This window comes from Anas platyrhynchos, chromosome 7 (genome assembly GCF_047663525.1).
Source record: "Anas platyrhynchos isolate ZD024472 breed Pekin duck chromosome 7, IASCAAS_PekinDuck_T2T, whole genome shotgun sequence".
Taxonomy (NCBI): Eukaryota; Metazoa; Chordata; class Aves; order Anseriformes; family Anatidae; genus Anas; species Anas platyrhynchos.
Window position 1 is genome coordinate 19,207,025 of NC_092593.1, and position 576,716 is coordinate 19,783,740.

A 576,716-nucleotide genomic window follows, 5' to 3' on the forward strand; every position below is an offset into this window, starting at 1 on the left:
ATGCCTGACATCTCCACTGGGCAAAGTAGTAGAAACAGTAATCAATGATAGATGCGATGCCATTGAGCTGTGTTGGCAGAGCTTTGTGGAGAAGCCTGAATTGTTACAGCTTTTGCTTTAGTAATATTACTGCTTGAGGTATCAATTTTTAAATGCCAATAAAAATAGTCATTCATAAACATTAAATGTGTTAAAGCAAGAAAGGCATTAATAAACAGAGAAAACTCGGTACTCTAAGTTGTTTGTGTACTCCAAGGATGTGCTGTAGATCATCTGAAAATAGAGAGAATGTAAGAAAGAAAATTCAGACACAAAGCTGGCATAGAAAAAGAAAAGCCATGTGATGAGAATTGACAAACACAACAGGAAATGAAATTTCTCTTTCATCTCTTGCTTTAAATGAATGACTAAATTAAAAGTAAAAGCTTTTTTTTTTTTTTTTTTTTTTTTTTTTTTTGTAGAGGGTGATTGTTATAATCACATGACACTTTAACGTCAAACTCATTTATCCTTCCTGAAAAGGCTGGTGACCTTTTACTTTTTAGTAGCCTCATTGTCCATGAGGCAAGCATATTTAAAAAAGAGCTACTGTTCTTAACACTAAGTTAATTTAGATACCTAATTGCGTGCTACTACAAGTGGTTATGGACCACTGTTAAAAAAGATTTTGCTGAGAAATGAGCCTTTGTAATGTGTCCAAGAAAGATGGAATGAAAATTGTTCCTCTTAATGAGACACCCCTACCAGGAGGCTCAGGACTAACAGGGAACATGACCTCCTCATCTTCCAGATATAAGCAGACTGCTTGTTTTGCCTGGTTGACTAGCTTAAACACTGAGCACCTGGTCTCCTGGAGCATTAGCAGTTTAAAGTGTTAGAGCAAGTACTTAAAAGAATTATTGTTTGAGGAAAACATTTATGTGCCCTCTTAAAAGTTCTAACTTGGCCCTCATACTTGACCTGTAGTGTTTGTGAAGTTAGGGGACAAACATCTGAGCTGGAATCTGCCTGTAAAGCTTTTCTTTTCCTTGAATTATAGCTTCTGTAATCAATCTGTTTTGGAGATATATAGCAAAGCCCCTAAAACAGAGGTCTTGTGTAGGTAGTGTTGGTAATGTTTGGTTAATGGTTCTCATTGTTGATATTAGGTCTTCAGACTTCTCTGATAATAAAAATTTTCTATGTGAGGTATAGCACGACCTGCACTGTCAAACCAAGTGTATGGAGGGGGAAAACATCTCAAGAGCTACAATAGGATCTGCTTTACTTGTTAGCAGTGGCAAAATACTGTTCATTTAATTTAAATGACATACAAGTTTTACATACTATGTCATGTGGTAAGTTTGAAAGGGAAACTCACCATTTCTTTCCATCTCGTTAAAGTAATAATAAGTCATAGTCACAGTAATAGCAAAGACAAAGTCATAGCATAATAAAGTCATAGCTGGGAAAAGTAGGGACAGAGATGTGTGCTGGCATATATTTTTGTTAGCTTAATTCCTTTAGTTCTCTTTCTGAACTGCAGTAGAGGCTGTTGGTATGCAAGTGCTGGTATTCTGCTGGATGTTTTTGCTTTGCTGGCAACATGAAGTGAAGTACGACGCTGCAGCCTTTACTATTGTATTCCTCCAGTGCCTTAACAGATCCTGTGCAAAAATAGAATCTGTTGCTTTGATCAGCATTTACTTGCTTTTATTTTCAAAGGGCTGAAATTGGTGTTATTGTATTAATTTCTTTTACTAGCTTTGGCCCCATCTTTCTGTGCCTTGATTCTTAATGTCTTCAAAACAAATACTAGTGACTACACAACTCCCTTGCATTTCAGTGACTATCTCGTTTGTGTTTTCTGAAGTGAATTGTAAACTGAACGTATACTTGCAGTAGCTTAAACTGATGCCTTCAATATGATGAACCATGGTCTCATTTGGAAAACTAAGGTCACTGTAGTCAGTGTTTTTCTTCTAGAAGAAGAGAGAAGACAATGTACTTTGAGTATAAGACCCATTTTTCTTATATGTTGACATATATCTCTCTTGCTTCCCTAATACACAATATTAATTATTTTCTAATATTTTTAGTTCCACTTTGCAGAAATTAGTGTTTTTCACTCATGTAGCTATATGCTCATCAAGCTCCTTTCTGAGCTGTGTCGTGATGTGCTCATCCAGCAGGCGTTAAGGAGAATTATGCTCCTTAGTACGTGATTACGCATCACCTCAGTCCTCCAAGCTTCTGCAAATTTCCGTTGAAAAGACTGTATTGTCAAGATAGAAAGGCTCTAATGTTAAATGTCAGCAGTTCGTAAACGACGTGCTTTGTCCTTCAGACACAAGGGGGCAATATTTGACTTCTTTTAGTTGTGTACTGCAAAGGGCTAACGAACCTCTCCAGGCTATCGACATGTGTAGCTTAGTGTAGGTGGTAGCTGGTAAGAGCTGAAATCAGTGTCAGGGTTCTCGCTTACTTCAGTTACTGCTTATATAGGATTATTTATTTATTTATTTATTTAATTTCTTTTTTTAGCAAGCACAAAGGCAATTGAAAACAAAAGGTGAAAAGAGCACCTGAACTTAGAATCAATTGGGGGTACTTTTAACATCTTCAAAAGGATTCGTCAAAGATGAAAATAAAATTAAAATAAGGTGATGCTGTTCCACTTCTCTTTTTTTTTTTTTTTTTTTTTTTTTTTTTAAATAGCAAGTGGCATAAGTATATGACAAAAATGAGGTACAGTAAGCGTTAATTGTGTCAGGCATTAGTCAAACTCCTTTTGTTAGCTTGTTCATAACAATCTTAGTAACTTTGCATGCCTTACAGCTGTTCATCCATTTCTGAGTCGTAATCATTAGCAAGCTCATCTTTCTTTGTTTCTGTGCAGAGGGCGAGGAGATGGTAAACCTGATGAAGAAAGTTGGTGTTTGAGTTAAGCCAAGTAAGTATTTATTTACAGCATAAAACACTGCGAGAACAAGATACATTATAATTTATTTACAATGTATGAAGTTATTGAACATTTTAACTGTACTTTTGGAAACTGTTAACGCCGCGTAAGTTTTTGTTTGTTATTTTAAAATCTGTCTTATAGATAGAATATTAATGATGAAACCTTGGGCACGGTGAAGTCAACGGTGTAACTTCTAAATGGTTTGATATTGTATGAATATAGTGTAAGACATAATCAGTTACATTCACCAGTAAGATGTAAGGGATTTTTTCATTATGTTTCTTGTGTGTTTTGGTTACTTGTATATCTGATGGAATTGTTTGTATCTGTAAAGTCTCATAGTAAGTTCTACAGTAATGAAAGTTTGGAGGGGGTTAGTAAGTGAAAAAACTGTGCTTTGAAAGGGAGAACAGTTAGCTTTTGTTTTGCAGAAGGGCTAGCAAGGGGAAGGAGGAAAGAGGGAGAGAAGTAGAAATGGACTGTGGGAAGTGATGATTTTAAAATGGCAGGACAAAAATAGGTAGGAGGCAATTGGACTTGTCAAATGTTGTTTTGCTAATGACTTCCCTGCAATTTAGTTTCTCTTTTGATTGTGTTTGCAGCCTCTCAGATTTTTCTTTCAGAAGTATTTTCTGATTTGTCACTCAAAGTTTTATCTTGGTTAGGTGACTAAGTGCTTCCCAATCACTGTTCAATTTATAATCATATGTGATTGCATATTTTGACCCTAAATGAATACATTTCATTGTGAAAGGCAACAAAGAACTTTATGGCAACATTTCTTGATTTTATTTTAAAGTGGGGTTGAAGAGCTCCATGCAAATATGTTTTCCTTATTTTTTCAATATTATAAATAAGTAGAAGTAAAGAAAGAGGAAGAGTCTGAGCAGAAAGTAAGAAAAAAATCTAGCAAATTTCCAGTGTGTTGTTAATATGTTGATTTTAACTTCAGTGAAATATTACATTCTTTCTAAGGAATCTATGCTACATAATCCAAGGCATTTGGTAGACGTAGAGCAGTGTTTTGTCAAACATACTCCTACTGCTGTGTATGGGCACCATATACTGGAATGCAGAAATTTTCCATTAGCAGTAGGATGTGGATGCACCTTACAAATCTCTCCGCATAAAAGACAGATGGTACCAGTGACATCTTAGTGCTGTCTCCTGCTTCAAAATAGACTTGCTGTCAATTAATTCAGACTAGGAGTGAATTAAATTTAGTTGTTCGAGGTTTTTGTTGTTGTTGTTGTTAGTTAATATTTAGTGTTTTTAACATTTACAACTTTCTGATTTGTTAATATTTTACAGAATGAATCCTGACCCATGACGGGCTCCTAGACATTGGGGTAGTATGATGAATTAGATCAAATCAAACAGTTGTGTTTAGCATTCCACTTAATTAGCCTTATGGATCAGAAGTAAAAATACATGGCAATATTTCCCAAAACTCTGAAAGAATTAGGAGGGAGACAGATTTATTTTCAGGAAGTTATTCCTGATTTCAGTATAATCTTCTTATATGATGTTGAACACAAAGTACGGTTTCTCTGTGCATGAATTCCCTATGTGCTAAAACGATGAAAATAATATTTTCCATCATACAGAACCATTGTGAAGTAAGTTCTATTAATGTTTTCCCTTAGATATTAATGTGATGGATACTATAGAGATTACTATGGGAAAACAAAAACAATCTGTCAGCTTTAGTTGGATTTGGAAAAAAAAGAAGTCTATTTTAAGAAAGAAATTACAGAACAAATTCCCTTACAGCAGTCAGCTGAATTTATTTCACTTTTGATCCATTTGTAGAGTGACTTATGTAGGAAGAAATCTGAGAGAAGTTAAAGTTGCTAATGTGGAGCCTGCATGAAGTTGCTAAAAAGGAAAGCTATGTAGGAAGAGACTATAATTTTCATTCCTATCTTGGGACTTGGATTAATGCCCAGAATAGTGACAAATACAACGTCACTAGGAAAGACTAAGAATCATCTCCATCGGTAATAACAGCTAACTAGAGCAAAAGATAACTATAAAATTATAACAAAGTATTTGCTAACAAAAGCAATCTTTTTTATTTATTTATTTATTTTCCCTGTCTTCAGTACAGATAACTGGAAAGAGAGACTTTTTAACACTCAAAGTAGTAATTCCAATGAAGGGTGTGAAAGGAAATGTTGATAACAGTGCATCCATGTACACTGTGTGACTGTATGTATGATATAGAATTATAGAATTCTATATTAACTCTATATTAATTCTATATATATTATAATATATATTCTATATTCAATTAACGTTGGAACAGACCTTCAAGATCATCTGGTCCAACCATCACCCTACTGCCAATGTCACCCACTAAACCATGTCCCTAAGCACAAGGGCCAACTTTTCCTTGAACACCCCCAAGGATAGTGATACCACCCTGGGCAACCCATTACTTCTAGTGTATGTATCTATGTTCAGTAGGCAAATTCAGCAGAAGGCATTACAAAATATCTCCCTTTCAAGTCCAAAACCGTACTTTCTGTAGGTGAATTATTAAGAGAAGCACATTTTTGAAGAGCTTGGCATACAAGATGCATAATTTATCCGAGAACATCTTTTTGATAGAAGTGGGTGCAGCATATAGTATGATAGTTGCATTTGTCCCCTCTCTATCTTTCAATCTTCTTTGTGTAAAAAAAAAAAAAATTTCATCCACTCTGGCTTAAACATTCAGTACTTTCCTGCATGTTTTAGTCCAATACAGCTATGATTTACCTTCAGAAGCGTGTGACTTTAGCCTGTCATTCTCAAGAAACCCTCCCCTACCTGCTCCCACATTTCTGTCTTCCTTCCTCTGAAAGAACTGAGAGCTTACAGTCAGCTACAAATCTGGTGAAAAATACTCATTTTTCTATATCAAGGTAAAAGGAAATGTGTTTATACCACATAAGCAACAGGCTACCTCATAGTGGAACAGAAAAACTCCTTGTGCTAAGTTGATAATATGCTTGGATAGAGGGGCTAATGGACTTTTTCTGACTGTCTTTATAGCCTGATGAAACAGTAGTAGTCCCAGTAGTTCTTACCTCCTTTATTCAAAATTTGAAGAATTCTTTCTCTCTGTTTTGGGGTTAAACTATTTGTAAGATGCAGTGGCTGTGACTGTCTTTTGGAAGGCTTAAGAAAGTGAGACTCTGGTGAAAGACTGATGAAAAGTGGGCCAAATGGTGGGAAGTGGTCATATTTTGTAATGAGTGTAAGAGATTTTTTTAAAGGCTTTTTGAACACCATTTATTTGAAGCCAGTTCATGCTTAGTATAACAAATGGCAGTCTTTTAACAACCATTGATTAATTTTGTGAAAGTATGCTAATAACAAACATATATAAAGTTGGATACATTATCTTTTCAAGCAGTTGCATATCCTGCACCTGACTTTTTTATAGTGATACAAAATTTCATAGTGACTAATAAATCAATTTAATTTGCTATAAAGGTTTTCACAATCTTCTATTTGGGGTCCTCCCTAATGTGGGCTTGGAGAGAGATTTGAGCAAAATATTTTAAATACAAAACTTTAACACAGAAAGAAGCATTTATTTTTAAGGAATAGCGTGTATTATGTGATCAAATATTTTAGACAATTCACTTATTTGCCGTGATTTTACAGATAAAGACGTGGTATTATTTAAGGAAAACCATATATGTATGTATACATATACTTCAGGAATCATCTGCGTATTAAAATCAGTGCTTTATAGGTACCTAGCTTATACTAACTGGCAGAGAGATCTACTGGGCTGAACGACTGTGGTAACTCAAACTAGTGATATTGCTGGGGAAGTAAAGAAATATTTTAAATATTAACTGGTATGAAATATCTTGTTTAAGCTTCTTGTTGACACACATTATTTAACAACAATAACAAGAGTCTGTGTGCAAGCAGAAGTAGGAACATGATGTTACAGCTGAGCAAAATACAGTTCTCTATATTGTGTGTGGTTGCCAAGGATATAAACTTATCAGTGATATTTCATTTTAGGAGTTCAGAGACTGAATAATAGCTCTGTGACTGACTATTAATGATATGGAGTGGAAAAAGAAACTCTGTTGGGTAACAGAAGGTAGAATCATTTTACTATATGCAGCAATTAACATTACCTTGCACAAACAGTACAGCCTTGAAGTACGGTGGGTGGAGGTGCAGCTGGGTGGGAGGCAGAAAAGAGGACTGAGAGAATATGATTTATGTGTGAGAAACACAATCCTGGAAATAAATTTTAACATTAGAAGTTTAACACTAGAGATACTGGAGGCTGGACTTTGAGTTTTCAGCCATCCCCAGCTTTCAATTTTCGATTAATGGCAATGTTAGTGCCACAGCAACCGTTTGTGACATTGCAGAAAGGACTGCAGCTAGTTTCCATTGCCAGATATGCATATGGATTGCTACTGTTGTAGTTTTATCTACCGAATATGATCTTCCATCAATTTCTTTCTTTCTTTCCTTACTACTTATTTTCACTACTTTGCATAACTTATTCAAATAAATGTGCAATTTGTATAACTGAAAATTAGTTAAATGACCTTGGACAGACCTTCCAAATGTGTATTTCTTGACAGAGCAGTATTATTTTGTATAATACATGTATAATATTATTATACATGTTTTTAAATATTTTTAAGATACTGGTGTTACCTTAAAAATGATTATAACATTGCAAATGTCTGCATGGTGCAGGTAACATCCTGCAGGTTTCTAGTAGTTTGCCAGATTTGGTTCAGAAGTACACTAATGTGGACACAATCATCTTAGGCAGGATAAGCCTAGATCTGCTTAAACTAAGGAACACACATTGCTGTGAAGGAGTTGCATACCTTGATTCCTGTTACAGCCAAGAAATGGGACTACATGAGTTACGGTCGATTATTTCCATTAAAAAACAAACAAACAAAAAAACCTTATTTTTCATGATTATCCAATAGCAATTATTATTGAACCATACTATAGTGTTCAAAGCCACCTTAACTTCATCTCCTGTCAGTTTTATATGCTAAATTAGGATTTAGTCATCCTGATGTACAGCAGCTGTTCAGCAGAGAACAGTTGCAGTTCTTCTAAATCTAGCTTTCTTGTTGCATCCTTCAGCAGCAGCAAATTAAGACCAAGGAATTCTTTCCCGTGCACGCAGCTGCTATGTCACTCCCCTTCCATTGTGCATCTCCATATGGAAGAAAATGCATACTATTGAAAAATTAATCTTGAGCTACTGCATTACCACAGTGGCTCACAAGAGTGCAGTGTAGGGGCAGGTGAAAGGATGTCGCAGTCAAGAATTAAAATATAACTGCTACAGTAAGTCTAATTTTAGGCGTAAGACTCCTGACAGTTTCTTCACAAATAATAAACAGATTTTAAAATGATCCCAGCATTATACATGAGCAAGGTTCTTTTCAGTGTTATTTTTACCTGTCTTCAATACATTTGTATTTTGTTTATATATTTGTATGATTTTTAGTGTAAATTCTTTCATTTTTTTCTTCACAAATTGTAAGATGTTTCAGTCACAATTTCCATCGATATTTTGCATCTTACTTGGGTGTTTTAATAAATTCCACAGCATTAGATTTTTAATTGATGTTTAATGACATAAACAAGAAGGAACTACTGAAGGTGAACATAATCTAAAAAGCAAATGTCTAACATGATACATTTTAAAAACACTTTCTTGAGGACTTTGCCTTGAATAGCTGTTTCTGACAATTTTATTTCATTTAAAATGACAGCAGCTTTTGTACATACAGCATTTTAGAGGTGTTAAGTCATTTAATGAAGTACTGCAACACATCTACTACATACAGAGCTATAAATACTCTGAGTGGGTAGAGAAGAACACCCAGCTAGATACATGTGCAAAATGCATGCTTCAGTATTGATCAAATCACTTAACAGCTATAAATAGCAAAGAGGCAAGGAACTGATTTATACAATATGTGTCGAGTTATTAGGTAACCTTGGCTCCAAAGGTGTAGCTCGCTTGCTACTTTTATTCTTACTCATTTTGCATATATTGCACTCAACTAAATGAAATTATCCATTCTTTGAGCTAGATGAAGCCAAAGAAAGACCTGTTGAGTAGTTCATCCTTGGTATCAGAACTCTGCTCAGTATTGAAGAAGCTGACCTGGCATAATCCATTTGCTGAGTTTGGTCCTTGCTGAGCTGGCTGACAACACTCCAGGCAAGGAAGATCTAAAAGAAATATTTTTACAAGGATGTTTTCTGACTTGTTACTTTTCTCCCTCACATCCCCAACCTGAAGGGCCGATGAATGGTGTTGGTCATTATTGCTTTTTTTTTTATTATTATTATTTTTTTAAATGAGCTTACATTTTAATCTATTTGGTTTAAAGAACCTTTGGTGTTGAAACTCCAGTGACATAGGCCTTGATGAGAACTTAGGCTTATGTGCCTAATCTTAATACCAGAAATCTGGTCTACACATCACTGACTTCAAGAATTCCTCTTGATAAAGGTCTTAAAGTAGAAGGCATTAGTGACTGCGCATGAACTAAATGAATGAAAATGTGGGATTATGAATAGCAAGACTCTTTGGTCTCATGGCAAGGGTCCTGTATAGTCCGAATGAACAAGCATGTTTGCCACATGCTTTACTGCCAGTTCTGTGGAAAATGTGGTTCAAGACCAAATTTAACAGCACCTATGCTTTCAGAAAGAAACGGTCTTACAGTTTTGGCTTCTTGTTGTCATACTAGCATCAAAAAGAAAATCCAACTTAACCACTTTATATGCTACAATAAAAGTAACATTTTAGCCTTTATATTCTGTCCTAACAATTTGTGAGGTTTCTGTTGCTGAGCACCTTCTCTCTGCTTCCAGATTTGTATATCTTTATAGAGACCTAGTTCTGTCAAAAATGAAGTGGTGATAAAATATACATAGAATTGTTAATAGTACAAAGATAACAGTCTAAAAACATCCTTAGAAATTAGTGACACAGATTGAGGATACAGTATATTAAACCTGTCTTTAGATGGTCAGTTTTAAACACCTATGTTTTTAGGCTTTGTAATACTCAGACTTTCCATTTTGCTGCAAAAGTTTCTTTTGGTTGCAGGTGGCCAAATACAAAAGCTATAACTCAAGTTATTTAATTGATAGTGTATGTGTTGATATTTATGGAATTTGTTGAACAAAGAAGAGTTAAAAATTATGTATTTGAAGTGAAAAAAAGCCAAAGTTCTTAAGTTAATTGCTGGAGAATAATATTATAGCAGAAAGTCCACTTGGAGGCAAATCATTAGGGGTGTACGTCATGGGTCAATGCTGCAGCCGGTATTATTCAGCCTCTTCATTAATGTCTTGGATGGTGGGACAGTGCAGGAAATTTACAGATAATACGGCAATGGAAGGAGTGACTTATACACCACGTGGTTGTGCTGCAGTTTGAAGGAACCTGGACAGGCTGGAGGATTGGGCAGAGTGGAAGAGTACTGTCAGCAGTCAAGACAGTTAATCCTCTTTATACTCAGCATTGGTGAGATCATATCTGGAGTGCCATGTCTACTGTGGCCTCCTTAGTATGAGAAAGGTATGGACTTAGTGGAGTGAGTCCAGAGAAGGGCCACAAAGGTGATGAAGGGCCTGAAGCATGAGGAAAGACTGAGAAAACAGACTGTTCAGCTTGGAGAAGAGGGGGCTCAGGGGAGACCTTTCATGCCCAAAGAAGGGCAACGAAGCCAGCGAAGACTTAGAGAAAAGTCTTATGAGGAGCGGCTGAGGGAGCTGGGATTTCTCCAAGCTAAAAGCTTGGAGAAAGGAAGGCTCAGGGGAGACCTTATTGTACTTGACAATTACCGTTAAGGAGGTTGTAGCGAGGTGGGGATTGGGCTCTTCTCCCACATGCCTATTGTTACGATGAGGGGAAATGGCCTCAAGTTGTGCCAGGGAAGGTTTAGGTTGGATATGAGGAGAAATGTCTATTGAAAGGGTTGTGTGGCATTGGAACAGGCTGTCCAGAGAAGTGGTTGAGTTGCCATCCCTGGAGGTCTTCAAGAAACATATAGATGCAGAACGTAATAGCATGGTTTAGTACTAGATTAAAGGTTGGACTAGATGATTTTAGAGGTCTTCTCCAGCCTGAATGATTCTATGATTCTAGGGGGGATCTTAGTAATGTGTATAAATTATTGATGGGAGAGAATGAAGAGGGAGACAGGTTGTTGTCAGTAGCACCCAGGAGACCGTGGACAGGAGTTAAAACACTTGAAATTCCAGCTGAACAAAAGAAAATCCTTTTTTACTGTGAGGGTGGTCTAACACTGGCACAGGTTGGCCAATGAGGTTGTGAAATCTCCATTTGTATAGCCAGTGTGAAGCTGTCTGCAGCCAGCTCTAGGTGACTCTGCTTGATCGGGGGGTTGGACTAGATGACCTCAAGAGGATGCTTCCAGCCTAAATGGTTCTGTGATTCTGCAGTTCTATTTCTCAGCTTAAGAGAATTCAGTGGGGAAAAAATAATCCAGTGACTATATGTGTACATAAATATCAGGCAATTGTGTGTAATGAGATAGAAATGTGAAAAAAAAAAAAAACTGCAATGGAATCCATCACTAAGTTAACTTCTTTCCTTTGCAGTGGTTGTGCTCTCAGGTTTCACCATTAAATTCTTGAATTGTGCTTAGATCAGTGGATTCTGATGTTTTTGCCCACCTTGACTGTACTGCTCCGTTCAGATATGTGGAAGAAATTTTGCAGTTTCAGCTTTCATGGGTCCAGTCTGTCAGCAGTTGCTGGGACATGTTTATCTGGCACTGAGATGTGACTGTAAAAGGAGAGAACAACACAGTAAAATGTTCCCCTAACACAATTTTCTCTTAATACAAGCTTGGATGGAAACATTTTGTGGGAGACAGTAGGATTTGGCCAACCTCTTTTCAGCGGTTTGTGGGGACAGGACAAGGTGTAATGTCCACAAGTTGGAGCGCAGGAAGTTCCACAGCAAGATGTGAAAGAACTTCTTCATGGTGAGGGTGACAGAGCACTGGAACAGGCTGCCCATGGAGGTTGTGGAGTCTCCTTCTCTGGAGATATTCAAGGCCTGTCTGGATGCCTACCTGGGCAACCTGCTCTGAGGAACCTGCTTTGGCAGGGTGGATGGACCTGATGATCTCTTGAGGTCCCTTCCAACCCCTACAATTCTGTGATTCTGTGATTTGCAGACAATCAGAAATACTTAATTCATTGAGAAACTCAAAACTAAGAACTGTAGAGTTGCAATGGCTAGATGTCAGTTATAACATGGTTTCTTTTGTTTCAGACCTTCAAAACTTAGGACATCATTTATTTATTTATTTATTTTTCCAGATTTTAAATGTCTTCTCTGACAGAGATAGGCAAACAACAACTTAATAAATATATATTTTTTGAAAACTTGCTTATTCATCAGCACCAATGCAGTGAGATAAGATATTCTGGTATATGAAACAAACAAACAAAACCACTGATTTTATCACTGTGTTTATTAAAAGTGCTTTTATTCTTCTTGTTAGGCCTTTCTGACTGGTTGTAAGCATGTATAAAGTGTCAGTTTTCTGCTATAGTAGACAGAAATTTTCTGCGCTTGTAATCTACTGCCAGTGGTGCAGCTTCTGGCAGTAGATAATGTTTTAAGCATCTGCATCACTGAGCACATTTTACAAGCACTTTAAGCTATCCTACCATGCATTCAAAGGAAACATTAGATCTCCTTGACCACAAATTGAATTTACTTGCAGGGCTCCATTTTATAAAACATAAAAAGATGCTTGATTTCTGCCAAATTCAGTTTTGTATTTTAAAGTCTTATTTTCTTAAGACAAGCTGAAAGACATTGTGAATCAGAAAATCTTTCTGATTTCCTGATTTCTGGTTTCCTGGTTTAAAAAAAAAAAAAAAAAAAAAAAAGAGTTGAAATATGAAAGTTGAGTAGGGGACGAAGATGAAGATGGCAGGGAGGAGGATGGGAAATAGTTTTTCGTTGTTGTTGTTTGTTTGTTTTTTTTGAAAGTGAAAACCAGAATATGCAGGTTTAGAAACTGACTTAGTTTATGCAAGTGTTGGAAAACAATAATTTGTAGTGCAATGTAGTGTCCATCTGTGCAGACAAAGAGAAGGTTCTCTGTATATAAAATTTGCTGCATAGCTTGGTGTAGCCTAGTCTTTAGTCTAGTGGGATTACCATTCTTGTCGATTGTAGGTTCTAAATTTGCCAGAAGTGATTAACAAGACTTTCAGAGACTAAGAATTTAGCAGATTGCAGACCAGTAAGTTCAGGTGCATATTTGTGATGAATGTAGAATTGCACTGTTTTCAAATCTTTAAATCGAACAGTTATGTATTCTTAGTAAGATTTAACTCACCTAATTTACCCTTCAATAATAATTGTGTCCCATTTCAGTACAGTTAATGCTGAAATGTGTAGTGTACAAAATCTTCTCTTTCACCCAAAATAGTCTGTGTTCAATATCTAAGGTAGAACTCAAACCTAGAAGTGGGTGGGAATTAAGATGTCCAGGTAGATACAGAATCTGAGAGAGCAGAAGGGTGTGTCGGGGTTTCATGTATGAAAAATGGGAAACGGACAGAGTAGAGCCTTGAGAGTTAAAGAAGTCTAGTAGGGCAAGCATTTCTAAAGCTAAGTCATGAACTCACTTTTGACTTGTTGACAGTAATTTCAAAGTTTGCTTTTCTTTTGCAAGATAATCTTGTCTACTGCAATCCTTTTTTATTTTTATTTAATTTTAATTATTCAAACCAAGTATTTTCTACTGTCCCAATAGATGCTGCATCATGAATAGTGAACTTCTGGCAGGCCCATTGAGAAGTACCATGAAGTTTCTTCTACCATTAAAACTGACAAATTACAAATATACTGTGAAAGACAGAATTTAAGGATATGTGGAAGTGATGCAGCTCATGATGTGCTTCAGAAAAGTAAGTTATTTTGTCTTTACTTTTTTAGAGGCTATCACTGAAAACTTTTCTTAGAGATATTTTTTTTTAATGTTTGTGCAGGAAGCACTTGCTCATGTCTAAGAAATAGAAAAAGAAAAAAAAAGAAAAGAATGTTAGCCTTGAGAGGAAGAAGTGGCATCAATTGTTCTGTGAATTCCTGGAAAATGCTAAAATTTAGGCAGTGATTTTCTGTCTTGTATCTCTGGATGCTGCAAATTCTTTTCTGTTTTAACTTTTTTTTAACTGACAGATTTGTCAGACAAATCTGTACACAAAATGGTGCTTTTTTGTTTATGATATTACTTTTTAAAATGCTGTTTTGATCATTGTTCTAGTTTTGTCTGTAAAAGGGTGGGCCTTGCTGCCATTTCAGTAAGTTAGAAACCAGAGCGTGCTTCTTGCATGCTTCCTATGGATGCTTATATATACATGTGTATATATAAAATCTTCATATATTGGTGTTGTGTTCATGTAAATAAAATGGAGGCACTTAACCTGGGCAAAGGCAAGTCTTGACTAATGAGCAGTCAGAAAATTTCATAAAGTGACTATTACCCGTCCTAGTATTGAGTTCATTTAAATGCTTTGAGTATCTAGGGAACCTATTTATAGTGTTCTTTCAGGAAACACTGATATGAGTGTAGCATTTTATTCTATTTGTTGCACTAAAATAACCAACTACAAAGTTCAGGGCATACCAGGACAACATAAATTTTAAGAACTTTTCAATATCTATTTAAAATCACTTCTTTCACTGTTAGTTCAAATATTTATATATATATATTAAAACAAACAAATAAACAAACAAAAAAAACCCAACAACATATGAACAATACAAAAACGTGAACAGCTGAGTGTGACTCAGGGCTAAACGTTGACAAATGTATTACCTTATGTGTATGTTTAAAGTAGTTTTCAAGGGAACTTTTAATAATAAATACCGTTTTCTGCTGAATGAAAAGCAGTAACTGATAAGGGCCCTGAACAGATAATTGAGTTCAAGACTTCTCTTTTTTGGGGAGTTGAGGAAGTAAATTTTAGCTATATACTCCATCTGTTTGTTTAGTTGATACCTTTTTTGGCAATGTTTTACAAATTATAAAAAGCAAATACTATTTATAAATCTGAAACATCCTTCTAATTTGAATAATTCCTGTTCTACAGACTTCCAAAAGGGATTCTCAATCATCTTTCTTTTAAAAGGTCCCCATCTCTTCAGTGGTTTCTAGATTATTGTCCAGAAAACTGGGTGAAAGAGGCACAATTTCAGTATCACTCCTACCAGTAAAAAAAACTGCTGGTAGAAATTCCATTCTCTGCTATCATTATCAGAAAGGATTTTTTTCTTTTCTTTTAGAAACTTCAGAAGCTAGTAGATGATTTAAATCATTGATAGTAAAAAGGAGAAGGGTATTTGAGATGTCACAATTGAGCTAGGAAAAAGTCTGTTCAGAGTATCATTTAAAGACACAAGAAATGTTTGTTCAATGTTGGTACAATAATAATTATTATTTGTACAGTCCATTTCCATATGCTAGAAATAAAATATTGGGTGATTTGGATTCCAGTGAAAGGTAGAATATTTTATTTCTGATTAGAGTAGGTTTTTTTCTTTATCGTATTGATTACAGGTACCATCCAATTTCAAAATATTAGAATTTTTCCGAGTTCCAATGTACTTTGAAGTTATTCAGCAAACATGTTACATGAATGAGTACCCTGGAGGTAGGCTAATGTGGCCAAATAGTTATTCAGCCTTAGATATACTTAGTGTTTATTTCTACATGCAGTTTTCCAGCTTAGCATTTTTAAAGAAGCACAGCATATCAACATTAAAGATGAAAATAGTGTAAGCTGTTTCTGAGAGATCAGCACAGAAGCATTGGATAGAGCTCAAAGAAAATGATATGACAATCTGAGATTGAGGGTAAAGAAGGGCGAATATAGAGCTAAATATTCTCTTTACTTTTACATTTACATTTCCTGATAATTAAGAAATTATACAACTGTGGTGCAAAAGCTACTTTTTTTTTTCTTGAATATTATAATCTAAATACATTTTAGTGAGCTTTTATAGCTTTTTTTTTTTTTTGTAACTTTAAAAAAAAAACAGCGAATGAATAAGAAGCTTGCATGTAATGTCTAGCAGTGCTGGACATTTATGGGTACATGTCTTAGAATGGTTAGTGATTGCTTTCCCCCTCCCTTAATGGGAGGGGCACTAGTGGACCAGTCCTTAATGGACTAGTGGTCCATTTTTGTAGGACTTGTTAGGTTCCAGTCCTGTAGGAAGATTTACCTATACAACATCATATATGATTAGGTTTTCTGGGTGTTGAGCCGTTGATCAGATTAAGCTGTCGATTAAGCTGTTTAAAATTTATGGAGCTGCGTAATGCCATTAAAATTTGTAACGTATCTTTTGTAGCTAGATAGAACTTTTGGATCTGAGCCCTTATTTTCCTGAAGATCAAGCCAGTTGTTTGCTTTGTAAAGGTGTGTTCCCATTTGGAGATTGACTTAATAGTTCTGTATTTTATTGAATTTAACTGCTTGTCATTTCTATTACAAAAAGAGTTCTGGCTTAATTTTTTGATGGAGCGGTATCTTCTTAACCTCCTCTTAAACATTTTTTTTTCCTGTATCTTAAAATTATCTGTCCAAAATCTTCTGGTTTTCATAATAAATAACATAAGAATATGAAATTTTAAATGTATCGTATGACTTGCGATGATATTCTTTCTCATGACCTATTTTTTTTGTTAAACTGAGCTTTGCAATGCAGATTTTTTTAAATATGTTCTTAGCTTTTATACCATGAAAATGAAGTTACTAGCAGAGTTGACTCCATGTGGTGTTTGTAGACTACAGCAGGTGAACACTCACTTTCTGCTAAAGTTTCAAGCTTCAGCGTAAAGAGAATAGGGAGAAATAAAAGGATCATGTCAACAATCTGTCAGCTAACCCAGTGAACAGAGATGAAAATGTCAGCAGCTTATCTGCCAAGAGGGATGAATCACTTGTCTCCCTGTCTGGGGAGAATCATGATGGAGTGAACTGGCTTACCAGACCATCTGCCCAGCGGTGCTGTCCGAGAAGGGGAGCAGTCTGCTGGCTGGTAGGCTATCAGCTGCTCACCTGGGGTCTTTGCTCGGATGGCACCATAAGAAAGTGAACTGCACAACAGAATGAGGGAAGGGTAGAAAGATTAAATCCAAACATAAGTCATACCAAGGCAGAATTCTTTCAGAACAAAATGCATGTGACTTAAAAAAATACCTTTTAAGTTACAATGGTGAAAAGCATACTGGAATTGGGCAGCTTGAATTCCTTTGTGCATAATCTTAAAATCATGAAAGTACAGTTAAACTAATTAAGGGGAAGTTGGCATGTTTTCCGTATTTTCTTATGCTTATTTCATATTTCTTGAAGTAATGTTGATTCTAATGTTTTATCTAGCATTCTAGTAATAATTATAACTTATTATAATTATAAATATGTCCTTACTTAGAAAGTAAGGACATATACTTAGAAAGTATATGTCCTTAGAAAGTAAGGACATATAGATGATAATCACATTGCTTCACTATTCAGTTGGATGAAGTAAGTAGAACATGAAGTATAGTTTTCAGAGCTCAAATAATGAAAAGTGCAATTCTTACTTGACTGATAACTTATTTTCCTTGTAACATTCAGTTTGTTATCCTTTTTTTTTTTTTTTTTTTTTTTTTTTTTTTTAAGAATATGCCAGAATGTGATGTAAGATAATGCTTCGTTCTCAAATAAAGATGCCTGTGTTGCTGTTGGCTGAAGTCAGCCATATAGGATCTGAATGGGAATGCGCCCTTGTATTAGTATCATCTCACCGACATTTACATTGGGATATCTATAATTTACATAGATAAAATCAATTTCAGGCCCTGTACAGTTTTTCTCTACAGTAATGATTTTTTGTGTGTCTAAGAATGTTGTATAAACCTAATCAAATGCTTTGCAGAGGGCTTTTATGTCAAGACAGTTCCTTTGATCAAACAAACCTGTATTCAGGAAAAAAAAATGTTGTTTGGCAAGACTGAGTTCTCCTAAAGCTGTTTTGACTCTTGTTATTCTAACATCTCTAATTCTAAACCAGTTTTGTTCTTTATCAACTATTTTATGATTCTACCAAAAAACAATGTCAAAGTAACTAGCATATATTTTACATGGCTATTCTTTTACTCCTTAAAAATTCTGTTTATTAGTAGGAGGAAAAAGGTCAAAGTAGGTTGTAATTAAATATAAAGAAATAGGGGCAATTCAGTGAAGAGTGAATTTATGAGAATCTAAAAGTATATTACAGTATACTTATATATACAGTGAGGAAATACTAATATTGATATTTCTGCACTGATGAGAACCTTCACTTTTAATTTATCAGCTATTTCTTTTAGGAATGCCATATTCCATGGAAACACAACTCTTAAGCAATCATAGATTGAACACTTGTCTGTAGGATGCTAGATTTCATCATCAAAATAGTTTGCACACCTTACATTCTAAAAACAAACAAACAAACAAAAAAAAAAAACAAACAAAAAAACAAACAAACAAACAAACAAAAAAAAACACCACAAGTCTCATGGGAAAAATTTAGAACACTTGATTATGTAGCTGTTAACAGTAAATCTATCCTGAAATGTGTAGTTAAGTAATAACAGATGTCAGTATCAAGGAAAAATATGCAAAACTGACGACAAAGTAAAATAAAATAGAACACTGGAAGAAGTTTGCCCTTATAAATGCTTTCTGGAGTTTAAAAGTCACCTTTCATGTGAAGTGTTTCTTTTTTGCAAGTTGTGTGGCTCTGTTAAGTGTCTGGATTTTTAATAAGTTCCATATTAAAATATACAGGTCACTTTGTTCATCAATTTAGAGCTTATTTCATTCTTTGAAGAATGTTCTGTGGAATTTCTGCTCTCTTATATGATTTATGCTTTGAAAGGAATTGCCCAACCGCGTCTCCTGAGATGTTTACCTCTACTCTTCTTGTACGTTTCATGATATGTTTTAGTGTCTGTCTGTGATTTGTTCTGCTCTCAAAGGATGCAACTGTTAATTATCCTCTGCTGTTTTGAATTCCAGTGTGACTTTGTATTGAATATTAGTTAATGCATACGTGTTTCTTCACAGAAATTCAAGGAAAACAAGAGTTTATTCTTTTGCACTTGTTTAATTTTTAATTGCCTTTTTCAAGTAACAAACAAGCTTCAAGCTGACTTGCAGATGTTGAAAACTAGGTCATCTTGTTTATGCACCAAGTATGCTTGCTGTACTGCAGAGTGGTAGTCTATAAAAACAAATTAGAAGGGTTTTCCTAGGAGTAGGCAAGTGGATAAGAATGTTAGGGTATCCTTACTGCATCCAGCTATGGAATAACGGAATAATCATTATTTTTTCTTAGTTGTGCACCTATTATAATTTTTTTTACTTGTTTGGATTCAATTTAACTGTTGGACTCTGGATGAGTAATTTTTAAGGGGATTCTTCACTGAAAATATAACCAATGGAGTCATACTAATACTGATTTTCAACCCAGATTTCAATCTAGTGCTCTACTGTGCTAATGTACTAATGTGCTCTACTTTGAAGGGCAACTCAGGACTAGTGACTGTGGATCACACTTGGTTACAGAGTCATCCCATCTTTTTAACCGTGAGATTCATTTAAAATGCGGTGACATAAAGCTGTTTCCTCCCTCACCTCTTGTTAGTCATACCATATCCCCAGTCAGCCGTTCAATTCATTGAAGCTGAGCATAAACAAGCTGATAGTTCTTGTTGTCATTGCAGAGCTTGATTGTCTATTACTCAGAAGTATGAATGTAAGTGGTGTAATACTGGCATCACAAAGTTTAGTGTCATGGCGGCAGTTTATACTATAGAAAAACTTCAATATATGTAAGTAGATGATCTAGTACAATTAGTGATTTATTTAGTGATTCCTTCATTTTCTGCTGAAGTGTCTGGGGTTTACAGAGAACATTAACACTTTAAGTTCAGTGGGGTGATAGAACAGAAACTGAAGAAATTGGCTTTGTTATTTAAAACATTGCTTCACTTCACAAGTCCTATTTTATGTTTTATTAAAATCATGAAATTGCAGAGATGACTAGGCCAGGTTGAAAAATTTTTCACCTGGCGACTGAGTTTTTAACAAAACCTTTTCTTTACGGCAAATGATTACCTCCTTTGAAACTGAATACCTAAAAACTCATGTGTCCCATTTTCATCTGAAATTTGCAGTGTTTCAATGTAATATACTGCAGCAGGTAAGAAAATTAGCATTTTTGATGTCACTGCTTTCACTTTTCTTTGTAGACAGTGCTCTTTTATTCTACTACATATTCTACTGTGCCCTCTGTATGTTGACCCTTATTCTGTCTTCTTTCCCCCACTTCACTGAGAGGGAGGAAATAACATTTTCTAGCTATTTTATTCATTGCTTTTTTACAGATCAAGACACTTTACAAAGAAAAGCTTAAGGCTTGAGGCAAAGAGCACATTCAATAGGAGTCACATGGTCCAACTGTCCAGGGATTAAAACAGAATTTAACTCTTGGTAGCGATTCATCAAAATTTTAATCTGTGATGTCTTTTATTCGTGTATGCTCAAATCTTAGTTGCATCACTTGAGTAACTACAATCGTATTTACAAAAGCCATAAAGTAACTGGACAGGATTTGTAAGGTAGTGTAATGATCTCTTAATCTTGTCTCATTCTGATTTTTTTTAAACAATACACAGAATTTTTTGGTAATACTCACAGTGTATGTATTACTTACCAGATGCTAGATGGGATTTGTGGGTACAAGTGATATCTTTTTTAGAACAATTGGTACAGTTGGCAGAGTGGCATTCAGTCACAGAATTCCCTTTTTAGATCTGAAACAGAAACATCAAACTTCAAAATTAAGTACTGTGGCTAATAAATTGTCTCAGATTGTATGAGAAAGGAGTTAGCTGGTGCCTATGGAGTGAAGGTGGGGAAAGCTATGGGTAGGGAAGAGAGGTGCCAAGCTGATCATCTACTTGGGGAGAGTGACAGGTAAATCATAGCCTGTGGGGAACAAGAATGTTTCAGTCAGAGTCAGATGAGAAACCAGAAGTACTTAACTTGACCTTAATGTTCTGTCTCTGGAATTTGAATTTGGAAGGGAAGAAAAACAGAACAACACAACTTAGTGAGCAATATACTTAAGCTTATTCAATTTGTAATTGAGTAAATGTGATATCCACGAGAAACACTGAAGAAACAATACCATTTTAGTGTAATTTTAAAGATATTTTCTTCAGAGGAGGTTTGTAGTTCATATATCTGAAGCATCTTTTCCTGCATTGTGAGCTATTTTTTTTGCAGATAGCCTATTCAACAATCTTGGTTGTTTTTTATTTTATTTTTATTTTATTTTATATTTTATTTTATTCTGGCAAAGATGTTCTTGATGGCATTTGTTCTCTTATAATACAGCTGACTTGACTTAGTGAATATGTATCTTGTGTATGTGTGTCACACACAGACCCCTGAAGTAGCTTGTAGTATTTAATAAATTTTTATTAAAAAAAAAAAAGTATTTAATGATTAATGGTATACTGTGTTATGCACTGTAGTGTATTTCTAATTGCTGATACCATTTGTACAATATCTGCCTTTGGGGAGCTAGAAGTAGCTAACTGCGTGAACCATCTTGCCATCTTGGGTTTTGATACTGCATTTCAGCTTTTTCTAATGCTGAAACATTGGGTTGTTTGTGGGTATTGTTTCTTTTATTTTGTTATCATTTCATAGCTGTTTGTCTTAAAAAAAAAAAAAAAAAAAAAAAAGAAATTAAAAGAATTATTTTTTTCTAACTAATTTGCTGATTCCATGTGCCAGATGCTGCCATACACATTGTATCTCGAGTATCTCTACAATATCTAAGGATAGTGTTTGGGAGAGTGATTTCCTCTTTTTGTAGCATGTTACTATCTATTGATCAAAATGCATTGATGAGCTATACAGTGTGACTTAAGCACTATCTCAGTAATATCTGAGGAAGCAAAAAAAAAAAAATCACAGAGTAGTGATGGTAGTGCATAGATCTTTTGGGGGTTATTCCTTTTCTTTGGAGTTGTACAAAACTAAACTCTACCTGTCTACCATGGCAAGTCTCTTGAGAAACCTGTTATCTTGTCTGGATGAGTTACTTCCAGGTGTAACCTGGCTTGTCCTAAGCACTAGGGAAACATCCCCATGGTTTCTAATGGACAGGCATGATGCATGCTCACATGTAGGTGGCAAGGAGAACAGAATCCCTGCATTGAGGCTGTAGATTTAGATTTAATGGTTGTGTTTTGCCCATTAGAAGATATCCATGTAAATCCAGTATCTAGACCTCACCTAGTGCAATGTTGTCACCTTTGCCAGTGTCATGCTACTGCATCCATCTATATGAAGTTCTCTGCACTGCATTTTATATATGTATATAAAATATATGTGCATCATAAGGAAAGTTACAGATAACTGTAGAAAATAATTTCACTTGATGTTCAGTATCACTAACAGTGTGAAGAATTTTTAAAATATATTTGTATTCAGATATCACACCAAAATCAGTGCAGGATGCCATGACTGGTGCTGAGATAAAATAAAAGTTTAAAATCAAAATCAGATCCTGTATCTATAATTTGGATTTGCAAATAATACTTTTTAGAACTATTTGAAAGTAAACTGAACCAAAGTTTTGGAGCAATTCCCCTGAAGAGTTAGTAGCTCAAAATCCTTCTTTGTGGCAGATTTCCATTTCTGCTAATATTTAAATAGAATCAAGTAAAGCCCCATGATAGAACTGATACAACTCTCATGAAATGTAGTAGAAATAATCTAGATGTATAGATCTAATCTATACAAAATAATTTATAAAATTAAACTTTTTTTTTCCTTTTTTCTGTCATATCTGAATTAGCATATTTCCTATAGTACTTTATTTCTAGAAGTGGAAAAAGACATTCTTTGACTAGAATTTTGACTCAACAGACTATCAGGCTAATCTGCCATGAAAATATTTAATGTCAACATTAAATCAAGCATATTGGTATATTGTCCCATTTTTCTCTGCCACCTCCAACCAGCTACACTGGAGGTGACAAGTGACCAAAATGATCTCTGCTGTTCATGTTTTCCCCATGATACAGTTTTTGCATCCAGCTGGAGTCATTCAAATGACTCCAACAAAAAAGCTTTAGGTCTTCTATGGCTTCTTGCCTATTTACTGCCAGGTTTGTTAACTTTGAGTAAATAGTCAAAAGCTCTGTAGATTTTTTTTTGTCTCTGACTGAATATATGTCCCAGATAATCAACTTAGGGAGAGGTTTTTTTTTTTTTTTTTTTAATAGCATTTGCTTGTTTGGAGCAACATACTGTTCTTCATTAGTATTCCTATAGGTCATTCAGGTTCAGTGTTGCACATTTTTCATTCAGAAATCTTTTATTGTTTATTCTTAATATATGGACAATTAATATACAAAAATGAGATACTAGTTTATCAGTAATAAATTGTGTAGTAGATATTAAAAAGCAGTGTACTGTTGTATATACCCACAAGATGGCAGATTAACTTTAGCATATGTGACCTTCACCATTTGCTGAATTTTGTTTTTAGACATGAAACCGTAATGTTTTACTGAAGCCAGGAAGCCTCTGTCTGGCTTTTAAATAGGTATTTGTTGGAAAGAGCACCTACAGGCAGAGTACATAAGCACCTCACCCCTGGTCAGTGGTAAGACCTAGTCAAAACTGAATTAATACTGTATCTGAAAGCACCTGATTTCATCAAAGCTCTTTGTTTTATGTACTATTTGGAAGATATATTGGTAATATTTTTTACTTTTTAAAAGAGGTATAGCACGGATGGAGGAACATCTTCCACTCTGATTGGAAAAGCCAGCAAATGTGGAAGGATCTGTGGGATCTCCAGGAGTTATGTAGCTAGCTCCTTCCCACTGAAATGGAGAACCAACCCAATTCTGCAGCACAACCTCTGTAAAATCTGTGTATTGCCTCTGATGATGGTTCTAAACCACAAGACAGGGAGAATTCATCCATCCCCAGTCTCCTAATGTGTATTTCTTGTGACCTGTTGAACACTGAAAATCCCTACCAGCCTTCATCTCTTTCCTGGGGAAACCAGGTGGGATGGGGAGAAGAGAGAAGAAATATTAATTGTGTCTTGTCTAGTGTAAGGTCACGATAAGGTAGAGACATGCACCCATATCTGACAGCTACAAAGTGTGCTGCTGTCTCACAATGCACACATAAGGAGAGGCATAGACTAGATATACAGGTTAAGAAGGAGGAAGTTCTCTGCTCCCATTCTGTTTAAGCTGTCTCCTGTCTGTACTGAGGTGCATTCAGCCTACTTATTTTCATTATTTATAGTGTTTATTTTTTCCCTTCACTTGAGTAGTACCAAGTAGCCAGTTTCTCTGTGATTTTTGGTCACCTCTTTTGAGTCTCATAAACTGGCAAAATGCTTTAACCTGGACTGCCTTAACTGCAGAGAGATACCATTCAATAATCTGTGCATTTCTACTGGAATAAAAGCAATGTATAGTAACAATTGCAGCCCTTTGTAAAATCTATTTCTATAATGCCTGTATTCTAGATTTCTTGGATATAAAGCAGCCCTTTTATGTTCAAAACTGTTTTTGAAGAATTTGAAACATTCACTCAGCTAAATTTCCAAGCCACTGTTTTACTGTTTCATTTTTATAAGTCTTTATTAATAAATCTGGAACTTCCTTCAGATTTTTTACTTTGAACCCTGTTTTCCTCTTCCTTGGTTTCTGTTATGATCAGGTTCTTTGAAAATGTGCTGTATGCGTTCAGCGAGAGGAAAACAAAGCTTTGGATTCTGGCTCATCGCCTCCATTGCAGGGGCAGACAGGTGGTGATGTCCTGTCACCATGGCTACATGCAGCCCTTAGGGAGGGTTCTTGTAAGATGATAGCAATTCCTGAATGGGGGGAAGGGCATCGAGATAGACTCCTTCTGGCTGTGGGGTCTTTTGTATGGGTTGCACTCGATTTACATGCCTACCCGGTCACATGAATGCGTGCTCCCTGAAATGCAGGAATCAGGGAGAATACATCACTGCAGACAGCGCAGCAGCGGCTGCTCACATCATTTAAAATCATTGCACGGATTAGAAAAAAGGTCTGAGCTTCTGCATTGTATTGGCCATAGGGATTTCCAGAGTGAGGCAATTCATAAGTGCGAACATACCTGTCCTGAGGTGAGAGCAGGTTAATAGGCAGCAGCTAGGACAGTAGCCTGAATGGGAAGGGGATGACACTGTGGCTGTGAGTGTATCTCTTGAGAAAGCACAGGCATGCTGTGCTGGGAACTCTTCGTGAGAATAAATGGGAAAAAGTCCATTAGCTCTTTGACTCCCCTCGGTATGTCCCAGGAATTTAGGCACGTACCTAGCATACACAGACATGCAGCTGTCTTTGTGTGAAAAGGGTTTAATAGCATTTTCAGTGATTAAATGTAGTTTGACCTTGTTGATGTCATATCTGAAAAATGAGATTGCATCATCTTTGGCTTTGGTTTCAAGAAGCTCAAAAAGTGCCACCTAGTGGGTTACTGGTATTTTCTGTCTACACACTCCTCTTTGGCCTGACCTTGTTTAAACTTCTGAGAAGGACCAAGACCACAGCTGAGGCTGGCATTGCTGCAGGGCACTTGTCATTTCAGTGCTGCTCTTCCCAACACTTCCCACTAGCATGGCACCCTTTGCAGCAGTGCAGGTAAAGTCCTCTGCTGCTGCAGGAAGTGATGCCTGTAAGCAAAAAGGAATTTGGAAGGGGTGTAAAAGAGCTAAATAATATAAGCTGAAAAATGGTGAAGAACTGTCAGACCTAAAGCGTCAGAGCAAGTAAAATGAAAACTAAAATGAAGGCTGACCTTGTAGTTCAGAAGGGATGGGTTTTGTTGTCGTTCACGTGACTGAAACTTTACTTTAAGGACCATGCGGGTATCACTCTGGGTATAAAACATGTAAAATTTGGTGAGGCCATGTTGCAGAAAAAGTTACAATTTGTGATATTACTAATACTATTCAGTGTTGGAGTGCTCAGCCTGGAGTTTGGCCAGGAATGCTGTATGCAGACATCAGGAAGGGCTCCTTAACTCAGATTTCCTAACGAGGGCAGACAGAATACAGTGCATGAGAAGAGTAAAGATGGGAAGGAACCCTGGCATTTCAGTGGAGGATTGATTAGAAAGAGTTGGCTAAATGGAATAAAAGTCTCTTGTTGGTTCTTCTCTGAAGTTTTTCTCTAAGTCCCTGTGGTGAGTGAATGAGAGTTAGCACCTGGACCTCAGCTTCCCAAGGTGGGAGACCAGGTAGATGTTTTCAGTGCTGGGGAGGAGTGCGGCAGCAGTGAGCTGCAGACAGCAGTCGGTCTCCTTTGTACTCCAAATGCAGCAGTTCCTTCAGTATGCAGTTTGCTCCTAATGGTTTGGGAACAGCAAGCAGCAGTGACCTAGAAAATACAGAAATATCATTTTAGTGTAAAATATTTACAATCTCTATCTTCTGCTAGGCGAATTCTGCAGAATATTGAATTGGAAGCAGCCATAATGGCAAACTACATCCTCTTCCAAAATTGTCAGTTGTTATATATGCTAGTATGAACTACAACAAGCAGCATCCTTGTATATTGCATACCATATGTGTAAAAGAAGAATGGCTAGAACAAGAAATACAGGCTTGCAAAATCACTTTGAAAAGTTACTAGCACAGCCACCAAATTGCCCTGCCTGCTCTATTTACAGTTAAATAGTGTAAATCACCCAGCTGAAAAACAATACTTGTTCTAAGCAAGTATTCTACAACTGGTAAAAGAATGGGGAGCTTCATATTTTAGGTACCCGCTGAGTTTTAGGACTTTCTCTTGTATGTCATTCATTAAGAGATACAAAGTGTCAGTGTCAGAGTTCTGCTGAACTCAGCTCATGGTATGCAAATGGACTATAATTATAAACATGCTGAGTCTGGGAACCGAGAATTCTTCTATAGGGCCATCCAGTGGGGGCCCCTTAAGGGTTTTTGCATTCAGTATATATTCCTATATCTGTCTCAAGTGGGATGTTGCTTCATGTCCCCATTTGGAACTCCCAAAGATCTGCAAACCAGGAGCCCAGAGGGCCTGGGCAGGGTATGCAGGTAATTTAAGTACCACTGATGCTCTTTCTCATTTCCTACTGCACAACTTGGCTGAACCAGATAATTTGTTCTCATTTTGGGGGTGGGAAGTGTGCTAAATGGAGCAGTTACAGGTTCTTATGTCTTAAAACATATAACCGAAAATATACGTGTAAACTACACATTTAAAAATGCAGATTTTGGGTTAAAATGCTGCATTATGAAGCAAAGATAATAACAGTAAAATAAAGTCATCGCTTGTCCTCATTTCTGCAGAAACTCTGCAACACATGAATTAAGGATGTGCCTGGTGCAGATGGGAGATGTTAGTAACATCCTTTCTACACAGCACACATTCATGAAAGTAGCATATGCTATGCCAGTTTTGTCCCCTGTCACTTTCAGAGTTTTAAAAGAATGTGCTGTTCCCTGGTGCCTGGAGTTGCAAATTGCAAAATCCCATCCAAAGAATAAATGTTACCTATGATATGCATCCCACATGTTAGATCTAACTCTGCCAATTAAAGCTACAAACCCTTTTTTCTTCTGTATCTTTTTGTGCTTCCGTGTTTCATTTAATATTTCTTAGTTAAAAGAGAATTTATACAGCTTTCTTAGTGCATACTTTCACATGCTTCTCATATCTTTCTCTTATTTGCATGAAGAGGTAGGATGAGGCCTTTAGCGTTCAGCAGAGACAAGAAGCTGTTATTTTTTCTAGGTCAATCAATTTCCTTCCTTAGATCAGAGCTGGGATCTCTGAAGTGTATACCCAAACTGAGCTTCCTGCAGAGTTGTAAAATTAGACCCATCACTGTCATCCCCCTGTAACAGCAACAAGAGAAAAAATTGGAATAAGTGTAAATTTTTGTGGCTGTTGAACTCAATCAGTTCTAGTTCTCTGGGAAAGAAACTCATAATGTAATCACTTACGGTCTTTGTATGGCATAATTAAAAAGTATGTGCATGTTATCTTTGAATATACTTACTATTATATGGCATGTTGCTAAAATGCTTTTTTTGGTTTGCTGGATTGCATATCTCCGCCTTAGAGGGAAAAATTGCATGACCCACTTTGATTTAGGATGGCCGATTTCACTCATTAAGACTGTATTTTGCTTGTGCTTTGCTCTAAGCACATACCTGGGGCCATGCACTCTGATAGCAAATCCAACATTTTTACATTGGTGGGACAGGGGGGTATGATCCAGGTACGGGCTGTAAGAGTTTTAGAATGAAAAGTAAATAACTCTCTGATACTGAAATTCATCTGAGGCTTATAGTTTTATATATATATATAAACAAACAACAACAACAACAAAAAAAACTACAAAGCTATCTAAGGGCTAGTAAATGCAATTTTTTGTTTGTTTTTGTTTTGTTTTTTCCTATAAGAACAAAGAATGTCTCTCAAGGTTAATTCCATTTTTCCCCTTTCCACTGACTGTAGGTTTTGAGAAAAACATTACATGGCTTTTGTTATACAGGAGATGTACTTGAAGTGTAGAATGTTTGGGAATGGATGCCTGCTTTACTGCTATAAATTGTTCATGATATGTCTTTTCTTGTATGCATCAAACATAGCACTTGCTGCAGAGATGCATGTGATTTGTCTGCTCTCCCAAGAGATGGTAATTGGCTTCAGTTTACTTAGGCTACTGCAGTACAATTTATTTTTCTAGCTTAGCTGAGGCTCATGTTGCAGCATATTTTCTTCTAAGAGGGTCAAGTATTTAATTTGTAAAGTGATGGAGAATGTGCATGGCATTACAAAGACAGAGCATGTCCCTGCTCTGTGGTGTTTAGTGGAAACAGATCAAAGCACTTCACCATCCCCCTTTACCTTATCCTTTCTTGTTACTAAATTGTACATGAACTAATCATGATCTTTTAGAAAACATCCATTAAAACTAGCTTAGTAATCTGAACAAATGACTAATGACCTGTGGTTACTATTTGCTTTGTCTATTTATAATGAATTATTTCTGTGGTTTTCAGCCTTGGTCACATGGTGTCACTTCTCTTTTCTGACCAGATGAGCAAACATTCCTCAGAGGAAACAAATAGATAATAATGAAAATGTATTTTAAGAATGAATTTCTCTTGTTAATTAGGTGATTTTTCTTCCTGCTCAGATTTCTTTGCAATTTTTCAAAAAAATTTTTTATCTGTTTAGATGAAGAACTAAAGAAATGAACATAAACATTGCAACAAATGGCACTTCAAGAGAGCTGGAAATTTCAGTGCAAAAATATTCACACAATTGTAACAATTCACGTAGCAATAATAATTGCTACAAGTCATATCCTGGAGGTAGGCCCTCTGAGCAAGGGCTTTCTTGATTTTATTAATTCCCATCATAATTTTACCTTCTAAATGATTGGTTTATATATATATTTAAATAATTACAAGTACCGTATGCAATTCATATTGAATTCTAAGAAGTGCAGAGTACTCACAACTTCATTAATGGATGAATGAATTTCACAATAAATGCATTTGGCTTCTGGTTATCACAATTTGCCATAATGGCAGTCCCTCTTTTCTATTTTGGGGTTAATCTACTTCTTCTTGGAAGAAATGCTCTTTGTTATTTGTTTGTTTTTGCTGCTGCACCCTGAGCTTTCCTCCCTTGATAATACTTGAGCGCTGAATTTGCTTCAGTTAATTCTGCAAGCTCATTACTCTTTTATGACAGCAGTACTAACATGTGCACTGCATTAGCTTGTGTGAGGCACAAGGACTTCTGGGAACATTTTCTTGGGAACAGCATTAAGCTGTGCTGTCCTGTGAATTAATTTGAAATGTACTGAATAAAGCTATGTCTCCTTTCTGAGCATTCACGTGGAAATTTTTTAATCTAAAAACTCATTAAAGAAAAGCAGCAAGTAATGAACATACACTGCGAGAGTGACCTGACTCTACCGTCATCATTACTAATACCCTCATTTTGGCAGTAGGTGACAGATAAAAGGTTTAATACATAGTAGAAGGCATTTTGTCGGTGATTGTACACCTTGAAAATTCAGCTGTTTATGGACATGAATCAGTACAGTCACACAACAAAGATTTTAGTTGCCAATAAGGGATCCTCTGCTCACTGGAAACTGTGGAGAGGACCTCAAGCACAATGTGGTAGGCATAAAAAAACATCCTTGACTGGGATAACTGTCTCTACAGTCTGGCCTAGTAGCATAAAACAAGTTACTTGAAGTGATTTTTCTTTTCAAATGTTCTGGAAGCATAGGTGTGTGTAGTTTGAGATTTAAATGATACAACCTGTATATTGATCTCTGTGGAAAAAGAAATTACTTTCAGGAAGAAAAAGTTCACAGAAGCAGCACCAGGCAGTTAGGAGGACATATGTGTCCTCAGAACAAAGCCAGATGAGTTCTAGCCCAGGTTAAACCAAGACCCTCAGCCATTCCCACTGATCCAGGTTGAAAGCATTGACAATGTTTTCCTGCATAAAGTGGTAATAAAGCTGAGTACAGGCTCCTGAAAATGAATGAACTGTCATTCCTCAGACCACTTGCCATTCTGTGCATTTTATAGGCTGTTCTGAACAGATAATGTGAATAGGTGTGAGTAAAATGCAATAATAAGTAGATTAGTAGTCAGGGACAGGCCGGCCAAAGAAATAGAAGAGCTCTGAATACTTACTGAGTTTATTACTTAAGAGCTATTGCATAATATCCAGGTATTATGATTACTTTTTAACATAGCTGAGTTTCAATACTGTCCCTTTCTTGTGTGGCCATCTAGACATTGTATTTATTGCTTTTCAGAATTACTGAAATAAAAGGAATCACTACTCAATTAAAACAATTTTTTATCAATTTGAGGTGAACTCTTGGCTGAATGTTATGTAGGACCCAACAGAGGAACTATGTTAGAAAGTATGTATGCATGTTTACTGCTCAAAAAGCGTAGGCAGCTTTGGTAGCAGCAACATGGCACACTAAAACAATACCTCAGATACTGAGCAGTGCCCCATTGTTTGGAAGAGTTCACGAGGTCTGACAGAAAGGCTCTTGGAGCAGAATGTGTAGATGTCCTGTGTTAAAATACCCAGACACTGTCAGTGACAAGGTATTAGGAATAAATGGTAAAAGGGGTGTTGTTAAAGTTCTCTGATTTTTTACATGAAAAAAAAAAAAAAGAAAAAAGTTAATATTTGGAAAATAAGTTATTTAGCTCTAATGACAGGGGAAGAATTCTTTATTAGTAACAAAGCCAGCTTTCATCTTTCAACCAACAGAAGGATAGAGACAAAGAAAAATAAATACAATGAAAATACAATAAAAAATGAAATCTTTATTTTTTTGGCTCATTTGTAATATTGTTTATGTTGTTTATGGTAATATCAATTTCCTGCATGCATTTCACCAACACATTACAAGTCAAAAGCATTAGTAAAAGAAAGATCCTACATTTAATATTAGCTTGTGTATGAAACACAGTGTCCTGATGTCCTTGATTATACAAATGTGCCATTTTGTTCTTGGGAAATATTGTGGGTCCTATTTGTACAAGTCTAGTGCAGCATGATTCAAAAAGAATAATTGTCTATGTAAACAGACACTGCAAAATAGCAAGGATTTCATGAACAATGAGACTATCTTGGAACTTCTGATGCAAACAGTGCTAGAAATTCACACATTTCCCTAATTCTTTCCTTGCTATGTCCAGTTACCAGATATAACTATTTGGAAACGATAAGCTTGGTTCCAGATTTACACAATTTACTTCACATTGAAATATATGCAAATATATTAAAACAATATAGTCTACAAATACTTCTTTTCTTATAGTGTGATGATTTCAGTTTGAAATTAATGTGGTTAGAAAGTAAGCCAAGTGAATGAGGAAAGAAATATAAGAAACAGTGATCTAAACTTGAAGACACTCTTCTTATATACAAAACTCTTGCCAAATGGTATTTCTTTACAATATTTATATATACTAACCACATTTTCAACAGGTTAAACAGTTTGCAATAGGGCCTTTACAGTCTGATTCTACACCATATAGTAGCCACTTCAAACTGAAAATGCAAAACTAAAGAGGCTCATTAATAGCTCCAAACTATTGCTTAATGATTTGAAAGAATGAGGTCTGGTTGGACAACTTGATTCACTTTACCACTGATACATGGCTTCCTATAGTGGAGACAGTGGACAGCAGAAGGAGCAAGATACAGCAGCAAAAGCATTGACGTGCATCAGTGATACTCTCCAAACTATCTATAATGACACAGAATATAAAATGTCCTGTTGAGCTCTTGCAAATTACCCACACTGCCGTACATATCTGATGCAATTCAGTGTGGCAAAACCATTTAATTCTATGGTCAAATGTACATGGCAGTATGCCATTAATATTTACATAGCAAAGTGTATTTTATTAATTCATTGGATGTTGGCCTTAATGAGAGAACACAGTAATTAAAGAATAATCCAGGAAAAAGACTTGAACTGTTGAAAGAAAATAAAAGAACTTCCAGGTATATTTTGCTGAAGCTTTTTTTTCTAGTGCAGAAACTAAACAATATATTTTTTAAGCTGTGAGTATTTTAACACAAGAACTTGTTCATGCTTTATGGTTTGCATAAAACTAAGTCATTGCAAATTCCTGTAATTTAGAGGAGACTTTCCAGGCACATTAATGTGGATACACATAATCTGGATGCAGACATACGAGTAGTAAGAATGCCTCAAATTAAAAAAGCAACCCTGAAACATGGAAGTTATTAAAATCTTTAGCTTTGTGCAATGTCATATTTTTATTTGGGCATGATTGATGAGTGCAACATGCCTATGCAAATCACTTCTGTCTGTACATTATAGAGAATCTGAGAATAGAACACCTGGTCCTCATATCTCTTTCCCCAACATAAAACCCGTTTACAAAAATAGTCACATATAATAGTAAACAACCTGTGAATTAAAAAAATGATACACTAATACCAGTTCTGTAAAAATATGACAAGTGTAGCAGTTGAATTACAAACAGTGAATAGAAGTACTGTTCTACATGTTTTGCAGTACATGAAACACAAAAATGTATAGCTTTGCAGGCATTTCAAGCTCCCTGTTCTCCGTGGAGCAACTTTGTCTCTCATTCTTAGCAGTGTCAGCTGTAGTGAAAACAGTAACCTCTTGTCAAGTTTGTTACCCTGATTTGCAGAGTCACAGTTTGATGATGAAGGTTTACTGTTTTGTTATAGGCACTGACCTTAAGTATATATATATATATATTTAATGTAGATATACACACACACGCGCACACACGCACACACACGCATATATGTAAAAACTGTCAGTTTGGCATAAACCTCCAGCAGGAGTCCAGTTGACACTTCATTCTCAGACTGTAAACAAGTTGTCCCACAAGCAGAATTTTTACATTTTTATTTCTTATTTTCCCTGACATCTTTACCTTTGTAGTCCTTTTCTGCTTTGTCTTTTTCATATTTTTCTTTCTCTGGCTTTGTTACACTGTCATAGGATGGTGGGGAAGTTGTAGAGGAGCTCTCATCTGTTTTTTCTGGAGTGGAGTTCCCATTTAGTTTATCAATAATTATCTCTTTTATAACTGGTCCATCTCCTTCTTTGTTTTTATTTCTGTTATATATACTAGACACCTTTTTAACATTTTGCCTTAAAAGGTGACGTCTGTAAGCACGCTGAATAATGAGAGCAGATACCTCCTCCTGTTTCCGCTTTAATGTGGTTGTGATTGGTTCATAGGAGACTTTAGAAGGATTGGCTGCCATAAAACGATCTTCCATCTGGATTCTGAGGGCATCCATCTCCCCACTTTCCCCCAGGACACGCTTTGTGAAAGCAAACAAGATGTCAAGGCAGTGAATTCTGTCACCGCTTACCATGGGCAGATCCATTGCAATAAGCTGGACTTTGTTTGGTTTTGCTATGAGAAGAGGAGGATCTAATGAAGCTGCAAAATCTGATAGTTTACTGTATTCTATGAATTGTGTTGCATCTGGATCAAACTTCTCCCAGACTTCATAGAACATCTCAAAGTCATCCTCACTCAGAGGCTCAGCACTTTCCTCAGTAGCAACACTGAAGTTCTCCAGAATCACAGCAATGTACATGTTCACCACTACCAGAAAGGATATGATGATGTAGCTGACAAAGAAGAAAATCCCAACGGAAGGGTTGCCGCAGTCTCCTTTAACAGAGCTCCCCGGATGATCTTTGTGAGGGTCACAGTCCGGCTCCCCACTGTTCAGAATTGGGGCTAACAAACCGTCCCAGCCAGCAGATGTGGTGATTTGAAATAGGCAGATCATGCTGTTGCCAAATGTTTCAAAGTTGAACATGTCATCAATCCCAACTTCCCTCTTAACATAGGCAAAGTTGGACATGCCAAATATCGCATAGATAAACATGACCAGGAACAGCAGCAGGCCAATGTTGAACAAAGCAGGAAGAGACATCATCAAAGCAAAGAGCAGAGTGCGGATTCCCTTAGCGCCTTTAATGAGACGCAGGATTCGACCTATTCTGGCAAGTCGGATGACTCGGAACAAAGTGGGGGACACAAAATATTTCTCAATCATCTCAGCTAAGAACATACCTAGAGGGAAAAAAGAAAAAAAAAAAAAGCTACTTTAAAGCATGTTTGTCCTATCCAGGAGACAAAGGCAAATAAGTAAAAGGAAGGAATCTACTTTTGGCAAGCAAGGGGGTTGTTAGTGTCTGTCTAAGTTTCAGTTTTGCCTAAAAAGCCTGGAAAGTGAATTTTCTGTCTTAGATATAATCAGTTCTGAAGATGAACCTACTCCTTTCTTTCATGGAAGAATATATTGGCTTAATTTTTTTTTTTTTTTTTTTTTAACCTGGGGGTATGCACTGTATTCAGTCAAAGCTCTCTCAGGTACATCATAAAGTCTTTATGACTAGTTTTGTCATGACTAATTTGCACATTGGAGAGTCTGTTTTTAGCTGACAGAAATCTAAATGTTCACTGAGACCTTAGTTAGAAAAAGCAAGTAAAAATCCCTCCACCTTCACAGACTCTTCAGTTCTACTAATGAAAGCAAATCTGTGGTTAGTGTATACCACCAGACATTTCTGTGTACATTTGCATGTGTTAATTTAATGTGCTAAATAGATCCTTTATGACCCTTGATTTTGAAGATGGCAAGTGAACCTAATGGGAGCAATAAAAATCTTATATGTAAAATTTTTTCATGTATTTCATCCTATAAACTATGAAGATGCAAATCAAGTTGTATGAAAAACAGAAAAATTCACATTCTTGAAAAAGGTGTTCCCTTTTCCTTCCACTAGTTTTTTCTTGAAAGGGGGTTGCTCTTACCTACTATGGAGAGAATTACAACCACGAAATCAAAAATGTTCCAGCCTATAGTGAAGTAGTAATGGCGAAGTGAAATCAATTTCAGCACAAATTCTCCAGTGAAAAGGATAATGAACACGAGGTTAATCCGGGATAAAATTGTTTCCATTTCTTTGCTCTGGTCATCCGTTTCTACCATCATTGTGACCATATTAAGGCAGATAAGTATCATGATGCTGATGTCAAATACTTGTTTGGTTACAAAATCAAAGACCATGCCTTGGAATTTGTTCTGCAAAAACAAAAACAGAATACTTCTTATACTCTGAAAATATTTGCTTTTAAAAGTGCCAAATGGGAGAGCAAGTCCCTGCAAGGTTTTAGGGGTGCAGAGCAAGATCTGTTCATTTCCACTTAGCCTGTTCTGCTTTTTGTCTCAACCTGTTAGAGCAAATCAGGAAGTGTACCACTGTTGACTGAAGGAATGGGAAGAGAAACACTGAAACAATAATAGCAATAGCATTATAGCAAAAGTGATATTATTGGTATAAAAAGTTGTGTAACTTGATACCAGGCAAGAATACCAACCAAACAGAAACTCATTTTCTCATTCTTAGGTGGCTTTAGAGTATTGACCCCTCAAGGTGTCTGTTTCTTCCTTAAACCCACTGTGCTAGGTAAGATTGTTGGACAGCTGAAGTTGCATGTCTCAAACACTCCATGACAGCAATATCCCTGTTTTCCTTTACTACTTAGCTAATTGTTAATGGTATATGCCTCTCCTTAGAGAGTTCACTACCTGGTGAACAAGGTGCAACAAATATTCCTTTCCAAACACTGTAGGATTTCAGGAAATAACAGTGATTTCTCATCTTAGAGACAAACTTATTCTATTTTATCCTGGACTCTCCAGGTCAGTCTTTTATTCTGTGAGATTATCTGTATCTTTCTCTTCATGTTAGATGACCAGTGCCCCCTTCTGTCTTCAGCAGATGCCAGTACATCCCCATTTCCTACAAAGCCTCTTGGAGAAGAAAAACAGAAAAGGGTATATCCATGGGAAACACGACCTGCTTAATTATCCAATTAAGGAAACTTTTCTAGGACTCAGGCATTGTCCTGTGAAATTTATCACATTAACCTTTCTATAAAATTCATATTTCAGTGTATGTTTTTCAATGAAATATGAAAGATCTATCCATTCAATTAAAAAAAAAAAAAAAAAAAAAAAAGAGAGAGAGAGAGAAGTTCTACCTTGTAAGAAAACAATAACAAAAAATAATTATTTCCAGGCATATAACCTCATTGTCAAATCAGTCTTACCACTGGCCTTGGTATAGGTTTCTGTGGTTTTTTGGATCCCAGTTTTTTCATTGCATTGTAATATTTCTTCTGTTCTTCTGTCATAAATATATCCTGACCTCCAAAGTAAAGATATAATACCAAAACTAATTACTGTCATGTTCACACATTCAGTATTTAACTACAGTATGTTCCTCTGTAATTTAATATTACATTTCTATTTTATTTGTCTACCAAGTGATTTTTTTTTAGTCATTAATGGTTCATATAATGAGCATTACTACCACATACAAGAAACCTTTCCTGGTACCTTGTTAGGCTGATAGCCAAGTTTTTCCAGTCATTCATGTTCATTTTTGCTGACATGGCTAAAATGGTTCTTACTGTACCAATGCTGTTAAATAGGTTGCTGATTAGGATTTTAGTGCACAGGTGTCTTACGTCCTAAACTTTAGATTGACTTTGAGTTACAGATAGGTCTAAAACTGGGGTAAATTTGAGGCTTATGTTGTGTCAAGGGATAGATTGTATGGGTCAAATATGATGGCTTTAATGATAGCAAAAATCTTTGTTGATGTAAACTTAAGAAAAGTAACTGAAATCATGCTATAAAAAGTTTTTAATTAACAAACAAACAAACAAAAAACAATTGCTGGAACCTTGACTAGTTCAAATTAACCTTTGTTTGCAGATGCAAATGCTGATGAACAACTGACTGAATTCCAGTATAATGTAACTTGTGCTTATTAATGAATCTGAACTAAGTCAGATAGAAACAGTGTCAAAGTCACTGTCTGCTAAAGTGGTTATTGAAGCCCAAAGCCTACTATTCTTGATAGAAAATATTGCTGTGGCCCCAGATGTGTTCATGGCTCTTTTAAGAAACTGAAGAATATTTTCACACACACAAAAAAATTCTTCACTTCACAACTGATCTTTACTATATATTCTGTTTTGTGCTGCTGCTTTTTATTTGGTAATCAAATAAAACTAAGTCAGATGAAGCTGTTTTTTCACACCATACAACGATTTACAGTGATCCTCATGTACTAGTTCTATTTGGCAATTGAAGTATATGAGACTTCTTAACATTTTAAATGCATTTGTAATTTTGTCTTTTTAAAATTATTTTACATAAAATTATACACATTATAAATATAATTACTTAAAACATACTTGAATGTTCAGTATATACAGAAAAATATCCTTTCTTCTATACATATACTTCATTACATGTATTTCTAATAAATTATAAGTTAATTTACTTCTTTCTAAGAAGCTCATCTCATTTCTTACAGTTCAACTGTTAGAATAAAAGGGCTCTTTCATACACATTTTACTTATATATTTAAGCCTATTTGTGAGATCTATAGGACTTTTAAACCACTGTTTAATCAGTTTGCAGAACTACATGTATTATCTATTATATGAACACAGAGTCATATTGTGTCTTCATTAAGTGTCAACAGTTTATAAGATTAATTGAAAATAATTTATCTTAATTCTTTGACTCTTTAAAGTTAATTAAAGAGAAAATTCTTCCACTTCAAAATAATACTACATCTAATCAAATGAATAACACGTTCTATTTTTGCATCTTCATTTTAGGTCTTTCAAAATTTGTAAATTATTGTGAACAGACTCATGATTTGTCCCTCTTTGCATGTCAAAATGCTGTAATGAAAAGGTCAAAATCACGTCCACATATTTAACAAGGATTATGTTAAAAAATAAATTTTCATTCAAAGACCTGAAATAACTTTTGATTTTTATCGGCCTTATATGAATAAGATATTAATTAATTACAATTAATATTTTATAGCAGTATGGAAACATTTTAAATACTTATCTTCTTTTTTTGTTGGTTGAAGTTGTCTATAATGACACCAATGAAAAGATTCAAGGTAAAGAATGATCCAAATATGATAAAGATGACAAAATAAAGATACATGTACAAGTTGTCCTCATACTTAGGTTGATCTTCTACCTACAAAATATTATAAGGGGATAATATTAATCAAGGGATCAAAATATTAATGAAGAGAATACTAGATGTAATAAGAAAGAAAGTAAGAGAGAGAGGCAGAGAGAGAGGCAGAGAGAGAGAGAGAGAGAGAGAGAGAAGAAGGAAGGAAGGAAGGAAGGAAGGAAGGAAGGAAGGAAGGAAGGAAGGAAGGAAATGAATTTAATTATAAATAAGTATATGTTATTTCAGCTGGAAATTCTACAAACTGCACTCATTTATTAAAAAGACCCAATATATTCTTTTGTATATATGGAGAACTGGAAGCTGATAGAATGATTATTCATATGGAGTAAAAGTAAAGTATTAAAGTAAATGTACACAAAGATATGTGTTTATGCATGTATATATATACAAAGTTCCAAGAAGAATATGAGACTGAGAGTAGTCACTAGTACTTAAAATTTCAACATTTAAAAATTACATATTTTATATTATGTTCAGTATATTTTCATGCAACAGAATCAACCATTTTACTGTCACCCAAATCTCCCTGGAACTCTTTCAGTCTTAGACAAGTGTTCTTACATCCAGCTAAGAACAGATGCTTTCTATAAACTTCTAGTGACTAAATGTTTTGTGAAGTCTCTTAAAACTGAGGCACATTTTTAAGGAGTATTTTGTTACTCTCTTACTTATTCTAGCTTCTACATTTCAATCAATGTCTGCATCTCAGCTGCACGATGCTTGCATAGAAATGCTGAAGTTAATGAAACAGGATATAATATTCTGACAGATGAATATCACTGTGTGATGACTGATTATCACTAGTTTAACTATAACCAAAGTTGTATAGAACTAGCTTAGGCATCTGTGTTGCACTTTCTTGTACTAGGTAAACATAGTTTAGAAGTTTTCTAGCCAAAATAATATTCTAAATTCTAGAAAATTTAACAGATGATCTTCAACCTTAAAATCTAATTTGACTTAAATAGCTGGATAATATAAGTGGTCAACCTAAATAAACAATGAAATCCATGGCTACAAATTTTAAAACTAGATTAATATATTTAATACATTATAATTACATTATGTAGTCTTACATTATATAATCATGATTATCAAAGGAAGTCGTTAAAAAGCCATTTTCTCTATTTTTCATTAACATCTTAAAAAAAAAAAAGTCCATTTAAATGATTTTAGTTACATTATTTCACTAGAAAGAAGTGGGATTATTTTTTTCCACCACTATTTCTAAGATGGATGAAGTTACAAAAAAGTTCATTTCTAGCCTTAAAGTACTACATTCTTATTGTTATAATGTAGTTATTTATATTCTAAATTATATTAAATATATCAGAATATAACCAACAGATGGTCTTTGAAAGTCTTACACTTACATCTCTTGAATCAACAGCAGCATACATAATGTCCATCCATCCTTTGAAAGTAGCCTAGAAATAAAGTACAGTTGGTTTATCTACTCTATAATTCAGAATGTGAAAAATGACTAGAGCACCACATTTGGACCTTTACCTTTAATAAAATTATATCAAAATTTATAAACCACATTTAATAACAGGAATAATAAGATATTTTTCAAAATAAAACTGATTTTTTTTTATAATTTATTGTTGGGTATTTCAAAAATATTACATTTGGTCTCTGAATGTCTCAGCAAGAACACAGCATATTTGGAGCTGCAGGTGCTTACTTTGCAGATGTGCAGTGGTAGACTTGGAGATGTTGGAGGTGTTTAAGTGCAATCTACTGCAATCACTTGTGGTGACAACCATTTTATCGAGTTTACACAATAAATTGATGGAATTGACAAAACAGCTTCCAGACAGATACATGCATCTGAATGTTTTGTCTGTGGCAAAACTGCCATAGAATTTTTAGAAATGTTTTAATCCTACACAAGTAAAAGGAATACACTCTGTTCAACATAAAAATATACATTGGTTCTTGAGATGTAAGATTTACAGAAGACTAAATGTGAACTGTGAAAGAGCTGTGGTTAACTTTTGTAAAACCTTCCACTGAGTTCCTGTAGAGACTTTGTCTAGGTAGAATAATGAGTAAAAAAGATTTGACATCTAATTCTAACATCTCTTCTAACATCTCTTCATAAATTGAAGCTGTATGTCACATCATAGACAAGTGATTCAGCAGAGCTCAATTATTTAAGCATTATTATTTGCTTACTTGCTTGCTTGTGTTTTGGGTCAGATACCAGCTATCGGAAGCTCCATTCCAAGCTAAGGAGCTTCTGGCATAAATGAAAGGTACACTCAGTACCTAGAATAAAAATGTTTCTCTACCACAGTGCATAGGAAAAGGACTTGAAGGGGAAATAAAATTTACAGATTTTATATAAGTAATAATAATTAATAGAATGAGTATGATATGCAATATAATAGCATCTGTGATGCATCTTAATGTCTGCAAGCAGCAAGAGAAAGTTATGAAATAATCAGGTCTAATAGTAAGGAACTGTCCACCAGTGACTACCCACATTCGAACACCGTACACAAGACTTATACTAGAGAAGGACTTGTCTCCTTGCTACATGAAATGTTGGATGCCCCAGTCTCAGATCTTGCATTATTTATGACTTCTTTCCCTAAACCCACTTCCAGGTCTGGAAAATCAATCCCCTCTTAAACAAACACCTGTACTGGAGACCTGCTGTTTTGTTATATTGTTCCTTTTACCATCCAAATACAAACTGGTTCCTTAGAATAGTACAGACATGAAGAAAAATCCACTCTATCTTGACCTGGCTGTTGATGAAAAATGATTTTTCAGTGCCAAAAATTGCCAAGATTAATGGATTTCTGAATGTGAAGGATGTCGCTGTGGATTAGTAATGATATCCAGGAACAGATTATGTGGGAGGCATTGGCAGGAGTTGCTCACATCAGACCAGACAGTCAGTTAGAATGTCTGCCTTTCCAATTGCTGTTTGCCCTCCTGTCTTGCAAGATAACTGAGCTCATAGAGGAGGGGAGAAATCTTCAGTAATTAGAGGGATCTCCAACTCTTTTCCACCATGACAAGAAATGAAATGCATTTCTGATATTTATTTTGTGCAGCACTAAAAAGATTCTTGCACTTTTTTTCACTTATATAGACATTTTTATCATCATAATGAGATCATATTCTCTAACCTGGAAAGTTTACTACTATTCAGGCAAAAATTATGGCTGAAAAATGTACTAGAAGCTTTTCAGGCTTCTTTTGTGTAAACTGTACATCACTGCTATAAAGAAATTATTCTACTACTTAACAGACTTAAGTAGCTCAGTTGTCCTATTTTTTTTTTTTTTTAAGAGAGCAAAAAGAAAAAATATAAGTTTACTTACTACTTGAAGGAGAGCAAGATATCCAGCTCCTACATTATCAAAGTTTACTTTCACATTTTTCCATCGGGCACTTTGATTGTTTTTTATGAGTTCCTCACACTGAGTATAATTGTTGACATCACTGACATCAAACATCTCACCAGTTGTGGTATTGACACAGTGATAGAATTTGCCAGCAAACAGATTTACTCCCATGATGCTGAAGATGAGCCAGAATATAAGACAAACCAGCAATACATTCATGATAGATGGAATTGCTCCTACAAGTGCATTTACAACCACCTAGCATAAAAATTAAACAAAATAGTCAGTTTATGAAAAAACAAAGAAAAATACTTCAAAATGTTAAAACAGCATTAATATGGAATGGACAGTTAACAATGTAAAATTTAAGGGGAAACATTATTTGAGGTTCAATAAAAATCACTAATGAAATTACCAAAGGCAAGAAATGAGAGTTATATGGAAACCAGACAATGCAAAAGTCTGAAAAAAAAAGCGAAAACAAAAGAAAACCTGTTAGTAGCAAGATGGGTTCTTAGAATTTGTGTGCTCTAGAGAAAAAGAAAGAAATAAATGTTAAACTCCAACAATACAAATCAAAATCTATAAATAGGAAATAAAACAGAATAAGATAAAAGAATGATGATATGGAAGACTAAATAAAAATATCTGCATGTGAAACTATCATTACAAATGATTTTATTCTCAGAACCTTTGTGTATATATTGGAACCGATGTATTTTAGCATCTGCTTACAATGTAACAAAAATAAGCACATTTTTTTTTTTTATTTATTTATTTATTTTTTTTAATAACAGCATCTGCTTCAAATGTTGTTTTTAAACTGCCTGGCTCCCAGTAGTTGCTTTTAAACATATCCTTTAGTCTTTTTTTTTTTTTTTTAATTTTATTTTATTTTTAATTGCTTCATTTAATACAATTGAACTAGTCTATATGAATAAGTGACTGTAAAAAATCAGATGAAATCCACTGACAAAAATTTTACTTAATTACTTATTGTTATTGAACTAAAAGGATACACAGGCAAAAAAAAAAAAAAAAAAAAAAAAAACACTTAACCATATTTATTTGTGGGACAGCAGTTGATTTTTGTGTAGTGAATATTTTTGCATGGTTTTGAAAATAGTAGATTTTTTCAAATCTATAACTTGACTGAAAATGTTCTAAAATCAACAGAGCTCATTTATGAGATAGGGACCTACATGCTGTTTGCAATGCAAATTATGCAAAACTTAATGGCCATGGTGAAGTGTCACAGGACACAGTACCCTGGAATATCAGCAGCCTCTACTCAGACAGAAACTACACAATTTTTTTTGGAGACTTAAGACCTATGACTAAACTGTAACATCTGGATATTTTTGTGGATATATTTACAACATCTGGATATTTTGAGGTGAAAGATAAAAAAGGAGATTTCTAAGTGACATAACATAACTTGTTAATTATTTGAGCATCTATTTTTCCAGGAAATAGCATAGTCAGCAGACAGCTGGTAATAGTTTTTTTGTTTAGTTTTGTTGGTTTTTTTTTGTTGTTGTTTGGTTTGTTTGTTTGTTTTGGTCAGACTGGCAGAATATGAAAATAATAATTTCCTCAATAGGAAGCATTCAGCTGTGTAGGAGGAAAGGTAAAATGGCATCAGATGTATTTGTATGAAGTAAAGGACACTGGCTGCGAAAATGATTTCTCACCTCTTCTGTTCTACATTTCCAGCCCCATCATTATTTCAGGTATTTGTTCAGAGAACCTTTCTTTAATGATACAGCTTGTGTTGTGGGATCTTTTTCCCAGACAGATAGATAGGGAACCACAGGGAGGCTTTAGTTGTATCTTTAGTGCCTTTAGTGTCTTTTTCCCACAGTTGTTATCTTCTTCTTTTTTTTTTTTTTTTTCTTTTTCTGCCTAATCCTGTTCCATCTCAAACTACTGATAAACTAACAGACAATGGAACTTACAGAAATTCTTTAAATAAAGTTCTCATCTAAACGAAAGAAAAAAAAAAACAACAACGCAACATCTCTGTTATTTTCCTTTTCTATATCGATCCACAAACAAGTAAAAATATTAATAGCCACAGGGCTGGTATACCAACTATTTATTTGAGCAGGAAATTTTGATAAGCTTAAGGTCTAATACCCAAAAGTAAACCTTATGGATGTTGTATGGTTAAGGACATGTTGAAAGGCATTTTCCCACACATTTTTGCATGAGTTCCCACTCTGGAGTTCTTTTGTAGCTCTTTGTAGTCACATAATTCTACACTGATTTTTGTATGCATAGATTAAATCAGGCTACTTTCTTTTATCTCACCCTCATTCCTTCAAATCGTGACAAGGCTCTTAAAGGTCTTAAAGCTCTTAATGTCCGAAGCGATTTAATGGCACCAAGTTCAGAATAGCCCAAAGCATTGGCTATTAAACTAACCAATGAAACCTGTAAAAATAATAATAATAAAAATCAATAAGAAAAGACACTGCAGTTTATTTAAAAAGCATACAGATTGAATCTACAGTGATAAACAGTGATCAACAGTGATAAATGGAGGAATGTTCTAACATAGTGACATTAGAGGCCTGATCCCATGATTTGCATACTTGCTGGAAAGTCATATGAAGGCACACTTGAAAAAGGAATATATGCCATTAAATATCTATTATGGCTGAATGGGGCTTAATAGTCAGATGGAAGCACACTCTTGGTGGAGGATAAAGTTTTCACAAATGCCTGGAGACAAAAGAGTAATAGTTTCAGTAACTTTCATTAAGATTCAACTTTCCAAGCAATTTATAGTTCTGAATATGGTAAGATAGTTTGTTCACTACTAACATAATTAATATCTATAATCACTAATAACATGCTAAACAATATAGTGGTTTATTAGCTTTTGTTATAAATACTTCTAAATCAAAAGTAGATTACAGAACCAATAGCCAGGGTACCTATGAAATATATATTGACAGAGGTGTTACATCGTCACTTGCCTGCCAACTCTCTCCAAAAATTTTTCCTCTTCTAAGTATAGAAAAACTATTAATAATTTATTGTTATCTTTAAATAAAATTGTTATTTTTCCTCTTCTAAGTATAGAAAGATATTATAAAATGTGTGGTAGATATTAACAGGTGCTAGCATTACAACAGTAATGAAGGAGAAAATAATCTATTTCTCAAATAGAACTGATTTTTAACCAGTGTTAATGTGAAAAAACAAATTCATTCACTTACTTTTGGCAGTTTTGGAGACACAAATGGGTAAATATCCTATCTTACTCATATTTTATTTCAGTTTTGCCACCAAATGCACAGAAAACACATACATGTACATGAACATAGGCATATTTCAGTCCTTAAAAACATCCCCCTAATATTCATTTCTGTACCTCGGCCTAGATGTTGTTCAAGTCAATGGCTGTGCAGAAATTGGTGGTATGGCAGTAAGATTTTGCCCACTACTTGAAAAAGTAGTTTCCTACATTACTTGTCTAATAAAAAATAATTAGATGAATCACAAATACAGGAGTTACAAGATCATGTCTCAGCGGACAATGGGAGAACAGATGGAAAACAACTATTTTGTTACTATATTACTATGTAAATTTATCTCATGCAAAATAGTATTTTAGTTAATTCATAACTCTGTACCTTTCAACTGGATAACTTGTCATGAAATATTAATACATATGAATTCTATGTTACTGGCTGAGGTCGCTAATTTAAGTGATTTAATTCCAGACTCTCTGTGGTGTATGGCCCTCCTCACTTCTAATGCTGCTTATCTGCTTATCCTATCATGTAGTTTATATTATGTGTAATTACACTTAATTAGGAATAAAAATAAACCACCAGATTTGGGAAAAAAAAAAAAAAGTTACTATAGTTTTGATTTTCCAGACAGGTATTTTAGACATTCTCTGAGGCAGGACATTGGACCAAATATAGCTTTTTGTATATTTTTATGTTATGATTCTCTGCTAATATCACTTTTTCTGTATATACTTCGTGAATAATTCTTAGTTTATGGTATGTTACCGAAAAATATTCAAAGTTTATTTTGTTTATGTGTATAGTTGCAAGCTGATTCTGTACCTTTACTTCCTGAATAAGAGTATTAGGTTTCATGCATTTCCTGTGAAAATCCCTTTGAATTCTGGAATTAGTGATTCCAGAAATCAATTAATTACTGAATTATTCAATATTGTCATAGTTTACCATGTTAGAATACACATAAAGACATACTAGACTGTCTAATTAAGACAAAGTGAAATCTCTCTTTGTATCTGTTTTCCCAACACATGAGCCTGTTCCCCTTCTTATTTGTTCTTATTATGAGGTCATCGGGGTAGCAGTTTCCTCTTACTCTGTTTATACAGCATTTAGTATATTAGTTTAATGTGACTCTGATTCTTTTTTAAAATGTTGTGGCTTAATTAGTCATTCTTAAAAAATATTAAAAAGGTTGAGAGCACAGTTTAATTCAATGAGTTGAACTGTTTTAACAAATAGGGAAGAAATACTTTTACCCATATTTCTGAGCTGAAGAACTATAGAAAATAGAAAAGTATGATTGAAAATAGAAAAATATGATTGACTTTGAATGTCATATACAACAAGCCCAGTTGGGGTGTGCGTGCGTGTGTGTTGTTTTTTGTTTGTTTGTTTGTTTGTTTTTTTACTTCTGATTGTTCAAAAATTGAATGCATTGGAATTTCAGCATGCATGAGAAATTTTGGTGTTGAGATACTGGAAGGTCAGAGATTTCATCCACTTCCAGATACATTACTGTCCCACAATAGTTGTCAAATACATGATTTGTTTTAAATATTACTTATTTCCATTTCATTTAGATATGATTTATGAATGATATATACTTTAAAAATAAAGTGTTATAACAAACTATGGCTACATAGTTTGTAGCCATAAGATTATATATTTCACAAAAGATTATATATTTTAGCAGAAAATGACCTAAATTTAATAACTAGCAAACTCACTGGGTATTCCCAAATGCCCCATCTCCTGCCCAGGTACACTATCTCCTAGCTTGGTATGTGGTAAAGAGAACATACGGTCATTACACGGTCATGTACGTACTGTACATCAAAAAATGGACATAATAAAGAAATGATAGATGGCTTCTGGACAAAGGGGTGAGAATAAGACTCAAGGCAGAGTATGACGACTGCTCTACAGTGACTGGCTGAACTGGTTTAAGGTATTACCGCCTCTGCCAGCTGATGTCCCCAGATAAAGAGATGTCCCTGTTTCTCACCTGCCTGTATGCAAAGTTGAGTATCTTAGCTTACACCAGTGATGAATGTGTTTGAACTAATTTACCAGATTCTAATTTTGGGCAGATAAGGCACAGTTATTTTCCCTTCTACTCCTTGCTGCAGACATTGTTGCACCCAGCAGAAGAGTGGGGTGGAAAGATGGCATAAGGTCTTAAAATGAGGTAGACACATGTACCCACAGTTACCTGCCATTGCTGTTAACTGACAGAGCTGAAAATAGCCTTTTCTTCATGTAAATCTTCATGTAAAATCTAATTTGGTCACAATGACTGAAAGTAGCTATGGCTATTTCTCACATTGAGAGAGTCAAGTATGCAAGATATTAAAAGTCAAAACCCCGAAGGACTATCAGTGTTTACTCTTGAATAATTTTAGAGGATGGAATTAAACAATTTGATTAACTTTAGTGACTTGTAATGAAGAAGGGCTCACTAGTGTTCTTTCTTGGAAAATCTGCTGAATCACACCTGTTTAATCTTTCCAATAAAACAGTATGGAGAGATTCTCTTCTACGGCAGATAAAATGAATTCATATATTTCTTTTGAATGTTGTCTGATCATGCTACAAGAATTGCTGAATTAGACTTAGGCACAGTAAGACATTTTTTACCACTTTCTGGAACACTGAGTGTAATTACTCAAAAGTAGAAGGTTCTGATCTCATTTGGTCATGCTTTTGTTTATAAAATTAAAAATTATGAGAAAAAAGTTGGCAATATAAGATGCTTTACTCTATGATGATGATGTTTATAATTCTGAGAGCCTGTTCAGATAACAGCAGCTAAACTCTTATTAAGAAACCACGGAGTATGGCTTAGAATAATCAGTTTAGGTTTACTTTACAAAAAGAATAATTAGAACACGAGTTGTGGTTTATCTAAAATGAATTCCATTCTTAACATAATCCTGGAAAGGAGCATCTGTATTCTACATTAAGATCCTCTTTAGAAAACCCTTTATACTGCTTAATACTAGTGTATATTTTTAGGACAGAGCTAGAGATTAACAGGATAACAAAACTAACATGAGCAGGTTTATAAACATAAAAAAGAGTTCTTCCATTTTGAGTTATGGGTCAATATAGCTTGTTAGCTTTTTTTTTTTTTTTTAATCCTCTGAAAATCACAAATCTGACACATTTCAATTATGTATCCACAAATAATAACTGTGGAATGAGATTTTATACAAACTTCTCAAGAAATATGGTAGCTTGGGCAGAAAGCACATTTGGGCATAGACCACGTACATGTCAAGAAATGGACAGTTGCCCTAAGATTACATCTCTCAGTTCCACACTGAGGATATGTATAGCCGGTGAACTGGGTCAGATAAAGTGTGAAGGCAAGAGACCAAAATATTCTGGGAGTAAAACCAACTTTGATCCATTCTGACAACATAAGCAAGGCTTTTGCACAGAAGTACATCAGAACTGGGAAGGCAGCCAAAAAACCTTGTATTGTCTTCTGTCATAAGCCCTGCCAAATCACAGTTGATTTAACTATTGCAGATTGTTAGCCAATTAAAAGTAATTTAATTTGACCAAATAGGCCCTGTCTTTTATTTTACTAAAAATGATAACCAGATAGTTTGAGTGGATATAGTTCTGAGAACTCAGGTAAAATCTGGTCTAAATGCATCACTGCAATTGCAATGCTTGTAGAAGGAACTTACACAAAGTAGTGTTTAATTTGCTAAGGAGTATGACAAGACTGACATTAAAAATAGCATGAAAGTTCCAAAATTAGTTTTTGGTTCTTTGTTTTTCCATAAAATTTCAAGTTTGATACACCAAGAGTATGAAATTATTAACCATGAAGAATTAAAAAGCTGATGGCCAGCCACCCTTTTCCTTCTGGTTCATAAATGTACTTTAAACAACACATGCAGATAACTGCAGGCTATTACTCATGCACTGTAACTATACAATGGGAATTATTTTTGCATGTTTGTAAGAAGATTACTTAGTAGTAATGAGGTTTACAACATAAACTTTACAATACAGAGTTTTAAAGTATTAAGGAGTATGTACTTACATCAACAATCAGGAAGTCCAGCCAGCACCAGGCATTAGTAAAATATATTTGAAAACCATATGCTACCCATTTTAAAAGCATTTCCAAAATGAAAATATATGTGAAAACTTTGTCAGCATATTCCAGCATGGTCTTGATAGTTTTACGCTGTTCAATATATATATCTTCAAAAGCCTGTGAAAAAAAAAATTACTAATACTTCACAGAATATAAATGAAAAAATAAGTATGTCAGAGCTAATCTTTCCCCTTGTTCTTCTGCATCCTCATATTTTACCTATTTCTCATCTTTAGCCATGTTACAAAGTGAAGCAACTTTGTGTATTCAGCCTCCAGTAAGGCATATTGATTAAATATATTCTATTTTACTACTAAGTAGGAAATAAACTCAAAGCAGGTGGTGTTTTTTTTGTTGTTTGTTTATTTGCTTCTGTTTTTGTTTTGTTTTGTTTGTTTTTCACTGTGGCATTACAAAACTTTCACATACAAAAAAACACCTCTGTTATACAAAATCTGAACCAGATATGTAAATTCCATTTTGAAAACAGTTCAAGAGTTTGCATTTCTATCTTCCGTCAGTAACATTTTTGTTTAAAAGTCAAATTAAAGAGTAATTCGTTTGCTAGAATTTATACTATGTATTTTAATAGTGTAGCAAATGTTCACTTTAAGTAAAGCTGGAAAGGTAGGCAATGTAAATCTTTTTGGAAAATACTTGTTTGGTTTAATTTGCTGTCACACTCTTCCCTATCTTCTGCCTCCAAAACAGCAACTTCAATCTTTTTCAGTTATACTGAAATGCTTCATTTTTTTCTATGGTCTTTTGTAAGCATAATCCAAAAAGTGGTTGAGCCCCAAAGGAATTAAGGATTAGAAAGCATACATGTAGCTGTATATTCACAGTTAACAAGGGTCCTTTGTACTCAAATCTCTTGACAAACATGTTGAAAACTGGCAAACTGTTGAAGTTGTTGGCTTAAATAAAATTGCAGCAGGTTTACAGGGGTAAACAAAAAGTATCACTTAAATGCATGTAAAACTTATATAATTTGGGTCAATTTTAAGTAAATAAATAATGAAATTGTGGAACACGGATAGTTTTATACAACTCCAACCAAAACAGGCCTTTCTGATGCAAATTTAAATTTTGCTGTTGCTCCTCAGGAAATATCTAAGTATTTCAGCATCTGAAGCATTTCTACTTACCAGTGCTCCGCTGCTGAGGAGAATCATGAAGACAATGAAAGTCTCAAACCAATTGTGCTCAACTATGCTGTAGCAGGTTTTTCTAAGATTCCACCAGATTTTTCCTTTGCCATCCTCTATACTTACTTGGCAACATGGAAATTTCTGCACACAACCTGAATTAGATTAAGAAATATTAGGATCTAAATGCAAATTATTTCAAAGTCAATAATTACTATGGTATCAACATTATTAATTGTGACAATGAGTTTTATAAATTTATACATGTAACACTGAAATTCTCCTTTATAGGATGTTGATTATCTGAGGTTAAATAATAAGGAATTTGCAATGAAACAAGACATACTAGACATAATTATGAATAAACTCTATCCAAAATATATTGATGTTTTTGACTGTTGGTATCTGTTCTGTTTGTTGATGGAGTCTCACGGAAATAAGTTGTTCCAAAATTTAAGGGCTCTTTCAAGTAATAGAAATGCATTTTAAAAATGAAAATTTAATGAACAGAAAAGTTAATGAAGTTCCTTAATTACGAGATGTAAGCAGTGGCCAGGCAGACTAAGGTAATCAAAGCCTAGGAAAACCTTGTTTTGTCATCTGATTTCCAGCACTCTAGGCTTAGAGTATTTCCTTTTGATCATAGAAATTATGAAGATACACCAGATTTGAATGTATCAAGAGCTTAAATATGCCTGATAATTATGCAGTTTTGCTAATATATCTCTTAAGTCAACAGTTATTCTACAACCTTCTGTAAAACAGGCTTCTGGTTCAAGAGCTTCTTCAGGTTCAATTTCTGCTTGCTCACCCTCTCCGGGAGGGGCAATATCAACTGTGCTGCCTTCAGATGAACTGGATGCATTTAGTTTCTGCAAGTAAAGTTCCACAAAACAATTTTTTCTCATTAGATACATATTCTGTAAAAATTATACTGAATCAAATCCTGCCAGTCAATTAGTTTTGAAAAACATTAAGTTTATGTTGATAAGTATGTATAGTAAGGAGGTGAACATTGAATAGTTCTGTTTCCCAGCTTATCTTCTCATAGGGAACAATCAGAAGTGATTTAGCTACTAACCTGATTGATGCATAAGACTTTTGAATTGAAAGCTCAGTGGTAATACAACTGGAGACCTTGCATATACCACACTCTCAAGTTATTTTATTTCCTTTACTAGATTACACTGCAAATGTGCCTCAGTTTTCTCAGGCAAATGAACAAATGGAAAGTTCCACATACATGGCATGTCCACTGCAGATGATGTTTTCACAAACATATACCATATCTAGATGAAAGAGCTGTAAAGGTAATGGCATTTAATAGTAAATTTCTGCACTACTTTTTTTTTTTTTTTTTTTTTTCAGAAAGCACAGATTACCAGCTCTGAAATCTCTTATTTGCATTCCAATCTCCTGTGAATACTGAGACACCTCATGAGGTTCCTTCCATCCTGAATTTTTCTGTCTATGTACTACTTTGTATATAGTCAAATACTATAATCCTCACTCCAAAACAATCCTAGATGTGAAAACTCCAAGAGTTGGAGAGTGATATAAACCAGCTCAAATGAAGTAACTGTTTATACCAAGTACAGTGAAATTTGGATCAAGTCAAACTATTTATCAGTCATGCAAGACTGCCTATAATTTTCTTCTAAGAAAGTATATTTTGAAAGGACAAACCTACTAAAGATGCACACAGCATCTAGCACAAAAACTGGACATAGAGTTTGTACCTTGTTTTCAGTTGCCAATATTGTTTGAATCTTAAATTTTTTCATCCCAAATACATTTTCTTTTATTGTGAAACAAGGCTTGTAATCAGAAAGCAACATTAAAAAACAAATACTGAAATACTGAAATACTTCTGTTTTATACCATGGAGCAGTAATGTAGAGGGGGATCCAGAGGGGGATGCATCTCTAACTTAAATACTAACGTTGAATATACATTGATTTAGCAGAAAGGCTAATCACTGACTCATTTGTGGTTTCAGCTAAGCAGATCTGAACTGTAAGCAGATCTTTGACCTCTACTGGATTTTTGGATACAGAGTTTTTGAGGATACCAAGTACTTTTCATGTTTAGCTTTCAAGGTAGTGATATTTTATAATGTAAAAAATAAAAAAATATTTGTTCAGATCTTTTGAATGATTTTGCTGCAAATAATAGATGATAACTTTTTTAAAAGACATTACTATGTATACTCTACTTCAGAGACACTGCTGCAAATTAAAACTAGTTATTTAATTCTTTAGTTAAAACCAAGTCCTTTCAGGAGAATACATTGGGAGTTCAGAGATTTTTCTGCCAAAAATGAAGCAAATGGCACATATCTCGTTATATAGTTTGGTAAGCAATTCCTCTCTCATGTTCAGCTTGCATGAGATGAATGACAATTAAAAGAAATTTATGCTGGGTGAAGGGGAACTTCAGTGTTAATTTTCAAGAAGCTGCCCTTTATGTCCACATGCAAATGTAGTCAATATGAGATCAATCAGAGCTGGATTGTGACTATAGCTGGATTGTGACCAAAAATAAAGGACTTGCTGAATAATAGAAATATTTCTGAGAAGCACACTGACAGTAGTTGGAAAACCATTCTTTCCTGTTCTAAATAACGTGATCTGTACATGGAAAATCATGCTGACAAATGTGAAAAGATTTGGGTAAATACACTGAGATTTTAATATTTCTAGTGGTTAATTTTTGCTTAGTAAACATGAAAGTGTCTTGTTTCCCTTTTCATACTTCATTTTCTGCTACAATTTCCAAAATTTATGCATCTGAAATATTTACAGCTGTATCATTTCTAGCTGAATAATTTTACTGCTGCTCATGCAGATCAGTAACTCTGAAGCAAAATGTTTTGTACCTTGTATACTGAGAATATTTAAAACTTTGCTTTCTGTATTACTTCTACAGACCAAAATGTACATTAATGTACATTGTATTAAGCATTATTAATATACCACCTTATTATCCACATACAAGACTACCTTTGAAAAAGGAAATGAGATTTTTAGATTAATTCTCTTTTTATATATATAATTCTCTTTTTATATATATGGTAATACTAAAAAAGAAAAGTCTAAAAATTGTTGCTGAAATTATAGGCAGTTTCTTTGTTAAATAAAAAACATATATTGTGAGAACAATAATCCGCCACATCTAAGTTAGGAAAATTAAAATTAATTTATGGCCTGATCCATCATCATTAAATTAATGACTGACTTAGTAGTAGCAAAAGTTCATAAAAGTAGAAAAGTTCATAGTAAACACCAATTATTAGTCTTCCTGTTAAAAGGCAGCCAGTTCTTTAATGGCTTCTTCTGAAACTCTGTTTCAGATTGTCCTGTCAGCTAAAAAAAACAGTTGCTAAAAAACAAGCGATAGAATTGCAATTTATAACCAGTAAAAACAAAAACTACTATATTTTCTTCATTATTTTTCAAATAAAGCATTATCTTCATTATGTTTCAAATAATCTCAAACAATTGAATAATAAAAAACAAAAAACTCCTCTTCTTTGCGCCAAGAGCCTAAATTAGGAAAGAAGCATTGCATTTTAAATAAGGTGACTTTAATGTTTTTTTTTTTTTCCTACCAATAAAATTAATAAAACTAAGGAAACTCAAAAGACATGGAGGATTACAAAATCTTCTTTTCACCCCAAATATGGGATTATCAGTTTCTAGAATATGCCATGCCCTGTAAATACTTATTTGCATCTTCAATGATACGACATTTTCCTTTACAAGGATACACTTGAAAGCAATTGCTTATGATGCAGCATTCTCAAGGCCTGAATCAGCAAAACAACATGCTTGACTAATGCAGAAGCCTGAGCAATACTGTGGAATCACACACAGAAATAAAGTCCAAAAAATGACCACTTTAATGGTATTATATTTTTCAGAAAATAGTATTATAAATATTAATGTATAGAATATAACATTGAAAAATGCTTCATCACCAACCCAAATACTTGTCTAACATACGTATAATCAGCCTCCATTCCATCCTTTCAGAGCAGTGCATCTCTTTTCAACAGCTTAGATCATTAAAACAAGCTTTGACCAACAGCATGTTAATGTGCCCATTTACGAGAAAATGCATTCGCTTAAGACCCAGTCTTGCTCTCATGTGATTTTATTATAGCTTTCAATAAGAGCAAGAGCAGGCAACAAAAACTTTAAGCTTTACAAACTGCTTCATGATTCAAGTGACAATAAAATAAATAAAGGGATTCAGCCATTACAAATTGCCTTTAGTAATTCAGCCATGTGGTTTTATCCTTTGAATCTTTAATGCTGCACTGTAATTGAGTGACAAAATATAAATTAAGGGGGTTGCTGATTCCCAAGTGATTCTAAACTGAGTTTAGACCTCAAATCTTATGATATTTAACTTTTACATTATATTAAGAAAATGGCTTAAAACCCCTTTTTCCCTAGAGCTCTATTTGATGTTTGAAGCATATCTTGGGTTTAAAAAATAATCAGTTAAATCTGAGACTTTTTAGAATACACAGCAATATGAATTTCTTTTGGCATCACTGGACTACACAGTGGTACAAATGGAGCTATTTGGTTATCCTTTTGAAGCCAGTGAGACTCTGCCTGAGTCTCAGTAGAGAAGGTGTAGGGCTGAAATCTCAATCCCAACAAAATTGTAATACCATTTTACCAGTATAGTTTGTATTCTGTAATTTCATGAAACTTTAGCTCCTGTGTAATACTACTGTCCCTATTCCTGAAAGCTCTGCCAATTATGCTGCAATGGGGATTATTTACACCTATAATAAAAATTAAAAAGATAGGGTAAATATACATGCAATTTTATAAAAACCATGCTGACTACTTCATTGTTACTCTAATTTACACTAAGTGAAGTCTGCCAACTCTGTTACAGACTTGGCTATTAAGAAACACGCTCCAAAATACAACTTTTTATGAAGAATTTTAAAGTTTAAGAAAAGAGGATTTGTTAAATGATCTGTTCAGAGAGAATTTTTAGAGAGGTTATTAAGTATAATTTCAGCAGTTATGAAACTGTTTGCTTTGCTTATAGTTTATAAAACTCAAGATATGCACTGCCCAAATCAATACAGAATGTAGTTTGTAGCATCTTAAGGATTTGCATTACAGTGCATTGCAGATTTAAGAATATAACAATGCAATTTTTACAGATAGCTATATTGCAATAGTATAAATTTTATTTGTTAAAGAGCTGAAGTGTGGCAGTAATCATTACGTAGATCACCTAACACATTTCATTACATATATACATTTATAAGGGCTGAATCAAAAAGGGTTGTTTTTATTTTTAAAAACTATGCATGCTCCCTTTTTCCTTTGGCCTCTTTAGAGTATAACATTCCAGTACTTTTATGATCCATACTTCATAACCTGTAGAACATGCAGTTATTGCTAAAGACTTTATTAGACTATCCAGAAAAATCATTAGCGGAGTTAAAAAATGTATGTTGGGGTTGCCAATCCCGCCTGACCATGCTGTGGTGTGAGTCCCATGACTCAGCAGAGAGCAGCTGTGCATGTTTCTACCATCTTGCAATGGATAGGGAAGGAACATAGCTGAATAGCATGCAGGCCAGTCAAAATCCATTAAAAAGTGATTATATATATATATACATATATATGTATAACTTTTTTAGGTAACCTGTGTGAAAGTGGTGACACGTTGCTCTACCTGGTTAAAAAGCACCAGAGCTGCATTCTTGATTGCTCCAGCTTGGTTTTACCCCTGTGAGAAGTAAGAATGGTAGGTAGTGAAGTTCAAAGCACAGGATTTCTAGTTTTCTTCTTTTTGGAATCTCTAATTCAAGCACAGCTTTAACACAATTAAAACATAATTATTAAATATTTTATGATCAGTTGGCAAAAAGGGATATGCGTACCACCTGAAATGTTCAACAAAACTTTCTACAGAGCTTGTTAGTTTATTTTAGAGAAATAAGAAATGCAGGAACTAGAGCTAATCATCTGCACTCTGAAACTATGATTCATAAATGGAAATAAAATGATTAATTTCATAAAGACATGGTTAGCAGATTTGGAAATTATTCTATTATTTAAAGAGTGCTTAATGCATCTTAATGAAAATTTAAAAAATAATTTTTTTTGGTTTAGTGTTCAAGTCCTCTTGACATAATCACAACTGACTATGTGATTATGTCTTTTATTTGCAAAAAATGTACATACAGTAAACAAAATACTTTGAAAATGTATGTCTTCCCATTCCTGCTTCATGTTTTAATAATAGTGGTGTAACTTACAGATGGCAATAGAAGTAAAAAGCTAGTCCATAACATAAAGAACCTGTCATTTTGGAAGATATAGTCCCTGAACTAGTCAGTTGTATAAAGCGGGAATTTAGATAGTTATATACTTTAAAGGAAATGTGGAAAAAAATCTTACAACCAATTGATCAAATCACTACTAGGTGTGTTTTTGTTAAGAAATTCATTGAATCTCCATGGCAATGTTTAACTTTTGGGAAGAAAATAACTCTGTTTCTGTCTTTTTACTTCACCTTTTTACATAAGCGGCAGTGAAGCCAATCAGAAAACTGAATTTATCCCTTGCTTAGAAGGCTCAGTGGATTAGCTGGTGAAGGATATTTTTTATTTTATTAAAACCACCTGTTGTGATTTCAAAAGTTAATTGAGGAGCCTTACTTCTCTATTCTGAGTTTGTACTTACTGTACATATAATGTAGATACAAAGGCTTTTGGAATTCTGCTGTGGTAGAGGCCTGCAGGTATTTGTATTTCTTTAGTTGTGAAAACAGCTTTCCATAGCTGAAGAACATCTTTGAAATTACTTTTGTGTGTTGAAATACAGAAATTCATTCATCAAGTTGTGATTCAAATGTAATGTATGGTTATTAAGTGGTACAAAAACACAATAGTTAGTTATTAAGTGGTACAAAAACACAATAGTTACGAGTCTAATGTTTGATCTGATTATCATACTCCATGTCATTGATTAACACTGATTTTGTAATAATAATGTCATCCACAAGCTAACTAAAAAAAAAAAGTATCGAATAATCCCCTTTGGTAGCTTTTAATTTTCTTACTATCTTTTAAGTTAATTTTCTTAAATATCTTATTTTTAGAGCAGTAATATGTTATTTTTGATGGTTATCTTATTGGCTATTGCACCTCTGTTTTCTGGTAGGAGATACTGACAACATTCTCCTTCAAAGTACCAATCAAATGTTCTCTTATTTCAAGTGAACTTTCAGGCAACTATTATTCTAAAGCAATTAGGAAGTTTTAATGTCTTTAAGATAAATTCTCTTCCTCATCCAAAGCTCAAGTTATGCATATGTAGTTTCCCATTATCCACTTACATTTCATGGGTCATTTTTGCATGGAATCTTAGCATAGTTGCTCTGATTTTAGGATGTTTTAGTATCTATATACAGTAAGAAAATGCTTCATGGAAGTCTCTTAGCAGAACAAACATGTAGATACAAAATAAAAAACCTAGTGTAGTATATATAAAAAAGAAAGACATTTTTCATTACCTTAAACGATGTGAGTATAATATTCACTTATGACTACATGTTTCTCACTAACATGTGGTGAGACCATAAAAGAACTTGTGCTTTCACCATGTTAGACAGCTGCTTGAGTAACTTCAAGTATACAATGTAAATTTGTCACAAAATATGCAAGGAAAAAGCCTTTTGAAGCTGCAGACATATGAGCTAGAAGATCTGTAGGGTAAGATGTGTCTTGGGAGAAATCAAATGTAATTTGGAAGCCAAAGTAGATTTGAAGAAATTCTTCAGTACAGCATTAGGTTCAGTATTAAAAAATAAATAAATTAATAAATAAAAATCTTAAAGACACAATCTGCTTCTTGCTTACTGCACTCTATTGCTTATCCTGATCCTTCATCCTGACACTCGTCATACAGTCCTCAGTTCTATAACACATCATGTCTCACACACATGTTGAAGACACAATAACTAAGGTGCAAATGAGACTGTACTATCTGAGACCTAAGTAGAACTTTTTCTGTAATACTACTGTACAATGCTACTGTAATATAGGAATCAGAAATTGTAGAAGTGTGTGGGTGTGGTCTCTGGCCAGGCTATCCTTATGAAAAAGACCCTGTAGTCAAGTTATCTTGAAATCTTACACTCATTTTTCAACTTAACAAATGTTATTGTTACATTTCATCCAAACACAGACTTCCCTAAATTTCTAGTGATATCTGTTAGAAGGATTTTGTATATATGTTTGGAACTTAAAACAAGGTTGCAAAATATATACTGGCAGATTTGGAAAGTTGTTTGTTTATTAACTGGCAAATTAATTAGAAGGTATTTTTATGAACAGAAAAAAAAATAATCATCCACTAAAGAAACTGTGGCTAGAGTTATTTTGTTCCATAATATATCTGAAAATATAAATAAGAAAAAATTAGCATTTGTTTCTCACTCACCTGCAGTCATAATTTCTATAGCAATTACCTGTTCTTGGCATATTTCTCAGGGGCACATTCCTCCCCCTGCTTCTATCATGACTTTAGCTGGACATACTAGACATACTTAAAATAATCATTCAGCTCTTAACATCAGTGTCAGTCAAAAAGACACCAGCAGAAAAAAAATGGTTCATTTTACAGTTCTTGTGCAGATCAAACTTCCCGTAACTCTGATGTTAAAAAATAAATAAATAAATTGGAAAAAAAAAAAAAAAAGGTTATTAAAAGGGATATCTCCTGAGGATATTTTAAGTGCTAAGTGGCACAAAAGTTAAGGTGGGGAAAGGTCTGCCTCATCTCTTACCCCTTCTTTTGCAGACCTGGCCTAGTAGCAGGAATATTGTCTCAGTGATATCCCTCAAGAAGTAAAATAAAGCAAATGGTGGTGTACTTTTTTAGAGAGGTAACTTAAACACTGCACCAATATATTCTTTACCTTCCTCAGAAGGAAATCAGAAGGCAGCAGGAGGTACAACAGTGCTATTGACTTGATAGGAGGAGATTAAGAATCCTGATAAATCCCTGTCATACATCAGAACACCTGTTCATATATTACAAAAGCAGGTGCATTTTTATACTCAGAATAAAATAAAAGCACTTCATTTTTTTTTTCTAAAAATCTTCCAGAAATAGGGGAATGAAGAACCCAGAACAAAAATGGAAATGACTACAGAATTCGTTATTTTCAGGGCACTGTTTGTTAGCTGCCATTGACAATATGCACACTTGCATTGTATGAATATATGTCAAACACTAAACAGTTGTCCATGAGCAGAATTTGAGGGAAACACTATTCCCCAGGTTTGCAACAGTAGTGATTATGATACTATATAGAAATCTTAAGGCTCTACAGAAATCCTATACTTATCCTATCCCCTTTGAAAACTTCTCTGCAATTTCTTAATACATATAACCTCCATCATTTACTGATTGATTTTCCACAATCAATTGTAATTTTCACTTTCAAATTGTTTATGCATTTGTTTAATTTGCTTTCTGTTCCTGAAGGCATACCGATACACTTAAAGTTCATAAAAAAAAAAAAAAAAACACACATAAAAAAGGCAAAATTCCTTTTGACTTAATATAGTACTGAAACTTAAGAACGGTCTTAGGAAAAACAAAACAAAGGCAAACAAACAAACAAAAAAACAAAGGCAAACAAACAAACAAACAACAAAACACACAAAAAACAGGATGATGCCTGAGCCAAGTAAAGAGGAGAATAAACAGAGCAATTGACTTGTGAAAGCCACCTTAAAATTGGTACGTAATTCAGAACTCTTCAGCACAAGGGCTCTTACTCCATTTTCTTAGAGTTTGCTTACTTACATGGTTCACTTTGAAAGCAGAGGAGTTTCTGCCTTTGCGTTGCATTTTATTTTTTCCTTAGCTATTCTGATAAAATGCATGGTGATACACTGTAAGCTGAACCATTCAATCTATCTTAAAGAAGAAACGAATAATACCTATGGTATTATGTTATTTAATTTATAGCACTCCAGTGACGTGATTTATAGTACAGACCTACAAACACTGTAGCAGAGAAAGTGGCAAAGGATGCCAGGGAGTCAGGAACCAGATGAGGATGGCATCTTCTTAATCTCTCAGTTCTGTGCTAACGTGTCATGCAACTACACATTCAGCATCTGCACAGTTTGTAAGCCTCCTACCTTCTTAATGCATATTACAGAATTCTTAAAAAATTACATATTCAGGAAATTTTTAGGCATATATCTTCATAAGGTAGAGTTATTAGGAAGGCACACAACACCCATCTCAAAACTAACCACAAGGAAAGCAGAAAATTTAGATTGAAGGTACATTATAAAGAAATAACATCAGAATATATTAAAAGACTTAGAAGACATTGCTAAAGGTTCATTGGAAAAGACAACTAACTTTCACTAGATAAGCTTACATGAAAAACAGACCCAGAGTCACTCTGAAAGCTTGTTTTTGATTATAGTTGATCTCTTAAATGATATCATTTATACTAGCCAGTTCTCTTATATTCTTAAATTGTCATGGATCAATGTTATCCATCAGTATTGAAAATGTTTGTCATTTAACTGAGCAACTCAATAGAATATATTGCTTTTTATCTCATATTTCTTATGCAGAGTAACCGTCTTTACAGCTGCAAATATACACATTCTTTATCTTATGTTCTTTAGCAAAAAGCATATTATAACTGACTGGGTCATGGCTATCTATTAATGTCACGTGATACAGTTTGGCAGTGCTGTGGAATACAGCATTATTTGAAAATATAACAGCTATACAGCTATTGGTACAGTCATTGATGCAATGTTTCTATTTAGAAGAGCTTGCTTTATGGTAAACAAACACTTTTGTATTAATGAGCTACCAGACAAAATCACAGCATCTATTTATCCAAGGTTTCTGATTCCTTAAACCTCACAGTTCTGACATTTCTGATGTCACTGAGAATAATTTCAATTATTTTTTTTCTGCTACTGCATTTATTATTACTCCCATATACAAAGATTTCCATGAATACTTTTATTACCATGAATTTCCATGAATACTTTTATTTTATCACTTCTGGTGTACAAGCCACCTGGCCTCTGTATTTTATCAACTTCTGTCTCTTTGCCCAATAACAATCACCTAAGACATTCAAGTAAATGGTTTCCACATGCATATATACTACAAGATCAGTCTGCTCTGCAGGATAACTTTAGATACTGTTTTATCGTGATGTTGATCTGCGTCTGGATTACTCCAATTCAACCAGACATTGTCTCTGAATCCAAAATCTGTATGCATATTACCTACAAAACTTTTTAGATAATTCAAAATACATCGTTGCTTTACCATGCATCAGGGTTCATTTTTAGAACCACCCTAACTACAGAAACAATATTTCTTCTTTCTCCATTTGTATTTGATTAAATATGTAAAGCTATATACTTTTATTGTTCATTAGTCTTCTACAGTACTCTTCTCCCACAAATTCTGATCATGTTAGAGGTAACACAGATAGGATATTTATGAAATGTGTGCTAGTTCTAAAAATTCATAAATTGTGATAGAAATAACCATACTTAAAATGATTAGTCTTCCAAATACTAAAAACCGAAGTATTAAAAATATAAAGTCTAGGACCCCTAGTACACTTTCACATAGCAGATTTATTTCCTTGAATTATATTTACTTGAAATAATAAAGTATAAGATACATTCAGAAGGATAAGACAAGATTTTAAACAACTCTAACTATGAAATTGACAGACATGTAAATGACTGAAATGTAACAGTTAAGAGACAAAATCTCCTACCTGTTTGCTTTCTTCCATATCAGATTCACTGCTAAATTCTTCTGTATTTAAATTTTCAAAGTCTGATTCTCCAACAGCAATTGGTACAGTCACAGTGAGGCCTGGGTTGTTTATGAATGACATGTAATCATTTTCATCAATTGCATATTTTTCCACACTGCTGCCTGTGCCTACACCACTGGTGGTTCCATTTCCATCCTTAAGATAATTCAGATCTTTGCTTATTTCAACAGCAGTGTGATTGGAAAGGCAGCTGTCCTTCTTGTTGTTTATCTCTTCGAGTGCTTTGATTTCTTCCAAAGCCTTCTGTTTTCTAACAAAGGCTTTTTGGATGAACTCCTGTATCTTTTTTTTAATGTAATCTATTCCCTTCTGAATTCTTGCCACAGCAATCTGGAGGTTGTTCATTTCATTATCATCATCGGTAGCAGCAAGATTGTCTGAACTAAATGAGCTCAGCAGCAAGGCCAGAAACAGGTTCAATACCTAAAAGATGAGAGAATACAGCTATATAGTAAATAAATACATATAAGAAGTTTGTATTTTTATAGGATACTGTCAAAAATCACACATTGTTCTGAAGAACAACATCCACTAATTTTAGACAATCAAATAGTACCTCGCATTACAAAACCTCTCCTTACTAGTTTTGGACAATATTCATTCAAGATACACTAGCTAATACCTAAACAATTTGGACCTTTTGATTTTATTTTTTGGAGTAGCATTGCATGGACTGTAAAATAATAATAACAAAAAGTTACAAAAATTCTAGCTATAGATATCCCATCAGAGGTTTGAAAAACTTCTGTCTAAATCTTGTAGTGGAATCACCTGGAACTCAAGTAGAATTGTATAAGCATCAAGCATCATCCTATAAATTTAGATTCTAAAAGTTTCTATGATACAGATATTTTGGAAACTTAACATTAGTTAATGCTATACTAACCTACTTATACTTTCTAACTATTATTTGGAAGATTATACCATAAGACTGTGAATTTCTGTTAATTCTGCGCTTGTCTCTTAAATTCTATAAACCTTGCCATAGCAGGATAAAAGTAATATTTTAAAGTGTCTTAATAAGTGACTTAATGAAAATAGTAAGTATTGCCTGAGAACTTCATTAAATCAAAATTCAAACATCATTATTGTTGTTTTAATGTCATCTCCTATAAATTTTGGTGAGCAATGAAATATAATTTCTAGGCATCTCAGGATGAACCATAGATATTAATAGTAAAATAAATTTTAAAACATAAATGATGTATTCCAATTAGCCTGGTTTCTGAGAAGTTTTCACAGTGATATATCAACTGAACCTTTGACGTGTTAACTTGTAAGCTTGAATTGTTTTTTTTCTATAAAACTTATTCTATAATTTTGAATTCAAAACTTTCAACCCCATTTTTAGCATGGAAGCCCAATCAGTCTGTAGATATTTGGGTTTTGATTTTTACCTCTAAACAGGCCAAAAAGTTAAGTACTTAAGTTAAAGATTCACTATTATAAGAACTACATTATACTTAATTTTCATTAAGTCATATAATTAGTGCTAGAATTATCTGTAATAAATTCAAGAAAGTCCATTTTATATATATATATATTTTTAATCTCCAAACAGGAAGCTGCCCATGAGCTGGTGAAGCATAAACTTTATTATTTAAAGAGTAGTTTATATGCCATCTGAATTTCAACAGTATATTTAAATTATCTCTAACGCTCCCTTAATAGGGTATTTTGTGGAAATTTTGGTCTATTTCTAAATTCCTGATGCCGTAGTAAGAGTACTTCAATGTATGGAAATAAGTTAAAAGGTGGAGAAAGAAAACATCTTTTTCACCACAAATCTAGTACATGTAGATGTTTCTTTCTTTTCTTTTTTTTTTTTTTTCCTTTCATTCCAAACAGAAGCACAACAAATATTCTCCTTTATCAGCTGTAAGCTATATACATTTTTCCATCAGAATTCAAAAGTGTTTATCACCTACCACTAAGTTTCCAATCACCATGACCAGCATGAAAACAATAAGGCACATGGTTTGGCCAGCAACCTCCATGCAGTCCCACATTGTTTCTATCCATTCTCCACACAGCACTCGGAACACAATCAAGAAAGAGTGGAAAAAGTCATGCATGTGCCAACGTGGAAGCACACAGTCACTAGAGATCTTGCAGACACATTCCTTGTAGCTTTTCCCAAACAGCTGCATTCCAACCACAGCGAAAATGAACACAATGATGGCCAACACCAGGGTCAAATTCCCCAAAGCCCCCACTGAGTTTCCAATAATCTTAATGAGCATATTTAGAGTTGGCCAAGATTTTGCCAACTTAAAAACTCGAAGCTGAAAAACAAAAACACAGAGGAATCATTAGTGTTAGTTATACTGCAGTTCTGAATGTGCCATTCTTTATGAAAGTACTATTTGCAGAAAACATCTTTTATGATGTTAGTTAAACATACTTTGGCTATTGTTTATCGATGTTCTGTAAATTTAGAACCTACGGAGACAACTCGCAATTTAATTTGACCATTTTTTAGGAAATTCTAATAGTTGTGTAATCCTTGAGAATAATATAACATTATTCACCATATACATGGTGAATGCATTATTTCTGCCTGACGTTATTTTCCCACATTGTAGCATTTTTACATCATTTTCTAAAAAGTACTATAAGCATGAAGTGGAATGTAGAGTGTTTGGTCCTATTAGCATATCTGATTCTCCTTGGAAATGCTTGCATTCCTACTCTGCACTAAGTTTTCCCTGAGGATTCAGTTCAGTAAACTCTATAAATTAACTGAGATTCACTTGTCTGAGATGTCACACAGGAGAGCCAATAGTTTTCCCTGCTGTTTCTAACATTTTGTGCCAAACACTTTAGGCCAAACTCCTAAGGTTGTTCACAGGTATAGTAGCTATTCTTCCTGAGAGTTTTCCAGAGATTTTGTTTGTTGGAAAGCTTCTACTTAGAGATGTCTACACTGTGCTATACTGAAATATGGACTACAGTCTTCATTTTTTATGTTATTTTATGTATCAGAAGCCAAATGTGAACATTTGAAAACCAACATTAATAATTTTATTGTTTCTAAAATCATTTTAGGAAGAAATAAGACTAATACCCATGTGTAAAAAATCTCTTGTGGTTGGCAGTTTATTCTACTAACTTGTACACAGATGTGTTCTAGAGAATCACATGTGAACAAAGAGAAGCTAGATCTAAGGCGTTTATCAGAACATATGTTTCTGTAGACTAATTTTTTCTTCACTAGGAACAATATCATTTTAATGGAGAGCAGGAGCATAGAGTTTGGTACTTCCCTAAACCATAGTGTCCAGCTTTTCATCTTAGCAACATATACAGAAAATGAATGTATTTTGTGTTCATACCACATTTCAGTATTTTAAAATGTCCACTCACAGATGATTACTGCATCATATAACATACAGAATTTTGTACTTTCTTTGTTACCCCTACTATTCCCTCTTTGCTGGCTTAGTCCTATGTTTCCCTCAGCACTACATTAGGTCTTACAGGCTCACATAGAGGACAATTTTTAATGCAACAATTTGATGTTGGTATTGAGATGTCCATTCAGATCATACTAATTGATTTAAAAATAATATTCAGTGACCAAACTATGGTATGTGAATTTAGGTACCACGGAAACTGGTGCTAGTAAACCAAGTAACCACTAAGTGCTCTATGTATTCAGAAATAACAGATTTTCAGGTAATGTAATAAATATTACTAACACAGACTTTTAAATCATGACTCTCGTGCCTCCAGAAAACATAGCTATAAAATAGTTGATTTAAAAGAGATATTTCTAGTAGAAGCAATATTTCAACAATATTTCAGTTTAAGTATTCTTATCCAAAAGTCACACTGTTAGGACTTTATTATATCTAATGGTGTTACTAAATGTTTATTCTCAAATAAATGTTCTGAAGTGAGGATATACTTAGTGGCTTTATGGGGAACACACAGTAATGTTCACAATAGGAAGACTAAAATTTCAAGGATTCTTTATGCTGGTACCAATATGTATGTTTTTTGTAGTTATTCAGCTTTGATGAAACTTAATCAGTATAATGAAAAATTTAAAAATTTCAAAAGTGTCTTATGATGGCAAAGGATATCAGTACAAATGGATATTGATAGGATAATTTGATATCAAAGAATATCAATAGACAAACACTTTAAACTTGTACATATACAATTTGTAAATTAGGCACATATGAATAAATGTGCGAGCCATTTAATTACCAAATATATATTTACAATACTGGTAATTAATACATACATCAGCAAAACTTTTTAAGTGACATAATTGCATGCAAATATTTAATTATCCAGGTATTTACCAATCTGAATGATCGAAGAACTGATAATCCTTCAACATTTGCAAGGCCAAGTTCCATTAAACTAAGGCTTACAATAATACCATCAAAAATATTCCAGCCTTCTTGGAAATAATAATAAGGGTCCATAGCAATTATCTTTAATACCATTTCTGCTGTGAATATCCCAGTGAATACCTAAAACAAAATTAATTAGTTGAGTTTTTATGAGAAACATATATATCTATACAATCTTTCTGTTTCTGAATTCTTTTACCTGTTACTTATACCTGTTACTATATAAATAATAATATATATATAATAATATTTATTGCTAATAAGTCATACTAATGCCTTTCTTGGAAAAGCACTTTCACTGTAATATAACTGAAAAGAAAAAAAAAAAAAAAAAAAAAGAAATTCTGAAATCTGAATATTTCATCAATTTCTTACAGAAAAAAAATATTTTCTGTAAGGGAATATCATCCTCCAAAGACAATCCCAGGGCAGACCTCAAGAAAACTTACAGATAAAAACTACATTTCCAAACATATTCAGTTATTTCATTACAGTAGTTACAAAATACATTCATGAAGTTGAATGTATTGTTGAAGGCACCAGTAAACTCACTTTTTCTAGGTACACCATAAATACAGTTTCTAAACTGATTATAAAAAAAAAAAAAAAAAAAAAAAAAGGAATAAATTTAAGACCAATGCAATGCATTTACACATTTCTTCTTTTAGGAAAGGGTACTTTTACACCAAGAACTGTTTGGCAAACATAAACTTACCAGGTTGCCCACAGAAAGGACACTGCTAAACTGTTCTGTCATTGGGTAATGTTCCATGGCCATAAACAAGGTGTTTAAAACAATGCAAATAGTTATAGCAAGATCAACAAATGGATCCATCACTACTAAATTGACAATGTGTTTTACTTTTAACCATGGACTCCAGCAATCCCAGATCAAGAAAGTATTTGCAAATCTGTACCAGCATGGGGGGCATTTCTGTCTGGATTCTTCAAGCTCTGAAAAAAAAAAAGAAATAAGTATTTCAATTATAATCTCTGAATCACTGGAAGCTCCTATTTAAAATATGTAAAAAGATTAAATCATTCAAATAAACAGCTCACACTAACTGGAATTTCCATCACCTAAGTGTAGCCATCTTAAAGTTAAACAAATAATCTATCTAAAGTTCTCTACAATCAATGGACAGTGGCAGTTATCTCTAGAGTGAATTATCTCAGATGCCTATATTAAGAGGGAAATATGTCTATCATTTTCCAATGGCAGCATGGAGAATCAAGAAATCTAGTTTAGGCTAGTTAACTTGCTTATGACAGTTTTGGATTGGGAAAGTTAACATTATGCCCCCATCAATGGACATATTGAAGCTTGTATAAGCTTCATAAACTACATTTTTGTATTAAGTATACAACATATACTTATTTTGTAATATTTTGATTTGATTTGATTTTGATTTTGATTTGAGCTACTAAAAGTATTGTTCTTGCTACTATGCTGAACCACAACTATAACATAATATTCATATGACTCTTTTGGTGCACATACTTAGCACTGTTTACTTATATCAATATTATTAATATAATTGATACCCATCTTCCTATTTAAAAATGTCATATATTGTATGTATGTATGTCTATCAATTCAGAAACAGAACAATATTAGTACTGTTGGAACAGCTCTGTTCTCAACTAGAAACTTTACAGACTTTTTTCTTCTTCCATTTCACTATCCATATTATAAAAGTTACAAAACAACAGTAACTTCTACTGAGTTAATAGTAATAGTGATGGCCAATGCTTGATGAAAGCCCAGAAGGAAGATATTTCAGTGAGAAGTACTTAGACTTAGACAAAATACATAAGAAATTGCCACAACATACTTTCAGTGAAATTCCAGAATAGTAACATCAACCTAAACCTGATTTTTTCCAATTTTCAGACAACACTTAGAACAGAGGAAGGTCTCTACCATCATTACATTCACAGGTAATTTTCTAGAATAGCAAACATGCTGTTTTAGAGTATTTGCTAATGAGGATTCAGTGTTAAGACCTGCACCTTGAGGACAAGTGACTGACCTTTAATATTGTCCTATATGGATGAAACTATGGGAAGTAAAAAGTTCAATTGCCACAGCTCTCAAAGTCATTGAAATGTGCTCCCACAACATTGAAGGCAGAAAAGTGTATCAGTATGTAGTGAAAGTCTTCTATCTTTATAAACCATAACAAAGATAGTGTTTCCAAAAGAATATGAAGATTAGCTGGAACAATCATGGTTCTGAAAATATAACGGAACACTGAGAAGTGGGATGGGACTGGCATTGGACAGTGGCTTCATATTGGACTCTGAGTTGACATGGAATATCACTGGAATATCACATTGCTTGCAGACAGCAGCTTCTGGAATAATAGAAACCAGATGTGGGCAGGAGATGGCTATCAGGACAATATAGTTTACATTGGCTTTTTTTTTTTTTTTTTTTTTTTTTTAAACGGCCAGAAGAATGGAAGAGCAAACTCTATGCAGCTAGAGGAAAAGATAATACCTTTCAAGGAGATATCCTTGCTACCTGGGAGTAGGACCAAGACTTTGCATACTGAGAATCAAGGAGGTCCCGATAGTTCACACTTGCATTAAAATAGGAGGGTATGTTCAGGAAGGTACATGTTTGTGAGAATGTCTTGTTTCAGAGAAAAATATGACTTGCATTTCTGACTACAAGGAGTTTGGGATCTATTTGTTTATCTGTGAGACAAAGTACTGAAGAACTCACTTAAAATATTTACATTTAAATTTGGGCTTAAATTAACTTTACAAACACTGTAAATTTTCTTAGGAATTTCTTGTCCTTTTAGAATATGAGTAGTAGGATTATCTGCAACTTCTCCTATAGGAATTTAAACTGGATTTATCTGCTTATCCTTTCATCTTATAAAAAGTATTTTTATAGCATATATATGAATTATAAGTGAACTCAATTTTCATTAAATAAGCAAATAAATTCCAACAGTGTATGTGTGTAGTTAACAGAAGTTTAATGAACTGTTTATTTGAATGTATCAAATACCTTCCATTGTATTTGTCAGTATACTGGCTATACTCATTGCTCTTTGTCTCGCAGCAGAATCTTCCAGCATTTCCATAGAAATTTGATAAGAACTCAATCTTCTTTTTCTTATTTCTGTTTCTGTAGTGGTGCCCTGTAAATGAAATACTGAGGAATTAAACCATCCTCTTCAACAGCCGATTAAAAATATTTACTGCGTAAATGTGTAGTGACAATTAAAATCAGCTCTGTGTAGCATTTTAGGCCTTTCTTACACACTGAAGATTTCTGTCCTTGTAGGAATTTTTTATTGAGGAACTTGGTGGAAATTTTATCCAATGTTACAAATAATCAACAGCAGGACACATTACCAAACCAATGTGAAAGCAAAGATGGTTCTTGTTTAAGTGACTGAGTGAACAAGACTTTTGTTAGGTATCTTTTTGCTAGTGATTAGTATTATTCTTTCATGAAAAAGTGATCAGAGTTGAACCTATTTGTTTGTTTGTTTTTTGCTGGTTCCAATTTAAAAGTGACAAACATGCCACTACTCTAGCATATAGGTGTTCTTACATTTGCTTTGGTTTGCTCTGGAGTGTGGACCCCAGGAATAACGTTTAAAAGTTGTTAAATCTTGGTTATTGCTTTCCCATGAATTCTATCACACAAACCACTTGTTTTTTATTCAGTATTCTGTCCCCATCCAGAAGAATAATAAAGCTTGCAGAACTCAAGGGATTTCAAGGTTATTCAAGGTGAAGATGAAAAGCCATTTTGAAATATTTATTAGTATTTCTTTAGTGAAGACTCTTGACTTAAATGACTAAATCTTTTTGAAGTGAATGTACTTCTGATATAGAACTATATATTCATAATCTTTAAGCTAATTTGATTAAATTTATGGTATGAAACTCTATATCAAGATAGGAGAGAAACCAAAACAAAAAGAAATGTATGACAGTCATATGAAATCTCCGTACTTATTTATAAAAGAAATATTTTTTCAGATTAAATACAGTGCTATTACAGCCACCAAAATACCATACTGAATCCATATTAACGTATTTTATATGAAAAAGCTTGCTTTTTTTTTGAAACTTTAAAAGAACAACTTAGCTTATAGAAGTAAATTTGGCCTGAAAAGTAACATAGCCGCAAAGATACACAGTAATTGTACATTTCTCATGAAAATTACAGAATCACAGAATTTCTAGGTTGGAAGAGACCTCAAGATCATCAAGTCCAACCTCTGACCTAACACTAACCAGTCTTCCACTAAACCATATCCCTAGGCTCTACATCTAAACGTCTTTTAAAGACCTCCAGGGATGGTGGCTCCACCACTTCCCTGGGCAGCCCGTTGCAATGTCTAACAACCCTTTCGGTAAAGAAGTTCTTCCTAACATCCAACCTAAAACTCCCCTGGCACAACTTTAGCCCATTCCCCCTCATCCTGTCACCAGGCACGTGGGAGAACAGACTAACCCCCACCTTGCTACAGCCTCCTTTAAGGTACCTGTAGAGAGTAATAAGGTTGCCCCTGAGCCTCCTTTTCTCCAGGCTGAACAAGCCCAGCTCCCTCAGCCGCACCTCGTAGGACTTGTTCTCCAGACCCCTCACCAGCTTCGTTGCCCTTCTCTGGACTCACTCAAGCACCTCGATGTCCTTCTCGTAGCGAGGGGCCCAAAACTGAACACAGTACTTGAGGTGCAGCCTCACCAGAGCCAAGTACAGGGGGATGATCACTTCCCTAGACCTGCTGGTCACACTGCTTCTTATACAAGCCAGAATACCGTTGGCCTTCTTGGCCACCTGAGCACACAGCTGGCTCGTATTCAGCCGACTATCTACCAATGCTCCCAGGTCCTTCTCCGCCTGGCAGCTTTCCAACCACTCATCTCCCAGCCTGTAGCTCTGCTTGGGGTTATTGCGCCCCAGGTGCAGGACCCGGCACTTGGCCTTGTTGAACTTCATGCAGTTGACCTAAGCCCATCAGTCCAGCCTATCCAGATCCTCCTGCAGAGCCTTCCTACCCTCGAGCAGATCGACACACGCACCTAACTTGGTGTCATCTGTGAACTTACTTAGGGTGCACTCGATCCCCTCATCCAGATCATCGATGAAGATATTAAAGAGGACCGGCCCCAGTACCGAGCCCTGGGGAACACCACTAGTGACCGTCCTCCAGCTGGATTTGACTCCATTCACCACAACTGTTTGGGCCCGGCTATCCAGCCAGTTTCTAACCCAATGAAGCGTATGCCAGTCCAAGCCAAGGGCAGACAGTTTCTTGAGGAGAATGCTGTGGGAGATGGTGTCAAAAGCCTTGCTGAAGTCAAGGTAGACCACATCCACAGCCTTTCCCTCATCCAGCAAGCGCGTCACTTTGTCATAGAATTAGAAATTAGAAATTAGAACAAAAGTTTCTTTGAGATAAATTCAATAATGGAAATTTCTATCTAACTATCATGGGAGTAGTAACTGCATTCTGTTGCAGTTTATGGATGTTTTCCTATATATATTTCTAAGTTATATTCTTAGTTATATATCAAATGCCTCCCTTTGATGTTGAGGCAAACTATGTATAAATTGTCAAATTTGTTTTACGTTTTTTGCTCTCTATGTGCAGATCTCTTGCTGAAGACAAGGCAAATATAATACTCTAGTGAGAATCAGACGGGAGGTTGAGAACTTTTTTCCGCTTATGTCCTGTTATTTAAAAACTATTGCAAGTTATTTCTCACAGCTGTAAGAAATGATAAGGCATGCAGAGGAGAACAGTAAGAAAAATTCCGTGCCTGAACCAAACTGTAGTAATTGATAGTTTACTTATAATTACCTCTGGTAGAAGCTGTCCAGTAGGTGAGGTTAGTGTTGAAGGTCCTCCAACCAAGGAAACTACCCCATTGCAATCTACAGTACTGTGCATCTTCCCATTAGCTGGAAGGGCTGGTACCATTCTGGATGACATACTAGCCTGACTAATATTACTGTTGCGCCGTTCTCCATGCCGATTTGGAACAAAGAGAGAATCTCTTCTGCTTTCATTGTCTTCAAGTGTACTGTGTTCATCATCAGCAAAGTCATTTTCTGATCCTATATCCTTTGCACGACCTCTGAAACTGAAAATGCTTGTTTTGCTGTTGCGCCTTGGTGAGAACAAGGAACCACGGATGCTTAGCAAAGACTGCAAAAGATTTAAAAAGAAGACAAGACAGCATTAGAACTGAACTTCTAAGATAGGGAAGTTCTTGGCTTTTTGAAGAAGAGTTACAGTGCTGAAGAATCATCTTTTTTTTCTTCAGCTGTATCAGTGTGACCATTTGGGGAAGGTGCTTATTAGGGGACCTCAAGTACAGGGGAAATTTTAGTTTAATGGAGCAGGACTGAGGAAAAGATGTGTAGGAGACATAAGCAAGGTTGGCAGTTTTGAGAAAAAAAAATGCAGGTTGAATTGGTGTGGAGCCATGAGTGTTCTGGAGAGAATTCTATCAAGTATCTCCAGGTATTTGTCTTTTAATCCATCTTCTACTTAGGACAAAGATGAAAAGTCATTTACTTTTTTTCCTTTCTTCATCCTTAAGACTCCTAGGGATTCCAACTGATCAGAACTTTTCTGCCCTCTTCATAACAGTCTCAATAGTGTTGGAACAACATAAGCAATCCTGTAAAACTAGAAGACAGAGGCAACAGCTTGGGGAAGCTCTGGAGGTACGGTGTGAACATGACTAGCATCAGTCTTTTGCACACACCTAGTGCTATAGCAGGCTGCACACCTATCTACTTCTTGGTCATTTGGCAATTCAAAGCAAATATTCACCAGGGACACAGTTACCCAAAGATATCCTCTTACAAATGAGAAAAATAAATCAGTGGTTGTTGGTAATTCATCTTTTAATTACAGGAGCTGCTTAATAGAATGTTATTCTCCCTTGCTACATGTTTTATTAACAGCATTCATGAATAAATGAAATGTGTGCTAACTGTGGAAAAAAAAAAAAAAAAAAAAAGAAACCTTGCACTAAGCTTTATTGAACCCTCTGTATGAATCTTCATGTGTTGGTATGTTAAAGCTGGTTTCAGATGATTCTGAATTTGTTCACAAGTTTTGCAAGTGAAAATGCTTATATGCACTAGCAGTGCTTTTTGTCCCAGAATAATTAAATTGAAAGTGAAAGCTACACTAAATTATATAAAAACCTATATTAATATTGAGAACCAAACACTCTAAATATATGCATACATCACCACATATGCATATATATGCATACTCAGATATTTATGTGCATACACATAATGCATGTGCTGAACATGTTTTCCATTATGAGATGTAGTTTTAAGCTCTTACAGCTACGGCTACCCCAATTTTTAATAATTTGTGATGAAATTTTCTGTACTGGCTGTCAGCCTCAGGCTGTTACTTGAAGAATATCAGCCAAATGGCTAACCCATTTCAGTAAAGTTGGCTGGGAAAGAGAAGAAAAAAAAAAAAAAAAAGGAAGAGGAGAGGAGAGGAGAGCAGAGGAGAGGAGAGGAGAGGAGAATTGTGTATGCCTAAAGATTTTATTTTTTTTCCTTAAAAAAGCTCTAGTAGTTATAGAGCGTGACACTGAATTCTGACAAAGTGGTAAACTAATTATTGCACAATTTGCCATTTCTTTGTACATATTTATATGTACATATAAATTTGCCATTTATTTGACCAACTTACAGTCCGTCAAAAAGTCACATGCTTGCAAGGTTCTGGCTTACTATTATTGCTACCCTTGTTTTTCAGAGAATGTTTCCATGGCTGCTATGTTTTGTGTGTTGTCCAGTCTTTCCGATATATGTTATCATGCTCTGAGCACAGCTAAATGGATCAGCCCCCTCAGGGATTTGGGAGGACTAATGCATGCTTTGAAAGTCCCTGATGGATTTGGACAAAAGATACAAGCCAAAATGGCTGCAATTCTAACAGATGTAGAGACAGACAAATATATGACTTCATGCTCCTGGCAAGTAAGATCTGAAAGCTTGGCTTTTCATGGAGGCTGTATCATCCATTGGCACACAGACTAGTGTGTCAAAGGACAAAACCCCTACAGGGGCTGCCTGGGTAGATTATCTCTCTTTAACATTTTACCGTCTTGCTTCATGCTTTGCCATCCTGTTTCACTTGGGAGCTAAGCGAATGGATAACCAGAAAAACCAATACCTTCCTTTACTTGTCCTAGTGTCCATGATCCTTCCGCTTAGGTAGTAGTTCAGTTTTATTTAAATGCAATCAATGTTTGTCCCAAAACATTTTCACGATTGTAAAAACAATTACTTAGCTAATTTTTAATTCAATTAATTATCCTCATTTAGATTATTTGCATGATGCTAGTCTCTTTGTATTTTAAAATTGTAAATCACTTTTTTTTTTTTTAATTTTGGGTGATCACTTATTTGCTTCCTCAATATGTCTCAAGATGAGCCGTTTCCTGTCTATTATACCATTTCCTTGCTTTATTTCAAATCTAAGATATATAGAATATTTGTTTTCACTTTATTCTGATGGATTTTTGTTCATTCTGCAACATGATTTCACATCTAATTTTAATATTATTTGAAGTCATTTCAAATGCCCTGCTTTCCTAAACTTGCTTTTTAAGGTTCTATGAAAGTTTCATACTTCTTCATGATAGTTGATAGGATGAATTTTTTTGAGTTTCAGTACATAAAAAAAAAATACATGCAACGTTTTTTTGTATGTTAATAAAGCTACAGAGTGCTTATCCTGTCTACTGAATCTGTCTCAAATTGTCCTCTTCTCATTGTACATATTTCTGAACTAAGTGTTTTTTCTTCTGATCCTTTAATTCTGCATTAATGTCTCTATACATCAATAAATATATTTTAAAAAAACATAACATATACTTTAACCTGTCCCTTCACCTCAGCTATATAAAATAGCATCAGGAAAGTTAGACTAAACAATGGAGAAGCCTATTTGTGAGTAGTTAATGCACAGTACTAGCAGCTAGAAATTCCTTTCTGCTCAGACTTTGTCGTTGACTCTTTTCTTCAGTATTGTCAAGACATTCAACATCCTTGTCTAAGAGCTAAGGACTTATAAACATTTAACTCAGGGAGAACCATGCAGTCTAAAATGAGATCCTTAGTTGCAACTCTTTTGTGTCAGCCTGACTCAAAGCAGTTTCCAATTAATGAAATATTTTTTGAAGAAGCTTTGGCCCAAAATTAATATATTTTATTAGATTGGAAATATTCTTTTACAATATCACCCAAATGAATTGAGATTGACTTAATCACTATTTCCTTACATTTTATTTATTTCTTATCCAGAGAAACACTTGGGCATTCTTTGCCTCAAATTAAGCTTTTCTCCCCTCAGTGCACAAGGTATTTCTGCCACCAAATCTCGTATTTTATGTCAGACTGTACATTAACCCACCTGATAAAAACATTAAGCAGGATAAGCATTGGAGATCATCTATTGCCTGAGAACAGACACGATCATTTTGAAGAGAGATATTTGGAATGCTTTTTTCTGTAAATACCATAATTGTGTGTAGACTTTGAAGCAACAGAAAAGATTCCTTTGATTTAATGGGGTAGATCTGTGAAACATGGACTAAATGGTTTCCAGAAACAGATTTTCCTAAACTACTTTTTTTTTCTATGATTGTAATGATTCTCCTCCTTGTATAATGAGCTTACTGGGAAAAAGAACAGTACTTTTCTCATTATCTACCATATAAAGAAGCTAACTAAGAACAGCAATAGAAACTGATGATAGTATATAATTTCCTATTCTGGTCATTTGGATAATGTGGTCTGCTAAAATATATATATATATATTTATATATATTTATATGGTTTTGAAATGGATTCAGAACAGAGAACCTATAACTGATTAATGCAAATCATAGAATCATAGAATCATAGAATATCCTGAGTTGGAAGGGACCCTTAAGGATCATCAAGTCCAACTCTTGACACCGCACAGGTCTACCCAAGTTCAGACCATGTGAGTAAGTGCACAGTCCAATCTCTTCTTAAATTCAGTCAGGCTCGGTGCAGTGACCACTTCCCTGGGGAGCCTGTTCCAGTGTGCAACCACTCTCTCTGTGAAGAACCCCTTCCTGATGTCCAGCCTAAACTTCCCCTGCCTCAGCTTAACTCCATTCCCGCGGGTCCTGTCGCTGGTGTTAATGGAGAAAAGGTCTCCTGCCTCTCGACACCCCCTTACGAGGAAGTTGTAGACTGCAATGAGGTCTCCCCTCAGCCTCCTCTTCTCCAGGCTGAACAGGCCCAGTGCCCTCAGCCGTTCCATAAATAATAAAACTCATAAATATATGAGTTTTAATCAAAGTCTTTGACTACTCTCTAGTCTACCAAATACATCTTCAGAAATACATTTTCAGAAATGTTTTAATTAAGTTCAAAATTATTCTTGGTATGTTCTTTTTATTCCTTTGCTAATAGAATGGGTCAAACTACATCAAAGTATAACAGTTAACACTATTAACAGTTTTTTTCTTCACTCACCTTTAACATAACTTCCAATATGTAAAGCTGCTCTTTTGTCAGTCAAAACCAACTTAGAGTAGATGTACATGATTTAGTGAAAAATAAAAATAAATAATAACAAAATTTTAAAAAGAGGGCTCTGTACCTGGTGGGGAGATGTGAATCTTTTTTCATATGTCAGTTGACTTCCTTCTGTGGAGAGGCGGAAACTTTTCCTTCTGATACTGTCTTCTGACTCTGACTTGGGGAACTTGTCAATATCTCCTTTGTCCTCTGCTTCCGACATTTCTTTCTGTCTTCTTTTCTTCCTTCTGTTTCTTCTTTCTTTAGCACTCTTTGAGCTCAACTTTGATGCTTCTGAAGAACTTTCCAAGAGTTCTCCTAATCCCCCTACACCACTGAAGTCTCTTGATGCAACTGATGCTGCTGCCACTGCTGCTGTTGCCTGGCAGGTTACAAAACATGGTATTCTCAGTAGGCCAAAACCAAACAATTTTACAGACTTTTATCAATTGCTTTTATTATCACTCAGGAGGTCCTGCTTGCTGTACACCTTTCAGTGAGAAGATACACACAAACAAAATGAACCAAAGGTAAACTATTGAGCACCTCATCGTTTAGTAGTGCGAGCTACTTGAAACATTAAATTTAGCGGTGCAGTTTCATCATTATTCCTTAAAGACTTCCTGAACAAAACACTGGTCTAAAATTAAGGCAGTTAGGAAAGTATAAGCGTGGGGCTTTTTCATGTATTTTGGAACTGCTTCCAGACCTTTTCTTGCCTGACATTATGTTCTAATTCAGCTGATTCCTTCTGAATCTTTACAGAGAAAACTAATCCCTAACTTCCACCATATGGGTTATTGTATCACGATCCAACTAGTAGCCTGAAAGAAATCGAATCCAGCCTTTCTTCACTGTCTTTGCAGTCTCCTCACTTTCCGTCTACTTTCACTGGCAGCAGACACAAACTTCTCAAAGACTTAGGCATGTCTTCTAGCCCTATCTCCCTCTTCATGTTTCTTTCCAAAATTCCCACTCTAACAGCATTCTGTGATATATTTTGAGTATATATACAGATATGCTCAAAAATATGTATACTAAAAAGTACATATATAATATATATACACTTTGTAATATATACTTTGCAATTATTCAGCAAAACATTTTCATGTACAAGAGGAATCTTGACTCTAATACTGCTTTTCTTTGCCATTCATATAAAAGGAAGTAATGATGCCTTGGCCTTTATCCAACTTTCCTCATAGTCTGCTTTTTCCATTTCTTTTTAATTCTTTTTTAATTCAGTTTCTTCTCTGTCTCCACACTGAATCACAAAAACATTTAGATATCTCTTGATATAATTAACAATGGCTTTGTGACTTCCAGGGATGAAAGTGTCATTAAAAATGCAATCTTAGGGGATATTTAACATTTTTATTAAGTTGCATTTTGCAGGATTCTTCTTTTTCCTTGGTGATTTGGAAGTGATAGGGCTTAATGACTAAAATAGAGATACGCTAGTTAGATTTCACAGGTCATGCATAAAGGTTTCTTTTTAAGGAAAAAGAGTTTCACTTTCTATTAGCACTTTCTTTATAGAATTATTCTAATTTAGTGAAAGTAGCTGTACCAATATGCTACCAAAACTACAGTTTCATAGAAAATTCTGATTTACTAGTATTTTATAAACATTGTTCTGTTGAAAATGACTACGTGCCAAATGAGAAGTGATGGAAAATCAGTCCAGAAATTAGACAGATGTCTGACTCCCAAAGCTGAGTTCCTGCATATATTTTACAATTAGATATGAAAATTTCACAGACGTATCTATTAAAGTTCATTTTTCTCTTAAAACTGTAAAATATTTGTCTTCTCTTTTCAAAGAAAACACAGATTATTGGGGAGGAACTATTAAGTACAGCAAGCTTGGAAATTCTCACTCAAACCAGAAGTAACATTACTAGACTTTTTTCACACGGTTAATAAGACCTGTAACATAGAAGCATCATGAACTGTGACTACTTAAAGTCAGTCTTCAAGGACACCATTATCACAAATATTTTACTTTTAAGGTCAAAAATAGCGAACATTTCTGTACTATTAGCTGGTTTTATTTGTCATTTGTTTAATTCCTGATTTTTCATCAGCTATTTTTTTTTTTTTTGGCAATTCATTGAATAGTTTGCACATGCTCTAATTCCTATAAATATATTTCTTAAGAACAAGGCTCTTTAGAAATTACAGTATCCATCATTACCTGTGCTTCTTCTTGTTGCTTCTTCAGCTGTTCCAGCATTTGTTGAAATTCTGCCTCTTTCTGTTCTGCTTCTTCCATGGTTGCTTGATTCTGTTCTTCATAGGCCATGGCAACCACAGCCAGAATTAAGTTGATCAAATAGAATGAGCCAAGAAAAATCACCAGAACAAAAAATATCATGTATGTTTTCCCAGCAGCACGTAGTGTCTAGGGAATAAAAGGCATATCTCAATATTAAACCACATCTTTGATACTGCAACACCGTAATGCTTTGCTAATGCTTTACTTGAACATTTCAGCACATATACAAATAAACCTACTTTTTACGTCATAAAATTTCCTTACCAGCTGATACAGGTTTTCCCAGAAGTCCTGTGTCATTAGCCGAAAGAGTGACAAAAAAGCCCAACTGAAGGTATCAAAACTTGTGTAACCATAGTTGGGGTTTCTACCAGCTTTCACACATATATATCCCTCTGGACACTGCCTATGTGAAAACCAAATAGGAGATATTAATTCATTAACTTTTATTTTCCTCTGTGTATTTATATATATATAAACTGTTTTGGGACAATATATGTTATTTTTGCACATGAAATCCATGAATTACAATTAAGTTCATTCAGACAAAAATGTTCTAACAAACAAATATGAGTGTAAACAAAAGATACCCTTTTCATCCATTCGTTACCTGGAATGCCCCAAATGTTTAAATTCTTCTCAGTCACATTTTGCAAATAGAATCTTTACTCCAAATGATTAATTTTCTGGCAAAAATACTTGCTGAAATGTTGTTAGGGTTACAGACAGATTAGATAACATTATTAGCTAAATCCAATTGTACTGTTAGGGATCACCCACATGAAAGCCGAGATTTTTTTAATAAGCTTCATCACTGCAGCCAGTCTGGTATCAGAGTTCAGTTAAAAATTCTAGCCTAATAATTGGGCGCATATATATGGCAGAGTTTGACAGTGAACTTTGCAAAAAGCTAGATTTGAAAAGACAGATTCAACCTTGTGCTTTCTTAATGTTTTACATATTCTCTGTCTCTGTTTTCATCCTACTTTGTTCAATCAGTTCATCTCCAAAATAGACTTTACAAGGGTTCAGATTTTATCAACATCAACATAATTTTCCAATCAAGTATGAACAAACACTCTTAATGAATATTTTGCTTAGCCAGTGATATTTTGACTTAAGAAATCATTGTTTACCAGAAAAACCCTATAAGATTTGTATCACTGTTAATAGGAAGTTGCAACTGCTATGGATAGATTTCATGTTGTTGCTTTTTCTATAAAACATGACAGAGGATTTTTGAAAGGGTCTTACCCCGCATCAGAGCTATTACCACAGAGTAGAGCATCTCTTTGTCCTTCCAAAATATAAAAATGAGCTGTGTAGAAAGCATTAGAAATATATGTGAAAAAGTCAAATGCATCTTTAAGTACTACTAAATAAATAAATAAATAAACAGACATAATAAAAAAATGGTTATTTGCTAATTGCACTGTAGTTTATTTAGGAACACTTCTGGTTATTGTACTTGTTTATTGTATGTGTCTACTATTGGTCAGTAACTGTAAACAGTTCTATATAAGGCATTCTATATAAGCCATTCTTATTTTTTTTTTAATTACAAATATTTATGTAGATAGCAACAAATATATTAAAAAGTTACATCAGTCATTCTTACTTTCATCCTCAATGTAATCCTTCCAGTTAAATGTGCTCACTGTTGTATTAACAAATGTACCATTTTCATCCATTGTGCTATTAAAGTAGGAAATAACACTTATTTCAAAAGTAGAATTGTCTGGAGGCCACTGCAGGCATTTATTCCTCAAGTTGCCCATGAACAGCTGCAGCCCTATTAGTGCAAATACACTCAGACAAAACACAGTCAGGATCATAACATCCGAGAGCTTCTTCACAGACTGAATCAGGGCTCCTACAATAGTCTTTAGGCCTGCAAAGAGAAAAGATCCATAGATTTATCAAAGAGTATCTTTGCCCTCCCTATATAGTTAAGATGTCATGCAGACACTTAAAAGAAACTATTTTTATTTGTCAAAAAGTAAAGCTTCATGAACAGCCTCAGAGCTTGTGAAGATGAATGAAAGAAAAATATTTTTTAATGAATATGCAATGTACGTACATTCAAATACACTGAAAATATAACACAATTATCAAGCAGGAAATTTATCAATCATGCTTTGCTGTTATAGATATGTTTTGATTTCTTAATTTCTCTTTCCATTTAATACTATGCCAATAATTCACTTTCCAGTTTATATTAACTATAATTCCGGAACAATATGAACTGGACAGAACTGCAAGGAAATTTCAGAAAAAAAAAAAAAAATATTTGATAAATTGTCCTGTGCAATACTTATCTCCTTTTTTTTTTTTTTTTTTTTTTTTTTTTTTGTGTGTGTAGCTTTTGTTATTGTTGTTGTTAGTTGGTTGTCTTTAAGGCAAATTTCATTTTTAATTGGTAAAATAACAGAAAAAAAAAATTCAAAATCAAGAAAGCCATAGCGCTAAAGCATTTTTAATGTAAAAGAGACAATTTTTCTTAATAAAACATGGAAAAACAAAGCAAAACAATCCATAGGCCTTACATTTTTGCTTCATGCAAGAATCTGTTAAACTCAAAGGCTGATTTTGCAAAATAAAAGAAGCTAATGCTAAAAAGGCAAAGAATCATAATCCTGGCTTATGATCCATGCCTTTTTTTTTTTTTTTTTTTTTTTTTTTTTGTATTTTTTGCATTATGAGCAACAAATAATAAGACTTATGCTCAAAAGAAGTGAATTCAACTTCAATGGAACAACAGTCAGCCTCAGTGTTTAACCTTGCTCTCACCTGGAATGACTGATATTGTTTTCAAAGCTCGGAGAACTCTGAATGTTCTCAACGCTGAGACATTGCCCAGGTCCACAAACTCTGTCACATATCTGTAATAGGGGAGTTCACACACAAACACATTGACAGCACACAAATAACAATTGGAGTTACAAGGGGCCTAACACCTTACACAGTTACTTCTTACCTGGGATTACAGAAATAGTTTTCAAAGCTCTCAATACTCTGAAAGTTCGAAGAGCTGAAACATTGCCTAGGTTTACAAATTCTGTTACATACCTGTAGAATTAAATCACAGTTATTCAGAATTGAGGCAGAGCTTACACTAATTATGAGGGTCTTCAAAACCTCTGTGGCAACATTAGCAATCATACTCCAAAATTTACCTGTCTCTTCAGTACACCTCTCTTTTATAGGTGTTTATTTTCATCAGTTACGCTTAAATTTCACTGAAGTGAAACTCACTGATTTATATTTGAACAGATAATTAAACTAAATAGCCTGTAATAGGATGGTGACATGAAGTTAAAGGGATGGTTTCCATTCTGATGAGCAGAAAAATGTAGGACATGAAATTAGTGTCCCTCAGCAATAATTATACTAGCAGCGGAAACTCTGTACTCAATCCTGCCATATTTTACTTTGATTTATGAGTACTAAAATGTGTGACACAGCATCTAAACTTCACAGGTTGCAGAAATTAAATACTTTAAAAATATATATTTATGATAAGAATAGTATTTGCCACTAATTTCATGCCCTAAAACCTTAAAAATTCTTGAACCACTTACGCCATTAGAATGACACTGAAGTCAAGCCAGTTCCATGGGTCTCGCAGAAAAGTAAAACCTTCTAAGCAGAAACCCCTTGCAAGAATTTTTATAAGTGATTCAAAGGTATATATTCCAGTGAAAGTATACCTGAAATGCATCGAAGCAGAAAAAACAGATCTTTGCATACTTATGTTTGTAGACAGTGGCATTTTTAATGAAAGATGATTTGCATGAAACGAATAGTTAGAAGTGAAAGGAGCAACTCATTAAGCTGATTTGTCATAATTAATTAATGAATTTAATCATTCAGTAGATAAAATTCAAAACCAAGATACATATATACTAATCCTTTTCTAAAAGCTTGATTTAATCTCAGTGTTTGTGCTTGCAAATAGTGTCAGACTTTAGTATTTATAGATACATTTCAGATTTGATATTTATATGTACATTCTCCAGCGTTCATGAGGTTGCCTGTTTGGTTGCATTAATAGATCAGGTGGATGTCTAAGCGTTACAAAAATGCAGATTTTTTTTTTTTAATGTTAAAATCAGAGTGTTTTATGAAAATCAGTTCTGGATAATAACTATATTCATGCATATGGTACATGTTTATTTCATAAATAAACATTAAATATAAGAAAACATGCCCAGAGTGTTATTATTGAACATGTGGAGCATGATTACCGATATAACTGGTGTGGGAACAACCACTCATTTATAAATATAGAATACTCAGTTATAACCAGAGCAATGCAGAGACTTCCTGAGGCCAACGTGGGTCTGTGTGGATCAACCAAAGGAAATCTACCTACGATCCTACTGCTCTTTCAGCCTCTCAGCAACTGTCACAGTCATAGCCATTGCTGAGCAGGCTGGGGAACAGGTGAATGCTATTACAGTTTCTATATATAACATTCAGAGCATGCATTGAAATAAACAAAAATCAGTAACGGCTAGTGGAGAACTCGAAGGAATGAAAGAAGCCACAAGCAGTTAAAACATTTTTTTTTGTTTACCTTTTTTTTTTTTTTTAATTTGATCAATAGCATCAGTTCAAAGAAAACATATATTTCAAAGGAAAACATATATCCGTAGTTTTTTAGAGAATAGAAATTAATGTATAATCATGAACTTGATACTTTGTGGTTTCCTTGCTTGTTTCAGCTCTCCCTTACTCCTTCATAGGTAAGACCCTTTCCTCAGTCATTGGAGCTTCTTGTGTTTTGGGTGGTTTTTTGTTCATGGGAGAGACTGCCCACTGTGGCTAGCACTTGTGAGTTCACATTGGTGAGCCACAAAGAATGTGGTAAGATCATGGATGCTCAAGGAATATATGGCTAGCCTCACCAGTGACGTGCAACAACTTCAAATACACATTAGAAGTGCTGGAGCTCTTTTCCCAGCCTGCAGCTCAGAACATCCAAGGGCAAGAGTTCATGTCAGTACTTCATAGTATAAATTCAGATATTCTTCATATATAATTTTAAAGAACAAAGCATTATTTCTAAGACATTGAAATTATTCAGGAGGGAAACAAAGATATTAATTATCTCATGGAACCTACTTCTTCATGACTCTGGAAAAGTACATTTGGATAAGCAACTTTCCATAAATCTTGTTTGGAGCCACATGAAAATGAAGAAGTAAAAATGAAGTAAAAATGTTAACTTACTCTACATTCTTTGTCCAGTCTGGAGGGTTACTCATGGTCATAAATACACAGTTGGTCAAAATAGTGCACATGATAAGCATGCTGAATAACGTAGATTATAGTCAAGGGATGTAAGTCAGAAAAACATGACAATTTTACAATGCTGAAAGCATTAAAATATTAAGCATATACATATGTACAAATAACATGAAATTCCAAATGAGACCTGAAAATAAAGTTTTGCACATAATTCTATCTATTTTAAACAGTATGCCATCTGGCATGTTATGGTGTACTCACAGTAAAACAATGTATGACTTTTATAAATATGGCATGTTTGGGATTTAAATGAAACTCGAACACGTCCTTACATGTATAAAAATATGAAATGAGTAGCCAAATGTAATGTTTCATTAAAGCTGAGGAATCATTCTAAAAGATCTATGTGCAGGAGCACCTAAGTTGTTATTTGGAAAGGAGTGAAATATATTGGAAAATATTCTCCTTCATTTTGACCTGGATCATTAGTAGGACATGAACCCCAATGCTAAGAACACAACACTGAAAAAGTATGCCTGAAAAAAAACAACAGCTCTTTACTCATGCTCTTTTATCCTTGCTGAGTGAGTCAAGCTTAGGACTACTGGTCTTGGAAGAAATACTGCATTTCTTACAAATACTACTGGTCTTAGTAAATTTGTGACCTCAGATACATTGAAGTGCAATGGTTTGTTCATAGCTGTAGGGCTTTGTATGGGACTAGGCCTCCATTTATATATAAAGCCTGATAGTTGAGTTCTGACAGCTTTAGGTGGTTCAGTAGCAAATTCTCCTCTTAGGAAGTAAGATCTTACTGCAATTCACAAGGTGATTTTTTAGGTGTGATCAGCATAAACTAGTTAGCACAGTACACCCACATGGACATAATCTGTATATCTATATGAAAAGTCATATTCTAGTCATTATTTCAGTCTTAAATGACAACTCTTAAATCAACATCAAGGAAAAAAAAAAGGATATGAATGTACCAAAATCTTGATAGCAATTTTTCTTATGGGATTAAAAGGAGTTAAAATATACAAGGCAGATGTGGCACTGAATCGGAAAATTGCCTTTCCCTTATTCAATACTATGAATGTCTGCAAAACAAAAAATATAAAATTAAAATACAATGTTGACTATACAAGTGTCTTTACCTCCTTATAAAGTATTCCATTCTTCATCTGGTAGTTTCAGGTTTCATTCTACTGTCTATTGCGTGAGGAAAACAACTGGTTACAGTGGATTAAGCCTTCCATGGATGATTCTCCAGTTCATTGACTTTCCTAGCATATGAACTGAATTCTGATACTATTAAAAATTGGTGGGAATTATCAGCACAAATGTCATTTTATCAGTAATAGCAAAATATGGCATTTCATCATTAAAATTCTTTTAAATTTTTGTTTCTGACAAATTAAGTCTTTGATTAAAGTCAGAATTTCAGATTAGTCAAATACATTCTACCTTGTGATTAAACACAAACAAAACAAAAATTGTGACAGAGACATTCTGAACTCTGCTTTGTATTTGGAACAAGTACGTGAAAGAAACATATATACATATGTATGGTTACAAGGACAAACGCCTTGTCACTAAACAATGTAGCATAATTTAAAATAATTTCTATGTCATTTTAGAATTTAAACACTACCAATATGAATTATATGTATCTTCTAAAAACGTATCTGTGAAAAACTGAAAGGGATGAATAAACTGCCAGCTGACATCATTCTGAGCAAAGATAAGTGTAACCAGAACCTATATTAATAAATCATTTCTTCAAAAAAAATGATGTTTTCATTGTGAACAATATGCTCTTATTATCTGTGAGCACCAAATGTAGGTAATTATTATCTTTTAAACTTTGACCTGATAAGCATAGAGTGAGTGAGTGTTCACTTTCATTCTGTTCCTGTTGGTGGTCATCGCCTAAGTGTTTTTATTTTTATTCCAAGTATATTTGTATTTGAGATTTACTTGCATCTTTGGTACTCTTTGAAATTTCTCCAGGACATGACTATTCTTTATTCCTTTTGCTCTTTGTCAGTGGTAATGGCTATGCTTTGTGTTACCATAATAGAGTCTTTGTTACGCTCTCAGCAGAGCTGTAGGGTATCACTGGTTTCCATGTTGATTTCTATTCTCTGCAAAAACTTGCCATTGATCAGAAAAACGCTGCCCTCTCCATGGCCTTTGCTGCCTATCTGGTCTCCACCAGAGCAGCGCAAGCAAAAGCAAACATCACTATGCCACGAAAGAAAACAGGCAAAGGAGCCAGCGCCTGTTCACACAATAACACCATGCATGGCACTAGGGATGGCAGAGTGCCCTCACAGTCATTGGCATTTCTTTCTGCTCTATACCCTTTCACCCAGATAGGAAAAGTCAACAGATACTGCCTGTCCCAAGGGCCCTGCTGCAGCAGAGCCTGAAGACAGACTACAATTCATGTATGATTTTGTCTGCATCAATATGTTGATGATTAAGAGTAGTTTCTGCTAGAAACTGGAGGAGTGATGAATAATTCTATTTCATCATTTAAAATGTCCATTTGTTTTCTGTCAAGCATATCAGGCTGGTATGTAACATAAATACTGACATCACCTGTGACAAAAGATTCTGAAGTTTACTAATTACTTGCAGCAGACTAAAAAGTCTTCAGTAGTCTGAATTTTTCCAGTTTTGACTACTTTTTCTGATCACTGGAGATCAGAAATAATACTTCAGTACTCATACTTTCTGATACATATTGCTAGACTTGTTTAGAAAACTTTATTCCTCAACTTACTTATGCAACTTTATTCCAGAGTTGTTTTGCTACTAGATAAAATGAGGTCTTAGTGTACAAAGTTATATTCTAGGTAAGAATTTCTATGAAACTATTTTATAAGACCAAAGATTTAAAACGTCTCTGTGCTACATATATGTATATTTATGTTAGTATACGTTATATAGCTGTAACAGAATCAAGGAACATGGCTACAGTCATTTATTTCACTAACTTGGATGGATGCTACCTGGTTATACACAACCATTTCCAGTTCAAAATCATGCTTGAAACATTTTGTTTGTCATATCCAGTACTAGAGCTACATTGAAATCAGGAAAATTCAGCCATGTTTTTAGGCAAGTTGAAGGAAGTTATATCATCCGTACACTGAGGTAAATAACAAATAACTGCTGAAGTCACAATATAGAAGAGCATAAATCAGTTCTGTTAGATGAAAGGATATTTCTATGTATTATTTTGTGATAAAAAATAATCTTTGTACTGCAGAAAATGATATTCTATTTTGTGTAAAATAATATTCACTCACTTTTTTATTGATATAGTATGGGTCCAGGTCTTCCAAAGGTTCAGATACCATTCCTGGAGGTATGTCACCATAAATAAATGGCAATGTCTTTCCTGCCTCCAAGTCACTGTTTGGCTTTGGACCATTTTCATCATCATCATCTGTATGTTCCTGCTTGGGCTTTTTAGCTTTTTCTTCTGCAGAACGCTTTTCAATAGCTGCGAGAGAATCTCTAGTAAAATAGCGGAAGCTTTCAGGTCCTGGTGGTACCAGCAGTGCCTGTGCCATGTTTTCATCCTGCAAATTTAATTACTTTTAGCTTCTTGCATAAGAATGACCTACAAAGGAAAATGCAGATAATTTAGGAAAACTGGATTGTACAAACAAACAACAACAACAACAAAAGAAAAAGAAAAAGAAAAAGGAAAAAAAAAAAACACACACTTGCACAGAAACCTTTTCCAGGCCTGAAATAGAAGCTGCATCTTTCAAGGCTGAGTAACAGTTAAAAGCAACTGCTCAGTTTATTTAGATATTTTGTAATTTATTTTTCAGCTTTTTCCTGTTGGTCTATAAAATGACAATTTATATCTGCTAACCCTGCTTTTTGTATGTCCTTAGACTATCATAATTACAGAAAAATACTGATATGTTTTGTTTTAATGGTGTATTTCTTTTTAACAGTAAGTATAAATGCATAGTCTATGAAGTACTATGAAGAATATAATAGAGTATTATGGTTTATAATTTATTACTATTAGTTTAGTTTAATTATTACTATTTTTAGTTTATTAGCATTAGCTTTTTAGTATTATATTATAATATAATACTATTATAATATATTAGAATATATATTGTATTATGTATTATTCATTATACTATGAAGTATTTACTTCATATAGTGTAGTGTAGTACACTACATGTATATATTATAGTACGTGTATATGTATATACATACAGAGTGCTATACTATGTGAAGTATATACTTGTATATCTATAGTAATATAGTATATTGTATGAAGTATATTTTATACTTCATATAATATAGTATACTATGAAGTATATACTATAAAGTATATTATGAAGTAGAAACATAAAATTTATAAACTGGTATTTTTCTAGTTATATTTATCTTCTCATATTTTTTTTTCAAGTATCAGTAATCTAACTTTACAAACTTAAATTATTTAATTAAACCAAAATGAAGTTTTTGTATGGTTAATGTCATTTAAATCACAGCACTTGAATTATGGGAGGAACAAATATAATTTGTTCTTACTGGCAGTTTATTGTGCTAAAAGTTAATTTTAGATACCAAAGCAGGTTAGGCTCCACTTATTGTGATTGTCTGTGAGATGTGAATCAAAACCTCAAGACTTTTAGGTAAAATGAAAGAAGGTGTGCAATCAAGACTGTGTGGGAAATTAATGTTGTCCTGATTTCTCGCGAGGCAAGGATCATAATATTATTTCAGACTAAAACTAACTAGAAATCTAAGATCGTGGTTCCCTATGAATGACTTCAGTGCCAGTGCCAGCTTATGTAGTTTCTGCTGCTTTTTCCTTCTGTCTTCACCAAACTCTCTACTGTAACACAGGTTTCCTTATGCATGTGCATGTCATTCAGCACATCAGCTGAAAGTAACATTCTTCGAAGTCATTCTACAGTGGGACCTGTTGCTCAAACTGATGCAGCACACAGCACAACAGTGAGGTTAGAATGGATGGAGGGAGGAATGGCAGAAGGCAGATCTGGTTAAGCAGCTAAGGAGCAGTGCCACCAAGCAGGACATGATAGCCTTATTTGGTGTCTACTTTGCAAGAGTATGAGGCATATAAATAATATATAAAACTATATTTTTATATATTTTTAAAAATTATGAAAACTATTTTTTTTTTCTAGAGTTAGTGAGTTTCAGTGCCTGAAATGAATTGTTTTAATTGTGTTTTCTGTACAAAGCCATTCAACCTTCCCTACATTACCTCATGAATCCACACCACCTATGTGCTGGAGTTGCCAAGTCTGGATTTGAGATGTAATATTGTATTCATTTGCATTCATTCAGTAATCTTTTGCCTAAAGTTCCTTGCCTGTCTGGAGGAGTTTGTACAAATTGCAAACAGATGCACAATCTCCCATGAAGTGCTATAGTAATGATCTTAGGAAATAATGATTTCCTTTTTGAGTGACTTCACTAGAAATGCATTTATCTGTACTGCCAGATGTCCACAAAGTGGTCAAGAAATAACTGGGGAAAGTAATATTAGCATACTTGGGGTTTCACCATATTTGTCAGACTATTATGAAACATGCTTTAAATAGTTTTCTTGAAAAGGTGGAAACATTATTTAAATCTTGCCTCTATCACCGACTAGTGTAGACATCTGTACTACTGACATCTCTCCTGGCTGCTTCTATTACACAAGAAGTTTCTTCCTCTACTAACTATGACCAATATTTATGCCAAATACCTGATTTAGATAACATTGCTTAGTAGAAGAACACACAAACATGTATTTTATTACTGTCTCTGTACATGATACAGTTTAACAAAACAATTAAACAAAAGTAATTCTATTCCCTGCATGGAGCCCTGAGCAAGCTCTTAGCAGTCTTTGAGCTATAAACCGTTGACAGATTCTCTCTTCTTCCTTCAGTGATTCTGTAATTGCTTATATCCTGTGACTAAACTGCCAGGACAGGAATGATACTGGGCAGAATTCAGACAAGGAAAGATTTCTGCCTAGCTAATCATTTCAGAATAGCTTTCATTAAAAAGGTATCTTTAAGGAACAGTCTCAAAAATACGTGTAAGATCTCAGTAGTTTAGAAAGTTAATACAACGCTCTACTGAAACCTCAGCTCTCTCAGGGCCCCTCATTACCTGGCACTGCTCAGCAAAATGAATTTCAAGTATTTGAAATACAAGTTGTGCCTAGATCCTGTATGTGTACAGGCCTATGATTCAATAGATTTGGTAAGAAAAAATGAGCTCCAGGTTATTATTAAAAACACCCTTATGTCAAATAAATCCATTTAGTTGTGTCTGAACATTTCATTCTACAAATTCCTTTCTAGTTTTCCTTCAGTGCCTTCCTTTAACTACAAAGACTGAGCAAGACAAGTTATCCACATACATTCATAATTTTATGCATTTTTCAGTTAATTATATTATGCCTATGGATAACTTGTTAAATTTTATTTTTGAATATAATTATCTTCTCATAATTTACACAGAAAATGACTCAGAAAATAAGTGAAATATCTGTGCTAACAATGTCAAATTAATTTTTGTGTCTCTCTGAAAAAGGCAAAGAAAGTGGCCTGAAGGCCATATATTTATGGTATCTTAAATCAGGCAAGTGGTAAAATTGAAAGTGTCACTGTAAGAATTAGGTGGATAGTATGATTATTTATTAAAATCACTAGGTTATCTAACAGGTTATTTGCATTTTGCATGAAACAATTCACATATGCTCTTCAAAATTTTTAAAGTGTAAAAATAGAAAATCTTGCAATGTCTTATGGGCTGCTCTTTTCATTTAGAACACTTGCATTAGAATTATTTTCCTGCTTTTTTTTTTTTTTTAACCTTGGAAAAGCTGACTATGAGACTTTCATTCCATTAAAATTGAAACACTGGCACACAAACGTGTATTGGCATAAGTGCAAGATTAGTGAATGGAATCTAAAATGGCCATATACGATAATTTTCTTATTCTAATCTTTAATTTGAGAGGCTGTAATTTAGGAAGAATATCTTCCTATGTGTCAGGCAGAACAGTAGCCTCTCAGATGCTAAAACATGGGTTAAAAAAAATTTGCTCTAAATTACAAACATTCATGAGAGTAGATGTCTCGCATTAGGCCAGTTAAGACTGGCCTAATAAAAAAGATAGGGCTCCCACTGTAGGAGAGACAGAAACAACAGGGTTAGTGGCATCACTTCAGCATCAGATAGAGATTATTTTCCGCTACTTTAAAAGTTTAGAAGTGTGCTGATGTCGTCAGAAAATTACCTCAATACTGCTGTCCTAACAAGTAATGGAGTACAGAGGGACATATGCAAACAGGGTCTAAAGGAATGAGTCATAATAACTTCCTCTCTTACTATTTGGAAAGTTGTTTTGCTAAATTCAGGCATTATTTTTCAGGAAGTGAAGATAAGTTATCTTTCAGTTATGTTCTGATCCAATTCCAAATTGGGTAATAATTGCATTCAATTTAGCATAAAAACAAAAGACAAAGGGATAGGTAAATGTTAGTTTGGTGCAAAGATAATGTTTTCTCATGACATCTATACACGGAGGATAATTTCACAGAGAAAAACCTATCCCCTTATCTGATGAAAAGCTTCAAAGTATTTTTTTTTACAGTTATAGATTATCAGCTTTCTGTAATTAACATTTACCTTGTTTTTTCCTGGCATCTTTGAATGATTTTTTACTATTTTGAAGTACTGCTTTAAAAATATTTGAGTAAGATATACCTCTCTCTATATATATATCAAAAAACAAAGCAAAAACAAAAACAAAGCACACCACCACCACACACACACACACACACACAAACAAACAAACAAACAAAACAAAACAAACAAACAAACAAAAAAAACACCCAAAATGTTACTGCTGTAATTCAAAGAGCAATGCATGAATGCAATACAATTTGGAGTTAATTGAGGTATGTAAAAAGACATCCACACAAAGCTACCTGTGGATCCTAAGACCCAGGAGTCTGTGAATGTTGGTTCCACAGAAGCAGGTATTTTCAAGGTAAAGAGTGACTTCCTGAAAGCTGAAAACAGCCTCCAGAATTTAGCACCTGTTCTCAACCTGCCTCTTCTTTAAATGGTAATCTACTGATTTAAACTACGATAATTTGTGTTTGTAGTTCCTGACTACATGTAGGATTTGTTTTTCCTTCTTCCATTCTTTCCAACGTTTATCACCCATCTATTGTGTCATTTTCCTTAGACTATAATTTACCTATAGCAATGACTATAATTTTTGTATGGATTTGTATGGTCAGCCTCAGTAGCCTGTAGGCATTAGTATTTCACAACTATACGAAATAAAAATAATGAAGTCACCATCAGATACTTATTAATAAAATTAATAGTGGTAATAAATAATGGAATACAAAAAATACTTTTTTATGAGAATACAAAATCAACTAATAAAGAAATCTAGCAGAAATAATATTTGTATATGTCCTGGTTTCAGTTAGCACAGAATTAATTTTCTTCCTAGTAGCTGGTGGAATGCTGTGTTTTGGCTTAGGATGAGAAGAGTGCTGATAACACCCCGATGCTTTAATTGTTGCAGAGCAGTGCTTATACTAAGCCAAGGACATCTCAGCCTTTTGCTCTGTCCTGCCAATGGGCAGGCTGGGGGTGCAGTAAGAGCTGGGAGGGGACAGACCCAGGACAGGTGACCCAAACTAGCCAAAGGGGTATTCCATACCATCTGACGTCATGCTAAACAATATATAGGGGTGGCTAGCCGGGGGGAGGGGGCCGGACTGCTCGGGGTTAGGCTGGGCATCGGTCAGCGAGTGGTGAGCAATTGCATTGTGCATCACTTGTTTGTACATACTATTATTACTTTCCTATTATCACCATTGTATTATTATTGTTATTATTTTATTATTATTTTGTTATTATTATTTTCCTGTCTTATTAAACTGTCTTTATCTCAACTCACGGGCTTCACTTTCCATTTCTCTCCCCCGTCCCAGAGAGGGAGGGGGGAGGGTGAGCGAACGGCTGCGTGGTGTTTAGCTGCCGGCCGGGTTAAACCACGACAGTATAATAAAATCTTACTTTAAAAATTATTTAAAACAGGGCAGTGGTAATTGGCTGAATGTGGATTAGTTGGTCACATTGACTGAAACCTTACTAAAGAACAGTAAATAAAGGAGATACTAACTAATAATGCGGTCTTACACAAGATGTGAAAGCATGGTAACTACATTTAAAGAATCCCAACTTCAAAAAAAAAAAGTTTGGAATTCTGGGCAGAATACAATTTATGAGGTTCAGTCTGACCAACAAAAGATTTGGCAGATAGGCAAACACTCAAAACTGATTTGATCAGAGACTGGAAAGCAACTTCAGATCTATCTGAAAAATTCCGAAGCTGCTCTTTGGGATATCTTTGGCCACTGCTCTCTCAGCAGGAGACATCATTATGGTTATTCTTATTTTCTTTGTGCTCACTGGTGTCACACACTCATCTCTTTTCTTTCCAACTTCTGCCTCACTGCAACAGTCACTTTTGAATTCCTTTGTTCATCTACCTTGTCTCCTCCTACCTAGGACTGCAAATAGTATCTTACGGTTCTTACATCCATGCCAATGTATGCTGTATCTGGTAAGCTGGAGTAAGCAAAAATAAGTAGGTTTTGTAGAGAAATTAACATGGATTCCACAGATATGTACCTGCAAGTTGTAGAACCCCCAGAATTAATGTTTTGACCTATTTATTTATAAAAATGGGCCAAAACCTCCATGATTTTTTTAAATGTAGGCCTGACTTAAATTTTCTTTAACACTATAAGTTGTGTCTGAGAAGCTGTGAAAAGAGATCACATGTGCCTAAAGTATTTGAGAAGAAATCTGAAGAAGGACAAATAACCTTATTCAATTTAAGAGGAAGAGGAGGTGTCTCAACCCATCAGCCTAACCAGAATACAATACTTACTTTTTTGCAAATACTTTCCAATGTTAAAAATCCTTGAGTTCTAATGGAAATAACCACAGTAAACATAACACACAAATTTCTACAGGTGGATGTTATTAAAGATGTTCAGTTCATTTTCCAGCTGATATTTTACAGAAGATACATAGCACCATATTAAATGGGCATCATATGAAGAGAAACACAATGTCTGGCTGAGAAGAAAGGATAGTCTTACCTTTATTTTTCTAAGATATGCCAGGTCAGAATTTAGCAACTGGATCTTTTGCTATCATGAAAACATAAAAGCTGCATTTCTAGCTGAAAATATGTATTTTTAAAAAAGTTCCTCCTCAGGAGCTGAAGCTTCTTCAAGACTGAAGTTTCTTCAAGGCTCTATTATTCTTTATCCTTGTGTCCAGAGCTTCTCAAAATGAGTTGTAATAGATGAAAATAAGTTTCTATGTTACATTATATATATACAAATTTCTTTCAACCTAAGAACAAGGATACTAGGGAAAAGCAACATTGAACATGGGCTAATGTACAAAACTTAACACAGACCTAAAATACACTTCAAAATATCCTTTAAGTGGTGTCATTTTTTTAAATTCCATTTATTCTTTTACATGTTTAAACTGAAAGGGAAAAAAAAAATGTTTTGTTGAGATTACTATATGATTAGTACTTTCTTTGGTAGACACATGATAACTGTGCCCAAACTTACAGGCACAGTTCTTATCTGTTGCTCAGGAAACTGCGAAGATTATAATTACTCCCCACTGGATTTACTGTCTTTAACCAGGAATAAAAAGTTAATTCAATCTAAATTTGGAGGAAAACGTGGATAGTCCTGCAAACTGTTTATCTTAGAGCATGTTTGTGTAAGCGTTTTGTGTGTGTGTGTGTGCAACAAAATTTTTCTTCAAACCTCAAGAAATACAAGGGACAGTTTCATCTCCAGATTCTTCAGTCTTCAGATTGCGTTATTACAACTGCTGATCACAGGTTAGCTGTGGCTTTCTCAGGCTTTAAAGCTTTAATAATCTGAGTATATAGTTCATTAAATTTAAATGGTCTACTTACATCTTGCAAACTTTGGTCTTCAGCCATTGAGATTGAGATGAGATGTCTTTGAGACATTTATTCTCATTTGAACTAATTTTATTTTTGGCTCTTTCCTTACTTTTTTTCTGTTGTAATTATTTTGTTTCTTATTCCTAGAGAAGAAAAGAAATAAGACAATCTTCTCCTTTAGGTCTTTGCATCTGCCGAAGCAGACCTTATATTACTTTTCTCCAAATACAGTGAGAATGAGCAGCCATTGTAATGTCTATAGATAAAGAAAATTTGTGTAGACACAGATCTGCTCAAACAGAACGCAGAACCTGGGAAAACAGAAAGTGAAAGCTTTCTACTAGACCACTGCTTCTCTTGCAAAGACAGATCTCCAAAAACTCCTACAGAAAATATGTTCAAAATACTAATCTAGAATTTGCCTAGTACTAGTTACTATTAATCTAGAATGACATTTCCCAAAAGATGTAAGTGGTACCACAATTGTAGCTTCTGTTTGTTTAACAATATAACATAAAGTCATTCAGAAGATTGCTCACAGCAAACTCTTTTAGTGCCCTGGTCATTTTGAGTAAGGCACTGATTCAGCATATCTTGCTGTGGTGAGTCACTACTGAAGAGGCTCCACTGAAGACATCTGAAAGCTGTGTCTCCACTACTGCCCTCAGGGGATCTTGACTCTGAGACTGCCACCAATGATACTTATCCACCAATGCAAATTTTCTACTGAATGCAGCTTTCCCTGGAGGTACATAGGGGAATTCCCCATCCCCTTGCCTATTGGGTGCATCTAGATTCTGCCTCTGAAGTAGCATTGTGCTGAAATCTAATCTCATGGTCAGATAAAAGGGCAAACAACAACGACTAAAAAGGTTAAGTGCTGTTGCTTGCAGGCTTTAAAATAACATGAAGGAGATACTGTAGTTTCCAAACGAGAGTAATCACTAATGCTAAGTATATGAAACTAATTGTCAAAAGAAGGAATTTAACTTCTAGTCTGTTGTTAAAATATTTGCTAGTATGTAAAAAGTGGAGGCATTCATATTAAACATGAACAATTTTAATAACACTAGAAGTGCAGGTAATTTCAATAAATCCTTATTTTGAATTAGAGCAAAGGGCAGTCATAGAGAACAGTTTTTCACATGTAACTCCATGGTCTAGCCTTCATCTCCCTATTTATTATATTTCATATATGTTTTATTGGCTGTATGTTCAGTGGATGAGGAATACAGCTTTGTACCTACTAATACTATATGTCACAGTGATAGCATTGCTGGTACTCACAGCAAAAACTGAAGAAATGAGGCTGGCAGAATTGTGAGCCCTTTGTCCTGAATTTGTAGTAGGCCTAGGCCATGTCAGGGTAATTCCATTATAAAATATCAATTCATATATCATCTCATATAGTTGTAAACATTTTCCTTCTGCATAAGGCAGGTATTTGTAATGCACTGAACAAAATTACAATGCTTTCTTAGTATTTTGCTTTTGCATTTTGTAGCATTTTAATCTAACGTCTTTGGATTTCAACACAAGGCTATAAACTTGCATACGCAGATCTAAATTATACATTTTTACTGTAGCTGGAAGTGGCTATAGAGAATTATTTTGGTTGATATGAAGTTCACCAAAATTGTTTTATTTGGAGCAGATTATCCTGCTTCAACTTCCAAGAATGAATCACAGGTAAAATCTCAGGCATAATCAGAAGTGATTGCTGATGGAAAAACTCTACATATATTCTTTCCTAGCTGTGGGACTATTTCCTGAACTCTTCTGCCTATATGGCATCAACATTTCTTTTAAGGATGGCTGGAATATCCTTCAAATTGTGAGCTATAATATTAAAAATATTATATTATAAAACATTATATTATATAAAATATTTCAAACTATATGCTCATGTACTTCAGCTCCCTTTCAATGTAATTATGAGCTGGAAAAGATAGTTGCATATTGTTGTCACATTTTCCTGTGGCTAAATGTGTTGATTCCTCTGAAATGTAATTTAGAAGATAAATGGGGTTATTCAAAATTAGACACTCCTATCAAGATTATTTTAGGACAATCTGCCAATGATGGTTTCTGCTAAGTAAAATCTAGTTAGTGACAAATGCAAGACAGTGAGGAAAAATCCTTCGTAACTATATGAATATTTGAAGTGTTAAGTGATTAAAAAAAAGTTAACCCAATTATATATTGACAAGAAACAGTTATCCACAAAACTAACGGTCCTGATTCAGAATAATTTGTTGCCTGTTCCCCAAACCCAATGACTTTTGCTTTCTTAAAAAAAAAAAAAAAAAAAAAAAAAAAAAAAAAAAAAGCTCTGTTTGTAAAGTAATAATCTTTATTAAACTTTTCTAGAGAAACTTGTGAAAGTGCATTTGCAACACAAAATGTTGCTTGTGAACCTCAGAAGAAATATCAATCTAAACTTGGAAAATTAACTAAATCACTAAGAACCATGCAATTGGAACACTTATTTTCCTAGCATTACTAAGACCCAGAAACTAATCAATATAAAATATGAAAGAATAAAACTTGAACAGCACAAGATTAATGGATTGTATTTAGACTTTGGCAGTTGTCTAGGGAACTGAAAGGAAAAAAATTGAACTTCTGACTGAGAGGCATATACAGAATTCTCAGCTGAACGTGGTCGTTGCTACACAAGGATGAGAAAGCACAGAAAGGCAACATGAAAATAGAGTGCTTTATATCTGTGGTTTAAAACAGACAATGAAAAATTCTGCATGGATTTCTTCAATTTCCATTGGTATGGAACTGCCTAATAGAACTTAAATAAGCTCTAAGTTTGGAATGTTTTCTGAATGGATTATGGAAATACAATTTTGACCTAGTCACTACATGTATATAAGAACTCCAAAGCAGCAAAGCTCATGAGATACAAGTTATACCACTTCTTTAAAAGGTATCTTTTCTTGTAATGTTGAAATTAAGTACATCAGCTCAATATTGTACTAATTAGAGGCCTATGGTTTACGTAATACACTCTACAGAATCACGGCCAAAGTTTTATAGAAGGTAATAGAATTTTATCATTCTTCCTGTTATAACACAAACTAACACAATTTGATATAAAGGAAATATGAGGCAGTTAACTCAAACTGGTATTAGTGAAAGCCTTTCAGGAGGATTCCTTCTGAAATATTTTTGTATTGCTTTTGGTCAGAACTTGGGTCAGACCTTTTTGTACAAATACTGGCCTTTAAGGAGAACCAAATTTTTAATAAACAATGTCTAATTCAAACATAAATCATCAAGGATCTTGTTGAGCGGTTATACCGGGATCATAGAGACAATAGTACTGATACTCTTCTTTTTCCATACTGACACCTGTGAAGTCCTTTCAGATTTACTAGTGCCTTTCACGTTTTCAGTCAGGAAATCCTGCAAAGAAATATGAGGATCTGCCTGATGCAGTGCCTATATAGGGAGTCAGCTGTATGTGTTATTCATATTATGTTCAACTGGTCTATACACATTCAGTAGGAACATCACATGTGATAGATGTCAGCTTTGCATAGTAGGTAGTTCAACAGTGCAGCATGTATGCATTTGATATAAGATATCCTCCAGATATCTTATTTGATATATCTGCCAGACTTACTGCATATGCACTACACAGTCAATGTACACATATTCAAAATTTGTCTGTTGATCAGGATTTATGACATCCACCAATTTGACAGATCAAGTCAGGAGTCCAGAGAAGTTGCAGGGAAAACAATTCCAGGTTGAAAAGGGGACCTGTACATACAGTAGTGCTATGATTTATATTTGCCTAAGTAAAACTGTTAAGTAAGGAAAGATCAGTAACAATAAAGAATTTGTTTAGAAGACTAGACAAATATTAATCTGAGTAGAAATAGCTTTTTCTTTAAGGTTTTTACATGCAAAAGAGCCTCATAAAATCTTAAGTTCTTTAATTTGATTTTAACTTCTTCTTCTTCTTCTTCTTATTATTATTATAAAACACATTCCTTGATCTGTCTTAATTGGTAGAATAAGTGAACAGTCATTTTTTGAAGGAAGACCTTGCAAAGACTGGTAACCACTTTCAAGTTTAGTAACAATTTGAAATGACAGTTTGGGGTTGGGTTGGCTGGTGCTTTTGTGTTTTGTTTTGTTTTTAAATGTTTGTTTGTTTGGTAACAGAAAGAAATAATTTTGGAATAGATGAGGATCAAAGGAGAAACCAGATACTTTTGTGACCTAGAATTTAACTTGGTTGTTTCTTTTTGGGATCGCAGTGATGGTACTCACTTTATGGTTATTCAAGAGCATATGGTGCTCCTACTCTATATTTACGTTTTGAAGTAATGCAGTCCCTGTCTGAGTTGCTCTTATCCTGCTCTTTACCTAGTTACAAGACAAGGAAAATTAAGCAATAATTCTATCAGAATAGCATAGCAGGGATTCCAGTTGTCCATAAGGAAAAAATGATGAAAGCAGATGAACTCAGTGTAAGATATCAGCTTGAATATCTAGATCCTGTGGGAGGGCAGTCAATACTGAGATTAGAGTGCTATTGGCAATGTGCTTCAGAGCTTTTAATCAGGAATGGTAGCTGTAATGAGTAACAGCATCTTTCCACTAAGAGGATGCAATTTCATATAGATGGATTTTATGGAGGTTGACACTTCGTGTGATGGACTTACTGAAGCCCTAGGTCTCAGTGTGTACATCTGTTCTGTAAGCAGTCTGAATGAGCGTCAATTTTATTATGGTATTTTAAAGTTTTTATGAATTCAACGTTACACTGAAAAAAACAATATTCCCTGCAATTGGCAAAAGTATATACTACTGATTGATATGATCATGTTAAAAAATACAGACTAGAGAGTTACAATGAGTGGCAAATGAGCTGATTACACTTTTAAAAGTTAAGTTTCTATCCTTTTCTTAGAATTTTCTGATAAAAAAACAGAGGAAATTAAACTTCCTGAAGCTTGTTTTCAGTAATTTTCAGAGGTCAACAAATTTTAACCAAAAAAAAAAAAAAAAAGTACCAAATATCAGAAACTTGTATTTGTTTCCCCTTACATTTAACTCAAGCAGGGTTCAAGCAATTTTTTCATGTCACCTTATGTCACAAACAATATCGGGTTAAAAAGGGCCAGGATTTTCATTTTAGGGAACAAAGTCACAACTTGCTAGCCTGTTGCAAAGAACTCTCTCAGCATCTACTGTTACCTGATCCATTAAAAGCTGTGGGACTCCAGCAATGTAATACATAGGGTGTATATATATATATATATATGGGGCTGAGAATGTGAGCAGCAAAAGGATACTGTCAGTCACAAAGTTCTGTCTCCCATCTCACCATCCTTTTTGCATCTAAAATTGTTTGCTGAGGGTGAACAGACTTGTCATCATGCCTAATCTTCAAGAGGTACAAGTTAACTCATATAGTGCTATCTGATGAAGAAAGAGGTGAAAATACAAAATGTGTCATCAACATATTGACTTAAAAAAGCATACTTTCGATATTTTCTTCTTTCCCTTGACACCCCCAACACCCTAATTACCTGATAATAAAGGGAAATGACCAAATTACAATGCTGACAGAATCTAGAAGGGCACAGGGGAATTGTTTAATATTCTCCAGTGAAAAAGTGGCAGTCTCTACCTCTGCTAGCATCTATTACTATCTAAACAGAACTTTAAAAGATTGAGTTTAATTAGTACAGCTAAGAAAATCAGTGTGAGCTCTTAACTTCAGCTTCTTTAAAGGGAAAAAATCATGAGCTAACAACATGAGCATAATTTCTATAAATACCAAGGCGCAATAAATAACATATCTGTTTTAACAGGTGCTATGAAGCTTCAAATTACTGCACCAGCTCACATTCTAGTCTTTAACACAATCTTTCCTCCCAAAATGGAGATGTGTGAGAATAAAATTAAATGTTAATTTGTTAGAATTAAAAAGTCTTTTGAAATTGTTTTCTTGAAAAATATGTTATGAATATACAAACATGGTATGTCTTTAAAGCAAACATCATTATTATTATTACTTATGTTGAAGTTACACAAGGAAGTCACAGAAACATTGATTTGGCACCATAAAAATACAAATCATAAACTTCATTCTTTCATATCACTGCTTCAGGTATAGGCCTCACTTGCTGTTCTGAGTAACACCAGAGACCCAATCCTGCTTTTATGTAGACTGACACAATGTTTTGTAAACAGTGATCTCATTATTCTGTTGTATGTTTTTTGGCATCTTTCTATTTTTTCTATTGAAAATTATTTCCAAATTAATACTATGATACTTTTTTATATTACATGATAATTTTGATGTGAATGTGTGTCTGTGGAAACACTACTGAAAAAAAAAAATATATATATATATATATATCTATCTATCAAAATGAGCTTTAATAGATATTTTTCTTTTACCTTTAATAAGTGGCTGCTATAATTACTATTGATAACAATGAATAAGACAATAGATATATGGAGAATAACATGAAGAAATATAATAATTCTTGTAATGATCTATCCAAATTTCCCTATCAAGAAGCATATATTAAGGTAGACAGTGATGTTACAAACAAAATGTGAACAGTATCATTGGTGTGGACCTCTGGTTAATTAACAGTTTGTGAGCCCATTCTCTGTACATACAGACACACAACCTGTATTCCATAAAAAAAAAAAAAAAAAAAAAAAAAAAAAAAACAAAGGCACAGAAAAATTTCCTTTATACATCTTTTCAAACAATTAGCCAATAAGGGAATTTCTTCAAATAACATATAAATATTGAAAATGGCATTAACAAACCACATAGATTTTATTCCTGGATCATCAGAATCTGAGGTGCTCAGAATCTTATGAGATCTGCTATTCCTAAGCCTGGATATCACCACATTTTTCTTCTTAGGTAACAAGGTCATTTCTATAAAATGCCAGGAATTAATATAATACACCTTGATTATACGAAGATCTGATTTTGCAAGTAAGACTACTGCATCAGAACATCATATTAAGAGTAAGAGGCCACATATCAGATTTAACTAGGTTAAAATGAAAAAATCACACCATCATCACAATCAGTCAGTACAAAATGGCTTTGAATTCCCCATTTCATCTTTGGCTCTGCCTTAACAGCAAACCAGAGAGTACAATCTGATTCCGAAATGTGGAGATAATATTGATAACATTTATTATGGGTATGATTAAATGTTTTGCCAGCTTACCTGATTGAAAGAGAATGACAAATCAATGCAAAGCCCAGCATCCAAAAAAAAATATAATATATATCTCCTTCTGAAATTGTCCAGATTTCCGTCCACAAAGCTTTACTAATTAATTATAATTTCTGAATTCTCAGTGGAAAAGAAAACACAGAGACCTTTCCAGAATCCTCTCTGATTCTGCCTCCGCTTCCTGTTCTCAGTCTCACTCTATGGTACCCAACATATATCAGAAAACAGCTTATTAGGAAGAGGGGGGTGAAGGGTGGGGGAATGGAGGGAGAGAAGAACTGAAAAAAAAAAAAAAAAAAGCAGCACCTAACATAGCAGCTCCACCTACTGGTAAAGATAACGAATACGTACAAAGCATCAGTTTATAAAGCATCTTCATCCCTGTTTATCCTGACCTATACTTGAAACAGCTCCTGTGTAGTAAGTTCCTCGAGGCAAGAAGCAAAACAGACCAACAAAGCCACACTGATCATTGAACAGACGATTTAAAGACTTTTTCTTAAAAAATTAATAATTAAATTTAAAAGCAGTTGTTTGTACACGTTTAACAGACCCTTTAGCGGTAAGTCTGTTGTTTCTTATAATAATCCATGAAAAGAGAGGACTGTATAAGTAAGACATCACAGACACAGTTACCCTAACTGGTGCTGAACTTAATGATTATCTTGATACTGCCCTATTCATCTTTGACATCATTTTTCTTTTTTATGTGTGTAAAATATGTAAAATCTCAAAGTCTTTCCCTTATATGGGATTCCTGGGAGTGTGCAGATTTATATTTTCTTTTCTAGGACTCCTTTGGCCATCCTGGAAAGAATTATTAGGGGAGTGGCTCCAACATCTCCTGGTCCATGGGTAACAGCGTTGAGTGAATATTGTGCTTCAGGCAACATTGTCCTTTGTCCTATATGTCAATTTGAAGAATATTGTGTCTGTGGAAAGCAAGATGCAGAAACACTAAGCAGTGTCAGGAAGTGTGTGCAATATGTTAACTAACAGCCTTGGGTTAGAGATCACTACTGTTCCCAACTAATTTAATATCAAGCTACCAGCTTTGTTCACTCGTGGGATTTAACAAACAAATGCTATTCCACAAAACAAGGAAAGAGAGCATAAGAGACAATTATTACTTTGCTATCTGTATTACTGTAGCCCCTGTATTTTCTTCAGCTGTGGACAGAGGTGACTCAGTTCTCTGTCCCAGTGGTCACATACATGTTTGGAAAAGGGTAACCCAAGGGCAGCCAGCATGATGGCTGCTACAGAAGCACAACAACTGGCTGCAACTGTTACCATTTATCTGTAATATTATCAATATATTCCTATGTCAATTAGCATATTTAAACCACAGTCCTTAAGCATTTGTGTCAATTTGTGAATAGACCTGTCAATTACTGTTAAACTTTGTGTGTTCTTGACATATAAATTCCTAATTCCTGAATGGCTTAAAAAAGCCATTCACAGAAATACATGTTCAGAGAGTAATCCCAAAACAGAAAAAGACTACTTTCAGTATAATAAGTGAAAGAAATGTGCCTCTAGTTTGCAAATGCAGGTGCGCTACTTTCCTGGTCTGTTTTTGTAAAACTGAGGCACAAGGGACCACTCCTGATCACACCACTCAGGCAAACCCTGTCTGTTTCAAATGTTCTGTGAACATATACCACAGTTTTATTAAAAATATATATATATTAAAAATAGCTCTTCTTTTAATATTTACATTTTTAAACTTTTAGAAATTATGAAGGAATGTTTTTTTTAACAACAAAAGTCCATTATCTCTAAAATATGGGTTTTGGTCTCAGAGAATTATGCTATTTTAGCATAATTCTCCATAATTCTGCACATTCTCCATGAATGTGCAGAAGTTGGTGTCTTGATTTTAAACTTGTTAGGAATATTGCTTTCTGACAGTATTGTGTTTTCAAAGGCAAACTTGTCCTTCAGTGGGACTTTACTTTCCTTATATGCTGCATTTCTTGTATTTACTATTTTCAACCTAAAAAAAAAAATAAATGTAGTGGTCTTTACACATCTTTAGAAAGTCATCTATGATCTGCATCATACTCCAGATGCAATCATCTGGTAACATCATAGTTAAGAGCGGATTGTACATATTGAATCTTTTTCTCCTGGAAAAGTTAAGAAATTTTAACATACATAATAAACTATTTAAATCTTATAAAAAGTAGCAAACAGACCTTAATTCTGGCAGCAACAGAAAAAGATGTATTAAAAGTAGTTTTGATCCTGGTCTGGTTCAGATATTTGATTTCTCTGGTAAGTTTAATAACAGCATATCCTTAGAATAACTAATATTGGTGTGCTAGTTTTCCAAAAGATGGTTAGACTAGCATTGTATTACCAAAGAACCCACAGTCCTGTTTTTTTTTTTTTTTTTTTTTTTTTTGTGTGTGTGTGTGTGTGTGTGTGGTAGTGCCCTTATACTGATAGCAATCTTCTGTGATTGTTATGTACATGTATATATATTCCTCTATGTATAGTATGTATATGACTATGTATAATGTATTCTGTACCAAGATAACCTTCTCTTAGGTGTAGATCTGCTCTTAAAGACATGCTGTGTCACTGCCTTAAAAAAAAAAAAAATAAAAAAAAAAATCAGTGATCAATCCTCATCACTAAAAGAAAATTCAAAAAATAAAATCACAGAATCACAGAATTGTCTAGGTTGGAAGAGACCTCAAGATCATCAAGTCCAACCTCTGACCTAACACTAACCAGTCCTCCACTAAACCATATCCCTAAGCTCTACATCTAAACGTCTTTTAGAGACCTCCAGGGATGGTGACTCCACCTCTTCCCTGGGCAGCCCCACAACCCTCTCAGTAAAGAAGTTCTTCCTAATATCCAACCTAAAACACCCCTGGCGCAACTTTAGCCTGTTCCCTCTCATCCTATCACCAGGCACGTGGGAGAATAGACCAACCCCCACCTCGCTACAGCCTCCTTTATTATACTTATAAAGAGCGATAAGGTCGCCCCTGAGCCTCCTTTTCTCCAGGCTGAACAAACCCAGCTCCTTCAGCCGCTCCTCGTAGGACTTGTTCTCCAGTCCCCTCACCAGCTTCGTTGCCCTTCTCTGGACTCTTTCGAGCACCTTGATGTCCTTCTCGTAGTGAGGGGCCCAAAACTGAACACAGTACTTGAGATGCGGCCTCACCAGAGCCAAGTACAGGGGGACAATCACTTCCCTAGACCTGCTGGCCACACTGCTTCTTATGCAAGCCAGGATACCATTGGCCTTCTTGGCACACTGCTGGCTCATATTCAGCCGACTATCTACCAATGCTCCCAGGTCCTTCTCCGCCTGGCAGCTTTCCAAACACTCATCTCCCAACCTGTAGCTCTGCTTGGGGTTATTGCGCCCCAGGTGCAGGACCCGGCACTTGGCCTTGTTGAACTTCATGCAGTTGACCTAAGCCCATCAGTCCAGCCTATCCAGATCCTCCTGCAGAGCCTTCCTACCCTCGAGCAGATCGACACACGCACCTAACTTGGTGTCATCTGTGAACTTACTTAGGGTGCACTCGATCCCCTCATCCAGATCATCGATGAAGATATTAAAGAGGACCGGCCCCAGTACCGAGCCCTGGGGAACACCACTAGTGACCGTCCTCCAGCTGGGTTGACTCCATTCACCACAACTGTTTGGGCCCGGCTATCCAGCCAGTTTTTAATCCAAAGAAGCATACGCCAGTCCAAGCCAAGGGCAGACAGTTTCTTGAGGAGAATGCTGTGGGAAACGGTGTCAAAAGCCTTGCTGAAGTCAAGGTAGACCACATCCACAGCCTTTCCCTCGTCCATCCAGCGCGTCACTTTGTCATAGAAGGAGATCAGGTTCGTCAAGCAGGACCTGCCTTGCATAAACCCACGCTGACTGGGCCTGATCACCTGGTTGCCCTGTAAGTGCTGCATGATGATACTCAAGATAATCTGCTCCATGAGCTTCCCTGCCACTGAGGTCAAACTGACAGGCCTGTAGTTTCCTGGGTCTGCCCTCCGGCTTTTCTTGTAGATGGGCATCACGTTTGCTAGCCGCCAGCCGATAGGGACCTCCCCCAATAGCCAGGACTGCTGATAAATGATGGTAAGCAGCTTGGCCAGCTCCTCCGCCAGTTCTCTCAGTATCCTCGGGAGAATCCCATCTGGCCGCATCGACTTGCGTACATCCAAGTGCCATAGCAGGTCGCCAACCATTTCTTCATGGATAGTGAGTGCCACATTCTGCTCCCCATCCCCTTCCACCAGTTCAGGGTACTGGGTATCCAGAGAGCAACTGGTTTTGCCACTAAAGACTGAGTCAAAGAAAGCATTAAGCACTTCCGCCTTTTCCTCGTCTTTCATAACTAAGTTCCCCCCGCATCCAGTAAAGGCTGAAGATTCTCCTTAGTCCTCCGTTTTGCATTAATGTAGTTTTAAAAACATTTTTTGTTGTCTTTGACAGCAGTAGCCAGATTGAGCTCCAGATGAGCTTTGGCCTTCCTAATTTTGTCCCTGCACTGCCTCACAACATCCTTATAGTCCTCCCGAGTGGCTCGCCCTCTTTTCTAAAGATTGTAAACCCTCTTTTTCCTGCTAAGCTAAAGCCACAGTTCTCTGTTCAGCCAGGCTGGTCTTCTTCTCCGCTGGCTCATCTTTGGGCATGTGGGGACAGACCGCTCCTCTGCCATTAAAATTTCCTTCTTGAAGAGCGCCCAGCCTTCCTGGACTCCTCTGCCCTTCAGAACCACCTCCCAAGGGACTCTACCAACCAGTGTCCTGAACAGTTCAAAGTCAGCCCTCCAGAAGTCCAATACAGCGGTTTCACTGGTCTCCTTTCTGGCTTCTCCAAGAATGGAGAACTCTACCATTTCATGGTCATTCTGCCCAAGACAGTTTCCAACCACCACATCTCCCACCAGTCCTTCTCTGTCTGTGAAGAGAAGATCTAGCAGGGCACCTCCCCTGGTAGGCTCACTAACCAGCTGTGTCAGGAAGCTATCTTCCACGCTCTCCAGAAACCTCCTAGACTGCTTTCTCTGGGCTGTGTTGTGCTTCCAGGATATATCTGAGAAGTTGAAGTCCCCCGCAAGAACAAGCGCTGATGATTTCACAACTTTTGTCAGCTGCCTGTAGAACTCCTCATCAGTCTCCTCATCCTGGTTCGGCGGTCTATAACAGACCCCCACCAGGATGCTTGCCTTGTTGGCCTTCCCGCTGATCCTAACCCATAGGGACCCAACCTTATCATTCCCAGCCTCAAGTTCTGCGACATCAAAACTCTCTCTGATATAGAGAGCCACACCACCACCCCTTCCTTGCTGCTTGTCCCTTCTGAAGAGCCTATAGCTAGACATTGCAGCACTCCAATTATGAGAGTGGTCCCACCACATTTCCCTGATGGCAACCAAGTCATAGCCTGCCTGCTGCATGATGGCTTCCAGCTCTTCCTGTTTGTTACCCATGCTGCGTGCATTAGTGTAGATGCACTTCAGCTGGGCCATTGCCTTCTCTCCCAGCCTTGCCATTGTTCCCCCTGGCACAGCTCTAACAAGCCTTGTTTCAGCCCGGTCCCCCTTCTCACCTAGTTTAAAGCCCTCTCAATGAGTCCTGCCAGCTCCTGGCCTAGGATCCATTTTCCCCTTAGAGATAGAGACCCGTCTGCGGCCATCAGGCCGGGTGCTGAGTAAAGCACCCCATGGTCAAAAAAACCAACATTTCTGTGTTGGCACCAGCCTCTGAGCCACGTGTTTATCAGGTGGGCTTTCCGTGTCCTCTCTGTACCCCTCCCTGCCACCGTAGGGATGGACGAAAACACCACCTGTACTCCTGCTCCATCCACTAACTGTCCCAGTCCCCTAAAGTACCGTTTTATGGTCTTCAGGCTTCTCTCTTCAATGTCATCACTGTCAGCCTGGACTATTAAAAGAGGATAATAGTCAGAGGGGCAAACCAGGCTGGGAAGCTTTCTGGCAATGTCCCTGACCCTGGCCCCAGGGAGGCAGCAGACTTCCCTACAGGTAGGGTCAGGTCGACAAATAGGTCCCTCTGTTCCCCTGAGAAGGGAGTCGCCCACAACAATCACCCTTCTTTCTTTCCTGGTGGAGGCAGTCCTGAGGCGTGGAGTCAACTTCCTCGCCCTAGGCATCCTCCTGGGCAGACTTTCTACCTCTTCCTCAGCTACCGGTCTCTCAAGCTCCAGGGCCTCAAGCCTGTTGCATAAGGGCACCTGGGAAGGTGGAGCCGGTAGGGGGGGGCATCACCTGCAATGTCGAGCAGGGACCTGTCTCCATTCCTCCTCAACTCCTGGGTCCCCTGCCTCTGCCCGACAGCAACAGCGCAGGGGGCCACCCCCATTTGGGGTGTCTCACCCCGGTGCCTGTCCTTCAGGCCATGCAGGGAGTCGCTCCACAAGTCTATCTCGCGCTCACACTCCCTGATATCCCTCAACCTCTTGACCTCCTCCTTGAGTTCTGCCACGAGGCGGACCAGGTCATCCGCCTGCTCACACCTCACGCACACAGTCTCTTTGCTCCCTGCAGGTGGTAGCAACAGGCTCAGGCACTCCCTGCACCCAGAGACCTGAACTGCTGCAGTTTTGAGCGGGCAGTCGGTCTGGGTGTGTACAGACTTCCTGGAGAGTGCACTGTGCCTGGTGTACACCATTGCAGCTGAGCTAGCGCTAGACCGCCATTAGAGGAGGTGTTTGTATGGGCGGAGGGGAGCGCTCTGCCCTTCCTGCTCACCCTGCCTGCGCGAACTGCCGCGCCACGCCCTAACTGCCACGCCACGCCCTAACTGACACACCACGCCCTGTTGCCAGTCCTGTTCGCCATGCTTCTGGTCGCTTGCGCTCCCTAGGGGTGGCTTTTGAACGGCCGAGGAGGGGGCGCTGCTGGCTCCGCCTACGCCTCCTTCTTGCCTCGTTCACCTCCCTCACGAGGGCTGCCGGTCCTGGCGGCTCCCTCGAGTGGGCTCGGTGCTGGAAAAATTAGCCCTGCCTGTCTGATCCCCTGCTCTGCTGCAGAACGTGTCTGCTCCAGAGCCGATCGCCTCGGCAAGTGGCGATTTATTTATGGAAATGATGATGCCTCACAAAGTCATGATAAGTATTTTTTTTGTGAATATGGCTTGTGTATAGCCATACACAATATATATTCTTATTGACCCAATGTAGTGGACTGCCTGTATATTGCCTGATTCAAATTCATTGAAACTGATCTGTCTTTGACTTACTGAAACAGGATTTAAACCATGTTCTGAAGAATTCCATAACACTTTTTTTAATTAGTGGAACAGTGGAACAACAGGGCAGAAATAAATAATTATGACATATGCATAAATATACATTTATAGTATAAGTACATCAAACTATCTATTTGGAGCACCACCATGAACAAGAACAAGAACAAACAAACAAATAAAATAAAACATGCATTTTTAAACATGAAAATTTCATTTTTAAAAATGCTCTTCCACTGTAAACCTATATAAGTGCATACATGCCATGCTTACTACATATATAGAATGTATGCGTACTCTGCATACCAAATCTTCCTCTTCCACCTTTCCTTTTCTTCACTAGATCCCACTCAACAGTAGAACAGTCTAAACTAGACTGCCAGATCTGAAAATGAAAAGTTGTCATTTGAAAGACAACAACAAATAGACTACTTTGACAAAACTAATTTATAACAGTGCCGGCCTGGTGCTTGTTTCAGTTTAAATTATTAGTACAATGTTAATGAATCATCACTGAAAGTTCATTTCAGAAATTACATTAAAAAATATAACTTGAAAAGCTATGACATTTTAAATAATTCGTTTGTTTGGGAATCCTGCCCCAGGTGCAGTTATACTCTCAGTAATGAGTGAATAAATTCGAAGCTCTTCAGTCACTTTTAACTAAACAGCTGAAATAGAAATGTTGAAATAACTTAGCTGCAAAGAGAAAAATAACTTTGAAGTATTAAACATGAATCAATACAGCCCCTGTGACCCCTCATGAGATCTCATACCATGGCCAAGCACTGTATATAGATCACATGTAACTTCTCAGCAATGCAATCATCGTTTTAACATTAAATACTTTGTCTTATTAATACTATTATTTTTGGACAATAGTTTTCATTTGTAATTCTCAGGCATTTTTATAAACACTATACATCTCACACACTACTCGTAATTTGTCAAATTAAAATGTTCTAAAAGACTAAAAGACACAATGTATATGCTTTATCTATTCCTCTGACTACTCGCCTGTGTTTGAAAGTGAACTAAATTGCAGTATATGGCCAACTGTGATCAATCTGAATTTAAGTTAAACACTTAAAACACATTAAACACATTTTTCTACCTTCAGTCTCTCTTTTTTTTTTTTTCCCCCTCAGGAGTGGAGAGTCAAAGAGACTCTTTTAGTGAATTTTGTATCGGATTTACTAATGCAAATTTCCATGCCATGGACCTGAGATTAGCATTAAAAGCCAATAATCTGAACTTTATTTGTGATTCTATGTATTTATTTGACTCCTGCTGAGGGTGGTAAGTACAATTTAGGGAAGGTAATACACTTAGCTGCAGTGGAAGAATTTGGTCTAATATTTAAGGATGGTAGTGATAGACTTACAAAGGAAATCCTACTATTTCTTTTTATTTAAGACCATCTAGATTGCATATTTTGAATTTAAAAACTGTGAAAGAAAATACAAAATGTGGCGATCCAGTTGAATACTATAAAACAGATCTCCAGATCTTGGGGTAAAGAGGAAGTGGAAGATATACTCTATATCCTCTCTGTATCACCAGTAATAACATTTCATAGTGGCTGTATAGAATCACTTATCAATATGGAATCATAGAACGGTTTGTGTTGGAAAGGACTTTGAAAATCATCTAGTTTCTTAACTCCCATGACATGAAAGGACTTCATTTAAGGACTTCACAGTAACATAAGCCTTCAACTAGTCGAGTATTTTAACAGGCCACAGAGCGTACTACTTGAAAAATAATTTGCTTTAAGATATTCATGATAATGTCATAGTAAAGGTATGTGATCAGCAATCTGCACTATTAATGGTTATAGCTTTTAATAATAATACAAAATTATATCAACATTAATGTTACTATACAACAGTTAGAGCCCTCCTGTTCTTGTAGAAAAAATAATACAAAGCCATACCCAAATGGCCTCAATCAATGCAGTCCCAATAATTTTGTTTTTGTAAAAAAAATAAATTAATTAAAAATAAGTCTCAAAGAATAAACTTAGCCTAGAATAACCACCACAACCACCTTCCACAAGTGTCTAAGTGCTTCCAAAATATTGACCTCTTGTCCTCTTGTTATATCTTTTCCTGTCATTCAGATGAACTATGATCATAATAACAAAATTATTGTTAGATAAACACAGTGTACACAACAATCACAGCTATATTATCTTGGCAAAGCACAGGAGAGTCACAGAAGGTAATAAATTCATAAATAAAAATAAAATATTTTTATTTATTTATTTATATATAATACACTTATAGGACTTACAGGCCTTCAGCTCAGAATGATTCTGAAAAACACCTGCTATTTATGTGAGTAATGTTTTTATGTAAGAAAAAGAACAGGGAGAAGGTGCTGACTTGGATAATAAGGTTTCAGTATCTAATGCTTGAAAACTTCTTGTATAACTTCCAGAAAATAAAGTATGTTTGTATCTCACTTCCTCATCTATGGAATGGGGTTAATAATTCCTGGCTTTAGATGAGGCTATAGGATAAATTAATTTTGTTAGCCTGCCATGATATAGAGAACAAGACTGAAGAAGTATTTTAATATTCTGTGTATTGTCCAAAGAGACTAGCCAGGCCTGGGAAATTATTATTTTAGGCACTATATATTCACAGGATAGCTGCTGTTCATAAGAATTTCATTCATATATATATATATATATATGAATATATATATATGAATATATATATATATATGAAATACATATGACAAGAAAAATAATAATTTAAAAAAAAAAGACAAAATGCAAGCAAATTATTTCAAAGTGAACAAATACAATTTCAGACAGACAGATTTTAAGAGATGGACAAATGAATTAAATGATACCTCAGCAACAAGTGCAGTAGTGCTCTCAGAGCTAGTAACAAAATCTAATAATGCTCTCCCAGGACACCTATAAACAGAGAGATTGCATTCATCTGTTTTCATTCCATTTATTGCTACTGAGTCATGTGGTTTAATTGGTCAGATGAAAGGTAATCATCACTTGGAGAGAGGGGAGGTTATGTTAAGTAAACCTCAAGTTATGATTTATTTATTTGCTAGTCTTTCAAAGCCGGAATGCCTAGAAGAATTATTCTGTTTAATAACATTTGCTTGCCAAGTTGATTTTGCATTAGAAAGATTCTTTGCATCTTACAGTATGCCTAGTAGTTATCTGTACTGAAAATAGTACCTTTATAATTAAACTATTAAAACATATTACACTGAGAGAGATGATAAAAAATTGCCAACAATTGACTCTGATATGTTAAAGAAAAATAAGTTTACCTTGATCTGTGTTCAGCCAAGAATGATAAAGATACAGAACATACAAACTGTTTGGTACACTGAATTGTGAAGTAAACACAAATTAATGCCCTGATGGTTATGACTGTAGGCATGCTAATGTCTTGAAGCAAAGATGGAATTGATACATACTTTTGAATACTGCTTTACACACTCTGTTTCAAATCTGTCTTCACAATTGGTCATTAAACGTGACTTGAGTGTTTGCCACAGGCAGACTAGAAGTGACTGGCTTTACATTTTGAAAATATTATGAATCTAATTTAAAATAATCCCTTTTTCAGAAGTAATTGTCAAGACTAAATAGATTTTGTTGCAAAGAAAATATTCAGAAATCTTTTAAATTCCGAAGTTAGTCTTAATTTCTTCTTATGTGGAGGTAAAATGGCACCCTGCATATACCTCAGATGCAATTATTTTATATGTAAAAGAAATGTAATAAAATTAAATACCACTGTTATTTAGTAATCACCAGGGTAATTTCTGTTAAAGTAACTCTGGAACAGTGAAAAAAATCTGCTTCATACCTAGAATCATCCTAAATTTCAGGTTCACTTCAATGAATCATTGGCAATGGTGATTCTCAAACTTTAAAGTCAAGAATGGTAGACTTTATGATTAATCAGAACTAAATAACAAAGGCAAATAACTTTTGATCAAGGTTAATTTATGTCTTTTGAGAAGATGATACATCAAGAAACCATGAATCTGCTCACTCTGCAGACCTGTCTTGTGCCTTAGAAGCTTATGAAATAGGTCTAGAGTTTCAGAGTTTAAGAGATGTATGAATAAAAATTACAAAAAAAAAAAAAAAAAAAAAAAAAAAAGTATTCTAAAATAGCTATTTGAGGCATCTAAAGAACAGGCATAGGTGTCTGTAGGTGTCTGTTGGCCAGAACATCTACTGGCATTGGTCCGTAGGCTTAACATCCTATGTGCTATGGAAACTGGAGTTTGATTTTTGCTCCATCTCTTCTGGGTAAATGTTTTTGCATGATCTAATAGATTTTTTAGTATTATTACTTTTTAATGCAGATGACTGTTAAGCTCTAAGAGGGAAAGAAAATTTTCCGGTAGAAACTAGCTCTATCAGCATGGTTGAATAAGCAGAAAGATTCTTCTAGCTATCCTAGTTTTAAGACACTTAAATAAAAATGTCACAAATTGAGACTTGTTCAATAGATATTTGTTTTAATTCCTATATAATTACCACTAATATGATAAGTTAAACCATTAGTAAACCATACTTGTATGTGTTCTTGGAGAGCGCTCAAAGATTTAGAATCAGTTCTGAGAGTTACTGTAATTTGTTGATTCTCAGAGTGCTTTCTGAATTTTTCATAGAAAAACTGTTTATTTTCGCACACACTTGTAACTAGGCAAGTTTATGCCACTGACAATTGCAGTTGTTACACAGAAATGTAAGCTTTAGAAATTTCTGTGAATTTCAGAAATTACTTTTTTATTGTCTTTGATGTATTGTCATATTTTATTGTGGTATATATGAGATATTTTATATCTCATTTTCATTGTGCTCTTCACAGACAATACAAAAAAGCAAAACCAGCTTTGTTGATGAGCTTTACCATTAAGATGCAAATGTGATATATCTACAGATTAAAAAAAGTAAGAGTGGGATAGCCTGTAGAAGGCTAATCATTGCATAATAACAATAATAAAGAATAAAAGTTTCAATGAGTCTCCTAGAGAGAAAGTAGTGCTTATAATTGTTCTGAAACGCATGTTTATTCCCAGAAATCCTTTTACTAAATGGTTACTCTACAGCTATATATATAATATATATATATTGTAAGTAATATTGTAAGTAATAAAGATTCATACAATCTCCAAACATCTCTCCTTTATGTAATTTAAAAAAATAATTTAGATTTTAATAACTCAAATTATGTGTTGTTTCTTTTTTTTTTTAATCATAAAAACTCTTGTCTAGTTTATGACATTTGATTAATATTTTAAATTAATACTTGAAAGTAGGCTTTAGAACATCAACTTGACCAATTTAGGCCTATAGTAGGCCTATATTTATTCATGGTGCATTTCCATATTTATAGAAAGTTGTCAAAGTATATTCAAAAGTATTTAACATTGCATACTTTTGGGGCTCTGGACCTTCTGATGTGCTGTCTTCCTTGAACGAAAAGCTGCAGTTCAGCACCACGGACAACACTCATGCCTCCGCTCATTTAAATACAACTATAAAAGTAAAAACTATCAGTACTTTTCAGTGAAATCCTAGATTTTTTTTAATCCATATTGTTTTTATATGAAATAGTACTTTAAGGCAAATTGCTTTAACACAAGGTCAAAAGAGAGTGCATTTTTTTTGTGACAAATTCCCGGTCCATTCTCACGCAATAGGTGTTTTGACATATTATTATCTTTACATAGTACATACACATTATCTTTACATACATAACTATTTTAGTACTTTGGATTCTGTGATGGCCCACAGTCCTGTTGTAGAGATTGAACAAGCATAGGAATAGATCTCTTTCCTGTAGAACTGACACTCCAAGGGTTTTTGATGACTCCAAGGGTTTTCTTATGAATGCTCTATGCTGATACAAGTTGCTACTGAAAGGGATGGTCTCTCCAGCAGCCTCCCTTTGTTGATATTAACAACTTTTGTGATAAGAATGGAAAACATGGAATGTTTAATTAGACTCCATGATATAACTTACGTAACTCTTCTTGCAGTCTTTTCTCCCCCCAGATTTCATGTTTTGATGAGATAAAATTTTCCTCCAAAGCTGAGAACAGTTGAGCCAGCTCTGCATGCTGGTAGCCATTTGATGGATAGAGCAGGTGAAAATGATTGAAAACTTTGAAGGCAATATTGAGAAAATAGGATAATACAATAATTTTATTTGACAGTTTTTTATTTGTATTGCTACAAGAGCAGATACATTCATCTATATAGCACCCCATCATACAGTACCCTTTAGTAATAGCATATCCAACATTGCTGTCATGGGGAACATGGCTAGAAACAACTGGGGTGGGGCAGACAATTTACACACTGGATTTTTGTAACTGATAGTATCCAGAGTACTACAGAGCTGTGAAATAGAGAAGAGAGCCTTACAACAAAATTGATAAGACAGATTGACACAATAACTTTTTATTGAGCAATAATGTATTATTCCTGGCCAAATACAAGCATCCATTCATTTTGTACTACATAAAAAAAAAAAAAAATAAAAAAAAATCTTCTCTGGCTTTCAATAAAGATATAAATGTAATTTCTATTTTGAAGAATCAATAAACAAGGAGAAGTAAAAAGCAGGGAGTCTCATTTGCTATTACTTTGCAGAGGTTATGATTGAAGAATTACTTTTCTCATGCATTAACACAAAGTAAAATAAAGATACCTGGCAGAATCTTGAGTTCTCTGGAACTAGTTGTATACAGATGTATCCAAATACATACTCCATGTATCCAAATACATACATAAAAATATATATATATAAAAAAAAAGCAGCCCAGTCTAAATATCAAACTATTAAAATATGCAAGAATTCATTAGTTATAACCTAGTTACTTTATTTTCCAGCTGTATAATTAAGGGCTAATATGTGCTTTAAAACTAAAATACACTTGTTTTTGATAGGGTGTTAAAAATCCAGCTGAGCTCATTTCCTTGCCAGTAGGTGGAGCCAGCACGTAACATGCTGCCTCATTTTTTCCTCCCCCTCGTCTCCCCCTCCCTTTTTTTTTCCCCACAACCAATTTTCTGATCGATGCTGGGATTCATAGAGTGAATCTCAGATCAGGAAGCAAGAGAAGAGACTACAGAATACTGCAGAGGCTCCTTTGTTGTTTTGATGGGGAGGTCCTTTCTTCATTTCTTTCCTTTTTCATTTCAGTGAAATTAAGAGTTTACAAGCTTCTTTGCCAAGAAACCTGAACCTGCAGTATAAGGAACCTTATCATCTACAAGCATATGGATATTTCTTATGCCATGATTTGTAATTCTCTTTTTATCAGGTAAGACAGCATGATATTTGATTAAAATGCCTAGGCAATAAATTCCAGTCATTTTGTACCAAGAGTCTTCTCTTGTGGTGCCACACCTAGTTTTCGATTAATATTAATCCAGCAAGAGAAGAGGCAAAAATAGACATCTTTTCAACTGCCTCTATTTTTTCCTAGTACTTAATTAGGTCTTATTACACCAAAAAAAAAAAAAAAAAAAAAAAAAAAAAATGTTCTTTGGAGTTCTCTCGTCCTACATTTTATTGATTGTATATTTATAATTACAATTATTTATGAATTTTTATTTTTCATCCTAACTGTGGTAATTTATTGTTGTTTTGATGTGATTACCTACAAGTGTTTTCATTTTCTACTGGAGGTTATATTCATGCTGTATCCAGGATACAAATTGTAGTGGTATTCTAAAGCATATTAATATATCCCTGGGATTGCCCAGTTTTAAAATTACCCTCCCTGTTTTAATGCGGAAATTTACTGTTGCTTCTTTATACCATCTTCAGGCAGTGGCTTTCTTTACTTTCTAAATTCAACATTTTGATTTTGTGAGGCATAAGAGATTTACGGGATTCTCCCCTCCCTTGTCTCCCAGAACAGCCTCTCCTGGATGGAAGACAGAATGGAGGATTTGTCTGTAAATAAACATGGTTTTGCAGTGCTGCAAATATCGTATGAGACATATATGTGTTTTGTGAAATGCTTTCTATATAGCAATGAACTGTTAACTGCAAAAACTTCAGTCCATATTGCATGAGAAATATTTTTCTTCCATTATTTTTTAGATGCATAATACACACTGGGAGAGACAGCAGAATGACTCAGGAGGTGGGAAGCTTATGCAGTACCCCCTTACTTTTCTTTCAAGCCTTGTGGGTTTTTTCTTTTTTTCTTTTCTGAAATTCACTTATTTGCAGTAATCACTTATTTATTCAGGGAAAAAAAAACTACATAGAAATGCATTAATCTACATAGTCGCAGATCAAAAAAGGGCTTGCTAGACTGTATGTGAGGAAAAACAGAATGTGTGATTAAATAAATTGAATTTTGCTTTCTATTATTTGGAGGTAAGTAGGAAATTTTCACTTGTCTGTGTAAAGATAAATGTATTTTAGCGATTGGTGAAGCAACAGAAATTTGTCTGTTGGGATCTTAATGTTAGATGCTGGCTTGGCTTTAGATGATCCTTTAGGTATACGTGGAATATTAAAAGGTTCACGAATTCTTCCAATTTATGCATGTTGCCTGCTTAGTTACATTTTTGTGAGCAATGTTTACATTATGTATAGCTGGCTATGGCTCAGCCACTGTATTGGCTGTAGATATCTTCATTAGATGGTAAATGATCATCCATTCCTGAAAAGGTCTGGAGAAAAGATGAATAATCACACCCAAATGATCTGCAATTTCCTCCAGCAACAAATGCATTAAATAAATAATGCTCTCTTATGTCTATAGGGCCCAATTCAGCAACAAACAGGTATGTCAGTGGGATGACTCACATTCTTAATATTAGGCAAGTGGATAAGTACCTGGATCTGTTCTGTTGATTTTTTTTTTTTTTTAATTATTATACCAATGTTCAGGGATTGAATAACTTTCTTTATGACAGAAATTTTGCAGAGTTCATAAATTCAGTTAGTAGGCCAAACTAGCATATAGCTTCAAAGATAAGCTCTAGGTTTATATATAAAATTAAAAATATAGTGAGTTGTTACAAGCCTTGGAAGAAAATATTGAAGCTAAATTCTTACAGATTATGAACACTATGAACATCAGTCTTTGGCAAACACAAACACAGAGATGGACATATCATGGCAAAGCACGATTCAGTTGTCTTTCAGTAGTGATGACTCAAGTTAGGTGTTTAAATGAGGAGTTCAAGAGAAAGCTGACCCTGAGAAAAAGTTGGCCTTCTCTACCCTCTGTAGGGAATTTAAATAACAAGACAGCTTAGTGTTTGTTTGTTTGTTTGTTTGTTTTTTCATTCAAATTCCTGTAATCGTGCTGTTCTCTGCACCATGTAACAGCAGATCTCCACAGCACAGCAGACCCATGCTGCAGCCACAGCAAAAGCCCAGCAGCAGTGACGCTGCCAGTTCTGCTTGCTCGATTCTTTCATTACAGGCCTTGATTAGTGGATCTGACAGGTCGCTTACCTGCTGCTCTGCTCCACCCCTGAGGAGCCCCTCAGCTCCCCTCCTAAAGGGACAGAGATGACATGGAATCCAGTATAGCTTGAATCGTGCTAGACACCGATGATTGCAACCATAACACCTTCTTACACATGCAGCTCTCAGCTGAAGCCTGAAAATCACTAGCAAGATTGTGTTACCTCCATTGTTTTAAGGCCAGCCACACATGTGCACCAGCTTCTCCAGAGGACTTAGCCTCCTTCCTGGCATTTGCAGTGGCAGACCCAGGTCCTGTGTTCCCATGACATGGGGGCAGCCTTCCATCCACCAGAGCCCACCCATCCCACTCCCTCTGCTCACAGGCCCAGCTTACTAAGAAGGAATCAGGGAGCCTGCATGCCTCCTTTCTAGAGGCTTCCTGAAGCCACTCGAAAGAATCTGTTTCTTGTACCTCCTCTCACTGACACCTTCCAGCCTGAGAAACGCTGGCTTAAAAAAACATTCCTGTCAATGGTCGCCTTAATCTCCTGTTCTTCTGTTGTTTGTCTTGCAAAGACAATAATGTATCTGATCTCAAAAAGGTGTTAATGTAGGGGAGGCAAGTGGTGCTGAGAATCACTAAATACCATAAAGATAATAATCATAACAAAAACTAAGGAGGAAGTTCATAATTTTGTAATCAGTGCATTTTCAGGAAGATATGCAGTAAAGGTTTGGGAACAAAATACTGAAAGAGGATGATTTAAAGAAATGTTATATAACTATATTCATATTATTCAGTTCAAATTCCTTTTGTTTCCCAGCTCACAACTTTACCTCTTTTATTTCTGCTCCTGAACCTATTATTGTACCTTTTTCCCCTCTCCTATTTAAGTTAGGCTGCTTCCTCTTCCTGCTCTTTACTGGTGTGGTCCCAGCAGAAGGCCTTTGCTTCAGCTCATATTTTCAGCATTTGATGTCTCAGCAGCTATGAGATTACCAATTGCACTGAAGGGACTCCTAATGCTAGGCAAAAACACAGTCAACACACAGAAGCTCTATAAGTATTTATTTCAAGCTGCTAAGAAGCTTTTTCAGAGTGTGTCTAGAAATTATTTTAGAGAAGTTCTGAATGGCCAGATTTCAATAGATTTGAACAGGAGCAACAAAATGCAAACTTTTATACTCCCTGAACAACCGACTTGACAAAATTCAAAGTAAAGAGACTAGCAGAAATTCTCAGTAAAATAGCTCAAAAATATTTCAGGCTGCAGTATTACCAAACATACTTGCAAATAATAATGGAAATACTTTTTAATTTTCCTATTTAAAACAAAGAAAGAAATGGAAAAACACCATAGATTCATTGTTCTTGACTTGTAGATCAGTAAAACTATCAAACTTTCCAACAAATAAGCTTAAAAAAAATGTACTTTTTCTATTTAATGGTGCAGGTTTTTTTTTTTTTTTTTTTTTTTTAAGCATTCTAGTTGAAATAAACAAGAAAGATCATGAGGTAACATATCTGCATTGTCAAGCTTAGCTTTTCTAACTTCATTGAAAGAAAATCTTCACCATTTATAGTATCATTAAGGAAAGAGATTAGACAGAGGCCTACAGCATAAACATATTCCATCTGAACAATTAAGGTTTGGCAAAACTGAAGGCATTGGAAAGACGTTCTCATGCTTGAAAAAAATACTAAACAAACAGGCCTCTGTCAGCTCAGTTCATAGAGTGTGTCTGTATGTATACGTATATACGTGTGTGTGTGTGTGTGTATATATATATATATATATATATATATATAAAGCTTCAAAAAATTCACCAATAACATTTTTATAAGCCTCTCTATCTGAAGTCTAGTAATTGTCTGTATATGAAGTTTTCTCAGGTTTTACGTAATTGCCATCACAGTTGCTTCTTAATTCTTAGCTCAGCTTCCCTTAAACAAGGGCAGAATCTGATTTTGGCCAGATAAATTGTTCTTCTGACCTGCTAATGCTGGCAAATTCTCCTTCGTCTCTTTGGAGATCCACACAGCTCCTTCCCATTATCAAGTGAAAATGCAGACTTTCCCTACCAAGAAACAGGATAACGTTCAATAATAAAATGATTGCTCCTTGTAGCATACAGCTACTTTACTTGAACAAACCGATGACATATCACATTAGCAGACACACATTTTAGGGTGATGGATGTATAGGTTTCGTATGTACAACAAGGTCTACCATGGACCCTGTCATATGATGGGAGATGCTTACTTTTTATGCCATATGGTGCTGCTTGTCTGGTCTTAAATGGAGTTGTGAGGAACAGCACTTGAATATATTTAGAAGATGTCAAATAGCCCATTCCAGCCAAAATAAAATAAAATAAAATTGGATATCCTTCAACCCTGCAGTAAAAATTATGACTACAGTAAGTTTAGACATACATGAGCCAGTTCTCAGTTTAATCCTTTGGTTTCAAGTGCAGTATATGTGCTTTATGGAACTGTACGAACATGCTTGATTGTTTTGATTACTTATTTGCCCTCCTAGATTATCATATCATAGCTTTCATTCTGCTGGTGCTGAGTTAACTAAATTAAAGCTACAATATTTCCATATTGTACTGTTGTCATTCCTTAGACATCAATGCAAATTTTTCTTTAAATTATCAGCAGGCTTTTAGAGAGGAGCAGAAGCTTCACGTCTAAATGGATGTTACTAATATGTACTTTTTTTCTATCCCATCCTCACCGTTTCTCACTCTCCTCAGTGTAACTGCAAAATCCTTTGCAGACTTTGACCCCAATGTGGTTTTGTTTAATGGTAAATCTAAATGACTCATTTTGAAATGAGTCAAGTTCTCTAAAGCAATACAATGTGTTCTAGATTCACTCATTTGTCGTGGTAGGATCACAGATCTATTAGGAGCCAGGTTCCATGTATGTATACAAAATGGCACCAGTCACGTGCACATGCAGACAAATTTGACAATCTTTGATCTTGAGAAGAACAGTGGCCAGAGTTTAATACATTATGAACTGCATATAGATAGAACAAAATCAGAAGTGTGAACAGTGCTTTCCATAGATACTGTGGTCTGAATTTTCTCTTGGAAAATGAGTTCCATAAACAGGTGCCAACAAAAAGAAGGTTGAAAAAGCACCTAAATATCTAAACACACTTTGTGCTTACAGGGAAAATTATGGCAAATTTCCCTACAACCACAACTAATATGTAAAGAGAATTCTACCTAGGATATTTATAATTTGGACTGTCTCTAATGAAATGAAAATTGTTTAGGAGGACTGTATACTCATTTGATGCTGGTTAGTTATAAATACGTGTAGCTAGTTCAAAACAGTGGAAAATCCTACTTCCCAGGCCCCAAGGGAAGCTTTGTAAGATCAGTTTTCCTCACTGGATCTCTCTGGAGAGGTTGTTCTAACAAGGACTGTGGCACACAAGGTCATATTATAAGAGCATAACAGGTGTATCTGTAGAGTATGTGAGCTCCGTATGTTTTCTATTTACTGAGTGTCAATAATGAAACCATGGAAACTAAAAGAAAAGTACTGGTACAGGCAGAATGAAAAAGTATTCCATCTGTAGTTAACCTGAAAGCAGACATGGGACAAATACTGCGTGATTGTTTCCAGATCGAGAAATCAGTGGTGCCTGCACAGACATCCTACTGGCAAATGCCTTCACACAGGTTAGATTCTGTGGTACAGGGACAGGTTTCCATTTTGTAGAATGGCCAGCACCACAGAAGTGCTGATGGTAGACAGCCTCCTTGGTACCAAAATACTACTACTGAAAAATTCTTCTAATGAAGCAATGAGAACATTCTCTGAAAATACAGGGATGCAGGATGAGCTCCAACTTACTATGATTTGGCTTGTGGAATTTCTAATAGTAACAAAATGGAAAGCACCCAGTTTTACTGTCAGTAGCAATGGCAAGATGGAAACCTTAAAGTTATTGGAGAAATCAATTTGATTAGGAAGCAATAGACTGTAAGTGTTACTGGTCCACAAGTACGAGAGTCACTTTTCCATAGAATAACATTTTCTATCTTGCAACCAGTTTGCTTTTTTATTTTTTTTTTAGGATAAACATATGCAACAGTCACAGAACATTTTCAAGAATTACTGTTTTAAATTTTGTTTTTACAACACTGGATTGTTTGATAGAGTTAACATTAAAAGCTTGTGGAGTTCTTTTACAACACTTGTGACGGTAAAAAGATATTTGTACTTTTTCCAGCTTTAGTGTTTACAAGTTGAATGATCATTGATGTGAAGCAAAGCTTTGGCCTTCTAAGCCAAGCTGAAGGCAGGTTAGCCTTCACACAGAGGGGATGTTACTCCACTCCACGCTCACCTTCAGTGAAGAAAAAAAAAAAAAAAGTAAGCCTGAGGGCATGAAAATAATGATCTCTAATTTTGTATAGGACACTTAGGTGCTATTACTCATGCTGGTATCTGGCTCTGTAGAATGGCAGAGGCTGGGAACCCAGAAGCATTCTCCACTGCTGGGAAAGGAATTATATTGCTTTTCTCGGTATTGACCTTGCTTCCAAATTAGTTAAAGGATTCACACATTCTCAGAATAATCTGTCCTTAGTGAGAAGATGATGGGTATGATGCAGAAATTGAGTGAGCTGATATAAATATTGTGAAGATGGGTGAACAGCTCTGAAACTGTGATAAGGAAACGAAATATCCCCTGGGAATCTGAGGACAAGAGGAGAAAAGCAATCAAATGTTTGGGGGAAAGATAATGTAAAAATCAGGAAGGGAAATTCAGTACATATGAGGAAAAACAACAATCTACTATAAAGCAAACATTGAAGTGTGTATTCATTTTCCTGTATGGAGGTGGGCAGTGCATGTGTATGGCTCCAGTGGGAAGATCTCTTGGCAGTGGTACACCTCCAGGCAGCAGGTGATACTGTGAGGAAGGAGCACATGTGAGAACTCTTTGGGGAACTGTTGTATTGCCTGTAATCAGAACCAGTTTTGCTGGCTATATGGTAGAAAAGGAAAAACTCTCCCGAGGAGATTTTCAACATCTGCTCCCTGGCTTTATTCAAATGCAAAGTGGATAAGAAAAAATTACAGTTAAAAAATGATTCTGGATTAAACTGTCTAAACTCCAATGAAATGAACAAATCTCAGTTCCAGGTTACCCAGCTACAATGGGCAGTTGTATTTTAGCCAACAAGTTTTGTAGATTATCCTGTGCAGTCCTTCTTTTTCTCATGAAGAGAGACTTATGTAACTTCTTAAAAATTATAAAGGGGAGTCTTCCCTTCCCTCCCCCCCCCCCCCCCCTTTTAGATACCTTGAAACTGAATCTGCTTTTTCATAAACAGTGACCAGAACTTTGCAGATGTTGAATCCCTACTTTTTTTTTTTTTTTTTCCTCCATGAGTTTTCCCCCTCATGAAAAAGCTCAGGAGCAAAAATACATTAGTTTGGGGCAGATACACATTGTAACTGTTCATCTTTCAATTCCTGGCACATTCTTATACTTAAAAGCAGAAGTGGCACAGAAATTTGTTTAACTTCCTTACCCCAAGACATTGTTATCTAAGTTTGTAGGGTTTTTTGTTTTGTTTGTTTGTTTTGTTTTTTACATAACACATTAAAACCTGCCAAATTCTCCAGTGAATATGAAATGTAAAAGTAGCTTAGCACGCAATCTGAAGCAATATTAAAACGTGTCTTTGTATTATTTCAGATATTAATCAGAAGTTTGGAATCCAGATTTGAAATAAGGTGTGCATTTTATTGCAATACTTTGCTATCAGATAACTTACAGAGGGATTCTTGTGAATTTAGCATTCTAAAAAGTTATGTTCCAGTAGAGGCTGACGTTAAATCAGGGGACTGCTATAAACCATCCTATGCAGAATGTCAGCATAAACACCCATAATGATCTCTGATCCCACATTTATGAAGCTGTGTAGCTCCCTCAGGCCCTTCAAGTTTCTTGATGGCACAGTGATATCACCTTTCTGATCTTACTTCACTGCACGTGTATGCCATATGCACTTTGTCCCCCAGGATAGCTTTATCCAGAAAAATGTTTTTATAGTGTTCATAATATTCTCAATTAATGTCTTGATATGACAGTTAGCTTATCATGACAATATAAAAGGCAAGCAGAAACTAGTCCTGGCAAGCTGTTTCAGTTTTTTTTAATGGCATTTCTATTTAATTGTGGACCAATTAACCACTCAGTTTCCTTTCAGATAAAAAAAAAAAAATCCTCTAAATTTAATAGAGAGTTGTTTAATGCTTCCTAATGTTGTGTATCTGACTGAGCTTTTCATTACACAGAGAAACAAATATGCTGGTCAGCTCACCAGGGAGTAGTGGTGATGCCTGCTCTCTTCCTTTGCATGGGAGGCAGAGGGGAATGAATCTATAGCCCCAAGTTTTTCTACTGGTTCCTGTATCCCGGTCTGGGAAATGCTAATATAACCACCCAGCTGTGTTCTGCGCAAGCCACCAGCCATATTATTCATCATGGGATCTGATTTCATGCTGTTTGGTGTCTTTTTTCATTTTAGGTTGCCAAACTTTGAATGTACATCCACCATTACATGCCTCATGCTGGTGACACCTTCATTTAAAATACATACTTACTCAGCTGTAGAGAAGTTTTGGACAGCTGGCAGAGCTGTGATAAATCTAACTCTTACAATTATTGTAATTAGTTTAAATGCTAAGTGCTACAACAGGAATACTCAGTTCTCACCCTGCCTTTGTTATAGTGCATCAGTAGGCAAATCGTGTATGTTTTTGTATGTCATTCTGTCTCCCAAATCATAAGTGGTTCTGTTTCTGAAAATGTAAAGTGGGAATAATGTTAAAAGGTGCAGAACAAGTGGCTGATACTTAATTAAGAGGTGTGGAAGTACAAGGTTCAATCTAAATACTCCATATTTAAAAAATCTAATTAAAATAACATTAATAAGTGGCAAAGTCAAGCTGTGGAACATTGAATAAAGGCTGTCTTTACATTGAGGAAATTAGACATACAATTTGTAGTCACCTATGAAAAGTGCTTTGAGTGAACTGCCTGCCATTGTATCGCAGTACTGAGTAGAATTCATCTCTTTCCCTTTACAGTCAGCAGAGAAACAGGGACTTCCAGAGCACTACTTCCCTTATTTTAAGGTCTGTCTAAAACAGGTCACCAGAATTGCCTTTTAAAGAACCCATTCTTCTCCAGTGACTATGAAAGCAGTTCAGATTGTCTCAGATGGAGATGTCTGTAGACAGAGACATCTGAAGGGAGGGGAGCTGTCCTACTCGTCGTCACAGAGGCAGGGGCAATAGGCAGTTCTCCAGGGCAACAAGCAGACCTTAGGCAAAGGACTGTACTTTTTGCCCATGTGGTCATCCTCTTTTCCCTTCCCACAATGCATTTTTCACAATCCATCAAGGAAGTGATGGATTCATCTTCAAAAATAATCTCACTGCTTTTAAGAGCTTGTCTGTATTGGATACTGCATAAAATAAGATATATAAACTATTTAATTGAATGTTGCTTTATAGTATCTACTGACAAATACACCAAAAGTAAGGCAAATCTCCATTGTAGCATATCCTAACATTTCAGTCCTTCTTCCTCCAAAAAGTCTTTTATCAGAGTTTTTATATATAATTTTAGGAACGGCATATCAATACCCATAAGAACAATTTGCAGTTACTCAATGTATGTTTACATATACTTTACAGGGCTCTAAGCTTTTTATCTTTATTGTTCTCTGTAAATTCACTTTCAGATCTTATTTCATTGTCCATTCTTCCAATTAATCTTAGGCCAGTTATCTCATCTCTTTATTCCCTCTCTTGCCTGTTCAGTGCAAGCTTTGTTTGCTTTGTCCTGCCTCAGCTTGGCCCATGACAGTGGCTCTCACCTCCCGTTCCTCCTTTTCCTTCACTTACTCCCAGCCTGCTCTTCTGTGACCTCAGACTCAGAAAATCAACAAGATTTTCTTGGTCATAATAATCTACAAGTCTTTGAACTTTTTGTCTCTCTTTAACCAGCCTCAAGGACTACTACTGCTAATTTTGAAACAGTCTCTTTATCCCAGCAGACAGTTCTTCCAGATATGATTTTCCTGGAGGTTTTTTCTGCTTCCAGTCTTCAATCTCAGATATATCTCCCTTTCTCCCCAACCTCCCCCCTTTTCCTTCTGTATTTCCCTTTGTATTTTTAATAACCAATGTATAGGATCATTGAGAACACAAAGATGAAAGCATTCCTAGTTGTAGGTCAAGAGTCCAAAACCAGCACAGCCTATAGCTGCAGCCCACATCTGCAGAAAAATCCCATCTGGAGACAGAGATATAACAGAAGAAATAGCACCTCTGGAATTCATAGCTTCAAACCTCTAAGGTGTTTAAAGTTTGATGTAATCAAGCAATGACTAGGAGAGAGGTCAAAAAAGGAAAATGGGACTGGTCAGGTCTCTTTAATACACAGTATTGCCAGCCCTGTCTGCAATTATCAGGAAACAGGACAACCTGTAACTAGTAGCTGGCTGGCTTGGGCCCATCTGCACTATATATCCCTAAGGATATAGTAACAACTGCTAACCCATAAACCATCATGAGACTAAAGGAATATTAACATGTAAATATGAGACCTTCTCTTAATTTCGCAAATCACTGAAACCAGTTTGCTTCTAGCTTATTTGAACTGGCACTTCCCTGAAACAAAGCCAGCTCTTCCATTCTAGTTGCAAAGGGAAGCTGGGAAGGGAGTTGTGCTTTTTGCTGCTTCTGCTTGCTTCAGAGACCTTGATATGCTTCCAAGTGCAGGTACATAGTAGGGCATTCAGGTAGGGGCATGAGAGTGCTGACGAGGAAAACAGTCTGTGGCATCCTGCTCTCTGTGGCTGATGGATACATGGAGAGTTAATGCTTCTTTCAAGCTGCATTATCCTGCAGGATCCCTGCAGCAGCTGGTGCCGTGCAGCTGCAGGGAGCCCATCAGAGGCAGCACGGTTCCCAAGGGGAAGTTCTCATGTGCTATCCATGAAGTTATGTGTCCCCCCCATGTGGAACTGGCCTCGTGGTTTTTTGGTGGCTACTGCGTATTGGTTTAGAAATAAGGTCGAGGGGCAACTGTGCTTGTTACTAATAAACTGCCCTTGCAGTTGAGGGCCTGTTTAGAGAAGGCACCATTAATTATTCGGATCCACCTAGTTTACATTGCAGACTTTCGTGGAGACGTGTACCTCCCAATGCTCTCACATAACAAAATCTATGCTCAGGGTTGTTTGGCAGCGGTGATTTTTTTTTTCTTATCCAAACAAACCAACAGCTCAAAACACAGCTACCATCTTTTAAATAGGGAGATCACATAACAACTGGCGTGGCACCCAGCTCCCTATGCTGTTATCTAGAGTTTTACGGTCTCCATTTCCTCCTCAAAAAAAAAAAAAAAGCACCCAGATGGTGCAAGGGGAGCCAGCTGATGGCGGAGCAACCAGCGGGGCTGGCCGGCACTATCCTCCCCGCAGCGCCAGGCAAACAACCCTCACGCACCGCGGGGGACCCCTCAGGCCTTGGGGGGCCCAGGCCAGTCCCCGGCCGCACCCCAGGGCTGCAGGAGGGGTTTTAGCGGGAGCCACCCCGGCCCCTCTTGGGCGGCGCCGCCGCTGCCAGGCCGCAGCGCTGGTGCCGCAGCCGCCGGGCGGTTGCTAGGCAACGCCGCCCCTCAGCGCCGCTCCCTGCCCGCGGCCCCCGCTCGCTGCCCGCGCCGCCATTGCGGGGCCGCGGCTCCTCGGGGGGCCCTGCGGGCGCCTCCCCGAGTTTGGGGTCCTGAGCCCCCCGCCCCTCAGCGGGGCGGCGTTGGCGCAGCTTCACCGGCACAGCCGGACATGGGCTGTGACAAGCGAAAAGGGCCGTTTTGGTGCCTAAATGCAGAGTGTTTGCGTTAAAAGGCAGTCAGAGATGATAAAGGCGGTAACGCAGTGTGTTTACTGCCATCACTCGTCAGTAAGTTCCGAATCATGATTTATGTTGCTTGTCCGAAATTGCTAGGTAGTTCTTACAGGAACATTAAACTCTCCTAACTGGTGGCTTCTATCCAAAAGGATGTAAATTATATATGATTAAATTTTCTGTAGCCATGATGTAGTTAAGATTAATGAAGATTTCATTCTAAACATCTTTACATAATGCCCATACTGGGAATGTTAAAGTAGGGGTTGTGGTTTGTCAGGGAAGAAATCACAGCATGTTTTATTAACAGCATAAGCAGTCAGCACATTCCCCTATTCAGGCATCTGGAAATATCTAGCTCATCCCATACATATGGCACTTCTGTTATCATTACATCTTCAAATTGTGTAGTCACTCTCCCCACACAAACACACTAAAAATGGATATATCTCTAGCCTGACACTTACTTATACAAGAACGTACTTATGGGAACATGTTCCTCACAACAGACAACAGGGCAAAGATTGATGTGATGGAAGGCCCGCCTCAGCTAGATGGCCAAAAGGCCTCAGTCTCTTAACCAGCTTCATTAGGGATGTGGTGAGTGCTCTTCTCGCATCACTTTGTCTCCCTCATTGATGGAAGACAAAAGGGAAACTTGAACTCTTTTCAATTTTTGAAGATAAACTGTTTTGAATCTTAGGTACAAATTGCCCTTTGTTTGTTCCTCTGGTCATACTAGAACAGTAGAGCAGCTCATCTGAATCTGGAATGAAGCTTATTTCACTGTATCCAATAAATAAAGTGGTATTTTCATCTAGTGAAGAAAGATACCAATAGTCTAATGCTAGAAAGAAAGACTTAAGAGCCTCCTATCTGGAAAAACAACGAGCTTTTTTCTTCATTCACTGACTTGGTTGAAAATCAGGAGTTGTTCAGAAACCATTTCTGATAAGGGAGCAAAATCTTGTGCGTAACTACAACCAAACAGTAAGTAAGCCAGTAAGCAGTAAAGATACCAGTCAACCAATTTTTATCAATGTAATTTTCATACTTCCAGGAGTACATCTTGTCGTAGCCCTATGAGCAGTGCCCTGAACTAGCTTTTAATGATGGTGAGAAAATTGATTTGAAGGAACCTCCAAACTTTCCCAATATAGATCTTTATCTATTTCGTATTAGATGATCCTTGCCACACATTTTGCATAAAATGCGGTCCTAACGTTTAGTCCATGTTGAGAGGCAGAAGGTGATGCTGGTCACCTCCCGATCTATGAACAGCAGTCCTAAGGCTTCTGTACAGGCATGCTGGCCCAATGCAATCTCTAGATTTAGTTGTATCTAGGCACTTCAGTGAGCCTTTTTGCTTGTCTATCTTAGCTATACTGTGTTGTACACCACGTGCAGGATATATGTTTACATTTGTTGACTGCATCATGTTAGAGTTCTGTTCAGCTCCAGAATTCAAGCACTGAAGACCCTCTTACTTATACTCAAGAATGTTAAGCTGTATTGAGCTTTGAAGTTAGAAACACTAAAATTTGGAAGATGCTGTTGATAGTCAGCTATTCCATTCCACTCTGAAAGTAAGGTTAATTAAGTCTCTTAACTACTTTTTCAAAGTGTGATGGATCAGCTGGTTGCTCTGGCTGAAATCCAGTCACTTACTTGTATTTTTCAGACAGGGCAGTGAACTGATCTGACTAAAGTTTAGCTGACTAAAGCCAGCACAGTGGGAAATGACCAGACTAAGAATGAATGGAGAATGGGACTATCCCTTCTGACAGCACTGTCTCATTTTGGCCTAAGGTTTTTCTGAAACTGCAGTTTCAAAGGTGACTTACTAGTTACCCATCCATTTTAAATGTTGGACAACGTGTAGGAAGCTATATTTTTATATAGCTCTTCTAAGAGCCATTTGGAAGAATGTGTTGTATAGAAACACCTACTGTTTGTATCTCACCATTCAGCACACAGATACTGCACGAAGAGACCTCTGTCAGAGCTTGGATTACTGAACATGTAATGCAGTACAGTATCAAACACAAACCTCAAGCACAGGAAAAATGATTTTTATCAGCTGTCTACTGATTTCAGCAGTGAAGTAGTGAGACCATAAATCTTAGCAGAGATCCTACATGAACTGTAAATCTTCTCCCTTCAGACAGAGTAGTCGTATTATACAGTCTTTCATGCAGTGCCATAGGATGCTGAAGAGATAGAATGCTTCTTTGAGATAGAATGGTATTTTTCCAGAATTTATTTTATCCATGTGTGGGAATAGTAGTAGTGGAAGGTGCAAGTAAGAGAATGGACTAGAGAATGGTCACTTTTAATTTGGTTGGTTTAATTTCTTCGTGTTGGACTAGGGAAAAATAAAAATAGTTGGAAGGAGAAAGAGGTGAGTAAATTAAATCTTGGGGCAGATCTCTCCTATTCCACACCAATACTTCCTTAGGCCTCATCTTCTCTTCCTCTGTGAAGAATCCCGTAAGACTTTTCCTGCTTGTGATGGGACCTTTGCCCTGTACCCCACTGACTTTTAGCAAACTTTCTCGACCAAAAGTGACTGCAGTCAAAACCCATTTATTTTCTGTTTGTGTAGCATGTAAACAATAAGCTTTTGCTTCCTTGAGGCAAAGGAATAATGCTTTGATGTTTTCTTGTTAGTTATGTTTTTATTGCTGCAGTCTGAATTCTCTCCAGAAGGCCCCCATCAATTAGAAGAGTAGTACCCAGTTGGATATGGTGTTCCGACTAGACTTTGCAATGCTCAGAAGAGTAGAAGATCATTTCACAAGTTTATAAATCAAGTACTTTTTTTTTTTTCAAGACACATTTTTCAGTCATACTTAGTTTCTGATACAGTGAGTACTCCATATATTTTTCTGCAGAACTATTCCATATATTTTTCTGCAGAACTATTGATAAGTTTTTCTACCTTGCCCTGTAATTTTCCAATGATTATTCTTGCTTAAATATAAAACTTGAATTGTGTAATTTTTTGAGACCTATTTATTTTTTGTCAGGACTTGTAGTCCTCCCAGTTCCACATAATCTGCAAAGCTGGCAAACAAGTAATTCAGTAGTTACAGTAAATATTTTAATTAGCATGTAGGGAAGAGGCGACAAGAATTTCTTTAGATTCAATGTATGGGATTAAGTGTGTAGTATTTAGAAGACAGAGCTCTCTTCCCAATTTCGCTCCTCTTCTCCTTCCCTTTGCTCTTTAAAAACAAAAATTACTATTTTATTTTAGAGCATACACTTTTTTTTAATTATTTTTAAGATTAATTTTCTTAGAGTAGTATTTTGAAAGCTACATCAAATTCCAAAGTAACCTACACTTTGGTCATAGTTGCTAATTACCATTATACTTTGGGGACAAATTTTATTTGAAATTTATATTAATTGTTTCAGCAATGAAAGTAGAAATACACCAATGTAATTTACTCCAGTCACAAATTTAGGAAGCATTGTCAAAGAAAGAGCAAGCTATTCTGCAGAAAAGACTAGATGAGCTTGATTACTAGCATTACTGGAATGAGATGAAATTCAGAACTATAAATGAAAAGGCATGCACTTAGGGACAATTCTGTTAGAGTGCAGGAACACAGCTGGGAATAACTGAGAGTGAAAGGATCACAGAACCACAGAGTGATGGCAAGTTGCCACTTGTACATTTTAATGCTCAACCTTAATATTTAACACACGGTTTAATTTTTACAGAGTTTTGAGAAGAAGCACTTTTTTCTATTTTCTTTTTTTTTTTAAAAAAAATAATTATTAATCAGGGTTATCTATAGGTTAAGGGCTCCTAGACATCCTGGAAATGACTCAGAAGTTTCTCAGCTCTGTCCAGTGAAAAAGTCATTCATTGTCATGTAGAATTTCTTTACATGTGACAGAGAACACTTCTTCCACTCTGCCTTTTATATGGACAATGAGTGCTTCTTCGCTGTATGAATAGAAAATAGGACAAAGTCCATGTCACGCTTTCACACATGCCATAATAGTGGGAACGTGGATGCCACTGGTGATCGAACTAGGCATAAAGTTTATCCGTGGATGTGGGTAGGAAATTGGACAACAGTCGAATGTCAACTATTACCAGAATTCGTATTATTCCATATTTATATTTTAGGTAGTTTTTGATGTGAACAATAATTTTCAAATGTAAGTTACATTTGATTTTTTTTTGATTGATACTGATCGATTTAATCATAATCTCTTCCTATCTCTATTAATTTTATCTATCACATTTAAAATAGCTATGTAGCATCCAATTAATACTTTTTAACAATTTTTACTGGTTTCTCTGCCTGTACTACTGTGGTCTCCTCTTTAGGAATATATATATTTCTCTTTTAGATTGCAAAGACTATGTTGCATTTCCCTCCCCTCTGTGTCTCTAAAGTGCTTGTTCTTTTCACCTTACAGTCTAGCAAGACCACAGACCCAAGTATCTAAGGCTAGTGTCCCTCTGGCTGTTTTCTTTTCGTCTTTACTGTTCACTGTTTATCCTAGTTCAGTGCCTGTAGATTGTATAGCATAGGTGGAAATCAAATTGAGGTCTCAGGTAATTACTGACCCATATCATAAGTAATAAATAATCAGACTAATCATACAGTTTAATGTAGTATAACAGTAGTGGCAGAGGGAAGCCCCTTTTCCATATTGTGTGGATTACCCGAGCTTTTCAGGTACTTGCCTTATTTTATCTTTCATAAGCAGCTGCATAAACACATACACACATCTGCATTTATTAATAATCAACATCCTTTTGTAGTCAGAAGCTGCTTTACCCCTTCTGTGAATTTTGTGCTGTCTCATAATCCTCTTATTTTGAGGCTGCAGAGCAGCTCCAAGTAAACCACAGTCCTAAGCGGAGGCAGCCAGAAGTTGTCATCCAAAGCTTTTTAACCAAAAAAACATGATCACATAGAACTGTTTGCAAAATTTCTATGGATTTCATTCAATCATTTGTAAAAGTAGAAAGTCACATGAAAAGACTTTTCATTCTAACACTGCTTTTACTATAATCTTAAAATATTCTGTAGTGTTTAAATGATTTAGAACCAATTCACTACTTCTGATGTGATTAAATTATATTTGCTGTGACACACTTGTTCTTAATTGCCTAAAAGTTTTGAAAATTCTCTTTTGATCCAATCAAACTGTTCTTTCTCTTGCCACAATTGCCAAAGAACCAAATTATCAATATTTGTCCTTTTTTTTCACTGTCCTCTTTTAATGCCACAGAAGTGGCTTTTCTTCTGCTTTCGTATTCTTTGCTTCTCCAATCTTTCTCACTTTATAGTGACCCTTTACTTTTTATTACTTTCCACAGCTTCTTTAATCCCTTTCTCAGCTCAAGGAAAGGAGATGGCAGAGGGACCAAAATAAATGACTACCTGAAGGTCTGAATCTCTAGGTACAGAAATGTGTTGCTTGAAAAGTTTGAAGATATTAGGGTATGTGTGAGAGTAGGAGGGAAGGACGGAATATTTCTGGTCATGAAAGAGGGGGGATAAAATAGTGATATCAATGCAGTGGGAGAAAGAATGAAAATCAGTAAGCATAGAAAACACAGATTAAGCAGGAGAGAGAAAAGAAGTAAGATGACATTTAGGTTGTGTGTAGCCCAAAGCTGATTGACTTGCCACATGGGAAGGGCTTGTAGTGCTCCTCCTGGTCTTGTCTTGTTCCCTTCTGATAGTGGGTGATTACTGTACAGCAATTCTCTACTGCAGTGGACTTTACAAACTGCCACCCTTCCTCTGCGTTGCTGGGTTTCCTAGATTTAGAAAGAATATACATCAAATGTTCTATGTATGTATATTAGAAAACAGATAGAAGCTTTGGTTGAAAATAAACCAGACTGCTGGGAGGCTCAGCAACTGCTTTGGTTGTATACTTGTCTGTGCAACCACCATTTTTCTATTTCTCTTACTTTGCTATCCCTCCTACTTTCTTTTCTGTGTCACCTTCCAGTTTTAACAGCTATGGTCTCAACAGCAGTAGCTGCTATATATTCAAAAGAATTTTTGAGAATACAGAGACCTGGCTGGTTATATAAAATTGTATATTTTAGTCCCAGAGTCTCAGCTTAAGCAAGTGTTCGAGCATGCAAAAATTCTTTACCATTTCTGACAGAAATTTATGGATATATATCGGTACCATCTAGTGGCAATAACAGTTACAACACCTAGTAGTCTCTCACAGGAAATGCCAGAGTTGACTTCAATAACCAGGATCCTTCAGCAGGAAGTTAGGTGTGGTCTGTAGAAGGAGAATTAAAAAAAAAAAAAAAAAAAAAAAAGAAAAGAAAAAGAAAAAAAAAAAAGGAAAAAAAAAAAAAAAGAAGAAGGAAAAGACATGATGGAATTTTAGCTGCAGTCTTCCCTGGTGCCATTCCAAACCCACATAAGTGCAAGATTCTACACTGGTAATCAATTTTTAATTGTTTTCTGCAGTATTAAGACAAGATTATGCTTTTTTTTTTCCTGTCATTGACTATAAAATCTGACAGGATTCTGCAGTAGGACCACTTGCATTTTCCTAATTAACCCTTCTGCTGCTACTGGTCTGTGCATGTGTTCCAGCAGCAGCTTGCTACAGACCGTCCATGACAGAATGCACCAGGTGCATTTGCCCGCAGTGGAAGAGGATGTTTGCAGGGAGACCTGCAGGAGTTGGGATGTGTGGGGATGTCTATGTAGGTGTAAATGGCTATATGCATATGGATGAAAAGGAGGAGAAAGTATCGTGCCGCAGTTTATTTAGCAGGCTTCCAAAATAGGAATTTGTTGCAGCTGTGCTGGAGTATGTATATTTAGTGAGACAGTAAAATAGGATCATACTGATTGTATTCTAACTATTGTATCATTTTAATTTGATAATTGTTTCTTGGGTTTATTTACTTACACAGAAGTTATTTTTTACTGCATTTGCTGTATTTTTAATGTGCTTACACAGGATAAGGACTCTCAAGAAAAATGCATGGCAGAGATCGTGTTTATGATTTCATATTAAAGTATTTGCATTAAAAATATTTTCTGTTTGTTCTTTTTAACCGAACTGTTTGGAGACATCAAGAAAAAATAGTTCTGCTCTTCTCACTGAAAATTGTTTAAAATATATATAATTCTATATAATGTATATATATATAATAATAATATACTTTATATGGTATCAATACTAAAAGGTCAACAAGTGCATTATCTAATGATTAAATATAATTTTTGTTTAATTCAGCAATTCTTCCAGTGCACAGTGTGTTACCAGGCAGGGGATCTGAATACAGGTGCTTATGCCTGGTCCCTTGTTTCCTGAGCTGGCAGCTCTGCAAAGGCAGCATATTTGTACCTGAGCAGAAGGAGCATCTCACATTGCTTTAAAGTGATCCTTCTGGCTTTATGTGGCAGTAGTGGATTCTGAGAGTGATTACTGGTCCATCTTGCTGTAGGGATGGTTGGTTCAAGTTACAGCTTTCAGGATAATAAAAAGGTGAAGTGACTGGAGTTTCACTCCTCAAAACTGAACCATAAACAATTCTGAACTGCTGTTGCCTCACACTGAATGTGCTGGAAAGTATCTCCTACTTTATTCAATGGATTGATCATAGGATTACCCTTGAAAAAAGCAAGGTGATGTTGTTGTGTTATATGTGACATTTTTATACAATCTTTTTTTTTTGACAATCTACCTTCACAAGGACTAAGAATTTTTTAAATTAAATGTCACAAGAATTGATGCTTTTACCTCCAAGAGGTTAGCTGCAAAAGAAAATATTTTGTCTAGAAAAAAATAAAAATAAAAATTCACAACAATCTCCTCTTGGATAATAATTACTGTCTTTAATAAAGATGTCCCACAGAAAATTCTATGAAGGTATATTCCTTTACATTGTCTATGGCTATTTGTGTTGCTCTAAAATGTTTTTTTTTCTTTTTTCTTTTTTTTTTTTTTAATATATATTTAGCACTTTTTTATGAGAGAGGCTAAGCAGTAATTAAGAGGTGCAGGATGAAAAGATGGCACAATCAGTGCTGGTACCACCAGGACCTGACAGCTTCCGCTATTTCACAAGAGAATCACTTGCAGCAATTGAACAGCGTATCAATGAAGAAAAAGCTAAGAAATCCAAACAAGAACGCAAAGATGATGATGAAGAAGATGGCCCAAAGCCAAACAGTGACTTGGAAGCAGGAAAAACACTGCCATTTATTTATGGTGACATACCTCCAGGAATGGTGTCCGAGCCCTTGGAAGACCTGGACCCATATTATATCAATAAAAAAGTGAGTGTGTTGTATATGTCTATGAAACCTTAAGAAGATGAAAATAGAGCATATTCTCTCACAGTCTCTTTGGCTTTACACTGTTTTGGATCCAGTCTTTATTTAAAATTACATTCCCCTGACAGCTGATTTAATTGGCAGAAATCTCAATTGTAAGAACAGAAGTTAGTAATGCAAGTTTGTGGAACCTAGTCTGCAGGTAGCGATGTATTTATGTTTATTTTGATATACTTGGCATGTTACTAAAATATGTAGCTTTCATTGTTTCATATGCAGGAAAAATCTTGAAAAAGTAGCACAAGGGATATCTTTAGAATGCTATTATTTCATTAATTGTTCTGTTTTGGAAGCGAGAGGAGCAGATCTTCATCCTGAAACCCATCTGAAAGGTAGCTAGACACATGACTAGCTTTCATCACTATCGCACAGAAAGCCTAGGCTGCTTTCTCTTGCTCGTAAGGATAGGGAAGTATGCAAAGGTAATTTCTCAGGATATACTGAAGATCTTCCTTTTTCCTCTTCATTCACTCTATAGAGGAATCATACAAGGAAACTTACATACTCTGTGTTAAAAGTTTTTCACATCCAGGTTCATACTGCTCTGATTGTTATTAAAGAGGAGGTGGCAAAAAAGAGAGGCAAATAAAGAGAATGTAGAAATTCCTCTTGGAGTTTCTGCAGAACTAATTTAAATAATATTTTATAGACTTTTATTTTTTAATAAGAACATGTATTCTCTCTCTGTCTTTTTTTAAAAAAAAACAAAACAAAACAAAAAAATAAATAAACTATAACAACTGTGGGGCCAAACAGAGTAGAGCTAAGCTTTAGACTTTTGGCTGGATGGAATTAGGTTTCCTCCAGAACTCCATTCCCTTAGGATTTGGCATCGTATGTATTGCATCAGCATTATTTTACCAGAGAAGAAGAAATGACTGATGAATTTTCTGTCTCCCTCATTTTTTCTTGTTCTTTCTTTTGTTTTTCTTGTGGAATTTATCAAGTGAGTGAAAACAAGTGAATTAAAAACAAACAAAAAAACATGAAAGCAAAAAATGACTGAAGAAAATGGAAGAAAACCCTCAAGAAATGTTAGGAGTCAAACTTGAACTAATTAAAAAAAAAAAAAAAGATATTTCCTGCAGGAATTAGGGATTTACCTTATCACTAGTATGGACCTTAGAGACAACCTAAACAGAGACAACAGCTTTAAAAACTAAGCTCTACCTTAAATTTTCATTGCAGAATTTCCAAATCTCAATTCATTCTATGGAGAATTGTGACTTAAGTTTTCAATTAAATTTTAAGTTAAATATTGTGTTCTGCTCCCTTTACTCAAGTGGTTAATGCTGTTGAAGTCAGGAAGTACAGCAAATGAGATTTGGGTCGAAGTGCTGGTTTCTTTCCTTCCTCCTTTTCCAGTTCTGCAGTAATAAAAATCTAAAAAAAAATTTAAAAAATGGTGCTGGAAATCCTTAAATTAACATATGTATTATCATGGTTTGGAAACCAGAAAAGTAGTTCTGCAATTTATTGTGAAAATGAAGTATATACCTTCTGAGTTGCTTGCTCTAGAGTGAGAGACATACGTAGCAATTGCCTTGATTTTTTCCAAAAGCATTGTGGTTTCTAGCTTGAGATGTAAGATTTCAAACTACACACATTGCAATCATATTTCTCCTGATATTTTTCTTGGTGTTCTTTGTATCTTTTTGAACATTGTTTGTGTATTTAGGTCAGGTTCCATTTTAATTTTTCAATATGTCTTGGTAGGCCAGCACTGCAGAAATGATGCTTCAACAGATGTTTTGTCAGAATAAAGGGAACAGAAGACATGTGAGAAACTCTGATTTTCGGATAGAGTTTCTTGAAAGGAATATTAATGGAGTTGAAAAGCAATGATAAAAAACATAGCACATTAGAGACTAATTCTTTCTCCTCTACAATTAAGTACCAAAGTGTGGCTTGAGAATCAGCATGTATCTGAGAATGGAAATGTGTTCACTTTGGAAGAGCTAAAGTTTATGATTTCAAGCAGGGGGAGGCCTCATGTTTCCAGGATTTCAGCTGCTGTATTTGGCACACCAGCTCAGAAGGCAGAGCATAATCTTTGCAAATGCTGCCCTCTGATTCCAGCTGTGGTAGATGATGGTTCCTGGCAGTGCTCCAGGTTTGCATGGTTTATGTTCCCTTTGGGCTTTTTAGGGCTGCCACAGTGCTAACTAGATCCTCTTACCTTCAATGAACATGAACTTTCACCCATGTTTGGAAAGAAGAGATAATAGAAATAGGAATTTATCCAAATGCATGGTAATCTAAATAATAATAATTAAACAAACAAACAAACAAACAAAAAAAAACAGACAACATACTGCATATTAAATAAAGGCTTTATCCTTCTTTATTTCCCAGGTTTTAAGGAATAAATATTACATTTAAAAATGCTTTTTTAGTGTTGGCAGTATGCATGAGTTATTGGTGAAACCATGGAGAGACAGTGAAAATACATGGATTATTGAATTCTATATTAGGTAAAAGTAAAGCATGGCATAAGAAAAATAGACAGAATTGCAGGTATGAAACTCTCAAAAGAGAAGCAATATGTTATTCTTTTCATAGAGTACTGTGAAAACTATCCACTGCATTAATGTTATGTCCAAAAACTGCAATTTCCTTCTTTGCAATTTCTCCTTTGAAAATTATATCACTCCATGCACTATTGTCTTAGTACTTTCATGGTGTGATAATTAATGCTGGTTATTTGGAATGTTGGCAATTAAATGGTTCCTTAAAGTTTTTGAAAGTTGTGTACATCCGTATTTTTGTTATAAGCTGTAGAAAGTATACCAATACATCAGATATTAATACTTTTACCTACTACCTTTGCACCTTATGTACCTGTCTTTGTTTTCTAGCTAGCAATAGCAGGATTGCTTATGATTTGTAAATAAATGCTCAAAATGTTTTCATGCAAATCTATTGATAGTAATTTGACCGGAGTCTGCTATATGTGAACTGGACAAAGGCATTGTGATTCTGTGGCGGGTGGGGTGGGGTGGGGTGGGGAGGTGCAAAGAAAAGTCTGACCAAATACATTTCATTTCAATGATGAAATGAAAATTATTCAGGGTTTGAACTTGTACATTGTTTGTTACTTGTTAGTATCTTTTAAATGTTATTTTACATTCTGTGTTTCTTTTTTCCAGACCTTTATAGTATTGAATAAAGGGAAGGCAATATTCCGATTCAGTGCCACCTCTGCCCTATACATGTTAACTCCCTTCAATCCTCTTAGAAAAATAGCTATTAAGATTTTGGTACATTCATATCCTTTTCAAGTGGTTAGTCTAAAATTGTAGTCAATGAGATGAAAAACTGAAACTTAGTTTTTAAATCATTCTCTGATGCATGTTCCAAGATCAACAGATCTATAGTGCCTTGTCCTTCTTCTCTCTACTATTTCTCCCTTTTTTTTTTTTCTTTTCCCCTTTTTATTGTTTGTCATTGGTGGAAGCCAGATATCAGAAGCCAGATAACCCATCATCTTCCTTTACATTTTTTCCCGTGTCTTTCTTCTTCCCCCACCTATTTATTTTTTTCCTTCCCTCTTATTTTTCATGTAATCCTCACATCTTCTTTCATCTTTTCCCATCTCACCACATTTTTTTCACAAACAACGGACATATTGCTCAAAATACTTTTAGTTCTTCACTGACACTGTGTTAAAACCAAGTCTTTTATCCCAGTTATGTGCTCACATGAATATTTAGTGAAAATACGGTTTCATTATTCCTTTTCATTTTCGTATTCAGATCCCACTTGCAGAAGGCTAGTTTGATAGAACTGCTTAGGTTTCTTACACATTCTAAGTCCCGTATGTATCCAGCCTGTCACATTTATTTCTTGATCATTATTACCTTATGCATTTGTAATTCTGTAGATACTGTAATTTCAGTCTTCGAGTAGGTCCTGATATTTCCACATTATGGGTAGAGATTTGCAAAGGTAAATGGTCATCTCTCATTTTGTCTTTCTCAGTGTTTTGATATATGACTACAATGGGCATCCCATTGGTCTGATCCCTAATACTAATACAAAGTCATTGAGGGCTTTGACTTAAAAAAGTTTTTTCCTTAAGGAGCACATACAAATGTTTGCACACTTACATTTCAGAGGAGTCTACCATAACCACACTGACAGCAGTTTTCTGTAGTGTTACATAGAGGTATCCTAAGATCATGTAGAATAAACTTTGGAAGGATTTTGTAATAATTTTAATATAATGGAAGTCTGATAATTATGATTACCTAATATGTGTTGGATGTTGTTATCAATGGCTAGCCTACAAATGACTTCAGAATCAGTCATAACACTGCATAGTCTGCTTTATATTTGCTTGCTAAAAGCGCCACTACAAATAACTATTTGAGAGTTATATGACACTCTGTAGCATGTAACAGAGCATTATTCAATTACATGGAGTAATGGAAGATCATGGAAGTAAGATGGTAGTAAATACGTGTAGTGACCAAAGTCAGAATATTAAAAATCATTGTTTAACATTTTGGGAAGGTACATTCGTACATTCCAGTTATTTCTCACCTGATGAAAGAATAGTGAGGATTTTCAACCGTGAGAAGATATTTCTTCAAAAAGGGATTGCCTATCTACGTTATGCGCTTGTGAAGTAGTCATAACACATTATTTATTGTTTTAGAATACTGTCTTTTCTCTTCTGCTCCTTTCACGTATTAATTATAGAGCAAGAAGCTATGTTCCAAGTAAAAGGTTTGAAATCTGTTTAATGAGATGAAAGACCTGGAGAATTGCTGGCTGTAATGTCATTAGTTTGACACTTCAGAAGGCAGAGTTATTTACTGTTGCTTGAAGGTTTTGTTTTGTTTGGTTAATGTAGACATATAAAGGGATGTGTGAGGAGAACATTACAGTACTTCCCACACTATAATACTCAGATTCCTAGAGTGGAGCACCATGTCAACCTACATTTTAGTTAAATAAACTAAAGCTCTTAAAATCGAGTTTTGCTCTCTCTTAATTTTAGGTAATGGTGCCATCGTGTGGACATTTTGTGTATCATTGTGCGGTTTTCATTTCTGTGTTCCTATTTTCATTTCTAAAAATGTGTAAGTCCTGTGAGTGAAGGTTTGTAAATCCAGAGCCGTTCTGTCACAATCAGTGAAATTATTTATGACTTGGAATTTTTCTGGAATTTGCATTGAAGCAAAAACAACAACAAAAAACATACATAGAGAAAACAGGTCAGCCTGTTTTGTCTAGGTTATCCAACAAAATTAATTTTTTGTATTACTCCACTAGATTAGAAGCCACTACTTTAAATGTTCAAATTTTTGTTTCAAAAGAAAAAAATCATATAAGTTAAGTGATTTTTTGCGTATATATATGTTTAGCTTTCTTTCAATTTTTAGTGTGTGGTTGTTCTCTTTTAACTAAAAAGCAGTGACTATGGATAACATACTCATATTTCCTGAGCATCAGTATAGCAGTGGAGGGATAAATAGCTCCTGATACTGGATATCTGCCAGGCCATGGTGTTGTTTGATATTCTTTTAATAAGATTTTCTGGCTTACATTCCTTAACTCTTAACCTACGTTATTCAGCATGCTTATCATGTGCACTATTTTGACCAACTGTGTATTTATGACCATGAGTAACCCTCCAGACTGGACAAAGAATGTAGAGTAAGTTAAATGGATTTTCTTTGACATTTCTTTGAATTCAGTAATTTGAAATAATTGCTGTTTATCATGTTATATTAATAAGGATGACATTTACTGACAACAACTACTTTGTGGCATATGCTTTAAGCAGCCATTCAGATGCTAGTTTCTTCTGTGTAAATCAATATATTTTCTAACACTTCCCTCATTACAGTTTGTTAAATTTCAATTCTCCATTTGCAACATTAGATGGGTAATATAAGAAGATGAAGCTAGTCTTATGACCATGCAAAAAAGTGGATGATAAATATTTTACACTGCATTCTGTGTTGCGTCTTTGCAAGAACCTGGGGAAATGCACCCTCCTATTTCTATTGCAGCAGCCATTACAGATAAAGAGTCCACTGGATAGCTGTGTTTAGCATTGTGCATCTTTCATTTACCACAGACAGACCAATAATGAAATGTTAGTATGAAAAATAAGCTATTACAAAAGTATTTAAGGCATTGGCTAATCCTCCCATAGGAAGTAACAGCTAGAAAAAGAAAAGTTCCAATATGGTATCAACACTTTGGTCCCCATATACAATTGGCTCAAATTTTGTTATGGCTCCAAGGCTGTAGACTGCACTGTGAAACACTGCTCTTGATGGTGCTTCATTTTTGTAATAGCATTTTATGCTTCTGCTGCTTCTTCCCTCCTAACTGCTTTGGATGATAAGTACCAGTTTAATCTTTGGTAATCAACAGGGCTAATCATAGGGCTATTAAAGACAGTGTAGGCATTCTCATTTTGAGTTCAATATGAACTACATGCATTCAGGATGTCTGGCATTTTGTAAGTATTTATGAATAAAGATAGCTAGCTTGAATATTTCTTCATGTCATTATATTATGCCATTTATATATATAATGGAAATCCTGTCATCGGTTGAGTAAAGTTGTGCAGGAAAAACATTTTTTATAGTGATTGAACTGAAGAAAGTTCATACTGGAAAATTGGTTTCAGGTTGAGTCAAGTCTGAAAAGCAGTTCAAACATTTTAAATGGTTTAATTTGAAAAAGTCTGTTTTATCATTTTTTCCATTAAAGATACAAATGAAACTAAATTTCAAAATGACATCATTTGGAGATAGAAAATTGAAGTGGCTCAGAATGACAGAATTAAACATTTTTACCTTTTATGTTTCAGCCACATTTTTTTTTAGTAGCTGAATTTTATTGAAATTGGTGAATATTTTTGGTTGTTCTTGCACAGGATTTTTCATCTGAAAACACTGGGTTTGTTTCAGTACTATGCCTGCCTTGCTGAAGGTGCAGTACTGGGTACAACTACTCTGTAACAAAGTCAATGAGTGATGCTGAGAGGTTAACAGGTTGTGAGATCATGGTACTGTCCAATATTTCAGTATAAAAACAATATTGAAGAAATACACTTTTAGACTGGAAGCAACTTTTGAAATCACTATGTATTTACATGTATTTTCTTACAGCATTGATTTAGATTGGACATAAACATGCACCAATGAAGTAACAGGGAATTTTACATCTGATTCATTGGTGTAGATTATAGAATCTGATCTTTGTCCTACAGATTGTCATGTAGTCTTTTAATTGTAATTTGATTCCTACTTCTCCCTTAAGTAATAAATTGTGCAGATGTTTAAATTGGTTGTATTTTGCATTAAATTTTTAATGCCGCTCAAAGAGAAGAAGGTAGGATTAAAGAGCATACTGTGTACAGAAAACATAAATGTGTTTCTATAAACTCTGTCTTGCATATTTTTCTTAGATACACATTCACTGGAATTTATACCTTTGAATCACTTATTAAAATTCTTGCAAGGGGCTTCTGCTTAGAAGATTTTACATTTCTTCGAGACCCGTGGAATTGGCTAGATTTCACTGTCATTACATTTGCGTAAGTCTCCTTTTTTTTTATAAAAAAAATATCTTTCTGATAGCATGAAATTAGTCACTAAAAATTGCCTCATATTTTGTCAGCCAGAACATTTGGAGCCTGGACTTCCTGCGGTTTCAATATGTTTCTTCTACCTCTTTTACACATTTTAGTATTTCTAACTGAGCATGTGCTGCAGAGGCCAGCATGGTGTGTCAGCCTGTTAGAATTGTGAATGCCATCAAGCCTGAACTGTTCATATCCTGTCTCCTTTCTGCATACCAGAATTAAAGGAATCATTCTGACTTCCTGCTAGAAGCTGACCAAATTAGGTTCCAAAAATCAAGTGAATGTGGTTTACTTTGATAAAATTTAATTTAATTTTATGGTCAGAAGGATATTTATAACGCAGGCAAAATACAGTGAACGCTGAAGAGGTCTTAATCAAAGACCCAAGCAAATAGAATAAAATCTGCCTCAATTCTGAGTAACTGTGATTTAATCCTACAGGTATGTAACAGAATTTGTAAACCTAGGCAATGTTTCAGCTCTTCGAACTTTCAGAGTATTGAGAGCTTTGAAAACTATTTCTGTAATCCCAGGTAAGATGTAGTTGGTGTAAGGTGTTAGGCCCCTCGTTTCTCCAATTGTTATTTGTGTGCTGTCATTGTGTTTGTGTGTGAACTCCCCTATTACAGATATGTGACAGAGTTTGTGGACCTGGGCAATGTCTCAGCGTTGAGAACATTCAGAGTTCTCCGAGCTTTGAAAACAATATCAGTCATTCCAGGTGAGAGCTAGGTTAAACACTGAGGCTGACTTTTGTTCTGCAGAGGCTGTACTCACGTTTTTAAAACATAAGCCTTGTTTGCTACACATTGTTAACAAAATAAAAAAGCAGGAATCAAGATACAATTTTATTTAGATTGATTTTTGCTTTTTTTATTAGCTGTGTTTTCTTTTCAAAAAATCAGCCTTTGAGTTTAACAAATTCTTGCATGAGATATTTGCAGTAAACAGCCTATGTGATTTGCATCTTATGACATCAAGCTTTCCTTTATATGTTTTAAATATAAGTTAATTTTAAGCTTTCATATTGATGCAAATTTTATCATTTATTACAGGCACTTGATATATCAACTTTAACTCAGTTTCAAATGTCATATATAAAAAATTAATCTCTAAAGGATAGCATGGGCCATGCATGGGGAATTGTTTTAAAGATGTCTTTCTTCTCCAAACCATCATCCCTCTCATATCGTAAGAACATTATTATTAGGTTATCTTTAAAATAAGAATTTATTATGTCTTTGTAATAGGTTTATAAATGCAGAATAATTTTTGAAAAGTTCATATAAGAAAGGTTTGGGCAAGAAGCATCAGCAAAAGCAAACAGTACTTTCCTATGTAAGGTTGAGATATAGCATGAGTAATAAAATCACTTGTTTTGGCATAAACAATATGTTTGGTAATAGCTACTTTTTATTTCTGTACACTCTAGAATAAGCATAAATTTACAGCTTTTCACTCATCTTCACAAGTAACCAGTCTTTTCATGGGTATTATTGTATCACAAACATTAGACTCATTTAGTTGTCATTCTGCATGAAATCTAGAAAAAAATCACATGATTTTTTTGTGTGTTTAGTATGTTTAACATCATCATAAAAATCTTTTCTCTTTGCAGGCTTGAAGACTATCGTGGGAGCCCTAATTCAGTCTGTGAAGAAGCTCTCAGATGTTATGATCCTGACTGTGTTTTGTCTGAGTGTATTTGCACTAATAGGGCTGCAGCTGTTCATGGGCAACTTGAGGAATAAATGCCTGCAGTGGCCTCCAGACAATTCTACTTTTGAAACAACTGTTATTTCCTACTTTAATAGCTCTATAGGTGAAAATGGCACATTTATTAATACAACAATGACAACATTTAACTGGGATGAGTACATCGAAGATAGAAGTAAGAATGATACCTTTTACTGCATTATTTTTTCTGAAACTTTTTAAAAGTTACAAAAGCATATCAGTATCTTTTCACTGCAATTAAAATGTTGATTCCTAGTCAAGAAACATAAAAGCACTTATATTTTTTGCAGATTATAGTTTTCATTTTCATTTAAAAAATAAACACTTTGTGTTGTAAATAAAGCAACAGTCAAAATGTAGGTTAATATATTCATGATATTGTACTGGGTACCAACAAATCTTTTTTTTTTTTTTTTTTTTTTACGTTCTACTGTGTAGGACTTTAGAGTAAATCCAAGTTGTGCGTAGGACTTTTAGACAGCGTAGGACTTTTAGACATTGTGCTCCACATTGGAGCACAATGCAGAAATATCCTGAAATAGTGTAACAGTTCTAATACGGGATCTGAAATCTGTATAGCTACATTAGTGCAAGATAATGCCCCAAATCATAAATCCACATTTGGACATCAGTTATCTCACTAATCCTACTGCAGCATGTAAATGAAGCTGCACTGTTTGTTCTGGAATTTGGTTGAGAACATCTCTGCACCATACTCCCTTGCACAGCACAAACATGTCTTTATGAGTATACTGGTCCTATGCATCTAAACATAGCAAAATAAGAACCACATTACATGTTATGTATCTTTTCATTTGTTTCTAATCTGTTGAAAATCAAGAAACTAGTATTTTTTTCTCTGTTGTACCACGTAATACAGTGTTTTCACATGAGAATTAAGGTAGTTTAGTTAATGTCACTGTGTTAACAGTGACATCTGTAATATATCTGCTCTGTTAACAGAACAGTCTTAAAACTCAGAACAGCTCTGAAAGTATCCCTAGTGCATTGCTATTCTGTCTTTCATAATGGAAAATAGCTTCTGTCTCTCCTATTTATATATAGTTAATGTATTTAGAGTTTTAACTTTGCAATTAGGCACAATCTTTTTTTTTAATTTTATAAAAAAAAATAATTAAAAAAATAATATATATATTTTAATTTTTATAAAGTCTGCATAAATGGTGCAACTGATGAATACATCACTGAAAGTTAGGATCCCTCATTTTAACAGCTAAATGCTTTTGGATCCAAGTCTGGTTGCTTTATATACTTTTTAATATACTTATGCTTATACTTCTTAACATACTTTTTAATATACTTATACTTTAATATACTTACGTATGCTTTTTAATATACTTATCATTTCAGCATGCTAGTAGTCTCATAAAAATGCAGGCTTTGAGAAGATTTTGGATGATAACCTGTTCTTAAAAACCTCCGAAAAATAAATTCTATTGCTATTCTAATCTATTCAATTCTATCTCATTCAATTTCTTTCCATTCCATTCCCTCTTGAGCTGCTTCTAGTACTACATCACACAAATAGGAAGTTTTTCTGACCTAAATTTTCTGAATTTCAAATACTACTTCTTCTGTGATCTTAAGAATAAGATAATAATAGTCTACTTTATATTAATCTTTACAACATTTTAAAAATGTAATCTTCTCTCTGGTGTTTTCTAAACTAAGCAAACCTATTTTCTCTGTTTCATGTTCTCTGTATCTCTTTGACAATCTTTGCTTTTCTGGACTGTTTCCAATTAGTCTGTTTTATTATGGTTTTCGTTTGTTTGTTTTAAGTAAGGTGCTCAAATCTGGTACTTACTCCTCTAGTAAAGGTACAAGGTAGTGAGAAGTAATTAGCTCATGCCACAGATCTGACGTTCCTATTAATACATCTCAAAATTACACCATTATTGTAATGTGATGTATTGTTGATTCACAGTTAGCTTGTGGTTCATGACAGTCATTGCATCTTTTTGTACAGCAATGGCTGTGGCCAGGTCCTATCTGTTTTGCATGTATGTATTCCATTTTGTCTTGTCAACTGTAGTGTTTTCCACTTGTCTCTGTTGAAATAAATCCAATTGCTTTTAGACCAGCTTGTTAGTTTGCAAAAGTCATTCTAAATTTCAGTCATCTCCTCTCCTAGCTTTATGTCTTCAACATATTTGATGCTTTTTTTTTTTTTTTTTTGTATTAGGTCTCATCTTGAGCTGTTAATGAAACTTGTTATAAAAACTGTGTATAGTGCAGATCCTTTGAAGATCTTCAGAAAATGCCCTTCTGAATTGACAGTGGGTCACTGGCAACTATTTTATCAGAATCATTTTTCAAGCATTTTCTGATGATTCCAGCTGGAACATATCTCCCTTACTTGCTTATGAAAGGGTCATGTAGGACTTGTACCTGTGACTACTGTCCTGACGTTGACAAAGGAGGATACAGGAATAGTTTTATGTACAGCTAATTTTTAATAAGCTCGTATTGACTTTTTTTTTTTTTTTTTTTACTTTATCAGTATCATCTTTATATTGAGAAATCAACCATTTATTTATTTACTTATTTCAAAATACTGGGCTGAGAATTGAGCTGACTTGACAGTTTATCTGGATACTCTGTTTACCAGAGGAGGAGCTATGCTGTGCAGAAATGTGAATTGGGCACACAGGCAATTTTGAAAATTCAGCTTGGTACCTATCTTAATCTTTATACATTTTAAGCTTTTTAAGTAGGAGTAGATCTCTCACAAGGTATGACTATGGAAGCACCTAAATATCTAAAATCCCATTGTCTTCTTATCTTATGTTGGAGAATAGAAGGCAGATGCAGAAGTGATGTGCACAATCTCTTTCTCATTAAAATAAGCAGATTTTATGCTGTCTCCATCATATACTGGTTGTGACAGAGTAGAAGCAGTCAATAGGAACTGGTTGCAATTCCCTGCTTGTCTCTTTAGCATTAGCCCTCAGCTTGTTCATGCCAGCTAAGTTAGTCCATGCCAGCTGGCAGGAGATCTCAAGGAACCATCTGTTTCCTGAGAACAGCCAGAGCATACCTAATTTTGGCAACTTTAGCTTAATATGCCACCTGATCCAAAAATCACCACTAGAGATTCCCATTTTGCTATAAGAGCTCCAAACAAGCAATTGATGGCAAATTGGTTTTCATTTTCTGCATCAAAACAGAGAAAGGAAAGGTGGGAGTGGCTGGGAGAGGAGCAGGAGCAGAAGAAGGACAAGGAGAAAGAGGAGAAAAGAGAAAGAGAAAAAGAGAAAGAGGGAGGATAGAGAAACAGGGAAAGAAGGAAAGAAAAAAAAGGAAAGAGAATGAGACAGAGGGAAAAAGAAAGAAAAAGGAAGATTGTTGCAGGGGCTTTTTAAACCTTCATATCTTTAAATTAATTTTAACCTCATTTTACTTGTTAGCCTATTAACAAAATGCATATAGATACTTCAGGTACATTTCTCTGCTACAGAATTTTGTGTAGGTTTTTTTTTTTTTGGTCATGTACAATAAAAGCTTGGTTTTGCCTTCCACTGCTCAAGTCAAGATCCACTTAAAAATACCTCATGCATGTTGTGATGTGTTTTCATGCTGCAAAAACTTCAGTACTTTTTCCAGTAATATTTGGATAAACTAGTATGGAATCAATAGTTATAAATGGGTAACTCTAAATGGTATATGCAAAAATGCTTGAAAAATGCAGGGAATTGCTCTCCTTATTTGTCCTGTTTTCCTGGTATTCGTTCACTCATTTGCTGACATAAACAATTTGTTAATCCATCATTTGTATGCTTTCTCAGTTGTGTAGGTTACTGAGAATAAATCATATGACTACCTTTCTATTCTCTAAAGAAAGACCAACTTCAAGACTATATAATTTTGCTGTCAAAACAGTATTTTCCTTTTTTTTTTTTTTTAATTTCTGATCATTGTATATTGCAGTTAAACAGTTAGCTCTGCTTATTTCTTCAAAGTGTAAAAGTTTTTGTCATAGCTCAATTTCCCTTAGGGTATAAATGATGTCTTTCTCTCATCATCCTATTCATTATTTTTTTTAAACAGATCATTTCTATTTCTTGGAAGGACAAAATGATGCTCTGCTGTGTGGCAATAGCTCAGATGCAGGGTAAGAAAACGGTCATCATTTTTCATAGTGCATCAAGAAAGAATAATTAGCTACTTAGAATAGCTTAGGTAGCTAACTAAAGCATCAACTGTACCTTAGAGTTTCAAATTACCAATGTTTGGGGATATGAAGCCATACCTAAATATAACCATCTATGTGATTTGAGTTTACACAGGCACTTTCTTCAGAATTTTAGGCTAATTTTGTAAAGGTAATCCCATGGATCCTAAGTGCATAAATGTTACTGCCATTTGGCTGACAACTGTTTATCGTCAGCCGTTCTAGTTGACATTCTTCTCTTGCTTTCTTGATGGAAATTTGTTGATAAGAAAAATTGTGGGGAAGGGTTGATTGCTGTTAGTTATATTATTAAAGTACTGAAATATCAATAGGAAATGGAATTAAAAACTGAAAACTGATTAAGATACATATTTTTATCCTAGGTATGTAGAATAAAATTTTACTTGTTCATAATTTCATTAGCAACTGGTACTCCTGAACAATTTTGTGATTTTATATAGAATATCGTAATTTAGAGTAGTTGTTAAAAATAGCATTTCCTCTTCTTTTGTAGTCAATGTCCAGAAGGATATATATGTGTGAAAGCTGGTAGAAACCCCAACTATGGCTACACAAGTTTTGATACATTCAGTTGGGCATTCTTGTCACTGTTTCGATTGATGACTCAGGACTTTTGGGAGAATCTTTACCAGCTGGTGAGGACTTATTAAAATAAACAGCACCATCACCAATACCATTACTACATAGTACTTGCATAGTTATTTTCATTCACGTGTCCCTAAAGCCTTTGGGACACAAATCATCTTCTATTTCATATATGTAAGCTGTCTAAAACAACAGGGGCCTTGTCCATGATTTAGGTTTCCATGTGCTATTCAAATACATAGTAAGAAATAGCTGTTACTTTATGAAGGTGGTTAAGAATTATTGTTTCCTTTTCACAAATGAGTAAATGAATTTGTTAATGCTTCTTGCCCAAACGTGGTGTAAATAGATGCTAGTTAAATTGATTTGCAGTCTAGTACAAATATGTTATCTTTGAGAAGGTTACATCTTGTCCCTGAACTATACAGATCCTTACCCTGAAGGACAGTGATGTTGTGCAGCATGACATTTTGTATACTGCATTGTCTTTGTGGCACTGTAGTTTGGGACTGATGAGAGAAGAAGGTAAGATGCTGGCTAGTGGCCCCACTACTGTTAGATTTAAAGGTTATAATACAAAGGTGTAATTGTGGCAGCAACTTCTGTAACATATTTATCATTAAGTACTCGAGCTGCAGAATGTTATTCACCTTGACCATAGCAGACATAAAACTTGTGTTTTTGCACATGTAGCCAGGATGTAATAATAGCTACTTGTATGTGGAAAAAATAACTAAATCATCTTGTGCTAACATAGAGCAATCTTACAATGTATTTCTAAAATATAACACAGATGCAATAGTATGTAAAAGTCTGCTAAAAATGTGTATTATTTCTTTTTTCCCCAGACACTGCGTGCTGCTGGGAAAACATACATGATCTTTTTTGTTTTGGTCATTTTCCTGGGCTCTTTCTACCTGATTAACTTGATCCTGGCTGTGGTTGCCATGGCCTATGAAGAACAGAATCAAGCAACCATGGAAGAAGCAGAACAGAAAGAAGCAGAATTTCAGCAAATGCTGGAACAACTGAAAAAGCAACAGGAAGAAGCTCAGGTAATTGTAAAGTAGAATTGCTTTTGCCATTCATGATTGTGATTGAATGTTCACACCTGAGAATAGTTTCAGTCCCCTACTTCTGAATATTACCTCCTCTCTCATAAATTAAAAAAAAAAAAAAAAAAAAAAAGAGAGAGAGAGAACCAGTAAACTAAAATTTCAAACAAGAGATTGAAAATGTTTTTTTTTTACTGTGAGGGTGACCAAGCACTTGAATAAGTTATCTAGAGATGTTGTGCGATCTGCATGCTTGGTGATAATCAAAAGCTGTCTGGACATCGTCCTGGGCAACTTGCTTTCTGCTTTTGGTGACCCTGTCTGCACTGGGGCGTTGGACAAAATGACCTCAAGAGGCCCCTTCCAACCTCAACCACTCTGTGATTCTGGAAATTGAGGTGGAGATGTGGGAAAATAAACCAACAAACAGGAATTCTTATTTAAGTGACAGAAACAAAACTACTGTCATTGCTGTGGGAGCAATATTTTGTTTCAGCAACATTTGGCTTTTTCTCTTCTGCAGCTCTCACAGTGTAAGTAGTGTTGAAGTTTTACATAAAACTGGAAAAAGTGGAGAAAATGGAGAAAATGCTTCTTCTACAGATGTCATGATTACATACTGATTTGAAACTTCTTTTCTTTGTTTGAAAACTCTGAAATCTGTAATAGGATAATAGATTATGTCTGCTTGGCATGTGGCCACACAGAGCAGAAGTTGAACTATGTCTTCCATGTGATCAAATGACTAAAGCCAGCAATAGGAGTTTATTTGTTTGTTTTTACTACAGATTGCAAATAAATATTAATCAAATGCTTCCCAAATGTTTGACTTCAAGCAGCAACAGTTCACTAATAGCCTGCAGTTAAACACAAATCAACAGCAACACTGAAATTAATAATGTCACACCAACTATTTAGTAGACTAGAGAGTATTGCAAATCCAGCAAAATGGTGCAAGAAAACTTTGCTTCCCATTAACAGGGATTTTCCTGTTGCTTGAGCCTTTTTTCCTTAATTTTACATAGTTTTTCAGGTGAAAAACTCACTGTGACATATTGCTCCAATCTGAAAGAGGTGCTTGTTAACTTGGTTCTACTGACAGCACATTTCTCCCTTGGGCTGCTTTAACTGCTAGTTTATGGAGCAGTGGCAAATTATGGTTCCTGTGGTATTTCACAAATTATACTTCTTATGATACACCGGGTTCAATGAAGCGGGATCACTGCTTTTATTTCAAATTTATTATTTTTTTAAGAGTAGCAATAAATTTAAAATACTGAGTGGTGTGTATTTGTATAAATGTAGTAAATTGCATATGTGCTTGTACATATAGGCAGCAGCAGCAGCTGCAGCAGCTGACTCAAGAGATTATAGTGGAGTAGGTGGAATAGGTGGATTCTCTGAAAGTTCTTCTGAGGCATCAAAACTGAGCTCAAAGAGTGCTAAAGAGAGGAGGAATAGAAGAAAGAAAAAAAAGCAAAAAGAACAGTCTGAAGGCGAGGAAAAGGATGAGGAAGAATTTCGCAAATCCGAATCAGAGGACAGCATCAAAAGGAAAGGCTTCCGATTTTCCATTGAGGGGAATAGACTGACATATGAAAAGAGATTCTCTTCCCCACACCAGGTACCACAGTATTTTTACCTCTTAACATCTTTGTAGTCTAGTCATCATAGAAACAAACCCGCTGTAATGCAGTTTGGTCTGTTTTTGCAAAAGATACCACAGACTCTAAGTATCTTAAGTCAAAATATAACCAAGCTAATAATTGCAATCAAAGATGAAACTGTAAGAATTTGAGAGATTTTGTTAAATTAATGTCTGAAAAAATCAAAATAATGTGTATTAATTAGAATGAGTTGTATTTGCAAGTTTCTTAATGAAAAAGAGCACGACAAGGTGGATGTATTCAGAATGATCAGTGGCTTCAAAATCTGGTGCACACATACGAAGGAATTTCATGTTTTCGATGAGAAGAGTGTTAAATTTGGGGTGCAAAAAATGTTAAATGTATCATAAATGTTCAAGTGAAATTTGACAAATTAATTGATGTGAAACCCTTAATAGTGTTATCTTAAAGGTGGAAATATCTGTGGCGAAGTGCCCTTGCATGTGTTCTCCTACATTGATACATCAGTGACTCAAGAAGAGTGCCATCTGCATCTCCCTTTGAGACATTTATTTCATCTGATAGCATTGTTATGTCATCCATTCTACAGTTATCAGAAACTCCTCTTCATTCACCCACCTCAGACTGTCCCCTCAGCTGTTCGGGTCTAGATCTCACATCCATTCCGTTCTTTTTCTGCCCCTTTGTGTGACTTTTGCCTCAATATGTCTCTTCCTTTTATCCCCACATTCTTGATTCTCCCTGGTCTTTATGAATTGCTTTCCCCTTCTTTTTAGTAACTATTTCTAAATTCCTTCCCTTTTTATCCTCTTCTATTCCTGTCTCTGGAAAGCCTGTTTCATCACTAAATATAACATGTGCATCCATGTTCTTTTCATATATCACCTTCTCCAGCTCCCATTCTCAGAGAATCTCAAACCTCTTCATCTGTTACTCTCTTATTAAGGACTTCCCTCCTTCGATCAGACTGCGGTGGGACTGTAAGGTTTCTAGCTTCCCATATCTACCAAGTTTACTCCTTGCACTTCCTCCCTAACATACTTTTTTTTTTTTTTTCATAGCACTGCATCCATTATTTTTTCTTGGTCTGATATTGTTTTATGTTTTAACTGTCTAACTTTGTAAGACTTCATTTCTGAATTTAATTCATGATTTATTCTGTTCCTTATACAAATCTTCTCATCTGTATCCATTGACTTCAACTTCATGTTGAAGACCCATCTGATCCTGTAGGTCCTTATTCTTACTCATGTCTTCATTCAAACTGCAGCCTTATTCAGCTGCAGCTCAATTCATCCATACTTTAAGAAATGAAGCATACATCATCCAACTTGCTTCTCTTACCTTTTCATCTCTAAGTTCATATACAGCTGTTTACTATAATAGTCTAGTGCTTCCCTCTCTGGTTTTCCAACCCCAGTTCCTTCCCACTCTGGGTTCTAGCTACCACACTTAACAGAAATTCCACTCGCCACAGTTTTTAATAACCTTTTCCTAGACAAAACTCAGGTTTATATCTCATTTTTGACGTCTTCCTTGACATTTCACATGCTTTCAATGTAACTGACCATTATGTTCTTCTTGAAAACTTATTCTTCCTAACATTCATTATTTTGTCTCCTCTCGGTTCTGGTTTAGTTGTGCTTTAGAAGATTCCTTTACCTTCTGACAGTTTTCTAAGGGATTTCCACAAGGCCCTGTTGCTATTTCCCTACTCTCTCTTTTTTTTTTTTTTTAATTTAATTATTATTTTTTTTTTATTTTTAACTCTACTCTGGACCCACAGCTGTGAACAATTTTTAACTTGGACCTCTTTCTGTGTCCCAGTTACTGCTGTATTCATCAAGAATGTTGTTACACAGTACACTAACCTATCTCATTGCTTTTACCTAATCTGCTAGTTAACATACCTACCTATAGATATTTTCAATACCGTAAAACATACTGTGCTTAAAGCTCATCCCAACCTACCTTGTCTACTTATGGTAAGCAAATCAAGTCACAACTTTGACTGACCCATGCCAGCATCCATAACCTCCCGTTAAATTTTCAAACTAGTTTTTTTGAGCTCTTTCTGGTGTGCTGCCCCTCATGCTTGGAAGAATCTTCCATGAGTTTCCACAGAACACTTCATTGCTTTCCTCAAATCCCTCTTTAAAACTCTCTTTTACCATGCTGCCTACAGAAAGCTTAACAGGGAAGTGACTTCAGGTGAGCTAAGACCACTGTTTATCATACCCATCAATTTTGCCTCTTCATATTCCCTTTCTTTCTGTATCCATCTGTTGTGTTACACTTAGATAATTTATTTGCAGAGTGCCTTTTTGTTCTGCATTTTGCAATGCCTAGAACAATGGGACTCAGGTCCATAAAAATAAGTTGCAGAAGAGAAACAGACACTGCTTTGTTATGTATCCTCTCTGCTGTTCATAGTGGTCTTGGGTGAAATCAGATGCTAATGCCGGTCATTCAAGTCAAGAGAATCACTAACATGAATTAAAGTTAAGCACATGTATAATTACAAGATTGGAGCTTTATTTTGACTGATCCTGAAAAGATCCACCCATAGCAGAACATTTACTCATATGAGTAATCTGATGAGGATTAGTGAGACTGTTCATAGAAATATGCATACATATCTTTGCGTATTCAGGATAACTAACAATTTTGAAAATAAATAAAAATCTTATTGGGGCCTACTTGAACAATACCTGAAAAAAAAAAAAAAATTAAACTGGGCAGTATTTGGGAGCTACTTCTGTGCACAGACTGAGTCACAGGAAATATGCCAAAAAATTATTTACTCAGCCTGTCAGACTAATCCCAACCTGGGATAAATAGTGTCTAGATGTGCTTACTCAGTTTATGAACAGTTGGTAATAAAGCAGGCAGAATGGCAGAGGAAGCAATTCTGTCAAGCAGTTTCTTTTACTGTAATTAAACTGGTTGTTTTCATATAGCCAAAGTAGTAAAATAACTAGTCTTTGTCTGTCACTTATGTGCTCTTTGTTTACTACCCAAAAGGGAGTGTACTGGGGGAGGTTGTATATTAGGGTTGTTCATTTCCTTGTAGATGACCTTACCCTTTAAGACATATTAACACTGTGTTTTTTTCCCCTGTATGAAAGTGTTATGTTTAAAATAATTTTCATCTGATAATTGCTGTTTTTATTTGCCTACAGTCTTTGCTGAGCATTCGCGGCTCCCTGTTTTCCCCAAGGCGCAATAGCAGAACAAGTCTTTTCAGCTTCAGAGGTCGAGCAAAGGATGTAGGATCAGAAAATGACTTTGCTGATGATGAGCACAGCACTTTTGAAGACAATGAGAGCAGAAGAGATTCTCTCTTTGTTCCTCATAGACATGGTGAACGGCGCAACAGTAACATTAGTCAGGCCAGTAGGTCATCCAGGACAGTACCTCCACTTCCAGTGAACGGGAAGATGCACAGCACAGTGGATTGCAATGGAGTAGTTTCTTTAGTTGGTGGGCCTCCAGCTCTGACATCACCTACTGGACAGCTTCTGCCAGAGGTGATGATTGATAAAGCAGCCACTGCTAGCAATGTAAGGAAGTCTGCAGTAGCTCAGGCATTATGTCCTCTCCCTGTGTAACCAACTACTGTTTCTATGAAATTTAGTCACTTGAGAAAAATTCCCTTTTTGGCCAAGATGTGAATGCTCCTTTTATATATTCCAGTTATAAGCTGAAGAAGAAACTGAAGTTGTCTAGCTCTCATTAACTAGATAAGTGAAAATATATGTTAGTTCACTAGAATCAAAAAAATAGCATAGGAAACCATTGAATAAATGTAGCACACGTAATCTAATAACCCATGTGTTCATTATACTAACTGAAGAGGTTATGTATTTGCATATCAGACAGGATATCAAAATTTATATATATATATATTTGTATATGTGAATTATATTAATGGAATATATTAAATGAGCATTTAACCTCCCACTGACCATACCTGAAACTTTTTTTTTATAATATCTGATAGGACAACTTATGCTAGTTAGTGTTCCTATTGAATTGATAATTTTCCTAGTGATTTTTTTTTGGTGATGTCAACATTAATAAATATTTTTCTCTTATTTGTTTTGAAATGTGTGCTAGGAAGTTAATAACTTCAAAGTTATCTTAATAAAATACACTTATACTTTGTGCTCTTACAGCTAGCTGTGTGGGCTGTGCATTTTCATGTTTAGAAAAATACTTCACTGCCTAATATGAAGGATATATAAGGCAGAGTTCATTGACAAGCATTATGGAACTTTTAAAAGTAAAAACGAATGAATCTGTTTTAATGTCTCAGCCCTGTTTCAGCAAAATAGTTAAAAGCACATTCTCTGAGCACAAGAGCAGTTCTACAGATGTATTTGACCATTTGCTGTATACAAAGATAGGCATTACATTATTTTCTTGCAAAACAACAATGTAAGTGGAGCATGAGGCAGGACACCAGAGTGTTTGAAACATTTTACTTTTATAATAATTTACAGTGTTATGAAATGAAAAATTTATAGGCTAGTTCATCAGTGTTTTATTTTCAGGGCACTACTACAGAGACTGACTTAAGAAAGAGACGGTCTAGTTCTTACCATGTTCCTATGGACTACCTAACAGATCCTAGTGCAAGGCAAAGAGCAATGAGTATAGCCAGCATGCTTACAAATACGATGGAAGGTATGTAAAATAGAATTTTTGTATTATGATACAATTACTATTAAATGTATGACACACTAAGTGTTAGTGGTGCTTAAAGGTAGCTATGTGAACCTAGAGGTAAAGACAAGGTGAGGTTTGTATATAGGGGTAGTTATTTTTGTTTGTTTGTTTATTTTTTAATATGGACTGATGTATTTGGAAAAGAAATCAAGCTTTCAGTATAGGTTTGAGATGGAAGCAGAAAGCTTCCAAGAAAAATGCAAGCAGAAAGCAATTGATCAATGCAGTGTTTCTCTAGAGGAGTTGTGTTTCAGGGTAAAAGTTCTATTTAGATTACTGAAATGGCTATGCTTCTTGCAGTAGAACAATCCCCTTATACCAGTTCACCAGACATGCTGTTTCACAAAGGAAAGATCACATTGCTCTTTTTGTAAGACTAAATACAATGATTCCAAAACATGGAATTAAAAAACTATTTGCAACAAAGGGCAAAATGTTCTGAGGCTTATATGACTATGCCCAAGATAGCAAATGGGCAGGTTTGCACATTTGGGCCATAATTTTGCTAAATGGTTGTCTCACTTTAGACTCTTTCTAAGAGTTTATCCTTCCTGAGTAAAATTTGATATATTTTATTCATTCTATACATACCAGATTCCTAAGGCAAATTTTTACTTTGCATCCTATGCAGCACTTATTTGTAAGTGGTTATTTTATATATTGAATATTTGGTATTCATTTCACATCAAATCTAAAATATAGTGGAACAGACTATTTTTAATTTTTATTTATTTATTTATTTATTTATTTATTTATTTATTTATTTTTGATTGGACATTAGCCTTGGTTTCAAAAGAAAATACGTAGGCCTAATAAGCAGGACTGGTAGTATGTTTAAATAGATAAATATGTTTAAAATGTTATTTACCTTTTTCTCTCTAGAACTTGAAGAATCAAGACAGAAATGCCCACCATGCTGGTACAAATTTGCTAACACTTGCTTGATTTGGGACTGTTGCACTCCCTGGCTGAAAGTTAAACATATTGTAAATTTGATTGTGATGGACCCATTTGTTGATCTGGCCATTACTATCTGCATTGTTCTTAATACCCTGTTCATGGCCATGGAACACTATCCAATGACAGAACAGTTCAGTGGTGTGCTTTCAGTAGGAAACCTTGTAAGTCTTTCATGATGTACAATGTATGTCAAATGCATTTTTCTTAAATAATTCTCATGTAACCTATGTATGTATGTTTAAAAGAAAATGTTAACTAGGTATTAATAGGCTTGGGATTATTGAATTTAAATTTAAGCTGTAAAGTGCCTCTTTGTTGACATTTGTGGATTTATCCATTCTTGCTTTATGGAATTTAATTCTCTTCCTTTTGTAAAAGGTGGTAAGATTTATTGAATCAATATACATTTTGATTTTTAGAACCCTCAGCTTCTGTCATTGAAGCTAGTTACAGAAATTTATGTAATGTTTTCTCCAGAATGAACACTTACAAATGGAAAGAATCTTCGGATCCAATCCCACACCTTTTCTGCTACTCACTAGCACCTTCTAATGTCCTGTCTGTAGAGGGGAAAAACCCAGTGAGCACAGCATATATTCTGTGACTTCACAGGAGGTGATGAAATAGGATGACAGTGCTATTAAGCACAACTTTTTTTCTTAATAAAATAATTGTCCCTCTTACAAAGTTATCTTTACCCCTAGAAACAAAAAGATGAGATGTCACAAGGGCAAAGATGATATTTGAGAAGAAAAAACTGAGTATTAAAATCAGAAGAGATTCTATGTATCAGTATTTATGCATGTGTATTAACTGCATGAAAACATTTTTCCCCTTTCTTCTTTGGCAACCACACACTGTGAAGCATATGTAAGCTTCAAATCTGAATTTAATTCCTAACCAAATCTATTGCAATATAGGGAAGGTATTCAGATTCATCATGGATTGCTCACTGAGCAAACCTAACAAAGGTTGAATCTGACAGTTTTATTATATAATATTTTATATATAAGATATAAACATTATAGTATTTTTTCGTTAAAATGGACTAAGAAACTGTATTTTCCTTGCAGGTGTTTACTGGAATTTTCACAGCAGAAATGTTTCTCAAGATAATTGCCATGGATCCTTACTATTATTTCCAAGAGGGCTGGAATATTTTTGATGGTTTTATTGTGAGTCTTAGTTTAATGGAGCTTGGCCTTGCAAATGTAGAAGGATTATCTGTCCTTCGATCATTCCGATTGGTAAATATACTAAATAAAATAAGTTTCTATATTTTTTTATGTATTTGTGCATTTATGTCATGCATTTTTCATTTGTACGTTATATATTTGGCTGAGTCAGAAGTTCCTTGCATAAGAACTTACAAAATACGGAATTCCATACCACTTAATGGCAAATATTTATTATGTCAAGTTTGTTTTATACATTATCTTGATAATACCTATTTCTCCTTCAAAACATTGTCATGATCAATTTTGTTTGCAGCAGGGGTGTGCTTTAGGAATTAACCTTTTAAATAGTGGTATCTTTTAGAGTCTTTTTTTTTTTTTTTCATAAATGAGGGAATAAAGAATGCAAGAGCCACAGACCATCACAACCTGTGACTGAAGAAGATAAGTAAACCACTTAGTAAATAACTAATTAATTAATAAAAGTTTATCAACTATTTAGCTGATAAGCTTCCATTACCAGTTTGCTTACCATAAGCATCCAGTTTGCTTACATGGTTAGTTTTAGAAGAAAGCAGTGTTAAGAATTTTCTTTGGATAGAAAATATATATTTTCTGTTCTGAAATCACTAGAGTTATCTCTGTCTGTTGTTAGATACCTCTGACATGAATAGGAACTTGAAAAGACTTGGTCTTGCTGAAGTCTAGGCAAGGATGCAATTTGATGTTCAAATCCTTTTTAAAAAGACATAAACAATAAGAGAAATTAAACTAGAGTTCCTGGTCATCAACTGCTGCCTTAAATAAAGCAACCCCCCCCAAAATAATTAAATAAATCCCCTCTGAAAAAGTGTTGTGTTTTTTTTTTTTTTAAATTTATCTATTTGCTGGTTCTCCATATAGCATTATATTGTCTTTTTCCTTAAGTCTAGTATCTGTCTGGATTGACTTCTCCCTCAGTAGTAGAGTTTTGTATTTTCCTTTGCATCTATATGTATTTTAATTATGTCTCATTCCATTAAATAACATTTACATTTAAATTCCTTTGATTGTAACACTTGCTATATTTTTCCAATTACGTCAATTTTTGTCTGTTTTAATTTGCACTTTAATATACCATTTTCTTTTGTCCGCTGTTCTCAATGTTGCATGGTAAACTTTATAAGACACACATGATGCTTATTTTTCACGACGGAAAAGGTGGTGTAAGAGATACTTGTAAGTAACTTCTATGCCTGTCATTAAAAACTCTAGCTTGTTTCTCCTTTTAGGAAAACCATTTCTTCCATCTCTCTGCTAATGAACAAGAAGGGGATCTGAAACTGTCTAAACACTAACAATCTTGTTAAGCTGATCACATTCCATAAGCACTGATTTATTTTTTGTAGTATTCTCTTAGAATTGACTGAAGGAGAAAAGACAGTTTTGACCAATTTGTCTGTAGATATCTACAGTTATCAAAGGAGGCAAAGGCTGAATTGGAAACTTTACATTTACATTTTATTTATTACAATTAGTAACACGAATAACTGTGTACTTTTCTTCTGTTTTGCAGCTTCGAGTTTTCAAGTTGGCAAAATCTTGGCCAACTCTAAATATGCTCATTAAGATTATTGGCAACTCAGTGGGGGCTTTGGGGAACTTGACCCTGGTGCTGGCCATCATTGTGTTCATTTTCGCTGTGGTTGGAATGCAGCTGTTTGGGAAAAGCTACAAGGAATGTGTCTGCAAGATCTCCAGTGATTGTGAACTTCCACGCTGGCACATGCATGACTTTTTCCACTCTTTCTTGATTGTGTTCCGAGTGCTGTGTGGAGAATGGATAGAAACGATGTGGGACTGCATGGAGGTTGCAGGCCAAACTATGTGCCTTACTGTCTTTATGATGGTCATGGTGATTGGAAACCTAGTGGTATGTAATAAATGGGAGTTTTTAAAAAGTTTTAGAATGTTTTTCCTATTTTTCACAGTTTAGAAATCAGAGAGATGGAGACTGAAGAACTTTAGGAAATTGTTTAATTCATTTGCCCTTTCTCTACACAAAGTTCAAATATACCTTGATCAGTTTGTCTACCTCTTTTAAGTCTTCACTGAGTTTGTAACATCTTTAGTAAAATCAGTGCTAAATTATTTTCATAAAATATTGTCATAAAGATGCCTTTGAAAAAATCTAGCTTAAATCACCTTTGCAGCCAATTAGACTGCCTGGTATCTGTAATCATGCAAAACAATTGGTCTTCATGACAACATTTTTATTACCTAAGTAATAAAAATTCCACTTTCAGTCTTTTACTTCTGAAACAGAATAAGCCTAGCTGCTAAACTTTTTCTCATAAGTGATGCTTTCTAAACTGCTTAATCCTGTTATTGCGGGCCTTTGAATTCCTCCCAAGTGCCATTTTCTGGGTAGAGGTGCAAGTGTTGAATAATTTGGAATAATTATCCTCCATGTCTTACACATACCATTCCTATTTATACATCCCCAAATTACATACCAAATTTCTGTACCAGCATTGCTCTCCTGAGAATGTGACTGAATGTGTGAAACAGCTTCCTAAAACCAAAATATGTCACATCTGTTGATTTTTTCTCTATTAGCTAGTTTTCAAGCACAAAACAAAACCAGACTGAGGTATTCTGGACAAATATATAATTTATTATATTCTGAATTAGACACACTGAAATTATGGTCTTCTGAATTGTAGAAAACTGGAGTCTACCTACATTCCCCTTGCCTATGAACACTACTGAGGAAATGACTTACATGGCTTGCATACTACATACCGTGTTGTGTCCTGTTTCACTATGTCATTATCCATTTTGAGAAGCAGACCTGCAAGTCTTCCAGTGTGGAGGAGAAAGTCATGGAAGAGTTTAGATTTTCACCTATATTAGTCAAGTTCTGGAAGCTAATTTAATAATTAAGTTTTTGACAAATTATAATAAAAGGGGATGGTAAGTGGATTGGAACTAACAGAAAGAAAGTGGTTTGAAATAAAGTGCTAGCTGTGATATAAAAAATATGTCATATCAAACAACCCATAATGGAATTACTTGTATGAGTTTAAAATAAGAGATCCAGATTATTTTCTCTTTACTGTCTTTTAGGTACTCAACCTCTTTCTGGCCTTGCTGCTGAGCTCCTTTAGTTCAGACAACCTTGCTGCTACAGATGATGATAATGAAATGAACAATCTACAGATTGCTGTGGCAAGGATTCAGAAGGGCATAGACTATGTGAAGAGAAAAGTGCGTGAATTCATCCAAAAAGCCTTTGTTAGAAAGCAAAAAGTTTTAGATGAAATCAAACCTCTTGAAGACCTAAACAACAAAAAAGACAGCTGTATTTCCAATCACACAATAGTAGAAATAGGTAAAAACCTTGCCTATCTTAAAGAAGGGAATGGAACTACGAGTGGCATAGGCAGCAGCGTGGAAAAATATGTTGTTGATGAAAGCGATTACATGTCATTCATAAACAACCCAAGTCTCACTGTGACAGTGCCAATTGCTGTCGGCGAATCTGATTTCGAAAACTTAAATACAGAAGAGTTTAGCAGCGAGTCAGACCTGGAAGAAAGCAAAGAGGTAGGACTATTTCTATGTTAAAAATAATCCAATCCTTTTTACTCTTCTAAACATACCAGTGTTGAATAAAAATCTATGTTTAATTTCTGTATAACACAGTGTACAAACTTGTATTTAAGATAAATTGACATAAGATTGCAAGTTTTGAATGAGATGGTAGTAAACAATTCTACTTACCTTAAAAATCAGATAGTATAAAACAATTTTAAAGTAAATTAATATTCTTTTTTTTTCCCCCCATTTTATTTAGTTAATTCACTTACAAGAAAATGAACTAATTTAATAGCCTTGGATACCAAAACTCTTATAAAATGTGGGGGGTGAGTTGTGCAAGTATCTTGATACTTACTTCATCAGTTTAGTTATCTATTCTTTTGTCTGCTCTCTGGAGGGCCTCCTGTCAAATAAATTGTTCATCCTGATGCTTTTAACTATTTTGACATAGTCAAAAAATGTCTGTATATGTCATAAGTATATTTGAATATTGGACTAGCATCACTAGATAATTTCATCTCAATCACTGTCAACCATCTGATGGTAGTAGAACTGCTGAAGTGAAGTAGTGACCTGGCAGTAAAAAATAAAAAATTACAAAGCTTTATGTCTCAACAAATGTTATGAAGCTTTATACCTCAGTATAAGATCATATGGTTACCCACTGTCATTTTTAAAGCTTTAAGATGTTTGCATATGATACCTACTGTGATAAATAGTAAAACGCACCTCTGTCTGGCACAATGTGGTGCCAAGTGAATGACTCCAGGCTAGCAGTTAGTGAGTAACACTGGATGCCAAAGCCATTCTTACTGTGTTAAGCCTGTGCAATTGTACATGATGGAGGAACACTGCCTCATGCAGTAAGTCTGTGCTATGTTCAGTAGCAATGCTAGTTCATTCAGAATTAGCATGGGCATTTTTGAGCAGTACTACATGCTGTGGTGTAGACATAAACTAACATAAAGAAGTTCATAAATTATTTTCTCACACTTGAATCTGAGGATATAAATATGGATAAGATTGTAATAATTCTTACCCCTAGATCCTTTCTTGCACTGTTTGCATCACACTTTTAGTCACATTTTCTTGTCTCTCCAGAAATTTCTTCACTGTTCTTTCAGAAATACATTGTTGTGGGTAGGTTTTGTTTTGTTTTTATATTGTTTCTACTAGTGTTTCTCTTACTTTTCATGACCATGGGGGGGTCTACAACAAAGCAGAAGTTCTATTAATTAGCTCTTTAATTGTTCTGTGTAAAGAAGAGGGTGATGATATGAAAATTTATTGGTCTTGAATGTAGGACGTTGATTGATTCCATTCTATCTTTGTACTTAAGATGAGACAAGGAATCTTCTTCAGGCACCTTACAACACACAGGGCATTGTTCTATCATTCTATTGTTCTATTGCTCCATTGTTAACTGTTTCAAAGCTTACTGCTGACTAATGACCAGAAAATTCTACTGCTAATCTGATGAATTTCCACCTAACAGTGAGATTATCCATAACATTTGCATATCACAATAATGTCACAGGTCATTTTTCTGTCTTACTGTAAATTGTGTTGTTTCTTGATATAGGCCTGGACCTTCTGGGTTTTTTCTTTATGGTCCTGCTAGCCATCTTCAAGCACATCCATAATTTTCAGTCTTTTCCTTGCTTAGCAACTAGTGATATCCAGAAGGTGTACTAAAAGTTTGGGAATAAAGTGTAATTTGGGAAAATTACATTCCAATACTAGGAAACCGAATACTTTGGAGTTCTTCATCACAAAATATTTATTGCTATCTCTGTTGAGTAGCAATCTGTCGTTCTGCATTTGTCTGTAAAGTTAATATTAGTACAGTATTCCTATTGGTTTCAAAGATTCTGTCAGCATAGGCCTATTTTTAATAAAATATTCTAAATATTTCAGTTGGAAAATGTGAAGAAGATACTGTTAGTTTATGCTGCAGGTAACTGGCAATGATGCTTCAGATGGTATTACTATATGAGTGGTACTGAAAGAAAATTTTCTGGCAGATATAGTCTGAGATGTTGACTATTAAGTCCTGTTAGGATCAAAAGTATGCACTCAGAAAAGCGTTACTCTAAACTCTCCTCTCTTCACTGCTTATTCTGTGATCCTGTCTGCAGGTTAATTCCTGGTAGTAGTAAACCATGTTTTAAGATGTGCTGTAAACTTTTCCTGTGGTTGGTTATTTTTTGTTTGTTTGTTTGTTTGTTGTTTTTAATGGTTATGAAGCTATGCAAATATTAGATTTATTTTATGTTTTATGTTACAGAAAAAAGGACTTTAAACATTTTCACTAGTGATTATTTAATTCGATGCTGAAATCTGTTTTAGAAAATGTAATGGAGTATTTTCGGTTTCTCATGCTGAAGTTGCAACTATTATGCAGAAAACAATTTGTGATTCACTGAACAGTGACAGCAAGAAGGAACATGCATTTTGGTAGTGCCTAAAGATTACGCTATCTGTTTTGCAAAATAAATCTTTCCCCACTCCAGATTCTGTTTATAATTTTTTAACACTCAATAGTCGATGGCTAAAATATGTGAACTCCTCCACTTGTGAACATACTTAGGACCAAAATTTTTTGCTTTTGCAGAAATTGAAGGTAAAAAATTGAAAGAAAACATTTACAAAATTCAGACATCTTAAAGAGAGACAAAATAGTTAAGCAATGATGATTATGAGTATTTTTTTGGATTTAATTGCCTAAAATTCAAATATATTTTAATCACAAAAGTAGAGTTCTTTATCTTAATCCTGGTTCCTACTTTTCACTAGAGAATTCTTATCTGCTGTGGTTTTTGATATAGAGAATAGGGGCATACTAGTCACAGGACCAACAGTCTGGTCATGAAATTAGTGAAATAAGATATTTTTAAAATTGAAAAGTGACTACAAATGGCTTTTTGTTCAAGACTTCCTCTTTTTTTTTTTTTTTTCTTGTTATGCTGTACCATGGCTTACATTTCTGCTTTCTCATATTTTTCCATTTATATAATTCTGATGTTGCTGAGCATTGATCCGCGGTCACTTTATTGCTTACAAACGCAAATTGAAAGTGCTCAAGTTAGAAATTGCCACCAAAAGACATTTATTTAGCAGAATCTGAAATGAAAGACAGCTTAGACACCAGTGTAATGTACTGTGAGATCACTGTAGAAAATAGCCAGATCCTGATGAGTGTGTGTCTGTTTTGTTGTTGTTGTTATTGTTGTTGTTTGTTGTTGTTTTGTCTCTCTACATACATGGATGCATGTATTCATTGTGACATAGGGCAATAAGATGAATACCTACATAGTAATTATAATTTATTAGCAAGTTTTATTTAAATATATTAATGTTTGGTGAATTCTTCATTATAACATGCATCTTTTCCAGCATTCTGATGGAAATATTAACTCAATTATGCCCTTCTAGAAAGAAAACATACAATATCATACGTGCTAGTAGGTATATGAGCATACATAATGAAAAGCTCTTTTCTAGAAGATTGTCTTTGAGGCCTAAAATAAAAGAAATAATTATGGAGATGTGTCCATAAGAATGGTACTGGGGAAGTTGAATGCAATAAGGAAATTAGGGAATACATCCTAAATAAAATGTTACCATGAAAGTAGGGCCATTAACGTATGTGGAGCCACTATGCTGAGTCTGTTGTCTATGCAGGTCTGAAGATCTGAACTGTGGTGCTGCTATCCAGCACAGAAGTTGTAAAATGTATTTTCCTTTTTAGGTCCTCTAGTACTACGGGGATGGTGTATATAGAAAATTTTGTAGTGTGTGTATATCTGTGCAATAACTAGATTTTTATTTTAAGTGTAACTTCTAGGCTAGTATAAACCAAGATGTACAAAGTTACAATATATTTTTTTATTTTTAATGTATGTGGGATCTCCTAATACTGTTGCAGACATCTTAATGTATATTTTAATTTAGGCAGTATTCAGCAATCTGAAAGATACTTAATAGTCTTGTGTTCTCACATATCTTCATATTATTCTGAATTAATGAAAAGAAAATGTTTGAAATCTTTACTCAGCCAATATTTTTTATAAGAATTTGGAGCGCAAAAAAGCCAAGGTGCTGTGTCCTGAACTTCACTTCCTACCGTTCTTACTTCTCACAGGAGTAGAACCAAGCTGGATCAGACAAGAGTGCAGCTCTGGTGCCTTTTAGGGAGGCAGAGCATCGTGTCACAGGTTACCTAAGCAAATTATACATATATATATTATATATAATCACTTTTTAATGGATATTGACTAGCATGCATGCTATTCAGCTCCCGTCCCATTCATTGCAATAAAGTACAAACATGCACAGCTGCTCTCTGCTGAGCCACGGGACTTGCATCACGGCATGGTCAGGCGAGATTGGCAGCCCCAGTATTTCTACAGCTCAGATGCTATACTTTTCATGATATTCTAACAGTATTTGGCAGTGCATGCTATGTACCCTTTCCAGTCTTGATGTTAAAATTTTCAGGATTCTAGTGTTGAAAGATTTTATTTCCTTTTGTAAGAAGACAGGATATGTAACACCTAAATCTTTCTCATCAGAATTTTAAAAAGTCCATCTATAAATTGTGTTGATAGTGGAAGGCTGCTAGCTGTTTTTGAAAACTTCCACGCTATTTTAGGTTGTAATGAAGGTAGATTGCAAACTCACAATAACCATATTTGTTTTTCTACAATTTTCTGTATAAATGTGTTTCTTCAGTACTCATAAGCATTTAGTTATTTGGGTTATTAATATGCATTAATTGATGCACCATTAAGCATGAAATGCATTTAATTTCTACAGTCAAAGCATGTGACAATTATTTGGTTACAAAAGCTTATAGAAAATGGGTGTTTGGCTGGTCAAACATTCAGAGATCAGTTCTGCTCTTACTTACACCCACACTTTTAAGTGTAGAGGTGCAAAGAGAAAACTGATGACAAAATCTGACCCAATTCAGTCTTTCCATAGCTCTTTAATTTATGCTCACAAACTGACTACCTCCCTAAACATCTAAAACTGTCTGCCCTGAGAAACTTAAACTTATTCTCACATTATGGGTAATAAATGCAACTCAGCAATCCAGTAAATAAATTATTGATTTAGGACCAAAAGGTTCCCAGATTCAGAATAATTTGCATCTCACCTATTAAAAATTACCATAATATTTACAACATCATAGTGCAATATGATGCTGCTTTTGGTTTGGTAAATAAGTGAACTAATATACAATTATTACATAGCTTTTTATCCTCTATTTGTAACGAATAATTTATCTGATGAGTCATATTTTGATCTACAGATATTCAAAATTCTTTGCTGCTCTGAAAAATTCAGGCTTTGATTTGTTTATGAAATGGTCACACCATATTGTCAGATGTGCATGATATTAAATAGTGAGATATTGTTTCACCTTGCAGTTAACTTTGTTAATCTTTACAAACAGTAGGCCCATGTTGTTTCAGAAATATCCTTTTGCTATTTGTGTGAATTAAAGAGTCTTTTAAAGTGGCTTATAATGGGAGTGCTTTCGCAAATGTTTGCACTGCTACTTACAATGCTTTTGCTTTCATCAAGCATTCTTGCAAATATTTTCTATTATCAAATGCTTATGAATAAGTAGATTAAAGTAATTATGAATATCAGTAAAGTACAGAGTGGACTGAAATTTAAGGACTCTGGGATTTTGCATTATTTGCAAACAATAACACAAAATAGTTTTGCCTTGATTTACAATGTTCTGTTTTTTTGACCTGGTAGAGTTATTCTGCCTGACTGTATAAGCACTAGAAAGAGTGACATCCACATGCCACTTAGCTGTACTAGTGGAACTACAATGGTATTTAGCCACTTGGTTGTTTTTATAGGTTATATAGTTGAACTGGAACAGACTGTGTAAGTTTGGAGTTAACATCAGTACCAAAATCAGAGAGAAACTCCTTTTCATACAGACATCCAGACAGCACTGAGAAAAAGAAAAATATATTTTCCATTATTTGATGTTTTCACAGGTATTGCGAGGAATGGAAATTAAAGCAAAATGAAAATGGTGGTTTCTCTTGGCGCTATCTTACTGCCATGTCTATTCTGCTCTTTGCTCCTTCAGTCCCTTAAATTTTGATTTTGAGAGTTCTTAGTTGCATCCTGACCAATCATGAAACTTCAGGTTTCATTAAAAATATTAAATTATGAGCTGGTTAGCTACTCTCTGATAATCATCTTAGAAACAAAGAAAGAAAGAAATGTTAGAAGCTCAAAGTGGCCTGGCTGTAAGTGAAGCAGAATTGTGTGAATCTATGAGATGTTGTGAAGGTTCAGAAAGTAGTATATTTCAAAAACTTCCTGACCTAAACTTGGCTGCTGCTTTTTGCAATGCTTCTCTGATAGGCAAGCTGCTTTCCGCTTTCAGTTTCTTTCTTGAAAGCTAAACTAAAAACTGTATCTCTGTATACTGTACTGTATTGCTGACTAAAGCATGACTGGCAATGCTGTTGGTAAATACGCCATAAAAGATACATATCTATGATAATCAGTATATTGCTGCTTTTGAACCATGTGTCTTCTATGAAAACACAATGTATGTTCTGAGTTTTTTAAAGTAGATTCCTCTGAGAATAATTTCCTTAGCATACCGTTCAGAAAACCTTTCTTTTTTATTATCTAGCGTCATTATTCTTGCAGAGTGTCTAATAGTTGACCGTAATAATGTAATCAGTAAACTCTTGTAATCTGAGTGACTGAATGCTTTTGAAATCTAGAAACATGATATCAAAAAAGGTTGAAAAAGGACTTGCTAGCTTAGCAAAGATAAAGTTTGGTTTTGATGATTTTGTTCCTACAGGTGATGATTTTGTTCCTACAGGTTCATTCTTTTAAAAAGCCATATACATGTTTAGTAGATAGCATTGCCTAGATCCAGTTTATGTAATGCTGGTGAGCAGAGAAGAATTTATTAGGTGCAAAAGTAATTTCTAGATACGTTCAGGTGAAGAACTGGGGCATAAACTATATACCCAACGTTTCAGGGTCTGCAGTTGGGGATAGTCTACCCATTCAGCTGGATTCTGTATGTGTGAACACAGGCAATTCCAGTTCAGTGACAGAACAAGTCTTCATATGTATTAAAGCATATGGATAAAACATAATCAGCAATAACATGACATGATCCCAGGTGATTTTGTGTTGAATATGTAGAAATTAGTACAATATCCCTTGTTCATTTGCTTTATACTAGAACAGAAGTTTGCTGTGGAAATATGTGATTGTTACTGAAAAAAATTCCTGCTACACTGAACTTTATTGATTTGGTGACATCTTAAGATATATCATAGAACCTTCCTACCTGTTTGTAATGCATACTAGTTTTTATAAATATTATGTAGAATGCCATACAATAAATTCAGTGTTGAACAGAGAAACAGAAAGATAGCTAATAATTATTTCTCTTATTATTTTTTTCTTCCCCAAATGATACTTAGTTATTACAGATTTAATTTGTTGAATAATGTTTGTAATATGAATGTTCATAGCGTAACCTGTTTGGAGCTAATTTCAAGTATACAAGAACAGCATGCTAAGGAAATACTCTGTTACACCAATAACAGAAGACTAACTGAATTCTCAGTAGGATAAGGCATTTTATTGCTGTGTTTCAAATATTACCTGATGATTCAATTTATAATTTATCTGCTTAGCCTAACTCCTGTGATTATTATTACAGCTCTTTACAAGAAGCATACCAGATATTCAATGAGAAGATTCTTGTAAGATACAACTCACCATACATACTGGCCCACATAAATAAAGATGAATTTCTGATGTTCCTGATAATTGACTGTTCTCCTGTATCATTTTCTAGCTTTTCTACCTGATCTTTTTGATCTCTTTATAGTGATTATCTCTAACCTTCCATCTTGACTTACCTGTTAGTCATATGCAATTTCAGTAATAGGAATTATTAGTCCTTCTTCAAATTAACATGTGCTGATTAATATCTGTGTAATATCTGAGTTACTGAATTCTTCATTTTTTCTGTACCAGAATGGACAGTAGGTCTTTCAAGCTTATATTTTAACTAGTTTATTTTTTTTGTTTTTTTTTTTTTTGCTCTGCTACTACAGCATTCGGCTAGAAATGCTGTCCAGATCGGAATGATGCAAGCAACATTTTAAGAAAAGTTAACGAACAGATAGTCACTTCTCAGTTTAAAAGTTATTTACTGTATAGTATTGGTAAACATTAAGTTTGACACTATACATAAATTTCTTTGAAATGTACCTTATGTTTGTAGTATTTCTGGTCTTTTTTCAAACTGGTGATTGTTTTCCACTCATGTTTATATGCTGTGGTCCTTACTTTAGGACTGCAGTGTTTATCCCATACTTTCCAGGTTCACCATTGTAGAGGCAGTATTCCACAATGACAAAACTGCCATGCACCATCTACAATTTTGAATATGTTTTAATGGGAGATTTGTAAATACTAGTCTGCAGAAGAGTATGCATCCATGTCTGTACATTGGACCTAACTTCAGAGACGCTAAAGCTCATGCACAGATTTAAAACATGAATATGCAAACTGGGATTTTCAAAGAAACATATAGGGGTGTGGATATCACTGAAATTACATGCATAATATACCATACAATAAATGTTTCCATTTGCTTCATCTTCCTCTAAAATGTGGACTATAGTGTACCATGGTACACAGAAATCAAAATTAAGCCTATGTCAAAATGACAATATATTGTCACTGTCATTTGATAAAATCAGAGTGGGAAAGAAACAAATTAATTTTATCTTTGTTTGAAGAACTTACTGAATCTTGTCAACAGTGGAAAATTACCTTGAAGTTTTATGGTACTTTCTGTATTCACATATAAATATTGTTTACATTTCCTTTAAAAAAAAAAAAACACTTATAGAAGTTGGAGCTTCTTGAACATGTTTTAAAGGAATAATGCCTCTAACTTAAGTTTTAATTGTCAGCAAAGTTTTATCTTTAATGTTTCCATGGATCATCCCTCTATTTAATATTAATTCCCCATAGACTGTGTTTTAACACTGCTTACATCATTCCCTTTATAAAATTAGCTACTTATCAATGCAGCCATTTTACTGATGTTATACTCCACATAGTGATAACATTAGAAGAGTCATAGAATGCCATGATCAAACTGCTTTTACTTACTATAGTACTCATATTTGTCTGTTGCCAACAGAGTATGATGGTATGAAATAGAAGATTTGGAATACATTATCAGTTTGATTAATTGGTTCCATATTGTTTTATCACAATATTGTTTTTAAAACATTTGTCTTCAGTTCTCCAAAAATTATGTTTTTTGTTTGTTTGTTTTTATAGTTATTGGACATGTATGTGTACTGTAACAAAGTAATAAGTAGTTCAAAATGCACAATAAAATCAGAAAATGCATTGGCAATTGAGAATGCAAGATAGCAGCTACTGCTATTAAAATAATGTGATGCTCTTTTAGAAATAATGAAACCTAAACTGTCCTGTACAACTTATAATATGTGTTTTCATGTCAATGGTAATGAAAAGTTTATATTCAAGCTTTTTAGATTTTACAGACTTGATAGAACAACATTTACTTGAGACATGAAAATACATCTTTGCAGCTTGCTGTTGGTTTGGTCATGATGTTGGAAAAATGATTTGTATTAACACATGCTATATGAAGTGTAATCTCAAATGAAGCCACATGATTGGAATAACTAAAACAGTACAAAGTGTAGAAGGCATTAATTCCTAATTTACAGAAATTTAATTTCACAATTCTTATATGTGGCTAATAATTTCAGCAATTCCTTCTATGAAAATATCAAAATATTTTCCATAGAGAAAATACGCATACTGTTTCTAATCTTGTGACCTCACCTGTAGTAGAGCAATTTGGCATTAGATTGTAGATAAGATACTCTTCTTTTAATGTCAGAGCACGAAATACATGCAAAAGATTTTGGTATGCATTTCAAACATGAACATTATTCAAAATAATTAAAAATTGACATATATATATATATATATATATATGTGGGGTTTCATTCACAGAAATTAAATGCGTCTAGTTCATCAGAAGGCAGCACAGTTGATATTGGACTACCTCCAGAAGGAGAGCAGCCAGAAGTAGAACCTGAAGAAGCTCTGGAGCCAGAGGCTTGTTTCACAGAAGGTGGGTGAAGTACAATATACTAAGGGAATTAGACCTAATTGTGTTGCTTTGGACTGTGTTCTATTCTTAGTCAAAAGAAAAAAGCTGCTATGTTATTATGGTTGTATTTGATTTTTCTGTGAGTATCTCTTTCAGAGGTAGTGCCATACTGTTCTGGTGCTCTCTTTCTTCTTCATATGGATTATAGGAGTTAGAAAGTTTTTGTTTCAAATATTGAAACAAAAGCCTTGAAATACTCAGATACTTATTTACAACCATCTATTGTAGTACTACTGAAATAAAATAAATGACTTCTGTTCATTTGTGATTCCTATGAAGTATTAACCTTATTCTGACATCTCAATTTATTATCCTACTTAGGCTGTGTGCGGAGATTCAAGTGCTGTCAAGTCAGCGTAGAAGATGGGAAAGGGAAAATCTGGTGGAATCTGAGGAAAACCTGCTATAAGATAGTTGAACACAACTGGTTTGAGACCTTCATTGTCTTCATGATTCTTCTCAGCAGTGGTGCTCTGGTAATATCAATGTGGAACAATTGTGTCTATTTTAAGCAGCAAGCATTTAGAATTACAGTTAATTATCTAGCTACAGGTAACATCAGAATTTAATATCCAATTAATAAATGTTCTAGTGCCAACATATTTCAACAAGTATTTGGCATGTATTGTATTATACATGTAACTTTTCTCACAGGCTATGAAGGAAATTGGTTGGTGTGATCAAAATGTAGTGTTCATGGAAATAAGAAATTATTTATATCAAACTAGTACTCACATGTCTCTATATTATTTTTATATGTTAGCATTTTTTTTGTTGTTGTTTTCCTTGATTTCCTTGATTGTTTTCCTGTTCAGAGATACAGTATGATTTAGTAGCTTCTTTTGACTTACACACATTTATAATGAACCGCAGCTGAGATAGGAAGATATCAAGAACAACTTGAGCTGACAAACCAAGATGTAAGGTGAAAAAGTGATCCTGTCAGTTATTTGGCCAAATTGATGCTGAATCGGGTATGCTGACTCAGTACAGAAGTAATTAGTTCCTCACATCAGAAGCAAAATATAGCGCACTTGTCATACTTGGATTTCAAGGCACAAGGATTCACTGTCAACATAGACCTTCTCTTTTGAAATCTCTGTTCAGAATTTCTTTGCAGGCTAGTGTGTATACTTTGGTTTCAATTGTTAGTTTCTCAAAAACTATGTGTCACAACCATTATTAAATCTCTAATACAATTTTGATAATTTTGATATAAAGTTGTAACTATCACAAAGGAAATCCTTATGTCAGTAAGCCATTTCTATTCATTGAAATGAATGAAGAAAAGATTTTGAAAATTACATTATAGTAAGTTTTGTGGGCCATAATGCAGCTCAGCTGAGAGATAAATATTATGTTTCGACCCACCATTATGAAGACTACATTATGGAGTGAAAGAGAAAGTTGTGGTTGAGGGAAGGATATGTGGCTTAGCACCACAGATATCTTTTCAATTCAAATACTTTCTTGGTTACTCTATCCTGCATTGCAAATTGGGAATTAATATATCCTCAAAAATCTTTTTCACAGGCATTTGAAGATATATACATAGAACAGCGTAAAACTATCAAGACCATGCTGGAATATGCTGACAAAGTTTTTACTTACATCTTCATTCTGGAAATGCTTTTAAAATGGGTGGCTTATGGCTTTCAAACCTATTTCACTAATGCATGGTGCTGGCTGGACTTCCTGATTGTTGATGTATGTATTCTTTTTCATATTATGTATCACAGGCTCTAAAAATCAGAATACCATGTGTTTAAGAGAAACTTTCTGTTCTATCCAATGGAAGCTCTATTTTAAAACTGTTTACAGTTTTACTGTTTTTGTTTGTTTGTTTGTTTTTCATGTGTTACAGTTTATAATTCTGTTCAGAAAAGGAAAATTATGTAGATATATGTATTACTCTAGAGATGGTTTGTTGATACTCTGCAGTTTTATGAAGTTGTAGAGCTTTATTGAAATGATGATTTTTTGGTATTTTTTTTCCATGTGGAAAGGATGCTGCTTTGATCCTCATTAGTTTTTACTATACAGGGAATTTAAGTATTTCACAGCAATTTTTTTAAACATTTCTAACACTCTATTCAATTACTGTTAACGTCCTATCACTTACTCAGTGAAAGGAAAGAAAAATACTGCTGGGAACTCAATTCCATTTTACTACTCAGTATTCTTGCATTGCATGTGCAACCTTAAAGAGGCACTTACAAATCAGCCCCCTTGGAAAGGGTACTCAAATGATTTTCAAAAAGGCTGCACCACCAAGAAGCAGATACGCATTGTCCGAAGTAGGAGGAGTGTCATAATTCCAAGTCTAAGTGACAAACAATAGTTCTGGGAAGCAAAAAATGGAAGTTTACCACACAGCAGACATTCATTTCCCATCCATCCCCAGTAGCCTGACTACATATGGTCTCTCTCAGTTCTGCATATGTAATTCCCATGGAATGCATGGTAAGAGTTTGTCTTGAGTCCACTCATTCTGATCAGCAGCAGAATCCTGTGGAAACAGCTATGTTTCTGTGTAAGATTGCAATGGATAGACCATGATGTCTTTACTACACAGAGCTTGACAAAATTCTAATTTTTATATCCATACCAGCATTGCAGATCCTATGGTAAAATGTGGCTATGTGCCACGTTATTGTTCTGTGATTGAGCCTGTACCTCTGTAAAACATTTAATGACTCAGTCATCAGATTGTGTAAATGATCTTGATCAGTAGAATTCTACAGAGACTTCGTGAATAATACTTTACACTGTCTTTATATGTTTGTTGTATTTATCAACAAATATTTAAGTCTTATTTGATAATTTGTGGCTTAGTTGCTTCTGTGAACTTTATAAATATCTTTCTGATTTTTTTTTTCAACCTTTTTCTAGTGCAGTTGTTTGCATGAAAAAAGTAGTAATTTCTGAAGTATTTTTTAAGTGTTTAGTCAGAGGAATGATATAACCAAGCAAAGAGATTAAATTTGGAAATGAAATAAATGAGAGAACAGGAAGGCTGGAAGAGGACATTAAATGGAGAGTGATAGAAGTTGTTAATTTTCTTTACTAGGGCCATCTCTTCCCAGTGGTCTACTATAAATGCATTTCTAAGGATTATTGATGAAAGATAATTGTATTATTTATTTTACAGCTTTTCTATTTTATTTACTCATCTGCCTGCAGACCAGACCAGCGTTATACAAGCCAGAATTGATGAAGTGGTTAAAGGAGTCACAGGGAATGTAATGAAGTGTGGATATGCCTAACAATGAAGCTCCTACCATTGTCTAACAGTTGGTTATCAGTTTTGATTAGTCTGGTTAAATCTGAACAGCACTGGTAGCTATGGCTGTTGAATAAGATTTTATGGACACTAAAAAGTTACATTTGACCAAAGACCAGGTCTGAATGTGGTTTTTGAAAGCTATTACATTTTCAAGTTCTGAAGATACCATGGGAAGTCCTGTCCTAAATTGAGCGTTCCAATTCACCCAGCTTCTGGGAGTTTTCTTTTTGCATGTGACTTCAGTTTTCTTTAAATACCACCAAATGTTGACTGGTTTATGTGATTTTAGAAGGCATTTTTATACCATTCTGCCAACATGATTTCATCAACAGGTACCTAGAATACACTTTTATTCTACTTTGTCTGACTTCAAAAATCTTTTTGCATTATAGAGGAATTCCTGGAGAAAGAGGTTCACCCTTGAATCTTCTCGGGAGGTTCAAGGCACACATCATCCCCACCATATGTATAAAAGGATATACAAGATGAATGAGCACTATTGCCTTTCTGTTTTTGTGTAGGTCTCTTTGGTTAGCTTAACAGCTAATGCCTTGGGCTACTCAGAACTTGGTGCGATTAAATCCCTTAGGACACTAAGAGCTTTGAGACCTCTAAGAGCCTTGTCGCGATTTGAAGGGATGAGGGTAAGAAAAAATGAAAGAATTCAAAATAATGCATGCATACACAGAAACAATGCATGCAGAATAATCAATGATAAATCCATGCAGAGATGCTACACTATCATCTTATATATTTTACATTTATCACTAACATATAAGCAAAAGGCTTCATCTGCTTATATGAATTCATGTGTTATTGCACACATTGTTAATTTTATTTAGATCCACTGGCCTTTCAGCCAATTTCATATTTTCCTGAAGGTACCAAAGATTTATCAACTGCATGGATCTATGGGATTTTACTACAAGACTGAGTTTATCCCATATGATTAAATCCTGTTATAGTCAAAACAGTTTTAAAAGACAAAACTAAAAAAAAGTGTGTAATAAAAGTGTGTGCACATACACACACATATATGCATATGTGTATTTCATACAAGTATAGAATACCATCCATTGTCCATCAAAAATCTTTTAGCATACTCTTAAATAAATATTGATTGGCAATTTCTGTTACAAATCTATTTATTTTTAATGAATCAATATATTAAGAAAATTGGCCGTTATAAATGTCTTCTCTCATTCAAATTAAGCTTGCATTCATTTGAGACATTTCTTGTGTATTTCAAAGAAGGTGCTAGTGTTCTGTTTTTATGATTTCTGGCTTAAAGTGGTTGCTTATTGCTTTCTATGTTGATTTTAAAATGTTGATTATAATCTACAGAGCACTAAGAAGCCTGAAAACATATGAGGAGACTTTCTGTTGCTGATAGAGTTGGATATATTTGAGAAGTTACTGTCCACAGCTGTTATCACCATATCAGTTACCACAGCTGAGACCCTGATTTGCCCAGCTAGGCTCTCTATTTCAGTGCAAAGTCAGATTGATTAGTTTAAATCACGTCTTTAGTGCACTGAAATGAACGAAAACCTTACATGTTCTGCTATGACATGAAAACTCTAGAAATGTTTCTCCTATGGTCAGTGGTCAACAACTACTAGAGAAGACATTTCTGGCTCCTGCCAGAAGGTGTTTGTGGCTTGTAACTTCAGGGCCCATTTGTCTCCTTGGGACATATTGCTATTAGTCTAATTAGCAAATGCACATGAGCTGAAAAAATAAACTGTAGCTGTAATTAAAAGAGATCCTTGTGTGAGCTCCCTACTGCAACCACTGATCTTTGACACCCCAGTTAACAAGCTTATTAGTAAATTTATAAGTCAACCATGATTTGGTGAGATTCCAAAGAACATATGATGCTATACATGTGTGGAAAGAGAGTCCTTCATCAGAATATGAATTCTCATAGTTTCTTCAACATATATTTTTCCTACAGCATTTTTTGAATAAGTTAGAATGTCTGGGTTCTAAGTGACTACATTTATTTTTTTCTCTTCTGAGAGAAAAGAGTTCACAACAGAGAAAAGAGAAGAGTTCACAGTTGCAGAGAGAGCAAAGCTTTTGTAATTCATTGTCACCTGTGTTTAAATTGGCTAAAAAGGACACCTCTTTTCAGTTAAAAGAGGAAAAAAAATCCTTCAGAACTATGCTGAGAAAAATGTCAAAATTTGGAATGCTTATATCAAATATAAGGCCTGTCTAAAACGTTAGTAATATCTTGCTAAAAGCACGTTACTTGTTACTTTTTATTGAGAATAATTAGAGAAAAAATAAAGAAAGAAAAAACTTTGTGCAGTAAATTTCTGAAGTGGCAATTTAATGAAGTAAGGTAGAAAAAAAAAAACAACACCTTTTTCTCATGAAGGTTTAAGGGTAATTTTTAATACTGTAATTTCCATGTTGATATAAACTTTGCCTACTGTTTTAATCCAGATCTGCTAACTGTATCTCTCAGTAAATCATACAGATAATGAGGAGATTTATGACCTTAGCAAAAGACATAAGAAGTAGTATATGAAATTAGTTAACTTCAGACTAAAAATGAGATATTATTATCAGTTAGGCAATTAACATTGGAATAACATTTCTATGGATATAGACACCTTTTGTTTATTTAAAGAAATTTCAGACAATGTCTAAAGATACAGTAGCTCAAGTTGGTGAAAAAAATAGTTACAACAAGATTTTAAGGTCTGATACATGGAAATTGATGATGTTTCATCATAAAAAAGTTGTTTCTTTGGTATTTATTATCCATGAAGTGAAACTATGACAATATAGTATGGTGTACATATTTGCATGGGTACTTAGAATTACTTCCAGTGACCCTTGTATTTCTTACATACATGCAAGAAATTCCATTTTACACATCTAAAATTTTTAATCCTCCATACTGTTGGATACCCTAGGATCAGGGTTTGTTGTACCTACCCAAATTAATAATTAATAGAAAGCATTCCCCCAGTGGAAAACGTGGTGTTTCTCCTGTATCTTTCTATTATGACTATTGCTAAAGGAAGTAAACTTTAATTTGCATGTGAGACTTCATAAAACTAGCTTATGTATATATAATTAAGAATTATGCTAAGACATGATCTGGCTATGCTGTGCTCCAAATGCTATTACTCACTGCCCTGTAGTGATAGGCACGTACTAACTTTTTCCTTCTAGCAAGTAAAGGACACTGTTTAATCTCTCTGTAATGCTTTCCGTTCTTTCTCATGCATTGTTTTTTTGTACTACCCCTACTTTGAGTGGAAGCCAGGAGTTGACCAATTGGTGTTTTCCATGATGCTCAACATTACATTTTTGGTATTTTCAAATGATACATATTTCAAGCTGATCCTGCTATAGCTTCAGGATGCACACTAAAACCAGGGAAAGTAAATCAGATGTAGAAATTCAGCAGTTATGGAAAGAATAACATAACTGGACCTGCAGCTGTAGTAGAAAGAGGAACAGAATTCTCAGGTGTAATAAGACTGAAAACTAGAGGACAAATATCTTCAATAACTTCATATCTCAATGATTGAATAATATTATTACAGCTAAGGAATCTAGTTATATTTTTTATTAGAAGAATTGAGATACCTTTAAATAAGAATATTTTCTTAACTAATAGATTTTTCTTTTAGAAATAATGTTTATTACGGTATGTGATTAAGGTATGTGGCAAAAACAAAAAAACAAAAACAAACAAACAAAAACAGGTCAGCTTGAAGCATGGGAGAGTTCATCCACCATTCTATACAGTTATAGAATAATTTATATAGAAACTAATTTGTTCCAGCTTCTAAATTTAATAAAATAAAAAAATACATTGAAGTTGTATGGGATCTCTAATGTTTTTCAAATTATGTATCACTAAAAAGATATATTATTTTGAGAGGAATTAAAACCTGAAAGTGCAAGTATTTCTCCTTTACTTCAGCTTGTTTACTATATGGTATACGTGATCGTGTATACCTACTGTAGCCTTCAAAGGTTTTATTTTCTGTCATGTAAAATAACAATGAATGAAAAGTGATCTACTTAGATGTGATCTACTAAAGTGATCTACTTAGTTTTTCAAGTAATTGATTCTATGGAACCCATGAAATGTAAATATAAACATAATGCCAAAATATTTTACAAACAGAAACAGTGTAGTATGTTAGATCTGTTGGAGTACCTATATCATATAAGTGAATTTTTAAAAAGAAAATCTTCATTAGGTTCTATGGAGATGATTCAGTTGTTTTGGAAAAATGAGCAGAGGTGTTCCGTAGTTATTGAATTTATATAATTTATATTATTACTTACTTATAAATAGATTCAAAATAGGAATTAACTAATTTAGGAGTTAATCCATTTCATCATTAAATAAATCATTCTCATTCATAATGGACCTACTTTCTGCCTAACTTTTTTTTTCTTTTTGATTTTGTCATGCTTTTAATTGTCATTCATCATCATACATTAACTCTTTTTCATACTTTTCTTTCCTGAAGCCTTATTTTTCCCAAAATTCATTAGGAAATTAAATTAAGTCTCCTCCTTGTTCAAGTCTTAATTGCTGCTTACTTGAACACTACCAGCTTTTCTGTGATAGTCAGGTATTCTCCTGCTTTGAAAATATCTGGTCTTCTGCTTTTATATATAGTCATCTAAATGATTATGGACACATCCCTTAGTTGTCTTTTATTTAAAAGAAGTCTCTGAATTACTTTCAATTAAAAAATGCTCAATAATATTGATTTGGAATGTTTATCCAGTAAATACTTAATAGCAAAAAAGATTTTTGTGCTTGATGCAGTCATCAGAAATATTACTTCTACTGTTTTGCAGATATAAAGTAAATATTTTTAAAATAATTAATGCTCTTATTTTTTAGAGTTCCATTTTATCTGTTTTTCTTTCCATTATTTCAAGCTACCATTTGCTACAGCATTTCCTAGTACTGCTGTGTTTTATCCTCTATGTTGACATTTGATCTTTCTTATTCTTTGTTACAATCCAAAAATATAATGCAGTTTAATACAGAATTATAACAAGGTGTTACATTTAAGGAAGTCTGATGAAGATAGTGGTGCTTGTGTTCTTATAATGTCTCTCGTTTCATTTGTACACTAGGTGGTTGTGAATGCCCTCTTAGGAGCCATTCCATCCATTATGAATGTGCTTCTTGTTTGCCTTATATTCTGGCTGATATTCAGTATCATGGGAGTAAATCTATTTGCTGGAAAATTTTATTACTGTGTTAACACTACGACTGATGAGAGATTTGATATCAGCCAAATCAACAATTACAGCCAATGTGAAGAACTCATAAAAAACAATGAAACTGCCAGATGGAAAAATGTGAAGGTTAACTTTGATAATGTAGGCCTTGGTTATCTTTCTCTGCTTCAAGTGGTAAGACACCGCTCCTTAATTTCTCTTTTTATTTCTATTTCTTTTTTTTAATAATATATCTGTTTTTAATTGTAACAGTCAAAGTTATTTCTGTTTCTTTCATTTAGAGATCTTTTTCTTCACTAGTTTGTTTGGTATACTTATAAAAAGCCTTAAATAAACTGTGGAGTATGTGGGAGTATGTGTTTTAAAATATATATATATATACCCAAACATATATATATATATATATTTGTATCTAAGGGATGTGTATGCAGAAATGGATGTTTAAAATATATAAGGTGTATTTTTTAACTTTTCTTCAAATATACATCAGTCTTGCATCTCAGTTCAGCTGATTATACTGTATATTTTATGTGTCTACTTGTTGGAAGGCAAGTTTGATAAGCAGGAAAATTGTGAAAAAATAAGTAGTCAAAATAATATACCAATAAGTCAAATAAAAAGCAAAAATAAACTCTAGAAATAAATCAAGCAGATGAATATCAACACTATGGGATTCCTCTGAAGCTGGAAGGAGCTCAATTTAAGAGTTTAGTTCAAAAGAGCTGAACTGTCTGGGGCACCTGGGGAGGTTTGGTGCTTTCATCTGAGATCAAATCTTTTACTTTGTGAGTTTCCATACTTTTTTTGATATTTATATTCCAGTTTACAAAAATTTTATAAAATTTAACTTGTGTATTAGTCAATTCCTTAATATATTTTACAAGATTCCAACTTAAAACCACTATATGCAAACATGCTTCCCACATGCAAGATACTTTTTCTTTGCCAGTGATTCTAAGAGTCCTGAGAATTCAAACTGGAGATATTTCCCTTACCTTTCTAACTTTTAGGGCTATGATATGTCCTTTCGATTTGGGATCACCTGTGCTAACTTCCGCAAGACTGTATTTTAGGGAGGTATTCATAAATGATAAGCTCGTTCTTCGTGTATGTATCATTTCTAATTAGTGTTAGTTAATTGTGACAAATCTGTTGTCATGGGCATGGAGAAATTAGTAATTCCTGGACCAGAGTGCAGTTAATTCCTGTGATTTACAAAGGTAAATACACTTGCACTCTTGCTCAAAAACTGTGGAGCATCACTGTGACTGTTGAAAAGTGTTATCCATTAGAGCCAAAAGCTGGTGATAGTGTAGATAAATCTACAACTCCACTGAAACAATACAAAGTGTAGAGGCTATACTGACTATCATAAAAAATGTAAGCAATTCAAATCTAATTCACACTGTGTTGAATCTATATCAAGTACACCTTCTTTTCTCATAGACAGAAACTAACTTTTATTTTAGGCATTACTCATAAGAGGTAAAAATTCTTAATTTAATAGGTGTTTTGTCCTTTAGGGCCAGATATTAGAAGTTGCTTGTGATCCTCATAAACATAAAATATAAGGCAAAATTTGCCTATTAATTTTACAATGTGCTGATGTTTATGATACTTAGATATGATGTTCAAGATACTTAGTCCTCAGCTCTTAAATGTTTCTGACAACTCATTTTCCTGGAAAAGCATGTGATAAACACCAGTGTTCTGTTTATAGGCTACATTTAAAGGATGGATGGATATCATGTATGCAGCTGTGGATTCTCGCAATGTGAGTATTCTCCCATGATTCCATCTGTTCTGACTGTGTGAGCTCCTAGTGTTAAGACCATAATCTTAACATCTTTCAGAAATAACAGTAAAAATGAGAGAACAAAGAGTTATTACAGTTTTATTGTTAGTGAAAATGGAAACCATAAGAAAAATACAAGACATGAAGAAAGCGGAGGAGCAGTCCTAAATGATTCCTCGTTCTCTATGGTACAGTTGGACCAAAATTCCTCAAGTTGTACAGCAGACTGAATTATTGTCATGAAATGCTTTTTTCCTCCTCTCATTATATGTATATTGAGGCATTACTTAAATTTGGAGACAGGCATTTCTTGGAGATTTTAGGAGCTAAAGAAGAAAACGTAAGACTGAGTGGGCTATAAATCCAGTGAGAAGGGCAGGAGCTGTGATTAACTTCTTTCTAAAACACTCTCCCCTGAAATCGGTTTCCTATATTAACCTCAAAGAACACTCCTCTTTTTGAGCTCTCTTCCTGCTGTACTTAAACCAAATGCTGCAGCTTTCCCAATCATTGCTCCAGGAGTTGAACTGTGGGGAGTCTTCTGAGACTGAAGCAGGGAAGAGTTTGTACCCGTCTGGGTAGCTATGTAGGAAACCCTTGTTTGACGTTGTGGCTGCCATTCCTGGCTGTATGCAGCAGCTGTGCTGTCTTCCACAGAGAAGGGTGATGAAGGTTGAAAGATAACTGGCTTTCTTGTGTATGTGGGCTCAAGGGGAGTGTCAGCCACAAGGTGCCCTGCCCTGCTCTGCTTTATGGTGCATGTGGTAAGGGTGATTTTTTTGATTTTTTTTTAAGTCCCTTTGGTAAGATTTTTAACTTTAGTTTAAGATTTTTTTGGTAAGTTTTTTTTTTTTTTTTGGTAAGATTTTTAAGTTTAGAGATGATGGTTTGTACCTCTGTTTTTTAATTTTATTATATTTAATTTTTTTGAAGTTGAGACATTCACTATGCTCAGCAGACAGCCTGGGTTCTTTCCTCATTTGTTCCTATTCTTAATTTGACGGGTGCATTTTTGTATCCTTTTGTCTTCCCCTTGGTGCTAATTGTGCTCTAGCCCTAAGTAGATAACTGAATAAACTATACTGCTAAAGCCCCAACTTTTTTGTAAGCTACAGTCACAGCAGCAGTTCTGGAGTAGTATAATAAATGTGCATAGCTGTAGCAAGAAAATACACTTACTCTAAATATTGTTTGGATGACTCTCTTTAGCCTACTTAGGCCCATTAAGCTACAAAGTGCTGTAACCTGACCAGTGATTCCTTTGAGTTAAAACTCAGGTAAAAACAAGGATACGCTGCAGGGAAAGTCAGACAAAGCAGTGAATAATAAAACAATAAAAGAAGAAGTTTTTAAAAAATGACAGTTCATGCTCCAAATACTGAAATCCAGGGCAGCTTACTAAGTGTCTGTAGCACTGAAAGTTCCACAAGTCCATGCTGGGAGTTTCCAACATGATAAAGTGAAATGTTCATAGCTTTAAAAGCTGGTGTTTCTGGTTATCTGTAGACTGAGGCAGATGCGCTATACTAATATAAACCAATTGTGCCTTCAATATTTATTCTAAAGTCATATAGCATTTTTTAAAAAAATAAATAGCAAGTTCAATAGCAAAGTCCTTTGTCAAGAATGTTACTTCATAAATTGCAGATTAATAGGATCAAGGGAACTTGACCATAAGAAGTAAAGATCAGAGTGGCAGAGCCCTACATTCTTTTAAGCAGCTATTTGGTTCTGTGTCCACAGTTAAACTAAGGCTTAGTGTCTATGCCTTTTTGCAGGTTTTGGATCAGCCTAAATATGAAGATAACCTGTACATGTATCTTTACTTTGTCATCTTTATCATCTTTGGATCATTCTTTACCTTGAACCTTTTCATTGGTGTCATCATAGACAATTTCAACCAGCAGAAAAAGAAGATAAGTACTTCATCATTATTCAGAAACAAAAGCCAAAAAATGCATCTTTTTGGTCCACACACAATGACTTTCTCCTTTTTATTTTTTTTTCTATTTTATGATAAATTAACATGCTTTGCATATTAAATACATTCAATTATTACAGGAGTACAATTTCACTTGATGAGTGTTTTGACAGACAACTGACAGCACAAGTCTGTCCACAGTTAGTGAAATACTCAATGTCATCTTTGTAAAGATGTAGATATGGGTCTGGAGTCTAACAAGATCATAAGAAGGCTAAACATTGAAATAGCTAAACATAGCTATAAAAACTCGTAGCTACATTATTGTCATATCTCAGAGCTCAACCCTAATATTGTAGTATCTTTCTTTGTATGCTCTTTAGTCTTCATATTTTATCAACACTTCATATTTTATCAACACTGCCTCAAAAGGTATCAGTGTTTCAGCAGCAGAACTTAAGTAACTGGAAGACAAAATGTTATTGACTGGTTGAAGTGCTGTTGGACAAGCGATGAAATTGATTGAGATGAAGAGAAATCAGCTTTTTTTTTTTTTCCTGCTAAGTCCATGTATCGGTTGTAGGATCTCCTGCTTCAAGTCCTGCCTCAGTGTAGGGAGAGGAAGAGGTTGTGAAATATGGTTATATGACCAACTGCTAATTCTCCTTTGGTATCATACATGGCAACTCTGAAATTTTGCCAAAATGTGCTTGAGAGGAAAAACAAGAGAAGGGGATTGGAATGTTTTATTAGCTTGTGTCTGATGAAATTTAGGAATTCAAAGAAAAAGCACCTTTCCTTCCTGAAGGCTCCCATCCTCTCTACCTCCCCAATGGAAACCAGAGACCTACCACAAACATATGAAGTTCAAGAGCCTTTCAAAAAATATCCTAAATATCAAAAGTGGAATATGTAAAGCATTTATTTTGTTACCCATATACTTATAATTGATATAAACTTATAGAACAGGATTTCCATGTCTGTCTTAATTTTTCACACAGATGAGAATGTGAACAAGAGTGATTATTACTATTCTATATTCCTGTTTATAAGTAACCAATGGGAATATGTGATTGTAACCAGTTTTTCTCTCTTTGCTTTACTTTGGAGGTCAAGATATTTTTATGACAGAAGAACAGAAGAAATACTACAATGCAATGAAAAAGTTGGGTTCAAAGAAACCACAAAAGCCTATACCACGACCAGCAGTAAGAATAAAAATTTTGTCTTTTTACATCTATTTAAGAAATGTTTCAGTTATGCCTTAGGCTAAATGAAGTTGTAAGCTAAAAATACAAGTGATATAAGAAAAGGCTTATTCATCTGAAATCCAAATTATTTGTCCTTTGCATTCTAAACATGAAGGATTCTCTCTTCTCTTTCCATTTCCCACCCCTCATTTTCTCTCTGCTGGTGGCAATGACATTTTATGTGGCATTTTTTCAAAACACTGATTTGACTAAAACAATGAACTGTGACAGTGTATTTGTCAAGCTATGTGATAGCCTTAGGGCACAGGCTTTTTCAGTCATCAAGTAAGACTCTGAAACTGGGGGCAAGTTACCATATCGTTGCCTGAAAAAAAAGTCCTTTTGCCTCTCACATTCCTGTTGCACAGTCCATACAATGGTTTGTCCTCCTGCTCTCCCCTGGTGCTACAGAGCAGGGTTTGGCTGGGGCAGTGATTCCAGCTCTGCAGTTCCACTTTGGATTGTGGAACCTCCTGAATGGCCCACTCAGCTATCAGTAAGTTCTCTGTAGCTGAAAAATGCAACACATTATTTTAAAGGTCACCTTGGTGGCATGAAGAACACTGAACTCTGTGCTTGAAAACTTTTAAGTTTCCCGAAGTTTTCTGACAATTGAAGCACTATTAACTCTCAGCCTCTTTACCATACCACCTTGCCTTTGTTTTTTTTCAAATTTTGTCAAGTTAAGCATTCAATCGGTAGTCTGTGTGACCGAAGCTTACAGTGAGGTGGTTTGAGATGGCAAAGTCACCTTTGCAATTTTAAAAAATGCACCATGCATAATTTGAAATCTTCCCTTTAATGCTTATAAACATAGTAATTGCATTTCTATTTGATTTGTGTTTACATGTACAAACGGGAAAATGCATACAAGTGAAAGACTTCATAGAAGACAAAAAATCCCCTTCATACTAGATTTAGTTAATGTGTAGCAATTGAAAAAAGAAATTTTACCCAATGCTTACTATAATGAATCTTATTTTTTTCCTCCAGAACAAATTCCAAGGCATGGTATTTGATTTTGTAACAAAACAAGCATTTGATATCAGTATCATGATACTTATCTGCCTTAACATGGTCACAATGATGGTAGAAACAGATGATCAGAGTGAAGACATGGAAAACATTTTATACTGGATTAACCTGGTGTTTATTGTACTGTTCACTGGAGAATGTGTACTGAAATTGATTTCACTTCGCCATTACTACTTTACTATAGGCTGGAATATTTTTGATTTCGTGGTTGTCATTCTCTCCATAGTAGGTAAGAACAATTCATTTTCATGAAATGGCTAATTCTGGGGAAGCTGAAAATTAATTTTGGAATGTAAAGTCTGTTTGCATTTGGGTTCATCATTTTGATTAGAAACTCTGACTCCTGTTTTTCTGTCTTCTGATATCTTATTACCCCCAAAATAACTGAACATTATGGTAAGAAATTTTTATCAGTGTGCTTCGTACACTCTTATTTTTACATTGGTTGAAATTAGACCCTTATGCTGAATTCAGTAGAAATTCCTCAGCGTGGAAAGAAATCAATAAATCAAAGGCAATTCTGATACAAAATGACAGTGGCAGTTGCAGGAGAAAACAGAGTCCTTCAATCCAAAAGTAAAATCTGTGTGGGACTCTGGGTAGGCTAGCATGCAAGCAACTCAGACAGCAATGTAAAATCCTAAGCTTTTTCGGAGTTTGTTTGGTCCTGAGAGGTTTTACACCAGAGCTAATGTGAGCAAAGAAGAAGCAGAACTGAAGCAGACATTGTAATAAATATATGGTTCTACTAACCTTTTATCTAGAGCAGAAAACCTGAAAGAACTTCAGCAAAAGTTGTTCCATCTTAGTTGTCAGAACTTTAATTTATTGTTTTGTCATTTTGTATGGAAACAGGATATATTTAGTATTTTTCTGCTTCACTGAGGCCCATGATATAATGCTCTTCAATGGGTTCTAGGAAGCCGTTATATTATCAGCTTATTTATGTTTTGAATTGCTGTGTCATTAATGCTAGACTTGTGATCACGTTATTTCATATGTGACTAAGAAGTTACAGTTCTCTTTGAACTTACTTTATTTGAATACCATAACTTGATTACATCATTTGAATACTGCTATAAATATGATCTTTCATATTAACTGGCATTATTTTTGTTAAACAGAAAGCTGTTCTGATCTCACTATTTGCAACTCTACATGAAGCAGTTACCAGTTTGTACTAAAAAAGATTGCCATTTTGTGTCTGTTTGCGTATGCGTTTATACAGTTAATGCTTAGAAATGTAATTGACACAGTTTTTCCTTATTCTGCAAATTACTTCAGACATTCTGTTGGGATCTATGGATTTCACTAGCATAATAGATGCTAAAGGTTTTGCAAAACCAACTGAGTGGCTAGAAGCTGAATTTCTGAAGACTCTGCAATTTTCCTATTCTTAACATTCTACAATGTTTGTAGGATAAATCTTTAACAGCAGTTTTTAAATGTAATAATATTATTTACTAATTTAACTTGTTTTTCAACAGGTATGTTCTTAGCTGAGATGATTGAGAAATATTTTGTGTCCCCCACTTTGTTCCGAGTCATCCGACTTGCCAGAATAGGTCGAATCCTGCGTCTCATTAAAGGCGCTAAGGGAATCCGCACTCTGCTCTTTGCTTTGATGATGTCTCTTCCTGCTTTGTTCAACATTGGCCTGCTGCTGTTCCTGGTCATGTTTATCTATGCGATATTTGGCATGTCCAACTTTGCCTATGTTAAGAGGGAAGTTGGGATTGATGACATGTTCAACTTTGAAACATTTGGCAACAGCATGATCTGCCTATTTCAAATCACCACATCTGCTGGCTGGGACGGTTTGTTAGCCCCAATTCTGAACAGTGGGGAGCCGGACTGTGACCCTCACAAAGATCATCCGGGGAGCTCTGTTAAAGGAGACTGCGGCAACCCTTCCGTTGGGATTTTCTTCTTTGTCAGCTACATCATCATATCCTTTCTGGTAGTGGTGAACATGTACATTGCTGTGATTCTGGAGAACTTCAGTGTTGCTACTGAGGAAAGTGCTGAGCCTCTGAGTGAGGATGACTTTGAGATGTTCTATGAAGTCTGGGAGAAGTTTGATCCAGATGCAACACAATTCATAGAGTTCAGTAAACTATCAGATTTTGCAGCTTCATTAGATCCTCCTCTTCTCATAGCAAAACCAAACAAAGTCCAGCTTATTGCAATGGATCTGCCCATGGTAAGCGGTGACAGAATTCACTGCCTTGACATCTTGTTTGCTTTCACAAAGCGTGTCCTGGGGGAAAGTGGGGAGATGGATGCCCTCAGAATCCAGATGGAAGACCGTTTTATGGCAGCCAATCCTTCTAAAGTCTCCTATGAACCAATCACAACCACATTAAAGCGGAAACAGGAGGAGGTATCTGCTGTCGTTATTCAACGTGCTTTTAGGCGTCATCTTTTAAGGCAAAAAGTCAAAAAAGTTTCATGTATATTTAATCAGGATAAAGGTAAAGATGAGGATGATCTGCCCACAAAAGAAGATATGATTATGGATAAACTAAATGAGAACTCCACTCCAGAGAAAACAGATATGACCCCATCCACAACCTCCCCACCATCCTATGACAGTGTAACAAAGCCAGACAAGGATAAATATGAAAAAGACAAATCAGAAAAAGAAGATAAAGGTAAAGACAGCAGGGAAAGTAAAAAGTAACACAGAATTCTGTGATAAACTGTTTACAGCCTGAGAAAGTATGTATTTGTGTCAACAGGACTCCTGTAGGAGGAACATGCCAAACTGTCAGTTTTTACATATATAAATATATATATAATTATATATATATATATAAAAGGTCAGTGCCTATAACAAGACAGTGACCCCTCGTCATCAAACTGCAACTCTGTAAAACAGGGTAACATCTTGACAGGAGGTTGTTGTTTTTATTACCAGCTGACACTGCTGAAGAGAAGATAAAATGGCCAATCAGACTGTAGGGATCGGTAAAAAAAAAAAAAGGTGCGAACCTATGAATCTCTGTGTTTAACATGAAACACTCAGTATAAAAATTGTATCCACTGTTTGCATTTCAACAGCCACATTTGCCATATTTTTACAAAAATCAGTGTTGGTGAACTTATCATTTTTTAATTCACAGGTTGTTTACTATTATATGTGACTATTTTTGTAAATGGGTTTTATGTTGGGGAAGGGGTTATGAGAACCAGGTGTTCTACTCTCGGATTCTCTATAATGTACAGACAGAAGTGATTTGCATGAAGGCATGCTGCACTTGTAGTTCATGCATGGAAAAACATGACGTCGCACAAAGCAGCAGAGTCTGACTACTTCCATGTTTCAGGGTGGCTCTATATTTTGAGGTGCTTAATAACAGTATCCATCTAGTATCTCATCCAGATAAATTTTAATGTGCCTGTAAAGTCCCATAGAGTCTACAATAATAGAACAGATGTTTTATTTTTTCATAAGTCATTTAACTGTAGTTGAATGAACTCTGCATAAAAAAATTGAGTGAGGGACATGAAGTCCATTTTTAAGTATTCTTCTGTGGAAAATAGCTTACCTGAACTTGGGAAATTTAATTTACCAAAAACAAACAAACACAAAACTTAAGAATTATGAAGTTGTTCTGCTTCACCCTGCAGTATTGTTTAGCCATCTTCTGCTCTCAGCAAGGTTGACATCATATGTGTTGATTAAAAAAGTACCGTCTATGTAAATAGTTATTTTATCCTGTGGTGCATGTTTGAGCAAACAAATAATGACCTGTGCACAATATTTATTGCATCAAATATGTACCACAATAAGTGTAGTTTGCAAGCTTTTAACAGCTAATATAAAGTATTCTGTACCATTATAGATAGTTTGGAAGCTATCACTGATGCATGTTTATCTTGCCTTTGCTGCTGTAATTTTTACTCCTTCCACTGTTAAAAGTCTAATATGGGAAGCCATATCTCAGTGGTTAAGTGAAACAAATTGTTCAATCAGTCATCATTCTTTCATGACATCAAGCAATAGTTTGCAGCTATTGAAGAGCTTCTTGCTTTGCATTCTAAAATTTTAAGTGAATACTGTACGGTGTATAGTCAGACTGTACAGGATTTGTTGCAAACTGCTCAATCTGTTGAAAATACATGGATAGAATTTTCTAAGAAAATATAAATATTGTAAAAATATCATTTTATTTTATTTTTCAGCGTTTTGTACATAAAATAAGAAATGAGAATTATCTTCAGGTTGATGTCACTGTCACTTTTATTACTTTCTATCCATAGCACTTTTTAATTCAAGAACTTCACAAAATAAGAAACAAAGGAGAGAATGGGGTAGCTTTAGGTTTCTGCTTTTTTATTAGTACTGTATTTTTGCACACATTTTAATGTGAAATACATTTCAAACTGAGTCCAAAATGCACTTGCTTCCAAATAGATATAACTTGTAATTGAAATGTGGTGGGGAAGATTTGTTTAAAATTCTAGCACTGCCTGCATCAGAAGTTTCAAGGTAGTCTTTTTATTCATAAAATCTTTACCAGTGTTTGTTTACATAGACTATTCTTATTCTTGTTGATTCATGCTGCACTAGAACTGTTCTAAATATAATATGGGATCCACGATGTTTTTTTTTCCTTTTTTTTTTTTTTTTTCCCACAGGGATTAAATAACAAACTTGTATAATTAATCACATCAGGACATTTTGTGTTTCTTACACAAGCAAAAATTTGATGTTGACTCCTCCTTTTACAAAAAATATTGACTTGTGTGTCGGTGAACTGCATGCAGGAAAATGCTATTACCATAAAGACCAGTAAACCACATTACAGTTGAGCCAAAAGAATAAAGACTTCATTTTTTATTGTATTCAATTGTTCTGTCTTTGTTTTCATCACTAAAAACTATTGGCTCCAAGAAGTGCTATAACAATAAAATGTGAATATATAAAATGTTAGAAGTAGGGAATAGTGACTAAAACTCAATAATAAAATTGTGAAAGGTCAAATATTGAAGCTGTACGCTTTGAGGAAGATCTTTACTATGATTTCCATTTACTCTCATCAGGTTATTAATCCTATTAAAAACTATTATAGAGTAGAATAACATTTATGTACACGATACCTAAAACCCTTTTTCATATCAGGTATTCTGAGACAACTAGAAAATCAGATGTTAAAGAAACTGGCTACCAAGGCTACAGAACAGTATGTATAATTTCAATGATATTTTACTTTAGAAATCGCTTTGTGTGTGTTGTAAGGAAAATTTTGTTATCTACATAATTTGTAAAATATTTATAATTCATTATTTTACTTTAAGGCATTAGGGTGTGGAAACATGCAGAAACTTTGCTGGAACTTTTATTAAAGCATCAAATTCATACCTTAAAAAATAATCTTAGCGTGCTGAATGCAATTACAATTTCAAAATACAATAATATTAATTTTATGTGGTGAATTTATACACAGTGCTTTTCACTGCAAAGGAGCTGGCATATGCACTAAGTGTTGTGCATGTACCTGTGGAAGTGCTGGTATGAGAATGCAGAAGACAGGTGTAGAACACACATTGCAAGTGTGGTGGCAGTGGAACTGAGAAAAAAATTGCATTTTGGGGGAAGGAATATGAGTATTTGTTGTGTCAGTCTGGTCGTGCAAAGTTCCTAATTGTATCTCAACCTTATGAGATGTCTGGATGTATGTATCAAAGTATTTCTTCTCTCCCAGGAAAGCTTCCTGTGCTTCCTATACAGAAACAAAGCAGTTTTCTGTAAAATGTGTGTATATATACATACATACATATATATGTATGTATGTATATATATTTAATTACAAGATATGGCTATCCTCTCACTGTATTAAAATGAGCAAGAGTTCATTTACACTCTTGCAGTTATCTGTGATCCTGTAAGACATGGACTTAAAAAAAATAGCATGTGCAACACAAAGTAGGGGAGCCAAATTTTTAGGTTGCAGTCACAGTTGAGTGCTATTTAAAATAAATAAATAAATAAAAATTCTCTGTTGTAAATTTCAAGTACCATCTTGAACAAATTAAAAACTAGGCAAAATCTCAACCTTGTTGCTCCTCTGGGCACAAGAAGGAGCCTTTGTCTTGTGATCCCAGCCTGAACTTGTGTACATCTCTGTGGCACATCAGGACAACTGCACATGCCTGATCACGTACGTGACGTGTCTTACCCCTGAGTGTGGACCCGAGATCAGGGCAAAAACTTCTGGATGGGCTTTGCCCCGAATGGAGCAGGAGGACGGCTTCTTTCATCTCGACTCTTACAGCTTTCAATCACTAATGGTTTGTTGAGATTTTTAATTCCACACATCAGTGGCGCAGCGCTACTGTAGCGAGCTATTAGGCCGCGGTGTTGCAATTAGATTTTCCCCTCTGCCAGGAAAACCTCAGTGCTCAGGATAGGGTCTAAGAAAGGAAGGAATGTGAAAGCCTGAAATCCCATCACCGAAGCACCAACGTTACGACCGGTTCGTTGGTGTTGTGGCAGGAGAGCCGTGAAAAATAAGCAGATACACACACGTCTGTATAGAGGATACCATTCAAGAACCGATCCGTGCTTCCTGCAGTGACTTGCACGCACCAGGAGCCTAGCGCCAGCACCAGCAGCGCGCTCGGAGCAGGCAGGCGTGCTGTTGCTCCAGCTCCCCCTTGCCCAGAGGCTGGTCCCTCTGCCCCGCCGCCGCTCCTCAGCCCTCCCGGCTCGGGCACGGCGCTGAGGCGGGCGGGCAGCGGGGCCTCGGCACCCGCCTGCGGCCGCCCGGGGCAGGTGAGGAGGCGCGGGGGAGCCGGGCGGGGCCGGGCTGAGGGGAGGCGCGTGCGACACGTCCGGGGGCGGCCCCGGCTCTGGCAGCGGCGTCTCGAGCCCAACGGCCCTGCCAGGGCGGCGCGTGCTGGAGGCGCGAAGCGGCGCGAGCCCAACGGCCGGCAGCGGCACTGGCACCGGCGTGAGGTGGGGCGAGGCGCGGCGGGGGGAGCGGGCTGGAGGAGCCGAGCCGAGCCGGGTGGTGCCGTGCCGTGCCGTGCTGTGCCGTGCCGTGCCGTGCCGTGCCCGGCGGCTCTGGCACCGCTCCGTGCCGCTGTGCGCCGAGCGCCGCCCCGCACGGCTGCGAAGTCCGAGTTGGCCGCCTTTGTCTCGTCAGTGCGGCGGCTGGAGACTGGCACCTTGGAATCAGGCGTGTGGGAGGCGTAACGCTGCGAGGAGCTGGAGCGTTGCCGCGTGGTTACTCTGGCAGGCGCTGGGGCGAGTGAAGAAAGGTACGTGAGCGCAGGTGGTGGCTCCCGGGCTGCTTCTGCGCTGCTCTTGTGGGAGGGCAGCAAGCTCCAAGAGCTGAGGGCTCTGAAACGCTGCTCTAAAGCCTGGCTGCAAGGAGGGGTCTGCTCGTCCTGGACGCCTGCTCCTGGCTGATGATTTGTTTCGGTATTTTACCTTTGTGGTGTTTGTCCTGTGAAGCGTGGTTCAGGCTAGCTCGGCAGCGTACCTCACTAGTTGAAGACAAGTCACTAAAAATTGCAGCTATTGTTTGCGCAAGATAGAAATAGATTAAAAAACAGAGACCTTCAGAGATGGTTTCTGTTTATCTCCATAACTAAACATCCTTTATTTTAAAATGTTCCTAGGGATCTTAAGTGTAGCTCTTCAGATCCATTTACTCCATCTACCCTGAGAGAAACACAGCTTTCACCTGTGTGTGTTGTGAAGTGGGTTGGCATTAGGGAAATCTGTCTGCAATTTGAGTGAAGTGGGCTTGGTCTCAGGCACTTTCAGGAACATAAAGCAGTCAGATACCGGCTGTCATCGCATGCTACAGGAGCCCTTATTTATGAGATTCAGCGATGAGTGTTTACAGCTTGCAGTTTTATGTTATTGTGAATTTATTGCTGTCTTATGCCTAACTGTTTAGATTTTGGATTCTGACAGGTCCTTCTAATGACAATATTAAATAATTTCCGGCCTTCGTGATTGCATAGCAATAGCTGGGGGAAATAAGCAATAACAGCTGCAGGATATTGTAATTGTATTGTGATAACACATGTCCGCTATTGTAGAATGGTGTAATTTAAAAGCAAAAAGCCTTGTAAAGAGGATACAGATCTGAACACAGCCTGGTTTTGTGCTTGTGACGCTGGCAATCCAGTAGCAGGAGTAGCAGCACCCAGCCACAGGCAGATGTTACCCTGTAACCACCGCGCTGATGTAACCCATCGATCTGTTTGTGCAAGATGGAGAGGAGAGTAAATGGGGCTGAACCTTGCCGTGGCTTCTTTTTTTATTTATTTATTAATAGTGAAATGTAAATAAGGGCGTCCTTACAGGTGGTTGGTAGTGACTAATTTAGTGGAACAATGAATTGATGAAGGGGGAGGGTTGATGACCCTGGCAGTGAAGATGTCTGCCTAATGTCTGTATGAATCTGACAAATGCCGAGCATCCTTATTACTGAAATAGTGACTCATCAAATAGGTACAGCTTTAAGTGAAGGACTGATATACACAAATAAAATCTAGAATATTAAATATTTTCCTGTTTTATTTTCCTTTTTTAGAATTGTTTACTGTTACTGTAGTATACTGTTACTGTAGCATACTTTGTGGTATTATATCAGTTGGATTAGTTACATTAGTTGGTTTGTTAGTCCACAGTTGTTCTTGCTTCACCAATTTATCAAAAGAATAGTGCCATGCTATTGTGAATATAAATTTTCTGCATTGCATTGCACATGGTATTATATTTATTATACACGGCATTATAAATATTGCAATACCAAGTATTAAACACTGAACTCTTTCATTTTGTTGTTGTAAATGACTTGATTTCTTAAGCTCGGTTTAAATATATTTGCAGATTTTCCAACTGTAGTAAGGATGCGGGTATTACCCCATCCTTCAACCACCCTGTTTATTGCATGGCTTTATCATGAAAAAAAACAAACACCTGTTGCCTTTCCTGGATGAGCTCAGTATCCATTGGAGATGACTCCCACTGCTCTGATCGCCCTCAGCAGTTTGATGGCTTATCTGAGGACTTCATGAGACCTGCATGGTTCTGTGCCAGGCTAGGTAGACCAAGACAAGAAGGAGAGGGGGCATGACTATGTTTCCAGATAGCTACCCAAATCTGCACTCCGTGTGGCATGAAATGAAGAGTTAATCAAACTAAGTGGTTTTGGTAGTCCTATATTCTGTATAATGTGCAGCCTGATAAGCAAGTGTGGTTTGAACAGATAAAAAAAGAATTTATTTCCTAGTTAATAGCTCTTCAGAACTATCCAAAACCATGAGCCAGTCTGCAGATTACACTTGCACTTAGTTTACAAGATTTTTTTTAGAAGTATTTTGCTATAATCTGATGTTTAAGTAATTGCCATGTTAAAATAAAGATGTATTTAATTTATGTGTATATTTAGTGAGACTACTTCTATATACAAAAGCAATTTCTGCAGATAATGTTCTGCAAAACTGTTTTCTCCAGGGTTCTTCCCCACTTCATTGTGCTACAAACCAGCACAGAGGTAAAATAATTTTAACAGTATTTATATGTAATATTTTTTGCGCAGTGTTCTCAAGACGTTTTACGTCATTACACATGCTTGACAGAAAAATAAGTCTAGCATTTCTGTAAGATTATAATGGGGTGCTGAAAAGGGCATGTTTGATTGCATTGTGAATTCCATGTTATTACATAGATGCTTTGATCAGCGTTTTTGTTGTTGTTGTTGTTTTATTCACGCTTCTGGGAGCTGTTTGTGCTCAAGTGGGAATTGCATGACTCTGATTTTTTCACTTTGCTTTGAAGTGACAACAGCATTCTCAAAAGGGATGGTTTTCTATTCTAGCAATCAAACGTTAATTTTTGTTACCTGGTGAGAACACAGGTACAAAAGCAAACTGTATGTATAAGTAACCTTGAAATACTGCTTTAAACAATTGTATTGTAAATATTGCTTTATGTAATCTGTTTTATGCAATACTCTTTTTCTTGTGTGTGCTTCTCATCAAGTGCTTTTTTTTTTTTTTTTTTTTTTTTTTTTAAAGATCTGTTCTTTTTCCTGTGTACAGATAGACTGAGCAATGTAAATCAGGAGTACACATTTTGTACCAAGTATATCTGGGAAAGAAATGTACAAGCTGTTATTCTTATGTTGTACATAGTACATCTTTTTAAACAGTACTTTGCTTAGCTTATTCTGTATAAATGATAGATATATATCATCAATTTTTAGTGGAAATTTGGTAGATAATTGTGGGGGAGAGTATGGAAGTTAGATCTGAGGAAGCATTTTATTTTCAGGTTGAAAATACACGAGCATTTTTGATAAGAAAACCAGAACTAGCGGTAATTTCCCAGCAGACATGTTTCTGTTACAGCCTTGCTATGTCATGACTGACTTTTTTTGCAGTTCCCATGGCAACAAGGATTTTTGATCTGCAAAACAGAACACTGTGTATGGTTTGAGGGGGTACACATTTTCTTTATTACAGAAGCAATTTTGATCCATGAAAGGAGCTGATCAGGCTCCCTGGTGTCCTGCTCCCATCCCCCCTTTAATAATCTATGTTTTGTTTGTATGATTACATGTAAATGTGAATTCCTTTTTGACAGGAATGTGGTTACCAATTTTCATTTTTGTCATAGTATAGGAGATGGTAGAAAATTTGTAATGGCTTGTTGTAATTATAGCCTGGAAAATATGCTCCAGGTGGAGTCCTGACAAGCAAAAAGCCACATTTGTAAACATCATATATGCATAGAAAACACTGAGAGTTAAAGCTGCTCGGGATTTGCATTGGCTTCCACTAGTATCTACTTTGGCTTGATGGACACTGTTTCCAAGATGAATTGATAAAACAGCTACTTTTAAAATGGACTTAGATGCTTTAACACAAGAATCCTAAAATAATATACGTAGTTCACATACTAAAATTTGTGAACAGTGGTGGTAATCTTGTGTATGTTTTATGTGTATGCCTACCCCTCATCTTTTCAGGTGAATATACTGATGACTTTGCTCAAAATAGTTTATGAAGGCTGAGGGCAAAGATCAAGGTCATGATCAGAGCTTTGGCACTTCCCGAATGCTGGTCCTGAGGTCTGAAGATGCCCTGTTGGCTGCAGTGTGTGGGTGATGGAGGTGGCGGGGCACCACGGTTTCTCCAGTGTTCCTTTTCTTGGGGTAGCTGAGAGACACCCCTTTGTGAAAGACCTTTCACTAGTGCTGTCACCTGAGTGTGTCTGAGCTTGCATCAAAAAGTGGCATACATGTGAGAGAGAAACCAGGGATCACACCCAGACCCGTCCATGACTACAGTGAGACAGCATCAGGTTTCTCAAATGAAGCCTAAACTGCCCTAAAATTTCTGAAATGATTGATTTTTTTTTTTCCTCTTTATTGACCCCCTAGTGGATAGATTAAACAAGGTAGGCGCGTGTAGTTTGGATCTCTGCGTCGCTCTTCTCTTGAACAATTCTTGAATCAGTTTGGCACTGAGGTTGAGTGGTAGCTTATAGCCTGCAGCAGTGTCATTCAGAATGCTTTACGTGGCTTTTGGGTATCCTTACATTTGGGGATTCAAGAAAATCAGGATATGAATATTCAAAATTTGAACATGGGTATGCAAAGCTTTATGGTTACTGACAGCATCTGGTAGTGTATTGCGTACCACCTCTGGAAACAAACTCATTTTTGCGAGCTTGGCGGTTTATTCTGATAGCGTAATACTAGGCGGCAGAGTTTTTCACTGAACCATTTGTCCAGTGCTCCCTAAAAATTCAAGAGAAGGTAATTGCTGGCTCAGGTGTTATGCTTGAGAAACGTGTAAAATCTGGGAGGAAGAATCCCTTAAATGCAACTAAAAAATAGAAAGAGTTGTGAGTTGCAATCTCAGATCTCTTCGGCTGTATGTGGAGAGGCTGCGGTGCTGGTGGTTGTGTGGAAAGCTGGATGAGTGGGTCAGGTGGCTGGCATCTGCCTTGCTGTTGAGCTGCAGCAGAGGAGGCAACAATACAACGCTGCGGTCACTGACCCTGGGTTGTTCTGGGCTATAAATCCTGCGGTTGCAGCCTCCGCTGTTCCTCAGCATGTGCTGTTCACGTTTAAGGGCTTTTCAGCTCATCTCTATCACCATCTGCTCCATAATGGAAACAGAGCAGTTTTGCTGTATGTGAGCCCTTGGCCTCCCTGAGTAGAGGAGGAGGTGCGCAAAGCCCTGGTCTGGCCCTGGGAACTTCATTGTCTGTTTGGCTTTGTTGGGGTGCTGGGTGCTACTCACCGGTCTATCATTGTGGGTGGAAAACAAAGTGAGGTAATCTCTTATGCGTGGGGACATACATGGTTTTTATACTATGTGTGCTTTCATGCTCGTGTATGAAATACTACACACCCTAGTATGTCTCTAAGTGGAAAAAGGAAACCATAGTCCATCTGTGGAACACCTTGTCAGCAGGAATATATTGGCACCATTTGTCCTGCATGGGCAATTAGAAAAGCAGCAGCAGCATTTCTTAACTGCGAGTATGCACTAGGTGTCAGTGCATGATTGCACCGAACTGGTGTTTGCATGGAGAGGTTCATTATGGTATCTCCCTTATGGATAGTGATTTTAAAGAAAATTCCTACTTTGTCTTCAGAATGTAGTGTGGCTTAGCCACACTACACCTTAATTCAATCCTTTTTGTTTTTAGGAGTTGTCTGATAAAAATGTTAACTAAAAAGAAATCATACTTAGTGCTAAATAAAGGTAATTTAAAGACTTTCAGCAGTTCATGTGTTGATCATCATCTAGATTTCTTGCCAGTATCTGGTATATTACTGATGAAATATGCTACATGATTCTGTTTCTGATCTTGGGTATGACTAAAATTCCTAATAAGATGAGGGAAAATCAGTTTTTATAATTATGCATTGTTTGTAGAACAAACAGTCAATTATTTTCAAAACTACTGTTTTTCTTACTGTTTGTACAAGATTAAGTCTGTAAATATCAGCTGAGGTGGAAGAAATACCATGAATATAGCTAAAATTGCTTGGTGTTATGGAAGAAAATGTTTTGTTCTCTTGTTGTATACAGACACTAGAATGGAAAATCACATTCATTAGGATATATTTTAATGCCTAAATTACATGCATCTCAGTATTAGGTTATTTGACTTTTAAACAGACTTAAATTCAGAATATTTAGCCTTGTTTTAACCTACTTCTAGTGATAGATGACTAGAGAATGTATATTTCATATATATTCAATCAGCATTTGTTTAGAACTTTAACTTGTTGCAAAACATTTTATTTCTGTTTTGTGTGTTGAAGTATTCAGTGAGAACAGTGCATTAGTAGGCTAAAATATCATAAACAGTCAAGGCTAAAATATCATGAATGGTCACTCATTTGATAAATATTTGAAATGGCTCTCCTGTATCTTCCATTTTGTACTCAAATTCTATTAAATTTTAATCCATAACAGTGAATGGTAAAAAAAAATTAACATATTACTGTCTCATATGTAATGTATGGAAAGGCCGCCTTTAGCATTGCTCCATGGTACCATAAGGAAGTTGTTAATGCCCGTGCTAGTAGCTTACAGAAGTTGATTTGTTTATAAACACACGTTTTTCACTCACACTTGATATTATGTTGCTCTGTGTTCTGTGCGGAACATGAATATTGATGTGACTGATGGCTGACCTTCAGTATTTCCCCTATTGTTGCAGCTGTAAAAGAGAACTGTTGTTGGTGTCATCTTTGTTTATTCAGTGACAGGACGACACTTAACTGTCAGATACTTTCTATCCGTCCATTCGTCAGACATAAAGGCCTTATTTTTTTCCACACTGATTGCCCTCTGGTTACATTGTATAATGAGTTTTAAGCACTACATCTTTCATCAGGGGATGCAGCTACCTTTCTAGCCATATTTTAAGACAAATTCTGATCTGGCTTGCATAAGGAGGTCCATAAAAAGTACCACTAGTTAGTAGAGATTAAAATAGTGTTTTGCTCCCTATATACTCCCTTACACAGACATACTGAATATAAATGCATATAACAAGTTCTAAATATAGGAGAGTTTGAGTGACTTGTCACTGCATGTGATTCCTTGACTTTGTCTCTGGACACTGAACAAAAGCCCATTCTCCAGCTTCAATTGCTCATTAACTTCACCAGAATTATTATCAATTCACAATGATGCGGAATAGAGCAGACTCTGTCACTGTTTTAAAAATTGCCCTTAACTAAGGCTTAAGAATTAATGCATAGGAAAGGCTGATTTTTGATTGTTTGCTTGTTTCTAATGTCAACATTGGTATTTTTATAGGATCTCTCTTGAGAAGTTCATCTGTCTGAAAAGAGATTTTTGTGCTCAGTGACAAAGTTTTATTTTCCCTTATTTGACATGGCTTGAGCAATTTGGTTAAAATTATTCCCAGTGCTTTCTTTCCGCTGTGCTGCTTCTCATTGCCAAGCATGATGTTTTCTTGGTGTGTTGCCTGTGAAGTTTGTGATTTAGGGAAGCATTTTTGCAATGCCCAATGCTGCCCTGGAGGTGATTAAAAAGGCATCTGCAACTCAGGAAATCAATTTGGTGGTTCTCTACTGCTTTAACCCTTAATGTAATGCTTTATTTCCTATGCTAAAAAACACAGTAAAGTTCAGTCATCCTGCATTTCTCTGGGATTTCTAGATGGCTAAAGTGAAAATATTAGCAAAGTAGTATGTCTGAATTTCTGATCTCTAGAGTATAGGCAGCTGTGTACATTGAGAATCTCCAACACTGATCTCTCTTCTGTGGGTGGACTCTTGATATAATAGGATCATTTCTGTTACAAAAGATAGGCGTGCACTTGTTTTTTTGTAGTTGAGAGCACTTCCTAAGAAAGTGAGAGACATGGTTACTGTTCTTCCCTCAGTCTGAAAGCGTTCCAGTCTGCACCTGCATCTTCCAGAAGTGTGCCATAAATGACAAGCTGTAACATAATTTGGAGCAGATAATGCTGAGCAGTGTGTCTTCTGGGTGAAAAGGGACAAAAAGGGGTGTAACACTCAAGCCTCATTACTGGGTCACTCAGCTGAGCAAAGGGACATCTGGGCTTGCTTTCATGTTCACACAATCGTTTCTGTATTGTACACAACGTTTTGGAAATAGGGACCAGACTCCCATTTCCTCCTGAGTGTCCTCTTCCAAACTCCTCTGCAGATCTGTATGTGGAGGTGCAGGTGGATTGTTTGCTGAATAAACTTTGGTGTGGCTGAAACGTCACTTGGAGACCAAGTACGTTTTAGTTTATCAGCGAAGCTAAGTGCAGACATTCTGAACTCCACCTTAGCTATGACACAATAAAAAGGTAAATAATGAACTTTTTAACTTGCAAGGATTGTGACAAATCAGGCACCTATTGAATTTCAGAAAGGGCAACTGATCTATCAAGTTATTTGTGTACGGTGTTTTTAAATAACTTTGCTGTTTACGCATATAGTGTACTTGAGAATCATCATTTGATCACTTCTCTTTGATAACTGCTTGGTGTGTTGATGTCTGGAAGATCTGAAATCTGTTAGAGAAGATTGGCCTTAAGATATTGGTGTAAACTTAGGAGCTCTCTAGTAATGTACGTAGAGTGATTTATGGCCAGTCCCCCAGCATTAACTGCGTCTGAGTGTAAAGCTGCTTTTAAGGGCACGTGTTCAATCTGTGAGGCTGAGCACAGGGTAGCTGTGGAGTCGTGCATTAAGCTGTGCTGGGTGGAGAGAGTCAAACTTTGGAACTTTGATTCTATGATGGAAATACAGGGATTAGATTGATGTTGTAGTTTCTTCCATAAAATACCTCACCCGTGGCTCTAAAAGAGAAGGGGTGGAGGGGGAATCTTATACTTGCAAAGTACAAATGGTCTTTTATTAATTACTTTAATAAATATCAAAGAATGAAAGTCTTCAGGCAGCCTGGGACGTGCAATTTTTTTATTTTTTTTTTGGGGGGGATCTATATGCTTAATTGCTAGCAAGGTCAGAACTGGCTTGATTCAAAATCAGCTTAAAGGTTTCATCAAGTCAGAGTGTTAGTAGAGAAAGATGGAATATAAATAAAAGAAGAAACTTGTATAACCTGCAAGATAAGCAGAAAGAAAAAGAACACTTATTAATTTTTCAGATACTCGGTGGTAACTAAGTATGGTCTCATAATGAACTTGTCACAGGGGGAAAAAAAAAGTTTCTATCCCTCCCTGAACTAACTATTAGTTACCTTTTTGCTGCCAGTCTGTCTGTGTCCCGTCCAAAAGGGGTAGTACCCCATCTCTTTTCTTACCTTGCCATTCCAGCATTACACTTCTTACCAAAGCTGATATGGCTACAAACTTTTTTTGGAAAAAAAAAATGTTGTTGGTTTTTGTTTTGTTCTGTTAAGTTTGCTTAATTTTTTCTTTCAGTCATGACATCTAGATTATGGTTTATAAGAGTCTTGTTTTTAAAATCTTATGTTTCAGGCTGTTACTATAAAGTATGTTGGTATGTAAATAATTGGAACTGGAAATAATTTCCGTGCTAGAAAGCTGCTTTGTAAGATAGTCACAGATGAATTAATGTGAAATCATATATACTCTTGTGCTGAATTTATTTGCTTACCTTTTCTCTCCCATGTTTCATTTATTATTCCACTTCTGAGTTCACTGAAGGCAGGTGACTGTACTCTTAAACTGATTGAAGGAATACAGATGGATGTAGGTAAGTGGGTGGGAGTCTGAGGAGTTGAAATTTATGCAACTTGCACTTGAAGAGGTGAAAATTAGTCTGCCTTGAATATGTTTCTCAATTTTGCCTTGAAATTTGTTCCCACCTGGCAGTATTTTCGTGGAGGTTTCTGGTGTTTTTTGTATGAACTGTATCTTTTTTTTTTTTTTTTTTTTTTTTTTTTTTTTTTATGAGGAAAGGAGAATTTGTTTTGGTTTTGTTTATCAAGGGCTAAAGAAAAACTTGCTTATTATAACAGAGGTCTGCAATACTGTTACCCTTAAAACTGAGAAAGGAACTATAGCTCTTTACAGCTGTACAGAAAGCAGTGTATTCTTTTTTTTCCTCGCCATCTTAGAATAGTGTTTACAGCTCTTCGAAAATTCCACCTCATGTAACATGTTGTCAAGTGTCAGGTCCACTGACTAGTATTGCCACTTCTTAGCATCCTCATATGCTATATAAAAAAGGCTTGTTTTTTATACTGTTGTAAACTGAAACAAATATTGTTAGGCACAGCTGCTTCAGAAATGGCAATCTTCTATGTTCTGTTAAAAAGTAAAATTGTCTGAATGTTATGATGAAGTAATCACGCTCTTTCTTGAAAGAGTTTAGATTCTTGAACTATAGGGTGACATGTTTCCACTCCGCATCGCCTGCAGTTATCCAGCTGCTGCTGAGCAGTCATCCCTTCAGGCTTCAGTAAACGCAGTCAGTAGGGCATTCCAGCCAATATAACTTGTATGCGTGCTGCGTTTTCGCATGGTGCTACTTCTGATTTTTGAGTTCTGGTTTGTTCAGAGACTCACACAGGTTCTGTGTGGAGCCTGTCACTATTTAAACCTTGGATTGTTGGAATCCGACATGCCTTGAAAGATTTCTGAGGCGTGTAAATGACAGCATTTGCCCACCATTTGTGGGAAAGAAACCTCAATTCTCCTTTTTGTATTATTATTATTTTTTTCCTCCTCCATCTTCAAGAGTCTTTTGAGAGGTTGGGCTCTTTCCTCTCACAAACTGTGTTGGCCATTGGCTTAACTCTTGGCTCCTAGCCGTGGGAGCCATTGTTATTCTAGGCAGGTTGGTCATTTTTGGTCATATTCATGGTCATTTTGTATTTCAGTTCCACAGCTGATCTCCCAGCCAGGTACTAAGAGTGATTGTCTTTCTAGGCCACATTGTCTCTGACGCCTAAATAGTGCTCTGTGCCAGGCTTTTGTAGCTTCCTCTAGAGGTGCTGCGCTTTGTTATTTGCTGACCGATCTTTCAGCAAACAGCTTGCTGTTGTTCAAATTATATGACAGCACCTTCCAGTGTGGCAAGACACATGCAGTGTTTTCAGGAGCCTTCCTCCTAACCTTGCTACTCTCATTTTATCAGCTCATAGCAACAGATGCATTTTTCCTGGAGTGAGGTGGGATTTTTTTTTTCTTAATGCTGTAACTGCAAAAAGCCATGTGCCTTAGGAAGAATGGAGCCAGCACGTGAGTGCCAGATATTCACAGGTTCCAAGGCATGTTTGCAGAGCTCTTGGCCTGTATTTCATGTTCTGAGAGGCACATAGGATGTAGGACACTGAGAAAGAAGGGGTTACAAAGTCTCTCTCTTTTCAGGAGGTCTGATAGATGGAACATGACATATGTGCCTGGAATCTTGGTAGCAGAATGGTGAATAAGACTCTTATTTCTAGACCACATATATGGAATGTAATCAGATGTTGTAGTGACAATCTTTCAGGACAGCTTTATCCTGTTGAAAACTTGACAGCTTCCCATGTTTATATCTGAGGTGGTAACTTCTGCTCCTGAGCCAGGCGGTAGCCACTATGTTTCTTAGGCAAGCCGCTGATTCCCCTGGTTGGTAGTCTGATGAAAAAATGGGTAAGTCTCAAATGTCTGCCTGTAGCTTTTTCCAAATACCAACCTCCATCTGTGTCTTCATTAAGCAGAATGCCCGAGCTGATCTCACAATTTAGAATCTAATTACTGTAGTTCTGTAATGAAGGACAATGCGATGACCTATCAAAAAGTTACATAACCTGAGGGGAGCTGCTGGGAGTCACCCATGATATGAGTGCCTGTGTGGATTATCAAGTGAAGATAGAGACATCACTTACTGGTATTCGGAGTTCTTTGACACATGTAAATCTGCAAGTAGCTTTTTTCCCCGGCCATCTTTTCCCTTCCTTTCTGTCCCACTTGCAAATATTTGCATTTCAGGAAAAAAAAAAATTAAAAAAAATTGCAGAATGTGCTACCCAGAATCTTAAATGTGAGAACAGACAGGACACACCACATCCTATCCAATGTTGCGGGAAGAAAAAGTGGTCTAGTCTTGGTGTGAAGGTGCATGTGAACCGTAAGGAACTGATGAGCTGTTGCTCCCATCTCACTAACTATTGTGTGTTTCTTCAAAATATGAAGTAAAGACCACTAGCAGAAGACTGGATGCAGATCTATTGATTTAGCTTTAAAGAATTTTAACTATCTTTAAATCCATCGTGATTCCAGAAAGCAAATCAGTATGGATTCTAAAACATCTATGGACCAGATATCGGATAAAGTAAAGGAGAGAGAGGAAAATAAATCTATTTTATTAGATAAAATAGAACAGTTGTGTTTTTTTATTTATTTTTTATTTTTATAAAGAGAGGTATAAGGTCTAAAGGGAAAGAAAATAGGATTACTATTAGAGACTGCTGAGGGAGGGGAGTGGAACAATTAGCTGTGCTAGAGAAAGAGGCTGAAGAAAGATATTCTGGGAAGGATCATGTTCAGTTTTAGCAGTGGATGTTATGAAATACAAGAGATTTGTTTGAGGTTCTAATTACTCACTAAGCTGTGTCAGCTCACCTTTACAATCAGGGCTGTCTAAAGCATTAAGATGAACATGGGTTTTATTTTATCATTATTATTATTTTTTTTTAACCAGCATCTCTTTTAATTTTCTTAGTACCATTATATGGTAGAGCAGAGGGGATTACTGTAATGCAATTTATATACACTTTCTACATTTTTTTTCTCTGAAGATTTTTTTTTTGTCCTCTGTGAAGGAGGTGATCCTTCAACATGTCACCCTTGCGTAAAGGGATTGCTAAAAGAAGCTTTAATCTTTGTAGACTGAAAGAAAATGGAAGCAAATATTTTAGTAGCAACAGCCATGAGCAGGAAAAGAAGTGCAGAAAGTTATTTCAGGAGCCTGCTTCCAGTTGAAGCCTTTCCTTTGTGCAATGTAATGGTTCTGGAGGAAAAAACAAGGTATATTTTAAGAAGTATTAAGCAAAGAGGGAAAACAGACATTCAAGAAAAAAAAAAGAAAGGTGAAATAGCTGGAGGATTATGAGCCCACCCACTAATCACTTGAGTCACAAGCAGAGACTGGGTACAAGTTCAAAAAGGCCACTTTCCTTTCCTCCATCTGTGTATATGTGACCTACTAGTCCAGTAACAGCACCACACAGCCGGGTAGCATTGCTAAGACTTGGAAAGCGCTGGCTTGGAGGTGGACAGCCTGCTTCATGTGCTGTGCCAGCGTGGCCAGCGTAGCTGGTGGCTTCAAAGGGGCATGCAGGCAGGTACTGAGGGTGGCAGCGGGGCAGGGGCCAAATCCCCCAGCACACAGCAGGGATGGCAGCTGGGGGGAAACTGAGCGTTCACCCAGGGAAGTCCAGTCCATGCTCAGCATCAGGGGCTGGATCAAGTGGGCATGTGGCTGGGTGTGGCAGCGCAGTCATAGCATGGTCAAGGGCAAGAGGCACTTTAAAAGCATTGTCCTGGCAAAATCTGGGCAGCCACTCAATGAGGCTGCTTTGGGCATCTTCTTTCAAGGCCACCAGCTGCACTGGCTATAATTTGGCCTTGTGCCTAGCCAAACCCCCAGGACACAGGTTTGTACTCAGGGCCCAGACATACTGGCAGAGTTGCATTTCACATATTTAAAATACCTTTCTCTGTTAAGTAGGCTGGTGTTTAGAAACATAATTCATTTACGTAACATTTTTTTTTCTTTCTTTATTTTTTTTCATGAAGACTGCTTGCATTTTAATTTAGGAATCCCAATTACCTGTCTTAAATAGTTGCTTCAGTCTGGGAGTTTTATCTTAGAGTTTCTGTTGTGTTTGTTATTAACTTGTTTATTTCATAGCAGGTACTATCAAGACATTCTGACTTGTCTATATGTACTGCCCATTTCTCTGTGACTAATTATTCTAATAGTGCTTCAGGACTAAAACAGCATTGCATCTTGCATCTGTGTTGAAAAGATTTATATTAAAACGAGTTATGAGATTACAGTTCTCAGACTCTATGCATCTCCCTCAGCAGCCAGGCTGGTTGAGAGGTGAAGCCTTAGTGCACAACTCTAAATTTGTTTCTGCAGATAACAAAGTAAGGATGAAGATGTCTTCAACCAAGTCTCTCATCAGGGCAAAACGTCTGTTTAGTCTTCCCTCAGTGTTCCTGAAAGTTCTTAACCACTAAAAAAAATCATATTGATTGTCTGGATTTGTCATCGAAGAGTTATTTTAGTTTTTGAACAGAGGCAGGAATGAATTTCCATTTTTCTAGGCACTGAGGAAGAGATTTTATGTTAAATAGATGTAATTTGGATAAAAAGCCACCCACTTTTCTTGTAGGTGTCTTATAGAATCTGAATGTTACGCACAGGATCTACTGGCAGTTCATTATGGTAAAAGTGACAGATAATTTTTCCAGAAGCTAAAACAGCTATTACTTTATAGTGGAAGTATGCTAGTTCAAATTGGCCTTACTATGGTTAAAGATCAATAATTCAGCGAACAGTATAGATGCTCTTCTTTTAAAGGAATTCACAGTTAATTTCATTGGAAAGCCATAGCCGAAGATAGAAATTTGTAAACAGAAAGGTACTTGTCAGCTTCTACTTCTTAACATTTTCTTTTCAAAGGGAAATCCTGGAGTATAAATGCTTTGATGTGGCAGTAAACTCTACATTAGCCGGGACTGAAGACTCATTCTTGATTTTGATTTTAGTTTTAAGCTCTCGTGACATTAATTTAATGATCATGTCTTCAGCTGAGCTGATACCCGATTGATATGGTTATGTAAAAAATCAAATTCTCTTTGGAATTTGTCTTGGAAAACATCTTTTCATCATGATTTAAGAGGCTACAAGTAGACAGTATCATTGAGGCAAACAAATTGAAAACTGTTTGCCCACTCATTCTCTGCATTTGAGTTCTTAGGCAGAAAGTTTTGTGTGGTTGAAGTTCACCTAGGGCATTGGCTTTGGGCAGTAGATTTTGGCTGTTAGAGTTGGATTTGATACTTGTGGGTCCTTTCCAGCTTGGGATATTCTCTGCAATAAATAATGAAGAGCCATAAACACCACTTAAATAGGTAGAGCTTTATATAGGTAAAACTTTAAGGAAAAGGTTACTACTGATTATTCTCCTTCAGATATTTTATAAATGATGTGTTAAGCAGGAAGAAAATGTGCTTAGCTGATGCTTAGGGATACTAAAATGGCTGAAGTACAGTTACAATTTGATAGAAATTAAAACCACGGGAAATCTGAGTTCTCCTCTCCCTTTATTATTTTGGCCTTGGAACTTCTGATGCTGCATATCTTGGTACCTTAGGGCTATTTTTAGCCTTTACAATTGGTATTCCTTTGCAGCATTGGAGAGTAGTAGGAAATTACTGTCATCAATCCCTGAATTGTAATTTGCATTGAGATTTCAGAGTCTTGCTTTGTATAAAAGCACCATTGTTACTTTGATAATCACAAAATTTCTTAAATGCACAGCAGCACTCTTCACTGCAAATCTGGATAGCTGAGTACAAAGCTGACGTGCAAAAATATGTCAAAGACTGTGTATAGGCAGTAACTGTTCCTACAGCTGCTTGCTTGGTTTTTCTTAGAAAAAGGAGCTGAAGGGGAGAATTGCAATTTACTACTGGAGCTGAAGGTTATTAGTACACTTTTTTTTTTCTTGTCTTTAAATTTTGTCATTACCTGCCAGTACAGAGCATCCTCAGTGATTACTAAGTAGCATATTAAAACTGTTTTTCAGATGTGGGTTTTTTGTTGTTTGTTTGCTTGCTGTTTTCCCATTTTGCTAGCATGCAGATGGGGGTTGGGAGCGGGAAATAAGGGGGCGAGGAGAGAGCATGTTCCAGAGGATGCCAGGATGACTTCAGTTATTGGATGACTGCTGTCTGATGGATGGAAAAAGGAGGAGTAAACCTTTCAGTCTGCATTGATAGAGCTGAAACACAGAAAGCCAGTTTACAGGTAAGGGAGGAAAAAAAAATCCTTAATAGCTGTTCTTGATCCTTGCCACAGTATTTCTTGGCTTAAAAAAAAAAAAAAAAAAAAAAAAAAAAGCATGTGCAAGCATCTTACTGTTTGTTCCTCATTAATGACTATGAAGCAGTTTCTTAGCTTATTATTTCTCCTTTGTAGGAGATTTCAACTTAGATGAGATCCATAGGCAGTGAAATCATAGGCATGCCTAATGCAATCTGATAACTCTCATTTGACAGTATGGATATTGCATCTCATTGATGCTGAAGTTGTTCATAAGGCTATAGGAAGAGAAATCTTACATGTGATGGAAATACTGTTGAAAATACAGTGTATGCTACCAGCAGTAAAACAGTGCAGGAAAATCTAAAAATGTTTTCTTTGAGTTTGGGTAGGAAAATGGACTTAAACTGTTTCAAAAAATGTGCATATTTTTATTTAGTGTTGAACATACAGAAAGAGTGGCTCCTCATAGCAATTCTTAAAGGATGAAGGCTGTATTGTGGATTTTTGTATTATTTCTTTATTAGGAATGTATCTGGTTATAATTCAGTCATACTTTTTTTGTCATAAAAGTGCATATAATTAAATTATGCATACAAGATAGACAAATCTTGTAATTCTTAATGCAGCTACATACCAGATTCAATAAACTGTTGAAGTAGGTTGTATGAAACATATTTTACCAATTTTACGTGTTATCAGTAGCTTTAAGCTCACAGAAATTGAGGATGGCAAATAGCAAATAACTCACTTGTTACAGAAAACAGGATTGTTTATCAAGCTACATTATTTGAGGGTATAGAATTACAGTCCTGGTTCCACCGAAAATTTTGGAGACACCAGTATTTGCCTCCCTGGGGTGCAGATTTCAATGTGTGAACTCTAATGACTTATTTCTGTATGCTTTACATGTAGCAAATAGCTATTATAGTACAGGACCCCATTATGCTGGTGTGAATCAGAAATCTTGATTGAAATAAATGAGTTGTGATTATATATTGTTGCCAATGTATAGATTTTTTTTTTTTAAACAGTCATTTACATTACTTGACATTACTGGTGGAGATAGCACTGTGGTGGGAGTTGATTCAGATAACTGTATTTTTTGTTAAATTTAATCTCATTATTATATTAAAGGAGCTGCTGCAGATGTTCGAGTAACCACTGTATATTTCTGATGTGACCTTTTTTTCCTGGAATTTATTGAAGTTAGTTATAATAATCTAAGAAATACCTAGTTTTTAAGCAATTTTTGATATCAAGTATTTTGTGGAAGAAGTTCCTGTTTAAATAATCGATTGTTCCTTAGCAGTTGTTAATTTTTGTGAGACTTATCTGTGTCTTTCAATACTGTATTCTGAATTAATCTATTGATAGAAAAATTGGAAGTGTTATTTTATGAACAGCTAGCTTTTAATTAGTTGTTCATCTTCCTACCCCACTGAAAATATAGTCAGGGGATTATCTAGTTGTCACAGTCCATTTATACCCCATTGAAATAAAGGGAAGGATTAGAAGTTTTCAGCTTAGTTTGAGATTATATAACTGTATATTCATAAAGCTAGATTCTGCTAAAATATTAGAATTTAGTTTTACTAGATTTGAGAGATTAAAATCAGTAAATGCATATATTCGGTTTTCTTGTATTCACTTAGAGAAGACCTAAATTTCTCAAAATGGGACTTAATTAAAAATTAGCTGGAGAAGGACAATAAAACTCTTACTGATTGCTAAAGAAGAGTGGAAGAAACTCTGTCTTTTGTCCGCATTTTGTACATCTAACCAGCTGTAAGCATAAGGTGTTGTTTCATTTCCTTCTAGCCATTTCTTCAGAGAATGGAGCCTGATGTAAGTTTGCTAAACAAAAAATCAGTAAGACTTAGTGATTCACAAAATTATTCTGAAAAACTGAGAAACTGTTTTTATATCTGCTATTCACTGGAATATGCACACTGGTAAATAATAAGTGAAAAATAGATGAGACGCATCCTGATATTTGATTATTTGTAAGCAGTTGATATGTATCTGAAACCATAAGGAAAACATTGAATTAAATCTCAGATTTGTATGTTTCACCCCACTTTTTTTTTTTCCTGAAACGAGAAATTTTACTCAAACCAGCTCCAGTAACAGAGAGGAGTTGATGAAAACAAAGATCTAGTTCCACATGTATTTAAATTATTCTGTCTCCTTGGAAACGCCACTGCTGCTGATGGATTTTGCTTTTGCTGGCTAAAAATATCTACTTAATAATGACAATGTGAAAGATACTGGATAAAACCACTATGTGTGTTACTAGTTTTAAAGTTTCCTAATGATTCAGGTATTCTACTGAACCACAGATTTACACTTTCTATCCAGTATTCCCTATCAGCTGCTGCCAGCACTCATCAGCTTGGTGGAAATGAGATAAACTCATTAGCTTTGGTTGCAGACCCTACTGAGAAGCGAGCGTGAGAGTGGGAGGCAGGACAGCTGAAGAATTAGAAAGCAGGCAGCAAGTTGGAAAAAAGTTCCTGGTGGGGGTGTGAGCATTTATTGTGCAATGTACTTGTGGATACAGGCTTACTCTCAGTGGACTCAGGAAAAGCATGTTTAAGCCCTGCCTTTGTACATTTCCTTTGTGCAAATAAAATATATATGTTTAAATACGTTGCAAATCTTTTGTGAAGATTTTCTCATCAGCTGTATGTGTAGACGGCTAAAAAATAATAAAAATTATTTTAAGTTAAATATTCAATTGTCTTAAACAAAAGCTCCAGACTAAATCACTCAAAAACCGCTTGTTGTAAGCAAGTAATTGCACTGGTAAAGAATATCATCCTTTAAAGAATTAATTCCACTATTTTTTTTTTATCCACTTCTAACTTACTGATTCCCTGCATATATTACAACTTCTTTTTTTGTTAGCTGGTATTCAGTAGATATGAAAAATGCCACTCTTCTATTTATTTTTCTCTCTCTTCATTTCCATTGGTTGGCTTCCTGACTGTGCCAAGAAAACAGAACAAATGACAGATGTTTCCTTAGTGCTGCGTGGTGGGCAAAATGTGCCTCTTTTTTATTTAGTTAGTATATATGTGCTTTGTTGTGGCATAGATCAAAATCAATGATTAATTTTCCAGCATTGAATGAGGCATTTTCCCTGTTCTGCAGTGTCTCAAAGGCAACATTAAAATATTACATGGTATTGTTACATAGATAAATAATTAATCCTCTGCAAATTAATACTAAAATCCATTTTTAGCTGACAACACGAGTACCAAAGGTTACTTAAAGTGAAAGCTGAGTGCTTGGTTTTGATTAATTGAAATGAGTAAGAGGAAAGGATCTGGTATCTTTCATTCTATAAGAGAGTATTAACATATTAATAAGGCAAATTAGTAAATGGATTATAAAAACTTTTCTATAAGAACAATAAAAATTAATCATAGCAGGCTTTCATGTTGAGATTTTTTTTTTTTTGTATTAAGGTGAGAAAAGCTGAGTCACAGTAAAATTAAAGACCACTTTCCTACAGTATGTAACATAAAATTCCATGGAGATAATAAGTAAATCTGATCATTATTTAAGGAAGCAAAGGTCTGATAAGTTACTGGAAGTAACATCAGTGTGTTTTTACAGCTGTAGCTGAGTTGTGCCAATTTGACGTGATTCCTTTGATTTCTGGGTATAGAGGCAGAACTTCTCATCCTCTGAAAACTGTAATGAGAAAGTTTGTCACACATTGCATGTCTCTGTGCAGAATTTGTGGAAGACAGGGATGATAACATGGAGAGAGTACTACCTTTTTTTTTTCTTTTTAATAGCAAGTTGTAGACAGATAAGCTGAAGTTTCTGCCAGGTTAGTGTTTTTTTTTTGTTGTTGTTTGTTTGTTTGTTTTGTTTTTTCTCCATTTCTTTTCTGCATTATTTGTTTATGCCTGAAAAAGGAGAGAATTTAATTGTTCCGTGCTATACAGCTGGTATCAGACTACATAGGTGAAGACAGGCTCTCCTCTCCCCCCAAAATACCAACCCATCCATTTCTCATGTTTCTAACCCCTCATCACCTGACGTCAGACATTTTTAAGACATCCTCTCATGTATAGGTAACATCATTATTGTCAATAATTATTGCAAAAGCAAGGTAAGAAGGATTTGTTACTTCGATATGTAAAATTTGTGCATACACATGCATGTCCCCATTCATACAAAAACCATTAAGCTGGAAGAGTTTACTCATGTCTTTTTGGGTAAAAGAGGAAAACATAGTTCAGAGTTACTTTTCCAAGTATGCTCTAGGACATTTTTGTTTCACTAGCTTAGGTTGGTTCTTCTTGTAGTTGAGGTTCATTTTTTTTTTTTTTTTTAAACAAACAAACGTAACTCTGTTGTTAAGCACTAAAGATTTCAGAAGAAACATTGTACCAAAATGCAGGAATCATGGGGCAGAAAGGAAGAACTACTGAATTCGTGCTGTCTCTGTTAGCTGTTGGCAATGGTGAACAAACAGACAGGCTGTGTTTAAATACATGCTGATTTGCTCCCTGTTGCATGCTGTCTCAGCTGGAGAGGTCTGAACGCCCTTTTGGCACATACTGGCTAAATCCATAGTGTATGTTGGCAGGGGTATCCTGAGATATACAAGATTTCCTACCATTTTGTGCAGCTCCTCAGCAGGCAGTGTACAAGATGTTCACAAAAGAAGGGTGTGGAAGATGAGTACTGAAATAGTATGAGGATGGATTGCAGCTTATCTACTAATGTTTCTACCTGGTCTAATATGCAAAATTTAAATTAAAGAACATTCATTTTTCAGCGCTTTTTAAGTTGTTCGCATTTCCAATCTCCACTACAGAGCTGGACCCTACTGCTATTCCTGTTGCTGGGAGCAGATTAATGCAAAGGCACTGTGCCAAAAACATGCTGAAAACACTGCTGGTGGTCTCAGAATTGCATTCCAGTTACGGAATGCTAGTGAGGGGTTAAGCAAACCAAACGCTCTGTCCTTTTGCAAACAGATGCAATAATGATGTGTTGCTAGCATGCTGTCTCATACAGCGAACAGTACAGTTCTTCCATCACTTCCATGTTCACTCTTTAAAAGGCTGTGTACCTGTAAAAGTCAGTTGTCAGGTGGCAGTGTCCTGCTTACATCTCAGTTTTGTGGACAGTTGACATCTCCTGGCCAGAGCTCTGCCTCACACTGTCCTTCTGCAGCACATTCTAAAAAGTAATAAGCCTTTTCTTGGTTCACATACAATCTTAAAATTTTATTCTGGGATACAGATGCTTCAGTAATGGAAGCCAAATAAGTTGCACTGTTTCTGTTCCTCAAACAGAAGCAAGAGAACATCTTCTGCAATACTGTTCAATGAAGAGATTTTAATTATTACTGAAATTTCATCATCGAAGCTTAAAGTCTTACAGAAGATAATTGGTCAGCACCAGGTTGCTGGTGGTTTACCTGAAAACTTTGGTGAGGACTTTGTGACAGGCCCAGCTAAAGGTGTCCTAGATGACTTAGATGAAGGTTAGGTATTATGAGCCTGAGTTTGTGACCCATCTTTAGCACGACTTGCTTCTTGATCTTCTGTTTGCCTGTAGGAAACAGTACCGTTTATGCATCATTCGCTCATGTGGAAGCAGTTTTTGATGCAGCAAATTTAAAAAACTATTATGAATGAAACACAGCCTCGAACTGTGTCCCTTCTGTAGGCAAATCTCATCTGGAAAGGAATGTCTCTTTCATTGTTGAGTGCCTCTGAATCTACTTCTGCCAGGTTGCACCCTGGAGGCCTGACTACAAAGTTCCTGGATGTCTGCTTGAATTATCACTGCCTCTTACCCCCTCTCTCTTTGCTCTTCAGGCACCATGCCTAGGAGAAGGCATTCCAGAAGACCTAGGAGAACCAGCCTAGAATTTTCTTGTTTACTGAATTGTTTGTGTGTTTCCTGTAACTGTTGAACTCAGTCATCAGAAAGCTGCTTTAATACTGTTATATACGGACATCTTATATTTGTGTGGTGGAGAAGGGGATATGTGCACACTTGGTATATGTAGGACCTTATGGCATGCTCTTGGAGACCTTATGGCATGCTAAGGGTGACAGATTTACCACTGACTATTGCATCCATACTGCGTGCAGGGAGAGGAGGTGAGCATATGTCAGCATCCCTATGGCATTCTAAATTCATTGCTGGTGGAGCTAGTGGCGCGTACAGTGGAGTGTACAACAATGTGTAGGCAGTCTAGAAGATTCGTGGATTAGTACTCAAGTGTGAAATCAGGAGTGCTCTAAAGCGATGGTATAGAAACCCTGCAAAGAGCAGACTTGGCAGGATTTGGCTTGCAGTGCCGGAACAAATTCCCTAGGTTGAAATACACAGCCTTATTCCTATGGCATTTACTTAGTGCTATGGATTTAGCTAGACTGAAGCAAGAAAGTAAAGGATTTTCCTAGTTTATAACTGTGTAACTTGACCACTGCTATAAGCGCGAATTTACGAGTAAGATTATACTAATGGTATTCCTTGTTGCTTATGCAATAATCTCAAAGTAGAATTATCTTGCTATGTGGTTTTAGTTTTTACAGGCTGTACTAGTGAAATTATCAGAGCCTACCTCTGACAACTGGTGCTTGTGATTAGAGCTGCCAAATACACCAAAACATGTATTGCAAACATTAATTTGAATTCTGAACAGCTGTTTGATTCATGTTCTTGTACCTCTGTTGTTCACTGTTTGCAAGCATTCATGCAAATGGATTTGTGTGTGCATTAATGCAGTCCTTTACATGAATAGTCATTTTCACAAGCAAATGGTATTCTTTGTGTGAGTGATGTTGTCGCTATAGATGCTTTCAGTTATGACTCCTTTTTTTTTCCCTTTTCAAACTGTCAGTTACCCAAAGAGCAAAATAATAAAGCATGATATGTGTAACTAAGCAAACACCTTGATTATTTCATGACCGTCTCTGTTACTGATGTTTTTAAGCAGATAAGAAAAATTCTTAAAAATATATCAAGTTGTTTGTGAGCTAAGAAATAGACGTATATTCAACAAGAATATTAATCACAACAAATAACCCAAACATCTCTGCTTGTGAGCATCAATATTCATGATTTAACTGTGAAATGATTTGCCAAGTCTCCCTAGCATGTTACAGTACATGCTGACTGGCCAGTGGGTGGGAGTTGTTTGTGATGAGTACTTGCAGTAATGTTTTGTGTATAACATCTGTTTTCTGCATCCTCCTGTTCTGTTTGCAGTCATTTACACAGAAGTGGGTTTTGTTTGGAAGAGAACCTGTATTGCTACTTTAGAGTTTACTTTATGTTTTTCAGTACTTTGAATTGATACAGTTGAGATGAGGCAAAAGACTGTGTGACTCATACGTCAAGTCTTTGATGGCTGCCTTTTATTTTCATCTTCAGGTAAGAATTAGGTAGATTTTATTATGGTATGTGATCAGCTCTCAAGAAGGAATTAGTGCAGAATAAGATTTCATAAGTGAACAAAAGAAGCAATTAATTGGACTTTATTTTAGCCTAGATGCCTTTGTGTTCTTGGATTTGTATCTTGTTTTTCCTGAGCTTTAGTCAGTAACAGTTTCCTATAGTGAGCAGGAAAATATATAATCTGAGGCAGGGAACTATTTTATTATTGCATATCTGTTCCATTTTATGTTGTGGCTACTGCATATGGTACATACTTGATGTTTATGACTTCACAGGTATGCTTTGTACTTGTTCTATTTCCCATAAGATGATATATGAGCTGTATATATATATATATATAGTGCTGAATTTTACAACACAGTCATTTATTTGTAGAGTATGAGTAGGATGAGCATGTCTTGGTTTTGTTGTCATTAACCGAGGATTTTGTGAATTCCCTATTTCTATATTGCAGCTTTTTGTGTGTTTTCTTAGCATCTTTTAGCACATTTCAAACAGATAGCAGAAGTGCAAGTTAGGCAGCACAGGGAGAGTTTAAAGCATTTCTCCTATCTCACAAGGTACCAGTGCTTTTTGTTTTGTGGATTGTTTTTTGTTTTACTTTTTTTTTTTTCTGTCGATGGGTGGCAGTGAAAGACTGGTGGCAGCATGTCTTACAGGGGAACATCACAGCAAAAATGTCTCCTAGTACCACGGATAATGCTGCAGTGTCACCCCTCCCTTCCACTCACCAGTAATTCTTTACCAGCTCTTCTGGGGCTTTTCGCTGGTGTTTGGAGATTCCTGCTATCTGCAGGACTGCTGTAATGAGATTGTTACCATGGTTTTCTAAAATTTCCAGCCTTTTCAGGCACAAGAGGAAGTCAATCTAGCCAAGCTTTTGCATTATTTCACTCTGTAGGTTATGGGTAGCATTGTGACTGTTTTAAATGCCCCCTGCACCCGCATGGGGTTTTTCTCTTCCAGTAATAGCTCGCTGCTTCTGAGCCTGCGGATGTGGGGTGTCTGCCAGTTGTCTGGCACGGTGCAAGGCAGAGCCCGTTGCCATGGTGCCTTGAGGCCTCGCTTCGCCGGGCAGCTACCTGCAGCCGGGAGCTGGTCAAACCGTCCCTATGTGCCTGTAGCTTTTTCAGAGAGGAGAAGGAGAAAGGATGAATGTGGGGGATTGAGGAAAACGGATTCTCCTTCCAGCAGGCACTCATCCTGTGCTTCTGCTGAGGCAAGTTGCCATTTTCTCTCATAACCCTTGTCTGCATTGGGTATTTGATGCCTGACCTGCAGCTCGTGACAAGGCACATGTGGCTGATTTTCCTTGTTCGGATATACTGTTACCGCAGTTTGAGCTGTGCTTCGCCTTGGTGTAGATTAGTGCCCCATTAGCATGGTGAGGAGCGTGGCAGAGGATGATGCAGCACTTCACTGCGTGAGCACTTTGTGTTGTGAAGCATACATCAACGCACAGGGAAGCTTCCACTGCCTGCATCTTACTTGGTTGTGTGAGACAGCAGGGTGCTGGTCGAAGTCCATCTGAGTTTTTAGACAGCTATTTAATGATCATCCACAAAGGTCTGTTTTTAATTGAACTCTGCAAGCCGTCTTTTTTCCTTTTTCACCTAAACTGTCAGTTTGCTGTCTGACTAGCTGGTTCTTGTCTCAGCATTCGCCTCTGAAGGCTGAAACTTACTGGTATCTTACTGTGAGTTCGAGCATAGTGACTTATTTTTTAATTTCCATGTTCACTCTATTCTGGACATCTGTTTTTCTCAGTCACATGACATAGGTTGGTTCCTGTAGAGTCATGTACATTTGTGTACTGGATTTGATGCAGAAATGCACACCTTTGCTCATTTTTCTTCAGAATATACATACTGCTGTAGTACTTCTGTGTGTAAGAGATTAATCCTGTTCCGTGTGATGGACTGTCTTGGATATTTTGCTTTATTTTGCTTTTGCCATGTGACTGCAGTAGCTTCAGTTTGACTCCCCCAAAATTTGAAACTACTGATTCAGTTGTAGCTGTGATGCAGAAAGACTGACAATTTAGAGTTCCCTGTCCTAGTTCCCTGATTCTGGACTTTGGGAACCTTTATAGATAATACAAACTTTGTGGCTTCATTGCTGTCAGAAGTAGGGCTCCATGTTCCACTGGGATGTATCATGTGATCAACAGTGCGAAGTGACGCTTGGATAACCAGTACTGGGTTGTATGTTGCCAGGCTTATTGATCCAGGAGGTGTGGATGTGTCACACAGGTACTGCACGATGTCTGTGTAAACAAGGCATGGGTTAAATGTATCCAATCGAACATGCTGCACTCCTGCGCAGATGTGCCTCTTTCTGAAGAATATTGCTTCTGGAATGGCAGCTGTTTATACAGATGTGATTCTGAGGGGATCTCCTGCTGGTACGTAGTGTGTACAAACAGGTTTAGACGCCCTGTAATCTATCTGTGTGATATCCAGGCTCTTGAGTTGTGTAAATATCTTTTCCCCATCTAGCGTTTTCCTGCAGAGACTTGATACCAGAGAGACATGAATCAACAGATCCTAGACAAGTGACAACACCTAAATTTTAGTGCGACTGCTTTGTCAAGCAACCTTCTTGATAAGATAATCTTCCCGCAAGAGAGATTCAGAACAAAACTGGGCAGCAGTGATAACTGTACATACATTTTTAAATGGATAGTTATGTCTTCTTTAAGTGTCGTGGTGATACTCATCTTCTGCAGTGTTCCCATACCTCCTGGCTTATCTGTATCAGCTAGCTGGCTGTAGAACTACTCTGTCCATCCATTCAGGGATCCTGGGAATCATTTCTTATGGTTTGTTCCAGAAATATTAATACAATGGCTTTACTGCTGCCAGGTCATGGCACGTGATGCAAATGTAGGCTGTGCTAAACACAAGGAAATGTAAAACCCTTTGGTGTGAAAAATATTTGTTGCTGCTACTAGCTGTAAACAGTTACGGTGACTGAGACACTCACCATCTGTGACAGCTTTACTGAGGGGCAAGATGTATGTTAGTCATCTAGGCACTGTGTGGTATGCTTGCAGAAGACAATGTCTGGCAAAAGGGCTTTTGTCTGGTAACTGTCTCAGGCTATGAAAATTAGCTCTTTCTGATGGTCTGCACGCTAGTGATGATTATAGCTATTAGGTTTGCCTCATAGTGTAGTAATGACAGAGGTTCTTTGGGCTTTAAGACTCTGTAGCCACAATTTCAATGTGCTTAGATGTGGATTTGACCTAGGTTTTGCTTGCACAGTAAACTGTCAGCCCTTTTCTCACTCTTCTGTCTCTTCACTGAGATGTTTGAGTGTAAGCATTTTCTTTCTCACACTCCAGCTGCTTCTTTACCCTATTCTGCAGTCAAGCTGTAATCCTTTGGTTTTGATATTGCAGGCAGTTGCCATGGAAATAATTGTGATTTCACAAATTCAGTGCTGTAAGCACTGCAGGAGGCAGTGGAAAAGGTGGTTGGCAAATAGATACAGTGAAGACACAGAGGGCAGTTTGAAGGAGTTGTTTCTGACCCTATCCTTTGGGGTTTTCTGCCCTCTCTCCATTTTTCTAGGTTTCCAGTGTGTTTGGGTTTTGTTCCTTTTTTTTATTTTCAAAGTGTATTTTTTATATTAATGGGTGATTCTTAACGATTTTTTTTTTTTCCAAAATGATACAGAATGCACCTTTCCTTGTCCTCAGCATGAAAAATTAAAATGCTTTCTTTGTAGTATGTGATAACTCCTTTTTGGACAAAAGGTCAAAGGTTGAGATCTAAGCCTGTAGTGTTTGTCATGCATTTAGCCTGAAGAAATCCCTTTCAGGAAAACAGGTTTTTCATAAATAGTAAAACAAGCTGAGAAGATTTAGACAAGCATATGCATTTAAAACTGCCTGAGTGACTGACAGTATTAGAACCTAATGTATTCGTTATTTAATTTTTCGTGTGCTCTGCAGTCAAAAAGTTCAGTGGTGGAGATCATGTTATGCAGCATCTGTTCTGAGCATTATGTTGCATTATCTTAGCATTCCACATCTATATTGAAATCTTTTCTCTCAATTAGACACATCCATAAATGTAGAACAAAACTTAGCAGAGGAAAACAACTTCATTATGAAATAAATTATACTGGCAGCTTGCAGACGAGTGGCATTCAGAGGAATGGGATTTTTTTGCTACCGTATGCTTGAAAGCATCAAGCAGCAAACTTTTTTTTTTTTTCCCCACAGCTATTTAGAGCAACTTTCCACTGATTAGTAGTCAGAGCGTAGATGTTATCTGTAACTTTTAAATTAAGATCTAGGAATTAATTTTCCATCTTCACAAGGATGTAATCAGTAATGATAGTGACAGAAAATTTAAGATTTTTTTTTTTTAATTAAAGATATAGAAAAAAATGTTTTAGCCTATCAGATGCATTAGCATGATCTAGGAATTGCTTTAAAATTATTTTGATCTTTTTTTTTTTTTTTTTACTTGTTATTCCATAAATGGAGATAAGAAGGTCAGCTGTTATAAATGAAGGAGAAACATTGAGGAATTGTCAACCCGACTCTGGCTATATTGGACAGTATTATTAGGAAGCAAAGCTCATGAAGATAATTTCAGTCCTTTGATAGTTTGTTCATATGATTGGAAATAGTCTACGTATATACCACTTCTCATATCTTAATTTCATAAATGCTCTGCAACAAGCTTATGCATAAATTAAAACTGCAAAATGAGCCAGAACTGTGTCTGCAGGGCTTGGCCTGTCAAGATGCTAAGCATCTCATGCTCTGAGATCTAATTGAAAATATGGGCATTTGATAGTGCTGAGCATTTATTTCTGAACTATATTTGGTAGGGAACACTGATTTTTGCTATGTAATGTTTCTTGGTGCCAGCTAAGTTTTTAAATGTTACATGAAGGCATGTTTCTACTGAACTATATTGGATTATGTGTAGTTTATGCTTAGCTAAAGCTTGCTCCAAAACTGAAATATTTATTATTTAATTTTATGCATGAGATTAGTTATAATACTTCGGATGTGCTGGTAGAAAACAGGTGGCATTTACCTTCTGTCTTAAGAAGAAAAAACTGCCTGTAAGAAAGTCAGAATATCTTTTGGACTTCTTCCTGCAAAAGTTGTTTAAAAACTCTTGTTAAAGAACCATTTAACTAAAGGTGATAGTATCAGATTTATACATGTATATAAACTCCTCCATGATAAATGAATTTTGAAGACTTGGACAGCAGGCAGATGTTTCAATGCTTCATTGCCTCTGTTCCTGCTACAGGTGCATGTGACAGCATTGCAGCAATGAGTGGAATTTTAAAGAGGAAGTTTGAAGAAGTTGATGGCTCCTCACCTTGTTCCTGCGTGTGGGAATCAGATGATGACATTTCTAGCAGTGAAAGTGCTGACAGTGGAAGCAATGTCCACCCATCAGCTTCTAATCATTTTACCCGTAAGTACTAAAGTGGCATGTAAGACATGATTCCTGTTTTTATAACAGCTGAGAAAGGTTCATCTTACTCTGAAGTAATACAATGTAGGCTACCTGGATTTATTTGATGTGTGTTTCTTTTCCCCTCCTGTTTTACTGCATTTCAGTGCTGATGCTGAGGAAATACTTCTTGTTTAAAAACCACTTTCCTCTAGTCAGTTTTGTGTATTTTTTTTTGTAAAAATTAGTAGCTGTCAGAATGAGTTTGAGGCAACTTAACTTTTGTACTGCATTGTCTTCATCTAGAGAACCTGAAATGTTATGAATGTGTGAGAGAACATCTTCCACTTTGGGTGATGATTTGGGGAAAGAGGGAAAATCAGCAGTAATTAAGCTTTAAAGCAAATGCTTTTGCTTGTTTCTGTCAGTTCAGTGTTGAGAGTAGCCTGCACAATCCGTGGCTTAACAGTTGTTCCTTATGACCATTCATCCAGTGTAACCAAACAGCCATCAGTCTTTTTCTTCTGCTCTATACAGGAGTAAACAGAGAAAGAAATGTGTAATTTTCTTGGAGAAGATATTATATTCATACCTGACGTCTGTATGAGACACTTGAAGAACAGCATGCCGGTGGTAGCTAGTAGAGCGGTTTCGAAAAGCCCAGGTTTTCTCTAGGCTTCTCACTGAACTTAGAATTATAGTGAAAGGAACAAAGATCTAAGACAGGTAGATGTGAGATGTCCACCCCCCTCCTCTACCCCCCGCAACTCATTACCCTGCTCTGATTGTCTTTTCAGGCTCTTGCTGGTGGCTCTTGAACTTGAACTCTTACAGCCTAGCAATACGGTTTTCAGTCTGGAATTTCTTCCACTTGGCAGTCTGCCAGTGCTTTAGTCTAGCGTGAATAGGCTTCAGGGCATGATGTAGATGCATTTATTTTGCTTAGCTTTCATTTATTTTCCATTGTTGTGTGGTTTTTGTTGTTTTTCATTTTGTTTCATTCTTGACAAAGCCACAACCTATTTGCTCGTGGTTTCTATAGGCAACGGCAGTATTTCTTTAATACAACTCAGTTTGGGTAACTGCTTTGTAATGTTTGTGTTAGGGAAACAAACACACACAAAACAAACAAACAAAAACAACAAAACCACCCACAAAAACAATCCCTGACTGCTACAACAGACTTATAAATCACGAAATAAACTGATTAAATTGTTCTTTGTAAAGTAGAAATAAACAACAAAGTTTGAATTTAAGGAGCATGTCTCTTCATAGTGGAATCTTGGACATTATAATAGAGTCAAAATAGAAGCCACATATACTTTTTACAGTGGTGTTGGTGTTGGGTGGTGGAGAATCAGGCCTGTAGTCCCAGACAATGCAATATTTCCTGTAAATTAGCTGAGGTACTTGTGATTACTTTCATGTTTGTTTCTTCAAATAAAATCTTGTGAGCCCTATGCAATGATAAAATATTCACTGCTTCGTTTTCCCAATTTTCCTAACAGCCATTGTTTTTGGAAGTATACTTATTTTCTGGGCAGAATGTGTGTATTAGAATGGTCACAGCAACAGATTACTACTTAAAAAGGATTTTTCCTTACAAAATGATCTGGAGTTGCATATTTTGTATCAGAACATTTTGACCTGATACTGGTAGAAAACGGATTCCCGTTTTCTATTGTTACTTTCACGAGTCACCACTCTCCACAAAACCAAGATGTCAAAATTTATTAACGGACTAAGATCTCTAGATGCATATGTTGAAATAAATACGATTATTTACAAACAAAAATTGTGTGATAAAGTTGCAGGATTGGGTTGTGTAATATTTGAATATAGGGCAAAACATGAAAACATGCTTTGCTGCTGTATACAACTATATCCTCACTAGCATATGTTATATGTTTTATAATATGTACAGTATATTTGCTCTAACGTCATCTGAGATCAGTGTCGGATTCTTTCCTCCTCAGCCCACTCTGTGTGGTGGTGTGTTTATTCTGTACACATGTTCCCTGAAGTCTGGGCTCCTACTGTGTGCCCAAAGCCACTGTGCTGTTCAGCAAAATCTCAAAAGATTCATATAAATTCTTCTCACTCTTCTTTATCAGTTCATACGCAGATTCATTGCATCTCCAAGGGACTGCTGAGACACAACTGCAATCTAAAAAATCCTCTATTATGCCATGAGCTCCCGTAATCCCTGTCAGTACATAAAAATTCTTTGTGATAGTCAAATGTAATATTCTTAACAGTATTTTGTAAGCTGCATATAGATTAAGACTGCTGTTAATAATTAATACTCAACATTTTACATTAATCTTTTTATTTCTTTTCCTGTGGTAGCATATTTTAATCAAAAATAATTGTCGGGCATATCCGAAGCATTTAATGATTACAGTAGCATTTTATTGCTTTTCATGTTCCCAGTGGCATCCCTGGAAGTGAGTGTACCTTCTTCTGTAAATAAAGGTGTATGTCTGTGTACATATTTATATACATTTATAGTATTCAAAAAGCATAACAGTGTATGTGTACTATATATGTATGTAAACTATGTATGTGTATAGTTTGAAGAAGTATATGTTTGTGTACTTAATATGTGTAAGAAGCCTGTGCTATGTATGCAGCAAACAAATTAATTCATGACATTCTTGGAAAGGAAAGGTGAATGGTGTTTGTTTCTTAGTCCCTTGAAGAAAGTTTACTCTTTCACTCATTGTTTGTTTGTTATTCATTTTACTGGAAGCAGGATTTCATTTTGTTTTAAATCAGAACTTTATTCTAAACTGATGGTTAGAGAGGTTGACAGGTTGATTTGTGCAGGCCCAACGTTTATCTCAGATGCAGCTGGGAAAGTTGCTCTAATGTCAGTTAACCTTCTGCAGATTGCTGAAGCATGTTGCAGACTGCAGACTTTCCACTAAACATAATCCCTAAGCAAGGAGGGTCACTGAAGATGTGTAAGACCCAAGTCTGAAAAGTGTTCAATGCAGTCAAACAAAACAGAGCTGAACACTTCTTCAATACCTCAATCTTTCTGCTTCTATGTGTTCATGCACATTCATGCTCAGGGAGCACAGGGAATGCTTTTAGATGTTTTTCCTATAGTAATATTTTTTTTAAAAAAAGGCAATTTTAGGAAAGCATAGGGAAAACCAATGCATGCTTGTTTGCTGTCTATTCAAAATATATGCACCTTATTATATGAAAGAATAAATTAAAGCTACACAATGAAAATGGTCTAAGGAAACCATGTGAAAAACAAAGAAGAAAATGAAAGCCCCTCAAATTTCTCCATAAAACTCAATACAAGGCTTTCTAGTATTTTTTTTTTGTTGTTTGTTTGTTTCTTTCTTTTTTAAACATCTGAATACTTCTACATTCACACTGCTGCTTTTCAGATTATTAATGATTAAACTACTTGATTTGTTCACCTACACTGGGGATAGCCTAACAATATTTCTATGTATTATGATTATTTTCGTCAGGTTGGGCTCTGCTTAAAGGGCAAATGGTTGCAGTAAGGCACTCCAGTCAATTAATAATTACCAAGTGTCACCTTGTTGCAGTAAACTCTTTTGCACTCTAGTGTGTGGATTTTGATCTGTGATGTGGCTCAGGGAGGTGAAGAGCAAATGGCTCTTCTAGCCTTTATTAGTTAAGAGTAGGGTTTTATTTTACTGATTTTTGTGTTGCATGAAAAGAACCTAACATAGTGTTTTACATGGAGCTGGACCATGTTCAGTTGGGCTAGAGCCTTGTAGCTTAATTCTTTTTTTGAATAGAATATGTAAGAGACTGAAGCTAATGGCAATGTGTGTTTCTAAAGTGATGTTTGATTTGTCTCAGTTAAAAAAGCTACAAATGGGACCTTTGAAATATTGAGAATGTTGGCCAGAAGTCCCTCCAGGATATTTCAGACTCTGGATCAAAGAAATTCTGTCCCCTTAACCTAGAGGCTTGTACAGATTTTTTTTGGAACAGTCTTTGTGCATTTGCTATAACCAATGTGTAGAGCAGGAGTAATACTAATATTTTCCAAATTCTGACCAGATTATTAAAAACAGTAATCGTACCTGTCATTATAAGATTGTGTTAAATTGAGGAACTACTTGACTCCCCAGGTAAATTCACTGAGGCATTTCCAACATGAAAACCTGAGCCAGCAGACATTTTCCATTATCCCGTTGTTATGTCATGATTTACTTCAGTTTTTACAGTTTCTATGACAACCATGATTTTTGATTGTTAAAGAGTAAAAGTAAAGTGCTGAAATAGTTTTTTGGACTGTATAATGTTTTTCTATCAACAGACTAGAGTGAACACAGGGAAGTTTTTCACTGATCAGTGTTGTAATTGAATCTTTGCCTAAATAGGGATACCTGCTTGTGACAGACTCCATGTACAGTAATTTCTCAGACAGAACAGGTGAGAAAATAACTCTTACAGTTTCTAAATAACTTTTTGGAAAACTAATGATAATTTATAACTTAAGGCATTCTTACTTTTCATCACATGGATATTTACCATGTTAACACTAAAAGGAATGTACTTAGGATATGGCTCAAAGCTACATAGCAGGTTGCTTTCTGAGATTATTTGGCAATTTTTCAAATCATCAGCAAAACAGTATTAGAGATTGATGATGGAATTTCATCAAGTGGGAGTCAAAAAAAAAAAAAAAAGAAAAAAGGTGGGAGCAGAGAACAAGAAAATGACTTTCTGGATTGTAAGAGAATAAAGAAAGTGGTCATAATCCACAGGAGAACAATTAGTAGAAATACAGAGAGGAGCTAACAACTTTTGGTGTGGAAAAACAGCTTGTTGATCATACCGTATATGAACTAAAAGTGAGGAAGAGGTTCCCTGAGGCAGGAGGAGTTTGACAAGCAACAGGATGTTTTTTATTAAGAGCAAGAAAGTGCCGGTAACAGATTTTCCTTGGCAAATATGTCAGCTTGCAGAAAGGGACACAGATTGGCTGTCTCATAACTGGGAAAAGAGGGAGGGCTAATGAACAAAATGAGAATAAACCAGTTTTATCAAGATCAAAGGAATTTAATGCTCTGGCAGTTTGTAAATTCTTAGTCAGTAAAAGTGACTCATCCCCTTTCACTACATTACTGTGCAGAACACATTTTAAAAACACATCAGAAAATTACTGGAAAATGTTGATTGGGATTTTGTAGCACTTGAACTTCTGTTCTGTTTTTGTTAGAGAAAGGTGTCTTGCAGATGTGTAAGCCCTCGTCCATTCCTGAGTAGGAGTATGTTATGTACTGACTGGCATTCCTAGTTCAGAATGACAGTAATGTGATATAAGAAGTGAGATTTGCTGATCTCTTGTTTGTGAGGTTTGCTGAAAGTTAAACTTGATGGCTGGATTTTGTCCTTCATTTATGATGCAGAACAAAAATTATAGTAACACTTGTTGTATATTGGATAAAATCCAAGGCACTAGTTCTATACTTTTTATAGTAGTTGCTGTCTTCAGATGCTGTTCTAATCTGCAAAATAACTTCAGTAATTTTACCGATAAATGAAAATCATTTATATACATAGAATATAAAGTCTGTTTTCTCTTATCTGTGACATGTATATAGAATTTTAAAAACATGAAATCACAATGACTGTGACTTTTGTCATGAAGAGGAATGTACCTAAACCCATAGTCTTTAATGTCAGTTCTTCTTTTCAACCGATTTTAAATTTGCATTTGATCTAGTCTTACCCAACATTATTTTCTGGAGAAACCGTAATGCTGGCATGTAGATGGGCTTTATTTTAATGCAGTCTTCCTCCATGGTCTTTGACAAGTAATACCAGAATTTTACAATGTGTTTTCTAAAGGTGAAAACTTAGATGTCTTGAATGCTAAAAGTAGCAGACTTGCTTCTCAGACATGAGGAAACTTTATGACATTTGGATACCAGTGAAAGCTGAGGGTGGTCTGATGGTATTACATTAAATTCTGTAGGGAAATCATTGATGAATCAAATCATAAAAGAACGAAAATGGATTTTTCTGTTACCAGTTTATAACTTCTAATAGCTTCATTTTTTGCCTGAAAATTTTTCTTTATGCTTTCTTTCTCAAGGCTGCTCTGTCCTAGTGCTAGCTTTTATTCCTGCTGAGAGTCCCAATGGTCCTTCAGCAGCTTCCCTTGGATTTTCTTTACATGCTCTTACAAAGCAAATGAAGCTTCAGAAAGACTCTTATAATAACCTCCTTTTTCTTATTTAGTACCATTTTTTCATTTCATATGTTTAGTACATATTCTGCATTTTATACTGGTTTACAAGTTTTTAATACCAGTCTTTAATTATGGTTTTAAACTTAAAGCCAAGTTAGATTTAGTGCTTTTAACAAATTACGCTGTTTGTGTAAGAAATACATTATTTAAGACTGGGAAACATGAATAAAGTACTAGGATGCTGAGTACCTCCTGAGACATGTGAGCTAATTCTTTGTTTTCAGTTGGAACTTTCTGCTAGAGGAAAGCTTTATATCTGATCAGCTAAACAGTAAGTAAGGTAGAGTGCTATATATTAGGAAGGTAGTTATGCAAGTTATACAATGAGAGAAACAAGCAGATCAGTAAGATCTGTAAGTGCCTGCCTCCTACAAATTTGCAGAAGATTCCTACCTTTCTCATACACATTTGCTTTGAACAGAGATATTAAAAAATGAATAGTATGCCTACTATTCTCGGTTGTGGTCTATCAGAACTCCAAGAAACTGTTCATGACACAGTTCTTCTTCAGCAGTGCTGTCTTTCAAGGACACCTCCTGCACGTTGGCGATTTGCACTTCTGGCAATGGCAGCTGAAGAGGCTATCTTTTTTGCTTGCTAAACTGCTGAAGTTGACAGGTGCTAAGATGCTATTCTGTTAATCTTAGAAATGCACACAGTTCTATTAACTGTAGTATTTAAATAATTAAGATCTGAGACTGACAAAATATCAGAAACAATCTCCTCAATGCCATTCATACTACTGATTGTCATTCTTCTGGTCATTGAATATGTAACATTTTTGGTGTTCTAATTGTGTACGTGAATACTGATTCTAGCCCACCACGATGTGTTTGTAGCAGTAGTAGCATTAAGGCATATGTATAGCATCCAGACCTTGAACCTTGTTTAAGAGCTTTCATAATGTGTTAACTAACGATAAGTATCCGAGCTCATAATATAGTGAAATGACTGTTCTAAAGGGGAAAACAGCTTGTGGTTGGTCAAGGGCATTGACTGTCCTGTTACTTCCCAATTCCTTACCAAAGCCAATTAGTGTCTTTTTGTAATATAGAGTCTTTGTATTTTAATTAATTCATCGCCAACTCTATATGCCCTAGAGTAATAGTGGTGAGAAAGGGATTTTCACCATCAGTTTGACTGAATCCTGTACCACTTTCTCCCCAGTGAGGCTTTAACCTTTCTTATCCATGGTTCTTGTTATATCAGTGGGTTTCGCTGTGTGGTTGCATGCAAAGTAATACTCTGCCAAGTCTTTAACTCCCACTTGCAATATGTACTGAATACGCAGTTTCAGAATTTGCTGTGTGCTTATCAAAGACAGCTTAAGCTACTTGTGAGTCCTTTTTGAACTTCCTGTATTACTGATGTTCAGTGGATTGCTGTGTATAAATATTTTTCGTAAACTTGTAAAGTTTATTGTCTCCCGTTTTGAGAGTCCAGGCTTGATGCAGACAAAGAATAAGCTTTTAGTACTGAAAGTTACTTTTAGTGCATTTCCAACGGGTTAGCACGGGTAGTTCATCTACTGAAGGATATTAGGTAATGCTTTTGAAAATGTTAAAGCAGGAGTTATATTTGAAAGTAAATTAAGGGCAATTCCAAGCACTTTTTAGCTCTTTCTCATTCAAACTGAGGCATAGCTGTATTTGTACATCACCTACTGTCAATGAAAGCAACCATAGGCAGTGGTCATCTGTAGAGCGGGTTCAGCAGTGGTTACCATGGAAACTGTAGGTGACCTACATTCTACCAAAAAAGTGAGAAAGTTTTGTGATTTTTTTTTTTAAAATGAAGCACACCTATTGACTTTTACTGCTTTTCATCTTTTTACACATTGTTTTACTCGCAGTATTCTTAGTTTTGAGTGATTTGTGGAATGGACACAAGTCACTAGCCTACTGTATGAATAAAATTTACTCAAGCTATTGAGCATTCAGTGTCAAAAGCATGCTTCTGGCTCCTCAAAGAATATAGTGCAGAGAGTGTTTGGAAAAAAGCTACCAGATGAGAGGACAGTTTGTGACATTTGAACTAAAGCTTGAGTTGACATTTTAAAATACACATTTCAGACAATTAGATTAATGTAGAAAGGTAAGTGTTGGGCTAGAGCATGTGACTAATTAAGTCATTAACTGTTGTGATTGGACTAGAACTATGATTTTCAGAAAAAAAATGGTTAAAATAGGTTTTCAGAGAAAGGATTTGCCTTGTTTTTTATTTGGCGGACTTTGTTGTTATTTAGAGAAAAACCCTGTTATACTTTGAAATATTTAATGTACTTTCTCTGTAGTGTGTAGGAATCTTAGTTTCATAGAAATTAAGGACAAGAAAGAAAAAACATTGACTTACTAGAGGCTGAGGTGGGGGCTGTGTAGATCCCTAACAGTCCTTGTTTGCAATCCCTACTGTCCCAATGGCAGCACATGATGTTAAATTATTCACATGCACAAAGTCATATGCCTCTGGCAGCTGATGCAGGAACCACCTCTTGACTTCTCCTGAATTTTCTTTTCCCTTTTCTGCCTGTGCATCTTTTGTAGCCCTGTTTATTGCTCTGAAGTTATACAACCTCTTCAGTGTGTTCCATGCTGCCTGGCATGCTTCTCTCCATTGCTTTGGTCATGTTTTATCAGATTAGCTGACTAATTCATTTGCATATCTCAATATATATATATATTTGTTTGTTAACCTCTTTCTTGCTCTTGATGGAGTTGCATGCACTGTATCCATTTCCCGACACTGTGATACGTGAAAACAGCAGCAGTATTGGCAAGAAATACCGATTTGTGTAACAACAGAGAGTTCTTAATGCTTTTGGGGACTGATGTAGTTTAGTTTGCCTTTATGACATGGGCTTCAATTATCATCTGAATTTCTTGTATCATGATCAAAAGCTTATTTTCCAAATTATTTAGATCCTAAAAAAATCATAAGCATGCCTTAAATAGAGAATAGTATTTATCAGTTGTACCACTGAAGCTCAAGATCGAGACATGTCAAGATTGTTGAGGTAAAGACGAATTGGCAAGATAATGACACTGTAGAAATTGTATGTCTGAAGAGTGACAGCTAGCAGAGCATGCCCTGTGCTGAAGGAGGATATGGAAAGTGCCAGAGGTCTATCTGGAGTCTGTATCATAGTTTATTAACAATCATGTTGTTATGAACTAGCAATGAGTACAGAATACCTTCCAGGCACAAACACAATGCCTCTCACTATGTCTGGCCATGAGCCTGTCTCCAGCAGTGCTCAATTTTCAGTGCCACAGAAGAAGGTGAGAAGTTATCAGTCAAGCCATAGAAACCAGATTCTGAGTTCAGAGATGTTGAAATGAATATTCCTTTCTGATCCTCTGCAAGTTGAGCTGAAATACTGAACCAAGTTATGAATATGAAGTTATTTTCAAGCCTGATCACAAGTGTTATGGGGCAAAATGGAAAGTGATGCAAGCTAGTAAACTAACGTACCTGTAATTGCAAAGTCAGAGCTGTCACTGGCTTGTGCTCCTGTTCTCTTCTTCTCCCTTTACCATAGCCAAATGCACAAGTGTACAGTATGGATCAAGGATTTTTTTTTTTCAAAACATATATCCAAAAATGGATTTTAGAAAGATAAGAAACCTTGATTTAAGTACTTCAACAGATGGCAAGTCTGTCACCTGCCTTGGTAAGCAAGATTAATGTTTAATTGTCCTTGATGTTACTGAATTTTGTTCTGTTCAGTGAAAAGATATTAGGTGTTCAGTCTTCCTGTTGTGTCTGAGCAGAAGTGTCTAGTGTATACTGGAACCCGAATATGCACACTGGCTGTGTGCTCAGAGGTTTCACACTCATTTAAAGTAAAAAATCACATTTGTTCCTTCTGAAATATGCTATATGAGGTATTCAATAATTTAGATCAATCAAATTAATACTTTGGTTAAATAACTTGTATGACTAACTCATACATGTGACTCACATGCTCTTCTGAAATTTTTTCCTCATGTTAATTAGTTTTGTTGCAGACAAACTGAATTTGCTGTTTATTCTGTGAGTTTGTATAGGGCATCACTAAAACTAAGGTAGAAATTCTAAATGTTTGTTGGTATCATTTTAACAGTAATGAGACATGAATTTCATTTTTTTAAGGACAGATTAAGGAAATGTCTACAGACTGAAAACATGATTTCAGAGGTCTAAAAATCTCCTGAGAGAAACTGCCGTTCTTTGAGATCACAAGGTCAGTAGTACAGTAGCAGTTATTCACATGCATCTATCTATACAATAACGCAGACCTAGTTTCAGTTTTCTACCATTTGATGGTACAAAATATGTTATATTTTACATCTACAGAGATTTTTATCAGCAATTTTACAACAGCAATAGGGAAAATATTCCAATTTCCAGCTGCAAATTTGTTTAAAATTGCTTAAAATAATTTTAAAAAGCTTTTGGATTAATATACATCAACAGCTTCCACTGTAATTAGATTTATAGGGGAGAAATGTTCCTAAGTTCTTGTCTTTGTCTGTAAATGAATTAATTGTTGCATATTTGCATCTTTCTTCACTTGCTTGCAAAAGTATAAGCTGTTTAATATTCTGGAAAAGGAAACAAAGTTTTCTGAAGAGGTACTTCCAAAGCTTGTATTTTAATTTGTCACATCATGATGTGATTTATTTCTTCCGAGGACTGGAAGTAATGGGTATGATTTATTCAAGCACAAAGAGCTAGCCAACACATCAAAAGTAGTAAATGTGTTCAAAGAACTGTGTGTAATCAGTATAGTATTATAAGAACTTCACAAAGTAATTTAAAATGCTTAATTAAAACAAGAAAAGAAGAGGAAAAAAAAATCAGATAACATGTTCATAATTTGTTGTAAGTTTTGCTCAGATACTAGAAAATCTGTACAATCATTATTATATCTTTTCAGGTATTTGTTATTAGAATGTGGTTTTTAAATGCTACATGTATTGATGAAGGAAAAACTAGAAAGCATAAGTATAGTTAATTCTTACCTGAGAGGCCTGAAACCATGATGAGAATGTAGACACCAAACCTGGGTTTTCACAAATGACTGTGGATCTAAGTGTAGCTGTCAGGCTTAGGTACAGCACTGTATCATGTGGGCATGCACACATGGGCAGTGTTCCATGACAGCAGTTACTGATTGCTTTTTCCTGTTGGTTGTTTTTACAGCCTAAAATGAGACTTGTATGTTGCTTCTTTTTACTTTACCTGGATTATCTTTCTTAGACATTATTGAAGGCAACTAAAAGCTGATTCTCTTTCAATAGCTAGAGCCTTAAATCATGTCATGTCTGATTTTTGGTTATGTGTTGAGTTTCTGCAGTGAAGAGGACACATACTGCTTAATGAAGGCTCACTTGGCCCAGCTTTCCTCATCTGTAGTGTACAAGTGAAGAGAAATTGATTATAACTGTCTCATAACATTAATTTCAGAAAGGATAACACTTTCAATATTGAAATATGTTTCTTTTGCTATACTCAAATTGTCATTTGCGTGATGAGCATGCAGTCAGGTAGAATTATAATTAAAAAAAAAAAAAAAACAAAAAAAAAAACAAACAAACACACAACAGGAAGCAGTTTTGTTTACTTAAGGGATTCTCCATTAAGTTAGATGGGTAAGCACTGCAGGAAAACTTTCCAAAGTGACCTTTGGTATTACCATTGTTCCACTGATGGTTGCAATATAAAATGCAATTTAGAAAGTTAAATAAACACACATTCCTTTATTGGCTGCATCAGAGAGAGTGCTTTTGGGGAATTTTCAAGTACCAAGTAATTCACATGACAAACTGAGTTAGGGCACTGTTAACATGTGTCCTTCTCTAGACAGATGGGATGTATATGTAAAAATTTGTGAAAATCTTCAGAAGAGTGGTATGTTTGCGTTGAAGTATAATAACAATTTCAACTTCATTTGTCATAATTCAATTAAACCTTGCAACATAAGGCTTAATTATACAGTCATTATTGAACAACTTTTGAGAATGAAGCTTAGTACCTACATTGTAATGCTGTACATGTAACCTTTTTGGAGTTCTGGTGAATTCTTTTCTTGACTTCATTAACTCTTAGTGGGTTTTAGAGATCAGAGATGGCTTAACTAGGACTAATAACAAATTTGTAGAGAAGTTTGACATTTAATACATGTAGATGTGCAAAATGTGTAGAAACTCCTGAATCATTCCTTGAGAGATCTCTGAAACCAATGCCCTAAATGCAGTGATGTTTATTCCTGTTTTCTTTAACTCATGCTGTATTAAAATGCTTTAGGTAACCATATCAGATATCTGAATCTGTAGTTGAATGTTGGTATTCTAACAGAAAAGAATTTCAGTGAGGAGCTGATTTTCAGTTCCCTCTTATGCAGAGATTTTCCATCTTTGTGATAGATAAACTGATCTTCTGTTAACAAACTGTAGCAACATTCTATATTAAAATTGATTTTAATTCAAAATTTTAATGTTTATTTCACAGGAAAGATGTATTAGGATTTCTCAAAAGTACACAGGGGAGGAATCTAAACCTCAATAATTTTTAATAGAATGAAGTCTTTTTGTTCAGTTGTGTACTTTTATCACATTTCTGTAAAAGAACATTGTGTCGCATTGTTCAACCTCTTCTGTGTAAAAGCAGTATTTTAGACCTCAAGGATACAAATGATACAATAAAGAAACAGTTAAGGAACCAGTGTCCTACCTCAGTTTACTTTAAGTACTTGCCATAACCTGTAGGTACCTCCAGTTTCTGACCTTATCTTGTCATATTTTATTTTATTTGTTTTGTTGAAAATGGAAATAGGAGAATATACGTGTGTGTGTGTGTATCCTGCAAAGCAACCTAGATCAAATGCAGGCAATGCTATTGTTCATAAAATGCAGTTGCGGATGATAGGTAGGTCCAATGCTATTGGCCAATTGCCAAAATTTCCATTTTACATGGAAAATGTGTCTTGCAGACTCCATGACTGAAACTTTAGGAGTCACCTGCAAAGCATTTATGTCTAGGAGAGCCCTTCACTTACTGCCAAATCTGTTGATAAAGAAAACGACTTGAAGCTGTCCTCCCAGAGAAGAACCCAATTCTTGCAGCAATCTGGACTCTAGTCCTCCTGCCTGGTGGTAACACACAGCCACTGAGTGTAGGAGTTCGTATTTTCATTCACTGTGGTGGATAGGCATTTGGATAAGAAGACAGCTTTCCCTCTCTGTCCTGGTTTCAGTTAGAACAGAATTAATTTTCTTCCTAGTAGCTGGTGGAATGCCATTCTTCTGGTTCTCACAGTACAGCATATAAGAGGGGAGCATGTGATTCCTGATGTGACCATGTGAATTGATAAGAATCTTGAGCTTATTTAAAAATTGGCTTTTAATAAACAAAATGCTTCATTTATTTCAGTAAGCATGAAAACATGCATCAGATTTCTGGAATTAATTTCCTAGATGCCTAAATATTACTGAACTTGCAAAACTTGTTAATATTTTTGGATCTAAAGTTCTGGGTTTTCTTCAGGCACTGGAAGACATTCCTGCCTACTATGTATTCCTTGCTATATGTCACAGTCTTGCAGTCAGAAAGAAAACTTTTGCCATGTTGCTCTGATTTGAGAAGTGGAGGAAGGGTGGGGTTTCCTCACCCCATCTCATTTTGGAACTTGGATTTAGGTTTGTGAACTATGTAAGAGATCACTTGAAAAGGGTTTCCTTTTCCAGGCTTTATTTAATAAATAATCTAATACAAGAGATAATAGCATAAATAAGTAACATGATAACCATGTAGCTGTCCTATTCATCTTCAGGTTGTGTTTTCCATTCTCTTTTTGGAGTATTTTCTCCTTGCCCTTCCTTTTTTGGAGGGGGAGTTTGTTCCACGTGCTTTTTAAATTGCATTGTAACTTTCTATATATAATTCACAGGAATAAACAAATTACAAGACAAGAAAAAGTTGAGGAGGTTCATAATTTAACCTTAGATTGAGGGGGATCTGTATAGAATTACTTACGAAAATTTTTTTAAAGGCTTTTGTGTTAACTAGTTAATTTAACATAGCTTTAGAAGTGTTTATTCTGCCATTGTTACACGACATGGTGGTTTCCCCTCTTTGTATGTTACTGGATTTGAATTTCTTTCAGCAAAAACAGCATAAATTGTTGATCCCATTGAGCTGGAATAGCTGCCCACATATAGCAACCACGAAATCTGATTCAGTTTTTTCTAATGACTGTGTCATCTAAGAGCTCTGTGTGCTGTATCAGTGTCTGGATTCAGTGGCTGTTTTAAGGCATTTTCTGCTGGGCATTTCTTTTCAAGGTATTTTCATGAGTTACTGCATTTGTGCAGTATACATCATCTTCTGACGGTGCTGGCTTCATGCAAGCATGTGCACTTGGTTAGTACCAGAGAAATGCAAGACATACAAAGCTTTACCAAATGCTTTAAACTGATGAAGGGGATGATCCCTGCTATCACAAATGTAACAGTTTTCCCCTGCCAGGATCTATAAAACTGCAGGACAACTGAACAGATGTCTCATAGCCAGTACTTCAGGAACTAATGGACAAGTTTTATCTTTAAATCAGACATCATTTAATTTTATATGACAGTGGCTGCATTTTAATGCACAGCATAATAAAGCCTGAACCCCACGGCTGAGGTCAGCGTATCTACTGGTGTCTTGTTTTAGGAGTAGTTAAGGATATGAAGAAAAAAAATTCTCTTCTAAAAATCTTCCAGTGCAAGACAGTTTTTAATCAGAAATTGCATTAAAGAGGAGTGCAAAAGATTTATCTGACTATAAGTTCCCTTATAGTACTTCTCTCCCCAGAAGCTAGAAATACAGGAGAAAAAGAAGATAAAAAGTGTGCCCCCTATTCCAATGTAGAGAACAACCACTGCAGGATTTCTCTCATAGTGGGGCTTCTGTTGTGAGCTGCAGAGCAGGTTTCCTTTCTGAGAGTTTTGCTCAGTAGTATTAGCTCTAAATGATAATAATAATAATAATTTATGTAATTAGTACTTTTATGTAAGTTACAAAAAAAGGCATGAGTCAACTACTTCAGGATTGGGAGCTAGTTTAAAAATCCTAAGTAATTCCACTGGAGAAAGTGTATATTATTTAACGAATAAACATTTTCAGAGTAACTATTCTCTTTTGTCTAAGATACACATTCTGTTGATTATATGATATAGTGGTTGAAAAGTGATGTGGAGACTCTGGATACTTGTATTCTAGGCTCTAGAGTTTCCTTGCTTTGGGAATTTGAAGGATTCATTAAATAGATCTGGCCAGTAGAGATTAAGGCCCTTTTTCAGCATGGTGCTGAAGTTATATTCATGCTTAATGAGAATAACTGTGCTGGGACCATTGTTTTTTAATATCTGTTCTCACTCAAAGGGAGCCTTAAAAATCCAGCCACCTAAAATTACAGCGGAATAAATGGTTAAGGACCCTGATGAACAATTTCAAAGAAACATATTATTCATACTTAAATACTTTAACAATCTGTTTCTCCCTACCTCTGTTTCTTCATCAGCATCCATATTGTCCTTTTGATTGCTTGAAAAACATTAAAATTCAGTGGTCTGGTTTAGTACTTAAGTCCTAGAAGCATTCTTGTTATTTCTAATCCATCAAGAGTACCCAACAGCTCTTTTATTTCTTTATTTAGGCTTCCCTACCCAGCAGTCTAATGAGGTCAGAAAGGTCAGAAGAAACTAGCAAGAAAGGTCAGGATGGCTTATGCATGGCTCCTTTTCTGTAGGCTGATACTCAGCATGCTGAGAATGGGTCAGATTATACTGTTTGGATTGTGCAGTGAAATAATGACATTACCAATTTGACAAGTATTCTTCATTATCCTTTCCCACAGAATGTATTTCTGTGACTGGAGCAATTAGCAGGGATTATCTCTGAGAAGAGAAATAAATGGCTTTTAACTCCTTTGTGGATACTAAAATAATGCTAGCTGGTTTAAATTTTTCTTAGCTCTTTTTGTAAATTCAAGTGGTAGGATATCACCCTATATCAGAAAAAACAGTACTTTCCCATCCACCTATTGCATGTTACTTAGACATAAATAGAATTGTGAAGTTCATATGAGGCTTAAATTTTCAGGCTTGCCATTATAATTTTCCTTTTTTGTTGTTATCAATAGTGCAAAATAATTCCTGATTTTTTTCCTGTAATTACTTTGACTTGTTCAGTGAGACAGACAGGTTCTCTGTAACCAGTGGTCTTCCAGCATACCTTGTACTTTTAGTCACCAAGAGCACAATTGCAGGATAAGTAACAATAAGATATTGTTTGAATTTTTTCATGCAGAGAAGCAAGGCATGGAATAACTAAATTGCTAAAGGTCTCACAAGTTATTTATTGTAAACAGCTTCCTTTTATAATCCAAAGAAAAGTTTTATACAGGTATCACTCATATTTTAATTATTATATTATAAGGAAAATAATAGCAGCAAAGCAATTAGTAAGTGCTTGGTCATTTCTAAGCAATTGCTCTCTATATAATATGTGCTATTTGTTGCATGTTCTAATTCATACTGCTGAATTGTAAATTGTATGCTATCAGGCAGTGGCTTCAGAGTTCTCAGTGGTTACCCCCTGCTTAGTAAAATTTCCCCTAAGTTGTATTTGCCTTTTTAAAATATACCTCTGGAACCTCTGAATTCTTGTTTTTGTTGTCTGAAGATTTGCCTTTGGCTGACAACTGGGTGTTGGACAGGAGATTCTACTGCTGCCACTAGTGGAGTCACCTGGGTACCTTGTTTGTTTGCTTAAGTTTAACATAACACCAGATGTGTGGACAGGAAGGAGTTTTCACTCCAGTTCTCATTCAGGCTAGATTAGACTCAGCTGTCAGCCTGTCTAGTATCTTGGATTTTGGCTTTTTTAGTTTTCTTTACCACCCCATTCACAATAGTCTGAGGTCATTAGTCCTTCTTCACCAAATTCTCTGATTTTATGTAGCTAAGCATTAGCTTTCAGATCTTCCTCTTCTTGCTCAGTGCACATTTCACTTTGTGAATTTTGTCTTTACTTTATGACCCATGTGCCCTAATTTCAACATATATGCACTAGAAACAAATGCATTTCCTAGATCTCAGAATAAATGTTCTGGATCCATCTTCTACTACCCATCTTCAAGAGTTTACCATGTTTCATCTTCCGAAATGTTGGCTTGCCTGTGCATTTTCCCAGACTTGGTTCTTCAGTTATTCTAATTGCTATTCAATTTATTTTTCAAAAGGTCTTTATTTTTTCCTTCCTCACCCTACATTTTTTATACATTTATATCTTTAGTAGCCTTTTCATTTCCATCTGTACTTTTTTTTTCTGGTTAATTGCAAAAACATTTGCAATGAACTTAAGATATATTTCTCCCAGACTTTTACTGTACAATCATTTTCCATTGAGTGGTTTGTCTCATATGTATCCTGCAAGATAATTAACTGAACTCAGCTGTGAAACAAAATTTCTAATGTTTCCCATCTCAAGTATCACAAAATTCTGTCCTTAACAAATGTTTTCTTAATGTGTTTTCATGTATACCAGTGCTGCTTCACAAGTAATGCCTCCTTGACCTGATGATGCATCTCTTTATATCCCCTTTAGCAGCATGCATTTTTTTTGTTTGTTTTTTGTTTTTTTTTTAAGCTATCATGAAAGTATATTATTAGCCTCTGCTTCTTGGCAGAGAAACAAGTTCTTGGTCTTTTCCTCTCCGCTTACAGCATTCATTAGCATTGGTAACTTTTGAAATCTTCAGGTCCTGTTTTGTTTCTAAGGTTTTGGAGGAGTTCCTGGAAGTCTGGAAATGTATGTCATTTTTCAACTTATTTCATAAAACGTTTGTCTTTAGATCTACCAAATTTTCATCTGGTATGTAAAAGTAATTGTTTTGAGATGACAAATGATATCTCTTGTTTTCTCTGTACTCCCAGTTCTTTTAATCTACCTGTCTGACTTTTCTTGACTTTTCATCTACCTGTTTGAGTTTGAAGGTACATAGCTTTTAAGGCAGAGACCACTTTAGTCTCTCTTAATGCTATTGTTATTACGGTATGATAATCTAAGGATGACCACCAGGACAAGGTTTGTGGGGAAAGTAACTCCTCTCTCATATTCTCAGAGGCTTCAACTGTTCTAGTCATCTCCACTTGTCTTTTTAAAGATACTGCTTTTCCTTGCAAATTCTGCTTATAGCCATGAAGAGGCTAGAAATTGTTGATCTGGGTCTGTTCCAATATGACTATGAATGTAGTTTTTGAAGAGTTGTTTGCAACTGCAGCAAAAGAATAGTAAAATCAGCACAGAGTGTGTAGCAACTTGCTGTTTTAAGTATTTCACAAGCTAAATGTGACAACTCAGGAATTCTCTAAGTACTGGAGATAATAAGAAAACTGCAGGATACACAATGCACAGTTATGAACTCATAGGCATTGTAAACAATATGAAATGTGTTTCCTGTGTGTAAATGGGGCCACTGCTGTGTCTCAATCAAGACATCCAGGTCAAGGAATGTCTTTTGCTCTGGAGGAATAGAACAGTTGGCCCTGGCAAACGCTTATGCTTCTTGGAATCTGAAATGGTGCAAGTCTACATTTAGGATGTCTGGTGACTTATGTAGCTGTTAGTGACAGTGGAGTTAGCACAGAAATGAAAGCAGTTAAACAAATGCAGCTAGAACTGTAGTAGAAGGACACCCACCTGAAGAGATGGAATGAGACAGCCAAGGACCTTGACTTCATACTTCTCAGTCACAGAACTGGTGAGTTTCTCCATGAGCTTGGAGCTGTTGGTCTGGTAAAAGTCTTTTAACAGCAAATGACAGCTGGTGCTGTCAGCTTGCACCTTTGCTATAACCTAGAAGGTCAAAACAGACAAGTTGAGTAGACTCTTTCTAAATATCTGACAAAACTGGTATTATCTCCATCTATTATAGCAGATATAAACAGTGTCCTCATGCTACTAGATGGGAAAATATTGTGACAGAGTGCTTAATGTTGCCCGGCCAAAGGGATAAATTAGTTGAGAAACCACAGTCATGGCAGGGATGCCAAAAATCATACTGAAGTAATAATCGCTTCTTTTTTGCAATTTCCTAGCAGGTAATATCAGTGATCCTCAGAGCCCAGGTTTAGTCCATGTAAATTGATGAGCCTTTTTCAAACTATTTGGATATAAACCTGGTAGGAAGTCTGTTTGGTTGGTTTGCTTGCTTATTGAATCAGTGTATTGGAAAAGATGTTGAATAATGATTTTAAAAGAAAATCAAAAAGTTTTTCTCAACTGAAAATGCACCAACGCAACATAAAAGGCTGACAAAAATGCAGTGTTTAGAGGTAGCCTGACATAACTCAAACCCTTCAGTACTTCAGGCTGGGTGATAAACATACTTACCTCATACTATGAACAGAAATCTAACTGGAACATGTTAGTGTTCCTGCAGCTAGTGGGTATCAAACAATTTAATTAAAAAAAAATAAATAAAATCACAGATTTCTGAAATGCTGAAATCTTTTTTCAAGATTTGGGCTATATAAGTGCTCTATTACAAGTCTTTATTCAGTCCTGACACCTTTGAGATAGAGGTAAGAATAATCACTTGACTGCTACTTTGACAAAAGAACTTCAAGTTTCAGCCTGTTGCTGAAATGTTGATCTTTGTACAGTTCCAGATCATGTGAAAACTGCAATTATTCTTTGTCCTGTTGGAAAGTTAGCTCAAGAACATCATGTATCTTTGAACACCAGCTGAAAACTGTGTAATCAAACTGCTAATCAGCAGCCCATTTTGATTGTTCACTGAAGTAATGGATTTATACCAACACATAGAACAGTCCTCTAATTTGGTAACATGACTGTGCTTACTTAAATATTGTTAATCAGTCTTCATATATGAAAGAAATGGCAACCACTGTTCCTTGGAAAGCATATTTCTAAATTGTAGGCACTTACTTCCTGAAGTTTTATTTCAATGTTGGACAGTTCTATGTAAAAACTGTAATCTCCAAGATATTATCATGTAATAGTAAGATGTTTATTGTAAGAATATATTGGTTCGGGTTTTAACTTTATTAAAATCTGGTATATATGCTATGGAATTTATTTTGGATGTTAAGTACATCATAAAATTTTGAATTGAATTTCTTTTAAATTTGATTTTGGAGAAAGCCAGATTGTTACCATGTCTCAACCATCAGCTTTCAGAAAGCTCATAGGATAAGGATATACAAAATATATTTACGTTCTTCATGTAGTCCACTGTCATGGAACATATGGGGGAAAATGTGTTGTTCTCTGCTGATAGAGAAAATTCAACATGAGAAATAAAATTCCTAGTGCTATGCTTGTACTATCAGTGATGATGGTACACAAACAATGAAGTAAAGAAAAATTATTTTCAAGCTTTGCTGGATACACCTAAGGGAAAGAAATCGATGCTGGCCAAATAGAAATGGACAGAATTATTACAGGAGAACCAGTTTCTAGGCTCTAAAGGTTATTTAAAACAGCAAAGAGTTCACATAGAATCTAGAACTTAGTGTCATTTTAATCTTTAAATGACATGTAGGGTGGTATATGAGATGTACAAAGCCAGGAAGAAGTCTTGCAGCAAATTCACTTCCTCTGGAATGAGATCCTAAGCAGTTTTTTAGCAATTCAGTGAGGACACCTTATTTTAGAGTTTAGTTATCTTCTTGTCTGTAAAAGTCCACTATGTATTTTATTGTCAGTGCATTGAAAATGTGTTGTAAGTTGTGATGCTTTATGAGTTACTGCCTAGCTGTTATAAAATGTAAAGAATTGTTATTTATATTTTATTACTGTCTCTACTTAAATTAAAATATGTATATTTATGGTGGACAGGAACAAATTCAGACTGTAACAATGAAAGATTCATCTTCCAGTGGAAGGAATCTCTAATTGCTCATAAAAACTAAAGAACTTGTCTGCTTAACTGTGGAAAGTGTGAAAGCAAGGGATGAGATGTTACAGGTTACAGTGGTACTTCAGAAAGTTCTACTGACAACAAATCCAGTGAGTAAATATGGTCTGCTCTTGACTAGATTTTATTCCTGTTTCACCTTCACCAATTCAGTAAAATACTTTTTGGTTTACTGTTGTATAAGGGAGACTAGAAGAACCAAACAGGTGGAGGAAGAGAAAAAGAGAAAATATTAGCTACTATGCTTGCTTCAGGTATCTCTAATTGTGTTTATTTTTAAGCTTTCTGCTGGTCAACAGCCAAGTGAAATTTGTAAGCTGGAAAGTGATACTATGAGAAAAGGTGTGCTTAGTAACCAGGGAAGGGAGTAGGGAGTATGTCAGTTAATTTAAATCCTAAAGAAACGCCTTTGTTTCTTCTGTCTGTCTTGCAATTTCTAACAGCACCAGGCATAGCTTTATAGTTCTGAATTACTCCCTGGCATGGATCATGTTGCTATGTCTGAGCTGTCATGGAAACTAGCTGGAGCAAAGCTGGCTTATGAAGTACATACAAGACAGCACAGGCAGTCCCTGTTCTTAAGGTAATCTAGCTTTTTCCAAGTCCTTGTTGTTTTTTTGTTGTTGTTTTTTTTTGTTTGTTTGTTTTTTTTGTTTTTTATAAATAAATGATAATAAGCAGTTTGCTCTTTAAAATTACCTTATGTTTTATTTGAGAAGCTCCATACTCTGCTCCTATTTTGGATCTTGCATAAGACTAACATTGGCTGTATCAAGCATTACGGCAACACTTAATTGCTTTGATTATTCACATAATCTAATGCAATAGCAGTCAAGATTATTTTGCTGCTTACTATACACCTCTCAGTACATTAATTTGCTTGCCACAGAGTTAATATATTCTTTGGATTTGGTAGTTAACCAGCAGTTTTCAGAAAGTTTGTGGAACTAGAAAGAAACCCTAAGTGTTTACTACAGGGGAGTATTTTTGTTTGAGCACAGTAGCTCTTGTAATCATAGTACCATTAAAGTACCTCCAGCTGTTTTCTGGAAGGAAGTACACTTTCCTCTGACATATCACCCTAGAAAGAAGGTCATTGAGATTTGTTTTTTATCTTGGAAAGATCCAGGTATTGTAAGATGTAGAAACACTGTATCATTAAAAATGAGGTTGCTTTCAAGACAATCAGTAGGAAATGGTATGCTGTTGTATACCTTGTAGAGTATTTAAAGAGAACTCACTGCTGCTCTGTGGCTGATTTGCACCACATAATTTAGGAAGTTGCTCTTGATCAAGGAGAACATTTAAGAGTGAGAAACTAAGGAAACTTTACATACTGCCCTTAAAACTGACATGACATGGCAAATGTGCCAGAAGTAGAAGTGCAGACTGGCACTGGCAGTCTTCAGTTTTAATGCTCTAGTCATCACTGTTTGGACTTTGAAGGGGAGATCACAAAGGTGCCAGAAATCAGAACAGTTTCTGAGGAGCTACTGTTACTGTTTTCCCTCCATCTATTGAGCTGAGAATGTCTCCTTACCTTTCAAATGGATTTTGTCTGTTTTCCTAAATTTCACTGACTAGACTCTTATTTCAAAACATGGTTGTACTTCTCTGAAAATGTCATTTAGGGACATGTGAGTTTTTCATGTTTGTGAAATTCAGGAATCTAAAGTATGTTCTTTCTGACAGGCTACTGAAATCCTACAAGCCCCAGTATTTTGAACTGAGTAGTTAATGTGGAAATACTTGACAGTTCAGCTTTGGCTGTGATCTATCTACAGAAAGCACTATGTTGGGAGGCCAGGATGAGGAAGTGTATTTGATTAAATTATATTTGGTCTGGAAAGAAAGATGTGGAATTTATATTTAAGGTTATCCTATCCTGCCTGGTGGTATCGACGGTAACTTCAGATGGAGAGCTTTAATAAATATTTCACCATTTTCTCACAAAGATGTGCATTTTCAGTTTTGTAGAACTACTGAAATGGCACAGTTCCATGAGAAATTTGTGGCTACACCTCTTCCTGAGCTCAAATTAGAAGAGTTTGTGTGGGCAAGATTTGTGATCGTTCCTTCAGTAAAATCTATAGATCATCCACTTCCAAACCTGGAAGTCAATTCTGAGTCATTTGGCTGCTGAAGCTCATAAAATACAAGCCACGGCATCCAAACCATGCTGCTTCTAAGAGCTGGAGCAGAGCATGTGTTTGGTCTATAGGATGCATTTCATAAATCCTGGGCTTCTGATCTATTTTGTTACTGGACTGCAAAAAAGTTTGAGCAAAGACCTTTCTCCTCATGATGTGGAAACTTGCATTATTGGTTTATTTAGCAGAATAGGTGTTCTCTCTTGCATTTTATTCTAAATTACAGGATTCAGCCATTTAGGAAAAACAAGATATTGAGTGCAAAGAGATCCTTTTTGTCTCATAAAATTGAATAGTGCTGTCCTAGTAATTGTTTTGATTCATATCCGGATCATCCAACTGTGATACAGGATATGAACAGCATATTATGCTCAATGCATAGCAAAGCAATTTAGTTGTATAAAGTGGGAATGATCTGAAGTTGAAATCTTAGTCTACTTTTTGATAAATGGCTGGTGTTTTTTTTGTTTTTTTGTTTGTTTGTTTGTTTTTAATTCTGTGCAAGATCTTTATTTCAATGTTTATAATCTGTGTATAAAGTACTCAAGTTTAAATGCATACAGGCTAGAATAAAGCAGGCTTTTGCCAGTTATTCCTTTATAACAATGGAGATGATTTGATGCCCAAACTTGCTTAACAATTCCCTTTTGCTGTAGCTTCTGTGGAACAGGAAAACAGAAGAATGCTCCTCTGAATTGGTCTTTTTTCAGAGCAGATGTGGGATCTGGCAGACAAGTTACCTGTATGTACAATTTGTTGTCAGGTTCTTGATTCTGTTTTCATTTGAATTCACTAGGATCCTTATATTAGAGAAGAGAGCACTTCCTTACCTCTCGGCACCAATGTGGGACTTCAGGTGGAAGGATTGCTAAGCATTTGCACATCATACTTCCACTGGTGCTTCAAGGAGAGGTGTTTTTGGCTTTTCCTAAAGAAGTCTGGTCTGTTACAGGACAGGTCCTGTATGATGAGTCTTGTTCAGATCTCTTTCTGCTGTGGAGTGGCAAGGGAGGTCTGGTTCTAAAGTCAATATGGGTTCTTGCCACTGTGAAACTCTTGGGTGATCTTTAACACCTTGGGGGCAAAAACGCGTCTCCACCATAGTATGTTGGAGCAGAAATTCCACAGGATGGCTCTGATAAAGACCTCCTTCTATTTAGTATACCTGTAAGAATAGAGTGTGGAATATATATGGAGTATATGGTATATATTTAGCTTCCTGAAAATGTCATTAGAATTAGGAAATTCCAAGTTCCACTGTGGTGGACTGAAGCATTTTTTCCCCAACCCTGAAGAGCTGAATAACTGAAGCTGCCTTTTGTGTAGTGTGAAGGCTGCTTGCTGCTATTGTCTCCCTGTAAAAACAACTCATTCCTGCAGGCTGGTTTAACAGTATCATGTTCTTAAATCTGTTTTCCTCTAACCTTCTTTCAAGTTGTGAAAAGAGCTCCATAGTATATATAATGGCACCCAGAAAGTGTGACGATAGTACCCTTTTCCTTACCAGTTTTTGTTCTTTCCATCTGCCAAACATTTGGTCTCCCCCCCCCTCACCCCCTCCTTAGTGCTACTGCAGCAAAAATGCCTGCCTTTTGTTTATGTCTTCCTACACTAGCATCGTGACATCATCAATGATATCGCCAGGGGAAAAAATATTCGTAGCTGTAGTTAAACCAGCTGTTCGTTAGCAACCCATCTAGTCTGCTTTCATTTCTTCTCATTAATGTATATGTAATAGTGTTTCCTGCTTAAGAGATGTGGAAGGTTCTCCGCCACAAACCATCTGCTCTGTTGTTGTCTTTGGGTAGATAAAAATGGTGGTATTTTAAAATATACACGTTCTTGATAATAGAATTTTTTTATTTAACAAAATGAATATAAGATTCTAGAACAGATTCATCACTGGATTTAGCTGTGGGTAATTCTCTGTCCTTTACTACCCATCTTTTGTAATTCAGTGTAATCATAGAGACTGCATACCAGCTGATAGAAAACCTTAATAGTACATGATGAGTAAGATGCAGAGAACAATAAAGAATTTGAGAGTTTTGTCACTGATTTGCATGACGACAGTAAAGTGCATGAATTTGTTCGTCATGCTTGTTCCTTCTTCCATGCAAATCAGTGGCAAAACTTCCATAGGACCAGAATAATGCCAACAAAGAGCAACAAGCTGTCATTTATTCTAATGAGGGGGATTTTAAATAGAAGAAGTTGTTATTTCATTTGTGGAATGTTAATGAGAAAACAGTTTCTTTTTGCCAACTTGCGTTTTCAAAATGCTATGAATTGTTCCAGTGATAATTCACAATAAGATAGCTGCACCTTTGCAGTGTTAATGTTAGGGTTAATTACTTGTTCAGTACCTCTTTTTTGGATGGAGGTGTTCATTTATCATCACTAGCTCTGTGTTAGAATCGAATACCAGAATATTCTGGTATTCTGAGGTTGTAGTTAGGATATCTCCAGTAATTCCATAGTGGATTACTGATACATCATCAGTGGAAAAAAATATAATTTTATTTTTTATTATTTATATATAGCATATGTAAAATAAAACATTTATCTAAGTGTTGTTGTGATTTTGAATATGATTATTCACTTAGTCCAATATAAAATACTCAGGTAAATATTAAGCTTTTAGCCAATATAAAATATTCTTCATAATTTGTGTAAAAATAAATTAAAAACAAAACAAAACAAAAAACAACAACAACAAAAAAAAACACCACAAAACAAAAAAACACAAAACCCTGAGTGTTATCACATATTACCAAGAAGTGATCAGACTTCATTGTGTACTATATAATTTGTCATTTGGATCAGGGAATAATCCTTGCTCAAATGGCCAATTCTTATTCACCTGAGTAGTCTCACTGAAACCAGCAAAACTAATTTTATAACCAAAGATTACAGGATAATGCCCTTGACTGACGAGACAAATTTAAATCAAGGGCTGCTTTTTGGGAGCAATTTTTCATTTAGAAGCTTGTCCTCTACATAAAGGATAAACAGTGGCAGATTAAATGTGTTGGCACAATATTACCTCTTTAGAATATTAATTTCAGTTTGCATGATGTGTAGAGTGATGCAGATAATACAAGGTTTTTGCTACTGCCCACAAGAATAAAAAATACTTTTTAAAACTCTTGAATTTCTACTTGAACCTTTGTTACAATGGGAATAATAATAATAATTAAAAAAAAAAAAAAAAGTTGGGGATTTCCACAATGTCTGATGTCTTAATGAGCTAAAGGAGCTTTACAATTTGTTATTCCTTCCTCATGGTAGTCCTCAGCTGATTAAAAATAAATAAATAAATAAATCCATAGACGGTGAAATCAGCGGCATGCCTGGCTTTCTCAGACAAAACTCCCATGTGATCACACAGGCAGCCTCAGTGAGACTGAAGCTGCTCAGCAAGCAGTAGGTAATGAGTCTTTGTGCAGAGTGCAGCTCTTGTCGCTGAACAATAAAGCATATGGTACCAGCAATAAAACACAGGGCTGGGAAATTTAAGAAGATTCTGCTGGAACTAGGAAGACAGTGAATATGTCACACGTTATAAAATGATGATCAATCTGTTTGGGTTCCTAATTAATAAAAGCAGTGCATGGATTGGAAAAACAACAATTTGAACAGGTCAGTTTTTTGTTTTTTTTTTTTTAATATAGATTATTCACACACTTTAGTAGTGAAAATATAAGTGGTGGTTTTGCTATTTCCTTATTTTTAGTAAAGTCAGTTTTTTTGCATTTGGTAAGGTGGGATTGGAAAGATGCACGGTAACATGATACCAAGCTGAACTGTATAAATTTTGTGATCACATTCATCGTAAAAATGTTTTTAGTGTTATTCCTATGCAATTCAAAATTCAATTATGCATGGAAACTTGGACAGCAAGTAAAATTAGATTTATGCTAGATGGATCATTTGCCAATATCATAAAATATTTAATAACAACAATCTATTATTCTGCTATGTATTCAAGCCTAATTCTTTCTCGATGGGAGAGCTGTAGCGTTTGTTTGAAGTGTCTCAAATAGCGGACCACCGCAGCGTATCTGGGTGCACGGGGATGTGTTTTCGGTTCTGCTCAGCTGATTCTGAAGGTGGTTGTGCTGTTTGTAATACGCTTCTAGGGAGACAGCACCGGCGCGCTGCACCGCTGCGTTCGCTCCGTTCTGGTGTTAGCAGCACCGGCTCCGTTATTTCCCGGCGGCTGTCGGTCCCCTCGGCCGCGGCTACCCCGACCCCCCTCGGTGTTCTCTGGAGGCCCGCGGCCACGATCGCTTCGCCGCCGTCCCGCGTCCCCTCGCCGCCTGCCCCCAGGCGCTTCTGTGCGCAGCCTCCCCCTTTCTGCACCGCTCCCGCTGCCCGGCGGCACCGGGCCGGGGCCGCGCGACCCCTCGGCTGCTGCCGGCCGCGCCGCTCGGCCCCGCCGGTTAAAACGTAAGGGCAGGAGGAGGCGGCGCGGGGCCCGCTGCGGGCCGGCACGGGCCGCGCTGCCCCTTCGGGAGGGGTGGGGGGGGCGCGCCCCCACCCTCCCCGTCCGCCGTCCCGGCGGGCCGGGCCCAGCCTGCCCCGCGGCGGGGGCGGGGCCATGCAAACGAGGCACCGGGAGGGCAGCGCTGCTGCGGGGCGGCGGCCGCGGGGCCCGGCCGGGCGCTGCCGGCGAGGCGGGGCCGAGCGCGGCGCGGTGCGGGGCGGCTGCCGCGGGGCTCGCATCGCGCCCGGCCCCGGCTCCTCCTGCACCGCACGGCCGCGGCGATGGGAAACGCCGGGCTCCGCATACGGGTAGCGCCCCAGCCTGCGTGGTGGTGCCTCGCCATCGCTGCCTTCGGGCGTTTCTCCTGTAAAAACCGGTGCTGGAGCAAGCACTGATACAGCTCGGCCTGCGCTTCAGACAATGGGTCTAAAAGGGGGGGTTGCTCTAAAAGAGAGGTATTTGCTTCGTGATATTTCTTGCGTCCGCTGGCAGTCTCACTAATGGGGAACACTTAAATCCCAGTAACGTCTGCGGTGTATTCACCATCCGACTGGATGGCATGTGCTGAACTTACCACTCTGAGCTAATTTAAATGGGAAAAATAATAGCGAGTCTTGCAATTATCATAATTACCACAGTTGTACAAAAAACACGGATTTCAAGATTAGATTTCTGAGGCAGTTAGGTACTTAGAGTAAGTACGTACATAGATGAAATTATTGTTTTCTACTAAAAACAATGGGAACATCACTGCAGAGCAGCCTTCTCACTGTTTTAAGGGAATCTTTACATATATGTATGCTTGCCCTTCCCATACGTGCACACTGAAAAATAAACCACAGTTTTCCTGTGGACAAAACTATCATGGTTCAGGGATTCATGCTCTGAATTTCTCCCAGTATTAAGTTATTTTAAAAAATATAAAGAAAAAAAAAAAAACTTCTGGAGCAAGCAGGTGTTCTGTGTTCACATATTCAAGTTACGGTAATTTTGAAATGCACTTTTTTCCTGATCCAAACTCCATTAAAACTGGCTTACAGAAACATTTTGCTGCAACTTGATAGTGGACTTATTTGAGCATCATAAATAGCACCAAGTCTTTCTGTTGCATCAGACATTCTGGAGACAGAAACGTAACGTTGACCTCCTGCATTACTGAAATTAAGTGATAATTCTGCTCTTCCCAATTTACTTCAAGAGCTGAGAAGTCCAGGTCTGGTGTATAATGTTTTGGTTTGTGCATGCACAATGTTTATCATGTTCAGTGTCTTAGATATGTGGTCTAATTTATTTATTGGAAGGAGAAGTACACTTTTGTTGAAAAACATGTTGATTTCAGCAGATGTAAAAGACAAATAATAAGGTTTAAGTTTACTATTAATTGGATTAATAAATCTTGGCATAGGGTACATAGCGGAGAGTGTTCGGAAATTCATTCTAAAGCTTAAATATTTTCTCCCAAGTAGCAACAGATGCTGCTTTATAAAGCCCTTACTTGCTCTTAAGAGATACTTCTGCTAACTGAACCCTGAAGTTTAGGTTTTTTCCTCCCCAAACAAGTAGATAGAAGGTCATGCTGTAGCAAGGCAGGTATAATCTATTGCAAGATCAGTAAAGCTGTTTGAAAGATAAACTTACATGTAGTCTGTCCATGTCTATCTTTATCCTTGCTCTGAACCAATTAGGATGCTGAGAAAAATTAGATTTATCAATGTGGCATTTTCTCAGTAAAATATCACCAAACACCATCGCAGCTTTAAAATGTTGATGCCATATGAAGTCCTTCTAGTGAGATTTAATCACTGTTGTTACATTGCTCTTTTGTAGGTTTTTTGACCCTGAGAAAGGGATTGAATGTAGCAAAAAGACAGATGACTCATCTGCAAACACACAAAGCTGGAAAGATTTACTTGATTAAAGAGATCTGAAATAAGTAGTAGGGCTTTAATTCTCCACAATAGGGGTACCGTATTCTAATGAAACCTGTAGCAAAGAGAAACTGTGAATAATTGCTAACAACAACAACCTGATCTTTTTCTTCCTATTTCATTTATACATGTAATTCTCTCCAGCACATGCCCTTACCCTAGTCTTACTCTCCCCACACCCCCATGTTTGTATTTCTAGGCCCTTGGCATCAGTTCTCCATCACTTCATAGCTGTATCTCTGTTTTTCATAATGAAATAGGGAAAATGAGAAGAGGAACAGAAATATGTATCAACATAAAAAGTTGATGGAAAATCCATTCAATATTTAACTTCTCTAAAAGCAAAATCGGGAAAAAAATGAAAAGGAGCTGCTTGAGGTTTTCAGGTTTTTTTAAGTTAAAATGCAAAAATTTAAGAAGTATCCTTGCTTGTAATTTAACATTGAAATGTATCAGAACACCTATGTTTAGCGTTTCTGACAAAAAGATAAATATCTTTCAGTTACTACTACATAAATCTATTTATAAAATAGTTATCTTCATTTTCTGACTCAGTGTGGGGCTGGTTAGTATCCTTCTGTTTCATAAACAACCGGGCTTTGCATATTTACCTGCACCAAGTAGTGTGGAATAGAAAACATGAGCTACAAGGTACAGAGTCTGACCCTCACCAGTCTTTCTGAGGGATCTGGGCAGCAACTAGAACATCATTTACCAACTGTAGCTTCACCAGCCCGCAGAGTCCTTGGATTTTGTTGTGGAAATGTAATCAATTGATGCTTTTATGTAGGGTAAGACCATCATGTGAATAAGGCTCTGGGTAATGGTAGCTTTCATTAGCATTCTGCTTCTTTGAGGGCATCAAGAAGAGTTTGGTGTTACGTTTACTTACTTCATACTGGTAAATCATTTTTACATGTGCCTATAAATAAGTCATTTTGTTCATCTGTGCTGCAGATCAGGATAAATCGGTCTGTGTTGAGCACCATGCTGCTGCAGCTATTCTAGTGTCAGTACCCTAGCTAGCAGGCATAAAGCTAGCATGGGGATCTATAAAACACTGCAATAAACGTGCTATCTGCTTAAAGCAGAGGGAGCTGCCCTTGTGTCACCACTTCTGCTGCCACACAGCCCTGCCGACTGTGAAGCGGGGCTGACATTTCTGTACCAGCGCTGCAGCTGCTTCTGAAACCATCTCCCTGGGCTCCTGCAGGCGGAGGCCAAGGCTCCTCCAGTGCCTGGGAGCGTCTGGGTGCTGCTGCTGCCAGGGTGAACTCAGCTGATACAGCTGTGGTGGTGGGAGGTTGTTTTTTGAGTAGAAGCCTGAATTCAGCAGTTAGCTTACCAGATTTGCAGTTTTCTCTTTATTAGAATTAAACAGAGTGTACTCTTAACCTAGCATGGATATGTTAAAAAACGTAAGTTGGATCGCAGCTGTCTCCAGTTGTTTTTCCTAAGAAACAGCAAATCTCTAGCAAGCGTCATTTGTCTGGGAGTGAAAGGGTAAACAAAAAAATGTTGAAAGCCACAAAATTTATTTATTCATTGTTTTTAGTGTGCATAATAAATGATACCACTACTTATTTCCTTATTTCCAACACAAACCGTGAGAGCTGAGCAGTCTATTCTCAAGCCAACGTTTTTGTCTTCAAGTATTTAATTGCTGTGTGGGGAGGGAAACCCCATGACTCTTGGAGGACTTAAAGTGCTTGCAGAGTCCCCATTGTTTTGCTCTCCTGCAGTACCAGAGGCTTTGTTGAACCTTTGCTTTCAGAGTAGCTTAAGGTTTAACTTTGTAGCTTTTGGTTAAGTTGCTCAGTTGTTTACCATTATGCCCTCCTCACCCACTCAGATTTCTAAGCAAGCATCTTCAACATTAACATGGCAAAGTGAAAATCACAGAGTATTAACCTTCGTCAGCTCCCCTGGAAAAGACAGAATAATCAGAGATTTGATAAAGCAGAATAAATTATATCAAATTAAAAAGAAAAAACACCATACCCATGTTTGAAAGTGTAATCCACATACCTTCACAGCAGGGCTTTTCAGGAGAGCATAGGGCAGATAATTAATTTTGTCCCAGAAGAATCCTCTGGCTGAGATGTCGAATGGTCACAAGGTGCTTACAAGTCAGGCAGTGCTATGGCATTGTGGGCTAGCTGCTTCGTTTCTATTCATCACTGACTTGGTGACAAGTATCTTGGGAACTGGATGGGTACACATACTTATTATTAGATCTGCAGCTTTTTGGTCAGCCTTCTGGAAGAGTTTTCGGCTTTGAAATATAAAGTGAACTGAACTGAAAAGGATTTTTAGACATGCTTCTTCTGATTCCAAGCCACTATTGCCACAAATTCCAGATTTTCTTTAATATTACATAAATAAATAAATAAATGTTAACAGTCGAGTTAATACAATTAGGATCTAATTTTAGATCAATCTCATTGTGGTCTATAGCTTTACATATTAATGCTGTGATAGTGTCATACATTTCCTTCAATGGGTGTTGTGTTGAGATGCAATCTCATGAGTGAGTGAGGACCAGTGTATAATTTTTGCTGGCCAAAACCACAAAGTTATTAAGGGTAAGATTGGTTGTAATTGAACATATGCTTTAAAAATCCTACCTTTTGAGTTTGTCAGTCATAAAAAATACTGAGAAAACAGTGTTATATACAAATGTTTCAGTTTATTGATTACACGTTTTGCCTCTACCTAAAAATCAACCTTTTCATTCTGTGGTCACTAACTTCAGGAATTTGAAATCTGAGTTTAGCTGATCTTTTTGACTGATTTCTTAAGGAAATAGGCTTATGCAGTTATGATTTTATTGTGCCTGTCATATTGTCCCATATGTCCATTATGTTTTCCTCATTATTTTTTTAACCCTTTAACTCATTTCAGCTGGGTTTCAAAGAGTAGTAGATTGTCTTCAAGTATTCCACAAATATGTGGTGAGGTAGAGAAGAGAATGGTAGTTTACAGCAATGAAAAAAAAGTTTTCGTTATGACTAAATCCCTGAATATCAAGGTAACCACACAGAATGCATCAAATGCTCTGGGGAAGAGTATCAGTGAACCAAACCTCCTCCTGTGCCTTAGGTAATCTAGCGACAAGATGCACATCCATAAAGAATCAGGCTCCTTTAGTTTCACAGGGTATTTTTTTGTAAATCTGCAATTAAATTCTGCGTGTATTTCTAGCTGATAACTGAGTAGCTTGTTTTTAGCTGGTGCTAGTTGTAGAAGAAAAGGTGAATTGTCAACACTACATACATTTCAGTGACAGGAGGGAACTTGTCAGTTGTTTTATTATATCAATTAAGTATTACCTGCATTCAGTAATGAGTTGTGCATCTTATGGGTTTTTCAGTGAATTTTCTTGTTTAGTGTTTATTATCAACATATTATTGCTAAAAAAAAAGAAAAAACAAACAAACAAAACATTTTTTCTGGTTGTGTAGATAGTGAAACATCAAAAGGTAAATAATAGAAGAAAAAAAACACAACAACCTTCTTTTAAATTAAGTATGATTTTTGTGGGCCTGAATGCCTCCTTAGTACTGTCTTGGGTGTGCATTAAACCTGCAAATTGTAACATTTTATGTTGGTTGTACTTTGTCCTTGATTTAGACATGAAAGCTTGAATTATTATAGCCATAAAGCTATTTTGGAAGATAGTAGTTTCAAAACATTACAGCCTTCCAGTAGATATTAATATTTTATATTTTCCAGTCTGAATAGTTTTATTGACCGTTCTCTGGAGAAGAAGATGCACTTAAACATCTTTTTACTAATTTTGGCTAAGCCTTGAACGAAGACATGACTTTATGATCATGCCATGGAGCATGCTCATTTATTTCTTTGGTGGTAATTAAATGTTGTCTCCTCCTGAACAAAATTATTTTTGTTTACAGGGGCTTGTTTCATCTACACTGTTCATCAAATATACCTGCTAAAGAAAGTAATGTGAAGTAATGTTTTTTCTGATACTTTTGAGCTGCAGTTTAGTTTATAGTATTTTTTTTTTTCCCAGTTTACTGGTAGAAAAAGGTGTCAGAGTTAATCTCTTCAAGAAGTGTCTTGAGCTACCATAGACATTAATCTGTGACCATGTCACCAAACTACTATTAATGACTGCACAAATATGTATTTGGTGTCTGAAAAATTCTCACAGCCTTGCGAGGATATTAGCTAATTGGCTTAATACTGTTCTTTCTATTCTTTCAGTTTAAAAACAAGATATTATGGGAGTTTTTTTATGGCTTTGATCTTCAAATAAGAGAAAAGGGACAAAAAAAACACAACAAACCAAAATCTCTTGCTTGGTGGCTATCAGATTTTAAGTTAAGTTATCAGATTCCCTTCCCTCCCCTCTCCTCCCCCCCCCCCAAAAAAAAAAAAAAAAAAAAAAAAGCTCACACTGTAACTTTTAAATGACTTGTTGTTGAAGTTGGAAAGACATAAAAGACATGATCCAACCATCCGGGCTCCACGCAAATTTGTGTGTTTTCCCTCAGAGAAAACCTGGAAGCTGCTGGCGCTTCCAGGTCTGTATCAGGACTTGCATGGGCACATGAGAAGGTATTTGTGCAGCTGTGCCTTTTCTTAAGTGGCTGTGACAAGGCAAAGGCATTGGGTTGGACACAATCATCTGCCAAGCTGGAATTTGAACGCTGAATTAAGGAGAGGAAAGTTGAAACAGCCTCCATTAGGGAACGTGCTGAGCATGCCTATTGTATAACAAACTGCAGCAATACTAAAACGCAAATGGCTGCTGGCTGTGCACAGGCAGCTCTTTAATATCTCAGGATTTGGTGCATAATAAACTAAGACCATTTTTCATTCTACTTATGCTACAATTTCTTATTAACAATATTTGGTAAGGCATATTAAACAACTGCATCAAATGTGTATACGTAATTAAATTTTTTCAGTGTGTGACAAAAGGAAACCTATGTTAGAAGAGCAACAAAATTTGTTTTTGTTGCAATGAAATAGCAATGAATAATTGGGAAATAGCATAATTCTTGCACTCATATGATCCTTTACTTTGTATTTATTTTGGTATCCAAAAATCTAATATTTACACTTTAGAGATGCCTGTTGAAGCTACGAATACATTTCACAGCACTGTGACTGTATTAGGGCACCGTTCTGCTGGACAAATCAGTTCTGCTGAGAAGCAAGGTATATTGGTACAACTCATCTGCTTCTGCCATTTGTGCTGGCTTCCTGAAAGTGAGCTAAGCTAGTGCATATCCTTAGCTACATGATCAAAAACATAGCATAGATGAATACCTGTGGCATGATAACACAACTTCAAGGACGTCTGTGTTTTTTGTATCTGCTTTGTTTACCACCTCCTTTATAACTGGCCTTCAGTGATCATGACAGCACATGGCTGCACTATTTGACTTATAATTTTTCTTAAACAGTGGAGAAGAATTGAAACTCAGCATTTTTGGATCAGCTACCAATTTCTGTAGGAAAGGAATTTTTTACTTAAGCCTAAAAATCCTCTCATCTTTTTTCTCTCTACAGTTTTACCTCATCTGTTGTGCTGTTACTCAGTCCATATTGCCATCAATTGTCAAGAACTTACAAATGTTCATTTGTTTAGGCACTTATTTGATATTTGAGAGATGTCTCCACTAACAGTTTCAGGTCTTTTCCTCAAAGTCTTAGGGAGTGAGAGTTCTTTCAACCACAAGAGTTGCAAAATTTTGGTTTGTTTGTTGTACTTTTTAACACAGATAGAACATTTCCCTGCTGTTTGTTCACAGAAGTAATTGGACTAATAAAGAACTGAAAATAAGTCTTAAAATAAATGGGCAAGAAGTGAGAGAATAAGAGCAAGCTCTTTGTGTTCCTGTTTCCAGAAGAACATATTTAGAGGTCAGAATAGCCAGCATAATTGATTCCTGCCAGAGGCAGTATGAATTTATATCTTTACCCTTGACTTGACTTCTAGCCTGTATTTATTTAGCCGTTTAAGTTGTTGTAGCCATTTCACTTGACCATCTCCTTTGGCAGCCTCATTGTTGCCACCTCACTTCCTCCATGTTTGGAATCATAATGGCTGGAAATATTTTTGAAAGAAAGTGTCTATAAGCTACAACAAAATTCTGTGTCACTGTCTAAATTCAAGTGCTAATGCCCTCTCAATTAAATCAAGCCCTGTTGTAGAGGATGTATTTCCCGACTAAATATTGTAATCTTGCTTATATGTTAACTGTGATATGTAAATGTAACATTTAAAGTATCTAATTAAGAGTGTTAAGGAAGCTGAGTTGATTTTAAGGTGGCCAGAAAACAAATTAATGGAATTCAGTTGCCTTTTACTGAGGGGAGGAAGGGGGATCAATGCTCAGAAAATGAATTATGAAATGAGCAGACCAAGCTATCATTGCCCAAGAGATTCTATTGTTTAATACATCTGCTTTTGTTTTCAAATATTTCCTCTTAAAGTCTTTTAGAATTTGTCAGATTCCCATCATTTTTAAAGACAGGTCACATGTACAATGCCAGGAGTTACTGATGCTGCAGTCCAGTAACATGCTGTGGGGAGGAGCATGTGTTCTGTAGTAGTGTTGAGGCGGCTGTAAAATACCCTGTACTTCCAGCAACTCTCTTTGACCGAAATATATTTTGTTATGTGGTAAGGATAGCCTGTGGTTTTTGAGGACTGCAGATCTTTTGCTTCTGAGTAAGGTTTCAAGATTAGTCCCTAAATCACCTCACCTTAGTGGAATAAGAAGCAAGGTAATTAGAGATTAGATGGTTGAATGTTTTAATCCATAACTTCTGGATGGCTACCGTTTAGCATTGAACCCCCCAACTCAGCTGTTTGGTATGTGAGATCCCAGTGCTGCACAGCCACAGTCCAAACCCCTGTCCTGATGGCAGGCCCATGTATCTTCAAGAACAGAGCCTAGGTCACTCCTACAGCAACTTTATTTTAAAAATCTGCTGCTGAATAGGTGTCCTATCTTTCACACAGTAGTTTAACAGTTTAAGAATGCTCACCAGGACGCTAGAGACCTGAATCTGTTTTTCAGGAATTGCTGCCTCTGAGCTATAGCTTAGAGAGACTCTTAGTCCTCTGTCTAGATGTGGACCGTTGCACTCTGTAGAAAATAATGCCAAGATTCATAGGCCAGAGAGAGTGTGCACAGGTAGCTTGCCAAGTGTTCTGTTGTTTTAAGTAGCCTTCAGGTACATAAACAATCACTCATGGGATTGGGTCCAGCCCAACCCTTTCTCTCAGTTTTCAACATGCACTACAAAATCATGTTCCACTTTTTTTTTGTTCTTAGACACCTTGCTTGGAAGAACACCAAGTTTCCAGCTCCCAGGGAGACGTGGACATGAGTTACTCAAGCATCTCAAAGCTCTGTAACTTTTGAGTATGTGCAGATGCAGCCTTTACGCCAGGGGAACTTGAAAGTGAGACCCTAAAAAAGCTTAGATGCCCTTGAAGAAGTGTGTGACAGATAGGTAGAGTCTCTCAGGAAAGCAGTTTTTATTTAAGGACTGGACAGTCAAAAGACAGGGGCATTGGAGTGGTTCAAAAGTTTTGAGCTTCTTAGCAGAAAGCCGCTGTTCTCCAGTCAGCAGACAGTAATCAGCCATTTCTGTGTCCCTGTGCCAGTGCAAGGAGTAAAACAAGCATGTGCAACTGTGACTAGTTGAGGCTGTACTGTGTGTGCTTGGCAGTGTGTACTTGCCACTTGCCTAGGTTGCAGACCAGGTCTGCTTGCCTTTTTTTTTTTTTTTTTTTTCCCTTGCCCTACTGAACACAGCACCAGTTCCCAGAATCAGGAGGGCTGTGTTAGGGACCAGAGCTCCCTGTACGTTACACTCAGGAGTTGGGTACCTTCTGTTGGGAATCTGTTTCTTGTTCTGGGAATCATTAACTCAGAATTGTGAAGAACCTGTTTGAATAGTAACTGTGTGTACAAGTGCTTTCAGATCTGCACATTTTTCCCCCCACTTTCTCTTCCTTGTTCTGGCTGCGCTGCTTTGGCAAGTTTTGCAGATGCCGAATCACAGATTCAGAATGGTTGAGGCTGGAAGGAGCCTCTGGAGGTCACCTGTTCCAAACCTCTGCTCAAGCAGGGCTACCAGGTTGTATTGAAGTTTGTGCCCACTGTCTCTTGTCTTGCACTGGATGCCACTGAAAAGAGCCTGGCTCCATCATCTTTGCACCCTTCCTTCAGCTATAGACATTGATGAGATTCCATCTGAGCCTCCTTTTCTTCAGGCTGAACAGTAACATCCCTCTCAGCCTCTCCTCATAGGAGAGGTGCTTCGGTCCTTTGATCATCTTGGTGGCCCAACGTCGGACACCCTCCAGAATGTCCACGTCTCTCTTGTACCAGAGGACCAGAACTGGACACAGCACTCCAGGTGAGGCCTCAGTGCTGAGAATGTTAAGAGTTACGCAGCTATGAGACTGCAAATGTAGGCAGTAACACACATTCAGGCAACTGCAGTGGATTCAGTGGATTGACAGGCTCAGCTTTGGGCTGAGGAACTTGATTTTGTGGTTCTGTTTGTGTCTCCATCGCCATGCCCTCCCTGTATCCCCGCACATCCCCCCCAAGTATAACCATGTTTCCTAACTCCATACACATCACGGGGTGCACTGCACCTCCATTGTAATCTAATTGCTTTTGGGGATTGAAATGTAAGTATCACTATATAAATGCAATAAGATCTCAGTGACTTCTCTTCAGCTATTTCCACTTTGTGGGAAATACCAGTATAGGTGGGGTTCTCTCTGGTAAAGCATATTGCTGGACACTGGTGTATTTTTGCTGCTCCTTACTGTCCAAAATATTGTAAAGGCTGGAACTGCTGTGATTTTGAAGGGTCTGTGGCTATAGTTTTGGGAGATTTGTTTTGTTGGTCTTTTTTCCTGATAAACTAATATGAAACTTGTTGCCTTGGGAGAGCAAGTCAAATGAATTTAAGAGGCTGTGCACAGTAATATAGCAACATTTCAGCCTTATGCTTAGGGGAAATTGACTGCAAGGATGAGGAAGCAGAGCCGTGTATCTTGCAGTGGGCTGTGGCTGAATTTCTCATTCCATTGCTTTCCACTGAAGCATTAAATACTGACTGCTACTGGAGACAGGATATTAAACTTGCTGCAATCATGTATGTGCTTCTCAGAGCTTTTACTTCCTTAAGAGGTGAATGATCTCCTTTATTATAAAACTTTTGTTCTAGCCCTTGTAATTAAATAACATAATGAAAGTTTTGTATAATGTATCTGTAATTTCTAGTTTTGGCTTACAAAGGCAAGTTCAAACTTCCCCATAACTTCATCCTGCTGTGTTTAGGATCTGGCAGGCAATGTAAAATGCTTTGTCAGCAAAGCAAAGCAAATAATTCGAACTAATTTCTGTTGCACTGGGGTGAAGCTGTACTATTCTTCAGTCTCCTTCCTAGCATTTCCTGCAGACAGATCTGTTTGCTGAATTACCGTTTTGAATTAGTCTTACAGACTTTCTGTAACTTGATGAATCCATCAATATGTTTTTCATAGCTGTCAGCTTCATACATCCATCTTTGTCCTGTTCTAGCTTCATATCAGGCCAAAAGTTGGTTGCAATCCTGTGACAAGCTGCCTTTGATTTTTCACAGAAGGAAACTCATCTTAGGGCTTGAAGGGAGCTATGGGATGCAGAGGAGACATTCAATCTATTTGGTACTAGACTGCCTCTGAGGTTTAGCAAACATATCTTAGGATCTATCAAAGTGCTGTCAGAACAGGATCAGAACATAGCTGCTACTTCAGTAAGGCTACCTCTGTGATAATTAAAAAGATGAGAAGATGCAGGCTGAGGACAGCATTCTCTGGCTTCTGATGGAAGCAGCAGGTTATTAGTCTCATCCACAGTGGCTGTCAGCTGTCCACCAAAAACAGGGTGCCCTCATCCAGGCTGCCTACTGGGCATGGCTCTAGTACCAGCTGCACCCTGCAGGATCCAGGAGAGTGCTAGGTGGCCTGGGCCAAAGCTGTGACACGTGCTAATTGTTAAGAAGTATGGCCACAACTGGAGTCTGTGCCTTGACCTTGTATCCTTTATTAGTAGTCATTTAGCCTGACATATGTTAGTTTCCTGACAGTTTCATGGTGCTTTTTTTTTTTTTTTTTTTTTTTTTTTTTGACAAACTTAATCATAAAAGTTTGGGTTGGAAGGGAGCTCTGGGGCTTCATTGTCTGAAGCAGAATGTACCTGGCTTGGAAGCAGTTAGTCCTAGAGGTAGCTGCAGGGATTTAAGTTGTTCTATTTGAGGGAGGGATGTGATTTGATTTTAGTGGGATTTGGCAGTACTCTGTGGTGTCCTCTGGATTTTGCATCCTGCTCATCTAGGATATCATCAGTCCTAGATAAACTTCTTGCCTTGGATAAGTATTAGCACCATTTACCTCTGCAGTGCTGCAGGAGGCACTGGGGCAGATATGTGTCCTCTGAACGAGCTACAGCTGCCCTTCATCTCTCCTTGGTTACACTAAAGATACACTTTCTCCTTAATTATGTGATAGTCATTGTAAATTTCTACCTTTGATGCTAAATTCCTGCTTAAATACTTATACTCTTCTATGTAACTTCAGGGGCATATTAGGCATCTCATTTCTTAAAATGGGGAGGAGAGAGTTTGGGAAGCAATTAGTATCTCTGACTGGAGTGGGGAATTTCTGAATTGTAAGGGTTTATTGAGTGTGAAACTGATACATGGTCTTCGTGACTTCATTGCCTTTTATCTCTCTGTAATACGGAATTATCAGATAATACTTAACTTACGATTTCTTTTAGGTGTGATGTGAGCACTAATTAGATCACATATTTGGCAGTGGGAACTATAATGTTCAGTATGATTTATTCTTCTTTATTCTTCATCTGTTCGTGAACATTTCTTCCTCCCAAATGAGAGTGTTAGAAGAGAAACTCCCACTTTTTCATTGTGTTTCACAGCATAACCTAGATTGGGGCTGATGTCCATAGAAATCAGGAATGCTAAGCACCTTGCAACTCATGGACAGCATCAGGCTGTTGCAGACCCAGTTCTCCCTGACCTGAAGAGAGTCTATATTTCAAATTAATTTTTTGTTTTTACATGAAAAGGGATAACTTCCAAATGGCAAAATACATACCCTGAAACCAGTCTGTTACCCATTATTCTAACAATGTAACTAACCATTTCCACAGGTAGCAAGTTAGAAAGTATGATTTATGAAGGTTTTTTTCTTTCCTGTGGCTTCACTGTCTCCTAATTAATTATACCTAATCTCATACTAAATGGCTATTCAAGATGAGAAGTGGCAAGTTATTGGTACTTCTAAATAAAAATGACTTTGGAGACTATGACTGCATATTCTGCAGTTGGATGTTTCAATGCTTCATTGCCTCTGTTCCTGCTACAGGTGCATGTGACAGCATTGCAGCAATGAGTGGAATTTTAAAGAGGAAGTTTGAAGAAGTTGATGGCTCCTCACCTTGTTCCTCTGTGCGGGAATCAGATGATGACATTTCTAGCAGTGAAAGTGCTGACAGTGGTGATAGTGTCAATCCATCCACTTCTAATCATTTTACCCGTAAGTACTGATGTTGTGTATTTAAACAATTATTTCTGTTCCTCAAAATAAAATTATAATAATAATTACAAACACCATAGTTAGATAAACGTGACGATTTAAAATTGAACAGATGCTAAAGCTGACTTTCAGAGTATGTGACTTGTTCAGAACAACTTAGCAGACCTGTACCTTTTTGTCTTCATGTTATCTATATAAATCTATTTGTCACTGTAAAAATTTGAAGTCTCTTGGAAGCCCCTGACTGTTTGCTGTTTGAGTCATGTATGTATTTCTATCACGTTGGGAGTTGTGCTTAAGGTATTTCAAGCAGGAACTGTAGGGAAGATGCTCTAGGTAAGCTTATTTATTTTCTATGGACAAATGTAATGCAGCTGTTAGCTATCTACAGTATTGTATTCTGAGAGTTCTTCTTCAAAGAAAATAGCATACTTTTTTTTTTTTTTTTTTTTCTCCCGAATTGTGGAACATTGTGTATTAGACACAGAGGCACCTATCATTGCAGTAGTTTTTGTTCTTCAGGCAGGGGATGGTATCTCTGTACTCAGCAATTCTTCTGTGTACAGATAAGCATTTGTTCTTAAGTTAGCAAAGCTAGGTAGATTATGTGGGCAGCATATATGTATATGAGGAAATAATTAAGGTTTTGTTTTTGTAGTTTATGATACTTGGTGGTGGTTATGCTGTTTTAATGATGAACTACATGTTTTAAAAAGCTGGGGTTTCCATCCTTCAGCTCTGCTATATACAAATCTCTCCACCAGAGTCTGTGGCTGTAAAGCTGTTTCTTAAAACTGTGGGCCAAGGAGTAGGTGAGTTTCCTTGTCACCACCCATATACAACATGATACTTACAAATACGTGGTTTAGCATGTGCCTAGAAATTGTGTTTGTACCATGTGATATGAAGGTTCTTATGATTGATTTTTCTGCCAAATGCTGCTGTGCATTTTGAGATAGGGTTTCGACATGAAGGTTCAAATCTCCTCTTTTTTTCTGTGCAAAGGTTATGCAGACAAAACTTTTCAGAAGTATGTATGTGTAAAAATCTTGATGAAGCATATTATATTTAAGGTCCCCTACAAATACAGAATCTTCTATTATTAAAATGCTATAAAGAAGTAAGCGACCGAATAAATCTCAGTAGTATTAAGAAACAGTTTGGTGGCAATATTACTTGCATGCTGATCTTTTAACTTTGTGTCTCTTTAAAGACTTACATGATTATTCATCACAGACTGAAAGCAGTCCTGTTACATCAGTCATTGCCACCCACATAGAAGACAGCAATTTTTTTGTGAATACACAAATACAAAGAAAGCTAGTAATTCACAGGAACATCTTGAAAGTTGTAATACATGCATATAACAGTAAGCTTTGATTATAGTTGACACAATACATAGTTTGGTTTCTCAATAATACCTGGAAGGGAAACTATAGGATTTCTGAGTGTTATGATTAATGATCCATGTAACTGAGATATTTGTGGCCAGAGTAATAAATGTGGTCCGTGCACGTGTATGCGCGCACACACACAAATATATACACAAATTGTACACAATACATTTATGCATATACATATATACATCAGCTGGCAGTATGGAAATAGGAAAAGAAAATTGTCTGAATCATTGATACTACTTTTTAAGCAGTATTTTCTTTAATACAGATGCAGTGGCCTAAATTCCAAGAACTCAATCAGAATATTCATAGTATTACATAAAGCTGGTTTGAGAGGGAAGGAATTGAGCAAGTGGCTTAGGTGCTGCATTTGAACAGGAGTCAAGGAAAAGACTTTTGCAGACTGATATATGACAGAGGCATCTTTTGGTATCTGACATTCTGCTTTACTCTTATTGTATACAGCATATTTGCACAGCCTTTGTAACTTAATCACTTGCATCTTGCATCCAAATTCTCTCCTAGTATGCAAAACACTCAGTTTTGCATCTGATGGGGAAGTCAGGCTTTATTTATTTATTGTTAAGACATTGTAAGTGAGATGTTGCTCCTTCTTAATATTATCATATATTGTTTTTTCATGTTTATACAGTCAACATGTGCCAATCGAGCAGTGTTAGAAAAATCACTCATTTGGTAGCCTTAGGCACATCCGATATATATACTAGGAACTCTGTACTAAAAAGGTGATGATGTCTGATGGTAAAAGTTAATGTTTGCAATAAAGAATACTTGCATTTACATTTAAAATAGATGCAAAGGAGCAAAGATACTTGTCAAATGCTGAAAGACGTTTTAAATTTGATAAATGACTACGTCTAAAAAAATAAAACTTTTTTTGTTGAGATTTAATCTTTATTTTACTTTATTCTTTTCACATTCTTCAATTTTCAAGTGCTTTGATTCTAGAAGCAATGTTTTAATTGGGCAATTGGTGGTTTTTTTAAACACAGGATTTGTTTTCATTTTTGTTTGTATTGGTTGACATCAGTTGTGTATGTTGTGTTTTTCAGGACAGGAACACTTCTTATGTACTAATTTTTTTTTAACTTGTAGATTTTTTAAACAGCATTATTTGGAAAAGCATATTTTGAGTTCTAGGAAGGGGTAGGAAGTGAACTGATCCTTTTGAGGTACTCAGCATTTTGTAGAAGTAAAATATCTAGAAATTGTCAATGTGTCATTTCAGTTACCTGCTGAATCCTGGTGTCGCATGGAGATGTTAAGGGGTTGAAAACTAGTTGCAAACTACATGCAGGTGTGTTGTTCAGTAACAAAACTGTTAATGATGTACATTGAATGATGTTCTGTTAATTCTTTAAACACATTAATCTCCCAAAATAAAAGATGGGAGCTTTTTGATGTTGAATACTCAAAACAGTACTTCTAAGGACGTATGGAAAAAAAGAGTTCTGTACAATTTTTTTCAGTAAACAGACTGAAAAGAGCCAATGTACAAGAGAAGCTGGCTAGACTTCTTGCCTCTGTAATATATACCTGACTATCTCACTGACAGAAGTTACTTCTCTAAGCTGTTTCTTGACACTTACTACCCCATTCTTTTTTCTCTTTTGTGGGACACTGTTGCACGTAGAGTGGGAGTACACCCACTGTTTGAGCTCCTTTAAATTGCCCCGTTGAGCGCGCAATTGCTGTGGTTCACTGCTGTGATTCACCCCACTGCTGTGGTTCATCAGCTCCACAGTGAGTTTTCTTTGGAGTTGCCCTTCAGGATATCTATACAACTCCCTGACCATTCCTACAATTGTGTGCTGAGGGACACTGGGTTCCATGCACTAGCTCAGATGTGAGGGATTTTTCCTGTGTTATGGTGTTATGGATGTACATGTCCCTGAATGCTTGATCCATTTTTATGATAAAGAAAAATACCCAAATTTAAGTTGCAGAATTACATGCCATTGAAAGAGCTGTTGCATTCTAGTGCTGTTAAAAACATTCTACACCAAATTAATCATGGATTAATCTCTTAAGGAATATACTCTGAGGAACTGCTGCTTTCCTGTGCCATTTCAACTTCAGTGTAGTGAAGCTGAAACTTTCAGACTAATGCCTTTATTGTAGAACCTTCTCAGGCAGGTGAAATCTCCAAAACTAGCTCATCTGTCAAGATGATCTTCAACCATCAGTAGAACTTCAGTCAGTTTTCTGTGTTGCACTGTTAAATCTTATCACTGCCATTAACAAGGTTATCCTACAGCCAGCCATAATCACAAGTCCTGTCATTATGCTGAGTAGGGTGGATGCAGTGCTGTCTGTAGAGTATTAGATGCCTTAGGCTTATTATGAATGTGGCTAGTTATTAAAGGTTTTGAGAAGACCCTTCAGTATCTAAGTACTCTTACCATCTTTGATTTTGCAATCAAAGATAAGCAAAAGTATTCAAAAACAAATCTTCCATGCACTTCTGTCCATATGCCCTTAAAACTACTGTTTTGAATGTTCTGTGGTCACCAACAAATTGAGCTGTCTCATCTGTGTGGCCACAAAGCATTTGGAAGAAGATATTAAATCCTTGGAAATCACTATGAAGGTCTTCTTTATGTGAAGGATAAAGTATTATTTGGTATGAGGTTCATAACATAACGCCTGAGCCTTGAGCTTAAACTTTGTATTTTATTACTGGTAAGAGACAGAAATCTCAATGACTTAAATGTGGTGATGCTGGCTTATTAGGGGAAAACACGTAGAAGCATAGCTAAATGCAACCATTCTTTATTTGTGGCATATTGCAGTGATTTATACTGCCTGCCACAAGGCCTGGAATTTCCTTGTTAATGGGGAATACATTCTCATTGTCATTTGTTGACTAACACTAGGAAATGCAAACAAGTTGAGAGAGTCTCACTTTTGATTTTAAAAGTGGGTTAATCTGGGCAGTAAACACTGAGAAACTGAAAGAAATTCAGTGAAATGTGGTGCAATGTTTTAGCTCAAATGTTCATACAAAATTATAGGTCAGGGTATGCCTCAAGAGAAACCTGGCAGCTGTCTTTCATCTGGAGTAATGACTATTGTAGAAGTTTTTCAAAAATGTAAAGAGGGATTAGGAAGCAGGCTCCCACTGATTTTTAGAAGGATTTGTGTGATTAATTCTATGTCTTTGCTTTTGAAGATTTCTCTCAATTAAATTAGTGCATTTCACACACTCTACAGAGGGGAAGTTTTTGCCTTAAATGATGTGTTTGTTGAAGATGTTTGTAACATACACAGAATGTTTGAATATGCAAATTAGTGGACAGTTAAATGGGTAGTTGCATTTGAATCAAATGGCTAATCACAGAAGTCATCCATAAGATGGGACAAAGGATTGACTGTAACATCTTAGGAGAGTTCAGCAATTACAGTTGTTGTGCAAGGATACGCAGTGGCAGCTTTCCTCCTCACAGTGCTTGAAGCTAGGGCCAACGTCAGAAATAATCATCCAAGAAATAGCAGCTGGCATTTAGAGCAAATGGTGAGGCAGAGAGCAGTTAACTTCTCCCTGTAGGCTGATTATATTTGCAGAATGGAGAAACTGGACTGTTGTAGCCAATGTCAAAGAAAAGCATTCATCAGATAAAGAGTGGTGAAGAAGGAAACTTACAGCTTTCATTGAAATTTTAGCAGTAAATTTCCAGCTTTTAGTATGTATTTAAAGAATTTAACATTTCTGTAAGATTTTAAAGAAAACTCTGACAGCGAGGTAAAATGTTTAACTGAAGCTCAAATAAAATACCTGTCCCATTTGTGCCAAACTTCTCTACAAACTAGTATTTTTCAAAAACCTTTTAAAATGTGACATAAATGTGGCATTAAGCAAACATTCCCATCCAGCCACACCTGTCAGATTAATTTAGCTTTAATTTTACCTGAGGAAGGAACTAGAAGGATGAAGCAGTGAAATACTGTTAAGCTAGGTTCCACAACGTTGTCCATGTCCCATCGAATTTCCAGTACTCAATTTACTCTTTTCTGAGTATGCAGCTCCCTTAAAGACTTCCACATTCAGTTTTTATTTCAGAAAGTGTCTGCTTGCCCTCAAGCCCATGTGTTTCTTTGGGGTGGGACATAGTATGACACAGCACTTCCTTTTAATGCGGGTTTCCAGGCATGAAGGGGAAGCACTTCACTTTTAAGGGTTTTACATTTCTAAGTTAGTATATAGAGTCTATTTAGAAAAATACATTTTGGGAGGCAGTGGGGGAGTGGTATAAGAAATTTCTGGAATATTTTGTTTTCTAGGAAGACAGTGAAGCAAGGTGGCTTTTGTCACTGATGTTCTGGCCTACGTTACTATGATGTGTGGGGCTTTGCTGTTCTGTGTCATTAGACTTGATGAAACACTACATGAGAAAGTCATTGAGCAGGAGAATGGTGTTAATCCTCCTTGCCATAGTGGTTTATGTGGCACTAAAAATATGTAAAAAGTACACAAATGGGATTGTAGGGTTTAAGAAAATTAGCATTTCTTCCTGTTTCAGATAGAGTTTTAATACAAAAGGATACATTTTTTTTCCAGCCTTTTGAAATTTTCATGTGCCTTAGATATTTCCATGATGGTGACAATGAATTTCTTTGCCCTCATTGATGCAAGAGTGCTTGTAATCTGCCGAGTGGCCATATGGTTCGCATTTATTTTAATGGGTCTTTGACATCAGGAGAATAGCTGAGACAGCAGAAGAAAGTGCTTATGATTTGGAGTTCAGCCAGAACTAAGATTATTTATGTTTAGTAATCGAAGAACTACCAGTTTGCTTAGTAAAAATGTTTGAAAAACGTTACGGGCTTAAAATGTTATTCCTATCAGGATTTTTATAAAATTAGGAAACATGTTTTGCTTTTCTTACACGAATACAGCTGTAGCGGGATCTATTCCCTCATATGGGGGTTCTGGGTTCTATTTTGGCCATTAGATGTATGGAATTAAATGCTCTCTCTTTCTCAGGTTTTACCCTGCTCTAGGTACACTACTCAGAGCAAAACGAGGATGTTCAAAGCAGATGAAAAGTGCAGATGTATAGAACATTCATTATTTGCATATGAGAGTACTTTGTCTGCTAGTACATTATTACATTATTGCTTACCTTCTTAATCCATTGTGACCAGCAGGTCAAGGGAGGTGATCCTCCCCCTCTACTCTGCCCTGATCAGGCCTCACCTGGAGTACTGTGTCCAGTTCTGGGCTCCCCAGTACAAGAAAAACAGGGATCTCCTGGAAAGAGTCCAGCAGAGGGCCACAAAGATGATACGGGGCCTGGAGCATCTTCCCTATGAAGAAAGGCTGAGAGATCTGGGTCTGTTCAGCCTGGAGAAGAGAAGACTGAGAGGATCTCCTCAGAGTATATAAATATCTGAGGGGTGGAGGACAGAAGGATGTAGCCAACCTCTTCTCAGTGGTTTGTGGGAATAGGACAAGGGGCAATGGCTGCAAGTTAGAGCACAGGAAGTTCTGCACTGACATGTGAGAGAACTTCTTCGCGGTGAGGGTGACAGAGCATTGGAACAGGCTACCTAGGGAGGTTGTGGAGTCTCCTTCTCTGGAGATATTCAAGGCCTGTCTGGACACCTACCTGGGCAGCCTACTCTGAGGAACCTGCTTTGGCAGGGGGGTTGGACCTGATGATCTTTCAAGGTCCCTTCCAACCCCTACAGTTCTGTGATTCTTTGGTTGTAATTTATTCATACATGAGAGTTGGATGTGTATCATAAGATGTGTTACCAGCACATAAGAAATAGCTTAACTTGAATTTTTCAAATGTGAAATGAGTTGTGATTGTATCTTTCTTTTTCACAAGTTGACAATGTTTTTTTCTCAGGGCAGGGCACACAATATAGCTTGAGGTGCTGAAGAGGGTGGGGAGGGCTCACAGGTAAACAGTTCACCTCAATGTGCAGAGGTCTGGAAGTATCCTATGGGTATCTGAATTTTCTGCTCCATGCTTTGAGAATCCCTTCGTATGGTGTAGGGAGGGCCAAATTAAGACAGGAAATCATAGAATCATAGAATCATAGAATATCCTGAGTTGGAAGGGACCCTTAAGGATCATCAAGTCCAACTCTTGACACCGCACAGGTCTACCCAAGTTCAGACCATGTGACTAAGTGCACAGTCCAATCTCTTCTTAAATTCAGTCAGGCTCGGTGCAGTGACCACTTCCCTGGGGAGCCTGTTCCAGTGTGCAACCACTCTCTCTGTGAAGAACCCCTTCCTGATGTCCAGCCTAAACTTCCCCTGCCTCAGCTTAACTCCATTCCCGCGGGTCCTGTCGCTGGTGTTAATGGAGAAAAGGTCTCCTGCCTCTCGACACCCCCTTACGAGGAAGTTGTAGACTGCGATGAGGTCTCCCCTCAGCCTCCTCTTCTCCAGGCTGAACAGGCCCAGTGCCCTCAGCCGTTCCTCGTACGTCTTCCCCTCCAGGCCTTTCACCATCTTCGTAGCCCTCCTCTGGACACTCTCCAACAGTTTCATGTCCTTTTTATACTGTGGTGCCCAGAACTGCACACAGTACTCGAGGTGAGGCCGCACCAGCGCAGAGTAGAGCGGGACAATCACCTCCCTTGACCTACTAGCGATGCCGTGCTTGATGCACCCCAGGACACGGTTGGCCCTCCTGGCTGCCATAAGGGGTACAATTATGTAAGCTAGAGAGATGCTGATATACAGCTTTGAAAAAACTGAAAAATGCATTAGTAATAAAATTCTCAGATACTATAACCTTCAGTCCTCCAAAGAGATGTAAAATGAAAAAGAAATTTTCTTTGCAATACAGAAGGTAAGTGCAAGAAATCTTACGAGCCTTTTGGTAAGAACAATGTGATGGCAGCCATTATTTGAAATTAATTTAGCTGCAGGACTTGTTTTTTTTCATACAATGATGCCACTGAGGAGGCAGTCTCTAACCATAGTGTCCTAGTTACATTAAAATATATTACAAAAATCTGTGTAGTGCTACATCTTTTTTCACCATTAGTCTATTCACACATTTCTCTATACATGTTTAAACTTTTCTGCCTTACAAATTGCTTCATTCTTTCTTATTAACTGTTATTAACTGTTATTAATTATTGATGAACAAAGGCTTTTCTTATTCTCTAACCTCACATGGCTTGGATGCTTATTTTCATCTTTGTTGATGAGTCTTTTTTCAACGACGTATAAAAATAGTACTTTTTGTTCTGATAGATAAAAGTTACCATTTCAAATTGCAACCATTTTAATAAAAATGTTGGTAATAGAAGGTATGACTTAGTGGCTCAGCATGGTTTCCAGCCATGCTTATAATTTGTCACTAATGGGAATGATCGTGATGACATTTGTGTGTCTATTCATTTTACGTTTACTGCCATTTCCTAGTAGATCTATCTTTCCATGGCTAGTAAACCACATGTTGGGTAAGACAGCTTTACTGAGTCAAGCCTTAACCTGTGTAATTTGTAGGAGTGTGTATAGAAAAGTGTTTTGTCTTGCAGGTGACAAAGCTATTTTCATGCATGTTAGTGTGTAGCCTTACGGAAAAATCACTGAAAGAAATCTTAATTTCTTGAATTACTACTGAACAGTTGTCCCCGTTCAGTACTACAGTTATATAGTACATGTTATGTATGTCAATGACTGAAAAACAGCCCTACTGAAACACGGAAAACTGAAGGGCTGTAATGAAAAACTTGATGTTTAGGCATTGTAGCGTTCTGTTCCTCTTTGGCTTGCCATATAGATGTTCTTCAGTTTTGGAATCCGTAGACATTCCTTGTATGTTCGATAGCCAGAGCAGCGTGTGAAGAGAAACGGCAGAATTACCATATGTAGTCATGAAGTAGTTATAACTGCTGTGGATAAACAGAATTGTTAAGAGAGACAGAGAATCTTAACAGCTGAGGAAAAGATGCATCCTACAATGGATGTGTGCATAAATATCATGAACAAGGATAACAAAAGGGCAAGGACAAAGAGCAGGCTGTGTTTCCAGGATGGGTTAACCATCCATGTTTGCCTATAAAAGTTTTACTTTAAGTCTTTGAGTCTGGCCTCACCTTTAGGAAGTTTGCTTGCAGATGGTTCCCAGTTTCCATTAATAGCCTGTGCTGCAGATGACCTGTGCTGTGGCTTAGTGCAGGTTGAGTGCTGCATGAATAGCGCTGTGCGGTGTCCCTGAAAGTGCAACAACCGTTCTGGCTTGGCAGACACCTGTGGGAGAAGGCTCGATTCTGTGGACTGCAGCTCACTGCAAGCAGGTTATTAACTTGGGCTCTGTTCTGCTAAACCCCAAAACTGAACCACTTAAATGTCAAATCCCCAAAATCAAAATTTGAGCTGTTAACATTTCAGATGACAAATTCTGGGCAGGGCTTTTTGAAGATATTTATGTCTGAAGACCTTGTTCAGATTTTACTTTTAAAGTGACTTTTTCTGAGGGACAGATCTGTAGCAGTAATTATGCTAACAGTATCATCCTCCCCTCTAATAACAGACAGATTTTGTGCATTATGGTACTTACATATCTGCCAAATATATTACATTCCATATAATCCTAGAACATGGAACTACAAATTATATTCATTGTTTAACTTTGTGAAAATGGAGTATTTTTTTTCCTTTCCTGGAGGATACCAGGAAAGGTATTTATACATGTCTGACTTATGTATCAGACCTGTAATATGTAAATATATTAAAAGATTGCATGATCCATTGGGTAGTTTCAGATGGTGGTGAATATTCCTATTCCCACTGGTATCCTTGCACATTATAAACTGCTAGACCCAAGACGGTGGCATTAATTTTCAAAAACCACCTTCTGGTTCCTGTTGACAGTGTGTGTCCAGCAGATGCTAAACGACCACATCTCTGCATAACAGAAGCTGGCTGGAGTTAATACTGCCCCTTTTGCACAGAATGGATGATAGTGGCATCCCTGGGTATCACTGTTGCACAGCCAGATGTCCTGTAAGTACTTCTGAGACTGTCCAAGCAGGGAAGCCTGTTGATTACAGTCTCTTTGGATAAATTGTTAGGTTACAAGCTTTTCCTGCCTTTGAAAATTTTCCTGCCTTCTTTCACCTTTGAAACTGACTCCACAGATGCCTAGCAAATGTTCCTGATTTCTGATGTATCAGAAAATAAATATTCTGCATGTCCTTGTGCTCTGTCTTGAGTTAAGCAGTGTCCTTAGCACTGCTGATTCAAACTTACTATTTAAGGTGTGGTGCATGCAAAGTAACATGTGGCTCTGAATCCTGGTAAGATGATATAAAAATCTGAGTTTTGGCTGCCTTGAAACAAAAGGACTGAATGAGTTATAGAGCACTCCATCCCAGATGCTGGAAAATATTTAACACTTCCTTTCAATATCAAATAATAACCTTTGAGAAATCACATTATGGCAGTGCTCTATTCAGAAACTTAAGGAAGTACAGGAGAACAAGAACATAATGCCTTTGCAGCACTGACTGTGCTTTGTGTGTCCTTTGTTACTGAGGTGGTCACAATTCTCCAGTGCCTTCACTGACAGAAGGCTGATTGTATCTTCAGAAAAAAAAAGGGGGGGGTGTGGGGACGGCACCTGAACATCTCTAATTAATGTTTCTGGGTAACCAAATCAAATCTTGTTATCTCTTGCAGTTCCTGCCTGCTCTGTTCTTGTAAACAACATTCTCATAAATATGAATTTACTCTGACTAGTTCCTAGCAGTAACACAGAAGAGGTAACTGTAGAGTTATTCATAGAGCCTTAGCTCTTCCTTTAATATGTTCTTGGTTGAGACAAAAGCAAACCCAAAAGATACGATGTGTTTCAGAAAAAAATAACTGCATATAGTCCGAGGTCTCTGTTTACGTGCTTGCTTGCTTACACAGATTAGCATATAATTTGTCTGGCTAGGATCTATGATGTTAATAAATAAAAGCATGATTTTTAATGACTTACAACAAATGCACGCCAGCTCTCACTGTCTTTAGTACAGTTGTATAGTGCTGGATTTATAGTGCTGGTTGTGTTGCAGTGACAGTACCCTAGTATCTCTTTGAAGTTCAGCTTAGCTCCATTTTAACACAGTTTTTGCCAGTGACATATAAAACAAACAAACAAAACATTTGATGGTGTGGCGCTGATAACTTAATTGCTGAAAGTGAGAAGAACTATAAAAAAAAGTTGAGGAAATGCATTAATGGGTTCTTTCAGACGGCTCATGGCAACTACAGTCTACTGAGAGAGACAGATGACCAAACATTTAGGCATAAACATATGGTAATGTATTAAATTGTTCTAAATTTTGACAACACACACATGCACGTATGGGCATCCCTGCTCCTCCCTCTAAATGCACATAATTGAAAAGCCTATTCATGTCATCTAATTTTTGTCATAGATTACATTATTTTTTCCAACTGGAATTTGTTTGTTAGATTGGTCTGCCTAGCTTCATTTAACTGTTAGTGTGTAAAGGGTGAATAAAAATTCAGGTTGATTTCTTTATGTATAAAAAGTACTGTAATTTAGTACTTCCATAGAACTGACAGACTTAAGGGAAAAAAAAAAGAGGAAACACAAAAAAAGGAAACACTTTTATCACTTTTATTCCAACATTTCGTATTTCTGCCAGTAAGCAACCATGTCAAGAATTCCGTAGCTAAGGTCTAAAATTAATTGCTATAAATTTAAACCTCATGTAGTAGATACTGAAGTTTAAAGTTGAAAATTCAAACCATTCACCAGCTTGTGCGATCTATAGGAACCTTCTATTTCTGCATGAAGCAGACAAATATATGTAAAATTAACCTTTTATATTTTCTTTCCTTTAATATTTTACCATAGTTTTATCTCTTATTCCATTTGTGGCTGAATCTTTTACTTAATAAAAATACTGGTGTTTGCCCTTCAGCGTCTATCACTATTTCTTCCCAAATACAGGCAAGATCCAGTTGAAATCCAAATAATATCAATACTGTTATATCGGCTAATTATATAGGATATAGGATATAGAATATATAGGATATTATATAGGATAAATTCCAGAATGATTTAGAAGCCTTCTTCACTAGGAGCAGGATTTTTTAATGTGCAAGAGCATATAGGCAATGAACTTTAATACAGAGAACATTTCCTTTCATTCTGAATTGAAAGAGTCACGATATCAAAATACCCATATTCAACTCTATTCATTTTTTTTAAACAGTTTTGTTTTGAAACTGTGACATGTATGAAGAAACAGTACAACAGTATTTCATAGTATGCAAAATTGGCATAAACCTATCAAATATTCTCTTCTAATAAAATAACACTTGGCACCCAGTAGAACCTTTCTATAACTAGTTTTGATAGGCTCTGTTGAGAGATTTGCTTAAAAGTGGTTGTAAGTTTAAACATGCCTAATGTAACAATTTGTTTTAATTCCTTTGTGAACATCCTACACCCTTTTTAGAACACCCGTCACTGAGAACAGGTAAGTGAATGGTAGGACTTGTGCTTATTTATCTGTTTTATACTTCTACTCTAACACATCTGGAGCTTTTCTGAAAAAGTACATGTTACTTACTATATTTTCAGCTGCTTGACAATATTTAGGAAAAAATTTATTATTTCAGTGTTTCATGGAACCTAACATGTTTTTATGATTATGTTAGTAGGGTATACCAGCTGTAGTTTGGCTACAAGAATATATTTTCCAATATGTTTTTCTCTCATAGTTAGATCATTCTATTTTTTTTTTTAAACTTAATTAACATGAAAGTTTGAGTTTTTTAGATTTCTGATGATTAGCATTTTGCTACATTAGGGAATGAACTCTATTTTAACTGTGACAATAAACCAAACCTGCTACGAAACCAAGGCTGAAGGCCAAGTACTTCTAGTCTCTAGAGATGGTGCAATTTTAGATTAGCAGAGTACATCACAATGCTCTTACGGCTTTTATGGAATGGTTTCAAATCTTTCAAAAGTGGTTTCAGGCACCTGTTAAATCACTTTACTGCCTGAGTTCTGGCAGTTTGGTCTCTCAGTCATATCTGCCCAGTTGTTGCAAAGCAGTAATGTATTACCTACTTCCTTGACAACCTGCTGTCATTTTGCAATAAATCAAATAAATCAGGCTGCTGTTTCATCTTAAAAATCAAGGAGTGTCTCTCCAATGTTTGTATCTTGTATTTTGCACTAAAGGCTTAACCCTGTTACCAGAGAGAGACAATAGATAAGTATCACTGAAAGGAATTATGAATGTCTGTAGGAAAAGAACAGTATTTGACAGTTAAAATTTGGCATATATTTTTAAATAAATCCCTTTCATATGGAACTGCGTATTTTTATAAGAAAAAACAAGTAAGAGTGTGAAGGGAATCAGAAAAAAATTAGAAAAAAAATAGATTATTTTTGGGGGGGTCAAAATTCTACATATCAGGAATATATATATACAGACATATTCAGTGGATGTCAGCAGAAAGGGTAAAGGTGAAGGAAAAAAGGATCTGATCGTAAATCAGCATTATTCCTATATTATTCTGTGATAATAAGAGTTTCAGAAACACAAAACATACTACCTTTATAGTTACCCTAACGCACTGATGTCACATATTTTAGAATATAAAATATAGGAATCTTTTCTGTTAATGTGACCCAATACTTTAAAGATCAAGTGTTAGACCTCTACTAGAGCCTTGCTGACATAGTAATTGTCATGTTTATAGATCTGCAGGAGGCACTGGTCTGCTGTTCTGACTGCTCTCATATGTAGCGTCATTTTGTTCACTGGGTTTTAAAGAGGTACAAGTAGACTGATCAGTCGCTTTGAGGTGACACTATAAAAGAAACTCTTCTTGCTGGGATTTGTTTCCTTTCTTATTAAAATGGATAAACATTTAAAAAATGCAGAGGAAAAACAGCTGTCCTGGACAAGGATTTATATTGTTCATTTTAATGGTTTGTAATGGCTTCTGGGTTTATCTATATGGTTATTTTTTCTAATCTTATTCCCTTATTTAGACTGCACTTCTCTAAACTTTAGCACGTACATATGTATCATTAAGGTAAATGGAACTACCTGACTATGTAGTCATCTGTTATATGACTACAAGTTATCATTAATGTTGTAATTCGCATCTGTTCCAGCTTCATCAATCCTTAAAAGAGAGAAGAGGAAGAGAACAAAAAATGTCCATTTTAACTGTGTTACTGTGTATTACTTCACGAGAAGGCAAGGCTTCACCAGTGTTCCTAGCCAAGGAGGAAGCACACTGGGAATGTCCACTCGCCACAACAGTGTGCGCCAGTACACGCTTGGAGAGTTTGCAATGGAACAGGAGAGGCTTCACCGGGAGATGCTAAGAGAGCATCTAAGGGAGGAAAAACTCAATTCTCTAAAATTAAAGGTAAAAATTATTTGATTTTGATCCCTGCCCTTATGTATTTCCATGAACAGTATCAGAGTGATATGAGCATGATGTAAATGCTTTAATCAAAACCCCTTCCTTCCTTTCCAGTCTGATTTCAATGGAAACAATGGCATTTTTTCTTTTTTTATTTTACTGAAGGTATATTTTTGTTAGATATTATGAAGTGCTGATATGGTTCTAAAGTACTAATGTGTACTAAAGTACTTAAAGTGCTTTACTAGGGTATGGTTATGTACTCCCTGTTTTCATAGAATCATAGAATATCCTGAGTTGGAAGGGACCCTTAAGGATCATCAAGTCCAACTCTTGACACCGCACAGGTCTACCCAAAAGTTCAGACCATGTGACTAAGCGCACAGTCCAATCTCTTCTTAAATTCAGTCAGGCTCGGTGCAGTGACCACTTCCCTGGGGAGCCTGTTCCAGTTCTAAAGTACTAATGTGTACTAAAGTACTTAAAGTGCTTTACTAGGGTATGGTTGTGTACTCCCTGTTTTCTCACAGAGAGGATGACAAAGGCAGATAAACAGCAGAACTTAGCCTCAGCCAGGGTATCTAGCAGAGTCTGGAAGTGCCAGGAAGTGAGCAAGTCCTCTGAGCCCTTGCACAGTGCCCCGTTAGAGAAAGCAGGGGTAACATGCTAAGTACTGAAAACAAGACACCTTATTTTCTTGGAGAACTTGACCAAATTTGGTAACAACAATACAGAATAAGTTTTTTTTTTTTTTTTAAATGTACCAATTTATACAAATATTTATACAAATATTTATTCATGCATCTTTAATACTTTACCAAAAGTTGTCTGTGTTAAAGAATCATCAGACAAATTAACCCACTATATCAGTTTAGCTAGTCAGAGCAAATCTTAGCTATAGTTTTAAAGCTATCTTTTTTTAATTTAGCAGAGCAGAGGAAACAAGTTGTGTAGGAGAACAAAAAGAATAGGAGAAGAGAGAAGGGGATTGCATTCTTGGAAGTGTCTCTTCCGCCTCTCTAAAAGCGGTGGCAAAAGCTCCATTTTTGTTGTTTAGTGAATGAAAAAACTTCCTATATGATGGCTTGTGTTTTGGACTAGTTTTCAGAATAATTCTGTAATTAAAAGTGAACAATATCTACAATTGTAGCTGAACTGCTGTGCTCCACAGCTTCTCCTTCTCCTTTTCCTTGTCTGATACCATTATCTCTATTTAAGGTATTTCAGGCTACGTATGCATAAAACAAACTGGCACCTTCCCAGTTTAAGAAATCTCACAGTATTTTTCCCCTAGAATGAACTTTGTTCATAGGTTTTGTCTGAATACCTGAATAAGTTGTAATTACTTTTTTTTCGTTTTTTTATTTTTTTTTTTTTATTTTAACTGTGAAACATTCTGAGATAGTTCATAAAATTTGAACTGTCATAATGAAGACAAATATAAAAACTACTCAGGACAAAGGTAAATTAAAGATGGATATTTGGACAGGCTGGAAACAAAAGGATAGAGCTTGTGATTTATCATAGAGATAGATTATACCTCTAAACATCTCGCATCACAGGATCTTCAGAGCATCAAGTGTGAATTGAGCTGTAACTGTGTAGATCCCTTGGCTGACTTCCAGGAAGAGATGTTTTGCTATTCACATGATTTCTAAATGAACACAAAAAGGAAAGGCTGTAGATTCTAAGGTGATGTCAGTGATATAATGAAAACCTACTAATCAGTATATGAATGTAAATTACTGTCCATCTGCACAGAAAAATTAGGAAAATTAGAAACCAGAGCACAGCAAAGTTTGTTCAAAAAAGGCTTTCTGTTTGAAAACAAATAAGCAAACAGTAACATTTTCAGTGTTTTTTTTTTTTTTAGCCTGTTTGTTTTCAATTTCAGTTTCCCCATTTAATTTTTTTCTGTAGGATTAAAATACGAAACCCGTAGGTAGAATGCATTCTCTCTTGTAGAATTTGATGAAAAGAAAAGAAGTACAGGAATATATTGGAATAGAGTCTTAATAATATTAGGTATTGTTTATGTTTTTACTTGCTAAAAGTAAAGAGCCAAATAAGAAATTTCTGTTAATTAAAAGCAGATAAAGACTTTAAAATCATCTTCAAGTCACTTTAGCCATGTAGCACTAACACTTCAGTGTAAACATTGCTGACAGTGGCATAAACACTGTTAGCAGCAGAGTGTGAAAATTCTAATGGCAGTCTGTGCATAAAAGCCATCTTGTCAAGATGAAAGGTACAAGGTAGGCTTTACTTAAATACTTTGTCATTTGAGGAAACATTATGAGTAAACACAGCAGGTTAGCTGCAGTAGTCCTTATTGCTAACTCATAATGTCTCTTCAGATTAAGATATTTTAAAACAGTTAGCACGAGCCTGGTGCTGTTAAGGTTCCTGAGTCTATGGACCAACAGACAAATCAGTGCAGATTGTTCTTATTCTGAAAACAAGACAAATGCAAATGTAAAATGATGTGGGTTTGTCTCTGAACAGAATTACTCTAGAGCCTTTTAATCTTTAATTTTTATTTTTTTTTAAAGTTGTGTAGAAAGCGAAAATCTATGAAAAATAGATCTATGCGAAAATCTATGAAATATCTATGCCATTTCACCATTTTCTATAGGCTAGGTAAACTTATGAAACCTAAATGTGGTTATGGTGGTGCATGTGGAAGCATATATGCTTAACAATTTCTAAGAAAAGAAACTTGTAGTACACTGTAAGTAACTGCTTTAGACATACGAGAATTAACTGAATTTATTCAAGTTGATCATGGTACTGTCAGTAATTGGTAAATTAGTTTTAATCTTCAGGCAGACTATTCAGATTTCAGCTTTGTAGTCCTGTCTAGGAACATGCAGAAGTCTTTAACTTACTCAGATCATGTAGTTGGACAGTAAAAATGGAAGCCAGTAGTAGTAACAAAATGATAATGAATAGATAGTTCACTTTTTTTATGGTGAACTGCAGGAGAAACTAAAAATACATTTTCTGTGTTGGCTTCCTTTGTCTTGGCTTCTTACCATAAGAAATAGCTTCCAGCTAGAGCAAGCAAAGGCATCTAACCTATTTTTTTTCACATTCTACAGAGTTGAGGTGCTTTTCACCCAGAAACTTCATGTATTCATTGGCTGGTACCTTATCCCATTGTTATGGCATTAACCTTTAGCTTTATGCGAGAAATTTTACCCATCTACATATCTAGTTTAATTCAGATAAGTAATATTATGACAAGAGAAAATAATGTTGTCCTTTAGTTTTGAATTGAAAAATATATTTGATGGTTCTTGATAATTTTCACTCTGTAGTTTCCCAATTACTTGTTTAAGAGATGGTCAAAGCTTTCCATTTAATTAATTCATTTGTTCTTTGCATGACGAAATTGAGAAAAAAAAATCAGAGGAGACAAGAATAGCATCCAGCAACTGAGTCAAAAGGAGCTAAGGTGCTTTGAAATTACAGACTGCTGTCTTATCTCACTCGATGCCCACACATTTGACTTTACAGTCTGCGGAATGCCTAAAGCATTCAGCACCTGGCTGGCTTTCATTCCTAAATGCTCTACTGCTATGTAGTGAAACAATTCAGATTTGCAGGAGGAGGGGGAGAAGTATGTGACAGGCTTGGCATGGTTCTGTAGGTTCCTTTTGTAAACTGAGCAGTTAACAGCATTTGCCTCATAGGTAAGACACCAGAAAGTTGATTTGTATTAAAAAATCATTGAATGAAATAATAATAATAAAAAAAATTACCAAAGCAGGGATTAGAATTCTTCCCCAGTTTCAAATTTAAATTATGATAGACAATTAACCAGCTTAAGGACTGGTTTGAACCATGTATGTTTAAAACCGGAGAAGTCAGAATTCTTAAGTAGGCCATTTTCCTATTAAATGAAGAAAGAAAGAAAGAAAGAAAGAAACAAAACAACAACCACAAAAAGCAACATAAATACATTGTACTTACTTGTACCTAGGTAATAAATAAATAAATAAATAAATAAAACATCAAGGCTGCCATTCTAGATTTGAACATTCAGGCTGAATTGTATGTAATGAGGGTTATTCCCACCCACTGGCTTTAGACAGCTAATTCAAGATGCTCTGAGGATATACCTGTGTTTCACTATGACTTTATAGTGAAAGTTACACAGAAAAAGGAAAACTTCCAATGTTGTCTTTTCTACCTTGTTGAACTAATACATTGAATTTATTACGTAAATAAACTCTCCATTGCCCCAGGGCCACAGAGAATTGATTAGGGTGCTGTTACCCCTTTTTTCTTGGCCACAGTAATACAAAGTAAGTAAGTGTGAAGTAATTTAGGTAGAAAAGGGCAAAATTAAGTGACATCCAGGCTTAAAATTAATTATCAGCTCAAGCAAATACAGGTAATATGCTCAAGTTCAGTGGAAAGACTATAGTTTGACCTTAGCTGTACATACAGTAAACAACTTGTCATGCTACATGAGGAACAGGATAGAATACATGAAATGCACTGTTTTAGAGATGTGACATGGCCTAACCTGAAATAGCATTAGTAGTATAACTGCTATCTCAAAATGGCTATTGAAGAATTTCAAAAAGCCCAGAGACAGGAACTAAAACTAATTAAGGGCTTCAAGAATTATCCTATGAAGCGATATGGAAAAGACTAGAATTTTAGAAAGGCACAAGATGTGGCAAACTACAATATATAATAAAGGATATAAAAAGCAGACATGAAATTGGAAGTTTAGAAAAGAAATTAGCTTTAGGGCAAACATGAACTAAAAATGAATTAACTTGTGAATTACAGTGTGAAAGAACTGCCTTTTCACCCCATCTGTAATTGTATTATGGAATTTTTACTGGCATTCATGGAGATCAGAACAAAGGGTGAAATGCAGTAGGCTTTGTTTTTGTGTTTTTTTTTTTTTAACAGATGTCTTTCCACATTCATAGTTCATTACATATATTTACATATATAACAACTATATACAAGGGTAGCTTAAGCACTTTGTTATTTGTTCTGTGTAACAGATGACAAAGAATGGTACAGTGGAATCTGAAGAGGCGAATACCCTGACACTGGATGACATTTCTGATGATGATATTGATCTAGACAACACTGAAGTAGATGAGTACTTCTTTCTACAACCCCTGCCGACAAAAAAGCGAAGGGCACTGCTACGAGCTTCTGGAGTGAAGAAGATTGATGTGGAAGAAAAACATGAGCTGCGGGCCATCCGGCTGTCCAGAGAGGATTGTGGCTGTGACTGCCGTGTGTTTTGTGATCCAGAAACTTGCACTTGCAGTCTTGCAGGCATAAAATGTCAGGTAAATGTCTATATTATTGTCAATATTTAAATAGCAAGGGGAGGAGGGAGAAGTGCTTGTACTTTTTGTTCTTGTTAATGTGGTAAGTACTGGGAGCTTATTAAGTAAGTGAATTGTTAAACAATAACACTTGTGGATCTCAAACTAGTTTAAGTCTCAGATTTAAGAGTTTATAGTGTGCAACACAAAATATCTCCTTAAACACATTTATTTTATGATCCTTTAGGCACATACATTGTTTAATATTTTTTGTTCATACACAAATATTCTGCTCATGTTCCCCTTTGCCCTTTATCTAAACATGCAAATGGAAACAACAGAAGGATCAGTAGCCCACAGATTCCACAATGGTAGGTAGCTTTTGTTTGAGAGACAATTCACATGCTGTCCAAATGTGAATTATAGTCCAAACTAAATAAGAAGCAATATATGACACTGTGGTACTGTTCTTTATTTAGCATGCATGATATTTAACATGCATGCATGAAAAACTGCATGTAGGCAATTAAATGTATATCTGCTAACCTAGCAGGCAGTTCTTCTCTGCAGACTGAAATGATATTGCATATTGTACATTTACACGATGTTCTATGTACAACTGTAAATGTCTCAAAATGCTTTCTAAAAGATGTCTGCTAGTTTTCCTGAGTTAGTATGCAGCCAAGTTGATTTCTTCATAAATGCATTTTTCATTATTTCTTAAATCCAAGCTAAATTTTCACTGCTATTCTAAATAATGTATTCCCTTTGCTACTTCTGTTTTCATCTTCACATATGGGGAAGATGTACTAGTTTGCTTTACATGGCTTTCCTCTGCATCACATTTGATATACTGTAGTGTAGATGAAAATCATAGACCTTAAGCTATCTAATTAAACTACCTGATCTGTGGATTCAATCACATTTTTACATACTTAAATGGATATTATTGGATGTATAAATTCTGCCTACAGTCCGTTGCATGTAAAATACTGCATCTACAATTGAATGAGTATCTTTTAAAACATAATAGAGCTTCTATTCATGCTTCCTGTCGCCAGGTGCCCCCTATTGGCAACTTTATAACATTTTTTTATAGATAATGCATTTTATTTCAATAGATTTGTAGTTTCCATGACTTTTATCAAAACGTTAAGACTTTTCTGGGTAATTTTGTCTGGACTTGAGCACGATATTATGTAAAGCTGTAGCAGCTCCAAAAATAGAAAAATAACTGCTTTTTTGTTCCACTATGTAAAGCTCTACCCATGAATTTGAAATTATTTTTTTTTTCCTACTTCGCAACACTGGTACACATCATTCCCTTATGTTTTCAGCAGTATTGCTAAATTCCAGGGTTAACTCTCTAAATTACTTTTAGTTATGATTATTCTTACAAGTAGTTGTGAGGGGAATCCCATTTGAATCCCACTTCACTGCTGTGTTTCTTTAGGCTGTCTAGGTTATGTTGTATCACCAGGTTTCTGCTAAATATTGTTAATCTGTATTCTCTTTTTTAAAAGGTGGATCGTATGTCTTTTCCATGCGGTTGCACTAAAGAAGGGTGTAGCAATACAGCAGGTAGAATTGAATTTAATCCTATCCGTGTACGGACTCACTTTTTGCACACAATAATGAAACTCGAATTGGAGAAAAATAGAGAGCAGCAAGTTCCAGCACTAAATGGCTGCCACAGTGAGATAAGTGCACACACTAGTTCTGTGAGTCCAGGACCCCATCCGGTTGAATATTCAATTGCAGAAAATTTTGAGATTGAAACTGAATCTCAGGCTTCAGTTATGCATTCTCAGTCAGCCGAGGACTTGGACTGCCCTGGGGAAGAGGAGGAAGAGGAAGATGGGAGTAGCTTTTGTAGTGGAGTTACAGATTCTAGCACTCAGAGTTTAGCCCCTAGTGAATCAGATGATGAGGAAGAGGAAGAGGAAGATGAGGAAGATGATGAGGAAGAAAAAGCAGATGATTTTGTAGAAAGCATGGGCTCCCATGCTAATATGGTGCCTCTTCCTTCTGTCCTTTGCTACTCTGATGGAACTGCTGTGCATGAAAACCACTCTAAAAACGCCTCATACTATACTAACTCTTCAAATCTGTATTACCAAATAGAGAACCATGTTGCTGGCACTGCTAACCAGATTGGTGAGACTTACTCAGAAAGGGATGCTGTAAAGAATGGTAGTCTTTCTCTGGTGCCTTACAACATGACTTCAGAACAGTTTGTTGACTACACACGGCAATCAGAGGAAACTTTTAGCAGCCCTCATTACCCTTCTGCAAATCCCTCAGTGATTGTTTGCTGCTCATCTTCTGAAGGTGATAGCAGTGCTCCATGTAACAGTTTATACACTGAGCATAGGCCAAGTCACTCTCAAGTGGAATTTCACTCATACTTGAAAGGTCCTTCTCAAGATGGATTTGTTTCAGCTTTGAATGGCGAGAGTCGTGTACAAGAGCACCCTGCTGAGAATTCACTAAACCTCCCAGAAAGGAGCAGACTGCACGAAGAGTGCATCAAATCACCAGTGGTAGAAACGGTACCTGTTTAATATTAAAATTCTCCTAGGACTGACTTCCTGTATTGAAATGCACTCAAACTGGATTTCCTAGAATCTTACTTTTTTTAAGAGGTAGAAAACACTTGGACTATCGTCAGTGTTCCAGACACATTTTGTTTTCTCAAGCTACATTGGCAGTGGCATTGCACAAAGTCAGTTTGTAATGTAAAGATTTAAAAAAAAAAAACACACAACAAAAAAGAAACAAACACATCAAACTGTCTTTTGATAAAAATAGAACACGTAAGTAAAAAAACACACCCAACATATTTCACAGTAGCCTACCTGTCAAAGTATGTGAAACCTGCCAAGCTATCTGAATCAAAGCTTCACGTTTCTGATTGTCGGGCCTGTGCAAGATTGTTAAAAATGATACTTTGAAATGATCATGTTTAGAGTCCTAATTTTCAACATATCTGAAAAGATGGTAAGTTTAATGTAAGTAATTACTGTACAAAAATGTTTTAATTGTTCTGTACTCTATGTATTTTATTTATGGTAGTTTAGTAGTCATGTTTTGATAAAAATGAAGAGCATGTTCATTTGAACAGAAAATCCATAACTAGTAACAAAGAGCATGTTCAATTTTCATCTGGAGTACCATGTATTCTTCCTTTTTAAAAAATACTATTTCCGATAGATTATCTTGAAATGCATTTTTAAAGTACTGTTTTCTCTTTTTACTGTTCTTGACCAACAGAAGAGTCAGAAAGGGGGCATTTGTATCTTTTAGGAAGGTGAAAGGTAGACAATCCTCCATCAAAATTAAAATCAGTGGCATTTTCAGAACTAGTACCCCCCTCCCCAAAGAATGATCTTGTATATAATAGCAAAGCAGTAGCTTAAGCTTGCACAGCACCTTTTAACCCAACAAACATTCTGATACTTATGCACTTTAGTGCCATTTTGCAGTACTATATTAACTGTGAGAACTGTGAACTATTTTGGAGAAATGCCATAGCTCCAGACTCTGAGGTATACGTAAGATCTCCAAAATTCATTGTAGAAAATGTTTTCCCAAGTCAGGTTAAGAATATGCTAGTAAGTAATTTTAAAATAGCAGAGTCTTGCTGATCACAGTTTAAATGAAGCATGGAAAATAATGTGAAAGTGTCTATATTTTCCCATTAAGCAGTTTTTATGAAATAAGAAGGTTTTTGTGGACTTCTGATTGTATCCCAGATTTCCAGAGTCACTCGGTCTAATTAGGAACCAGTATATTCAATGAGGGAACATAGCTTCAGAGATTTTATGTCTGCTGAAGTTTCCAAGCAAAATAACATGCTCATCATAAGGATATCCATTAACTTCTACTCCATTTGTTTTAAAATTACATGGAAATTAAAATACCTACTGTATTTTACAGTCTTTAGGTTATTAACACTGCTTTCTTCAAGAAATGGATGTTGTAAAAGCCTATTTTTTCTATACACTGATAATTCTCTATTGCCTTATTTTGATTTCAGAAGCTATTTTAGTATTTTCTTCTAATACTGAAATTTTATTATACATCAGGTAGGTTGGAATGTAGATCTGTCACGTTTGCCAAAATAAGAATTAGCATCTTAGTTTTTACCTGTGACAAATCTAGATAGTTAGCAGTATGCATGTAAACACAGCGTATATTTCAGCTCTGTAACACTGACTGTTTTGGTTAGAAGATCTTCACAACATCATGTATAGTACTCCAGTAGAAGAATTGCCAGATTTAAAATATGCTTTCAAAAAAATAAGCTTAGCAATGTTTTTTAATGAGATCTGAGTATCTCATTTCTTGAGATCAGTGATTTCTGATTTTTATTTTTACACTAAATTAGCAAAATATTTTTACTCCATGTAGTAACTGGAAAGTTTTTTTATTTCTTTGTTTCCACAAGAAACCCTCTATTGTTTCATGTCCTTAGTTCTCTAGGGACTGAATTCCACATTAACAACAGACTCCATCTCCTGGGAAAGTGCAGTGATGTTGATTAACTGGCTCAGCAGGCCCTGCTCCTCCCAGTTGCAGAACACCCTAATCCCTTTCTGTACAGGCTGAGTAGCCAGGTAAAATGCATGTGTTCACTACTTCCATATAGCACATACCCATCTTTATTTTTAAAGGAAAACACTTCAGCGCATCAAAAGTTTTGCATGCAAGAATAAGAATGGTTCTGCTCAAGTTATTCGACAGGCAAACATAACAAGTCTCTTTGTATGTAGGTATCTTGCATTAACAGCAGGCTTAAATCTGGCAATCTCACTCAACACCAGCAGCAAAAGCACAAATCCCTTCTTGAGTTGGGAGAATAGCTGTGACTCAATAACAGCTTTTTAACTTTAGAGTGTGTTGGCTACTGGAGAATCATGCACACTTTACCACAGTATTACTCTCAGGGGTAAGTTAAATGAAATATGTTTGTTTCATTATTCACCCCCTAACTGAGCAATAAGAGGTTATTTTCTTGGCCCCTATGCTTTCAAATGATAAATACCTTTAATAATATTAGCAAGCACAGTAAGTGATTAACTTTATAAAATACATCTCAGCTAGCTTTAAGATACTGAGATGCTAGTTCACTATTATCTCTTGGCAAAATCTTCAGACCCCTGGCCTCCTTAATATTAACATCTTTATAAATTTCTGAGTATACTTAGATGTGTATGTTTCTAGGGGCATTGGGTAAATACAGCTAAATTCTCTAAAGCTTGCAGCATAGGACAACAAGTAGATAGGATAAAAGCAGAGCGACTATGAAAGAACATTTGCTACATTATTTTCCCTTGCTTAAAAGTACCTAATTCCTGGGAGTTGCAAAATAAAATGTGCAGGATAAAGATTTATTTTGAAAAAATATTCTTAACTACCTGCTGCTAACGCAGACTGCATAACCCTTCTTTTGATCTACTGTTTTGTGATCAAGATTCAGTCTCAGGGTACAAACTAAAGAAACCTTGTTTAGTTCTTGCAACAAGTTAAGAAGTCAAGTCTGTTGGTAATTCATGGAGATATCCTGGTAGCTATACTAAGAATATCAACAAGCCTTCTGAAAGAGATAAACTCATACTACGGGGGAGGGGGAGGACAAAAACACAACCAACAACAAACAAAAACAAGTATATTTTTTTCCAGTATAGTTCAATCTGTTCCCCGAACTACGAACCAGCAAAATATTATGCTAAACCCTTTGTGGTCATTTATAAGTTAACTAGAGTGAAAAAGAAATAGTCACAGCCCTGCCCAAAAGAGGTACGCTAATTTAACTGTGAAATCTAGTGTAGGCTGTAGAAACCAGGTGAGAATTAAAGTTCCTATCTGTTGATTTTCATGTATTGTTTAGAAGACCAAAGTACTCTCCAAGTAGCGAAAAATAAATTTAAATTGTGGTCTGGAGAATTTTCTAGTCTTTATATTCTGGGCTAGTATATAATTACATATGCTGCGTCCCATTTCCCAGTTAGTTAATATTAATGTTGATAACAAGGTCCTATCATTTTTGGGCAAGCTTATTTCTACGTGATAAAAGTATTATGTTATTAAGTGATAAACAGCAGTGTTTGCTTCTATATAGATATGGCATATCATTTGTGGAAATGTTTACTTTACTGATAGCTGTATCAGGTTTTTCTCCTAATGTATTTGGCTACTGATAAGCACTCATAAGAAGCCAGATAATAAACTGGCAGATAATTTATGGTTACCTTAGGTAGTTCAGAAAAATACATTAAAAAAAAAAAAAAAAAAGCATGCCTCCCTCTGTTAAAATAAAATTGGATTTTCAAACAGAAGATCAATGAAATAGCACATAAAACTGAATCCCTTTTTGCCCATAATGTGAACTTTGCCTGTCTTCGAAAAATGCATTGTTAAAGTTTATATATAAAGCTTTAACTGATGTTAGCCATAAAAGTGGAGCTTTAGTGGCAAAATTGCAGCAATCACATTTTTTCCTAAGAGCTGTAATTCAATTCATACCCATTGAAACATTTTTGAAAAAAAAACAAAGAACTGATTAGCAAAAGTTTCTATGATTTCTTCTCAAAACTTTTTTTTTTTTTTTTTTTTTTTTTTAACCGGGTACAGGTTATTTAGATAAGAAAGGTTTAAATTTGTAAAGTTTTACTATTTTGCATTTATATAAGTTGCTGCTAGTGAATCATTTGAGTTGACATTTATGTCTTTTAAGGCTATTGATTACCATCAATTGCTATAATTATGGTTCATTCCACTCACTGCTCTGTTAACTGCATCAGTTAACAATGCCATCCTGCCTTTTGTATAAGTTCTACAGAAAATGCATGTAGTATTCATGCTACTGTTACTCTCAGATCCAGTTTCCAATCTTATCTGGGTGTTGTATTTCAGTAAATGTGCTATCAAACTGATACTGTAACATTCCCTGCCCCATAATCAACTGAGAGGTTGTCTTCACTAAACACAGCTCACTTTTAAAGATTGAATACATACATTTGTAAGCAAAACGGAACGTGTTATTTTTTTTAAATATTTCAGATGTTCACGATACTTTGATGGAAATGTGATATACTGGATAGAGTACTTGGCTAAGACAGAGGAGACCTTTTGGCTTTGCCTTTGTCTTGCTCCATCACTTGGAAGTGCTCTGGTTTGCAAGGTACTTGGAGATGTTGTGATAAAAATATTCTGTAGAACAGACAGAATACTATTTTGTCCTCTTTTTTTTCTGGATTGGTAACTAAATTTCTGTACTGCAAACTAAGTCACTTTCCTAATAAAGCCCAGTCCAGCTCGGAAGTGAATAGAAATTGCATCACTAATGTGAAACAGCAAACAAAAGCAAGCTCTTTTTTTCCATGGACCAAATTAATAAGCAAAAATTTAACAATGAATTTTGTAAAGAAAATCAGAATAAAAGTTTGTCTTACCTATTAAGTGCCCTACCTTTGAGCAGCAAGACTGTAATTTGTCAACGACACCATAGTTGGTAGCAACAGGCAATCTTACTCCTCTGTGTATCTTCTTTTGCCAGTTGAATCCTTTGAGTTTAAACTTCTTGCTGAGGCTGGTCCTTTGGTGAAGCCAGAGTCCTCTCTCTAAGTTTAAGCAAAAGAGACAGTTGGACCCACAGTACTGTTTTAAAGGCATTTGCAGAACAAAAAAAATCCTGTGGTATAACTAATGAGTTATATAAACTTGTGCATTATGCTAGTTTAGTTTCCAAAAGCAGTCAGGACAGGCACAGAAGACGATGATATGGGCAATCCTTAATCTTTAGGGGTGTTACACTTTCTTACTGGGGCTCAAGAGTAGTTATATCATCTACTTTATTACTGTTTCAGAACATTTGATGTAAAATACTTAGAAAAGCTAGAATTAACTGAGAGGATATATTCTATAGAATTTATTTCTAAAATACTAAATCTGATTACTATTTTTTTAAATAGTAGAAAGCTACTGTTATTTTCAAAACATGCACAGGTAGAGTTCATTAACATGTTCCTTGGCATGAGAAATTTCAACATTTGCTTTTTCAATATTTCTTAAAAAAAAAAAAAAAAAAAAGTATCTTTAAGTATCTTAATTTTGCTGTTCTCAGTAATCACTGCCTATATGCAAATTATTAATTGTCCATTTTCTCCAAGAAAATTCAAAGTACAAACCTTATGAAGTGATGACTACATGCTATTCAGTTGTAAAGATATGAGTGAACATGTGACATGCATGAGTTCTTCATAAGTGCTTCCTGTTCACGGTCTCTTCCTCCTCCTCCATCACAGGCAGCTTTTAATTTGGTTGTTCTGAAGCATTGTTACCTAAGGAGGAAGAAACCTATAAATATTGTTGAGAACTTTCTGTCACTCTGCTGGCTGATATCAAGAATTTTAATTACTGTAAGAACATCCAATTCATTTAAAACATCTCCATATTTTGCAGCCTTAGTTTTTGTTTTTTCCTTCCTCCCTTAATCTATGTATCTGGGAAAGGTTTGTTGTACAGTAAGGTTTTTAATTAAAATCAAATGAATGTGAGGGCAACTCTAGTGTCCTCTGTGCAAGCTACCCGTTACTCTGGAAGAAGAGTAGATTATAATTTTCACTTACGTTAGCAAGCAGACAAATTGGAACTGTGGTGAAAAACGTCCTCTCCTCCTCATTGGCTCTGAATAGACAGTTATCAGGGAGTGATCCCAGCGGGGTTCCTACACACACTCCCTTTGCATACACACAAACAGAAAGGAAAATTACCCCCATAAGCTGCCAACATGTGGTAGGGGATCCTCTTGAAGCCTGCAGATCCACAGGAAGAGAGTCATGCTTGATACAGCAGAGCCCCAGTACAGGATGAAAACCTATGACTGGGGAAAGCAGAAAAACTTTACATAAGAAAAAGTTCATGATACTGTACATTGTTGCTTTTCAATTGAGATGATACCAGGGTTAGGACAAAAAATAAATAAAGGTAAACTTCATTTATGTATTCAAATATTTTCAATTGAATCTTAGCAGTGACACTTTGATAAAACACCTGAAGAAAACTAATGTCAAATAGAACTAAGTCAAAGAAGTTTGCCTTATGGGTGTTTGTCTCTAACTGTGCACTTGCCAGTGAGCCATCAAGACTGGATTAGCTTTTCTTGATGGGCAGGAAAAATGGTGGAATGTACAAATGAACACCACTGTTCTAATATGAGGATCAAGGTAATTCTGTTGTCTCGAGACATGGGCAGATACACCTTGGGGTGAGTGATGGGTAGACAGAAAGGTCAGTTTAGAGGAAAAGGAGGAAGCAGGCAGGAGGTAGATTAATAAGGACTTTTTTTTTTTCTTCTTCTAAAAAGGGCAAAAAAAAAAAAACAAATACTATATAGGAGAGAATAAAAGAATAGGGGAAAAAAAAAAAAAGGAAAGGAAAGGAACATATCCCCAAAACAGGAATGGAAAAGTATATGCCTGTTCACTACAAGTTTAGCCATATCAAATAATAATATGAATTTTGTTATTTAAAATATTTTAAAGCAAATATGAACTTGGTGCAAATAGAAAATGTTGTTTTGCCATAGAAATTGTATGTAGGCAAAATATTAAATAAAAGACTTATCCAAAAGCATGGGGTAAAAACAACAAAAGAAAATAAAACACTAGAAGCTACGCTACCATGTCTTTTCTTTACCTATGTCAACTGCAAAGTCAAGTTCAGTATCATTTATCAGCTCCTAGACACATGTTCCTCAAATAACAACAGACACTAAAAGCAAAAAAAAAGAAGCATGTGTCCTTTTTATTAGCATTTTAGCTTGGAATTTTCAAATGGGACTTCGTATATTAGGGTAGCTAATTTTTCTCTACCAGAAACTTTTTTTTTTTTTTTTAAAGAACTTCTCAAGAATGAAATTTGAAATCTGGATTATGGGCAAAGGTCATCCTTGCTGGGGTAGTGGGGGATTGATTATTGTAAAAACAGTCACCCATTTGTGTTTTTCTGAGATGCTGATTGAGCATAGGTTTTTAGTTTCTTGAATAGATTTGAACATTATGTGCACGGGCAGCTAGTTCTTCTAACAAAAAAAACCAACAAAACACAAGAAAGCATGCTATTTTTCTAAATACCATTACACACAAATACCACCATGTTAGTTTTCACATAACAATGCCCACATAAACAATGCTTAACAACTGGGTCCTTCTTTTAATTGACGGATGTAGGCACTTCTATGGAAATATGTCTGAAGTGTAGTTTGTGAAACATGTTTTAAAGTGTTTGATGTAAAATAAGCGCTAGACATTTAACAGTGCAAAAATAGTCAAAATCTGTAGGTTACAAATTTGTTCCTAAGAGCCTCAGCCTGTAATAGTGTCTTAGTAAAGTCAATCTTTTAAGTTAAATTGCATTCTGGTGTAATAACCTTTTGCAAATAAAATGATTAATACAGATGTACTGGTTAATACCTGTTAACATAAAATATAGCAGTTTTGTTATTTTGATTTGTTTCTATCTACAACTAGTAGTTAGCAATTTTGTAAAAAAAAAACAAAGCATTTATTACATTTTTACGTTTAATGTTTTCATTGTTCTAACAAATACGAACTATGTCAAATTTACACTGTCTATTCCAAACCTTTCTTTTTTGAAGGTTCATCTCTCTCTCTGTATATATATTTCCCCATAAAAATATAAAATTGCTTTGAAAATTTTTGTTGGCAAGTGGTAAATAATAGGCCACAGCATGGATTCAAAAGTTGATGGTCTTTTCAGACATGTAATCCATTCAAATCAGACTAGTAAAATTGTGGTGTAATTGCAGCAATTTATTTAAAATTTGTACATTACATCTAACTTTACTATTTTTTGAGAAATAGAACTATTAAGTAATTAACATTTTCCATTACAGATGATCTTGCATACTAAAGTTATGGAGATCTCAACAGTAAAGCAACATATTTAATTGGACTACTGCTTTTAAACTGTTTGAAGAAGCCAAGGGAAAGAAATTCCATCCTAAATCTGTACATGGAAATAATTTTAAACTTCACGAACTACACATTTCCTTAATTAGTTTCTTCTCTTTCTTAAATAAGTTGTAACATCAAAGATGCCAAAGGGTAATATAAGCTACAATAATATTCAACAGAACTTAACCTAGACCTTATGTTGTAATAATTTATTCAAATTAACTGTATTCTTCTGTATTTATATTTTCAGTATTTATTATGAATGATATGGAATTTGATGTATTTATTGTGGCTTACTACTGCAGTGTATATATTACAAAAATGAGCATTTTTAAGTCTTAACATTAGTTTTTTTGTTAATTAGTGGCACTTGTATCGGCTGTATTTTTATTATATATTGTACAATATATATTGTCCATTTGTTTGCAATGAAGTAAAACAGGTTTCTACGTTACATCATGGCTGCCAGTGCATTGTGCATCTTATTTCTACTTTGCAGTCACTAGACATTCCTTTCTTCCCTAGCGGAATCAGAATTAGTACTGCACATCCTCTCCAAGACTGCAGAACCTATAAAGCAGCTCTGTGAAATTTCAAGCATTTTGCCCATTCCTCATAGTCTGATAGTATAAGAAGAAACTCTTGCAGTTTTTTGTTTTGTTTTGTGTGTTAAACCTAATCAGCATATAAACATTTAAGAAATCAACTGAAATGCCTCATTTGGTATATCTGTTTGCCCTTTAATGACACTACAGCACATACTTTTCTTTGGCCAGTGGAATAAACTACATGATTACTCTGCAGATAATCCTATTGGTTAAAAGTTAATGAAAGAATGGTTTTCAACAGCTGTAGGGGAAAAAAATTGCAACAGCTCTCTCTGGTGGCCAATTTGGAGTAATTTTATGGAACAAATCATTTTAATGGCTACAATGGCAGAGAAGCTGCACTGCTAAATTTCAGGAGAACTGCTTAATTATTCTGAGAATTGCTGATCAACATTGCTTCATTAAGATTTAACAATACAGTTTTGTGCCATCTTTTTAATCTGATACTTATAAAAACTGAACTTTACATTTGTAAAAGGTAAGTCGTCTGCAAGTGTGGTGACAAATTATGTACTGCTGAATTACTTGTATTTACAACAACTGCTAAAGATATTAAGTTGTTCTCTGTGTTCTAAAAAAAAAGTTCTCACAAGATTTAATGTAGCATTTGTTTTTAATTTGTTAGGAGTTACACATGAGAATAAATGAACCTTTCTTATCAAACTGCTTTTTGCATTGCAATGAACTACAGTTAACAGTGCTCCAGGGCTTGCTATGATGTACTGACATAAAAAACTTTGGAAAACAACTTCCAAAGCTAGCGTTCTAATTTAAGACATCAGGATGCCAGTTCAGAAATAGGAAGGCTTAATACTAAGATTCAGCTGTAAGCTGTTCTATTAATAATACTCACGCTTCTGTAGATCAGCAGTTACTCCCAAGGGTGATGAAACAAATTCATCAGGTACAGTGAGCTAGCAAAGTCCCAGTGCATTTAATGGCACCATGTCCAGGTAGATCAGGGGTAGCAGGGCCTCTTGTTCGTGGGAGCAGGGAGAACTGGGACTGCCTTGACCCATGAGCCCTGCAGACTTGAAACATTTAGGACCAGGCATAAGGCTGAGCTGTCCCAGCCCAGAATCAAGCCTTCTTCAAAACTTGCAGTTATTCTCCTGAATGTATAAGAGAGCACAGTGAGATAGAGATTTGTGCTAGTTTTTTTGGTAAATGTAGGTAGCCCGCATAGACAGTTCGTTGATGTATGAGCTTTACATGCTGCATATGTAAAAATATTTAATTTTCCCTCCTCAGAGAACAGCAGAACATAGTGTCATTGCTGAAAATATTTAAATTAAAGCCAAGGCAGTAAATGAGCCAGAGAACCCCCTTCGACAAACTGATTTTCCATGTGCCATTTGTATGAACTCCATCATCCTGTTTGTCAGAAATGCCAGCTTTAACATGAGGCACATGAAGGCATTTTAGTTTGGTCTTTGAAAAGTATTCAAGCATTAAAAAAAATAAATTTAATTTATTAGCTTAGAGGAGAGTAAAGGCTTATAATGTAAATGCTTCAATGTATACTGTGATCATGAAATTTGCAGAACTAATGAAGAGATTTGCTGAAGGTACAAAACTACTTGTTTTCAGTAGGTATTTCAGGAAGATTGTGTGTTTCAAGTTTCCTGGTAAATAAATAGGTCTTATAGAACAAGGAGGACCTGATACTAAGGGAAGCAAAGCACAGGGGAAAATTTACCTCATGTTAAGCTGTTTAAGGTAGAGTAAGCGATACAGCACCCTGGACTACATTCAATACAAATTAATTAGCTCTCTATTTAAAGAGTGTTTTGGATTATGCAACAGATATTTATTGGTTTCCAATACTAAAATGGGATTTAGCTTACCTCTGACAGGTAGTTGAGAGTCCAGGTAACAGACTGAATTACTGTTGTACTAAGTGCTGCAGAAATGCTGCTCATAGCTTAAGGAACAGAGAGGAAACATATAGAAAAGATTAGAATGTTTGCAATAGTAGCAACAGTTAAAAAACCCTACATTAAAATGTTTTTTTTACAGATTTTGGACTACTGACCTATAATAGGCCAGAAAAGAAATCTCAAAATATTAAAAAAAATAAAGACAAACATAAATTTCAGAACAAACCTTCCTCTTCCACAGCTCAAACTGAACAGTAAATATAATAATTGGTTGACCCACTACACCTAAATCTTTGTAGAAAACAGTGTATGAGACAAGTACATATATTGCTATATCTGTTATAATATGGTCTTAGATTACCAGTTAGAAAACCAGAAAAGACAAAAATTAAGTTTCTCTAGCAATGAGCACCTGCTCAAGAAAGGATTACTACTACCTCCAAATGCAATAGAACTCATTTCCTTATTATTTAAAATCTAATTTTTGAACACTATATATAAGAAGAAAAAATGGAAATCAGTAGATCTATCATAATTCAGATATGCAAATCAATAGGAAAAACAGGTTGCATGAAGGAATCACCCTTTAGTGGTTTTAAAAATAATACATTTGCTATATAATGTGAACTATGAACTAAAAGAACTAAAGTCCTTTTAAACAGTTATTCTAAATATTTTGTGTTTTAGAAGTGGTTCCTTAAACAGTCTTGGTTTACATTTCATACCTGGAGGCCAACGCAGCAGAGTTGCTATCTACATCATTTCCCCATCCTCTATTCATGCTTGTATAATCTCACTGACCTGTATCCTATTTTTCCTCAACTCCTTCTCCAGTTTGTCAAGGGCATTTGTTGTCCTTCCAGTATTTAATCTGCAAACATAATAAAAACAGTTTTATTCCAGTACAATTTTTCAACAACTTATGTCCACCCTATAGCAACTTATTTTGTCATATTGCTTCATAGCAATATAGGAGATTCATAGGAGAGTCTCACAGGTGTCACCAAAACCCTTAACAAAAGCCAAGACATGACTCAAGGGCATGATTATCAAGCCAGAAAAATAAGCTAGCAGAAGTTAATGCTCCTGACAAATTCTTGCTGGTCCTTGCTTACGCCTTTGTTGTCTTCCCTTGCTGTCTTCTTGTTGACTAAGAAGTACTGAAATGATTTCTTCTTGTGTTTCTTCAGAAGCTGAACTCATTAGTCCAAATTTGTGAAACTGACGAAAGGCAGACTTCCTTCTCCCATTCAAAACAAACCAAAACAAACCAAAAAACATCCATCCATTAAACAAATCGTACAGATAAATAAGCATTTCTTCTTAATGATATTTATTATTTACTAGGACAAAAGGACAAATTTGAACAGGACAAAATACACTAATTTCAATCTCTAATACCCAGTCTTTCATTTTTTATTCTCAGCTTTATATTGATCATGCAGCCAAACACTTTTCTTTGCCTTCGCTTTAAAAAATTAAGTTTTCTTTCCCTGTGTTTCCCTGTGACTTTTTAAGATAAAATCTTTTTATAAAATCTTTCTTTTTTTTTTTCCCTAGTGCAGTCATTGAAGGAAATACTAAAGTATTTTCTAAAATACTAAAGCATTACTATCTGCATCGAACTAGGCTTGATCTTGTTGTTCCACATCATATGCACCTTTCTTTCACACATTAAAGAGTGCATTAATGAAGGCAAACTAGTTGATATTACACCTCATTTTTTCTTCCACTGAATAGATACTATGGATATTCAACACAATTCTGGTAAACTGCAAAGCTTAATAACATTACTGGCACTTCTAGACCACAGTTAAGTCTTTTCTTTGTCTTTAGGCTGCTACTTTCTTTCCTTGCTAGAAGTATATTATTTTAATTTCATATTAATTTTCAGCCCCACCGTACCATAAAACATGCAAACTGAAGTTTTTTTTTTTTTTTTAAATAAATCAATCTCTGTAATTCACACCAACCAGTTAAGTCTTCTCCAAATCAGAATATAGAACTTTATTATGAAAGTTTACCATAGTAAAGTGCAATTTTTATGTGATCTTAGATGTTTTAAGTATGGGATGATCATTAATCTCACATTCATACCCTGAAGTAAACATTTTCAAGTTAGAGTACATATCTGTTCCCTAAGAGGACATTTTTGTGCAGAGGAGTTACCTTCATTAAAGAAGGTCTGAAACAGTCACAGTAAGAAAACGGGCATGATTGGTGATTGCAATGGAAGACTAACAGAATAGTGCTTAAAAACTGTGCATCCAGTAAAATAACCAATGAAATAAATATTTTTAAAATACTTAATCAAAGAACGGCCATTTCTGAAGTAATACCTCTACATAATCCAAAAAAGTGTATTTCTGATGCTTACAAGACTACAGTATTTCATTAAAAGAGCTAGCAAAACAGTTAGGAAGACCACTTTGACTGTTAAAACTGAGGTCAGTCCTTTGAAAAAAGGAAAATGGCATTAAAAAGGAAAAAAGAAAATCAACATTTAAATGTTTGCACAGGAAATTATGGACAAATAACATTAAAAACATTAGGTAAACATTGCATAAATCACTAAAAGGTAGAAACAAAATGTGTTAGTGGATAACAATTTAAAGGTAACAATGAACAAAAATCTGAACACTCTGTTAATGTTACAGTGTAACTGTCATAAATTTAAAGTTCATGAAATTGTAAAAAAAAAAAAAAAAACAACAACAACAAAAAACAAACAGCTATACAAAAAGTTTTGGCTAAATAAAAGGAGATTAATATCAGAATAAGAAGATTTTCCATTAAAGTGATCATGCATAAATAACATATTTCAAGGAGAATGGACATTTTCTTCTACAACAAAAGGACTGATTTTCTAGAGGCACAGCACAGTATGCTAGCCTATTTAGCTTTAAACAGAAAGTCAAATGTTTAATTTTTTCAAATGAGGGAACATAAAAAATAATAAGAAAGCTTCATTGAGTGAATTAAACAATTAAAAACAAAACAAAACATTAAGTCAACCAATTAAACATAAATATATATATATAAAGCCTCTTGGTTTTCAGACAGTATACAAGAATTTCTTGTAACTCTACAGAGAAAATCAGTCATCTTCAAAAGTACTTACGATACATGGAAAAGCAATATACAAGGTCCCCAAAGTGAAAAGGGACAGTAAGATCTACAAATCAATGGTCAACATATAAAATCTTATTGTGGAAACATTGTAAACGTTTTTTCTTAATTGGGATCTCAAACATTCTTTGGTGTAAAGGACTGCTAGGGAATCTTTGCCTACACATTTTATATCCAACTTAAATAAGAGAGAAAAGAAACTGTTTAAACATTTTGCATTTAAAGTATGCATCACTTTAAAATGCAGTATGCATATATGGTTACAGTGTAGAATGGAACTGCTTTTTTTTTTCCTTTTTTTTTTTTTTTTTTTTTTTTTAATAAAATGCTCCTGTCTATAAATAGCAAATCTTAATGGTTGCGGCCAAAGATCCACTTCTGGAAGGGGTCTGATGGATTGCAGGATACCAAACTTGGATGCTCTCCGTTTCCTGTAAGGCACATATGTAGTGCTTCACTGTACAGAGTTTGATCCTAATGTGGGTGAGAAAGGAGAAAAAACAAAAAAAAAAAAGTAAACACAAATTTCCTTCCCTCCCATCACTTTTTGCAAGTTCAATGTCTGTAAAAAGAGTAAGGCCAGACAGTGAGTGCAAAAGGAGGCTAGCAAAAAAAAATATTAGTAGAATGCAAGTGCTAAATTGTTTTGCTAGTAAAAAATAAATATTTTGAAAGACACAAAGCATTTGGATTGACTTCCAGGTGCACGGCCAGATGTACCTGATATCAATGATATCAAGTGTGTGTTTTTGTATTTTTTAAGTGAATACTTTACAATAGTGAAATCATCAAGTTTTGATCTGGTATCTACATTTTTCTCCCAAAACTGAACTTATTTTTTTGCTTCACTTTTGTTTTGTTGGTGTTTTCTGTTTTATTAGAAACTAAAAATTAACTCATGTAAGAGGTCATTGATAATTCACCGTACAGTATGAATTACCTTTTGATGCTGCCATTGCTCTTCTCTAAGTGCAAAGGTTTTCTGGCCTTTGTAGTTGCATTCGCGAAGCTGCACAGGTCCTTTAGAAGCATGCAGACAAAGCTCCTTCTGAATGTTATGCCGAATTTCATGATGTGCAGAATACTCAAAGTACTATTTAAATAATTTTTAAAAAGTTAAGTAAATAAATGCTAACAAGAGTATTAACCTAAATTATCCCTTTGACATTCCAATAAACAGAGGAATAGATTTCTTTTGTTATTCAACAATTCAAAACTGCAGAATTATTTATTTGACTTTAGTATATGCATTTTAAAAGTATTTACAAAAGTAAAAGCCTTTTTAAATACTAATGGAAAAGAATATAATTAATAGTATCTAAATGTAGAAGTTGTAAAAAACACTTGATGCACATGCACTATGATGCAAGATTCTCTTGTATGCTCCCCCTGAAATCATAACCACAAGGATACATAAGAAACAGTAGAAATAATTGCATGGATAACTTTAGTTTTGGCATTTCTTAACTTTAAAAATCTTCATTCAATTTTTTGTTGCTGGATTTTACTTTTTCCTTAGAGAACAAAAACCAGATTTTGTCACATGGAACAGTACTGACTGCCATTTGTCAACTTCTGCTGTTTGAACTAAACAATAAATGCTAACAATAGGATGCTGTCATGTTCTCTGTGAACTAGCTTTTAGAAAAGTGTAATGTAAGGACACATTTTGTGAGTGAATTTTAGTGTTATTTCTTGACAGCAGATTACTTTTAAGGCTCAGGTATCCTTGGCTATAGTTCAGGTCTAAACAGGGATTTAATTCTAATATTTACAGAGACAGCTGTCCTTTTATACTCTCTATCTTATCATCATGGTCTCTTCCATTTCTTTCTCTCAATACATCAGAATTCCTGTCATGTCCCATTACCACTGTTTCTTGGCTCCATATGTCAGCCTTATTCACTTTTGACTATTAAGCCATGCTCACTTAGCTCCATTTCACTTTCAACTGTCTGCCTAGTTGGTCAGCTTCTGGCCCCTCACTGCTTTGACATCAATGGGAGCAGCACTGAGGAACAGACACCTCACTCTTAAGACACTGCATCCAACATCACTGCCTGAAACAGGCACTCATAGGAGTGACCTCCTTAGTCATTTAACTCTCAAACATAATAGTTTACTTGAAATCTGTTAATCTAAGTAAACCTGTTTTGAATTATCTTTTGAACTCAAAATCTCTGCAAGCCCTGCAAATATGACTTGAATACTAGCTTTAAAACTTCATTCATCTTGGACATTGAGATGGACATGTTACTAGAATATGTTAAAAAAGAAAAAATGAGAAACAATTGAGGGACAACTCAAAAACTAGGTTCTTTCTTCCACTCCCCTCTCCCATCTCAAACATTTGAGCTCAAAGGACAGGTAGCATAAACAATTTTAGCCTGCACTGCTGAAGTCTGAGAACAAAGAGCATAAAGCAATTGAAAATACGGTATTGTAATGAGAAAGGTTAAGTAAGAAAATAAACACATTTCTTGTGTATTACAAGCACAATCTATGTTAAAATGACTCAAGCTATTAAAGTATGGCAGGAGAAACTAAAACACCAGTTCTAGTACAATCCAAGCTAAAAAAGACGACAAGCATACAGCAGATCTACATGTAGCTCTTAATACAATGTCTTGGCACACTATTCCTCCATTAATGAGTGTGACAATTTGAAAAGGCTAATATAGTATTAGAACAGAATAATAATAATAACGATAATAATAACAATAATAAGAATAAAACCTTCAGTACTGTAAGAAGCTAACGTAACAGGGTAGCTGTTAATCCAGACAGTATTCTGTTTTCCACAAAGATCAATTAGGATCGAGTGTCTGAGTTTTCAGTGTGCTATAATTAGATGTTTTTTATAGTTGAAGATTTTATTAAAAACAAACAAACAAACAGCAATTTTCTAATCAAAACATTTAAATCTTTGTTGAACGTGAATTATTACAGATATACAGTCAATCAACTTTGTTCTCCAAATAGCTCTTTAAAGCAACAGAGAATTGTGCATTTCTGGGGGAGGGAGACGTTACTTTTGTTAGTATTACAGTAGTGCCTGAAGAATTCAGTATCTGACATCTATTGCAACTCATACTGTAGAAGAAACAGAAGATCATTGCTGTCTCCAAGATCTATGCAACAAAAAGAGCTCTTCTCTGACATATTCAGTCATATTATTCGCTTGCATTAGCCAGTACAGGGTAGACCACTCTGACCTCACACTATGAGGCTACAAGCATGATAGAGAAAGATGGCTCAGGCCTGGCCACTTGGTCTCCCATTGGCTGGATTCCCATTAACATCTTCCTTGACAGTGTGAGTCCTGGTGGCAGAGAAAGAAGCAACAGTAGGAGGTATAAGGAAAAGAGGAATTAAGAAGAAAACACAAGAAAGTAGTAAGGGTAGGTTGAAAAGGTTTTGCACAGAAAGGAAAGATAATGTGAGGTAGTGTAATGGTGTAAAAAAACTTGAATCTGTATACTGAACATAAAAGGTTAGATGTGAGGCACAACAAAATGAACGGTATGAAACCTGCCTTGAGCAAAGAGGAATTAATTCTTACAAAAACTATTAAACGTTTAAAAATTGCATGCTAAAAGTGAGCCAATTTCTCTACAACAAATGAAAAGCTTTCATACAGTAAAGTTACAGCTGAATAGATCATAAAAATCAGGGATCAAATATTTTACCTGATTTCCTCCAAGTCCATGGCAAGAATACATAATCAATGGTTTGCCGCCATGGTTATTTTCACCAACGTCCAGACACATGTGGTTACCTATGTTTTTTAGCTAAAGAAAAGGTGTTATTAGCAAAAAAGAAATAAAAAAGCTCAGTGGGTATGAGAAAAATTTAACTGTCTCACTTGCATATAAATCTAACCTGTGGCTTAACAACAACTACAGCTTTTAATTTATTTTTTCATTTCTACTATACTCAAACCTAAAAATCTTGTTCTCAGTTATTTTTTCTACCCAAAAGCCTACTAACCAAATTACAGTTGTCTACAGCCACGAACCATGAATTATTCAGCTACCAGTATACATACATGGTTATTACATTACTCAGATTACAATTTTAAAAGATTGACATAAAACATTAAAAATTGGAGGAAGGGAAAGCTTTATTTGTCAATACATGCTAAATATTCACATTGACTCGAGAGTAAGAATTATTAGTTGTTCAATTTTTTTTGGTTTTAGCATTACAAAGTTTAAGAAGTTGACAGAGGAGATACAATGGTCTTTAAAATAAATTACGTTAAACTATGAACACGTGTTTTTCTTACCATAAACCTAATTTTGAGGAGTATATAGCTCTCATAGTACAGTTTTCCTCATTAACATGAAATAAAAATTCTCTCAGACTTCTTATTATATAAAGCTAAATTTATTTTAAAAATTCAGGAAATTTCTCACCACTGGCTTAGTACTTGTGTGTCACTCTCACTAGTAGTGATGGGCAGAATGTTGCTTATCAGGTTGAGAGATCCCTTTAAGCAAAGCTCGTGTTACCAGAGCTACAAAATATTTAAACCACATGATATGCAGGAGAGATTCTTTGCCCACAGTATTGACAGAAAACTCTAGAGACATTTATGATAGCTAAAATATAAACACCATGGCTAAGGTAGCATAAAAGATTAACAAACTTCCTGGATTCTAGAATGCTAGTGAAAATAATTAAACTTACATATCCAGAAAACAAAGGATTCAGGTCTGGAACATATGCTTCCGGATAAACATTATTGAGATACCAGGTAAAATTTTTACACTGCAGACGCTGCCTTAAGACAAGTCTTTTTGAGATGTCTCCAAATGTTTTCTATTGCAGTGATGGAAGGAAGGAAAGATGGCAAAGGAATATATTAAAACTATTAATATCAACCTTATACATATAAATCTATGATACTCTGTACTGTAGCATCAAACAAGTTTTAAGCTTCATTTGTCAATCTTTTTTAAAAAGTACTGCACTACTGCACTTACTGCCATTTGTTTTGCCGTATCTGTATAACACCACTAACATCCTGCCTGCTGCATTTCAAAACATAGCGAAAAAAATACAACATTGTGACATGGAAGCAGTAGAAGTATCCTTAGAGAAAGGGGAATGTTAACAGTATCATAAGGTGGGAAAGCAAAAACAAGTAAAGACCATATTGACCACAGCTTTAAAACTAACTGCTGAATATATCGTATGTTATTAAAGAGAGTGCTGAATTGGATTAATTAATAAGCACTATAGTCAGTACAGCACTGTCTCCCACACTGAATTCAGTTGTCTTTACCTGCTAAACATACTCTAGAATTCTAATGCTATTATGGATACAATATTCACTAAACTTTATCATATTAAGAGCAAAAAAATGGCTTCTAAAAGAAAAGCATAAATTCCAGCTGGTGAAACACCAAAGTTCTGTAACACTTACAAAAATAAATACCTCTTCCACCAAACTCTGAATTTAACTTATGTTTCTGAACAGATAGAAATAGAATCAATATCTACCATTGAATATGCTTTATTCTGCAGCTGAAGAACAACAAAAACTGCTTTTTAAATAAAAACACTTAAGTAACTTGAGACATTATATTTCTTCTTATAAAAAATAAGTTAGTAGTGAGCATAGATAATACAAACACCATCTGTGCTCTTCTGGAAGTTCCAAAACTTATTCCATGCAAACAACCCAAGATTTTAGAGGATATATGAGGAAAAAAAAAAAAAAAAAAGCTTTCTAATTAGAGATACTTAAATATACAAACAAATGAAATCAACACTGTCACCACCCAAACACTTAGTATTTTCTAAATGTTTTTTGGGGGGCTACAGGATTAAGTACTGAACTATGCCTATATTTTCATTAAAATGTCTAGAATTCTTACATACTTTGTCAATAAATAACTTTTGCTCACCAAAACTTTCAACGCAGCAAGTGTGATTTCTAATACCACCACCACCACCTACTTGTTTCACAATTTTTGCTGCCTCTGTGTTTCTTCGGTAAAAAATTTCTTTATATTCATCCATCCAGACTTCTGCAAGGCGGACTTGATTACGTGTAATCACTTGAGTACCTTTTGGAAAAGTATGGGGACTCTTGCTGCGAAAGACATGGCCAACAACAGAGCAAGGCATGATCTCCAACTGTCCACCACATTGCCATACCTAATAATAACATTTTTTGTGTAAGTGTAACACAATTACAATTAAGGGGGGTGAAAAAATAATATTAAATTACTGTACACCTAAAAAAAAAATCAAAAACACCAGCAAGAGGGTATGTATCAGGAATACCATAAGTGAATTTCCTAATCAGGTTAACCTTGGGAGCATACACTTCAGCTATCAAACTTAAACACATTAAAAAAAAATAATAACAGTTTAGTGAGCACGTTTGTAGTTTATTTCATAGGTCATAAGTAATTTATTTTCCATGTCCTAGATGGCTAAATCAGCAGAGAAGTCAAGATCTGATGCCAAACTGTCCTCAAAAATCATTCAACTATCAGTGTAGAGACCAGTACTAATTAAGTAGCTAAACTTACTCTGAAAGACATTTCTATATTTTCACCTCCCCATATTTCCATTTCTTCATCATAACTTCCAATGTGTTCAAAGTAGTCTTTTGATATTGAAAAGAGACCTCCAGCAAAAGTAGGTGTTCTGCAAAAAGAGAAATTTACCAAGGAAAATAGGATTCAAACTATATTTAAGGTAGGTTTTCTTAAATACAAATGTAAAAAGTTAGTATTAATGTTCTAGGTTGTTTTCATGCATTTGTCAGTTTTACACTACACTGACAGATTTTCCTGGTATAAGCAATTAAATCTGCCCACACTGAGTCTTGTTTTAACGTTTTATTGTCATTAATTAACAACTAAATTAGGCAAATGACTGCTGGAATAACAGACTATCAGGAAAAATTATGTTTTCCCTGTATGGAGAACATCAAGCAAAATGACTATGCCTTTAGACCAGGCCAAAGTCCATAACAACTACCATTGAAAAAACCACTGAAACAGTCTAGTATAAGGTGCTCTGAACCTTTGGTGTCATTCTTTCAGGGATGATGGATGGAGAGACAGAATCTGTGGTACTGTCTCTGAAAAGAACAGTTTATAGTTCCCCTGTCCCTCTCCCTTCTGAAAAAAACAATAATTACAGAATTTGCTTATGATCTTCCTTGTGTTTGTGAGAAAATGGTAATGCAGAACAATTATTGTCTTAAGGAAGCTGCATTTGTATGAAAGTTGTAAAATTCACAACCTGGTTCCTAAAGCAAATATCACAAAAAAAATCTGTAATGCTAAGACTTTTGATCATACTCATGTGAAGAACTAGATCATTTACAAATAGATTTTTATAATAAAAATCATGAAAACTGAAGGATATTACTCAAATTACATTTACCTAATTGGGTAAGTTTCATCTTTTCTTCTTTTATTTTCGTGTTTAGGAAGAGACTCCCATCCAAATGACAAACTCCAATCAAAATTTCCTCTGTTGTGGTTATGCCCATAAGGAGATGGTTTACTGAATTCAAAAGTGTTGAGATCTATAGAAGCAATATCAGGGCTTACGACAGCAACAGAGTTCTCAGCTATTCTTGCCAATAGTGGCTCCAACCAGCCATAAAAGCATTCACCTATGGAGAAAATGGGAACAAGCACTGAATTTTCACTTGACTATATAGTAGTACACAGAGAATAATTTAACATACCCACATTAAACCAACACATGCTGTTTTTAAATGGCACTGCCAGTTATACTTTCAATAACATAAAATAGCAATTCAAGAGTTTATGCAATGTTGACATACATAACTCATAAAAGTGAAACATTAAATCAAAGATTTATTTTAAACCAGACCTGGTGTAGTTACACTTACAGTGAGCATCCAGAAAGGTAAGGGTCTCTCCTGTTGCTACCGAAGCTCCCAACAACCGTGCAGTGATTAGACCTTTTCTCTCCTTTTGACGGACTACTTTAACGATTTGAAATTGTTTCACATATTCATCTAGTTTATCATGCAAGTATTCTAGAAAGAGAAACCAGTTTTAGGATATTATTCACTGTTGTAATATGAAATTTTAGGCAATGGCATGTATAAACTAACAGAATAAAGGATTCACTCTAATTCTAAAAAAGGACATTTACCGGTATCTGTTTGTTCTGCAGTATTAACTGTTTGAATATCAACTCAAAATCCATTCTCATGGCAAATTCATCACATATCTACTTCCTCAAACTATCTGCAGAACCTGCAATCTTTTTTCATTAATGACAGCTCATTTTACAAATGGTTTTTAGAGTCTACAATATTTACTTTCAACAGAAGCTATATTGAAATAACTTTTAAAGGTGCAAAATTTGATAAACAACCCAACATCCCTCATAAAACATCCCACAATTTTTCCTCCCTTTGCCTACCCTTCATATTAAACTGCACTACTGAACATACTTCACATCCAAGTAATTCAATATACTAGATACAGGCCTGCAAGTAAGTCTAAACAAACTGATGAAAGCATGTATGTACAGACACGTTCATCTAAAGTTAAACATATAAAGTTTTTGAACATGCATTTATGATCATACTCAGTATGCATAGTTCTTTTTGTCAATCAGCTGAAGTATTAAAATTAATTTTCCATCAAATATTTTTTTTTTTAGGAAAGAAGTTTCACTTCATAGTAATGAAATTCATTTGCATAAAGGCAATCACTATGATAAAAGACCTACAAGCATTGGCCAATTTATCCTTAGGTACTTTGTTCTATAAACTGTAATTAGTTTTAAGCACATACTACAGAGCTACTTGCCACACAACCATTTTTACTGTTTAAGCAGCCCTAAAATTTGAATAATCAGAATTGGGGTTTAAAAACCTCTGAGCAAACAAGAATTTCTTATTTGACAATGCTTAGAAAGAAAAAAATCTGGGAGAACTATTTTTTATTTTATAGGAAATAAAAGAAATAAAAGCACTTTGAAAACCATATGGTATTTGTTACGGTGGTAAGGATATATCCTCTTTTAACCCATTCTATATACATTCCTACCATGCCTTAAAATCAATAAATAAATGCTGTTCAAGGGAAAATAGAAAGACTTCTTACCATCCACACTGGCATCATCCACCAATATAATTTCCTTTAGCAATATGGCCGGAGACGTATACATCACGCTGTGAACAGTTCTGAGCAGAGTGGACCACGCTTCATTATGAAAAACTATTATAACACTTGTGGTTGGCAATGGTGGGCAACGCTTAAACTTTTGTTCGATACATCTACAGATAGGAAAACATCAAATGTTACCAAATGGACAAAAAGTTTTTATTTGAATTCTTAAAAGAAACCCTTCCCCTTCTATTACAAAGCTTTTTAAGTATGGACATTAAATCTTTCAGCTTCTCCAATTTCTGTCCAAGTTTTGGAGCACAAAATTGGGTGCTCCAGCTGGGAAAGCTGCACAAAGTATTTTGTAAAAATCTGATAAATAAGAATTCCACTTGAACAATTGGCTCATTTCGATTTCTGTCTCATAAACATTTGAGTACACTTCATATAGCACCTGGATCTTCTTCAGACAAAAATACGTTTTCTTCCTGAGACCAGCACTGAGTTGCAAAGTCAGACTAAGTCACCATTACTGTTGAAATCCAAAAACATGAAGAGAAGTATTTACAAGAAGAAATTAAGAATTTGAAAGGAAAAATAGAACAAATCTAATTCAGATCTTCAATAATTTTCAGAAATATCATATAATGCTTAGAACAGTATATCCCATTCAAGGGAAACAATTTTAAACATACAATTTTTTTCAAAATGCATGTATTCTGAATAGAACTCCAAATCCAACTGTAAGACAAGAAGACATGACAACACTCCTGTATTTCTAAATTGGTTGCACACTCACTGTTTATTGCTTGTCAACTCTAGAGACTGGAGTACTTCTCAAGGCAATTATCACAGCCATTGCCAAAGCCCTCACAAAACATACAGGCCAAATCTCACCAGTTACACTCCAGTAAAGGTTACTGCAAGCTGTACAACGTGTAAAGTGCTAGGCATACTGCCAGCAGCAACTCAGTAAGGTTAGTCACTTCTGGCACAAACAGCTGAGAACATGCACAGAGATGGCTCAAAGCTAAAACCCACTCTACCCACCAAGTCCTAAAATCTTCATTAATACAGTTTCTCCTTCTTACAGATTGCAGAGATGTTCCATTGCCTGGTTTGCCAGTTTACTATTCCTACTTTTTATTGAATTATACTGGTGGTTTTACTAATAAAAAGGGTGGGAGTGGGGAATGGTGTTTAAAATAGAAAAAAAGTTTAAGCAACAATTTTAGTTTTCTTCTAAGTAAAACTTAGGTTTCCAGAAAGTCACTGAGAAAATGTAGCTTAAAGGCAGCAGTAGAAAACCTTATTTAAATATGGTTACTATGAATTCAAAACCATGAAATAAGTGAGCCTTTCTGAACTTTCTTGGCTTTTGCACTGTGGAACATTATGTACAGTAAATCATCATGTATCACCAAGAGACTTTTCCTCTCCTAAACGATAATCTAATGCTGAAATCAAATCACTTTATGGTCTTCACATTTCTGTTTCTGACAAGTTTTTCAACTATTGGGACATACACATTTCCACATACTCAGGAGGTCGAGTGTCTGGTCCAAGATCTCTGTGTAACGAAATCCTATCGCTCGCAAATGCATTAAAACAGTGTTTTTCTTCTCCACGGTCTTTTTCTTTCTGCTCTTCTGAATTTAAGTTGATGGTTTTAAATGCTTTACCAGAAGCTCCAGGAGCATTAGGATCTTGAAGAGGTCGATCTAGAAAGGGTTTTAGTTCCGTTGCAGTATAGTGTCCTGGCAAACAGTGTCTCTCTCCAGGAACTTTAGTTTGCCGAACAGGTGCTTTTATCTGCATTTTTGGCTTTGCACCATTGATATTGTTCATAGCATTTAGCACAAGACCTAATACATGACTTTTCTTTCTGACAATTGGCTCAATCCCTCCTTCATCTTTAAAATCTTGAACACCCACTTCTCTTTGTAATAAAAATAAAAATACCAGAAAGAAAAACACAATAATGCTAAATTTCCAAAGTCTCCAGTGAAAAAATAATTTTTTGAATAGTTTAGGCATTTTTTTCAAAGCCATTCAAGTTTTAAAAGTCTGTCACAAAACAAGTGTTTTCCAGTGAATGATGTTCTTTAATACTGAATAGGTCACACCATTTCTTGAAAATATAATACCTGTAAATTAAAATAAAAAGTATCAAGTTAGACATCTAGTATACAACAATGTAAAACTACAACAAAGCAATGGGCAGGAATTAATTCACAACCCCCAACTGTCAAACATCATATATCCATCACTTAAAGATAGGCTTTACCTATCTGTAAAATACCCAAGGTGCTCTTTCCCCATTTTTTTAAAACATACTTCAAATAGAAGAACCAGAAAGCAGACATTCCAGTAGGAATAAATCACTATTTCTAGACAAAGTCACTACTTCACATGCAATCAATATGGTGAGCTCAAGTTCTATGCAGAAAGATCCATGTGAAAAGTGAACAATAAAGACAGAAAGGACTTCTCAAACCATTTATTTCTACAGTTTTGAAATTTCCAATATTTTGAAAAACATTTCTATTTCAAGATCAGACTTAAGTAACAAGACTGCCAAGTGGAAAAAATATATATATATATTAAGATTCATTTTGTTATCAGTATACATGTTAAATGCAGTCTTAATACAGGTAATTGGTAGTAGGTTAATTTAGGCTGAGTGCCATGCAGTCAATCTATATATTTTTTCATTCATTTGTTCTGTACTTTCTGGCATATTCTGGTGCAACTCATCAAGAGAATATGTCACAGAGTTCTCCTTTTTCAGGAACTAAATTCTTTTTTACAGACAGGCAATTACTCAGTGGCTTTCAAAGATGAAGAACTATGGAAAACATTTCAGGGCTACCAGCATCCAAGCGATTTGAATTCACTCTGCAAAACTGGCAGTTTAAAAGAAAGGTTAAAAATAGCAACCAGCCTGAATTCAAAGCACGGATTTATTTTTGTATAAGTTGCACGTATGTGAACTGAGAAAAGAACTAAGCAGCAACCAGGTAAAAGCCATAGTTAATTCCTGCTTCTTAACTACTGACCACTGAACTGCATAAATAAATAAAATGACATAAAATAAAAAATAAATTTTCTATTTCATCATTTAAAACAGAAATATATTCAGCATTTTTAATTAGAATATATTCTCAGGAAGAGATATAACTTGTAGAAAAGAGAAAAAGACATCACTCAGTTTCCCTCAAGAATTTGCAGGGTTAGGTATCCAAAGTTGTTCATATTATAGTTTATTTCAAAGCTTATGTCAGCTTTTGAAATCAACCCATACTTTCAAACCACAGTAGTTTTACCATAGAACTATTGTTCTAAAAACACAGAGGGGTGGAACGATTTCTAATCCTATTATAGCATCTCTACGTAGATACTAAAACGTACCAAAAAAAAAAAAACCTTCACAAGGCTCACAAATTTCTCCCTCACCCCCCAAAAAATTAAATCCAGTGCACTTCAGTCTCAAACATTATTTTCCCAATTTTCTTTAGTACTGATAACCTTGTGCTATACTGATGCCCGTATACAGTAAACATACGAATAAAAACCTTTTCTTTCTTTCTTGGGGAAGGATTGTAACCAACTTGCCAACCTGCCGGATGCCCATCCAGCATCACTCCCTCTCCTCAGCAGGACAGGCGGGTGAAAATAAGATGGAAAAGCTTGTGGGTTAAGATAAGGACAGAAAGATCACTTGACAATTACCATCAGGCAAAACAGACTCAGGGAAGATTTATTGCCTATTAAAAATGGACTAGGACAGTGAGAAACAAAGACAAAGCTAAAAACACCTTCCCTGCCCCCCAACCTGCTTCTTCCCAAGCTCAGCTTCACTTCTTCTTTCCTGACCCCTTTATCTCCTCTCCACACAAGCAGCTAAGGGATAATAGGGATCACAGTCAGTTCCTAAGTGTGACCACTGCCCCGGACAGCCTGTCCCAGTGCCCGAGCACCCTCTGGGTGCAGAACCCTAACCCCCAGCCTGACCCTCCCCTGTCCCAGCTCCATGCCGTTCCCTCGGGTCTTGTCGCTGTCCCCAGAGAGCAGAGCTCAGCGCCTGCCCCTCCGCTCCCCTCATGAGGGAGCTGCAGGCCACCATGAGGCCTCCCCTCAGCATGCTCTGCTCTGGGTTGAACAAACCGAGTGACTTTAAGCCAGTTCTCATACGTCTTCCCCTATAGATCCTTCACCATCTTTGTTGCCCTCCTTTGGACACTATTTAATAGTTCCCTTGCCTTGACTGGCTAGCAGTGCTGTGCCTGATGCACACCAGGGTACAGCTGGCCCTTCTGGCTGCCAGGGCACACTGCTGACCGTTCAGCTTGCCACTGACCAGAACCTCCAGCTCCCTTTCCACAGAGTTGCTCTTAGGCCTCTTGTCCCCCAGTCTGTATGTACAGCCAGGTGCACAATCTGGCACTCGCTATTTTTGAAATTCATGTGGTTGCAGATTGCCCAGCCCTCTAATTTGTGAAGATCTCTCTGTAAAGTCTCTCTGCCCTCCAGGGAGTTAACAGCCCTCCTAAGTTAGTGTTACCTGCAAAGTTACTTAGTATACGTTTGAGTCCTGCATCCAGGTCATTTATGAAAACATTAAAGAGAATTGACCCTAAAATGTAACCCAGTGGAAACCTACTAGTGACTGGCCACCAGCTTGATGTAACCACATTTACCTCGGCCCCTGGAGACCGACCCATCAGCGAGCTGTCCACTCATCATGTTCCGTATTTATCTGGCTGTTTGCTGGACATTTCATCCAGAAAGATACTGTAAGAAGCAACATTGAAAGCTTTGCTCAAATACAAAAAGATTACATCAACTAGTTTCCCTTGGTTAACTAGGTGGGCAACCTTGTCATATGAGGAGATGAAGTTGATTACACAGGACTTTCCCCTCACAACCCCGTGGTGGGTGGCCATGACCAATGTCTGCATAGTCTTTCAAGCCATGGTCTTCTCCACGGGCTGCAGGAGAGTCTCTGTTCTGGTGCCTGGAGCACCTCCTCCCCTCCCTCTTCACTGACCTTGGTCAGCAGAGCTGTTTTTCTCACATTTTTCTCACTGCTCTCTCTCACCGCTGCTGCACAGCTTTTTCATTTTTTATTTATTTATTTTTTACCCTTTCCTAAATATGCCATCACAGAGGCACCACCTGCTGTGCTGATTGGCTCAGCTTCGGCCAGCAGTGGGCCCATTTTGGAGCCAGCTGGAGCCAGCTGTGTCCAGCACAGGGCAGCAGGGCAGCCCCTCATCTCTTCTCACAGAGGCCACCCCTGCAGCTACCAAAACCTTGCTACATAAGCCCACTACATAATGCAAATCACGAAGCATACGTACAGTTCAGCACCTGCCAAAGAGACTGTAACTTGTAAAACCACTATTGCTAAATAACCACAGCCTCAGCGTGAGTCTGCAGCTTCTGCATCCTGTTAACGATGAATGTTTTCATAACGCTATATAAAAAAAAAACAAAACACATTATTGTTTCTCAGTGCACCATGCATAAACACATGCAATATCAGTAAGTCTTAAAGCTTAGGATTCCAACAATCGATATACATACATTTTCTTCGAATAGAAAAAGAAAACATATACATGCATACGTATGTGTAATATAAAATACCTCAAATATATGTATAAGATACCTGGCATCTTCCTAATTTCACATGCAGCCATTTAGTCATAGTCTATCACACAAACATCTAGGAGGGGAGCATAAGGTTGTTCTTGTTTGTTTCCAAACACCGTTGGCCTCAAATTTTTATTTTTATTTTTGTATCACTAAATAAGCAACAACATCCTCCAGCCTCCTCCTCTGGGCCTCTTCATCATGGTAAAGAAAATTTGTCCATAACAAGGGGAAGCTTCAATATACATTCTGCTTTGAGATACAACATGAAAAGATGAGCTAGAAGTTAATTCTTCATAGCAACATTGACTGTTTAACACTGAAATTACGCTTTAATTTGAGAACTGAATTAATATTTGAGTCAAATATTTAAGAATCCCTTTTTGATATAATGAGCTGGCCTGAGACTACTCAAGAAAGGGTAGAAAAATTACATGATATAGCCACACATCTGTTATCTGCCTTTGCATCACAAAAATCTTTAAACTAATTTAACAATTACGCAAGAGAGTTAAAGTTGCAGTTATCAGATTACCAGTCTGTTTTCAGCGTTTAAATTAATATAACAATTTTTATCTCTGCTAAGCTTGCTAACTCTTTTTTTTTTTTTTTTTTTTTTTTCAGTTCTTTGTATACCATATGAACTTTAGCTTTGTTTCCTGCAACATGAAAGAAAAAGGGACCAAAGATTTCTTACGTAGATTTTAGCACATATTTCAGAGTAATAAAATCTGCTGCTGGTTTTGATGGTGGCACAGTAACGTAGCCTTCACAAAACATTTGAAGTTAACAGGTACATTTTACCAAAAACTCAAACCAAATTGATGTTAATTTTATTTGGAATTAATTCCTTTAAAACTTGACCATATACAAATCCTTAGGACACTCATGATCAACACAACAAAATAGTCAACATATATTTGTAAAGCAAAATAAAAAATATCTATAATTCATCAGGAATATTTCTTACACTATCTGTTTTGCATACATCTGTCTTTAGATGTGCCATTAAAGACTATAATAAGTAGAGCTAATGAGTAAACAAGAATATATATATATAGTAATTTACTCATCATTTAGTTTTCTGTGTAACCATATTAATTTTTATCTTTGACAATGTATTTCCTTGCATTGGAGACAACTGTACTGCCTGCTCACGCATAACGACTGCCAAAACACACAGGTGAAACGTGTCTGCCCCTAGAAATGTAATCACAATTCATGTAAGCGGGCTGTGTGAGTAGAGCAACACAACTTATCCTTTTAATGTGAGTTCATACATTGCAGCAGCATATGTGGCAGCATGCCGTGCACTGAAATAGTGCAAGTGGTGCTTCAGAAGCTGTTTTGGGAAGAAAGGGTCAAGTAATAGCCTTGGGATAGTGTGTGCAGCAGTGAAATGGACAAACGAGCTCCTTTGGTACAAATGCTTATAGTCTTGGATATGGGCAAATTCTGAGTGTAATTTTATTGACAAAATATATTAAAGGGATAATGCTTGACAACAAGAGAAAAGCTCTTTATCATACAAGACAGTATCAGTTTCCAGAACACAGACTACATTATCCAAACAACTTTTGTCATGAAAGCAGTGACTTTTCTATGGTTTTTAAGCAGGATAAATTTTGTAGTCAGAAATGCAATCTTTATTCCCCACAAACACCTCACACATTTTTATGGCATAGCAACATCGGTAAGCACAAACTAAGCTACTGTTCCATCCTCCAGGACATGCTGAAGAAATATGTGGCACAATTAAATTCCCTGAGTTGACTGTTCAGCAAAGTATTTAATATGCTATTCATTAGAGTTACTTCCAGTAATAGTAGCCTGCATTTTTGCAGCACTTTGAAATAATTAGCCCTAAACACCAGAAGTTTGATTTCAGGGAAGGGTTTTTGTTTGTTTGCTTTTGTTTTTAAATAAAATAACCAGAAAACTTATATGCACTATAAGTCTTCTAGAAAGCACTGAAAAGCAGCTGCCATGCTACTTCAAACCACATCACACGGGTAGCGCATGAATTCAATACACAGTCTATGTTACATTATGCCACCCACTAACTCTGATGTCAGACTGTCTGCAAACACCCTGTATGAGAAAACCTCACTCCAGTAGCCAACATGTAGACAAATCTGAGTGTTTGTTATCTTAGTCTGAATAAACCTGAACAATATTATTTGACCTTAGATTTTTTTTTTTAACAAAATTGTTTGAAAATGTACTTTTCTGTTATGTTAAACAGGGTTCTGTTTCCTGAGAATGTTAAGGAACTTAAAAAATACTTTAAAAAATAATGATTTAATCCTTATGAATTATTTCAATCACATTTTTTATACGACTTAGGCTCAACTTTAAGCTAATTCCTAACTCCAACATCACAGTCTCATTAAAAACTCATTATCTCTCATTATCTCTATTTTCTTGTACCCAAGTATTCAGTCCCTTCACCAAGACCTTAATGTTCCCCAATCAGAAAGCAGGTGTCGGAAGAGGAAATGTGGATCAAATTCTTGAAGAAAAAAAGACCTGCCCCTGATGATCAGCCATTCTCACCAGATTAGCAGAAGTCTGTTAAAGATACCCAGCTACATTTGCTGGACTGGTAAGAAGTCCTGTTGTCACCACCAATACAGCTGAATCTAAAATTCTAGATGAGGCTTTTTGTCTTTTCGTGCATGAATACCAACACAGGCGCTACTAAATTATTAGCTACTGAAATATTAATTTTGGAAAGTGATAATTTCTTCTTCCACTACCACATAAATCGAGATTTTCTACCAAATAAATAAATAAAAATCACTAAACAAAACTGCACCCACTTCCCAGAAGTACATCCACTCACATTAGTATCTCAACACTAAGAAATGTCAAATTTGAAGTGAATTTTTCATACATGCTTAGCTGAATATGGAATACTGAGGCTTTCCATACAATCAAGAACAAAAGCACTTAAGAACTTGGGGAAAATGGAAACGGTTGCTAAAGTTTACCAAACTATGCTACTGCTCATGATAAAGTTAGTATCTGTCTTAAATAAACAACTTACAAAATGAAACATACAGAATTTAAGGATTAAGGCTTCACCTGAAACAGAGAAACAGAATCGTTTGGTCAGTTTCTGCCTCTGCACTTGCAGAAGATACTTGCCTGCCACAAAGATACTTGCCACAAAGATATTCCTGCTGGTTAATCTCCTAGACAGGGCACAGGCTCCTAAAAGACTAGAGATTGGCAAACTCCAGATAGTGTTTCTTCACATGTCTTCTTTGAAGCTCAGACTGCGGAAATCTTGTTCTGCTCCTGAGAAGAGGAAGCTCTAAGAGGAATACTGACCGTATTCAGTTCTCCGGTCTTAGAAAGTCTAAGGGCATAGATTTTTCTAGTAAAGACTGAAGGCAATCCACCGCAGTGATTATTATGGAAGAGAGCATCTGAGCATTAAGTGCATGGCCTGAAGTCTGTTTTACTCTCTAATTAGCCTTTAAATTGGCCTTTAAAGTTGTTTAAACCATAAGTGTAAGGCAAAGCAAGTTTTCTTGTTTCTTTTTGGTCTCTCTCTCTTTTTTTTTTCTTTTCTTTTTTTCTTTTTTTTTTTTCTTTAAATGTAATGAGGTTTACAGGGTCAATTGCTGCTAAACTGATCTTTGTCAGAACCTTCCAAAGGTGTCTTGTCTTCTCTTTCCTCCTGTCCCCATGTGACTGGCTCTGTGTGTCACTGCTGAATAAATTTACATAACAAAACCAAAACAAACAGTGATTTGACTACGGAACTTCATCAGTAACTGTAAGTAGTTTTGCAACATAATTTCTCTGTTTATAAGCAGAACTATAACCTACAGCACATGATAGCGGCAAACGTTCAGAACATCGGACAGAAAATAGTCGGGCAAGCAAATAAAGTTGCATTTTACATGAAATCTAGCACTTCACAGTCTGGAAACTTGAAGCCCTTTCCAATCTTCTAGAACATAAGCACAGAAATGAGCAGATGAGGATGCAAAACTCATGCGTGCTGGGCAGCACCTGATCAGCAAATCCCATGACAAACATGCTTCTCTACCTTGGCCCCAGTTCAAGGGAGAGCCCTCCTCTAGGCATCAGCTCACTGAACAGATAGGCCAGGCGACACGTTCATGCAAAGGAATGTCTCAAAGCAATACAGTTGGACACCAAGGACCACAGACTCCGGGGCAGTGTCACAAAAAGGGCAATTATATCCTGTTTCTATTTTGACAGCAGTCAAGATATCCAGGCTGCGGCCAGCATTGCCCCACCCAAAACCAGGGCAAGGTTAAATAGCAACAGCAGTTCCGAGGAGGAGGAAAGCTGCTCTGCTCCTCCCTGCAGCGCAGCAGAAATAGTAAGTCTGTCTCTCTGTAACTAACTTAATTTCTACTTTGCTTTGTTACTGAGAGGCCTCGAGATGACAGTAGCAGATGCCAAGCTGACCAAGCCAGTGGGCGAACTGGCTGAAAAAGGAGCCGTACGCTGGCTGTGCCCACGGGCTGCGGCTTTGCCTCTGCCTCTCGGCTCAGCAGCGGGGCACCGGCTTTCCTCGAGGCTGAACAGATCAGGACTGGTTATCGTTTATCAGACAGAAGGTGCATTTTTGTGGCAGAACACTAGCACGTAAAACATTCCTGCGACGAATACAAAGGATTAATATTCCCAGCAAGACGCTTTTATTTTTATTTGACCCGTTCAGACGTTTAACGAGGACTCCTCGATACACGAGCACGAAGTTAAGGACGGCCGCGAGCTGGGTTATTGGCGCTACCAGCCGCTTCCCCCGTCAGCTCTCCAAAAGCAACACAACCGCCGCCGCCTCCCGCCGGGCAGCGGGGCCGGGCTGGCAGCGGCGGGACGGGACGGGACGGGACGGGGCAGCCCCGCAGCCCCCCGCCGGGCGGGCGCGGGACGTGGCCGCGGGCACCTCCCGCGGGCAGCGCCGGGCGGCCCCAGCCCCGTGCGCACCGCGGCGGCGCCCGGCCCCTCCGCTCGCCCCCTCCGCGCTTCCCCACGGCGGGGACACGCGGGGCCGGACCCTCCCCCCCCCCCGCCCCCCCCCCCACATATCCCGGGAGCGGAGGGGGCGGCGGGAGCCCCCTCCCCCGTTCCCCCGTCCCCTCAAACTCGCGCGGCGGCCGAGGAGAAGCGGCAGCGGGCGCTGCCCCCGCTCACCTGGCTCCGGCGGCGGCACGGCGGAGGGGAGCGCGGCGCGCGGCGGCCGCCCGCGGGCTGAAGGGGGGCTGAAACCGGGCGGGCGGCGGCAACGGCGGCGGCTTCCGCTCGGCGGCCGCCAGGTGCGCGCGTGCGGCCAGCCCTGCGCCTGCGCGGCTCCCGCCCTCACCTGGCGGCCAGGTGCGCGAGGCCGCGGCCGGGCGGGAAGCGGCAGCGGGGCGGGAACGGCCCCGCCGTGCGCGCGGGCAGGGGCGCTCGCAAGCGCGCTGCCAGCTGCAGGGGGCAGGGTGCAGGCTGCGCCCCGCGCCGCTGCCTCCGCGCGCCCTCGGCTCGCTCGCCCAGACGCTGCTGGTGCTGGGAAACAGCGCGGCGCGGCCCGGCGGGCAGGACAGGGATGTCCCACACGGCGCTGCCCGCACAGCGCCAGGCTTCACTCTAAATACCTCTTTTACAGCGAGCACTTCGTTATTCCCCACTTTCCTTACCGTTCCCGCAGTTGCCGATCTCGGAGCAGCACGCTCGCAGGCTCAGGCCAGCACTGCAGGGCTGGCTGCGTGCAGCTTGCCGAGGGGCAGGCAGGTAGCTGCGTTTGCTCTGCAAACATGCGGTGAGCTGGCAGGCGCTGGAGTGGCAGCACCGCCACCCAGGGCGATGCCGGTATTTTATGACTAATTCTTCTTTCCAGGAACATTTTATCCGCCACAGAGTTCCTGCACAGTTAACACGTTCGGGTAGTGCCAGTACACAACCCTCCCTCCTACCTTTGCAAGTCTAAATGTCAATGGGCACCTCAGGCAGGCCTCAAATTCATTACTACATTACTAGGAGTAGAAAGATTTCAAAATCTGTTATTTTTTAACATAAAGGATGCAGGGATAGGAATACTTAATCGTTTAAAGGTCTAGATCATTCACTCTGCTCCTTTCACATGAGACAGTAACTGCTAAACACCAAACTACATGTTCCATCAAAGGAAAAAAAGAGAAATCACATATTTCAAGTAAGAACCCTATTTAGCCCTATTTAAGCATTTTAAAGCAGCTTGTTATTTCAAGAAGTCAGTTTCATTGAAAATTAAGTAGGAGGTAAAACTACAGAGTTTTCATGGTTGCAAGAAATGTAAAGGGATAAGGTAGTGATCTTAGTTCAAAAAAGTGATAAACTTCAGAGTGTTTTTTTTTCCTGCTCATCTTCATACACAGAACTCAGCAGCTCATGAGTTCTTTATGACCAGCTTCCTAAGAGACAGTACTCTACACTGCCAGCAGACTACACTGAAATGCTGTCTCCTAGATCACTTTCAAAGACAATTGTTTCAGAACAATTTCAACAAGTTCTCCAATAATATAAACTCTGTTTAAACTAGGATGTTTGTAAAGCTACTCACTCATCTAATGATTGATAATATAAAGGTTGAGGTTGCTAAAGCAGAGTTTGTTGATTTGTGAGCCTTTCTAGAAATTGCTGTAGTCACGTTTCAGACATGACTCAAGACAGGTGAACCTTGTCTGAAAAAAAAAAACAACAGAAAAGAACCAGAATAGTACGTATTCCCCCCCCAAGAATCTAATTTTGTTATTGTAACTAATGAAATTATTTTTCTTAATTTAGATCATCTTCCTAGTATTGGTACAAATCTGAAAATGCTAGGAAATTAAGATAAAAGTATCACAAGTGTTTTCAAATCCTCTGAAAGATACTCCAGGCATTCTGTACCTGCAGGGAAAAGGGGTCAAGAGAGGAGAGGAAGCAACACCTATGGCTTATGTTGCTATAGCTACAAGACGCTTAGGTTCCCAGTTCCAATGAATGAATCAATAGAAACCACAGCTTTGCTCTCCTCTTTTATTCAACAAAGGCAGAAGTGGAAGATGGGTTACTAAGCAACGACATACTAAAGACTGCAGCTCTTTGAAATCAGCATTACTGACTCCCCTCCATCCTCCCTCTCATCCTCCAGGAGCCTCTTCCATTCAAAGCTGTTTATTAAGAAAGGGAGTAAAAAAAAAAACCTACCAGGACACGCATCCTAAAATAAGGAAGTGTAAATGCAGGCACTGAAATTAACACTTAATTAGGTAGAGCAAAGAAATGAAACAAAGGCATTCCTTCTGCATTGGAAGTAAAAAAGATTTATTAAAGTCAGAAAATCTTAAATGGCTTATACAAACCAAAAGGGTAATGGAAAGGCCATTTCTCCAGGGAATATTATATTAAAGCCAGATTTTATCTGAAGGATTAACTTGAAGCCACTGCTTTTTTTTAATTGAAATTTGAAGATGTGCCTCAATTGCACTCTTATTTTAAAGATTTCATCCATATTAAAACATTAGTGGGTAGATGTGTTCAAGATGCCTAACAGACTCCACAGATTTTTTTACTTCCATGCTGTATCAATAAAACTCTCCACCATAAGGTAGCAAGGAAAAATCTTAAAGTCTCAGATTAATTTGTCAGCTAATTTCTGTATCATGTTGTGGTTTAACCCAGCAGGCAGCTAAACACCACTCAACCATTCACTCACCCCTCACTCCTGTGGGACTAGGGAGATAATTAAGAGGGTAAAACTTCTGGGTTGAGATTAAGGCAATTTAACAGGACAGAAAAGGGAAAAATATTATAACAGAATATACAAAGCAAGTGATGCACAATGCAATTGCTCACCACCCACAAACAATGCCCAGCCCCTCCCTGACCAACTCCCCCCCAGTTTTGTTGTTCAGCACCAATGATGTGGGACATCCCTTCTGACATTTTGGGTCACCTGTTGTTGCTGTGTCCCCTCTCAGCTCTTGGTGCACCCCTAGGTCCTTGCTGGCAGGGCAGCAAGAGATGCTGAGAGTGCCTGGCTCTGTAAGCACTGCTCTGCAACTACTAAAACAGCATGTTACCAACAATATTTTCATCCTTAAATCCAAAACACAGCACCATACCAGCTACTAGGAAGAATATTAACACTATCCTAGCCAAAATGAGGATGCATCATCATCATGACCTACTGTTAACTATCTTATGAAAAGGCAATGTGAGCATAAGTTGCACAGCAAAAGAAAGGAGGTGTAGATGCATTTTAGTTTCACCAATTTTGAACACATCTTGCATGTTTTGACATAAAAGCACCTACTTTATTCTAAGTTTGAGCTAAGTGTTATTCCAATGCTACAGAGCAAGCAGAAACACTGATCCAGTACAGAAAAGGCTGTGGATAAAGAAATGCTGTTTTATTAGAAACTGCCTTGAAATAGGCCATTGTAATTTCAGCAGTGGAGAAAAAAAATCCAGCAGATTAAGGATTCCCAGTCTGATCCCCACAGCCCAGCTTCCATATAATACACCCTCCCGCCTCAGCATTTTCCAGTTCCTTCTGTGTTCTCCATTCCATTTCCAAACCAGTCTTATCCCCGCCTCAATCTCCTATTTTTCCCCTCCTTTGTTGTGACTGTTACAGAAGGGGTAAGTCAATAGCATAAAGTTTCAAGGTTACCTGGTGAAGGAAAGGCCACTTAACTCCATTTTTCACACAAAACTTGCAGAAATGTTACACACCTGCACCTGAAAGTTTCCATTAATTTTAGTTTAGCTGATCAACAACTCAGAAGTTACTTGAATGCAGAACCTAGAAACTTCCAGTAGGTAGCATCACCGCTTAAACAGATTGACATGTATCACTTAGGAAACAAGGCTGTAAATTGTCCAAGACAGAGCACCCAGTTACTGATAGGCAAGATTAGATATGATTTTAAACAGTTCCTTGTGTAGCCTAACAAGGAATTGTCAAAAACAGGCCACCACCTCACTGCCAGAAAAAGTGACTTTACGTAATGTCAACATGGAAAGCTAAAACTTAATCAGGAAACAAAGTTAAGAAATTTTAGTACTAGTTTTAAGATTTGTTTTCTTCGTGCCAAAGTATTTTTCTAGTCAAATACATATAACCAAGGTATGTTTGAAAAAACACATACCACAGTGCACTGGCATTTTTTGTTTGGCATGTTTTCGAAGAAATTCTGCGTTACTGACAAAATGTCATTCACAACCTGCTGTTGATCCCTTTAAGAGCCACAGGTATGTTACATACACAAGAGACCACAATCCCATGTAATCAAAACAAAGCCACACCTGCTTTTTGGAAAAAGGTGAAACAAGCATTAACTTCTACACATATGACTGTACTGTCTACACATATGATATTGAGAGACTAAACCCTCCAAATTAGAAATGAGATATTTTTCTCCACAGAAGTCTGACAGACAGGTTGATAACAGACAGCATGAGTAGAGAATTAATACTGTGTAGAAGACTTGCATAGTCTTTAAAAGCCTTTACTGAATATTTTTTTAATATAAAATCTTATTTTTAAATACTACAATTTCATTAGAAATGAAAGTTTGAGAACAATGTATACAATTACTTTAATATTGAAAAACTGAAGTGTATTTACAGTATACATAAAAATAAAAGCATACTTTAGAAATTTGGAATGAGCAGTTTACTTAAACCAAGATCCAGCATCTCAACAATAAGCAAAGACAAAAAACCTTAACTAGGTTAGGACAGGCTGTTGTTTTGAGTGCTATTTCAAATGGATAAAAGAATACAGAATTAGTCTTTAAAACTGTAAATGCTGGAACTCAAAAGAATAGGAGTGCACTATCTCCTACATACCGTTTCTCTGAAACCCTTGTATTCACGCAAGTATTCTTATATTTACTACTTTTCTTTGAAACACACAGCAGTATAGATTACTTGCAGTACAGATTACAGTGTGGAGTGCATATTCACTTTTGAGAAATAGATGGGAAATGGACACTAGTGACTTCCTTCCTGGAGATACAAGTTGTGGAGTTGTTATCCAAAATACACTTCAGCAGTATTTTATAGAGACGTTTGTGGCCCTTACCTTTGTTATTTTTTATTTTCAGATGATGCTTTATATACCACACACAAGCAGTATTCTCTGCTGAGTAACTACAGTTCTTTTCAGGGCTGCAGATTTTTCTTGGAAATAAGCCAGATTTCTAATGCAATGTAACTGTATTCCATATTCACAGAAATTGAATTCCATATTCACAGTACATTTGTGCTGATATGGTCACTGTCATTGCAATAGTTTCCAAAGTGAGATCAAACAAACAAGTTGATGAGCTTCAAAATTTATTTTTTTTTTTTTAAGTCATGTTCTTAACGATGCACGGGCCTTGTCAAGTATTTCCTTTCTGATCTTCGGATAGTTTGGATGTGCTTCGAGCACCTGTCAGAAGACCAAAAAACATAACAGTTGTCTGAAAGGAAAGAATACTTGGATGGCTATCCCCCTCATCACTGAGCTTACACATTCTAAAACTGTCAGTAATGTGAGAAGTTTCATGTAAGAATGTATAAATATTTGTAGCTAGAGACTACCACATGCAGAGGTCAAGAACAACTTTACTGAAGACACATTGCATTTTTCCCACTAAGGTCACGGGATACTGTGAAAGGGAAGCAAGTGTCAAGGGCTAAAGCCTCTAGGTGGTTTGGAATGCATGCATTAAGAACAGCAGCCCCCAGAGACATTTCCAAGGTTGCAAGGATTTTCTCCACAGAGATAAACTGATTCGTTTTCACTCCCTCAGGCTCTTTCTTATTACACCCTATCCACTTTATCTTCTTGCCCTCCAATTCCCTCCTCTCCCTTATCCTTCCATTTAATTTATCATTTCTAGTTCTCATTTCTCCTCCAAACAGAAAATATAATTTCATTATTAATACTAGTAATTATATCAATGTTCACTCTGGCTCTAAAATTACAACCCTTTATTATTTTGCATCTAGTGTATGTGTTTGAACCACACAAAGGAATTTACTTTCTAACAATGTCTTCCAGTATTAATATTTTATTATTACCTTCAGCTACAATTCTGTATGAACTTACAAGTGTCAACCACAGAACCAAAAGAAGCCACTGCCACTTAAATATGCCTTCACATATGATAGCCAACCACATCTCTTATTTACCTAATGGCCAGGGAGCTCTGGATTAAGTATCCTTTACATAACCAATCTGCTTTAAGTGTGTCTTTTTCTGATGATATTACACTATTTTAGAAATTTAAAAAAGGACCATTATGTAAAACAAATTTGCTACAGCAGAGAAAGCATTAAACGCAAATTCTACCTTATGACAAATAGTGATCGCATCAACATATCTCTTCCCTTTCAGGTAATTGAAAGCCAGCTTGTAGCCTGTAAGTGTACAGAGAAAGGTGACAATTTCAATTTCCATATTAAATTAGTAAAATATCACATTAAAGCTTTTTTTAATCACCATATGTTTCTATAGTTAGTATATTTGTTTTCAAATATTCTCTCATCTAAGACTGTAAATATCAAGATTTCTACTAGAAGTCACTTTAAATAGTAGAGGAATTTCCTTTACACACTGATAAATGGCTCATTTGGAATCAAAAGGAGACATTTTGGAGATCATGTTTTTTTCTACAGAGTATAAGTAACGGCTGTCTTCCTTCAACTAATGTGGTACCCCACAGGGTTTCCCAGTGTGACCTGCCATGTTCTTTGTTAAGAAAATAAAGAATTCCATTATTAAAGGGCAAAAAGTCACAATACCAAAAACAAACTAGGAAATTAAAATGCTATTCTGTTCCACTGTCAGCAGACAACAGATAAAGTTCAGTCACAAGGAATAGTTAAGTCCCATAGCAACACATCAGGCTGATATTTTCCAGGTAAAAGGTATTTTCCCAAAGATAGAAAAAACAAAATGAGATTTTTAAACATATAAGTTTCATAAAGGGCTTCCTATATTAAGTAGTCTACAAGTATAACAGTCTAGCTTAACTTCAATTAACCACCCCAACTAGAAGTTGAGTACAATCTCGAGTTTTCAGCTTATGATGAATTTTAAGTTAAGTATTTAAATCCATTTAAATAGTTTTTGAAATCTTAATTCATATATATATATAACCTGTAAAAAAAATAGTAGTAAACAAGTCAATGATTTACCACCCTCAGATAATAGGATAGGTATAAAGGTTGTCTACTACAGCTAGTACATACTGCATTACTATAAAAATATAATATTCCAAATGAATACTGTACATATAGACAGCATATAATTGCCAGCTCTAAGTTTCCTAAGAGTTCATGACCAAACCTCATACTAAAATCAGTAAGATGAGATTTCTTAGTTATCATAGAACTTCCATCTCTTGCCATAGCGGCTCTCCTAAATGCTTAAGTAGACCATTAAATAGCTGCAGTAATAGCTGGAGTTTTTATGTGAGGGAAACCAGTAATTATTTCTACAGATGGAAAAATACAGTCTTCCAGGTAACAGTAGTGCTTTCATTCTTACTGTATTGCCTGAAACGATACATATACATTACGTAAACATGCCTATTGTTGGATTTGTTTGGTTTCCATATCTCCAGGCCATCTCATAATTCATTGCTGCATCTTTATATGCTTGCTCCTTTTCCATTATGTATCCCATGTATTCATAAGCCTTGCAACAGGACTGCAAAATATAAATATTCATTCAAGATTTTATTTAGGTTACACCTTTAAGCAATTACACCTTAATTGCTTAAATACTTCAAATCAGTACAACTGGAAAGCTTAAGTAATACTTGTACTACCTTGGATGACAAAACAGTCCTGATTTAAAATATCTGCAATACAGATCAGTTACATGGAATTTTGCAGAATGACATCCTAAATTAATCTGAGACAAGTATAGATATCAGAGGACAATGCAACTACTCCTTCAAAAATATTTAGTGCCTCCAAGAACTCTGTAGCTACATTTCAGTTACTAAGTAAAAGTACTAAGCACAAGAAAACCTAAGCAAAGCTATCGTTACACATACATCAATTTAATTCCATATTTTTTTTTAATATGAAATTTCAACTAATTCATACAGGAATATTGTGTTTAATGTATCAAGCAGAAAAAAGTTATGAAATTAAACAACTACTACAGGACTGTATTGTTAAGAGCTTATATTGCCATGTTGCCCATAGCTCAAATAATTCAAGAGAAAAAAATAAGGCTTGTATGAAGATAGATACCTCATTTACAAAAGCAGACCAAAGAAATATTGATATATAGAGTATATTCTTTGTTTAACTTCACTCTTTTTTAGTTAAGCTTCCAAAGCAATGACAAGATCTCACATCAGAGCATTCTGGAACAAACAGCATAGCCATGCCTGGAGCTCTTTTTTCTAAAGAAAATCTGCACTGTGTAAACGGTATCCCAAGCTTTTAGTATAATATCTACACAAAACTAGACTACTGGATGGGCCACAGGGGAAGGAAAATGAAACAGATGGAACAGCTTGATGAGGAAAAAGGCAAAAATGAGGAAAACAACACAAGATGTAAGATCTATTCCTGTGCCATGCCTGTTCCATGTTTCAAATGCAAACTAACCAGTTACATGAATTAAAATATTACTAATGTGCAGTCACTTACCCTGTTATGACGAAGACATCGTTTTAATAATTCACCTGCCATATCATATTTTGAAGACTGAATATATATATCTGCAAGCAGAAGCCAACTCTTTTCAAACTCCTCTGCATCAATGGGATTCCAGTTCATTTTTGCAATTCGTTTTAACTGATTTCTGGCTCGTGGAGTCTGTTTCAAGATCATGTAGGCTGTGGCCATTCCCAAAAGTGCTGGTATATGATCTTTCTGCAGAAAAAGGCGTAGTGACCGTTTAAATGATTTTTGATTTTGCTTTCAAGAAAAGAAAAACCCTGTATGTCTATATCTTTCTGATACAGTACCAGAAAGTTAAAATAAAAGATAAATTGCAGGAACTAAAGATAGAACATCCAATCTTACAAAGATGTTTTCCATTTAATGCAATGCTTATTCTTATAATACTAATCACAATAATAAGTACTAGGTTAAATATTTAAGAGGCTGAATATAAGTCTGGCTGGGGTCACGACAACCTTCTCCAGGCTCAGGAAGTATTGAAAGCATCCACATATACTTCATCTCAACAAGAAACATCCTGATACAACTAACTTTTAATATACAAATAAATACATCTGATGAAACTGAATTCACTTGAAGTTGCAATACAAGTGTTTTCTACTTCTAGAGATCTGTGAATGTCAGTAACAGGGACACAGATTCCTATTTCTAGGTGTACAGCTCCTAGACTTGCAAGTCTAAACTACCTGTCTCAGAAAGCTACTCAAACAGGGTTCTTAAAAGCCACCATTCTGTGCAAGAGCCTCAAGCAAAAAAAAAAAAAAAAACATGATTCTTAAAGTCTTGCCCTTCCTAGAATGGTTTTCATATCCTGAACACAAGATTCTATTAGCAGCTAGCTTACAAGTTTCTCTCCCCCTCTTTGCATTCTTGGCTCACTACCGGGTGCCCTTGGTATTCTGCCTCTACATGTCTTTGTGGGGTTGTGCTGTAAATAGGCTTGCCACAGTGAGCTAAAAAAAATGCACACCCTCCCCCCCAACCCTCCTCCATATAATCATCAGCTCATCCCTACACACCACAACAGTCACACCTAAAATGGATCAATAACCACTAGTGCTTAACCTTCAAGCATGTTACAGTCTCTCAAAATGGAATTCGGTAATCACTTTTTTCCCTGTAATAGCCAAGGCAAGAGCACTTCCCTAGAAGTTTCTCAAGATGGAACTGGCTCAGTTCTCTTACCCTGAATGGATTAACACCTATTTTATGTAAATCTGGGGAGAAGACGATCAACTGGAGCATTCTTCATGCCTGAACTGTGCCACTATTTGAGAAACACTGCATATTCACTGAACTCTGAGCAGAAATGGGAAGCCAGTAATGGAGGCAGAATGACACATTCTCCAAACTGCCTTACACAGGAAAGGACCATCATACTCAACTCAGCCAGTGGGCGGAACACTGTAGTAGTATACAGTAAATGACTAGTAGCAACTTAGATATTTCTTGGCATTTTGATACACTAAATGTGTCTGTATATGTTTGAATAAAAAAACATTGAAAGGTGACAGTATTCTTTATTAATCCTAAAGTTAAGGAATACAAGTAGCTATAAAATAACGAAGAATCATATCATAAGAATGCATTTTATGCACATGCATTATCTTGCCCTAGAATTTAAATTCTGCTAAGTTGCCACGAAGTGCTTGAAGACACTTTATTGAATTGTTTTTGCTTAAAGAACGAAGGTACCATATATACTTGTATCATCAGACAAGCTGCTGGCCAAGACTGGTATCATGCTTTTGGCTGTGACAGAGTTAATTTTCTTTATAGATGCTTGTAGATGATTTGGATTTTTGATGAATAGTGATGACTAACAGATGCTTTAACTGTTGCAGAGCAGTTGCTGCAAAAAGCAGTTATGCATGATGGGTCCTGCTTTCCTGGAAATAGATGAACATCTGCCTGCTGACAAAGTAGCAAACTAATTTTCTTTTTCTTTGCATGCACAACTTTTGCTTTACCTAGTAAACTGTCTTTATTTTGACCCATGAGATCCCACACTTCTACCTTCCTAATTGTCTCTCCCATCCCACTGTGGGGGGAATGAGAAAGTGGCTGTGTGGTGCTAAGCTGCCTGCCATGCTTAAACTACACCAACCGGAAATTAAAAAAATAAAACAAGAGCTCAAACCAAGAAGCCTGTTCACATTAGCAACTAGCATTATTAGCATATAATTGAGCTGTAAGTTTGCAATCCAGTGCAGAAATTCTTAGATGTTATTTCAGCATATTATTTTCCTTTAAAATATTCTTTCATGGGAAAGAAATCTTAATATAGTAGCACTAAGACATCACTTTCTGAATGTGAACTATGCGACTAATTAACCATAAGTGTAAGGGAGATGAATGAGGAAACAAGAGAGGTTACTAACCTCAGCCACTACTATTTCAGTAAAAGTGTTCCGTGCTCGTTCAACATTTGATTTTTGTTTGGTTGCCATGAGACAGTAATTTTCCATGATTCGCAGCTGAATGTGACCCTGACTGGTCTGAGGCTTCAGTTCCTTCAGAAGATTTTCTGCTGTTCTTACAGCCAACTGCACAGACTCCTGCTTCTCTGTTGAATTACTATTATCAGAAAGAAAGCATTTGTAAAAGTAAACATTTACCTTCATATCTAAAACTATATTTTGTACACCAAATACATTGAGTTACTACAGATTCCATGCTAAAGGCATGCTTTTGTTACAGAAGCATTCTACACTGATTCTCTTCTGTAACAATGGCTGTTTCAACCTATCTACAACTTGTCTTTTAATTCTACAAGCAGCTAAGGTTCCAAATAAAATCCTCTATATTCTGTCTGACAGTGATTTATTTCACAGCTCTGAGTAGTCTCATACAATCTAATAGTATTCAAAACACTAGATGGGCTCAGAAATTCTAGCAATTTAGATGATTAAGACACATAATTAAGAGGCAGGGTGGATGGGTTGACAGAAGAATCCAAGCAACATATACTTCGTTCACTTACCTTATGTCACCATCTAGATTTTCAAAGACTTCACCACCTACAGTTTCATTGTCTGGGTTCAAACAAATTTCAATCATGTTATAGACAGCATTCTGTCCCCAGTCATTGTCCTTTCGAGCTTTATTAAAATGCCGGAGTGCATCATTTGGTTCACCTGTGTACCTAGACAAAGAATTACAATACTGTAATCTAGGCAAGTAAAATTTTCTGCCCCAAGTCCCACCCAAAACCCAAGAATTTAGAAGACAGATCACGTACATGCATTGATAATACAAGTTTCAAAAAGCAAGCATACTATTGAGAGAAGCTTGTTTTTGAAAACTACTGTTTTGTATGAGGAATTCTAAAATTTGAAAAGTAGCAGTATTATATCATTGATCCAGCAAGAACATCCCTTTAAACGAGCAGGAAATATGAAAGATGTATGCAAGATAAAATAGTATTGCTTTCAAGAGAAGTTAACTGGAAAGTATTTCAGAAGAGACAAGGAAGCCTTTCCTATAATCCCACTAACTAAAGAAATTAAGTAAAGTACTGCTATGGTATTTATTACACTATAATTAGCACCTCTGACAGGTAACAAGCACCTCTGAATGATAACAGATGACAAGAGACAAGAAAGTTAAATATGTAGCAATACACCAAATTGTCCTTATTTTAATTATAAACACAAGTACCAAAGATACAGTCCCTTGCAGTAGTGAAAACCTGGTTCAAGCTTTGTTCTGGAAGAATGTTTTTCAGCCATTAAAAGAAATCTTGGGACTTCTTCTAGCTTCCCAGCTCTTCTTAACAGATCAATTAATCGTGAGAGGGTTGCATAGTTATCTAAATACAAAAATGAATCGGGACATCATTTTAACTATTTGTTGTATGAATAGATTTACAAGTGAAGAGCCTGCCTTATTCTCCACACAAAAGTGATAGTGCAATATATAAGGCATATTACATAACCACAGATACAAGAAAAAGGTATCAATTGATACTTGCAACACTCCTAGAAAAACTGCATAAAGAGTGTAATTGTACTTTCAACAGCACAAACATTTGCTGTATCCATAACTTCTTTCAAAGTCCACTACAGAGCTTTATATTCATTATATTATTTTAATACTTTTTAATAGCTCTATCTCTGGTCATAATTTGCAAACTACTGAAAACAAGAAAATTTCTACTAACCTAAAAAATTAAAGCCTAGGATTTTATTTCAAAATATCAATTGCACGAAGTACTTTACAGTTCCAGATAAATAGCTAGTTGTATTTAGCTGGAGGTAAACAATCGCACTGCAGCAATGTAAATTGCTGAACACAGTGGTGGTTTTTGTTTTTAATATCCATTATATTTTAAATAGCATATTTCTTTTTAAACATACAAGTATTTTTTTCAGATTTGTGCCTCTCTCTCATTTGAACTATATGTCAAGTAATTAAAAATATCACTACTGAATATTCACCTGGCTTGCGTTCTAGGAGCTGCTGGAAATGAAAGACAGCTTGCTCATAGTCTTGCTTCCTGAACATGAGGTCAGCCATCATCTACGGTATTGACAAATTTAGAGAAAACAAAACAGATTGTGTTTTATAATGGGACCTGAAACTATGAAGTGCTGCAGGAATTTCACAAGAAGTACAGCGTCAGTTCCCATTCCCATCCATCAATCTCTGGAGAATAAACACCTTACACAGACAAGACAATGAGCAGGTATGGACTCATGTCTCAACATTTCACTTGTAGAAAGTACAAAAAAAGCATTTCAACATACAAAAACCATTTCAACATACCTCTCAAAAATGTTTTGTTTTCACTCACATACTTCCATTCTTATTTTTATTTCCCAGAAATTCATATTAAGCACATAAAAAACGCCAGTAACTTACAAGTTAGGGGAAAAGAAAGCCCATAGCACGTTTCAGCAGAGAAAGTAAGAAGTTCATTTCAGTTTTTCTGCTGAGCAGTAGCTAATAAAGAGTAAATTGAACAAAATATATTGAGTGCTATTATCCACATTCTTGCACAATACTAGAATAAATTCCAGATGTTACCTGATGTGAGAGAATAAGTTATTCCATTTAAAAACCATTTTGCTCCTTATGTGTTAAAAGTGAAAGCCGCTCAGTCTATTAAGCTTTCTTATAAACCAAAAATATACAGACCATGTATAGAGAATCCGTTGCAGTGATTAAAGAACTGTTAGATAGGAACACTATTAACCAGGATTCAAAAAAAGGACACAAAAAACACCTTGAGTTCACAGTTCTTACCTTCTCACAGTTTTTTTTAGATGCTTGCTTTAATATTAATGTGCTGGAAATTCAACTTCCTCCCTTCTATAATTTAATAGATCATGAATTAAGCTACATCTTATAATCAATCCTATAATTACCACTTCTCCACTGGTACTACTAAGCATGCATTTTGCATTGAGATAAAATGATAAGATTGATAGAAACTTAATTTTGAATCAGTATTCAGCACAGACAGAAAAACATTTTGTTGTAATAGATTTTTTGATGTTTCTGAAATTTGATGCTGTAGGCATTTTATGAATCCATCATATTGTAAACACACAGACCTCAAAAAACTTCAATACATAATTAGTATAATGGTACATTACCATCGTTGCTGCTTCATTATCTTGGTCATTCTTCAGCAACAAGGAACACTGATGTTGACAGGCATCAGCATCATCTTGTGCAAGATACAAACGTGCAAGTTCCAACATTGCCTGTATATTAAAAACATATAACCACATGTAATTCAAAGATTAAAGAAAGCTGAGTATTAAACCTCAGATTTCAGAGCCTGAGGTACTATTCACTTCCAAAGGCAGAGCCTTTCTCTGTTTCCTGTTGACTCTTGGTCAAATAATTAATTTCATTTCCCTCACTTACAGAACAGAAAACTTTTCTTCAGACGGATATTCCAGAGATATATTGAAGACAGTTTTTCAGATAGTATTACTCCAGAGACTAAAATATTTCAGTAAGAATAATTCTCTTAAAAGTGTGTATACAAGTAGCTATAATACCATTGACAGAAGCAAGTCTCATTAACATTCACTGATTAGTTTTGGAATATAAACAAATTCCAGCAGAAACAGTTTTCTTAATTGCATTTACATTATTACTCTGTCAAGTGTTACAGATTCTCACATATACCTTCTTGTGCATGACAGACTCACCATATACACTAATATAGGCCACTACCTGATTCAGGGTTTTATGTAAATAGACAGACATTGGCAATATATACAACTTATCCGATGTGATTAAGACGGAAGGGAGAAAGTTCAAAGCAGAGAACACAAATATGTACACAGAGCTTTGAGGGTTTCATTATAAAGCAAAAACAAGTGCAAATATATTTCTGCACTGTGGTTAATACGAAAATGCATAGCTAGATATGAAAACAATGCAAAACTGTCAGAGGGAGAACTGACCTTTTTATCGGTTTCACAGTGAACAAGTGCTTCTTTGTAGAATTTAATTGCTTTTTCATAGTTCCGCTGGGCTGTACAATGCTTTGCAATCTCAGTACAAATTTCAGCTGCTAACTGTTTCTGTGCAGGAACCACATCTGGCTGTTCTATCTGAGACCTTTTAAGTATTCTGGCTTGCAATTCCCGAGCCTGGTGTGGGGAAATGAATAAGAAGTGACCACGCAACATTTTTCAAAGGAATCTATAGTATAAGCTATTTTAAAATAATGTAGTTACATTTAAAAACATGCACACAACTCCCTCAGATGTCTGTCTTGCCTCCCCAAAATTCATATAAAAACATGCTGCAAAGCAACCTAGTGGTAAGATTAAGTGGTTCAGATCGGTGTACAGTTGAGTATTTTAGAAGAAATACGTTGGGATTCCATCTTGTTGGAAATGTTAAACACTAAGGCAGTTATTTTAAGTTAATTGAATACTATATCTGAGGAATATTTATATTAAATACACTGATATGAATTAAGATGAAACATTTTTATTGGTCTAAGCTTTTCCCATGGCTGTGCATTGCATTATTTATAATTAACTTCTTCCCAATTTAAATTATGTTCCAATTTATAATTGTTAATGAAGCTGTAACCACAAAAATGATGTAGGCCACCACTGAACAAAAATGCATTAAGCATAAAAGCAATGCTTTTGCACACAAGCATTGTAGCTTTGCTTAGAACAACTTATCTATCTCCATGTTATCCCGTTATTGTTTGTCTCCAAACTGTCTTGCTACATGGGAAGAATTCAATCCATGTGTTACATGTCTTTTTCTAAAATCAAGCTTCTCATAAGGCATACAAAACTTCAAAAGCCCAAACTTAGAAAGACTATGTAATTAACTCATTAAGTACAGAAAACTAAACAAAAACGCAAGCAAACTTCATATTTTACTTTCTGAGCATTTAATTCTTAATCATTTAGAATGATTAAGAAAACTGTAGCAGAAACAAGGAAGCACCTTTGTCAATAGCAGATGTCACAGAACAAGAGGACAGAAAAGGAAATAGCTTTGCCCAATGGTGATTATACATGATCAATTTTCCTTGATTTCAACCTTAGGTCGCTCCAGTTACCACATAAGAGACTCCCTCTTTCTGCTCAAGTTTTATAACTATCTTAATATTTAAATTAAGTCTCAGAAGAGCCGATTTGCTCATTTAGAAATTGATAAACTGGAGAGAAGTTAGCTGTACTGCACTGCTTCTTCCCCCTACCATTTTTCCCAACCAGGAAGGGGATCTAAACAGAGTAGAAATCACAAGGCATTCCTAACTTCACTCTGAAAATGCAAGGGAAGAAAGCCGTTTAAGAACAGGCAATAACAAGACTGAGCAGTTGTATTCTGATGGTTTCAGCAGAACTAAGTGTTTTTGTCTAAATAAATGTGGCAGGAAGGGGTAAAATGGGTACAAAGAATATTTTTGAGGGCAATGACAAAAACTGCAGCTAGAAGTGCCATACAGTAAAGAAACCCCAAATGAGTAAGCAAAAGAGCAAGAGTTAGATGCTTACTGAAGAATGGGAAAATGACAGCTTTGAGAAAGCAAGAGTGCACTGTAAGGAAGAAAGTAAGGGTTTAAGAACAGATTAAATAGCAATACCGGTATGATTTTACTGCTTACGTAAAATTATCTAATAAGTCTAGATAATTCACTTTTCTTGCTTTTCAAAAGACACTACTAAGGCTTCCTGTTTCTTTCTTTACAAGAAAGTGACATGTAGCCATTGTAAGTTATCCTAGGTTGTTCCATGAATGGCATTCAGTGCTGAGCTACGGGTAGGTAACTTATCTGCCCCCACAGTTTTAGCAGAGTGTGTGAAAACAAACCATCTATGTTCCACACACAAATGAATACATAGTATGAATGCAGGTATCCAGTTGTACCCAGAAGCCTGATCCAAGATTCAGATGACACTGCTCACAAAAACCATACACTAACAAGCTTTGCTCTGTTTCATACCAGTCACTGGTGGTTTATCACTACCATGTATCCATTTTTCTCATCCACAAAAATATGGTTAGAAACTAGGTTAAAAGTGAAACAAGAGATAAAAATTAAGATATTGCAAGCTTTCATAGGGTTTTCTCCTTTTACCTGTTGTAATGAAGCTATTGTTTCATCAGTCTTCTCCATTTTGCTGTAAATTTTTGCCAGAAGAAGCTGGTAACGTCCATCTTCCATCATAGAAGACAATTCATTAACTGTAAGAATGGTATTAAACAAGCATTCTTTCAAGAACTGATTCTGTGAAAAGTCAGTTCTCTACATATTCCAGGCAAGAGCTTAAGTCAAAGCTTCACAGCTTGACTTTTAGGTATTTATGATTGATTTGACTGTGTGCCAAGTTAGGAGGCAATAGAAGGAATAAACAAAGCCCATTCTGTTTGTAGATTGTAAGGCCAAGATGTTTAAAGATGTAAAAAGAATACAAGACACATGGCAGTTTAGTCTATTTGCATTTTCAGAAATACAAGAGTAGCTTTTAAGTAGACAACAAATACAGCCATTCTTTGTGTTTCTTATATAAAACATTCTCAAAGGCAGTAAAAAATATCTAAACCGATTCTGTATCACTGTACAAAAAAGCATAGGATTGTTTCAAGAAATTTCTAGTCCACCCTCAAACTACCTTTCTTTTGCTAGGCTAAGAGAGATAGACATGAACACAACCAGTTATTTTAACTAAATATTTTGATATCTACTCAAAAAGCAAGCTTTCACATAATGATTAAAAATACACACACATAAGGTTGCATTAGAATAAGACTAGCTCTCCCCAGTTTGAATTTATTTTAACGTATTGATAAAGCAGCACCTTGGGCACAGTTCCATGTTAAAACATAAAAGCCAACAAAACCCATGTGGATTTATTGTTATTGCCTTTTATGTAAAAAAAAAAAAAAGTGTATTGCTCTATCAGCAAACTGTCTCACGATTACAGGACTAAGTCAGGGACTAGAATGTAGCCAACTATGTAGGATCACTCCCTCCCTAACACTTCCTATATTTTAGATTTCATTAGTAAAATAAAAATATTTTAGCATTTCTAATCAAAGATATTAAACTATTCAGTAAGTTGCATTAACTCATCAGCCAACGATATACACATTTTCCAGAGAAAAAGCAGTATATCAAAAGACATACAAAAACTATGTCAGCTTATGTACTTTTTGCTTTGTTGTAAAATGGAAGAGAAGATTAAGGTAAATGGAGCAAACTGTTTAATACTCAGTCTTTTCACACTAAAAGATTAAAGTGTTTTGAGCATGATTAAGTTAATTAGGTCCTCAAATGCTTAAGTTAGGAATAAAAACATTAAACTTTTTTTTTTTTAGTAAAGAACATTCTGCACATTCTGGAAGATTAGTAAAATGAAAAGCTACTGGCATAAGAAAAACTTATGGATGGATAATACTAATTCTGTTTTTCTATCCAGGTAGCCAAAAAAGTTAGCTATTATAATCAAGCCACCGCAAAAGAGATTCCATCAAGAAGTACTCAACAGTTCACACTAAATGTCTTCATAGCCTTTGAGCAAAAGAAAAGGCGTGAGTTAACTTTGGGAGTGAGTACACATTCCTGACACAAAAGGGGATACTAAGAGACATCTGCAAGCAGTTTTGTCTCTCTGCCCTGAAGGATACCATTTTCCACTTAAACAACCATCCCCTAAGAACAGGAACGACTCATCTATACTTGATCAATTCATATCAGAACTTCTGTTAGCAAAGAAAAGTAACAATCTTGCCTGTATAGAACTCTGCTGTTGTAATTACTGGACCTCTTAATCCATCACAGACATTCAAAGTTTAAAAAACAACTTAGCAAGAATATCTTTAAATAAATGTGAAGCTTATTTTAGGGTGTATTTTTAATGTATCATTTAAATGATACATGTAAAGTATCTATCATGTAAAATACCCTGTGCTTTACAGTTCCAAAGAACGCTGATCTAGAACTTGTTTATTCCCTGCAGACAAACAGGAACCACAAATAATAGCAGGAATCTTATGTTTTGCTGTAAATCAAGGATATTCATACCAGGCTCATGATCTAAAGCTTGCTGAAGTACCATTTCTGCCTTTTCATACTGCTTCAGCTTCATTAAAAGCTCAGCCAAATCATAGCAAAGGAAGTTCTGTTGACCATTTCTCAAGGCAGCCTCATAGTAACTGATTGCCTGAAAGGAACAAACACAAGTCTGAGAATTATTTAAAGACAACTCTTAAAACAAAAACCTTACTAAGATTTTTTAATCACATACTAAAGCTTAGAGCTTTCTCTACTTTCTTTACTCCTTGACAAACCAAGTCATTTGCTTGTAAGGACTGCATTCAAGTGATGTCGTTTGGTTGTAGGTTTGGACTTCCAAAATTAAGTAAAATAACCAGAGCCCACATTTTGCTAAATATGCATTACAACATTATCACATACTATCTTCATCTGGTTCCCTGCCAATTAAATTACATTTTCATTAACTGCTAAAATTATAATCCCAGTTAGACTGCAGTTAAGAGTTATTGAGTTATACTGTATACAAAGGACAAAAATTTTCTCCAAGTCTACCTGAAAAACAGGAAGGTAAGAAGTCACAGGAAATTTAAAACTACCAACTAATAACTTTAGAAAGAGGAGTATTCTATGCTTAAAAACAAAGACAGTAAAAATAGACAAATGTCAATGAAAAGAAATATTTAATCTAGAAAAAAGTTATCTTCTGGATCAAATTATTATTCAGTCTGTTTAAAAATAGTACTTCACAGTACAACCCACGTAGTCTTGAATTAGGATTTCACTTTAGTTAGACAAAAAAATCCAGGCTGAAATTGTGTTGAAAAGTTACACTTCCAGAACAAAATTGAAGTGTTTTATTATCTTTTATTGGTTTGAAATAAAAGATATTTAAAAATGCACAGGACACGTTATAGACATGTATATAAGGTTAAACATCCTAAAGATAACGTAGTCCAAGCTTTAAAGCAAAACAAAGACATTGAAGTCTATAAAACACCCATCACAATACAGGTTTCTTTTCCCCTAAAACAACTCTAGGAATAGAATAAAATCATTTATAAATTATAAGATCATAGAATTATAAAATCGTTTAGGTTGGAAAAGACCTTTAAGATCATCTAGTTCAATCTTTAATCACAGTACATTAGATTATTCCACACAGATCTGGAGTATCATAGCACAAGACAGGAGTCTACAACCGCCTCGTAAGGGGGTGTCGAGAGGCAGGAGACCTTTTCTCCATTAACACCAGCGACAGGACCCGCGGGAACGGGGTTAAGCTGAGGCAGGGGAAGTTTAGGCTTGACATCAGGAGGGGGTTCTTCACAGAGAGAGTGGTTGCACACTGGAACACGCTCCCCAGGGAAGTGGTCACTGCACCGAGCCTGACTGAATTTAAGAAGAGATTGGACTGTGCACTTAGTCACATGGTCTGAACTTTTGGGTAGACCTGTGCGGTGTCAAGAGTTGGACTTGATGATCCTTGAGGGTCCCTTCCAACTCAGGATATTCTATGATTCTATGATTCTATACTGAACTGATAATAATGACCTGAACAAATGCAAGTACCTTAATACTACAAACATAAAACATAACAAGTTTTCCCCAAAATGGATTCTAGTTTTCCAACAGTGAGCCAAAGCTAGGCCAATGTATAAGTATTTAACTATGGTTTTGAGTGCAGGCCCAAGTCCATACCAACTGCACATCATCAGAACTACAATTCATCAGGTCTATACCCACCAACATTTGTTACTTTAGCCAGATACATATTACATTGCAAACTTACTTCCAGGGTAACAAGTCTGTTCACTACTATAAAATTAAAGATTTCTTCTTTTCAACTTGAAAAACAAAAGCTGGCAAAGCCCACATGTTGACAATAACAAACTCAATGCTTAATTTGTTTGATAGAATATTTACAGATTACCTTTGAATAGTTATGAGTTTTGGTTAGGGCTTTTCCAATTTTGCTTGCTAAAGCTGGATCTTTTGGATTTTTCTTCAAGGCCTGCTCATAGACTTCTATGGCTTCATCAGGCTTCAGTGAAAGACAAAAAACACGGAAGTCAAGGACTGAGATGAGAAGTGTGTTAAGAAAAAAATCTGATAGTACTTTTAAGAACAAGTGCCCATACTAGCGGTTCATAAGTTACACTAATTCTGAGAGAAAAATAGTCAGTATGTGATTGCTCAAAGTACAAAACCTATTTAAATATGCATGTCCATGTTAAAGCTGAATATGGAAAGGATCTGACACAGGAGTTTGAATTAATTTCAGACTTTCTCCTCTGAGATTTCTCTACGGCTGCACATATTGAAGTTAATATAAAGCACAAGTGAATTTAGTATCAAAGAAGATAATTCATTTCTCCTCCACCTTGTATAGCACACAAATTACATTTTGCTTTGCAAATCCTTATTAAGAAAAGAATTGTTAATCACCTACAGTTCCCTAAATTAGTCATTCAATTAGTTGCACCCTACCCCAATCCATTCTCTCAAAACATCAAGTTTTTAAATTGTATCCTTCAAATTTTTATATCTACACTGCTTCTTTTACAAAGAGTAAAAAAAGGTTTCCAGTTCATCAAATAAGCAAAGGATTTCAGAAGTATATCAGAATTCAATAATTTAAGATTTTTAAATACAAGCTTTCTATGTAAGAACTTTTTCAGAAGTATTCTAAGCTTCAGAACTACACTAAGTATCTCCAACTTCTCCAAATAAGATTTAGCTCTCACTTCAGATTTCTGTTTACCTGATGGGTGACTAATCAAGAAAAAATTCTCTCCTTGAATTTCTACCTAAAGATTACTAAGAGGAATGCCTTTTCAATAGCTTTTAATTTGAATTTAGAACAGTTACATTTGTAGTGAGTAACTTCATTTTTTACATCCCTAAGCACTTTGTTTGCTAACTACAAACGAGTAAGAATCAGCATTGCCTCAACTTGCAAAAGCCAACAGATGACTCAATCACTTATTCATTCCTAGCTAGCTCATACCTCTTGAATATTCATGTATGCATCACCAAGAAGAAGTAGAGTATGAGCACTTGGAAGTTTTTCTACTAGGTCTCTAGAAAGAGAAGACAGAACTTTGCTCAGTATTTAACAAGTCAATATTGGTATTCAAACAAATAGGGCATGACAATATTATTTTAATATTAGTTTTTAAAATATAAAGAGATCTTTCCAAACTAGGAATTCCAATTACTGTTGTAATTACATGATACATTACAACAGTAATTCATTATGTCACCACACCTTTCTGACTTATTTAGTAAAAAGGGAAAAAGGTAGCTCACAATGCTACCATTATATACATATGCACATAGGAAAATATATACATACAACACAAAACTTTACCTATAGCAGCCAGCATATAACTTCTTATCTCTCCTGTACTGAAGATAAGTGTCTGCCATTTTTATCTTAGCTTGTACAAAGTAGGGTTGTTCAGGTGTGATATTTCGGAGCACAGTCAAGGCTTGTTCAACATCTCCTTGAGCAACTGCCAAATCTGCATTTGAAATCAAAACTCTCACTTCCTCAGGAGTTCCAGAAAATTCATTAATGGCATCTTGCAGTACTATAGCAGCTTCATGCTGAAAATAAACCAAATAGAATTAGTGTATTTCTTGTTGAACATCCAAAAAGACACCATAAGCAAATGAATGTCTAAGGCCATTAAAAAAAAAAGCAACCCAAACCATACAGTTTCCATTTCTTTTGCTAAAAGATTTTTAATGTTATTTTTCCCCTTACTATGTAAATGAAATTTGTCATACATATTACTTTCCCTACCATTTTTTTTTATGCAACATTGATATTGCATATATACACGAATATGATCAAAAATCACCTTGAGAACCTTGCTGTAACAGGTCCTTTTTTGAGCAGGATTACCTCTGGAGGTGCCTTTCAACTACATTACTCTACACCTTATGTTGTTATATTCTCAGACATATGTAGGACCCTATTGTACATTCAGATGCAGCTAGTAGTAAATACACTGCTACACAAAAGTAAGGACATGATCCAAAAATATTTGTAATAGCATTCTGACAACAGAACAAGAATCTACATGCCTGCAAGTGAAGTAGAATCCACTCCTCAAAATTAAACAGGTCCTGCAGAGCAAGAATTGAGCATGTACAAATATTTTTTCCCTGCATAATTTCATGTATTAAAGATGTCAAGGCAGATATCACATCTTTGAAGTTTTACAGAGCAAAACCTACTGGCAGGAGTAATGGTTTTCTATGCTAATTACCTTAGCATAAGATACCTGCTAATGGGGAAAATGAAACTCATTCTGGGATATATTTGTTATCTTACCAGTTCTCCATTCAAACAATGTGCTTCTACTAATTCTAGGAAGACAGACACACGATCATTTGCATCAATTTCAATTCTTTTTGCTTTGGTCTTTGAGGAAGCTGTATGTTTTCTCATTCCAGGCAAATTCCTTGCCATCTGTAAGGTCTTAATAGCTTCTGATATTTCACCCATCTTCTTTTGGGTTTGGGCCTTAATTAAGTAATACACAGGATGTTCTCTCACCTGAAAAAAATAATGTGAAAGGAGTTTCCAGATTTCATTTTATGAGTGGTATTCTAACTCCATTATAAATATTAGCCTCTGTTACCTCTTTCTTCCAGATATATGCTTCAGTAATGTACTTAAAACATTTCAGTTTAAGAACATGCAAAACAGTAATGAGATAGTTCCGTATTTTTTTTGTAATTACAAGCTTATTTCATAACATGAGACTTTGGGACAGAAAAAAATTTACAGCATTACTTGAAACTAGACTAAATTTTAATAGATTTTAAGCACCTCCCACACTAGAATACATATGCTTTGTTAGGCTGGCAACTAAAAAAGTACAGAATTATTATTTGGCATAAGTTGTGTCTGCCAAATCTACCTTTTAAAAGAGACTTCACATGATAAGGAGATCTCAAAGGAAACTTATAAGAATTTGAGAGAAAATTATCTTTTTGTTGTATTGTAAAGCAATTCCAGTATGTTCTAATAAGGGATTAGTTTTGTCCTTTTGTCATTTTTGTCATTTCTTTGATAAATATTCGGATTGTGTTCACATAAACATTTAGATACTGAACATGTAATCACAGAAGTCTCATTTTAAAAGATTATACTCAAAAACATACAAGAAACTTTAGATGATCAAATAAAGTTATTTCCTTTTGTCCAACTTACCTCAAAATTGTAGCTCAGACAGAGTTCCAGGGATTGAGAACACAGTTTAGTATTGTTTTGAGCCAAATATACCTGGGCCATGAGTAAGTGTGCATCTGCATAAGAAGGATTCCTTTCAAGACAGTAATGTAGATTGTTATAGGCTGCTTCAATATCCCCTAGGAAGTCAAAAAAAAGGGGAAGTGAAAACATAAGTGCTATGAAATACAGGTATTAAATACACAACATTTATTCACTATTTACTAGCTTCGTTGTGTTTTTTTTTTTTTTTTAATACTTGTAATCATTGAATGAATAAATGTATGCATGAAGTACCACTACTTTTTTGATTGTGGCTCTGAACTGAAATGAAACCAAGTCAAACTTAAAACTTTCCCCATTGTTCCATCCGCAAGTCGCTTAAGTGACCTCTTTTTGGAAGCAGTAGATTAAAACATAGAACATTCTTATGTGTAGAAATAAAACACATTCACATAAATCACAAAAAAGCAGTAAAAGCGTGTTCTTCACTTAGCTGTAATGATCTGTTCTACAGTGGATAAGAGTGAATACTCTGTTCAGCATCGAATTATTTTGTGTTAGAAAAAGAACTGAAGAGATGAATAGCTAGCCATTCATATGAGTGTTACCTGTTAAGTATTTCACCTTTGCAATTAGAAAAATAGCTTGTTGGAGACCTGGCACAGTCTTTACCACAGTTTCCAGAACAGAAGCACAGTGTTTGAGAAGTGATGAAGGAGACTGCCCATGACACGCAGGCTAGAAGTAAAAGAAAACAAGTAAAAATAGAGGAAAAACACTGACAAAAAAACCAATGCAACCACAAGCAATGTATCAGTTAAAATTACATTCAAATCCAGAACTTGTTAAGTCTGAATTTCACTTTGAGCTCTAATGATGACAGTAAAGCTGGACAACTGAAAGGTGTTGTAGTGAAGAAATAAAAAGATGTTTTACAGCTAAGACGCAACTTCTTGCTATTAAGAACACACAAGAGCCTCAGACTCCAATGAAAACAAAATAATGTGGAGATGACATAACTAAGGAGTCATGCCATAAACATTTGGCAGCATACTCTGAATTACCATGCCAACTGATCCAACAATGGTAATATAAATTACACTTCAAAATTGCTGATTGCTTCAGCTAGACGCCTGAAGCAAATGTTGTACAACAAGCAAAAGGCGAGCTAAAGATCCTTCTGTTCACAACTAACATCCTCTTGGGACACACAGTCTGAGGAAGTAGCCATGCTCTTTCACCAACACAGAAGCCTCCCTCCTATCAAACACTACTTTGTTATAATAAGGGGATAATCAAACTTCAGGAGTCACCTTTCTTTTGTTACGGACAAGAGGTACTATCAAGGTAATTCTAGAAAATACCCTAGGCAAACCTTCAGATAAAGCACTACTTCACAGAACTGCACTTATTTTAGTGCATCTGTAGACAAAATTACATGGAATTGTTACTGCTACTGATGTTTCTGACTCTCAAATGATAACATCTCATTATAGACAGTGGGACATATCATAATGGAAAACTTACTGTTTGCTGGTTAGACGCTAAAGCTTTACATGAAGGAATGTTCACAGAAAGGTTCAACAATTTGACTAGAAATCTCCTAGCAAGAGGATAAAGTCACCACCAGCCATCTACAGAGGAATGATCTATTTAAGGAAGACAGTTTCTAGAGGTACTGTAAGTGTGCTTCTTCCAGTTTAGACATGTTAGATCACCATTCAATTTAAGTTCTACATGCCTTTGCTCCAAGCCTGGCACAAACAAATTCAATCACAGAAAGTCAGCCACCTAAGTAAACAAGATTTATTTAGGTTTCCAAAAAAATTAGTAATACACTGACTTATCAACACACAAAGGAAAATAAAATGAAGAAATTGAAAAGATATCCTGAACTGACAAAAATATTTCAGTAACAGAATAATTGCAGTTCAAAAACCAAGTTTCATATCAAGACAGTTCTATTCATTGTATTGCTAGTTTCTTGATTAAAGGAGATACTATGAAACTACAAATACAGACACAGGCCAAACTAATATCCCAAGCTTCAAGTATTATTACAATTTACTCACCTCATGGAATATTTTTAGTTTTGTTTAATGATAGTATAATATCTAAAAACAGTTTTACCTCATATAATTCACATATTAAGGGGTAAATTTTCCTAAGCTTCTGCAATATGATTGCAAAAATTATTCTTTTATTTTTTTAGGCAGATGTGATACACAGCTGCTTACCTGAGCTGGACAAAAATTAAGATATTCCCTAATGATTTCTAGCAAGAAGTCAGGATTTAGTTTTTCAAAGTACTCCACACCAAGGGGAAAACCACGCAATGATGAAAAGTGAGTATCCAGAACATCATTCAGTAAAGCAATAACTTCTTCTTGTCTCTTATGCTTTTTCATAGCTAGGACTGCACGCAAGAAAGATAACTCCTACAGGGAAAAAAGAAACAATATTCTCCATATTTCAGATACATTTGTCTGTTATTTATAAAATACTACATAATCATGAGTGTCAGACACTTTTTTCACTTGTAGGGATACTGTAAGACATTTAGGATGTTCACTGCAAATGATACTACTGATCACTGCGTTCTTTTAAACTGTGCAAGAAGCTTTAAGTTCTTCTGAGTACAGAATTCTGCAAATTAATATCCCCCCTTCCTGACATTTCAAACTTATCTTCAGAGATAAAGCTTAGTAATCAACTAGTCTTGTGTTGCAAAGTTAAGCAACATATCAATTTAGGGAGTGAAATCTGAAGTTTAGATTTAATGGTACTCCGCTAAGATGCTCTACTCAAGTGACAGAAATATGGAAGATGAAGTAGGTAGTGGACCACAATTCAGACTGTGAACAAAGTATTTTAATGAATAAAGTTGTCTCCTACCCCAGATTTCCCAATGGACTGCTGAATTTCATTAAGAAACTCCAACTGCTGCTCCGCATCTTCTAGTTGCCCTTGTATTAGCTGACAACGGATAATTCCTGTAACATATTAAAAGATTTTTTCAGGTTCAATTTCCTAGTCAAATATACACTTCGTTTTCCATAAAAAAGTTTCTTCAGGCTCTTAATAAAATGGTGATAAGAGAAGAAAAAGAACAGATTGATACTTATACTAATGCATATTTTATGTACTTCGAAATATCTGGGATAGAGAATGCATTAATTAATACATTAATATAAGCAATGTCATAAGGCACTTACATGCAAATATCTTATCCCTAATATTACAAAGTTGAACACGGTAAGTCTTCAACTTGTTCTAGACTAACAAAAGTCAATGTGTACCATAAACTTGGCTTCCAAATTCAAGAAGCAAAATGAAGTTGATCAAAAGATCCTACCCCCCAAAAAATTCAAATGTTTGACTTGCAGTAAGCATCAGATGTTTTGCCTTGATTATGGTTTCAACCTAATTTAGACAAGTACAGAAGTGTGTACTTCTGTCTCTGCCATGGGCATAAGAGACAACTTGTTCCGTCAACTGCCCTTGAATTTATTCCTACAGTGCCCAAAAGCTCTCTAGCTTTAACAAATATAGGCAGGCACTTCACTAACATACTGAAATGATAATGTCTACTCCCTAGAGAAGAAAATAAAAGCCAGATATTCAGATGACAGAACACTGCAACTGAAATACAATTTCAGCTGGTGATATATGTCAACAGAAAAAGTGAGTGAGTTCTGGACATAGTCCAGGTAAAGAGAGGTCTGAAGCAAACATAATGCTTCATTTACAAGTGAGTCACAGGAAGAATTGCAGTATTGTCCACAGCGGACAGAGGAAAAAGTTGTCCTGAGGAGATCCTGAAGTAAAACAAACACTGTTTTGCATTAGGCATGTCAAGGTATGCTCAAACACCCAGAATACATCAAACTGAAAACCTGGGTTCTAGTTTAATCAGCAGCACTGGTATGTGACAGGGTAAACCTATGAGTTACAGAATCACAGAATTTCTAGGTTGGAAGAGACCTCAAGATCGAGTCCAACCTCTAACCTAACACTAACAGTCCCCACTAAACCATATCCCTAAGCTCTACATCCAAATGTCTTTTGAAGACTTCCAGGGATGGTGACTCCACCACCTCCCTGGGCAGCCTGTTCCAGTGTCTAACAACCCTTTCAGTAAAGAAGTTTTTCCTAACATCTAACCTAACACTCCCCTGGCGCAACTTAAGCCCATTCCCCCTCGTCCTGTCACCAGGCACGTGGGAGAACAGGCCAACCCCCACCTCGCTACAGCCTCCTTTAAGGTATCTGTAGAGAGCGATAAGGTCGCCCCTGAGCCTCCTCTTCTCCAGGCTGAACAAGCCTAGCTCCTTCAGCCGCTCCTCGTAGGACTTGTTCTCCAGGCCCCTCACCAGCTTCGTCGCTCTTCTCTGGACCCGCTCAAGCACCTCGATGTCCTTCTTGTAGCGAGGGGCCCAAAACTGAACACAGTACTCGAGGTGCAGCCTCACCAGAGCCGAGTACAGGGGGACGATCACCTCCCTAGCCCTGCTGGTCACGCTGTTTCTGATACAAGCCAGGATGCCGTTGGCCTTCTTGGCCACCTGAGCACACTGCTGGCTCATATTCAGCCGACTGTCCACTATCACTCCCAGGTCCTTCTCTGCCTGGCAGCTCTCCAACCACTCATCTCCCAGCCTGTAGCTCTGCTTGGGGTTTTTGCGCCCCAGGTGCAGGACCCAGCACTTGGCCTTGTTGAACTTCATGCAGTTGACCTCAGCCCATCGGTGCAGCCTATCCAGATCCTCCTGCAGAGCCTTCCTACCCTCGAGCAGATCGACACACGCACCTAACTTTGTGTCATCTGCAAACTTACTGAGGGTGCACTCAATGCCCTCGTCCAGATCATCAATGAAGATATTAAAGAGGACCACAGATATTAGAGAGTTACCACACTCAAGTATGAAAACTTGTCAGTATTCAAAGATAATGAAATAACTGCACCAGTATTTATAACAGTTAAACCTCAGGCTGATGCATTTAACAAGTTTTGAGCAATAATCATGCATTTGTTCCCTCCCTTCATTTGTGTTTATTTCGCTAACACACACAGCCACAGCGAACCATACCCACGGGAGACAAGCACTGGATGACTAGATGGCTAATTTCAGTGTGTTTTCCTCGTGGATCAGGCAGTACATGTGAATAAGACAGGCAACTAAGACAAGGAAGTAGAAGTATGAATGCTAGTAGAAGTATGTAATGTTGCTTATTTCTGCGCTATGGTAAGACACTAACTACCAAAGGCACTTCAGTACTATGTATTTTACAGTTATGTGCTTCCATGAAGTTAGACTGGTATCCAGATTTGCAACATGATTAAAATAAGAGGAATGAGTATATCATATGAATTACACTAGCCAAACAATAAGAAATAGTTACCTCATGTCTGCATATTAAATGCTATATGGACAAAAAGCCAAGAAGTACTGTGCAAAATAAGAATGCCCCTATACAAAAGAGCCAATAACTGGAGAAAAGGAGAAACACCCCTATTAAAAAGTTAGTCTTCAACACCAATGATTTTTTAAAAGCCTCTTTCAAGGCCATTACATAGGTTTCTTTTTTTTTTGGTGACTAACCTAACACCCCAACTAGTCAGATCCTAACTAGGACAGATAAAGAACTAGAAATGTTACCTGGAAGAGGAAAAAACAAAAAGGCAACAAAACCCAACAATAGGTAAAAGCATTTTTTCCAGAAGGAAGTCCGGGATATAATGGTCCAAAATTAGTGAAAGCAGACCTTTTGTGTAGTTTACTTAGAATACACTAAGCCAAAGCTACATAAGAAATATTATGAACTTGTCATCTGGCAACTTTCAAAATATTCTCATAAATTGAAATGTTTTTTCATATTAAAAACTATCCACAAAACCAAAAGATGCACACATTTACATCTGTCCTTACGCTTACTCTTACTTTAAAATTTCTAATTTAAAAAAAAAAAAAGAAGTTTCTCTCTTCAATAAGAGCACCAAAAGATGTATCCAGAGATGGGAAACTCACTACAAGGAAGACAGCATAACACAAATACAGAAAGTACTGTCCAGTGGTCCTGTTCTAATAGTTGTACTTATTCACAGTATCAGGAAATTGAGAAAAACATCTGTGTCTTAAGACCAGCAAAAAAGATAAACTTAAGTGCAAGACCTTACCAGTTAGTGCAGAAACACTTGTTTCATCAAGGGTCATAGCAGTCTTGTACCATTTTAAAGCTTCTTTCACTTTCCCTTGTAGAATCATTTGGTAGCCAAGTTCAGTAGCAAATTCTGCATTGTCAGATGTCAAGTCAAATGCTCTTTCAACTAAGGTTTGTGTATGTTGAAGGATAAGTTGGTTCCTGCCACACTAAAGGTAAGAGTAATCTTTAAACCTTAAGTTTTTATTTTTTTAATTCACTTAAGATAGAAGTATTTTAACTCTTCAAGGTTTATTTTATAGTCTACACAATAAATATCACAGCAGCACCTGAAAAACATCTCGTGTAAGACAAATCTGATGTAATGGCATAAAAATTAACAGTAAAGTGTGCTCAGTTAAAAAGTAAAAATATAATACCATACAATAAAGTTCCACAAAACTGATAATTGCTTTGAATGCCTTCTTAAAAGGGTTCTAATAGAGATTAAAGCAGACTTCAGTTTCAAGGCACTGTGATTAAGCTGAACAGCTGTCCCTTCCTATATTCTTTAAGACATTTTAGTATATTTTCACAAGAAATGCATTTCTCACTTAATAGCAAGTAATAAAAACATCTTAGGAATGAGATGGCTTAAGTATTTTAAGTCACAATGAATGCAAGACTAAAAATTTAGTAAAAAGCTACAGATGTTAACCTATTTCAATATTCTCCAAAAACACTTAGGAGACATAACATCTGTACCAGAAAAGAAAAACAAAACCAGGATCCATGGATATTTATACGTTGTATAAAAAAAAAATATATATATATACTCACTGTTCTACTGAAAGCTAAAGCCATTTTACAGAAGAGCTGTGAATTACGTGGTTCTAACTTGTCCAGTGCTTTAACTAGGTCACCCAGTCTTGCTGAAGCCTTAAAGAAAGAGGAATAATGTAATTACTAGTGGAAAGAATAAACAGATTAGAACAGAACAGTTTTCACTAGCAACGTTTTACATATTTATGTAATAGTATCATGAAGTTTAGACTCAAATTCTCATGGCTAGGAGATGGATTGCTTTTGAATTTCTAGAGAAAGAGGGAACAATAAAACATCTGTATGTCCTCTATGTACTCTACAAAAAAGACAATGACATGAGCTGTATCAGATCTAATGGAATAGTCCCATCAAGCAAGATTGTCTGTAATCCCTGACCTGTAAATCTTATTATGGCTTCTGTGCAATACAGACACACATGCTCTTCAGGTCCTGCAACACTGAAGTACCTGCAGATGCTCGGACATGGAATTTCACACTTCCTCAAGCCACCTGAAGTACTTTAGCCATTTCTGGGGTTACAACCATAAGGTATATGACAATCTAGACAAGTTTTGTGAGTTTCCTGAAAAACATGTTACAAGCACCATATATGCAAACTACACACGTATATCCCTGTGTGGAAAATAACTTTTTTCCTTCTGCTCTAAGATTAAGAGAATTCTTAGAGAGAAAAAAAAAACACACAAGCATTAAAGAATTTAACCTTGCAGACTGTCATTAAGAGATTATGGCCCCCTTCCAAAAATGCATTACTAGAAGACCTCATTACTTTGCTTATTTCTCTTAAAGTAACACAATGAATAGGAGGTTTACAAGAGCATTTAAACAATAAGAAACAACTGATTTGAATTGGCATGACTAACTGTGTAGAGGAGACTTCTTTGGTTTGATTCTGTTTCTTTTAAAATAGGTAAAGAGGTATGTTTCCTTCCTTTCACATCCAGAAAACATCCCAACAAAAACAGAGCAGCCACTTGAGTCAGAATAGGAAAATACATATCTTCCTGCACTTAAGTGGTACAGGCCTAAACACTGAATATGAGTGGGCAGATGCAAGATCATGATCTAGTCCCTAGAAAGGCCATGTTATGCTCAATAACCCACCATTAAAATGGCTCACCTGGGGTATATTTCCTTCCCTGCATAGGAAGTGCAGGGCCTCCATTCTTATGGCTTCTAAGTTGAGGGCATCTTTCTGCAGTAGTCTAAAACAAACCAAGAAATAAAAAATTTTGATTTAAATTGATTCATGATCTGTTTCAGTGAAAGTAAGCCCTATTTCCTTCCTTTTTATTTTTAAGAGCTTTGGTAGCCTACCATATTTTTAAAAATAAAAAGTTAAAAATAGTACCATCACACTTCATTTTATTCCCCTTGTAGGATAAAACTTGAATATGGATTGAAGAGTCCTCTACTTTTGGTTTTAATCTTCTCAATATTTGATAAATTCAATTCAATTCCATGTTCAGGTTCTTAAGTTGAGCTGGTCTGAGTATAACATTAGCATATGTACATAAAGCATTGAGAAAGCTTCTCAAGTATAAGTGCTTTCAGAAAAAAAAACAAAACCAAAAAACTAATCTTGCTAAATAAAATCACCTTAACTTTTTTTTCTAAAATACCTCTGAAAAAAACCACAAGAGACAAAGAATAAAAAAACTCAAGGTACAAGGGAGACATCCTTATAGAACATTGACAGGGACAACTATCATAACTTTGATCATGCATTCACTTTAAATCATAGCTCCCAACTGAATGCATGAAGTGGCAAAGCTGCGCTTATCTTAAAAAAAAACCTTCTTCCTCCAAGATGGATTGATGTACAGATGTTGTACCCTCACAGAATTGCAAGGCTGAGCTCTAATTTTTTTTTTTTTTAACTAGTAACTTTCTTCAGAGTATTCTTACAGCCTAAACATAGCAAGAACATAATTGTTATTTCATATTCAACCTATGTGCAGTTTCAACTGTCTGTTCCCAGTCCTGCAAGGCTAGCTGTAGCTTCATTTTCTTTATGAAAGCAGGAATGAAGTTTGGAAAGCTTGCAATTATCTGGTTCACGATTTCCAGAGCTCCTGAATAATTCTGTCGGACCTCAAAATATTGTGCCTAGTGGAAAGAAAAGAAGTCCCATCAAAGCCTACACATTCACAGAAGTACAAAATTCAGAATTTCTTTCATACAGAAACTATCTTTCAGTAACAGTTTTGCTTCAGCATCAACCAGAATTATTGCAAAAAAAATATCAAAAGATATGTAAAACCTTCTACATGGTAAGCAGCTCTATACCAAACATAACTGCTGGACAGTATTTACAACTAAGGACGGTTACAACCAAAAAAAACAGTGTTATTCTTCAGCTACATCTATCTTATTAGCTTGATTAGTTTTGTTTAAATCACCTCAACATTTTAAGATATTAAACATTACCCACAGATTAAGCACTTTAACATTTAAACACAGCAATTCCATAATGTGGACAAGCATCACTAACTTCTATACTTTTTTGTGGTATGAAACCTCATTTCTTGCATACAAACAGATGAATAAAAAGTTTACTAAATTATGATTTTACTACATACAAAATACATGTACAAATACGTATTCAGATGGATTCCATTTTGTCTATAATAACCTTTTTAAAAAAAGCATCAACATCTAATGGACCTTAAAGCATCATCTGGTATTTAATTTTATTCAAAGAAAAAAAACACAACATATTAACATACTTAAAAGAAACACAGATGCACAGAAGGACAGTTATTGGCTTCAGTTCATCTGAACAGGCAGAAACTGTACTTAGAGAAGCAATATCCCACCACAGTATTATTTAATAGTGGAGAAAAGGTGAAGCAATACAGCAAGTAGGCCTCAGTGTAACATTACTGGAACCCAGATGTCTTTTTGTTAGTCTTCATCAACATAGAAAGCATGCCTTCTTATGAAACCTGGCTACTCTTTGCAATTAACTATATAAAACATATTGTTTACCACAGGAGATAAAAGCATCAGCGTATTTTTACTGTTGTAGTAATCAGTTTGTGGTATAACTCTTATATTCCTTAAATAAGTGACTGAAACTTCATTTCTGCTAAAACCTAGACAAAAAATTCTAGTCAACTGAACAAAAAAATATGACAGCTGTATTTTACTTCTTGTATAAACTCTATTCTTATGGACAACTCTTCACAGAGTCTCTCTAATCAATAATGATATTACATACTATGGTAACTAGTATCACATTTTGAAAGTGTTCAAGTTAAGTAAACTTACTTTGCCAAGAAGAGCAAAAACATCGTTCCCTTCCTGAAGGGCTTCATCAAAGTACTTCACAGCTTTTTTAATATGAGTTTCTTTCCCACAGGTGAGATCAAGCCATGCTTTCAGAATCAATCCCTGTAAAAAAATTAGATTTCTTAACTAACCAGCTAAGAAAATTACTGTATAGAATAGTAAGTGTAAAAAAGTAGATAAAGTAATGTATTTTAATTAACTATTTAAAATATTTATTTGAAATTATAACCAGTCTACCACACAACCTAAATAATAATTCATTCCACCATTACATTGATCAAATAGTTTATTTACTTAAAGGATTAAAAATGACAATGGAAATGAACTTGTCTAACAAGCTAAACAGGCAGAATAAAACCTCATGGAAATAATCACAAATGGTAAGGATATTTTCTGCAAATATTTCGGCAGAATTTTTTTTTTAAGCATTTAAGCATTTTTAAGCATTTATATCAGATATTGATAAACTTATAGTGTAATGAAAAAGAAGAAACTTTGTTTTCTTCAACTACATGATTATAAGAAGGTTGTCTGTGAAGGGCAAAGATCTAACCTTTCTTCATAGTCCCTACAGTACCATAACAAAAATAGGCATCCAATTTATTAACTGAAAGTAATAATTTCTTCAATGAAAAGACATTTCACCTTCTAAAGAAGATATTCCTTCTGTATATTCCAGACAATTATAGCTTTAGTTAAATATGTCAAATCTATGATGAAAATATGGATTATTTAAACAAATTTTATTTGTGAAGATGTTTTTAATTAAAAACGAAGAAATTCTTAATGGCTGATTTTTACTAGTAACTACTAATTTTATTAATAAGCTATGACACTTCAAAAGATAAGCTGTTTCTTAAATCTGTGATATATTTCCAGAAGTGAACGTTAAGTATAGTTGAAGATTTAATTCATGTAATATATCAAGAACCGTAAAACCAAGTAATCTACTGTACCACACAAAAGAACCGCGCTAATTACTAGTGTCATTTACAAGAGTGCAATACTGCAAAGAGAACAATTATGCATTCAATATTAATAGCTATGCCTTGAAGTCATCAAGTAATTATTTTCCCCTTTCTCATTGAATTCAGGCTGATACCTTTAAAAATCATTAACACACAAAACTTTTACAAACTCTTCTGAAGATTAAAGATTCTTAAAAATATCAAATGTCAATGTCTACATAAACGGAGAACATATTGCTACATACAAGACTTACACAGGTTTTTAAAATTAATTACTCAGTAAAACCGTATGGAAATTTTGCCTTTAACAACTGCTGAAACTAAAAAGCCTCAATCCTCTAGTTATTTTTGAATTTGTAGATTCAAGACAGATGCCTCCCCCTAGTGAAAGTCTTTTTAAATCTACTGTGCACCATGACAATTTCTAGCAAGTAGCAAATCTGGCATAACTACATACTATTTTCATTAGCTAATGCAGGCCTTTTAACTGACAATGAACACAGACAAAAAAAAGGCACTCTGAATTCTACTTTGTCCCTGTCAAATGCAATTAGGGTATTTAAAAAAAGTGTTAGAACACAGCTCATTGAAGGAAACCTCCGAATAGCACTGATGTAGTAAATCCAGCTTCACAATATACATAAATCCTATTATTATTTTACATAGAAAGAAAAAGTTACCTCCTTATCACCATTAGAAACTTTTATCATTCTATCAACATATTCACGGGCTTTGTCCTCACGACCAAGATGCCACAAAAATAAGCCAGCAAAGTACAGAGCCTGCTGTCCTGCTGTTTTACGTTGCTCCTTCATTTTTGTATCCAACTCTAGAATAGCATCACGATCTGAAAAGGTTTTGTTTAGATCCATTATTGATAGTGTCTCAAAATATTACAGGAAAGTAACACATAAGGTAACGACTTCCAAAGCAAACATTGTTTTCTGTATCACACATTGATAAGTGCACAGGTATTCCCTCCCAGTTAAAAATATTACTTGGACACAGAAGAGGGTTTCCATTAACATTATCATTCTGTGATTTGAGCAAGAAATCAGCTATTTGTCAAGCTTCAGATTTGTGGCTGCAAATTCTGTCAGGTGAACATAAACTTATCACATATATATCAGCATCCACCAAATAAACAACTACTGCAACTCAGTCTTAAAATGCTGAACACAAGAGGATTTAGGTCCAGAACCCATAGAAAATTTGTAATATGTTTCTTAACACTAAAGCTCATTTTCTTATATTCCAAATTTTATCATCTGTTGCCCTCATCAGGTTAATTCCATATAAAAATGTTTGATTTGGCATGTGGGACTTAATGCCAAATATTTTCTTTTGCCCGCATTCTTTTCTGGTCCTCTTTTTAGGAACCATTAAAATCAAACGTCCAATTCTTACTGCTATGATTTTTCTCAGAGGGTCTTGAAATGAATTATAAATTTACTGCCCTACAATATTAGTCCCCAGAGACTGAAATAAGAGTGAAGTCATTAGTCAGAGCTGTTTCACATCACATGGATTAAGTTGTTAACACAAGTTATAAATCCACAGTCAGGAAGACATCACTGCAATAAATTCATGACAATTCAGCTTACCTGACAGACTAAATACGCTTTTGAACATATAATTCCTAGCAAAATAACCCAGTCTTCAGACTGGGTTAATACAGAATTAGCAATATTTATCAAATCCCCCAGAAAGTACCATTGTTCATCTGATTTTTTTCTTTATTCATGAGGTCAGTGTAACTTGAAAGACAGTAGTACCTTGGATTTAATTTCCTTCTAAACATGCAGCTCTGCTCAAAAGAGCTGATGAGGCAATAGCAAACAAGAATCAGAAGCTTGCAACTATTTTTTTCCCCTCTATTTCCTCCTTTTCACAGAAAGTAAGTCATTTTTTTAGTGTTTTAAGACAACACTGCTTTTCACAGCTTTGTATTTTGGTGGTTTTGTTAAGTTTTGTTAACAACATTTGTTATTTGTTAAATTTTACTCAAAGTACTAGATACTAAGCCAAATGCAATGCTGGGGTATACCTTTTGTAGTTCAGCAGAATTAATCTACAGATCTCAATTCCTAACACACATCTGTTAAAAAATATAAACCATTACCAACTTAATTAGCATACCAGGATTAGGGCTCATTTTGTGAGCGTAAATCAGAGCCATCAACACACACAGTGACACTTCCTGTTTGTTTTTAATGGTCTCTAGTTGTCGAATACCCTCTTGGATGTCACCTAATGAAAACAAGAGCAGAATAGGTTATAACATCTTTCAAGATCAGCCTCAAGGACTCCTGATTCCTTTTACTTATCTTTTTTCATCACTAGTTCATTTTCACTTGTTTATGCAAGTCTTTCAAAGAAAAACGGGAAACAAAAAGTATTTCAATGCAGAGAACTTGAGGAGTTATGAGCTAGTTCTGTCAGCTACCATGAAAATTAAATCCATCATTATTACTTGTTATGGAGCATTGGGCTGTTCGTTTATATAGCCAGGATTTTTCACTTGCCTTGTTTAAGTGTTCTAAACATCTAGAAAAGAAAAGGTCTTCAAAAATAGGAACGCATGACTGTAAACCAAGAAGTATCAGGGAGCAGGGGAAGCAATGCAACATCTCAAAGTCTCCTGACTCTCTCCTAATCACTTTCCACAGCCCTCCTCCACTTTAGAGTACTTGCTAGTATTACATAACATGCCTGAAAAACCCGGTTTATCTAGATAAACATCTCAAAGCAGTTGAATATCCATGAAGATCCTCCCAACAGGCATTAGCTGTCAATTCTCTAGATGCAGACAGATACAGTAAGGTTAGGCACAGCTGTATTGAAGGGAAGAGATATGAGGTGGAACCAGCAAATTTATCTTTGTGATACAACGCAACAGGCGTATGGTTGGGTACCAGGTTCCCTCCAAGAAAATGACCTGACCAACATCCACAGAGCCACTAGATGAGACAGAGCATCACCATTCCTCACCTTGGCACTATGTGTGCTAAACCTGTATCATTCCAAGTGTGCATACATGGCGTGGGGGGAATTGCAACTACGTAGTGCTTGTATGTGAGCTACTAAGTGCAGGTGATCTCCTCATCACGGAGAGCATTCAGACCTCGCTGACGTTGTATTGTTTCCATGCAATATCCTAAAAACCGAACCTTGCCGTGCGAGGCAGGCCGGAGGAAGCACGGGCCAGCTTCCCCCTCCCGCCCCGCGTTACCTGTCCTCAGGTCGCCGTAGGCCCGGTAGAAGTGGAACACGGTGTGGCCGCCCAGCCGTCCGAGCGCCTCCTCCGCGGCAGCCCGCAGGTGGTGGAAGTAGCCCTCCTGGCAGTAGTAGCTCAGCAGCGCCTGCGGGACACACGGCCGCGGGTCACCCGGACACACACCTCACCCTGGGGCGGCCCCGTCCTCAACTGCCCGACGAGACCGCCCTGCCACCCCCCGCCCCCCGCAGCACGCACCCGCAGCCCCTCGGCGTCCATCGCCACCGCCGTTGCTACCCAGTGCGGCCGGAACGGGCGGGGAAAGGCGCAGCGGCACGCGGCCATTGGCTGGCTCGCAGCATTACGCCCTACCGTTAGCTAGAGGAGAACGGGGGCGGGAGAGACACAGGCGGAAATACTGCGCCCGCTGCTCCCATTGGGCGCTCAGGGGAATCGGGGCGCGGCAGAGGCGGACACTTGGAGAGGCTGCTGCCATTGGGTGTTACCGGGCGGGCGGCAGGCGCTCAGCACGCCTCGGGGGTGGGGCGGGAGTCGCTGCGCTTGGCGGGTTCGGATCTGTGGAGAATGGCAGGCGCGCCTGGCCGCGCAAGTTGGCAGGCAGAATCGTAGAATCAGAATTATAGAATCATAAAACCATAAAATCATAGAATCATTAAGGTTGGAAAAGTTGATAACTACCTTTCAGGTAGTTGTAGAGAGCAAGGAGGTTTCCCCTGAGCCTCCTCGAGGCTAAACCACCCCAGTTACCTCAGTTGTTCCTCACAGGACTTGTGTTCCCGGCCCTTCACCGGCTTTGTAGCCCTTCTCTGGACACGTTCCAGGGCCTCGATGTCCTTCTTGTAGTGAGGGGCCCAAAGCTGAGCACAGTGCTCGAGGTGCAGCCTCATCAGAGCAGAGTACAGGGGGACGATCACTTCTCTGCTCCTGCTGGCTGCACTATTCCTGTTGCTGGTCAGGATGCTGTTGGCCTTCTTGGCTGCCTGGGCACACTGCTGGCTCATGTTCAGGCAAGCGTTGACCAACACCTCAAGATCCTTTTCCTCTGCACAGCTTTCCAGCCACTCTATCCCAAGCCTGTAGTGTTGTGTGGAGTTGTTGTGGCCAAATTGTGGGATTCAGCATTTAGCCACAGAATCAGAGAATCATAGGTTATTAAGGTTGGAAAAGACCTCCAAGATCATGTGGTCCAACTGTCCCCCTTCCACCAATGTCACCCACTAAACCACGTCCCTCGGTACCACATCCAACCTTTCCTTGTACACTCACAGGGATGGTGATTCCACCACTTCCCTGGGCAACCCGTTCCAATGCCTGACTGCTCTTCCTGAGAAGAAATGTCTCCTAATTTCCAACCTAAACCACCTCTGGTGCAACTGGAGACCATTCCCTCTAGTCCTGTCACTAGTTATCTGCAAGAAGAGGCCTATACCAGCTCCTTACAACTTCTTTTGAGGTAGTTGTAGTGAGCAATAAGGTCTCCCCTGAGCCTTCTCCAGACTAAACCACTCCAGTTCTCTCAGCTGTTCCTCACAGGACTTGTGTTCCCAGCTCTTCATCAGCTTCGTAGCCCTTCTCTGGACATGCTCTAGGGCCTCAATGTCCTTCTTGTAGTGAGTGGCCCAAAACTGAACACTGTACTTAAGGGGTGGCCTCACCACAGCAGAATACAAGGGGATGATCACCTCTCTCGTCCTGATGGCTACACTATTTCTGATACAAGCCAGGATGCCATTGGCCTTCTTGGCCGGCTGGGCACACTGCTGGCTTATGTTCAGGCAAGCGTTGAACAACACTTCTGAGAGGTCCAAAACAGAACACAGTACTCAAGTTGCAGCCTCACCAGCACAGAGTACAGGTGGATCACCTCCCTGGTCCTGCTGGCTACACTATTCCCGATACAAGCCAGGATGCCATCGACCTTGGCTGCCTGGGCCTACTGCCAGCTCATGTCCATGGGAGCATCAATCAGCACCCCCAGAGCCCTTTCCTCTGCACAGCTTTCCAGCCACTCTATCCCAACCCTGTAGTGTTGTGTGGGACTGTTGTGTGGGACTGTTGTGGCCAAAGTGCATTTTGCCATGTTGAACCTCATCCCATTGGCCTCTGCCCATCAACCCATCCTGTCCAGGTCTCTCTGAAGGGCCTTCCTATCCTCTGGCAGATCAACACTTCCCCCCAACTTGGTGTTACCTACAAACTTACTGAGGCTACACTCAATTCTCTCATCCAAATTATCAATAAAGATATTAAAGAGGATTGGCCCTAACACCGACCTCTGGGGAACACCACTGGTGACCGATGGCCATCTGGATTTCACTCCGTACATTGCTACTCTCTGGGCCTGGTGATCCAACCAGTTTTTAACCCAGCAAAGAGTGAGCCTGTTCAAGCCATGGGCTGCCACCTTCTCCAGGAGAATACTATGGGAGACCATGTCAAAAGTCTTGCTGAAGTCTAGATAGACTATATCAGCAGCCTTTCCCTCGTCCATCAGGCAAGTCACCCAGTCATAGGAGGTCAGGCAGGACTTGCCTTTCATGAACCCATGCTGACTGGGCCCGATCCCCTGATTGTTCCATATATGCTGCATGATTGCATTCAAGATGACCTGTTCCATCACCTCTCCTGGCAACGAGGTCAGGCTGACAGGCCTGTAGTTCCCTGGTTCCTTCTTACATTCCTTTTTGTAGATTGGCATAACATTAGCAAGTTTCCCAACATCTGAGACCTCTCCAGTTGACCGTGACTGCTGATAGATGATGGAAAGTGTCTCGGCAATGACATCTGCCAGCTCCCTCAGCATCCCTAGGTGGATCCCATCTGGCCCCATGGACTTGTGACAATCCAGGTGGAGCAGCAGGTCTCTGTTTCCACCTGAATCATGGGGGTTTCTTCTGCTCCCTGTCCGAGACTTCGAGGTTGGGAGGCCAAATACGCTGAGGATAACTGGTCTGACTATTAAAGACAGATGTAAAGAAGGCATTGAGAATCTCAGCCTTTTCCTTATCCTCAGTAGTCATGTTCCCCATCACATACAGTAGAGGATAGAGATTCTCCTTGGCTCTTCTCTTACTGTTAATATATTTATAAAAATGTTTTCTGTTATCTTTTACCATAGTGGCCAGGTTGAGGTCATTTAGGCTTTCTGTTTTTTCCCTACATATGCTAGTGAGTTCCTTGTGCTCTCCCCGAGCTGTTTGTCCCTTTTTCCACTGGACATAAACTCTCTTTTTCTTCTGGAGACTCAACAAAAGTTCCCTGTTCAGCCATGCCCCTCTTCTTCCCCTCCAGCTCAGCGTACAGCACACAGGGACAGCTTGCTCCTGTGCCTTGAAGACTTCCTTCTTGAGGAGTGTCCAGCCTTCCTGAGCCCCTCTGCCCTTCAGGACTGACTCCCAAGGGACCCTCCCTACCGGTGTCCTGAACAGTTCAGTCTGCCCTCTGAAGTCCAAGATAGCAGTTTTACTGACATCGCTCCTGACTTCTCCAAGAACAGAGAACTCTGCCATTTTGTGGTCACTCTTGTCACAGCTCCAACCACCACATCTCCCACAAGTCCTTTTCTGTTCATGAACAGCAGGTCTAGCAGGGCACCCCACCTTGTAGGCTCACTAGCCAGCTCGATCAGGAAGCTGTCTTCCATACACTCTGTAGCTGCACTGTCCTGGCTCTTCAGGCATGGCTGGTGAGGAGCCACCTCAATCCTGATCCCTAGAAGCACCCTTGCTGGTGCTGCAGAGCAATGCCTCAGCCGCTGGGCCTAGGCCTGGGCCTGAGGCCTAAGCTCAGGTAGATGAAGGAAGCAGTGGGCTAAGAAGGAATTTCACCATAAATGCCATTTACTTGCTCCCTTGAGTATTTACATCAGTTACTGTCTCAGCTTTGTGATATTTTTTACCTTCTTGCTTTTTTTTTTTTTTTTTTTCTTCTTTTGGCTGGGCATAAAACTAACTCGCCCACACTCCAATACCACAATATTGAGCACTTCAAGCTATGTAAAGCTTCTCTCTAGAAATGAAATAGCAATAGAATAAAATCAAATACAGAAAGCTATTCTCCTTTCTTTCCTTATGGTGAATGAGGAAATTTCCAGTTTTCCACCTGACATGGAGTCACTGTCTGTCATTTCCAGACACCACCAACAATCATTCCTAAATAACTTTCCTTTAGAATGGATGTCTTGTCCATCTAACATGTAAGCGAAAACCACCAGTAATGCTATTTAATACAAGGAGGCAAACCAGTCTTGCACTGAATCAGTAGATGACAATGATTCTTCAAGAGAAGACAGCTTTCAGAGTAAACTTTTAAAATCAATTCATCACATACAACTCTTTCTAGTTAGTGTGTGATGGAGTACATAAACACATAAACTTTCAAGAAATACTTTGCCTGTACTGAATAATGTTTCAGCTTCTTTAACATTGGTAACCTAAAATAGATACAAGAAACAATTATTCTTGTGTTGCCATTACCTGCAATCTGCAATCATAGTGACATAATGCTAATTTATCTTAAAAGCTACCTCCTTGAGAAAAGCAAAGTTTTAAAATGTGGATACAAAAGTAAATAATGTTATTCAATTTACTACCAATTTTTGAAGCGGTCTGTTCTTGTTGGTTTGTGGATAATTTACATACTGTCCAAGGTAACTTTTTAAAACATATTTTGTCTACATCTCAATCTGAATATATATATATATATATATATATATGTATTTACTTTGATAAGCTTTTCTACCAAAGTTTTAGACTTTTTTATTCATAATTAATTTGAGAACAACTTTAAGGAGAAATTGAATTATGTACATGGGAGAAACACTTTTTTTTATTCCCTCAAAAGACCTGTAACAAGTTTCAGGAAAGATGAAATTTTATTTTCATGTTAATAACTCAGGCATGTGGATTATGATAGCTCACCGACTAGTTTTATACTAAGTTCAGCGTTCAACACTGACTTTTTTCATTGTAACACGTAGGAGGATGCAATATAAAATAATGTAAGCATATAAAATTAATGTCTTCATAAATTCACTGAAGCAATTGATAAGGAATAAGTGACAGCCCCACTTCCCAGCTGCATTTGCTTTTGTCAATATGAGTATTGAAATGATGATGACTGAAATATCACAGACAACATCTTCTAGGAAAACAATGGTTCAGAAAGGTTCTTTAAAAAAATCTGAGAAAAAAAAAAAAAAAAAAAGGTCATTTACTACAATGCTGGTTCACCTTTTTCAGAAATGTTCTTGAATATGAGATGTTCCATGTTCTGTCTGTGAACAGCCGTTAGCAAGAATAAATTGGTTCTCAGGGCCAAAGTTGGGAATACCTTGTATCTAGTACTATTTTCAGTCCTCGTTTTCTCTTTGTAAGTTCAAGAATGTTCAGTTTTTCACATTCCTGTAAATGCTGTGAGCCTCCTAGGATGCATTCAGGACAGCTCTAATATTTGGCTGTTGATGACTCCAGTGCATGGAGTGGCTCCATTCACTCATGGACTTAATCTCTGCAGTATTACAGAAATATGCAGAATCATTGTATTCAGTGTCTAACATGCAAAATTAGAAATTTTTGGAAACATACCTTTTTAAAATTAATGTCAGATAATAAAGACAAAAAGAACATACAATAAAAAAATGTAATCTTTATTATTTTGGCGCATTAATGATGTTATTTAGCATCAGTTAGGGTAATAGTAGCATTTTCCTGCATGCAGTTCACTAATATAGTATTAGTCAATAATCTTAGTAAAAGTAATCTATATTTAATTTTCCTGTGTAAGAAACATAAAATGTCCTGATGTGTTTGATTATACAATTTTGCTACTTTCTCTTTGTGAAAAAATACTGTGGACCCAATATAACATTTAGAACTGTTCTAGTGCAGTGTGAATAATAATAATAAAAACATAGGTGAGTAAATATGAGGAAAAAAAAGATTCTGTGAAAGGAATAGTGTATCTGAAAACTTGTGATGCAGGCACTGCTTAGACATTCAATTAAAACTTCACATCTCTTTTCAACTCAAAAAAAACAACAACAACAACAACAACAAAAAACAACTTAGAGTTTTAAAAGCAAATTATGAACTTATTTTGCAGAAAGTATTGACATGTTTTCAAATACAGTAAAAAAATAAGACAGCTATCTGTTTTCTTAGTCACATCTTGTTCTCTGGAGTTCTTCTGTGGAAAAGTGGTATCAACAGAAAGTAAAAATAAAATGGTGTGCCATCAACCTGAAGATAAAATTCAGTTCTTGTTTTATGTACATAATGCTGAAAAATAAAATAAAATGATTTTTACAGTATTTATATTTGCTTATAAAATTCTAATATTATTTTCAACAGGTTTAGTATTTTTAAACATCTGTACAGTTTGGATATACACTATATGCTTTTCACTGAAAATTCAAAAATGTAAACCAAATAAGCTCCTAAACAGCTGCAAAATATTGCTTAATGGTATGGAGGAATGAGGTCTCATTGAATAGTTTATTTCATTTAGTTCTGATGTATGGCTTCCCATATTTAAGAATCCTGGACAGTCAAAGGAACAGCAGCATAGGCAATATAAACATGCACTGATAGCATCCAAACTATCTATAATGGTAGATAATACGTAGTTTAACCTGTTGAAAGCTTGCAGGCTACACTTATTGTGGTACATATTTGATGCAATAAATGTGCTCAGGTCATCATTATCTGTTTGCTCAAACATGCACCACAGGTTAAAAATTACTATTTACATAGCAGAGGGCTTTTCTTTAACATACACAACATCAGCCTTACTGAGAGCTGAAGATGGCTAAACAATACTGCAGGATAAAGCAGAACAACGTTACAAAGGGCTCTTTCTTATTATTTTGGCGATTTGAGGGCAGGTTCATTTTGTATGCAGACGGACATTTGACAAATACAGAATCTGTGACTCCAGACCTAGAAAGAAGTTTGCATTGTCTGAAACTTAATGGTCTGTGCAAAAAAAAAAGTAATAAAAAAATATGGATTTACTGTTCTTGTGAGTTACAGGGGACTTTACAGGCATACCAAGACTGGTTTGGATGTGATACAACATGAATACATTAATTAAGCACCTCAGAATTTATTATTCCTTTCCAGAAACACTGAGCTAAAATCAGTTGTTCTTTGTGACTTAATGTTATTTTCATGCATGATCTATAAGTGCAGCATGCCTTCATGCAAATCATTTCTGTGTTTATATTAGTCGCATAGTAGAACACCTGGCTCTTATACCTGTAAAGTAGTGCTTGACCTCCTTCCCCAACAGAAGCCCCATTTACAAAAATAGTCACAACATATGAATAAAAAAAAGATGAATCCACCAACAGAGATTTGTAAAAATATGACATATGTGGCAGTTGAAATGCAAACAGTGGATATAGTTATTGTATTGTTTTATGCTAAACACACAACTACTTGGTTTGCACCCCTTTAGCTGGTCCCTACAGTCTGAGTAGCCATTTTTTCTCTCCTCTTCAGCAGTGTCAGCTGGTAGTGAGAACAGTAACCTCCTGTCAAGGTTGTTTCCCCATGTCATGGTCACAGTTACTGACGAGGGGTCACTGTCTTTTAATAGGCACTGACCTTTAATGTACAGTATATTTGTAAAAATTGTCAGTTTGGCATAGACCTCCAGCAGGAGTCCTGTTGACACAAACACAATACCCTTACAGGCTATGAACTGTTTTGTACATAGATTATTTTGCTTGCTATTTATTTTTATTTCTGAACATCTTTGTCTTCCTTTTCATGCTTTTCTTTGACTAGCCTTGTTACACGATCATAAGAAGGTGGACAAACTGCTGTTGATGCGGTTATATCAGTTTTCTCTGTAAATGAGTTTTCATTTAACTTGTCAATAAGGGTTTCATCTTTCATACCCTGACCAGCTCCTCCTTCCATTTTGTTTTTGTTATAGATAAAGGAAGCTTGTTTTACTGTTCGTTTTAAAAGGTGACGTCTGTAAGCACGCTGAATAATGACAGCAGATACTTCTTCTTGTTTTCTTTTTAATGTTGTTGTAATTGGTTCATAGGAAGCTTTTGAAGGGTTTGATGCCATAAATCGGTCTTCCATTTGTATTCTGAGGGCATCCATCTCCCCACTTTCCCCCAAGACACGCTTTGTGAAAGCAAACAAGATGTCAAGGCAGTGAATTCTGTCACCGCTTACCATGGGCAGATCCATTGCAATAAGCTGGACTTTGTTTGGTTTGGGTAGGTGAAGAGGTGGATCAAGTGCTGCTGCAAAATCAGACAGTTTCTCAAATTCCATAAATTGTGTTGCATCTGGATCAAACTTCTCCCAGACTTCATAGAACATCTCAAAGTCATCCTCACTCAGAGGCTCAGCACTTTCTTCAGTGGCAACACCAAAGTTCTCCAGAATCACAGCAATGTACATGTTCACCACTACCAGAAAGGATATGATGATGTAGCTGACAAAGAAGAAAATCCCAACGGAAGGGTTGCCGCAGTCTCCTTTAACAGAGCTCCCTGGATGAGGTTTCTCAGGGTCACAGTCTGGCTTCCCACTGTTCAGAATTGGGGCTAACAAACCGTCCCAGCCAGCAGATGTGGTGATTTGAAATAGGCAGATCATGCTGTTGCCAAATGTTTCAAAGTTGAACATGTCATCAATCCCAGCTTCCCTCTTAACATAGGCAAAGTTGGACATGCCAAATATCGCATAGATAAACATGACCAGGAACAGCAGCAGGCCAATGTTGAACAAAGCAGGAAGAGACATCATCAAAGCAAAGAGCAGAGTGCGGATTCCCTTAGCGCCTTTAATGAGACGCAGGATTCGACCTATTCTGGCAAGTCGGATGACTCGGAACAAAGTGGGGGACACAAAATATTTCTCAATCATCTCAGCTAAGAACATACCTAAAATAGGGGGGAAAATAAATAAATAAATAAATATATAACCAGTATTGCCACTTAATCTCCATATTATAATGGTAATTTAGAAAAATAGTTTTAAAATTGACGTTTTGTGTACCAATTAAAGATATTCCATGTATTCTTGCATAATTTCTATTACCAGTTATACTTAATATCTGCTTGTGCAATATATGTTGAATGATTACAGTTATGATAGCTGGATTAGGTACGTTAACAGATAAAATGAAAACTTGCCTGACAGTTACAAACCTTGCAATGGCAAAAGCCAACTGCATAGCTCTATTGAGTAAAAGTTCACATTATATTTATTTGACTGTATTTTTAGATTAATAAATACAACTTACCTACTATTGAGAGAATGACAACTACAAAATCAAAAATGTTCCAGCCTATAGTGAAATAATAATGTCGGAGTGAAATTAATTTCAGGACACATTCTCCAGTGAAAAGGACAATAAATACCAGGTTTATCCAGTATAAAATATTTTCCATTTCTTTACTCTGGTCATCAGTTTCTACCATCATGGTAACCATGTTAAGACAGATAAGAATCATGATGCTGATGTCAAATGCTTGTTGTGTCACAAAATCAAAGACCATGCCTTGGAATTTGTTCTGAAGAGAAAAGGAAAAAAATAAATAATTCAATACAAACTGTAATTGTTTTTCTTTTCCTTTTAGAAGAAAGTAGAAAAATATATGTAGTAAAGTGAAGCTTCTATGAAAATGTATCTAGGTAATTTAACTAGAGTAGTCAAATCAAAGTGAATACAACAGTTTAGTTCAGTCTACTTTTTTTGTATGCTACCTGGCAGAATCATGAAGTTTCTCTCTGTTGGGTTCTGATTTCACTGTTACTTTTTTTTTTTTTTTTTTTTTTTTTTTTTTGTGCAAGCTTTTGCCTCATACACTTTCTGTTCTGTGAAACACATAAGACTGAGCCCTTACAGAAAAATAGAGAAGGAGATCATGTGATTAAACATGGTCCTTCCTTAAAGCATAGCCATGAAAATGGATCCATGGAAATCATATGATCACTTTTAATTTTGTGTTGTAACTTCTGCTTGGCTTTACTATCTTACCATTCCTTTTAAAATTACTTCAAATAATTGAATGGGAAAACATTTAGCTTAGTCCAGACTACTTTTTGTTTTTTACTGTGAACATTTACTGTTGCTTTTTACTGTGAACATTTTTGCTTGAAAATTTCAGGAAACATTACAGCAAATCCAGCAAATATATTAAAAAAATCATCAAATGGTTTCAAAATACAGAGCTTTTATAATGTATTATGACTGATGGATCATAAATCCAGAGAGTGTTAGGTAATTTAAAATGACAATTTTTGAAAGAAGATATGTTGCTTATAGTTTGCTGAGCGAAATACTCATTTTTCCTGACTGATAAACCAGCTAATGGTAATTTGTACATGCATAGAAATTGGCTCTCTCTATATCAGTAAAAATTTGCTGTTCATAAATAGCTATTGGCCTGATATATAGAAATAATTTTACCCCTGGTCTTGGTATAGGTTTTTGTGGTTTTTTGGATCCCAACTTTTTCATTGCATTGTAGTATTTCTTCTGCTCTTCTGTCATAAATATGTCTTGACCTCCAAAGTAAAAACATGATATCAAATCTGGTTATAATCACATTTATATTCAGTGCTGAATTTTTTTTAAAGTGAAAGGTGATTAATAACATATAATTATTATATACGTGTTACTGTAAGGGCATAAGTATAAACTGACACTAGGAGAATGATATGCACAAGCTTGAATTGCTCTTACCAGTAGCTATCTTCAGTTAATACTAATGAAGTACTATGAAGCTTAGTTAACCATTTACTAAAGTTTTAGTTTAAAGCTTCATTATATCTGGAGATAGGCCTACATACACCATCAGAAATGATAAATAGGACATCTAACTCAATTACATACATAGGCCCCGGTATTTTTTTTTGTCAGACTTTTAGTACCAGACACAGACTAAGAAGTATCATGTCTGACAAAGGTGACTCCCTTTTGTAACTGTTTTGAAATGGCTTCTTGGCACAATGCCTCTAAATCCAAACATTTTTTACCAGGGCTAGTCATTTTTGTACCAAAACAGACTCTAATTCAATTAATAATGACTTTCTAAAAATCACACCTTATAGAATATCCTGAGTTGGAAGGGACCCATAAGGATCATTGAGCCCAACTCCTGGCCACACAGGTCTACCCAAAAATTCAGACCATATGACTGAGAGCACAGTCCAAATGCTTCTTAAACTGACAGGCTTGGTGCCGTGACCACGGCCCTAGGGAGCCTGTTCCAGCATGGGACAACCGTCTCAGTGAAGAACCTCTTCATGATATCCAGCCTGAACCTCCCCTGTTGCAGCTTGACACCATTCCCTTGGGTCCTATCACTGGTCACTAAAGAGAAGAGATCAGCACCTGCCCCTCCACTCCCCCTTGTGAGGAAGCTGTAGGCTGTGATGAGGTCTCCCCTCAGCCTCCTCTTCTCCAGGCTGAACAGGCCCAGTGCCCTCAGCCGCTCCTCATACATCTTCCCATCTAGGCCCTTCACCATCTTTGTAGCCCTCTTCTGGATACTCTCCAACAGTTTCACATCCTTTTTGTACTGTGGTGCCCAGAACTGCACACAGTGCTCGAGGTGAGGCTGCACCAGTGCAGACCAGAGTGGGACACTCACTTCCCTCAACCAACTAGCAGTGCTGTGCCTGAGGCACCCCAGGATATGGTTGGCCCTCCTGGCTGCCAGGGCACACTGCTGGCTCATATTCAGCTTGCTATCAACCAAAACCCCCAGATCCTTCTCTGCGGGGCTGCTCTTCAGCATCTCGTTGCCCAGTCTGTACGTATAGCCAGGGTTGCCCCATCCCAGGTGTAGGACCCGGCAGTTGGTCTTGTTAAATGTTAAACCTGAAGGAACATCCTTCTCTCAAGAGTTTATAAAAAGTACTGTGTATTAGTAACTTATAGGTAGCTGTTCGCTATTGAATAGGCAAATGTTGGTCAGTCATTTAGAAAATCAAGATTAGTGACTAAAGACATAGTTGTTTGGATAGATGTACTTATATTACAAAAAAGTGGATTTTCATGGAAGTTATCATGATTGTCTTGATGGTTAAAATGCCCCAAATACTCCAGGTAACCTGCAAGAAGATTCAATGAGAAAAATGGTACCTTACACTAATCCCTGCCAATCCTTTTCCACATGGTTGGATAAAATTCCAATATTGTGATTTTCTAAGTGTGGAAAAGATTTCTGATGGATTCTGAAACTGAAACATTCAGAACCAAGCCAGGCAGTGTTTAAAGATAATCTGACTAGATCATAATGTCTTCAGAGAATTCAGAGGTTGTTAAGTAATGTTTATATCCCTTCTAGAATCAGACTGGGCATGCTTTTCTTTTATGAAAATTCAAGTGGCACAAATATTTCAAAAGACAGATGATGTTCATTGGTGCTCAGGGATAACCTGTCTTGTAAAATAAGAGCAAAGATAAAGTACACATCTTTGCAATGATTTTGGTTACGTGCTTTGCGGTAGAGTTGACATCCAAATGATCCAAAGGATCATTCTTCTAAGTAAAACAGGATAGGCTTGATTCATTTCACAGAATAACAGAATCACAGAATTGTTTAGGTTGGAAGAGACCTCAAGATCATCAAGTCCAACCTCTGACCTAACACTAACAAGTCCTCCACTAAACCATATTGCTAAGTTCAACATCTAAACATCTTTTAAAGACCTCCAGGGATGGTGACTCCACCACTTCCCTGGGCAGCCCATTCCAATGCCTCACAACCCTCTCAGTAAAGAAGTTCTTCCTAATATCCAACCTAAAACACCCCTGGCGCAACTTTAGCCTGTTCCCTTTCATCCTGTCACCAGGCACATGGGAGAATAGACCAACCCTCACCTCTCTACAGACTCCTTTAACGTACTTATAAAGAGCGATAAGGTCACCCCTGAGCCTCCTCTTCTCCAGGCTGAACAAACCCACCTCCTTCAGCCGCTCCTCGTAGGACTTGTTCTCCAGACCCCTCACCAGCTTCATCGCCCTTCTCTGGACTCTTTCGAGCACCTCCATGTCCTTCTTGTAGTGAGGGGCCCAAAACTGAACACAGTACTCAAGATGTGGCCTCACCAGAGCTGAGTACATGGGGACAATCACTTCCCTAGACCTGCTGGCCATACTGCTTCTTATACAAGCCGTATACCGTTGGCCTTCTTGGCCACCTGAGCACACTGCTGGCTCGTATTCAGCCGACTATCTACCAACGCTCCCAGGTCCTTCTCCACCTGGCAGCTTTCCAACCACTCATCTCCCAGTCTGTAGGTCTGCTTGGGGTTATTGCGCCCCAGGTGCAGGACCCGGCACTTGGCCTTGTTGAACTTCATGCAGTTGACCTCAGCCCATTGGTCCAGCCTATCCAGATCCTCCTGCAGAGCTTTCCTACCCTCGAGCAGATCGACACACGCACCTAACTTGGTGTCATCTGTGAACTCACTGAGGGTGCACTTGATCCCCTCATCCAGATCATTGATAAAGATATTAAAGAGGACCGGACCCAGTACTGAGCCCTGGGGAATGCCACTAGTGACCGTCCTCCAGCTGGATTTGACTCCATTCACCACAACTGTTTGGGCCCGGCTATCCAGCCGGTTTTTAACCCAATGAAGCGTACGCCAGTCCAAGCCACGAGCAGACAGTTTCTTGAGGAGAACACTGTGGGAAACGGTGTCAAAAGCCTTGTTGAATTCAAGGTAGACCACAACCACAGCTTTTCCCTCATCCACCAAGCGTGTCACTTTGTCATGGAAGGAGATCAGGTTCGTCAAGCAGGACCTGCCTTGCATAAACCCATGCTGACTGGGCCTGATCACCTGGTTGCCCTGTAAGTGCCGCGTGATGACACTCAAGATAATATGCTCCATGAGTTTCCCTGGCACTGAGGTCAAACTGACAGGCCTATAGTTTCCCGGGTCTGCCCTCCGGCCTTTCTTGTAGATGGGCGTCACGTTTGCTAGCCGCCAGTCAACTGGGACCTCCCCTGATAGCCAGGACTTTTGATAAATGATGGTAAGCAGCTTGGCCAGCTCCTCCGCCAGTTCTCTCAATATCCTCGGGTGGATCCCATCTGGCCCCATCGACTTGTGCACATCCAAGTGCCATAGCAGGTCACCAACCATTTCCTCATGGATAGTGAGGGCCACATTCTGCTCCCCATCCCCTTCCACCAGTTCAGGGTACTCGGTATCCAGAGAGCAACTGGTTTTGCCGCTAAAGACTGAGTCAAAGAAAGCATGAAGCACCTCTGCCTTTTCCTCATCTTTCATAACTAAGTTCCCCCCACACCCAGTAAAGGCTGGAGATTCTCCTTAGTCCTCTGTTTTCCATTAATATATTTGCAAAGACATTTTTTGTTGTCTTTGACGGCAGTAGCCAGATTGAGCTTCAGATGAGCTTTGGCCTTTCTAATCTTGTCCCTGCACTGCCTCGCAACATCCTTATAGTCCTCCCGAGTGGCCTGCCCTCTTTTCTAAAGATTGTAAACCCTCTTTTTCCTGCTAAGCTAAAGCCACAGTTCTCTGTTCAGCCAGGCCGGTCTTCTTCCCCGCCGGCTTGTCTTTGGGCACGTGGGAACAGACCGCTCCTGAGCCATTATGATTTCCTTCTTGAAGAGCGCCCAGTCTTCCTGGACTCCTCTGCCCTTCAGAACCACCTCCCAAGGGACTCTACCAACCAGTGTCCTGAACAGTTCAAAGTCAGCCCTCCGGAAGTCCAATACAGCGGTTTTACTGGTCTCCTTCCTGGCTTCTCCAAGAATGGAGAACTCTACCATTTCATGGTCATTCTGCCCAAGACAGTTTCCAACCACCACATCTCCCACCAGTCCTTCTCTGTCTGTGAAGAGAAGATCTAGCAGGGCACCTCCCCTGGTACGCTCACTAACCAGCTGTGTCAGGAAGCTATCTTCCACGCTCTCCAGAAACCTCTTAGACTGCTTTCTCTGGGCTGTGTTGTGCTTCCAGGATATATCTGGGAAGTTGAAGTCTCCCACGAGAAAAAGCGCTGACGATTTCGCAACTTTTGTCAGCTGCCTGTAGAACTCCTCATCCTGGTTCGGCGGTCTATAACAGACCCCCACCAGGATGCTTGCCTTGTTGGCCTTCTCGCTGATCCTAACCCATAGGGACTCAACCTTATCATTCCCAGCCTCAAGTTCTGCGACATCAAAACTCTCTCTGATATAGAGAGCCACACCACCGCCCCGTCCATGCTGCTTGTCCCTTCTGAAGAGCCTATAGCCAGACATTGCAGCACTCCAGTCATGAGAGTGGTCCCACCACATTTCCGTGATGGCAACCAAGTCGTAGCCTGCCTGCCGCACGATGGCTTCCAGCTCTTCCTGTTTGTTACCCATGCTGCGTGCATTAGTGTAGATGCACTTCAGCTGGGCCATTGCCTTCTCTCCCAGCCTTGCCATTGTTCCCCCTGGCACAGCTCTAACAAGCCTTGTTTCAGCCCGGTCCCCCTTCTCACCTAGTTTAAAGCCCTCTCAATGAGTCCTGCCAGCTCCTGGCCTAGGATCCATTTTCCCCTTAGAGATAGAGACCCGTCTGCGGCCATCAGGCCGGGTGCTGAGTAAAGCACCCCATGGTCAAAAAAACCAAAATTTCTGTGTTGGCACCAGCCTCTGAGCCACGTGTTTATCAGGTGGGCTTTCCGTGTCCTCTCTGTACCCCTCCCTCAGGGATGGACGAAAACACCACCTGTACTCCTGCTCCATCCACTAACTATCCCAGTCCCCTAAAGTCCCGTTTTATGGTCTTCAGGCTTCTCTCTTCAACGTCATCACTGCCAGCCTGGACTATTAAAAGAGGATAATAGTCAGAGGGGCAAACCAGGCTGGGAAGCTTTCTGGCAACGTCCCTGACCCTGGCCCCAGGGAGCCAGCAGACTTCCCTACAGGTAGGGTCAGGCCGACAAATAGGTCCCTCTGTTCCCCTGAGAAGGGAGTCGCCCACAACAATCACCCTTCTTTCTTTCCTGGTGGAGGCAGTCCTGAGGCGTGGAGTCAACTTCCTCGCCCTAGGCATCCTCCTGGGCAGACTTTCTACCTCTTCCTCAGCTACCGGTCTCTCAAGCTCCAGGGCCTCAAACCTGTTGCGTAAGGGCACCTGAGAAGGCGGGGCCAGTAGGTGGGGGGGGGGCATCGCCTGCGATGTCGAGCAGGGACCTGTCGCCATTCCTCCTCAACTCCTAGGTCCCCTGTCTCTGCCCAACAGCAACAGCGCAGGGGGCCACCCCCATTTGGGGTGTCTCACCCCGGTGCCTGTCCTTCAGGCCATGCAGGGAGTCGCTCCACAAGTCTATCTCCCATTCACACTCTGATATCCCTCAACTTCTTGACCTCCTCCTTGAGTTCTGCCACGAGGTGGACCAGGTCATCCACCTGCTCGCACCTCACGCACGCAGTCTCTTTGCTCCCTGCAGGTGGTAGCAACAGGCTCAGGCACTCCCTGCACCCAGAGACCTGAACTGCTGCAGTTTTGAGCGGGCAGTCGGTCTGGGTGTGTACAGACTTCCTGGAGAGCGCTGTGCCTGGTGTACACCATTGCAGCTGAGCTAGCGCTAGACCGCCATTAGAGGAGGTGTTTGTATGGGCGGAGGGGAGCGCTCTGCCCTTCCTGCTCACCCTGCCTGCGCGAACTGCCGCGCCACGCCCTAACGGCCGCACCACGCCCTAACTGACACACCACGCCCCATTGCCAGTCCTGTTCGCCATGCTTCTGGTCGCTTGCGCTCCCTAGGGGTGGCTTTTGAATGGCCAGAGAGGAGGCGCTGCTGGCTCCGCCTATACCTCCTTCTTGCCTCCTTCACCTCCCTCACTAGGGCTGCTGGGTCCTGGCAGCTCCCTTGAGTGGGCTTGGTGCTGGAAAAATTAGCCCTGCCTGCCTGATCCCCTGCTCCGATGCATTATGCATCTGCCCTGGAGCTGATCGCCAATCGATTATTTGATAAATATTAGGTGTATAGTCAACTTGAATCCTGCCTGATTTTGTAGCTCTTGTATTTGCTTAGTCTTTCCACATCACATGGAAGTACTGCAGATGAGTAATGTTAAAAGTTCACTCAATATCTAAAGTGCCTGTAATTTATGGAACTGACAGAAAATGTCATCTAGGTCTCATTGCCTTATGATCAGTCCTGAGATAAAGCTAACCTTCACAGAGTTAATACATTAATAGAGACAAAGATAACAAACATCACGGTTTTGAGCTACAGAACAATTTCAAATGTAACCTGGAAGATGGAGAATTTTGGCATAGGCAGATATTTTCTAAAAATCAAGAAGACAGAATTGGGAAAAATGTCATAGTCATCAAATGTAGGTGTCTGTGATGTAGACATTTATCCAAGAAGTTGATTTTAAAGATAAGCAGTGAGATTATTCAAATCTGCATTATGAAAAAGTTAAAAAATGCCCCAAGGCAGTTATAAATCACTCCTCTAATGTGTAGTTTCAGATTGTTCAGTGCCACAAAACAGAACTTGTGTGAGCCATTGAATACTTGGGATCATTAAAACAGCACCTGCAGTAGTGTGATGAAATTATGCTTTATTTTTCACACCTAAGTAGCCACTTTTTGTGTGCTGATGAAATCTCTACAAATCACGGCAAAAAAAAAAAAAAAAAAAAAAAGGAAGAAATTATGAATGCTTTAATGTAGAGGCCTAAATCAGGGGTTTGATCCCATAACGATATTTTATTTGTTTAGGCATGAAAAAGAAGATGACTTGAGGAAGACTAAACTGGGCATTGAAAACAGAAGAGTGTGTCTGATTCACTACAGTGTAAAATCTTACAAAGTGAATGTATACAACACCTTTTATACCCCAGTATTCCTCAGCTTTTAAAATTTTGAACAAACCTTAGGTGTACATTCTATGTATCATGTACCTGCTGAAAGGCAATATTCTGTACTATATTTAGAAGAGAAATGAAACAATACTTATCTTCTTTTTTTGCTGATTGAAGTTATCAATAATGACACCAATGAACAGGTTCAGCGTGAAAAATGACCCAAAGATGATAAAGATGACAAAATATAAATACATATAGAGGTTGTCTTCATACTTGGGTTGCTGTAATACCTGAGGAAGAAAAAAAAATAAAATAAAATAAAATAAAAAAATATATATATATATATATAATTCTTACAGTTTCTGTAGAAAATTCCAACTGAACAAGCATCAGTCTTGGACAAAACATCCTTTATATCCTTGTCACTTAACAACAATGTATTTTTGTCCATTCCATCTATTACTGACAATATCTGGCAGTTTGCATTCAGTTTGCTACCACAATTTGCTACAGCAGAATCTCATATTAGTTCATTTAAATTTGTTTCATTCTATTGTATAGAAATTAATTGCTTTTGGAAGATATATATATGCTTGCTAATAGGCAGACCTTTAGAAAAGAAAAAACCAAACCAAACCAACCAACCAACCAACCAAACAAAAAGATACTTTAAAATATTTGGAGTACTTACATCTCTTGAGTCAATAGCTGCATACATAATATCCATCCAGCCTTTAAATGTAGCCTGTGAACAGTACACACCTATTTAGGCATATAACTTTAAGAAAAATCATATAACTATTACTGGCAACTGAGTACAATACCAGGAATAACTAGTATAACATAAAATTTCTCAATAATTCTGTCTCCTGGTTTTCCTCAGAGGTGCTTATAAGATACACTGCTCTTTATTCCCCCCCCCCACCCCCATTTTAAGCAGTAAATGTAATTAGGTTACTTCTAATTATTTATTACAAATGATAGAATGAAGTATCATTCTGCAGTATCATTTTAGTGGATTAAATGCTTATCAGTCATATCAATGGGAAAGGCTATATACAGCTGAGAAATAGCCTTTTATAACACATTTGACACCAATGAATACTGATGTGTAGTTCCTCCCCCTCAAACCAGTTAGAAAGGTTGGAACCAAAGATTTGATCAGCTCAGAAAAAATAAGAATTTTATGTTACTATCAATGAGAATTTTGATTTTTATCTACTTTAAAAAATTATCTTATATAGTAATCCTATATTCACTTTTCATACATTTTAGTTTTTTTATAGAGGCTGTATCCCTCAGATGTTTCAAAATGATCCATTAAAAACAGGATGTGTTTTCTGTGCATCACAGGCTTCATATGCCTTATAGGTGGCAGCACTGAGTGAACTTTTACAGCTATTTCCTTTGCCCCAAATCTGTACATTTTTATATTTGACAACTAGTTGTAGATTGCTTCATCTGAGTGTTTGAAACAGAAACTTATTTTCTCAGTTGTGTTTGCAGCCTGAGGCTGCAGATCATTGGTTCCTTCATATTCCTTTCCATAGAGGTTAGTTGCAGAAACAAGCCTGGAAGGGAATGCTCTTCATGTTTATTGCTATACCTCCATCATCTTCAGGTTTCATTTCTAACAGAGGTTTCAAAATGCTTTGCTTATGCAGCATACAAAGCAGCTGGCATTACCCTGAAGTGAACTTAAAATGAGAAGGAATTATTTTCTTAAAGAAAAGGAGGTGCCTCTTTCAAAATAGTAGAATAATAAAAAGAACATGATTTTCCTGAGGTGCAAATTGCAAATCCACTATACAATGACTTCCACATTGGAGGCCAACAAACACCTCCCCCCCCCCCCCAAAAAAAAAAAAAAAAAAAAAAAGGTAATTCAGGCAATTTACAGTGCAATGGTGAAATCAAAATGTAGTGTTGGTGGAACACTACATCTGAAACAAGCGTTATATAACTGAAGAATGTAAAGTCCATGTGGAATATTAAGATTGCAAGGGATTGCGAGTGGTAGGATCAGTTTTATTTATGTAATTCCTAACAGATGTTTAACTTGTTCTCAAAGACTTTCAATGATCCACAACCTTATCAAAAATATTCCAGCACTTGTCTTTATTGTTTCCAAATATCTAAATCCTCCTGTTGCCAGTTAGGGCTGTAACTTCTAATAACCCTTACGGATGTGAAGAATTAATCATCCTTTGTGCACCACCTTTTACTTCTTTGCAAACTGATTATTGCTGCCTTTCTTCTTTAGGTTGAATAATCTTCAGTCTTCCTTCCATCTTTTCACGTAGATCTTAGTTTCCAAAACTCAGATCATTCATTTTCCTCTGGGCTGTCTTTAAGTTCATCTCTTGAAATGGTAGCCAAACATGGACTCAGTATTTTAGATGAGGTCTTAATAGATCTAAAGAAGTCAGGATGATTAATTCATATGTTTTACAGACACTACTTTTGTTTCTGTCTTGGTATATCATTTGCATTTCTTGGAATGTCATGAGTTTGGTTGAAATCAGCACTTTGACCTGAAACACTAAATGGAAATAATAGGCATATTTTTATACAGAAAAGATGACACAAGTGATAGAGTGGCTCTTCCTTGAAGTGTGTGCTGTTGTCACTTATTAATACAGATTATAGTTATTGCATATCAGGCAAACTGATTTTTTTTTTTTTTTTTTTTTTTGTAAATTAATCAGTGTGGCCTAGAATAACTAGAGTGCAAAGAAAAAAAAAACAAAAAAACCAAAAAGACAAAAAAAACCCTGATTTTAAAATATCAAGTTGCATCATCATTAGTAAAGAACTCAATATGTGTCAGTCAGAGCAAGGAAAAGATCTGAAGAATTATCAGAGCTGTTGTATACTGTTGTATACTCCTTTTTATTATTAAGAAGGCAACTTGAAACGACTGTAGAGAGGGAAAACTATGAGGATGGCATTACTTTCTTGCAGTTCAACCTTTCTAAAATAAAATCTGTGCTTTCAACAACTCACATTCACAAAACCATAAGATTTTACCATTCTTGAAGAAGTGAGAAAAAAAATCCCCCAAATTAATTAATTTTCAGTAATACGCTCCCTCATCATATTATTTTCCTTCTTAATTCCTTCTACAAATCATTAGGAAACTGACTGTAGTCACTTTGCATCATTATGCAAAAACATTAGTCAAGAGTTTAGTTGTGAAAAAAAAATGATTCTGTAATTTCCATAGCAGAAGACTCAGCTCAGTAGGAGAATTTCTAATTTTTAAATGTTGCCTGAGCAAATAATTGAACCAATGGTTCAGTATCTAAGCATCAAATAGCATTGTTTCTGCCGCATTCAGTAGAAACTTAGGCCTCTTTTTGTTAGGCTTACATTTGTCAGCAACAGATTTTCGTCAGCAGAAATAAGGTATTTGGGCATTTGTGCATACTGAATATAAAATCCATATATGACAAAGAGCCCAAAATCTTAGTTTCATCTTTCTGTACTCAAATATACAAATATGTTGTATATTCTTAGTGACACTAAATCAGGAGTAAGTCATAATTTCAAAGATTATATCTATTCCAAATGTTTTTCCCCAAAGAAATTTGAAAGACAGATTCAAATGCAGATTCAAACATAGTTAGAAAAACAAAAATCTCCCAAACTGCTTTTCTGTTGTTCGAGGTACATAAATATTTTCTCCTGATGATTAATTTCCATTGAAGTTAGAAGTATAGCTGAAGTTGCACCCCTCTATTTCCTTACCAGACATAATCATCAGGAACGTTCTTATGCCCTTTTGGAGATAATCTTTTGCCATGATTTTTTAAAATACTAACCTGTCGTACCTTTGAAGTACGTAATCTCTCTTATAGCCCTTGACTTCATCTTCTTGATTTTATACCTTACACTTATCAAGATCTGTTTTCTTCCTTATATTGGTAACAGCAGAATAATGTAATACTAGAGACCTAGAGTTTTGCCACATATTATGTTGGATATAAACAGGCCTCCAGACCTACTGACCAAAGAACCCAAACACGAGGTTTAAGTTGAAAAGGCATAATGCCATAAAGTTATCAAGGCAGATGACATCTCTTTGCGTACACCAGCCTGTTTCTCTTTACTCACTGAAGTGTGAAAGTTGTGAAGGGAGTTTCTCCAGCAAGACTGTCTCTGCTTTGATGTTTTTCTTCAGGGACAGAGAAATACTCTAACAAGATCAGACCAAAACACAAAACAAACAATAAAAAAGTTTGCAGATCTCCACAGACAACATGAGTTGTGCTGGATCACAGAAGGAAGTATTTCTTACAGAGAGAATGTGTGCTTATAATGATCAATGGCAAGGATATTTACACTCCAACTTCAAATTATGAAAAATTTTTGGAAAATTTTCTCAGTCTGATCAAAAAATTCTACAAAATTTGGTAGTATTAATGGCACATATTGTTAGCCTGTATTTTGGGGCAAGAAAGAATTAAAATTTTGTTATCAATACTAAAGATTTTCAGTGGAGTTTTTTTTTTTTTTTTTTTTTTTTTTTTCTTCTTGGGCTGGCTCAGAAGGCATGAGTCAGAGAGCAGGATGGATAATGGAAAAAATACTGGACTGTAAAAGTTTTCCATACTTTCTAGCCTCCTGCAAAAGGACCTTATATCTGTAATTCATCCAGTGGCACTTATCACTGAGCTTATCATTAGAAAAAGTTATACACACCTTTCTGAGGTTGTTTTCTCAGGACCATCACAATCTAAACAAGTCTGTGCTTGCGGCTGCTAAGGTGAAGAATCAAATGACTTCAGTAGACTTTTCAACTAACCATTAAGGTGTAAAAGATCGGCCCTTAATTGGCACATTGGGTGCAGAGAAATCTTTTCTACTAGCAATAATGATTTTTTAGTCAGATTTTCAAGCTTGATACCTTATTTAGGATCAAACACCCAAGTTTCAAGCTTTATCTTTTTTTTTGTTTGACATACTTATGGATCCCTCGAAGTAATTCTTAGTATTTAGTCTTCCTATTACTGCAAACTGATTAAGAAGGTTAGGTAAATATGGAGTTAAGACATTTTTATCTACTTGTGTTTCTTCAGAACATGACGGCCTTAGAATCTTTTACTACATCTCATCCAAAGTATTTTAAAAATCAAATAGAATATCACCTTATAAATATCTTCTTGAGGAAGTGATGTAAGAATCTCAAACATTTATGAATTGTGGCCTTCACTGAGTTCATAAAGGTGAAAAAAAAATAGACTCTGGAAATTTTAAAGCATTAGTTGAAAACTAAGCTATTTGCTTTCTGTGATCTATGGCACAGAAAGCAAAGTATCATTCTATAACTGCAAAATCACTACTGGTGGCTTACTTACCAAACCCTAAAAGATGTAGGGTCAAGTGTTTGTTTCATGGAATGACAGAAATGTCTTGTTTTTTCTGGTATGTGAAACAAAAAATCTCTCACACTTTTTCATGTATTTTAATAGTACAGAAAAAAATAAAAATATAAAAATTCTACTGACAAAACAAACTCCATTGACTAGGCAAGCATTTCATACCTTTGTGAAATCTATTTGTTGTAGATATTTTAAAAACAACTGGCATCTTCTTCTGTGAGAGCTATGGCCCATCTTGGTAGGCCTAGATTCTTTTTTCCTTTGGAAGCATGGGTGTTAGTGGCTGGCATATTTCTCCCAATTTGCTTTCCAGAGCAATGCAGTACTCTAAGAATCTAAATTTTCATTTAAGAAACTTTTTTTGGAGAAAAAAAAATTCTCTGCTTTTCAGTGGAGATGAAATAACCTATGCATAGCTGAGACACTGGAATACATACGACCCAGCAAATATTGGAGGGGTGGTGTTTGTAGCCACAATGTCAGGAAAAAATGTACCTGTTAACATTTTTTTCACCTGGGCATGGGTACACTGAGCCTCCCCTCCATAATGGTGATTCTAGGTCGATGGGTTTCAAAAAACAGTCAGAGAAAATAAATATTCAAGGTCTTTCTACTGCAATCCAATTTTGTTACCAAAATCATATTCAGCAGTTTCTTTAATTCTGTTGGTCCCTCTCTGCTCTTCCCTAGCATGACAGTAAATAATTAATCATAAGGAATTTTAAGTCTTCAGAGTTATCAGAGTCTCTCAGTGACATGCTCTGTTCACGAGGAGGCACATTTACCAGTGCTCAAAATTAATGTTTTAGACCCTGTGCAGGCCCATGTCAATACTATTGCATCATTTTAAGTGTTTGCATTAACAAGACTTCTTATGCCAACAGAAGAGATAGATGCTTACTTTAAACTATAAAAATGAAAATTCTTTCTGCAGAATTAGCCAGTGATCTCAAAAAGCCATAGAGGTTGCCCGTTGCCTATGCAGGAGAAAAACTCCTGCATTTTTCTAACTAAAGCTGGGTCAGATTGTTAGCTGTGACAAAATACACAGTTCATGTTCTGTGAACACAATTTTTGACAGTGAAAGCATAAGCACATAGTAAATTTTTGCAAATATAGTCGTCTTTCCTTTCTTCCTTTGTTTTTTTGCTAAACAGCCACTAGGTGCTTATGCACAGAAATAGCAGGGAAAATATTCCATAGATCGTACTGTCTAATGGTAGTTTTCTTTTGTTTCTCTTCTGGATGGAAACTGCTCGTATAGTAATTGATCACCTAAGACTGCAGTGGTGGCAGCCATATCACTGAGAGGGGGTTTCCCACCTGGAATTATTTTCCATGACTTAATTAGACCAATGTGGATTTTCGCTTTTCAGCAATGGTAAACCTTAAAATATCCAGAATGCCAGCCCTAGGTACTTCTAGAAACATTTACAGTTAGAAAGACTGGAGAATTAAGGGAGCTATGAATAGGAAGAATAACAACTGTTCTGTCAGATATCATAAAAATTCTTAATTCTTCTGAATAGGCTCTATTTGCTGCTTATTATGAAAGGAGTAGTCAATTATAAGTGCAGTAGTGTTACTAAGCCACAGATAAAAACCATCAGGTAAATATGTTTTCTGCTTTTGTTTCTAGAATTGCTTTTCACTATTACATATAAATAATAAGAGGTATATAAAGAGTGATAACTTACTACTTGAAGTAAAGAAAGATACCCGAATCCTACATTATCAAAGTTTACTTTCACGTTTTTCCATCGGGCACTTTGATTGTTTTTTATGAGTTCCTCGCACTGACTAAAATTGTTGATTTGGTCGACTTCAAACCTTTCATCAGTTGTGGTGTTAACACAGTAGTAGAACTTCCCAGCAAACAGATTTACTCCCATGATGCTGAAAATTAGCCAGAATATAAGACAAACGAGAAGCACGTTCATGATGGATGGAATTGCTCCTAAAAGGGCATTCACAACCACCTAGTACACAAATACAGGGGGAAAAAGAAAAGAGTGTAAGAGTATTTACAACAGCAGTTTTGTATACTGTTTTACCAATTCTTAATAAATGCTTGTTCAGAAACTGATACTATATATGTTATTGTAGTACATTAATAGCTGTAACATTGCACTATTTCTTTTTAAATACTTAAAATGAGTACATGTAATGAAATGAAAATAAGTGAGAAAATTAAAATAGTTAAAAGAAAAACAAAATATAAGACCTAGTGGTAGTAAGATGAAGCCTGACACTGGTATGTTCTATATAAAAAAAATGATATACATGTTGAATGTAAATACAGACATAAGAAAATTCTAAAAATGCATCAAATTATAGCTTAAAATGTCTAAAGAAAAAAGGCAACCTGTAAATTCAATTAACATAACTTTGAAATTTAATGTGAAAACACAAATGCCATGAATCTAGAAACTAAACTCTACATTAAAAGGATTATGCAGGAATTATATACATATCTTTATTGCCTTATTGTTCCATGCAAGAATATAACAAAGATTAATTTCTTTGTATAGAAAAGCAAGACAGTTTTGCAATATGTGTCTACTTGAATCAACAAAATTTATTTCAAGCTCCAGTCTTATCGTTTCATGTATTGAGTTTGTCATTCATACCCTTCATTTATCTAAAGAAGGACATATATCAAGGATATATTTAGGGGTTTTGATTTGGCATTGTAATTTGCTTTTGGCCAGTTGCCTGTTTAGCTCCTTGTAGGCAAGACATCAATAGTTATTTATGTAGAAAAAATTATAGTTTTCTGATATATAATGTAAGTTTAAGAAATGTGTCTGTCAAAGCTCCTAAAACTTCTGCAATATTTGTTTGGCTGAATAACTGAGCAATCACTTCTACTTGAGTATCCAATACCAGACCTCATTTACAAAGTGCATATTATTTTAAATTTTATTATTTTCTCTGAAAAACTTTTAGGACCTTCTGGAAAGGTAAAACAAAATATATAGTAGGAATCTGATTCTTAGTAATCCAATTCCTGCAGTAAGACAGGAAAGGATTGGTGTGGAAACTTGGGATGTGTTAAGTCTATCTTTGTTCCTTAATTTCTGCAACATGGAGGAATCTTCCCCACTACCGACATAATTTTGAGCAAACTCAGAGCTGCTCCATCTTACTACCTGTATTGCACAGCCTCTTGAAGGCCTTTGGAAGCAGAGTGTTGTGGCTGTGTTACTCGTCACTCAGCACCCTCCTCCTCCCAAAAGTTATGGCCAGGAATTAGGACCTGTTTAGAGATCTTAGGTAGAAATGTTATTTTCAGGGCATATTTTCTTCTCATTTTAAGGCCTTCCTCCACTGGATGGTAGAAATTGGAACTTTCTTTAGCAAAATTATCACCATCATGTATAAAACCAAGACTTTTTGAAAATTTAGCTTTTCTTGGCAGCTTCTGTTTTTGGTGCTAACTTTAAAAGAAGTACGCTTAATTCTAGAGATTTCTATTACAGAAAATGTGAAGTATCTAGGTGATGTAAGCATAAACTAATGTTTAAAAAAATATGTTTAAAAAGTCTAACAGGGTCCCAGTAATAATCTGAACACAATAAACCATTTCCAAAGGAGTAAGAGAAATGTTGTTTTACTATCCTGCAGGGAGAACAACGCTGTGACTACTTAAGTTGATGGAATTGAGAACAACATTTCAATAAGGAATGAAATTATTTTGGAATTTATTCCAATTCAGACCTGTTCTAGAACACTGTATTAAGGTATTTCTGATTGAATTTCTAGGCCAGCTACTGTCCATATATATTTTTTTTCTTTCCTTTTTTTTTCCTCCCCATAAAAATGTTCTGGATGTGCTATACTGATTGAATTAATCTGTGAAAAACCTGAAAATAGAGATGTCAAGAAAGGAAGAGGGGGATTTATTTCAGCAACTCAAATATATTAAGGTTCACAGGAAAGAAGGATTTTGTATGAACTAAGTGCCTGTAGCAGTTACCTTTTTAACAACCTAGAGATCCATTGGACCACAGCACAGATCCAGAACAGGCAGCAGCATACTAACTGCTACAGTAATTGTGTAATTGTTGCAACAATTATGAATTCATAATAGTTGTAAAAAGATTTCTCCAAAAGGCCATGGAAGTATCTCACATCTTTAGCTGAACAGGTAAGGCAGTCTTGCTGCTGTGACTGCCAACAGACCAGCCACGTTCTTGAATAAGAACTCAACAGCATCCAGCAACTGTTCCAACAACAGTTCCAACAACGTATTTCATATACGTCACTGAAAACCCATCAAATGGTAACAATTTTTGGTCACTACTGACCTGGCCTGGATGCGAACTGGTGACCTAGAGATGAAAGGCTCTGTATCCTATTACCAACCCTTTGAGCTATCCAGTCCCCCTGGAAGGTTTTTTAAGAAAAGAAGAAAACAAAATTAAAACTTTTAGAAGTTGTTTTCTGATTGTATTTTTTTGTTGTTGCTGTTGTTTGATTATTTTTCTTTTTCAACAGTGTTGAGTCTTTGTCCTATACTATGTATAACATATAATGGGATTTTTCATGCTGGTCAGATACCGGTCTGACTGTAAAGGAAGTCTTTAAATTTGACACATACAGTTGGAGGCAACTGTATATATATATATAAATATAAATATATATATATATATTGTTTTGTTTTGTTTTTGTTTTTCCCCTCCCACTTACTTCTCTTGTGTTTGCTTTGGGAGTAACTGAGGTATATTAGGATAACCAGGACCTTATTTTACATAATATATATCCAGGTTAGCACCCAAAATACACACATAACACCTGGACATGAGTTACGTCAAATAGACACAAAAAAGAGAAGCAATTAAAATGAACTGAACGCAGAAGAGGGATCAAGAAGCATTTCTTAATCAGTTAAAAATCTAACAAATAAAAAATTGTCAGTTACTTCTTGTTGGATATAATCTGTAGTGGGTTAACAGAATGTTGGCTACTAAAGCTCTTTTGTTCTTTCTTCAAAACTAGAGCAGATCTGTGTGATTTTAAATGTAGTTTTTATTTTGAAAGAGGCTGTTCTCTTGGGTCTATTTTCTATTATTCCTTGATAGTCCAGAATGTAATGTCAACAAGTTGGGAAAAGATGCCGACAGTGTAGTTATTTTTTTAAGTTACCTATGTATTTCATCAAGAGGGATGTTGTGGGTCAGGCTGATTCCAGTAAGCAAGCTGCAAAAGCCCAGGCTGATTCTGCTTGGTCATAGGTAGGCCTCAGGTGGGTGGAATGGCAATAAGTAAAAGCAGGAAGCAGCACCTGACACCTACAAGGACAAATGGACTCTAGACCATCTTACATCTTAGTTGATATTCATCCAGTTAAGAAAAAAAAAATCATCATGGGAAATCATAATGACTCCTCTGAAGAAAGCAGTATTTCATATACACAGAATTCTTGTCATGTTTATATTTTCATCAAATGTTTAACCTCCAGCATCAGTTATGCACTTAAAATAAAAGAATTACTACAACGCTAATTATCTATCTTATCTTCTGGCTGATATCAAGATATGTCAGTACAAATTAGCAGTAAACTTTGTTGTTGTTGTTATTGCTGGTTGATAACAACTTTATCCATAAAAGTTGTAGCTTTTTTTAAGAAGTTCCAAACTCCCTGGTGAAGAGGAATATTATATGATTATGTCTGGAACATTCTTCCTACTGAAAATGACAAAGAATTTTTTTTGCCTCTACTTTGGGAGTCATCAACTTAGTGTTTTTAGACTTAAACAGCAAAATTTCCTCAAAGATTTGATATTCCTCATCTCATATCTGAGTCGTTTGAAAGCTATAGTGTTTTGTTTTTTTTTTCCCTGCATGTACATTCTCACATAAGATTCACACATACAAATGCAGAAAGCTAAATAACTTTTACTTCACCAATACCCTTATGGATGAAATCAAACCTTATTTTCTATGCATGCTTGACAAATGGCTGTAACAAGTATAAGACATGTTCCTCCCATACTCAGTCCCTTGAAATCTGGGAAAGCCTGAGGAAACCTTCAGGAACTCCAAGGAAGAAGAACAAGGAATAGGCTTGAATACACGTATCTAAAGATGAATAATTTCTGTGACTGTATAGTCATGCAGTAATAGACTTCAGAAAGGGCTTTATACAAAAAGCCATTCATCTCTCTCTTAGCAGTACAAAGATTGAAGAGACAGTAGTTCAAAGGCAGCAGCATGCAGAGAGAGAAGAGCAGTATACATAGCATAAGCTGCATCAAAAAAAAAAAAAAAAGGAAAATTAATTCATGGCTCAAATGAAATACTGAAATGACTTAGGGCAGGATTTGAGAGTAAACTATGAGTATTGCTTTGTCTTGAACAGATATGATGTAAGAACACCTGTCATAAGATCATGAATCTCTCCTGCTCTCCTGGCCAAAGTCCAGATGTACACAAATTTGACAGAGAGCAATGAAAGATGATGAAGTGAACAAGCAGCTGTTGGTTTAGATGCTTGGTCCACCACAGAGGATTAATGGAAGTTTAATGGAATGAACAGGTAGGTGTGCCATGGGTGGACAGGAATGGAGGCTCAGGTGACATATATGATCTGAGTTAAGAATGTTCTTATAACACAGGACTTTGAGGACTTTCCACAACAAAGGCTAGAAGATGCTGAAACCACACTGACTTGAGCAGGAGGTGTATATCAGGTGCATTCTCTCTTAAACCATAGAGGAAAGGGAGGAAAAGACATAAGGAATAAAGTAACTTTCCCAGTTAGAGGATCAAAGTCAGAGGTCTGAGAGAGACCACAAAGAAAGCTCATACCTGAGTCAAAAATATTAGCATTGCCTATAGGCAATGTCCAGGGCAAGGTATCATTGGAAAAAGGCTTTGTCCTGAAAAGTATCATTCCTTGATCCTGTCATTTGTGAACCAACAGCTTAAGTAGACCTGTGCATCAGCTGATTTATTTATATTATGGCAGCATAAGTATACTACTGGACTACAATATGCTGTCCAGCAGTTTGAAATCAATGTATAGTTGCCCTTCGTGTACCTTTAACCAATTGCTTTTTCACTGTCACTAGATCTATGATATGTATACTATGCATTTCCTAGTTTAACTATCCTATGTTCCTATGAACATCTTATGATGTTCCTATGAGAAAGTCAGAAATATAAAATATATATTTTTCTATATATGAATAGTGGTATTTTCCGAAGACTGGTGCATGTCCATAGATGCATATCTATGAAGAATAGAGAATTTATTGTAGAGTATATCTTAGCTATCTTTTTACACTTCGGTGTTCATAGGTTGCTTGGTATTTATAAGATGGCAGTTACTGGCTTTTCAATACTTGGTTTGTATACATAATCTGCAACCTTGTAGATATGTAATGTGATATAAAACAAGGCATTTTATTTCTAGAAGAGAAGTACCTTAAGAGACATGTACAATTTCTTCAAAGTTCTTGTTTGGTTTATCAGGTAAAAATAGGAAGTACATGGACCTGCAGGGTAATCAGTGATGACAAAGTCTTAATCAGCAAACAAAATCAACTAACAAACATCTCAGCAAATGCAATTTTCATCAATTACGAGATCATCCAGGACTACAGTGATGTTACAGTGATTTTCTAATATCCAAGTTTTGCAAAGACTAACAATGGTGAAGATGAACTTAAACACTTAAATAATCCAGATAAAAATTGTGAAATCCTTAAAATAATTCCATTGGAATATGATCCATTTGATACTAGATGAACTATAGTTCATTTTTTTATGAGAATCTTCTGTTATCCCTAAATAATGTATACACAGTCTCTAACAAAATAGGCCTCATTCTTCCTTATAGGCAGAGGTTTTTAAATGAGTAGGACATGAGCTTGAAGTTAAGAAAGAGTGAACTGTAGCTGTAAAAAGCAATATTGCTGCTGATGCTATACTCCAAATAAAATGATTTTACATAAATATACACATGCATGCACAAGAAAACTTTTTTTTTTTTCTCTAATATCTATCATCTTAACATTAAGCGTTGTGTAAGCCCTTCTAATCCTAAACAATTTAGAACATATTTGGTAGTAAAATGCCTAGAATATTGTCAGGAATTCACCTTAGCTACACAGTTTGCCTTAACACATGCATGTACATATAATTTATTTTTAACTACATACGCTATAATTATAAAAGTTCAGAAAAAAGTAACATTTTGAAAAGGGCTTAAAAAATTAGAAGCAAGGGAAAAAAAATAAAATCATTTTCTTCTTGTAGCAGATTAATTCTTATCCTTGATTCAGGATCACTACAAAGTAGAAAATAGAAAATACATAAAAGTGAATTCCAATAGAGAGACTAGAAATTTATTTAATTAAGCAGAGAAGAACAAATGGTTGCTATGTGAAAAAGATCATGAAAGAAATGAATGTGTTTTGTCAGTGTTATAAATAGCATGTGAATTGTCTCCTGTAAAACAATGGGAAAAATTAAGTACAAAATTACAATATTTGTGAGAAGGGCTTCAGTTTTCTAGGTAAAATGAAGACTGCATTGAGGATACAGGTGAAGACTTACAAATCTACCATTTAGAGCAGCAGTTGTAAAGAAAATTTTAGATTCAACTGAAGCATGCAAAGAGAAGACAGGCAGATGGAAAGGGTCAGAGAGAGACCTGACAAGGAGACATAAATAAGTCTTAATCTTAACAGTAATGAACAAAGTTGAAGCAAAAGACGAAAGATATCAGACGAAAATAAATTTACTCTCTTAGCAAGCTAATGCTGTCATTTCTGCTTTTCTTTTTCTTACTTTCCTTTTCAGCTGACTGAAAAATGGTTCTGGTATTGATTTTTATCTTCAAAGAAAGGAAAACACTGTGCTGTGGAAATTTCATGCTATTGGGTGGTGAGTTTGCATCTTAGAATATTTGAGCTGGTAGCAGGGAGGTTCAACCAGGATGTCTGATGTCACTTCTAACTTCAACAGGTCTGCAATTCTAGGACAGCTTTCATAACAAAATTTAACTTGGTTAAAGTAACAACAGAAGCATTTCTTATACTTGTTACAGTCTATTAGAAACAAGCTGTACTGTTGGATTTAATAAAATACTGGGGTTCCCATAGCAGCTTTGATTCTGGTTCTCACTACAGATCAAGCATAGGGCAGAATATTTTTGAAGACATAACATGGAGAAAACATGATTTAACATACTGTGTGATGAAACACAATAATTATCTGTCAAGCAATAAATCACATGGCTGCACTTGTTTAAGAGCAGGTAAATACTGTAAATATATACAAGCATGAAAGCAGAATAATTAGTTGAAGTGGAAATGGTATCTTTGAAATTCACCAGATCTAGTGAAAGAAAAAATAAAAAGAAAAATTTGCTTTTGTTGTGACATAAATGTATTGTTACTGCCCTTTATATTTAATTGAATCAAGATCCTAACAGTATTTTCTTCAAGATAGAGCAAACGCAAATCCAAACAACAATCATACCATTTTCAGTGATATAAGCAACGCCTTTAAAAGCTCTTTTCCAACTTTAGAATTATAGTCTAAGAAACAACTCAAAATACTAAAGATATTTCCTGTATGTTTTATGACTCTAAACACAGACTCTTCTTACACTGAATTTTGTAAAGTTTCAACTGTGTTTCAGGAGACATTGCACTTTGAATAGACTCTCCTTAAAACTCAGTAAATAAGACTGTAGTTCTTAAAAAAATCCCTTACTGAAAATTCCTCTATATTTAAGGGAAATTTGCAAAAGGTAGTGAATACACTTTCTTGTAACTGAGTACACAATTCTTATCTGTAAAATAAGATGCTAAAACTACAGCAAATGCAGTTTGTGTTGATTTACCCTTTCCACTGAAGCTATAAAAAAAACCTGCAGAAATTATAACCTCCAACAATTAGTGGTTGTAATAGTCAAAGATCAAGCATTTACTAAGGACCTGACAGTAAATGCAAATTTTTTGCATCATTGACATGTTTCCTGTAGAACATTTCTAAACTCCAGGGGATAGTACAAAATAATTATGAACACAATTATTAGCATTTTATGAAAATTATAAAAAGTAGTTTCCAACAGAGACCAGTTTCTACTGCAATGAATACTGAATTCAGGTTTTCCAGGAAATTAATATATATATTATACGATGTCTCATGTTATCTATATACACTTGGAATAATCTATTGATGTAACATATGAGTTTAAAAATTCTTCAAAAATGTAAACTGCTATTATGGAAATATTTATATTTGTGAGTATTCAGACTGTAATGTTTATTGTATCATAAGTAATGCTCAAAACTCATTCTATGGGATTTTTTTTTTGGAATGTATGTAACTGAGTAACAGAGTAAAGCAGAGATCTTTCCAAAACAATGTAAAGGAATTTTTAAAGAAAGCCATTTTTTAATCTCAGTGAAAAAAAAATATCTCAAAATCTAAAAAATAACTGAAGAGCCCTTCTCTTGCAAAAAGAACTCAGATAATTCTAAATAATGATACTGATTTTCTCAAAAGTTTTCATGTTATATCCATAACATCAGAAATTTCAAACAATTGTTTCCAAATATTTAAAGCAATTAAGAAGGGGATGTAGAGTGAATATGTATAATATGGTAGTGCTGCTACTAAGATTCTCAAATGATATTCTCTTTCCTTCCAACCTTAAATATACAATGCAGTGATCAGTCACACTGTAATTGTTAAGGGTAGAAAAGTGGGAAATACTGTACCCATAATACAGATAAGGGGAGGAACCAGTGCTCCACCCCATCCAAGCTGAAGATAGGTTATCCTATATGAAATAGAAATATATAGCCTGTTATTAGTTGTGAATCTGTAATGACAGACACTTGATGCTGTATTTTATAACTCAATCATATGAGAAACTCTTTCTTTCTACTAATGAAGTTTGGAGTACTCTTGGAAATGTCTCATTCTCTCTTTCTTGGTAAGGGAATCTAAGGAATAGCCATTGAATTTTAGAGGATATCAAAGACATAAAATACTCTGATTTATTTTTACATGTTATGAAATTGGACTGGAAATTTGAAATACAGTAAATGTTTAAAGCCATCAGCCAGAAATATGCATAAGGCATGCAAAACTGAAAGTGCAAGTAGTTTTCAGATTGTTTGCTGCCTTCTACTATTTCTCTAATATATAAATCAAGCACGGCATGACATGCTTTATTTGTGAAATTAGACACAAATGCATGCTTTATTGTCACTTAATCATCTATCTTAGCAAAGCAATGTGTACTCAGTATTCTACGTTTACAAGTAGCATACCAATTCAGAACTAGCGCAAAAGCATTATATCGCAAGTACTAAAAAGCTAAACAAAAAGCAATGGGTATATTCAAATCTCATTTTGCAGATACTTCTGCTCGGTACATATACTAATTGAGATGAGAATATGAACCCTATGACAGAAATTTAAATTAAATTAAAACAATTATTTACTTTGCCTTCCAGCATCTGGGTGGAGTTGGTTTTGAGATTCACTGAAGGAAGTATTAAAATTTCTCAGACTGCAGTGTACTAGTAGATATTTTAAATGCCTTAATATGGCACCATTCACTTCTGTGCTTGAGGCAAGCACAGGCTGTGAGCCACTTGTAAGCTATTTTGTCACAAGAGATTCATAGATCTAATGTTCACTTTGCCAAGAGAATTTATCTATCCCACTTATGAAACAGCATAATTACAAATTTAAGTTGTAACCACAGAATATAACATGACTTAAAGAGTGAAGTATGTTTAATATTTCGAGATAACAAAATAGCTATTAGTATTTAATGACTGCAGAATGCTGCATTATGCCAATTCACCAGGATGTTAAGCTTATTTAAGAAAAAAATATCAATTTAAAGTAGCTTAGCTTGTTTTGGCAGCTTGTTTTCCAAAATTATACAAAGCTTCTTAAACATAAGCGTCCTATGAAATACATTTGATCTTATTTTCAAGGCAAATTTTACCTAATTTTGAAAATGGGGTAAAACATTAAAATTATAAATACATGCTGAAAAAAAACAAAAACCTCAGCTTGTAGGTCAGTGTATAAGCAGTATAAAAAAGCAAGGAGGGTTAAATTATTTTTACTTCCTGCTGGCAGATTTAAAAAAAAATAAATGCTTTAATGGATTTTTACAAAATGAACTCAATTTCTGAGACAACTGTAATTTCACATGGCTATAGCCTATAATGAGCTGGTCAATTATTTGTTATTTGAATCTTTTTACTGTTTGTGAGTCATTCATAAAGCTTATATCTATCAATGAGCTATTACTGTGAACACTTGCCAAACTCTTTGGAAAAAAAAACACACTTTCAGAAGTGCATGTAACTAATAGTGAAGATAAGGACTATGCATTTGACCAGTCAAATTTGCTAAGTGACTGGAATAAGGTACTTGATTGACTGTCATTAATATTGAAGCTATAACCTTTTTTGCTTTTCCAGGCTTCTCTGTGATTCCTACACAGTAAGTTACTCATTAATTATTCATCTTGTGTATCTGAAATTCCACCATATGATTGTGCTTCTGGCATAATTTCATATTTTTACAGTGAAAAATAAGGGAAAGCAGTAAACAGATTCCAAATAACAGGTACTTTTCTTAGACCATGAACATCCTAAATGTTTTAAATGGGAAATTTCCTAAGGCAATCGTAAGGATACATAAAAATGAAATAAAACATATGGCTATTAATTTTGACATTATCTTTCCAGTAATGATCTTTTTTCCCCACCCCCCCAACATCATCTAAGGAGCTACATTTCTTTTCCCCGTGTAACTTCTAAACTAATCTCCCAGTCCTCCTGCAGCTGAAAATAATAATATTAAGAAAATAAAGCTCAGAGCAATTTCCCAACGTTTGTCTGCACAAAAACACATTTATCTGAATGGTCATGAACAATAAGTACAAAGAAAGTCAAAGTGAAAACTGCTAAATGAAATAGTCTTTCTAAACCTAGGTGAAAACTCATACTCTGTAGTATTTGACCAGCTCTTACCCTGCTGAGTTATCAATTCACAAATTTCAAATGATGAGAAAACTGATAATAGTAAAACTGCAACATGAAATTGAAATTTATTAATCTAGCAATCATTGGTTAGCAGTATTTTATTTCTGATTCTTTATGAAGTAGACATATGTAGCCTGAGGAATACAATTTAAGAATTCAGAGATTTGACTTCCTTAAGCTTAGATTTGTATCTAAAGGCTGTTCAGACAGTATATTCTAGGCTATTTCAGTATTTTACAATTGACGTGAAATTCATTAGCATAAGATTTCTCTCATGTTTCCATGAAGTAGTGAAAAGCATTCTCTTAAAACATACTTCAATGACATGCATATAGAGTTAGTTTGTATTCAGTGGCTTTAAGGAAAAGAAAGCATAAACGGATGAAAAAAAAATTTAAAATGCTTCCTTGAGTGAGATGTATAGTAAGCAGGACCTCTAAATTACTTGGATTAAGTGTGAAATAACCTTATATATATTGTACTGAATTTGCCTTACAAAAAGACTAATTTCATAGAGAAATCAAATGGTTTTATTTGTTTTTATTTCAAAAGCCAGCCAAACTCAGAAATATATTTAAACAACTCGACTAGCTGATACGAATATAACTCTATTATGATCTAGTAAAATTCTGTGGGGTTAGACCAAAGTTGGTTTATCAGATATGAAGAAAAATGAAGAATTTCAACTGATAACAGAAAATAGCTTTATTAACTAAAGCTAAATTTGATCCTTGTATAAATATAATAATATGCTTATCAGTAAAAATTAATAAAAACCTGCTTCATTTTATTCCTTGTTAAGAGTCTATTGAGAGAGCTCATAGTCGGCAATTTCAAAGCATTAAACAGAAAACTCCTGAGATTGGCTAGAAAGTAAAGTAACTTTAATGAACATAACTTCTATGTGATACTGCATATGGATTTAGGTGAATTGATGAAGCTTTTTGCTTATCTGTTAGTAAAAGATATGCAATAGATAAAAAGGTAATGCAGCCTTTCTGCATGGACTTATCATTCCTTATTCTGCATGCATGGATCCTTTGTATGCATGCATAGTTTCAGATTCTTTCATTTTTTCTTACCCTCATGCCTTCAAATCGTGACAAAGCTCTTAGAGGTCTCAAAGCTCTTAGTGTCCTAAGGGACTTAATGGCACCAAGTTCAGAGTAACCCAATGCATTTGCTGTTAAGCTAACCAAAGAGACCTATATGAAAACAGGAAAGTAAAAATTATTATATTGTAAATACTACTTTACATACCATAGATGTGAGCTATAAACTCCTTTAGAAGAATCTAATTTTGGACCACTTTCTTCAGGAATACGAAGTCTTTTAAATTAAAAAAAAAAAAAAAAGTAATAAGAAAGAAGAGTATGACAGGTGAATAAATAAACAGAAGTACCATATGGTAACAGTTAGTTAATATCTGGAAACATTAATAATTAGGAATTTCATACTGCACTAATGATTTGAGGACATTTAAAACCACAAACACACACACACACAAAAATAAATTAATCTCTCCTTTTTACCAATTTAAGCATTTTTTTCCATTTTTCTCTGTTTTACAGTGCTGTTGGGATCAATAATTACTGTTGATAATGCCCATTTGTTTGCCCACAACTGGAAAGGAAATGATTGAAGCCTGTTTTGAATTAACAGATGGGTCACAGAGCAACATTGTTTGTCTGGAAATTGGTAGAAAGGATTAATTTTTTTATATTTGGTTATACTGAAAAAAACTTTTGGCTAAATACTGAATTTATGTACTTTCTACATTGACATTAACTTGGACAATCCTGGATTGTGCTGTTTCTGAAAATACATTACAAAAATATTTCCACAGGCAGCAGAACTAATAAAGTCTCATATCCATGTGCCTGTATATATTCTACGTCCCTGCATTTTGTCAATGAGAAATGCCATATTCTTCCTCCACATGCTATGGCTCCTGACCAATATAAGACCTTCAGTTTTCTTTCCATTTCCCCTGAATGCTCCTCCATTACTCTAATTCCTTAACTATTTATTGCACAAATAATAGTATAATGATCTCATATACTATTCTTCTCATCTTCTGATCTGTTCTTCTGACCTATTCTTCTGATCTTCTATGCTATACCTTCATTTTAAAATGAAAAATAAACTAGTTGGCATACATAGATATTATGTTCGTAGAACAAGTAATTAAAAACAAACAAATGAAAAACAAAACAAAACAAACAAACAAAAACCAAAATCAAACACCAGATAAAATTAATATAAAAGTAGCACAAAGGAAAAGCACTACATACATCAACAATCAGGAAGTCCAGCCAGCACCAAGCATTAGTAAAGTATGTTTGATAGCCATAGGCCACCCACTTCAGCAGCATTTCCAGAATGAAGATGTAAGTGAAGACCTTATCAGCATATTCCAGCATGGTCTTGATAGTTTTACGCTGTTCAATATATATATCTTCAAAAGCCTATGAGAAAAACATACTGGTTGTTCCCTTTTGTTGCCGTACAATTTAAGTTATAACAGAAACAACAAAGGTAGGGAAAAAAAAAAGGCAAACCTTTCTTCAAGAACAGGCATGTGATTTTCAGTTTTGTCTCAAGGTTCCTTTTCTGCTAACTGCATATATCTGTTCTTAGCCTATGGAACTATATTTTCTTCCTTACAGGATAGAGAAGCAGATATTACACAGCAACAACTTCTTCACTGAATAGAGATCTTTATTTATTCATTGCTGCTGGTCAATTATTATACTGAGATCATTTTCAGTACTTACAAATTTTTTTTGATTCTGCAAAGCGATGGAAGTGAACCGAATTATGCTGAGTAATTTATAATTTAGTTTGTATGTAGGTAGATCCATTTTCAAAATCCAAGGCCATAGCTGTAAAATTTTCAGTAAAATGACAATGCAGATGATCTTATGCTTTTAAGTCCTGTTAGTTTTTGAAAAATTTAAGCCATAAATCAGAAAACAAGTTATTATTTTCTTAAAAAAATATATCTAAATCAAATACCCTCTCTACTGTATTATTCACATATTATTAGATACATAAAATTTCTTATGATCCTTGCAAATTTATTTATATGTTTTGTGTGTCTTAATTTTTTTTTTAGAAGTTTGACAAATGACGTTCAAACATATAATGTCTGCTTTTCAGTAATTATTTCTGTCCTCTAATAAATTTTCCCTTTAATCACTTTTAAATTGTAATTATACTACTATTTCATATACGAGTTATTGGTTTTATTGGAGTGAAAGAGCTGGAATGATCTGTAAGCTTGCAAAGATTTGGGTATTTATCAATACTAACATTCATTTTTACCCAGTCTGATTTTGAAACACTTCTGTCAGTTCAAATGATTAGTGTTTCTCTACCAATCATTCAATTGGTATCTGTGTATCAGTAGTTTTGGATGCTCATGTACTTTGATACACTAGCAGCTTTAGCTCACAATATTGGGAAGAGTTGGCACGTACCAATTCCATTTCATGAATCAGACTATGCTAAAGGCTAAGCTTGTGGTGCATTTCTTCCTGCCTGCGTGTGCCTGCAGCTGGGCTTTGCAAGTATCCTGGAGCTTATGCCTGCCTGATTTTCCATCTGTAATGATAGCGAGACTTGTCTCAAGTGTGACCTTGGGATAAACGTTAGAATACAGTGTTGGCAGGTCTGAGGAGACCTTTTCTCTGTCACAAAGAGCTGTCTCACATCTCTAGGGTATTAAGCTAATGCCCTGATCTGTGTGGCATTCTCCCAAGGTAAACGTTCTATGGATGACATACACCTTAGTTTCAGGAGCATGAGGTGCTAAGTTGCATCTCATCCCAAACTTCCTCTAAACACAATGATGGAAATTGACCTTTAATCAGTCTCCTGCCACTATTTTTCTTTCATTTAAATTCATGTTGCTAAGGGTTTTCCCCAATCAGTATCATCAATACTGTAGATATGAGTCTATGAGTTTTTTTTTCCTGTGACACAGGAAACTTGTCACATCGTGTTGTGTAAAAGTTGCTTATTTGATTGTTATTTTGATATTAGACCAAAGACAAGCAGAATACTTACAGATTTAACCAAGTCTCATGATAGGCATAATGGTAAACTGCTAGCCATTAAGTGTATTTTAAAGATTTGGGAGTGGCCTAAAGAGTTTCTAATAGACTTTTGCAAAGTAATTTTGTTTAATGATGCAGAAACTTAGGTAATTTACTGAATGGTAATTACATTTACCTGCACAGATGCCAGATATGCTCTAGGAAATCTCAGGGCAAACAGTTTGCCTAAGAAACTTCAGTTCAGGCTCAACTAATCCAGGTTCAGCTTTATTTAATAGCTAATTTCAAATTTCTATATTCTTCATCATTATTTATATTTGTAAAATTATATATTATTTTGTTTTGTTGATGTTGTTTTTTTGGAATGGTTTTGTTTCTTTTTTCTTTTTTTGTTATAGACTTACATGATGGTTGGCTTCTCTTTATTTTGTCCCTATATGCTTGTTAAACTTACAGCATGGTGATTGGAAAATTTATGTTTTTAAAGATATCCCAGACATAAGTCTGTAAGAGGCTGAACTAGAAGCATAAACAATAAATTCTTATTCAAAGAGAGGACAGTTCTTTTCCTGAGATATATCAGTAAACACCAGTAAAACTAGAGGCAAACCCAAATAATGAAGTTAAATGTGTTTTCTTCACATGTTCTCCCTCTCCCACATTCAGACATATCACTTTCAGCAATGGAGTTAAGCCCTCTCTAATCGATTTTGTCTGTTATTTTTTGGACATTATTGAGAAGAGCCATTTTCAGCATTTTTTTTTTTGAAGTCCTGACTAAAATTTGGTGATCCTTTGAAGTCATGGAATTTTTCTGGAAGAGACAACTAAATAAAACAATGTTTTCTGACACAGTTATGACACTCTCTTCATGTTTTACTCACCAAAGCTCCACTACTGAGGAGAATCATAAAGACAATGAAAGTCTCAAACCAGTTGTGCTCAACAATCCTGAAGCAGGTCTTTCTAAGGTTCCACCACTGCTTTCCTCTCCCTTCTTCTACACTTACTTGACAGCACTTGAAACGCCGTACACAACCTTTAAAACAACGTATGTATTGAGAAAATGAGAAATTTTGTTGAATTTCATTAATTTTGACTGCACAGTGGTACAGCACTATATTTCCAGAAGATGTGTTATTTAGTAAAAACTCAATAGAGTTTCACCTAGATGATCTCTTTCCTCTCCAAAACAAGTAAATTTATTACTGAGATGACTGGAAATTACAAATCAATGAACAGATAAGAAAAAAGTATTTATCATTTATCAAGAACTAAGTGCTCAATACACTATGCACATAAAAATAAAAGTCCATTCAATATGAAGCCACATTACAGAATGCAATGTAAGAGATGAAAATATATTAACTCATTCAAGTTTAAGGTAAGTTTATGTAGTAGCATATGGGCAAGTGTTATTATATTGTACTTTCTATTGCTTGGGATATTAAATTCACTATCCATATGTTAAATTTTGGTCTAAAAGTATTACTGCTTCTAATCATTGTTTAAACAATGACAAAAGAGTAAATAATTAAACACAAATATTAATAATTATTTTTATTATTATTATATTTTTTCATCCCAAACACCTTCAGTGAAGCAAGCCTCTGGCTCCATAGCTTCCTCAGGTTCAGCTTCTGGTTGCTCTTCTGCAGGGAGTCCAATGTCAACTGTGCTACCTTCAGATGAACTGGACATATTTAGCTTCTGTAAAGAAAAAAAAAAAAAAGGATCACAAACGCACAGTAAGTGTTTTAACGCAAATATGAGTAGTCCTCAGAAAAAATAAATAGTTCTGCTTTTGTTATGGTATTCAGTGTAAGTGAATTGCTGATCAACTCATGTTAACTTTGTACTTAAAAAAAAATTTCCTCTTGCTTTGTATGGATACATTAAATAGAAACTGTATCACTGATAAATAATATTCAAAGAAAATTAAGTTTCAAACTAAAAAGTATGAATGATGGCTCTAAGCCTTCAAGGACTTACGTGTATGACCACAGCTAACCATAAGTGGCAATGATCTGTTGGATAGATTTAATAAAGCTTAAATATATCTGCAGCAATCTGCAGTCTCTACTGAAAAGCAGGTAAGAGCTTAAATATACTATCTAAATAAGGTTGGAGCTCAAAGGAATGGGGGAAAAAAGCACAGAAAAAGTTGTATTTTAGTGGTCAGCAAGTCCAGATTAAAAGTACTAGAAATCTAGCTCACTTACAGGGAAGCAGAAACTGCATTTGTTTAGGCTGAGTCAGATTAAGGATGGCCTATAAAATGACAAAGTATGTTTTATAATCTAATCTAATTTTCAGTAACATGATGAGCATTATCTTGACAAATTAGAGGGCTGGACAAACACCAATCATATTAAGTTTACAAGAGCAAGTGCCAGATTGTGCACTGGGACAGGATAACCCTGCATATACGTACAGACTCAGGGACAAGATGCTGGAGAGCAGCCCCATGGAAAGGGATGTGGAGGTTTTGCTTAATGACAAGTTGAATGGTCGGCAGCCAAAAGGGCCAGTTGTACCCTGGGGTGCATCAGGCCCAGCACTGTAAGCTGACTGAGGGAAGGGATTGTCCTGTCGTTCTCTATGCTGCTGTGGCCTCACCTCCAGTCCTGTGTGCAGTTTTGGGCACCACATTATAAAAAGGACATGAAACTATTAAATGGTGTTCAAAGGAGAGCAACGAAGATCAGCAAAGAGTCTAGAGCAACAAAGATTCTAGAGGGGAAGATGTATAAATGGTTGAAGTCCCTTGTTTTTTTCAGCCCAGAGCAGAGCCGGCTCAGGGGAGGCCTCATGGTGGCCTGCAGCTCCCTCACAAGGGAGCTGAGCCCTGCTCTCTGGGGACAGCGACAGGACCTGAGGGAATGGCATGGAGCTGGGACAGGGGAGGGTCAGGATGGGTGTTAGGAAAAGTTTCTTCACTGTGAGGGTGGTCATGCACTGGACCAGGCTGACCAGGGCAGTGGTCACGGCACTGAGCCTAACGGCATTCAAAGAGTCTTTTTTTTTTTTTTTCTAGGCAAAGAAATCAATGTGAATTTCAATAAAATGTGGCAAAACTGCTACATTTGAAATTCTTAGTTCAAGCTGAGGTGATGCACATTTGTATAAAACATATAAAATTAATACAAAATTGGCAAAAGGGAGCTATTAAGATGGAGGAAAGTTAATGACAAAGTTCTTCACAGATGAATTGGGATTAACGTTAATTTTTTCCCTGCTGACTTGTGGCATCTTTGGAGGAAATGAAATATGCTGATGCAAAGTTAGGAGGCCTGATCAGTTGACTGATTTGAAACTGGGACAAGGAAAGAGAAGGTCTATAATGGGGATGAAAAACAATATAAGTTGTAATAATTAAGACATTGACTTAATCTTGCAAAGCAGTGTAATAGTAGATTTACTGTCCTTACCTTACAAACTCACTCCAGTTTAAAAACTAAGCTCTTTGAAATTAATGGTGTGATTTATACTTTTAAGATAATTAAGTTGTTAGTTTGCTAAAGAAAAAGAGGATACACAGCTGGAGGGAAAAGGAAGGAGGGAAGGAAGGAGGGAAGGAAGAGACAAGCTTTTAGGGCTAATTCAGTCAGGAAAAAGGGATCCTGGCCAGCACTCTAAAACTCCAGGAATGGTGCTGAAGAACTCAATATGTTCTGAAGCCAGTTGGAACTCCTCTGATTGTTCCCACTGGCCTTGGAAGTGCATATAGTCTTTTCTAAGTGGGCTCTCATCTAAAACTCAGCTAATTCAAAGGCTGCCAAAGAAAGCTGTTCTAGTGTTCATCTCTTTTACAGTTCTTTTTTTACTAACAGTCAATATAAAATAAGGAGTTGGACTCAAATCCAAAACAGAGATGCTGAATGTTCTTCCCAAAGAAGACTATATAACAGAGTTGTTCTTTCATAATTTTCTGTGGGAAAAATCAGAAATTTCATGGTGCTTTCTCAAAGGAATGAAAGATAAGGCTGGTCCTACAGGCAGCATTCCCTCTACTTCTCTTTCTATCTTGCAAGGGGATGATTAGGTAGTACAGTTACCTAAAGCTTTCCTGACCTGAGTGTATTCACCATTGATCAGTCATAAAACAGCTTGTGTTCCTTCATTTGACCATCTACCCTCTGATGGTTTGGAAGACTGGACCAGCCAGCATTAAGGCAGTTATGGGGAGAGTAGATGACCAGTGGTCATTTTTCTCCAATGAGTCTTTGCTTAAATTTTGTTCTATTTAGAAATTCTTTCAGCTGGGGCAAGTTCTGGATAGTGTGCTCAAAGAAATTTGTATAACATCTATTGTGGCAGCAATTCAAAAGCTTGAATCAAAGTCTATTATGTCCAATAGGACATTTTAGAAAATATTTAATAGGAAAAGAAATATTAATGCTTCAGATATTCAATGGGAAATTGGAACAATGCTCTGAAATAGGTTCCCAAGGGAAGAGGTGGTTTTGTACTAGTCTGCTTTCTTAGAGAGGATCCAAGGATAGTTCTTAGTTAGCAATAGATTTTTGTAGGGAACACTAGAGAGGTTAGGTACACCAAAGTGACAGCAGCATAAAACTCAGCTAGCCTAAAACTGAGTGTCTGAAGTACTACAGTGTTGAAGCAATACAACAGTGTCTGGTATCCCACAAAAAAACAGGATTGCTAACTGAATGGAAGTTAGCTTAAGGTTCCTTAAGGAAGTTAGTTTAAGGTTCCTGAAGTAAGAAAGTTATTCTTCTTAAATGTCTGGAAAGATAATTTTCTGTTTTGACTAAAATATCAGCACTTGAATTTGCCGAGGGTGTAGTTGTTTTGCAAATTATGTTAGCATATCAATGGAAATTATTTTGTTAAAATAGCCCCAAAGAAGTCATGTAAAAGAATGGTTACATCTGTAATATGTTTTTTTTTTTTTTTTTTTTTTTTTTTTTTAAATACAGATCTCAACAAAGTTTTATCTCTCTAGCCTGCTTTGACATTCCATTAGGAACATAAGATGTTTTAGTCTGCTGATACCACTTTTCAGTCTTAACAACTAAGGGGATTTGAAGTATATTGAAATGTCTATGGTTGAATCTTTTATTGCAATCTTTTTATTGGTCTAAAGAGTTGACAATTATAAAATCTAAATTCCATTGTCTAAAGGAAAGAGTAGTCTAGCTATTTTTATGTTTTCTGTTTTATTCCTGCTCACAAAACAAACAAACAAACAAAAAAACCACAAACACATAGAGGAGCATTTTTTTTTGAGTGGCAGAGAGAATGTGCATGTTACTTCTAATGGGATCCTTGTTACAGGGTGCAAACAAAAGTTTCTGGTGGAATAAGCATGCAGCTAAGGCAATACCCTGATCTACCAGTTGTTGCAATTACAAAATACAGGCCATAAGGAGTCTTTATGGATTGCTTTGGTCCCTCATTCCCTGACATCCTATCTTCTCTTGGAACTACTGTAATTTTTTAACCCTCTCATTAATAAAGAATTAAAGCCTCCTTTATACACTTCTGCTTTTGTACAAAGAAGCAACAAAATAACAAATGATGAATACACTTTTTTTTTTTTTCCTGAAAAAAATAAAAACATGCAAAATATCACAGAGAAATGCACAAAGTATCTACATACCTCTTTGCTTTCTTCCAGGTCTGATTCACTACTAAATTCCTCTGTATTTAAATTTTCAAAGTCAGATTCACCCACAGCAATGGGCACTGTCACAGTCAGGCTTGGGTTGTTTATGAACGACATGTAATCACTTTCGTCAATTATGTATTTTTCCACACTGCTGCCTGTGCCTATGCCACTAGTTGTTCCATTTGCATCTTTAATATAGTCATGGTCCTTGCTTAGTTCGACAGTTGTATGGTTGGAAACACAACTATTTTTGTTGTTCAAATCTTCAAGTGGTTTGATTTCATCTAAAGCTTTTTGCTTTTTAACAAAAGCTTTTTGGATGAATTCGCGTGCTTTTCTTTTCACATAATCTATGCCCTTCTGCATTCTTGCAACAGCAATTTGGAGATTATTCATTTCATTATCATCATCTGTCACAGCAAGGTTGTCTGCACTAAAAGAGCTCAATAGCAAGGCCAAAAATAGGTTCAGTACCTGCAGAAAAATAAGAAAGGACATTCTAGAGTTTATCCCAACAAAGAACATGTACTTTATTAAAAAGAAATAAAAAGGCTCATATTAGTGACATTGAAGACTGATGTCACAATAATTCCCCATAACCAAATAAAAGCACCTTCAAAACTATTTATATTCTCTGTGGAAAACTAAGTGTTTTGTTTTGTTTGTTTGTTTGTTTTGTTTGGGTTCTGTTCACTATTCAAAAATATTACTACAACCGACTAATATCTGTAAATGTGTCTTTACATCCAGATAGTAAAAAAACATTTTGATGGAAAACCCTTACAACCCAAAAGTGGAGATAACAAACTTGCTATTCAGCATATATATATAGATATATACATATATTTTTTAATTAACTTATTCCATCACACAGCAGAAATTAGATTTAGGTGACTAATCATATGTGATAAATAATAATAATAATAATAAAATACAGCAAATGGTTTATAAAGAGACCATAATCTAAATTTATTTGAAGCAGAAAATATTTACAAAAAAGCCAAAAGACAGATTAAGAGGTGACTAAGTGCTCACTCTAACATTACGTCTTAGACTTTTGATGTTGTAAGTTGCAGAATACTTTGTTCTCAATCCAGAAAAGCTCTTAAAATTAACTTTAAGCATCACTTGAAACCACCTCCTTAAGTGTTTTGTTGAAGCAGAGCCAGAGCACTTAGTTCACTTCAGAATTGAACACGCTGTTGCTGAATAATTTTTTGTTAATGTTTTGATTACGTACCACTAGGTTTCCAATCACCATGACCATCATGAAGACAGTAAGGCACATGGCTTGGCCAGCGACCTCCATGCAGTCCCACATTGTTTCTATCCATTCTCCACACAGTACTCGAAATACAATCAAAAAAGAGTGAAAAAAATCTTGCATGTGCCAGCGTGGAAGTACACAGTCACTTGCGATTTTGCAGACACATTCCTTGTAGTTTTTCCCAAACAGCTGCATCCCAACCACAGCAAAAATGAACACAATGATGGCCAGCACCAGGGTCAAATTCCCCAAAGCCCCTACCGAGTTGCCAATAATTTTTATCAGCATATTTAGTGTTGGCCAAGATTTTGCTAATTTGAAAACTCGTAACTGGAAGGAAAAAAAAGAAAAAGAAAAAGAAAAAAAAAGAATGTTAGGATGAGTAAGAAAGACACAAAGATATTTAAAAGATAATTTACGGAAAGATATTACTGCAAAATATGCCTTGAGTATGACTGTTGATAGGTTATCCTCTTTTCTAAATGTGTGATGATAGAAGGGTCAGTCACAAATTTTGCAAAGTTAGAGCTGGATATCCTCAAAGCATAGTTTTTATCCAAGGCTCAAGAAATTACCAACCAAAGTGAATTTAAAATCTGTTGCTTATCTCCTAAAATCAACTAGGCTGTTTTTCTACAAGTATTTGCAGAGTAGATCTTTTCCCGTGATGTTAATCAGAGCACAACACATCTATCTAGTGAATCTATTTGTTTCTGCATAGCAGGATATTTAAAATATGTATATATAATAAATAAATTGGAATTAGGCTTAGACACCCATTGCTATCTGTCTTGATCTCTATAAATTCCCACTGAGGACAGTAAGATACTACGACTAATACGGATTTGTAATAATGAAAGAAACTTAAGGCTTAGTGTCATGGCAAGCTGTGCACATTTTTAAGGAAAAAAAATAATGAAACCCCATTGAAAAATCAGTGCAATTGATGTATATTTACCAATCTGAATGATCGAAGAACTGAGAGTCCTTCCACATCTGCAAGACCAAGTTCAACCAAGCTAAGGGTTACAATAAAACCATCAAAAATATTCCAGCCTTCCTGGAAATAATAGTAAGGATCCATTGCAATTATCTTGAGAAACATTTCTGCTGTGAAGATTCCAGTGAAAACCTGAATTCAGAATGCAGTTGGTTATTTTTTTTGTGAAATATAATATTACAGGTTTAGCTGATGTTTGAGCTACCTCACTGCAATTAGCCTCATCCAAAACTGATACTTAAAAATGGTTCCCTGTAGTGATTTATTATGACCACCTTACCTTAAAAAAGGCCATACAAACCAAGTAATTTTTTTTCAATTAATTGAATTCTACACTGAAGAAATTACATAAACTTCTGTTTTATAACATTTCGAATCCAATTTCAACTCTGTCAGGATATGGACTTTCTCAAGGATATCATTTGTACTGCACAAACAATATCCCTAATTTGATTTTCACGACATAAACCAGAATGCTTTCCAAGAAATTACATGGCATAACATCATTTTTAGTATACTAATTACATTATACAGCAGCATGAATGAGGCCAAATCTGACTCCTGACAGAGCTCCACTGCTCCTCCAGCCTGCAAGAATCCCATTCAGTTCAATACAGATTATTAATAACAGCTGGGAATCAGCTGAGATACAACAACTTGAAAAAGCTGAGAAACTTCTACATAGGTGTTGCCAGTAAGTTTAGTGAAGCTCGTTGGCTCAATCACTTTAATGTCAGAAATAAAATAACATTTAAGAGTACATTTTAAACATAATATTCCTGGTAATTGTATCTTATTGTGAAATGAAATATTCTGAATGAAGCAGAAATCATATTTAGGTGTTGCTAAAGTAGCAACTCTGAGCAGCTTTGAGAGAGAGCTGTTGAGATTATGAGTATTAGAAAAAAAAATCCTATACAAAAGGAAAGTACTGAAGCCACTTTTAAAGGCTGGCTGAACCCTGGTCTGAAATGCTTCTTTCTCCTCTCCTCTTGTTTTTGATAATCCATTTTCAGGAAGGCTGAATAGAAAGTGGAGCAGTTAAAGAGAATATAATCTAACTGGGATAATCATGAGATGGACCAGATTCTGACTTGCTCTGGTTCTTAATCATCAGGATGGTGAGGTTCTCCCCACATGGAGTACTGCATTCAGCTCTGGGGCTGCCAGTCTAAGAAGAACATGAACCTGTTGGAACAAGTCCATAGGAGGAGCACAAGACTGACCGGAGGTTTGGAGCACCTCTCCTGGGGAGACAGGCTGAGGGGGCTGTGGTTGTTCGACCTCAAGAAAAGAAGGTACTGGAAAGGTTTTTATAGTGGCCTTCAAGTACACCTAAAAGGGTACTACAGGAAAGCTGGGGAGGGACTATTTTTCAGGGCGTGTATTGATAGGAAACTCTCTTTGTAGTCTGATATTCACAAAAATTTTATATATATATATATATATATATATATATATATATATATATATATATATTTGTTTGTTTGGAAAAAGACTATAACTTGCTTCAACACAAGATTTTTCATTTTACTAGCGAACTCATATCCCATATTTTAAATACAGGAAAACCAGCTATATGTTTGTCTGTTAATTCTCCTATCTGAATCCTGTAGTTATTTACATGATCTGAGTTATTTTTTCTTCATTACAAAACAAGGATTATTAAAAATCACGTTGTAAGAAATCCATTCTTAAAATAAGAGAATAAGTAGGACTACAGCTGCAGATGCTTTGCTGTGATCAAACCTCTCAGTTCAAAAGCATCAGAGCTACAGAAAATTAACTCCTGAATTCTTTAATAATTTATCTTTTTGAAGTAGAAGAGAGAAAATATAGTTGACAACATGACAAAAAGATATCTTACTAATTATCTGATTCTAAAAAATGTAAAGACTATGAGAGGAAAAAGTGCTGTGGGATATTTTTCATAGTTTTGCATAAAACATATAAAGAAACCAATCCGCATATCCACATAAAAAGTCATGTAGCCTGGAAAATTCTAGAAATGCCTTTAAATGGCTCTTCTAGTGATTGTAGACCTGTACTCAGGAAACAGAGTAACAAGAGGAAAGCAATTAAAAACACATTCATAATTTACACTTTTGTATTGTATTGATTGAAAATGAAACACTACATTTATTTCCATGGTGTCCTTTTCATGGAAGTAATGCATTTCCTGGTTTAGTAGTTAGATAAATCAACTTCTATTTAATATAGACTTTACTTAATGTAGCATTGGGGCCCCTTTTTAAATATTTAATCTGGTTTTGCGGAACGCTGGAAAATATTGATTTTACAGAATCCTAAATTACATGACCCAGGATTGACAGTGAAATTTACAAAAATGTTGTATTTTATCTGGAGAGCAATAGATGGACATTAAATTCACTTTCTAAAGAGGTTAAAAACAACAACAGCAATAACACAACAAACTTAAACTCCTTTCAGTTATTTCAGACATACTTTCTTTAAAATTATAAACATAAAAAGACAATAGACTTACCAGATTTCCAACTGAAAGTACATTATTGAATTCATCAGTCATCGGATAATGTTCCATGGCCATAAAAAGTGTATTTAAAACAATGCAAATAGTAATCGCCAAGTCAACAAATGGATCCATTACCACTAAGTTGACGATATGCTTTACTTTTAACCAATGTGGACTGCAGTCCCAGATCAAGAAAATATTTGCAAATTTATACCAACATGGTGGGCATTTCTGCCTTGATTCTTCAAGTTCTGTGGGAAATCAAAGTTCACAAAAAAATTCAAAGTTCACAGCAGTAGGTATGTGACTGCTCTAACCTATATCTCAAGCCTACATTACTTGTATCAGTCAAGTTAATTACCACCTGTAATGTTATCAATTAACCCCCTATAAGCACAAATTCTCTATATTTCAATCACTATTCACATCAGTAGCAATTTATGTATTATGTATTCTATTGTTCCTTGATTCAGACTGTTCCTCAAACTTGCTGTTCAATTATGTAAATATTTTACTTTCAAAACTGTGGTAGTAAGGTAAAATTTTTCAACATAATTTTTATTCCTAGTTCAAGACAAAAAACAAAACCGAAAACTTTTTTATCACCTGTAGTAGCACTTCTTTAGAGTAATTGAATAAATACAACTGCTAAAATATGCATATATTTTAGCAATAGTAACATATATATGAATAATGTTCAGTGGTCTTTTTGTGTCCAACAATTCTTTAATTAATATGAGTAAGCATCCTCTTAGTTACGACCATCAGACACAACGCTGTAGTCCTAATGACCACAAGGTATTTGATGGCAAAACAGTGAACTATAAATGCTTATTTGTGTAATAAACTCAATGTATGTAGAGCTTTGATAAATATTTGTTGGTTTGTGGAACAGTATCTATTCATTGAGATATTTTAAATAATTCTTAATGTTTCAACTCATATTTTCAGATGTTTATTGAAAAAAACAGGTATTAAGCTATGAGTAGTACACACCTTCCACTGTGTTTGTAAGAATGCTAGCAATGCTCATTGCTCTTTCTCTTAAAGCTGGATCTTCCAGAAAGTCCATAGAAACATGGAAAGAGCCTGATATTCTTTTCCTTATTTCAGTTTCTGTAGTGGTGCCCTACAAATAAAAAAAAATAAGTCAGACCATGTTTCAGTAATAAAATAAGTACATATTGTATAAAACCCTATCATTAATATGCATGTATGCGTGCTTCGTGCACTTCAATTTTTATAATGTCAGACTTTTCTTACTTTTTAGTATGTTAAAAATAATTAAAAATATATATTAGGCAATAGTTACCTACTGCTCAAGAGTTAGCAAGAGTTTATTCACGTAACTTTTGCATTTCTTTCCTTTGAGCTTTGAAAAATTGTTTAAACAAATGGAAAAGGACTGAATTCAAAAGATTGTATAAAATTTTTGCAAACTGTTTTTTTTCCTTGCTCTTGCTGACAGATTCAGTTTCCTATAACATACTAGTCTTTTACACTAGACAAACTGTAGCAAGAAAAGTATGACTTCCTCATGCTTCCTCATGCTATTATATTTCTAATCAATGTTAGTAGACAATTTTGAACTAAGCAAGACATTTTAGAGACCTCTTCTCTTACCTGCATGTATATACACAGTGACAGCAATATGTGCTGCTCATATGTTCACACAGACACTTTTTTTTTGTACTGTGTGTAGAAATGTGATTTTCCAATGAGCTACTTGTTGTCTAAACTACTGAACTCCACCAGCAAAGGATGGAAATATACAAGAATGAATGATAGTAAAGAATTGACTACTTTCTTATATTTTAGTGGGGCTGATACAGAAGCATGTTATCAAAATTAACTGATAATGCTAATTTTGATAAAGTGGTAGTAGCAGTGTCATATTTATTGTAGACATATGATAGCATTTTTGTGTACAATTTTCAGTTGTATAGTAACTTTGATTTTGTGGACTATAGCCATAGACCTTTATTGCAGCAAAAATAAAGTATAGCACAGTAATGTAGTATAGTGCTTTTGTGAATGTGCAAGTTAATATTTCAGTGTGTGAAAACTGCAAATAGCATTTGTTAGTTATGAGAATATTAGTAAGAAAAAAAAAAAAAAAAGAAAAAAGCTTGAGTTGCAAACCTATCTTATCTGTTTTACTTATTAAAGATTTTACAAGATGCAGGAGCATTCACAGCTTGACCAACCAGGAAGCATTGCCAAGGATTCCATTCTGTAGATAACACTGGCTGGTGCAGTAAGAAAAAGCCATGATGCCTAAGCTATTTAAAACTTTCTTACATTGTCATCAGTAGCTGGTTTATCTATTATCACCTCTGGCAGAAGCTGTCCAACAGGCGATGTAGGAACAGATGGTCCACCAACCAGGGAAACCACCCCATTGCAATCCACTGTGCTGTGCATCTTCCCGTTCACTGGAAACACTGCCAGCATCCTGGATGACCTACTGGCCTGACTAATGTTACTGTTGCGCCGTTCACCGTGTCTGCGCGGCACAAAGAGAGAATCTCTTCTGCTATCGTTGTCTTCAAAAGTGCTGTGCTCATCATCAGCAAAGTCATTTTCTGATCCTATATCCTTTGCTCTACCTCTGAAGCTGAAAAGACTTGTTCTGCTGTTGCGCCTTGGAGAAAACAGGGAGCCGCGAATGCTCAGCAAAGACTGCAGGCAAACAAAATTTATAATTATTAGCTGAAATCTTCAAACTTAGCATTGCTATTAGTATCACATAGGTTTTTTGTTTTGTTTAAAATGTTTTCCATAAGATAAATGCTGCTGTGAAACATCTGTATGTATTTCATCATATAATTTTCATTATATTTTATATACCTCTCTGCTCATGGATTGTTAAGACAAAAACAGTTTTGATCACTCCTTCCTCTTAATGTTATTAATGTCCTTAAAGTTACTGAGTAGTTGCACAATACCCATCAAGCAAAAAGTAAAAATATGAACATGTTTCTTTATATGCAGCAACCTTCACATATTAAACCAAACTCAAGCATCATTAAAGCACGAGGAAAAGGTGAGGCTATCATAATGAAAAAACACTGTTAACGTTTAATAAGCATAGATATAATAGGTATAATCACTCTAAAAAAAAAAAAAAACCCACAGAATCAACTAGTGAATATTTTAATATGATTTTTGAATAATGCTTTTACAAGAGTAGGGATATGAAGATGAAGTTACATTTCATTCTTTTTTTTTTTTTTTTTTTTTTTTTAAGTTGGCCTAGCAGCTACTGCACTTTCAGTCAGACACTGAAAACAATACTAAAATTTAATGAAAATCTCAATGTTTCCCTTCTTTAAGCAGTAGGGTCATATTACTATACCAGGAAAACTAAAGTAGTTGTGTAACAGCCTGTGACACTTTAAAGATATGCTGCTACTAAAAATATCTATATGCAGTACCTGATGTGGAGAAGAGTATTTCTTTTCATATGTCAGTCTATTGCCTTCAATAGATAATCGGAAACCTTTCCTTCTTATGCTGTCTTCCGATTCAGACTTGTGAAATTCATCTTCTTCTTTTTCCTCTCCTCCAGATTGTTCTTTCTGTTTTCTTTTTTTCCTTCTATTTCTTCTCTCTTTCGCACTCTTTGAGCTCAATTTGGATGCCTCTGAGGAACTTTCTGAGAGCCCACCAGCTCCTTCTGCAGCACTGGGCTCCCTGGACTCGGCAGATGCTGTTACTGCTGCTGCTGCCACTGCTGCTGCCTGCCACATTGCAGAATTAATTTGTGTCATTGAGCAAATCAAGACAGTCTTTAAAATTTTACTTATATGGAATTTTTAGTCCAACTCCCTTAAGTCTTTTCATATAATATTCTAAAAATATGGTCATAGCCTTTGGTGCTAGCCTTCCTGCACCTTTTGTGAATAGCTTTAAAATGCAGAAGTCTAATACACTGTATTGATGACGTCAGACTAAATAAAAACATAATGAACAACGTATTCCTAGTTTTGAATATTTCTTCTTGATTATGCCTCAACTGTTTTCAGTAAAAAGCCTTTATTTTGGAAGAGAAAATCTCTGAGCTAACTCTGATGTTGAATGCCCAGCAGGGCAGTTTCTGTCTCCAAATTCAGAAAACAGGGGTTCAATATCTCTAGAAAATTTTCTTTAATATTCTTTTTTATTGTACCATAAGGTATACCTGAGCCGCTTCTTGTTGCTTTTTTAGCTGTTCCAGCATCTGTTGAAATTCTGCCTCTTTCTGTTCTGCTTCTTCCATGGTTGCTTGATTCTGCTCTTCATAGGCCATGGCAACCACAGCCAGAATCAAATTAATCAGATAGAATGAGCCCAGAAAAATCACCAGAACAAAAAATATCATGTATGTTTTCCCAGCAGCACGTAGAGTCTGGAAGTAGGAATACATTTATAAGCAAGAACAAGTTAACAACAGTTCTGTTCTTCACACTGTGAAAATTAAGCTAATATAAGATACTTGGTTTTCTTGCATTACTGCTGCAAACATATTTAGTCTATTATCCATAAAAAAATTCTCACCAGTTGATAAAGATTTTCCCAGAAGTCTTGGGTCATCAGGCGAAACAGTGACAAGAAAGCCCAGCTGAAGGTGTCAAAACTTGTGTAGCCATAATTGGGGTTTCTACCAGCTTTCACACATGTATACCCTTCTGGGCACTGCCTGCAAAGACAAACTGGGTGTTACCTTACATAGGTATTTTGGTATTATCATTTGGAATGTCCAGAAGAAGATTAGGATTAAAAAGTGAATTGTTCTTGTATAGTGGATCAGACTATATATATCATAGAATTTGTAACTTTTAATTGAAAATTATTTTAAAGGATACTAGAAAAATTAAGTGGGAGAAGCACATAAAACCAAACCAAAGCAAAACCCTACTGCGAAAAGTTCAAGCTTCTAAAACATAGTCCAAATAATTGATTCTTAATGTTGTAACTAATGTCACTACTTTCTACTGTTCTTGAACCTGTTAGTACTCCTATGTGCAACTGGAGCTGGAAAATAGCATGTTTTCTAGCTGTGGTATCTGTTACTTTACATACTGGCAGGAGATACACTAATACCAGATTTCTGATTCAGCTATGCAAATACTAACATCATTAACTAATCCAGCGAGGTCAATGAAATCCACTGATTCCATTGCAATTGGAGATCCAAATCCACAGTCTGGTGTAAAAATCAAATATTACTTCTTATGTGAAAGAATGTAATCACTCAAAATATAACGCTCCCGCATCCCACCATGCACATCTGAAGACTGAACACTTAACTTGGACACTGTGAAATAATACTGTGAAATATGGTCTTACCCAGCATCAGAGCTATTTCCACAAAGCAGAGCATCATTTTGCCCTTCCAGAAAATAAAAATGACCTGTTTAGAAAAGAATTTCAAAAAAATTATTATTATTATTATTTTTAACTACAGCTCCCTGAAATAAATAATCCAGATCTAAAGGCATTAAGGTGATTTCAGATGCAATTTTAAACATCTCATATTATTTTTTTCAGCAGGATTGTAACTTCAGAGTAAATGCCACTATGAATTGTAGTAAGTGCCATCTCTCAAAGCCTTCTGTTAAAATGCCAAAATGTACCAAAAATCCTGACAAGTGCTGCTGTGTGAAGGTGATATGCACTGTTCTCCTTTCAGACTGATCACTGAACTAAGTCACACTTTGTGAAATCATACTTTACATTTATTTATTACAATAATTAAATTGTACTTGAAAAAAAAAAGTCACTGATAATTTATTTTAAGGAGGGAAGCTTTCTGATCAACATTGCCAAGGGTTCCAGTTTGTCACTTACAAATGCTTGTGACAGTTATGTGAGTTCTGTAAAAAACCACATGGCTGCCAATGGCTCCAACTGTTACAGGTGCTTACACACTGCAATTAGCTTGCTGACTGGTATGAGGGCTCTGGTACGCATCTAAACTGAGTAATAGCAACAGTCACTGACTTGTGCAAGAAGGGTTTTAGGAGTATATGATGTGATTATTGATCACCTTAGTAAAGAGAAATTGGATATGTTCTACCAAATCACCCAGTAGCTAACCAGCCCATAAACTGTATAGTAATCCTGTATTTTTTTGAGAGACTTTTTGGATGGTTTAGGAAACAACATCAACCTGTCCATTTTTAGAAGAATAAAGAGATGGTAGGAAAAAAAGTTTTATATATTAATATGTATTTTCACTGTATCCTTGAATTTGTCCTTTTCCTCTCAAAGCAGACTTCTACAGTAGCTAAGCTCTTTATTTCAAAATACTCATCACAGAAGGAACTTCCTCCTGTAGCAAAGCTTCCCATTTAGCCACAGGCAGGACACAATTTGTCCAGTCAGAACACATAGCCCAGTGTCCCATTTCTAGCACAGACCAGAAGTGCTGCCTGAAGAAGTCTGCAATCACAGGCCAGAGACATAGTGCTACTCCCCTGAGCACCCTCCCAGCTTCCTTCCAGTGCTTCTGAAACGTGGCTGCTTCGGAGTTAGGGTGTTTCCTTTTTTGCTTTGTAAGGAAATTTTAAACCCCTATTGGATTTCTGCTCCATTGAATTGGCCTGCTAGTCTCCCTTAAACTGATCTCATCTGAAATGCTGTTGGTGTAGCTGAGCTTTGATTTGGATGTGGCTTCACATGCTGTGCTGCTGAAGCACGGTCACTACAGAAGCTAATGAGTGCTGGGTGTGAAGAGGTGTCACAAGTCACTGGCTCAGCATGGTGGTTTGCTGCAGGAGGTACACCATACCCAGGCCAGCTGCATCTCTTATCTTTCTCATCCTGTTAGCAAAATTCACCATTTGGGCAAGTTAGGTTTTTCAGCTGCACGTAGATTTTGTTTGACAGTCTGTGAAGGACTCAGTTTCAGTATCCAATCATGCATACAGGGTACAATCTTCTGTGCTGCGCAAAGTACAAAACCCTGTGTGCTGTTGCTGTCATGCTGGGCTGGTATGCTTTGCAGAACTGCAGTGTGCTGAAACCCAGCTGTAAACAGCAAAGTTAGCTGACTTGATGCTGTCCACAGCTGACCCATATGAAAGAAACCTTATTCTGCATGATGTCAGCTAATCATGATTAAAACATGCTGGAACGTAACAGCTGGTTGGGAATAATGCAAACCTGACTGCATTATATGTGGGGCAATCAGTCACAATCAGCACTGCTGCAGCTGAGCTGAACTGCTGAAATAGGGCTTGTGTTAAAGTTCTGAGGTTTATCCAAGATATGCCATGGAGCATGGTGGTCTTGCCAGCTCCACAGGCAATAGCCACACAGGCTTTCTCTGAATACTCTGGTACAACCATGTTTAGCAGGATGGCAGATACAAATGTTCAAAATAGCACAACAGGAAATTTTTTTAAAACAACTCAATCTGAATGGCATAAGCCCCTAATAGATGCAAAATTCAGAAAGGTATTTTGCCAATGTAATGTGAGAAGTTTATCACTAAATTCAAGACATATGGTTGGCTTCATTTTCTTCGACTGGGAAATATGAAAAAATCCCTTATGGGCAAGTACTTCACTTTAAGGGAATTTACAGTTGGCTGCATAAGCTTAGGGTAATGACTGAGCATAGTTGTTATTACATGAAACAGACACTGAGATGTTTCACACTGAGTGCTTCCTAAGTGAATAGTTATGAGCAAGACCCAGTACATAGGACAAAGATGAAACCTCTGTGAAACCCAGCACAAACAAAAGTAGGAGCCCACCCAGAAAAAGAGAACAGGAAGCTCTGAGAAGATCATTTTTCTTTGTGAAACTGCCTGTAAGCAAGGACAGGCTTATTAACGTCATAGTAAGACTTGTAATTTCATAATAGATGTATATAACTTGTGTATAAATACACAAAAGGTTGAAGCATCCATTCATTAGAGTATATTCTGTAATTAATGCAGCATGATTTTTCAGGTTCTACAGGTCTCCTTGAAATCAACTGAAATCAGAGATTGAGTTATAGATTGTTAAAAACCAGACAAACAAACAAACAAAACCCAAACACAAACAAAACCAAAACACAGAAAATGAAGTTTGACCTTGAAGACCTTGCTTAACCTTTGTTGTACACCATGTTATGAGATCTCTCCAAATTCAAGTGTTTAAGTAAAGTGGATTCCACAAAAAGATTACATCTTGACTTAAGAAATTAAGATAGAAATCAATCACAGTCATTGATCAGGTGTGTGATCATGGTTAGAATTACTTCCATTTGAAATTCTTCTGTCTTTGACTTACAGGTATTGAACCCATTATATCTTTGCCTACTAGATCAAAGGTATGTCTATGATGAAATTTCTGTTCCCCATGAGGTTTTTTCAGCTGTAATCAAATCACCCCTTAAACCTTCTCTTTGATATGTTAAGTAGGTTGAGCTCCTGGTCTATCTTGGCATAAAGCATGTTTTCCAACCCTTTAATCATTCTACTCTTTTCTGCACATTCTCAATTTTTTTAACATGCCATCTAAATTGAACTTTTTATAGTATTCCAGTGGTGCTAAATACAGGGGTAACACTGTCTCCTAGTCAATAATTTATTTATGCAAACAGGATACTATTTAGCTTTTTGGCTGTAGAGTTTTAGTTTTAATTTTTCAGAGTCCTGGCTGCTCCAAAGCATCTTAGGTGCTTTGCTGAAGGCCTTCCAACTGCATTTCTATATCTTGCCTTCGTTGCAGCTCTGCAACACTTCATGCAAGCTGCTTTGACAGTGTTTTGCAGTTTCCTTTGTTCTCCTGTTTTTTTTTTTTTTTTTTTTTTTTTTTGTTTTTTGTTTTTTGTTTTTTGTTTTGTTTTGTTTTGTTTTAATGTGTTTTTATTCTTATGGTTAGTACCTGTTAACACTGTTGCTACAGCATGTACTCATGGGAAGCAATTGCCCCTGTTTGAGAACCACCCCTCTTCTCCCCAGCCTGTTCTTGCTTGTAGCTTTTGGTTTATATTAGGTGACCTAATAACATGCATGTATGAGCATAAAAATGAACCAGCCATGCAGCACCTGCCCTTATCAAAAGCATGTTCCAATTAGTGCTAATAGCTCTGTAAGCAGGAAAATATCTAGGGAGTTAGAGCAGATCCTATATGGTTACTATGGTAAAAGTATTATGTGGCAATCACCTGCTGCACTAGAAAGGACACCCAGGGGAAGAGACTCACCTGGGAACCCCAACACTTCTCTTCATGGCTGTTCACTGTTTTCAGTTTTCCTTTTCCCTCTCCCTTTTCTTTTTCTCTCTCCCATTCAGTTCTTTCACTGTTAAGAGACAATGTATGCCACCAGCTACAGTCTGGTGCATGTGAACCTGTCTCGACATGAATTGTCCAGCACTGACTTAGGACAGGGAACTTAGGTTTGCCACCTCACATTTAACTGTGCTGAAGTACATTTGTTTGTCTATTCTCAGTTTGCCAAATGGCTCTGTATCAGCAGAACTGTTTAGAAAATTGTGTGATGGGAATTTATGAAAATGGAAAAATGCATCAGAATGACTACTGAGGAGGTTTCTCTGAGTCTTCCACTACTGAAGATTTTAACTAATCTAGAGGATTGAAGTCTTCTTGTGCATGATACTGATCTTATAAGGGTGGCAGGTGAGTTTGAGGAAGATGGCAACATTTAAAAGATTCAGGACAGTTGGAGAGATGGTCAGTAAAAGGGTGCTAGTCAGGCTGGAACAATGATCTGTGCAAATACAAAGTGGGAACCTAATGAGGTTAATGCCTGTAAAAGATTCAGGAGACAGGTAGGCCACAGACTAAACATGATTTAATGATGTTGCAATTGTAAATAAAGACAAGCACTAGCCTAGGATATACAAAGCAAAAGTTGTATTCCTATGTGCAATCCTTCTCCTTTTAGCAATCTAATCCACTTAGCAGGCCTCATGTGGAGGTGAAAAGCCTGGATGTGGGTACTGCACTTCAATAAAGAATGTTTACGAACAAGAAAGGATGCAGAAGAGAGATCTAGGTCTAGGAAATAAATCCTAGGAGAAAAGAGTGATAGAAAAAAGACTGAAAGAGGAGAGAACAGGGAATGGGAACATGCAAATAGTCTCTAAATACCTTTGAGACATCGATTAATGATGGAGAATAATTTGTTTTTCAGGCCTGTGGTGAAGTTCATAAGAACAATTAGCTTAGATTGTAGCAGAAAGATTTATGTTAGACCTTAAACAAACTTTTTTAATAATGAAGATAGAGAAGCACAAGAATGGATATATGGTGGTAATACTGAAGACTCCTTTTATGGATTCCTCACTGGATGTCAGTACTCTCTGAAATCTGTCAGAAATGACACATGCTGAACTTGTTTTGGGGTATATAAAATGCTTAAGACTCTTCTTTTAGGAACTCATTGGGACCTCTGTCTCTCCCAGGGAAAGTGTAGATTTAGCAGAGAGATCTGAGAAAAAGCTGTATCAACGAGAGAGACCGTGCTCTTCCTTTCCAATTCCCTGCCAGCCACTGGAGTAGGTTGATGAGAAAGAGAAAATACTTCTAACTAAATCCTTTCTAACTAAAGGTATCATCCTTCCTTCTCCTTCTAAGAACTGAGTCAGCCACAGAACATTTGAATAAGAATTATGCTGATGATACTTACTTTCATCCTCAATGTACCCCTTCCAGTCAAATGGAGCCACTGTTGAATTAACCAATGTCCCATTTTCACCAATGGTGCTGTTGAGCTGGGAAGTAATATTTGTTTCCAGAGTAAAATTTTCTGGAGGCCACTGCAGGCATTTATTCCTCAAGTTGCCCATGAACAGCTGCAGCCCTATTAGTGCAAATACACTCAGACAAAACACAGTCAGGATCATAACATCCGAGAGCTTCTTCACAGACTGAATTAGGGCTCCCACGATAGTCTTCAAACCTGTAAATGTAAAGGAATTTTTATTCTGATATTCACAACATTTTTAAAGCATAAAAATGACATCTCCTAGTAAAGTTATAGATTTCATGCAGAAGCCCAAGTAAATGACTGTAATGTCTGTGAAATAACACTTTTGTGAAGAGCTTTTTCACTTGTGAAGATGAATAAATAGCTGAAGTTCATGTTCATTTGAAACTGTGAATGGAATGAGTTGCATATATTTCAAAATACTTGTTTTAATACTAAAACAAGTGACTTTGTTATTCATGCTGTATGTGAATCTCACATAGAAGTCTTCTTTTTTTCTTCTTTTTTTTTTTTTTTTGTCAATACCTCTTGCCCCCAAACCTTTGCTATTAACAGTTTTATAACATACTAGATTTAGAATACAGTACTAAAGATCCTGTTTATCAAGAAATTCTATCAAAAATTTAATGCTATAAAACTGGAGATGGTTTGGAAATTGCAGAATTTTAAGATAATAAATCCCCCATGCAATGCCCATGCTATTCTTTATTATCTTATTCCTTTCTCTTCATTACTAAATCAACATTTAAAACAGTTCTATTTTATACACACAAAGATTCAAAACAAGTACCACATAACATCATGTAGGTAAAATACACATGGGTAAGAAAACTTCAGGGTAACTGATATTCATTGAATGTGGAGAAGAAAGCTTGACATCGTAAGATGCAAACCACACACGCTGTGTACTGCAATGTCTCATGCAAGAATCCGTTAAACTCAAAGGCTGATTTCAAAAGGAAAGAGCTCATGTTAAAAAGCAATGAATCAGAGATCTCAGTGAATTCCAATATCTTCTGATTCCTGCTTTTTTTTTTTTTTTTTTTTTTTTTTTTTTTTTTTTTGTGGAAAGAAATAAGGATTATGTTTAAAAAACATGAATTCAGTGAATTAAATTCAGCCTCAGTGTTTAACCTAGCTCTCACCTGGAATGACTGATATTGTTTTCAAAGCTCGGAGAACTCTGAATGTTCTCAACGCTGAGACATTGCCCAGGTCCACAAACTCTGTCACATATCTGTAATAGGGGAGTTCACACACAAACACAATGACAGGATAAAAAGGAACAGTTGGGAGGTACAAGGGGCCTAACACCTTACACCAGTTACTTCTTACCTGGGATTACAGAAATAGTTTTCAAAGCTCTCAATACTCTGAAAGTTCGAAGAGCTGAAACATTGCCTAGGTTTACAAATTCTGTTACATACCTGTAGGATTAAATCACAGTTATTCAGAATTTAGGCAAAGTTTATGCTACTTACTTGGGTCTTTCATCAAGACCGTTTTGGCGTTTTTAGCAAAAAAATAAATAGCAACAGTCAGAGGTTTACCTTTCACTGCAGTTTGCCTTTCATTAATATGCTTTCAGAGCCTTCAGTTAAGTTAAATGTCTCTGAAGTGAATCACAGTGATTTAACTTTGAAAGCCTAAATTTTATCTAAACTAGATTGGTAAATTTGTAGAATGAAGACAAAGGGATGATCCTTTTCTGCTCAGAGGAAAAAATGCAGGACATGAAATTAGCCTCTCTAATACTAACTGGACTAATGGCTTCTGCAGTATTTATGTTTACATCAAAATATGCATATCAGAATGTGAAAATTGTTTTAGATAAAGCAAATCTGTACAAGAATTTCCATTTGACAAAATTGATATGTATTGATACTAATTTCATGCCCTTTTTGGCCTTCACTTTCAGAAAAAAAGCAAAAAACAAACACTTACGCAAAGGTAATGACAGTGAAATCAAGCCAGTTCCATGGATCTCGAAGAAAAGTAAAATCTTCTAAGCAAAAGCCCCTTGCAATGATTTTTATGAGTGACTCAAACGTGTATATTCCAGTGAACGTGTACCTGGAAAATATTAGAAAATTTAATTTAAGTAACAACATTTTATATTTGCATTCTGCTAGAAATATTAAAATCAAATGTTTTTTTTTTTTTTTTAATTTCAAAACTGGAAAAGAAAGCAGTAAATAAGCAGTTTCTTCAAAAATACATTATATTCATTGTACATATTTCTGTATTTATATGGATTATTTGTGACATGTTGACATGTTCAGGACAGTGGTCCTGATCTTGTGCATAAATCAAAAGAAATAAAACTACCAAATAAATGACATATATTAAAAATTTATCTGTGACACGGTTTAAAATTATACAATGCTAGATATGTTACTGTAACCCAAGAATGTTTTGAACATAAGATACTGGATACTGTCAGAATCACTAACGTCTAAACCATCTAGTAGTAAGTCTAGAAAAGGAAGAATACAATCATGCACTAAAGTCTTACTTTAGGAATACTTTTGCTTAAATGCTGTCCTTAACTGACATCTACAAATAGACAGACATGGTTCTGCTATTAATGCAGTGGTGTAAAAATGTGGGGTAGATGCTAAAGCATGAAGAGAACATGATAAAGAGATGAAGAGAAGATGCTAAAACATGAGAGAACTAGTGGAATCCAAGTACAACAGTATCTGTAAATAACTATCATTTTTCTTCTTCTTTTTTTTTTTTTTTCTACCCAAATGTTCTCCAGATGGAGTTTTGAATAATTATTCAACATTACTACATAGCTGAGAAATGAAACAGTATCTCATGATATTTCCAGCCAGCACACATGGCTGCAGTTATTGGTATATTGTGTCCCTGAGGAACAGAGATATGGCTATCTTTAAATAATATATGCAACTTACTCTACATTCTTTGTCCAGTCCGGAGGGTTACTCATGGTCATAAATACGCAGTTGGTCAAAATAGTGCACATGATAAGCATGCTGAATAATGTAGATAATAGTTAAGGAAAACACAATAGTAATACGTGCAATATCATATCAGCCATCATCCATTTTAAGTACAGCAAAATATTGCCATTTATGCTAGCCTGAGTAGGTCAAAAACTGACTCAAAATAGCCACATGAGGGCAGCAAAAACTAAGTAATACAACCCATTTTTGCCAAACGATTAATTTTTCCTCTAGGCATCTCTCTAAATGATGTGTTCTTTGAAAACAGTTGCAACAGAAGATAGTTTAAACTAAAGAAAGCAGTTTACAGATACATAAGTTGTATATAAGAGCCCAGAATTTAAAAATATCTTTTACAAAATTAAGTGGATAGTATTTTGTGGTTTGAGGTATATTTTCATACTTTTTCATACTTTGGACAAAACCCAAAAAACAACAACAACAAAAACTAAAAACAAACCACACAAGCTTCACTATAGGTGAAAGAGGAATAGGAGAAGTAAGAGCTCAGCCTAAATTTTACAGAAAAGTGGTGCTACCATTAAGATCATTGCTTAAAGCTGCTGAACCATTCCAAATAGAACATATCTTTTTGACTCAACATTGAAATCACAGGGAAGGATTCACCATCCTGATTCACATAGATATGCTGGTGACCTTTGTCTAAATTGCTGAACAAGCAGTGAACACTGTGATATCTTTATTTAAGTGACTTAATTCATGTTGAAGATCATGTTGCCATACAAGCTCTGAATAGTAAAAATCACTGTTCTGTGGCTTAGAATAATTAATTACAATGCCCTGAAGTGCCTGTCCACACAGTCCACAGACAGCATTCGAGATTCTGAATTAAGATAGTTGGGAAATTCCATTATAGAAAGAGAGTTCATTTTGGTTGTGGAAAAACTTGGAGATGCCTGTCTGTAGCTTCAGTTGTCTCATAAAACAAAATACATAAAATGCAATTTGATATATTACACTCCGGTAAATAAAAAACAATATTCTCACTTTTGGGATGTTCTTAAGAATAATGTATCAGTAATTACTATGTGAAAAAAATAACAGAAACCTCAGCACGAATTGGTGGAATAAATACTATCCATTCAGATTATATTTTTGGTGATAAACACATATGTTTGATGCTGAACTAAAAAGAAGGATATCATGTTTCTTACAGGGCTAGACAAAAAGCTCTACCACCATATATATCACATACCACAAAAACTAATTTAAAATAATGTTAAGTCACTAATGGCTGGCATTCAGAAGTCAGGAATCAGACTAAAGAGGGCCTATACAACTCATTTAGTGGACAGGGTGGACAATGCTCTCTGAACAAACCAGAAACATGCAACAAATTAGATTTGTCTGTAGGATCTCTTCCTTCTTCATCCTATATCCTCCAGGTATGTAGCAAATGAAGTACCTTCAAAAATTATTCACCGAATCCTTATGAATTCCAAGAACAAGGTTGGGAGATAATCTTAGCAGTTAAAGCATTTGAATGTCCTCTTAGGAGAGCCACAATTCTAGCCCTGTGTAGTGTATTGTATGTTTACAGCTATCTATCATTCATAACGAAGGCCACAGGCAGGTTTTTGCATGTCGCTCACTCTCTGTACATAACTCACCATGTGTGTTTGCTGCACGGTCAAAGTGCTATTCTCTCTCAAAACAAACATCCTTTGAAATCCTAACTCTCACCAGGCTTTCCCACATTTGAATCTCCAATGTAACTGGTACATTCAATGTCTGTGCCACTTTTCCCTTTTCTCCTGCATTTGGAATATTTGACTTATTACCTCAACCTTCCATTATTTTAATATTTTATGTTGTACATGTAAAAATTATGTAAGAATTTAACTATACACATCTGTAAACAATTCTGATTATAGTGGCTTCTTCATGTATTTTTCACACTCGTCTTATACAAGCAAGGATTAGTGTTAAAGCCACTGCACAGCCTTGCGCTAATCAGTTACTGCAGCAGCCGAAGTCTCCTATCAGCTGTGTGGACTTTTTGGGAGATGGAGATTGGAAAAAAAAGATATTGCCCATTGGTTTCACAGACAGCTGCAGTCAGGAAATGCTGAGTAACACAGTAATTTCATGTTGCAGAGGCTATCATAGGAGTACTTAGCAAGGTACCACTTTTTCACTTGAACATCTCCTTGTTCCTTTCTAACACTCCTTGCACTCTGCAGTTCCAGCCACTGCTGCCTGCCTTCTTTGTCTGCAACGTCACACCCCCCCCCCCCACCCCCCACCCCCCCACCCCATTCTAACCTTTTCATCCTTTCCTATTCATTCCAAAAGTCTGGCCATCCTCCATCACTCTTGCATTGCCCTCTCAGTTGCACACTCTACCTTGACTTGAGTCAAGCAGGCAAGAGGAGAGGAATAAAAAAGGTGACATACCAGGAGGTGAGTCAGCAGAGAAATTCATGCTGTTATCACTTCCTGTGTTACAATGAATATCAACAGTGAAGAAGAACAATTGCAGAAGTCTCTGAACACCAGGGAGAGACACACTGTGCTTCTGTGCTGGGACAGCAACATCTGACCACGTGTGTGGGCACATGTGATCAGAGCACCATACACAGAGGTTCAGAGAATTTGGAGGACATGCAGATGGAGGTTCTCCAAGATGTGCCCATTTCACTATGCTCAAAACATCTTTCATGTTGAAAGCAAAAGGCACAGATCTTTTACAGAGGCCACAATGCTTGGCCTCTTCCTCAAAACATCAGGGCAGGGGGATTATTATTGATAAACGTCACAAGATTATTAAAAATAGTAAGCCACACTACCCTCTAATCTTTTTCTTATAAACTAACCTTGACAAAATATGAACATCTGAAATTCAAACTTTATCATAGAACATATTAAGTGGTTAAACACATTAATAGTTGCAGTGTTTGCACTACACTGAACTAATAAATAAATAAATAAATAAATAAATAAATAAATAAATAAAAAGGAAAAAAACCATGCATCCATCCTTCTATTTAAGAGAAAACAAAAAAAATCTATTTCTATAATTAAGATAAAAATAGCTTCAATTTGATAGTGTTTGGCTGCATTTTCTCACCATCACCGCCACCATGTCCTCAGGTCTGTCAGGTCCCTTACTGTCACCACCTGCTCCCTCACTCCTCTCCAGGCACTTTCCTCTCCTCCTCTCACTGCTTTAACTTCCAGAGAGCTCAGAGGTAAAGGTCTCATGAGCAGTCAGCCTTGTTTCTTACTCTTTCCCAAATACCTACAAGATTCCACCAGCAGTCTCTAGAACAAGACTTCTGCCTTTGACTAAGTGCTCGCTGTTAAAAGTTTTACTATCATATTCAAGTTTTCATTTGGTGGCTACTTTTCCCAGTCCTAGAGTTTTGCAAGAAAGTTTCAGCAAAACATCACTCTCTAGAAACATGCATCAACCGTTATAAACATCAGGCACCAATCTCACATGCCAGACTAAAACCTAATCTCGTGCACTGTCCCATCAGTTACGGTCCCCCAATCTGTCCACCAGCTGCACATACAAATGCACTGCAAACTGCTTGCTGGATAGCTACCTATGCTTTCTGGCAGTGTATGAAATTTGGCAGAAGCATATCGTGCAACTGAGCAAGTTTGTAAGTGTGAGAAGCCTGGTGAGAACCAGGCTTCTAGGCATGCTACTGCAACAGAGATTAAAGCTGTTTATCCGGATGGCCTTAGAAAGACCCTTAAAAGGTAGGAAAAACTTAGACCTGAGATAGCTGTTCCTGAGTAGCTATTTTCCTGCAAAACTCAGAGCTTTTCTGGAATTTGTGAGCACAAATAGTTTTTTAATACACATATATATATACATATATTATGGATAAGCTTCATAGCACAAAAAAGAGTCAGAAGCATTTAATATTAAAGTTAATCTGAAGAAAGTTTTCTGAAAAATTCCTGTAAATTCAAATTGTCTATGACAAGAATGTTTAAAAAAAATGAAAAAGATTTGAAAATTAAAAGATCAGTGATATCTCAAATCCACCTGTAAATTTCAACAGCAGAAGTATTGAAATTCTACAGGATAGATAAAATATATCTATATGATATACAGAAACTTCCTAGTATTTATAGAAACTTAACATAAGACTTATACTGTAAAATAAAATTAAAATTAAAAGCTTATGGAAAACTTTTATTTACAATGAAATAGAAAGAGATATGTTTTTTCTTACTTTTTGTGTAACATTTTGAACCACTATTGAAAAGGATATGAATGTACCAAAATTTTAATAGCTATTTTTCTAAGAGGATTGAAGGGAGTTAAAATGTACAGGGCAGAGGTGGCACTGAATCGGAAGATTGCCTTCCCTTTATTCAATACTATAAAGGTCTGAAAAAGAGGAAGAAAAGACATTTTATAAGACATTTTATATTCAATATAAATGCTCATTTAAAAACCTTTCCTAGTGACAATCACCAAAATTATAATTTTTTGAATAGCCAGTACACCAAAAATGAGTCATTTTCAAAAGAAGGCTTATTTCCTGTACTTACCTGATGTACAAAAATATAATTTTAAATACAAAACATTTAATTCACTAACATTTCTATAATACTGCTTTGTTTAACATCCTTAGTATATGATATATTTACATGATCTGTTTCTTGTAAAAAAGATGCAGAAACAATTAACTAAAATTATAATTGTAGTTTTGGGTTTTGGTTTCCCATCAAAACCTCTCTCTTCCTGTTCAAAATACCATAAACAGGGAAACTTTACCTGTGGATGTTAATGAGGTGTTAATAAGAGAAATCCTTATACAAACTGGTTTAGTAGACTGCCCATTCCTTCTCTCTCTCTCTCTCTCTCTTTTTTTTTTTTTTTTTAAATTCTAGTCTGTTTCTTGGTCTTTGTGCTAAAGAGAGAGGGAAATAGCAATAAGACATCTAGCCATGACTAGGCAGAGCTCTGAGGACTGTGGACATCTGAATGCACCTTACCAGAGGAGAACAAGAGACACATCCCAGATGACCTCTCTGCAAAATTGTGGTTTGAAGGTGTGAATCTTCCCCAGAACACACAGAACTTGTTAAATTTTATTTTAACAGCTAAAGAGCCTATCAAATTTAGAGAAACTTGAAAGCATGCAAGCCTTGCTTCAGAGAACTGATGATGACTTTGTGGGCCTAAAAGCTTGTATGTTTTTCTCAAATAAATCCATGATCCAAATATGAAATACTTGAAGGCAAACCCTATAGACATTGCTTTGCTTACACTGCAGTCCATCATGGCCGCAACAACATAAACAATACAGCACTAGAAATGTGGACTGTCAGGTTTCTTTTTGATGCTCAAGTGCTCTTCAGTTGCATGATCAATCAAAAGAGAATGAAAAACACTGCAGAGGGAAGGATCAGTAAGTTGGAAGAGATCTGCATGCTGTGGAAGGAATGATGCAAGGATTATGGCCTAAATTCAGGTATTGAAGAATCTGGCAAAGAAAAAAAGTCTAAAATTGCTTTTTATGTTTTGTCAGAGTTGTACGTTTCTTGGATCAGCTACGGTAAAGCCTCCTTTTTATCATTACGTTGCTGAAGAAGTGAGCTGTAAACTAGGATGCCAGTGGAAATGTGGGAAAGGATATTTTGATCTTTTTTGGTATCTGTGAGGTCAAGTTTCACTTCAAGACTATAGGCAAGTGGACTACAAAACTATTTCTGGGAAGGCCATTACACCGAGAAAATATACCAAGGAGGTTCAAGAAGGATGATTCTTTAGTCTTCTTATATTTGGGAAATTTAGTATTTATGGATCATGAAGTATGGATACCAATCTCTAGGAACATCCAAAAGGAGGGAGGGAGACAGGGGTTTCTAACAGTCTGTGGTGGGTACCAAGTACTGATAGCAGAGAAATCAGGGATAATCCCTGAGGAAAAGTTAGCCCAACTTGCTGGCTTCTTCCCTGAGCTGATTCTCTGTCCTGGGTCTGCACAACACACCTTCCAATAAAGACCAAATCCCTTAATAGTAAGGGTCCTTAATCTTCACAAGTACAAGCTAAAAATCTGTAGGAAAGATTAAGAGGTGTATTTGTTTTCTCTGCTTCTGCACAGAAATGGAGAATCTGCATATGAAACTGACAGCAATGGGATAAAGCTCGAGCTGATGTTCCTAAATTATATTTCCAGTTACAGGTAACAATGACCTTTCAAGGGTAACAGGGTTTGACCTTAACTGAAGATTTCATTTTAAATATTGAAGTAACCAAGCAGATGAATGATGTTCTTTGGTACAATATTCTGAGGGGAGGCAAATTTCCCCTCTCAGGTCTGTCTCCGGCCCCCAGACCTCACAGCTCATGCTCCCAGCTTCCATAGCTATGAGGTAGTTGACAAAAAGCACTAAAAATCACACACCCTACCAACTTTGCATCTAAAACTACACCACCTACATTTAGTCAACCTACATCTTTTTAAAAATCTTTGAACACAAGCATATTAAACATACATCTCTTTCCTAACATGCCTTATGGAAAATAACAGCATGCTGGCACTGCTCCAGTTTCAGTCGGAAGCTGCTGCTATTTTAGCTGTTCTACTTTCTGCTGCCCTGCATAAGCAGAACCAACAAACCTTAAATTTCTTATCTCAGTTCTGATTCTTCACCCAAAACATCTCTGTGATGGGAGCCTTGAGAATGACTCTGTTGGTCCTCTGATTTTTAGCCTTAAATACGAACTAAAATTGTATCTCATCTCTGACGGAGAATTTTCCTAAAACATGCAGGTAACAGCTAACATCCAATCCCTGTGTAAGCTTCCCTAGTGAGTCTGTGATATGGCACCCCAGTCCCAGCCCAGATGCAAGCCAGTGTGTAGGCATTGTGGATGAACATGAAGCATTGCACCCAAAGCTGCCAATACAAAGCAGGCATACACCGAGAAAAGCTAAATAAATTCTAAATAAATTATAAGATTAAGATCCGTACATTAAGGATTATGTATACTTTCCAGGGCTTAGGTTTTATAAAGTGCTTTAATGATTTTATAAAGGCAAAGAGCCTGCTCACACTCAAAGTATGCCGGTGTGGATATTAATTCAGTGAAATCCCTAAAGAGAAGTGTCCAATTTGCAGCTTTTGTGTCTGTAACCTGGGTCCCAGCTCTGTAACTTCTGTCATATTTGATCTGAACCCAGACACCGCATTCTTTGCAGGGCAAAGAAAGAGGAAGAGTATTTTGACAAGATACAGCTAAGAGGGAAGAATCCACACTGAACAAAAACATAGACTCCGAGAACCTTTCAGGACAGAGAGTTCTTTAAACCTTACTTCTCCTTTCCTTCCCCCTGGTTGACTTCAAAAGTAGTTTCTGGAAGGCTGAGTGCTAATGCATTGCATTTCCACTTCCCACGGTTAGATAAACACCATCTAAAAACTCATAGCACCTTCTGAAAGGCAAGTGGTGACATATTGTTGTGCTAGTAACTTATATTCACAGCAAATGGTTTCCTGGGGAAAGCCCTAGGGACAGCTAGAACAAAAGACTCATGGCATATTTGAAATTGGCATTTTCTTGTTTTGTTTTTATCTTTTCAAACAATTTTATTCTATCTAGACCCTATTTTTTTTTGCTTTGCTAGAACTTTTCAATTCAAAATTATTTCACTTAAAGCCATCTACAATATCTAAAATCATTAGTGCTTTCACCTTTTCTGATGTAATGAAGTTAAGTGATTTTACAGGCTCTTTGATTCTGCAAGCCAAGACAAGTCTGGGACTCCCAGGAGCTAGTGGTTTGATCAGATTAGGTGACTGATATCACCAAGTGCCAGGACAAAAGGCGACACCTCTTCTGAGGCATACCAATCAATCAACATCCTTCCGGCAAGAGGCAGGGCATGCAGTGGCAATCAGCAGCAATGCTAAATCTACATTATAGAAAGAAAGTGAAGTAATTCCCATTTAATTCCAACTATCATTTCCCTCCTCTTTAATGTGTCAGCCTAGCTTAAAGACAAAATAACCTGCCCTTAAAATAGGGAACTAAGTGGACCAGATTTTGATGCATGCCTGTTGGTCAGATCTTCAGGGATTCCAGCTGACCTTTTCTCTATAGATAGCAGTGTGAACCTCCTTGATCCTTTGTGATGGCAGCTTGAGCATGGACAGGCAGTCACCATTGTACCAGGAACACACAGATTTGCTCTTAAACAGAAGAGGAATGTAAAAAGCAGGTAAAATTCATGTTCATTTTTGCTCTATTTTAGACAAAATAAAGAGTATTGCAATGACTTAGAATGCTAAACTTAACAGTTCTAACAATAGGCATTACTGAGCACCATGGTCAATAGCGCTTAATTATAGTAAAATCATAAGAATATAAGAACTGGTATTATATTATAATAGAAGAATTATGTTCCCAGCGTACAGTTGCTGACATTCAGGCTATCTGGAATACAGTGTAAATCTATACTACTATCAGGTGTGTGACATTGCTATAATAGGCTGTTCTGTTGTCAAACAGAGGTCATCTGTTTTGACAGATTTTTTGTTTTTGCCTTTCAACTTCAAATTAATATTGGGCATGAATACATCCTCTTTGGTTGTTGGTTTTACACACCCAAACAGAATGCTAGCACACCTATCTGTTTATTTCTATTAACAGGTTTTCTATTTTCCATTTCTAATCAAAGACTACCTTATCCAAAAATTAAGGCTCTCATACCAGCTCAACACAGTTATTTATTCCTGTCTAATTGTGGATTAGCCTATATAAAATCATGACATGTACAAACCTATTGCTTAAGAAAAGAGTCCCAAAGATGAAATGTGAAACATTCTAGATGCTGCAAATTCCAATTCATGAAAAAAATAATAGTGAATTTGTTCAATCTTGCTACAAAATTGAAAATTGCTGTTGACACATTTGCACCTCACTACTTTTACAGTGTAAGGAGGTGATCTGGAAGAATGCATTTTCAAATGGCAGCTTTCAACATTAAGCAAGGAGGGACACTCATTTTTGAAAAAAAAAAAAACATTTCACTGATATTGGAAAAAAAGTGGTGATTCCACAGAACTTAGAACTTTTGGCAAGAGCTCAGCTCTGCTGGCCCATGATATCCTGAAAACAGGAAAAAAAAAAAAAAAACAAACAAGCAAAAAACAACCAACAACCCAAAACCCAAGAAACAAATAAACAAAAGCAAGCAAGAAACCAACCCCGCCCCCCCCACTGTAGTTAACAATTTTTATACCCTATTTGCAAGTTTGGAAGTCAAACTTATATAGGTTCTGCAGATAAATCAGATATTGTTTATGATATATGTTAACAGAGTTGTGAAGCAACAGTGGCATCTGCTAATCCATACACTTGTCTTAAATATTTCTTGCAAATACTTATTTCCTTCATTCTGTAGTTTCTCTTTAAACCATTGTAATTTCAGATAGCTTCCCCAGGCAGCAGTTTATAATCTCTAATCATCAGGCAGCAGCTATCAGACTGTTACATTGGCACACTTTGTGCTGACTGACTCCTTGGCTTTAGAAGATGGAATTCAGAGAGGGGTAAAAAGAAATCTGTAAAATGGTATGAAGGTGAATGCACTGTGCATTAAGAGTCTTTTGATTCTTCATGGAGATGTTCCCTACTGCTTCAGGCTTTTCTCAAACTATTTCTCCTTCTGAGGCTTGGAGGAGCATCAGCTGCTGCCAAGATTCTCAAAAGACAAGTGAAGCAAGACAAAAGTCTTTCCAGAATTCACATATAACTATGTAAGAAAATACAGGAAGTAGATATTTTAAAATCAAATTATTTATATAAAATTGAAATAGCTGTTGAAATTTTTGTTACAAAAATCTATTTTCCTCCTGTTGAAGGAAGGAGAAAGGGAGAAATTTCTAGTGGGTGAGAAAGTTTTGTCATGTCTTTGAATGAAAGATCTGTTTCTTTTCCTATATGATAGAAGACTGAAGCACATAGTGGAATGTGCCTAGTGGAAGTGGATGTGCAGACCAGAACGAGAGAATCCCAGCAGGAAGTACGGTATGTGTTATTTGCTGACAAAATTTATTTAGTGTGCAAATTAAAAGATTCTTCATTCCACATAGGCAAGATCTAGAAGCTTGATTGAATACGTTCAGATAGTTTTGCTTCATTTCTTGCACCCTGTCAGACCTGCCTAATACAGAAGCTTTTCACCTCCATCCATGAAAGGACTGAACAGGTCTTCAGTTTCTAAGGGCTCAAGAGACCTGTTGGTCATACCAAGCATGTCTTCCCCTGTGTAAGACACAGAAGACTGGTTGATTTGACTGTAAAGGTCCAGGATGCACTGTGGGCAGGTAGGGATATAATGATGCATGATTTTTGTATCATAAACAGACAGACACAATTAGTATGGAACTCCACAAGGCCTGCTTTTACAGAAACAGATCTTTTATCTTTGTAAAAGTAGAGCTGTGATTTAAAGATAAAACTTCGTACACTGTGAATGGCAGATAAAGGCACTTTCAGAGGCATCAAATAATAAAGATAAAAATATTGTTCTTTCACATAGTATTTTCTCTCTTGTCAAAACAGGACTCATAAATCACATAAAATTTAGCAAGCTAAAAGACACTTAGAATACAGCACACTGTGCAAATCAAAATAACTCCTGTCTTGATATTTATAGAGTTTTCATAATCACAGTATCTAATAATTAAACTATCACCCAAGCTAGCTATCACTATGAGCTGTAAAGCTTTTCTGCTGTACACAGACTGTAACAGAATCATCCTGGAAGGACTGCAGAGTTGTTCAAGGCCAGTTACAACAGAAACTTTAAAAGCAGCTTTACACTCTCCTTATGATATTTCCCACTTATCCTTGCATTTCTCTGATTCCATATATTTCCCTAGAATTTGCTACCAAAGCAGAATCCTGGGACCAAATTGTATTATAGATTGGTTCATGCTGTCATTTTTAAATATAAAGAACCTCAGAGAAAGTGTGGCATATCCCTGTACTTAGTTTAAATAAGTCCTTACTTTTTTTTAAGTTTGCAAAGTATTTCATTTATAATATATGCACTTTTTTGTACATACTATATTATTACACTTAGAATCCTTACATTTATTCAAAACCAAAGACTACTTAGTATGTTTCAGTTTTGATGTTCATATTAATTCAATTATATCAAAGGATATAAATCTGTATAAATTTTAATGTAAACTAAAAGAAAACAATGAATGGTTAATAACCACTAAGGAGATGGGTTGCGTCCTGTGCCATAGGGGACAGTGGGCACTTTGCTACTGATTTAGAGATCAGTGTACAGGAGAATAGATTTAAATTCTGTTTATTTATACCCTATTGTTTAACCAAATTATGCAGTCAGTCATCATGTTACATTTAGTGCCATTTGATAAATTCGAAGTTAAAAATCATACTTTTTAAAATGCATCCTTCTGTAGAGGACTCATGAAGGGCACATGAGGCTAAATTTGTTCTAAAACATGCATTAGCTAAAACAACTTTGTATAACAAGATATTAAATATTTATTACTACCTTTCTGGAAGGTGGAATGTGTATATGTCACTGGCATCTAACACTTTCTGCTATTGTATATCTAGCCCTTTTAACAATGCTCAGCTGTTTCTGCATTATTAGAATGACATTTTCCTACATGGTTGTCAGTTAACAGATGAAGAAACAAACTATATTATCCACAGTAAGTAAATGAAATAAACATGATGAAGCATTCCAAACATTGTCATATGAACAGGATTGATATTAGACTCACTTTTTTATTGATATAATATGGGTCCATGTCTTCCAAGGGCTCTGACACCATTCCTGGAGGTATGTCGCCATATATAAATGGAAGTGTTTTTCCTGCCTCCAAATCACTGTTTGGCTTTGGCCCATTTTCATCATCATTGTCTTTACGATCTTGTTTGGAATTCTTAGCTTTTTCTGCAGCAATACGTTGTTCAATAGCTGCAAGAGACTCTCTAGTGAAGTATTGGAAGCTGTCTGGTCCTGGTGGTACAAGCACTGGCTGCTCCATCTTTTCATCCTGCACATTTTAATTAGCATTCACTCTTCTGCATAGGAAAATTCTAAAAGAAAGCAGAAAATAAAATTTAAACAAACATGTTACAATCACTGAGTAAGAAAGATATAACATTTATTTTGAAATGCTTTTGTTTATGCAATATGTGCTTGTAGCCCAGAAAGCTGACTGTATTTGGGGCTGCATCAAAAGAAGCATGGCCAGCAGGGCGAGAGAGGTGTTTCTCCCTCTCTACTTCACTCTCATGAACCCCCCAGTAAAAGAATGACATGAACCAGTTTGAATGAGTCCAGAATGTGTTTGAATGTGGCCAATGAAGCCACAAAGATGATCGGAGGGCCGGAGCATCTATCCTGTGGAAACAGGCTGAGTGAGTTGGGGCTGTTCAGCCTGGAAAAGGGAAGACTCTGGGAAGACTTTATAGTGGCCTTCCAGCACACCTAAAGGGGCCCTACAGGAAAGCTGGGCCTGTAAGGGAGAATGGTTTTAAACTAAAAAAAGGGAGGCTTAGATTAGATATTAGGGAGAAATTCTTTACTCAGAGGGTGGTGTGTACATTGCAGCTGAAATACATTGCAGCTCAAAAGAATAAACCTGATGAAAGAAAAAAAAAAATCCTGTTAAAAATTACAGATCCAACATCTTTCATGCTGCTGAATAATTTTCTGATGACATCAGACATAGAGATGAAATGCATAATTGGACACACGATGGAGTATATTTCTCATGCCTGAATTTCATGAGGTGACTTCACTCTCTACCCATTGCTGGGGTGTTTGAAAAATGATTAGTCGACCTTTCAGGAGAGTGAAGGATCAATGCAGGTCAGTACACTTCAAAATAAGCAAGCGAATGACAGAGAAGTAAGAATAAAAGATGTGGCTGGGAGGGGTTCATATTGACACAGATAAAAACAAGATAAATAAAAACAGAAGTTAGAGAAAGAAGCTGAAAAAAAAAAGAAAATAGGACAGAAATGGAAAAAAGAGAAGACAGCATATCAGTGGGGAAAGAATTAGGAGAGTGAAGAATGTGAAATGGAAAAATTAGGGAGAATGGAAGATTAGAAGTATAAAAAAAAAATGTAGAGCTGAAAACAAAGAAAAATTGTAAAGTAGTAAGTAATAAGCCCCCAAATCCTGTAGATCATTAATGCCAGGGTGAGCACAACCATCTTAAACACACAGAACAGATGTATTCAGCAGTGGAACGCAGTAGATAAATTATGAAAGAGGGGTCAAAATAGTTATGGAATCTGCAACCCATATTTCACCGAGGTGTATACAATCATTAGCTACAATCAGAGAAAGAGATTCTAAAGAAATAAGATTTTTCTTTGTAAAAAAATTAAAAAGGTGCTGATCTACTCGAACCCAAGGTATTAACCCATGCAGACTGTATCCAGAATCAGTTCTCTAAACCTAAAAGACCTAACCTCTTTAAACCTCTAAACCTCATTTCTAATCCTAAAAAGAATCAGCATCTTCCTTCTTCTTTCTCCATTAAGGGTAAAATGGATACAAGTGTACCTGAAGCAATAAGGATTTAAAACCTTCTCTTCCTCTACATAAATAGCATTCTCCAGCCATTCTCCAGATATTCCTCAGCTCCCCGTTTTATGGTTAGGTTTACTTCTGGGAATCAAAAATTCAAGCCCCTAATTACTGAACAATTACAGACACGCGGTTCGCATGCTCTGTCATTAGTTTCTAATATTCAAAAACACACCGTTGCTACTGAGGAAGAAACATAAAAACCTACAATCAGGCTTTTCTCTTCTCAGTTTATTTTAAAAAGGAAGAGACAAAGGGCCAGATTTCTTACCAACTTCTCTCCCTCTGGAGTGAATGATGTATCAGAGATTTTTTTTTCTCTTCTACATCTTCATTTGTGTTTCATTGACTTTCTGATGTGCAATGTATTGGTAGGCAAAACACTTCAAATTCTGTAAAATAAGGTACTTGGAATTTTTATAGAATAGAATCATTGTGTTTCTTCTGAATTTTCCCCGGTGACATATATTTGTATATACTTTGCAGTGTATGGATTGTTTTAAGAGAATTAATTCCAGAGCACACTCAATATACTCTGTGCACAGACCATCTGTAAACCACATTCAGAAGTCTGAAGTTGTTCAGTTGCATCTGTGCTATTGCACAATGTTGATCTGCCCATGCATATTAAGTCTGAAGCATCTAGAGCTACACTGGATTAGCTACTCACACAACTACCATCTGGGCAATATACATGCAATTAATTCAGCACTTCCATGATGGATCTGATTTACTGTACACCTTACGTAGTCATAAATCTATGCATGCTTATGGAATAACTCCAGATCAAATATCCACAGAGCTTTAAAAAAAATCTAGTCTTTAAGTTTCACCTCGATAAATTTACTAGGCAAAATGAAGGGACTTGTCAGCAGATAGATGGAAAAATGGTGCCTCATCTAAAAGTGATGCCAAAACAGTTGCATGCTGGCCTATGTGGAAGTCAATTAGACTAAGCTCTCTGAAAAAGAGGCATGTTTTGAGAAGATTTTTTTTCTAATCTGAAAAACATATAGTTTACCATTAGCTGCTTTCATGATCTTCATTGACATAATAACTAACAGTAACAAAAGTTTCCAGAGAATTTGCTCAGGATGATCTTGACATACTGCAATACTGCAAATACCTGAACTTTAGTAAGCTAATTTATTTCTGTAATTGATTTATGAGCCATAATAGTGTGCTTCTATATTTGATCTTCTGTGACAACACCCCTACATTAAAATTCATCTTCCATTTGCCGTATAATTTAACGAATGTTGAGACATTGAAGTTCCAGTGGACCCTATGTGATAGAAATGTAGGATTTTGATCGTAACAGACGAGTTTAAACAACACTTATGATACAACAGGTTTCATTCATACTTCCACCTACAGAAACACCTACATAAAGTCTTCCATGATCACTTTTCTGTCAGAATGCTGAGATGAAACCTAACCTCTAACAAAACCAAACAAAAACTCTTCCTGTTTCTCCCACCCTTTGAGGCGCCAAAATTCTCAGCAATATAACTTTTAATATTAGTTAGCATTAATTTTACTCAATAAGCATGGAAGTATGACTAACTTTAAAAAAGCTGTAGCTTCTCAGATTTACTGTATAGCAATGTGCTGTGTGCCATGCTTATCTACATACATATCTAGAACTACATAGATATTAACTTTCTCCCATGGTTAATGCTGCAGGTGTGTAGACACGGTGAACAGACAAGAATGGTATTTTTGTTTTTCAGTTGACATAGCCATGTCAGCCACAACTGAACATGCAGCAAGCATGAATTAGAGAATAACTTATGTACCTTTTGGGGGTAAAACATTGCATGCATCTGAAGTACCAGTGGATTAATACTTCTGCCTCCCCCACCCTACTGTATTCAGCTGTATTCTCCAGTTTCTCAGTTTGGGTGAAGTGATGGTGAGACTAGATTTGTACCCTTCCACAGTGCAATATGAAATGGTGCAGCTCTAGTTCATCAGGGGTGAATGTATTTCCAAGATGAAGCGGAAAGATGAGTGCAAAAGGAAAGGTACTTGAGTCTTTCAACAAATGCATCACATACTCTTTTGCACTGTTACTTGCAGAATTAATGACTCACAGGACTCTTCATTATATACACCCCAAAATAAGATTTGTTACACTTAGTGATGTAAGAAACAAGTAATCTCTCACCACTAATAGAAAATAAAAATAGCATCAAATGAAATATTAAGTGATTAGCAAATGAAACTGGACTGTTTCATTGTCTGGTTAACCTTCCTTTGAATTTCAGAAAGCTACCCTTAAATGTCTGTACACACTCCTGTTTCCTCATACTATCCAGTACTGTGAAACTGATTGCTAAGGGAAAACAGACAAGAGCATTCTGCTAGAGTAAGCAGAATTTAATCTTTGCCATTCACTTTGCCCTTGCCTTGTGAAATACATTATGTTTTTGCTTTTGGCATAAACTAACAAATCAATTTTTTAAAAAATCATACATTTTACTATTTTGAAAAAAAAAAAGCATCATCATAAAGACTAGTATTAATACTTTGAATTGCAATAAGATGACATTGGTAACTTCACTTTCATTTCAACTATCAGTATATTAGTAAGGTTATCAGTGATATGCACAGGTATTGTCACCTGGCTGATTCAAGGCACAACATAACAAATCACAGCTACTGCAAATAAAAGTAAATCAGTGAATCTACATGTGAATTCACACAGCACAAAACTCTATGGAACTTTGCTTCTTATTATTTATTGGCAGAGTTTCTCTGTACTTCTGAATTATCAACTAGTCATTATGATTCATGCCTTCAGAACGCAGAATAAAATTGAATAACCTTCCACAAAGTGTAGATTTTTGGGAGGAGAAGTGGGGACGTGTTGTCAACTATTATGGCTTTATATGCGAGGCCATAGCTGAGGAGTAGACCTTCTTCCTGTCTTCACAGAAGACAAGCCTATATCTGGCCTGTTTATCTCCATTTTAGGGCTACTACAGGTAGCTCTGAAATTAGGTAGCTTATCCAAAGCAACACACTTAGCAGAAGAACAGAAATCAGATTAGGTTCTTAAGACTGCACAATTTTTTATGACTCCCTGTAGCTCATGTATAAAATTAAATTCAATTCTAATGGACAGATTTATAAAGGAAACATGCATATTATCAGTCTGATAATAGTATTCTAGTATAGTATCAGAAGTAGAATAGCATCAGAACAAGGCACATACTTATGCATTGACAAATAAGTGAATTATCTGAAATACTGAAAGCAATAAAATAACATATATTTGCTCAAGCAAACATCTGTGCTTTGCAGCTAGGTATTTCCATTATATAAGCTGATACCCAGCAAAGATACTGGCACAGGAAAAGAAACATAGAAGGGGAGCAATGAGCAGAGAGGATCACTATTTGCCACAGAGTTGCAAATAATCAAGGGTAGCTATGTGATTTAGGAAGGCAGTTTAGTGCCTCAGTCTAGACTGCCCAACAGCCAGAAAGCAGAAGACAAAGAGAGGAAATGCAGTTAATGTCTGTGATATCCACACTTTTGTATAATTGCTTAGTTTACATCTCATTACATGAGTATTAAACTCCCCCATCAGCTCTCAGAATTCAGAGCCACGATTTTCCACCAATCAGCAAAACTCTTACACTACCACAGGCAGCAGACCATCTGATCTGTCTTTGCAGTACTCATAGTGCCATCACTATGCAGGATGAAATCAAGATTTACTGGTACAGAAAGAAAGCCCTCAAGAAAACATGATCTTGGCAACTTAATGGTAAGCCTTCATTTGGGAAGGCAGTCATGGCTTCTGATCCCTGCTCCCAAAGCTATTTCCCTATTGTATCCAATAAATTCACTTGAGAAGTTGGATTAATATTGCTGGAGGTGAGAATAATAGTTGAGAAAAAAATTAAGAATATCTAAGAGAAAAGAGGGTTTAGTTGCAGTTTTCACTCCTCCACTCCTACCTCCCCTCAAACATGTATATTGTTAGTCCTTATCCATGTTTGTCATTTAGAGTAAATCAAACGACCACATGATGCGGACACAGCATTTTGTTCATCACTGTTAATTTTATATACGTGTATGCATTGGTTTGATTGCCGTTGGACTTCTCATTACATTTTTAAATTTAAGCAATGTATCTCTATAGCTACTGTGCTTTGCTTTAGATTAAAAATAAAGAGCTTGCTTCTGCTTTCTGCTTTGATAGCTTAATTCCATTAACTGCAACAAAGTCATTTCTATTTTAGAAAGCTGAAAAAAAATTGGTTATGCAGTTCCATAGAAAGAAAAAAAAAAAATATTAAAGGGACAAATCACAGGGCATCTGGATTACTACTCCATCAGAGCAAATACATTTAATAGTTTAGAACTACTGGAGTGCTACCAAGCTGAATGAATTCCATGTGTATTTTGTTCCTGCAGTGTACCTTGTGCAACAAATAGCTGCAGTACAGAGTGCAGAGAAGCGGCCTTTCTGCTTTTTTTCATTTGATCAGTAAAGGGACCCCCTCCTATTGAGAATCAACATCACCATTTTAATAATAATTTTCTCAAGCAATGTATGAAACGTTTTCCTCCATTTATCGTAGCAAACATAATAGTGCTTTTCTTTGGTTAAAAAAATAAATAAACAAAGCAATGTAGGCTATGCAGTACAAGTTATATAAATGTCACGGATTCCTTTTTTTTCAGATGATTTGCCTCTCTGAAAATTTCTTACAATTAATAAAAAATTATCACATCATTGTGACTAAAAAAAAGAAACAAACTTTTTTCAGTACACAGGCTAGGTCAAAGATAAAAAAGTAAGAAAATCTCACCTGTTTTCTGATTAGTTTTGAATAGTTTTCCAATAGAATTTGAGTTAACAATGCTAGTCTAATGCCATTTTGCACAAGCTCCCATCAAATGGACATTCATCAGACTACTATGTCTCATTCTTATGTCCAGGCACCCCTACACAGGTCAGTAGTCTTAAGACCTGACATCACTCAAGCCCTACCATCCTGTGCCCTAGAAGCTGTATAACTGTGCAGTTAATCTAGCCTAGTGAATATTAAATAAATTATTTGCACTAACAACTATGAATTATTGCAGCTAGTACACAAGCAATTGTACACATTTAGAGCTGGTTTCTGTAGCTCAACTCTGTGTTGCAATTGATATGATGTACTCCCTCCAGGCTACACATTGCCTTGATAAGTCCCTCTGGCACACCTTCTAGACAAAGCCTGTCTGCTTCCTTTACTACAAATGGCACCTATGTTTCAACAGGCCTCATAAAATCCCAGCACCAGTGCTTATTCCCACACTCACTTGTGTCTTAACAGATTCATCCCAAAACACCATACTTCTGACACTGGTGTGCAGCTCACTTGGGAAAACAGCAGCTGAACCATGTGATTCAGAAAAAAAACAGCATTCAAAGCAAGAGACACAGAGACTTTGCAGAAGTCATTAATACCATTATGCTTTACTCTGAAGAGAGTAAACAAGAGAAAAACAAAAATAGAAAAAGTAAAACAGACCTCCACTGCTATCTCTCTGAATTTCTTACTGACTCAGCTTAAATTTTGCACTTTGGCCTGAGTCATTCAAGCTCTCTCTCTTGCACACAGCTTTTCTCAAAATGGCCAGGAATAACCTTTGGTTTTATTACTCCCAGCTCCTGCATCAGGAGACCACCTGGTCATTGCCATGAGCTCATTAAAATCCATCCACTAATCTGCTGTTTAGTTATCATCCCACTTACCAGAATGAATTTTCTTGGTCATCTCCCTTTCACTAACGTGCCAATTGTCGTCCTGTGATTACATCTTGATTTTTTTACTGAAGCAATACTAAATCCAAGGCTAAAGGTCAGATTTGCTTTCTGCTTGTGCAGGTTCCCTGTGCAGCAACCAGGAAGCTGGTGGTGGGGTGAGCCATCTGGTGTACCCACAGAAAGAATTACTGAAAATGAGTTGTCTAGGTGACATGAAATGGTAAGTTGACTTCCTGTGTGGATGGGTTCTGAGCGTATTTAACTCACCCCATCCATCCATATCTGCCCTTGTGATATTCCACGAAGCTGGTGTTGAAGAGAGAGAGAAAGGCCTACGTTAATTCCCAGAAGATGCCTAGGGATTTGCAAGAAGCCTGAATTCAGATCAATAGTCTTGGTCAGTACTATCATTCACCTACAGACTGCCATCTCCCATAGAAGCTGACTCATCATAATTTGTGAGGGTGTTTTGCATAGACATGATGTATCTTAGCCCAAGAAGCATGCATTAGAATATGCTTGTAATAATTATAAGGTTTGAGGCACACAGAGGAGGAACTATATAGGAATTACTGGCTGTAACACATGACTCCAAATAATCACAGTTGGATTTAAGAAACCCAGCTGCAGTGGGCTTTGTGTATTAACATTCTCCAATCATTTCTCAAGATTTATTTCCCAGTTTTGTTGTTGTTGTTGTTGTTTAATTCTCATTTATTTCCTCCAGTGTTAAGCTTCTGTGAGATCTGAAAAGACCCTATTCTGTACTCATGATAATTTCAGTTTCATAAAGGAAAAAAATCTCAAAAATTACTAGCAGCGATGAAATCTCATTTGCTATTAAATGGTTAACTACAGGCAGCAGCAACAGCATCTGCTGCCTCCGCCACACCCTTTGAACAAAGCCTTATTATGAAAAGCATCAGACTTGCAAAGAAAGGCAGAGCCTGGGAACTAGTATTTCTGCAGAAGCAGTGGTTTGAAACCCATTGTATGAAGACTGTTAGCCACACTGACTTTTATTTAAAAGCAAAGATTTCACCTTTTTTTCTTTTAAGGCGCTGGTGAGTTTCCAGTGATTTAATATTTTATATTCTAACCCTACAATAAATATTCAGGATGCTAATTTTATTTTGAAAATATAAAAATTTAAAGATAAATAATAATACAGTCAGAAGCTACAAGTGATACAATTATAGACTATGAAATCTACTGGTATTTGTATGTTTTTTTTTTTTTGCTTTTTTTTTTTTTTCTATTTTTTAATCCTAAGGTTAATCCTAAAATTAGAGAAATGTTCTTCTTTAAAATAAATCATAATGTATATGTGCAGTACAGAGGCATTAAATGTTTAGCAGCACAGAAAAATAGTATTAAATTCATTAATTTTGCAATAAGTGTACTGAGAAAACAGACAAAATGTACATTGAGGGTGACAAAAGAATTAAAAAAAAAAAAAAGCAGAAATGAGTAAACGTCACATTATACCAAAATGTGATATAATACTCAAAGCAGAAGACCATTAATTAGAAATTTCTGGAATATAGCTAGATACTTAAAAATAGCATAAATTATACTAAATTTTGGAGCAACACACTCAGTCATTGAAATTCTGAACCATTTCTGCTACTTCCAGAAAGACCAGATCATCTACTAAGAAGCAGGCTACACTTACTTTATCAAATAAGTTCTTAACTGTGTGGTTAAAAATATGGTTGTAGTGCATATTTAGTGATTATTTTGCAAAGAAACCCTTCTCAAATATAGGTACAGAAATAGAAAAAGGAAAGATCTTCAGTTCCCGTAAATACAATTCAATGCACATAAATTGTGTAGTCAAATTATTTAAAAGAAACTGATGAAGTAATAAAAATATAAATTCAAAGGTTTCTATGTTGCTGTTGAACTGAAATTGATATAAGATCTGTTTCATGTTTTTCTGCTCGTGTGAATAAGAGCTCAAATAAGAGCAGTGACATGGTACAGGGGAGAACATTGCACACAATGGCAGCTCTAACTAAAGGCAACTACGTCTCGCAAATTCAGCTTTTCTGTTGGGGAAAATGATGCACTACCAGTTTTAAAGGATTTGAGATTGATGATTAAAATGCTTTTCAGCTTTTCTTATAATTCCAAATAAACATTTGTCTTTTTAATGATTTTAATTAACTCCTGCATTTGTGATTTAAACAGCTTCTTGCTGTTTCTAAACTATTTTTTAATGTTGTAATTGAGGTTACAGTGTTTTGGAATATATATATATATATATATATATTTTTTTTTTTTTTTCCTAAATAGTGATTTTTAAGTTAGCATAGCGAGTTATAATATCTTATGGTCATTCAATATCTTAAATAGTTTGAAGATACATGTAAATGAGAGGATTTGTCATTGTTCTCCCAGAACTCTTTACTCTGCTAACAGCATGAAAGCTAATTCTAGTCTGCCTAGATGAGAGAAAGCTTCAGCCATTCCCAGGGTAAGGTATCGATTTAAAATACAGCCAGCTGAGAAACAATGCCTGGAGGCATTCCTTAGCATGTCATTCTTGCTGCCTGATCAATGCATTTGAAGGCAGAGCACAATTTTGTGCCAGACACAGAGCTGAATAATGTTTCTGCAAATGTCATAGATACCACCTCGTTGCATGTGTATAAACCAGTGAGAAGCCAAAGGTGGGTTTTGTTGTTGTTTGTTTGTTTTAAAGAATTCCTACATGTGTTTAAGATCAGGAAGAATAATGGAAATAAATTCATTACATAAAAGATAATATCCAGTTATGAAGATAAAGTCTTTGGTATGTGAACAATGAACACTGTCAGAGAAGAAACGAATGCAACATGTAGGTCATGGCCCTAAAGAATGGAAGGGCATTTAAGGCTGAGGGAAACAGGTACAATTAAGAAGCTAAGAAATGATCTTGTTACCTTGACTGAGGCTGGGATTAATGGGGGACTTCATATACTATTATATGCATATATTAATAAGTGGAAATTACATCAAACAATCTATTTTTGAGGAAAAAGTCATTAAAAGTTATAGATAAAACAGACTTCTCTGGGTTCAGAAATTTAGAATAAGAGTTGGTTTGTTACTCCTTTTTATCCATTTTTCCATATTTATTGCTCTTAACATTCTCATTTTTATGAGATAACAGATGAACTCTTGATCCCATTGAAGCTGTTCTCAAAACATTCTATTGACTTCATTCATGAAAGTTTTGTCACCTGATTGATATATTTAAATTTTATCTTGAAGAAAAATTCTGATTTATGCTATATAAAAATGTTATTTCAGTTCAAACCCTTTGACTTACCTTAAAGTAGATGCACATTAACCTGGAGCAATACTTACCTTTAGCTTTCTTTTACATAATGAAATTTTACCACCAGACATTTATATTTGATACAATGCAGTTTCTTTTTCTGAACTTATTTTGATATTTCAGTGCTGTAGGACTAATGGATTAAAAATAATTGCAAGATACTTGTATTGATAAAAGCACTATTGCAAATTACGTAAATATACATACCCATCATTTAGTAACTTTAGTAAAATGATATAGTGTTTATAAAATCATTATTGTGGAGGTCCTCTTTCTAGTGAGAATTAGTTCTCAGGCTTTAAGTTGTGGGTTGGTAAAATGCTTTTCACATATGACGTTACAAGCCATATGACATACAATGTCAATGGAAATAGATGTTGTGAAAGTGATTGTCAGAGTGGGAAAGTTTGAGGATGGTGGCAAGGATTTAGTCTGGGGAAGGTCATAAGAAAATATATGAAAACTGCATCTGAATTTTCTCTCTCCCTTTTTCCTCTTCTTTTTTTTTTTTTTTTTTTAATCAAACTCTCCCTCTCACCTCCTGATTTTTTTTTCACCTTTCTGTCAAGTCCATGAGGATCTTGAAACAAATATTGTCTTTAAGTAAACAGGTTCTAGGGAGTGAGGTGCAGCTGTGCTCCCTCACTCCCTGTCTACTTTCATCTTCCCAGGTAGCCAGGCTTTCTGGAAGCTGAATGCTAGGTGGGATAATTTTGGGCTTTTCAGGTTCTGAAGATAGGTTTTCCGCTGAGCTGGATGGCAAGGGAGTTCTTGGGTGAACTACAGGTTGACAGCAGAAGCTTGGAGAAAGCCAGAAAGTGGGGACAGAGTTGAATGTAGCCAAAATATTCCCAAACCAGTAAAGGCCAAGATCAAAACTACCACCATTGTAAAAGACTTCATGGTTTACCATGATTGCTTAATAATTATGCGAAAGGAGAGGAGGTAGTAATTCTCAGTCTTTTTCACTTTTGTTGTGATAGAGCTGTTCAGACAAAATAGGCCACAGGACTGTGATATTTGGCAGAGCTGTCTACCAACATGTCTAAAACCAATGCTGAGCCTGTACTGCGTGATAGAACACTCAGCACATCACAAATTCCTTTATGGAACTGTGGTGTCCAAAATGCTGAATAAATAGTGCACTGGCTGAACTGTGCTCTCTCAGCATGGTCTCTGCTACCATCCTACTGTTCATCAGCACATTCCAAGAGTAAAAAGATAGAATACATCTCCAAGTTCAGGTACCTTTGTAATAATATAAACCTGATACTGAATTTAGTGAAACTAGAAGAGGGAGTGGGGAAAAAAAGCTGCTGAATAAATACCTGCATAATCCTTATATGTTTTAGTAACTATTAAAGGTAATAGTGGTGGTTATGAGAGTGTAGAACAGGAGGTATTTTTTCAGTGAGAACACGATGGTCTGATACATAACAGATGGCCAAAGCACAAGAATGTGAATAGGTACCTTACACAGCCTGTCCCAGAAACTGAAGAAACTATGACCTCTAAGAAGGGACCTCGGTGAAAATGTGGGCTATATTACAGCATCAAATCTTAATATGCTTATTTTTAAAATATATTTAATTTTTCAACTTATTTTTCTCAGGCTACTTCTGTACTATATTTTACAGAGTGCAGCCAAATCTGCATTCTGTCACAAGCTTCTCCTGACAAAATACGTATCTGTCTATACTGCCTTTTATAGAAACTCCATCTGGATTTGGGAAGCTGGTTGCTTGCAGATCTTCAAGTTTGCAGCAGCAAGTACCTTTAGGCAGATGTACCCTGTTCAGGGTACAATTTTGCTTTTGTACCTGAACAGCAGACAGCCAAGATGTAGTCATACTGAAGAATGCAGGCAGAATATACAGCTGTAGCTATTTTAGTCTCCAAGCTCCCTTCAGAAACATCCTATTCAGCAGCATATACAAAGCCCTGCTGACCCATGTTTTAATTACCTGAGACTTCTTTACACCACCTCTGCAGGTACAAAGTGTTTGCAAATTCTAGGTGTAGTGATACGTCCCAGTCTACCAATACTTAACGCAGTAGCTTGGCACATGAAAGGTGAGCAACCAAACCTAAAGGCTGCCAAGGTTAGTGGTGTCTATACTACTAGCACTCACAATAAAACCAACTCTTATATGTTTCATGAGTCCTTGCCTATGTTTTGGAGCCAGGCTATGCCTAAATCTTAATGTATTTTTTTTCCATACATATCTGAGACAGAATCTTTCTTATACATCCACAAGGTAATAAATGTCTAAGTCTCTCTTTGTTTTCTATTAAGCTTAGGAGAATGAAAATTTCCTTGGCCTTATCAAAAGAGATGCAGGGTGACTTTAGGCCATGTCATCCTGCTGTATCCATTCTCAGAAAATATAGGACCCCTTCTCAGAGGGTCTTTGCAGCCTGTTTCTTCATTATGACAAATACCTTTTTTAGATGTCAACTCCATTGGTCAATTTTCAATTTACATCAACACTGTGCTATTGAAGAAGGCTCCCAGTCACATTTAGCAGAAAAAAATATCTGCAAAGCTTTCTCATTATTGTCTTCTTAATCTATTATTTTTCAAGATATCTTCCAAAACTCTCCTGTGATTTGGCTGATCACCTACCAAAACAACTTCACCTTAGATGTCTTATTTCTGTCTGTGCCATATAACATTTTTCAGTACACTTATATAACATGCTGTGTTGGGCAGTAATTCACTTTCTTCCCATATTTGAGTAGTACATACAGATTTGTTTCTTAGATTCCATGGAAGAATCCTTACTTTTAATAGCTACACAAAAATATCCATATGTATGCAAGACAACAGGTAACATGGGCGCAAACTGAAGTAGAAGAATTTCCAGGTAAGAATCTGGAATTTAAGAGGTATTAAAATTGTGTAGTTTCGAGAATCGATATGATGGACTGCATTTAGTAGCAGAGCCTGACAGCCAGAAAGCACAAAGTTTTTAAGAACAAAGTCTCTGAAAATTCCAGAGGTAAAAATATGCCCTACATATCTTCAATGCAGAATTTGAACTAAGATAACTCATCAACATCTCAAGAAACAAAAATAATATATATTATGATCCCTGAAAGTTAATTATTGATTTGGGAGAGCCACCTGAATCAGAATTATTATGCAGAGAAATCAGACCTGCAGACCACTAAAGAGAAGGGTAACTTGCTTATTTTGTAGATTTCAGAAAAGTGCTAATCACAATTTTACTACCCACAGTCATTATTTAGCCATTCACAATCTTTCACACGAAAGAGAACAAATGGCTCATATTTCATATCAGGAATTTTTCTGAACAGACAGCAAAAGGCATAAGTCATTCTTTTCCAAAGTGCTAAGCTATCAAGAATTCACACAGAAGTCAATAAGAAATTCTTGTCACACTGTTTTGGACATTGTATTTTTCTGTCTAAGCACATAAATATAGACTCAGACATGTAATCTTTGACCTATCTTATGAAATTTTAGCTCTAGCTCATAGTCAATCTTTAGTCACTGGAGAAGAAGAAAAAAAAAAAAAAAAGCCAAAATAGACCATAACCAGCATTTCAGAATCCTGCTAAGCATATGACCCTGAAAAAATGTCACTGATGAGATGCCCATAGAAATCCTATGGGCAAAGAGGCCAAGAGAATGGGAAAATGGGAGATAAAATCTTTATTAAAAGACGTTTACTACTAGAAGACATGTACTGAAGAGAGATGTGTTTATCTGTTTTGGAACAGAGAAGTAGCTTTTAAAAATAAAAATGAATATTTATTACTCCACTGCATTTTTTTTTTTTATTAATTGATCGACAACATTTTTTTTTGTCTTTTTTTTTTTTTTTTTTTTTTTCTATTTGGTCAAGACAGTGCTAGCTATTGGCTAGGAATTAGGCAGACGAACATAAGATGGGGGTACTCTATCACCTAATTTGCTTTTACGGTGGTAGCATGTCTGGTAATTTATTATTTCCTGCTATTGAGAAGTATGCATTTTAGTTTCTCCCAGCACAGCCATTAAATATTACTTAGTGTTGGTTCAGGGTTAACCTGAACTTAGGCTTAACAGATGTACAGAAACCTCTTAAGGGGAAAGAAGAGGGCATGTCTGAAGTCAATGCCCATAAGTGACAGACTCACAGACAGGCTGTGTAGCAGCTAGACAGGATATAACCTAGAGTCAAAATTACCAGACATACTATCTAAGAGATATGAGAATCTTCTACCAGACTGCAGATGTAGGGCTCCCATAAACTGTAAGAATTCCTGGACTGGTATTAGATATAATAAGTAGAGGTTTTTAAAGAAGTCCAAAATGTGTAGGCCTTTCTAAACTGTTACTTCTTTTCAACTTTAATGATAACTAAAGCAGATGTTGCTGTTAGCAAACCAAAGGATGCTATGGTTCCTTCTAGTTTGTATGGTCAGTGTTGCAAAATACAACTTTCAAATAATTAAGAATGAAAAGACTAAAAACATCATTTGAATAAAATATTTTTTGATTGAAATTCTACTTAAAAGGTACTTAAAGTAATTAAGTTTTATTTTATTTTATTTTGGTAGCATCATTGCTCATAAATATATCAATAAAGCTGTAAACTAGTGTCTACTTTATGTCCCATTTATGAAACTTCAAAGCAGGGACAGTCCTCATACCTGGTAACACAAGACTGTGTTTGTAGCCTACTTTTTTATATTTTATTGTATAGTTGCCACTTATTACAGATGACTAGGCTATGGACATCTTCCACTGCACACTCCTAAAATGTTGCTTTTGTATTAGACTCAGAGACTGGCTGAGGTAGGAAGTCACCTCTGGAGATTGGCCACCCCAACCCACCCTGGGCATGTTGCTCATGGGGCAACATGCAATCAAGCTTTGAGTATGTCCATCAATGGAGACTCTCCACCTGGAGAACCTTGTCCAGTGACTGGAACAAACATGTCTCTGTTTTCCTCATTTTTTAAAGGTTAACTGTCTCACAGTATATGAGATTTATCTGTAACTGTTCAGAAACTCTTTGATATGAAATACCCTTTGAATTGCCAGATAGAATTAGTTACAGTGTAATTTTGAAAAATTAGTGGTCCTTTGAAGTATATAAGATCATTAAGTTTCCTACTCTACCAGGAATAGTATGGAAACCTGACACTACTAATGCAAATCATTTGCTTGTTTTCATTATCTTTACCAGACTTAGAAATTTTATTTTTTTTTCGTTCAAAATATGCTTTTGTAGTATAATAAAGTTATTTCAGAAAATTTTCTTACACTTTTATAGCCCAAACATAAATTCTGTTTCTGTACAATTCTACAACTAGTTTTATACTTGTCCATCAAAAAGTAGACAACACAACATCCTGAAGTAATATTTTGCAAGCCTTCCCTATCTAGGTGTGTCAGCAAAAGTTTTGTAAAGCTCCCCAGTACCAGGAAATAATACCAGGAGCTGAAGTATTTTCCATCATGTTTTATGTATATTGAGTGTAGCTTTCTTTTCTCACACCCTGCGTAAGTCTTACTGATAAAGTAAAACAAAATCAATATCAATACAGTTAATCAATAAAGTTAAACAAAATCAATTTATTTTGCCACTAAACGGAAATGTATTTGTAATGATTTGTGTACACTTTTTCATGTAAGTTTTCAGAATTAATAAAGAGAAATAAAACAGGTCTGGGGTTGATTTAGTCCAGTTAGGCATTTGATTTCACTAGGTACTTTCTAAATTGGTCTTGCATTTCTTGTAAGCATTGATTAACAATCTTCCAGACTTCAATTTAATTTTTAAAATTAGTATTAAGCAATCTATGTGAAGATGTGTCCCTCTATAACTGTCATAGATTAAAAAAAAAAAAAAAAAAAAAAAAAGAGAGAGAAGCTATACAGTTCAAATTTGTTTGTTTTTAAGTATAAAGTTCCTAAAGGACATTCCAGACAATATTGTTTTGTTTCCTTTTCAGAAGTTAATTCAAAAGTTAAAATATTGTATCTCTACCTTTTTGCCATGTTATTCCAGTTTGTGAATTTATTTAGGCTATTTTAAAGTCATACGCTAAATAATTATTCTGCACAATAAAATCTTATTACCTCTTCCTAAATATATATATATATATTAATATACATATTTATACAAAAATATTTCTTTTGTTTCCTCTGTAGCTTAAGAGACAATGCATTAATCAATGGAAAGAAATACTCCTGGATCCTGAGACACAAGCACCTCTCATTAAATACAGCTGACCCTGGCACAGATTTCACTCATTTTAGTTAGTAGTTTCCCAAAGAATTTCAGGACATAACTCAAGAGTTAGCTCACATGAGAAGGCATTCCCTGTAGACAGGGTGCATATGGTCACTAGATTTTTAAGGACAAGACACTTTGAAGAAACAGAGTATCTCGTGTCACTTTGTCTTGGCATAGAGGGAGCCAAAATATCTAATAAAATCAGACCATTTTCCTTGAAGTGGAGGTATCATTGATAATTCGGAATAGTAGGTCTGTAAGTATTCCTGTTTTGAGACAATATGAAGTCCTGAAAATATGGTAAAGGGTCATCCTTTCTTATCCATCTCCCCTAGTGTGTCTAAAGAGAAAATAAGTTGATCTGAAAGCATTATTATTTTGAGGTGAGATTTCCAGATAACGTCTGGATCACATAGTTAAGCTTTAAGAATATTTATTTTAATTGAGGATAACTTATTTTTTCCATTTAGTATCAGTGGCTTACGTACTTTAAGATCCTAAATTAAATCTTATATAAGATATATTTAGGATGTCTGTTTCTGAAGTATTTTTTGTATCTTTCTGGAAGGGTGTTGTTCCTTGGGTATCTACCTCTTTGTAGATTTACAGAAAAATAAGGTCAGAAACAATTATCAGAGGCCCCTCTACTACACCTCCCTGCCCAAGTCAAATCACTAAACCTATTTCCCAACATATGTTTCATCTAGCCTCTTCCTACAGACCTTCATAACTGATTTCAGAGCTTCCCCTGACACTCTCTTAGAACTGTTTGCCATCCTCACTATTAGAAAGTTCCTCACAGTATCTCATCTGGATGAGTCTATTTCTGCAGTCTTTCTTTCTCGTCCTACCTGCTATGGATGCAGAGAACAAAAATCACCTCCAGTATTCAGCTTCTAACCACCCACTTGCCTCTTTCATTCCATTTTCATTTCTAGACCTACTCAAGAAATCCTTCCCAAGCTTCCATAAGAGCCCTGTTGAGGCATTCTTTCAAGCAGCACCTCTCATCTTCCTCAGAAAGATCTCAGTCATGATTTCCTATTGGCAAGTAAATCTGATAATAATTTGAAGCAAAACAGTCAGATACTTTAAAACATTAAATAAAATGAAAGACCTCTGAAGGAAACACTATTAAAGACTAAGTAGAAAATGGAGTCCAGGTAGGGATGAGAGGATGGAAGCATTGCAGGCCAGTACATCTGGAACACCATCAAGTCACTGGCTTAAAATGCACTTACATGTAAATAACCAAACATTTGAAAGCTTCCTTCAAATCCATTACTTCAGTTAAAAAGTAGCATAGTTGCTGCTTAGCTTTGTCATCTTTGAACAAAACCACTATTAAAAAAGCCTATTAGAGTCCCACAAGCCTCTAGATTTATTCCTATTTTTTTCTTGCTGACATTGACAGGATTTGTTTGTTGTTGTTTAGCATGATGATCTTTAGTGTTATGAATTGCATTATGAAGTAATTTTTAAAAAGAACATTCTATAAGCAAATTAGAGAATCTGTTTAAGGAGTAGAAGTAAGATGAAGGAGATTGATCCACATGATAATTTATTTCAATACCTTGTTAGCAAGATAGATGGAATGAGATGGGGAAAAGCACAAACTGATCTGGATGTTTTTGAGACCAAAAATGGAGGGGTCATGTCCTCTTTTTCTCAGAGACTTGTAAAAAAATGGGGAAACAAGTAAAAAAGGAGGATAGAGACACTTTAAAATAGAACACTGGAAAGACAGAAATGCACTGCTGAGACAGAAAGCGATAAAAACTTATGTATAGAAAAAGCAATATAATCAGAATTTCCAAGCACAGAGGAAGGAAACAGAAAGCTTCTGGGGCTGATAAATGCAGACAATAAGTAAAATGGGATCTGAGTCAGAAATGTGGTATTTCAAGTGATATTTAATATGGCTGGGTGCTACCCAGAATTTTGGTAATAGGCTTAAAATAAAATCAATTATATTTTTTCCAGTGCTAAATAGCACATTAGAAGACTGAAAGGGGCCCTGGAATGTCACACAACGGTGGAAATGGAAGAGAGAGAAAAGGTGACACAAAAATCTGTAAGAGGCAGGGGACATGAAAACATTGAACACCCATGTATTCATTAAGACATTACTGTAATTCTTTAAATAAATATTACTAATTGAATAAAAATGATCAGTATATTTTACAGAAATTGGACTAACCTGGCTACAGAACACACTACATTTTCTCAGTCTATATTTGAAATTTAACTGATTACATGACCTATACCAAATTTTCAAATATTTCCATAAAACTTTTGGAAGTTTTCATTGATAGAAATCCATTGAGAATAAACCTACAACTAGAAAAAATGGAAGTGACATATACCAGAACTATTCACCTTTGGGAAAAACATTTGGAGATAATGCATGATATCGCCAATCTCCCTACAATAATCAGCTCACTCAGAAACATCATCTGTAGCTTTTAATGGGTAAAAGTTACCCAAAGGTTCTTTTTTCCATTTTAACATAGTCCAGCTTTACAATTTTTCCCTTTGAGCAACTTGGTCTCTTAAGTGTTCTGAATTATTCTGCTAGAAAAAGTCTAATGGTATTTCTTATCTAATATGTCTTACTGATGCCATCATATTTTTTCTCAGTTTACAACTGTTCATATATATTGTTCAATTTTTAATACATCTGCCAGCAAAGGAAATTTGGTTTGTGTTTTGCTGTGTTTCTTCTGGCATCAACACAAAGTCTCCAGGCCAAATACAGCTCTCTCTTACTCTTGTGGAATCCTACTGCCTCCGATATGTATCCTCTGTCTTCAGTGGAGAAACTGAAGGATATGCTTCTGCAATTGCAAGAGAATCAACAAATCTATTCATAATATTTTGCCCAAAAGACCCAGCATGTTTTCCCGCAGGTGAATTGGTACTGGATTCGAGAAAATGAACAAAATGAAAGAAAACATATATATCTAGAGGAGTATCGAACACAGTTCTAACTACATACACAAAATTAGACCAAGCCTGTGCCACTTTTCAAAAAATATTTGCAAAGAAGTACCCACTTCTTCCTAGTACTGCCAGACAATTTCTGAGCAGAGCAATCTTCACAATTTAATCTTCAATTCTTCAATTTAAGTTAGCCAAACGGATCAAAAAATACCATTTAAGGGAAAAAATCCAGTACTAAGCTTTTTGGCTTTTCTACCTGAACGCATTTGCTTCTCTTAGTAACATATAAAACTTCTAGAATAGGAGCCCAAATGTTGAAAAGAGGGCAGGCTGTGGTGTGATACAGATAGTAGCAGTGAAGTAGAAGCAGTAGCACCTTTAAAAGTCCACAATCACCTGTCCTTTAAAGTCCTTGGCACTGGGATAATGCATTGAGGAGAAGAGTCATATTCACTGACATTCAAAAGGCTTTCTACTTCAAGGCCACCTTAGTTTTTAAAATGCAGTAATCAATCATTTGTTTTAGCTTCCCAACTCTTGACAGATCTTGAAGATTCTTAACTCCAGAAACGTCAAAGCAAGTTAAGGTTCTAATATAACAATTTAAATATAGATTTCAATGATCCATAGTAAAGTACTCTTACCATTGATATAAAGTAGCATTGCTAACAGCTTTTAGGATATAGGATTCTATTATATACATCTATACCATTTTCCTGAAAGTCATTATAGTCATGCTTCATATATGTATTTTTTTCTAAAACGATACTATGCAAATTGCTCTTGTTTACCTAAAATTTCCCTAGAATTGTTTAGATTATATGATTCTGATTCCTTATAAAATAAAAACTTGACCTTTCCCCTTCCCTCCCATCATGTTTACTTCCTTTAAAATAATGAAAACTATTTGTGACTCTACTTGACTAACTGAGGACAATCAGATTAAGGCTGACTTCCTCTAACTTGTTTTCTTGTGTCTAAATATTTCAGCAAATATTCAAGATCACACAAATTAGGCTCAAGAGAATAAACTAACAGGGTGTCAGTCTTGACAACAATCATCATGTTATTGCTTCACATTAATTCTCGGAGTCATTTTTAGCACAATTTTAGTCTTTTTTCCTTTGTACTTTATATTAACAGAAGGGTCAAGCTTGAAAAACATAGAAAAAGCAGGTGTGTTTCAAGAATGCAGTACTAACATCAGGCAATACAACTCGAGAGTTCAACATCATAACTACAAAATAAGCATTTCTGTGATAAGTAAGTTTGGATAGATTTTTAACAGTGACAGCAAAACACAAATCCATTTTCAAATGCTGCAGAATGAGCAACCACAACTTTTTCAAAGAGGGGATGCAGCAGCCAGCCCAATCCAAAACAAATGAATTCAAGTGGGAGTGTGTTAAGCGCATACCTCAGACAAGCAGCAGAGAAGAAATCCATTTTAGAAGAGATGCTGAAAGAGCTTGATGTCCACCTGGCAAATTTCTTGTGCTGTTTGAAAAAGCAAGACGGTTCAGATTATGAACCGAATTATATTTATAGCAGTACAATCAGTCTTGATCTGTATGTAAATAAAAACAAGGTTTTCTAGCAAAGTACAGAATCAGAAAGGCTGGAGAAAGAGGTAGATGTGGAAAGAAGGGGAGGGGAAAAAAAGAGGAGGGAGCCCCTTCCACCTTCAATAAACCTCAGCCATTTGGATTTAGCCTTAAAGAAGAGCTTCTCCATGGGAAGGAAAGCTGTACACTCCTGCAAAGCTAAGGTCAGCCCTTTGTATGTTTTCCATGTGAAGGAACAACAGGAACAACATAACTTCTGTAACTTCTAAACAGTTTAGGGGAAAAATCTTGAATAATAAAATTCAAAAAACAAACAGGCAAAAACAAAACAAAACAAAACAAAAACAAACAAACAAAAAAAAACACAAACAAACAAAAAGGCAAGAATTCAAATACGTAAGTCCAGAGAAATCCATCTTGTAACAGAATATTGTACTGCTAAACACACCTGACTGCAGCTTTAAAATCATTTTTAAAACCACCAAACTGTACTTGCTCCTTACTTATATGCTTATCATTAACTACAAAGCAAACATTTGAATATGATATTAAAATAAAATTAAAAAAAAAAAGTTGGGTGGACCCCATATGAACAGACAATGTAAGTAAACTGAGGTCTAGGATTTCATGTCCTGCTGGCTTACCTGATAAAACATGAATTTCAAATTTATTATGAGGAAAAAGAAAAATAAAACCCCAAGATATAGCAATGATGAAATTCTCTCTAATAAATGTGTTCAGATTCCCAGTTCCAAAAGATTACCAAGTATTCACGAATTGCTGCATTGCATTCGCACTGGGAAGAGGAAAAAAAAAAAAAAAAGAAAAAAAAAAACAACAACACTGCAGTATCCTCTCTGCTTCATCCTCAGCTTCCTGTTCTGAGGCTCACTCACTCTGTGGTACCTAATACAAATCAGCAAATAGCGGGCCAGAATAAAAAAAAAAATAAATAAAAAAAAATTAAAAAAAAATAAAAAGCGGGGGGGGGGATAAGGGGAGGATGGAGAGAGACCGTCAGGGGATAGAGACATCACCTTGAAGGACAGCCCCATCTACCGGCAAAAGCCGTGAATCGGCTGTTACCAGCAGTTTTTTAAGTGGCTAATAAAATCTACGGCTCCGTGTTCCTTCAGCAAGGGGGCAAGGATTGTGCTGAGAAGTAGATTTCCTCATCTACTGTTAAACAAGTAAAAATTCTTACTAGTTTTCATTATTTTCCGTTAATTATTTGCCTCTGAAATGTGAGATGGAAATTGGGTACAGGTATTCCGTTACAAAAGCACCAAAAAACTTTTCAGACCAACCTCTGCCACTGCTAAGTGCTACTTATCCTTGTCTTATTCTACACTTCTCCACAGAGTAGCAGAGGTAGATTCAACATGTTTAGTCATGGTTTCAACCCAATAAATAAATAAAAAGGAAAAAGGTTCTTTTGGTAGAGTCATATGATATTTCCATCTATTACAGACTGCATTGCCAGTCTCCCAGCCTGGTACATGAGTACCTTGTCAGTATCAGATCTATACATTACAGTGTTTTCAGATGGCAGCTGGGCAGCCAGATCTGGAATCTAAACAAAAAAGGCTTCTTTTTAAAATTCAGACTCCTAAATAACAGTAAATACTAATACAGCAAACTGCAGCTGTGCTGGATCAGCCTCAGTTTTGAGCTAAATCAGACAGCATTATACATTTCTAGCTTTTCTTCCTTGACAAAAAGTGGAACTAGGATGGCTTTCAGAAAGCACTTGAAAACCATAGATTCACTCATGCTGGAAAAAGATGCTGGGCAGTCACTAAGAAGGTGGAAGGTGCACAGTAGAGGGGCCAAAAATAAAAAGACAATTTTTCATTATACAATGCATTTTTGGAATGTAAAGATAGAACAAAATAAAACAAATTAATACCTTCATGCAACAAGGCTGTCATCTGTGGTATAACAGATACTTACAGATATTATAACATAACCTGCAGTTCAGTGATCCAGGCAGATATTGTGAATTTGATCCCCTAGATTCAGATTCAGTATTGTTCTGATTCATTCATTTTCAATATTTATATATCTTGAAGTTTTGATTACTTAAATTTCACCTGAATCTAAATTATGTAAATTTCTCTAACTCCAGGTTGTGGCTTGACACTCTTGGCCCTTTACCACAAATACTTGGAGTCTCTTAGTACAATAACTAATTTGCAAGTAGGTTTGATAAACCTAACTTGCAATTTAGGTTTATCAATAGAAATGTCATTGTAACAAGAACAATGAAGTCTAATCTCAAAATTTTTTAAATATTTTCTGTGCAAGTATTACAGTGATTAAAAGAACACAGCAAGCAACCTCAAGACACTAAATATTTAGTTAAAATACACCATCATACATCCAGTAACACTCAGATACTGAGAAAAAAGTTATATAGCCTATATCTCTAATGGCAAGTTTAATAAAAATACTATTGTTTCTGGAAAGGTTAATATCAATAGAAAAAAAATGTGGTGGTGTGGTGGGCAATATTTTGCATTTTTTTTAAAGCATGCTATGAAAAGTTATCACCTTTCATATGTCCTCTGCACAGAAAAAGACCAAGCTGTAAACAACCATGCAGCTTTTATCCTTTAAATGTGTCTGACCACTAGAAAGACTTTACATGCTTTCCAGCACTGCTATCATGCTACCACCAGTTTTGAATTTAGCTTTCATGCTGGCAATACTGGTAGGCTACTAAATAGTACAGGCAGGTCCCCACTACCTATATGTGATTCCATTCTATGACCCTAAGGTATGAAGAGTCATAAACCTTTATCTTATTATTATTATCAGCCAACAGGCTCTTGAATTCTTAGTTGGATATAATTATAAAAGCTGTGTAATATATATATATTTTCATATCCTTGCAAAGTTCTTCAGGTTCACAAATACAGGTGACAAATTACTTGCAGGTGACAAATTACTTAGTAGTGATAGTAGCACTTCTGACTCAAAATCATCCTTAAAATTTGAAATACTAAAGAGATGTTAAGAAATCATTGCTGATTCCAACTGATCATTCCCAGAAATCTTTCCATTCATGGAGGATATTTCTGGAAATAGTGAATTGTTAGATGCTTATAAATACAGACTTATCACTAGGTTAAAAGGCAGAATAGTTACACTTCAGCTTGGAACTTTAATATGAATTCCTCCAGTACTGGCTACAGTTTGGGCATATTTGATATTTTACAGGCATAGCTCCGGCAAGATGTTCCATTTTGAAATCAGCTGAACACCAAAATGAAAAAAAACAACAACAACAACAACAAAAAAAAACTAGAATCTGGATAGCTTAAACAATAAATATAGTGTAGTAAAAGTCTTTTAGGTACACTTAGGTGTCTACAGGTTTAGTCCTGAACATAACACTGAACATATTAAGTTTCTCTCCAGCTTAATAATAATTTCAGTGTATCATGAATGCATGCAGTTTACAGAAGTCCTAAAAGGACCTTCTTTATATCACTAGAGGTGCAGAATAAGATGCTTAATATAACCACTGACTTCAAGAAATCTTCAAATATCTTTAGCAAAATACTGAAGGCTTTTTCAGGTAGCATTTCCTTCAGCCCAGATTTCACTGGACACACTGGTATTACCAAGTGCTCAGGTTCAGCTCCACCACTATTTGGTGTCAGGAAAATTAATATTTGTGGTTATCTTAAAAAGATCCTTTCATGGCTCCTTGAACCACAGCAAGTCATCTGATACAGGGTTTGATAGAGTCAGAAGAGTTTATCAACACAACAGCAACTTCCTTCTAACAGCTAAAGTGCTAAATCTTATTATTAATCTTAAAACATTATAATTTTAATGTTTTAAACTTACATGTTATACCACAATTGCAGAAAATAAACAAATGAAAAGTATAGATTTCTCTATCACATTAGCTGCTTTGACTCTAAGATAAAGTGAAAATTAATAAACATGATCTCCCTGCCCTCTTCCCCTCGAAATGCAACGTGCTGTTTTTACTGTCTGAACAAATAAGACATTACTGATAGCTAGTAAAATAAAACAATTTTCTAAACTAAGAAAGTCTACAATAATTGCATTTACTTCATAAACTTTTGATCACTTCTCCCTGCAGGTACTGTTACAATTTCTTCTGTTCTGAGTACAGCAGGAGCAATCACCTTCATGGACATGGGCTGAAGCGGCCACCCAACAGAACCAAAGGAGAGCGCATACACAACCTGCAGAGCATGGACATGGTTGTCAGGCAAATTTCCATTACTTCAGCCTTGAGTTTGCAATCTTATCAGATTTCAGATTCTGCAGAACTGGTAAATTTGCTTTAATGGAGTTTTGTGGTTCACATACCCTCCTACAAATTTTGACCAGTTCTACTCTTGGTTCTCCCTCAAATGTGCAAATATTTAACAGAACTGGCGAAGAACAGCACAGTAAGGTTTTGGCTCAAGTGCCACAAAGTGCCCAACCTTAGTGATCAACAGGCAATGGGGCATTCTGGTTTACTTCAGCAGATGAAAGGATTCATCTGGAAGTCCTTCTCTGGTTATCCTTTGCAGCACAGTTTTTTCTTTGTTTGTTTTTTTTTTCTTCCTCTCTGATACAGACATACGAAGTCCAGATTAAAAGAAAAGAATATAGTTTTGTTTGAGACTATCCTATTTCAGCTTCTATGTTGCAACAATTACAGTTCTTTTTAACATAAAGAAATCTTTAAAATTAACTTTTAAAAGCTTAGGTGTTCAACCATTGTGGCAAACCATGAAATCAACAAAGCAAAAGTGTGTTCTATATACATAGTTAATAAAGGGCTAAGAGCAATATTTTCTTTCTGAAATAACAATGTCTGAGGAACATTTTATTTGCCAATGCATTAAGAAATTTCCCTCGATTCTTCACAGTATTCACAGTAACTGTTTCTATTTCTGGGAATGATTTCTGGAAATTGCAGTGGATGTGGGAATTGGGTAATGGAGTAATCCATCTAATATATAAGGAAAGAGCCATCCAAGATCCTCCATAGAGAAGCAGGTGAACAGGATGATCCAGGAGGCTTTTGTTGTTTCTAAACTATGTGAACGCAATGTACTGCAATCACAGAAAAGCTATACATACAATCAAGAATGTTGTCATAGAGAGCCAGTATCTGGAAAAATTACACAGATTATAGCAGTACTGAATAGAAGATTGCTTCCAACTTATTTCAATGAAAACTGGAGAAATTCTTTTAATTAAAGACTAATAGCTGTTTGCGAAAGTAAGAGAGCACATCTTTCAGATGCTGAAAAAGGATCTTCAAAAGAAATAAATACAGTCCATTTCTACAGCAACTGGTTTTTGTCACAATTCTAATGTTTTTCTCTACTAAATTCAAATAAAAGTTGGCACTTCTGGACTGTGAAGTATCTGAATTTCTGAGAGTTCAAACATACATGGAAAGCTTGTGAATTATAGTGTTACAGACTTAAATTTAGATGTTACATCAGATAAATGCAGTTTGTAGTCTTTCTTTTTCAAATTAGCACTAACGACATACATTTGTCATCACAACATATATATATATATATCAACTACTCAAAGTGGGCAGAAATCGTCTGAGATATAAATTTATTTATAGAAACTAATAGTCTAATTTGCCTATGTGGTGGATCATAAAAAAGTGGTATTCCCATTGTTTATGCTAAACACACGTTTCTAAAATACTTTAATTCACACTCTTCCATATTGTTTACATGCTCCTCAGTTTAAGTGGCATTTCCATAACTATGAAGGAAGTACAGTCCCTTGTAGATCAGAAAACACTGGTACTGTGAGGAAAAGTGGAGATAAAAGTTTGTTAGAAACTCCAGCTGCATATTGTCATGTGCAGGAATATGTAAGTTATCAAAAGCAAGCTACTGATGTAGCCATGAATTGGGCAATACCATAAAACCACAGGAAAATACCAGGAGGAGGCAGTGACCACTAATGGTCCATATCCTGTATAATAGTGGGTTCATAACATACCATACAGATCAGAATCAATTTTTCAGCCATAAAGTGATATACCAGAATATAGTATACATAAGTACACGCAGGAAACACCATTTTCTTAGTATCCCAGTTCCAGCACCTGAAGCTTTGTGTGCTGAGAGACACTTTGCCTGTCCTGATATGAACTGTGCAAAAAATAACATTTCCAGAAAAACAACATACATTTAAAGACAATGTTTTGTGTTTTTGTTTGTTTGTTTGTTTGTTTTAAATAGATTCTTTAAACAAATAAGAAAATGCTCCCGCTCTTGAAACAGGACAACATACTAAAATACAATAGAAAACTATTTTAAAACACTTCAGGCAGCAAGAAACAAAGAACGTGAAGTACATCATTACAATAATGCATAGTGCCTACCAGTTTTGTTCTAAGCTCCTATAATATACTTTTATTTTGAGTTTGCTTGCAAGACATACTTCTGTATTCTGAACTATAAAATGTTGTCTATAAAATATTATCTGGTGTAATATATTGTATTCAATATATTATAATACATATATATATATATAAACATAATATATATATATATATGTATATTATAACATATATATATAATATAAATTTCAAAATACCAAAACCATATCATATTTTCTTGAAGCTAACTTCTCTCTGAGAGTAGTTTATAAACTGGCCTTGTGTTTCTACTAAATCACAAAATAGATCTACCTGTTACTAAAAAAACAAAAAAATAAAAAGTGATTAAGTAACTGATGAAGAGAAAGTTCTCTTTATCAGAAATGGCAGTTCTCTTCCAGAGAAAGAAAGCTTTTAAATATGATTAGCAAATGATTAAAAAATAAAATATTATCTTGTAATAATTAAATAAAAATTACTTATAAACAAGTGCTAAAATTGAATTCTATCAGTTATTTCTAGAACAATATGAAGAACCACTTTTTTTGGGGGGGAGGGGTGGAGGTTAGAGTGAGCGGGACAACATGGCGTATTTAAATTAATTCCACTGTTCCCATTGAAATCTTATATTCATATAATCTTATATTAATATTCAACCTCATTTCAATTTAAGAAAAGACCTTCATATTTATTCCTAGAATGAACAAGTACCTATTAGACATGAAAATTCTGTAAATACCATATAGTCGATAGAAAATAATATATATATATATATTTTTTTTTTCTGTTTTGACAGCCATTAACATAATAAATGAAATCTTGTTAGCAAACTATTAATATAGCTGATATACATACTGACTAAACTTCATCTCAGGTAATTGTATTATTTCCCTATATTTCAGAGTTCCTTAATGGGTCTTACATTTGTAATGTTTAATTTTTACAAGTTCCCAGCTGCCGTGAAGAAGCCTCTGCAGTACTAGGGGAGGAAAAAAGTTGCTGTCCAAGGTACTGTACAAAAACATGAATTTTCTAATTACTCTTTCAAATACATCAAAAATATTTTTGAATGTATTTAATTCTAAGTGTCCTTAGCAAGCAATCTATCCTTGTTGAAATTCCCTACATAATACTGCAGTATCAGTGCTATGCTGTTACTTTCCAGGGCCTCTTCTGCTGCATTCCAGTATAATCACACGTTCCAGCACCCAGCAATGCTCTGTATGTATAATCCGTCTGAAAAAAAATCTGTCTTTCACTACAGACTAGTATTCAACTACATGTAAATATATATAGATCTTTGAATTCTGTATGGTACATGTGAAAAAGCTACCCTCTAACATAAATCTAGCTAACATACTATCCTGGCATTCTGCAGAGCAGTCACTTGATGTAATTTTATCTGCAGTATTTGTCTTATGCATTTCAGAAGCATATAGGTTCGTGCATTAATGCAGTAAATAGGAAACAGAATCCTGGATTTAACTACTACATTCAAAAATAACCAAAGAGTGCAAGAAAATTTAATGCATTTTTTCCTTTTTGTTTAATTAATAAAAGCGTATTTTTATTTTGAAGTGTAAAACAATGCAATAGCCAAGAACTGCAGTAAAGCTCTCAGAGCTAATAGCTGTATCCAATAATGGTTTCAAACACCACCTTTAAGCAAATGGTTTTCATTCACTGTTTAATCAGTGAAATCAACAATAATCCCCATATGGCTAGAAAAGATGTTTGTTAAAAAAACCTAATTTATGATTTATTTATTTGTAATTTGTCTTAAAGCTGAGATGCTTAGAAGAGCTACTATTCTGATAATTCAATCATGCTGACAGAGCTGGTTTCACCTAGCAAATTCTCTCTGCAATTCACAGCATGGCTGACAGCTATCTGCATAGAAAAATAGCACAGTAACCATTTAAATCATGCAAAAACATTTACCCAAGAAGATGTAGCAAAGATCAGGATCCAGCTTCCAGACCCCATGAAGCATGAAGCTGAGAGAACAATCCACTAGCTTGCTCGGGCCAGCAGTGTCTCTCCTACACTTGACCTAGACTGCCTTACATAATGAGGAATCAGTGCTGTATCCTGTGTGGAGGAGCAAGCTGAATGTCATCACTGGCAGAAGTAGGGAGAACTGGCAGCAGGCAGGCTGGTAGTTAGCATGGAGATCACGAAGTCTGCTTTCCCTGAGTGCTCTGGAAGAAAGCACAGGAACAGCTCAGAAATGCTGGTGTCATTCCTCCCCTGGAATGAATGACCGGAAGGACTGAGGGTGTTACAAATGTGAGGCAGAGAGCAAGTGCAAAAGCTGCATCTGTACTTACTATCAAGGTAACAGAGCTCCTCTCACGTTGTCTACAGGATTGCATAGCTACAGCTAATAGGAGAGCAACAGCAAGGCAAAATAAGAAAGGAGAGAGGAGAGACACAGACTGCTGCTGCAGACGTTTGTCTGTATATTACTCATTGTGGTGAGTAAAAGAAAAGTATTGTTATAAGATAAAGTACTAGGATAAATTTCCAATGGGAAGATCTGTTACTTTACATAAATCTATCTGCATGCAAGTAAGTTAGTTTCTGGGGAAACAGCCATTTGATATTTGTTTCACCTGGAGTTACAGAGGTTAAACTGCTTACTCTAGAGAGATTTTGATGTGTTCAAGAAAATGATGGGTAAGATACATTCCTGATTGTGAAGATGTTTACGGTTCTTTTATATATTTTCCAGGAAGAAATCCTGGGATATTTTCTATTTTATTATTGCTTGAAACATATTAGTACTTCCTCTGTGGTGGGCACAAGAGGAGAAAAAAGTATGCAGGCTTAGCCAGCAGTTAGAAACCTACACAACTTTGTTGTCTAGAAAAAGCAGCGTTATATTAATGAAGATCATTGCTTATAACTTGTATTTCATATTTTGTTTGAATATTTTAATAGTAAGTAAAGAGCCTTAAACTCTAATAATGCATATATAAATTATTGTTGAATGAATAGTTTGAGTGGTATAGTTTGTCCTCATAAAAGAGGGAAAGGTTTCACTAGGATAGTACAACTTATATTTTCTAGTTATATTTGAAACAGTTGTATTAGGCATGATCAAAAGTAATTGCAACTGGATGTAAATTTCTAAAATCACAGATCAGTATGGTGTTGACAAAGAATATGTTACCTGCAGAATAAAAGAAAGTATGACTTAATAATACTTAATGTCATTTTATGAAAGTACTTTCCATGAAACAGTACTTATGAAAGCAAGTTTGATGCGCCTCCTTTTTTAAAGTAGATGTGATTGGGGTGAATTGATTAAATAATGAACATAATTTTCCATACAGCTCTGAAACTTGCCACAGGCTTCATTAAATGCTAGAGAAAGGAGCTCAGCAACAACATTGTGGCAACATCAAAAGACACATTGCTGAACTCAGCAAAAGTTGTAATATCACAAAGCACCCATATAAAATTATTCCTGCCTTAAAATAATAAGATGGGGAACACTGACTGGAATTTACAGAAGTTAGTTTAGGTACAGGGAGTATTACACGTAGTTATGCCATTAGCAGAGTAAACACGATTTCATCTGAAATGGGAAAAGTAAGGTGAAAGGGATAAAAAATAAATAAATTAAAAAGATATATTTTAATTATAATTTCTATTTTCTAAATAAGCATACTATGGCTTTTCCACCAAATGTGATCAAGTTAAACATTTTTTTTTTTCTTGAAATATATCTCTCATTAGTCCATTGTGGAATATGATTTTCTCTGCTTTCTTGAGAATGTCAAAAAAAAAAAAAAAGGAAAATCAGTAAAGACAGATCACTCAATATACTAACCGTGCAGCTAAATTGTTATTTGGAAACACACAAAAAGAAAAACAAGGGACATATCATTTGAGAGTGATTTTTTAAACAATCGTTGTATTTGAAATCAGTAACTTTTTATCTAACCACATCAGCAAATAATATCAAAAATACTTTGGTGCACTTATTCTTTCATGCATTAGTATTGGCTTCTGAGGGTTACCTACTAAAACTTTTTATAAATTCAAAAGCCATTACTTTTACTGTTGCATTTGTTAGAAAAGTGTACTAGAAAAACAAGAAAACTGTTTATACATTGGACCCAGGTTAATCAAGAGATCAAAATATCAAGACCTGTATTAGGCTATGGGAACATACAACGAGGGCTTCCTTGAACTGCAAAACTTGGTGAGTTCGCTGATCATGAACTCACTCAGAACTACAAAGCAGCCAAACTACTCTACAAAAGACAGCTCAGATGCCTCCACAGCCATGGCATAGTTAAGATATCAACACAGATATCTGCCTACAGAAAATGAAAAGTTGACTGCATCAGACAGAAAAATAAATAAACTTTATGGAATAAATTATAGGTAAACAAACCCAACGCACAGGAATTGCTATCATACTATCTAAATGAACAGACTAGCAAACTTGACTGTCAGCATTACAAAAACAATACGTAGTTTGTTTGATATTCCAGTTTAGGCAAATATCTGTTAGACAAGTTTGATACAGCTGATTCCATCTCTGGAAAAATGATGTATCAGATAAAGCTTTTCCAGAATTATTTTCCATGATATTGCCTACAACCTATATATCTAATTGTAGAACAATTACTTAGATTCATCATACTTCTTCATAACAAGGACAAGTAAAATACAAAGCAATCACTTGTAAAAATTAAATTATTATAATTCACCTGCAACCCATAGTTTCTGTCTGGAGCATAAAAATCATTTACCTCACTCAGGATTTATCTAAGTTGTTCTGCTATTGGGCTACAAAACTTCTTGATTTATAATAGTTCTTACAAGCATTTTTGCTCTGGATTAACTTGGCCTGATCTTGTGCTGGCAAGTCAAGAATATCTTAATACAAATTAATACAATAACTGCTTTCATATAGGGCTGTTAATGAACAACTCTTTCTGAGCCAGCTGCACTGATAATGTGAGTGGTAGAGTGTAATGCTTGACAGCAGCAAGAAAATAAGTCTTTTATATCAGTCTCCAAACTACATTATTCTAGTGTCCCAGTAGCAGAAAGATTTCTGTCAAAGTAAGTAAGAACAGTTTAAAAGGAAAAAAATATTTTTTAAATTGTATTCTGCAAAAGGATACAAATGACTGTAGGACAAAATGGTTAGATTGGAAAAGAATTGATTAGATTTCCTATCATGCATGAGCAGAGATAAACATATAAATGTTTGAGAGTGTAACATGTGAGTTGTACGTACAAAACAATCTTAACTTCAGCTATAGCACGTCTTATAAAGATAGTGCTAGTATCACAGAAAACTGTAGCCTTACGGAATAAATTCAGGATTTTTTATGTAAAATTTGTCAGAAGTTAACAATGCTCATCTCTAACATTATCCTTACTGGCTGAGTTTACTTCAACAGGGTTCTATTGCATGCTGAAATGAGAGAAGCAGTATCTCACAGACATTATTCCTGCCAACAACCTTGAGTAAACAGGACGATTTTTTTTAGACACCTTGCTTTTAAGATGCTTGGTGCATAAATAAATCATTACTTGAGGTTTGCTCATACTAAGATAGATTCCCTTTGGGATTTGGTAAAACATTAAAATGCTCCAGTATGACTGACTGGAGAGACTTCTACAATATCTTGAGGTGCAGTTTTTTGGTTCTCCACCACCACCTTTATCCTTCACTGACCTTGCTTTCTTTTCTCAAAATAATTTCTCACTTGTGTTTCTGAACAACTTTCACAAGTGATTCAAGCCGAAATGTGTAAACAGTGGATCATAGTTTTCAAAAAATAAAACCCAATACCACAATGAAACTGTATTTAGACCTGATCTCATGTACTCTTATCAATAGACTGATTTTTTTTTCCGTATACAATAGTCCATTATCCCAGTCTCTCTGATATCATTGGAAATTTTATTTTAATGTATGTGCTACTTCAGTTAGAAAAAAAAAAAAAAAAAAAAAAAAAACAACAATAAATGCACTTCTTTTTTGAACTAGGTAGCAAAAGCTTTTAATTTGTTTCTGTGAACAGTACCTAACAGGTCAAGACCATTAAACAGCATGCTAAATCTACTTTGCATATACTTTTTATGATTTGATCCAGTCATATCACAATAACGATCATTGGCAGGCTAATGAAAAAGGAAGTTTCTTCTCCGTTACTTGACTAAACTTCATGGAGTGTGTGACTATAACCAGTACCCAAATAGGCAGAAGTAGAATTTTAAATATATATATATTTTTTCCTCAGATACCTTACCATTCTTGAGACTGTATTACAAAGTATTTTAAAAAATACTAATATTTTCAGACATATTGACTACTACGTTTTAAATATGAAATGTGTTAATGTTTTCAAGTCTCCTTTCTGGACTATTCTGTTTGTTTAGTATTCTACATATTTACAAAAAGATCCCTGATTTTCCTCCAAATGCTTGAGTATTCTGGCAAATAATAGATGAAAACTGAATCCCCATATTCAGTGCAAATTCTTCAAATAGGTATCACCAATAATATAATTTTCTACATACATGAAGTTTCAGATATTTGACATTATACACAATCCTAAAATATAACTGAATAAAATATAAACCAAATAATAATAAAAAAAAGTTCTAAAATTCGGTACTATTAACATTGAGTAGGTCAAGGTCACCGTAATCTTAATGGTCACACATTGTTCTTTGGCATCTTTTGCTCTGCCAATAAGACTAGGTATGATAGCCTTTTAAATTTCTTTCCCAGATTTTGATAAGATTTATAGGGCTGCTTCTTATATCCCTGAAAATATATATATGCACTGATTTCCAAGGCCACTGTTTTTGTACTTAACTCATTACAAAACAAAACAAAACAAAACAAAACCAAAACACACACAGACACACACACAAAAAAACCCTCTGCTGTTTTGCATTTTTATGTTTTGTTTGTTTGTTTGTTTGTTTGTTTTTGTTTTTTTTTTTTTAATAAAACTCCCTAAACTAGCTCCTGTGAGCTGAATAGTAAGTAATAATACATATGTAGTTTTGGAAACTAAAAATTGTAAGTCATCCACAAAAACTTTTCTATACATGAACAAGTTCACAGAAAGGTCATACCCTCTAGCAACATGCAAACTGCAAAAGACAAAGAAAGATCACTGTAATTCTGAATCCAAGTAGCTAATTTTTAAAGTTCTTCAGTTGACAGGGAAGGCCTGTCAAGGAAACTATATTTAGGCCTGTGTTAGGTTTTAATCTCTTTTCAGTTCTTAGAAATACTTACAGTTCTAGAAAAAAAAAAAAAAAAAAAAAAGAGTAGAATTCATATCTGGTTCTTTATAGAAAAGTGATACTTTTTGTGTTGTACTTTGCCTAAGATTTTAGAAATCTGCTTATTAACTGTAGTTAATAAGGTAGCAAAGGTGTGGGTGACTAGTCACTTGCTTTCAAAATACGTATATGTTCCTCACCAAAGATGATGTTCCTACTCCTGGATTCTGTTCCTCCTATATCCATCATTTGGATGCTGCCAGAAGATGAATTCTCTTTGATTTCTTTCTTTTAATCCCAGGAGACTGATAGTTAATTGAGCATAGCTCAATCTATAAGAGCTCAAAATTGCCTTAAAAAGCCTGTGTCTCTGGCATCTGCAGCTGTTTTCAATAGAGGACTTACTGAGCACTAATCAGAGCTTTTCAGGATGTATATTCCACATCCAAACTTTCAACATGCACACTACAGTTACCGTTCAGCCTTTTTATCCAGTGGATAAAAAGGTTAAATGGATAAAAAGGATAAATGCAGATGATGTACAGGTCTCTAGGTCAGAGCATGACTCTGCCTTTAGTTCTTCTCCATTAACCCAGAGAAAAAGACTAGTGAGAATGAAACAAGTCTTTCAGGTAAAAACCTTTTGCCTAAACATGAAACCTGTATCCATACCAAGAGATAATGATCCAAAATGCCAGATATTCCAAATCTTTGTAAGTTGGGAGAAAGCCTTCCAGAGCAGGAGGATTTAGGGTGCTGTTAGTTTTACCCTGCAAAGCCCAGGTTCTGAGGTCAGTCCTTGGCTGACCTATATGCATTGTATTATTTATTTATATAGCACGACATTTCTTTATAGAGTCAGGCTTGTATACACATTTCACTTACAGCTTAAATGGCCCCATGTCTTGTGCTTATGAGCACTACATATAAGCTTTAAGGATTTCAACTCTGTTTAATCTAAAGAAAATTCAGTTACTCCTAGAACGCCTTCTTTTTTAAACCTTTGTTACCTGAATAATACCTCCATTTATGTAAATGCTGAACTAAAAACATGATAATTGTATAATCATCAATAGTATTTTGATTCTTACAGGACAAAGAGTCATATAACTCTGTGTTATTTTTGGACAGCTAAATTATTTTGCTTATCTTGCTCATCTTTTTGACACAGCTGTCTCTTTTTCATTCCCTCTTGTTTAAAAGTAAACTGAATGTCCTTGTGAGCCACTGTTTGGTTTGCTGTCAGGCAGACTAAAAATAAAATTAACAACAAATTGACCGAAGCAGTATGTAAATAGCTGTGTGTTTTAACGACATTAGAATTCTATGTTTGTCTCTTTTGGATTGATTCAACACTCCCTCAAACAATGAGATCTCACAAAAATCTGTTGCAGAAATTCCCCTTTCCTCAGCCACTTCTACTGAGTGGCTCTTCAAGATTCAGCTATAGCTATAATCAAATCACTAACTGGAGGTCAGCGAAGGAAAATGCTTTGCCTACTTTTTCCAGATCACCTCAGCTGAATTCAGCAATTTCTGTTATTTATGACACTTTAATAAAACAAAATTATTTATTGCATAGTTAGTTCTTCAAATTTGTTATTATTATTATTATTTTTATTGTTATTGGAACCTGTGGTAATGTGACCTTGAGAAAACAAGTTTCTCCTCTTGATCCTTCACACTGCAGTACTAGTGTGCCTATTACAGCCCTGTCAGAGACCACATTCCTCCTGAAAATCAGTATCTCAATTTACATCAGTTCTGGGTCATTTTCTTCCAAAATGTAAATTTTGGTATCCTTGTGTCTAAAGGTGGAAGTAATGCAATGCAAACCTATCTGCTCTCTTATCTCAGAAGAACTGACTGAAGCCAGCTAAAAGCTCCAAGTCTAAATGGAGTCACATGGGAAGGAGATTGAGCTCTATCCCACAAGAGATGTGAGGATTCCTGTGGTATACTTAAATAGAAAAGTTAATAGAACTCTCTGCCTATAACCACAGCTCTGTGGTCTCAAGCCTTCCTCCAGGATTTCTATTTTGATTTACTGTCTTTCTGGAAATAGTGGGTTTCCCACTAAATTTTCCACAAACCTACTCCAACACTCAGAGACCAGGATCAAGTCATTTTTTCTTGCCCTCCCCCCCCCTTTTCTTTTTCTCCAAGGGCAAGTGATTGCTAGGTGAAAGGCATCAAGATGTCCTATGCTGCAGGATAGGAAGAGAAATGCCCTTGAAAACTTTTATCTGCTGAGCTGCAGCCGCAAGCCTGACAATCACTTTAAAGCTGATTTCATGAACAAAGTACAGCTGGCTAATTCCCGCTATTCCTTCAGACTACAGGTGCATTCCAAAAACTAAATCCCAGTGGCAAATTTATATCGCCTCAAAGGAATTCAGAGAAAAAGGAAAAAATAGAATACAGCTGACTAATCTGTGCATCAGGGAGAAGTTCTTTTGTGACCTCTAAAGGACACAATTTTATTACAGTCATCTTAAAACAGAACTATCCATATTAGTCGTAAGAAAATATTCTTTTAAGTTGAAATGAATTGAAAAATTGCTAAGCTAACAAATTTCAAAGTTGAATTGAACAGCTTAAGCCTTATTTGCTTTGAATGTGAATTAAAGTCCCAGACCAGTGGTATTTCCTTTTGTGTTAAGCTGTTCCAAAATTTATTTACAATAAATTGCATTTTACAAGGTGGATATATCTACAATGAACTGCTGGCTGTTATGTTATATTACTTTGTTGACAGACATGCTGAGAAGTCCCAGCATAATATATTCTCCAGCAGTCATATGGGCTTTTTAATTTTCTCTTCAGAAAATTCATAATTTTAATTCCTTAATCCTGGATAAATCTCGTTGCTACTACCTCAAAACATTTTTGCGGCTCCCACATAAAATATTAGATCTCCAAAATGTTTCTTGAACAAAATGCAGAATATTCTGAGGAGACCTGATGGGACGCCTGATACCTGATACCTGATACCATGCTCATGTCCCTGCTTCCACTCACTGCTTCCCATTCTGTTCATCACAGGATCACATCAACCTTCTTTCCCAGACCATTTACTTTAAGTCCGTTTTTGTCTTTTGAATATTTTATTTATTTATTTATCCATTCCATTTGAAAATGAAATTTTCTATTCTGCTTTCTGAAGTCCCAATTGTTGTATCTTACATTTGGCTAAACACAAACATAGTGGTTAACTTAAATTGTTAAAGCAGACTACCCAGCTTGCTCTGAAATAGCAACCTTTTTGACCTTGTTCTTTTTTCATTTCATCTATAAACTTTACTACCAAAAACATTACAGCATTGTTTATATAACTGACAAAAGTACTAAATAAACCAAATCAAGAACTTATTCATAGGGGGATCCTTCCTAGAAATACCACTTAATTACATCTTCTCATTACTAATATTTAAAATTTATTAGTCCAGGCTTAGCACACATAATATATTCTCTATTATTTTCAAATAAAGTAAGTGCTTAACAAGGTAATACTTAGAGCCTTAAAACAACAACAACAACTATCCTTCTACATTTTCCTGTTTAAACACATCTATGATCTAGTCAAAAAATAATAATTTGACAAGATTTATCTTTATGTTGATTACTGTAGTTACAGCTTTAGCCTCTAAACATTTTTTCTTGCTCAAGTCCAAAATTCTTCAGTATTTTACCTAGAATTGACATGCATGTAACTAATCAATAGTTCTTTCAAATGTAATTTTTAAAATGTATAAATTTGGAGTAAGATTGGTGATCCTCCATTGGCAGTTCCAAATTTCACAGTTACTGGGGCTTGCTATAGTTAATGAATAATAATACTGTTCTTCAAGCCTTCAGTGCTTAATCTTCTTTATTTCAGCTTTTGATATACAGTCATAAAATGGAGTCCATACCTGATATGTCAACATTCAGTGTCCAGAATACCAAAGATAAAATTATTTAATATTGCTCTCCTTTTCTTCTCATTTGTGTTAAGGATGTGTTGCTTAACTGCAGTCTGCTATTCCGGTAAAATGTAATCTGCCCGTAACATTCACAAGGATTACTGTTAGTGTACACTTACTTTTGAACCACACTGAAAATGCTCACAAATGTCTTTGGGAATCACAAACTTTATTTTTGGTATCATTTGGGCACATATCTATCTATATATCATGAGTGCCTGTGCTCACTGAATGCCACCCCATTTGGAATAGCATAACTGCCTTTAGTGAAACATGTCAGTTTCTTAAAATGTCAATAGTAGGAAAGCATTTTCTGTATTTTTAGCAATCTTTTAACTGAGATTTGAAAATGAAAACAAGGAGAAGCTGCAGGCCTACGCAAGTCAGACACGACTGAGATATGACTCCTGACTTTGGAGCTGAAGGATCCTCTACTTTCCAAATTGTATTAGTGATTCTGTTAATGTTTCAAATAAAATTTTAATTGCAAAGATTTTTTTTTGAAATGAAAAGTTCTCTTCTGGTTTTACTTTCGTAAAAACTATGCAAATATATTGTTCTGGTCCTATTATAAACCCTTGAAAGCTAATGTTCTGGACATTGCCATCATAAGCAGCAGATGAAGTGTCTGAAAGAAAATTCATTTTTGTGATTTGCTTTTCAATGCAATAAAATTATAAATGAAATGAGGGGTGGGTTGGTTGGTTTTGGTGCCTCCCAGGAGATGCAGAACAGCAGCATTTTTTGAATCTCTTCACATCCAAAACACAACCAGAGGGCGCCACAAAAATGCCTGAAACTCATGAAACAACTCAAGAGCAGTATGAAAAATGGTCTTTCCTAAATGGAATCACACTGAAAAGTACAGTTCCAGCTATTTAGGATACATTGGTAATGCTTACATTCATTCAAATGCTTGTCTATCTTGCTTTTCATACTTTATATCCAACAGAATCCTGAAGTCTTAGAATCACGATTTTCTTTGACTAGGAATAGTCACTAGAATACATTAAACTTTAGGAACATTTCCAAGATTCCATCATCATTTTCCCCAGAATATAACCTTCCTATTTCCAAATATCTTTACAGTCTACCTGCTATGAATATATCAGTATTAGGGAAAGATTAATCACAGAATCTCAGGATAAATGGAGAATAAAGCATTTTCTGCATTTTTTGTGGTGATGAGAATTCATTGTTTATATAGGTTGAGATTTCTTGCCTGCAGAGACAAGGAGCCCTGCAGAGCTATTGCAGGCCAAGAGCTATTGATCTTAGCTTCTTATTGAAAAGAAACAAGAGGGAATTGAAATAAATATAGACATATAATGTGACAGTCTCCCAAGGGATCTTAAGTTTGTAATAACAACAAGAAAAATAATTACTAAAGCTGACTTAGATAATTTTGACCAAAATCCTGCAAGTATATTGTTAAACAAATGATTAATTTTGTGAAAGAAAACTAATGATTTTTTAAAAAAAGATAATAAAACCTCTCATCTAGAACATTATCTTGCTCATTGAAACACTTTCAGATGGGGGGAATTAGTTTTCCTCCCTAAATAATAATAATAATAAATAGAATAAATAGTTTAATAAAATGCAATATATAATACAGTACAAAAATATGATTTTGTTTTTATTAATATACAAATCTTAGAATTTTATTGGTTTTGGTAAACTAAAATTCCCGAGCTTACTATTGAAAAAAAATGCATAAAACTATGTACGGATTTTTCCTCTATTGCTGTGGCTCAGTTTTCATCTGTGGTTCAAAGTTTTTGCTACTGAAATGTTAACTGCTTCTTAAGGTATTCATAGTATGCACCCATGTGAAGCTGCCTACTTCACTGCTTTTACTGCTGAAATTAGATTGCATTTACATCCTAAAATAAAAAGTGATTGCAAACATGATTTTTTAAATTATTATTTTTTTTTTCAATTTGGCAGAGAAAGCAAAATGAAATATGCTTCTTTGCTTACATTAACAATTTTTTTAACCAGTAGAGATGGACACCTACCACAAGCAGAAATTTCAAACTGGACAAATTATACTGGAAAAAAACAAAAAAACAAAAAAACAAAAAAAAAAAAACAGAAAACAAAACTAAACAAAACAAAACACACACAAAAAAACAGGCATTTCTCTGTTGTATGCTTACATGTTGTAGTTCAACCTTGCAAGGCCTGGCTTCCCTGCAGATGCTGTAGGGTAGCAACACAAGAACAGTAAAAGCATTTCTACCACCTTATCTCTTGCTGCTTGTACCCAAATGATATGGAGATAAAACCAGTCTAAGCCATATCCGGATAAGACAGAATAGCAGATATGCTGGGAATGGCAACTTGTTTGATCACGAGAAATAAGAACTGATCAGAGACAGAAATTTTGTGCATGTGTAGAGACACTTCTCTATTGAAGAAAGTATATATGCATGATGTGTTGTTTTGTAATAATAACCTCTTATTTTTTCAAATGTACCTAGTATCTAATACTTCTATTTTCAGTAAGATTGAAGCATTGTATATCCCTGTAATATGAATATCCAAACAAATGAAGTTTCAGAAGATTTTAGCCTATTGTTACTTAAAATCTCAGTCAGCAAATACAAAGTAATTTGTTGGTAGAGCATCATGCCCAAAGTTATTTTCTCCAACCATTTTGCAATATAAATATCTGTGGAAATTAAAAAAACAAAACAAAACAAAACAAAAAACATTTCTGTTTGTTGGAACTAAGCCTGGGCCTAATTTTACATGTTGTTGCCTTTTAAAGAATCCAAAACTCTTTTTTTTTTGCCAGCATTCTGTAGATGTTGATTGCCTTTCAGTGCTCTGTCTAAATGGTTAGAACTAAAGATTAATTCCCCTTGCTCTCCATTTATTGTGCTCAGATGCTATCCAGAATACTTAATTTCAGAATTGACCACATAGTCAAGAGCTTCAAACACAAAGAATACTTTCAATTATCTCTGTTTGTGTCATTACATTGAAGCTGTCTTTAGTGTCTAAGTTAGTTTTGCTTGAATTTACTGATAAGTGTCTGAAATATTGATCCTCAACCTGTTATTTGCTTTTGTGGCCTGTTCTAATGCACTTTCAGAGTTCAGTTGGCCTTTTTCATCTGTTGATCACCTCCCATTATCCACATTTTGAGAGAAGCTACACAAGATCAGCTTGGTATTCTTCTCAGCCTGTTCTTTAAAACAAATATGAGTTTGTCAAGATCCCTTTGGGCCACACTTATTGCAAAGTATATGTTGATATTTGTGATGGTTTTAGATTATTTAGAATAGACTACTGATATTGAATACTGAGGTGAATACCTCTATTTAAAAGGTTCTTGATTTTATGGATGGGTTGTAATGTTAATGAGGAGTGTCTGGTTGTATCCTAACCTAAAAAGTGATAGCGAGCTATCCCACCAATTTTTCTGAATTCTTATTACTTGTTTCCAGTTAAGACTGGCACCTACAGATCTTCTGGGTTGGAAATTTCATGAGTGGACGATGACCGGGTAACTCTGATTTAACAGAAACAATCAGGTACCAACAGGGAAAATATTCAGAACAGTCTATATAGAGTACCTGTTTAGCTAAAGCTTACTAACTGAAGATGCCCTAGGTTTCTATATATTGAACAGGAAATTGAATAGCTGCAAACACCTACCACCCCTCTTAAAAGACAGTCTACCACTTTTGCAGGCAGTGCTCCTGTAGTCCTGAGTTCCAGGCACTAGCTTTGGTGGGACAGCTTTAAACAGCTGAGCCAGGAGTCTACTCACTCATCTGTTCTGACCTGGTACCTTAACAGTCCTCCAGTCCGAAGCCCACAGACTAACTGCTTTCAATTCCCACCTTTTTTTTCCCCCCATTATAACTGCTTGTCCAATTAAAGCAACCAACTCATTCATAGACCAGCGTAATACAAGTGGAGCACATAGAATACAGAAAATATTACAGAGATGCTTTATGTTTGTCATGATTGAATCACATTTTTTCTTCTACCTCTCTTTTTTTCCTGAATATTTTTATTCATCTCTTTTATGCATGCTTCAGGTCACCCTTTTCCTACCTCCTGTAATTTGTTCCCATTTAGTCCTTTCATTTCAGTTACAAAATTCCCTCTCATCCATCCACACATTAACATTTAGCACTTTGTTACTAGTTATGAAGCCTTCCAAAAACTGGTCACTAATTTTGGGACTCAGAAATAAATGGGACTGAGCAAATATAACTGTAGGCACAAAATACCAAATATGTCTTGTACTAACCCTTAATACAGAGGAGAATTTATAAAAATAAAATCATATACATTCTAGTTTCAAAATACAGCGTATATAGGGCTGTGTACATACTTCTGTTTTTTCAAGTAAATGCCACCTTTGCTTAACCTATTAATTCCTTTTTATTTATTTATTTATTTTTATTCCCAGGAAAATCACAAAACCTTTTCCCTTATGGAGAAGGGAACACACACAAGTCAGAGATTTACAGATAGTATCATGCCTCTTCTGCTATTCAGTATCCGATGACTCTGGCTTGTCCTCCAACCCAGAGGTTTGTTCTTTCTCTTAACGTGTAATTTGAGTTTAACAAGTAATTTGATAGCTTTCAAAAATGGTTTGAAACCTTGAATAAGAAATGAGAGTAGCTGGGACTAATTGTAAAGAACAGTGAAACCTGTCACAATGCATATAGCCAAGTATGGTCTGATAGTTTTGTTTTGTTTTTTCTCTGAGCTGGTAATCTGAAAGTCAGTAAAGCAATGTTATATAACCTGCTTTGAAGCCCATATTATCAGAGTTTTAGAGAATTTGAACAAAACAGAAAGAAAAGAGTATTTGTTGCACAGAAGAAGAGTGAGTTGGTTTTGCTCATCTTCTAAAGTAAGCTGCTCAGGGTAAGACTGTATCTTTCTACTTTTCACAGTATCAGGTGTGGTCAAAGCACTTAAAAATTAATAATAAATCATAAGTAAATTCAAAGCTTGTGAGAAGTGCCAGACTGACATCTCTGGAGAATTTTCCTGTCTATTTATACAAAGAACAGGCAGAGTGGCAACACAGGCTTGTTTACGTTGCATTTCACGTAGGGTGCTGAACAGCCATCAAATGGTAACTGCTCATAGTCACTAAAATCCTAGAGAGATCAAGACTGCTGTCTTCATATCGTAAAGCAGAAACAGGGCTTGTATCTTATTATCAACCACCAGAATTAAGTTGTTTTTTTTTTTTTTTAAATTATTTTCCATTGTAATGACACTACTCCAATAATAAAACCCAAAATACTGCAAAATTTTAACATTAGAGGAAGCACTATTTGCCAGACATCTGTTTATGTACCATAATGTTTTCTTAATATATGTTAAAAGTAAGTTATTTGCATTTTAGCCCCACAATTTTTAGTTAGGATGTCTTGCCATTTTCTGAAATGCTGAGACACAGTGTTATACTATAAGTGGTAGAGAATTGGCAACGTTCTTTGGTAATACCTAATTATTCTTCTTGAACTTCCCATTAAAAATACTGGTACTAGATGTCTATAAAGACATCCTGAACAACGCAGAAGGCAATTTCATTCAGTATTGTACTTACCAGTAATTCTTTGGTGAACCTAGGGAACGTTAGGAGTTTCTTCATGATGTGTAGAAGAAAACAAAAAGAAATTTCATCTGATGTGATTTCTCCACATTTCATCCGATTTCTCTGCATCTACTGCATTCCACAGAACAACAGGTTCTCCTCTGCATCAGTTACTTTGCAGTTAGTTCAGCAGCAGCAAATCAGGCTCATCTCCATTACACCTGCCAAAATCGAAGTCTGTCTCTGTATCCAAATAATAGAGAAGAAAACAAAACAAAACACCACACACACCAAAAAAAAAAAAACAAAAAACAAAAAAAAAAAACACCAAACAAAATGAAACAAAAACCAGGGGTAGGAGGATACCAGTCTGTGAAGGCACCCATCTGCTTTTGCTTTGAGAACAAATGGCACAGGGCTGGTATTGAGGCAGTAAATAACATCAATCTGACTGAAACAAACTCCTGCAGACCTACATGTGTGTATTCTGAAGGCTCTGGGTTCAGGCATGGTATAGCACAAACGCTTTTAGGTCTAACTACGCCACCAGATGTTTAAGGTACTTGTCTAGACACCAAGGCTTTTAGGAAAAATCTTGCACTGCTTGCTACCCTTCAGTAGCTGCCCCGTCCAAAGAACGGGTCCTTTTCTCTACCACAGTCTTTGGCTTTTAGGCTTCCTGAACCCTGCCTGCCTCTCTCACCATATGGCATATAGAAATTAACTCAACTAGAGTTGAGTTCTAGAAATCAACTAGAGTTGATTTGCTTTTTTAATTGTTGATAAAAAAAAAAAAAAAAGATCAAAGTACCTTCTGACTGCTTTGTTTATATGCTGAGAGGTTAGCACCTGGCTTAAAAGTCATGCACAAACACCGCTGTAGTACTGACTTCACGTGTCACTGGCCATCAGCTTGCAGTTTTTTCCTACCATTCTTGGCTGTTCCTCAGGTCACAATACATTAGCAATTCATTTGATGGCACTTCAGTCCATCAATTTTAACCTAAAAAAATTAATCAAAATGCAATAAACACATATCAAAAATTAAACTTGAAATAAATTCACAGACACTAAAAACAGTTTCTGTTTTGCTCCCCTCAGTTCCCCAAAATATTGTCACCGTGAACAAAATTAGCATTTTTTTTAAAGTTGAAATTCATTATTAGATCAGTTTACATTTTGCACTTGGAACAAAACTCACAAAAGCTAAAAAGTTAATACCATTCTCTGTTCCTACAAACATACACAATAACACTAGCATTTTTTTATTATTTATTACAATAACAGACACTTTTCTGAATCTGTATAGTACAGAAGAAAGACATCTTTTTAGCCAGTCCATGCCTCTGGATTTCATACTGTTCATTTATGCTCATAAGCCTCTAAGGAACCAGGATTTTATTGAATTTCTCAATATTCCCTTAAAAGGCGTCAGCAAAATCACTGGGTTTCTGAGAGCTCCAACCGCAAAAGGCTGCTGTCCTAACTACACCTGCAAACTACTGCAGAGCATGCTGGCTGTCTGCTTCAGAAATTTAACCCCTGCTTGGCAGACATGCTGCAGAATTAATCCACTCTCTCTCCATTTTAGCCCGCAAAGCCTTGATACATTTACTGATTATACCATTGAAAAAGAGGTGGTTTTCTTTTTTTCTTTTTTTTTTTTTTTTTTTTATTTAATTAGCATTTGTGGAGAGACAGGTGAGATCTAATTTTAAAGCCTTCAGTCTAATTCTTTGTCATACTCAGAAATCTTGGCAGAGAGCTGAAAGATGAGGGAGGATGATTCTATTAATTTGTAGGGGAGTATTGCTTTGATTAAATCCTTTAAAGCTCAGCATATATATTTTTATATTTTATATTACGTTTATTTTAATGTTTTTATATTTATATTTTAATATTTAAAATATATTTTTATATTTTATATTATTTACATTATTTTTATATTTTTATTCTCTTATTGCTTTAAGGGGCATATGTAATTATTAGATTCATATCATTAGATTCATATTAGACTCATGCATACATTCAGATGCATGGCTAAGATATGAATACCAGAAATTATGATTATTCAAAGTAGATTTCTGCATGTTCTTTATCAAAAGGTTTATTGCTACAAAAAGCTGAATTTGTTAAATTTAATGATTGAGGGGAATTTTGAAGGAGGAACAATTTCTGCCTTGCTAATAAATGTAAGATAGTTATATGTTACTTTTCTAGTTGGATTTAGATGGTAGTGGCCACTATATAGATCTGCCTACAGACTGCCATTTCATTCTTCAGTTAAAGGAAGAAACCAAATGACTCCTCATCATAGAGCAAAAGAACAAAGTGAAACAAAATACATCTCTATTGAGTTGACTCACTATCTGGGCATCTGTGAATTTAGCTTAGGTACAATCTACTTCCTAGTGGTACTTCCCAGCTTGGTAAATTGTGAAAAGCAATAAAAACTCCCACCATTAGAGGTGGGGTGTCAAGATGGTAAAAAAATATAAAAAAATAAAAAAATAACCCTCATTGGACATTGTCTTAATAATATTGTACAACCTGGCAGGCATTAAGATGTGATTAATCACATGCAGCTCCACCATTTTGATTATATATACCTTAAGAACAATTAGTGTAGAAATATAAAAACAAACTGCATCGTAACAAATGTGTTTACAACATCTTTTGTTTAAAAAAAAAAAACCAAAACACAAACAAACAAACAAAAAAAACATGGAGACATTTAGCTCTATATAAGATTTCCAGAATCCAAAGACTTTATCTTTAATTGAATAAAAACTCTTTTAAAAAAAAATCTCTTCTGATCCCTAGAAAACCTGGCTGTGATATATATCCTTATGCATGATTCACTTCCAAGTTATGTAAATCCTGAAGAGGAAAGACGAAATCGTATTAATTTCCTGATTCTATGAAGTCTTCACTAATCATTTCTCACACATGCCCAAAATGCAGAAAGAAAACCTAAGGCTTTTTTTGTTTGTTTGTTTGGTTGGTTGGTTGGTTGTTTGTTTTTAAATAACTAAACATTCACAGAATGTCAGGAGATAACACAGTAAGATGCACCCAAAAGATGAAAGTCAACCTGAAAGTAAATTAAATTCACTGAATGGATGACCTCTTATAACATACTAAATTTTGTACAACTACCACATACCAAACATATCAAATTGACTGTCTATTATAAATGCTTCCAGATAAGATGAAGCTGAACTTGAATGTTTATGAGACTCAATTAGTTATGGACCTCACTGCAGTCATACATCTGTCTAATTGTTTGTGGCAAGACTGGGTAAGGAGAGGTAATTTCCAAGAAGGGCCATAAAGGATCCAGGTTCAAAAATACATCTCTCAGAAGTCAACGAAGTTGATAGGCTACGCAATTTTTATTTCTCTTATGGGCAGACAAATTACTCGCTGACAAATCTGCAGCTACATATGAAGTAGTCCATTTTGGAAGTGACAAATGTATGGATTATTGGGATTAAGATGCTGAAAGATCAAGAAAAGTTTCCTGGCTAGACAAAACTTTGAAGAAAATACTTTAAATATTTTGCATCATGCAGTTGATGCCATAAAATGAGCTACCACAGGAGGCATGCAAAATAAAGCTATGTAAGCTAAAGCTACTTCTGAATATATTTTAAATATTTTGACTGAATTTGGAGAACATTGCTTTGCAGCATCTTCTGCATCCTACTTTCTACTAGTGCATTTGATTAGTGACTGAATACTATCTTAAATAAATGAACAGAAAATAAATTAATTATATCTTAATTTCAAAACATATTGTATTTTGAGAATTCTGATGAACATCAGACTGTTGATATGGAAAAATTTCTGTTTTGGGAATATGAATTTTATGCAGCAAATGATGTTCAATGGAACGACAAACAGATTTTTCATCTATATTACAAAAATGAAAAGATACCAATTTTAATTAATGATTTCCAGTCTTTAGGAACAGACTATATAGCATTGTAAACTGAACATACACAGTACTTTGGGTTTGCCTTAGAATGACATTTCTATTTTGGTATAGGGTACTATAAGCTCTGATTTGTCATTTTTAGTTCTCTTAATGGAGAATTCATAATTTTTTTTTCCCCTCTTGACTCTGTCCTTTTCTTTCTTTTCTACCAGGGAAGCAAAACACCAAGGCTTAAACTTGAGGGACCACCAGGAGATATCCAGAACTATAGTTTGTAATAATTTGGTATTTGTAAAAACAGCACTGCCTGCTACAGCTCACCTCCCTTTTGCCTGTCAAAAGCATTTCTACGGCCATATAATGAACTACATAGGAAAATTATCTAGGTTAAATATCAACTTCTGTTCTCACAGAGTTTTCAGTTCTTCAAGCTAGTTTGTTGCAGAGCAACATAAATGGTTGTGCTAACCTAGGGGAAAGGGAAGAGCAGGGCTTCTTTCACTTACATCATGGCAGTTAAATATGTTTGGAAACTACGGCCTAATTTAGGCCTTCTACTTGACAATTAGTTAGGATGAGATACTTCCAGAGATACCAGCTGTCAAAAGTGCTACTGAAGCAAAAATCACAATGAGTCACCAGAACCAGATCTTACTCACTGAACAGGTCTCAAGAATGTAAAGAAGGAATGTAAAGGAAACCCCAGGTATATAAAATATACCCACTTAAATGAAACAGTGATTGTATGAAAACTAGTTTTATAAAAGTTATGGCTATCAGTATTGTTCATACTGTATTCATACAATCTGGAGATTCAAGATAAATGTATGAAGCTTCAAGGAAGGAAGCTGGAATACTTGAAAATAATTTGATGCAAGTCTATAAAATAAGAGCATAATTTTGTATTGATAGGCGTGAGCATTGCTAAAATGAAGCTGAAATTTTTTCATCTTTTTTGGTGGACTCGTGATTTTATTGTTTCTTTTTTTCTTAACACTAAATTAAACAGTGGGTTGCCTATAATGCTAGTCATAAACCAGTTCAGCTAATTCAGTCTTTGACAGTCTGGAACAGAAGTTACTGCCCCGTTTCATTTTGTTCCTTTGTGTCTATGCCTACTCCACCCACCTCCTTGTAAGCTTTCTGAACGGAGGAGCTGCTTCTCCTCCTTTTCATGTCTTACCTTTTTTTTTCTCCCTTCACCTAATACCCTGGTAAATGGTAAAGATAGGAAAACCATGATGAAGAAACCTGCCTTTACCAACAGAGCTGACCAGTTCTGCACCCACGATTTTCACCACAGCGGGCAGAATGGAGGAATGAGTTGTTAACCGTTGTGTTAACAATGTTGTGTAACAAACAGATGTAATGAAAGATTAAGATGCTGTGCTCTTTGTGGTATGCTGAAAGACAGATTTCTCTGCCTGCTTGGTAGCTGCCATAACACCCTGTGCAACTTCAATGAACAGGCTGGGATTAGTAATGAAGTAATCAGCTGGACTCTCATCCAGGGAATCAGCTAAGCTTCAGTTTAGCTCGGTAATATGGCAGCTTTTTGGCATTACAGGTGTCTCAGGGTTCCTCGTCATGGGAATGGCCAGCAGCCAGTAGTCTCCAAAGAAAGACTTTCCTGACCAGCATCCCAGTCGTACTCAGACAGGCCAGAAATTCAGAGCAGGCTCTTAGTGATCAGCAAGATTTTAGAAAAGTTATTTGGCACCACAAGAGAATTTTTGAAGTGTTAGAGAAGATCATAGCTGAAATTATCCTGAAATTTAACTACACTCTAGAAACTGCTAGCAAAATGCAGCAGGGGTTATGAATGAGCTAGATACTGTCTAAAACCCTTTATCACTTTTGTCAGATGGTATATGTTTTAGAAGGATAGAACTAACTTCTTTACAAAAAATAAAAACAAAACAAAAACAAAACAAAAAAACACTGTTAGTGCAAGTAGGAAGTAAGTTGTTTATTGGTCTCTAAGAATGAACCATTACCTGCTTCTGCTTACAGGTAAACAGGACATTTTTAGACAGTACTTTTATCATGTTTCAGAATTGTTCTAAATCACTTTGAGAGTGTCTTCTACCCCTTTGGGGGAGGGCTGAGTGCGGTGTATTTGTTTTTTTGAATAATACATACACAGGTCTACAGCTTTATGTGGAACAAACAGAATATTCCTTGTGACTAATTATCTAATTAATCCTAAAAGACTTAACTTTTCTCTAATGTCTTCACTAAAGAACAATGTTTTATTTTTTCATTCTTTAACATTTATTCTAACTGCTGCTGAAGTTTACTTGATAATGAGGTTACCTACCACCATTTGCTGGTGCTGTCACATGGAATAACTGCTACAGCTGATCCAATTACTCTTCAGCTCCACTGTTTGAACCATCTGCTGCAATAAATTGATTTTGGGTCTTCCTGCTTGGAAGGCATGTCCTTTCACTTCTAGACTGTGGAAAGAGCAGGAAGAAGAAGGAAAAGAGATGGAGACTATTATATTTCACTAGAGCTGCCTTAAATTTTGAAAGAAAAAGAACCTGTGTTTAGAGGAACAAGTGTACACTCTTCAGTATGGAATTATAGATAAAAGTAGTAAACCCTTTGTATCAAAACAGTGTTACATGAATTTTGAGATGGTTAAAAAATTTTCAGCTGTTAGACATGCATCTCAAAAATTCACTAATTATTTACCTCTGGAGATTACTATCGGAACTGTGGAAGATAGAGAACTTATTTATTTGACTCACATACGGTTGTTGGCCTTCTCATATATCTTTTCACTGGACTTGATATCCTAAAACCAAGACTTGGGGGCTATCAAAGAATTTGGGCATTTGGAAAAGGTTTTGAGATACAATAGATAGGGTGCATACACATACATATATACACATAAAATTTGGATGTTAACAAACGTGTAGAATATTGTTTGACCGTAGGATTTCAAATATGTTTTTCTCTCTCATCACATAAAAAGAGATTCCCTTGTACTGAGACAACCATTTCTAATCATACTCTGCTACAGATTTTTCCCACTGTCATGTTCTTTAGCACTTTCTTTTAGTTTTAGAATGCACCAATTTCTAATTAACTTCGCAAAAGATTTTACATTAATAACCTCTCAGCAGTATCTGCACTGTAATTTCCTTTGCTGTCATCAGTTATTTCTTGTACCTTCTGAAATTTCCTATGTATGAAGCTGTCCTCATATGGGAAAAATTCAAATGTGAAAAAGGTTTTATTCCTAAAATACAAGTAGAAAAATCATGTTTACATTTTATTATCTGTCTTCTCCACATTTGAATTGGTTACTATCTTTTTTTCCACATTCTCGCTATTATTTATTTTTTATTTTCATACAATAACAACAAAAATCTAAAAGATTGTTGCAACATGTCATATAAAAAGTTTTTATTTTTTTTTTTATTTTTATTTTTAAAGCAAGAGTGGTAAAGCTGGCAAGTTCACAATGCTCTTCAGTACCACTCCCCAAATTCTTATTTCTTGACTGTGCATGCAGCTCCAGACAGAGGCTGTCAGAGGCCTGAATTGATCTCCCCACCTATCCAGCACTATACAAAGCACATCCAATTCCCTATTTTCTATGATTAAAATTTATATACATAAATATACTATTTTTATTTGCAGGAATTCTGCATGAACCTCTACTCATTAACATCACATTGAGAGACATCATGAAAATAAAGTTATAGGGATTCATAGTGCTTATCATTAGATAAAGTATTTTTCTAGTTTTTGCCAGCAATTATCATGTTTGTGGCATCAGGCAGGCAATAGTCCAATTTGCCATACTCAGTGGGTGGAGATGCAGTGCTTACATTATATACAGATACTTCTACAGAGAGATAGTGCAAGTATTGCTGCAGAATATGAGCATAAAGCTATTGTATACTTTGGTAATTGAAAAGTACCACATGACAGGGGTTGCTATGGTATCTGCAAGCGTGACATATTTATAAAGCAATAGTACAAAGGGGTAAGCAATTCCCTGGCCATTTATGAACATACATGCTACAGATATTTACTGCTTTGAAAATTAAAACAGTTAATTACATTGTTTCAGATATATTTTCTGAAAAAAAAAAAAAAAAAAGTTTTCTTTTTAATTGGCTATCTCATTCCACAAAGACAATCACCAAGATTGCTGTAAAAGAGAAAGCAACATGATTTTAAGGCAACAGAAAATGCAAGTGCATAATATATCCAGCACTGCTGTTTCTGTGTGTTATAAATTGTTGATGAAGTGCCATTCCTTCATTCCTTGTTTTCATAAAACATTATTCTTGCAGTAGAGCTTCTGTGTGCTTCAGCATGCAATTTCCCCTCTCCAGAGGGATGAGAATGTGCCGCAGTTTACTTTGCTTGGGTTACACTGCAGTATGATTTTTTTTTTAGGCAAGCACTAAGATACATGTGTTTCTCTGTGTCTCTGTGCACCCACTGATCAGCAAGGAAATATAAAATATGCTAAGTAACAGTGACTGCATGCTGGATCACAAAGAAAACCTATCTGTGCTTAGAGAATGATGGGTACCATCCTCCACTGAAAATGATGTTGCTAATGCAGAGGTTTGTGAACCATTATATATTCCTACACTGCAGACATTTCAGGATATTTCTTCTAATGCATTATAAAGCTAGATAAGCCTTTCTGAATATATACTATACTACTGAATGAGTATTGTAAGAATTTTCTAGGTCCAAAGAAAACCAAAGCATTTTTAATAATACTTCATGTTTAGGATTGTTTGACATGCAAATGAGACACATCAATATTTGACTCTTTTAGAAGGTGGAAGCTCTATTATATGTGCACAGTGGAACTGAATAATGCATATTAATAAAAGCAATGTTATCTGTGGAATTCCCCAGTGCGTTTAATAGACACCCTTAGGTTGTATTTTAGTAAGCTGGACAAGTGTGACAGTTCTTAACATCATGTCAGCTCTAGACAGATATAGGGCCACATATTATTGTAGAGAACCTAAATGCAAAAGCTGCTAGCCAGGTCACAGATCATTACCAACGAGGCTATCTTTACAAAACAAGATGAATTATCATGTCCACTAGAAAAAAAAAAATAAAAAATAAAAATATATATATATATATATATATAAATATAAATTATGTGCAAAGCTATAGGATATTTCCTGTGTCAGTGACTGCAATTTTTATTTCTTTATTCCGTGGCAGAAGACACCATGAGTACCACGATCATCTGGTAGGTGTTTGTGCCCTCTACTGGATGCTGTGAGGTTTAAATTTCTATTTCAAGTCTTAATGCAGCTAAACAACAGCTAAAGGAGAGATGCTCTTTTAATGAATTTGATGTATTTATAATATCAGGAACATACATTTCTGCTTAAAAATAATGTGTGTGTGTGTGTGTGTGTGTGTGTGTAAGAAAGAGTAAAGAAGGCTCTTTTCTCAGAAAATTTTAAGGGAACCTTTCTTACTCATCTTTCATTTTCTGTGAACCACGATAGTAAGAGAGTGCAGAGACCTTCTGCTGTGAGAGTTTTGCTTAATGTTTTACATGCTCATATATGACTGAACCACTATGCTGAAACATCTCTCATGTATCAACATTAAAACATGAATATTCTTTATACCTGCACGTTAAGGAGGAAGACTGCAAGTCAACTGTCTGCCATTACGGCAAATAACTTCCAGGTATACTGGAATAACTTCAAAGAAATATAAAAGGATCAAAGTTTATTCAAATATTATAATATTCAAATCTGCAAATCTACTACTCTTTCTGCAAAGAACCAAAAAGTTTACAATTGGACTCAACAAAAATGGTGAATGACTTCACTTAACATTTTGTTTATTGAAACCATAATCAAACTGATATTGTAAATGATCTCACATACACTTCTGCACATTACCATATTCATAGTAAAAATTTTTAGATAAGCATTCCATGCTTATTACACATAAAATTTATCTACCTACCTATCTAGCACTGACTTAAACAGTTTTGCTTCAATCAGCAGAATTGCTTCAATCAGCAATTCAATGACCAAGAATTTTTACAGAACATTTACGCTACTGTTTTGTATAAGTATTCTTAGAACAATAACTACTCTGGACACAGACACAAGCACAGAAAATAAATTAACTGAAATTAGGTATAACTACAATACTACAATAAACATACATGTTGTTCTAGAAAATATAACATACTTGAGGTTGTCTTTTTTTTTTTCCCCCTCCTGTTAGCTCTATTAACCCAAGTATACAGTAGCCTTCACAAGAGATATGAAAAAAATCATTAATTACTCCATGCACATGTCCACTTGCCCCACATCCTGCTGCCTGTTTGCAACCTCCTGTGTGCCTGTAATGGCATCAGAAGTGGTTCACCCTTAGTTTTACCAATTGCTTGTTAGACTGTATTAACTTCATACAATAAAAACACAAGGACTAAAATGAGTATATAAAAATGTTATCTTTATTCTTTTGGGTTGTTAGCAATGTTGTTACTTTTGGTAAAACAACTTCCTGCATGCAGTTCACCAGTACACTGCAAGTAAACAGTTTCTGTAAAAGCAGAAGCCCATCTATATTTTCTTTTGTAAGAAATGCAAGGTATTCCACTGTCCATTATAGAAGGTCACTATTTATTCTCACAAAGAAAGATTTTGAATAGCAAATTATATTTAAAACACTAGTACTGCAGCATGAATTAATGGGACCAGCAGACAGCATGAGACTAACACGGCAAAAGTAAAGTTTCTGTGACTAAGAACAACCTGAATATTGACAGACATCAGTATGATTTCAAAAGATAGCCTTCTATCTTGTGTCACATACAAAGAACTACTTTTTTCTTTACTACTATTTCTTTTAAAACTATTCCTTATTAAAGTCTATTTTGCAAAAAATTGCAATTGCCAATTCACATTGTATCTTAGGTTTCCCAGCAATAAATTGTCACAGATAGAAAGCAATAAAAATGACTAACAGTGTGAACATATTTGTAGTATCCTCTCATATGTACAAAATGTTTAAAACAAAATTATTTGCAAAACAACATGAATAGATCAATATTGAGAGATATATATTATAAAAGTTATTTTCAATAACCCCACATTTTTATCAAGTTAAGCAATATACTTATCCTGTGTGGTCTGGTTATTCACTGCATATTATTGATTACTAAACTCAAAATAAAATCTATAATAACAGCAAACTATTGCTTACTGGTATGAGGAATGATGGTCTCGAACAGTTTTTTTACTTTCTACCATTCACTTGTCTTTCCATCTTAGACTTGAATAGCTGTAGGATAATAGCAGCAAGCATGCTAAAAGCAAGCAATGCTAAAGCTTCCCAATTATTTGGAGTATTACAGAATATATCAAGCTATCTATTGAAACGTTATAAGCTACACTTAGTAGGGTACATATTTGATGCAATAAATACAGTATTTAGGTCACTGTCTCTTTTCAAACAGATACCACTGTGTAAAACAACTGATTAAGTAACAGAGGACATTTTACTTGCATATGAAGTATAAGCCCCAATGAGAAAAAAAAAGTGATGTAAACCACAGTGCAGGACAAAGCTGATTCAAGCACATCCTTTTGGTCACCTCAGCCTTGTATGGAAGATTGCATTTCATACAGTGGAAACCTGACTAGAATGCCATAGGGGTTGAAACCACCTCCAATGTACAGGTCTCTGTCATGGTCCATTTCTACAAATTACAGAAATGTCAGCATGAGGTATACACTAAAGCAATATTTGTCCCAGTAGGTATATTGCTATCAGTTTATACATATAGCTTTTATTATTGTCTTAAATGGGTTTTATTTATACAAAATAAATAAAACCTGTAGAGATTGACTTTAGAATGGAGTTTCAAAGCCACTTATTAGTGGGTCTAAAGATTTTCTAAAAATAAATAAATAAATTTAAAAAAGATTACCACTTTATTTCAGTAATTCCCTATAGGCAAAAATTGGTGTTTACAGCTTTTCTGTGATAGAATTGTTTAAAACCCTCAGGAACTAAGTGCTATCTTGGACCCTTAAAGATTTTAGATTGTAGTTTCATATTTTTCAAAACAGGAATTGCATGTAGCATGATTTATTTAAATTATTACCTGAATAGGACTGTGTAATAAATGAAGGTTCAATAAAGAGATCAAACTACCAACCTTCTTTCTGTGAAAGTGATTTCTTCCCTTGTTTTGTTTCCTGATAAGTTATTTTTTTAAGCTCTGTTCTGCATCATTTGCTCTAGAGAGGCCCAAGAATCTGGAATCTTGTCTTTCTGCTTTTAGAAGTGGTCACTTGAAGATAACTATGTTCACATTATGATGATATAAGTATGTATTCCTAACATGTGTGTTCCTCTGAAGAGTATTTACCTTTTTCCTCAACACAGTAGAATTACAAATAATAGTATGTGAATTAAAGCAAATGAGATCACCAAAAGAAATTACACAAATGGAATTTAGCAGATGAAATGTACACAGTGGATACATTTATTCCACAAAATACAGACTTATGACTGGTAATTTTGCATCCCATTCAAGGTCAATACAGTCCAAGAGGAAATTTAGAGTCTCCTCTCCATTAATGTCAGCTGGTAATAAAAGCTACTTTTCTGGCAAGGCTGTTTCCCTCTTACATACAGGGTTTACTAATGACAAAAGTCATTATTTTGGTACAGGCACTGACTGTAGTAAATATGGGTAAATATGTAAAAATTTGTCATTTTGGCATAATCCTCCAATAAAAGTATTATTGATAAAAACATCATCTTCTCAGGCTGTAAACAGCCATCACAGACCATATATTTATGTCCTCTTTTACTTTTTATTTCCTTTTCTGTCTTTCCCCTTGTCTTCTTTTTCTGACTTGTCATCTTCATATTTTTCCTTTTCTGGTTTTGTTACACTATCATAAGAAGGTGGAGATGTGGTGGATGTAGTCATATCCATTTTCTCTGGAGGGGAGTTTTCATTTAGCTTACCAAAAGTCATACATTTTTTGCTAAGGAGATCAGCCCCATCTTTGCGATACATATATAAAAGTTTCTTTATTGACTGCCTTAAAAGATAGCATCTATAAGCACGCTGAATAATAGTAGCAGACACTTCCTCCTGTTTGCGTTTTAATGTGGTTGTGATTGGTTCATAGGAGACTTTAGAAGGATTGGCTGCCATAAAACGATCTTCCATCTGGATTCTGAGGGCATCCATCTCATCACTTTCCCCCAAAACACGCTTTGTGAAAGCAAACAAGATGTCAAGGCAGTGAATTCTGTCACCGCTTACCATGGGCAGATCCATTGCAATAAGCTGAATTGTGTTTGGTTTTGGTATATTAAGAGGAGGGTCCAGAGAAGCTGCAAAATCAGACAGTTTGTTATATTCTATGAATTGTGTGGCATCTGGATCGTATTTTTCCCAAACCTCATAGAACATCTCAAAGTCATCCTCACCCAAAGGTTCAGCACTTTCTTCAGTGGCAACACCAAAATTCTCCAAAATCACAGCAATGTACATGTTCACCACTACCAGAAAGGATATGATGATGTAGCTGACAAAGAAGAAAATCCCAACGGAAGGGTTGCCGCAGTCTCCTTTAACAGAGCTCCCTGGATGAGGTTTCTCAGGGTCACAGTCTGGCTTCCCACTGTTCAGAATTGGGGCTAACAAACCGTCCCAGCCAGCAGATGTGGTGATTTGAAATAGGCAGATCATGCTGTTGCCAAATGTTTCAAAGTTGAACATGTCATCAATCCCAGCTTCCTTCTTAACATAGGCAAAGTTGGACATGCCAAATATCGCATAGATAAACATGACCAGGAACAGCAGCAGGCCAATGTTGAACAAAGCAGGAAGAGACATCATCAAAGCAAAGAGCAGAGTGCGGATTCCCTTAGCGCCTTTAATGAGACGCAGGATTCGACCTATTCTGGCAAGTCGTACAACTCGGAATAATGTGGGGGACACAAAATACTTTTCAATCACCTTAGCTAAAAACATACCTGTGAAAGATAAAAATAAAATTAAAAGGGTAACATAATCCACAACAAAGAGTAAGAATAAAGAACAACCCTATTTGTGGAATTTCTGGAAATTTTAATTGGAGGATGAGTCAATAGTTTTTAATCTGCTATGGGTAATTTGAGATTTTTTTCCAGCACTCTTTGAAAATGTGAGTATTAAATTTGATATGGAATTACTGAGCAGGTACTATTCTCAAGTATGCTTTGCACTTCCTAAATAATCAGGAGAAATGAAAATTAAGTATTCCTCTAATCAGTAAAATTTTGCAAAGATAAAACGTTTAAAATATACCTTACTGTATTTCATTTGAAATATAAGAGTTTCTTACCTACTATTGAGAGAATAACAACCACAAAATCAAATATATTCCAGCCAATGGTGAAGTAATAATATCGTAGTGAGAACAGTTTGAAGACACATTCTCCAGTGAAAAGGACAACAAATACCAAGTTAATCCAGTATAAAATATTTTGCATCAGGTCACCCTGGTCATCTGTTTCTATCATCATGGTGACCATGTTAAGACAGATGAGGACCATAATGCTGATGTCAAATGCTTGCTTTGTTACAATATCAAATACCAAGCCTTGCAATTTATTCTGAAGGGAGAAAAAAGAAAACATATGTTGCAGTATGCTGCATGTAATTAACATTTTTTCTATTCTACTTCTCTGTTCCTTCCTCCCCCAAAACGTACAACCAAGCAAAAAGCAGAAAAATCTAGAAGCACTCTCTAGTAACTTTTCTATTTGCCAGGTTTTTTGTTTTCCCCTCAAAACACAACAGACTTTTACTTTACCATATCCTTTGATTCTGTATTTCCCCAGGCATAACAACTATGAGAGACTTTTCCTGCAGAATATATACATGTTTCCGCTTTGAAATTCAGAGAATTTCAATCAACTCTAAGGGAGACTTTTGGTAGTAAAGATACTTCTGTTACTAAACTTAGACGACACCAGAGTAGCACATATTCTTACCGTTGGTCTAGGTATAGGTTTTTGTGGTTTTTTGGAACCCAACTTCTTCATTGCATTATAGTATTTCTTCTGTTCTTCTGTCATAAAAATATCTTGACCTCCAAGGTAAAATAATAAAAAATAAAAACTGATTACAGCCAAGTATTTATATCAATTAATTTACATTTGTATGAACCATGCATTCATTCTTACGTGTTGATATTTAAAAAAAATACAGTAATTATATCAAAGATCATTGAAGTATTTTGCAAGCCTTGCTGGAAGAATGAAACAAACTAAGGAAATGAAATAGAAAACAACTTTTATCTGTTACGTAAAACAAACAAAAAACCAGAACTGGTTAAATATAATTCATTTAAATAAGTACGGAAAAACTTGTAAAAATACACATTGTATGTAAAACAATGTAAAAAACAACTTTTAAAAATACATCCATTGTATGGATGTGTACATCATGAACTCCACACTGTAAATCAATCAGTCAGAAATAAAAGAGCTTCAAAGATAGAAAGGTTCATTTAGAGCTGACAGGTCTTCAGAGAGCAACTATGAAGAGCAAGAAATCACTGACGTTAGTTAGCTATCAGAATCCTCATTTTATCATATGGGTACAGGTATCTCTGATCAGATACTTGCTGCCACAGTAGTACTACTGTGCATGTCTGGGGTATGATCATCCCTCTCCATCAATAAGGGCATCAAAAAGCATTGGAATACTCTTTGTGTTTTCTGGCCTGAGTAATGGGACAGCAATCTGAAGAGAATGCTATTAAAACTGTCGTATGTAATACTTCTTAAAATACTATTTTTGACAAGTTTTGACAACTCTTCTTCCATGCACTTGATTTCAAATACATTCCAGGTATGCACGATGCCAAAGCAATAGCATTTGAAAATGAATTTCAGTCACAGTTGAATATGAATTTGTCAAATACTGTGTCAGCCTTCTCAATCAAGTAATAATCAATCTGAACATGTGTAGCCTTTCAGCTATAGCTACACACAGATATGAAGATTTAGAAATCAAAAGGGATTTTGTACAGTCTGCTCTCCTCATAAATCACATATTGAAGTAAAATTCAGGTATTAGAGACCTAGGGTTCTGGAAAAAAAAAAAACAAAACAAAAAAAAAAACAAGAAGAAACTAATTCGTTATTATGGTCGAAGTGTGAATCTATCAGATTTTAACCAGCAGAAATTTCAAAACGACAAAAAGAAAACAAACACACACAAAATAAAAATAAAACAAAATAAACAAACAACCACAACACTTTAAAGGAACTGGCATTGAACTGGGCATTTCTTCTGCTGCCTCACTGATGACTATAAACTGCTATAAATTGTGAACATCACTGTGTCTGTGATTCATTGGAAGAACGGCTGTCTCAAGGTGTCATACACCTTATACGCCTTTGAGGACTGAAACAGCAATTTGACAGCTAGTGGAATATATTTTCCCCAAGGCAACTAATGTGCTGAATGTGGGTTGCACTCAGGGACCAAAGAAATGCACGTAGTTTAACTACACAGGGAGACTATATTGCAATATGTCTTTCCCATTCATATCCCAGCAACATTGCCCAAAACAGGTATCTTTCCATGATGTGAAGGTAAAACAAAGACAAGAATATTGCTGGGTAACCACACCCTACACGTCCTATGCATTTCTATGAGCACAGGTGCCTCTATATGCTCAAAACACAGGCCAGTAGTGATTGCTAATTAGCTGTGTTAAGTGAATAATAGCACACAAATAGAATGTTTCCCTGCCCATTTAACTTTTTTGGTGACAGTTACAATAGCTACAAAAGTACAAGGATACCACAATGCCAGAAAGACACCTTCGTATATACAGACCGACAAAAACGCCAATAGCATGTACATAGCTTCCTTAGGCTTTCTCTTGCAGAATCAGATGAAACTGAACCAACTCCCTGTAAGTCTTAGAAGCCCCTGATGTTAGTCAACATGTGTGTGTATGGGGACATCTTACTGGAGGATAAAGACGACCTCAGTTTTGTAAGCACAAACTCTTTCTTTCCCTTATTTGGGTGTGTAGATGAGACTCAGAAGATCTGGAGCAGCAAAATACAAAGCTACACACTCCAATTTCAAGTGGTAGGCTTTTTTCCATGTTTCTTTCATGTTTATGACCAAAAACCTTGTAGTCAGATATACTGGACTGGCAGATTTAAAAATAAATAAATAAATAAATAAGAATCTTAACTCCAAGGGTTAGATTTCACAAGCCATGCTGGGAAACCTCTATGATATAGGGCAAGATCTCTCCTTCTGAGGGCTAAAGAGAGAAATGGACAGAAAAATTGAAGCAAGATGGAGGAAAAATCAGAAGAAATGAAACACTGCAAAGCTGTGAGGAAAAAGAGGACTAAAAGAATTGCAAGACCAAACTTCCTATCCAAGAGACAAGTATTTCCATACACCTCAGTGAGAGAATAATTTTTTACGACAATTTATGCTCTCTCTACAGAGCACAGTGAGAGGAAAAGTACTGTCAAAGAGACAAAAAGTTAAAATCTCTCAGAATTCAAATGAGAATGTCAAAGTGTAACACATTTATTTGTATCTTAGATTACCTGAAATATTTAATCTTTTCCTGTAGACCATGACTGAGTACATTTCACTGGACTTATTCAGGAAAGATTATCCAAAAAACTTACTGTCAGGATTAGATTACTTTAACAGACCATCTGAAGAGTTTAAGAGGTGAAAAAATTGTTTTTGTTTTTTAAAGATTTTTTACAAGAATTCATTCCAGCATGCTATCTTCCATGCAGATTTCTATACATGGCATACACAAAGATTCACTGGAATTTTCCATCACAGTAAGTCTAGCAGTATCTTTCTTTGAGTACAATGAATCAAATCTGACAAGCCATCCAGAATCATGAGTATGAGCCTAGGCAATAAGTGTATGTTTCTACAAAATTATGTTCTGCCACTTAGTGGCACCCTTTTTATTAAAAAAAGTTCCAGTATCATTCTGTTTCAAACAGAACAGAACGTACTGAAAAATAAGACTACTGTATACAACATTTAAAGTTTATAGACAGCAAATAGAATTTAACTTGCCGTCATACCCAAATAGAACTTAACTTGCCATCATAGTTTGCATTTTGATCTACTTTAATCCTCCTGGAGTTCTTGACACAAACCTGTGCTCATTTGAATAACATAAACCTTTTCAGCTGGGAAAAAAAAAAAAAAAAAAAAGGCAAGAGAACACATTTTCACACATCAATAATTTTTTCTCTTACAAACTCACTACCAACTTATGACACAGTTTTCTAACTCTCTCTCATCTTGCAGTACTGATCAATAGTTTCAGGATCCTTGACATAATACATAACTTTGCTGGATGCTCAGTGACAATGAGGTATCATGAAAATGAAACATGGTGATACTTATCTTCTTTTTTTGTTGGTTGAAGTTATCTATGATGACACCAATGAATAAATTTAGGGTGAAAAACGATCCAAAGATGATAAAGGCAACAAAGTAAAGATACATGTATAGGTTATCCTCATACTTGGGCTGTTTCCCTACCTATATAACATAGAAAAACAGCAATACATCACCGATAACAGTGAAGACAAATTACAGAAGACTGAGCAGAAACAGAAGCTGCAACCAGATGGAAAGCAACAAGGAAAGAGAGAGGGGGATGCAGATTAGCTATTTTGGAGCATATCCTACACTTAATCTTTGATCTTGCAAATTTATTTAATACAGGCATCTGTGAATGCACCCACAGACCCACCTTTCCTTCCCTTTAAGTCTGCCAGCTCGTCTCTAATAGCACTTGATGTTTCATGTATAACCTACTAAATTTGACAGAAGTATGCAAGTATCAAAAGTAATTCAGCTCCTATGGATTGTATGCAGATCAGTAGTTGGACAGAGGAGAGATGCAAACAAATACCTGCATTTAAACGGGAAAAATTCCGCCATTTTAGTTTTTGAGATTGTCAGAGTGCAGCATGCAGCTCTGGATTAGCTACTGCAGGCGCTGTCACTTGCTTTATTTATTTATTTATTTTGGAAACGAAAAAAATATGATCTATACAATTGTACACTCCCAGTGACAGAAATCCATAGGAAACTAAATGTCAAATTTCACTAGTTATGTTACTCAATGTTATGCATAGGTTACTTATTAACTTATTAAAGCAGCAAAACTTTATGTAGGTCTACTTCCATATTATTATTATTTTTTTTTACTTATTAAAATTCATGCTCTTAATTACTTTATAATTTAAGATCTATATCAAAAAACACCAGTATTTTATATTTATTCTTTGTTTCTTTATTTCAAATGCCATTCAAGAAGCATCACATTAATCTTGTATTTGTTTAAACTCAGTGAATTTTACATTGCACTTACTTCTCTAGAGTCAACAGCAGCATACATTATGTCCATCCATCCTTTAAATGTTGCCTAAAAACAAAGTTTGTTAACATTTTCCATCAAATCTTTAAATAAAAAGACACCTCAAATATTGTAAACATTCTGAACTTTAAAACACTTTCTTGCAACATACTTGCACACAGAAATAGAAGGGAATATTAAGAGACAGTGGTAAGAAATGAGTGATTTATTCACAAAAAATAATTTACTGTGGTATATTATTAGTTACTAATACTTAAACAATAAACAAATTCTAGTCTTCAGGCAAATTCATATGAATTCTATGTGGAACAAGTTAAAATAAATATCTGAGTAAAACTGCCTTGTTGTAAACTGCAGTCTTTTTCTCAGCTCTAACTTTCTGACAACCAAAAACTAGAGAATGCCACCACTGGTTGGCATTTTCCAGACAGAATATGCAAACAGTCCCAAAAGAAAGTCCATAAGATAAGTAGTCTCAAGAAATCTTAAGAAAATATAAAGTTTTAAATTGTCTAGACAGACTGCTTCTGCCTAGAAAAAGTAAGTTACTATTGCATTTACTATGTGAAGGGAAGTTTTAATTTAACCATTTTATATGACTCAGAGAAATAAATTATTATTTAAAATTGCTGCAACTCTACTTTTAGCTACAATTTTACCTACACAGTCTCAAAAGTTTATATATATATAATATCTTTGAATATGAAATACCTTCCTACCCTATATAAATATATATATATATATATATATACACACATAATATATATTATATATAAAATATTATATTATATATAAAATAACTGCACTGGATTTGCATGTGTAATCTCTTTGTTGTCCAGTTCACGCACAGATTTTGTACCTCCTGTGTCTGGTAAAAATGACTGTGAGATTATTGAAAATAACCTCTCTGTGGTTCAGGATGGTGGTAAGGGAACGAAAGTTCCGCCTGTGTGATTCTACAATGTCTACATATTTTACTTTTTTAACTAGTAACATTCATAGTATATACAAAGTACAGATAAAGGGATTAAAAACAGACACCATCAATATAATAGATCTGTCTCAATACAGGCACCACTTTCTGATTGCCCTGACTGATTTTTGTGAAAAAAGCTTAAAAATTGCAGAACATGGTGTAAGCTATTGCAGGTGTGGGGTGCAGAGATTATATAGCTCTACTATCTGAAACAGGTAAATAGTATCTACTACCATACACTTTGAGATAACACATTTTAATATTTTCTACCAATATGAACATAATCCTTATGTTTACCTGTGGACTGTGGAAAATGAAAGAAAAGTTAATTATTAGCCTGAGGTGCCTAGTAGGTATAGAAAAAGTGTTGACTACAGCTTGACACTGTATCTTATTCACAACATAGGAAGAAAAAATAATGTTTCTTCCCTGGTCAACGTATCAAGTCTTCGTTAACTAAGCAATTTTCTTTTGTTTGTGACAGAGAAAAGAGGTGTGACAGTGGGCCCAGACGTCTTTTACTGAATGAAGTTACTGAACGAGTGGTATAAATTCAACTTCATTGTGTATAACTGAGTCCTTCACTGAACTATAATGCAGAATCGAGCATTTAAGTTACTACCTCCCTTTAATTATCACAAAGAAAGCTGAGAATTCCCACGGAAGATGAACTGCTTGAGTAAGAGAAGAAAAAAAGTTATAAACAGAGGTTAAGTTTACAGTACTGCAGTTAATTGACTGTTCAGAAGTATAACGGCTAACCAGGCCCAACTGAGCATTTGGACTTTTGGATGAGTGGAAAACTACCACCAATATTAAATATTTCAGATTCTCCATCTGCTTTTGCTATTCCTGTGCTGGAAAGCAATGAGCAAAAACCATGCCTGTGGGAGTCTGAGAAAAAACACATTTTTATCAAGACCTTGTCTCAGGAGAGGCTGACCAGCACCTTTGTCCTTCTACCAGTTTTGTTGATTTCGGAACAATTTAGCCTGAAATGGTGTTCCAGAAAGTCACTTTTTGTTACAAGAAACAAAATAAAAAGACTAACTATTCAAACCCAAATAGGAAGTGACTACATGTGGCAACAATAATGTTAATACTTCTTGTCATGAAAAATTTTCAGGAATTCAAATATTTCTACTGTTTATCAGATACAGTGAAATAAATCCAGGTGTGCCTAATACTCCAGGAAAATACTCCTGTCCGCCATGATATTAAGGTATAAATGTTTAGTTTATTGGAAACATTACATAGATGAACAATTCTATGCAAGATGAGTAACAAAGGCAAAGACACTGCTGTCCTCCAGATCAGTGAATTATGCAATAGCCTAGTGCCATTTAGAAATAGCTACTACTTCTCCCTTGAGCTTACCATCCTTAAGATGGTAACTTTGTAGCACAATACAAGCTACTCACTACCAGCTGGAGAGTTTAAGAGACAGAATAATGGCCAAGTGCTTATGAACACAAATGTTTTCCCAGAAGCAGTGTGTCAAGTGAACCTGATTACGAATACATGTTTCTGTCCTACTGGCTCCAATCTACACATGCTGCTTCTAAAAGAGGTTTCTGCTTTGGCAACTGCCCATCTAGAAAAAAGCTACAAATTATCTACAAAAAATAATAATAAAAAAAACCAGAAACAACACTTGACAGACAATAACTATACTAGACTAATAGGAATTATAAGAAGGGAAAGAACAGAAATGAAAAAGTGAATTTAAAAACTTTTTCCTTCATCTCCTTATCCCCATACCAGTAGTGTACTCTTTCTAATTTGAATGAGCTGTAGAATGTATCTATTTGACTACCATGGCAGAAAATTAATCCTAGTTGCATTTATTTATTTATTCATTTTTAACTAGATTTACTTCTGTAGAACTTGGAAATATAGTAATGGTTGGGTGCAAAGGAACTTTATACTCATATAACATATATTATATATTTTTCTTCTTCCAAAATTGCCATAGAATCTATCAGATTTTCACCACAGTCAATAAATAGCTTAATAGAACACATTTATAAAAACCAATCATTTATCCATGCATATATTGTAAAATAACATTGGAAATTATGGAACTAAATATTACTGCTACAAAATTTAAAGCTGGAAAATAAATTTATCAAAATTGATACACTTACGACTTGAAGCAGAGAAAGATAACCAGCTCCAACATTATCAAAGTTTACTTTCACATTTTTCCATCGAGTGCTCGTAAGATTTTTACACGCAGTTTCATCATCAACTTCTTCGGGTTTTAACTCAACACCAGTTGTGGTATTAATACACTTAAAAAACTTGCCAGCAAACAAATTTACTCCCATGATGCTGAAAATTAGCCAGAATGTAAGACAAACCAGAAGTACATTCATAATGGATGGGATTGCTCCAGTAAGAGCATTCACAACCACCTGTTAAACAAAAGAAAAAAAGCTTTCTAAAAACTGCATGCATGTGCCTATATATAAATATCAGCAACCATTTATTTTTCCAAATTAAGCTGAAAATTTAGATTAAATCATTAAAATACACTGAAAAAAAATGCCAATAAAAATAGAAATATACATAATAGAACAAAACATGTTACTACGTGCCTTGTTAACTCACATGCAGATTGGACATCCTCTGTGGTTTAATAATTTATTAAGTATATTTTTATGAATTTGTTTTACACATTAATTCATGATTTCATTTTTTCTTACCCTCATGCCTTCAAAGCGTGACAAAGCTCTTAGAGGTCTCAAAGCTCTTAGTGTTCGGAGGGATTTAATTGCACTGAGTTCTGAGAAACCAAGGGCATGAGCTACCAAGCTAACCAAGGAGACCTAGATGAAAGAATATAAAATTAACATTTTTAAATTTTAGAATAGCCTCACAATACAAGTATAATGCCTACTGGAAAGAAAACATCAATTTGGGTATCAGAAAAAAAAATAAAGTTGCCTGTAATTTCAGAACAATTTAAACTAAAAGAGACTTTAAAATCTCTGAAACTTTCATAACAGACATGTTGTTACGCATATATAAAAAAAACACATAATACTTTTACAAAATGCAGGGCATAGGCTGTGTTGAATTACATGCAACATTTTTCTCAGGTATCTGGGACAGCATACTAAATAGTGTATTTGCATTTCTCATCAGTTCTTAATGGTGAGGAATTCATCCAACATTTTAGTACAAACCACTGCAATAGGTTAGGAGGATTACTTGAAATTAAAACAATGATGTGCATCATTATATACAATATTAACAAAGACACACAACACAAAGGAATAAATAGTTTCAGAATTAATGAAAGAACAGCTGGAAAAAAAATACTAAATATGGTAAATCCATTGCATTTGTTGGTGAATACAATGCTTTACTCTTCTGCTTCAGATGTCACAAAAATATTCTCAGTCAAGCAGAAAGTGAAAACCACATGCAGTTCCGACACTGGTTACAAAGGATACATGATTAGGTATGTCCACAGATGTGTGTTACACTAAAATTTTGCAGTGAGTTCAAATGAAAGCAGTAGCCAATTAGATTCAGCACTTAAAAAATTCCAAGCATTCTTTCACTTCCATCATCAGCCCCCCTGAAGTTTGCGAGGGCATGACAATCTGGATAATAATAATAATAATAATAATAATAATAATAATAATAATAATAATAAGTTGAATAAACTCAGTCAAAACCTGTAAAGTACTAAAAACCCACCCCATTCTGTGTGCAACGTTCAAGCACTAAACAATACTCTAAGACTGATGATTACAGACATGATAAAATGTGACCCAGCAGCATTTGCTTCTACTAATTTGCACTTAGAACTAATTCACATAATAGACGATATATGAATAACTAGTAATTAATATTTCCTGCAGATGGTAAGTCGTCATGGTGGTATATGGTGAATCAGACAGGACACTGATAAGCATGAATACTAACTGTATGATGACATAAATACGAATGTTAGTACAATTACCTAAAAGCAATGCACTCAAATACATGTAACAGCAGACAGCAGTTTCCTGGAAAACAGTATCTGTGACAGTAACAAGAGTTCTAACAAGAGTAACAAGACCTTTCACCTAACATCCAAATTTTTTTTCTCTTAGAATAACTCAGAGAAGCTAAAAGGGACATTCTCTATGATCTGAGACATCACCAAACAAACCAAAGTAATTTCAGCTTCCAAAACAATAATCTAAAAAGGTAAATCAAAGAAAAATGGAAGAATTGCACTGAAATTATCCTTTCAATCCAGTAATAGTCAAAATGAGGATTGCAAAAAGTTAGGAATCATTCATTAGCAGTTATCATTAGGAATCATTCATTAGTAGCTATCACTACTTTGTTTTCCTCTAACCATATCCTTACTTCAATATCTGCCTCCTTGCCCTCCCCTTCTTTTTGTCTTCATGACAACCCGATATTCTCTCCCCACAGTTCTTCACCGGTGACTCATTAAGCTCAGGATCAACTGTCCTACGCTAACCCTATATGCTCACTTAAATCTCCCTCCCTCTCCCGTCTGGGTCTTCCTCTTTGCTTTGTCACCAAATCCAGAAGACTGAAGACCTTCCAGATGACACACCTCAATCCCTGATTGTGACCCAGAGCAATAAAACAAAGACAGAAGAAATAAAGTTAATAACATATACAGACAAAGTCAGATTTAGTTACTTATGGAACAATTACAGTGGAAACGTTCACCAGCATGTCATTTTCTCTTATATTTAACTCAATTTGTATTCATCACTGCATATGCATGTATCACGTATAATACAACCTGCCTAAACAAAAGCAACGTGCTACTTAGAGACCATAATACCTACATCAACAATCAGGAAGTCCAGCCAGCACCAAGCATTAGTGAAGTAAGTTTGGAAACCATAGGCCACCCATTTTAGCACCATTTCCAGAATAAAGATGTAAGTGAATATTTTATCAGCATATTCTAGTATGGTCTTGATAGTCTTACGCTGCTCAATATATATATCTTCAAAAGCCTGTAGGCAATATAGGTTGTATGTAAGTAAGATATTCACAGGTCTTTACAAACTAGAAATTAAGCCACAAGAACTGAAGAAAAAAAGGCAAGGTAAAATTGCTGTCATCTTTATATGTTTTACATTGAAAAGCCAGGATATACTTTTAGTCTCTGCTTATGCTAAATTTTAGACTTTATTGCCTCCTGACAATGGGATTACAATATAATGATTGAAGTTGCCAAAAAGCTTTTTGGAAATTTGAGTAATAGTCGACACAGAATGCCAATTAACAGAAGTGAATAATGAGAGAACACGAGGAAATCAGTATCTGTACTACTTCTGAAGATTATTCTAATTTACAGCAGAATAACTGTTCCAGTTACTGCATAAAACTTTTGCATGATTTTGTACGATTTTTCTAATTTCTTAAACAAGAATTTAAACAAAATCATCTCAATAAGCACTCACACATATCACCTTGTATTCATCAAAAACTAATCTGCAGAAGGTTATTTGGCAGCAGAATTTTAATAATTTATTTTATATGCACTGGGAAAATATTTTAGGAACTTCACTCCACGCTCTCTTTCAAACCATTTCTTTTTCTTTATGACCACAGATGTGTTATAACCATGATTTTGATAAAACATTCTTCATAGACACAGTTTTTATGGGTGTACTTACCAAAGCACCACTACTGAGAAGAATCATGAAGACAATGAATGTTTCAAACCAGTTGTGTTCTACTATCCTGTAGCATGTTTTTCTAAGGTTCCACCAGATTCTTCCTTTTGTGCTTTCTATATTGCCTTTACAGCATTTAAACTTCTGTATACAGCCTAACAATATAAACAATGACAAGCCACTTTAAAGGTAGAATTCTCATTATTCTGAAACAGCAATATCACTTTCATCTAGCTCCTGTTTCATGAGGTAGTCAACCTTTCAAATTACTGGATTCTGCTTAAAGCATCCTTGCCTTCTTGATTTAATATGTTGGATATAAGAAGGCTTGCACTGAAGTGATTTTTTTTTCCTACTACCCTTATACTCCATTAAGCTTAGAAACAAAACTAGTCATCTAATTGAGCTAATTCTCATTTATAAACATATTTTCTGTCTATATACAGATAACTAGGGACCACATAGAATTGCCAGGGAGTAGAAACAACATGACAATGTAAAAACTTTCACATGAACTAGTTCAAGAGTACAGAAGCTTTTTTTAAAACGACTTTTGCCTCTCAGCTACTATTTAAATAAACCACACAGATGTAAATACCTTTTAAGTTATGTTGAGGGTTGATATCTACTTCAAGAGTTGACTAATGATACATCCTTTCAAGACAAACACCTGATTTAAATAGAGATTGCAATATAATCTAGAAGCTATAAAATAACTTCCAGATTCCCATCCAAGGTAACCTAGTAAGACTTCTTTATCCATAGATTGGACTTTTCTCTTCAAAATTGAATATCCCTGCTTGAGCAGGTACATGGAAGTTATGTAAACAGTATGAAAATGTATAAATAAATGTCCAAAGGAAAAAAAAACAAAAAGATGTATAGGTATTTTAACAAGATATATTATAGGTACATTTACAATTCCAGTAACTATTTAAACTGTATGTTGAAATATTATTTTCCATTAATAATACTTTAAATAATTTATATTTTCACTAATTCAAGATAATTTGAAGAACACATCATAATTTCTCAGATAAACGTGAGTAGATGAGAGCAATATATTCTAAGTATAGTGGAGAAACTTTTCCACATGGTAGATTCATGATAGCCATTCGCAAAATAAGCCTCACCTTGTAGGGCTCCCTACCACATCATGGGACCACAAGAGTTTATTTGCGCAGCCTACAGTCTCTAAGAAACACATGAACCTCACTACCTGGCTTTTCTTTCTTTAAAAATGATTGATAAGATAGAAAAGTAACCATGTTTAAATTATTTTAATGGGTCCCAAAGGCAGTATTCTAGTTTTCCGATGAGTGTTAGGTTTGTGTCCTACAGGTTACGCTGAATTTCATCAGCTCACATAAAACTACCACCATGATGAAGAGCATGATGTTTTTGTTACTTATAATAAATAATAAATAAATTCACCTTCAACTCCTCAAAATGCCTACATATTGAAAAAAATAACTCTACACCAAAAATAACAGATAGCATGTAGTATAACAAAGAATTGTAATACAATATAAAAGTATTTGAGAAGTATAAATATTTTTACTCAAGAGCGTGCACATCGCCCCATGTTCCAAAAAATTATTTTAAATAAATACTCCTAAGGACAAAAGCACTAGCCTAAGTCAAAGATGTCTTTATAACACTACATCAAAAGGCATAGCCAATAAATACATGACAATGATAAGAGCATTGATGTAGAACATATTTTATTTTGAATGACTTTCTTTTAATCATGACTTAAATGGAAGGTAAAACGTGTAATATCACAAAAAAAAAAAAAAAGAAAAAGCTCCTATTTAGTAAAGTTCAGTAGTCTATAAAAGGATATTGCTATGCAGAACTGAAACAAACAATCTTCTAAGGACATTCAAGTATGCCATTAGACTTCTTTACTTAAATGAAAATGTAGGATCTCATTCAACCCATTTAATTTGATTCACCTGTTGCATCCCTCATTATATTTATGCACATACATGTATATTATATTATACACATAGCTTCCTGCCCCCAGTCATTAGAAAAATGTCAAGATAATAAGTCTGTTGTCTGAGTCAGCCTTTCCAAGATGTGAATCGTCCACTGGATTACTTTCTAGCACTATGGAGGGAACACAAGTAATGACTCTGATTTAAGCTTCTCAGTGAAGCAGCTCAAATTAAGTGGAGCGAACCTGGTTTACAGTTTGGTCTCACAGATTTCACTAACGAGACTGGCATTTAAATCAGCAGGAATACAGTTTGCTAAAAATCAGTTTCTTAAAATTACATCTATCACTATAAGTAATCAAACACATTTAATTTTGCATAACAAAAATGGCTCTATTGTCTTCAGTACAACCATCTAAAAAGGGCAAAATTAACTATATCCTAAGACTTAAACAAGGATATGGGACTGCATTACAGAATAGTTTCCTTGGACTGTGAATGCTTGTTTCAAACAACTCAAATGTAATTGCTAACCCCACATTTTATTTCCATACCTTCTGTAAAGCATGCCTGTAGCTCTGATGCTTTTTCTGGTTCAGTCTCAGCTTTTTCTTCTCCAAAGAGAGCTAAATTAACTGTACTGCCTTCAGATGAGCTGGAAAAATTTATCTTCTGAAAATAAAATTCCACAGTAGCAGTTATACTCTAATAATGTCAACATTTTGGAACTGTAATTAACATTAAGCATGCAACACAGTGTACAAGTAACAATAAGAACAATATTTGTCACATACAAGCATCCACATATAGCAGTCAATGCTGTTGAAATGTGCATAAATCATCCAACTTTCTACCTATAAATTGCAAGGTGTATCATGTAATCTTTCACTGAATTTCAGAATTCCTGGTCCAATTACAGTACTATGTTAGCATTCCTTGAAGCTAACTACTACCAAGTAGATTTTTTGATAAATTTATTTTGTGTTCTACTGTTGCTTTCTTAAAATACATCTCCATTGCTACGTTTTAAACCAATATGAGTTATATAGTGTGCTTTAAGTTCATTTATCTTGGTAACTACTTTCATCATAGCAGTCTTCTCGATCTTAAGACAGTAAATCCTTCACAGTAACACTGTGACCAATCAGGATAAACTGTCCAAGGAAGAAAATGAAGCAGAATTTTATGGACTGATTTTAATAAAGTGACATTTTTTCATAATATGAAAGTAAGGGAAAAAAAATCAGTTCTTTTTCACTGGCATCTTAAACGTCAGAATGATGCAAGCCAACTACTTTTTGCATATGACAAAAATTGACAATAAAATTCGGTTACCATTGACCACAGATAATACATTTATTTACTTTTGGTTTTAAGATCATTATCATCATCTAGATTACAAAGTGCTAAAGTAAAAAACAGGATTGATACAAAATCCTGTTACGGAAATGTTCAAACTCATATTCAAATCTGAACACATTTATGAAATTAATTATGCTAATATATTAATATGCAAATTTTAATAATATGCTATTTTATTAACGATATTATTTGTTGATCATAAATATGTCAGTATGTTAGCATATGATTATCGCTATCATATGAATATTTATGTTTTTCTCATATGTATTAAATTTTTCAAAAAAGAAAAAGTATGATAAATACATTTCAACTAGCATTAATTCGCATTCTCTTTTGTCAATGCACATATGTATCACACTGTGCATTCAGAAACTACCTGTTACTCTGGTACACATACCTGTACAGTTAACACCCAGAGAATAAGGATATGTATTTTAAAATAATTAAAATGATATTAATTTAAATTACTACTAAACAAACGCTAATAAAAGAAAATTCCTGAATTTATTTTTTATCTTGTCATCTTCATGTGTCTTACACTAAATCCATACTCTGGAGATTTTAAAGGAAGACCATGGTGTCCCGTACACTTCATCTGAGTATGAGTACCAAACTAAGTCAAAGTAGTTTAGGTCACAGCATTCTCTGTCAATTTACAATCTTATTATCAGAAAAGTACATAATGTCAGTAATGGATTACACAAACACAACTAAATGTCTGTAGGGATGTAGGGAATGATGTAAGCACACTTTGTAAAACAGCCTCAATTTTGTAGAATTAACCATGTATTTTCATGAATTTTCATGAATTTAGCTAGACTAGTGTGATTAAAACATACTTAAAGAGATATTTAAAATGAAACAAGACAAGTTGCGGGCACTATCCAATGGAACTATTCACAATATTTACACCTCATTTTTGAAATGATGGAGGACAAATCTATTTGAAGTATGAAATAAAAATCTACTTTTTTCTTTGCTATGTTTGTGAAAGAAGGCAGAGACTACCGACTAAGAAAAAGTAATTCAGTGTTCTGCATTAACTTTTATTAAAAGACAACTTGATATTGCCCAATTTGCAGCTACTTTAGAAACATAATAGGAAATAAAACCTCAAAGTTATTCATATTAAATGTAAACATGTCATTATCATTTTCAGAAGTACTGATTTTAAAATACCAATATTCACAATAACACTTTTCCCAAGCACAAATTCTACTGAATCTGAGAATAGCTCTACTTATACACATAATTTATTAATATGTTGCTTTCATCATTCCACGACTTAGCATATATTTTGAAAAATGCCGCAGCAGTGGTGGATAAACTGAAACAATGAATTGAATTAAAAAACATAACTAAATAATTATATATGTATAAATATATATAATTAGGAGTAAGAACATTTTGTGTCATGGTGTTAATGAAAATTAAGAACAACATAAAGCGCCCTGGGTTGTCTAAATTGTAAGCTGATTAGTGTACCATTTGAGCAGAGCCATGAATTCAACTAAAAATATATATATTTAAGTACTAACAACAGTAAAAGAAGAACCGTAAATACAGAAGAAACTGCAAAGAATCAGTGAGTTTAAAACATGAAGTTACATATCTCATTTATTCCATGGTAGAATTATTGAGATTTTTATTTTTTTAGTTTAAGAATACAATTTTCTTGACTCTAGAAGAGTCTAGAGACTTCAAATTGGAAGCTCTGTGAACTGTTTTGATATCAAGAACAGCTGGTCTGGTTCCCTCTTTCTTCTGGGGGCACTGTAGGATATAATCCTGGGCTTGAAGGATTAATTAAACAACAGTTGTCTTTTTTATATTTTATGCCCACATTTTTTACTCACATTAAGACAAAAAGTATCAAACAACAACAGCAAAAAACTCTGACACTAAAAATCAGTATGTATAGTAAAGCTTCTTGTTCTGACCAATTTAAACATTCAGGTAGTTTCTAAGCCACGCACAATGTTTGCAGAAATTCAACTGTTTTTGTGAACCACTCCAGTAAGAGGAGTTTTAGGAAAAATTCCCTTCACGTTCCAGAGCATTTGGTTGCTCTTCAAAGTTTACCAAACTAAGGTAAGAAGGCCTCATTTTATATGCACTAAGCACTGGATTGAATGGATCAACTCACGTATTCAAAAGCTGATTAAGTTTGCAAATCAACACCTAAAATATTTTTGCTCTTTAATATATATTCCTCATTAATATATTTTTTTTAAGATGAAGGTATTAGCACTGGCAGTGAAAATAACTCAGATTTTGAATATGTTAACTTTTTCAATACAAATATCTACAGTACTGGTATAAGGTCAAAATTTGGAGCTCATGATTTTTTTCTGAAGGAACAATGGCACAAATAATTACAAGAATAATTTTACTACAGCAAATAGTTCCACTGAAGCCACTTAGGATTGCTTGAGGTAATTAAAGTGTCAAACTGTAGTGAGCATCATCTTCCATACAATAAATGAAAGTGTGCAAAATTGCAGATGATGAGTTTACAGAAAACTCCATAACAAGAGTGAATAAAAAGTAGTTCACTGATCATTCATATGCTGCTGACTATTGTGCATCAACTTATAGTTCACATTTTGATATTCAAATAGTAAAGGAAAATCTGATACAGTTCCCAATTTCCAAATCAAAGAGAACATATACTACCAACACAACCGTAAATATTTGATATAAAAGGGAAAAATTATCATGTTTTAAAAAAAAGCAGAAAGAAGCTAGGAGATAAATTATCAGTGTTGCTTAAAATAAGGAGGACAAAACAATGAGCATAATTCTCTAAGAGTTCAAAGCAAAAGGCAACTATTAGTAACAGTCCTTTGGTGAATATGTTTCAGGAGTCTCCTAGTTAAGAGAACCCAACTACTAGGTAGAAATGCAATAAAAACTCTTAGCACACCTCTGTTATTCCACTTACATTCCATCAGTTGAGTATTTCCCTGCTTAATCAGTTCTATTTTCAGCAGGAAATATGTCTTCAAATCTTATTTTTCCATTTAGTCTCAGCCTGACTGCCCCACGAGTATTGAACTTTAGTGTAAGCACAACCAGTAAAATTAGGTTCATTGGGGTCTTTTCATATATATTAATAATAAAAATAGAATATATAATCATTATAGTATAATGATCATACAATATATTAACACAGTAAAGTATAAAACAATAAACAATCATTTTTATATATATTGAAGTATTTTAAATGAAGAAAATAAATATTTCTAGATAAGGCTCGCAAATTATTATTCGAAGAGTAATCCCCATATACTGTTTTTGTTTTTTTTTTTTTTTCCAACATAAAATCAAAACCTCTCTCCCCACCTCTATGTAACAGGGAAAAAAACCCGACATGCACAGAATCACAGAATCATCTAGGTTGGAAAATTCAAGATCATCTAGTCCAACATCTTTTTTTTTTTTTTAAATAAATTATCATAGTATTACCCAAGTAAAGCAGTAGTAAGATGACGCAAGAGTCAAATGAAAATTCGAGTATTTGTGAGTTAAAACATTCTGAATCTTTGGTTTGCTATTTTACACACTGTTCTGAACCTGTCCAGATTCATGGCAGTAGGAGATTGAAACAGAAGCAGAGTCACATGAACAATATCCATCAAAACAAAATCATTGTCCCATACTTAGCACCTGTAAGATAGAATCCTACCATGGTCTACTCTCTCGCACTTGACTGCCTTTTCTAAAATGGTTTGAAATATCAGTAGGAAGACCGATCATCTTTCTGAATAGCTTACAGGTTCCTTGGTCACAAAATTGAGACCTGAAATACTTGTAGTAAATAATATAATACAAAAGACTACATGAGAGATAATGCAGGATCCCACAACAAAAACACATGAAAAAATGTATTTGGAAAAGGAATACCTCAATGATTCCTAAATGGCAAGTGGAACTGCCTGCCTATTCAGAAGAGAAAATGAGGAACAGGAAATACGTAAGTTGGTAGTTTTAGAGTTCCTTAGTTTAGAGATTTGGGAAGGTACTAGTTGTTATTTTGTCTTTTTAATTAATGCCTTAATTTTAGCCTTATTCTTAATTTTCCTAACTTTAATTTTTCTTGCTTATCTTCCTCATTTTAAATTATTTTAAAATACTCAGATTTGTTTAGACACCTAAATGCTACACAGATTTTCTGCTTAAAATGTTTTGTCTTTCAAAAAAAAAAAAACTAAATTCACAAAAAACAACTATTATTGACAAAGAGCTAAACTGATGCGTTATTAACTTCCAGTTTTAGACACATGAAAACTTCATGAGTAAAACTAAATTAGTATATCTAAATTCAAAAGGACTACACATATGCATAAAAAAGCTTGTTTGATTGTTCCCAGGAGTGTCTTTCATCCTATTATTTTAGCTTCTCTTACATGAGAAAACTGCAGTGTAAATGATAAAAACATTGTGAATAGACATGAAACGATTTATGTTAAAAGATACAAGCATTTCAGCATACACAAAACTGTAATAATAAAGATCAATAGGCAATGGGCAAATTAATATGATCAGAAAAGGTTTGTAATTACATGACAGCTAAAAACATGGTTCAACAGATGAACAGAAAAAAGGGAAAATTACTTTTGCACTTTTAACAGTTTTATAACAGTTATAGGCTGTTAATCTCTTTAAACCTTGAACAGTCTTGACATTTAATTTAGTTAACAGTAATTAAAGCCTACGAAGCATGCAGCGTATGCCACAGTAGTATAGAAAATACCAAAGATGTAACAAGGAGAGAGGAACACGTTGGGGTTGCCCCCAACCATGCTGTGATATGAGTCATGGGACTCAGTGTCTGTGCATGTTTCCACTACATTGCAATGGATGGGAAAAAATATATTGTAGCTGAGTAGCATGCAGGCCAGTCAATCTCAAAAGTGATCGTATATGCATGATTTGTTTAGGTAACCTGTTTAAACATGCTGACACGTTGCTCTGCTTGGTTAAAAAGCACCAGAGCTGCGTTCTTGAATGATCCAGCTTGATTTTACTCCTGTGAGAAGAATGGTACGCAATGGAGTTAAAACATGGTACCTTTTTTTTTTGTTGTTGTTTTTTGAGTACTGGACACAGAAGAAGTATAGATTCCTACTTATTTAAATATGTGTTTTCAAGATATGTTACACGTTGGCAAAACATAGCATTTATTGTTATTGATTGTCCTTATGTAAGGACATATTAAAAGAGATAAAACTAGAATAATATCTGAAGATCACAGATGTGTATTGGACTTGGGCCTGAAATTTAAAGGAAAAAAAAAGGAAAGAAAGAAAGAGAGAGAAAGCTACACCTACAGCATGTATATTTGAGCTTTAAGAGTCCTTTAAATGCTAGTAATTAACAGAGATATATTTTTCCTTGCAATTTATTTTCAAGGTTATTTCTAGTCTTCTCTACATGCTAAACGTGTATGTAGGATATGCTTTCAGAAAGAAGCCACACGGCAAAACAAAATCAATTTACTGAGTCAAACATGAAAACTTCTGGGTAAGCAATATCAATAATTTAAGGTACATTATGGATTGTAACAGACGTTGTTACCCAATTCTTTAATATAGCATAGTGAAAAACCAGGTATCTTCAATTTCTGCATAATTTCCAGGCAAGGTGTAGATTTATCAGTTATCCAACCAGGAAAAAATTACCATCAATATCATCAGATATTCCGCAAAACCAAGATTTAAACACACTAAGGCCAGTATCCTTCTTTCACGTTAATAGTAAGCAAAAGATATAGCTGCTGTTCAGCAGCTATAAATATTTTCTGTTTCACTCTGAGGAGGTCTTTTGTTAATCTAAGATCTTCTCATCTGAAAGGTTAACATAACACACAAAGAAGTACAACCTCCAAAAAGCAGATGGAGGACATCGAGTGTCAGGAAATGAGTTGTTCAGACAGCAAACAAGTCTAATATTATTAAATACTTCATTGTACAATAAAAGAAACACTTAAAGAGTCAACTTATTACACCTTTCAAATTTAATGTAATTACACTTTGCTACAACAAGCTTATTTCTAAAATTTGGAAAGAATAAGGCAAAATCATCTTGTTCAAAACCCCCATAAACAAGAAGTAAACATTGCATTTTTTCTCATCCTGTTTATTTGGTAAATTCACCTTATAGTACTGCCATTGTTCCCTTGGCTTTTCCTAATCATTCTAACTTTAGAACTGGAAAATTTACTGCTCTGATTAGCCTGAGTTAGTACCTTGTTAGCTTATCCTATACTAATAATTCTGAGCTCAGTAAGCTTTAAAAATCAGATACGAAGGGCGTTATTATTTTAAGATAACCTTTTTTTTTTTTTTAATAGCAGTTTACTTTCATCCTCACTTCATGTAAATATTATGATGATAATATACTAAGGCAGTATGCCTTATGTCTGTTTAATTAAACATATGTATCAGTTTATCTATCCACCTGAAAAATTTAGAAAACCTTGCTTTTCAAAACACTTTTATAAATTGTTTTATATGTCTTTATATAATTCTGCTTGGATTTCCTACTCTCTTTAGCTACACTTTTCCCAATTCATCACAATTTATTCACTTTCAGTCTAGTCTAACAATTTCAAATTGTAATCACTTTCCATTTCTAAGCAGGAAGAGCCATACTATGAAAGAATACAAGTGTTATATGTCAGAAGATCAAAACAATTCATTCATACAAAATGTAAACAATTTAAATCTTACCTCCTTACTTTCCTCCAAATCTGAGTCACTGCTAAACTCTTCTGTATTTAGATGTTCAAAATCAGATTCTCCAACAGCTATTGGTACCGTAACAGTAAGGCTTGGGTTGCTTATGAATGGTGGATAATCACTGCTACCTACAACACCGGCTGTTCCATTCTCATTTCTGTGATAAGTTGTATCTATCCTTATTTCAGCAATGGTACAGTTGGAAATGCAATGGTGTCTCTCATCATTCAACTGATCTGTTGCTGTTCTTTCATTTACAACTCTTTGTTTCCCCCAACAAGATTTTTGGACACATTCACCTGCTTTTTTCTTCACATAATCTATTCCCTTCTGAATTCTTGCAACAGCAATCTGTAAATTATTCATTTCGTTATCATCCTCTGTAGGAGAAAGGCTGTCTGAACTAAATGAACTCAGCAGCAAGGCCAGAAAAAGGTTCAACACCTAAAAACAAAGACAATAGAGCTGAGTTTTCTCAATTTTTCATTGACGTATTTCTTCTATCACCTATTATGAACAGCTTAGAAATGCTCTCCTCTGCTGTATATGATTCTGGAAACTAAATAGTAAATAACACGTAAATGCAACGTAAACACAACACCTGCTCTATACTCAATGCAGTTGCTTTTTGTGGTTTTACGTTGCTGTATGACTACAAAGACACTTGTAAATTCCAGTTCTGCTCATGTTTGTGAAAGGGTATTAAGGCTAGAAATTAGTATCTTTGGTACTGACTGCACAGATCCAAAATGTTTAACTTCTCTTGCACAGAGAAGCCCTCTGCAGCAAGGCATAGCTGATCTGTCCAGAAAGAGCTTTCTGAAAGGCTGGTCCAAACCCACACAAGTATTTTGCTGTATGTGACTTAAAACACATGAAGCAACCCCTTCCCCAAATCTTACTTAGCTCTCATCCTCTTCCCACTGTAAGACAAAACATAGAATAAATTTCAGTTTACCCCAGAGTTTACCAATGGCTCAAAAGTTACTAAGATTGAAGTAGCCAAGGAACTTGTATAGTAGCAGCTCAAATTCTTTAGATCAGGCTCTTCTAGGCACCTCTGAAGAAAACAGGGTAAAAAGTACATGTTGGGAATACAGAAAGACAACTGGATAATAGAGCCCTGAAAACGGAGTAGAGACTGTCTACTCAAAATAAATAAATGAAAAAAATCTGCTAGAGCTAAGGTATAAAATAAGAATACAGTGAATACTGTAAAAAATTCAGAGTTCAATACTACATTCCACAGATTTCTCTCTTGTAGTTTACAAAGCTATTTGAGCAGGATATGTTGCTTGGCAACTCATTTCATTATTTTTATTATAAGACAATAGATTTGCAGAAAATCCTGGACAAACTGGCCGTGCTACTAGTAGCATGACTGGTTTCATAATCAGCTTATTCCTATTAGAAATGTTATTACTAAAGAATGAGACCAGGATGGCTAATTCAAGAGCTCTTTTGCTGCCAACAGTTGCCTAAAGAAAAGATCTAGAACTGCATGGAAAGATTCTGTGGGTAATGAGAAAAGCAGAGAAAAAGGCTGAGCAGCGAAGGCCTCAAATGCTTAATAAATATAAAATATTTTAAAATAAATTTTTGCATGTTAATGTACAAACTGGTCTGATACTTTCAGAGAAAAAGAAGATGCAATAAAAAATGCTTTTAAAATCATAGAATTATAGAATATCCCAAGTTGGAAGGGACACAAAAGGATCATTGAGTCCAACTCCTGATGTTTATAAAAAGCACCTAAGAAGTGGCAAGAAAAAAGTTGAAGAGTTGAAAATGTGAAGTATTTCCATCTGTTTTAATGCAAAACTAGTGCCTTCCCATTCCAGTTTCCTTACCCTATCTGTGTAATGTGTTAGGAGCAAGCAAGGTTTAAAATGGCTTTATCTTCAGTCTAAGAATTTTAAAGCAGCCATTTGGACAGAAAAGAGTAGGGGAAAAAAAAAAAAAAGAAAATGAAAAATGGGTATGTGTGATTGGAAGTGTGCTTAGGAAGAAAGTCCTTTTCTGCAAAAAGCAAACTTCCATTTTGGGAGCATAATATTTGTGGGGCCCATCCTACTCTAAGTAACAAGTACTAGTCCATAAAAATCTGAACACATGAAGCTTCTCCCTCTCACCCATATTCTCTGAATTGTACTCCATATCGTGACAGGCCATTTGTTAATTTTGAGGATTCCACATAGGACCAGAAATTTAACGAGCAGAAAACTCTATTTCAGAATCCATATTCATAACATTGAAAGTCATAGAAAACATTTAAGTAACACATTTAACACTATAAACCACTTAATTTCTGGTTCCGTTACCATTCTTTCTCTACATGAATTCTCAAATTATTCTGGCTACATACCACTAGGTTTCCAATCACCATGACCATCATGAAGACAGTAAGGCACATAGGTTGGCCTGCAACCTCCATGCAGTCCCACATCGTTTCTATCCATTCTCCACACAGCACTCGGAACACAATCAAGAAAGAGTGGAAAAAGTCATGCATGTGCCAGCGTGGAAGTACACAGTCGGGGGAGATCTTGCAGACACATTCTTTGTAGTTTTTCCCAAACAGCTGCATCCCAACCACAGCAAAAATGAACACAATGATGGCCAGCACCAGGGTCAAATTCCCCAAAGCCCCTACTGAGTTGCCAATAATTTTTATCAGCATATTCAGAGTTGGCCAAGATTTTGCCAATTTAAAAACTCGAAGCTGAAAAATGAAAATACAGAGACATTATTTATAAGTAGTTATAAAAATGCTATAGAAATAAACAGATTACAGACCAGTGTCTCTTAATAATAAGGAAAAAAAAAAAAAACAAACAACTAAATAACCTTCAACAGGTTTCCAACATCCATAGCTTATACAGAAACAGGAGTTTCATAAAATCCACTCTTTTTAGGCTTATAAATTTTTGACCTTTTTATCCTTATCTTTTGTATAGCATATCTGTATTCTCTTCTACATGAGTGAAACAGCACACTAGTGGAATTTATTTAGCTAGTGAATTCTGAACACAGCAGCACATCTCAACCATTTTGTACAGAAATGCATTCAAAAAAAAAAAAAAGGTGCAACAGAATTCTGCTGAAATAAAAAAAAAGAAGATTCTGAAACCTTGAAGGATGCATCTTAAAAAGTATATTGTCTCCAGCAAACAGACCTACAGTCTGGAAATAAACCTACAGTCTGGAAATAAAAGCCAAACATAAGCCCTAAGTCAAAGCTTTCAACTTATGAAGGAAAAACGTATAACTCTCACTCTTTCCACCCAAAATAAAAACTATATAAAAACATATTTTGTTTTTGAATACATGCAAAATATGGGAAATACGTTTCTAATTTAATTTCTCTTTTTAATTTTTTTTCTATTAAAATAAAGCATTATTTTTTTGCCAAGAGGAAAAATAATCTGTTAAAATTAATTTATGAAATTTATAAATCCTGCATTTTAAAAGAACAATTTTTTAAAAAAGAATAAACTTTTGACAATTTCCACATTGGAGCAGACAGAAGACTACAAATGTTTTATTTATTTACATCTTCTCTCAGTATGCACTAAGTAAATTGTACACTCACTGTGCTGTTACCCATTCATGTTAATACAATTAGAACAGTATCACAGTTCTTTCCCTTGACAAACACTTAGCTTCTTCTGAACCACAAAATGGAACACATTATTCCATGATAACAGAAATAATTTTGTAAAACCTGTTTGCAGAGATATCCTGTGACAGTTCAGAAAAAAAAAATAGTATTAATGTAATATTAAATATATGAGTATAAAAATACTGTGTCTATTTACATGGGTACAATTAAAATTCCGAATTCCATACATAATTACAATCATTAATTTATTTACCAATCTGAATGATCGTAGAACAGATAATCCATCCACACTTGACAGAAAAAGCTCCACCAAACTAAGGGTCACTATAAAGCTATCAAAAATATTCCAGCCAACTTGGAAATAATAAAAAGGATCCATGGCAATTATCTTGAGAACCATTTCTGCTGCAAAAATTCCAGTAAAAACCTAAAAGAAGAATGTTTATTTTTACTTAATAGATGAGTATGAATAAGTTAAACCAGAAGACCAAAAATGACTTAATAGCAACAACCTTCTTACAGCAGGATGTCAATAAGGAAAATCATCAAAAGTTGAACATAACAGAGAAGTGGCAAAATCAAAAGGAACTGTAGAGTAACTCTATTAACATTTAGTTAAACTTAATGAGTCTCTAAATGCATTTAGTGACTCATGAAGAATAATCTATACCTAACGGGCCTCATGTTTGCTTCCCACATCTGCCCTATATTTAATTAAAAGAACATTCCCCAGCAAGATAATAAAGTCTCTCTTGCCACAATGGAAGCTGCTTTAGCTAACGTGTGGAAAAAATATGAATTGGTCATAAGGTGGAGAGTGATGTGCTATTTACTCTTCAGGAGAACTCACAGTAAAATTAGCACGTCTTTTCTTGCTAGCTGCAAAAAAAAAAAAGGCCAATTCTGTCAAGGCTCATGTTTGAAGCAAAACCTTTCAGCCTCTGACAGAAGCAGAAGGCAAACAATACTTCTGAAAAGGGAGTAAATTCATTGTATTTACTGTAAGTGTATGCCCACCAGCATCTACAGAACTGCAAAAACCATGTTTAACTAGAAATATAAAAAAGCTTATTACAAAAATCAAGAATATCTGTCAATCTTTCAAAGAGTTCAAAAAGCAAGAAATCAACTGCTGAAACTACACAAATACTGTTCTCCTCAAATACACCCTGAATCTTTTTTTAAGATGGCAGTATGACATGATTATCTTCCACAATGATCTCTTACACCATGTAAACAATTGAACTACCTCTGTATTGGCTAAAAATATCAAGATACAATTCCAATGTTGTAATTCCAATTAACATCTCTGCATTTAAGCCAAATGTATTCCCAATACTGGAATTTCATTTATTGTAATAACTGAATTACACCACAATCAGCAGAATTTCCACTTAAAATGAGTATAAGTGAGAAGTATAGCAGATGATCTATAGCATTGACATTATAAAAACAAGCAAAGAAATAAACCAAACCACCTACAGGCAGGATACAAAACTATCTCACAGGGAAAACAACTGTATCGACATTCTTGGTATAAGTCACAAGTTCTTTGCTTTCCAATTTATTATGGACCAGTCGAAGCAACGCTTTGAACAAAATTACAACTAAACAAAACAAAAAAAAACAAAACAAAAAACAAACAAACAAACAACAACAACAAAAAACAGTGCAAAATATTAATCCATAACAATATTCAACAGCTGGTGCTTTGGTGCTTTTAGTGATACTTACAGTAGAAAGTATCTAATTTGGCGCCTACTTTTCTTGCAAAACTAAACAAAATCAAGTCAGATTTCTCTTTTGATTTTCTGTCATCCAAATTCTGGTCATTGAAAACTCTATTTGCAGAAATGTCAATGTGGAAAATCATACACTTCAATACAACATACCTCAAATGTTATTTTTAGACTATGTTTAATAAAAATAAACCTTTAACATGTTGGATGGAACCATGTACATTATGGGATGATGATAAAAATAATAAAAACAAAAGTAATTATATTTCAAAGAGAAACAATGTTCAGACTGCATCAAATTAAATCATTTGGACTTACCTGATTTCCTATTTTAAGTGTATTGTTAAAAGCTTCAGTCATTGGATAATGTTCCATGGCCATAAACAGTGTGTTTAAAATTATGCAAACAGTGATAGCAAGATCAACAAGTGGATCCATTACAATCAATGAAACTATACTCTTCACTTTTAACCAAGGCTCCCAACAATTCCAAATCAAGAAAGTGTGGGCAAACTTATACCAGCAGGGTGGACATTTTTGCCTGGATTCTTCAAGTTCTGAGGGGAAAAGAAAAGAAATGCAGAGTAAGCAAGTTGTGAAGAAAGCGACATTTTTGTTTAGTCTGCTTTTTCATGTTTATATTCCTGGAACCATTAAGGATGTTTGGAGGAACCTTCTTAGAAATTATAGTTGCTGAATGAAATAGTTTCAGAAGACTAGAAGAAAATCAATACAGGTTTTCAGCTAATAACTGAAAAAAAATTGTCTGCTTGTCACACAACCTTGTTGTCAAAAACACCTTATTTAAATTTAAGGACACTTTCCACAGAAAAACATCCAACTTCACAGACCCCTCAAATTTCTAACTATTGATTTGCAAGAAAAATATGATTAATTTCAGCAAAAACAGTAAAAAAAAAAAAAAAAAGAAAAAAAAACTACTCAAGCTTTTTCGTGAATTTCAGTAATAATTTCACTACTACAAAAGAAATTACCACTACAAATTTCCTTCTTCCTATTAACTAAGGCCTGGCTTTTAATTTTATATTACCTTCTTACAGTATAGGTTACTGGAAGACTTATCGCAAGGCACTTCTTCCAATATGAGTAAGTAATACAGAACACATACGTTTTATGTTTTATTATACTTTTTTTTTTTTTAGTTTAGCCTGTTTATCAGACTCATTTCTGTTTTCATTTTGTCCTACCATTCATTTTATGCATTTGCAGTAGCTACTTATTTTTAGTCTTCTGTATTTTCATGTGATACAATACCTATGACTATCTCAAGAAAGTTCATTAATCTGTAGTTGTAACACACCTTCCATTGTATTTGTGATAATGCCAGCTATACTCATAGCTCTCTCTCTTAAATTGGGATCCTCCAGCAAATCCATTGGTATTTGATATGAACTTGGACGTCTCTTTTTTATATCAATTTCTGTAGTAGTGCTCTATAAAAAAAAAGGGGGGGGGGAAGGGAGGGAGATAAATATAATTCACCTTTAGAAATGCTGACAGAACAGGCATCAAAAAGACTCTTCACTTTCAATGAATTCATAATATACACAGGTTCATATTTGTGCTATGACATTATAATTTTTTCCACCTTTTTTTGTTTGTTTGTTTAAGGAAAATCTGTATTTTCAGGTATTTTCAGGTTATACTTTTGAATACTGTTAAGCACCTTATAAAATACCTTATCTAAGTCTTGACATTTAATTTCCAGAATATCTTTGCATTATAGTTTACTATTAACTTCTTACTAGATGTAAGGAAATTTTGGAGGAGGCCATGGCCAAAGAAACAAATTGATACTTCTCAGTGGAAGCATGAATTTTTCACTGGATTCACTGTGAATTTACTGGAAGTGTGATTTTTTCTGCTTCCTAGTCCCATGCTTTCTTTACCAATACTTAAATTCCAAACAAGTTCAATCATAACGTAAGATGTGATTTATGCTACGAAGTTTCTGCAATAGCAATTGTTTTCTGAAAGTAACTTTTACAGATCAGCCTTGATCTCTAATCCTGAAATCTGGAGTAATTAAAAACTTTCTTACATTGTCATCAGTTGTTGGTTTGTCTATTATCACCTCTGGCAGAAGCTGACCTGAAGGTGACAAGAGACACGGTGGTCCATCCACTAAGGAAACCACTCCATTGCAATCCACAGTGCTATGCATCTTTCCATTCAATGGAAAAGGTGTCGGCCTTCTTGACGATCTGCTGGCCTGGCTAATGTTACTACTGCGTCGTTCACTGTGTCTGAGCGGCACAAAAAGAGAACCTCTTCTGCTTCCATTATCCTCAAATGTGCTGTGCTCATCATCAGCAAAGTCATTTTCAGATCCTATCTCTCTTCCATGATCTCTAAAACTGAAAAGACTTGTTCTGCTACTACGTCTGGGAGAAAACAGGGAGCCACGAACGCTTAGTAAAGACTGTAAAGGAAATAAACAAAGTCACCAGCTGAAGATTTTAAATATACAGCATCCATATCTATTTTATACATATATCTATTTTATATATATATATTTATTTATTTATATATTTATTACATATATATATATATATTCCCCCAAAATATTTCAGCTTTACTCTTAATACAGTGCCTTAGATAGACTTCAGGCACATGAGAGATGAGAATCATCTGAATGGGTAAATTTACAGTACACTTAAAACAATTATCAGAGAACAAAAACTGAACATGCATGAGGCTATAGCAGTTTCCATCCCTGTATTATAGAGGAAATAAAGGCTTAATGCATCATCTACATGGATCATTAGAATTCATAATGTCAAATTACATTGTTTCATACTTCTATGCTGATGCATCACACTTAAATTTTCCTTTTATGAATTAAAAATGAATTTCTACTTCAATTGAACTATGCAAATGTACTACTGCTGTGCACCATGTCGAGACCCACCAGATCCCAAACAAGAAAATAACACCCAAACTCTTGTTTGACATAGTTGGTAAATAAAGTAATGCAAATTATTTTTCCTAGGTTGTATTACTTTACAAAGTTACAGCAAAGTTTGCTGCATATTACAGTTATCATAAATCCCAACAACATAAACTGCACTAATCACAGTACCTGGTGGGGTGATGTGAGCTGTGTTCCATAAGCAAGTTTGTTCCCATCAAAAGAAAAACGGAAACCTTTCCTTCTGATACTGCCATCTGATTCAGATTTTGAAAGCTTTCCCTCTTTTGTGTTACTCTCTTCTCCAGAGAGTTCCTTTTGCCTCCTTTTCTTCCTTCTATTTCTCCTTTCTTTGGCACTTTTTGAGCTAAGCTTGGATGCTTCTGAAGAACTATCTGAAGGTCCACCAATCCCACTTTCACCACTTAATTCTGTCATCTCTGCTGCAGCTGCTGCTATTGCCTGTCAAAGGAATTATTTAATTTATTTTATATTTTATTATTAATATTATTATATTTATATTTCATGCAACATCTAAAACATATGTGAATGATCAAATGCTTTAAAATTCCACAATCTTTTAAGAATGCTATAGTGCCTGTTTCTGAGGTTTATACCACATGACTTGTAAATGTGACAAAAGCCTAGGTGGATTTGAATTTAAAAAAGAAAAATAGCAGTAGATTATTTTTTTTTAATTTCAGTAATTGCAATTGCATGCAAAAGAGCTGAATGCAGTTATACTACGTTAATACAGTCTGTATTAACTTTGTAAACTGATTTTAGCTATAACTATGAACAGCTTCCCTAAGCTGCTATTAGGGAAAAACTCTGGAGGTATTACTTGCAGCTTGCAGTCTTAGATTCACTAGTGATAACACAGGTAGTATAAGTAAGTAAAATTTATGAACAAAAACATTTTTAACTTTAACCAAGGCTTGAGAAACATTTCACAACTACTAGAATTACTTTTAAGTTGAGAATTTGAGAAATTCACCATACCAGGTTACTAGATACTAGCTCCTGATAAGAAATGTTTATTAAAAAAAACTATTATTCCAATTTGTGTTTTCTATTCTCAGATCAGAAAATCATTAAAACTTTAGACATTAACCTTAAAAAAGAAATACACATTCCTCTATATATTTCACAAGTATTTTTAGACTGCTTTCTCCATGGCTTCTTATTACTTTTAGAATATATTAGATAATTGTTGGGTTTGTTCCAAATGAATCACAGAATCACAGAACGGTCTAGGTTGGAAGAGACCTCAAGATCATCAAGTCCAACCTCTGACTTAACACTAACAAGTCCTCCACTAAACCATATTGCTAAGTTCTACATCTAAACATCTTTTAAAGACTTCCAGGGATGGTGACTCCACCACTTCCCTAGGCAGCCTGTTCCAATGCCTCACAACCCTCTCAGTAAAGAAGTTCTTCCTAACATCCAACCTAAAACACCCCTGGTGCAACTTTAGCCCATTCCCCCTTGTCCTATCACCAGGCACGTGGGAGAATAGACCAACCCCCACCTCTCTACAGACTCCTTTAACGTACTTATAAAGAGCGATAAGGTCACCCCTGAGCCTCCTCTTCTCCAGGCTGAACAAACCCAGCTCCTTCAGCCGCTCCTCGTAGGACTTGTTCTCCAGACCCCTCACCAGCTTCATCGCCCTTCTCTGGACTCTTTCGAGCACCTCCATGTCCTTCTTGTAGTGAGGGGCCCAAAACTGAACACAGTACTCAAGATGCGGCCTCACCAGAGCTGAGTACAGGGGGACAATCACTTCCCTAGACCTGCTGGCCATACTGCTTCTTATACAAGCCGTATACCGTTGGCCTTCTTGGCCACCTGAGCACACTGCTGGCTCGTATTCAGCCGACTATCTACCAATGCTCCCAGGTCCTTCTCCACCTGGCAGCTTTCCAACCACTCATCTCCCAGTCTGTAGGTCTGCTTGGGGTTATCGTGCCCCAGGTGCAGGACCCGGCACTTGGCCTTGTTGAACTTCATGCAGTTGACCTCAGCCCATCGGTCCAGCCTATCCAGATCCTCCTGCAGAGCTTTCCTACCCTCGAGCAGATCGACACACGCACCTAACTTGGTGTCATCTGTGAACTCACTGAGGGTGCACTTGATCCCCTCATCCAGATCATCGATAAAGATATTAAAGAGGACCGGCCCCAGTACCGAGCCCTGGGGAACGCCACTGGTGACTGGCCTCCAGCTGGATTTGATTCCATTCACCACGGCTCTTTGGGCCTGGTTATCCAGCCAGTTTTTAACCCAATGAAGCGTACGCCAGTCCAAGCCACGAGCAGACAGTTTCTTGAGGAGAACACTGTGGGAAACGGTGTCAAAAGCCTTGTTGAATTCAAGGTAGACCACAACCACAGCCCTTCCCTCGTCCACCAAGTGTGTCACTTTGTCATAGAAGGAGATCAGGTTCATCAAGCAGGACCTGCCTTTCATAAACCCATGCTGACTGGGCCTGATCACCTGGTTGTCCTGTAAGTGCCACGTGATGACACTCAAGATAATCTGCTCCATGAGTTTCCCTGGCACTGAGGTCAAACTGACAGGCCTATAGTTTCCCGGGTCTGCCCTCCGGCCTTTCTTGTAGATGGGCGTCATGTTTGCTAGCCGCCAGTCAACTGGGACCTCCCCCGATAGCCAGGACTTTTTTATAAATGATGGTAAGCAGCTTGGCCAGCTCCTCCGCCAGTTCTCTCAATATCCTCAGGTGGATCCCATCTGGCCCCATCGACTTGTGCACATCCAAGTGCTGTAGCAGGTCGCCAACCATTTCTTCATGGATAGTGAGGGCCACATTCTGCTCCCCATCCCCTTCCACCAGTTCAGGGTACTGGGTATCCAGAGAGCAACTGGTTTTGCCGCTAAAGACTGAGGCAAAGAAGGCATTAAGCACCTCTGCCTTTTCCTCATGTTTCATAACTAAGTTCCCCCCACACCCAGTAAAGGCTGGAGATTCTCCTTAGTCCTCTGTTTTGCATTAATATATTTGTAAAGACATTTTTTGTTGTCTTTGACAGCAGTAGCCAGATTGAGCTCCAGATGAGCTTTGGCCTTTCTAATCTTGTCCCTGCACTGCCTCGCAACATCCTTATAGTCCTCCCGAGTGGCCTGCCCTCTTTTCTAAAGATTGTAAACTCTCTTTTTCCTGCTAAGCTCAAGCCACAGTTCTCTGTTCAGCCAGGCCGGTCTTCTTCCCCACCGGCTCATCTTTGGGCACGTGGGGACAGACCGCTCCTGAGCCATTAAGATTTCCTTCTTGAAGAGCGCCCAGCCTTCCTGGACTCCTCTGCCCTTCAGAACCACCTCCTAAGGGACTCTACCAACCAGTGTCCTGAACAGTTCAAAGTCAGCCCCCCAGAAGTCCAATACAGCGGTTTCACTGGTCTCCTTCCTGGCTTCTCCAAGAATGGAGAACTCTACCACTTCATGGTCATTCTGCCCAAGACAGTTTCCAACCACCACATCTCCCACCAGTACTTCTCTGTTTGTGGAGAGAAGGTCTAGTGGGGCACCTCCCCTGGTAGGCTCACTAACCAGCTGTGTCAGGAAACTGTCAGGAAGCTATCTTCCACGCTCTCCAGACACCTCCTAGACTGCTTTCTCTGGGCTGTGTTGTGCTTCCAGGATATATCTGGGAAGTTGAAGTCTCCCACGAGAAAAAGCGCTGACGATTTCACAACTTTTGTCAGCTGCCTGTAGAACTCCTCATCAGTCTCCTCATCCTGGTTCGGCGGTCTATAACAGACCCCCACCAGGATGCTTGCCTTGTTGGCCTTCCCACTGATCCTAACCCATAGGGACTCAACCTTATCATTCCCAGCCTCAAGTTCTGCGACATCAAAACTCTCTCTGATATAGAGAGCCACACCACCACCCCTTCCATGCTGCCTGTTCCTTCTGAAGAGCCTATAGCCAGACATTGCAGCACTCCAGTCATGAGAGTGGTCCCACCACATTTCCCTGATGGCAACCAAGTCGTAGCCTGCCTGCTGCATGATGGCTTCCAGCTCCTCCTGTTTGTTACCCATGCTGCGTGCATTACTGTAGATGCACTTCAGTTGGGCCATTGCCTTCTCTCCCAGCCTTGCCATTGTTCCCCCTGGCACAGCTCTAACAAGCCTTGTTTCAGCCCCATCCCCCTTCTTACTTAGTTTAAAGCCCTCTCAATGAGTCCTGCCAGCTCCTGGCCTAGGATCCATTTTCCCCTTAGAGATAGGGACCCATCTGCGGCCATCAGGCTGGGTGCCGAGTAAAGCGCCCCATGGTCAAAAAACCCAAAATTTCTGTGTTGGCACCAGCCTCTGAGCCACGTGTTTATCAGGTGGGCTTTCCATGTCCTCTCTGTACCCCTCCCTGCCACCGTAGGGATGGACGAAAATACCACCTGTACTCCTGCTCCATCCACTAACTGTCCCAGTCCCCTAAAGTCCTGTTTTATGGTCTTCAGGCTTCTCTCTTCAACGTCATCACTGTCAGCCTGGACTATTAAAAGAGGATAATAGTCAGAGGGGCAAACCAGGCTGGGAAGCTTTCTGGCAATGTCTCTGACCCTGGCCCCAGGGAGGCAGCAGACTTCCCTACGGGTAGGGTCAGGCCGACAAATAGGTCCCTCTGTTCCCCTGAGAAGGGAGTCACCCACAACAATCACCCCTTTTTTCTGTCCTGGTGGAGTCAGTCCTGAGGCATGGAGTTGACTTCCTAGGCATCCTCCTGGGTAGACTTACTACCTCTTCCTCAGGTACCGGTCTCTCAAGCTCCAGGGCCTCAAACCTGTTGCGTAATATCATGCAAACATCATGCAAAGAAATATGCTAAGGCTCAAATTCTTTTTAGAAAAATACCTGAGCTTCTTCTTGCTGCTTCTTCAGCTGTTCAAGCATATGCTGCAAGTCTGCCTCCCTCTGTTCTGCCTCAACCATAGTTGCTTGGTTCTGTTCTTCATAGGCCATGGCAACCACAGCCAAAATTAAGTTAATCAAGTAGAAGGAACCCAGAAAAATGACCAGAACAAAAAATATCATGTATGTTTTGCCAACAGCTCGTAACGTCTAGAGGGGAAGAAGAAAAATGATCCATGTGGTGAAGACATGCATCAATTCTGCAATTCACAAACAGACTGAATATTAAAAAGACACTTTTTAAAAACTTTTAAATTACTAAAGATAATACTTGTTAAAACCAATTTTCACACACATGAAAAAACTATGGTGAGAGAACTAATTTATACAAAGACAAATTAAGATTCATATTTTGCTGTGAGAGAATATACATTGTACAAATGAAAGAAAGGATCAAAAAATGTACGTACCTCTTCAGAAATCATGTGAGATTCTGTACTAAGAACCCTTGTCTGCTTAATTCTGCAACTGAATTTGCTTTCTTTCATAAATACTGCACTTTTTCAACTGCTGTCAATAGCTGTGGTATGTAATATAAACAAAGGCCCTTTCTGTGTTTGGTTTGGGGACAGCTGGACACAATGATTTTATCATATACTCACCAGCTGATAAAGATTTTCCCAGTAGTCTTGTGTCATAAGTCTAAACAGGGACAAGAAAGCCCAACTGAATGTGTCAAAACTAGTATATCCATAGTTAGGGTTTCTTCCAGCTTTCACACAGATAAACTCTTCTGGACATTTACTAGGGAAAAAAAAAATTGTAATGTGTATGAAAAAAATGTATCATTAAAATGCTTTTAAATTACTGTATCTTGAGTTTCCAATAAAGATTAATTAGACCTTATCTGTCAAGGTAGCTGCTGCTATTTGTGGCTTACATTTTAAAAACTTTTGAGGAGAGGAAAACGGTGCTCTTTTTTTCTAAGCCAGCAAATGGCAAACAAGTAAATAAAAATCTTTCTTTCAAACTTCTCACCATTATACACAAAATAAAACTTATTCCTAACAGATCAATATTATATCTGCAGGTGCCTCTTCAATGGAGATAATATTTTTGATTAATACAGAGGTTCCATAAATTGAACACTTCCATGCAAGAGAAAGAGTTGGTATAGATATTTTTTTTGTTGAATTTTTCATGCCTGCAGGGTTGGTATACCAGGTTTCTTGGTTCCTTCGGGTTTGTGAAATAGTCAAGTCAAGTTAACAATTCCACAACAGGAAATAACTGCCAGAGATATTATTTTAAGCTCCTGAAACTCTACGTATCAGTTTTGATAGTAGGTGATCCAATTCTGTGGGCACAGTATCTCTGTTATGATTCTATTCCTGAGGGTTAGAGGAGGTTTTGCCAACAATAAACTTCATGGAAAGACACTATAAAGATTTCTTTCCATACATGTGTGTGTGTGTATATATGCATATATATACATATATATAACATTACTTGATATTTACACACAAAAAGTTTACAAAAAAAAGCTTAAGTATATCTGTTTTAGACATAATTATCCAAAATAAGGGATGGACTGATATATCACTATCATCTAGTAATGTTATTTTATTACAAAGAATTGTTGTAAAGAGAGACCAAGATAGTGCCATGCATGAAACCCACAGACAGAAGAATACTGAATATTGTCCTCCCAAAAGTCAGTCTTAAAACACAGTTCCCCATGCCTTTTTTAGAGATGTGAAATGACTTGAAGTCTTTGAAACAGAAGTACGCTCTCAAGTTATTGATAATGCAATATCTACCTGCTGAAATAGTATTTGTCTAGTTAGAGTTTTTAATTTTGCCGCAAAGTATTTTCTCACTTAGTATTTTTACTCATTCAAGTATTTAGTTACTATGAACCATGACCATACATTTTTCATTATGGATTTAGGTAGCTAAATTAGCTTTTTAACTTTATAGTGGTATTGTTTATGTTTTGTTTAAATGGGTGGTATGTAGTTTTCATTGCATCTTACCCTGCATCTGAGCTATTACCACAAAGCAGAAAATCCTTTTGTCCTTCTAGACGATAAAAATGACCTAAAAGAAAAGAAATGCTAAATTATTACAATTAAGGCAAGGAAGTACTACACTGAACTACAGTAATGTGTCAGAAGATGCAATCTTGATTTGTTACACCCCCCACCCCCAAATAAAACCAAAAAACACCTCTTCCAAGGCCAGAGAGACTTTGGTGTCTCCATCTTTGGAGACATTCAGCACTTTCCTAGACACGATGCTGAGAAGCCTGCTCTAACGACACCTTGCAGCTGGACCTCAGCAGGACTGGATGACCCCAGAGGTCTCTTTCAATCTGCATGATTCTGTGATTTCCAACCTAACCCTACAATTATGTTTCAAAGCGCAGTTAAATGAAAAAAAAATCACATCAGTGTGAATTTGGGAGGCAAGATATAAAATATGTACTCATTGTCATCCTATTTCATTGATACTTATCTTCATCCTATAACATGACATGGTAATCTAACGTGTTTGTGCACGTATGTGTGCTTATACACTAATACTTCAACACATCATTTCAGCAGTGTTTCTTACTTTCATTCTCAATGTATGCTGTCCAGTCAAACTCTGTACCATTAATGTACGGAGCTACGTATTTTTCAAAACTCGTTGAATTTTTTGATGGCCATAACAAGCATTTATTCTTCAAGTTGCCCATGAACAGCTGCAGTCCTATTAGTGCAAACACACTCAGGCAAAATACAGTCAAAATCATTACATCTGAGAGCTTCTTCACAGACTGAATTAACGCTCCCACAATAGTCTTCAAGCCTGCAAACAGAGGCACATTTTCATTAAATATTTACCTAAGCTAAAATACAATGTGGATCGCTCCAACACACTATTAAACATCATGCACAGCTGCACAAGAATAGTCTTAAAATATTTTTCAAAGGAAAAAGATATCACTAAGTCCCATAGCTCCTGATAAACAAATCGGAAGCTATGAATGGTATGCATTCCAAAATACCTGTTCTACAAATAAGTAGCATTTTTTACTCATGCTCCCTGTACATGTTAACTACATGTGAAGGGAGCTATTCCGGTTTTATTTTCTGCTTGATGCCTCTTCCTCCAAACCTGTGCCAGTGTCCTTATCCAATTCACAATATATTGGTTCTATAACAGCAAACAAAAAACAAAACACAATTGCATTGCAGCGGAGATTTTAATGGTACCATTATAATGTGTCCTATTCAGCTGGAGGTGATTTGGTGAAGATAGGCATCTCAAGATAATAAATAAAGCATGCAATCCCGATGCTACTCCTTAATTTCTTATTCTTTTATCGAGGTTTTAGCTTTTAAAATACATTGAAATTTTCAATCTGAAATGTCATTTATAAATGGTAGTATTCAGATTAATAATAGAAAAATGAGAAGATAATTAATTTTGATCTTTATTGTGGGAGAGAAAATTTGACATCATGAAATAGAAATTATAGTCTACGTAATACATGGGCTATATAATTCAATTTCTCATGCATGAATTTATTAAACTCTGAGGCTGAGTGTTTTAGAGAATCAGAAAAATAATCAAGTTTAGTTTAGTTTAAGTTAAGACTGGAGCCTAAATCCTGTTAAAAACATGAATTCAGCTTCTGTGAAAATTTCAATCAGCCTCAGTGTTTAACCTCGCTCTCACCTGGAATGACTGATATTGTTTTCAAAGCTCGGAGAACTCTGAATGTTCTCAACGCTGAGACATTGCCCAGGTCCACAAACTCTGTCACATATCTGTAGTGAGGGATTCCACACACAAACACAATGACAGCACACACAGAATTAAACAGAGGTGATGTAGAGAGCTTACTATGTTACACAGTTACTTCTTACCTGGAATTACAGAAATAGTTTTCAAAGCTCTCAATACTCTGAAAGTTCGAAGAGCTGAAACATTGCCTAGGTTTACAAACTCTGTTATATACCTGTAGAATTAAATCACAGTTACTCAGAATTAAGATAGAGTGTATATTACTTACCTGGACCTGTAATCCAGACTATTTTTTAGGAAGGGTGAACATTAAATGAAAGACTTACATTTATATTTTCCTGTTTCAATGGAGTTTTCCCTAGGAAGCATACCCTTAAGTATTTCCATTGAATGTAAATTAATATGAAACTGATTACCATGATTTTATTGTTTAAATATACTTTATACTTTATAACAGATTGTTCAATTGTAACTTCTCTTTTGTACTGTGCAATAGTCCACTAATTCTGCTGTGTGCTAGATCACGGTAAACATTAAAATGGGAGAAGTTGAAATGCATTTCGACTATAATTCATTTTAAATGAGCTAACAGAACCCAAACAAATTATTACCATTTCAGGAAAAAAAAAAAAAAGTTATGGCTGGTATTTTACTTAAAGTAAATAAATGTATACTTACGCAAAGGAAATGACAATAAAATCAAGCCAGTTCCAGGGGTCACGAAGGCAAGTAAAATCATCTATACAGAAGCCTCTTGCAAGGATTTTTACCAAAAATTCAAAAGTATAAATACCAGTAAAAGTGTACCTATGAGAAAACATCAAAGTAAAAGTTTAACATTGTCATTTAATGATATAACAATATAGAAATAACAGAATAACACTCAAAAGCCGTGATTATTATTAAACAGACGGTAATGGTAATTACAAACTTACATCAAACATGACTGTTTTCCCACCATTCTTCTGCATAGTTATGGGATCTTTACTTTTTAATCTGAAACGTATTTGTGCAGTTTCTGGCACGCATGGGTTTGAAATTTGAATACAAAGTAGTAATACAAATACGAAGAAAATATTTTTTTGTAAGTGAAAATTTCAGTATGGTTGGCATTTCAGAAATAAAATCCACATTTAAGTGAAACTTAGTGTTTACTACCGCTACCAAAGTCAGACTTTAGAATGTCTAACAGTAATCCTCATACTTTGATATGAAAAGCTTGGGTGTTAATTTTTTACATTTTATTAAGCATTAAGGTGATTCAGTAGTGGCTATTCAAAGCATCTTACTGAAAAGCAATAGTGTCAGTTTTATAGGATTTTTCTTCTTCTTCTTTTAATAAAAATGCTAACAGAACAGCTGAAAAGGGAGAGAGCACAAAAACATTACAAGTACAAAAATTATGATCAAAAGGATTAAATCAGTTTTATTCAGGGAAAAAGGGTAACAATATCACAGCTTTTTTTCTTACAGCCTGCAGGCCTGTAGTGGTTTGAGTTGCAGCTAGTATTAATCAACAGGCTAGAGAAAGAATACCAGTTTGCACATGATATTAAGTAAAACCACACAGCTTAGCTCTTAATTTAGCTTTTCATTTTAAAATCATTAAAAAAAATAATATATATATATTTATATATAATTTTACTTACTCCACATTCTTTGTCCATTCTGGTAGTTTACTCCATGTCATGAATACACAGTTTGTCAAAATAGTGAGCATAATAAGCATGCTGAACAATGTTGACTGCAGTTAAGGAACTTACACTTTCCTCATGCTGAATATGCATCACACAAAACATGAGTAGTTGACCGGGCTTTAGAACACTAACAACACATACAATACAAATCAGTTTTAAATGACTAAAAATGCCATATTTAAATCAAAGATGTTTCATATTAATGATACTATTAATTCTGTAAACTAGGTATACGTGCTAGCCTTCATTCATTTTGAGAGAAAGAATTAAGGGGATGAATACATTTAAATACTAAAACCAACAAACATTGTAACATATTTCGAAAGACCAGTAACTATTATGTTTTCGTTTTAAGCAAACTAGATAAAAAGGATATGAATGAACTAAAATCTTAATAGCTATTCTTCTAATAATATTGAAAGGAGATAAAAGGTACAAGGCAGAGGTGGCACTGAACCTGAAGATTGTCTTCCCTTTATTCAATACTATAAATGTCTTTAAAAAAAAAAAAAAAAAAAGAGAGAGAGAGAGAGAGAGAGAGAATAGGAAATTAAGGATATGTTTGCAACCTCACCATAAATAGAGGCTGCACTTACACAGATGTAAGTAGCCAAATTTATTTACAATAAAATTATTCAAGCAAGTATCTGATTGTGTATTTTCTCATAAGCAAGGAAAACTGAAAACCATACATTCTTTTTCTCTGTGCTCTTAATGTCTGCATTTCAACATTTTCCTGGATTATGTAAGTGAAGAATATAATTAAAAAATTGTCCTTTTAAAACAGTAAAAATGTGTGCAGCTATATTGTATGCACTTCAGATGAAACCTGGCAGTGCAAAACACAGCACCTTATCAATCATTTTTGGAGACTCATCAGCAACTACTTAATCATTTTTGCACTTCGAAACTGCTTCTGAAATTAGATATCCTGGTTCTTAAAGACTTTACTGCCTTTATTGTCTGAGCAGTTATTTCTATTACCATTTACACAAACATTTTTGATTTAGACTAAAACTGTTATCTAATGAAAACTTAAGTCAGTATACATTTTATGATAATTTTCCCAAATGACAAATATCTGGAAATAAGTAGGTTTTAATATTGATTCTTCCTGTTGTATGCCGATATTCTATTGTAACAGAAATGGATCATTTGACAGTAGAGCTCATGGTGTAGAAACAACAACTAAAGTAACTGAAAACACTATACCTAATTGTTAGTCTTCAACATTCTGTACTAGAAAAATACTGCTTTAACCAAGTTGCTTCATATGGAAGATGGTAACCTGTTTATTATCCATTCTGTGTTTCAAGAACCTATTTTGTGTTTTTAATTCAAACGTTTTATTGATTTTCACAATGAAATAAGAACTTGCTTATTCTGTACTGCCTTTTTAAAGTAAACTCAATTTTGTTTTCATTTTGAACATCATTCTGCTTCTCTTTTCATCATCTAAGATCTATACTTGCTAAAGCCACCACCCTTGATCTTGTCTCCTTTTGTTAACGGTTTCTCTATAAAAGAAACTCAGTTGCATTATAATAGATGAATATGCATCAATTTATTTTTCATTTTCAGGTCTATTCTGGACCTATAACAAGGCTCAATACAGAAACAGGAAGTAGTAGACACAGTCCTATTTCAGAAGAGGATGTGCTACTCACGAGTGTTTTTATACTGTTTTGCAGACATTTTGTTGTTGCTGTTAATGAGCCACAAAATCTCTTTTACATTAAACAGAATTAAAAAAAATATATAAAAAAAATTAGGTAATATTTCCAAGAAAATTCTGCATACATGCAGATATAAAGTGACTCTTAAAGGAATGATGGAGAGACTTTAAATAACTTCCTTGCACTGTAACATAATATTGAGGGCACATGACCTCAAGATGTCCTACCAATTACTGTCTTCGTGTTCCTTGTGGGGCAGCACTGGGAAGGATTACTTACTAGTAAATTGGTATTAAAATCATCAGGAAAAGCATAACTGGACAGAAAATCTAGTCAGACTCAGAAAAAAAAGTGCAGTGATCCTAAAGCAAAATCAAGCAAAATGAACTCATGTCTACACATGAGCTGTTACCTATCCACAGAAATCATATCATATGAAGCTGGCAACATGTGCTAATAATCACATTTTTATTTTTTACTTATGTCCCTCCCTAGTCAAGTAGAATTTAACAAGTAACTCCAGGTGAGTTTTGTAGTTTTGTTTAGCTTTTTTTTTTTTTTTCCAAAATATTTCAATAAGTTTTTAAGGCATGTTTGACAGTATATCATATTGGCAGGTGACAGACAGAACAAGCACTTCATCCAAAGTAAATCTGTTGCTAGACTGGAAGATAGTGCAAGAATTCTTATAATATCTAATAATTTAATTCTCTGAGGAAAACAAACCAAAAACTTTAGCTGCTTAATTAGTTTCCTTCTTAGCCTGCTGAACTACATCTTAGTACCATGTTTCCTCAAATCCCCAGTAACAGAGTAGCCAGAGAGAGATGAAGTTTTCCAATGCTTCAGCATTTCATCAGATCTGAAGAGATTAAAATACATTAATACAAAATCCATTAACACAAAAACATCATAAGGAAATCTTAGATATTAAAAAAAAAATCATAAAAAGTAACCTAAGTAGAAGACTCACCATCATATTTATATTGCATTCAAAATGATTAACATGGTATCATAGACTTTTAAATACTTTCAATAGGGCTTCTGACTACCTTCAACAGGTAGTAAACTACAGCATTTACCACTTTGTAGTTCAACAGGTATATTGTAATTATAATCTTAGTAAATGCTTACTTTTTTATTGGCATAATATGGATCCAGGTCCTCCAGGGGCTCAGAAACCATTTCTGGAGGAATATCACCATAAATAAATGGCAGCGTCTTTCCTGCCTCCAAGTCATTACTTGGCTTTTGATGATTTTCTTCATGACCACCATCATCTTTATGCTCATCTTTGTCACGGTTAGACTTTTCATCAGCAATACGCTTCTCAATAGCTGCAAGAGACTCTTGGGTGAAAAGGAAGAAGCTATCAGATCCTGGTGGTACAAACATTGCCTGTGCCATCTTTTCATTCTGCAAACTTTAAACACTTTTGTGCTCTTGTGCAAGAAGATCCTAGGAGAACATGAGGGATGGGGAGTGGGGAGAAACAGAAAAATTAAGAGAGTACAACAGCAAGACAATTCCCCAAATAACAATTTTCTGCATAGTATAGTAGTTATCTGCCTCTTTTCTAATTGTAAAGAACATAAAGAGAAGTATTTGAATTAATTTTCAAAGACAACAGAAAATTAGATATCTTAGCTTTTCTGAAGTACCAACATGGCAAACAGATACAGTTTAGGATGTAAAGAAAAACATGAAAGGAAAAGAATTATAACGACATTTGCATGCAATTTATTTGTCATCTCAGGTTAATATACATGTCACGAGATAAAGGAAAGGATTCTCACTTTCCCTAATCTAAACAAGAAATCCAAAACACACCTTATTATGAAAAGTTAAGAAATGTGTTAACATATTACGTTATTCAGTGTTTGTGAGGATAGGGATTTATATAAAAAGTTGGGCTAGTGTCTCCAAAACACTTACAATTTATATTATAAAGGCGGAAAGAAAAGTAAGCATGTTCTTCCTATTCCTTCCTTCCTTCATTTGTTATGGAAACACTACTCCACCTGGTGGCTTACATTATGCTAGCTGAACTAATACTGCTCTATTAGACAGCAGGTACTATATTTAAAGTCATATGCACAAGCAGAATGCAACTAGGCTAAGGTTTAGTCCTTCCATTTTTGGATTTCGTGACTAGTATTTTCTTGACTTTCAACTGTAAATTTGGTTGTATTATGTTCTCTAATTAAGGAATTTATGAGGGATGAAATGTTTTAGATTTACACAAAAAACACGACACTCTCTCTGAAGTTACACTACTCTCTCTGAGGCTTGATGTATTTTCAAAAAAAAAAAATTTTTCATTAAAATATCAACAAATGCTACATTTTCAATAAGTTACTTTTTTCTAGATTTCTATTTTCTACAGGGAGAACACAATTAATACCCATGGGTGCAATTAGTTCAGGATAAACCGATTTTATAAACTGAGACAAAACAGAATCAAGTCCTCCTTGGTGACATTCAACAGTGCTACAGTTTTTAACAACACTTCAACAAAATTCAGAAATTGTGGTAGGTTGATCATTGCTGGCTACCAGATTGCCACCCAGCCACTCTTGTACTTTCCCTCATAAAAATAATAACAGGGATAAAATAAAGTAAAAAATCTCATGGGTTGGGACCAGTTCATAACAGTGTGCTCTCCACGAGCTGCAGTTCCTTTGGAACTGCACCAGCTCCACCTGCTCCAGCACACAAATCTGTCCTGGCATGGTACCCCATGGACTGCAATGAAATACCTCCTCCACCATGGGCTATCCCACAGGCTACAGATGAATCTAATGTCTGGCACCCAGAACACCTCTTTCTCAGACCTTGAGGTTTTCAGGGCTGTTTCATGCACTTTTTTCATCATTCCTCACACTGCCATGCAGCATTTTGACACTTCTTGAATGTCTTTTCCCAGAGGCGCCACAAGATTGGGTGAGGGGTTAAAGATGAGGGAACCATTTTGCCAGCCAAAAAGTGAAATCATGTCAGAATTAATGCTATGAATGCTATCACAGAGAATCATAAAGGTTCTGAAAGACACCAAAGCTGGTGAGGAACTGGGTGCCACAGGCACCCAGTGCAGAATGGCCTGGACACCAGTCAGGACCTTGATCCCAAATGAACAACCTGAAGCTGGTCTAGAACGGCTCCATTTGCCCCAGGCTTCTACCACCAATGTCATGGACCAGGCCTGCACTACACAGCGGGTGAGAGTTCCTTAAAGACATAGCTTTTCCTCTGGTCACAGTGTCAGCTTAACAGTAGAGACGTGCAGGAAAAGAAAAAAAAATTGATGCCAAATACTTATATATGAGGTGCAGTAGCCCCATTGAATTACCACACCATGCTATCAATCCCAGGAACGTTAAGGCAGCTGCTTCTTCTAGAATCACTTTTAGGTCTCCTCCAAGTTAGCTTATAACATTTTCTACATTTAACAATTTCCCAGCACAAACTGAATTCTCACAGCCACTAACACCTAGCCTTATGCCGGCCTTTTTTTCCCCTCAAAATTCACCAAACAAGGGTATGCATATATCCAAGTCCTAGCTTTGTCAGATGAGCTATGACAGCTTCTGCATCCCTAGCAAGTACTCTCTACTGTGACAAAAGACAGAAAAAAGGGGTCTTTGCACAGGCAAGTAAGGATACGAGAAATCTCCTGATTAAAGGGGTACAGAAATTGGCCTTATTTTGTGTCAGCCATACAGCATCTTCGGAACACAGAGCGATAGTTATTCTTGGGAACAGGCAGTCCAGGAATGACACATCTTCCCTTAATTATTCCAAAATGGACAACTGGATCCATTCCATCTTAAAAAGATTCACCGTTCTCAAATGGAAAGTCCTTGATTCCTGTTTGGCCTTCTCCGCTGAACCTTCCTAAATCCCTAACATCCATGCCTCTGAAAATCTGACCTGCAATGCTTTGATTGAAGCATTTCCTTCAAAAGTTGGATGATGCCTGTGGCCAGATGCCCAGGGAACATGCACTCATGCACCAGCAAAAAATAAAATCACTCCCACAGGAAGACACCAGAATCCGTTCCCTTAAAGCTCCATTTTTAACCTAAGAAATAATGTAAGTAATGACACTGTGATTTGGTACCCTTAGTTGCTTTATGTAGCTTACACCTGTTTTTTGTTTTGTTTTGTTTTTTTTAAATAAAACTTCCTATATGGTAAATTAATCACTTTTGCATGTGTCACTACAGATACTGAGAACTGTACTCATGTAAGATTTACCTTTCCTGCATTAAGAGATGCAAACTACTGTTCATATTATAAATATGGCTGTATGTACTGACTGTACAGTTTCTGAAATGGTTAGATAGTTGCACAAACTCTGAGGAGTCTGAAGAGACAGGACAGAAAGACCTACAGCCATTAAAACAACCATCTTTAAAGCAAACAAAACTGGTGCTTAAAACCAAATAAAACCAGCGCTGTACACACAGTACTGCTTTGGTAGTGCTGCCCTTTGTGGAGATGACATTGGACATGACATTACATGACATTACAGATTTTTCAGCACATCTACGCACCAGTCCACAATGTCTATCAAAAAGTAGGGACAAGCTTGGAAGTCTAAACAATATTTACATGATTTTGTGTTTTGATGATTTTCTTCAGAAACAAAAAAGGCAGAAAAATCCATGTTAACTAAAAGAAAGGGGAGAAACCCTAAGAGAGTTTTACAGGTTACCTACTACAACAATCAGCCTTTTGGGGATGTTCTTATTACTTGGAGGAAGATGTTTAAAAGCTTTAAAGAGTTTCCGCCTTGACTTTATGAAGGCAGATTCAGAAGGTGATGAATAGGACCACAGAAACTACTTTTAATTGAACACGTCGCTAACTTATGCCTGCCTATGCACTTAGGCTAAATTTCCTCTTTAGAAACCTGTAATACGTAAAACCAAGAGTTCATGTCTGCTCATTTTACCAAATACCACTATGGCCTTATGACACTTTTTCTGAGTTGTTACCGATGTTATCAGAATAGAAACCAATCCTTCTGCTTTCATGCTGATATTCCAGTGGTATATTCAGCAACACTTAAGTAGTATCCTTAGGGTTGACACAAACTCCATCCAGCCTTTCTCTCTAGTGAGACCATAGCCAATGACCGCATCACATTTCAGTGTCAGCATAAAACAAACAAACAAAAAGGATCTAACACCTAACAGCAACCTCTTCTGTCATAGTCTAATCACAGCCCATACTTCTGGAAAAAAAACAATACACATGTTAAACAGATATTGAGTTATGAATCAGAAACTATGTTTTCTCATCATGACTTTTTTTTTTAATGAATGTAAATATATACTCTGTAAAATACTGACATCATTTATGCCATTCCATCAAGGAAATTCATTTATCCAGTAAGGAAACAAATTGAAAAAATTATAACAATAGATGGATTAGTTTAATGACTTAAATGTTCTCTTTTCTGCAGTCATGATGGCTACTGTACCACAAAGAAGCAGTAACAAATCAAATCAAAAAACAAGAAAGAATATGAATCCTGAAAGGAGGGGAAAAAAATAAAAATGAAAACCAACACTTCTTCCCCCCCCCAAAAAAAAAGGTCCCTATGCAAATCTTCATCCCTGTCTCCTCCCTAAAAAAAAAAGCAAAGAGTAATAATTATTTTTAAATGAAAAACTCAATATAAGGTTTATGACATGTTCAACATTTTCTACAGACATTTACAAAATATTTATTTTTGCATTTATAAAAATAATGTTCAAACTTCAACCCAAACCACATAGGATCGAAATCTCAGAATGAAGGAAATACATCTCCCATACATAGTATATTTACCTTCATGTTTTTTCAGAGCTGGATACTCTACATCCCATAACACAAGAAATGAATTTTTACATTATTATTTTCAGTGTTCTCTCTATCTGTTAATTACTATTGTACATTTCATAGTGCTATTTAAATAAAGTTGAATACAATTTTCAGCATACTAAAGAAGCCTGGATAAATCACTAAGTCTCGATAACCAAATAAATTCTCCTAAGTATGAAAATTAATTAAGACTAAGAAGCTGCTACCATGACAGTCTGTTGATGATGTACACTGAAATTCAATTTGGCAAATGATCACATTTGATGAGTCATCAGCAAACCTACATACATTTTCTTTGTTGTGCTTTTTTATTTTTCTGCATCTGTGTATGTAAAAGAATATGGCATTTTTATTTCAGGGATACTAAATTTGACTAACTATATAAATTAAAATTTGCATTATTAACTACTATATTGCTGTTACTCAATGATGCATCCTTCAGACTGTTCTAGCTGCTAGACAAAAGAAACTGTTTTGATTCCGACTACCCCAATATTACTATTCTGAGAGTCTGCAAAACAAAAAGCTGACAATAATACAAACCAAGAAAGTTCTTAGGAAAATGGGTTAATCTAGAAAGCATCTCCTCTAATCAACAATTAAAAATCTAGTGTCCTTCTTTCCCCTCTCAAAGAATTTCCTGTGCAGACACTAACAGTACTAACACTATTCAGCCACTTATGATCGTAAGCATCAATAAGAACTGAAACATTTCTAAATTATTAATTATTCTGAACCTGAAGGAATTAAACCTATGGCACATTTCATCCCTTGTACTTCTCAGCAGAATATTGTGGCAATGCAATGGGACTAACTGGGACAACTCAGCTTTAAAGATTTTGCCATGCCCTTCATTTACAAGTTGTTTCTTTGTAGTTTGCTCATAAAAAATCATATTGAAGAATAAAACAAATGCCTACTGAAAACAGACAACTTCTGTACAGTTCTAATGGTTCAATTTCTTACATGCAACTCACCTTACATGTCCTTTATCCTTTTCAAGTTATTTCAAATTAGCTATTTTCAATTCAGGAATCTCTGATTCAGTGTGTAAGTTTATAGTAATACTTAGAAGATACCTGCAGAGTATTAATGTTGCAGGAAAGCAAAGTGTTAAAAAGGCAGAGGATGCTACTCTTGATCTTAAAAAGAAGATTTCTCTCATATAAATCATTTTAAGAATCTGCAACCACTTGGGCAAGCTGATCAGTCTCTCTCCTTACTTTCTGAAAATTAATTCATCAAGTTCAGATCCAGGAAACTCAGTTCTCACAGACAAGCATTCCAGTCACTAACGTATTGAACAGAAAATCTTAAATAGAGCCAACACATAACAAATGAAAAACTGTGTGGTTGTTTACTGTTAACAATACAATAAAAAACAGTGAAACACAGTATTTACTTTGTCAGCAAGGTGACATGCATTCATTTTTACTTGAGCAAGTATGATATTCCTGTCATTCGTATGCATGTCAATGACTTTTTTCTCCAGAACACAAATGTATTTTAAAGTATTAAGAACCTGGTTTCTTTTAGGCCCTAATAAATCATGCAGCCAAGTTTTTGTATGATAATCCTAATTTAAATCTTCCTCAATAGGTTAATCCTTTTTACAATCTAATTAAAAGTTTGTATCAAATTTACCCCTATGGTAACACTAATCTTCAGTAACGTATCAGTCACTTGTGTTTCCTTCTTTAAGGTATTTATGGGAAAAAAAAATCTCATTTTCTGGCTAAGCAAGTTCAGAGAAACTCTTCTGTAAGTCCAATCAAGCATATCAGTTGCTGAAACTTCTTTTTACAGTTTTTGTGTCTATGGTATTTTGTACGACAGATTTGCTTTTGTAAATACCGGTGTTTGATCTTACAATGTTTCATTATCACATTTTGTTCTTTTTACCCTCTGTTCTCCACATTCCTCCTTCAGTTTATGAGATATCATCATGCCAGCTTATGGCACAGTAAGACATTATGTAACTTCCAGCACAAAGCACCAATAACGTGTGCTGGGTAACTTTTGTTCCAAAAGACTTCTTTTATTACACCACAGATGATGACATCAAGATAATTACATTTTGACTTTTACCTTTATAATTTTTGATAATTTTTCTACATAATTTCTTAGTAAAGACAACTGTCAAAGCTTTTAATACTGTATCTGTGGATGTAAATGAGTATGCATCTAACTCCTTGTTTTGATGCTTTTAAGATAAATAGATAAAGAAATTCAGTATTGCCATGGATATAACAACATACTGTAGCTGCTTCAAGCCATGGAGCAATACTCCCTATACATATTTCATTTGATCATGGTACTTGTACAGTGTTTAGTTTTCTGCTACTCATTAGCTGAAAGAGAGTAGGAAGGAAAGGCAACCATCATACAAAATTATTTTTTTTCACACTGAATACTTTTTACCTAATAATTGTTTTCAGTTACAAAACTGAACAGACTACTTAAATTCACTCTAGTGATAAGAACTCTTCAGGATACAACTGCCAGATTCCCTGTTACAACCCAAAATGTATTTTATCCAGAAATCATATGAACTTAATCTCATATTTAAGGAAGAAAGAAAAACATATTAAAAAAAAAAAGAAAAAAATCCAATAATAATTAAGGTTTACATTTACAGAATAAGACCTCAAAGGTACAAGGGTCAACAGAAAACAAAAACAAGAATGGCAATAACAACATTGCAAGTTATTTTTCAAAGTTAGATTTCTCTTATGTCAGATTTGCCACAGTGGTTCCAAGAAATCAATAAACAACACTTTCAGAAAAGAAGAAAGTACTACACTTCCAGATTAAATTTTTAGGAGCTCTCTGGCTCAAATTTCATCTTCACTGAATGAATGCCAGCTGAAAAAGGAAAGCACATAGCCTCAAAAATGAAATTGTGAAGAAAATAATTGCCACAATAGCCAGAAGAATTACTTTAAAACATTCTGTCTACTTAAAATGTAGACATTTATGAAATTTTTACAGATCATGGCATCATCACCAATGCTTGTGCTCACAGAGCTCTACGATATTCTCTTCTGCCTCCCATCATTTCATACTGATGGGTTATAACAACTAATGGTAGAAACAACAAAAAGGAGGGAAAAAAAAAAAAGACTCTTCACAAAGCAACTAATGTCAATGAAATGTCTTTTTTGAATGGTTATTAATCCCTAGGAGATTACTAAGAATTATTTCATAAGAGAGACTAAGTAGTAAATAAAAAATAGCATTTATTTCCGAACTGGATCCCAACAATGCCGCAGACTCTGGTCCACAAAACAAGAGTTTATATTCACATACGTGGACAAAGAAATACAGAAACTACACCATTAAATATTGGAAATGTTTCTTTTATGTTCACAAGTTCATTTAGTATCTGTTAAATGCTACACTAATACAAACTGAAGAATCAGAATTTGCTCCAAGTTCCTTAAGCAGGAATTCTTATTTGATTTTAGCATATATTAGAACTGAAGCTTTTAACATAATATCTAAAACTGATGATGCGGATGCTCCTTGCGTAATGGACCATTTATTGGAAGGCGCTCAGCTACTCTGCTTTCTAGCACAGCAGAAGAATAAGCATAATTGTATACAGCATTATAATACATGACTAATGTTAAATTGGTTTTATCCAAAGCCACTCACAACTTCCATTAACATTTGAAGGAGATTTAAAAAAAATCAACCAACAACTCAATTATGTTTAAAATGGTTAAAGTCTCCCAAACAGTCTTTGTTACTATGAGCAAACATTTACATATAATTGATACTTAGAAGTTATAAAGTTGGAGACAATAAGCACTGTTTCTTTTTTGATTTAATGCAAGAATTATAACTTTGACAAGTAAATTTGCTTTGCATTACAGTTGCGTATAAAACCAGGATAAGATCTTTTAGCAACTCATGTGAGTTATTGGAGAAGAATGTGTTCAGTAAAAAGCAGAAGCATTTCTTCATATATAAAATACAAACATTTCTGCAAAATAAAGCAGGCTTGGATACAAGATTAGTAACATTTAGCCTGCCACCATATTGTGTTGCTAGAACATGTATTGCAAAACCACAGCCATGCCACTCCCCTACATTAAATACATTTACATTTAGTTTATTCATGTTGAGATCACACTCCAAGATATACTTTTCAATCTCCGTGTTAACCGTTGTGTTGTCAGAGACCTTTTGTCACCCTTATTTTATATATATATATATATAAAAAAAAAAAAAAATAAAGGAAGAAAATAACACAGCTACTCTATTAGTCCTATGTCCAGAACCATATTATAGAAGAAAGTTTCTGTTAAATCTCCCCAAACTCAAGACTGTGAATAAAGGTGCTAAATCAGAGGCTATTGCCAAAAACTGTTGGGAAAAAAGGTGAACATCAGATTTCTCTTGGCATCAGTCATTCTTAGAGTAAGGTGACATCTTTAACAGCAGTCACACAGCGAAGTAGCATTGTACTGCAACCAGAAAACAGCAAGCCGCTCTAACAGAACAAGTTCCAAGATACCTCCATTTTATTTGTCTCTTTAAATACGGTGTATTATCAAACAACGGCAAATGCCTTATTTTAAACAGCACTGAGAAAAGGAACATGCATTTCCTCTAAGCATGCAGGAATTTCTACACGTCTCTATAGTTCAGAATTTTCTGTTCTTTTAATAAAAAGCAATGATACATGAAACAACAATTCTTATGATCTCTGCATCGAAACAGTTATTATTAAACAAGGTATTTATGACTTTCAATTGAAAGAAATTATGTCTCCTGATATAGATCTTTTTAAAATTACAATAATTAAAATTAAAATTATTATTAAAGTAACTTTTAAAAATTACCATATTCTGCTTTCCTTCAGAAATATAGAACTTCCTATCTATATGCAAGCAAAGATTTTTCTTTCTAAACAAGCATATGATGTGTCTGAGATTGACACAAATGACTTGAACTTCTAAAGGAGTCTGCCCTGAGAGAGAAGAGCTCAACAAGAAGTAGATTTTGATGGAGAAGGAGTTAGGCTATACCTCATACCACATGAACGAAAATTTGCTGCAATTAAGGAAAGCAGGTGAACCTATCTTAACTATCTGCATTGGCTCTTTAAAGAAAAGGGCTTTTCAAGTTAGTATTTATGATATATTGGGTTAACTGAAGCCTGGTAAGATCATTACATAAAACAAAACCTATTTTGTTAATTAACTATTATTTGTTTCCTTGTTATAGAGTAGTACACTAATAGCTCTTGCTTTTTATAATCAAATCTAATTTTCTATTAATCATTGTAAGCTTACTGGGGTCCACAGAGCTGACTAAAACAACAAGAAGGCATTTCTTGCATTTGTTTATAAAAGACATGTTCCTCACATTGCTAAAATGTATTATCATGGTATAAATATTTACAGAACTCTGCCTGTGACCCTACCTTGGAAGACTATCCAAACTTACTGGTTGGTTGTTCTTACTAATCGTTAGACAAAAACACATTACACAGGAAAAGCTGAAGATGCTGAACAGAAGGAAAACCCCACAGATAAATTAGTTGTTCCATTAAGGATGAAATTTGGGAAAGAATTCTTGAAGGTTGAGTCTCTGCATCAGTGCCTGGGGGAACCCCTCACACATTTCACACACAGACACAGAATTTCTAGGTTGGAAGAGACCTCAAGATCATCGAGTCCAACCTCTGACCTAACACTAACAGTCCCCCCTAAACCATATCCCTAAGCTCTACATCTAAATATCTTTTAAAGACTTCCAGGGATGGTGACTCCACCACTTCCCTGGGCAGCCTGTTCCAGTGCCTAACAACCTTTTCGGTAAAGAAGTTCTTCCTAACATCCAACCTAAAACTCCCCTGGCACAACTTAAACCCATTCCCCCTCGTCCTGTCACCAGGCACGTGGGAGAACAGACCAACCCCCACCTCGCTACAGCCTCCTTAAGGTACCTGTAGAGAGCAATAAGGTCGCCCCTGAGCCTCCTCTTCTCCAGGCTGAACAAGCCCAGCTCCCTCAGCCGCTCCTCGTAGGACTTGTTCTCCAGGCTCCTCACCACATCCAACAGAACTGTTGTCAGTATGTTTTCACTGCAAGTTAAAGGGCTGGGAGGACGGACAAAAGGAGAAAGTTTCTTTCACCTTTTTACAGCTAGGTGCTGGGATTTCCACAGTGGATCCACTAAAACAAATCCTCTCAAAGTTCATTTACTTTCCAGGGAGACCACCTCAGCAGCAAATCAGAACTGGCCCATAATTTTTGTTTCGATCTGAAGTTATAGTATTAATACAATAAATAAATTACATACAGACAGTAATTCAGGATACATAAGCACTGTGCACAGCAGAGAAACTACACATCCATGAGCACGGGATCTTTTCATTAGCTTGTTCTTGCAAATGTGGAACCAGAAGTTCACCCACATTCACCCACCAATCCATGTACATCAGAATACTCCATGGAAATTACTCAAACCTTGTAAACAATGTTAGGATATTGGGATATAAACACCTCTACGTAATTTATTCCACCTCATCAAGGTGTAGTGAGATGAGGCAACAGGACGAGGGGCAACAAGCGCAAACTGAAGCACAGGCGGTTCCAGCTCAATACGAGGGGACACTTTACCATTAGGGTGACAGAGCACTGGAACGGGCTGCCCAGAGAGGTTGTAGAGTCTCCTTCACTGGAAATACTCAAAACCTGCCTGGATGCCATCCTGTGCAACGTGCTCTAGGTAATCTTGCTTGGTGGGGCAGTTGGATTGGATGATTTTTAAAGGTCCCTTCCAACCCCGCCCATTCTGTGATTCCAATTGCTATTCATTTTTCAGACTTTAGACTGCTACATGACTCAAACTTTTAGTATCCCCATTCCAATAACTTTCCCGTAAAACTGATTTAAAGACAAAATGATCTTGAATGCTTTACCTATATCGTATTAAAGTCAATGTACTCGGATCCCACTCAGTGCTGGCACAAACACCCACTGTTAAACTTTCAGTAATGCAGAAAGTGTTACTGTGAGTTATAACTAACTACACGGAAGTTAGAAGATGCTTTTTTCCACAAAGGGAACATGTATGCTATGTCCGAAGTCAATGACTTAGTTTCTTTCGATTGCAACTAAACTGAAAAAAATTAAGATGCCTGTTTCTGACAAATCTCTGGTATTGTATTCATAACCAGTTATGTAAAATAATGGTACAAAAGTCAGAGAAAAGATGAGGTTGGGAAGCACATTTGGAATTGAGACAGTCCACAGTCCAGCTCAGAACAAGGCTAAGGTTACTCTCCTGGTATGGCCTACATACAGAACCCCGTAGGCTCATGGGGTCTGTTTCAGGTTTCCTCTCCCTCCCCTCCACTGCATCTCTTCAAGATGTCCCAAGGTGCCTCAGTAAATAATTTACCCACCACATCCCGGCCTACTCTTTGTGCTAGCCCAGGTTTCTCTTTCCAGCTCTCTATTGGGTTCAGCACTGCCTGCTCATTCAGGTCCCTGACTTGTGTTAAAAACAGGTGGCACTGGAATATTTCCTGCAGCTTTTTCTGGTCTGTTATCAAATTTCTTTCTCTGTTTTTGTTCCAGTCTTTGACCGTTACTAATACAAGTCACCATTGCAAACCAACAGAAAAAAATGATGTTGAATCACCACAGCTCTCAAATAACTGCTGCTGAAAGCTTCCCTCCTGAACAATGGGCATGAAGAATTAGCCAAACCAAGTCAAGGTTTAAAAAAAGGAAGACTTTTTTATTATTATATTTAGGTCCTCCTGAATAATTATAAAAAAGCAGAGTGTGTAACAAAACCTTACAAGATAAAAGTTGTTAACAAATTGTTATTAACAATATAAGTCATTGCAGAATCCAAACCTATGGTTCACTGGATTTTAAACAGGCAAAAACCATGTTCTTTTATTCTTAAAATGTACACAGACCATGGTTTTCAATGTACCAGAAAGCTCAATTATGTTCTTGTTTCCTTTAGACCACAGCAGCAAAACAAATATATCTACCTACAGTACAAAATAGTTTTCCCATTTCTTTAAACCTGCTGAAATTCTGAAGCAACCCTCAAGTTTATTTGGTATTATGCATTGTTATGCTATAATAAAGATGGGAGGATTTTTATTAGGTGTTTTAAGGACTACTTTAAAAATCAGTACTTTTGCTCTGCTTTGATTTTCCATGTACTAAAATATAAAATGTCTGAGACAGCAGAACTGAACAGACATATATGAAAGATTTCAGAAAGCATGCGTGCTTTATGGAACTTGTGCTTTGTGCACTTAGTCCATCTTACAAGCTTTATAGCCTGCAAACACAATTCCCTTCAGGTTTTCTCCCTTAGATAGAGGGAAAGGACAAGACTTTGGAAAACAAAACAAAAAAAAAAAAAACAACGCAGGGGGGTGAAGGAAGCATTTCTCTCATCCACACCAAGTATAAAGGAGGTTAAAACTGGCTACTGACTGCAAAAGAAATAAAGCAAGCAGTACAGCCAGACTTCTTTCAGTTCTACATTCTGGCCAGACAGACTCCCTATACCTCACTTAATGGGCTCATTAGTGTAATCTGAGTCTACTTTTTGTGCCTGTCTAATTTTCTAGAGGATCAGCTGCTGTTCTGCAAATCGATACAGGCTGGAGGTGATCAGTAAAACCTGGCTTGGATTAGAGTGATAGAGAGGCAAAATTCCCAAATACATTCTACCAGTGTTTATGTATCTTCATGCAAACACCCTGAAAACGGAAAATTGCATCAGCATTCATTATAACAGAGATGTACGGCAGGATGTTCTTCTTAAAAAGGCTCACCTGTCAGGTCCAAAAAGGATTTAGCACCTCCAATATATTATTGATTTTTCATTAGAACCAAAAAAAAAATATTATATTTACTCATGGCATCCATTAAAAACCCACAGAAGCAGAATAAGCCTGTAAAACTGAGATGAGAGTTCAATACCAATTATTCAGTTTAACAGCCTAAAATGCAGTGCTGTGATGCTACAGCAGATTTTGGAGCCATCAAGCACATTGGCAAAGTTCACTACCTGCTTCCCAATGAGCAGGACAGCACAAGAAGGAATGAGAAAACATGCTAGAACACTTTAACAACACAACATGATAGGAAATCACAGAAGAGAGACCAAGACTAAAGCAGATGTCTGAATCGGTTCCATTGACAACAGCTTACTAACCTACTTCCAGCTAACACTAAACTTGCTTCCACAGGAAGGAGATCCTAAAGCCACTGTTTTTACTGCATCCATTTCATACATAGAAAGATTTATTTTCTAAATATTTGAATCTGTGCTAAAAATAAACAAAACATAAACCAAAACCAACACAAACTGCAGAACATCTTATTTTCTAATAAAGCAACAAGAAAATACCATACTTCAAGAGTTTCTTATTCAGTTCTTCACAGAGGAGTGCCCTTATCACACTCTGCCTCCCAGGTAAAGCCAGAATGCAGGAGCAGGAATAGACGAAGATGCTGGCTACCCCCATGTCCTCCCCAGAGGTAACTGAGGTAACACAACAGTGATTGCCCCCAAAGCCTGCAGAACTGTGACATGATTCTTAAAAAGGATGGAATGAATAATAATAATAATTAAAAAAGACTCTTATCTGGCAACCTCAGTTGCCCTTTTTCTTTCCTCTTACCCACTAAAATAGTACAAAGTCTGTTTACATATAAACATTTATATGTTTATTAAGGAATGTTTATATGACCTTAATAAACATTCAAATGTAGATGCATTTGGGGAATAAGGAAGTACAAGTATTATTCATTTCCCAAGTCTGTAGAACAGTTCATACAAAAACTTCAAAAAAAAAAATATTAAAGAAACACAGAAGGAAAGATTAGAAAAGAAACATGGAAAACAAGTTTCTTGAATTTCAAGTGTTTAAATATCCTGGTGAGCCTAGAATGATAATGGTAGGTGTTTCACAATCAAATAAGCACTGCACTTGTTATCCTCCCACTGTTTTACTCACTTTTCTTAAGGAATATACTGTTTGGTGTTTTTGTTGTTGTTGTTTTTTGTTTTGTTTTTCTTTTGAAATAAGCTTTTTCCCTACGACCACCAAGCCTTTTCTGGAAGCAATGTTAATTCACTTACTCTGTATCAGCCATTTTCAGTCATTCATGTGATCATAACATGATCATATCATGGTCTAAACTTTTGGGCAGACCTGTGTGGTGCCAGGAGTTGGACTTGATGATCCTCACTGGTCCCTTCCAACTCAGGATATTCTATGATTCTATGATTACAGAACAACGGAACCTGCAAGATAGTTTTGACAATAGTTTTCTCCAGGGCTTGACTCCAAGTCTTTGTATTTTCTGAAGGATTTGTCCTCCCTCGTCCCTTTTTTCCCTACTTGGCTTTCTATTTTACTTGACCCTGTATTCTGAGACAGCCTTGCATTAGAATTTATCTGAAAGTGCATCCAATGAACAGGAATAAAACAGGAAATCTTTCTCCACCACAGAAAACCATACAAACCCCACAAAAACTAAGGCTTTGAAGGAAACTTGGAAACACATCTCCTGCTTTAGTTCACTTTTCTTAATTACTTGCTTTTGAAAAATTATTCCCCTTCTAGTTTGCATAAACAATTATGGACAACACAAAATAAACTCAACTAGATCAAGTTATTTTAAAACAAAACCTCAAAGTTATACTAGCCTTGCACCTGCAGGGAAAAGGATGAACAAATAAAAAGACATGGCAGTATTCTCTAAAATCAAACAACAGAACCTGTTGAATGAAAAAGGAAATCCAGATCTGAAGGAGTTTAATTTCATAATCATTTACTTTGCACTGAAAAGGTTTTCTCCTTCACATTTCAAAGTCAAGGATGCACTGGCTGCTATCAATTGCAAGCTTATGTATGAGTAAGAGGCAGTAATAAAAGACATACAGCACTGAGAGGTTAACAAATATTGAAATTACTAATAGCTATTAATGAATTATTACTACAATCAAACCAGGGAACTGTATTCTGAAACCAATTTATATGGATCAAAGTCTAATTTAAAGGATGTCACTACTATAGGTAGTGAGAAACAGAAATTTCAGCAATTAAGATTCTGGAAAGGCAATGAGAAAAAGATTAATTTCTATGAGCTATTTCATCAAAATCTGTAGGCAAAAATAAATGCAGTGTTTTGGTGTAATATACTCTTTCAGTCACTGACAACATAAAAATAATTTAAACGGCTTCACCTCGCAATTCAATGCAAGGAGACAGTTGTTTTAGTTGTTTTAATGACTTTTATTTTGACAAACTTTGAAAAAAATCAAAATATTTGCAATTATTGCATCAGCTGCAATAAAAAAAAAAAAAGTGGACACTAAGCAGGTTATCATGATGCGTGCCATTCACTTCAAGAGAAATGCCATAGAAAAAGTGTCTGCCAATCATACCTACTCAGAAGTCACAGGACCATCTTCTTGCTTGGAATCATTAATTTCCCCTGCCTCGAATCCAGTGATCCACAAGGCTTCTGAATTGAGCACACCTGGGCACCTGGTATGGTTGTGAGACTTCAGAATCATTTGCCCACAAAAGATTTCAGTTACCCTGATGAAAGCCAGGCTTCCTCAGTGTTAACCTTTCAAAGAAAACTAAGATATACTAGCCAGGTCCAAGTGCTCATCAACAGCCTCCACTGGAAAAATAAACTAGGAGTCAAGTTTTAGATACGATGAGATTACTAATCTAAGAGGTCAGCACACAACAGTAACAGTAACTCACAACAGATGACTCCATGCAACAACCCAGAGTGAATTAACAGCTTTGAATGAGCAGCTTCTAAGCGTAAGCAGGTAACTACTAAAATCTGAACTGAAAACTGGCCACTGGACAAGGTACAGGGTAGGCAGATTAGCTCAAAACATCTGTTTTTGTTGTTGTTGTTTAGATGCTGTCCAACAGACAACCAGACAAAAGAACAAGATTTGGGTGCATTACGCAGTAAGTACTATCAAGAAAGTGTGCATCTTAACTAATGCCAATAAATACACAATATCCAAAATCAATAAAATGTGCGTGGGGAATTGTTTTGTCTTCCCAGATCTTCACATGGAAACATCTCCTAGGCTATCTGCCACCAGCTGGCTACTTCACTGCTGAGCAGAACTGAAGACAGAAATTATCATCTTTTTATTGAAACTACATTTCACACATGATTGTATGTGTTGGAAATAGATGTGATTTGAACTGGCTTGGGTGCAAAGGATAAAGTTATTTTAATAATCACGTTCTGTCAGTGAAACATTAAATCATATATAAATGATACCAAGTGTTTTCTCACCTCATCATAAGCTACTGCACAAAAAGACCATGAAACTTCTGTCCTCAGAAGTTTTTAAAACCTGGTTGGACAAAGCTCTAGGCCACCTGGTTTGATTTCAGCACTGAGCAGCTCTGAGCAGGAGAGCTGATAAAGCTCCAACATGAACAAATCTGTGATCCGTGGTTGCCATGCATAAAGCTTTCATCACAAGCTTTTTTGTTTCAGTGAGCTACTTTTATTTCGGTGTTTGAAATCTTTGTAGATGAATACAATGTTTTAAAAGCTGCTCATAATAGAAATATACAATTTTAAGAATGTTTTCTTAATACACTTGAAGTAGTACATAGTTCCCTAGAAACAAGGGAGTCTTTGCCCCAAAGTGCTACATTGCTACAGAAAGCAGCCATTATATTGTACAACCACAGTATAATTTCAAACGGAATTGTTAGACATTCACTAAAAACATTTACTAAAAAAAAAAAAACACCACACATAACACTATACAGAATGCAGCATTTGGATTTAATCCCCCACCCCCTTTTTTTTTTTTTTAAACTTAATTCACCACCATTTTCTTTTTCAGACAAAAATAAAGCAGCTGTTTCAGACCAGACCACCAGATTCACTGTACTTTATCAGCAATGCGGAATGACACTCATCTGCAAAATCTTCCATATTCCTTCCTCCCCAGTCATACAGTAGGAATAAATAATTTAATGAAGTACTCATCAGCAGAGGGGAATAGACTATTAGTCTGTGCCTGCGTTCTTTTCCCCTCTCTTCCTTGAATCTCTTAGATGTGTATATTTTATAGCTTAGCAAAATAACAGATATATGAGCTTAAGAAAAAAAAGCTCCTGAGTATCTTCAAATTCATGCTCAGCATTGTAAAATTAAAAGTGAATAAAGAACTAGCATGAACAGATTGTTACAGCATTTGAGAAAGAACCAGAAGAATCATGCTGCTTAAGAAACTAGAAGAAAGGCAGTAATATTTCTCTCTATATCAGTAATATTTCTCTCTATATATACATATCTACATATAAAACAATCACTCTTAGAAAATCAGTTACCAGAGAATTTTTCAACCCCGCAAAATTAAACATCCATGAGCTTCTAAAATATACCTGCAAGCACGCAATCCTCATTTGCCAGTAAGCACATTTACATATATCAAATTACTTAACATAGGACCAAGCTAGTATGATTTGGCCCATTTCTCCAAAATGGGAAGGGCATTCTCCTAATCTGAGTGACCAGGGCAGATTTTTGGTTGAAAAACTTGAAGATTATCTAATTTGGATTGTACTAGAATCCTAGCATCAACAAGTACAAACAGAGAAGAAACTGGTGTCATGTCGGGTTCTTGTCCTGCTTCTAGAGTTTTTAATTAAATTTTTAATCAATGTAAAAGCTTTAGAAAAAGGCATCAGTACTGCTATGAAACATACAGAATGCCTGTGCCTGACCCTAGAAATGACACTATTTGCTTAAAGCTATGGGTGTTGCTGTTCTGAAGTGTATAAATGGTTGATACTATTTTCCTTCTGATTTTTTTTTTTTTTTATGGGGTTCAACTTCCATATACTGTCAACCTTTCTCTGAAAAAACAGCAAACAGCACCCTCCCCAGAAAGTAATTTACTTATTTACATTTCTCTTAAACCTGAAGCAACTTGAAAGGTATACAGGCAGTAAAGGAAAAAAAATAAAAAATCAAAAACACTAAAAAGTGTATTACAATAGAAAAATTTGAGATTCGCTTGTAGAATGGAGTGACTGTGGTTTCAGTCCAGAACACCCTCCTTTGATATCTGTCCCTCAGCAAAATGATGAGAAAATTGTCCAGCATATCTATGCAGTATTATTTCACTTTTAAGTAATTGCTATGATTTCTCAGAGTTGTCAAATCGACAGTTTTAGATTAACAGAAAAACTCTCACCCTATGCCTTTCTCACAACTATTAGACAATTGTTTATGTCTTGCAGGCTGCTGGTCTACTTGGCCCTGTGATCAACTGAAGAAATCCAGAGAAAAAGTACGGAAAGCATTATGCAGCAGAAAGTGCACAAAGAAGATCCAATTCACATCAATCTAGACAAGCAGTATTTCTGAAAGGCTCTGGAATTTCTTTTCTGGAGTCCACAAAACAAAAAGGATGAGAAGCACAAGTACTCTCTTCTGATTATACATATATCTTCTCAAAAAAAAAAAAAAAAACAACAAACAAGTGCCTGAAGATTTTATCGAAAATTAAATCAACTTTCTACAGCAGAAAACGAGACACTCTTGGTTTTGTAGCACTGCACCAAACCGTTAACCCTAAACAGAGAAATAGTGATTAATTAGCAATACTTATGCTAATAAGTGTACATCATCACAAATACAGTATCTGCTAAGTATCTGTTTACTTAGTGCAGCAAAACATCTGGAAGTCATTACTTAATTCCTTTTCATCATCCATGAAATATATCACCACTATGTAGGAGAAGAGAACACTGCTTGAATTTAGTGAAAGGACAACGACGCAACAAGATGAAAATAAAATATGCCTCTAGGGATCAGGAGACGGAAGAAGAGTGCAGGAAAGAAATACAAAATAAGTGATCATGGCTATTTTGTGCACCAGACAAATGGACTCTTCTTTCATTCAATTTATTACATCTAATTATCAAAATAATCTTTTTTTAAGCCACAGAAACTGCTACAAAATATCATTAAATATCATCTCTGAAACATCATTAAGTATCAACCACAAGTATCTACAACATAAAAGCTTTATATCACATCTTCCACATGACAGACTTTGTCTTACAAGAGAAAACAAAAAACAACTGTATATTCATAAATCTGTTGTATGCCCTTCGAGTGATGCAAGTTTTTATGACTACAAGGGTCTGCAAACTTAGCGATTCTCATTTATTTTACTTAATTCTTAAAAAAAAAAAAAAGTCCTCGAAGGTGTCACTCTAATCCTGAAACACCTTTTCCCAGATGAAGTTAAGGGTCATGATATCAACAAAGTATTGGGTAACAACGAGTAACTTGAGAGTAAACTGAGATTTAATTTTTCAAAGACCCATAAATGTGAAAAATAGGGTAAACCCTTCTAAAAATGACAGCAACTACCCTGCAAGAAGAAAAATAAAATTCAGTGAATTAGGATTACTGAATTCAACTTATTAAATATATATTTTTTCTTATCAAATGTGGTATAAAATATCAAATCTAAATGAACGTAGTGGTTGTCCTGGTGTCAGTTGGGACAGAGTTAATTTTCTTCCTAGTAGCTGGTATGGTGCTGTGTTTTGGATTTAAGGATGAAAACATTGTTGGTAATTTGCTGATGTTTTAGTTGTTGCAGTGCAGTGCTTACACAGAGCCAAGGACATTCAGCTTCTCATGCTGCCCTGCCAGTGAGGGGGCTGAGAGTGTACCAGGAGCTGGAAGAGGACACAGCCAGGACAGGTGACCCAGACAGGCCAAAGGGACATCCTTTGTTTTATTTTTGTTTTATTGTTTTTACAGTGGTGTGCTGAACAATAAAACTGGGAGGAGTTGTCCAAGGTGTGCATGGGGCTGTTACTCAGGAACTGGTTGGACATCAGTAGGCTGGTGGTGAGCAATTGTGTTGTGCATCACTTGTTTCCTTGTTTTTTGTTTTTGTTTTTCATTTCTTTTTTTTTCCTTATTAAACCATCTTTTTCTCAACCTATGAGTTTCTGCACTTACACACTTTCAATTCTCTCCTCTGTCCCCCTGTGGAGGGTGGTAAGGAACAGCTGTGGGTTGCTTAGCTTCCTGCTGGGTTAAACCACAACAGTGGCACTAAACTTGAATTCTGGGAAACTGCACAATAAAAAACAGCATACAAATCCCTAGAAAGAACTGGAAACAGCAACTGAAAAAGAAACATAGCTTTCATGAGCTCATTGCCCTGTAAAATGCCTAGAGAAATTCACAAGTTCACTCAAAATTATCTAACACAATGGTTCATTATGTCAGGTAGTCACATCCTTAGAAATCCCATGCATAGGCTACCAAAGAAATACAGGCTATGTTAACCAATAACTTGGAATCCAGCAGTGGCAGGCCTGACTGCAGGCAGAGGTCAAGCAAACCACTACCTTACAACCTCTAAAAAAAAAAATAAATCATGCATTCAACAAAAACTCAACACAGCTCATCAACACCTTGTTCTACACAAAAGCCAGAATTCACATCCCAAGACAGAAATAGCATAACAGAAAATGAATTTTATTTGTTGCTGGCATAAAGGGAAGAAAAGTAGATTGAAAATGAAAATTGCTGTCTCTTACCCAGCCAGTAAATGGCAGTATTCCTGGACCAGCCTCCTCTAACTGTGCTGAATCTGCTGTCTCTAAACAAAGATCCGACAAGTTTTCATGGATTTGTATGGAAGCCAGTCACTTTCATGGCACCTTAATACGAGATAACTCTAAATACAAAGTTCCTTCATCTTCACTGTTTCTACATCCATGTATACCTAAGCAGTGCCTCTATACATGGTCTTCCTCAATACAGAGGTCACCTCACTATCTGTAGAGCACCACTGTCTCCTTCCTCTTTCCTCAGATGGTGTGTAGATATTTAAAGACAATGAAGATTTGAAGTACTCTATCCAGGAATTTAAGCTCCTGGAAAATGACTATCCACTTCACCCCTACTACAAAGTAAGGGGGGAAAAAAATTAAAAACACCTTATGCACCATATAAAGAAATACAGTAAAACTTGTAGCAAATGAGAAGTTTTTACAGCAAAATGCTGCAGAACACTTATGAACACATTGCAGCTACACAGCATGTCATGTTTTCCTCTGCATCTGTACCAATTAATTTGCCTGTAACACATTAAAAACTCTGAAGATACCACGTATGCTCAAATCATATTTATTTCAATTCTTTTGAGGTTTCCTGCTTGAATATAGATGTTTCTGGAAGAGAAGATAGACAGGTAGCTTCTAGGTAGAGCTGGAACGAAGACACAAGGGCTGAGCAGGCACAGCACCTTTTGCTGGCTTCAAGGCTGAGGAAATGCACGGCTCACAGGCAGGTACCAGAGATGTCACTGATTGATTTAGGGCAAAGAAGCCTAACTCACTTCTATGTGGCTGGCCTCTAAAGCAAACGTTTCCTTACTGGCTGATGAGCATCCCAGAAGACACATTTCTCACTATTATAAAGGGTTTGCATGCTACTTAATCAAGCTGGGCAGCCAATAAGCATACATATGCTAATTAAGCATGTAGGTAATAGAAACAAAAAAGCTTCTTCCCAGTTGGTATCTAATCAAGTATCAAACATTTTGTCTACACACATAGCTAACTGTCAGCCTATGAACTACACAGTGTTATTTAACTTGGGAGGGCAATCACCAAAGTGGGTGCAGGCAGCAGCCTGTAAGTGAGGAGGGAATTAGGGAGACACAAGGGTGGCTATGGTAAGAAAGATGAGGCATGAGATGCTCAAGAATTACTAACAGAAAGAAGGGAAAGGCTGCAAATGCAGTAGGAAGGGGAGAATACAGCCTTACAGAACCTTTCATGGCCTATCCACTTAATTAGAAATTATTTACACACAGGAAAAATATGTAGGCAAAATACTTCCCAAGGATGTTGTAAATATTCTGAGACATGCATTATACATTGGGGAACTGGAGATACATTTATGAGCACAGTCAGATTTCAAATAGCATACTTAACACACACAAACACACACACAAAAAAACTTTGCAACTGCACTGTAGCAAAGTCAGTATCTATAACAGCATCATGAAGTGATGCACCTTATTATAAGGTCCAAGTGGGTTTCAAGATTGGTTTTACTTTTTTTTTTTTTCTCCTTAGTATCTTCTCACCATATTATGTACTTATTTCTATATGAAGATAACCAGTATGGTAAATCAGAATTGTCCAGATACACGCCAAACAGTGCGTCAAATGCTTGCCGTGACTTTACCAGGAACTCAGGCAGCAAGACTTGGTGGTCTCTCAGAAGTACCTACAGGATAGACCAGAATGCCTAGAGACAACCTGCCTGCTGCTTTGGGTGCAGTATAAATAGCATCAGAAATTTATAACCTGGCAAGGATGCCAGGCAGCAGTACCAGTTCCTATGCTGCTGTGGCACCCAGCACTGCCTGTCCCTGGATGCTCCTAAGTGAATACGTGCTCCAGCTCACCTGCATCAGTGGGCAACACTGCAAGGGCACAGATGGACACTGTGGCTCTTCATGAGCACACTTCTCTCTCTATGATTGAGAGATTTTAAACAAGAATTTTCTGTCCAAAAGTTCAGGATAACAATTGGATAATGGTTCTACAAAAGCACCTTCTTGAAAAGACACTGCTCGGGCTAAATGAAAAAATAAACTAGATCTACATGTCAATAATTTCAGCAAGATAAAAATAACCCAAGAGGATCAACTGAAAGCATAGATAAACAAGGGACTGATGCTTTAAATGTCACAGATTTGTCACAAAAGTACATGCTCTTCAAGAAACTCACTGGAGCAGTTCTTGTTTTTCCCTTATTTAACTTACAGAACTCCAGGAAATAAAATTTCATGGGACGACTTTCAACAAAGAAGTCCATTTTTGACAGAACTCCTAATGAAATAACTATATTAAACTTTACCACTCACATATGAAAACACATTCTAACTTCTGTGTTGTTTTTTTTGTTTGGTTGGTTGGTTTTGTATTGCTCTTCCAGAATGCAACAACTAAATGTTGTGGTTTTTTTTTTCCTAAACTTCTCCATTGTTCTTAATTCTACAGCGGATTTCTCACAAGATTTTAATAAAACTTTGTATTGAACTTATTACATAGCATGACAATATACAACCTATAGTTAGACACGTGAGAAAGGGTTTATCTCATATCTGGAAATAATCTAGTTAATGATAACAAAAGCCTTAACAAGAGAAGCAAGACAATTAATGGAAATTCTCCCCTGGTAACAGAACAGTGTGCTTTGGACTTGGGTGTTTCAACCAGTACAACCACTCAACATTGGGAATGACTCAACTGTCTCTAAGGAGCATGACATCTGTGATTATTATTGATAAATACGTTCTTGTCTTGGGCTGAGCGCATAATTTATTTCAAGAGAAGTGAAAAATCTTCTTTAAAATTAAATTATATCAGTCTCCACTCTGTGGGTTGAGCATTGTATGCACGTATGCACTCCCAGAGGACACACTGTACTAGGTACCCAACTGAATGTCCCAATAAAAAATTAAACGAGGACATATGTGCTTAACGGATTGGGCCCAGGGATACGTTTCCTTACACTAGAATAAGGTAGAATGTCTTTCTTATTCTATCGCTGCTTATTAGTAGCAAGGATGTATTAAAAATAAATGCTTATATAAAGAAAAGCCAAGTATTTATCATCTGTTCAACACTATGTCAAAACTCCGTCTTTTCCCTCAAACAAGAGAAATAAGTTTTAAAATAAAATATTGAAGAGGAAACTGTTCCTATCAATATTGTACTTCTGGTAATAAAGCCTGAGATTAACAAAATCGATTTAGAAGCCCAGTAATTTGTTCACGTCTCATACTATTTATCTACACTTTGCATTTCTTTTAATGTGTATAATTAAAAATCAATACAACCCATTTCACTAATTTCCATTCCTCTCTGCTGAACTTCAGCTGCAAACACTGAATAATGTTTTGAGAATGAAATGGGAAACCCTTGTTTTTGTGTCTCTTAGGAATAATATAGAAGTATCTGTGAATGCCTTAGCCTTGCTCAAATCTTGCATTTTCATCAAGTGAATGTTCATATAATGTTAAAATTAAATACACCTTCAAAAGACCATTTTAAAAGTCCACAGTGTTTTTAAAAATACTGTACTGGGTCTGGTAAAACCACCACAAATACACAAGAAAGAATTAAAAACAAGAGCCTAGATGAGATTGTTCTCTTAAATCCCTCACATATGCAGGTGACAGGGTGGGTGAAGATGACCTGAAACCACTGTGTCTGTCTGTTGGCCAGCCTGGCCCTTGGCAAAGGTGCCCACCTCCAGCTGCTCCAAGCCTCTGTGCACAATGCCTGCAGCTGGGCTCTGCCTTCCCTTGCTGACACACCCTTTTCCACCAGAACCGCGGAAGAGCCTCTGGGTTTCTCCTGGAAAGCTTGTAGTCAACACACAGGATGACTTCTTTCTATTTGTGTCCAACAGCTTGTTGGATGATAACAACAACACTGCAACCCATCAGGCACAACTAATAAAAGGTAAATTTTCAATCCACATAGAAACTATGGGACATTAACCTCCCACTATTGACATGAAAATGGCTGTGTCAGAATTGCCTTTCTTTCCATATGAAAATCCATGCCTTAATAGTGCTGTGGTGCTGTACTTCAAATGACAAACACACACAAGACACACAATATAAATACTCAACCTAAATTGCAAATTCTGAATCTATGTATTTACAGGAGAAGTGTATTGAAATTAATTAATTTGATGAAAACCTTTTCCCTGCATGACTGTTCAATGAACAATCATATACTTTAGTACGAGGGTTCCTTCCATCATTCATTTTCTTACCAAGACACTTGGACGCTGAAACAGTACCACTCACGCAGAAAGCACAAAGCACATGTCTCTAAATAACTACCATTTCTATAGAAGTCGTGACCAAACATTTTAGGTAAGTAAAACCACCTCGCTCTCTCTGGAATAAATGATGGGATGCAGAAAGTGTAGAGTTAAGGTAACAAGGTGCATAAGAGCAATCTGTGCATCAGGTTCCCCACCAGTAAGATGTGTCAGACATGACAACATACTGTTGCTTATTGTAGCTTTTCCTGTTGCTTTGCTCTCTGCCACGCACTTCTTCGATCTTTCCACAAATGCGGCCACCACTGCCTAGCAACCAAGGGGACATGATGGCAGAGAGCAAAATCCCCCACCCAGAGCTCATCCTGCTCCATCCCCACAGCTGCAAACTATCTTTTATGGCAAATTAAGAAGAATACATGTTATTTGTTGTTCTGGAGACACTGAGTGGGGACCTCAGAGGAGACTTGGGATGCACTGGGGTTTCTCTTCTAAGGGTGGAGACTAAGAAAGTATGAGATCAATGGGTAAAACAGTTCCCCGGACGCTTATACTAAATAAAAATAAATAAATAAAGAGGGGGAAGAAAGAGAGAGGAAGAGAGAGCAAAGAAAAGAGAAAGCCAAGTGCCGCAGCGATGGGGAGCAGAAGAGCCATCAAAAGGCAAGGGGATAAGGCAATGAGGCTGCCTCCCTTCACCCCCTGCCCCAGCCGCCCCCAGCGGCGGGCCGAGGGCAGGAGGGGGCCAAGGGATGCGCGAGCGGCAGCCAGGAACAGAGTCGGGGCACAGCCCCCCCCCTAGCCGCTGCTCACCTCTGCCATGCCACAGGTACGCGCCTCCTCGGTGCTGCGGGACAGCCGCTGTCCCGTTCACTCCTCGCCTTGCCTGGGCTCCCTTCGCCCCGAGCGCCCGGCTCCGCGCTGCAGCCACCGCCCCAGGAGCCTCGCCCGGCCCCGCCAGCGGAGGGAGGCGGCCGCGCCCCGCCACCACCGCGCCCCCTGGCGGCGGCCGCGCAGCGGGAGGGGCCGGGCGGGGCACCGGGGCGCGGCCGGGCCGCTGTGAGGACGGGGGTGGGCTGCAGGGGGCCGGTACCCGGGGATGGGGGAGCGTCCGGCTGCGAGGGGGCCCCGCGGAAGAAGGGGGAGCAGCCAGCGGGGGTGCTCGGAGCCGGGCGCACGGCAGTTTCCCGGCTGGGCAGCCGCCGGTACCGCGGTGATGGACAACAGGTCCCTACAGACCTCGGGGAAGTAGGCACCGGAACAGCATTAGGCCGCGAGACCCGACAGCTCTAGTTCTTAAAACGTGTGTCTGAAACCATTACGGATAGCTAGCTACAACCAAAACATTTCAACTTATCCACCCACCTGGGCTCCTTGGCACTTTCAACATCAGTGGCTCGTATTCCTGGAGGTTTCTGGCTATGGCCTGGGTATACCATCTGCACCAATTCCCCATCTGATATTCTTAGGACCTCTATTAATCTGCAAGACTGGATAAATTAATTAACTCTGTATTTTTTGTCTGTGATAATAACCTGAAGTCCCCTCATCTTCCTTAAAAGTAACTCTTTCCCTTCTTGGGAACTGGCAAAAATACATAAACACCACAGCCATGAATTTGAAAATGTGCAGATGTGATGTGTCTATTACACTCATATTTGCTTGCCCGCAATCTATCAATCATCCTGATGAAGCATGTGCATATGATGGGAGGAATTGGAGCCCTCACTTCTACCATTTTAGCACAGCTGTTGGTCATGTTTCTGTGGCATACTTGGGCATTTCTCCCAGTCTGGTTGTGTCAGATTTCATACCAGCCCCCAGCCACACAGAGCCTGCTTAAAACAATATCAATCGTCCTGACTGAATGTCAGAAGCCAACTTCTAGATTGCATCTCATATTCTCTCCATTTAAAACAAAACAAACAAAAACTTAAAAATTGCATTCTGTATTGTGCCATGTATTCCTTGCAAGGTACAGTAACAGTGTTTGATACTTTCGGTCTGGCTGCTCTGAGCCACGCATATTCTGAGCAGCTGTGACAAAGCACCAGAGGCAATCTTACCTTCCTTTGGTAACTACAAAGAAAATGCTTTGGTTTTCCGTAGGCATTTAATGTTGAGTGTTCAACTGTAAGAGATCATAGGCAAGAAGAGAATAGTTTTTTTATTCTTTTTCCTTTTCTCTCAGAGGGAAAACCAATGAAAGTTAAAACAAAAAGCACACACACACACACACACAAAAAAAAAAAAAAAAAAAAAAAAAGCTGGAGAGGGAGAGAATAGGATGACAATATCTTGTTTCCAATTTTTTTTTCTTTTCCTTAGCATTATAGTGCAGCTGTACAATCACTTTCTGAACACCTTGGCTATGTTGAAATCCAGAACATTTCCATGTCAGACTACATCTAATTTATTTATTTGGTCCCTGTCTTTATGCAGACCAAGTCTTAGTCACACTCTGTAACAATAATAAAGTCATCATTACTATTTCATACAAGTGTTAGGATCCTAACTATAATAGCTAATCACAATGTGAAATCTGAGGGACTTTATCAGGTGGTACAATCAATCTGTTTCTAAGGGAGTAGAGTGAATTGCAATAGTTAATGTCATAGCACCACTCAGTGTTCAACCTGGATATTGCTTCCTATTCCGTGCATTTCTTAGAATCCTCGAATCATAGGATATCCCAAATTCGAAGGAACCCACAGAGACCATCGAGTCCAACTCCTGGCTGCACACAGGACCACCTAAAAATCAAAGCATATGTCTGCAAGTGCTGATCAAATGCTTCTTGAACTCCAGCAAGTTTGGTTTGTGACTACTGCCCCAGACAGCCTGTCCCAGTGCCTGACTACGCTCTGGGTGCAGAACCCTTCCCTAACCCCCAGCCTGACCCTCCCCTGTCCCAGCTCCATGCCGTTCCCTCGGGTCTTGTCGCTGTCCCCAGAGAGCAGAGCTCAGCGCCTGCCCCTCTGCTCCCCTTGTGAGGGAGCTGCAGGCCGCCATGAGGCCTCCCCTCAGCCTGCTCTGCTCGGGGCTGAGCAAACCAAGGGCCCTCAGGCACTCTGCATACATCAATCTCCTTCCCACCCTTCCTCATGTTTTTTGCTCTCCTTTGGTCAGTCTCTAGCAGTTTTAAGTCCTTTTGATATTGTTTCACCCAAAACTGCACAACTGTACTTGAAGTGGGGCTGCACCTGCACAGAGTCCTGCTGTGTTGCCACCTGAGAAACACAGTGACCAAACTGTTTATAATCCCATTAATCCCACACAAATAGCAATGTGCACCATTAGAGAAGGAAAGCATGGACACATATATGGTCAATATAAACATACTGGAAAAGAAATGTCCAGTACCTATTGATATAAATGAGCCAGATGGAAGTATTAACTGCATGGAAATTGCTATGGCTTATAACCAGACACAGCATTTTTTCTCCAAAAGCTCAGAAGCAAATTTTGACCCTTACAGTCCCTTAGCTACTTTCCTACTTACAGTAGATCATCCTGAAGAACAGAACAGACTTACACTTTGCCCTCTCCTGCTGCCAAATAACAGTATTACCCTATAATGCATTACCGGTCTAACTTTCCTTTCATGGACATGAACAAGAAAACGCTCAGTAATTGGCTTTCAAAGGTCTAGCCACTTGCATCACATTCCCAGCTTGGCATTGGGCCATGCTGAAATCACAGTGCTTGTATTAATGGTTTCCTCCCAAGGTCTGGATAGATGTGAAATGAAAATAATTCTGTTCTGTTCTCCAGCAATCCTTGTTAATGTCAGTCATGAAATACTGCTTTCTAAGGAGCTGCCTCACTGGTGTCTCAGCAAGATGCTGATCTTGGCTCACTGCAAAATGCCTGTGAACTGTCAGAAAATTTTATCACTGGAATTTTTTAATGTGTACTTACATTAATCTTAGTTGAGTGTTGCCCTTTTTCTTCTAAAACTGTACTCTCTCATTCCACTAATCATACCATCCAGTTGCATGTTCCTTTCTGGCATTGTAATACCGACCATCTCCTGGCTTTTCTTTGCAGTAGCTCCTCCTGCACATTAAGATAAGTCATTCATATCACAGAATCACAGAATTTCTAGGTTGGAAGAGACCTCAAGATCATCGAGTCCAACCTCTGACTGGCATCCTACAGCAGAATTGTCCTGGGTGCAAACTCGTTCTATGACAGTGGTCAACTTCAATGCAAGATTCGTTTTGATGGTGTTGAGTCAGTATAGCACAGAAAATATACATGCCAAAATATTCAACAAAGGCAAAGTGCTATGTCATGAGACACTGCTGTTGTGGCCCCATGGACCACAGGTCTAGCTTCAGCTGATTGATTCTGATATGTTATTGCATCAGGCTGCTTACTAACTGTAGAAAGTGACGTGTTGGTCCCTCTGCGATTCCTTTGCTCTCCCCCATGGCTTGTGCATTCTGGCTTGTGCTGCTGAGCTAGTGGACTACTAGGTATAGTAGTATAAAGATATATATATATTTCAATATATATATACATATTTCAATATATATATATTCTCTATATATGTATTGAGGTCTGAAGTATGATTCATATTGAGGTATAAATATATTTCAAAATCTGCTAGTGAACTAGAATTTGGCTAAGAAATAACTGAACTTAAAAATACTGGAAAAGTAATCAGCAGTCAAAAAATGCAATTAAGACTTTTCCTGTAAAGCATCCCATTTAAGTTTAACCAAAACCTAACTGATTAATGTGTAAAGAAACCTAGAAGAAGCATCTGAAAAGTCTCATTAAGCTGCCCTGTGTCTGGGCATTAGAGGCTATACAGAAAAAAATGCTTCAAGACAGAGGGTGTTGAATTAAGGGAATTAATTTGCTGCTTCCTCCTCACCTTCTTTTAACAGTCCACCTACTCCTACTCCTACCCTGTACTCCTACTTTTTGCAGGATTTTACATGTCAGTATTTTAATGTCCAGTCACATTATATCAACATGTCCACATGAAGAAACTTCTGCGTTTCCACATATGCCATTATACCTGTGAGTGTGGAATATTAAAAGACTGGCAATTTGTGGACTGGTAAAAAATTAGTGTTTAAAATTGTCATTAAGAAGCATTTTTAAGTAGAAAGAAAACAAGGAAATGCATTTTAATAATAAATATGTTTTAATGGGAAAATATGTTTAATGGGAAAAATATTTCTTCTCATAAAATTGTTCACCTACATCACCAGATCCACTTACATCGATGTGAACTGGATCTATCACTCAGAACCACATCAATGTAAGCTCCTTAGCTCAGTTTTGGGCACTAAAACAGACACAGTTATAAAGTTGGATCCACATTACATACAATGAAATATATACCTGTATTCTGACTTAAGTCTTAAATAGCTTCTATGTGATTAATACTGAAAATGAATTCAGGCAGAGATTATATTCCTTTTTAAAAATAAAAATAAAAAATAAAAATAAAGCTTTTCCACAACTACTGTCTCCCCTCTCCACCCACCCCCCCCCCCCCCCACGCCAAGTTGAGTACATTTTCTCATAATCATTTTTATTATACTTGCACAATTTCTATCTGTGATTGAAAGAGAAATCCAAGTGTTGTTGAAGTCTAAGGCCAAACTCCCTACCAGGGATCTTCATAGGATCATATGATGAAGAAAATGAGTGTTTATATCAAGAAAAGTGGTGTAGTGAACAGGCAATTGTGTATCATTTGTTTTCATGTTCATTTAAACATGTGAACCTGTAAACTTTCTAATCTGTAAAAAATCTCAAATACAAAAGCGTATCAGTATCCTTTAATCTCTGTCACATCTAGAGTTGATACCTACGATTCTACTGTTTATATATTAATCAGTATAATCCCCTTTTTGTACAAAACTGTTGAGCCTTTTCCTCTGGATATGAATCTGAGAATACTAGCACCAAGAAAACCATTAATGAAGAGGAAATAATAAAAGGCAATGGTGCAAACACAATACTTGCAACCCAGTCACTTCATATGTCTGTGGGAGAAAAATGCAAGCAGCAGAAGGGAGAGAAAGAAAAAGCTCAAGTCAGAAGCTGTCACTGTGAGCCAGTCAAAACAAACAGCAAGGTTCAGGGAAGCCCAACTGACACCTCATCACCAGTATCAAACAAACAAGATCCACACCATACATAATCACTTCCACTACTATTGGGATTAAAACTATCAAAGCAATCCACAAGAATCAAAAATATTCTCAGAGATGTCCAAACCCCAGCAAGGAACTGCTTTTCCAGCTGAAAATGTGCAATGGCTCAAAACCACAAAATCCAACTAAAAGAGCTAAGATACAAGCGTCACCATTTAAAAAAAATAAATAAATAAAAATAAAAAAATCTCAAAAGAGCACATTAATGGGAATGTGCTACTGGAAAACCACATCCAAAGGAGGATGGTCATGAAGCAGTATGATTCACATCCTACATGTTATGCAGTAATGTACAACAAGTTTACAATAAAAAGCGGAAATGACATAAAACTAACAAACTTGGTTTAACGTCTGCTGCCTGTCTCTCTTCCTAAGAGCCTGTCACATTAAAGGGGACTTACCAGTCCAATGTTTGCCTGTTTCAGAGTCCTGCCAAGGGCTGTCACTGAGGCAGTATCACAAAGGGCAGTATCACAAAGTTGAATGTATTTAATAAGGCAACAGATATAACAGATTCAGAATTGCCATAGATAAATACACTTACCACAGCAGCATGAATGTATAACAGTGCTAACAAAATCCTGAACTGGGTATTCCTCACCAAAGGTGAAGGCACAGAGCTTGCCAAGAAGGCATCCCTGTCTTGTGGGAGGAGGATTGCAGTCCATTGACTGCCTCTTCTAAGTTTCTAATTTCTTTTCTCTCCCTCCTCCTTCTCCTCTCTCCCCCCCCCCCCCCCCCCCCCCATTTTATTTTCCTTCACTCTTATTTTTTATAACACTTTTTGTTGTTGTTCTTTTGTTTCATTTACATCAACTATCCTATGTGTTGTTTTTCATGTCTTGTTATAACATCTGCTGCAATGGGGTCTACATTTATTCCTAGGCTGGAACTCCTCAGACAATGAGAACAGACTACAGCTAATTTATTTATTTGGTCCCTGTCTTTATGCAGACCAAGTCTTAGTCACACTCTGTAACAATAATAAAGTCATCATTACTATTTCATACAAGTGTTAGGATCCTAACTATAATAGCTAATCACAATGTGAAATCTGAGGGACTTTATCAGGTGGTACAATCAATCTGTTTCTAAGGGAGTAGAGTGAATTGCAATAGTTAATGTCATAGCACCACTCAGTGTTCAACCTGGATATTGCTTCCTATTCCGTGCATTTCTTAGAATCCTCGAATCATAGGATATCCCAAATTCGAAGGAACCCACAGAGACCATCGAGTCCAACTCCTGGCTGCACACACGATCAAAGCATATGTCTGCAAGTGCTGATCAAATGCTTCTTAAACTCTGGCAGGCAAATCTACGTAAAGATTCACCAAACAAGACCTGGAATGACAGAAAAGTCCTCAGTCACTGCAGAAAACAACATAATTTATTCTCAGTGGCTCATATAGGCAGAGTATAATCACCATGTTTGTTACAATAGATGCAGATAGGATTAAGGAGTTTCTGATGAGCCATATTATTTACCACATTTTTAAAATGATACTTCCTCTTTTTATTTATTCCCCCCCTCCCAGCAATTCAGGATACATAGCATCCACTCTCCATTTAACCAAATTGGACCATCTGATAATGGACATTTTTATGCTAAGTTAAATTGAATGTGCAGCTACTTAAACACTGAAGGCACTCAGGTGACTGCTTGAGCTGTTGTTGGTAGTGGCGCTGCCATTCTGAATCAAACTAACTAGGAAAGAAATTGTTTTTTTACATGTTTTTCTTGAAACATACATACTGTTACATATCTATATAAAAAAGTTTTATAGACTATTACAAAAAAATATACATTTTAAGTCTCCTGGATAACATTTCCCCCAAGGTTTTTAGTTCTCTGTTGTGATTTTTTTTTCATAATGCCTATGTTACAAAATCAAGGAAATAAATCTACTTGAAGAAAAAAATAACATCAGCAAAAACACTAGAGTTTACCCTGTTTATGCAACATTCTCCTAAAACAGTGATGTGCAAGGTACTTGGAAAATTTTCTGATGTCATTTGCAAAACGAAGAATAATTTTTGTTCAAATATACCCAATGCAAAACTAGTTACAAAAAGATGCAACATCGTAACTCTCCCCTCTATAATATTCAACATTTTTCATAATTAAATTTTTGGAGAAAAAAACTTAACTTTATGAGAGAAATCATATACAGAGATTTCCTTTTGTCTTAGACAGGTCAAGTATTCAAGGATGATGACTAGTAAGAACTTAGATATCTTAAGTACTAATTTTCTTTGTTTTACCATTTTAAAACTTACAGTTTGAATTTTAAGTTATTGAACTTTTCTTTGCATATGTAAGTGAATCAAAAGATGCTTAGAACATAAAGAACATAAGCAAAAAAATATAGAAAAAGAAAACAGGCTGCGTAATAAATTTTGAAATGCTATTAACAGCACATGTTCTTGAAAGCACAGAAAAAATATGGTTTTACCTCACAGTACTATGATACAGTACTAGAATTCATTCTCCTACTTTCTGATATAAATGATGACCCTCTATTAATCACAAGGTTTTACAAGTGTTCTTGCATATGTGTAAACTGCACAATGCTGCTTCTCCAAGAAAATTATTTTTTAAACAATAGTAAAACAGCATTTTATAAAAGATATATTCTCTTGATTTGTTTCACTGTCATTAAATGGCTGACTACATGGAAAATATAGGCACAGTTTGTCAAATTGCTTTCCTATTTCAAAAAATGTAATTGTTATTCTTTCTTATTATTCTAATAACATAGCTTTGCTTTTAATCAGCAGGAGTTGTGAATGTTTTAAGTACAAAGACAAACAAATGGGCATGTCATACTCAACCTTCTTTAGCAGCTTTGAAGATGCTTAGTATTTGAGCAATTTTTTTCAGATTAAATAATTTGTAATATAAATGAAAATTTCTCATATGCATCTGCATAAAAAACAGTATTTTTGCTTACTGAATATATATTCTCTTTAGAAAAGAAAGGCTTGAATTCACTAAAATATGATAAAACATTAGGTAACAAGCCCTAAAGAGAATATTGACAATTTCTAGACTGAAATTAACAAATTTGAAAATGTCATATTATC

General features: G+C 35.9%; 7 protein-coding genes across 45 annotated transcripts; 2 read left to right on the forward strand and 5 right to left on the reverse strand.

Moving 5' to 3' along the window:
• Nucleotides 1-31,470: 31,470 nt before the first annotated feature.
• LOC101802370 (sodium channel protein type 2 subunit alpha) lies at nt 31,471-103,614 on the reverse strand. 5 transcript variants are annotated; one of them, XM_013098970.5, is made up of 29 exons: nt 103,362-103,614; nt 96,136-96,269; nt 95,288-95,473; nt 88,391-88,707; nt 86,052-86,170; nt 85,053-85,142; nt 83,399-83,527; nt 82,608-82,699; nt 81,436-81,708; nt 81,072-81,135; nt 80,082-80,223; nt 79,737-79,943; nt 77,622-77,921; nt 72,798-73,145; nt 69,980-70,112; nt 67,670-67,908; nt 66,901-67,074; nt 64,516-64,872; nt 62,525-63,010; nt 51,441-51,561; nt 50,690-50,844; nt 49,485-49,658; nt 44,472-44,594; nt 42,135-42,416; nt 40,167-40,220; nt 38,653-38,790; nt 36,825-36,929; nt 35,523-35,793; nt 31,471-34,778 (listed from the first exon to the last, which is right to left on the reverse strand). In XM_013098970.5, the coding sequence occupies exons 4-29, from the start codon at nt 88,655-88,657 to the stop codon at nt 33,586-33,588; spliced, it is 6,036 nt and encodes a 2,011-aa protein (XP_012954424.2). In that variant the 5' UTR covers nt 88,658-88,707; nt 95,288-95,473; nt 96,136-96,269; nt 103,362-103,614; the 3' UTR covers nt 31,471-33,585. The 5 variants fall into 5 exon arrangements, with proteins under 5 accessions (XP_012954424.2, XP_027317227.1, XP_071896973.1 ...); XM_027461426.3 differs by lacking the exon at nt 82,608-82,699 and adding an exon at nt 82,795-82,886; XM_072040872.1 differs by lacking the exon at nt 96,136-96,269.
• A 14,025-nt stretch (nt 103,615-117,639) lies between these two features.
• Nucleotides 117,640-195,297, forward strand: LOC101802174 (sodium channel protein type 2 subunit alpha). Of its 8 annotated transcripts, none has more exons than XM_072040864.1 (27): nt 117,640-117,947; nt 138,013-138,331; nt 141,538-141,655; nt 143,962-144,052; nt 145,824-145,952; nt 146,630-146,721; nt 147,619-147,891; nt 151,809-151,872; nt 152,447-152,588; nt 153,387-153,593; nt 154,927-155,217; nt 158,404-158,784; nt 159,778-159,910; nt 160,835-161,073; nt 161,986-162,159; nt 163,643-163,999; nt 165,196-165,675; nt 175,759-175,879; nt 176,240-176,394; nt 177,452-177,625; nt 179,726-179,848; nt 184,338-184,619; nt 186,166-186,219; nt 188,019-188,156; nt 189,265-189,369; nt 190,405-190,675; nt 191,934-195,297. In XM_072040864.1, the coding sequence occupies exons 2-27, from the start codon at nt 138,065-138,067 to the stop codon at nt 193,127-193,129; spliced, it is 6,057 nt and encodes a 2,018-aa protein (XP_071896965.1). In that variant the 5' UTR covers nt 117,640-117,947; nt 138,013-138,064; the 3' UTR covers nt 193,130-195,297. The 8 variants fall into 8 exon arrangements, with proteins under 8 accessions (XP_071896965.1, XP_071896964.1, XP_071896968.1 ...); XM_072040863.1 differs by lacking the exon at nt 146,630-146,721 and adding an exon at nt 146,442-146,533 and having other exon boundaries at nt 117,641-117,947; XM_072040867.1 differs by lacking the exon at nt 146,630-146,721 and adding an exon at nt 146,442-146,533 and having other exon boundaries at nt 117,641-117,947; nt 158,404-158,751.
• A 1,799-nt stretch (nt 195,298-197,096) lies between these two features.
• CSRNP3 (cysteine and serine rich nuclear protein 3) lies at nt 197,097-299,555 on the forward strand. 13 transcript variants are annotated; one of them, XM_027462031.3, is made up of 8 exons: nt 197,267-197,410; nt 197,601-197,715; nt 226,193-226,363; nt 267,580-267,750; nt 282,305-282,564; nt 287,592-287,888; nt 289,391-290,419; nt 298,789-299,555. In XM_027462031.3, the coding sequence occupies exons 3-8, from the start codon at nt 226,216-226,218 to the stop codon at nt 298,840-298,842; spliced, it is 1,959 nt and encodes a 652-aa protein (XP_027317832.1). In that variant the 5' UTR covers nt 197,267-197,410; nt 197,601-197,715; nt 226,193-226,215; the 3' UTR covers nt 298,843-299,555. The 13 variants fall into 13 exon arrangements, with proteins under 13 accessions (XP_071896987.1, XP_027317832.1, XP_021127728.2 ...); XM_072040886.1 differs by lacking the exons at nt 197,267-197,410; nt 197,601-197,715 and adding an exon at nt 197,097-197,227; XM_021272053.4 differs by lacking the exons at nt 197,267-197,410; nt 197,601-197,715 and adding an exon at nt 197,750-197,878.
• Nucleotides 271,825-325,072, reverse strand: GALNT3 (polypeptide N-acetylgalactosaminyltransferase 3). Of its 8 annotated transcripts, none has more exons than XM_072040896.1 (18): nt 324,431-324,567; nt 315,132-315,738; nt 313,589-313,761; nt 312,358-312,507; nt 311,880-312,114; nt 311,015-311,132; nt 310,434-310,634; nt 309,159-309,290; nt 308,156-308,257; nt 305,407-305,559; nt 302,139-302,208; nt 301,305-301,381; nt 300,311-300,488; nt 296,645-296,754; nt 296,060-296,212; nt 295,341-295,492; nt 273,717-284,215; nt 271,825-272,750 (listed from the first exon to the last, which is right to left on the reverse strand). In XM_072040896.1, the coding sequence occupies exons 2-11, from the start codon at nt 315,641-315,643 to the stop codon at nt 302,176-302,178; spliced, it is 1,809 nt and encodes a 602-aa protein (XP_071896997.1). In that variant the 5' UTR covers nt 315,644-315,738; nt 324,431-324,567; the 3' UTR covers nt 271,825-272,750; nt 273,717-284,215; nt 295,341-295,492; nt 296,060-296,212; nt 296,645-296,754; nt 300,311-300,488; nt 301,305-301,381; nt 302,139-302,175. The 8 variants fall into 8 exon arrangements, with proteins under 8 accessions (XP_071896997.1, XP_071896996.1, XP_071896995.1 ...); XM_072040895.1 differs by having other exon boundaries at nt 300,311-300,569; XM_072040894.1 differs by having other exon boundaries at nt 300,311-300,569; nt 302,063-302,208.
• Nucleotides 325,073-328,736: 3,664 nt separating this feature from the next.
• On the reverse strand, nt 328,737-363,571 carry TTC21B (tetratricopeptide repeat domain 21B). The gene is made up of 29 exons (XM_027462030.3): nt 363,412-363,571; nt 363,169-363,298; nt 362,076-362,186; nt 360,617-360,783; nt 358,948-359,070; nt 357,626-357,783; nt 356,795-356,879; nt 355,669-355,767; nt 354,866-355,058; nt 351,583-351,680; nt 350,925-351,125; nt 349,296-349,425; nt 348,667-348,824; nt 347,782-348,006; nt 346,810-347,048; nt 346,447-346,519; nt 345,370-345,480; nt 343,467-343,605; nt 341,520-341,626; nt 339,370-339,558; nt 338,545-338,655; nt 337,384-337,465; nt 336,605-336,755; nt 335,928-336,089; nt 335,326-335,521; nt 332,909-333,133; nt 331,829-331,949; nt 330,588-330,655; nt 328,737-329,681 (listed from the first exon to the last, which is right to left on the reverse strand). The coding sequence occupies exons 1-29, from the start codon at nt 363,496-363,498 to the stop codon at nt 329,604-329,606; spliced, it is 4,017 nt and encodes a 1,338-aa protein (XP_027317831.1). The 5' UTR covers nt 363,499-363,571; the 3' UTR covers nt 328,737-329,603.
• A 5,229-nt stretch (nt 363,572-368,800) lies between these two features.
• Nucleotides 368,801-469,776, reverse strand: LOC101798680 (sodium channel protein type 1 subunit alpha). Of its 7 annotated transcripts, XM_072040907.1 has the most exons (28): nt 469,350-469,776; nt 460,870-460,949; nt 439,332-439,650; nt 431,813-431,931; nt 427,509-427,598; nt 426,532-426,660; nt 425,733-425,824; nt 424,507-424,779; nt 419,205-419,268; nt 418,413-418,554; nt 418,057-418,263; nt 417,311-417,616; nt 416,175-416,555; nt 414,870-415,002; nt 413,886-414,124; nt 411,338-411,511; nt 410,353-410,709; nt 409,104-409,586; nt 405,070-405,187; nt 404,362-404,516; nt 401,711-401,884; nt 400,499-400,621; nt 388,074-388,355; nt 381,684-381,737; nt 381,145-381,282; nt 373,618-373,722; nt 372,448-372,718; nt 368,801-372,085 (listed from the first exon to the last, which is right to left on the reverse strand). In XM_072040907.1, exons 3-28 carry the CDS (start codon nt 439,596-439,598, stop codon nt 370,917-370,919), a joined length of 6,045 nt encoding a protein of 2,014 aa, XP_071897008.1. In that variant the 5' UTR covers nt 439,599-439,650; nt 460,870-460,949; nt 469,350-469,776; the 3' UTR covers nt 368,801-370,916. The 7 variants fall into 7 exon arrangements, with proteins under 7 accessions (XP_071897008.1, XP_038038129.2, XP_071897005.1 ...); XM_038182201.2 differs by lacking the exons at nt 431,813-431,931; nt 439,332-439,650; nt 460,870-460,949; nt 469,350-469,776 and having other exon boundaries at nt 416,208-416,555; nt 427,509-427,617; XM_072040904.1 differs by lacking the exons at nt 431,813-431,931; nt 439,332-439,650; nt 460,870-460,949; nt 469,350-469,776 and having other exon boundaries at nt 427,509-427,617.
• Nucleotides 469,777-494,008: 24,232 nt separating this feature from the next.
• LOC101798011 (sodium channel protein type 2 subunit alpha) lies at nt 494,009-568,412 on the reverse strand. Of its 3 annotated transcripts, XM_027461352.3 has the most exons (27): nt 568,261-568,412; nt 541,787-542,110; nt 539,353-539,471; nt 538,929-539,018; nt 537,958-538,086; nt 537,402-537,493; nt 536,101-536,337; nt 535,521-535,584; nt 534,147-534,288; nt 533,488-533,694; nt 528,779-529,069; nt 527,738-528,118; nt 526,997-527,129; nt 525,994-526,232; nt 524,190-524,363; nt 522,680-523,036; nt 520,306-520,758; nt 512,764-512,881; nt 510,267-510,421; nt 509,427-509,600; nt 507,306-507,428; nt 506,745-507,014; nt 503,616-503,669; nt 502,640-502,777; nt 499,210-499,314; nt 498,558-498,828; nt 494,009-498,207 (listed from the first exon to the last, which is right to left on the reverse strand). In XM_027461352.3, exons 2-27 carry the CDS (start codon nt 542,057-542,059, stop codon nt 497,024-497,026), a joined length of 5,973 nt encoding a protein of 1,990 aa, XP_027317153.1. In that variant the 5' UTR covers nt 542,060-542,110; nt 568,261-568,412; the 3' UTR covers nt 494,009-497,023. The 3 variants fall into 3 exon arrangements, with proteins under 3 accessions (XP_027317153.1, XP_038038132.1, XP_071897010.1); XM_038182204.2 differs by lacking the exons at nt 539,353-539,471; nt 541,787-542,110; nt 568,261-568,412 and having other exon boundaries at nt 538,929-539,092; XM_072040909.1 differs by lacking the exons at nt 528,779-529,069; nt 533,488-533,694; nt 534,147-534,288; ... (6 more) ...; nt 541,787-542,110; nt 568,261-568,412 and having other exon boundaries at nt 527,788-527,953.
• Nucleotides 568,413-576,716: the final 8,304 nt, after the last annotated feature.

Excerpts from the sequence above, each read along its gene's own strand:
- LOC101802370 (XM_027461429.3), bottom strand. The coding sequence starts at position 88,657 with ATGGCACAGGCACTGCTGGTACCACCAGGACCTGAAAGCTTCCGCTAT. Across the intron at positions 81,136-81,435 it reads GGATTACATTGAGGATGAAA|CTCATTTTTATATTTTGGAA; the intron begins GTAAGAATGACT and ends CTTTCTACACAG. Across the intron at positions 80,224-81,071 it reads GGTAATAGCTCTGATGCGGG|GCAGTGTCCAGAGGGATATA; the intron begins GTAAGACCCTTT and ends GTTTTCACATAG.
- LOC101802174 (XM_072040864.1), top strand. The coding sequence starts at position 138,065 with ATGGCACAATCAGTGCTGGTACCACCAGGACCTGACAGCTTCCGCTAT. Across the intron at positions 175,880-176,239 it reads AGAGGCTTGTTTCACAGAAG|GCTGTGTGCGGAGATTCAAG; the intron begins GTGGGTGAAGTA and ends TATCCTACTTAG. Across the intron at positions 190,676-191,933 it reads TGTCATTCTCTCCATAGTAG|GTATGTTCTTAGCTGAGATG; the intron begins GTAAGAACAATT and ends GTTTTTCAACAG.
- CSRNP3 (XM_021272053.4), top strand. Across the intron at positions 267,751-282,304 it reads CACTTCTAATCATTTTACCC|CTTCATCAATCCTTAAAAGA; the intron begins GTAAGTACTGAT and ends CATCTGTTCCAG. Across the intron at positions 290,420-298,788 it reads AATCACCAGTGGTAGAAACG|ATGATCTTGCATACTAAAGT; the intron begins GTACCTGTTTAA and ends TTTCCATTACAG.
- GALNT3 (XM_038181869.2), bottom strand. The coding sequence starts at position 315,643 with ATGGCTTTGAAAAAAATGCCTAAACTATTCAAAAAATTATTTTTTCAC. Across the intron at positions 309,291-310,433 it reads CAGCAAAAATTGTGAAACAA|AAAACATTTGGAGACATCTC; the intron begins GTAGGTGGTGGT and ends TCACTGCAATAG. Across the intron at positions 304,941-305,406 it reads AGCAATGGCAGCATCAAAAG|GATCAAACTCTGTACAGTGA; the intron begins GTAATTCATACT and ends CACCCACATTAG.
- TTC21B (XM_027462030.3), bottom strand. The coding sequence starts at position 363,498 with ATGGCCGCGTGCCGCTGCGCCTTTCCCCGCCCGTTCCGGCCGCACTGG. Across the intron at positions 346,520-346,809 it reads TTATATGCTGGCTGCTATAG|AGACCTAGTAGAAAAACTTC; the intron begins GTAAAGTTTTGT and ends TTCTCTTTCTAG. Across the intron at positions 330,656-331,828 it reads CCAAACAAATCCAACAATAG|GCTACAAGCTGGCTTTCAAT; the intron begins GCATGTTTACGT and ends GTACACTTACAG.
- LOC101798680 (XM_072040907.1), bottom strand. The coding sequence starts at position 439,598 with ATGGAGCAGCCAGTGCTTGTACCACCAGGACCAGACAGCTTCCAATAC. Across the intron at positions 431,932-439,331 it reads CATATTATATCAATAAAAAA|ACCTTTATAGTATTGAATAA; the intron begins GTGAGTCTAATA and ends CCTCTTTTTCAG. Across the intron at positions 405,188-409,103 it reads ACCTGGAAGAAAGCAAAGAG|AAGCTAAATATGTCCAGTTC; the intron begins GTATGTAGATAC and ends TTTTCTTTACAG.
- LOC101798011 (XM_027461352.3), bottom strand. The coding sequence starts at position 542,059 with ATGGCACAGGCAATGTTTGTACCACCAGGATCTGATAGCTTCTTCCTT. Across the intron at positions 529,070-533,487 it reads AGCAGCAAGAAGAAGCTCAG|GCAATAGCAGCAGCTGCAGC; the intron begins GTATTTTTCTAA and ends TTCCTTTGACAG. Across the intron at positions 507,015-507,305 it reads CACGCTTTGAAGGCATGAGG|GTGGTTGTGAATGCTCTTAC; the intron begins GTAAGAAAAAAT and ends TTTGTTTAACAG.